The sequence below is a fragment of the Furipterus horrens genome, unplaced genomic scaffold (assembly GCF_987537825.1).
Source record: "Furipterus horrens unplaced genomic scaffold, mFurHor1.1.pri manual_scaffold_2, whole genome shotgun sequence".
Classification (NCBI taxonomy): domain Eukaryota; kingdom Metazoa; phylum Chordata; class Mammalia; order Chiroptera; family Furipteridae; genus Furipterus; species Furipterus horrens.
The window spans coordinates 149625836-150078985 of record NW_028327172.1 but is presented as its reverse complement, the minus strand read 5'-3'; the positions used below and the strand labels follow the sequence as shown (position 1 = coordinate 150078985).

Sequence of the window (453150 nt, the reverse complement as noted above, 5' to 3'; positions counted from 1 at the left end):
GCCTCATCATAAAAATCCATTTGGTTTTTAGGGTGCCATATTGTTAAAATTAGATAACTTAACATTAAATAAATGAATGCGTTTTATGGGTAACAAATTTCATTACATTTACCAGTTTTAACACAGGTGGATACAGAACTTCCATTCTTTAGTCATTCCAGGTGGATCTCTAAGTTTTATATTCAAACTTTTAATACAGTTTTTGAGTTTTGTGTGACTTGAATTTTTAATCTTTCTGTAAAATACGTAACTTAAATGAACATATTATATGTGTATCTTTTCTTCAGATACCAGATTTGATATAAATGTTGTAACATAGATGTGTAGATAGTGACCTGGATAGAACTGGCTTCTTTATTGAGAAGAATATAATTCTGCATGAGGACTTAATGAATCCAAACCCATGTCATGCCTGTGTGCATACCCACTTAAACACTGGAAATAAAAATTGTTTTGGTGAACTTTGCATGGCTTGAAACTTATTCTAATGTATTTTAAAATGTGATCCACTTATAACTACCTTAATTGGTCCTGACTTTAAAAAATTACCTACTCTATTTATATATTCTTTCTCTCCTCTTTTCTGCTCTGGTTGGCAGGAATCTCTTATAAATGTTTACATTGGCCTAACCCCACTTTTGTACACAGATACTTTTCTAGATAAGGTAACATAGTAGTCTCCACTTATCTGTGGAAGGTACGTTCTGAGAACCCCAGCAGATAGTACCAAACCCTAATCAACTTCTACTACTCTGCTGGGAATGTGGCAGAAGCTTCTTTACTGGAAGACACCCTCTCCAGTAATCTTTATATCTTTCCGTTCAAACCTGTTCCTGAGTCTGTGTGACTATCCTTTACTTGCAGTAAGTCAGTAAGTGACTTGCTATCATTTGTCTCAGGGGATCCCTGCTGGAATCTTTCTACAGGCTCACTGCTTTCTGGCACAACACATTGCCACTAGTTGAACCCATTTTTCTTTTTTTCCCCAACTTTTCTTTATTGATTATATTGTTACAATAGTTCCAATTTTCTCCCCTTTACTCCCCTCCACCCAGCAACTCCCTCCCCCAGCAATCCCCCCCCAAGTCCATACCCATGGTTTGTAAAAAATAACTATCCTTCCCTCTCAGATATTAAGACCCTTTGTAATCTTGTAAAGGACAATGGGCGAAGGTCTCAAGCTCCTCTAGCTGCTTCAAGCTGGACATGGTCGTCGTCCTACCTACCCTTGGGTCCAGAAATCCCTAATAATAGTGGGGGTGTGGAGGGGAGGGTGGCCTTCCCACATGGGGAAGGATTGTGCAGACTCCAGGTCGGTTGGCTGTCCCCGGACAATGGCGTGCTTGGTTTAACAGGCTGGCATCATTGTTGTGTTCTGGGGGCAACAGACTTGGCGAAAAGGGTGAACCCATTTTTCGTTCGTGTCTCCAACCACAGATTTAATGCCTTTTCCATTTTATCTTATTAAATCACTGTGTGGCAGTAACTTTCGCAGTTTGAGTTGGGATAGCTAAACTAGAATAAATTTATTTTTCTTCACAATTTTATGGATAAAAGATTTGTTCTTACCACAGATCTTAGCAACCTCAGCAAATGATTTTTTTCTTTCCTTATTAAGGTGAGAACATTCACCTTTTCACTTAAAGGAAACACGTTTCAGCTTCTGTTTGGCAATCCAGATTGCCAGCATCACTACTCTAGCACTTTGGGCACAAACACTGTGAGACTGTGACAGGTGACTGGATAATCAAGCCCGTGGCTACCAAGTGACTAAGGTGGCAGGAAGAAACTATAGGGTGAGATGCTGGATCAAGGGATGTTCAGGTCCCAAACGGGATGGAGTGAAACAGCGAGGGATTTCATCACACTACTTGAACAGTGAAGAAATTAAAACTTATTAATTGTTCATTTCTGGATTTTTCTACTTAGTATTTTTGGGTCTGATTTGACTACAGGTAGCTGAAATTGCAGGTAATTGGCGGGGGTAACTATTGACAGTGTATGTTTACCTTTTCTTGGAGATAACTGAGTGAAAACAACATGAATTTGGGAGTCAAACCAACTCTGTGCTTTCTAGATATGTAAACTCAAATTATTAACCTCTGGATTTATTCCCTCATAGAAACAATGACAATAGTATCTTTTTCAGGGTTATTAGATTTAAATAAGACACTGTTCCAGACAGAGTGCCTGCTGCATGCTACTTGCAAAGTACATCAAAACTATTGTTAGAAATAATGGATAATTTTTAAAAATCTTAGAATGTTAAGACTGAGAGGGCCTTAAAAATCAAGGTTCTCAACCTTGTCAGGTCCAGTTTTCTCTTTCTGTAAAAAATACTTTGTAATTTCTTTTTTACTGTTTTGAAATGGAATTCATAGATAATATAACATCTGTATAATCTACATATGTTACTTGATATATTTTCAATGTAGAATGATTCTGAGAAACGATAAAAGGAAAGTTATAAAATAATAATTATTTCAACACGTGAGGTAAGTAGAGTCACTAACAATGCAATGTATCAGCCTTTCTTGTTTTCTAATTTCCATTGTGACTTTTTCTTTAACCTGTGAGTTATTTAAATATGTATTGTTTAATTTCCAAATATTTGGAAGGTTTCTATTTCTAGTTATCTTTTTAAAAAATTGATTTCTAGCATAATTCCACGTGATAATTAAAAATACCCTAATAGTTTTCAGTTGTTTGAAATGTTTATTATAAACTAGCATCTGATTAATTTTGATAAACATGTTCTGTCCATTTGAAGAGAATGTATATTCTGTCATTATTGGCTGCTCTATTATATTGATTAAGTCAGCCTTCGTGTTTTTCAAATCTGTATCCTTACTGATTTCATACCTGGTTCTTTTCAGTTCCTGAGAGGTGATATAGTCTTGTGTTATGGTTGTAGACTTATACATTTTTTTCTTTTAATGTTTTTATTACATGTTTTGAAGTTAGTTTCTTAGGTGGACATAAATTTAGAATCATTTTATTGTCATAGTAGATTGACCCTTTGATAAATATGGAATGCCCTTTGCTATGTCTAGCAAAGCTGCTTAAATTTTATTTTACATGATATTAGTGTAGGTGTACCAGTTACTTCTGGTTAGTGTTTTCATAATAAATCTTCGTCCTTTTACTTCTAACACTTCATGCTTATATTTTTCAGGTTATCTCTTGTGGCAGCATATAGATGTGTTGTTGTTTTAATGTAATCTGGTAATCTTTGTCTTCTAATTGAAATATGTAATCTAGTTACATTTTTTAATCCTCACCCAATAATATAGTTATTGACTTTTTTTTTTTTTTTTTTTTTTTAAAGAGAGAAGAAGGGAAAGGGAGGGAGAGGGAAAGAAACATTGATCGGTTGCCTCTAGTGCATGCCCCAGCCAGGAATCAAACCCACAACCTAGGTACATGCCCTGACTGGGGATCACACCCACAGCCTTTTGGTGTATGGGACGGTACTCCAACCAACCAAGCCACCTTGGTTTAATGTAATTCTGTTGTATTTGGATCCATATCTGCCATCTTAATACTTATTTTTTATACTTGGTCCACAAGTTTTATGTACCTTTTTCTCTTGTTTCTTGCCTCTTGGCTTAAGTAAATATTTTTATTATACCTTTTCCCCCTTCTATAGCATGTTATTTATTCTTTTTTAAAAAGTGACATCCTTCACTTAATAGAATCTAATTTAAATTGGAACACTTACTACTTTTCACATGTTTAATGTTATTGATATGCGTATACCTTGTAAGGCATTTTCATTTCATACAGTTGATTATTCATCTGCATTTACCAACAGTTATTTCTACTGCTCTTCATTCTCATATTTTTTTCTCCTTCCTATAGAACTCAATAATTATTACATCTTTAATATGGGCCTGCTAATGAATTCACTAAGTTTATATTTGTTTGAAGATGTCTTTATTTTACTTGCTTTTTTTTTTTTTAAAAGAGGTTTACTGCCTATATATAGAATGCTAGGATTTTCTTTCAGCACTTTAAAGATATCACTATTTTCTTCTTGTTTCTATGTGATTGTTGAGAATTAGCTGTATGTAAGTCTTACTGCTACTTTGAAGATGACTGTCTAATAAACTATTTGCAGGCAGAGACAGAGCTGGTTGAGGCAGGTTTGTAGTCTTTATAAGTCTGGGTCTATCCTCTGGTTCAGATCCTCTTCTTAAGTGTTAACTTTCCAGAGATCTCAGCTGATGGTCTCCAGTAGTTCTTAAGGCCCCTTCTCCTCGCATGTCCTGAACACCATTGTTAGTCATCACAGACCCTTGAGACCAACCTGCTTTAATTCAGTTAGCATCAAAGAGAAAACCACAAACTATAGTCTTTTCTTACCAGAGTTATCAAGGGTTTTGTTTCATGTCTCAGCTGACGTGGTATCCTGCACCCTTGTACTTATTTACTCCCTACCCTAGCCCAGGAAGATTGATGGAAGCCTACTTCTTAGACCCCTCTTTTCCAATGTCTGACTTTAGCTCCTCATCGTAGCTGCCTTGACAGCTCTCCAGTTTGTTTCTTTATTAATTGATTGTATGTATTTTATTCAGCTTTTCTAATTATTCTCAGTAGGAGTGTTCACCTGCTATGAGCCATTCCATTGTGGTTAGAAATAGGTATCCCCTAAACTCAGATCATTACTAATAGGCTTTTTACCTATAAGAATGCCAGAACATTTAAAAATGTGTAGGGTATTAAATCATTCTTTACTATTTGCAGATTTTGACACTTGTACTGGAGCTTTTAGGGAAATATGTTTATTCTAACAATAAAGGAATATGTATGAATAAATAACTATTTTCTAATAAATCTTAGAAACAATGAGTCCTTCAAAAGCATGCAGATAGGCAAGTAGTACCTCTTAAGTAATCTGATATTACATTAAGAATTCAGCGGTTACAGTCATTCAAACTGCCCAGTTTCTTAAGTTATTCTGGTTTCACTTCAGTAAAAATGTAATGGTTAGAATGGCTTATCCCATAGAAATCGAGTCTTAGTTTGATTTCTACTTAAAAAAAAAAAAAAAATCCTTAACCAAGGATATGTTTATTGATTTTAGAGAGACAGAAAGGGAGAGAGAAGGAAAGAGAAAGAAACATCAATTGGTTGCCTTCCATGTGTGCCCTGACTGGGGATCAAGCCTTCAACCTTTTGGTGCATGGGATGACGCTCCAACCAGCTGTACCACCTGGGCATGGATATTTCTACTTTTTAATCAAAATGTTTTAAGGATTATTTAGTCTTACTTTAAAAATAACATACTGCTTCTTTACAAAAAGAGACCAGCATTTCTGTTGGATTCATTCGTTGAAACTTTTATGAAGTGCTTGCTCAGATGCAATTTCTGCCCACTAAATAAGTTTACAGATGACAGATTTCAACTTCACCATTCTGATTCTCCTCTAGATTACCATACTAGAACTCTGTAGAGATGGCAACATATTTTTCTTTAAAAATAAAAATATGACTTCTAGTCAGGACAGAGGTGTAGGTAGACATGCTTCACCTCCTTGCACAACCATAAGAAGGATTACAGCTAACCTCAAAACAAAAAAGCACTGAGAACTTCCAGAAAATTGAACTGTATGGAAGTTGGACTACCAAGGATTTAAAGAAGCCATATTCAGACAGGAGGGGCGGAGACGGGGAGCCAGGGCAGAGAGGACATGATGTGGTGGCAGTGGGTGGCGAGGTGGTGGTGGTGGCAGCCGGCAAAACAGGCATCTCGCATTTGTGTGTGGTAGATAAAAATCACGAGGGATAACTTGGAAGCAAGTGATCCCAGCCCCAGGCCAGATCACTCAGCCCAGGGTTCCAGCACAGGAAAAATAGAGCCTCATAATAACTTCTGGCTGTAAAAACCAGTAGGGGTTGGGGCAGTGGAAGAAACTGCCCATCTCAGGAGAGTCCATTTAAAGGGATCTCAGGTCCTAGAAAGTGCACAAACCCACCCACTCTGGGAACCACCACCAGGGCAATAGATAGAGGGGCACCAGTCACATATGGGAAGCGGGTGAAGAAACTGGAAATGACGAGTGCCAAGCCTCCAGCAGCCAGGCAGCAGAAGTGTCTCCTCTGACCCCTCCCCCACGTAGAGCCACAAAGCAGTGCAGCAGGTTGCCCCATCCTGGTGAAAACCTGAAGTTCCCCCTCATACAACCTAACAGGTGCACTAAGATGGAGTCAAAGCAGCTCTACCTAGTACACAAACAAAGAGAGGATGCTAAGTTAGGGAGACAAAGAAATATGGCCCAGATGAAAGAACAAAACCCCCCATAAAGAACTAAATGAAATGTAGATAGCCAACCTATCAGATGCAGAGTTCAAAATACTGGGGATAAAGCTGCTCAGAGAACTCACCAAGTACAGCAAAAGCATAAGGAAAGAAATGAAGGCTACACTAACTTAAGAAAAATCCACAGGGAGCCAACAATAAAGGGAAGGAAGCTGGGGAACAAATCAATGATTTGAAACATTAACAAGAGATCAATGTTCTACCAGAACAGAATGAAGAAACAAGAAACAAAAATTAAAAAAATGAGAATATGAAGAAGCACACACATCTCCAAAAGTGCCAACATCCAAATCATAGGGATGTCAGAAGGAGAAAAGGAAGAGCAAGAAATTGAAAACTTCCTTGAAATGATAATGAAAGAAAATTTTTCTAATGTGGAGAAGGAAATAGACATACAAGTCCAGGAAGCACAAAGTCCCAAACAAGTTGGACCCAAAGAGGACCACACTTAGACACATCGTCATTAAAATGCCAAAGGTTCAAGATAAAAAGAGAATCTCAAAAGCAGAGTTACCTACAAAGGGGATCCCATAAGACTGTCAGCTGATTTCTCAAAAGAAAGTTTGTAGGCAAGAAGGGACTGGCAAGAGTATTCAAAGTGATGTAAAGCAAGGACCTACAACCAAGATTACTCTATCTAGCAAAGCCACCATTTTGAATTGAAGGGCAAATAAAATGTTTCCCAGACAAGGTGAAGCTAAAGGAGTTCATCATCCCCAAGCCCTTATTATATGAAATGTTAAAGGGACTTATTTAAGAAAACAAAGAAGATCTAAACTACGAACATTAAAATGACAACCAACTCACAACTATTAACAATTGAATCTAAGAAACAAAAAGACAAACTAAGCAAACCACCAGAACAGGAACAGAATCATAGATAGGGAGATTATTTGGAGGGTTATCAGCTGGGATTGGGAGGGGGAGAATAGGGAAAAAGATACAGGTATTAAAAAGCATAATTAGTAGATACAAAATAGGCAGGGGGATGTTAAGAATAGTATAGGAAAGGGAGAAGCCAAAGAACTTACAAGCATGACCCATGGAGATGAACTAAGTTGGGGGAATTGCTGGAGGAAAGGTGGGTACTGGGGTGGAGGGGGCAAAGGGGGAAAAATTGGGACAACTGTAATAGCATAATCAATAAAATATACTTTAAAATAAAGCACCAAAAAATAAAAATTGAAAACAAGGATAATATGACACTGTTCACATCACCCAGGATTAACGAATATTAACATTTTATAATATTTACATCAGATATTTTTTAACAAAATATTTCTGATATTTTTACTGTTGCTTTTTTTCTCCCATTTCCTCCCCACATACATCAGTATATCCTTCAAGTCCACATTTTACTTTTATTATATACATAGCCATAATTATTTGTGATATATATTGACATCAGTCATATTACAGGATAGTATGTAACTTGCTTTTTTTTTACTCACTACATTTTGTGATATGTGTTGATAAATGTAGCTCTGTTTTCCCATTTTGTTAGGGATAGTCATGGTCATGAAAGTGGTTTTTTGTACATGCCTCCTGTGCACACAGTGTCTTAAAGCTTCTGTATTGAAAAATGTGCCCATTTTCAACTTGACTAGGTTTTGTCAAATTAATCTCCAAAGTTATATCAACTTAGATTCCCTCAATAGTGTATGAGTTTTCTCATTTCTTCACATCCTCTTGGACACTAGATTTTTTAGGGTTCTAATACTCCTTTTTCCAACAAAATATGAGTGTGACATGGTATCTCATTGTTTTGCATTTCCTGCGTTATTAGTCAAGAATTTTTTCTGTTGTTGGCTTTTTTCCAGAGATCTGTACACAATCTGGATACTGATCTTTTGCTTGTGTAAATTTCATATGCCTTCTTCAGTGTGTAGTTTTTAAACTTTGTTTAAGGTATTTAATTGGATAGGTTTAAAATTTTTAATCAGTTACCAGCTTTTTTATATACATTCTGAGTTCCACTTAAGAAACACTTTCATATCCACAGGCATAAGTAAGCTGTATTTGTTTTCTAATAGATTTAATGTGTGGTTCTCACTTTTAGGTGTTCATGAATCTGGGATTTATTTTGTGAATGAAGTGAGGTAGGATGACAGCATCACCCCCTCCCTCACCCCATGGTAGTCATTACTGAGGTTTTGGCTGTAAAACTTCAGATCCAGGCATTCTTAAGCAAGACAATAAAATATCCCTACTTGCCACTTCATTGTAAGGTGAAGAAATGATCCCCACCCCAGCAGGGTTGCACTGGAAACCTGTGTTGTGCAGAAAGAACAGAGGGAGCTGGCTATACTACAGGCACTCAGCTGGCTGCTCTGAAAGGAAGCAGAGAACGGAGTTGCACCAGGGGAAAAACGTATGCTATGTGAGTCTCCCAGCCTCCCTGCTGTGAAAGCTACAGTGCGTGCTAGACAGTAACTTAGAAGAGTAAAAAGAAATGCAAAAAGAAATCTTAGTCCTGTCCAGCCAAGCAGAGGATTGAGACTTTATAAGATATGCCTAAACTTTCCAATCGTAAAGCCGTTAGAAAAGGAAAATATTGGGAAATGAACATAGAGCTTTATCAATTGTCAAATTGTGAATTTCTAAAGATGCTTTCTTTTTTCTCTTTTTTATTTTTTTATAATTTCTTCTTTTATTGTTCTATTAGTTACCTCACTTTCCCCCCGTTGCTCTCCACTGCCTCGCCCACCCCCCTAAAGATGCTTTCTTACCAATATAGAAAACAAAGAAATAAAAAAGATGCCTTGAAGCCTTTTTGAGAATAGAATAAAGATGATACTTATGAAAACTGACTAAAAGAATGAAGCCAAACAGCAGGGTGCTCATATGCTATGTACTCCATTTCACATGGATTAGACAGTATTAGATGCGAGGGTGCAGATAAATTTTCCCACACCCTGCAAATTACTGTGCTTCAGTTCTTGACTGCATTATAAAAATACAGAGGTTTGGGTAACCTTAAAATGATGTTCATTGGTTCATGGTAGATTTTTAAATTTAAATATTGAAATCAATGATAATCGAAGCCAGCCTACTTTCTCTGCAGAATATACCCCCAAAGTAAAATTTGTTTCCCAAATCTTATCTTTTCCACTTTAAGCATTCTAATTGCTTAACGTGGAGGAGTGGACAAAAGTACAAAGAAGTAGGTTTTATATTTGTATGAGGAAGAGAATTCTAACCAGTTCTAGCTGTTTATAATGCGCTGTATAAATATTCACAGGTTCTAGGGATTAGAGGACAAGGACGTGTGTATCTTTGGGGGCCCGTGGTCTACTAAAAGTACTTAAAATACTATATTCTAATGACATTTGTTTTCTACAATAGATTATTAAATGCACCAAACAGAAGGAGGCCCCACCAATCACCACGCAGACCCTCACTCAATCCCCACACCATTGTCCATGTCCATGTCCATGGGTCATGTATATATATTCTTTGGCTGCTCTGTTCTGTATGCTGTACTTTACATTTCCATGACTGTTCTGCAACTACCAATTTATACTTCTTAATCCCTTCACCTTTTCACCTATCCTCCTGACCACGTTCCTATCTGGCAACCATCAAAATGTTCACTATATCTATGACTGTTTCTGTTCTGCTTGTTTGTTTACTTCGTTTTCTTAAAATCAGTTGTTGATAGATATGTATTTATTAGCATTTTATTTCATATTTTTGATCTTCTTAAAGAAAACCCTTTAACATTTCATATAATACTGGTTTGGTGGTGATAAACTCCTGTAGCTTTTTCTTGTCTGGGAAGCTCTTTATCTGCCCTTATATTCTAAATAATAGCTTTGCTGGGCAGAGTAATCTTCGTTGTAATAGCTTTGCTGGGCAGAGTAATCTTCGTTGTAGGTCCTTTTTATCATTTTGAATATTTCTAGCCAATCACTTCTAGCCTAGAAAGTTTCTTTTTGAGAATTCAGCTAAAAGTCTTTGGGGAGCTCCTTTGGGTAACTTAACTGCTCTTTTCTTGCTGCTTTTAAAATTCTCTCTTTGTATTTAACCCTTGGCATTTTAATTATGATGTGACTTGGTGTGCACCCCTTTGGGTTCATCTTTTTTGGGGAGTCTCAACTTCCTGGACTTGTATACCTATTTCCTTCACCAAACTAGGGAAGTTTTCTGTCATTACTTTTTCAAATAGGTTTTCAATTTCTTGTTCTCCTCTCCTTCCGGCACTCCCATGATGCAAATGTTGGTATGCTTGAAGTTGTTCAAGAGGCTCCTTACACTATCCTTTTTTATTTTTTTATTTTTTCTTCTTGCTGTTCTGATTTGTTGTTTTTTGCTTCCTTATGTTCCAAATCACTGACTTGATTCTCGATTTTCTCCACTCTACTGTTTCCCTGTAAATTGTTTTTTGATTTCAAGTAGTGTATCCTTTATTTCTGACTATTTCTTTTTTATGCTGTTGAGGCTCTCACTAAGTTAATCAAGCATCTTTAAAACCAGTGGTTTGAACTCTGCACCTAGTAGATTGCTTGTCTCCATTTTGTTTAGTTCTTTTTCTGGGGTTTTGTTCTCTTCTTTCATTTGGGCCATGTCTCTTTGTCTCCTCATTTTGGCAGTTTCCCTGTGTTTGGTTCTGCCCATTAGGTAGAACTGCTACATCTCCCAGGCATTGTAGGGTCCAGTGGTACAGCCTCCCATATTACCCAAGCTTGGTACTCAAGGTGAACCCACCATTTGGGCTGTGTGTACCCTTGTGTTGTAGTTGAGCCTTGATTGCCCCCACCTGTGCTCTGTTCAGGGTCATACAGCATAAGCTACAAAGTGATCTGCAGATGGCTGCCCCTTGTTTTCAGCTTGAAGGTGCCTATGTGAGGCCAAGCTGTAAACCAATGCCAGCTGTTGTGTGGGGCAACTTAGCAAAAGGTATGGAGCTCCCTAAAGCCAAATGCTACTTGTTATAGAGAATTTAGGAAAATCTGAAGCATTAGGCAAGACAAGCCATTTTTAAAGAAAAGCCACTGGATGGGCCCTAAATGTGGTGGGGAAAAGCCTTATAGAATCACCAGGGTGGGGCAAACAGGTTGAGCCAGGTTGATGGATTCTCAGATACGGTGCCCGCCTGCCAGCTCTGTGGCTCTGTGGGTAGAGGGCTCAGAAAAAGAACAATGGCATTTACCAGCACTTCTGTCTGTGAGAAAGCTGCCCTCCAACTCTCAACCCAATGCCAGACAATTCGGTTCTTCCCCATATGTCTCTGATGCCTTTCAATCTGCTGTCACTGCGCTGGACCTCGCAGTGAATCCGAGTAAGTCTGTGCTTGGGGCATTTAAAAGGAACTGGCAGGGACTCCAGCAGTTTTTGTCTTCCACAGCCTCAATCTCTGCTGGTTTTTCCAGTCAGAAGTTATCTTCCTGGCACTGAAACCCTGGGTTGGGGGGCCTTGTTTGGGCTGGGACTCTTGAGATATCCCTCCTAATTTTTACTCACCACACATGGGTGTGGGACCAGCCTGTTCTGCATCTCTGCCCCTCCTACCAGTCTGTGTGATTTTTTAAATTCCGTAGTTGTAGAACATCTATTCAGGTCAATTTATGATGGTTCTGAATGATGGTTGTTCTAGTTTAGTTTAATTTTGATGTGGTTGTACAAGAAAGTGAGCCGCATTTACCTACGCCATCTTCCATGCTAAGTATTTTTAAGTATCCGTTATGATTTCTTCTTGACACATGGGATGTTTAGAAGTATGTTTTAAGTTTCCCAAAGATATGGGATTTTTCTAGTATCTTTTTGTAATTTTTAAAAAACTAATTGCACTTCGGTAGAGTATGTTTGTAGTTTGTATGATCCTAGTTCTTTCATTTATGCTCTATGTGTGTTTGAAAAAAGTATGTACTCTCCAGTTGCAAGGCACACACCTTCTACGTACGTCCATTGAGATTTTCCAATGTAAACCTTTCCCGATTTTTAGATGATGGATTTCTCACTTTCCCCTTATTTTATCATAGTTTTCTTTTTCTTTTGAAGACTTTTTGAGTCTATCTTACAAGTTTAGAATTGCTATAACTTCCTCTTTCTTTCTTAGAAGACACTTATGATTACACAATGATTAAACTTTCATCACTATCTGTGATTTTTAATCTCTTTTTTTGCTCAAACCCTATTTTGTATTCTGTCTTATGTTATTATAGCTATATGTGCTTTGTTTTGGTTTGTGTTTCCTTAGTTTTTCCATCATCTTATCTTTAACCTTCTACATCTCTGTGTGTGAAGTTTGTCCTTATAAATAGCACATAGCTGCATTTTCTTCCCTTTACTTTTTCGTGTTTCTACATTAGTTTGACAAAATATATCATTAACTTGCACCAGTAGTATTTTTTACATTGACAGGGCTTATTGATTGCTATTGAATTACCTTTTTTTAAATTTTTAATTGAACTTATTGGGGTAACATTGGATAATACAATTATATAGGTTTCAGGAGTAAAATTCTATAAGATATCGTCTGTATATTGTATTGTGTATTCACCACCCAAAGTCAAGTCTCCTTCTGTCATCATTTATCCCTTCTTTACCCTCTTTTAGGTACCCCCAACCCCATTTCCCTCTGGTAATCACTATTGTCTGTGTCTATGGTTTCCTTTTTCCCCTTAATCCCTCCACCTATTTGCCCAGCCCCCTATGCCCAGCCCCTCTGACAGTTATCAGTCTGTTCTCTGTATCTATGAGTCTGCTTCTATTTTGTTAATTTATTTTGTTCATTAAATTCCACATATGAGTGAAATCATATACAATTTATCTTCTCTGACTGGCCTATTTCACTTAGCATAATATTCTCTAGGTCCATCCATGCTGTTGCAAAAGGTAAGATTTTCTTCTGTTTTTACAGCCAAATAGTATTCCATTGTATAAAAATGTACCACAGTTTTTTATCCACTCATCTACTGCTGGGCACTTGGGCTGCTTCCAAATCTTGGCTATTGTAAGTAATGTTGCAGTGAACATAGGGGTGCATATATTCTTTTGAATTAGTGTTTCAGGTTTCTTCAGATATATTCCCAGAAGTGGAATCACTGGCTCATAATATTTCCAGGTAACTCCATGCTTCTTTCCACAGTAGCTGCACCAATCTGCCTTCCAATGAACAGTGCATGAAGGTTCACTTTTATCCATCCTTGCCAGCACTTATTTTTTGTGGATTTATTGATGATGGCCATTCTAACAGGTGTGAGGTGATATTTAATTGAGGTTTTAATTTGAATCTCTTTGATGATTAGTGACCTCGAGCATATTTTCACCCATATTGGCCACCCATATGTCCTCCTTAAAGAGATTGTCTATTCAGGTCCTTTGCCCATTTTTTAAATTGGAATGTTTGGTTTTTTGGTATTGAATTTTATAACTTCTTTATAAATTTTGGATATTAACCCCTTATCAGATGTATTAATGGTGGATATGTTTTCTGACTCAGTGGGTTGTCTTTTCACTTTTGATGATGGTTTTCTTTGCTGTGAAAAAATGTTTTAGTTTGATATAGTCTCATTTGCTTATATTTTGTTACAAGAGGAGTTAATATAATATTGCTATGAGAAATGTCTGAGATTTTATTGTCTATGTTTTCTTCTAGGATTTTTGTGGTTGTGAGCCTAATTTTTAAGTCTCTAATCCATCTTGAGCTTATTCTGGTGTATAGTGTAAAAAGGTGATCTAGTTTCTTTTTTTTCTTCCATTTATCTGTCATATTTTCCCAACACCATTTATTGAATAGACTATCTTTATCCCATTGTATGTCCTTGTCTCCTCTGTCAAATATTAATTAACCATAATGGCATAGGTTTATTTCTTGGCTCTCTATTCTGTTCCATTAATCTATAGTGTGTGTTTATGTCAATACCATGCTGTTTTGATTACTCTGGCCTTCTAGTACAGTTTAATATCAGGTAGCATGATTCTTCCAACTTTATTCTTTTTTCTCAAGGTTGCTGAGGCTATTCAATGTATTTTGGGGTCCATATACAGTTTTGGAATATTTGTTCTAGTTCTGTGAAATACAAAATTGGTATCTTGATAGGAATTGCTTTGAATCTATAGGTTACATTTGATAGTATGGACATTTTAATGATGTTAATTCTTCCTCCTCATGAACACAGTATATACTTCCACTTATTTGTATCTTCTTCAATTTCTCCAGTGTCTTATACTTTTCCAAGTACAAGTGTTTTATCTCCTTAATTAGGTTTATTTCTAGGCAATTTATTTTATTTTAGATACAATTGTAAATGGGATTGTTTTCTTAATTTCCCTTTCTGATAGCTCATTATAGGTGTATAAAAATACAGGTGATTTCTGGATACTTATTTTGTACCTTTCTACTTTACTAAATTCATTTATCAGTTCTAGTAGTTTTTTAGTGGAATCTTTAGATCCTCTATGTACAGTATCATGTCATCTGCAAATAATGACAATTTTACTTCTTCCTTTCCTCTTTCCATGCCTTTCATTTCTTGTCTGTTTGCCATGGCTAAGAATTTTAGTGCTATGTTGAATAAGAGTGGTGAAAGTGAACGTTCCTGTTTTGTTCCTGATCTTAAGGGCCATGCTTTTAATTTTTGCCCATTGAATGTGACTTTACAGTGGGTTTGTCATATATGACCTTTATTATGTTGAGTGATGCTCCCTCCATTCCCACTTTGCTGAGATTTTTTAAATCATAAATTGGTGTTGGATTTTATTAAATTCTTTTTCTGTATCTATTGATATTATCCTGTGATTTTTATCCTTCATTTTGTTTATGTGGTGTATCACATTTATTGATTTGTGGATATTGTACCAAACTTGCATACCAGGAATTAATCCCTCTTCATCATGATGTGTGGCCTTTTTAATATATTATTGGAATCAGTTTCTAATATTTTGTTACGGATTTTAGCATCTGTTCATTAGAGATGTTGGCCTATAATTTTCTTTCTACATAGTGTCTTTATCTGATTTTTGATTTAGGATAATGCTGACTTCGTAAAATGAGCTTGGGAGTCTTCCCTCTTCTTAATTTTTTTGGAATAGTTTCAGAAGGAAAGATGATAGATCTTCTCTGAATGTTTGGTAAAATTCTCTTGTGAAGCTGTTCAGTCCAGGACTTCTGTGTGTTTGGAGTCTTTTGAGTACTGCCTCAATTACACTAGTTGTAATCTGTCTATTTAGATTCTCTGATTCTTTCTGATTCAGTTTCGAAAGATTATGTGTTTTTAGGAATTTCCTCATTTTGTTGTGATTGTGCAATTTCTTGGCATATAGTTGTTTGTAATATTTTCTTACAGTTTCTTATTTCTGCAGTCTGCAGTTACTTCTCTTTCATTTCTGATTTTATTCTCTCTTTTTCTCTCTCTATCTCATCTGATTAAAGATTTGACAATATTATTATCATTTCAAAGAACCAGCTCTTGGTTTCATTGATCTTTTGTATTTATTTTTTTAGACTGTATTGTGTTTATTTCTGTTCTAATTTTTATTATTTTTTTCCTTCTACTCACTTTGGGCTTTGTTTGCTGTTATGTTTTTAGTTCTTATAAATGTAAAGTTATATTATTTATTTGAGGATTTTCTTGTTTCTTGAGATAGACATGTAATGCCATGAATTTTCCTTTTAGGATTGCTTTCACTGTGTCCCATAGATTTTGGGTTGTTGTATTCTCATTTTCATTTGTTTCATGGTATCTTTTGATTTCTGCCTTGATCTCATTATCAACCCATTCATTGTTTAGTAACAAGTTATTTAACCTCCATGTGTTTGTGTGTTTTTCTGGGTTGTGTGTGTGTGTGATTTATTTCTAGTTTCATCTCATTATGGTCAGAGAAGATGCTTGATATGATTTGAGTTTTCTTAGGTTTTGTGAGACTTGTTTTATATCCTAACATGTTGTCTAGCCTAGAAAATGTTCTACATGCACTTGAAAAAATATATATTCTGCTGGTCTGTGGTGAAATGCTCTGAAGACATCAACTAAATTCATCTGATCTAGTGTGTCATTTAAGGCTGCTGTTTCCTTGTTGATTTTCTGTCTGGAAGACTTGTCTAATGATGTCAATGGGGTGTTAAAGCCCCCTACTGTGACTATTACTATCACTTTCTTCCTTTATGTCCATCAAGTATTGCTTTATATATTTAGGTGTCTCTGTGTTTCTATTTTTTGAGTTTATAACTGTTTACTCGGGTTATACCCTCTTGTTGGATTGTTTCTGTTACATGGTGTCCTATGTCTCTTACTATATCCTTTGTTTTAATGTCTATTTTTCAGATATAAGTATGGCTACTCCAGTATTTTTTTTCATTTCCATTTGCATGAAATATCTTTTTCCATCCCTTTAGTCTGTGTGTATCTTTCTGTCTGAGGTGGGTCTCTTGTAGACAGCATATAAATGGGTCTTGTTTTCATATCTGTTCAGCTACCCTATATGTTCTGATTGGAGAATTTAATCCATTTACATTTAAAGGGATTATTGATAAACACATTTATTTTTTATTTTATTCTTTTTATTATGTTCTCTGTTGTTGTTGGTTTTTTTTTTCTTAAAGCAGGCCCTTTAACATTTCTTGTAATAGTAGTTTGGTGGTAATGAACTCCTTAACTTTTTCTTGTCCTGGAAGCTTTTTATTTCTCCCTCAACTTCACTTAATTTTATTTTTATTAATCTTCCCTTAAGGATATTTTCATTTGATTTTATATATAGAGAGGAAGATAGAGAGAGAGATGAGAGATAAATACTAATCAGTTGCCTCCCATATGTGCCTCAACTAGGATTCAAACCCACAACCTAGGTATGTGCCTTGATCAGGGATCAAACCCACAACCATTTGGTGTACAGGATGATGCTCAAATGAACTGAACCACCCAGCAAGGGCATTTCTCCTTCGATTTTAAATGATAGCCTTGCTGGGTGAAGTAGTCTTGGTTGGAGGTACTTGCTTTTCATCACTTTGAATATTCCATGCCAACTCCTTTTGGCCTGAAATGTTTCTGTTGAGAAATCAGCTGACAGTTTTATGTAAGTCCCCTAGTAGGTACCTAAGTGTCTTTTTTTTTGCTGCTTTTAAGTTTTTCTTTTTGTCTTTAACCTCTGCCATTTTAATTATGATGTGTCTTTGGGTTCATCTTGTTTGGGAATCCCTGTGCTACCTGGGCTCATGTGTCTTTTCCCTTCACCACACTTGGGAAGTTTTCCCTCATTATTTCTTCAACTAGGTTCTTGATCCTTTGCTCTCTCTCTTCTCCTTCTGGTACACCTATGATGTGGATGTTGTTACACTTCATGTTGTCCCTTAAACTATTCTCATTTTTAAAACATATGTTTATTTTGTTTATAAAGGGAGGAAGTTAGAGAGAGAGAAAGAGAATGAGAGGGAGAGAGAGGAACTTCAGTGTGAGAGAGAAACATGAATTGGTTGCCTTCCATTTGTGATTCAACCTGGGACTGAACCCACAACTAGGTCTGTGCCCTGACTGGGAATCAAACCCCCAGCCCTTTGGTGTATGGGTTGATGCTCCAAACAACTGAGCCACACCGGCCAGGGCTAAACTATCTTCATTTTTTATTTTTATTTTTATTTCATTCTGCTGCTCTTATTGGGTGGTTTCTGCTACCTTTTCTTTCAAATCTCTGTTCAGTCCTCTGCTTCATTTAACCAACAGTTTACTCTTTCTAGTGTATTGTATATTTCTGTCTGGTTCTTTTTTATTGTTTCTATGTTCCTTTTCATGCTTTTGAAATTCTGACTAATTCCTTCCACATCCTTATAACCATTTTTATTTTTGAACTCTGGTAAATTGTTTGCCTCGCTTTCATATAGCACTTTTGGAGGGGAGATTATTTGCTGTTCTTTTATTTAAGGAATGTTTCTTTGTCTCCCCTTTTGGCTACCTCTTTGTGTTTGTTTCTATGTATTAGGTAGATCTGCTATGTCTTCAAGTCTCATGTAGTAGGTGTCCGGTGGGATCCTGTGAAACAATCTCCTTGATCACCTGAGCTGGGTGATCCAAGAATGTACTTGTGTGAGTTATGTGAGTCCTCCTGCTGTAATTGAGTCTTCGTTGCTATTGGCCCATTTGTGTGTGAGGCCAACCTCAAGCTGGCTGACTGTGAGAACTGATACTGACCACAGTGTATGAGCTTCTGTGCAGGTGCTGACTACAAGAAATGGAATTTGCCTCAGCAACGTCAGGTGCCTACTGAGATCTCTTTTTGGGTATGGTGCTTGTGAAGCCAATTGGATCCTGTTCTGATGTTGTCTGAAACTGGAAATTGGGAATATTGGTTCTAGGGCTTCTTGGGAGGGACTCTGGTACAGGTCAATGTCATATGCTGCCTGTGACTGGTTCTGGGCAACCTGTTTGGAGCTACAAAGCAATCCAGTTTGTGGGTCCCTCTGCTGGGCGTGGGTGTGGCACACTAAGCCCTGCTTCCATCAGCAGTGAGCCTGGGTGCTGGTCAGTAAAAAGCCCAAGGCACCCCAAGATCCACCTCTGCCTGCCTTTGTCTGTTAGCTGCCTGTTAGACTGAGTCACTGAAAGAGCCTCTAGTGGTACTCAAGTTGCATGAGAGGTTCTCATTGAGTCACCAAGTAGGGAAGAGTGGTCTGCAGCAGGTTGCTATGGGCTCAAACTTCGTGCTAGTGCTGGGTCTGAGGCCACTCAGCAAAAGTCTCAGAGTATAGCAAGTCTGGCTGCCACCCTCTGGGAGCCCACATACCTCTGTGGTGGTGGGGTGGCGTGGTGTCTCAGGGAGTCATCAGGGTGAGGCCATCAGACTTTCTCAGGCCCAAACAGACCAAGATTTGAACATGTGAAAGGAGGGCTCTACACTGCCTTAGGCATGCAAGGGAAAAAGCATCCTGCTTCTAGAGCCACACTACTCAGTCTGTCCCAGATTCTGCCGGAACCTCCTGGAGAGGTCAAGCTCAGAAGGAAGGGCTGCCAGATTTTGGGAGGGTGGGGCTGGCAGATCTCCCATGAGAGGAAGTGCCGGTCAGGCTCACAGGAAGGTGGGGGCAATTTCCCCAGCCCCAGAGTCACACGACTCAGTCTGTCCCCAGTTCTGCCAGGAGCCAAAGTTCAGTAGAGCAGGATCGCCACAAACTGGGAGGGTGGGACTAGACGATCCCCCATGAGAGGGAAGCACTGGTTCGGCTTGTGGCAAGTAGTGAGGGGTGGCCTGCACCCCAGAGCCACAGAACTCAGTCTGTCCAGGATTCTGCCCAGACCTCCTGGAGAGCACGCACTTGGCAGGCAGAGCCACCAGGAGTTGAGAGGATGGGGCTGCCTGGAATCTGGACAATGGGCCTAGTGGATCTCCCATGAGGGGAGGCACTTCCCAGGTTCACAGGAAAGTAGGGGAAATGTTCCCCACCCCAAAACCATGCAACACAGTCACTGACACCCCCTGAGTCTTCCAGGACCTCTACACCCTGGCCCAAGCAGCTGACTCCACTGCAGGGCATGAACTTTGCAGGGAGCAGTGACAGGGAGTCCAGAGGGTGGGGCTATTGCCTTCTCCCAGGCTGATGCCATAAGGAGAGTAGTGCTTTACCCAAGAAAGATGGCATCTGCAGTGTGAGAGAGGAACTCAGCACAGGGACACTGGCAGCTGTCCCATCAGCTCTCTCCCCAGAGCCAACAAACCTCAGCCTTTCCTTGCACAAATCTAGTTCACTCTGTGCCAGAGCCCAGTGCGAATGTCTATGAATGAGATTTTGTGCATTGGTCCTTTAAGAAGGTGCCTGTGTCTCAGATTGACTCACATCTCTCCCTGGCAGACAGAAGCCCCGCTGATTTTTCACAGCCAGATGTTATATGGGTGTGTCTTCTTGGCTGTGGTGTTCTGGGCTGGGGCATCTAGCATGAGGTTCAGAACCCACACTTCTTGGGGGCAACCTTTTTAGCTGAGATATCCCTCCAGAGTCTCCACCTCTGCCCATGGGAGTGGGGCAGCAGCCCTTTTTGTATCTCTGCTCGTCCTACCAGTCTTGATGTGGCTGCTTCTGTAAACCCTCAGTTATAAGACCTCAGTTCAGCTAGTCTTCAGTTGGTTATTCAGGTTGATTGTTCTATATTTTAGTTGTAATTCCACTTTGGTCCTGGGAGAAGGTGAGTATAACTTTCACCTCCTCTGCCACCATCTTGGACCCTCTCCTTGGAAGTTTCTTGCTGACCATACTCTGGCTTTGCAGATGTTGCCTGGATTTTTTCCTGACTCAACCTCTCTGTGTCTGGTGCTTCTCAGCTTCAGGAAGCCGTCACTAACATAGTTGCTTCTCTTCCCAACTTTGGAGCCACCCTCGCTGTCATTGCATCACTCGCAATGTGTTTGGTACCCTCAGCCACCCTCCCTCCTTCCTTGCTCCATACCCCTGGAATAATGGCCACCTTCCTTCAGGTGCCATTCTCCAGCCCTGTTTCCCACTGATATTTTCTAATATTGTAGCAAGAAGGTAGCGTGGCAGAATGCCACTTCTGTTCCCTGATGCCCCAGTGGTTGTCACTGGTGTGGGAGAGAGGCAGCCTGAGCCCCAGGTCACCATGGGCTGACTTCCCATATAAGCAAGCTTGCTTGTCAGCTGGGCTGCATGCCACACAGGTCTTTATCTGAGGGAACTGCGCTCTTCTTTCCAGAACAAGCTGGCTGTCACCACCATAGGGGGGACCAGAGTTGGGTGACATTTTCTTTGGAAGCAAGTAAGGCAGGACAGTTCTGGCCCTGACCCAGAGGGGTACAGTTAGAGTCCAGGGGTGGTAGATGTTGAGGTTGTGCCCAGAATAGTGGTTTCTGGAGAAAGCTGGGAGTGCCCAGGCTATCACTGGAGGTCTCTTGGAGTGACTGCACTTGAGACAATAATTAAGCTGATTTTCCAAAACCTTGATCTCCAACTACAAAACCAAAAGTTTAAAAAAATAGTGTCACTTTTTCTCAGTGCCAGTGTCTTTGCCAGAAGCATCTGGTATTGCTGTGGCAACAGAATGAGGACAATGTGTGTAGCTGCATGCACAGTGCTTATCGCTAACGGGATTTGAGAGCCTCTTCTCTGTGTCATCCATGGGCGAGCAGGATCTTCTAATTTTGCAGAAGGCAGGGGTGGAGAGAAAGGGCAGGAGGAGTGAGACTCCAGGCCAAGTGGAAACCCAGTCCCACACATCCAAGTAGGCACCAGATGGAGTTGTTTGTCAGGCTCTGCAATCTGTCACTCATGAGTCCTCTCAACTCAGAGCCTCCATCTCTCTCCTCATTCCCCACCCCTTCCAAAATGACTTACCCAATGCAAATTGTGTCACTTTTCTGCTTCAAATCTACTAATCTTTTCCTTTTGCCTACAAAGAAAATTACTAACCTTGCTGCTTAGTATGCAAGGCCCTTCTTATTTTGGTTCCAACCTACTTCATGACACCACCTCTGCTCCTCCCCTAAGGCACCAGCCCAGCGCCCCAGCCTTGCTCCTCTGAGTGGAACTTCACTTCTCGTCCCTGTTGGTGAATGAGGACCATCCTGCGGGTGCTACGCTCGGCCCCGCGCAGCAGTGGTTTGTGTCTCTTCACTGTCCTGCCTTTCCTGCTGGATTCTGAGTTGAGGACGGGCTTGAGTGTTCCTGGGACCTTACACAGTGGCCCACAAGGGATGTGGTGGCACTGCAGGTTTTGTGCCCTCGAGGCAGGTCAGCAGTAGGCGAGGACACACTGAACACCAGGGTGACTAAGGATGGCTGTGGCCTCTAGGGGAAGCTGAAGTGGATTACCTATTCCCCAAACGCGTGAGCAGAGGAGCCCGTCTCGCCTTGTAGCCTACAGGCTGCTCCCTGTGCTCCCACACCAACGCTCTCAGGGTTAGTTCCCAAGATGGCCATGGCCTGGCACCCTGCAGCCACACACACAGCATCATTTTGCATTCAATACTGTATTCACCTCTCTGTTCGTTACCTCCTGCTCACCCATCAAAACTCAAACAACATGAAGGCTTCTGTGACAGTTCTCATGTGAGGTTTTTCTAGCCTCCCCTCCCCACTAAACATAGTTTCTCTATCTTGGGATTCCTACAGCATTTGGGGGGCCCTTTATTTTTGGAGGAGTAAAAGATCTCAAGATTCCAGGTTACCCCAGATGACACCGTCACTTTCTGGGGAACAGGGTCTCTGGAAGTCATGCATGCAGCTCACATATGTGATTTTTTTCAAAGTGGACACTTCGGGCAGGACTTCCTTTGTGGGGGCCTTAGAGCCTGCCAGGATGTAGCATGTTCACCTCAGAAGCAAGAACCCCCTTCAATCTTCCAAGAAAAAGCTGATGGTGTCTCAGAGCTGGCACTGGGCCTGGAAAGTAGCCAGGAATGGAGGCAGGCCCACTCATGTCCCCCCTCTTCTCCTGGAGCTCCCCAGCTTCTCTAACTAGACTTCTTGGCCCCTCTGGGCACATCTGCTTCATTCCTCCCTCCCCTCACCCTGGCTCCCTCCTAACAGCAGCTCCAGGTCAACGAGGAGGCGACTTTCTTGTTGTTTAGTGCCCTGCTGCTATGGAACTGTTCTCAGGTGGTCAACTGCCACCACCCCCAACCATACACGACTCAGAAGAGCAGGTCACAGAACCCCTGTCGGTGAGGGAGGCCACAGAGGTTCTGGTTAACACCCCTGCCCTTTGGTCTGGGCAGCTGTTGGGAGCCGGCAGAGGGGTGTGGAGCCCCCTGGTGGACCTTCGAGGCAGAGCTGCCTTGGTTACCTCAGCTGTTCCTACCTACACCCAGGTGCTGGGCCTCATCCCAGGCCTGTGAGTTTTTCAGGCCCACAGCTGATTCTTATAGCTGGTCACGTTGGAGAACACGGCTTGCCTCACTCTTCCCATTCTGAGTGGCTGTGAGAGGACAGGACTCGGAGCCTGGGATACCGCAGGGAACTTACGTGGCTCTCTCTCTCCCTTCAAAGCCCTATTTGTAACAGGAACTTATGTTAAGATATAGATGGAAGGGCAAAAGTTTGAAAAGGCTATATTATGGGAACAAAAAGAGCAGGAGTTCGAGGACTAGAGGAGGTGGCTTGGTACATGAGGGGAATGGGAGGCACCGTCTCCGTCTCTGCCACTGGAGGCCACCCTATGTCACAGTCAACTGCTGGGGTAGGGGTTCCCCTCAAAGGGAACGGCTTTGCTTATAAAACATGATACAACCAGCAGAGCTCCGTGGCCCTGCGGACCCATGTGTCGGTCACTCTCGGTTATGGGGGTCCACTCTGTGCAATGTAGGTTGGTTAGCAGCACCCCTCGCCTCTGCCCATGAGGTGCCAGCAGTGCCCCCACTGCTCCTGGTTATGACAACCAAAAATGTCTCCAGACATCCCTAAATGTCTTCTGGGGGCAAAATGGTCTGTGGTGGAGGCCCATGGAGATAGACTTCCTGGTGGCCAGGAGGCAGAGGGTCGGCTCTGTGGGGAAGCTGTGCATCAGAAGGGAGAACACCTCGGGCTCTGCAAGGTCCTGGCCTTTCTTGCAGTGCTGATAGCTGAGAGCACTTCAAAAAAGATGCTGTGGCCAAACGTTTCCATCTTCTTTGGGAGCATTCGACCCTTTGTTATGGATGAAAATTCCACACACCTCCCCTGCATCCCCATATGGCTTTGGGGGACAATAAGGGTTACCCACACTCTGAGGCAATGTCTTTGCATTCACTCATCAGGCAAAATGTGTCTGCAGGGAAATAGGTCCAGTTAGAGGTGTTGGCAGGAGCTGCACAGCAGAGCCCTGTAGGCCATAGTAAAGGGTTTGGATATTATTTAACTGCACCTGGAATGATCTGTTGAATCTAACAGGTGAAAATGTAACTGGGTTACATAGAAACTTATTGTTGGATCCAAAATATCAATTGCACAAGGCCAGGACAGGGGCATGTGGCATCTTTCTTTACCCAGGTGTTTATAACTGTGAGCTCCTTCATCCCTGCAGTAGATGGCAATACATCCTCCAGAAATTCCACAACTAGAAATGAAACAATAGCAAATTCATGGGGATCAGAGCGAACTGTATGGTAGGCAGGGCAGAAGGCTGCCTGCGTGGACTAGAATTTTTGCCTATGGGATTTATTTCCCAGGGAATTCCGCCTTGCTTCTTGTCTTAGTCAGCAGGGGCTGCTGTAACCAATGCTACGGACTCGGTGGCTTAAGCAGCACATTTATTTCTCACAGTTCTGGAGTCTGGATGTCTGAGATCAAGGTGCCAGCAGAAGTGGGTTCTAGCAAGAGCCCTCTTCTGGCTTGCAGGTGCCACCATCTCAGGTTTGTCTTCCCATGGTGTTCATTCCACCATGAGGGCATCATCCCTCAGCTAACCTGCATTACTTCCTCAAGGCCCCTCCTCCAAATACAATCACATTGGGGACTGGGGTGTCATTATATGAACGGGAGGGGGTGCATAGACATTATCATTTAGTCTATGCAGTTTTGCCCTCTGACATCTGGAATTCCACCCCTGGATGCATACCCATTTGATTAAATGCTATCTTCTTCATATAGCCCTAATGTGCTTGGAAGGGAACATTAATTTTCCACTGCCTCAGTTTATCATTACTTTCCCCCAAAATGGGAGGTGACAATTCTGAGATGGAGGCCTTGAGATGAGGAACATGCCACCTGCCTCATATTTGCATCCAGGGCTGCAGCTGCATACTGCAGGCGAGTTGTGCATTGTTACAGCTGTGGCAAAAGGGAAATGAAGGAACTTGAGAGATTTAGTGAAGAGCAGGGCTTCCAATAGTCTCCCAGAGAAGTTCCAGAAATAACCACTAAGTGGCAGCAAGTGAACAGTTAGTTGTTCCTAAAACCCTGCAGAATCTTAAGGAAATCTTAAGTCCTTTAGCTCTGGATGATGCGAGTGGTAGGTACAATGTGAGCCCCCTACTCCACTCCACCAACCTGTGTCTCCACAGAAAAGCGTGGTCCTTCATGGTTTGTAGCAGGTTCTGCTATGGTCCCCTTTGGGTGCATTATAGATGTTAAAACCTGTAACACAAACAAATCAACCTCCACCTATCACATAATTCTCTTTATCCATCCATATTTCCCCCATATTCACCTTATATTATATCTTATTCTTACACAACTTTCCATCATTTCCCACACACACAAAACCACCACCACATATTTAATAATATATATCTCTATCCCACAAACCCAACCAAAACATCACCAATCACTTTCCCCACCCACCCACCATATCCCCTTTTAAAACTGAAATATTCATATCTCCCCACACCTATACATCTCCACTTTTCCATCTTCTTTGTCCAGGTCGTGTAAGGTGTGTCAGACCTGGCAGGGTCCCTTCCACTGTGTGACTGCTCACTTGTGGAAATAATGTTGATTGCAATCACCACACAATGATCTATTTATTCCTGCAAGTTTTCTTCCCTGACTTCATTTCCAGGTGAATGAACTCTTTCTTTTGAGTAAAATACAACCTTTTGGCTTGGCTTACTGGAGCTGATGTCAGGGTAAGAAGTGCTTCTCATGGTTCAGGAAGTGGACAGACCCATCTGCTTCAGGAAGAGCAGGGACTATGCCAGAAGGCCCTTTTCTGGCTGAGAGGAGCCCAGGGATGTGGAGGAAAGGGGTGCTGAGGCCCCAGACTCAGGGATCAGAGCATGTAGTCCAGGGAGCACAAAATCAGAAAGGGGGAAAGACCCAAGAGACTGAATAGGTCAGAAACAAACTTCATCTTTCTTATGAATCTAAGGAATCTCAGGTGTCTGGTCTGCAATCTCAGATCTAATCCAACAATGCCTTCCCGGACAGACCAGCAGGGCTGGTGCTCGCAGGCACTGTGGGTCACGTGTTCCCACTCCTTGCAAAGGTATGTTGACTGGTAAAGGCGTGGGATTGGTCCCTATGGCCCTTGATCAATAGGAAAGGGACTTAATTTATTTGTTTAATATGGAATCTTTGTAGGTAAAGCCTTTAAAGAAGGCCAAAGATGGGGATGAAAAATGTGCGCTGTGCGTCGCAATATGGAGGCATTTGTGCCACTAGGGGGAGCCATTGCAGAGCATGGCGGGAGCTGGCGCCAGCGACCCTCTTGCCTCCAGGTCATCAGGGTGAGCGAGCCTTTGGGCTAGAACGTGGCTCTGGAGCTGGATGGCCATGAGCCCTGGCAGGGTCTGGGATTCTCTCCTCAAAGTGCTCTTGTAGTCACTTTATTCCTCAAGAGAGATCATCAGTGTGCACAGTTGCCTGTGGCCCACAGTGTATTTTCCTGGACAGGTCACCTAGTTGCTTTTGCAAAATTACCTTTTGAATATTCAGTAGAAGCAGTCTGCATTCCTTTGCTGCCTCCCAACAAAGCTCCTGGTGGCTCTTATATGCCTTTGCATTTAGGGAGCCAGGTGGAAGCTAGTTCCACCCCCAGGGCAGGCAGTCAGGGAAAGGCCAGGATTTGTCTTGAATCTGGCTGCGGGGAGGGAGGAGAGTAGTAGCCACACCTGCTCTTGGAGCACGCTGGAGTACCTGCTTTTCCCATGCGTCTTTGCCCCTGGCACAGGCTCAGGGATGGGTGGCAGCTCCACCCCTCACCACCGGAGGGGTCTGGTTGGGGTGATTTCGGTGCACTTTCTCCCAAGCCTGAAAACGACACCTCACAAAAGGACCCTGCTTCTTAGCTTGGCTTTGCCCAAGTCTCTGTAACTCTTTGCTGTACTTTGGAAAGAATTCTGGTCACAAGCAGCATTATGAGAAAAGCAGCCTCTTCAAAGCTTTTCTCTATTAAAAGTTCCGGATCAGACCTGCAAGGGCCAAATGCCACCACCTCCATTAAGCGATCCCCCTCGCCTGGCTCCTTTGCCAGCCTGTGTTTGTGCCACCCCCTCCCCACTAGGCCAGAGCCTCTTTAGGGTGGGAACAGTGTCCAGTCACCATTGCAGCAGTGACGACGACAGCCATCCTAACTGACCTTAATTGAGTTTTTGGTAGGTGTCAGGCTCTGTCTTAGAAATTTCCTGTACATCTCATTTAATCCTCCCATCCATCCTACGAGGAAGGTTTCATTGTTCTCTGTTAACTGAAAACGAGGCAAGCTCAAGGTAGCGCCACCAGCAGGCAGCACTGATTATGGACTGTTGATGAATTTGAGAAGGCCCCACAATTTATTTCTAAGAATCTGTTTCAGATATAATAATTGGTTAGTTTAATGATGAAGTTAAAAGGTAATGTAGTGAGAGTCTGCTAATAGTATTTCAACAAAATCTAAAAACCCAGCAGTTAATACTATCTAATATCACCCACCTGAGCTGCTAAAAGAACGGAAGTGCCTTTTTGTTAAGTGTTGTCCCAGGCAGCTGATTCAGTTCCTCCAATTAGGGTGGCTTCCCCTTCAGTTTCCTGAGGAGCAGGCAGCAGCACATTGCTGGGTCTCCAGCAGGGTCCATGCTGAGTTTTCTCTCCCCTAGTGAACCTATTTTTTCCTTCATTACATGGGCTGAAGTTGACCATCAGCTGTATGTCCTGCCAGAGCTCTGGGAAGTCTGAGGTTATACTGAAAGTATGAGCCACAATCTGTTTAGCTGTTTACTAAGAAGTCTAACTGTCCATAAGCAGGAGCACATTTACTGGCATGAATTAGCTAGCTATTATGTATCCTTTGACATAATGCAGCTGTTGAGTCCATTGTGGGACATGATTGAAATGTTGGAACCTTTTATACCTAAAAGGAATAATAAGATAACTTTCCTGAGCACTACTAAAATGTGCTTATAATTACTATAATGAGTAGAGACACAATAAAGCATTTCTGGTGAAGGCACGCCACTCAGCAAGCCCAAAGGTTACAAACCAACAACTGGGTGGTATAGTAATAAGAAAATTTGCATTTTACATGAAACCACCAAATTAAATATTTTGGAGGCAAAGAATAATGACAAGTGAGTTCCTGAGATTGTTCTTGTAGTCAATTCATAATCTTGGTATTATTTTCATTAACTTTTATTTCTATTTTAAAAAGGGAAAACAGAGTGTAATGTTAGCATATTTCCCTCTAGACCAATATTTTTTTTTTTAAATTGAGAACTCAAAAATAATTCCCAGTGATAAAAGACATTTTATTTCTACTTTACTTCTACTGGAATTCAAACAGGAAAGAGAAGGTAGGAGGAGCCCCTCTGGTAAGTGAAGGAGGAAACTGTGCCCAGGTTTGCTTTCTGTTAGCCAAACCTTGACAAGCCACAGGGAAGGGAGAAGTGAGACAGCAGGTAACATCAGAAGGCACCATACGTGCATTGAGAACTCATCAGGAGCCACCCCAGAATTTTCAGAGAAACAGAGCTTTCAGAATACCAGTTTGTGGCTGGTTACATGTTATTTATAATGCCCTCAAAGCCCAAACCATTTAACTTGGTAATTGTTACATTCTGTTCTTTGACTAGGAAATAGCTATAGTGACAAGGTACAAAAAATAATAAGCATGCAGCCCTTTATTTAGTTTGCAAAGTCTCTGCTTATAGTTCTGTATATTACATGACTGTGTTATACAAATACAGTTATTTACAAAAACACTCTAGCTGTGCAAACTTGTTGCTTTTTAAAAATGTATATAGTCCCATTTCAACCCATCCCAATATATATTTTGAAAGCATGCATAAAAACTAACTTTGGTGTGGGAAAACTACTCTCTGTGCTGTCACATTCAGTATTTTTATGTCTATTTATATATTTACAAAAGTTTATCAGTTTATAGAACAGTACAGAAGTGTACACTTTAAAATTCACAATATTGTAGTGTGGGTTGCCAGGTCCAAAATACAAAGGAAGGGGGTTACGAATTGCAATGAAAACAACAAGAGAATCCCAATATATTAAAAAAAAAAAGAGAGAGCAATGAAAAGAAAACTAGCTCGTTTGGGCTGGCAAATTACTATACACAATTTTCATGGTAGTGCAACTGGTTTGATAAATTGCTTTCTACATGTGCCCCTGGGGTGGCCGGTGCAGAAGTTCATTGGCTTATTGTCTAGCATACTACTTTCAAATGTACAATGCTATAGTATCAAAATGTTTTGGCAAAAAAGATCTTGAAAGGAACCATGAAGTTTTGACAAAAATAGAAATCTGTAATAAAGCTAAATAACACTAAAATAAAAGGAAATATTATAGTATCTGTTTTACAATTTGTATAGTCACACATGTGTATTTCTCTGTTCACGTCTAGTCTCCATAATGAAAAATATTTTTATACAAAACATACTAAAATTTTGGAATCATACATGTTTTACATGCTGAATACACTTTTCCCTGCCTCACACACACTCTTCGCTCTCGCCACACTCTCCTGTAACACATGCTCACTTCATTTATAGGAACTGAATAGACAGTGAACACTGTGTAATTACAACAGCAACAAAGTAAATGAACAAACCAACAAACAAGCTTTACTGAAATCTAGCATTAAGTCTCAAACAGTACAGCAAACTGTTACATTCTCTGTTGAAAACAGTTGTTAAGGACTATTAAAATTTTTATGAATTCTTAAATGAAACTCCAACCTTTTCCTAATAGGATTTGGCCTTTAAGAGGTTTCCTTTGCTGTGGATGGGGTAGCTTTGCTTGAACTTCCATTCTGTGCCTTGTAGCTGGTGAGGCTAGGAGTATGGATGGTCCTGATGCTCTTGGCACCTTGATTCAGTGAAGTGGGGGAGGCAGGGGAGGGGGAGGAGGAGGAGCAGGAAGGAGGGGCAGCTCGGCCGTTTGGAGTCTGCAGTGAGAATGAAAGATGGTGACCTTTACCTGTGTGAGTGGGGCTCTGAAACTTTAAGGAGCCATTAGAGACGGAGGGGATGAGGGAGGCAGAGGGAGCAGATCGTCCTGTTGGGGGGCTGAGAGGGTTAGAAGTAACCGATGGTTTAGAAGCAGGTGGATTAGGGGAGTTAGAGCTGTCACCACTAGCAGAGGGCAGAGAACCGCTTTTCCCAGAGCTGGGAGAAAGGGCTGGAATCTTAGAAGCAGGTAAGGAGGGGAAAGTAGGCTTACAGTCCCCACCAGCTTTCTTAGCACTTCCATTAGCCTGCAAATAAAGATGGTGGGAGACAGTTTGTCAGAAAGCCGGTAATATCATCATTCCACAGGGTCTGGCAACACAGCCCTTCTGAGAATAATTAAATAAAAGATACCAAAACAAACCAAATCAGTGCAAGGCCTGAGCTAAGTCTTGTTGTGCTGTACTGGACCTAGTAGATACCCCCAAAGTACAGAGCAAAGGATGTGCAAAACAGAGAAAAGGAAGACTATTTCCAGGTACTGGGTCAGCCATGCGTCTGGGTTATTATTGGGGTGGGGGTGGGGCATGTGACGGAGAGTTAATGTGCCTCTAATGCAATGCAGTCAACACATATGTTAGTACGAGTGACTTTCAGTACAGTTCAACATCAGATTTGTCTGGCTCGGTTTCTCAAGGTGTTCTGATGAACCACTACATTCACCAAAGAAAAGCCAACTGGTGTGGCAGCTTGTGTTAATGGTTAAACTTTGGAGTCACACAGCAAAAGATGTTTTATTGCAAGCATGCAAAAGCGTGGTGAAAAGTTCAACAAAGGTTTTTAGACTTTCTGCATGCCCCCAGATCCAGGAAGTCTACATAAACCATAGCTTACACAGAAAACACAGTATTTGGTATAAACTAAGTCAGTGACTTGCTTCTTAACTGTAAGAGTGTCCATCCAAAATTGGGTTTAAGGTAAAACTACCTGACGATACTGGCGGGGATCCTGCAGTTTGGTCTTGCCAGGTTTGTCCAGGCTTCCGGGTCTATTCTTGGAGCTCATGGGGACTGGCATCCTGCTCGTCTGTGGGGCCCCACTGGAGGCCTGTGGGGAAGAACAGCGAAGGGGGAAAAGAAGCACGTGAGTGTGTCATCAGCGAGGCTGCCCCACTGTGTGCAGAGAAGCTCAATGTGAGAAACCACAGCCCTCCATGCAGGACAGATCTAGGACACAGACATCAGAAGACACCACTGGGGTTAATTCCAAGAATCAAACAGAATAAACTGCTGCACTACTGATCAAACGGATTTTAATGTATCAGAGCAATCATTTCAACAGCAAATGGATGACCCAGCATCCTTGCGTTTACCCAACACCAATCAGCAACAGAGGTAAAACAGAATCAATTAGCTGTTAGACACCTAGTTGTTGTTTTGAGGGTGAGGGAGACAGTGTGAGAGAAAGGTTTCAAGGCGAACAGATAAAAAATTAAAAAATGAGCCACCTGAAAGGAAGCAAGTAAATCACAAGACACCTTTTGCTAATGGTGATTATGGCAGGTTTAAGAAAGCAGCTGGGTCTTTTCATTTTCTGTCAGACCAAGGTACCTTACGTGAAGCTGAAGGTATTGATGAGGGGAGCTCTAGGGCAGTGGGAGCTTCTTCCAGAACTAGCAAGGATCGGGGAGAGGCCTCCCGGGCTATGTGGGATGAGCTTGCAACAGAATCTCTGTTGAAAGAACATGAGGTGTCAACTAGGGCTTTTGGACTCATTTCACTGATCGTATTTTCAAGCTGTTTGATGGTCTGCTCCAGGCTGTCCAATGTTCTGTAGGTATTTTTTCTAATTTCATCAGTTCTTGAAATGGGAGATGTGTTCTCTAGGCTGGGCTGCTCTTGTCTCTTGAGCCTATTTTGGGGAGTGTCTTCCAGTTGAGAAGACCTAGTAATTTCGAATCGCTTGGCTTCTTTGTGCTGTTTCAAAGTGCCATCCTCTTCCTCCTCTTCGTAGACAACCACCTGCAAAGTCTTCTTCCCCGTTTTGGTTCCTGTGCGAATTGCCTGAGTGAGTGCGGCAAGTTGCTTTTTAGGGAATTTGAACTTAAACTTTTTCTTGGGGCTTTCAAATTGGTCATACGTCATATCACATTTGCTTTCTGAACTTGGAGAATCTGCTTGGCTGCACATGGTCAGCCCGGTCTCATCCGTTTCCTGTCCTCCTGATGCTCTGGTGTCTCTTAAGAGGAGGTGTGGCTGTAGTCTACTCCCAGCCTGCAGTCCTGACCTGGGGCTGCCTGACACAACCTTATGAGACTTTTGGGAGGTGTTATTCTGGACCAAAGCATCTCCATTTTCTTCCTCTTCCTCCTCCTCTATCTTTTCCTCTGTCATCATTTTCTCTAATTCCTCATCACATTCCTCAAATATGGTTGAAAGTCTCTTATATGCAGACCGGATGTCCATGGGTTCGTCAAAAATGATGATGACTGGTTTCTTGTCCAGGCACACGACTGGCTCTTCATTTTCAATCCCTTTTTGTCGGGAGGTCATCTCTTTTTTGGCATCAATATTTACCGTCTGTACATCCTCTCCCTTTTTGCTCACTATGTCACGGACCTCCCCGCTGGAAAGAACCTGGACCGCAGTTCTGGTAATCATGAAGGCAATGTTGTCTGTGGGTGCATTCTCGTCAGTGGGAGAACTTAGGCTTGATTCTCTGTCTTCATTAGGCTTCACACTAGCATGCCAAGCCCCCCTGTGTCTTAGCACAACTTGGCCACACTCTGTCACAGGAGCCTCTTGATCTTGACTTCTGACATCACAAATACTCACTTCAGTTGATCTAGTGGGAGAGAGTAGGTGACCCTTATCTATATTTTCTTGATCTTGTTGATTCATCTCTTTTGTCTTTGCATAATTAATCTTTTGACTCTCAGTGTCAGATGTAGGGTCCTCCAATCCCGAGCTTTTAGGCCCTTTGCTCATTTCAGCTTCTTGTGAACTAATGCGAGGGAAACTGGAATTGGCCACAGACACAATTTTCTGGGAATAGTTCCTGCTGTCTCTAAGTAAACTCTTATTGGATATGGGATTTTCCTTCATGAAGATGTCAGTTTTATAGTCTGATGTTCTTGATGCATCAGAAATACTATCCTCCATTCCTCTTTCCCACATAGGATGGTCACCAGGTGTAAGAGCCCCTGCAGTAACCTGAGAGAGGGTGGAGGAGGGAAACCACATGCATTAATCAGAAATGGATCTGCAAAGGAAAGTCGTTAATCTGCATGGTGTCAGTTGGAACACAGATCTTGGAACTCACCTTTCGGGATTCCATTTGGGAGCCATTTTCATATTCAACCTCAGATTTCCGTACGTCTTCAAGGAAAAATTCCAAGTTCTGGTAGAATAGTGTAGGACATGTTACTCCACAAAACCACATCCTCCCCAAAGTGGACTATAACTAAATCGTTCCTTTAATTATACTTCCAAAACATGCGTGCCAAGCACATTTGCCACACACCAGTCCAAAGCCTAGAGCTCTGTTTACCTGGGGCTGTTTTGTTTGCCCACTTCCAAAAATGCCCCATGTTTGCACAAGATGAAAATCTCAATGAGCAAAATATTTCAAGAATTTCAAATTTGGTCGAGGAGGAGTTAAGAGAATAAAGGGAGTGATTTTGTATGAACATGTCCTCTTTTCCACATCTGATCATGAGCTTTGCAGAAGCTAAAACTAGAATGGCATGGCATTGCAGAAAGCACAATATGTCAGCAAGCAGAAGTCTGATTCTAATCCAGATCTGCCACTTTACTGTGCTGCTTTAGGCCAGTCACTCTACTTCTCTGGGCCTCAGTTTTCTTGCTTATAAACTGAGGCACTAGACCAGGAGATTGTTCACGTCCCTTCTAGCTAGTTATTGCACTCCTATCAGTTTTGGTTATTAAAAGTGTCCTACAAGGATGTCTGCGCATTGGCTGGGTGTGGTACTTTGAGATGAAAAAATTTTTTCATTCTTTTTGAAATAACAGATTGAAATATACTTGCAGTTTGTACTTGCACTTGCCAAGGAAAGTGTCAAAATAGCCTTCAAACTAATTATACCGAAAAGATCAAATTCAAATTCAGTGTCATAATGCTGCTAAAATATCACCTAAACATTTAGAAAACAGATATTTGATGCTAAAGTGATGACCGGAACATCACAATTCAGATTTTATTCTCTATGTTCTCTGATTCAGAGCAAAGGTACACTTCTGAGGCTCTCACCAAGAGTCAGAACCTCAGAGCCCAGCAGGGAGGATCAGGAATGGAGAGGGCTCCCAGGGGAAGCAGGCCCTTTCCCTCATGGCTGTGTCGGAGCTGGGGGCCCTGTCACAACACTAATGCTAGCCAAGCCCTGTCATTTTCAGGGCACTGCTGTCCTTTCTTCTTGCTGCAGAAGCCCAAGAGGAAGAGGTGGTTTTAGCAGGATGGTACACAACCCTGAGAAGGCAGCTTGGTTTACAGCAATGACAACATAACGAAGCACAATAACACAGGTGCCGCCAGAGTCACCCCAGAGCAATCCTACCACCCTGGTTAATAATGGAAAGGATGTTCACACACATTTAAAGAATAACACACAAACCACAAAGTCACTATTAATCACACGAAAGATCGCACAAGATACGAGGTGCATTAACTAGCCAACCCCGCCAGTTTAACTTCCCCTCACCTTCTCGAGGCCCCCAGACACGTGCAATGAGTCAGCTGCTGCAGCTGAACAACATAGTATCTTCATGGGATTTTAACTTTAGGTTATCAAACAACTAAAACACTAAGTGAAAGGTTTGAAGAAGAAAAATAAGTGTGGTTTGGGCCTAAGGTTTCCATTCCAATTATGGAGTAAGCATAGTAGGACCTGAGTGGGAATTTATCCTCAAGTCCGGGAAGGAACTGGCATGTAATCCAACAGAGACACCTGCACAGCCGATGTCCTGCTGGCCCCGTGTGCCGGGGGCTGGGGCAGGGAGGCCTGGCATCTGTTCTCACTGATGAGGGCCCAGGTCATGCCTGCCATTAGATATTTGGAATGCCACCATGTGAGACATGTGTTTTAAAACAGCTCTAGTATCAGAATACTCCAATGAAAGTCACTAAGATAAAGATGTCGGGTGTAGATTTCACATGGCCTACCATTTTTATCACTGGGCTAGAAAAAAGAATGTATCAAATCAAGTGCATTAACTTTATTCAGAGCAACTTGATAACAATTATCATGTAATCTCACAATTATTTTAGATAGTCAAGACTGCATGAAAGGTAATTAAGCCTCATTAATATCTATTTATGGGCCCTGAGATTTAGATTGTTCAGACAACTGGTGAAGCAGGCTCAATATGCATACAGACAATAAACCAAAATTAGAGACACAATTATAGGAAAAGGATAGAAAAGTCAAGTACTAGGCTAATGCTTCATGATGACAGGAGAAATATTTTAAGAAAACATTCGATTTATAGAAAAGTAGATGAATAGCCCAGGAAGAGGTTAAATAATGAGAATGATTTGGGAACAAGTCTGATGCTCACATTGTATATAATACTCAAATACAAGTCTGATACTGATATTACAAGTAGATCAGCCTACTGAGTATAATTATCCAGAATAAGTGCCTGTGATTAAACCCAATTTTGGGCACTCAATACACACCTGCTTATTATTATTTGATGGACCCTTGATTAAGATAAAAGAAATTGATGGGAAATGGATTTCCAATCACTAGGCAAAAATCTCATGCAACTTTGTAGCCAGTTAGCAAAATTCTACAGTGATTGTCTCTGGAAGGGTCTTTGAGAAGTTTCCAGTTTCCAGTGTTTTAGAAAATGGTCACATTGGCCCGAATATGCCATGTTACTCAAACCTGCTAGGGCCTTCCATGATCTGCTTTTAATGAGGCCACCTAAGGCAATTCCGGAGACTGAAAAAGCAATATATTTCCAATGTAATGTCATGGACTTAATTAGTAGGAGGTTTTCTTCATGAGAAAGATCTATCAACGATAATCTCATAATCTCCCATGGTATACTGAGAGATCTCACGTCGCCTGGTTAATGGCTTCATGTGTCAGTCACGTGGCAGACTCATTTTACACGGGGCTCTGTGGTGGCTGTGAGCCAGGGAGGGGCAGGTCGGAGTCCTTCAAACCACCTCTCGGCCGGGAGCTAGAAGCCTCAAGACTGCATCTTTTGAAGGGTTGTATTAGGATAACTTCCGACTGTGTGATTCTTTAGCTCCCTCACTGGGCTTACTTACACATGGACTGATGTACCCATTTGGAGTAGCAATTGAGCTAGCAGATATGTTTGACTTTATTAAAGGGAAGCTAGAACCTCTGAATTCTGAAATATTAAGTTCTGGTGAAAAAAGCCAGGGCTTGAGTTGGTCACAATACGCTTTCCATCCTGAAATTTAGACAGAGGTTTTGTTCAAATCCAATGGCTCTGTATCCAAAAATCATAAAAGCTCTAGGTTTAACTTAATGTTGAAGTTCCAACTCTCAGGCTCATGTCCTTTCTCTAAAATACTGAGGTAACGACAATGAACTTTGTTCTGGAGCCTGAATATCTGTTCTGAGGCCATTTGAAATCCACAAAGTGTATCAGCACTAAAACTATACTGAACATATTCTCTTGGAAGGTATACTTTGAGAATTTGTAATACTAAAGAAAATTGCTTGGCATCTTTAAATATATGTACGAATACATATGTGTATGCTTTCCTGAGGATCCGGCTGTGGCTGGTGGTGGGTATACAGCTCTGCCCTGGGTTTTCTTCCTGGAATCTAAGGCTTTCACTTATTTTTAACATAGATGTTTCTGGTCCAGGAGACACAAAAAAGTGCTATATACTTGATTGGTGTTTCTTCCATTTTTTTGGTAAGAATCACTCTAGAACATTGTGACAGGTGTATATTCTTTAGTTTGGGAAGATAATGGCTCAATTATGCACATACAATTGTACATTGTGCACAAGGAACAACACGTTCTGCTCAGAAGGCCTCAGCCAGTCGTCTCTGAACTAAACCCAAAGCTGTGTCTCTATTAGGTTTTTCTTTTAAGGTGAGAGGAAAAGGAGAAGGCACAGGAGAACAAGCGCAGGAGTGGTGTTAGCATCAGAGCCAGGAAAGAAGGGCTGTCTGGCTGTGTGGCAAACGTGTAATTGCCACGTTACCTTCTTCTCCTTGGGTGGGACTGTGGCCCCCGGCCTATTGTCTTTAACGTGACTGTCAGCCCGGGGCGGCTCAGCATGACTGTTTGAATTTACATCCATAAAGGAACACTTCTGGAATGCCTAAGGAATTAAAATACTGAGGTTAATAGGATTCCAAGGGTAGGGAAAAAGGAGGGGACAGTCAGGGAGCCAGTCCAGCGGTGTGGAGACCCCAGCTTGTTCCTGCATGCAGGCCACACCAGGGCCAGGGAGGCGGTGCCTGACAACCTGCTCCCCTCTTGGCCTCAGGCCTACAGAGCTGGGGGTGGGGTGGAGCTTGGGGCAAAGGCATCCTGATTTCTGGGCCACCCCAAGACAAAAGGACACAACCCTTCAAAAGAGCACCCTCTCTTTCTGTCTGGGGTGAACTTGGTTTGTGCTTAGTAGGGCTTCTTGTTTTGATCTTTAAAAAGTACTGAGTATATAAATGAATTAAAACAAAACAAGAAGCTATATTTCTTCACTTTTTTAACCAGATTCAATTTATTTTTGTTTTTATTGAGACTACAGACAAAAAGAGCACAAGATATTACAAACCTTTAAACCTTAAAATAATAGTTATCCTTATCAACTCATTGCCTGAAATGGTACCAGGTAGTCTGTTCTCTGAGGTGTTCTGAGGCTCATTTAGAATAAAGTGATGCTCTTCTGCACCACGTGACGCTGAGTGGCCTCGGCGCTGCCTGAGCCCTAGACCTGTCTCTGGGAACTGTCATAGTTACAGGAGCCCACACCGACTCATGTGAACAAAGTCAGGAAGGTCAGTTCTCAGGGAGAGGGAAAGCGTAGGCTGTGTCTGTAGGGTGGGCAGCAAGGGAGTGCCGACAGCACGGTGGTGAGAGCAGGAGAGACCATAACCCAAGAACCTGAGTTCCTTGAAATCAGAGGTTTTCAACATATTACCTGGTTTAAAAAAACCAGAGAATAATTAACTCAGAATCTCTGGGCTGTACAACTTAAAAACAAAGACAAAAACAAAACTCTCTATGTAATTATGTGCAGCCATGATTAAAAACCACATTTAATCATCTCAAACAATTCTTCCATATTTTCTTAATGTCAAATATTGCCATTTGGGACTAACTGCAAGCAGAAAGACTAACCCATGCCCTCTGCAAGTGAACATTTCAGCACTGGTCCTAAAATAAGAATGGAGCTGGTGCCTGGGACTCTCTCCAGCCTGCCTTTCCACGCTCTGCTGACTCCCTGTTCCCACTGCTCTAGCCTCCTCCTTGCTGGCCCTGGAGATGCCCAGGGCTCCACTCGCTAAGACCACTTGCCACCTCCATTGGGGCATTAGACCGTGGACTTCAGAGCCTGTGGTTTCTGATGATGCCTGTTGACATGGAGCAGGAATGTTGTCCCACAATCATACTCAGGGGGCTTCAGTTCTTCCTTGTACTGCTGGGGGCTTGTGCAGGAGAAGGCTGTCAAACTAGAGCCATTGGCCAACTTTCTGATGCAGCAGGTCTGGCCCCTACCCCAGCAGGATGGCTAACGGGGTTTGGTTAAGTTAGGGTTAGAGTACTTCATTCACCCCTCTTCCCTAACCACCAATAATAAAGCAAGAAGCCAGATACATTGCTTTTGTAAGGCTTTCAGTTAAAGAAAGCACCAGAGATGTTCAGACTTCAACGGAGGAAAATATTCTCAAGAGATGGGCTCTAAGTGGCTAGAACAAATAAGTTACTTTTCTTAAGAGGCTAGTGCAGGGTTGTTCATAAGCCTAAAAGTCTCTGCTGTACTTCTTTGCGTCTTAGTAATTGTTCACCTTGCACAGATTTAAAACGATCTAGGGAGCCATGATCAATTCGCATCCTAATTTGGGGACAGATGCTACCATGAATGGCCCCAAAATCTGTGCACACATCTTTAGGACATGCACCAATCCTCAGCAACAAGTAGCCTTGACATGCCAGTGTCAACAGCCAAGGGTCCTCACTAGATAAATGAGTGATAGATGCCTCCATGCTCTCAACTGTTTTATGAGTTGCTGACTTTATAAATCTATGATTCCTATGAGTGCAATTCTCCAGCCGTCTAGAAGCCTATAAATAATCTGACTGGTGGAGGGGGTGTGCCAGTCCCCTGTGAGTTTTAGTGAGGCTCACACATGTGACCATCAACCAGCCACTCTGTGTTCCCTAGAAAATCCCAGCAGCTCCTCTTTGACAGGGGTTACCACAGAAAGCACAGCAGGGCAGCAGCAATGCAAAGGACACAGTTGGAAAGTTCTCCCTGTTCAAAATGAAGAATGCAGATCCTCGGGCTGCATAAAACTATGGGCACACTGGTGAATCGGGGACTGTTTTGGAGCCCTGGGAAAGTTGTGGTCATACCATCCGAAGAGCATAATAATCCTCTAATAAGCATGGGCCAAAATGCAACGTCTAGAAGCAAACTTTGGTCTAAACATTGTGCGTATATCTTTGATGAGTCAAATTCTCAGAACGTATTCCTAGGGCAGGTTCACATCCATGATATGAATGTGGATCAATTTTAGGTAGAGCCCCTGCACCCCATCCCCAATCCTATGAGTGGACTGTGCAATTAGTTAAAAAATAAAAATCTAAAAATGAATAATATTTCTTAACTAGGCAAGGCAAATGGGAAATAAAACTATTCAGCTTTTTAGAATATTTGAAAAGGTGAAACCTCCATTGAATGGGAACCTGGTATGGAGTAAAGGAGGCCACGCGACTCAACACCAGTCATTCTAAATACGGAAGTTGAACAATGGGACCCCCCTGAAGTGGGAGTTCGTCAGTCCTTATCAAGAAAAGATGATGGCAGGTGTTTCTGATTTCCTTTTAATTGTTTTTGAAATGAAACAGAGACTATTAAGACTGAATGAAAGAAAAGTGAATTCTACCAGCTAGAGCTAGGAAAGCCTGTAACTGATTTTTGTGTCAACTTTCTGAGTTGTTTTTGTGAAATGGCTATTCCTCATATACACCCCAAAGGTGTCCTGAGAGCCCAGTGGAGGTCAAGGCCAGAGATGTTTACAGGGCTTGGGGCTCTTCGCCAGTCTTCTCTAGCTAATGAACCTGTGAGAGACGTAGTCAGCGTCTGTGATGGGAAGGGCAAGGAACCAGTCAGTCATTTCATCCACATACCTGTAGTTCTGCCATGATTTTGTCTCCTTCTTCTTCTTCCTCCTCATCCTTTGAGGAGCAGGTAGTGACTGGTGGTGGGGATGGGGTCCAGGCTGAGGCAGGCTCCTCTGTTGGGCATTTTGTGGCTCTAGCCTGAGGGCTTGGTTCAGCATCTTCATTGCTTGCCTACAGAAGATTCAAATCACAGATATTGGCTTAACACACCCAGGTGCTGGCAAAAAGAGGGAGAGATCACAAGAATAACTCATGTTCCTTCACTGCCTAGTACATTGGCTTCCCAGCTCTTCAACTTGAGCTGAAGGGCTATTTTGTCCACTTGCATTGAGTGTCAGTTCTTGTTTATGCAAGCTACCATTTTGGTGAGTGGATTGAAAAATTATAATAGAATTGCAATTCCTCAACATTCAGTGCCTTCATGAAGGGCTTTTCGATACTACCTCTCCTTGAAACTTGAATTTTACATTGAACATAAGAGACAAAACTAGTCAAGTGAAAGCGAAAGCTCATTGAGCATCTTTCTGTATGGATGCCACAACTGTGTTAGTAATCTCAGTTATCTTTATAAGGTGGTCTTTTCTTTTGCTTCCCTCCCTATCCTTATTTGCAATCTTACAATGACCTACTGGGAAGTAGCTTGTGACTTGCATTTCACATAGTTACAGCTAAAAGTCAAATAAAGATAAAATTTGTAGTACTGAGTCTAGTCCAGTAACACTGGCTGACGTTTTTCCATGTGTGGTACTTCCTGCCGATCTAGTTTATTTGATTCTCTTCTTCTCTTCTCTGCCTCACTCCTTTTTATGTTCTAAATGAGAACAGATTTGACCTTGTCTAAGGGGATCATCTGAACCCAGAGACCAGTTTACCAGGGCTTAACCCATCTGACCTTGGTGGTGGTGTTCTCCTTCCTGCTGGTGTAGACCACGTCGCCGGACCTGGTGGTGGTGAGTCCTGATCCTGGCAGGTAGCTCCGCCTCGGGGGTGGGGGAGGAGGAGGTGGGGACTTACCCCCCAGCTTGTCCAAGTCCTGTTCTGAATTCGGAGAGTCTTCTGGAAAAAAGTGTGCCTTTGCATAATAATCTCTTCTCAAGATGATGCCCAGAAAGTCCAGTGTATTTCTAAAACTTGACACATTCTGACTTAAAAATTTCTTATTTTCTCCATAGCACAAAAATTAATGGTATAAACCCTGAAGCCCAACTGGCTTAAAATCCCAGAAAGATCTTACACGAGTTACTTAATCTCTCTCTGCCTTGATTTCCTTATAGGTTAAATGAGTTATTATAACAATATCCTCTCCACTGGGGTGCTATGAGGATTAAACGACTTAACAGATGTCTTTGTGAATAACTGTAGTGTTAACATTGACTGAGGCCATAATCCCCCAAATTTTCCATTGATTTTTGGGGGGGAGCTATCCATCCTTCCCCATTACTTAAGTAGTCAGGCAATTCACACAAAAGGAAATACAAATGATCTTTTAAAACCCCAAATTTAGAATTTTACCTCATTAGTATACAAAAATAAAGACTATAACATCCATGACAAATAAATAAAAGTACTAGAAATCAGCTTACAGACAATGGATGACAACCTAACACATTTCTGGTGGCCTACACATTAGTGGACTCTTTCTGACAGGAAACCAGGTCATGTGTTAAAAAAGAAAAACAAAACAAAACAAAACAAAACAAAACAGTAAGAACACTTTAACAGTGTAAAAATACTTTGGAGAGTAATTTAAAATATAATTTATGCAAATTTTTTAAATCTGAAAAATATAAAAGTTCCAAATGAGATTAACAAAATGTATATTATTTTTTGTTGTACAATCAGGAGAAGGAAAAATTATAATTTATTTATCCTTATAGATATAATTTACTTGTAATTCTAAAACATCAAAGGAGACTCTGTGACAAAATAAATAACGGGAGAGCTGCACTAGGGAAGACAGACGTGCACTGAGGTAGATCATTTTCTCCATCAGAAATTCCTCATGGGAACTTGGGGAGAAGAGCTGTCGTTGTGAGAGCAGAGCTGCCCCTCTCAGGGCTTGTTCCTCCCGGGGCCTGGTGCCTGACCCCTCCAGGGGCCGAGACAGGCCTCACAAAGCTGGCAGGTAGTGCAGGAGGTGAAAAACACATCTTAGCACAGACTGGGGGGAAATTTCAGTGAGTGTAGTTTGAGAGCAGCTTTGTGGAATGAAAACCTGGAGAGTGGTGCAGAGGTTTTGCTGCGGTTATAAATTGCATCCACTTTCATGTCCCTTGACATGCAAGTCAAGATGGTGATCCCTCTTAAAACTAATTTTTGTTCCCGGACAGGGCCTCTTTGAAATGTGACTCTGAGACACATTGGGCCACAAGTAAAAATGATGTCTTTTTTCTTTTTTTTTAAGAGAGGGGAAGGGAGGGAGAAAGGGAGAGAAATATTGATGTGAGACAGAAACATTGATTGGCTGCCTTCTATACACATCCCTGAACCCACAACTCACGTATGTGCCCTAGCTCAGGAACTGAACTAGCAACCTTTCAATTTGCAGGCCAGTGTTTAACCAACTGAGCCACATCAGCCAGGCAAAATTTTAGTATCGGGGTAAGGCATGTGGCTTGTTATTGGAGATTTAGTAGGCTGCGCTTTTAAAGTTATTTTATATTACTATTGACATATAGATACTTAACTTCCATAGTTTATTTGGTTAAACACAGAATGTAATAATTTTGATTTTAAAAATGTCATTTTATCTTATGATCTACTACCCCCCTGGGTGCTCATAAAAGCTGGCATTTTCTTTCTGCAGCATATAAAAAGCTCTTGCTTTAAAGGCAGGCCTCGTATTTTCTCAGCTGGTGCTGTGAAGCATCCTCAATTCACAGGAAATGCAGAAGCTGGGAAATGTAAATTTTTCCGCATTGGGCATTGTTCTAGTATCGGAACAGAGACTCGTTTCCCTGCTATGGTTCCAGTTATGGTTTGAAAGTAGTAGTGAGGCTCTAAGGACACCTGAGGGATTTGCTCTCCCAGTTTTTCAATTTTATAAGATTCTTAAGAAGTGAGAGTTTGGCCAGCACGTGCCTAAGTGGGTGGCCCCACACAGATCTGAGGGCAGCCAGGTACACAACTCTGTCGGTGTCTTACCTGAAAGTTCCAGCCTGTCTACGGCAGCGTCGCCTTTGGGTAGGGGTCCGGAGGCTGGAGGCATCTCCAGGTTTGGAATTGACTTCATGATATTGGCCTGAGCTTCTTCTAGGAGCTTCTCAAACTCTTTCCCATTGTAGTGGTCCAGATTTTGCCTTTTCTCTTCCCATTTCCTCTCTGCTTTCTGAAGGAAAACAGCAGGTGAAGAAAAATTTAAAAACTAGAGTGAAAAGCTAATTAATTGTTCAGAGACTTCCTGCTGGGCGGGAGGAGGTGCACAGGTAAAGTGTAGGTAAAATAATGCTCTGGCTTCCGTGCCAATCGAGACTGTACCTCTGACAAAGCTGACCCCTGTGCTGTCTGCTACATCTTCTAGAGCTAAATGGGCTGCATTTAAGCGCAAGTGATACTCACAGAGAAGCAAGCTTGGAAACTCAAATTCACTCATTAAATGACGATAGAACACTCACTACATACTTCTACCAACAGTAAATAAAAAGACAAGTATCCATAACCAAGTTTTTGAGTTTTCATTGTAGAGACAGTCAAACCAACAGAAATAAACACCAAAACATTCACTAGGAGCAAAGAATCCTATGTCTTAGTTCCACCTGTATCAAAGACTCACTATGTGGCCATGGGCCACATTTCCTTATTCAGAAAGTGGGGAGGGGTACTTAGATGACCTGGAAGCTCCATCAAGTTCTACAACAGGGAATATATAAGATGTCTTTTAAAATATTTATACATTCTTTTGAGGGACATTGGACTATGATTCTGAGATGGCACATGGATCATTCTGGGAGGACAGAGTAGAAATTAGCAACAGGATTAATGGAACCCTGTAATGTTAAAATTATAAGTGTCCCAGGTGGTCACTAACTAAATCAACACAGGAGAACGGTGGGGTGCAGTGAGGCAAAGGATTTGCCCAAGATTCACTCTATATAAAAAACGGCCACCACCATCACCATCCTTTATGTTTTCCTTCCTAGCATTTATTACCACCTGGCATATCCTTGTTCTCTGTCTCTCCCTACAAGCAGGTAAGTTTCTGCAGTGCATGGACTTCATCTACTCTGCTCACTGCCTACCCCAGAGCCTACAAGGGCCTGCTGCATAGCAGTGCTCTGTGATGTTTGTTGAGTGAATGAGCTCACCCCTTTGTCAGTGGCAGAGCTGGCAGAAAGGCCCAGGCCTCCTTATGTGGGTTGGTCACTGTCAGAGACAACGCATAACTTAAAACACCCATAACTGCGAAAACTGTGCCTAGTGGGTTCCCAACAGATATATTTGTTCCATGACAGTTGTCCCACTGACATCCTTTAAACGCGGGCATGTTTGAAGTGGCAAATCCATTCACTCTAGGAGGAACTGTGTTTTCGGTTCTCTACCCTACCCAACAGGCACACCCTATGGATCATCATCAGCCAGTGCACTTTGTAGATGCTGACTGGGATCAGGGCACAGTCTCTGACTTTGGAGCAGAGAGCAGCTACCCAGTGTTCGGAGGTGCAGTCGCCACGACCATGGCCTTAGCGCTTATAAGAGGTCACCTCTTCAAACCCAGGTTATGCCCTGCTCACCTGCAGGAGAGGTGGGAGTAGTTAGGGCCAGGTTGCTGAGGATACAATCATGAATGGAGAAAACACATGTGGGTAAGAGGAAGGAAGGCGCTAGGGAAGCCAAATGCGTTAGTTGAGCACTGATGCCAGCTCTTGATAAAAAGAATATTTAAAAGCATAGCATGTTTCTTCTCTATAGTGTGTGACTTGAAGGCCTAGCTTTCTCTATGCATTTTGACGGCCTCCACCTTTTCTTCTGAGACTACTGTCATAACTTCCCATCCATCCCCGTGAATTCTAGACCCAGCACCTCAATCAGTTCTGTATATTGTGTCCAGATTCATTTTCTGAAGATACCATTTTTATCACTGGCTCAAGCGGCAGCATTCCTCTGCTGCCTACACAGTCCACTTTAGTCACCTTGGGCTGCTGTTCAAGCTCTCCCAAAGCAGGTTCCGGCCTGTTTTGCCAACCTTATCTGCTCTTTCTCGTTCAAGTTAAACAGGTTTGCTCTTGGTTCCAGCCTTTGCTCCAGCATTCCTCTATCCTAGAATGCCCTCACCAGCCTTCTCTGCTTACCCAAATTCTACTTATTTCTGAAGACCAGTGGCAAGCACTCCCCAGGCCTGCATCCACCATGGCATGCTTGAGCCTGCTCCCGGAGGCTCAGGAGAGCTGATGATTCCCATGTCTCCCCCCCACTGCATGTTCTCTGATGTCATGTTGTAACTCGAAATCAGCGATGGTAGGAGTCCTCACATCACAGAAACTAACAAATGCCACAATCAGGACTTTTCCCACCAGAGAGCTGGTTGTTAAACACTATCACATCACTGCCTCCCCCTCCTCCAGGTTAGATATCTTATGCTTCTCTGAAATCTGATGACCTTTCTCTTAACCTGGCCATGATGTTCTGGCCACTTACAGCTTTAAAAACCTATTTTTCATATATGTTACTATATACATGCCATTTTATAAAAATATAACTGATACATACATGCCTAATCTCTATAGCCAGACGGTAAATTCTTTCAGGGAAAGGACCGTGAGTTACCCTTCTTTATGGGGTTACAAAGATGGAAAAAAGACTCTACCTCAATGGACACTGCCCTGTTCTTGGCACTCACACTGTGGATTTCCTCAATGAACAAGCTCTGCATGGCAGAACCGTTCACAGGCGCCTGTGGGGGCTGAGCTGCCTGTGATGACTGCAGGGTGGACGTCACTTCTTGTGCAACAGCTGGAGGGCTGGTCGGTGGAGGACCAGCCCTTCCGGGCGAGTGCTGGGCAGGGGCCAGCAGAGCAGAGGAGAGCTGGGAGGGCTGGATGAGCACAGGAGAGCTCTGTGCATGGTGGATCATCAAGGGCACCACGTCCGCCTTCACATCTCGAGGCACTGCTGTGCCCTGCAGGGGCCGGCTTGAGGCCTGGGGCGCCTCCTCCTGGTGTTTCAGGACCTCTGCGGCAGTGGCCTTTTCCATAGCAACATACTGGGCGGCCTGGGCTGCATCTGTACCTTTCAAGAGCCCATCAGTGACATGTCTAGGAGAAAGCAAGCACAGCAGAATTAAATATTGAAATAGATAACTTTCATTTTCTTATTATGGTGTACTTAAATGCCGTGCCACCCCAAAGCCAGGCAAGATTTTGTTGCAAAATGACAACATTCTAAAACTCAGAGTAGCAGCTCAGGGCTGAGGGTTTCCATAGCAACTCTCCAATGCTGGTGAATTACCTCCTAGTTATCTCTAGCAGCTGTTTTTCAGGACTTTCCTCAGGTGGCCTGTGTTGCTCTTGTCCTCTGACACCGCTGTACCCTGACAAAATTCTGTCATTGTTTTTTGGGGGAGGTGGCAGCATAAAGTGATCACATGATTCTAGCATCTCCTCCACCTGATCTTGACCTGGAGGTACTCAGTTCTAACCCCCAAAGCTTCCTAACACCCCATACTCTGTTCCTTTCCCTGCCAAACATCCTGGGAGGGCAGTTTATCTTCTGATTCGATTCCTTCTGCTTGCTCTTCCTGTAGGTCAGCCTGGTGCAATACAGCTTCCTCACCTGGCCTTGGCCAAGTTTTCTGCAACGTCACCAGTGACACCAAATCCAACAGCTGGGTTAGTCCTCATTCTCCTTTGCTCTTTGGGGTCATGTAATGCTACTTGTTCACCTCCGCCCCTGGTGCAGTGAGAAAGACATGGCCTTTGGGGTCAGACTGACATGTATCTGAATATCACTTCTACCATGTTTGACTGATATGTCAGGAATGTTACCCTTTTGAATCTCAGGTACTTTTCTATTGATTGTGATAATGATGATGAGGACAGCAATGTTGATAATGTCTTCCTCAGGAGTGGCTGTTAGGATCAATGTAAAGTTAGACATGTAAGGCAATATGAGACATGGCACCTGACCTATGATTTTTAATTAGTTCTTCATTCCCCTCTTATTGAAATGCTCTCTTTTGGATTTGAAATAAGACACTGTAGCCTATGACTCTGTTATGCCACTCACTTCTCTGTTTCTTTTGCTGTGTCCTTTTCCTATTCTGTCCCTTCTGTCCCCAAGGATGTCCAAGGATCTGTTCCCTCCTCCCCCTCTCATTCTACCACAGCCATCTCTTCTATTCTTAATAATCATCTTCACGAAGGCAACTTGTGGTTCTAAATCTCTCCTTCCTGCCTGCCTCCATCCCTCCCTCCCTCCTTCCCCGTCAGGCAGGGGCATCCCTCTGTCTACATCTCCCGAACTTCAGTCCACATTTCTAAGTGCCTAGTGGGCAGCTATGTTTAGTTATCATTCCAGCACCTCAAATTCAACACATGTCAAAACATTTCAGCATCTTCCCAAGCTACTAAGTTGCTTTGAACTGTGACTGTTGCCTGTTTTATCTTCTCTGCATGTCCTTGGGGCTCTGTGTATAGTCCTATCCTCTTCATTGTGTCTCCACAGTGCTGAATACAGCACATGATACACAACAGATACCGATGTAAAATTAAAAGTATAAAGGTTTGTGGTGGGCAGACTAATGGCAGTTAAAATTTCTTTTATTTTTATTTTAAAAGTTACTTACCTGAGCTTGCCATTCTGACCACTGAGCATTTACGGGACAAAAAGTTCTATAACATTCAAAACACAAATCATATCTTTTTTTAGAACTTGCATTCCCTGGAGATAAGGCAAACACTGAGTTTTCATCACTGTGCTGGCTCTAAAATTTTCTTTTAATTGTTTTCCAGAGAAGAGAAGGGAGAATGGGGCAGTGTTATCTGTCGGCCTGCTATCTATTTCCACTTAACAAGGGTGGTTTGTTCTAGTCTTTGCGGATGGGTTACCACATTTAGGTAAGAGCTTAATGAAGAATTCTTTTCACAGATCTTTATCTTACTGGAAGAAAAGTTTCACTCTGGCAATTTAAAATGAGAGAACCTATGAGAAAATATACTTCAGGTACAATCTCTTCCTGTACTCAGTCAGATGTGGTCTCTGCAGAAGAGGGCCAGTGTTGTTTGAATTCAGAATCCCTTTGGCATCCTGAAACTCATGCAAGTGGTGATATGTTTTCATCTCAAAAGAGGCTCTTTCCTGAGGTCATTGTTACTAAAAAAGTCTCACTTATTCCTATGGTTAATAATTAATCTGAAAGTCAGCTGCACATTTAATATATTTTTCTTATAAATTTGATTAAATGATTGATTACAGTTAGTTATTAAAATTCTCCCATGAAGCTGACTTACATGTTACTTCTGCTTGTGACCTGCTCTCAAATCTGGTCTAAGATCTGAAGGGTAATGTCTTTGCAATTTCCTAGTTCTATTAAAACACTGAAAACTCAAGGACTGCCACTGTTAGAAAATGGTTTATTTTGGTAGTTGTGTCTATTTCCCATGTGAGTGAGGAAGCTTAACAAGGGCAGGGTTCTTATTTGTCTTTATTCTCATATCCTTAACACCCAATACCAGATCTGAAAGTCCAAATATTACTGACTTCCTGGCTGTGAGATCAGAATCAACTCTGATCTCTGGAGTTAAAACTATCAGTTCATATCCCAGCCCCACCTCTGACCTGAAGTGAACTTCCTCAAAGCTCAGATTCTACCTATATGATGGGAATAACAATGCCTGCCATGGAGGGTTTTACATTAAGACTGAGTGAAGTAATGCTTACAAAGGGCTCAGTTCAGTGCCTGATCCGTAGAAAGTGCTCTTAGATATAAACTGTTGTTATGATTGTGTTGAGAAGAAAGAGATCTATTTGTCACCCCAAGACACAGTAAATAATGGTACACGAGATGTCATTTATAAGGATGTTTCTGGCTGTACAAATCCTACTTGCATATATGTCAGCACTTTTTATGTGGGTATAGAGTGCAAGAGTTTTCTTTCCAGTGAAAGTCATGGGTGAGTCAGTGGTTTATTTTATTTCAGTCTGTCTTCCACTGTGACCCTGTTTTGTGGGCAGGTAAGGGTGACTGGAGGTTTGTTTCTTTTTTCTAGGTGGGACCAACAATCTCTCAGATACTCTTTCAGTAGGTAACTCAAGAAAGGCTCTATTTATTTTCACTCATTTTCTTTTAAATGAAGTCAAATAATGTATTTCGACCCATTCTTCAACTTCAAAATGTTATTGAAAGGAACAACCTTCAAATGATTTTTTAAAAATGTTTACTGTGTTTACTAGTAAATTTTAAGCCCTAGCATGTGCCAAATGGAGAGAGCCTATGCTGAAGAATCAGGACCTCAAGCCATGTTTACAACGGACATTCCAGGTGGGAAGGAGCTGTGGCTTCTCCCCAGGACAGATGTGATATGTCACAGCAAGGGAGACAGGTCCCAGGAGGATGGAGGAAGCCTGGGAGTCCAAAACATACACCCCGCACCTTCCCAGCACATCCCCCCACCGCCCCTGGCTCTGCACGCCCTGCAGGAAGCCCGGTCACCTCCGCAGCATGGTCAGGATGTCGGTCATGCTCCGCACTCTCTGCAGGAGACTGTCCAGCCGGTGCGGCTCCTCCTTCAGAAACCGCACGGCCTCCACCTCTATGCGCAGGATGGCTCGCATCTTGTTTTGTAAGGTAGGAAATTCTCCTGTGGCCAAGAGCAGGGGCTGAGTTGTAGGAGAAAAAGTCAGAGCAGCAGGCACCCGTCCCTCACCCGACACTGGATACGGTACAGCGTGTGGAGTTCACCAGCCACAACGCCCATCACACATCTGCAGGTGGCAGAAGCGTGTCAAACAGAGATGGGTTCAGAATGACCATAGGCAAGGACAGGGCTCCTCTGGGCCTCATTTCCTGTGTGCATAGCTGGGATAACGTCAACTGTCTCTGAGGGTTGTCTTTCATGAATTTGGCATAGGTGCCTGGTGCTCTGTAAGACCCCACTGAAGACCAACTGTTATTATCATTTAGTCCTAAATCTTACAGCACCCACCACCAGATCGGCTTTAGGAAGACAGGGACATTTGCCTGCATTGTTCAGTGGTGGATCCAAGTGCCCAGAGCAGTTCCTGATGCACTCAAGTGTTTGATAAAGACTTGTGTGCATGAGTAAATGAATGAATGAAGCCCTCACTGTTTGACAGATTTTTAATATCCCTGAGAAACACCCTTCAGACCTCTCCCTTCAAGGAGGAAACTCACCTTTCAGGGAAGCTACAGCTTCTCCCACTTGCCGCAGGAGGAAAGCCCCATCTTCCACATCTTTCAGAGTGACCACTCGGCTGGCTGAGGCAGAGTCCTTCTTCAAGTCTTCAACAAGGTCTTCCAGGTCACTGGGGAATTGAGCAGATCACAGATGGCCATGAACACCAAGGGTCTCCAAAAGGGCAGGTGCAGTAGCACAGGGCCCACCTGGGCCTCCCATTGTGCACTGTCACAGCCCACCTTGCCTACCACCTAGGTGGCGGGAACACATTTTAGAGGAGTAGCCTAGTTTGGCTTAAAATAATGCGCTGAGGTGTCAGGCAGATGCAAGCAAGCTTGCCCAGGGCCTTGACAAAGGACCCGCTCGTTGTTTTCAGTGGCATTGCTGCCAGCTGAGGGAGGGATGTGTACAATTTCTGACATGACAGAGAACAGAGAGACAGAGAGAAAGAGAGAGGAAGAGAGAGAGAGGAAGAGAGAGAGAGAATGCTGCTGTTGTAGAGCAAAATGAGGAGCTGCAGACCAGGCTTCTCAAACTTGGCATTTGATGTTTGGACCAGATAATTCTTTGTAGTAGGGGTCTGTCCTATGCACTGAAGATGTTTAGCAGCACCCCTGGTTTCCAAGTATTAAATGTCAGTAGCATTTTTACCACCTATTACAAATAAGAATGTCTCCAGGCATTATTAAATGTTCCTGGGAGGGGAGCAAACTTGCCCCTGATCCCACCTCTGATTTATACTGATTGCCCCACCAATAAGGATTGACTTTCCTTTCAAAGTTACAAAGAAATGATCACAGATCTGATTACACAATCACATACATGTATATACATGCATATACACGCATACACACACACTTCGCATGTGCACAGCTCCAGAAGAAATAAGGTCTTTCACTTAAACAAACATCCTGTCACTTGGGCACATTAATAACCTCACCCTAAACATCATTTCAGTTTGCCTGAAGCTCCAATGGGAAAATTCCTTCTAAAGAAATGGGAAGAGGATATCGGGTCAAGAAGTAGGCATAGGCCCACGTAGCTTGCCTCTTCGCACAACCACATCAAAATTACAACTAAAATATAGAACAACCAACACTCAGATACATCAGAAATCGATTTGAATGGAAGTCTGACAGCTATAGAATTAAAGAAACCACATCCATCTAGACAGGTAGGAGGGGCCCAAATGCAGAATGGGCTGGACTCTCACCCATGTGTGGTGGATAAAAATTCAGAAGGAGCAAGGAGTCCCAGTCCCGTAACAGACCCCCTATCCCAGGGTTCCAGTGCCAGGAAAATAAGTCCCCACAACTTCTGGCTGCAAAAACCAGTGGGGATTGAGTTGGTGGAAGAAATGGCTGAAGCCCCAAGCAGTTCCTCTTAAAGAACCCAACACCCAGACTCACCTACTCACTCACTCCCTGTGAGCTCGAGCACCGGGGTAGCAGCTTGAAAGGCACCAGTGGCACATAGGGAGAAACTGAAGTGTCTGGCATCAATGTGAGCAAAGGTCCTTGTTCCTTTTCTAAACCCTCCCCTCACAGCTGGCAAGCTGGTTTCATATCTGAGGCTCTATTGACCTGGCTAACACTGTTTGACCTGCCCTGGAGATCCCCAGAGACTCTGCCCCATCCAAGCTTCTTTTCCATATGAATGGCTGGTCTTGGCTCATGCCAAGTAACAGCTGGCCTAAGTGAGCTCCAGGCCCAGCACTCACAGCAGCCAGCTTAGATTTACAGCTTGGCTTCACCTGGGAATCTCCAAGCCCAGCACAAGTAGCAGCCATCTCAGATTGGTTTATACCTCATGCATGGTGGCCCCGGGCAAAACACAGGTGGGCGCTGAGCTTGGCCTGCACCATCTGGGAAACCCAGGGTCAGCGCACCCAGTGGACAGCTACAGACCACGTTGCAGCACCACCATCCTGCCCCTGCACAGCTGATTCTCCACGGAGGGCAGAGGTTGGTGGTCAGTGGTCACAGCTAGTCCTTGCAGCTGACTGGCCTGGGTAAATCCTTTCCATTGACCAGCTAACAGCAACCAAGACTTAACTACAAGAAGAAGGTGTACTCAGCCCACACAAAGGGTGTACCTCAAGTACCCAGCTTGGGTGATAGGGGAGGCTGTGCCACAGGACCCTACAGGACACCTACTACGTTAGGCCACACTACCAAAACACAGAGTCAAAGCAGCTCCACCCAATACACAGAAACAAACACAGGGAGGCTGCCAATTAAGGAGGCAAAGAAATATGGCTCAAATGAAAGAATAGGAAAAAAAAGAAAAAGAAAAAGAACTAAATGAAACAGAGATAGCCAACCTATCAGATGCAGAGTTCAAAACACTGGTGATCAGGATGCTCAGAGAAATTATTGAGTATGGCCACAAAATAAAGGGTGAAGTGAAGTTTATACAGAGTAAAGAAAATATACAGGGAATGAACAATGATGGGGAGGAAGCCAGGATTCAAATAAATGATTTGGAACAAAAGGAAGAAATAAACATTCACCTGGAACAGAAAGAAGAAACAAGAATTGAAAAAAACAAGGAGAGGCTTAGGAACCTCTGGGACAACTTTAAACATACCAATATCCAAATCATAGTGGTTCCAGAAGGAGAAGAGGAAGAGCAAGAAATTGAAAACTTATTTGAAAAAATAATGAAAAATATCTTCCCTAATTTGGTGAAGGAAAGACATACAAGTCCAGGAAGCACAGAGAGTCCCAAACAAGTTAGCCCCAGAGGAACACACCAAGACACATCCTAATTAAAATGACAAAGGTTAAAGATAAAGAGAGAATCTTAAAAGCAGCAAGAGAAAAGCAAGAGCCACCTACAAAGGGGTTCCTATAAGGCTTATCAGCTGATTTCTCAAAAGAAACTTTGTAGGCAAAAAGGGGCTGGCAAGAATTATTCAAGGTGATGAAAAGCAAGGACTTACAACCAAGATTACTCTATCCAGCAAAGCTATCATTTAGAATGGAAGAGCAGATAAAGTCCTTTCCAGACAAGGTAAAGCTAAAGGAGTTTATCATCACCAAGCCATTACTATATGAAATGTTAAAGGGACTAATTTAAGAAAAAGAAGAATATCAAAATTCACAACTATCAATAATTTAATCTAAAAAAAGAAAAACAGAACAAACTAAGCAAACCACCAGCACAGGAACAGATTCATGGGTATGGGGATCATTTGGAGGGTTATCAGCTGGGAAGGGGAAGGGGAAGAAATGGGGAAATGGTGCAGGGATCAAGAAACATAACTGGTAGGAACAAAATAGACAGGGGGACATTAAGAATAGTGTAGGAAAGGATAAAGCCAAAGAACTTACATGCACGACCCATGGATATGAACTAAAAAGGGGGATTGCTGGAGGCAAGGGGAGTACTGGATGGAGGGCAGCAAAGGAAAAAGTATTGGGACAACTGTAACAACATAATCAATAAAATATACTTAAAAAATAAAGATGTAAAATGGTAACTATGAAAAAAAGAAATGGGAAGAGAACTTTGAGAGATGAAGAGCCACTAGGTGGCAGTAAGTGACCAGTGATTTCAATGCCTTGAGTCTGGAGTGGGCAGCAGCAGGAGGAGGAAAAGAAGGCAGTATCTGCAAAATGATGGCGTGCCAAGAGCCTTCCCACCAGGCAGGCAAGTGAAGTTATGGATGGCATGATAGCTGCAAGAGGGATTCAGGCAGATGTCTCATGTGTTCAACAAGGACCACAGGGCAAACAACAAATTCAATTCATCTACCTCCAACAAGTGGGGTGAAGTTTTTGCTGATGTCTTTCATTCTGTTATGAGAAATGGACTAAAATTGCCTATGATCACTTCAGATGAGATGAAGCAACTTCAGGACCAAAATGGAAAGCTGTCTTCTCACTGTCTACATTTACAAATGATGGGAAGGCACCCAGTGTTATGTGAACCCAGTGGAATGTTCCTACAGCTCCTGAATCCCCGAGGCAGAGAGAATGTGTGCCTGCTCTCAAAAGAGTTCTAAATGTGTGTGGAAAAGCTTCTTCTATTATAACCAAACAGATTATTTTAATGTGTAGACTGGATACACTGTCCAATCCTTCTAAACTTTGATGGAAGAGCTAAGACCCAAATGTTATCATGGTTCCATTAAAAATCCTCCTGTCGGCCAGGTTGCAATTAATACTCAAAGAAGCTGTCATCTGACCCGAAGTCAGCCAGCCTAAAATTCTATTTTAATCTCTTCTACACAACATGACTCTTGGATTTCATAACCTTGTGCACAGTAGACCCTTAAATGTCACAGTTTTCTCTTTATGGATCATGGAACGTACACAGATGTGTACTGATATATCATACACAACAATGAAACTTCTCTTCATATACTTCTATGATAGATAAAGCACTCAGATAAAATTTGTTCATCCAAAATATAAAAACAGGCCATGGAGTTAAAATGAATGCTGAAAATAATTTTTTGAATATTAATCAATATGATTTTTGAGATGTAAATTCTGCTCAAAAGACTCAGATGTTCACATATGCTGTGGTTTATAGGTAAATCCATTCTATTTGTTGAACTTGCCTTTCCTTCTACCTTGGGTAAGAAGAAGCATTAACTTGTTGAAATATATTTCATTTGACTATTAGAAGCCCAATTATTATGTCCATGTAGAAACCCATCAAAGAGAAGTTATCTTGATCCAATTTCTCTCTATAGTTCTAGACCCAAATTTCATTTTTCTGCCGTCTAAATGGCTCTCCAGCAACTTACCATAACATGATCCCCAAGGGAACTTATTTTCCTTGGAGTGTGTGTGCACGTGCGTGTGTGTATAAGGAGAGAGGCATGTGTAAGGCATGTGTAAGGGGAGGAAGGGGGGCAGGGGCAAGAAGAGAAAGGGGATAGGGGAGATATAATTTTTTTCCTAATGGTTCAGAGTTGAAATTTCCAGCTGTCCTTTGTAAGCTGTTCTTTCTCACCACTCTGCTCCATCCAATCATTTCCTTTGCATTTGATTTATTTTCTCATTCCTTTTTCTACTGCTTGATTCAGGTCTTAGTGGCTTTTGTTTGGGCTGTTAAAGTCGGTCCCAATATGATTTCTTAGAAGTGCATTTTTTCTCCCTCAATCAGTCCTGCACATGATGGTCAGAGGGCTTCTAATATCTGAAATACAGCTCTGAATCTGTTACTTCCTTAATGAAAAAGCTTCAGTGACCTCCTCATCAGGCCAGGCAGGAACTCTCAAATATGAAGATGCTTCAAAATCCTCCCTGTATCTTTGTAAAATGCATATTCCTAGGCTCCATCCAGAGAAATTCTGAACCTTGGGTTGGACCCAGAGACAGACATCAAGCAGTCATGCCGGACATGCATATGGTCTAAGGTGGGGTCAGTACCATGCAAACAGAAACAGCACAACCCAAATACAAGACGTGATTAGTATCTTGCACCCGCTCTCTCCCAAACTGGACTACTCCAATTTTCCAAGGATGTCCTGTGCCTTCCTGGTCCCAAGACTGGTTGGTTCACAGGGATCCTCTACCTGGGAGGGGCCCCCGTCTAGCCTCCACTAATGAAATCCCACCTGTTTTCAAGACCGTTTTCAGTTTAACAAACCTTTGTGAGCCCCTGTTATGCACATGGTACTGTGCTTGGCCTGGAGGCGTATGAAGAACTTATTTCAGGTTAAGTCTCCCTGGTTCCTGGGACTTGAAGCAATCTTTCCTTTGTAGAGGTTAACCTGTAAATCACCTATTTTGTGCTATATGCATTCTCCTATGTTCTGCTTTGCCAGATGGAAGTTTCTCAAGTGCCCCATGCACAACTTATTCTCGTATGGCCGTCCCACAAAGCCGCAGGCACAGTCCTCTCATGATAATGTGTGCCCCTTCTCCTCATGTCTCATTCCTAAGCTGGCCTACTAGTCTCAGGATAATACTGAGATTAAAGATGCCTTTTTTAATCAAGAAGCAAGAGTTATCTCAGTAACTAATAAATATAATTTTTAAAATGAGGAAATTTACTTCTATAATTTAGTTGGAAAATGTATAAAATATTATTAAAAGGCTATACATTTTAAAAGAAGTTTTCAAAAGAATCCTGAGACCTACTTTTTAAGTAATCGAGCTTTCACAAAAATATTTTAGACAAATAAACACCTTATTGCCTCATGGTGAATGATTAACTAAATGTGTGAACTAAATAAAATATTTGGAGATGTCAATGAACAGGGGTCAAATTTAAATTTCTGTAAAATAATAACTGAAACTGATTTTTCTCTAGGCCGCTACTGGGAGGGACATTCTAACTTTCATCAGCCCCACTGGGTTGGCACCTGAGGTGAGATGAGCTGTGGCTCAGACATCAGACAGGAGAGAGAGCACAGTGCTTCCCACCACTGAGGCCTCCGGTGATTCTGGGCGTGAGGAGAATTTAGAAGTTGCTCCCTTCCATCCCAATTTGGAAGGTTTAAGCTTTCCAAGAAATAAGATAATTACCAACACATGGAGAAACTGCAGAAGTTACTATTCATTATACTAAAAGGCGAAATAGTCCTATGATAAATCTCTGTTGCATAACAAAACATACATTAACATAAAAGATGTGCTTGCCCTCGTGACTGGGAAGTCATAAAACTGCTCATTTCAACCGAGGGACTTGATAGATGCTTTCAATAAGAACCTCACAGAAGAATGGGAACATTCAAGGAAGCATCTCTCATTCTGGATCAGACATACTTTACATTTAAATTCGTCTTTTGTGATTTTAGGAAGATAATTTTAGCTCTGGGTTATTTTGACTATTAGTTTTAATTTATTGAGATTAAATGCAGACTTCCCATTTGTCACTGGGTTTTGCTATTTGCTCCTTTTAAGTCAGTGTTTCCGAGCCCTGCAAAAGAGTGTGATGCTCCAACTTTTAAAGAGACCGACTCAGTTACCTGAGTATTGTTGAATTTCTTGGGCCTGGGCAGAGGGACGCTAAGTGTCTACAGACACCCAGACCCGGTAGAACTCTAATTTGTATATAGTAGGTGCTCAATGAAAGAAGAAGGAGCGAACACCATTTAGGAAGGACATCTTCCTTGGCAAAGAAAGGTTTTCTTTTTCTGGTTAAACAGCTAGACATGCGACAAGTGACTGGCACTCACCATAACTTCTTGACGATCTTCTCCTCTTCGTGCAGGTATTTCTGCCTTTCTTGCTCGACCAGGACACGCTGTCGTTGCACAGGATCCTCCAGTCTCTTCATCGTTTCAATCACTTTGCCACTGATTTCCAGCTCAGCCTTCTTGATCATTGCCCTCAGCAGCTCCTGGTTCTGCAGCTGTTGAACAAAAGAAATCAACCTCAATTGGTTCTGCCTTACTGACAGTGGGGTGAGTGTCTGGCAGTCTTCAGAGGCAGGTTAAAATAAACAGCCCGCAGCTGATTCTTTCTTTCTTTCTTTCAATGAAAAAGGGAAGGACCAAAGGCTGTATATGATGTTGCTTCTTTAGCCAACATCTGAATTTTAGCAGCCAACTGACAATCAGACTTTCATGTTTGAACCTGCAAAAAACAGGTTCCCTTCTTTACTATGGTCAATGCATCATGGACAATGGGCATCAACTCTCACTGACATGTTTTTATAGGGACTAGCCAAGAGCACCAGGTTTGGATCCAAGCTGAGTTTGGATCAAACCCTAAGCCCTTTCCCTCACTCCTGTGAGATTCTGGGCCTGTTACTCAGATAATTTTGGTCTCTGTTTTCTCATCTCTAAGGATGGGGATTCCTTCCCTTGGCAGGACTATTCTGAGGATTAAATGAGATACTGCTTAGTATAGAACAGGTACTCAAAAAAATGTTGATTTGGCTATAGATTATTTCAGAAAATCTGTTAAAAGAGAATTGTGTGCCTCTTGTTTACATGGGTCCATGTACCAAAGATAATGATCCCAGATGAACCCAAGGCTCTTGGCAATTTACTTATTTTCCTAGATTATAAGCAGGCTGCTTGCATGCATAAGATCACAATTTCCACATAACCTTCCATATACTTTCTAGAGCATTCTTGTTTCTCACCCCGGCAAGTATAGGATGTGCGAGTTTCCAACCAGGCTTCACAAAAATCTAGTTAAACACTTGAGTCCCATTTCCAAGATGTTGTTAAGTGTTTCTCTGGGGCAAGACAATTTCCTGACAGCACATAATGTCAAGTGAATTCACTTAATCAGCCTCAAAAATAGTAATTATATTACACCTAAATTTCCCCTGAAATTTCAATTAGCTGTTATTATTGCTTCTGTTTTCCGGTCCTGTGGACTGTTCCATGACTCCTGTGTATCACCTCTTCAGAGTGACAATGTCTTTGTCAACCATCCATTACCTGCAAATCGAGGGAAATGCCATCTGACTATGCTACAACTTGCTGGAAACCTCATCCTGCTTCCACTGTCTCTGAGTAAAGAGAAAGCATTTTAGCCGGAGCCATGAGCAGAGGCCCCATCATACCTCATCATCAGCACAGCACCCCACCCAACTGGCCATCCAAAGAAAAGCTGCTTGGGCTCAACTGCTAGTTTTACCACCTAGTAGCAGTGTGACTGTGGCCAAGTTATCGATCTCTCTGTGTCCATTTATTTAAAAAAGTAGTAATAGTTCATATTTCATAGGCTGGTAATGTAGAGTCATTGAGGCAATACAGTGCTTAGAATAGTGCCTGGCACAAACCTAGCTCTCAGTACATACCAGCTACTGTTATCAGGGAGCATAACTCTGGGGCAGGGCTGGCGGTTTTGTCTGTGACGGAACCAGATAACAATGTGCCACTCAGGTTACCTCCTCTATATATGACTCATGATCATGCTGTCATACTGCTTTGGCTAATAATGTCTTTTTATTGTGGTCTTAAAAACAGTCAGTATATTGCTGAAAGTTACCACATTTGGAGACAATGCACAGAGGGTGACTTCCTCCCAGGCTCTCCGCAGCTCCACCTATAAGGCGCAGGGCAGGATGGCCATTTCCAACATGCCAGCATCCTCACACTGCATGCGGGGTACGGTCTATGCTCCAGCCACATAAACATTCTTTCAGTTCTGATTGGCCAAACTCCTTTCTGCCACAGGGATTTTGCACATGCTATTCTCTCCACCTGGTTAATTTCTCCTCTCCACAGAGTCTCCAGGACACAGTGTCTGGCACATACCAGGCATTCAATAAATATTAATTGAATGCATGAATTGAGTTAAGCAGCAATGATGGTAATAACAGGTAACAGAGATTGAAAAGCTCTTTCCTAGATGATAGAAATATAGGGTGACCATGGGCTCAGCTCTAATGCCCTGCCCGCCTCGTTCTGACTGCAGTGGTTAAACACACACAGCAATACTCGTCGGCAGCCGTCCGTCTCGAGAGACGATGGTGTAGCTTCTTAAGAGTCTATCTGCACCGCCGAGAATGGCTGTGCAGTCCGACTCGGGAGTGACATGGTATCTGTCTCCTCCCGTGTTGAATCGACATCTTGTGATGACGCTGAAGCTACAGAGCCTGGGCAGGGTAATATGGAGGGTCTGCTGTTGCCCATGCAGCAGACCCCCCCTCTCTTCGCAGCTGAGGGGTCCAAGGGAAAGACGGAGTCGATACAGCTTGGGTTCAGGTGCGCCGCAGGAGTTGCCGGTGTTGACTACAACGTCAAACCGCCTTAGGGACTCCGGCTCCGGATTTTCTGTCGGGGTTTACTCCCTTAGCCTTTCCCCTGAAGAGGTATGCCGCAAGGCAGCGGAGGTTTTTTGGAGTCAGAGTTTTCCTTCTCTGATGTACCCTGACTGGAAGATCGAACCAGCGACACTTAGCTCGCGGCCGACGCTCAATCCACTGAGCTAAACCAGCCAGGGCATACACAGCAATACTACCTACTATCAAATGGTATACTTAAATTCAGTGCCATGTGTCAAATCCCACAGAGCCATTTCCTTTGGGTCTGGGGAGTAAGTGGTAATGGGTATGTAAGGGACAAGTAAGTAGATGATTATTTGTGTCTAAAAGTGGCTGATGCCTAAGTCCACCCCCAAGGGAGTCTGACTTAATTGGTCTGAAGTGCAGCCTAGGCAATAAGAATTTTTAAAACTCCTCAGGTGATTCTAATGTGCCACCAAGGGTCAGCAAAGTGGTCCAAGAAAAGGGCCCTTGAATACATAGATGATGTCACTGTGCCATGGGCTATGTGGCGCAGTCCTCTGCATCTCTTGCCTATATCTCACAAATAAGCTCCAATAAAGTTCTAGTCCAGTTAGCAGTGGGTAGATGGCAACAGTGGCTATCAAGCTGGAAATTACTGAAAGCCTATTTAAAATTCTTAAAGCTGAAATTTGAAAGATGGAAAAAATAAAGCTCTGAGAGGTAAAATGACTTATTCAGAGTCACTTAGGCAACTGCAGGGCAGAATCGGGATGAGAACTGGGTCTTTTGAATTTACCCCAGTAATCTTTCGACCACCATCTGCTAGGTAGAGAGTACCAGGTAGCATGGCAGGGAGCATGTCTGTTTTATTCCAAGGCACAAGAACAAACACAGTTTCTGGCACACAGTAGGTACCCAACACATAATTGCTATATGAATGACTCAAAATAATGTTTCTGAGAAGCCTGAAGACATATCAGAATACAAATGCATGTAATATTTAAATTATTCAACTGATAATGAGACAGAATAGTAAGAAGCTATTCCCTGGAAAGTGGAATCGGGAAACTGAGGCAGATAGCTGAACACAAAGGCCAGGCAACTTACAGCCAGGTGCAGAAGGTCACCAGGGAGGAAGGTCCCTAGTGCCTAGCAGTGGGGCAAACCTGGGAAAACAAGGACCTCACCTCCAGGGTAACCTTTCCACCCCTGGCCTTTCCTCCCTGGAGATAATATCTAGGCCTCAGTTGTGTTTCAAGTCCAGGCCCAGAAAAGCAGCAAACCCAGGTGGGCGATGCCAGAACGAACTACAAAGACTAACCTACCCCTGCCGTGGCACTGACCAATCAGAAGAGACCACGACCCTGAAAGGGCACACCTGGAGATCCAATGAATATTCTACTGAAACCCTCCCCCTGAAACCTCCCCTAAAATTCCCACTTGCAAGAAAGAGATAAAAGCCTTAAGACAAAGGACTTAGCGCTCTGGGGAGTAGCCTGTTTCATTTCCTCTCCTTCATCCCCCTCTTCTTTCTTCACAGATACGTGTCTCCTAAAGACTAAGGCAACGAGCAGCTGGCAGCTCATCCCAGGCCAATCCCCTAAACCTGTCCCCAATGTCCCCTTTTCTCTGACTTCCCAGTGAGCTAAGACAGCCCAGTGTAGGCTCCCCCATTGCTTCTATGCTAAGTCCTTCCTTGTTTCGCTGTCCCCAGCTTTACTAAACAGATCCTCATAGTCACCTGGGCTTGCGTTGTGAAATCTTTCCTACATGAAGTCAAGAACCCAATTACTACTGGCTGGCCCTGGGCAGACCCGTTCAGGGCCAGGACCCTGTCCGGTAATGGTAACGTCGTCAGATCATATTCAAATTATTCCACTCAAAGAGGAGAGGATAGAGAGATTCGACTGGGGTTTCAGGCTGCTCGACCATCCTTCCTAGAAAAGGGAGCTTATGGAGTTTTCTGTACACACTGGCTGGCACAAGGTCAACACTGAGTTAATCGTGAAGGAACAAATGTGCACAGGTTCTCTTTCCACTCTCCTCCAGTCCTGTCCCACCCAACCCCGCCTGGCCTGTTGTTCTTGCCATTGATCCCACAGTGTGTGAAAAGGTGCCGAAGGCAGCATGTAGATCAACATGTCTCTAAATGCTTCAAATAAATTAGTCATCAGCACGTCAAGTCATTATGTTTATTTTGGCTTAGCAGTGATATGATATTTCAATTAGCTCAGGTAAGATGTAGTTTACCAACAATGAAATACAGATGCTCATATGGACATGGACAACAGGGTGGGAAATGACTGTGGTGGGGGCAGGGTGGGCTGGGTGGGGGAGGGTACAGGGGGGAAAATCGCAACAACTGTAACAGAATAACAATAAAATATTTAATAAAAAAATACAGAGGCTCCTCAACTTACCAATGGGTTAGGTCCCCATAAGTTGGAATTAACATAAGTTGAAAATATATTTAATACACCTAGCCCACTGAACATCATAGTGAAGCCTAGCCTACTTACAGGGCCTTAGAACACTTAAACTAGCTACAGTTGGGCAAAATCATGTAACACAATGATAATGCTGCAGAGTATCGATTTACCCTCATGATCATGTGGCTAACTGGAAGCTGCCCAGCATTGCGAGAGGATCAGACAACATATTGCTAGCCCAGAAAAGATAAAAATTCAAAATTTGAAGTACAGTTTCTACTGAATGTGTATCGCTTGCATACCATTCTAAGTTGAACCATTCTAGGTGGGGGACCCTCTGTATAGCCATTTGAAGTACACAAGTCAACGAGATTTGACAAATGTATATACTAAAGTAACCATCATTAAAAAGAAAGGCAATATTTATCACCCTAAAAAGTCCTTCATGACTTTGCAATCAATCGCCCACCCCCCTGCCCAAGGAAACCACCAATCTGCTTTCTGCCCCTGTGGATTTAGTTCTTCCTGTTCTAGAATGTTGTAGAAATGGAATTATGCAATATGTAATCATTTGTGTCTGGCTTCTTTCCAAAAGTATATTGTTTTTGAAATCCAGCCACCGTGTTGCTTTAGTAGTTAATTCTTTTTAATGCAGAGTGGTATTTCATAGCAGGCATAAATTCATTGTATGTATTTGTACACTGTATGTACTAAAATTTTTATATTTTTGCTTATTGACTTGTTTCTGGTGATTTTACTAAAATTTACTTATTTTTGGTAGCACTTAAAAAAGATTCTATTTGATTTTATACCATCGGGTCATTTCTGAGTAAAACCAATTACACCTTTTACTTTCCTATCCATAAGCCCTTTCTTTCTTTTCCTTGCCTTATTGTGTATGCTCGGGTCTTTAGTAGTTTTCAATAGAAGTGACAGCAGCCTTCCTGGGCCTTTTTCTCAATTTTATGGGGAATGTGCTTAGCGTTTTACCATTAACTATAGGTTCTATAGTTTCTTTCCTTCTCCTTGAGTGCTGGGTGTTTTTATCATAGGTATTGAATTTTGCATTTTTTTGGTACACTTATTGAAATATTATTTTTCTCCTTTATTCTGTTAATAAGGTCAGATATATCAATTCCTTTTTATTTTCATATTAAAACAATCCTGCATTCTTGGGATAAAACAAAGGACATTATATTATCTTTTTAATTGCTAAAAATATTTTCTTGAGAGATATTGGTCTGTGGGTGGTTTTTCATATAATATAATTGATTGGATTTGCTCTAAGGATAATGCTAGCTTCATAAAATGAGCTGGGAAGTGTCTTTTATTTTTTGAGTTTTTGTTTTTCAATTCTTTAAATATGTCATTCCATTGTCTTCTGACTTAACTTTTGTCTTTGATGAGAAGTCAGTGTAAATTCTCATTTATGTGTCCTTTTTTCACCCTGGCTGCTTTTAAGATATTTCTATTTATTCCTGTTTTTTAGCAATTTTATTCCAATGTGCTTTAGTGTGGTTGCATTTGTGCTTGTCATTCGAGGGTTTATTAAGCTTTTTTGGTCTGTGGATTTACAGTATTCATCAGATTTGGAGAAATTTCAATCATTGTTTCTTCTAATGTTTTTCTCTTTCCCCTTGTCCACTTAACATTTTCCCACAAATAACCAAATTTTGGTTCATTTTCTTCAGTCTTTTTTTCTTTATACTTTAGTTTGGACAGTTTCTATTGTGTTGTCATGTTCATTGATATTTTGTTTCAGCAGTGATTAGTCTTCTCTGAATTCTATACAGATATTGAGTTTTTCATTTCTTTAAAGCCCCACTTAGGTATTTTTTTATATCAACCATTTCTTTTCTCATTGTGTCCATGTTTTCCTTTACATCTTTAGAATAATTATAATAGCAATTTCAAAGCCCTTGTTGCTGATCTCATTATTCCTGTCATTTCTGGTAGATATCCACTGATGGATTTTTCTTAAAGTTATGGGTCACATGCCTCAGAATCATCACATGTCTAGTAATATTTTGATTGGATGCTGGGTATTCAGTTCTGGATTTTGTTGTTTTCCATTACAGAGAGCTTTCTCTGGCTGCTGTTTCTTTGACATGTGAATCATTTTTGTTCTTTATAAGCTTGTTTTTCATCTTTCTTAGGGGAAATCTGGGGTACTTTTTAATCTGGGGCTAGTTTAATCCTAAAACTGAAGCATGGCTCTTCTCTGATCCTACTGAATATCCCAAGTGACCAATGGGCTCTTTACTCTTGCTTGTCAAATCATGAACATCTCCCAGGCTTCTGTAAGCTCTGGGAATTTTAAAATCCTACAGCCTGCCATTTTGTTTTTGCCTGGCTTACCGGTTTTTCACGCTGCACACACTTGGCTTATCATTCAATAGCAGACCCAGAGATTTACACCATTCTTTCTCCGCAGAGCTCCCTCTTGTTTTATATTCCACAACTTCTAGCTGCTTCAGCTCTCTGAATTTTGATAGTATCTCCTCAATTAAGAGTGTCAGTGTCATGCTTAGGTTACCCTTTTCTGCATTATAATCTGAAAAGTGCCCTTGGGCAGAAACCTGAGTCAATTGTAGGTACAGATCCTTTGTTTCCCTTCTCTTAAGGATCACAACCCTGTGTTGCTTGTTGTCCAATATTTAAAAAATAGTTGTTGCATACATTTATTTATTTTTGTTTTCTAGCTGTCAACTGTAGGAACGCAAGTATAGTTGTAGTACCCCCTCACTGCTGGAAACATACATTTATTGTAAATGCCATGCCTAGACATTTTTATTAAAATACTTCAACAGAAATAATGTACTTGGTCATTAAAAATTTAATTGGGCCTAATAAGCTATCCATATCAACTAAATCAAGAAAGTAAGAAATTGCTTAAACCTAATTGCACCCACCTCAAAATAGACATATACCTCATATATTCAATCTTGATTTCTTAGGTAAAATTTAAGACTATTGGTCTTGCCAACCATGTAGTTAAACTGAATAATAGTAGAGTTGAACTAATTTTGCTGCCTAACAGTGACACTGAACAAATCAGGAAGTTTCATGATGATAGCCAGGCCCCAGAATGAGTCCTGACCACTTGGGAAAGTTACCTCGCCTGTCGGGACAAGGTAAAGGAATACCTGGTCACAACTACATATTAACTGGGCCCATCTTAGCTGGCCTCTGTTTGAATATTTGACTAGGGCTTAGCACAAAGTACGACAGCCTAACTCTCAAATCCCATACTAGTTCCATTTATTAGGTCTTCTCAGCATGGGTCAACCTCTAGTGTGCTCTTCTCAGGGATACACATTTCTATGATCATTATTTTGGATGTCAGAAGGTAAATGATACTCCTGCACATTTCTGTGAGGCACTCTTATAAAAAGATACCTTAAGCTCTGAGTGGTGAGGCTCAGTTGGTTGGATGTCATCCTGCAACAATGGTTTGATTTCTGGTCAAGGCACATGTCTGGGTTGTGAACCCATGTGTGAGAGGCAACCAATTAAAGATGTTTCTCTTACTCATCAATGTTTCTCACCCTCTCTTTCCCCCTCCTTCCTCTCTCTCTAGGAGTAAATAAATAAAATCTTTAAAAAAAAAAATAAAAAGACACTTTAGGACTTCCGGCCAAGATGGAGGCCTAGACTGACATGCTGCATCTCCCTCCAAAACTAAGAAGGAATACAACTACCGCAAAACCAGAAATAACCAGAAGTTCCAGAAAATAAGTGGAAGTCCAACGTATGAAGTTACAGAGAAGTGGTGCTCATCCGCACTGGTACGTGGGCGAAGCTGGGGCAGAGAGGTCAAGCTGTGCTGTCAGTGGCAGCAGCAGCGACAGTGGTGAGACGGTGGTAAGCACAGACACCTGTATTTAAAGGGAGCTGAGAAGCACCTGGGGAGCACCCCCGGCTACAGACCGGACCAATCAGCTTGCAATTCCAATGCCAGGGAAGGAAGATCCCCATTGCCTTGGACTGTGAGGTCCAGAGGGGGTGAGGATGGAGGAGGAGGCTCTCAGTCTCTCAGCGGAGAGTGAAAGGCAGGAAGCCATCTGGATCCCCACCCCCACAGAAGAAGCCACAGCGTGGTGAGAAGAGTTGCCCAGTTGTGACAAGTGCACGGGGCTCCGCCCCCTATAGCATAGGAGGTGTGACAGCCCTGCCCAGGAAGCAAAGGTAAACACAAAACTGTCAGGATGGCACAGATCATGACAGAGATCCTGGTGATGCAGCTGACCAGACAGCAAATATCTAATCTAACGAAGCAGTAGACAGGAAATCTTTCTGAGGCACAGTTCAGAACTTTGGTCATAAGAATGCTTACAGACCTAACAGCAGATCTTAAACAAGACAGGGAAGGAATGAAGGCTAGTCCTGCTGAAATTAACAAAAACACATATGAAACTAGTGGTGAGGGAAAGAAAACCAGGGATCAAATCAACAAATTGGAACACAGGGAAGGAACAGTCAACCAGTGCAGAAAGAGGAAACAGAAAGTGAGGAAAATGAAGAGAGGCTCAGAAACCTATGGGCCAACATCCAAAACAGAGGGTGGCCAGAAAGTGAAGAAGAAGAACTAGAAATGGAAAAATTATGTGAAAAAATAATGAAGCAGAACTTCCCTAACTTGGGGAAGGAAATAAGACTTACAGATCCAGGAAGGACAGAGAGTTCCAAAAAAACTGGACCCAAGGAGAACCACACCAAGACATATTATAATCAAAATGTCAAAAATTAAGGATAAACAGAGAATCTTAAAAGCAGTAAGAGAGAAGAAGAGAATTACATACAAATGGGTCCCAATAAGACTATCGGCTGATTTCTCAAAGGAGACTCTGCAGGCAAGAAGGGACTGGCAAGAAATATTCAAAGTAATGAAAAGCAAAATCCTACAGTCACGATTACTCTATCCAATGAAGCTGCCATTCAGAATAGAAGAGCAGAGAAAGTGCTTCCAGAATAAAGTAAAACTGAAGGAGTTCATCAGATCCAAACCACTGTTATATGAAATGTTAAAGGGACTTGTTTAGGAGAAAGAGGATCAAAACTATGAACATTAAAATGAAAACTGTATCACAACCACCAACAACAGAAGCTAGGGAACTGAAACAAAGGCAAACTAAGTAGGCAACAAGAGTGGGAAAAGAATTATAGGTATGGGGAACATTATGGGGGGAGGTCAGCAGGGAGGGGGAAGGAGGGAAAGGGAGGGAGATGGTACAGGAATTAAGAAGCATAATAGGAGGGAGTGGAGTAGACAGGAAGATGTTGAGAAGAACTATATGCACAACCAATGGGCATGGACTAAGGGGGGGGGTGACAAACTGGAGGGATGGGGGTCACTGGGTGGAGGGGAATAAAGGTAAAAGAAATTGGGACAACTGTAACAGCATAATCAATAAGGCATATTTAAAAAAACAAAAACAAACAAACAACAACAAAAAGACACTTAAAAGTTAATGGAACTGAATTATATCACTTCAAACAAAAGTATTGCTATGTTTCTTTTTTTATATTGATGTTTTACCTTCTCCGTCTCTTAGGAAGAGATGGTAAACTCAGTAGTTTTAAAAATGGAGCATTGACCTGGCTGGTGTGGCTCAGTGGATTGAGTGACAGCCTGTGAACCAAAAGGTTGCCAGTTTGATTCCCTGTCAGGGCACCTACCTGGGTTGTGGGCCAGGCCCCCAGTTGGGGGCATGTAAGAGGCAACCGATTGATGTTTTTCCCTTTCTCCCTCCCTTCCCCTCTCTCTAAAAATAAATAAATAAAATCTTTAAAAAAATAAAAAGGGAGCTCTAATCCTCTTTTATTTATCTATCAGGAAGCAGAATAAGGAGATAGGGACCAAGAAAAAATTGTGGGAATTAGAGAAGAATGTATCCATTCTTTCTTTAGCCAAGTCTCATCTGGCCCCCACCGAACTTGTACCATCTCTTCCAGAAGCTTATCTTTCCCCTCAGCCAACAGAGAGGGGAAGAACTGCAGTTACTTCTGTGAATACAGGATTAATTGATAAAACCCAAGTACTGTGGCATTTTGGGAAAAATATGTAGCTCATCATTTCCCCCCCTAAATCAACAGAAAGGGTAATAGACAAAGGTAATTATCTCAAGTGAGCATTTGTTAACTACAAGACCTTCACCAATCCCTTTTACCATTATTGCCTATTAATGGTAGACTCCTGTTACCTGAGAATGGGAACACAACAATATAAAGTCCCAGGCGAGAACACATATGATTAGCTGCTGGGAATGAGGGACAATTGCTTAAAGTCAGGGCTTTAAAGTCAGTGGGTTGTCTTTCACACTTTCAGGGTGGCAGAAACCCCATTTGTTTTTGCTTCAACCTGTGATAGCTGACTGAGATTGCCACATTTCCAAGAAGCATGGCAATGAGCTGAGCAGTCATAATACATGACAGCAATTCTCACCGTGGAACATTCTAGAATCAGCACTGCCTGGAACACGCTGGAATCTCACCCTGGCACATTCTCGAATCACCACTGCATGGCCTCTAGCCCACACCCATGGAAGTCAGACTCTGGCAGTGGTGCTTGGGTATTGGTATTTTTGTTCAAGAACCCAGGTAGTTTTAATGGGCAGCCGAGATTAAGGACCATGCTCTTATACTGACAGTTCACCTGCATGCACCTGGAGAGCAGCGATGACATAAGCAGTTTCAATGGTTTTCTTAACTTGTTTAGGCTCCTCTGCCTCCCTTGACATTGTTTTTGCCCCATTTAAATGTATCCACCCCACTGTGTCTGCATCAGATTTCTTTTCTTTTCTTTAGAACACTCCATCAATTCTGAAAATGAAATGCTCAGATAGGAAATGCTCTGCAGTCTAGGATTTTCCAGTGATTTAATTATCTAATTACTGGAGCCGGCTGCCAAGCACAAATGATTTCATTCAGTTTCACTATTTTATAACACAGTTCAAAGAACATTTAAATTTCTAATTCAATTTTTGTTCTTTTGAGACTATTCTACAGAGTTTTGTATATCTTTAATGATAGCTCCATTATTGGACTTATAATCACTCTGGGGTTGTACTTCACTTTTGCAGTATATAACACATATGCAGAAGCAGAATTGGTGCTGAGATGGCTTAATTATTCTAAACTCCTTTTGTCTTAAATAGACTCCCCTGACAGAAAAGACAGAGGTCTGATGGGAAGGAAAGCTGGCAGAGACTCTGAGGACTCAAGGACTGAGGCTGCTACAGCAACCGGCTTGGAGACAAGCTGCTTATCTTTTCCATGTGACTTCTCTTTAGAACTGCAAACACTTTTAAGCTCCAGGACATGTCTGCTCACTATTCTTCACACCCCCCAAGCCAGAAAAGCGGAGCAGTTCTGGACAGTAAAAGAACTAGTGTGGTTAAGAAAGCATTCCCAAACCTTGAGTGGAGAGCTGCTTTGAGAAGCTATGAATCTGCAACTGAGCCTCCACAGTTCAAAGGTTGCAAGGAGTAGCAAATTGTTGGAGAACCCTCCCAGCGAGCCAGAGGGACCACACAATGCCAGACACCAACAGGGTGATGTCACAGCCACCCACATCACAATCTGGGTATCAAATTTGCGACACTTCTGCGATGTTTATGCTACAGCAATTCCACCCCTACCCTCAAACCAACAAGTGTTCACTTTTGAAAGCAGCAGGCACTACCACACAAAGGATACATTTAGGAATTGTTTTTCTTAAGAAGGTCCACTAACGAGCGACAATTTCCCACTGGCCAGCAGGTGGCACTACAAGGAAAGAGTAGTGTGAGAAGGGGCTTGCCCTCCATAAACCCCAGGGTAAGAACGTGGGAGAGGACAGACCCTCTCTGTCCTGCACATGTGTTGTTTGGCTTGCAGAGCACCAAATAATTGGGTTTTAATTATTTTACAACATTAAAAAAATGAATAAAGATATTTCATATAAAACCTGTATTTCCTGAAACACTGAAATGTCTAGGAACACTAATTCTTTCAGGTTAAGAGCTGGCTGGGGTTGAGTGGTCCTTTCGAGGGGCCACTTTGCCTTTGTCTCTCCTCCACTTCACTTGTTAAGTTACTGCCTGGATGCTGTGGGCATTGGACTTTGTCACCCCATACACACCCTCAACCCAACCTGTACACTTCATTTCACTGCAGTCTTCAAAATTGCAAAGCAAGGAGAAGCTAATGCAAAGGATGGAGAACTTCACCAGTAATATGATTCCGAAAAGGATTTAAATGAATTTGCCTGGGACATGCGAGATGTCGGGGACACTGCCTGAGGGACAGAGTAGCCTTGGAGATCTGAGCACTGGGCCCTGCTGTTTGGTGTATTGGGCCATCAATCACTGACAGAGCCTCTCAAGCCAGCTGGCTTTCTGTTTATTTTCTGGTAGGTAGAGGGTGAGAGGAAATCATCTTCTTGGCTTAATTAGGTGGTAACAAATGGAGGGCTCATGCATCTATGAACTGAGGGAGGAAGCCCTTTCCTTACTGGACCTCCCTGGCTGAGGAGGTGACACCCCATTGGCTACTCTTGATGCCACACCTGTGTCGCTGCTCCAGGCTCCTGGGTGGTTTTGTCTTTTACCAATATTTGAACTATGAACTTCTCAAAGTCTAGGAAGCTGCCTGAGTATAGTCTGAATCAGTTCTTCATCCTCATGGTCAGCTTCCTATGGAAGGCAGGAGGTGTGAGGTTGATACACAAAGCAGACACATGATCTCAGGAAGAGCGGCACTACCCAGCTCCTCAGAACCCACAACCAGGAGATACATTATTCTACTTTGTCAGATTTATGGGATTTGCTCACCAAGATTCATGACACGAAGGGTCATTTTCTCTCCCTTTCAGTTCCTATGCAGTGTATATATTCCTCAACATTATGGAACATACTATCCAGATAAAATGTAGATGCTCTTCTCAACAAAATCATCCATGATGACTTCTTTTCCTTGTGGATTAACGGGCTAGTTTACACTTATATTTCTAAATACACGGTAGTTCCTTGCAAAAAAGTTAGCTGACTGTCCCGCCATTGTGCATGCTCATTGGGGAGAAGCAAGGGGCCGAGACGCTAAGCAGGAAGTCTTAACTGGCTGTTCAAATGCTCCAAGTGCTCCACGGGGCTCCTTTGCCTTCAGCTCTCCTCAGAAACAGACTTCTAATGGGCTTTTCGTGTGTAAAAGCATGCAGAACTTAGAGAAGTGGCTTCACATTGAGTATGGTTGCAGCAGAAGGCTCTAGGCTAAGAATGTGTGTGTGTGTGAAGAAGGAAACCATGCCTTTATGGTTCTACTTACTCATGCCCTCAGTTCACCTTTAGGAAAGGATGGTGGAAAGAAACCTGGGAAGGTACTTGGGGCTAGAGGTGCGGGAGGAGTAGAAAGGTGACTTTGAGCAAATAAGACAGATGACGTAGACCACAAGGAACACCATCTGTACCTGGAGCTGTCGCATCTGCTGCAGCTGGAGCCTGAGTTCCACCACGTTCCGCTTCATGTCAAGCAGGCTCAGGTGGACGGCCGAGGTGCTGGCATGCAGAGGCTGGGTGGATGGCCCTGTGGACTCCAGGGCACTGAGGGTCTTCCCACCAGAGATATGGGGAGCTCCTGAGAGAAAAGAGCAGCAAAGAACCTAAGAAAGCCAGAAAGGAAAGTCTAAGCTAAGTCCCATCCCAATACAGATGACTTGGTAACTCAAAAAATGCCCATTGCCCTCATTGTAAAAAAAAATTATGTTGGTCCTCTAAATGGCAAAATAAGGAATTAAGTTTAAATAAATTATGGAAACTTCATGCAATGTTGTAGCATATGGTCTATAAAAGTCATGTTCTAGAAGTTTAGTGCCAAAGGGAGGCTGATGAGTGCAGTAGTTAAAGCACAGTGTCAGTGTAGGAAGCTAGCTGTCTATCTATGTAACTTCTTTAGATATACAAGTTTGCACAGAGAAAGGATCAGATGTATGCATAGGAAAGAATTAACAGTATCTCTAGCTGTTGATATTCCACGAGTTTTATATATTTTATATTACTATTTTTCTATTTTTAAATTTGCATAGTGAATATCTGTAATTTTATAACAATAATAATTTTAAAATACTGGGACCTAACATAGGTGCTTCCCTGACTATTTCCTGCAGGCAGATGTACCTCAAGAACATGCACTTGGTTCTGAGGAGAGGTTTGGCTGATCGTCGAGGGAAAACTAGTAAGAACTGAGTACTCTCCTGATACTTCCATCTTTCCGAACCTAAAGAAGCAGGACCTCAGCCCCCATCTTCTTTAGGGAGAAAATCAGACGTGATGCGGAATCCTTTAGGAGAGGAATCAAGGCAGCAGAAAGAAACTTTCCTAAATAGTTTCTAGCTACCATAAACTTTGGCTCCTGGATCCAACTTAAGCCTTATGTATTTTAGAAGTTCATCTGGGAAGGGCCTGATTTGACCAAGTTTCCTTTAAAAGTGATTCAGGCCTGGCCATGTAACTCAGTTGGTTGGAGCGTTGTCCCAATACACAAAGGCTGTAGGTTTAATCCCCAGTCAGGGTACAAACAAGAATCAACCAATGAATGCGTAAGTGGAACAACAAATCAGTGTTTCTTTCTCCTTATCTCTCTCTCTCTCTAAAACAATAAATAAATTTTTTAAAATGCCTCAAAAAGGATCCCAAGTAGCACTTACAGGATGAGCAAGGTACAGGAATCAAAAGGAAGTGCTATTTATTATTGCTATTTTTTTTTGACAATGCATTTCTATGGAACAGGCCACCAGAGTGGAATTCTCATCTCTCTCTCTCTCTCTCTCTCTCTCTCTCTCTCTCTTTCTCTCTCTCCTCTCTCTCTCTCTCTCTCTCTCACACACACACACACACACACACACACTTCAGAAGGGGTTGTTCAACTCTTTCCTGTAAAAGACACAGTGGAGGATTTGCAGTGGGCCAAGCTGGCCTCCCACCACAGAACCCTGTGGTTGCTTTGTCTACCCTGGAGTGGTTTCAGCATGGTGGTCTCTCTTTGTATCTTGGCTCAGGACCCATGGGAAATTTCCTTTCCCAGCACATGCAGAGCTGCTGCCATGAGCTACAGGTGGAGTGCCAGTGAGTGAGGGGGTGCCTCAAAACTGTCCTCTTTTTTTTTTTTTTAAAGATTTTATTTATTTTCTGAGAGAGGAGAACGGAGGGAGAAAGGGAGAGAAACATCAATGTGTGAGAGATACATCGATCGGTTGCCTCTTGCATGCTCCCAGCTACAGACCTGCCCTGCAACCCAGGCATGTGCCCCGACTGGGAATCAAACCAGTGACCTTTCGGTTCGCAGGCCGGCACTCAGTCTACTGAGCCACACCAGCCAGGGCACAACTGTCTTCTTAATGCTTGGCCCCAGCAACACCAATGGAGATCTGATGGTACACCATGTCCCTCCCTCGGATGGAACCAGTTGCCCAACCCTCTCCTGGTCCCCTTGGGGAAGGCAGGGGAACTGGCCAGAAAGCATTTAAAGGATTTCCAAAGGAACCCTAGCCGAGCAGACAGTGAGTTTTACGTTATTTTATGAGCCTAACAAGCCACTACCATCATCACCATGGCTCTGACCAACTTATGACAGTCTTCCACCCCCAAGTCAAAATCACTCTCATAATGGCAAGATTTCCCATATCTGTAATTGTTCCAAAGAATATTCTCAAATGGTGAAGGGTTTCAGTAAAAGGACATCCAGTAACATTTCCATTAACAGCAGCTTCAAGATTAAGTATTCTGAGGGAATCACAATAAACAGGAAGTTTTTCTTTTAGAAAGGCTCATGTTACTTTATCATCGCTCAATCCTTCCTTCCCTTTATACTCTGAGGGCACCAGCGCACGTCCCCAACCTCCTGCATGGAGGAGAGGCAGGAGTCTACATGCCATCAATTATGGGTGAATGCTGATCACTGGTCTAAAAAGTATCCTTCACAACCAAATGGCTATATGGAATCTATACTTATTTTTTAAAATGTCTTCATCATTAACCTCTTAATCCACTAAATTTGGTTTCTAGCTCCATCTTTCACTGAAACAGCTCTTTATAAGGTGGACAATGGTCAGTTGTCAACCCAACAGACATCTCCTTGGTGTGATGCTGGGCTTGGTTTGTCACTTCTTTCCTTTTAAGTCAATTGGAACTTTCCTGTCCTTCCTCTTCTTACCTCTCTGCTGTTCCAATTGGTCAGCTTTTAAAATCCTGACCTATTCTGTCCTGGGCCTGTTTCTTCTCTCACTGGACATTCTTTCCAGGGAGGTCAACTTCTACCACCAGCACTTGTGGAGGTCCCCCACATCTTTGTCTCCAGCATACAGTTCTCTTTAGATCCACATGTCAGTACCTTTCATGTTGCTTCAGAGGACTTTTCATCTTCCCTAGACCTCTTTCTGTCTCTGTAGGTCTGTTCTTAGCCAGTGGTACTGCTATACACTCAATTATTTACATCAAAAGCCTGGAAATCATTCTCATTATCCACTTCCTAGTTGTGGGATGTTGGCTGAATAACTTAAGCTCTCTCCCTCTCAGTTTCCTCATCTGTAAAATGGGTGCAAGGATTATTGTGTGAGATAATGGAATTAACACATGTAAATTGCTTAGTTGGGAGTCTGGCACAGAGACCCCCAACCCCCACTGCAATCAATTCTGATTATTTCTCTGAGCAGAGTGGAGCCTCTTCCAGCCTCCCCTCCTCACCTGAGTGTCAGCAGGTGCGGAAGGCCGGGGGTGGCAGCAGTAGGCTGGGATCTATAGGCAGATGCCTCGATATCTATGCATGGAGCTGGAGCTGGTGGGTGGGGACCCCGAGTGATAAAAGTTTCCCTTCAGATTAGGTTCACAGGACGTGGGATCTGCTCTCCCCACCCACACGCAGGGTGGTCACATTCTATCTTCCTTACAGAGTTATGTGTGTTAAATAATATAATACACGGTATATAACACATAGAAGAGTATGCCTTTGAAATGGGAGGGTCCTTCTGTTCTCTTATATTCATAGAATCAAATATTCCTAAAATAACAGGAAGTCCGGGTTTTCCCTTTTCATTTACCCTTGGACAAATGAGCTCCTTGACTTCTATACAATTCCATGTACTTGTCTACAGGACAGGCATAATAGATCTTGTCTTAGAGCTTACTTACTTCCTTGGATTCTGGAAGAATTAACATATTTTGTGCACTGTACAAGGCTGCTATGGCAACCAAAGCCCTGTGGACCACATCTAGCCCTGACACATTAGAATGAGAATGACCAAATCAGCAGAGACCCAGGGGAGCAAACACTATGCCTGTTGCTGGTGGCACTGCAAATTGGCTCAGCTTTTCAGAAGAGAAAGCTGGCAGCATGTTGCTAGAGATATCAACTGGTCGTCCCTTTGGACTTATTGATTCCACTTTGGGAAATACATACCTAGGAAATTATACCTGCTCCTTCCCCATGCTCCGAAAAAGACACTTACAAAATTTTTCCACCCCCCACCCCGAAAAACCTACCTATTTTTAAGGGATGGGGGCACCTTAACACAAAACAATAGGAAGAAAATGACAGGTGGGTGGACCATGTGGGTGTGTCACATGTGTGGAAGTGTGTTCAGTCTTTTTTGGAATATGGAAAAAATGAGGATGTGCGAGGAGTTAACATGTATGGAAAGCACCCAGCACAGTGCCTGGCACATTGGAAACACTCACTAAATGTTTCTCTTTATGGTGATTATGATGACGACGTCACTGAAAGTGAAAGGAATAAAAGAAGAATACAAAACAGCATGTATGTATTGATTAGAACAATTATATCAGATACTGATAATTTCTAGACTAGAATTGAAAGAACTGGAAAGTTTCAGTGTTCAGTAGTTTCCTTCTGTTCCTCCCAGCTTTACTGAGATATAATTGGCATATACCATTGTGTAAGTGTACAGAATGTTGATGTGACACACTTATACATAGCAATATGGTTGCCACTGCGGTGTTAGCTAACACATCCATCATGTCACATATTTACCATTTCTTTTTTGTGGTGAGAACACTTAAGATTTACTCTCTTGGCAACTTTCAGGTACATAACTCAGCTTTCTATTTTTCTTTTTATTGAATTTATTGGTGTAACATTGGTTAATAAAGTTATACAGGTTTCAGGTGTACAATTCTAAAACATATCGTCTTTATATTGTATTATCTGTTCACCATTCAAGTCCAGTCTCCTCCCACCACCATCTCTCCCCACTATACCCTTTTCTCCCTCCCATCACTGCTCTTTCCCTCTGGCAATCACCATGCTGTTTCCTGTGTAAATGAGTTCTTTTTTAAGTATATTTTATTAATTATGTTGTTACAGTAGTTACAATTTTTTTTCTTTTGCTCCCCTCCACCCAGTACCCTCCTTCCCTCCAACAATCCCACCTCTCTTAGCTCATGGCCATGGGTTGTGCATGTAAGTTCTTTGGCTTCACCCTTTCTTATATTATTCTTAACTTCCCCCGGTCTATCTTGTACCTACCAATTATGCGTCTTAGTCCCTGCACCATTTCCCTATTTCTCTCCCTTCCCCCTCCCAGCTAATAACCCTGCAAATGATCCCCACACCTATGATTCAGTTCCTATTCTGGTTTGCTTAGTTGGATTTTGTTTTTATTTTTTAGATTCAGTTGTTGATAGTTGTGAGTTTGTTGCCTTTTTAATGTTCATGGTGTTGATGTTCTTCATTTTCTTAAATAAGTCCCTTTAACATTTCATATAATAATGGCTTAGTGATGATGAACTCCTTTAGCTTTACCTTGTCTGGAAAGCACTTCATCTGCCCTTCCATTCCAAATGATAGCTTTGCTGGATAGAGAAATCTTGGTTGTAGGTCCTAGCTTTTCATCACATGGAATACTTCTCGCCACTCCCTTCTTGCCTGCAAAGTTTCTTTTGAGAAATAAGCTGATAGTCTTATAGGCACCCCTTTGTAGGTAACTCTCTGCTTTTCTCTTGCTGCTTTTAAGATTCTCCCTTTGGCATTTTAATTATTATGTGACTTGGTGTGGTCCTTTTTGGGTGTAGCTTGTTTGGGACTCTCTGTGCTTCCTGGACTTGTATGTCTATTTCCTTTGCCAAATTTGGGATGTTTTCCTTCATTATTTTTTCACATAAGTTTTCAATTTCTCACTCTTCCTCTTCTCCTTCTGGCACCCCTATGATTCAGATGTTGGCATATTTAACGTTGCCCCAGAGGTTCCTAAGCCTCTCCTCATTTTTTTCAATTCTTGTTTCCTCATTCTGTACTGGTTGACTGTTTTTTCCTTCTTATGTTCCAAATCATTGATTTGAACCTGGTTTCCTTCCCTTCACCATTGGTTTTGTGTGGATTTTCCTTCGATTCATTTAGCATAGCCTTCATTTCTTCTCTTATGTGTTTGCCATACTTAAGCATCTGTCAAGCCTGTGAGCATCTTTATCACCAGTGTTTTGAATTCTGTGTCTGTTAGGTTGGCTATCTCCTCATTGCTTAGTTCTCCCACTGGACCCTTGATCCATTCCCTTTTTTGGGCCATACTTCTCTGTCTCCTCATCTTGACAGGTTCCTGTTTGTTTGCCTCTGTGTCTTAGGTACAGCTGTCACTCCTGTTATGTTGTAAGGGGTGGAGCTTTAGGGATTCATCATACAGGGCAACCTGTTTCACCACGTTGTGGCACTGTATGTGGGGGAAGGGTCTGAGAGGGAACAATGCTGCTTGCTCAGCACTTGCCCTTTTTCTAAGCTCTTCTCCCACTTCTGTATGATACTGATTCCTCTCTAGCTGTTGCCCTGGCCATCATTCCCAGAATGGGTGGGTCTGCGGATATTCTAGGACCTTTAAGCAGTTTCTTCCTCCGCACCAACCCCCACTGGTTTGCACAGTCAAAAGTAATGAGGTTCTATTTTTCCTGGCACTGGAACTGTAGCTACGTGGTCTGGTTTGGTGCTGGGAGTGCTCCCCAGATGTCCCACCCAACTTTTTAAAACGTGTGACTGTGCTTTCCTCTGGCCTGCCACAGCTGCTGCCACCACACCTCGTCCTCTCCACCCTGGCTCCACCCCTCCTACCTGTCTGGATGAGTATTTCTTCTTTATATCTTTGTTTATTGGATTTCCACGCAGCTCGATTTTCTGGAACTTCTGGCTGTCTCTAGTTTTGAGGTAGCTGTGGCTGTTTTTCTTTTCCTTTGCTTAATCCCTTCACTTTTTTTTCCCCCTGCCTCACAAATCCCTCCCCTCTGACAACTGTCAGTCTGTTCTCTCTAGCTATGAGTCTGTTTCTATTTTGTTAGTTTATTTTGTTCATTAGATGCCACATATGAGTGAAATTGTATGGTACTTGTCTTTCTCTGACATATTACTTTATCTCTAATCACAATGCTGTGCATTAGATTCCCAGAACTTACTCATCTTCCAACTGGAAGTGTGCACTCTCTGACCAACCTCTCCCCATTTCCCATCCCTCAGCCCCTGGTAACCACCACTCTACTTTCTATTTCTATGAGTCCCATAGGTTCCTTTTTTCTTAAGTTCATAATAGATCAAAAAATAAATACGTGAATAGGAATATCCAAAACACTTGCTCTGAAGACAAGTTTAGCAATTTTTGTGAAATAATTCTCTGGCTGCCACCAAAGTCACTGCTTAATTTCTAAGTAAACCAACAAGTTCCACGAGGATGGGGGTGCTGACAGACCAGGCCCGCCGGCTTCCAAGCTAAACCACCTGGACTTAGTCAGTGCGGCACCAGGACCAACAGGGGTCTCAGCTGAAGTCCCAAATTCTGTCCATTCTACCATGCTGCACAACACTCTGTGGCCTCCCCAAATTAGGGGTTTCACCCAACTGCCACGTGCTTCCTGTGTAATTCAGTAGCTGAACATTTTCCTGGCAATGATTTCTATTTCCAACCCAGTGGGAGGGAGGACGACCTCACATTCTTGAGAGAGGCCTGCCTTGAGCCTGCATATAAATGTACATCATATATACCTGGATACTAGGGAACTCCATGTAAAACTTAATTGGGGCCTTTTTGTGGGGAATGTTGGCATTTAAAAAGCAGGCCCTGGTCCAAGGATACCTTGTTCTCCTGCCTTGGCCACTGGTGGCTCCCTCTCAGCTCACACCCCTTCTTACCCATTCCCATCCTGAGCCGGGCTGAGGTCCTTCCCCAGTGTAAAGCCTTCCAAAGGCTTCACTTTACACTTAGAATATTACCTAAATTCCTTACCATAGCATTTGCAATGCTTCTCCCTCACCCTGCATGTCTCGGCTCTTCCCTTCCCCCTTCACTTACTTAAGTCCTATTTGTCTTTCAGGCCTGTTTGTGTCACTTCCTCAGGGAAATGTCCTTGGTCTAGGCTACATCTGTCCTGACTTTTGCTTAACACTCAACATTCATAGAATTACTTGTCCCATATCCATTTTCCCCACAGGATTAGGAATTTCTGGGCAGGCAGCTGTGTCTGAATCATGCCCACTGTCCTAGCCCAGTAAGTGGCACATATATATTTGTTGGATGTGTGGCCATATAAGTGAACAAGTGAATGAAAATGAATGAATGAATAAAGAAGGGCTCAGGCCCCCACAAATTGATCACCAATCTGAAATTTCAGCATTAAGCAGGGAAGGTGTGAGGGTACAGGGTGTTCTCCAGGAAGCCTCTGAAGTCACAGCAAGTCGATGATGTGGGGGAAGGTTATACACTTCTACAATAAGCAGAGCTCATCAAAGGCAGCCTGCAGTTCTCCTGGAGCCCCATGAACACTTACCTGCACTATCTATGTGGTTCTTATTGGCTGCAGTTTTCATCATTTTCTCACTGAATAAAAGAAAAAAAGACAATTAGTTATACAGTTTCCAAAATGCCCTTTGTTTGCCCCCTCCATTCATTATTCTAAGCAATGAGCAGCAGGTAGGGATGGTATCAAGCAATGAGGGTAGTTTGGCATCAGCACCACTATTGGCCGGGATGGTAAAGGCTTCCCAGGTGTGCAGCTGTCACTGCCGGTGGGACACAGCAGGCGGGCCCTCATGACTTTCAGATGATGGCGATGTGGAGACGTGAGGATGGCGGTTGCAGGCACTGCGCAGTGGTCCATGAAGCCACATGCACTGGGAAGCCCATTTACCTTTCTTGGGCCAAAGTGTTACCTTCGACCAAGAATTACCAGAAGGAAAAAAAAAAAAACAAACAAACAAACAAACAAACCATGATTCAGAGAGCTGTAAATATTTTCAGTCTTGAAATGATTACAAGAAAACAGATTTGAATGAATGAATGATCTTAATGATTAGAGAGAAATAGATTGAATTATTTTTAATTGGTTTGCTTTCTTTTTTTTACCTAGATGCATCTTTGCTATTAGTTGTGAGGGACCCTTTAAAAAGCGCAGACTGCACAAGGCCAGTTAAACTGGCAATCTGTTTCTCCATGGCTTGCATCCTCTCTCTGTAAAACAAGAGAACTGTTTGTTAAAGCTCTATTGACCTTCGGACTGGTTAGTCCAGGTGGATGATCACCTGACGCTCAAAGAAGGTACCACCTAGTAGGCGGTCAAAGGGCACCCCAGCCTGACACGGGGAACGTGAAGAACCTGCACAGCCCTGCTGAGCTCCAGAGCTGAAGATCAGAGTTGAGTATTACCCCAAAGATCTCATTGAAAAGACGCTGCACAGATCTGCAGAGGCCCCCTGAAAAGCTGAAACGCATCTCCCTCAGAAATAATTTTGTTTGTGTGCCGCGATCTTGAGCCCTTCTGCCTTGCTTTGCAGTGTCACCTCTGGCACTAGCAGTGTGCTGAGGCCAGCTGTGGGTCAGACGCACAAACATCTAACCTGTACTCCTTAGCTGGGGGCCGATGGCTGGTTTTGGTGGAGATGATTGTTGTGACGGAAAACTTGTTTTATTGTCTGAAAGCCAACACCAACAAATGTCTAAGACCATGGAAAAATATGATTGAAATTAATGTCTGACTTGCAGGTGATCTGTGCTCCATCTAAGGATATAGGAACTTTAATCTAGGGCTTTTATAGATTCAAGTAGAAAAAAACAAATATTCCTAACAACTTGGTCATCTCAAGATCTGGACGAAAAGTCCTCCAAATTATTTCCGTGCACAGATGCTGCACCTCTCTGTTCAGGGCTCTCTAATGCTTCATCACAATTCATTTGGCTCACATTTCTGTACCTGAGACAAGGGCAGTTTTGCAGGGCTATTACCATTATTTTCAGGACAATATGCAAACAGCACAAGTGACCTTCCTCTACTGGCCAGGTGCGGAGGACGTCACACACATCTTGGCATGCACATTCAGTTACATTTACTGCGGAGTTTAAAACAATAAAGGGAGATATGGGAGGGCAGTTTGAACAGTGTGGGCACCTTGCCTGTCATCACACTCCACAAGCAGGTGTCCTAGCATGAGCTGTGACAGAGAAGCCCCCAGTCTTCATTGTGAATCTCAGTCCCACCAACCTCTCATAGTGTAAGCAATGGCGATTCCTGTGCTACAAACAGCATGTTCACACATTGTGGCCTTTACAGAAAAGCTAACTATTTTATCTGGTACCCAATGGAAAGAAATCATGATGGTCTGCACGTTCCCTGGAAAACAATAACTGGTTAAGTTGGATTTATTGAGAGATGCTATATCTGTATTTTACACTCCATGGCAATCAAGAGGACTTTCAAGGGTAATTTTGTCCATACATAACTTTTTGGCCTTGGGTTTTGCCTTTGGAATACAAAACATTGAGCTCAGTTTCACAACTGCAAGCTTTTGACTTCTGAATTCCATGCATTTTCTTTAGTTCAGCGGTCCCCAACTTTTTTGGCACCAGGGATAGGTTTTGTGGAAGACAGTTTTTCCATGGATGGGGAGAGGGGACAAAGTGGGGGGATGGGAAGGATGTGGGAGAGTGGGGGGTAGGAGGGACAGGCGGTGGAGCTCAGGCAGTAATGTTAGCCACCACTCATCTCCTGTGGTGTGGCCTGGTTCCTAACGGGCCGTGGACTGGTAGCGGTCCATGGCCCGGGTATTGGGGACTCCTGCTTGAGTTTAAAATGGATGGCTCTGTCACAATATTGAGTTTCTTGGACATAAGGCATGCAGTCTAAATAGTTAATGGCTGTACACCTGCTAAGGAGGAAGAAACAATTTAAATATGAATAGTAGGATCTCTTTGCTCTGAGAGTGTGGGAAGGAGAAATCTCAAGCAGTGAGAGCAGAAGTGCATCCCCTTCTCCATGCAGTGACTTTTCATGTGTCTCCAGGTGTAGCAGTGAATGCTAAACCCCTGAGCTGCAAAGCATTTTCAGTCACACCTGTGTCCCTGGTCGCCTCTCTGCCACAACACAGAGCACGTGCCAAAGAAAAAAATTAGTAAGAAACGCCACTCAAGAAAGCAGGTTAGTAAATACCCAAAGGATAACCCAAGTTCATCAGACCCAAGTTGCTATGGTATCTCAGAAATAACGATGGTGGCTGATGTGCTGCTGCCATGTGGGAGAGAATCTCTCACAAATGGGCTCCTGGCAATGAATGAGTTCCATGGGGACCAGCTAAGCACCAGTTGGAAGTTGTCCAGTGCCCCACTCTTCCCATGGTAATGCTGGCAGGAATAAATTCATGGCCCTCAGAGTCGAGGTGCATTCAGGGCCACCTCAAGATATACTATTTGCTGCTCTTAGCCAATTCTGGGCAAACGCAAAGGATTTTCTCCTCTCCTCCCCTTCCTTCCCCTATTTTTCTTTCAAAAAGCAGCATGACATTTTTAGGGTCTAGACAGCTTTGGTTAGGAAGCAGCTTAATGGGTTCCATGAAGCTGCAGTGTGGGTTAGGAAGGCATGGTGACAATCTAACTACACACAGATGACAGTACTACTAAGAAAAATGTAAGGAATGGGCAAGTCTATGACTGTAGAGAGTAAGTGGGACTCTGAAATGGCAGAAGGGATTCCAATATTGGCTCTAGGCACAACCCTGATTAGGGTGTTCTTTCTGATCCCTCTCTGGCCAATAGCTTTCATTACCTTGTCTAAGAAAGGAGAGCAGTAGCATTAAAAACCAAAACAAAGCACCTGGATTGTTCCAGAATCGGGACATTGATCTGTAGCTGATTCATCATGGGGATTAGAATTGCATGTTTCAGCACAGGTTGGGTCATCTCCACACCAGCGTCCATAGGGTGGTATTTTCCTTGGCTCAGTGGGTACTTGGCTTTCTGATGCACTTCCCCAGACAATGGTTTTAGGGTGCAGAGAAAGACAACCCCCAAGTCGCACCCCACTCTCCTTACTCCTCAGTGATCATGCAACATAGTTGCAGAACTTCTGGGGTAAAAGTCTGGATGCTTTGAAGGAAAGGCCCTATATTCAGTCCAGGATCCACACCCTTGGTTCTCCTGTTTTGCACCCCTGAGGATGGAAGTACATGCTTCCTGGGTGGCCTCCTCCAGGCTATGTTACCGGTTGGGCCACCAGGAAGGAGACATGATCTCTCAGAGCCTTTTGAGAGTTCAGGCACTTGAGCTTGACAGTTGAGGGGGAGCGATTCTCTGCCATTGCCCAGGAAACAGTGGGTCCTGCACGTGGCCAGGGCAGTGAGCACACTGATTGCACACGCGTGTTCCACTATCTTGGCCGAAACCACTTTATGAAAATACAATTCTTTGACACATGGGAATGAGAAAACTTTTTCCCTCCTATTTAATCATCAAAGTATTTTTGGTTTCAGGATTCATTTGAGGGAGATTTATCTGATTTATAAATTCATAAATAGGATTGTCTTTCCATTTCATGGTTGGTAATCTGGAAACAATTTTATGGTTTAACTAAATTACAGCAACTGGAAACTTACGCAGTCTTAGCCCATGATGAAATGTTGTGAAGGATGTTTTAATGTGAAAGGAAAAGAAGCAAAATGCAGTGGAAGAAGAGAAATTATATTCGACCCTATCATTTTATTACAGGGGCAATTTTGTATAATAATAGCCAAAATATTAAAGATGCTTAAGCTAATTCTTGCCAATATCACTTGGTTTAAGGTATTACAGAACTGGCATAATTACTGTTGAAAAGATGGTTTAAAAGTAATTTCACAAACCACTTTCAATCATTCTATAAACCACATTTATGGTCTTAGTATATGTGGTTAACTAGTCATTTAGTGCCATAAGTCAGCCTGGATGAATGAATCTTTTTGGGACTCAAGCATAATATTAATAAAAAAATCAAGTCCAAGTCCAGGTAAAGTGCCGATCCCAGTATTTAAATTCCTGTTGCTACAATGGGCTTTTCTGCAAGTTCCTGTCTGTTTGTGAAGAAGACAAGCAAGACCTGGACTGCCTGCAGTCTGCTCCCTGTCTTCAGAGTAAAGGAAAAAAATGCATTAATGCATTTGAGCGAATAAGGTTTAGTCAGTAACTCCATTTACACAACTTTTTTGATTCAAGTTTTCACCTTCAACATTGGACTTGTCTTTGTTGTGACCAAGGCCTCATTAAGCCTGAATTAAGTCCTATCATTGCCTATCTGAGTAAATTAATGGCTATTAAAAAACAAGTCAAGGCTGTAACAAGTATGAGACTGGTAATTCCCCTATAATTAAGCCCTTAGGTTATGTTTTTAAATATCCAAAACAAGAGCTGGGGAGCTGGCTGAAACCAGCCAGCCAAGGTTGTAGGATGGGTTAGGCCCCCCATCCCAGGCACTCACCTTCCTAACGAGTCACTAACTTTGAAACCTAGTGGTGCAGGATGATCAGTAACAAGGGTTATAACCAGGGCTAGCGTTCTGTGAGTACTTTCTAGGTGGTCTATCAATTCATGTCTAGTTCTAATAGTTTGTGCCCCCCCACACTCATTTCCTGTCATCTCTCTCCCCACCAGATAGTGATAAATGGTCAACCAGACACCAACAATCGTTTCTGAGCACTGAAGTTTTGTTAGGCACAGTGCAAGCTGCTGTGGACACAGCAGTGAAAAGGTATCATTCTTAAGCAGTACCTTCCTTTTACAAAGTAACTTTCTTTTTTTCTAGGAGAAATCTAAGTGAACTAAAACCTTGAGTCCTGGCAGTGCCAAAGGCATTTTCCAGAACTAAACAGTGAACAGCTTAAAGCTAGGTTATGCCCTTGTTTGCTCATGCCCTGACTCTGGTATGAGGGAAAAAAACCAAAGTAATTAAAGACACTGTTTTCAGATGAGTTCAACAGAAGACTGGAATTCAAATTATCTGAACTTGTGGTAAAGCTTCAAATAGGATGCTGAGCAGCAAACTTTCTGTTTCTGCTTCGCTTTAATCTGTTGGTAAAAGAACTACAGTATTCCCTCACTCATCCTGGGTATTACGTTCTAGAATCCCTGCGATAGGTGAAAATCCACAAAGTAGGAACCTTACATTTATTTTAGTATTTATATACACTTTACGGCTTTATAAACCCTTCCCACACACTTATAAACCATTCCCAGTCCCTTATTAACCTTTCCCACTCCCTTATTAACCTTTTCCACACTTTTATAAACACTAGTTATGTTCTTAAACATATTCTATACTCTTAAACCTATGTAACTTTAACAACATACATATACAGCACCGCAAAATTCCGCAATATAGTGAAAAATCCGTGATAAATGATTAAATATATTTTTTAAAATCTTGTGATACAGTGAGGCTGTGATAAGTGAACCGCAATATAGAGAGGGACTACTGTATATAACTAGAGACATTATTCCAAAATCCCCTAACAAATGTAACTTCTCAATGAACCATCCAGATTTGAGGCGATACTGACGGAGCTGGTGGTGACTGCAATGGACTACAATGTCTGTGTGCATTAATACTGTCCTCCTACCCCTGTATGCACTACAGACAATAGCCATTTCTTGCACTTTTCTCGCATTTTCAGTCCTTAGAAGAGGACTGCGTACACAGAGGGTCATTAAGAAGTACTGTTTATAACCCTGACCTGGAAGGCGGCTGGCTGTTTGTCCCCCTGCCCACTGCTCACGGAAGAAGACTGGGTATGTTTTATGTTCCCTATTGGCCCATCATTCCATTGTCCATACAATCTCTCAACATCTCCCCCACTTCTGAATTGAGTTACTCGTCTGTAAGTTCCCTAGTGCCATTAGAGACTGAGGCTAAGATCATCTGTACCCTTTCATCCCCAATTACTATGTACAGACGTGAAAGCTGGACAATGAAGAAGACTGACAGAAAAAAAGAAAATGATTCGTTTGAAATACAGAATTGGAGGAGAGCTCTGCAGATCTCCAGGATCACTAGAAAGACAAACAAGTGGGTCCTAGAGCAAATGGAGCCTGAAACGTCGCCGGAGGCAAAAATGACAAAACCGAAGCTGTTCCACTTCGGGCGCATCATAGGAAGGCAGAGTTCTCTGGAAAAGGCGCTAGTACTGGGAAACACAGAAGACAGCAGAACAGGAGGAAGAGCAAATATGAGATGAACTGACTGCATAGAAGAAGCCACAGGCATGTGTCTACAGGAGTGAGCAGGGCTGTGAGGACAGGACCCTGTGGACCTCACTCATTCATAGAGCAGCTAGGAGTCAGAGCTGACTCAATGGCACGTGGCACACACCAGTTCCCTACCAGGATCTAGAAAATCCCCTCACTTCCTTGAATGACTTCAGCCTGGGAAGACGGCATCCTGTTGGTCACATGCCATTGCAAAAGTCTGGCATTATAGCTCCTCAAACTCTTCTTCACAGACGTACTCTGACCTTAAATTCTTCCTTGGTATAGCTTTCCTGTCCAGATCAGAAGCTCCCAAATCCTCTTTAAGTGTAGCAATTTTCAGTTGATTTTGGCTCCCTTATTCACACAAACTAGCTCTTTACCTGAACCCTTACCTCCTTCATTCTCAGCCACCAAGACTGTCTGGAAAATTGATTTAATATTCCTGCCCCTCACTCAGGCAGGTCACACACACTCTCTCCACCATCCTGATTGGATTCTCTGGCGGCTGGCCTCTCCCTCAGCCTTGCTGCGCCTGTGCTGGCTGATCTCGCTTTCTGACTGACTGAGGACAGAAATAACTGAGAAGAAAGGCCCCTGTGTGTCCATCTGTTTCTTTCCCCATCAATTCTTCTTGGTGGTACTTCAAGGAGACAGAGTGTGGAATCCTCTCCTCAGGCATCCAGGTTTTCCCCAAGTCAGGAAAGACAACGGCCAGAGCGAAAGTGTTTGCCTGGAATGCTCTGCACTTTACTTATGACCCAGGAAGATACACATTGGATGACAACTGAAAAGAAACAGGCAAGCCCTGGCTGGTGTGGCTCAGTGGGTCAAGTGCTGGCCTGAGAACCAAAAGGTCGCTGGTTCGATTCCCAATCAGGGCACCTGCCTGGATCTGGATTGTGGGTGAGAAGCAGCCGATGGATGTTTCTCTATCTCTCTTTCTCCCTCCCTTCCCCCCTCACTAAAAGAATTAATAAAATCTTAAAAAATAGAAAGGAGTAGGCAAAAAATGGAGCCCCATTTATGAGGATCTGGAGGAAAAAAGCTATTTCTAACCTTCATAAATTTACCAAGGCACTGAGAGAAGGAGAGTTTATAATGAGAGGTGAGAAGGAATGTTGTGGGATAGTGGTAATCCCGGTAATAAATAGTTCTTCACATATTATAACTGCGGCTATTTACCCTGACTGCCAGGTGATGTCTGATTACCTATAATTTCAACTCAACAATTGCTGTTGAGTGTGATAGCCCTGGGGGTAAAAGCTTCTTGATCTAGGCTTCACACAACCCAGCTAGGTGGGCACTGGTGGCTGGATTCTGCAGGGTGCGTGTATGCTTCGTGGTTGGTCAGATGGTCCTGGATGACAGAGTCCGAGGGGTCGCCTAGGGGACAGCTACTCCCTCTGAGAGGAAGCATGTGAAGGGAGCCACGAAGAATAGTAGGATTTAGCCAGAGAGAGAAGATGAAGATGAAGAGAGTGGAGCAGAGTGTTCTATGTAAGGAGAGTTCCAGGCAAAACAGAAGCATTAGACTAATAAAATTTAATGGAAGCAAAAATAGTGGACTAGGAATTAACCGAGATTTTTGCTCTTACTCCAGAGGTGGACAGGACAGGGTGGGGGGACCTGGTGGGAGGCCACTGAGGCAGATAGGGCGAGAGTGGGTGGTAGTGGCTTGGACCAGAGTAGTGGCATGAGGCAGAGAACATGGGCTGGAGCCAGGGAGTCTTTGGATATAGAGCTCTCTCTAGTTGCCCAAATGTGGAGTGTCAGTAAGCACCATGACACCAAGGCTTTTGGCCTAAGCAATGGATAAAATTATCATACATGATAAGGGAAAACAAGCATTCATTTCTGGACATGCTGATTTTGACCTGAGCAATAGACATCCAGGGGGAGATGCAAATCTCCACTCATAAATCACTCAATATTTCTGAGTCTGAGTTTCCTCAACTGTCAAACTAGGGTAACAACTGCCTTCCCTGTCCCACAGGGGTGTCATCCTACAGAGATGTGGAAAATAAGGGCAAGCCAGAAAATGTATGTGCAAGCACTTTATAATCTGAAATATGTATGGATATGGAAGGCTTCCTTTTATTGCTTCAACTTCATTCATTCAACAAACACTTTTCTGGCATGAGCTGTGTGCCAGGCATAGAGTCAAATGCTGGGGCTATGACTGTGAATCAAACAAATGGCTTCTTACCCTCACAGAACTTATATTTTAGGGGTGAGGGTAATGGTACAACAAGCTAATTAAGTAGAGAAATATATATATATATATATATATGTAAATACAAAAATATATACTTACATATATACATATATTATTTATTTAATCATACTATTTTGTGTTTATGTGCGTGTGTATATATGATGGTCGGTCGGGAAAGGCCTCCCTGAGCAGGTAGCATTGGCATGAAGCCTGGCCTTTGGCAAGGAGCCAGCCAGCTAGGCAGACAGACTGCTGGAAGAGAAGAGCAAATGCAAAGTCCCAGAGGTCAGAAAGTCCCAAGTTCAAACACAGGAAGCCGGTGGATGTGGAGTGCAGCTGGTGACAGGGAGTGGAAAAGGCTGAATGAACTCTGACTGCAGAGGAAATAGGGCCTCTAAGGTCCCCCCCCCCCCGTCTTGTTAAATAGAGGCGCCCATTCCTTAATTCTCAACACCTAGAGAACACCATGTCTGAAATCCTGCCAGACTTAGTCTTCCAGAATCACACAATTTTCTAGTTGGAGGGAACTTATTTAGACCCCATAGTTTTTTTCCCATTCTAATTCAGAGATCTTGATTGAAGCAGAAAAAAAACCAAAAAACAAAAAACAAACAAAAAAATGAAACCAGGCATGTCAGGCCCAGCAGACTGGGCAAAGCTGAGCCACGCCCAGGCCTGTGCTCCCAACACGCACAATCACTGATTTCCGGCATTCTGACAGCGTCCTGCCCAGCACAGCAAATGCTCCTGGGAACGCTCCAGGTAGCCTCTATTTCACAACTCACTTTCTGGAAGGCTGTCCTGGTTGGGACCAGATGTAGTCCTAAGTCAGGCACAGGGACACAGAGTTTCTCAGATCCCAATGGCCAACACGTTACTGCTCCTTTATGCAAGGGACTAGGGCTTCATAATTTTATGTCAATTAAGACTCTTATTTTTAGAGACCTTTCCAGTTCACAAAAGGATCTTATACTAATTTTCATTTAAACTGCACAGAGCCCTTAAGAGGTCATGGTTCCTGTCACGGTCAGGCAAAGGCCCCGAGGCTCAGGGAGTAGGGTTCCTCTAGGAAACACGGCTAGTTTATCTGCAGACACCTGCACACCCAGTGCTTCCTGCAGGGCTCTGAGCTGCCTGCTTAGTGATTCACCAGCTGGGGTGAGGCCCTCCACTTCCTGGGTGATGAGAGCCTTCACTCCCCAGGGGATGCCTATGCCCTGCTTGATGAAATCACTTACTTTGCATTTTCTTTCTCTCCCCTAAGGGTAATTTTTAATATTCATGCTCTGCAAGTGACAGCTCATTTTTTTGTACAGGTACAAACCAGTAATGAATAGCTGTTTGTTCAGGTTCTGGCAACCTGAACACAGACTGGCCTGTAATTTACCTTCCAACAAGAGACGGTGTCAGAAGCTGTGGAACGACTATCTCCTGAGGGGTCCAAAGGGAGCCTTGGAACTAAGCTCCCCTTTCTCCCTCCTGCTTTGGATCTGCAAAGCCACAGCATGGACTCAAAAGAAGATAATGACTCTTAAGGAAAAAGAAGGAAAACATTTCCTATACTTGGCGTCTCTCTTGTATGTTTTAATTTTGTCTTCTTAGATACCTGTGCTTGTTGGAGGAGTTAGGATACACTGCCTTTATTAAGAAGACAAAAAAATTATTGAGACAGCATGAGAGTGAAAACATCATTTGACCAGTAGCTGCAGTCATTGGACCATTGGGAAGTCTCCTGTTTCCCCTTCTGTAAAGCCACTGATTAGGAGAGTGTCCTGTAAGATCCCTTCAGCTCTGAAGATGGACAGGAGGAAAGAGGAGGTATTTCCTGGCAGCGCAAGTTGGTCCTACAAGAGTGTTGTGGGCAACACAGACGTCTTAAGACCTGCAGTTTTCGAAAGTTCAAATTCATGCTTAGACTGGCTATATTTTTGAATCATTTCCTTCATGAAAAATAAAGTCCAAAATTGAAAACAAGTGCGACCTCCATGGTCTTCACCAGAGAGAAAGACAACTACCTAGTCATAAAAGAGGCTAAGGTGTAGCCTGGACATCATGAGAGCCCAGGATTATCCGGCTGCCGGGCTGTTGGACTATTTAGAGGAGCCCCATCTTCAGGCTGGGTCGAACCCACAATGAGTCTGCACTGAGTCTTTCAAGGAGGCTGAAGCTGCACCTAAACATTTATTTGTTTTCTCTTTGAAGAAAGAAGTTCCAGTCGGCAAGGAAAGGGGCTTATCTGAGTCTCACAGTATTTAGGTTCCTCAAGCTTAGCTTCTGGTTTCAGACCTAAGGCATCTGATTGACAGCATCTCATGAATATTCAAAGGACATATTTAAATTTCATCTAATTAGTGACAGATGACAGCTTTTCTTTTGAGAAATTGGTTTGAAGTAACACAGACCTTGTGACAGTCATTCCACTGGTATTTTTGATAGAATAGTCCTTGTGTAAGAGGAGGGCTATCTTCAAAATTTGTCAGGTAGTTAAGTATCATGTTTATCATATAGCTGTTGCCTGAACTCAGCAATTAAGAAATGACTAGCAAATATTACTTAACTATGAAGTTTATATTCCTGTGACTGAAGCAATAATTCAATTTATCAGCCCTTACTTGACTTCTGAGACTTGCAAAACATCATATCCAGATGTCATTTTTATAGGGACCATAATTGTAGAAATACAGCAAATTTTGGATGAAGATCAGTCTGACTTCCCAAATGGTAACTTTCATTCTATTGTAAATATCCCTTACATTTTAGTTCATCTTGACATTCTCATGAAGGCTCCCAGACTAATATAAGTTCAGGAAAGCGCTCCCTTGTCTGAATTCATAGCAATAATTGTCTGTATCACTTGTTTGGAATTAATTATGTACAAGCAGTCCCCAAATTAGGCTTATAATTAAAAGTTTACTTGTACTTCAATTGTTTAGAACTTGAAGTAAATGGTGGTTGAATTTCCAGCTGGTCCATGAAAGCATCTATAGCCTACAATATATTATTAGAGTTATCATTATTCCTCATTGTTTTCAAGGAAAATGTGGCCTGACTTGGAGGTGCTGGGAACAGAACTCCTCCAGAAGGAGGCTCCTGGCTCTGGGAGAACCATTCTTTCCCCATAGTGACTTGGCATGGCCTCCTCCCTTCTCCATGTGTTACTAGGAGACATTGCCACTGTCAAAGTGACAAGAAGAGAATCCCTGAGCATTACCCATGAATGAAATCCTATTCTTGTGGTTGTTCCTGCAAAACAGTTTTTATAGTAGGCATTCAGGGTCCAGAAACTTCCTATACTTAATTGTGGCATTGCTTATATGTTTATATTACAATTTTAATGTTTTATGACAGTCTTCAGTTTATCTTCCTTGGGCAGGGGACCACATAGAAGTTTCTTTGTGTCCTGCAAAGCATCCAGCTCACAGCTAAGCTCAATAAACGTTTATTGATCCATAGTTACAGCTACATGGAAAGCCAATTCAGACAAGAGCTGAATCAGTCAGGCATTATTAGGCATCAAGACAGATAACCTCATAATCTCAACTGCACCTTGTTAGACATATTCATCCTCAGTCACATGGTTTCGGTGCCCTTTTAAAAGGATGCCCTAATCCTGGCTTGTCTTTTTGCTCCTGGGCCCTTGACTACTCTCCTGAAATGGACTTAAATGTGGCTTTGATATTACACATTCTAATTTGGATCCTGAAGCCCAGTTGATTCCACTGTCTGTTCACACTTAGTTTTCTGTTTCCTATAACCTGCTCCCCTGCTTTATGTCTTTCTTGGTATTATACTCACAAATAGTCCCTTGTCCTAGCCAGCTTTGTATATCCAGCTCTTGTTAGTAGGATGCTTTTCTCAAAGTAGGCGCTTTTTGAGCACTTACAATATGGCAGGCATGGCACACGGCACTTAACTGTAATGTGTTCTTTCATCCAGTGAAGCTGTGTTATTATCACCCTTATTTTACAAATGAGCAAACGGAGGCAGAACAAGATTCAGTAATGTGTCAATGATCCCAATTGCTAGCAAGTAAGTATTAGAACTGGGATTTGAACTCAAGCAATCTGGCTTTGGAATCCACATTCACAAACACTGCTTGTTACTGCCTCTCAATAAATGGTTGACAGCAGATTGAATGAAATGAAGGTAACAGTAGCAAGTTAGGACAATAATGTAGTTGCTTTACCAACAGGTAAGAACAGAACTGTAACAACTGTCAAGATCTGTGTTTTATGACTCCATTTACACGCCTTAAGTGCGAGGCATTCTTTCATTTCTACACTGCATTAAGTAGAAAAAGTCCAAATTTCCTTCAGAGCAGTGCTGCACAACCAGGGGCATTTTATGCTCCAGGGGGCATTTCATGTCTGGAGACATTTATGATGGTCATGACTGGGGCAAGGCTGGTTGGGGGGTTAGTCTGCTATTGGCATCTAATAGGGTAGAGACTGAGGATGCTGTTAAATATCCCATAATGCACAAGAGAACGCCCCCCCCAATTATCAGGCCCCAAATATCAATAGTGAACAAATTTAAGGAAATTTTGCTTTAGAAAGATGCCAAGTCTAACTATTTAGGATATATCTGATGTGGTTCACTTCTGACAATATACTCTGGAAAAGGAAAAAAAAAATTCAATTATTCTATTTGAATCATTCAGACTCACCTCTCTAGCAAGGACAAAGCATTGTTTAGATAATCTTCAACAACCTGTCGGTCACCGTGAACATGGTTAAATGACATAAATCTGAGTTTAGACTTTCACTCAACCAACCGCCAATGAAGGATGTATCCCACCCCTCAAAGCTACCAACAGAGAAACATTTAATCCTCATAAAATGAGAAAATGATGTAAAATTATTAAGAACAGATACAAACTACCAGTTAGCATGCAGGCTTCCTCTAGTACACATAATTTTTCTTTTCCCTTCTTTCTAATTGGCTCAAGACCAGAGATGCTGTTTCTTTAAATCTGCAATACTCTAGAAATCCCAGCGGGATCTCATGTGCATTCTCTTTCTCTAGATATACATGCTCAGACAGGGCAAGAATTTGCTCCTCTGTGGACTCTTGACCAGTTAGTTGCATTTAGCTACTGAAGATGAAGGAAAGTAAAAAAATTATCTGAGTTCAAGTGTACTATGTTTTGAAAGATATTACATTAGGAGGAATCTGTTATACACTTGGAAGGAGAGTTATTAATCACTTTGAAGTGAGCACGCTTCAATTTTGAGTGTTATTTCAATAAAGATACTGCATATTATATGATCCAAACTATAAATAGAAAATAACAAAACATAAATCATAAATGTGTTAGAATTTTATGAATAGAAATAATGGTGCTATTTAATGAAGTAATTTTATAACTGAGGTTAGAGGGAACCTCATGCACTCAGTCACCTGTCACGCGCCGTCTCCGTCAGCGCTCCTTAACAGTCACAGGGACCCACACTCTTCTCGGAGTCCCAGCTGAAGGGAAATCGTCTGAGTAAAGTCACTTCATCCCTCAAGATGGTTTTTTTCTTTCTAGATGCTCAGACACAAGAACTGCTATCCCGAAAGTCAAAGCAGTTGTACTCTTCCCTTCTACCCCAAAGTCCAGGGTCATCTTGGGAGGAGAGCCCTACCAACATATCTGTTCTCCTAGATACACTATCTTTTGAAGGTCTTCTATATATAATTTTTCATTGCTCAATATTTTGTGGAAGCACCTTTATAAGAAAAGAGATGCCAAACTCATTAAGTCAAGGCACATGACTAAATATAAGAATCAAGATGAAACTGCTTTGAACTCATTTTCACGTCAATGGATCTGTTATGAAATCATGTGTCCTCAAAAGAAAAAACAAAAAACAAACCAAAAAAAGCTACCTTTGGAAGTTTCCTGAGTACAGATGGGAAAGAAAGGCTTTTTCTCTGTGATTTCAAACATCCTGCAGTTATTTGGGCTATTTCATAGAAGTGCTCTTCTGAACAGCATCTGAATCCAGCCATGTCCAAAGGAAAGCATTGCTGCAGATCGCTCAGTCTCCCTCCTGTGTTTTTGTAGCTTCACATCTTAGATGTAAAATTTCACTTCAGAGTTTTATATAAAAAGTACTCTCAGATTTATTTGCTTTCTAACATCATGAATCAGCAACAGAAGTTGGTTTGGCACCTCATAGGACCCTATACTCATGAAGTTAAGATGTTTAGGGGATGAAGACTCTTTAAAAATACACAGATTAAATATATCTAAAATAACATCATGATATAGGTGAAACAATGAACTATAATTTTGTGCTTCACAAGTTTTTTTGTGCTTGTTTTTAAAAATTTTCATTGACATAGTATTCACATTCATTTTTTTAAAAAATAAAATCTATCAAGAGCGTTCTTTATATTCTCTCTGTATTTCTGCATAATTGTGCTAATGTATTAGCTAAGGCAGTTATATTTTAAATGGCACATATGTATATATTTAGCAATGTAATTAAGCAAATCCTACCACATTTATGATTGTAAATATGTAAATATCCTTTAGGAGCACTCGCTTAGCATCTAATCCTGAAACAATTTTTGGAAAATTCTGTTGAAATGCTCAGAATTTACTCCTGAATTCACTTCTCTTCGGGATGAAGGTGGGGCTCATAGTTCTTACTCACCAGGCAGAATATTGCACATTGGTAAAAGGTATGGATTCTTTAATGGATCTGGACATTCTATGTCACTTCGTGGCTTTGTGACCTTGGACGAGTCACTTAACTTCTCTAAGCTCAGTTTCTGATTTGTGAAATTGGATGATGACAGTCTGTACCTCCTGGGGTCATGATGATTATATCCCATGATGTGTAGAAACTACTTAACACAGTATTTGGCCCATTAAAGGGTCTCGGTAATAATTCTTCTTTTTAAAATAGTAGTACTTATAAATGTAGCGCCTAGCAGTACTACATTTCAGTCCAGTCATTAAGTCTGTAAAAGAGGTCAGAATTATAGTGGATGAGGAAGTATGACTATCTAGGTAACTATGGGGTGATAGGTGGCAGTGCTGGTAGCAGAACTTCCAGGCTCAAATTCTTTTTACTAGAGAATCATTGTATACACACTTTATCCATGTGCCTGTGTTGAGTCAGTGATGATATTTAGGTGTTTTAGTAATGGGAGCTTTAAGTCTCGAAGTGTGTGTGTGTGTGTGTGTGTGTGCGCGCACACCTACCTATAGGAGAAAGGAATCTAGTCTGCTCATGTACATACAAGCACTCTAATTTGACCCTCTGGAGATAAGCCAATTAACAGGTGAGGAATCACCTAGGTGAGATGTGTGAGATAAAATTCTTGCTCTGCCATTTCACATTTCAGGGAATGAAAAAAATGCAAAAATGTAAAATTATGTTCATAATTACAATCATATGACAGAATATGGTAGCAAAAATGACAGTATATTTTAGGTGTACATTAATCTTTTCAGTCAACTTTTCTAATACTTGTTATTCTAGACGATAATTTAGAATTTCTAAAAAGGATTTCTAACAGAAACCTAAAGAGGACGCAGAGGCCCTGAAAGACTACTGATGCTACTTAAGGCTAAAACTATTCAAGACTTCGATCCAATATAGAGAAGACTCCACATATCAGCAGAGGGCTCCTTAATTTTGTTCCCTCTCATAACTAAATCCTATAAAAAACTGGATTCGATGATGTTCATTAAGTTATATACATGTGGTAACTGCAGGCATGGCACTGAGCTAGGCGCTGGGGAAGAAGTCAGACACCATCATTGACCAAACCACGCCTCCAGCCCAGCAGCGTGGTAACAGCTTAAAACGATCCACAGTGGTATCAAGCTCTCAGTCCTCTTCCACCTACAAGGAGGGCCAGCATGGGGATGGATGGGGATGGTGGGGATTCTGGCCTTCACAATATACTCTAGAAATAAATAGTTTTAATTGTTTCCTAAATTCTTAGGACTCTTAAGTCCCATCCTCTAAGTGACCCATTTTTCCCGACCAGCCCCTTACAGCCCACTGCAGAGGACGCATAACCCTTTCTCTGAGGAACAGGGCACAAGCTTCTGAGACTCAGGCACATCTTGGTAGATTTCCCTGCAGTTGTGACATTGGTCTGTTCCAATAAGCTTCAGTATTTATCCCACACCCTCAGCTGTCCACGGTCACAAGAAGTATCCCTTTCTTGGGTTCTTAGAATTTCACTTCCTGAGACCTTTGGAAAGGAGGAAATAGACATTCTTTTCCAATCATTAATTTTTCTTAGTCCTACATAATCAAGCCAGTCACCACTGCTGTTTTTTTGTTTTTTGTTTTTCCAGTTGTGTGGGAGGATTAAAATTGTTAGTGCATTAATGATCCCCAGACTTCCATGCTCATTCTCTTTCCATCCTCCAGGAATCTGTCTGCTGTGACTGAACAGATAAGGATGATACAATTTGCATGATACAATTCTGCTAATTAGGACATGGCTTTCTGATTTGTGTGGGAAAAAGTAAAATAGATAATTCATATTCCATTCACAATTTTTGCATTCTTTTTATAAGGTTATGTAATAGCAGTAAGTGATACTACCATTTTTAGTGAGGAGTGAGAAAGACTGGTTCTTATAAGGTACTGAATAATTAAATATCTAGATCTTATTTTTCATACTTCTGAATTTTTATATGACAATGGTAAAAGGCTTAATCTTTTTTTGACTCAATTTCTTTGACTAGATTTTTTTTGTGATTGTAATTATTATGTTGATTTCCTTTAACCAATTCAGGCAAGAGAAATTCCCTCTATCAAAATTAGCTTTTCTATTACTATTGAACTTTGGAGGGCTTTTAAGATGTAGTAGGAAGGTTCTGGACTGGCAAATTAAAAAATATGCATATTAAAAAAGAAATTAAAATGCCCAGTGTGTGCCATTCACTAGATAATTTTGCTGACCTCAGTATCACCCTGGAATGAGTATTAAATCTAAACCATCCTATTTTTATGCAAATTTATGTTTTTATCACTTTAGATGACCGCCAGTAGTAACACATTCTTTCCATTTCCCAAAACCAGATAAGAAAACAAAGTTTCACCACACAAGGAAAAACACAAATCATCCTTTCAAACAGCTACATCTTGAACCGCTCACTCCTTGTTTTCTGTGACAGATCAATATAAGCTCTTGACTTATTTGTCTGAATGGTTTCTGCTAATCACAATTTTCTTCTGAATTATTCAGATGTAGGTAATGGTAACACTGTTTGACTTAGGCTCAGGGAGCTTGTGCTGACCACTCTTGGTGTGACTACCCTCCTTTAGCACGGCCATGGGCTGCCTCTCTTGACCCCCTCACCAATTCAGAAACTGCAGACAAGGATGGCCTTTGATCCTCTCTGTGCCTTCTGCAGCATCCTTCGCAAGGCACACTGCACAAGGCTGGGGCTCAACTGCTATCTGCTCTCCCGGTTTGACCTCTGAAGAGCAACTCTGAACAACACCTGGGCACACACCACCCTCGGCCACCCTCACCACGTTACCTGGTCTCTCTGTCTTTGGGTATCGTAGCAGTGCTGTAAGCAAACATTTGCTTCTCCACTAGAGGAGGGCCAAGGTCCACAATGCCGGATAGTCCTGGAGTCCGTGGTTTTTCAATATACACCAAGGTGCCTGGCTCCTTTTTGAAGGTCTGGCGGCTGGGTGAGACCCGGTCTGGCTGCATGGTGTGAGGGGGCCCGTGTGCGTTATGATGAGTGTGCATGTCCATTCTCATGTCACTGACTCGGTGAGGAGAGGTGGGGGGTGTTTTGGAGCCCAGTGTAGGCAAGTGGCTCTCTGGATATTTCCTTGATTTCTGTCTGTACAAGGACTGCTCCATATGCATTTCTGCTTGCAAAGAAGGGTTGCAGTACGCACTCGCTGACCGGATTGCTGTGCGGTGATATGCAATGATGTGATCAGGGACATCCAGTGGGTGCCCGCCATGGGAAGAGGCTATGCTCATCCGTCCCTCGTGATACAAGTAAGGATCCACATAGAAACCCTCATTTCGGTACATTGCAATGTTCTTGCCACTCATGTCTTCATCTGGCTTTACATCTCTTCTTTCCAAAATGGCGCTTGGGCTGGGTGAGATGGACCTGGAGACTGGCAGGCTGGAGAGTCTGTCCCTGGGGATGGTGGCGTTGCCAGGAACAAGCACGGGGCGGGTGCCCCCATAAGGAATTCTGGATGGAGATGGTGGCATGGAATGGGGAACCGGAGTGGATGGTGGAGAATTTGGAATGGCATGGGGTAGATGAGCTGTGGATCCAGGTCGAGAGGCACCAGGGCCATCTCCTCTTGCATAAACAATTTCTCTCTGCATCTGAAAATAAAACAAGACGTTAGAGAATCTACTTTGATATTTACATTTTTAGAGAAGACTCACTGTGACAGTGTGGCTTCCCTGATGTGGTAGGCTGAATAAGGGCCCTTGTAAGATGTCCACACCCTAATCCCTGGATCCTGTAACCATGGTCCCTTACATGGCACAGGGACTTTGCAGATGTACTCCTTTACAAATGTTGAGAGGGGGAGATTATCCTGGGAGGATTAATGCAATCATGAGGGTCCTTATATGTGACAGGGAAGCAGAAGAAGGTGTGATGACAGAAGCAGGGTCAGAGAGACACTAGAGGATGTTACACCACTGGCTTTGAAGATGGAGGAGGGGCCGTGTGCCAAAGAATGCAGGCAGTGTCTAGAAGCTGGAAAAGGCAAGGAAATGGATCCTCCCCTTGAGCCTCAGAAGAAGTGTGGCACTGCCAACACCTTGATATTGGCCTGTGAAACCCATTCTGGACTTCTGATCTCCACGACTGTAAGATAATGCATTTATGGTGTTTTAAGCCACTAAGTTGGTAGTAATTTGCTACAGGAGCCACAGGAACCAAACGTACCTGATAAAGAACTCACCATTGTGGAAAAAATAGTGCAATGGTTTAAATTTTGAAGTCATAGCTTCTCAGAGACACTTAATAAATGTATATAAAAAGTGCTAAAATTATGTTTTCTAAAACTTGTTCTGGGCACATTTTCTAGGATTAGCCCTAGAAAATAGTTAGTAAGCATCTTTCCCATCTTGCCAAGCTGGCAGAGTCTAGGGACATGACCAGAAAGGAAAAAGACATGCATGTGGAAACCTGAAGGGAAGTTTCACTGATTCACCATCTCCTTACTTGAACTGAGCCTATGAGAAACCAGGCTCTGAGAGGTTGGGAGGAAATTCCAGGAGGTAAGTGTGCAACAGGAGGCAAGCGAGCAAAGACGGAAGGAAATCCCAGGAATGGTGGAAAGAAAGAATCCCAAAGGTACATTCTGTGGGGCTGCTAAGTGTTGACAAGAAGCCTGCCTGGGTTGGCCATGACAAGCCCGGTACTTCTTGATCAGGCAGCAGTGACTTCTGGGCTGTGTCATTACCATCAGTTTAGGAGAGCAAGGACTCCCACAGGGTCTTCCATTAGCTCTCCTTTAAGAGGAACGATAACTAAAATATCAATGACTCAAGAATCATAGCTACTGAGAGCAGATTGGTGGCTGCCAGAGGCAGGAGGTGAGGAGTGGGTGAAGGTGGTCCAAGATACAAACTTGCAATTATAAACAAATAAAATAAGTCATGGTGGTATAATGTACAGCATGATGAGTGTAGTTAATAATACTGTATTGTATATTTGCAAGTTGCTAAGAGAGTGATTTTAAAAGTTCTCATCACAAGAAAGAAAAGTTGGAACTATATGAGGTAATGGATATTAACTAGACTTATTGTGGTGATCCTTTCTCAATATTCATATACATAGAATCACTATGTCCATCTGAAAATAACACAATGTTATATGTCAATTATATTTTAATAAAAAAGGAATCAACTTAATGGGGAAAGGGAAAACTAACTTGCAACTACACTGCTGTGTTTAGAAGGGGCAGTAATTCAGGATATTAATGTTTAATACTTTTTGTTTTGCTTAAAGCCCAGGAGCGTGATGCTCACTGAGATTTCCCAAATGGATATGAGGGAAGGGACAAACAGCCTTGGCACCTCCCAAGTCTATCCATTAAGTTCATTTGCGCTGTCACAGGAGCCCACATTCCCATCCAGACTCTGGGAGACGTGAAAGACAAGGAGGACACACATGGTTGGGGTGGGTGAGGTAGGGGCATGAGGAGAGGGGAGGTGGGCTCAAATGGATGAGAACTAAGATGAGAAGCTGAGAGACCCATAGTGTGGGTGATAGGGGAAGAGAAGAAATTGCAGAGGCAACTGAAGAAGGCTGAAAATGAAGCAGAGTTGAATGCTCTGACTACATACCGATTTCTTATCTTACAAATTCATTTAGTTAGTGAACAGTATTTACCAAGTGCTTGCTGAGAACCAGGCATTATTCTAGCATACAGCTCTAATGAGCCCCTAGTATCCACCCTTAAGAGGGTGCTCTTGTGTACATCTTTTAGATGAGAATGCCAGGGAAGAATGGTGGGGCTCCCACATTTCCTTGATTTCTCTCTGGAAAGATCCAGCAGTGCAGAACCACTGACCCAGGAGTTTTACGTGTAGTGGAGGATTTCGAAATGGGAATGACCAATAAAAAATGCAAGCAAGATGCAAATAGGTATGTAATAACTACAAGGAGCCCTTTCAATCTACCTTATCTGAGCACCATTGGATTGGCTCCTTAGCCCTACTGAGGGGGAGGCACGACTGTTTCTGGAAAACCCAAAGTACACAGGCTCCTCACTTGCAATTGCAACTTTATTTCCACTTCCTCCACCTCCCAACACACACACACACACACACACGCACGCGCGTGCACACACACAGTCCCACCGCAGTAGGCTAGTCAGTTGCCCTCTAAACTGAACTTGGGATATCCTCAAGCTGTCCTCATCCTGGGGACTCTTTCCCCATTTCCCAGTCCTCATGGATCCAAACTGAGGCTGAGGGTCTGGGTTGGGCTCCAGGTGTGTCTGCTCCACACAAGGTGAAGCCAGTCATTTCTCTGCTCACTCACCTAACTTGTCATGACTCAGTTGCCCAAGGGCTTTCTCAAAGTGTGATGTTATCACTATGTGATAAGATTCCCATTTTTTTCCCCAGAATGCCTGGAGCAGCCAAGTGGCAGAAATTTTGCAGCAGAGCAACATGGATCCTCTATAAATACCTCTCCTACTCTATCTTCCACAAGGCAGGGCTCAATAAAAATAAACTACTACACTTCTGGCCAAGATGGAGACCTAGGCAGACATGCTGCATCTCCCTCAACAACTAAGAAGGAATACAACTACTGCACCTCAAAACTAGAGACAACCAGAAGCTCTAGAAAATTGACCTGCATGGAATCCAACAAACAAAGATAAAGAAGAAATACTCATCCAGACAAGTAGGAGGGGCGGAGCTGGGGCAGAGAGGATGCGATGCGGTGGCAACAACAGTGGCAGCGTCAGCAGCAGCAGGCTGGCGGAAAGTGCAGTCACACATTTTAAAACATCAGGAGGGATATCTAGGGAGTGCTCCCAGCACCAGATCAGACCATGCAGCTCATGGTCCCAGCTCCAGGGAAAATAAAGCCTCATTGCTTTTGACTGTGCAAACCAGTGGGGGTTGGGGCAGAGGAAGAAACTGCTCATCTCTTAGCAGATACCACTTGTTTAAAGGGGCCCCACAGTCTTAAAACATCCGCAGACAAACCCACACTGGGAACAACAGTCAGGGCAACAGCTGGAGAGGCGCCAGTCCCATACAAAGTGGGAGAAGTGCCTGGAAAAGGGGGGAGTGCTGAGCAAGTGCCATTGTTCCCTCTCAGACCCCTCCCCAACAAACAGTGCCACAACATGGTGAAACAGGTTGCCCTCTACTGATGAATACCTAAGGCTCCACCCTTTACAACATAACAGAAGCAACAGCTCTACCTCAGACACAGAGGCAATCAAACACAGAATCCTGTCAAGATGAGGAGACAGAGAAGTATGGCTCAAAAGAGGGAATGGATCAAGGTTCCAGTGGGAGAATTATGCAACGAGGAGATAGCCAACCTAACAGATGTAGAGTTCAAAACACTGGTGATAAAGATGCTCACAGGCTTGACAGATATGGTTAAGTATAGCAAACGCATAAGGGAAGAGGTGAAGGCTATGCTAAAAGAAACGAAGGAAAATCTACACAAAACCAATGATGAAGGGAAGGAAAATGGGGTTCAAATCAATGATTTGGAACACAAGAAAAAAAAGTTAACCAGTACAGAATGAGGAAACAAGAATTGAAAAAAATGAGGAGAGGCTTAGGAACCTCTGGGACAACCTTAAATGTGCCAATATCCAAACCATAGGGGTGCCTGAAGGAGAAGAGGAAGAGCAGGAAATTGAAAACTTACGTGAAAAAATAATTAAGAAAAATATCCCAAATTTGGCAAAGGAAATAGACATACAAGTCCAGGAAGTACAGAGAGTCCCAAACAAGCTAGACCCAAAAAATACCATACCAAGACACATCATAATTAAAATGCCAAAGGTGAAAGATAAAGGGAGAATCTTAAAAGCAGCAAGAGAAAAGCAGAGAGTTTCCTGCAAAGGGCTGCCTATAACACTACCAGCTGATTTCTCAAAAGACACTTTGCAGACAAGAAGGAACTGGCAAGAAGTATTCAATGTGATGAAAAGCAAGGACCTACAACCAAGACTACTCTATCCAGCAAAGCTATCATTTGGAATGGAAGAGCAGATGAAGTGCTTCCCATACAAAATAAAGCTAAAGGAATTTATCATCACCAAGCTATTAATATGTGAAATGTCAAAGGGACTTAAGAAAAAGATCGACATTATGAACATTAAAATGGCAACAAACTCACAGCTATGAACAACTGAATCTAAAAAGTAAAAACAAAATCCAACTAAGCAAACCAGAATAAGAACAGAATCATAGGTATGGGGATCATTTGGAGGGTTATCAGCTGGGAGGGGGAAGGGGGAGAAATGGGGAAATGGTGCAGGGATTAAGAAGCATAATTGTTTGTTACAAAATAGAGGGGGAAGTTAAGAATAATACAGGAAAGGGTAAAGCCAAAGAACTTATATGCATGACCCATGGACATGAACTAAGGGGGGTGGGATTGTTGAAAGGAAGGGGGGTACTGGGCAGAGGGGAGCAAAGGAAAGAGAAAGTTGGGACTACTGTAACAACATAATCTATAAAATACACTTAAAAAAATAAACTAACTACCAACTTAAAGTCTAAAGACTTCTGGGGTGAGTCTGATGCCAGTAACTTGAAATTAAAGCTGCTCTATGTCCTAGAAACAATAACACAACCAGTGATGATTTTGATGACTAACAAGCTCTAACAGCTGTTGATATAAAGTCATTAAACAAATTGAAAAAAAAAAAAAAAGGTCTGGCTCAATGGTGAGCAAAGCAGGACTTCACAGATCATCATATACATGAGGGACAGGCTCAGTCAGCAGGGTGTATCTGGCCAAATTCCCCATGCAACACAATAACCAACCCAAATAAAAGTAAAGATAAATTTATCATATTGATTCAAACATGCTACTGTGTATAAAGTGTAACAGTGCTCAAGGTGAAGCAGGTGCAATAAATGGTAGGCATTATCATCATTATTCTTAATTCCAAAAATTAAAGGGTATTCCATATGTCTACAACCCACTTAAAATGAATACTAATCTGAACTGGGCTAGTCACTACCCCTGTTTTTTTTCCCTCCTGATCTGACTTCAGATTACATCTTGATTTGGGAGCTCCTGACCCCAATTAATACACATCAAATACCCTCCCCCCATTTCCTGGCAAGAGAGTAAAAGGAGACATCAAGATTCTGAGGAGTACAGAAATATTTAGAAGGATAAAGAGTATCAATAGAAAAAAAATGTAAACTTCACTTTATTTCATGAAGGGTTGAGTAAATTTCTTTTAAAACAACAGGGTGCTTGCATAGGTGTTTCAAAAACATGTTTGGTGAAGTGAAAAAATAAATGGTTAAGAGGTACATTACATAATTAAATTTTAAAATAAAACATAACTTCTTGATGAAGTTAGAAATATAATGATTAACAATAATTTTTTTTAACAATAATTTTAATATGCAGTGCATTTGTATTGGAAATGTAGGGGATTAGTCAAAATATTTAACAGTCAGTAGCCAGAATCACACGGGTACTAACCAACCAGAATGGGGACTCAGCCTTCAAAGGTGGATCCTGGCCACAAATGATCAGTATCATGTACCTGATGGTAATGCTGTGTATCACCCCTGCCTTGTCCACTTCAAAATAATTTTGCCATCATTCAACAAGGCCACTGGAAGAATCATTGTCTACCTGTAATCCACTGTAGAGGTGAATATAAGCATTCAGCTATGGCAGAATAGGTAGCTAATCTACAGTTGAGTATTTCCATCAGCATGAGTGACTTAGAGGTTGGAAGCCTTTGGCAGAATTCTTACATTGGTTTGCCAAGTTATGACTGACTTTCCAAGACTGAGTTCTAAAACGAACCTTGATAATTTCATCCTTGGCTCTCCCTACACAGAGCGCAAGGAGAGAATGACATGATGTTCCCATTATGTAGTGGGGAATGTGTTATGTTAAACTTACAACTAGAATGAACCTTTAAAACTGGATAACTTGGGTTCATACACTAAAGAACATGGATCAGCCAAAGGTAACTCACTCTTAGGATGAGGCAGAAGGTATAGATGGGCAGATGAGAAGAGAGAGTCCTCTTCAAGTCTTCAGTGTACTCTTCCCTGAAGCCTATTTGCTATTCTAATAAAAAGTGGACTTCATATACTCCAGGAGATACTCATTGTCTGAATGACTGAATTGGTATGATGCTTAAGATTCTATAATTCATAATTTAAAAAAAAACCCAGCCTTTAATGTTAGTGTTCTTTCAATGGAGGTCTCTTCCTAGAATCAGGCACCTGTACAGTTTCCTTTTGCTTTTTAACTGTTTTTTGGCAAATGAATAAAAAGTGGTATTAAATACATACTGGGATTTTCCTGCACTAGTACTCAAAGTCAGTCCTTTTAGGAAAAACTATATTAAACTTTAAAGGTAAAATAAATAAGCAAAACTCACACATACCCACACAGTTGCTATGCACCTTAATATACTCAAATCCCTTATTCTCCCACCAATCTCTCTAATGCCACTAGACCACTCTACCATCTCACTTCTCTTAGGAAGTTAAACATATCTGAATATGTTCTATCATTGACCCTTTTGCCCCACAAGATTTTAACAGTAATATCTTTATTTCACCTTTAAAGAATTTCATTTTACACCAGGAAAGAGACAACCTACACACAAAAGTAAAGGCTCTTTTAACACCTTACCAGAACACAACACAGATATTTCTTTGCCTGCACCTCGGCCCAGACAAAGAAAATGCCAAATATACTGGCAATGTACGGACAAGTTGGTTCTCCATCGTTCATCTGCTGTGCTGGGCATCGAATCTTCCTCTTTCTATTTCTGCCCAAACCACTGCTGCCTCTGGGTTGAACCCTTCCATTTCTTGTAAAGACCACAGTTTCTTCCAGAGACCAGCACCACAGCCCCAGCTGAGGCTGCTGCCCCTGACCACAGCTCACAGCTCAATATGCTCTTTGGCCTGAACTTCCTGAAGACCAGAAGAAATCTGGGGCAGTTTCAAATGAATTGCCTAAAGTTTGAGTTAGAAACCCTAACATATACCTATCAATATTCGACTTCCCCTAAGCACCGTAAGTTAAATCAACTATTACTCATTGATAAGTTTCTTGAATGTAGGATAAGAGGGGGAAACATCTTAAAATTATTTCTGGAGAGAAAAAAAATCTAGCATGAAAAAATGTTTATTTAAAATCATTCTGGAAAACTGTCTCCTGTAATCACATCTTTTTTGTGGATTATTTAAAATACATATATTGTTTGCAGAAAGGGAATATTATGTACAGTTTACTTCAAACCCCACCCTTTCAAGTCTAGAATTTGTAAACATCCCACTCAATCAGACTACACAATGAAGTAAATGGACAAAACTCAAGAGGATTCTAATGAGACTTTCACCCACAAAGAATTAAAGCTACTTACTTTCTCTTACGGAAATCACCTGTATAACTAACGCCGTGAGAAATCACATTGGCTCAATTCCCAATTACATGATTCTTTTGTTTGCTGCTTCATCTAAATCTTCAGTTCCACACTTGGATATTTTAGACAGTTTTCTCTTCACAGAAGAAATCACAAAGAACACAGATCCTGAAATGTCCCCCAGCTTGAGAGTTCACAACCAGTCAAGACCATCTTGTTCTGCTCGGTCTTCTGAAAGAAGCCGCCACAGGCATGGACAAAAAGTCGTCCTCCCCATGATAAGCCAATTTCTCCTCCCCTTGGAAGTCAGTCACTAAACAACCTCAGCCCACATCCAACCACGGGCTACTGCTCGGGTGACTCAGTCCTTTAACAATTGCTTACAAGGAAAACACACACCAATGAACGAACTCTGAGAGACGTAGGTAAATGGGTTAACAATGAAGGAAACCTTACTAAATAGATTTACTAAGCAAACAGGATCATTAAAACCAGCAAACAAGCAGCCACCAACAACGGAAACCATCAGAAAAACCAACACGCTAATTACCCTAAGGACCAACTCACAGGTCAGAGCTCTGTGACAGGAGGTTGCTACCAGCACCCCACACCCATTCTGCTGCCAGACTTTGGAAGTCTCTGGATTGGCTACCGAAGGAAATGTGAGCCAATTCCCCTGGTTTATAACACCGGAGGGAAAACATGAGGGAGGAGGCTGTCTGTCTACTCATTAACCAGACTGGTTTTACCAAGCTGAACTTTGGGTAGCAGCCATTAATCAGTCTTACACTGTGCCAGGCAGGCAACTGCAATCATTCTGGAAAACATACCTGAAAGGAGAGGATAAGATAGACGGTGGCGGCCAACGCTTAAGCACAGAGGAAACTTGAGAAAGGAAAGCAGAGCCTTTCTGCCCCGCCCTCAACGGGATGGAGGAGGAGACCCGAGTAGTCTTCAGAGACCTTTGTGAGCAGCCGCTGTCAAGGCAGCAGTTCTCTTCCAGGTGAACAGGCACAAGGACTAGTGTGTTCCCAACAAGAAAGGGCTTGTGCAGTGCTCTGCAGAGAACAGGTATTAACACATTGCTAACAAAAGAGGAGGGAGAGAGAGGCATTTCCTTAGCCCACAGGTAGGCTCCGTTAGTCACCCATGCGTTCTGAGTCCTCCGGGCCTGAGTGGAAGAGGAAGCTATCCAAGTGGCAATCGAGCGAAAAGTCACTCACGACACTGGGCTGGAAGCCTCGCCGGCCTCAGGCCACACCCCGTGACCACGCTCTGGGCAGCCTGCACATTTTTCAAACATTTTAAGGCTTTTAGAGGTTGTTCCTGCTGACCAAAAGCATTCCATGATGTCCCTCAAGTTCAATTTCAGTCAGCACTGCAGGTTTTCTCAAAAAACTGTTTACTGCCATCGAGATGCTTTGTGGTTATTAAGGGGGCGGGGGCAGGGGGAGAAAACAGCACATGACATCGCCACTCTCCTCAGATGTCTCATTAGAAACAATATTTGGATGACGTGGTGGTTAAGAGGTCGGACAAGAGAAGAAAGAATGTGAAAACCTTTGTTTTGATTTTTAATCTAATCAGCAGGAGTTTGTTATTTCTCACCGGAGTACGGGAAGCGCACACTATCAGCCCCGGACGCATCTGGTATACATTTGGCAGGTTTTGTTTCTTCAGTCCAATGTGAGCTTCCCAGGAAGGCGGAGGCAGGGGCTGCTCACCCATGCCTGATTGAGCCAAGATTCCACCCCTATCATATCCCGAAAGACCCCGTTTTTGGCATAAGACATCCTAACCATCAGGCTCTTGTACTAATTTACCTGCTGTTTCTCTGCACAGGGATGCTTGTAAAAGGGAACAAATGTGAAGTGTCTGGGTCATGTCGCCATCCCCAGAAAACAGAAGCTCTCAGCTCACGGCTGTTTGGCTAAGCGACTCACGCCACGCTCCACACATTCATCCGTGTCAGCTATTTTCGAGACAGGTGGCTTCTGTTGACCGTGTTACCAGGTAAGTCGGAGGATGCAAGGTGAGAGAAGATCTGGTTCACCTCTCCCATCCCTTCCTTCCTGTCAGGTTCAGAACAATTTCCTTTCACTTTCAAAATGGTCCGGGGCACCGTCCGCAGAAAACACACGGCTCTGTCATCACCAGAGCAGTAATTCACGGCAAGAGTTTGAAAGCTCGCCCAGTCCTGTGGTGAATCAGGATGAATCCAATGCCCTCTAGTAAGAAGCACGCAGCTCACCCAAAAGAGCGAGCAGGCAGTCAATATCATAAGTGCCGTCTGAGGAAGGGGCGATCTGATTTCCTAAACACTATCCTGGCGCCCTGCAGGCCTCAGCTCCCGCTGAGTGGCATGCGCTCTCCAGAGAAGGGGGCCTGCAGGCTAGGCCACCACAACCCAACCACTGACACCCTACACTCTGGCTTCCTGACTTCACCAGACCCTCCTTAGCAGAGCCATCCCTGGATGCTGCAGCCTCTGGGAACCTGCTCTTCACTCTCCCTCTTCCTTTCACTCACTGCCTGGCCCTTTAGCAAAGTGGAAGCAATGTATGTCTTTTGAGTTACTATTAAAAAAGGACATGCCAGCAAATTCAGCATTACCTCAGCAGGAAATACTTTTTATGCTCTGGTAAGGTTAAGAGTCTTGAGAAATTTACTCCTATTCCCTTCCTCTTACTCATTTCTTTATTGGCTTCAACAAAATTACATATGCTAAAGGAAAATCTAAAATGTGCTTATAAACATTAAGATGATATTGTGAAGGGAAGTGAGTATGTTAATAAATTTTCAAGTTCATATTGCTTACACTGTTAAAATTAGAAAGATGGTCATTTGTGAGGTCTTAGCAAACCTATCAATATTTCATATGATCATAAATGAAATGTCTCCCAGACGTAAGACAGACTGTTGCCAAAATTATTTAATTTTCGGGAAAGAGAAGGTTCAGTGAGTGGTTAGCTTATAGTTATATTTAAGATAAGCGTTATTTCCACAAATATTTTGACACAGGGAACTCTGCTGAGCCCTCCAGTACCAGATCCGATTGACTTAGTATTTTGCCCAATGGTGATTAAAGATCTCAGTCTGGAACACAGTAAAGAAGTGATGTCAAATAAATCATTTAACTTCCACAACCAGAAACTGTGTAGAGCTGCAGGACAGATAAGAGAAAAATGTTCTTCTCTCACTGATACTCAATCTTCTGTTGGGATACTCCTGCATTTCCCAGGCCAAGGGCAACCTCCTTTTGTACCTAAAATAGTTACAGTTTGTAAAATGATATCTTCTTTCTACCGCTTGCAGCAGTTGGTGCAAATAGTTTTTCATTAATTATCTCCACCGCTGCACATCACCCATTTCCCGGATGGACGCGGTTCTTTTATACAGGAATCCCTTTAAGTGTTCTAGATTTGTTGCTTGTAGTAATTCATCTCTGTCACCTAAATATAACTTTCAGTGCCTTAGACTGTATTTTTCTTTTTATGACAGTTCTCTAAACTCCTATTTAACTTGTCAACATACATTCTGCAATATATAATATATTGCTTTATTTATTTATAACATTTCTTATTGTATCATACAAAGGATTTATTTGGCTACACACACACATACACACACAATAACATCCAGCAGTTTGCAGTTTGCACAGCACTTTCCATTATGATTTCATTTCATGGGCCTCAGAAATGCAAGGGTTAGGTACTACTATCCCCATCTAAATGGGTAGGAAATGTATGAGTAAGGAGGTGAGAGCCTTGCTTAACATCCTGTCACTACTAAGGAGTGAAGCAGTGAGAAGGGCCATCCAGCCAGGCCAAGGTGTCATCATCCTTCTTTTGTGTTTAAATGTGAGATCACGTGTCCTCCAAGATACTGGGAGCTGTTCTGAGAGGAATCGTGTCCCCAGGGCCTTCCCTACTGGGACCACTGAGGGTTTCTTTGTTTGAGTTTTGCCCTTCTATGTGCAGCATGGTAAACTCTGTGGGAGAAATATCTCAATCATGCCACTCCCAGGCGGAGGTTTTCACAGCAAAGGAAAGAATAAATGGAACATTAACAGTGAGCTTAGCATCTAATTACCTAAGTCCTCTCTTGACTTCTAGCAGGTTTTATCTTCTTGCCTCAAAATTAGTTATGTTGGCTATATAATTAAGTATGCATTCTATTTAACTAATATACATATGCTTATATATTATAATTACATAAACTTATTTATATATTATGTATTATTAATTATCACTATATAAATATTTCACCACTAGTGATATGAGTAAGTATGTACACAAATACATAGATGTCTTCATTAGTCACAGACACCCAATTACTTGTAGGATAAAATATCTGGGCATTTACTATTAACAATTGTTAGTATTGTAACTGCAATCCTGCTACTGGGTGATATTCCTGGGGCCAACCTATCGGAGATGCTGAATCACTGCAGAGGCATCACATCTTTGTCACTGTGCCCAATGTTCTTCTTACCTGGCATTAGGGAAAGTGATCAAGTTGATTATGTTTTAAGTGAAAAAAGTTGAAACTTCCAGTCAAGATGATGGCGTAGGTAAACATGGTTTGCCTCCTCACATCAAAATTACAACTATAGAACAACCATCATTCAGAACTGTCAGAAATCGAGCTGACTAGAAGTCCTACAACTACAAAATTAAAGAAGAAACCACACTGAGACTGGTAGGAGTGGTGGAGACACAAACAGGCTGGTCGCACACTCATGTGTGGCAGATAAAAATCAGGAGCAAGGGGCTCCAGCTCCACATGGGGCCCTCCCAAGCCGAGGCTTCCAGTGCCAGGAAGATCAGTCCCCATAACTTCTGGCTCTAAAAACCAGTGGGGATTGAGACTGAGTGAGACAGAAACTGCTGCAGTCTCAGGCAGCTACTCTTAAAAAAGAGTCTACACATGGACTTACTTGGACTCACTCCCTCTAAGCTCCAGCACCAGGGCAGCAGATTGAAAGGCACCAGGGACATACTAGGAGGAAATTAATTATCCAGCATCAGAGCAAGAGCTTGGGGGCAGATTTCTCCCAAATCGAAGTGCTAGCAGAGACCATTATTCCTTCTCTGAGCCCTCCCCCAACCAGAGCCATAGAGGCAGCAGGTGGGTGCCATATCTGAAACTCCATCAGCCTGGCGCACACTGTTCATCCCACACTGGTGATTCCTTGAGGTCCTGCCCCACCTAACTTTCAGGCCCATTCAAGCTGTTCCCAGTGGCTTTTCCATACAAAAACCATGCTTCAGATATTCCTAAATTCTCTCAAACAAGCAATATCCAGCTTCAGATAACTCCTTACCTCTTGCTATGTTGCCACAGGCCCAGCACTAGCAGCAGCTGGCCTTGATTCACAGGTTGGCCTTGCCTGAGCACCTCCAAGCCCTGTATAAGCAGCAGGCATCTGCAGATCACTTTGTAGTTTATGCTGTGTAACCACGGACAGAACACAGCTGGTGAATGACCTTGGATGTGCCAATAGCTATCAAGGCTCGACTACAACAGGAGGGTGTATACAGCCCACATGGAGGGGGCACCTTGAGTATCCAGCTTGGGTAATAGGGGAGGTCTGTGCCACTGGATCCTATGGAACACCTACTACATTTAGGCCACAGTACCAAGCCTGGGAGATGTAGCAGCTCTACCTAATACATAGATGCAAAGAGAGGGAGGCTGACAAAATGAAGAGACAAACAATGGCCAAATGAAAGAACAGAACAAAACTCCAGAAAAAGAGCTAAACAAATTGGAGACAAGTTAAAAACACTGGTTATAAGGATGTTCAATGAACTAAGTGAGAACTGGAGCCAGGAATCAGATCAGCTATTTGGAATCTAAGGAAGTAAAAAACACCCAATCAGAATAATAAGAAGGAAAAAGAATCCAAAACAATGAAGATACTATAAGCAGCCTCTGGGACAAATTCAAGCATACCAACATCCGCATCTTGGGGGTGCTGGAAGAAGAGAGACAGCAAGAAATTAGAAACTTATTTGAGAAAATGACAGAAAACTTCTCTAATTTGGTGAAGGAAATAAACATACAAGTTCAGGAAGCACAGAGAGTCCCAAGTAAGCACAAGAGACCCCCTCCAAGACACATCATAATTAAAATGCCAAAGGTAAAAGATAAAAAGAGAATCTTAAAGCAGCAAGAGAAAAGTAGCTAGTTACCTACAGGGGAGTCCCCATAAGATTGTCAGCTGATTCCTCAAAAGAAACTTTGCAGGCTAGAACGGACTGGCAAAAAATATTCAAAGTGATGAAAAGCAAGGACCTACAACCAAGATTACTCTGCTGAGCAAAGCTCTCATTTAGAATCGAAGGGCAGATAAAGAGCTTCCCAGACAAGTAAAAGCTAGAGTTCATCCTCACCAAACCAGTAATATATGAAATGTTAAAGAGTCCTTTTTAAGAAGAAGAAGATCAAAAATATGGACAATAAATGCATATCTATCAACCATTGAATCTAAAAAACTAAAGCAGAACAGAAACAATCATAGATACAGAGAACTATTTGATGGTTGCCAGATGGAAGTGGGGTCAGGGGAATGGGTGAAAAAGGTGAAGGATTATGAAATACCAATTGGTAGTAAAAGAATAGTCATAGGGATGTAAAGTACAAGACAGGGAATACTGGAGCCCAAGAATATGTATGCATGACCCATGGACATGGACAACAGCGTGGGGATTCCCTGAGGTAGGAGGGGAGGACTGAGTGGAGAGAGGCAAAGGGGGAAAAATTAGGACAACTGCAATAGCATAAACAATAAAATATAATTAAAAAATAAAAATAAAAAGTTGATACATTTTTTTAGTTTTAGGATTATCAGCACAATGTAAGAATTTAAAAATATATATTAGTTTGATGATATTACATATCCTCAACATAGCTAAACTTAAACAATAAATTGATGATAATTTTATGGTCTACAGCTGCAGCTTTAAAAAAAGTAGATATTTTTCAGAGATTGTTGCAGAAAATGGTAGTAAACATTGATGAATGGGAGATGCCAAACTGGAAAACAAAGGATCCTTTATTCATGGCCCGTCACTGTCCTTTCACAATGTAGCCACTCAAATCTCAAGACTTCCCTTGGTTCCTTTCATCAGATCCTTTCTCAGGCTTTAAGCAGCCTCAGCTTCTTAACACTAAGTGTCCCCGGAGGTTTAACCCCTTCAGGTTGGCTCCCTGTCTTCCCTGCACATCTCCTTTTCTCTTCACAGCCTCCTGAAAAACAGCTTCATGGAACTGGGTTAAAATAGTGGCCTTTCTACTGCCATCACCCCATTGTCTGCATTCTGCTCTGCTTTTCTATTGATTGGAGCAGGACATGTGCTGGTTCCATTACCAAGTAATAGAACAAATACACAACACACTGTGAGCTCTGTTGGCAAAACCCATTTTAAACGGAATTTTATGGATGGCTTCTGATGGAAGGTTTTCCAGTTGTGCCATTATTTTGATCTTTGGCTGAACAATATTAGCCTATGTGTCAAGAAAAGAAAGGGTTGTATGAGGGAAGAGCCCCAGAGGGTATCAGTGAAGGACAATAATTCAACAAATCCACCAAGTTCAATTTTCCCTCAAAATAAACATGAAAAAACAATGATGGAAATCCAGATCAAAACAGTCCTTGTGCCAACTCCTCTTGGGTGCAGAAGAGCCACTTACTTTCCTCTTTACAGAAACTTCTGAAGCCAAAAGAAGCTCCATGGGTATCCCAGGTATAATGAATCAGTGAACTGGGAAAAGTTGTATAAGACTGGGAATCAATATCATTTGTTTTATGATTTATAGGCTCATAAACTGTCCCACTCCTCATTAGTTATAAAAGAATTTAAGGGTTCCAGATTTATAAATTAAATAAACATACTTCTGAAAATCCATTTGTTTTCCCTGAGTTTTGCTGGAGTCTGTGGCAGAGAGCACAAGAGTACCCACTAGTCTGGATCAGACGTGTGGCCCCGCATGCCTCCACTCAGGGTGTCTGTTCACAGTCAGTGCAGCATTGTGAAGTCGAACGAACACTAAACAGGGAATCATGAGACCTGTACTCCGTTCCAGGTGTTAAAAACAGGTTTTTAACTATAAACAAGAAGTCTGATCTAGGCTGTCTCTAAGGCCCATTCCAACTGTATTTGTGGGTTCACAGAGTATTTATTGAATAGCCACTATGTAGACAAAGCCCAGAGTTAAGACTGATGACAAAAAACTAATAATAATCTGTAAGACATAATTCCTACCTTGGACAAATTTACATTCTGGTAGAAAAAATGAGGCATATACATGAATATTCAAAAAGAGACAAAGCAAGAATAATTTTGGCAATTATCAAATGAACGCAAAAGACAAACTCTTGGAACCTATAAGAGTAATATTCTTCTGGCTAGTATAGTTGAGGAACACTTTTCTGAAGAGGTGAGATTTAATTGAGTTCATAAATAATGAGCAGAATTTCAGTCGGTAAGACAGAGTTTCCTTCCTTAGGTGTTCAAGGCAGGAAGTAAGGCAAGGACAGAAGTGAACTGGGGAATGGGGGCATCTTGGGGGCAATGGTTTGACCTCTGATCTAACTGGTAAGCTACTCTAGGGCAGTGGCTCTCCAACTTGAACATATATCAGGATCACCTGGAGGGCTTGCTAACACAGAGAAATGGGCGCCACTTTCAGTGTCTGATTTAGCAGGTCTCAGTGGGGCCCAATAACCTGTATTTCTAATAAGTCCCCAGGTGGTGCTGATGATGGTCCAGGCACCACACTTTGAGAATCACTTCTTTAGGGACTAGAGGGAGGGGGGAAGCTCACATCAAAATCTCCATTCAACTGTGGGCTTGGTTAAATCCTATTTTAGGAAGCTAATCTTATTAAACTTTCGGTGGCAATCATAATGACCCAGAATTTATCTGTAAATATTTGCAACTAAATCTGCTAGGAGAAAATGAACAGAGGGAAAGGAAACTCATATTTTCGGAAACTTCCTGTTTACCAAATGCTTTCCAGAATTCCCCTCATTTAATACCCGGCTCATTCCCACTAGGTAAATGTTAGAAACCCTATTTTATAGACGAAGAAACTGGGGCCCAGAGACCTCAAATGTCTTACTCAAAGTCAAGGGCTAGGGCAGGGACCTATGAAGGGCCAGAATAACCTTGCACTCTAGTGTTAAGAGGTCAGTATAGAGGCTTGGTCTTCCTTGAACACTCTGCAAAGAAAGGCAATAGTTCAGGGATCACTATGACCATCTCAGTCAGGTTCAGCAAAGGGGAAAAAACTGAAAAGAAATAAAAAGAAGAAGAAGAAGAAGAAAATAAACAATGTGCATTAAAAAATAAAATAAAATCAGGTCCAGAAATATCTGAACAGGGTCACCCATATCGAATGCTGTAAGAGGTACCAGAGAAGCAGAGCAGAGCATATTACTGTTATCTACAAATTTGGGAGAAACTGCCTTCCAAGCTACCCATGAACCCCACAAGAATGCTCCATTTCAAAGAAATACCTTTGTGTTATCAGTTCAAATATCAAGTCAGTCAGCCAGCCAGTGGACAAGGCTGGGCTCAGAAATCTGAGCTGGTCAGCAAAACCACTGCTTCTCCTTATTTGGATAAATAACAGCCTCAAAAACAGCCAGTTTGGGAGTCATGCATACCCGGAGGCCTGGCTGGCAAGCTTCTAGCCAGCCCTGCCTTCCCATGCTGTGTCCCTCAGCCAGTCACTGCTTCCCCACAGGTTCCAATACTGCCAGAAGCCTCCTCCTCTGAGACAAGATCTGCTTCCCTGCGTCCTAAGGACAAACTGCCAGGCCTTTGTACATTCCTGAAATGGAGGCACTCGGGAGAAAAAGCAAGATAGCTACTGGTCTGGTGACTCCATGTAAAGAAGTCATGCTCCATATGACAGAACGCCCACATCCAGCAAAGGAGCAGACATGCAGACATGGGCTAGTTGCTCCCCCCAAGCATTGCCCCTGACAGGAAAGAATCTTCTGCCACAGAGGAGGTGGTGCATGTGAGGAAAATGCTTTGCAATCTTTGAAGCACCTTTGGAAGTTCATGATCAGCAGCAACAGCTTTCAACTCACTGCAAAGAGAAACAAGCTTCAGGCTGACTCCAAAGTAGCTCATCTCCCCCCACTACCCAACCCAACCTCTAGTCTTTTTTCTTATTTATATTATCCTTTCTTTTACTTTTCTTCCCCTCTCTGAAAAGCAATATTGGGGCAAAATCTCTCCCAGAGGGGACAGGGAGATATGGGTCAATGAACAGACAAAAGTAGTTAAATAAATAAAATTAAAGCAGGGAGACAATGGCTTGATGCCAATGACCCTCAACTCTCAAGTTCTCCTTCAATGTAGTGAAGTCTACAAATTAGTTTCCAATTTTTTAAATGGGTGTAGTCATCCTCTTCCCTCAGTTCTCCTCTCCAACTTGATGTCCAGGGAAGGCAGGAGGGTGTGGTGGGATGAGTACTGGGTGAATTGGCTTGGTTTCTCCTGCTGAGGACCTCCTGGCTGTGGTCTCCTGGCCGTGACTGCGATCCTGCCATTGAACTTTTCTGAGGCTCTGGTTCAGGTGCTAAGCTTATTCAGGGTTACCTTCTGTACTGACCCTCCTGGGGCTGTGGACATCATGTAAGCTAAATTATTCTTATATCACTTTGTATGCAGAAAAGCATGATCAACATGCTATTATTAAAATCACCAACAAACATTCATGGCCTCACTCAGTGAACTGTGAGAGCAAAACAAAAAGAATGGGCAATATCTACTTTAATATTATATTCACAGGAGGATGAAGAGAATGACACATTCTCTTTTTGAGATGTGAGCTCATGCAAGAATGGAGATCCTGAGGATAGCCCATGTAAGAACTCCATGCTTTATTATATTCCATAGCATCGTCCTTGAGAAAAAAGGCCAATTATATGTCACATTTAGGAAGGTGTTTTTACTCATTTTCATTCCCAAATGAATTGGCAATGTGAACCCAGATCAGGTTAGATAAAGACTTCCCATCCACTTTATACTGGTATGACAAGTACATTCAAATATCAATTACTTATAAAAATTATGAAAAGAGGAATTATCCACATTTCCTCCCTTCCCAGCTTATCACCCAGGAGAACCTCTCTTCAGGAATGAAAGAGAATCTGTGTCATCACTTACCTGTGGACAAATAAAATTTTGATTGGCCCTGTCCAGGTGGCACATTTGGTTGAAGTGTTGTCTAGTATACCAAAAGGTTGCAGGTCTCCCTCCCTCCCTCTCTCTCTCTCTCCCCACTGCCTCCTTCCCTCCCTCCCTTTCTTTCTAGTATCAATAATCATATCCTTAGGTGAGGAAACAAATTAAGAAGTATTAAAAAGTTTTGGTTGGTGAGGAGAAGCCAAACCAATTAGTGAAACACAAGTTTTTGAATGCTCTCAGAATTATAACTATATTAGCCATTCTAATCCTGTCCCATATTTGTATTAAAAACATTGTGTGCTTTAGTTCTTGATAGAAAAACAATTATCTGTGGTATTGCTAAAAAAATAATTTTGGGTTTTTTTGGGGGGTGCTGGATGTATAGTATGGTGATTTAATGTAAATGTAGAAATGTTTTGTTATTGAACATATATGCCAAGATGGCCTTGCACATTTAGTCACTATATCTACTTTAAAATATAAAAATGTTTTGATAGTTTTTATATTGGGATGTACTATGTATATAAGTACAGTCCTGAAGATCAAAATTCTCTACCAGAATTAAAAATATCAGAATACCACATCTGACTCATTGTTATGCTGTAGTCACAAAGCGATACTGAATAGAAACTTATTAGCATTTCACTAAATTTCTTCAGATCATTGTTACAAATAATAAAAATACAGACACATTTTAAAACAACATACTTCAGTCTTAAAATGATCAGATTAACATAATTATAGCCTTAGGTTGCCAATAGTGGCACGTTTCTCATTTTCATGAGAATGCAGAGGTTCTCCCAGATCGCAAGCTAATAGGCTCCTTGGTCTAAATACATACACTACAATTTGCAGCAAATTTCTGAAGCATTAAGACCTGAACCCTGGAGATGTCTAGTGAGTAATTTGCACTGCAGTGGAGCAGATTTTTTTTTGTTGTTGTTGTTGTTTTGTTTTGCAGTGACACAGCTGCTAGGAAATATATTTTTAGATTTGCTTTTAAAGCAAGCAAAAATGACATCCACTTTGTGGATATGCATCTAGAATGTTCCCTCAGTCCCTACAGTAATGGGTCAACCACCTACAGAATGTTCTATTCAGTTGCCTTCCTCCCTGGAAGTGAGTGGAAAAAAAACCCCAAATACCACAACTAGACACTCATCTTAGACGAAGCTCTCAGAGCCTGACTGGGCCACCTCACCCTTAAGAGGTGTGTTTCAGAAAAACACATGTGCTGGAGAGCAAGCCCTGTAGATCAGGTCCCTGCTGTTTCTGAATCACCTCATCATTGACATCGTTATGATTTTTTATTATTGTGTGGATTTTCCTTTGGCAGCTCTTCCTACTATGTCAAGGGCAAATGAAAAGGAATAGGTTCAAAGAGTTAAATGAGACCAAGGGAAAGTATGACCTTTGATTTCACAGGAAAAGAAGGAAATAAAAAGAAAGAAATCAAGTACTTGTGTCAATCAACCGAGAGAAACATATTTTCTGTATTTCAGAAATATGGAGTGTGTTAGTGCTTCCTGAACAATAAGAAGGGTCCCCTAGCTTAAATAACACACTGGGTATTTACACTTTTTATCAGGAGAGGACTTAAATAAATCTGCTCCTCCTTTGTGCCAAAAAACAAGATGCCAGAGGTCTTGAGAACTCTTAACCAAGAACTCAATTTGATGCTGACAGCTAAATGGTTCATTTTTTAACTCTATGATCTTTAATATTTTACTCTGTCTCCTCCATGAACACCCAACTTGGGCTTTGTCATAAGGCCTTGGTTTCTACATTCAATAACAAGATATTGTCACCATTTCTGCCACACTAAATGTACTATTATGCTTTGCTTTAAGTCAGTTTTAAATAGAATTTTTTACTTAGTTGTGATAAAGCAATAATCTTCATTAACTTTCAAGTTCTTGGCACTACTTATCTTTCCAATGCTCATTAAAACATTATTTAATTATTAAAAATTTAAAAGCCTATTTTTCTATGTGCCAATTAAAATCACTGGCTGCAAGTGAAAAACAGTTTTGAACGTACTTTGAATAGTAAAACATTAAAGTTTCAAATAGAGTTATTGTAAGGAGCTATTTGCCTTAGCAAAGAGGTTGACTTTTGAAAATAACACTATATAACCCTTTTAAGCCAGTATTGTTTTACTCAGAGTATCTCATAATTTGAAGCAGCTGCTGTTTTTCAGTTGACTTGATGGCTTATTCTCCTTTAATAAAATATTGAATAATATAAAACTGGTTAGTTCAAATGGGGGACATCTGTAATAGTGTCAACAACATAATTTTTTAAAATAAAAATAAAAAATAAAATCTAAAAATAGACAAAAACAAAAACCAATCCATTTATTTTTGGTCCAGGCCCATGCATTTCTAATTAATGACCTCTGGCCACACAACAGTGTTGTGCTGCTATTTGACCGTAAGTGAAACCTGACTATACTCAATACAACAATGGATGGCCGAGAAGTCAAGTGTATAATGTTTGCCTAAGTCAATCAAGAAAACAAACCTTGAGAGGGTGAGCAGAAAAACAGGGGAGCCCTGGAAATGGACAAAAGGCTGGTGTGAAGGGCCAGTGGGCCTGCACTCCAGACATATTTTTGTCACTTGCTTATTGTGTGGTCTTAACTAAGTCACACCAACCATGCTCGGCCTCTTGAGTCGCAACTGACAGGTGAAAGGGTTGTAAGAGATGATGCATAAGATCTTTCTACCTCTAAAACCCTGACTCCAAATAAGCCAGGCCTGTTTCTTGAGGGACTATCGCAGACACAGGTGAGGTATATTTCTGGTCACAGATCTACAGTAGCCAGCTCTAGTTCTTCAGGAGCAGACAGAGTCACGCCCGTGACTGACACACAAGCAAAGTGATCACCAACCCCAGGGAAAAAGCAGGGCTTACCACCAGGCGATAAGTATCTTAAAAACATTTTTTTCCTCATCAAAAAATGAACATGTGTTTTCACCCAAATGTCCATAAGACTAACACATGCTCACCTGCAGAATTTTAGAATCAGCATGAAGAAAAGAATGGTCATCTGGAAGCCCTCTGCAGGGTAGAATCTTGGACCTGAGGGAGCCTGTGCTGATATCATAGGAAACAAACTCCTCTAGCCCAAGCTGCCCTGATGGGGACCCACAGAGGTGACTAAAACAAAACCCCAGGAAGAAAACAGCACGTGGGTGGCAAGAAGTACAACCTGAAAATACCAGGACATATGATCCCAGTGAAAGGCAATTTCTGCTGACATTTCTGTTTGTAAGAGCCAAGAAAAGGGATGTGGCTTGGGTATCAAAAAGCTGAGGGTGTGGCATAAATCTTTCCTGAACTTTCTAGCAAGGCACAGAGCTCTCAGGAGCTCACCCCAGTAGCGGCCGAAGGAGCAGGAAGGTCCTGTTCCGGTCAACTTTCAATTGTGTTGGCTGTTTAGCTGGACCGAGTCTTATGCAGAAATGGGGCTGGAAGCAAGCTGCTTTGATTCTGAAGCCCAAGTGCAGGGCTGTGATGAGCAGCCGCATCTCCTGTGGATGCTGTTGGCAGTCGTTGCTTTGCATCCCAGGTCACCAGGACGTTATTGCAGCGAAGCGAATGCCTTGGTCTTCAGGAGGGAGTGAGGAAAGCAACAGCCCCCACTTCGGAGATGGCTCAGGGAGCTGTCCTGACTCCAGAACCCTACACCTTCAATGTTCTTTAACATTCTTCCTGTCCGCCTCCTTTTACAAGCCTAAGAGGACAGCAGGCAGGCACACGTGGGCAGTCTCCATTCAAAGACCCCTTCTTACTTCCAAATCAAGCTCACGAAGAAGCTCCCAGCCCTGTCGCATGAGAAGAGTTCCTGAGTGGCATAGCACATGAAGCAGAGATGAAGGCACTAAGGAAGGAACCGTCCTTTCCCCCCGAGGCTTTTTGCTACCCACACTACCTGATGTTCACTGTTCTCATTTCACTCTGAGTAAGCTGTAATCAGGTCCCTGAGTAACAGCCAGTCTGGTACTAGGTTTTGGATGCTACAGATCTAAAAAAATGCAAAGTTGTACAAAATAATTTATCTTGAAGACAAATAAGCATTACTTATTTATTGATAATTATTACTTTCAAGGTTACTTATCTGTATCTGACTCCACACTTGGAGCTCTTAGTTTCTGGTAGGGTTGTGCATTGCAGGATCTTAAAATAATAACTGTAGAGACAGTCAGCCTGGGTCTGAATCACAACTCTGCTACTTACTAGTGTGTGATCTTGTAATTAATCTCTCTCAGCCTTGGTTTCCCAGTCTGAAGATGGGTATGATAGTACCTATGCCATAGGGTTATTGTGATGACTAAATAAAATAGTATATATTATTTAGACCACATTGGAAAACAACTTCTCATGCATATTAACTTATCTATAAATTGAGATAAAGATGTCCACAGAGTTATGGATAAGCAGATCCATGCACATATGTACCTTTAAAAGGAAGCAGATTTACTTAATAGAACACAGTTCTTATTAAACTCTTTTAAAAGAAATAAATGCAAAATATTGTGACTGAACTAGTACAAGAGTAAGACAGAATAGTTATTCTCAAGTAAATGTAATTTCTGCCAAAGACTTTTTTTTCAGACAATCATTAAACCTGATAGAAAAGAAATATATCTGTTATATAAAACTGTAGAAGTTTTTAAATGTTATCATAAAGCTTAAATTGATATTTCTTTTAAAAATGTCAAGATGAAGATAAAAGAGCTATTTTAAAATTTAAAGTGTTTTTCACAAGAAAAGAGCAAGAAATCTTCCCTAGAATGTTGAAGGACAGACACCAATCTCCCCCCACCCCCATTTATACCACACCTTCAAATTTTCTACATTTGTCTCAGAAACTAAATGCAGGTGAACATCTTCATGAAAACACTGAAAATTGTTGAAAAACACACAAATCAATGAGATCTTTACTAACAGTGTTGACAATTTAAATCCTTTTCTAAATTATAAGGTTGAAAAGAAAATAGATCACAAGACTTCTAGACTGAAGACAGCCCAATGAAATTTAAATGGATTTTTAAAACAGAAGAGCGCCAATAACAAAGAAGTGTGCTTCTAAGCAGTTAAAGTAAAAAACCTGAAAATTTAATTCTTCATTGAATCCACTTGAATACAGAAGACCTGTCTCAATTCATGTAAATGTGCCACAGCATGGCAAAAGGAATTCTGAAAATTATATTTTGTTATAAAGGCACAGTTCTTACCTTACATCTCCCACGAACATTCTCTTCTACAGGAAACTTCCTAGACTTGCAGAGACCTTGAAACCACCCATCTCTTGAATGCTTCCAGCTCTGCTTGTCTTTATGGTGACTGAATGCAAGGCTTGGGGTTTTTTTTTTTTTTCCCAGAAGGAAGCTTTTAGTCAAAATATGTGGTTTAAAGGAGCAGTATCCACCCTTGTTAAAACTATTTCACGGACGTTCAGAGGTTTTGTTTCTACTCTATGAAAGTTAAATCTGAGTAGGAAGGCATTTTTCCTGTCCCGGAAATCGGCATAACTAAAACCAATACTGAGCTAACGAGAAATGTTTCTTCCATGTGTTCCGTCTGGCAGAAACTGCAAGCCATATCAAGGAAACACGTGATGTTTATAAATACAATATGGCTCATGTTGTCATAACCTCTCAATGACAAAAAGAAAAAAATAAGTGCAAGGAAAAGCAGGCAGCCACACAGCAGGAAAGATGAGATTTGTATCACTTGGAAGCTGCATATCAGATGTGCATATATTACCCTTTCTTGCTTCTTAAAAATAAAGTATAACTGGAAGCAGTGAGGGAGGAATATCTACCTTGTCTTGGATGGCCACCGTATCAAAATGTGTTTGCCTAGCTACTTATCTCAATAAGAGTAATTCCTTACCATTCTAATAGAAACACTGTTTTGCCTGTCAGAAAGCCACAGCATAAAAGGGAAATAATCACACCATCATGCATAAGTGATGTTAACTCAGGCATATAACAGAACAGAAGCAAGGATATCACAGAGCCTCGAACTGATGTGAAAATGATAAATGCCTGTATCATTATTGATTATTGACTTTCTGATCTTCTATTAGACTGTAAGATTCGTGAGGCCAGTTACCATACTTGGTCACTATTATAGTTGACTGTTGAACAAAGTGGGGGTTAGGGGCTCTGACTCTCAGCACTGCCAAAGATCTGTGTTTAACTTTTGAGTCCCCCAAACTTAACTACTAATAGACAGCTGTTGACTGGAAGCCTTACTGATATTATAGTTGATTAACACATATTACTTGTGTTATATGTATCATATACTATAGTCTTACAATTAAGATAAAGAAAAAAAATGTTAGTAAAAAAGTCCTAAGTTTGATATGGTCTCATTCATTTATTTTTGCTTTCACTGCCCTGCCTTTGAGGTCAAATTCAAAAACTCCTCTCTAAGATCAAGGTCTACAAATTTAGTACCTTTGTTTTCTTCTATGTAGTTTATTGTTTCAAATCTCATACTTACGTCTGATCCACTTTAAGTTAATTTTTGTATATGATGACAAACAATTCCTTTGCCTGTAGCTTTCCAATTTTCCCAACACCACTTATTGAAGCGGCTCTTTAGCGGCTCTTTTCTCCATTGAATGTTTTTGCTCCTTTGTACAATGGAATACTACTCAGCCATGAAAAAAGATGAAATACTGCCATTTGTGACAACATGACTGGATCTTGAGAATATCATGTTAACAAAATAAGTCAGATAGAAAATGCCAAGAACAATATTATTTCACTCATATGTGGGATATAAAACTAAAACCAACAAATGAACAAACCAGATGAACAAAGGGAAAGGAGTGTGTGGGGAAGGTAGCAAAAGGTAAAGGAGGTCAAATATATGGTGATGGAAAGAGATTTGACTTTGGGTGATAAATACACATGCAATATACAGATGATGTTATTATACAGCTGTGCACTTGAAACCTATATAATGTTATTAATCTATGCTGCCCAAATAAATTTAATTAAAAATTTTAAAAAAGTAATCAAGAAGAGAAAATACATTTATAGTACTGCACTATAAATGAAAAAATTCTGCATATAAATGGACCCACACAGTTCAAAACCATGTTGTTCAAGGGTAAACTGTACATCTTCAGAATCTTTCACAAAAGCCTGAACCAATGAAGTGTTTCAATGCACAGTGATTGGGTGAGTGAATAAGAAAGGGGTCAGATTAAGTGTTCTAAAATAATCACTCCTACTTTATAAGTTTGGCGGTATTTAAAATACTGACTACCAATTCAATCTAGAAGCAAGATTTGTCCTACCAAGTTCTAAATACAGTGAAACAAGATCTGTCCTTTTTAATTTGCTATCTGGAGATTTGTTTCCTTTCTACTATAGGAGAACTTAACTCCTGGAAATAAAATGCAGATATGTGTGCATTTCTGACAATCACTTAATTTAATCTGACAAATCTGTTTTTCTCATCTTGAACTTTAGGGCTATTCACTGCTATGAAATTATATTGATAGGAAATTTTCTTATGCTAGACAGGCATTCTTATTTCTCATTTTGGTCAGGAACTATTCCTGGGATAAACTAGGGAATATGTTATAAACCTCAGACATTTCCATTTATAAATTATTGTACTGATCTTGGTAGAGAAGGCATTAACTGGAAATTTGTGATAGGAAAAGTGCTGAAGTGGGCCCCCTTTTCATCCAGACACTTAGTGAGAATTTTCTGAAGGCAGGACATGGTCCAAGGGAAACACAGGGACTTTCCCGGCAAAGCTTAGAGTTTAGAAAAGAACTTAAGACATGTACATCAACAACTACAAGGCAGGCGGGAAAAGATGAGTGCACTATGAGGGGTAGACACTTGAAGTTCTGTGGAAGTCAGAGAAGAAACAGTGATGACTGAGGCTTGGGGAGAAGTAGAGTAAGGGGAGGCTGGATGATGACAGTGGCTTTTGAGTTAGGTCTTCAAAAATGGGTGGTTCATAGACACTGATGATGAAGACAGTAGTGTGGAGAAGGACAGTAGTGACCACTGGCATAATTAAAAAGGCCAGTTCTGGAGTTGACCTGCCTGGCTCTGAAACCAGCTCTACTCTGACAAGCTGTGTGACTTTGGTCAAGTTCCCTAACCTCCCTGGTTCTCAACTTGCACATCTGAAACAGAGGGCTAAAAAGAGTTCCTCTCACAACGGGTTGTTTTAAAAATCAAATGAGCAAAATGTTTAGTCTGCAAATTGCTGGGCACAGTACCTGGTCCAGAATTAAGTATATCAGGAAAGTTAGTTGTCAATACCACTGTTATTATGTGAGTGAAGGCAATACCGTGGTGATTGGGTCAAGGAGGACCTTGAATGAATGTTTTCTGAAAATTCCATTTCTATGGGATTCTTTTCTCTTCTATTTCTATAGGATTATTTCATTCATGCCTGCCCTCCCCACATCCCAAACCCTTCTCAACCAGAACACTGCCCTGTAGGAGAAAAAAGAGCTATATTACACTGCAAAATGGGTGCATGCTTCTTCTTTCCCTTTTCTTTGATTTTCTTTCTCCCTTTTCTTTGTGAGACATCTTTTTAACCTTGTCAGAAGAGAACAGAATGAAACAAAGTAAAAAAGATGCCATGATAGAATTAAGAAGTGAAACAAATATTTTAAAAGGATACTTTATGTGTTTTAAAATCTTATTAGGAACATCATTTCAAAACTTGCAAAACTTACATGGAAATATCAAGAAAAAAAAAGACTGTGGGCTGAATCCAAAGTCAGAAAGAACAGGGTTCTAATCCAACATCTGATGTTTACCATTTGTAGGGACCTGGGAGAGACATCATTGCCTCAGCTGTATCATCTGTAAAATGGAGTCAGAATACTCATTGGTAGGGTTGTTGACTAATTTAAATAATATGTAGAGTATTTAACACATTGCCTGCCATACAGACACAAAAAAGTCTACTATAATCTTAAATCCAGCAAAACAATGGTATAGAATGAATATTGCTTATATTTTGACTGATTCCACAAACACTTAATAGAGTTCATAGAAATTATTACAATTATGCCAAAAAAAGTCAAAGTGGAACATATGACAAAAAGAACATGAGAGGAGGAAAATTAAAAAGAGAGGCCAGGAACAAAGCCAACACACAAAATACACACTGCGAAATGCCTGCGCGCTTGCTGTGGGTGGGCCCCAAATTTAATTCTAAGCTTTGGAGTAGCAACACAAAGAGGGAAAATGATCACTTACAAGATTCAGAGTGTCCATATGACAAAAATAAACCAGGAGAAGCACAACTATTTCTGGTGATGAGAACAGAGAGATATTTTTACAGTGGGTTCTCATTAATGACGGAAAATGAATAATATAGCATTTATAGCACTATCAATACAGTACTCCATGCACTGTGTTTAATGAGTGTTTACACTCACCATGTGTAAGACACTGCAACTGGCTTTTGGAAGGATGCAGAGATGAACAAGAGAATGTGTGTGCTTTTGGAGAACTGACAGTCTTAGGGGTGAGATGAACATGCATTTAAATGATTAAACACCAAGAGAACATGCAAAGTGCCTCCCAAAAAGAAAGGTTATTTCTGACAGAGCATTACGGAAAGCTGCGTGGAGCAGGCAGCCTTTGATTTGGCCTCTAAAAGCACGTGCTTATTTTTCTACATTTTATTATGGAAATTTTCAACCATAACAATGTAGAGAAAGTAACATAACAGATTACCATCACCCAGCTTTGACATTTTACCAATTTTGTTTCATATATTTTTACTTTTTTGGTTTCCTTGCTGGAGTATTTTAAGGCAAATCCTATTAATTGTGCCATATGACCTGTTAATACTTTAGCATGCCTCATTTTAAAAAATACAACCACCAAGCCATCATCATACTCAACAAAACTGCCAGTTAACCCTTAATATCATCTGAATCCCAACACATGTTCAAATTTCCCAAACACTTGCAAACATCTCTTTTACAGTTGGTTTGTATGCAGGTGGAGTTTGGTTGTTGCAATACAGAAGAGACCAAAAACATAATAGTGCCCCCTCCCACCCTTCATTCATGCCAGCAATTTGTTGATGGAATTGGGCAATTGTCCTGGAGTATGTTAGATGGGTGGGACTGTGAAAGGCAGATATGTGAGGTGGGGGAATACATTATGTACTTGGAGTAAGAACTGTGAGGCAGCTTTGCTGGGTGTTGCGGGTGGAGATGATTTGACTGGTTGGCCTGTACTGGTGGGGCACAATGGGAAGCTGGGCTTAGGGAGATGACTTGGAAAGCAGTTGTTAAGACTGGAGTATGAAGAATTGGGGAGACTAATTAAAGGCTGTTGCACAACTGACTAGAAAAATAATGAATACTGTAAGTACAGCATACAGCAGTATTGCTAACAGCCTGGAATCTGGAGCCCAGATGCCTGGGTTCAAATCTCAGCCCTGCCATGATCTAGGTGTATAACCTTGGGCAAATTTCTTAACATTATCTAAGCCACTGTTTCCTGCGTTATAAATAAGAGGGCTTATACGAATACCTGCCTCAAAATGTTGTCTTGAAGATTAAATAAAATTACCCAGAAAAGTAATTAGCGAATGCTCAAAAAAGTCAGCTATGTAAGAGGGCAGGAACTGGCAGAAGGTTCAATGTAAGAGGCCTTGCACAGTAGAGTGGTTCTGGAGATTGGTGGGATGTGCCAAGAAACAGGAATTAGGTAACTGAAGAATCATTGATAACTCAGCTCTTTAAATCGCTTTTCCTCACCATCCAAAACCCACACACGTGCATGCCATCACTCACAAAGATAGAAAAACAGGAGGAAATGGCGTGGAAGAAAAAAAAAATTAGGATTTCTTTCCTCAGTAGGATACACTGGAAGCCTTGGAAGACTATCCATGTAGAGATAACCAGTTGGAAGTTGGATATTTGGATCTTGAACTCCTAGGAAATGCCAGAGCTAGGGCTATAGTCTCAAGGATCTTCCTCATTGACATAATGGTTAAATCAGTAGAAAGATAAAAATCACAAATGAAAAGATACAGATAAAAAGAAGCAAAATAAAAATACATCTATACACAAACTGGTGAAGAAATTTGCCCGAACACTTTGAAGAAGATAGAAGGCAAGAGGAAGGAAAAAAGTTAATGAAAAAAAGATGCTGAGGTGTGTTTGAATCTAGGCAGGAATGTATAAATGGCCGTGTAATGGAAACCCAGGTTTCTAAGGAGACTGTCCATTGGTGTCAAATGTGGAGCTCAAATAGAAGAGGTCTGGGAGGCAGTAGCTGAATTGGGTATTACGAGTAATTTAAGATGCAGGGCCAATTCTGGGTACTGTGTTCTAAATGCAAATCTGGAAACTATCTTCATACAAGTAACAATTAAAGATACACAAGAGGGAGAGAAGTGAATGATGGGAGTAGAGAATATCAGAAAGTGCACGAGAAGGTGGAAAAGCCTGAAAACTGAAAAAGCCACTGGGTTTGGTAGAGAGGATATCACTGGTGGAATGGAATGGCTCACCTTTGAGTTATACAATACATTTGTGAACTACAAACCCGTAAGTACACACATAATTTTTTGCAAAAGGGCCTGTTCCACATGGTGAGTACAGTACCACGGGAAAACAGGGGAACAATTTTTAATGTAATTCCAGTTGAGTTTGATTTTTCAGCTGTTTTAGACTTAAATAGCCATGCTGATTTCAAAACTGCAGTTAGTTTTCTTCTATCACGTTAGGTTTTCTGTACAGCTTCTCTTAATGCAACCACCCTAGGCTGGATCTAGACTCGATCGAGCCTGGATCGAGGGAAGCACTAGAGCTCTCCTATTGGCTGAGAGCAAACCTCCCTCGAGTGGGGAGGGGTGGGGGATGACCTTGGACACCAGCAACAGGTTGATACTTGTCTAGGCTATTCAGATACACGTGAGAGGTCGTGTGCTGCTCTATATAGTGAATCATATTCTGAAGTATAGTCCGAGTTCTTGTCTGCATACAAGGAGTTAGCAGAATTTACATATGTACTTATTTCCTTTCCTTTAGATCATGTCTGCCTCTGCTATTTCTCATCATAAGTGCCTAAGCAACCCTGATTCGTTTTGTTCTATCTGTGGCAGTTTCACCATTCCCAGTCAAAGGACAAACATCAGCGTGTTTGTCAGGCAAGCCTAGTTTGCATATTTTAAGGTAAAAGTTGGTGATCGAGATGAATTTTGGGCCCCTTACAAGGTGTGCAAGCAGTGTGTTGAGAGTTTATAGATGTAGATGAAGGGAACATGTGATAAATTGCCATTTGGTATACCTATGGTTTGGTGAGAGCCCAGAGATCATTCAAGTGACTGTTACTTTTGTATAGTGAAGACGTCAGAATATAACAAGAAAAATAAATGTAAACGAGAGCATCCTAGTCTACCGTCAGCTATACGCCCAGTGCCTCATTCAGCTGAAATCCCAGTGCCAGTTTTCATTGAACTACCCTCTTTCGAAAAACAGGAGTATGGTGAAGAACTAAGTGACAACAACGATGAAGATTTTGAAATTGAAGATGACTCAGTTTGATTTTGATCAGCATGAGTTGAATGATTTGGCATGAGATTTAGGACTATCCAAAAAGCCTTCAGGACTCCTAGCATCAAGACTGCATGAGAAAAATCTGCTTGCAAAAGGAGCGAAGGCATTCTACTTTTGATCAAGAGAAAGTGCATGTCTGCAGTACTTTAGAAGTGATGGTGGCTTTGTGTATTGTCATAACATACATGGTTTAATGGAGGAACTGGTAATTCCAATCTAGTACGCAACTGAATGGCGACTGTTCATCAATAGCTCAAAGCGGAGCTTGAAGTGTGTCCTCCTCCACAATGGCAATTTATTTGGTGCAGTCCCAATTGGCCATTCAGTTTGTTTTCGTGAAGGATATGTAGACATAAAGAGAGTCACTGATCTGTTGCAATATCACAAGCACAATTGGATCATCTGTGTTGACCTTTAAATGGTCTGCTTCCATCTTGGTCAGCAACAGGGATACACCAAGTATCCCTGTTTTCTGTGTATGTGGGACAGCAGAGCTCGTGAGAAGCATTGGGTGGAGTTGAATTGGCCTCCAAGATCTGACCTCAAACCTGGTGATCCAAACATTCTACATGAGCCACTTGACAGAGAGAACACTATATTCCCACCTCTGCATATAAAACTGGGTTTCATGAAGCAATTTGTTAAAGCTTTGACAACTGAAGGAGACTGTTTCAAGTATCTCATTTTGGCATTTCCTAGCCTGTCATTTGAAAAGATAAAATACTTTAATATGTATGTTTGGTAGCAGAACTTTACTACTTGTACACAATTTGACTTACAGTAACAATATATAGCCTTTATATGAATAAAATAACTCTAAATAAGTATATTCAGGTAATTTTTCCCTTATTTTCCTTTGTATGTACATTTTTTATAATTTTGGGGACAAAGGGAGGGTATCCTGTACCTTAAAAAGTTGACATGATAGAGAAAAACTGGGGTCATTTTTTGGATTCAGATGCCAAAAGTTAGTCAAAGACCAGTGTCAGATCTAACTGAACAAAAATGTGTTCCCCAGTGTTATCAAAGGTACTATCTAATGTAACAAAACAAAAGCCAGTCAATGGAAAAATCCAGGAGATGGGTGCCCTTGGTTCCAGCAGAGAGCCACAAGTCTCATTAAATAGACTAACCTCAAAAATGCTCAGTTAGATGCTAAATGAAAAACTAGACATGTTTTCCTCACCAAGTATATATTCCGTGCATGCTCACAACCTCAGAGCTAATAGTTTAGTCTAACATGCTTCCTGAGTAATGCTGCTAGCATCATAGCACTGCTCTGGAGAACTGACTGTGTTAGATCCAGAGTCTTAACATCATTTCTTTCACAGGCAAGATATTCAATGCATTGTGTAAGGGAAGTTTCAGAGGCCACTGCAGAGTTCTGGCATTGCTGTTGTTGCATCTCAGCATGGTCTCACCATTTTTCACAATACACGTGTGTACAGGCAATGAGTGGGCAGCTGGACGTGTGTCCCAGGCCGCCTCTAGAGACTGGAGTGGAAAGGTCAATGACGTCAGACACAGGGCTGCATAACCGACGCATGTGAGCAGTTACCACATTCCTCCACAGTCACAGCCACATTGCGAACACACGGGAGGATGGAGTCTCCTCAACCCACCATGCAGCTCAGTTTAGTCTACAACAATTCATCCTTGTTCTTTTCTCTACTTCTGTTATTCACCATGAGCAATGGGGTTATGCAGCTGCACTCCAGACAGGGCTCAACAAAGCTTCCTTTCCTTTAATAGAAAGGCAGCTACGTTTATCAGGAAGGAGAGAGAATTCCAACCACAAGCCAAAAGGTGAGGCTGAATGAATTCCATATCTTTTAATTTCTGGAATCTGTGATGAGGCCAAGTTACAAACTGCAGGCACAATCACATCCAGTTGTTTTTTAAACTGTGTTCTATTTCTCATTTCTCAGTTTTCTTCAGTGAAACCTGAAAGCTTTTTAGTGGGTGGGATGGTAAACATTTGTTGTCTCCTCATCTGGGGAAAACAGTTGATTTTCTCCCACAAAAAACTGCTGTATAAAATAGGCCTTGAACAACTCAGAAAGTGACTGCTAGGGTCTTGTCTAAAAGTAAAAACACAACAACTTCACTGAAACCCACAGAAAAAGTTTTGAATTCTAATAGGCTTTGTTCATATGGTTAATATTTGATTCTTTCCATGCTTACTGCTGGCCCCTTATGTAGGTACCACATGTGCTTAAGAGTTAAAACAGGTGTCTTCCCCGGCCATAAACAAGATTTTCGGAGGTGATAGTGGGACCCCCTGTGTGGGCTCTACATAACAGAAACAGACTCTGAGCACCATGAAATTTCAGTTCAAAGCCTAGACATATCAAACACAAAGACTTCCAAGGGAGCAAAGACTCTTAAGAACATCGCCAAGAAAGAGAATAACGAAGTAATAAAAGGCAAAGGGTTCTGTAATATTCAGTCCATGCTTCCTGATTAGCATGGCCTGATCTGTCTTCACATGGTGCTGGTTTACATTTTGAGTGTAACTGGCTATAAATAAACCTCAAGATCTTAGATTGTCTGAAGTAGCTACACAGCCTTCACTTCAAATCACACATCATTTCTGACATAAAAAAAGCAGCAGTTGAGTACGTAAGAGGCCTTTTCCTCCAGAAGTGTAGGCTCTGATCCCACAATGTCATCACTCGTATTCCAGGCCAGAATTACAAAGAAATCCTTCCAGCTCTTTCTGTTGGACCTCTTGGGCTCTTGGTCCTAAACACATACCCTGTGTAGTAAACAGAACAATAATGTCTACATTCTAAACTCTGGAACATGTGACTATATGGGAGAGGGAGATTAAGGTTGCTAATCAGCTGACTTTAAAATAGGGAGATGATCCTGGAGTACTAAGTAGGCCCAATGTAATCACAGGTGACCGTAACAGCGGAAGAGGAGGGTTTGGACATGTGATGATGGTAGCAAAGCCAGACAAATGCCATTTGGCTGGATTTGACGATGGAGGAAGAGGGCTGCAAGCTGAGGAAAGTGGATGGCCCCTAAAAGCTGAGAAAAAAAGGGAAATCCTCCCTACAGCTTTCAGAAAGGAAAGCCAACAGCCTGCTGATGACCCCTTGATTTCAGTCCACTCAAACTGGATGTCAGGCCTATTGAACCGTAAAATAGTAAATCTGTGTTGTCTTAAGCCACTAAGTGTGTGCTAATTATTACAGCAGCAATAGAAAACTAATACACGCTGTCTGGAAGTGAAGATGGCTTCACCTCAGGCTCTTTACTCCAACTCTAGGACAGACAGTGCTTAGATTTCTTTGGCAATAAAACGAATTAACTTACTTTTTCTAGTTAAACTCCAGCATCCAGCCAAGTGCTAAACCTTAAGAAAGATGATATAAAATAGCACAGCACTTCTAAATTTGAGTGTGGGAGTGGGAAGGAGGGAGGAGGTACAGTTAGAGAGGTTAATCTTTTTTTTTTTTTTCCTACAGAGGGATGTAGCGCTATTCTTAGAAACACAATCCTTTTCTAGTGGACCTGCATTAATGTGGTTTTAAAATCTACCTTTTCAGTTCCTCTGCTTTTTTTTCTCCAAAACATATCTGTGTGCTTTGAGTGTTTGGATAATCTGAGATGATCTAAATCAAGAGAATTTTAGCACCCAAATCATGCAGATTTCTGTACTATTGTGCCTTCAACATGGTTCAGATATGATGTGATAACATTTAGTACAGTACAACAGCAAAGGGTCCTGGAAGAGAAGGCGGATAATTTAGATAGAGTGCTAGAACTTGGAATAGCTGATGTAAGAACACTAATAGATTTTACATGCAATTATTTATGGTTTTTTTGGTTGTTGGTTGTAACCTAGTTTGTTTGAATTGGAAAAAAATAGCAAGAGATTCTCTGAGGAAGTGAATGTGATATGGACCAAGAGCCCTTTTATGTAAAGATATTTCAGTGTCCTCTTGGAGTGAGGACATAACTAAACTCCATGCTTAGAGATGAATGAGGATGTGTGAGGTCCAATTTCAATTCCTTTGCCCCAAATGACCAGAAAAACTCTTTCTCTACCAAGAAACAAATGAGCCATCAGACAAGATGCATGGGGAGAATACTCAAAACCTAGTGGTGGGATATGATTATATCAGGAGCACATAGCAGAAGAGATGATTTGACCCGCCAAATAAAATTAAAAATAGAACAGGAACACTTACACTTACCCTCATGTCCCCGTTCACAGTTTTTGGCATGTGACTGAATGCATGTGCGGGATCCTTGTTGTACACTTTGAGGAGCGATCTGTCCTGAATGTTCCTGGAATCAAAAACATCAATAACTATGATAGACAAAAGGAGCCTGACTTTGGCCATTTTCTTTGTCTGCCCAAAAGAATCAGGTAAAAGACAGCAGCAGACAATCCAGCTGTTTGTCCACAAGCAATCAGACAAAAGGTATTTTACCACGGAATAGGCAAAAATAAATAAGGATAAGAAAAATGACTTCAACTTTTCTGTTCCTTTTTTATTTTATTTTTTTTATTCCTCCAGAAAGTATAACTCTTTCTGTGTAGTTCTCCACCCATGGATATCAGGTGGCATGAACTTTCTTTCAAGATTGTGAGCAAGGAAAGCTAACACTTTAAGAAACAACAAAGCTCCAATATCTACAATATGTTATAAAAGATTTGGTTACTATTTAATTATTTAATTGCTTACTTTACCCAAACACCTGGTTTTCTGCTTATCTCATGAATGCACACAAATGAAAAATGCTTTTTTTCCTTCAAGCAATTTCAGCAAGAGAAAGAACATCTATTTGCAGTCCAGGAAGAAAAAAAAAAAGACCACAAAGATCAAAACTAGTTTCTTTACATGCCTTTTTTTTCTTCCACAGGGGGTTTTTAAAAATACTTTTCTACATACAAGTTGAATTAATGGATGCGCAGTGTATTTAAAAGGAATAGCAGCAGATAAATTCTTCCACCTGTCTGTCTCTTCTTCAGAACCCAGAATTTAGAGCTGGGGAATCAATCATACCGCAACAAAGAACAGAAGTCTCACATCTTACTCAATTTCTACCTTAAAATTATTTAAGAGCATATGAATGTCTATGAAGTCCTTTTCCCTCCATACTCAGATTTCATCTGCAGAGGGGCCACCCACGGCACTTTTAGTATCCTCTGCACTGTTGATTCCTTCCAATGCCAGCGCAGTGAGCTCAGGGAAACGTGCGCAGGAAGACACATTCCTTTCCTCCAGGTGCAGCTGCACGTTTTGTGGGCTGATTGCAATCTCTGGGATTACTGGGTTATGTTTTTGTTTTAAACGAAGTGCAGAATTCTTGGACTAGTCTTGCTTCCCTCCGTTAAATATCCGTCAGTAATTGCTTTGAAGCAATGACTAGCCCTGGCTTGCACGATTGCTCCAGATTTCAAGTAGCTCATTAGAAGTTGGCTTAGGGGAAGCATGCAGTCCTTGTTATTAGAAGGGACTAGGTTATTATGAAGGGGGTAGTTCACAGAAAAGAATGTGGGAATTCACTAAAGGAACTTACCCTATGGCTTTGGGGAAAAGTCATAGTAATGATGTGAAGAGACTAAAGACCATATCTGAGTCACGAAAACACCTTGGTGTGATTCTAAAGGTATTTAAAATACATGAGGTTGGTTTATGATTAATTTAGAAACATACTCATCCAAGATGAACCAGCAGTATAGGCTCAGATTGCATTTACCATGGCAACATTTACAACACAGCATTTCAACCTGAGCTCTCTGTGGCATTTCCCTAAGGAAAACATGGAGAACCCAACACAGTGATGAAATAGCCCCACGTTTAACAAGTATACTCTCACTTCAAAAATACTGAAGGATGTAAAATAAAATTTGTCTCTGGGTTTAGATTAAACCCATTGTCTTCAGTTAAAATCCACATGATATATTTTGGGGGGGAGGAAGGAAGATTCTATATAATGGTGATGGTGAAAATTTATTCGACCCTTCAAATAAGATATAGTTGAGGCATTTTATGCTTAAAAGCAAAGAAAGAGAGTAATTATTTGGAAAGGACATACATTTGATTATGTAACATAAACATAATATTCAAATAAAAACATTTTCTCCACTTAAAGTTTTTAGATCCATTATTATAAGTCAAACACTAAAAAGTAAAATTCTAGACAAATTTATAAATCAATGGCTTCCCACTTAAGATTTTTTAAAAATCAGGCTATCAATACTGCAGTATAAGGATCAATAAGATAAATCGTTTTTGCAAATATAAAGATATTAACTGAAAACTATGTTAAAAGTGATCACTTCATCTATTTTATCAACTTAATTTGCATGAAAAAGGATTATCTTAATTTGAAAGTTTTGGGGACCTTTTCCTCTTTGTTCTTCCTCCCACTTGTCTCTTTGTGACTATCTAATAACACTCCCTCAAAGTGCATAAAGGAAGTATTACTAATACCCCAAGGCTTGGGAAAGGCTCTAGAATATTGTGAGGCATTGTAACAGAAAAATTCTTGCACAGGCTGCAAGGCATGGGGTCCAATTGTGCATAATAACCTCATCAGCCTTGAGCTCCGTAATCACAAGTGGCTTTGCCTAGTTTCATGCTTATTTATCATTACTGTAGCTCTCAATTCCTCTAACTGTAAAATGCAGAAATTCAAGAGGATTGTTGTAAAATGCCTTGTCCATGTAAAAACTCTACATGGGATTCTAGTAGTGCAAACATACTCTTTAAACATAACTTGATTACTTCATGTTTAAGTTTATGCTTTGCAAATTCCTTTTTTTTGTGACAGCTTAATAATTTATTTCAAGAAACAAACAAAAATTTCCAATACCTATGAATATTTAAACATATTTTTAAAAAAGCAGGAAGGTGATGCGACAGATGCAGCACCTCTACCTTAGGGCATGTGTCAAACTTTGAAAGCCCTAAATTACTCATCCACCTTGGCACATGCCTAAATATCTCATTTGTGATCATTGTTAGATATTTATCAGTTTACATTTATTATGTATTAAGGGCATATCTTTAAAAGTGGTTTCCACTAATTCCATAATGAAGAAATAGGCAACCTGCTATTCCCACAGGGCAAGGACCCAAAAAGCCAAGTTGGGGCCCGGATGAGTTGAGGAGGGAACATTTTGAGGGAATAAAAAAATTCTTAACCAAGAATGTGGACAGTCAGGTCTGGAGCTGGGTGTGATCATGAACTGGCTGTGTGATCCTGAATAAGTCCATTAACTTTTATGCATCTGAGTATCTGGTACCATAAAATGAAAAGGCTGGTTAATCACTAAATAATTTTTTAATTTCTAAATGTTTAAGGGCTATACTAGCACCTGCTTGTTGGTGTTGATTCAAATTCTGTTTTTCAAGCTGTTTGGCCGGGACAGATCCAATCGGTCCCTTCTGCTCTATACACAACACCACTACAGGTGAAAAGGATGCCTTTATTTCTATGCCACCTGCAGTAGCAGGAGTCCATTTAGCCTCACTTTAGAGTACATTCTATGGGGGGGGGGGGGGGGCACTGGAGAAAGCCCACCTAGAAAGTGAGATTCTTTGGTAAAGGCCAACTATTTAATAAACAAATGGAAAGGGAGAATACTTCTCAGCCTCTTTCCTTGTAGACAGTGACGGAGTCTGCTGCTGTTATTCTAACTTGCTCATGTAAAGAATGACTCAATGGAGTCATTACCTAAGATGTCTACAGGCTCTGTCCATGAGGGACACAGCACTTGAGAAGAAGTTGGGAATGTTCCAGTGATAAGCAGTGCCTTCAACTCATGATTTTGATCAAGTCTCTCTATCTGGGACTTAGGTTCCCTAATCTTTGATAACCAGTGGACTGGATCACTTCCTAAGTTTTCTTCCACTGTGACATGTAAAGATTGATGTAGGAGAAGTCTGCCCTCATCTTTCTCTACTTTGTAAACCATACCTTGTAAGTAAATTACAGAAAACCAGATAGTGAATTCACACTGGGGTGAGATAGGCCTGCCAGTCAGGGTAAGAGCAATGCTTTCTTCCCTGGGACACGAAGAGATTAGGACTCAAAACAAACTATAGCAATGCTGAATGTAGTATGGTGGGTGGGCGCGCGGGCGCACGCGCGCACGCACACAAACACACAGACACACACAACTACTTACCTTACATCATTTAATTCATAATACACATTTCTGCTTTCGTCTTTGATGTAAATGGCGACACTGGGCGACTCCAGCATTTTCATGGTGAGCTGCTGTGGAAAGGCACTTACAAAGAGAGCCCGGATCGTGTCTGCACTTGTGATTTCATTTGGCATCCTGAGCTGCTTGGTTTCATCTCCATACTGCAGATAGAGAACCCCTGCATGCAGAATGAACACAGGAATCAGTCACAGACCAAAATTCACAGCACATGCAGCAAAGCTAAACCATTCTGTCTGACCACATGTTGGAATGTTCTGGGCATGCTTGAGAGCAAGAAATACATGTTTGGAATTTCCAAGGAATGCACTCTCTGGTTATCTCTAAATACCCATTTTTATTCTTTGGAGTCCAGGCAGGTGTTAAAGAGGCTAATTTTCAACTTTTTTGAAACCAAAAAAAAAAAAAAAAGGCTAACCTCTGGTGACCTAAAGCAAAGCCAATGCTTAATTCCCTTGAAAGGTATATTTAGGAATTTAACCCCATAGCATAATATTTCCCCCCCATGTCTTTCACTAACTAAAAACATATTCATTATAGCCATAAGTAAGATAAATTGTTCAGGTCTTTATAGTCCATTCAGAAACATTTTAGTGACAATGCTATAATACTTCTGTGGTCTAATACATATTTACTAGATGTTTATATCATACAAAACTATCTATAAGAAAAGCATCTGGTAACCCCAATGTCTCAGAAAGAAACTGGAACAAGTCAGTTATACAAAGAAAAACAAGCACAGGATTGTAGAATTTCAGAGTTCCAGAGAAGATGTGGCTTCCGATAAACCATGCTTCCTAGTAGTCATGCTCTTATAAAGTGTAGTTTCTTCCCAAATGGAGTCTGAGTTTTGCCATGTGGCTTGCTTTGGCCAATGGGACATTAGCAAGTGTGATGGGAAATGGAAGCTAGAAGTGCCTGCATGCTATTGGTGAGTGTGATCACGGATTCTCCCCCATAAAACCAAGCTTCTCTGGAGTCCAGCCAAGCAACACGAGGAGGCTGCATGGAGAAGAATGGAAGCCCAGATTGATGGCCCCGCTAAGCACCCATTCTACTGCCAGGATGACCGGCCAGTCAAGAGTGTGAGCCATCTTGGTAGGGTAGCCCTAGCCCCAGGTGAGCTACCCCGTGATACAGAAATGAGATGCCCCCTTGACATCACATGAAACAGAAATGAGATGCCCCATTGAAGCCCTGCCCAAGTTACAGAATCATAAGCAAATAAGCAACTGTGGTTGTTTTAAGTCATTATGGTCATGGTCATTTGTTATTCAGAAAGAGATAACTGAACCAGGGTATCGAAGGTGCTGATATTTAATTTGAATCCTATTTCTTTTGGGAATCTACTGAGGAGGGACTATTACCATGAGAGGAACCTTTGGCAGGAGATAATAGAAAGAGAATACAATATAACTTCTGGTTAAATATGGCAGTTGGTGGAACAAATTTATCTGTCTCCTCCTGTAATTCCATTAAAATGTGAATGAGGAATAAACAAGCATGCATTAGAGAATTAAGGGAATGAGAGAGGAAACCAGAGCAGATAAGAGAAAGCTGACAGCTAGGTCTTGCAGGAGACAGCTCCACATAAAACATGCAGGCCCAGGGAAGCTCAGGAAATGAGGTGCCAGATCCTTTGAAGGCAGGAATTTGGAGTGAGTGGAAAGCACGAGCCCTGATTTAACTGTTTTTTTGTTTGTTTGTTTGTTTTTTGCACAAAACCTGCCCAAATCTCCCTTTCTATCCCACTTAGCCAAGTGACTCTCTGTATCCACAGAAGACCGAAGAGGTTGAACCAACGTACCAGATCCACCAGGCATAGGAGAGGGTGGGTGAGGTGCCCTCTGACAGGATGCTGGCAAAGGGGTAACATCTCAGTCAGGAAACTAGAGGAACCCCTCTAGGAAAGCTGACTGGCCCATGACAAGAGACCCACAGATTTTGAGGTTCACTGTTCAGGTTTTGTTTGGTCACCGCGTTGTTAAGCAGCCTGGCCCATATATAAAAGCTTCGTGTTATACACCCATGCCTCGCTCATACATTACCAGACTACCTACGATTAACAGACAGTTCATAAAAGCCTCTAGCATGGGGAAAAAAAAAAAAAAGACTGAAGTAAACAGAAAACAAAAATGCAGAAGAGACTGAGACAGTCCAAGAAAACGGGAACATTTGGAGAGTAAGAGCAAGCTCCAGAAGCCATGACAGCAGAAATTATAACTTCAGTGAAAAAGGAAAAGTTGACAAAATCTTAGAAAACGGAGTAAAAAGACTAAGAGATGTGAAAAGGGTGAAAACCAGTAAGAAAAACAGAGAATTACTTCAGAGCATCCCAACAGCTAATAACGGAGATTTGGATAAAATGAGATCAGGAAAAACAGAGAAATTTTACAATAAAGTACTACAAGAATCTTCCCTCCCCCAAACTGAAGCACATGAGATTGGAGACTGAACATATTCAAGAAACGCTCAACACACTCAGGCCTGTCACTGAGAAATTCCAGGTGGCAGGGGAAACAGAGGTTCCTACCAGCCCCGAGGGTGGGGAGGAAAGTCACAAAAGAAGGATCAGGAGACAGAAAAGCATTAGCTTCCTCAACAGCAACCCAGAAGTCAAAGATCATGTGGAAACAGCCTTGAAAATCTGGGGAAAAAAGGTTCTGATTAGGTTTATATCCATGCAAACGATCAACTGAGTACTCATTAAATACAGCTTCTCAACAAAGTCTTTCCAGATTACCCGGTTCATTATTTCAGCACCCATTTCCCCTAATATTTCATACTCCCACACTTGCTTCATCTCCGTTCTTAAGCCTTTTTCACTGTACAGTTGACACTTGAACAATGTAGGGGTTAGAGATTGGCCCCTACATAGCTAAGAATCTGAGCATAACTTCTGAGTCCCCCAAAGTGTAACAGCTGGTAGCCTACTGTTGACCAGAAACCTTACCGATAATATCATACAAGGTGGGGTAAAAGTAGGGTTATAGTTGTAAGTACGTGAAACACAGAGTTATTCTTGCATTATTATTTATTAATTATTCTTTTATTTTCCATGTGAACAACTACAAGCCTACTTTTGTCTCACCTTGTATAAAGTTGATTGACACAGCTTGTATGTTATACATATTATATACTGTATTCTTAGAAAAAAGTAAGCTAGACAAAAGAAAATGTTATTAAGAAAATCATAAGGAAAAGAAAATACATTTACAGAATTTATTGAAAAACAATCTGTCTAAGTGGACCCATGCAATTCAAAGCATGCTGTTCAAGGGTCAACTGTATAATATATTTTAATTATTGTTATTGTTTATCATCAATCTCTTCCTCTAAAATGTAAGGTTCATAAAGTCAGGGATATTTAAAAATGTCTTATGTTATTGTTCACCATGGTATCCTCAGCACCCGTTACACAGCCTGTTAGGTAGTACTATAATTCTCAATGGATGTTGAGTGAATGAACAAATGAATGGACGAAAGGATGGATGAATGATTTATTAGCCATCCAAAAGGAGTGTTCATTTGGAGTCTATCTAAACTATAAGAGCTTTTGATGCCGACGTAAATAGCCTAGTGATCTCCTTCCTGTTTTGTATACACAGTAGAACTACATTCTGAAGTGTCCTTTTGCATTCAGCATGAGCAGCCCAACTTCCTCTCTGCCCAACACAGTTTCGGCCCTCAGCTTCTTCCTGGAGTTAGTTTTCCAGAATATCTATGCTGTTCCACGTTCCTCAGAATGCAGGAAAATATTTTCGAGCCTGTCTGATCACAGATTGTGCAACATCTTTGCCCAAAGAGATGTGGTGACTGCCCCTGTGATTTGTAATGATCTACCCAAAGGCCAGAGCCACTCTGGAGGTCTGGGCCCCAACCATGCCTGGGCAAGGCCTGTGCTGATGGCCACTGATGGCCTCACTGCAGTCAAATATCATGGCCTCACTCCCCAAAGAGCCTGGTTTTCATTCCCACATCTGCATTCTGTACATGTGTGTGCTTTAAATGGAATTTGTATGCTCTCAGTGAAAAAAAGAAATTGGGCTTAAACTAAGGTGACCTCAGGGTCTGGCTGGTGCAGCTGCCAGCTGGGTACACAAGTCCAGTTCCAGATCATGAAAATCTGGAAAAGATGAGAAAGATGCCTTTATAAACAGAGTACAGTCTTTTCACACTTGATTCAGTTTGGTTTCCCAATTCAGGAAAGGTATTTAGAAATGCTTAAACTCAGAAGGAATTCTCTTAATACGCGATGGCGTTTTACTGGCACTGTGATGAGAGTCGGCGCACTCTGGCATACTTCCCCAGCTCTGAGTTCGTGCTGGCTGCTCGCGATTCACAGAGGAAGTCTGAAGGGCTTTGGATCATAAACTTCTTCTTTATGAAGGAACGAGGACAGGGAGATGCATTTATAGGATGTCGCTATGTGTCAGAAACAGCATGCATGTACAGCAGGTCCTCAATAGCGCTATTAGTTTGTAACATTGATGAGATGCTCTAGGAATGTAACGCTTGTTTATATCTACTAGCTTGTGGTAAAATTGGTTTCCTTATATGTCATTCCACTTCGAGTTGCAGAACCTATGAATGATGTTAAGTGAGGAGTTAATGTATTTCATTTAATTAGCTCAGCATCTCTCGCCAGATCGGTGCTACAGCCCCATTTCACAGATTGCACCTAAAGTTACAACCATGAAATGGCCTAATTAATTTATATATCTAGTTCCATCCATCTGTAGAACCAACTGTAAACAATAATATAAACAGAGCCACTTTAAAACGGAGCCGGGGTTGCCATGCCAGAGGAACTGCCTTGTAGTCTTGTACCTCAAATCTTGGAATGTTAAAATGGGACAAAACATGGCCCTAGCCAGATAACTCAGCTGGTTAAGAGTGTCGTCCTGATATGCCAATGTGGTGGGTTCGATCTTGGTCAGGGCACATACAAGAATCAACCAATGAATACATAAGTAAGTGGGACAACAAATCTCTCTCTCCCTCCCTCTCTCCCTCTCTGTTTCACTCTAAAAATCAGTACATTAAAAAAAAAGAACAAAACAAAATAACCACTGGGCTGGACCTGGGGTAACATTTTATACCAAGAGCTACTTGCAAAGATAATAAGAAAGCAGTTATTATAACTATTGGACTGAAAAAATTTTTGAAAACTCTAAAATTAACATCATATGTTATCCACACCAATAGAAATGCCTTTCTTTTATTGATATAATTATTCCCCTTCCCTTCCTCATAAATATCCATTACCCTTGCCTCCTAATCATAACACTATTTGAGCTTCTGCCTGAATTAATAATTCCAGAATAGCGATTCTTACTGATGTCAAGTACACCTCTTTGCCTCTCACTTTGAAGGGCCTTTTAATGTTTAGCTTAGGACCATAGTCTCTCTCTTGAAGCATACAGCCTAAATAAACGTCTGCGTTCAGTCACATCCATTTCCTCTAACCTTCCTGTCTGGATGAACTTAGCTGTCCTCACACTTTAGCCTGACCGTCTGCTTGAATAGGTTGAAGCATGATGGGGGCAGCTTGGAATGAACATTCCTATCTTTCAGTCAGCTGAAGTCAATGCTAACGCACAGTCAGAAACAGTGCACATGGTGGGAGAAGTGGGGAAGACAGAGCTCAGAAGGCAAGAGAGTTGAAACGAACCTCACAACACCTGGAGTCCTTCTGAGAAGCCTGAACACTCAAGGGTGTTCCCACCTCAATGGCTCCGCAAAGGCAATGTGTGTTGCGTATCAAGAACTCTGGGTCACAATTTTACAAAAAAAAAAAAAAAAAAAAAAAAAGTGCGCTTTGCAGGTCACAGTTGTGGCACATATTTTCATAAGCTTTTGAGTTTCAGAACAGTTCCAGAATGTGGGACATCTTCTGAAATATCCTTTATCTTAATATGACATGCAAAATTTTCACAGTGTGACCTTGTTATGGACTGAATGTGTTTGTTTCTCTAAAAGTCATGTTAAAACCGAATCTCCACTATGACTGCATTTCAAGGTAGGGCCCTGGAACTAATTAAGTCATAAGGATAGAGCCCCTGTGCTGGGATTTATGCCCTTATAGGAAGAGACAGAGGGTTCTCTCTCTTTTCATCTGGAATACATGCAGAAGAAGATAGCCATTTGCAAACCATGCTCTCCCCAGACACCAGGCCTGCGAGCACCTTGACACTGAACTTCCCAATCTCTAGAACTGTGAGAAATACATTGTGGCTTAAGACACTCAGCAGACTGAATGGACTCATAGAAATCTCAGCCTCATCCTGTTCCAGCCTGATTACCCACATCATTCCCAGAGCACTGTAGTTGTCCAGACCTCTTGCTGTCCTGTGAACTTAACTCTCAGTGGCTCAGGTGACTTTCCCACCACTTCTTTGTTTGGCACCCACATTACCTCCTCTGAGCAATCTTCCCCAACTCACTCCATTATCACTTTTTCATTAAGATGTGAGGAATTAATACTTCTCACATATTTACTTACATTGTGTTTTACTGAAATTGCAAGCACGGCTTTTAATTCTGCATTATTATTAGTTGTATCGATCAGATGGTAACATATGGTGGAGTACTGGGTACATAGGAGATGTTCAAATAACGTTTTGTAGAAATGAAGTCAAATCTCCCATAATGCAGCCATGTTAATCAATGTGTGCCTACCTTCTGGGATGCCTTCTGCAATTTCCAAATGACCTAAATTCCTCAGTTTCTCCAAATCCAATGTTAAGATTATGCAAATCAATATTTATATTACAATTATGGCAACTGGTTAACTCTTAAAAATAAAGAGCTATTATAATACTTTCTGATGGAAACTAGTTTTCAACTTAATAAGAAAAACATAAATATTAAAACAAGATAGCTTTTTACACGTATGAAATTGCAAATGTTTTTACAATAAAATACTCAGTTCTGACAAGAATTGGGAAAATGAATTCTCTCGCATACCACTGTAGGGAAAGTAAATTGATACCATTTCTCCAAAGAGCTATTTGTCAATATGTGTCAAAAAGCTCCCAAAATATACATATGTCTTGAGCCAGTAATTCTATTTCTAGACATTTATGCACAAAGATGCACTTACTAGGGTGTTTAATAAAACATCGTTTATAAGAATAACATGGGGGGGGTTCAATATTGGGGATTCATTTAATAATCAATTCATTTCATAAGCTTTATTTATTGGAACTCTACATTGTTGTTAAAAGAAATTCTAGACTTCCGGCCAAGATGGAGGCATAGACCGACATGCTCTGTCTCCCTCCACAACTAAGAAGGACTACAACTACCGCTAAACCAAAAATAATAAGAAGGTCCAGAAAATAAAGCTACATGGAAGTCCAACGTATGAAGTCATAAACAAGTGTGCTCGTCCGGACAGGTAGGAAGTGCGAACCGGGGGCTGAAAAAGATCGAACTGTGCTGGAGGCAGCAGTTGCGGCAGCGAACAGCGGGACCCAGTAAGCAGACACCTGTATTTGCGGGAAGGAGAGAAGCACCTGGGAGTTAGCCCTGGCTGCAGACCAGACCTGTCGGCTCGCGATTCCAACGCCGAGGAAGGCAGACCCCATTGTTTCAGACTATAGGGATGGAGTAGGCTCCTGGTTCCTCAGCAGAGATTAACAGCAGGAATCCATCTTAGACCCCCACCCCCACGAAAAGTGCTATAGTATGGTGAGAAAGGTCGCCAGGTTGTGACAAGCACAAAGGGCTCTGCCCAATATAGCGTACGAGGTGTGACGGCGCCCCGCCCAAGAAGGAAAGATAAACAAAACAGTCAGAATGGCAGAATTAATGATTGAAATACCAATCACACAGCTAATGAAAAAACAAATAAAGGCCTTGACCGATGAATAAATAGTGAATCTTTCTGAGGCTCAGTTCAGAGCTATAGTCATAAGGCAGCTTACAGATCTAACAGCGGGGCTGAATCAAGACAAGGAAGGAATGAAGGCTAGTCCTGCTGAAATGAACAAAAATACATACAAGACAAGAGGTGAGGAAGGGAAAGCCAGGGATCAAATAAACAAATAGGAACATAGGGAGGGAACAGTCAACTGGTGCAGAAAGAGGAAACAAAAAGTGAGGAAGATGAGGAGAGGCTCAGAAACCTCTGGGACAGCTATAAGTGAACGAACATTCAAATTATAGGATTGCCAGAGGGTGAAGAAGAACTAGAAATAGAAAAATTATGTAAAAAAATAATGAAACAGAACTTCCCTAACTTGAGGAAGGAAATGAACTTACAGGTCCAGGAAGCACAGAGTTCCGGTTAGGCTGGACCCAGGAAGGACCACACCAAGACACATTATCATCAAAATGTCAAAAATTAAAGATAAAGAGAAAAATCTTAAAAGCAGCAAGAGAGAAGAGAAGAATTATGTACAAAGGGGTCCCAATTAGACTATCAGCTGACTTCTCAAAGGAAACCCTACAGGCAAGAAGGGACTGGCAAGAAATATTCAAAGTAATGAAAATCAAAAACCTACAACTACGATTATTTTATTCACCGAAACTGTCATTCAGGATAGAAGGGCAGAGAAAGTGTTTCCAGGACAAAGTAAAACTGAAGGAGTTCATCAGACCCAAACCACTATTATATGAGATGTTAAAGGGACTTGTTTAGAAGGAGGAGGATCAAAACTATGAACATTAAAATGAAAACTGTATCACAACAACCAACAGCAGAAGCTAGGGAATAGAAACAAAGGCAAACTAAATAGGCAACGAGAGGGGAAAAAGAATTTTAGGTACAGGGAACATATTGGGGGGAGGTCAGCGGGGTGGGGGTAGGGGGAAAGGGAGGGAGATGGTACAGGAATTAAGAAGCATAGTAGGAGGGAGTGGACAGGAAGATGTTGAGAAGAACTATATGCACAACCAATGGGCATGGATTAAGGGGGGGGGACAACTGGAGGGAGGGGAGAGCAGGGGGAAAAGAAATTGGGACAACTGTAACAGCATAATCAATAAAATAAAATAAAAAATAAAAAATAAAATAATGAATAAAGTTGGCATTTGCTGAAAATAAAAAAATTAAAATACCAACACCCCCCCAAAAAATTCTTAAAGAATATAGTAATGAGAAAATAATGTGTATTTTGTTAAGTGACAACGTATGTTATAAGACGAAAAGGAACTAGATTTAAAAAAATTAATCAATCACTTTAATGGTAGTGATGAATCCAGGCTTTGTGGGGCCTAAAGTTTATACAATTTTGAAGGGACCTTTTTAAAACTCAGAATATAAAGTTAGAAACATAAAATTCAGTATGAAAATTAATTATTTATTTATAGGAGCCAGAACCTTAGAATGGTAATACCATTCACATGAGCATCCCATGGCGTTGCCCTTAAAAAATGCCTTGAAAAATCTGTAACTTAAGCTGTGTTGAATACACGAATGTCAAAGATGCTGATTTCTGGTGCTGTTATCCTGTTCATCCTAATGGCTCCTGCTTCCCTTTTATATGGATTACTAGAAGCTTGACTGTAAAGAACCTATAATGCAAAGTCACTACAGAATTAGCAGCAACATCAACAGAGTCAATAATTTAATCTTAAAAGGTTACTCAACAATTAAGGGAGAAAACATCATAGAAAATGCTGTGAGAAGCACTATAGCTGATTGTGCATATATTACAATTATAATTGAATTATTTCTTACACTTAAGGTGAAATGTCAGTTAAATTAAGCATTGCAATATGAATTCATATTATAAGGCTGAATATTAGAAAAGTAAAAATAGAAAAGACTTCCAATTTAAATGCAGTCCCCTAAATAAAATATTAGTAAAGCAAATCTAGCAACGTATGAAAATATATTTAGAGTTTATCTCAGGAATGCAAGGATGGTTTAACACTAAGAAAGTCTAGTACCAATACATTCTCCAATAATAAAAGAAACTATACAATAATCTTGATAGTGTCAAAAATGTTAAGAAAAACACATTTGTGATTTAAAAAAAGAATTATAAGAATTTAAGAGAACTTCCTTAACTTGATAAAAGAAGTCCATCAAAATTCTCAAAAAAGCATAATGCAAAATGATATAACATTAAAAGCACTCTCCTTAAACTCAGAATTTTTGCTGAAATCCTGGCTAGCATAGTTAATACAAGAAAAAGAAATAAAATGCATATGAATTAGAAGGGATAATCAAAAGTGATTATTCTCTGATGATATAACAGAGAATCCAAGGAAACTGGCAGATATACTATTAGAACTAATAAGGATTCAATGTGACTGAATGATATAAAATCAACATATAGAATCAAAAGCAATCTCTTATAACAACCAATGGCAATTTTGAAGAACAATGGTAAGAGAGGGTACTTGCTCTACCAAATACCAACTTTATTAAAACAGTGTGGGTTTGGCAAAGGGATAGAACAGATAGACCATGGAACAAAATAACTTTAAAAAAAACATATTTTTTAAAAAGTCAAGCTGACAGAAGTGATGGTACAAATCCTTGGAGAAATGGCTGTTCAATAAATAGTGCCAAGAATACTGGCTCTCCATAAAGAAAAAGTAAAAAATATATCCTTTCCTTACACCGTAAGTAAAATAGATCCTTGGTGGGCTAAAGACCTATGAAGCCTTAAAAACTTAACAAAACAAAACATGATATAGTTTCCTAGCATTCTGATATCAGGAAAGATTTTTAAAAGAAACAAAAATCATAAACCATAGAGAAACACATGCTTAATTATACTACATTAAAATGATTATCTTGTACTGCAGAAGACGCTGCAAACAAAGGAGAAAAACTACAGTTTGAGAGAACATATAGCTCATATGCTCTATCAAGGAGCAGTATTCAGGATAAATAAGGAACACTTATGAATCAATAAGAAAACAGAAAATGGGCAATAATGAATAACCAAAAATGGGTTTAAACAGGCAACTCATAAATAGGCAATCCCAGCAGCCAATAAACATTAGAGTGCCCAACTTTCTAGTAATTATGGGAATAAAAATGGAAGTAGTGACATACTATTCCATACTCATCAGGTAGGCAAAATTCAGTAAATCAAATAACCTCAAGTATTGATCTGGCCTTAAACAAATGGAGCCTGTTATTCATTGCTAGTGGGAGTGTAAATCTGCACAATCATTTTGGGACACTTGGTAAAGCTGCAGATGTGCAGCCCAGAATCTGGCGACTTCTTTTATATTATCCATCACAGATAAAAATTTCATGTGCAGGCACTTGCCCCAGGATGCTCTTGAAGCTCCATTGATTTGTTCTCAGTGGCTTATTCATATAATGGGATAGTAAACAGCAGTTCTAATGAATGGAATAGAACCACATCCATCAACACGGATAAACCTCAAACACTAAAGTTAAGTGAACACAGGAAGTTACAAAAGAATATATGCAGTATGATCTCATTTATGTAAAGTTTTATAACACACAAGACAGTAATATATATTCTTTATGGAAGCAGCAACATTTGATGACAATCATACCCTCCAACTTTAGTATGTGGTTAGCTCTAGGAAAGAAAGAGGGGGGAAGGAAAGGAGATGGGGTTTTATAACATTTTCTTTATTTGAAAATGTAAGAGGCCCAAATCAATTATAGAAACATACTTTTCTCCTTAAAATTTGACAACTTATATAGTACTTGCTAAGTGCAAGGCACTAATCTAAACCCTTTCCAAAGATTAACTCATTTAATCTTCTTTATGAGGTTGCTACTATAATTATCCCCATTTTACAGATGTGGAACACTGAGGCCAAGAGAAGTAATTCGTATGACATACACAGCTAATGATCTTCACCATCACGCTATGCTGCCTCTCAGGTGTTAAACACATGAGAATATCTGTTTAATTTTGGTAATGTCTATTATATTGTTATGTTTTCTGTACTTTTTCATTTAAAAAATAATATGTATTTTTAAAGAAGAATGCCAAAACAATGCTGTCTAAATAGCATCTCTTCCACAGTATACCCAGCTCTGACCCGGGAGCTTAAACCTGGATGTAGTTATGGAAATTTGGAAGTTTTCCCTTGGCTTTTGATGAAAGAGTGGGTGTAGAAATTATATAATACAAAGCAAAGAATAAAGGCAACAAAGAAAGGAGATTTTCTTAAAGATAAGAACAAAAGGATAAAAGTACAATGATCATGGTTCCAGAAAAAATATTAGCTGGCCTTCTAGGGATATGAAAAGTGTGACTTTTACAGTTTCCAATGCCTGTTTTCAAAGAATCAGAAATATTGGCTATAAATCAAAGAAAGTCTATAACCTCCCCCACTAGGAGATTATATATCCTACATTTCCTTCAATCACACTGATTAGAAGATTTAGGCTCAGCGATTATAGACATTAGTGAGAAACTGTCTGAGTTAATCTGAAATTTATTTTCTTCTCTTCTAAATTATTAGTATTTTGCATAATAATAACAACCAGTAATTATTATGGATGAATGAATACATCTTTAGAAAAGTTTTTAGTGTGAAATGCTAGTTTTTATATAATTACATGGAGATTAAAAAAACGCACAAACATATAGTGTTATGAATTTTATTGTTCAGAATTTCTTGAATTTCCTATTATTATTTAGAAATGATTCTACTTGTAAAGGTATAACCTGTTTGTGTAAACTGGGAGGAAAAGACATAAGGAGATGTCCACAGGAGAAATTCTTTTCTCCTCAGGCAAACAAACCTCAGGATAAACAAGAATTTCCAGAGGAAACTGTCAGGGTAAATGAGGACGCTGGTGTTTCTTTATATTTTTATACTGTAAGTCATGCTAACAACAAAAAACAAAAGCCATCTTTGATGATAAACATTGTAACTAAGTGTCATAGACCCATATTGGTGGGATTCCTTTTCACAGGACAAAACCCCTACTTTTTCAAGCTTATGTTTAATAAGTAGTAAACATGAAATGTTTGGACTCCAAAGAGCCTTGCCCATTGGTGCACCTCTTCCCACGTCTTTTCCTTTCTCGGCCTCATTCCTGGGGACCACACCTGGTCTCCTGCCTCTGTTCCATGCCCACCACAGGGGCTCTCGGCCCCAGGAATTCTAGTCCCTGTCAGTCTAACTCTCATGAAACTCATCCACTCTCTAGCATCTCAGGAAAATATTTTTGGAGAAAAAAATGACCATCAGTCTGCAAAAAACTAGTCTAGAGGTTCACCTCCTCAGCGCCTGAAATGGGGTGCTTCAGTAGAAGGGTGATACTCTGGCCATAGACAGCCATTGAGGGATATTTAAGGAACACTCAAATTTTACTCCTTGCTTTTCTCTTCCCCAAAGGAGGACATGGGGCGGAACCTTCCCCAGGGGTGGGGTGGGGGGAGGATTGTGCTGGTCAGCAGCTGTTCCTCTTCTGGGCTGCTTTTTTTTTTCAGCTTCTTCGCAGGTGTCTCAGGGGGAGGCTCAGAACTTTTTCCAGAGAGTGGTGAGAAATAGGGTGTGGGATGTTCTGGGAATTCATACCTCACTGGCTTTTAAAAAAACAGACTTGCTGTATCTCCTATGTTACCCCAAAACATAAAGTTACCTAATCCATCCAATGCAGTGCTCATAAGAATGATCAGTTTCTCTCAATATCTATGATTTGACTTGATGGAAGTGTGGGGCTTGTGAGGAGTGTGATGAGGGGCCCCTGCCTCAGGCATACACTTTAGAGCCCCCTGCTCCCAGCTCTGGTGCATGCTCCCCAAGTATAGAGGGGTGATCAAGGCACGGCTGCTTGCAGGGCGTATGGGAGGCACCTGCCCTGTGAGTGGGCAATCACTTGCATCTGCAACGTGAAGGGAGTGGAGGGAATGGGAAGTAGAATGAGGGGGTGGAATGGCTGCTGCAGATTGGGGGTGCGGGGATCCCTTTTGCATCTCATCACCCAGCACAGAACTCTATGAGAAGTATTGAGAATTCTGAAATCAAACTGGGCTTTCTAGGTCATTTTATAAAGGTGTATTTGTCAAGGATGAGGGCAGAACATATTTTATCTAACGGTGTGTCAGCTTGATTTATAGCTTTAAAAATATTTAGACGGTAGACAGCCCCTGTGCTCTTGCCTCTGGCAGGCTTGTGTGAGCTGCAGAAAGATGAGGAGTGTTTCCCAAACACTGGCCTCAAAGCCAGGAATAGAACCTTCTTCGCCTCTTGTACTCAAGCTGGTGTGATGTGCTCTATTAACAGGTGATTTTCTGTCTATTTTTGAGTAGTCTTAATGGAGGTGGGTACCTGAGTTCCTCTACTTCTCCACAGGTTTGGTGACTTTATTTTTGGTTTTCTGTTTGTGGGAAAGGCTGAGTCATGCTGCGCGGCTTTTAGTGTCTCCATATTTTATATATTGGTCAACTGTTTTTGGTACTAATTTAAACTTTAAAATTTTCCTGTTACTAGTATGTGCTAATTATTGTTATTTGTTCACTATCTGATTCCTTGGGGTTTTCAATAGACATTCTTGGGACTGGGATAAAAGTTCCCTCCACCAAGGCCAGCCACAGCTGCCAAGCTGACACTCCCAGGCAAAGCCATCCCGACTCCAGCCTACAGTGGTGACAGAACACGCGGCAGGGTCAGTGTGTTCTGAGGCCTGAGCCTGGCTTCCTGCCTACTGCCCCTCCCTGTGTCCTCCCTGCTGCTCTAGTATCTCTCCTCCCTGTCCTCGGGCCCATGCCAGAGGGTGTGGATCTTCTGGAAGCCTCCTCTGTGTCTCCTGCCTTTGCCACTCTCCACGCCCTACCCCTATGGAGAGAATAGGAATGTCCTTTTTTCAACCCTGGCCAGAAGAAGAAAGGGGTCCCCAAGACAGCTATTGTCTAGGAAAATCCAGAGATGGCAGAAGAAAGTGAGCCAGTTCTCTACAGCCTGGGATGGGTGCTCAGGACCACAGTCGTGTGTGAGCAGGACAGAAGACAGAATGGTGGTTGAGATCTATTCAGGTCATTTTGGTGGCACTTGTCCTGGTGGGGAAGGGGACTTTAACAAATTGTAAGGCTTATCTAATTTTTGTAAAGCATATCCTTGTATGTCATTTCTTGCTTTAAGAACAAGTAGGAAAGGAGAGGGTTGCTGCTAATGGAATTGCAGGTTCGGGAGAGTAGAGCGCAATCAGGCCCAGCTCCAGCACACAGGGACTCTATGGGCAGGATGGCTCTGGGGCGCTAGTTCCCGTGACTCAATCTTCTAGGGCTAGACTTGACAAACTGAGCTTTCTAATCAGCCCTCAGAAGGTCGAGAAAGACTTTTCACTGGACCTTTACCTCCTGCTCCCCTCTGCACTTCTGAAGTGGCATTTAAGTGATGCCACACTTGGCTCCTGCTTCCTCCCATTTTTCTTTGAAGTTTCAGTACTGCCTTTTGCCAGTAGCTTCTATTCTCGACCACAGGATCACAATAAAGAACAACCATCTGAGGGTGGCTAACGCAGGACAGCAATGACAAAGTGCCCCTGCTCAGCTCCATTTCCCCAGGTCTCCTCTAGCACTGCCTGAAAAAGACAACTCTTGTGTCCAGATTCTCCATAAGTAACCAACCGTTCTCACTCCTTTTGTAGGTAAGAGTCCCCTCTAAATGCCTCAAGATCAAAATGACAGTTGTGTAAAAATCCAACTAAAAGCACCAGGAAAGAAGTAATAAGCACTGTAGTATCTATGTGTTTATTGGCTAAGAAATAAAACAAGCAGTTGTTGTCTTGGGTGCTCCCATCATTTCACCCACTGAACAAATTGGGCAGCTACCCCAGGCTGGAAGATACCTGAGAAACAGGACCCAACTAAAATTATTATGACTTAGAAGCATCTATACATTCCCTGGCCTTACCTGCTATAATATCAAACAATATGTGTTATAACAATCATAATAAAAGGGAGAATATAGAGTATGTTCCTTTTCGACAGGACAAGTAATTCAACCTACACAGTGAGCCTATGGAAGTTAAAACAACTAAAAGCAAAGCAGAGTGAACCATTATGTTGATCCTTAAGTGAAAGCTACAGGAAAAGAGAAGCATTGATAAAACTCAGGGCTGTTTTAGATTTATAGAGCAGCAAAACTGCATTCACTTACACAGAATTAGAATAATAAAGATATATTTCATGCATTCTAGAAATATTTGTTGAGACCTGCGTGTGCCACACAGTTTCCTAAAGGCTCAGAATACAAAGGTAAGCTCAGAGATCTTCCCTTCTACCGATGTACAATAGACAATAAACTCACAGACAAGAAAGTGTAAAGTGTGCCAAATAATAGGGATTAAAATAAAGCAGGGTGTGGGGGTGGGCGGACAGCATGGGGTAGAAGTGGGTGGGTTGCTGTTTTACTTGCAGTGTTGGAAGTCCTGCTGATAAGATACTTGAAAGAAGTGTAGGAGCAAGGCTCAAAGATAATTTGGGTGAGGAACAATCCAGGGACAAGGAGTGGCAAGTTTTCTTGAAGCAGGAGTATGCCTGTTGTGTTCCAGGAACAGCAAAAGGCTAGTGTGTTTGGAGGAAAATGAGTGAGATGTCGAATGGGGTAAAATGAGATTAGAAAGTTTGCAAGTGGTCACATTGTGTAGTTTCTTGGACTCAAAATGAGCTGGGAAGGCAACAAAGGGTGATAAGCAAAGGTGTCACAGTTGAGATCTATTTACCGGGGTCACTTTGTTAAGAACCGACTATGGAGACAAGGACTAAAACTGGAAGACCCCAGAAACCTAAGACAATAATCCAGGAGAGAGATTACGGTGAGTTGGACCTGGGCAGAGTGTTGGAGATGATGAGAAGTGATTAGATTTCTGGATATATTTTGAAAGTAGAGTGAATATGATTTCCTGACAGATTGGATATAAAACAAGATCAAAAGAGGAGTCAAGGGGAATGGTAAGGTTTTGACACTAGCAACTGAAAGGATGGGGTTGCAATTGACTGAGAAGGGGAAGACACTGAGGGGAATAGATTTTGTTGGGGGGAATTACAAGTAGATTTTTGAACCTGTTAAGGTTGAGATACTAAGCAGGTAATCTGAGATACTGATCTGGACTTCGGGGGAGAGATCCCAGCCAGAAGGGTCATCATCATTATTATAGACTTGATGTTTGTGTCCCCTTCAAGTTCATATGTTGTTTGGAGGCGCGGCCTTTGGAAGGTGACTAGATTTAGATGAGGATTTGAGGGTGGAGCCTCCTGATGAGATTATTGCCCTTATAAGAAGACACACCCTTCCCTTCCTTCCTCCCTCCCTTCTTTTCTCCCTTCCTTCAAGAGCACACACCAAGGAAAAGCCATGTGAGGACACAGTAAGAAGACAGCCATCTGCAAGCCAGGCAGGAAGAGAGACCTCACCAGAACTCAATCACGCTGACACCCTGCTCTTGCACTTCCAGCCTACAGAACTATAAAGAATTAAATTTCCGTTGTTCAAGCTACAAAGTCTGTGGTATTTTGTTACCACTGCCCACATTAGTACAATCATATGGGTGACATTTGGTGCCATGGTACTAGATAAGACCACCTAGGGTTAAGAACAGGTGAGGTCTGGGGCCGAGACCAATGTTTATGGGTGAGAAAATGAGGAAAAACCAACAAAGGTGATCAAGGAGGAGTGGTCAGGGCAGTAGGAAGAGAACTGAGAGGCAGAGGTGTCCAGGGAGCCAAAAGAAATAGGTATCTTAAGGACAGTAAGTGGTCTAGTGAGTCAGCTGTTGGCAGGTCAAGTACAATAAGGGCTGATTAACATGTGGAGGTCACTGGTGACCTTGACCAGAGCTGTTTCTATGGAATGGTGGAACTGAAGGTCTGAATGGATAGGTTCAAAAGAAACCATAGGAGAGGAACTGGAGACAGTGCTTACAGACTGTCTTTCAAGTTATTTTGTCCTAACGTAATAGTAGGTGGAAGGGGATTTCATAAAAACTGAGAGCTTTAGCTAAAGCATTGGGAATCCAGTCTCAGAAGAGTCCCAAATGATTTCTGAAGATTGACAGGCAAGTCAGATGAGACACTGCTCAAGTGCCATCAGTAATAAGAAAAATGTTTTTATGAGATTCACATTTCTTTTTCTTAACCAAGCATTTTTATGGTATTGTTACAATCATATTGGGAAATTATAACAAACATAAAAATTGCACAGGATTTTTCTTTTAGAATTTTTCAGAGACAAACAACTTTTGGTCACAGTGATATCTGGCAATCAAGCAGGAGCTCATTCCTATGCAGATATTACTAACCTGCCCTTGGCAACAATTCTTCATAAGGCATGTTTTGTACACAAAGTGGGGTTACATTCTTGATCTTTGTGATATACTTGGCCAGAAGCAAAAGCATCAATTTTCATTAGCAACTTCCTACTGATAATTCCTAGTCTTCAAATTCCAAAGAAAAACTAAAAGTTTTCAATGTTCACTGCTAGGCTCAAGCAAACAAACTAGTGTCTGTTTAACTGTGAAGCGTGATGCAAATGAAAAAAAAAAAATATCACAGTGGACTTTTAATTTTCCAATTGTTTCTTTTTTCTGTCCTAGAATATGCTTGTCTTAGATCACTTAGTGATGCTTGCAAATATAATGGAAAATGGTGTCTCAATCTAAGAAAATCATGTGTGTATGCATATATGCATATAATTTTTATAGGTGATACATGTGCATACACACACACACACATATGCACACACACACCATTTCTCATAATAGATAAACCAAGGAGTAATTGTTACCATTGTGAAAGAATTCACCAAACACATTCTTTGGTAGTTATATCCAAATGTACTTAATCACGATCATAAATTATTTGACCAAAGGTCTTGGAAATATAAGTGCATTAAAGGGAATAAACCTATACAGTTAAAGTTAAAAGGTAAAGATTCGGTACTAATTCACAACACACACACACACAAAAATAATCTTAAGGATCTCAAAAACAGTATGCTTTCCTTATATTACAAAATATTTGCATGTTTGTTATAACTTGTCTGTCTTTGTCATTGAGCATTAAGTCAGTACTCAGTTGTACACAGCAAGGAAAAAATTTTAAATGTGTCTATTTGAATGCAAATATACAGGTCAATTTGAGAGCTATTGCTTTGATAGGAACAGATTTAGTAATTAAAGTGTGGCCCATTTGACCTCAATAGGTGGAATTTCAGCCTTAACTTAAATCTGACATGCACATCTTGCTGATATCTTTACTGACTTCAGTTTTATTGATAATGTTTTCAATAGGTGGTTCCCCTCTTACATGGTAAATTAAAACAAAACAAAACAAAAAAACACAATTGTGAGTCCTGTATGTGGCAGAAAACATTTAGAATGCCTCATTCACAAGTGAGAAAAAGAAAACAGGCACAAAAGAGTTCAGAAACAGGTATCTTGGGGACCTTGGAAAAATTGTGGAAGGAAGAGAAATGTGGCTTTTATGCTAAAAAATAAATTTCAGGGTTATCCAATTTCTAATTCCTGTGCCGAAGCTGCTCTTGTAGACTACCTCAGTCAAATCATTTAATTCTCTCAATTTGCTCATCTCAAAGTTCTATAAACCCTCTCTTCATCAAATACTATCTAATTCCTTTTGGCTATTTGATTTTCACTTAATTTAAGGGATGGAACCTTATGTAAGTGCTACAGAACACCTCCAAATGGTAAAAATCAAAGTTCCCTTTCAACACAGAAGAATACGTACACGAATGCTATTGTAAATTGGGGGTGTTTACTGTTAAACACCCCAAGCCTCATCCATCACCGTCCTGGGCAATGCAGGCATCTGAGAGCATATAACAGGACTGCACGGATGTGGGCTCTAGTCAAGCTTCACCAGAAAAATGTTGTGTGACCTTGGGCAAGCTAACTAATTTTTTTCAAAACAGCTCTATTTAGGTAAAATAACATACAATAAATCCTACACATTTAAAATGTACAAATTTGATGAGTTTTAATATATGCATATACCCATTAAATTATCACCAAAATAAAGATAATGATCTGTTTTCTGCCACTATAGAAATTTGGGGGACATGTGACTCATTCTTTATAGGTGTGAGTGCAAGAAATTTGCCCCTCACCCAGTGAAATCTACTTTGTGGGATTCAGCAAGTTAGTGTATGTATAAGTTCTTTGACAACCATTATATCCCCTACTCCAGTTTATTAATTGAGTTAACACACATTTATGGAGCATTTGCTATATGTAAGTGACAAACTGAGAACTTGCAAAACAGCAATGAATAAAACAAGATACCTGTTCTCACAGACCTTTTATGCTAGTTGGGGAGAGACAGAGATATGTCAATAAACAAGTGAGCATATACTATGCCAGGTGATAATTAGTCTACTGTATGGGAATAAAGCAGGTTAGAGTAAGCCAAACAGGAAATAAAAAGATATTTCAGAAAGTATGTTCAGAGAAGTCCATTTCAGGTAAGATGACATTTGAATAAAGACTGACTGAAGGAGAAGCCACCCTTCTCACAGATGTCTAGGAAAAGAAGTTTTCAGACAAAGCAAACAGAAAGCATAAAGGTTCTGAGTAGCAATAAGCTAAGCTATTAAAGGAGCTACCAAGATACCAGTAGCTAGGCAGAGGGGTGAGGAGAGGGCAGCAGGAGCTGAGGCCAGATGGCAGGTGGGCTTGTACTTCTGCCTCGTACTTTAAGTGAGATGATAGGCCAGAAGCATTTGGGACAGAAGACTCGTGTGATGTGACTTAGGGGCTGAAATGACCATGCAGGATGCTCTTTGGGAACTGTTGCTAGAGGAGAAGCAGGAGAACAGTTAGGAGGCTATGCAAGGGTCTCAGCAACAGGTGGTGATGGACCAGAAGTAGAGGAGGTAACAAGTGGCCAGCTTCTAGACACATTTTGCAGGAAAGCTGGTAGCTCATGATTTATTTTTCCAGAGAGGTTTTCCAAAATGTTTAATAATAACCTTCAACTTATGTAGTGTTTACTGTGGTTCTGGTACTATACTAAACAATTAATATAAATTAACTGACTTAATCCTCAGGGCACAACGGAGGCAATTCTACTTCTATACCCACTTACAGATGAGGAAATTGAGGCAAAGGGTAGTTAAGTAATTTGACCAACATCACCTAGTGATAAGTGATAGAGCAGTGTTCCCATCCAAGCAGCCTGGGTTCAAAGACTGTGCCTTAATCATATGCGATATGACTTCTCAAGGTTATTGTTTAAGAGAAATATTTTGATCCAAGTAAACCTCAACCAATCAAAAATGTGGAAACAAATGTTAAAGTAATCATTTCACTGGAAATCTAGGGTTTCAAACAAAAATTTCAGAAATAACCTTTAAAAAAATCTTTTATTAAACATATTTCAGTGAAGCCAGTTTTCATAGGTCTACTACCTGTCCACTATTCATAACTATGACCATATTAATGGTGAGTACTGTTAAAGGCTGTAGTGAAGGTGACTCTTCGGGAAAACACTGACTCCAAAATACGGCTGGGTATAAATAATTCAGAGCAGTATGGCCATGACTGCCTGCCTATTGGTGAATCCTTTCTTTCTGGCACTTCCCTTTTTGTTTTCCTTGTTAAAAGAGTAGCTATCTTCTCACTATTAAGGGTACAAAATGAATCGATGGTCCCCTATTGTACTGTTACTAAGAATTCTGGGAGCTTCAGTCATGGCGGTAGCATAGGTAAATGCAGTACCTGCGCCGTCCTACAAGCACATAAAAATTCCACCTAACTACAGCTCTGACCATCATGGCTCAGTTAGTTGCTTGGCGAAAGATCGCTGGTTTGATTCCCTGTCAGGGTCTATGCCTGAGTTGTTGGATCAGTCCCTGGTCAGGGCGTGTACAGAAGGCAACCAACTGATGTTTCTTCCCGTCTCTCACTCCCACCCTTCCCCTCTCTGTAAAAAAAAAAAAAAGACAAAACAACAAAAAAAGTAAACTACAGAACAACCATCATTAAGAACCACTGAAAAGCTACCTCGACAGAGTCCAAAAACTAAGGCTATGAAGAAGCCACATTGAGACACGTAGGAGGGGTGGAGACACAGGATAGGCGGGTCCCACTCCCACCGTGGCAGTTAAAAATTGGGAGGCATATTTTGACTGTGTAGGTTCCCCATGAGGAGCAAGGAGTCCCAGCCCCACACCAGGTCCCCGAGCCCAGGGTTCCACTGCCAGGAACAGAAGTCCCCATAACTCCTGGCTATGAAAACCAGCAGAGATTTTAGCTGAATAAAATGGGGGGCCTACTGGAGTCCTAGGCATTCCTCTTAAAGGATCCATATGTGGACTTACTCAAACTGACCCACTTTGAGCTCCAGCACTGGGGTCCTAGAGGTATAAGGGGAAGAACTGAGTGGTCTGGCATTGGGGTGACAGCTGGAGAGGCAGCTTTCTCCCAGACAGAAGTGCTGATAGACACCATTGTTCCTTTGCTGAGCTTTCCCTCCATAGAGCCAGCAGGCAGAGGCTATATCTGAATCTCCATTAACTTGGCTAATGGTGTTTGCCCTGCCCTGGTGATTCCAAGACTCCACCCTACCCAACTTGTGGGCCCACCCAAGCCATTTCCAGGAGCTTTTCCATGCAAATGTCCTGTGTTGGCTCATGCTTTGGATTTTCCTAAAATCTCTCAAAAGAGCAGCATCCTGCCTCTGCATACCCCATGCTTCTCACTAAGTGGCACCAGGTTTGGCACTAGTGACAGCCACCCTCAGTTTGCAGTTTGGCCTCTCCTAGGTACCACCAAACCCAGCACAAGCAGCAGCCACCTACAGATCACTCTGTAGCTCATGCCAGGTGGCCCTAGGCAATGCCCAGGTGGAGGCTAACCTTAGCCTGCACCTCCTGAGAGGTTCCAGAGCCAGTGTACCCAGTGGACAACTTCAGATAGTGACAGAGCACCTCTGCAAGTGACACACACAAAGGCCAGACTCAGAGGGCACCTGAGTCCTGCCGAAGCAAGTCCTGCTCCCTGGGGTTGGTCCCTTCCACAGCTGATCCTCCATGGTTGTGGTGACCAGTTCTTGTGGCAGATTGGCCTGGGGGTAAATACCTCCCATTAACATGCCAACAGCAATGAAGGCTCAACTACAACAGGAGGGTGCACACAGCCCACATAGGGAAGCACACCTAAAGTGCCCAGTTCTGGTGACTAGGGAGCTAAGCCACTGGGCCCTACAGGACACTTACCACATAAGGACACTCTACCAAAGTGGGGAGATGTAGCAATTCTACCTAATACATAGGAAAAAATAGCCAAAATGAAGAAACAAAGAAACATAGCCCAAAGGAAAGAACAGAACAAAACTTCAGCAAGAGAACTAAACAAAATGAAGACAAGCAATCTATTAGATGCAGAGTTCAAAACAAAGATACTCAATGAACTTAGGGGAAGAGTAGATGAGCTTAGTGAAAAGTTCAACAATAAGAAAACATAAAAATGGAGAGTAAACATAAGTCATACATAAAAAAAAAAGGAAAACAAAAAAGAATCAGTCAGAAATGAATAATACATTACAAGGAATTAAAAGGAAGCAGAAAACACCCAATTGAAACAGCAAAAGGATTATTTAAGGAGTTTCTGGGACAACTTCAAGCATACCAACATTTGCATCACGGAGGTGTCAGAAGGAAAAGAGAGGGAGAAATTGAAAACCTATTTGAAAAAAATAATGATGGAAAACTTTCCTAATCTGATAAAGGAAATAGACGTACGAGTCCAGGAGCACACAGAGTCACAAACAAGATGAACCCAAAGATGCTAACACCAAGACACATCATGCTTAAGATGCCAAAAGTTAAAGACAAAGAGAATCTTAAAAGCAGCGAGAGAAAAACAGTTGGTTACCTACAAGAGAACTCACATAGTCTGTCAGCTGGTTTCTCAATAGAAACTTTGAAAGCCAGAAGGGATTGGCAAGAAATATTCAAAGTGAAGAAAAGCAAGGACCTACAACAAGTATTTCTCTACCCAGCAAAGCTATCATTTAGAATCAAAGGGTAGATAAAGAGCTAGTCAGACAAGAAAAAGCTAAAGGAGTTCATCATAGCCAAACCAGCATTACAAGAAATGTTTAAAGATCTTCTTTAAGAAGAAGAAAAAAAAAAGATAAAAAATATAAATAATAAAATGGCAATAAATACATATCTAATAACAATTACTTTAAATGCAAATGGGATTAGATGCTTCAATCAAAAGGCATATGGTGGCTGAATAGATAACAAAACAGAACCCTTACATACAGGCATAGGCAAAAGTAGGCTTACAGTTGTGAGGATGCAAAACAGTTTATTCCTGTAATATTATTTATTGTATCACTTATTTGCATTACAACTATAAACCTACTTTTTCCCATTCCTGTATGCTGTCTGCAAGAGAATCATTTCAGATTGACACATATGGACTGAAAGTAAAGAGATGGAGAAAGATATTTCATGAAAATGGAAACAAAAAAAGCTAGGGTAGCAATAGTTATACCAGAAAAAATAAACTCTAAAATAAAGGCTATATAACAAGGACAAAGAAGGACCCAGCAATTCCACTTCTGGGTATTTATCTGAAGAAACCCAAAACACTAAATTGAAAAGACATATGTATCCATCTGTTCACTGCAGCATATATTTACAATAGTCAATATATGGAAGCAACCTAAGTGTCCATCAATAGATAAATAGATAAAGAAGTGGTGCATATATACAATGGAATATGACTCAGCCATTGAAAAAAAAAGAATTTACCATCTGCAACAACATGGATGGACCTAGAGTGTATTGTGCTGAGTGAAATAAATCAGACAGGGAAAGATAAATGCCATATGATTTCACTTATTTGTGGAAACTAAAACACAAAACAAATAAGCAGAACAGAAACACTCATAGATACAAAGGACATTTTGACATTTGCCAGATGGAAGGGATAAGCGAGCAACAAGGTGAAGGGCTTAAGAAGTACAAATTGGTAGTTACGGAATAGGCATGGGAATGTAAAGTAGAGCATGGAATACAGTCAATAATATTTTAACAACTATGTATGGTGTCAGATGGGTACTAGATTTATCAAGGCATCACTTTGTAAGTTATATAAATGTCTAATCACTATGTTGTACACATGAAACTAATATAATACTTATATCAACTGTAATTGAAAGATTTAAAAAATTATTTAAAAAAAAAACATTCAGAGAAAGACAAGTAACAGATGATTTCACTCCCATGTAGAATCTAATGAACAAACCGAACTAACAAGCAAAATAGAGATAGACTCATAGACAGAAAGTAGGCTGACAGCTAAGGGAGGGGAGGTTAGGGAGTGGAGGGATTGAGCAAAAAGGAAAAATAAAGAACTTATGAACATGAACAACGGTGACATGACTGGGGGATAGAAGGGTAGGTGGAGGTGGAATAGGGTAGAAGGGGAATAAATGGTGATAAAAAAATAATAAATTGAATCTTTAAAAAAAAAAAAAAAAGAATTTCTGGCTGACAGCCTGCTTTTCATCCCCATTTCTCTAATGCCAATCTTCCTCTCAGCTCTCATGGGAAATGGGTCAGGATTTAATAGGTGAGGAAATTGAGGACTAAGAATACTAAGAATTTTCCCAGGGTCTCCAAGTTATTCCATGATAAAGCAGAGATGGTAATGCTGGACGAGAATGTTCCTGATGCTTTTATGGAGGGCAGTGAGCTCAGCCCGTAACAGGTGCTTTTGTTGCTTCATTAGATGAAACTGTTGCGAAAGAGTTGGGCAAACACACGAGTGCAGAGTTTGAGGCCACGTTTTGCTTAATACTCTGTTTGGGTGTACTTCAATACTTCCTGCCCATGTGTAAATCTGTACACATTAAGGAAACTTGGATTGTTCAACAATACAGTTGATTATAATTCTAACTTCAGGAGGCAACACATTTCAAAAATTTTTCTAGTACATTTGCCATAGTCACCGTAAGTACAACAGATGAGGCATAAAATCTTTTATGAGCCAGTAAATAGAAGCTTCTGCCGCAAGATAAAAGTACTCCTTTTCAATTCTATAACATGGAGAGCTTTAGTCATTTGTTCCAGGCTAAAAGGAGATAAAGTCTGACAGACCAGAGACGAATCCTCAGTTTCTTTTATCCCAACCTGTTCACACACATGAGCAACTGAGCCTTAACATCTCTTTCCTACGGACCCATTATCGATGTGTGTGTGTTCCCCTGCATGCTCTGTGAATATATGTGTGGGAAAAGGTACCTTAACATACTGGGGTTTCAAGATCATTTTAGAATCAGGAGAAACAGATTTACAAATGGAAAACTGACCAGTAGCTCAAGTGACTTGAGGTTTTCTTTCATGTTCAAAATATCACCTCCCTTTTCTCTTCCGCACATGATAAAATATTTTCTTTCTATGTTTATTGTTTTATTGAATAAATACTAAATTTGAATGTTAACTGGTGCTCTTCATTCTTCTAGGTAACACACCTAGTTGAATGATGGGCTCCCATGAAACAGAGCTTCACAATAATGGTTTACAGCTAATACAGGAAACGAGAAGCTAAAAGTTTTCGGTATTGCAATAACTTTTGCCCCTTTTTGGCCAATGATATAAAACACAAAGGGTATATATAGAAGCTTTTGTTTTATCCATATTTTGTTGACAATTCATATTTTATTTCCAGAAAGGTAAAAATATTTCATTTTCAAAACATTGGAGGCATTCCACTTAGAAAATTAATTTATTTAAGGATTAATTATGCTCAGAAGGCCATAATGGAGTTAAAAACCATAGGTTGGGGTATCAACACATTCTAGGTTCAAATCCTAGCTTCACCACTTGCTGCTATGAGCACTTACATATTATTCACTCCCATTTGGCCTCTATTTCTTCAGTAATGTAAAGCAGATAAAACCATCTTCTTTCAGGATTATGATAGGAATTTGTGATATCTTTAGGCTTCCAGACACAAAGCAGATGCTCAGTATATGATTTTAATATGAATTAAAGTAATACTGGTTGATTTAGATGCAGTTTTACCTTTTTATCTTAAAGATATTTCAAACACATGGTTTCTATCTCCCTCCCAGAAAAATGAGTGAATTTTAGGTTGAATGCTTTTACTCTGATCACCCTTATATTGTAACTACCTATTATTTTTATTTTATCTTGCATTTAACTCCTTTAAATGATTTGTTATGATTGATGGTTATTTAGATTTTCTGAAAAACATTTATTTTATCACCATCATTTCGCTCCTCCCTCCTAGGTTTATTATACTTCTTAGTAAAATATATATTTAACTCTTTATTTTGAAATAATTATAGATTCCCAGAAAGTTGTAAAGAAATCTATGTGGAGGTCCATGAACCCCACCCTCTGCTTACATCAATATGACATCTTGTATAATTATCTACAACAACAAAACCAGGTCATTGCAATTGGCATGACCCACACAGCCTATTCAGATTTATATATGGTATCATGTGTGTGTGTGTGTGAAATTTAATGCTGTGTAACTCTATGCAATCACAGTATGTTAGGCTTCTTCATGCTGCACCTTTGTGGTTAATACCTTCCCCCACCCTGTTAACTTCTAATCAGCCCTCCGTTTCTTTAATTTTATTTTTATAATGTTTTATATAAATGGAATAGTACCTTTAGAGACTGGTGCTTTTTGTTCACTCTGAATAATCCCTTCAGGTACATCTAAGTTGTTATTTAATATTAATAGTTTGTCCCTTTTTATTACAATAGTATTTCATGGTATGAATGTACCACATTTTGTTTAACTACTTATTCACTGAAGGACATCTGGAGAGTTTCCAGTTATTGTCTAATACAAACAAAGCAGCTATGAACTTTCATGTACATGTGTTTGGGTGAATGTAAGTTTTCGCTTTCCTGAGATAAATGCCAAAAAGTGCAATTTCTGAGTCATAAGGTAGGTCTGTTTCATAGTTTTAAAAGAAACTGTAAAACTATTTTCCAGAGTAGATGCACTATTTTACATTCCAATGAGCAATATATGAGTGACTCAGTTTCTCTACATCTTTGCCAAAATTGGCATTATAATTATTTTTTATCTTAAGCATCTTGATTTTGCATAGTGATATCTCATTGTGGAGCTGGTGTTAAAATTTAGAGACAATGTCTAACAGTCAAACAGAGATGGAATGTCATGGCTGGGACTAGTTACCTTACAGGGAAATTTCCAGAAACGATCTAGCTTAAAATGTGATTTAAAGGCATGTGACTGATGAAAGTAAAGACTATTAAAAATCAGCCAGCCTAAAATGTAATTACTGTGAAATTAACTATAAACTTAGCAAATAAAATATAATAATGTAAAAGGGCAATTATGGGGTATTTTATTTTGAATTAGGGGAAAATTGAGGTGATATGTTTGAATTAACTCCACAGGTAAATAGAGTAAGTTAGAAGTTATTAAATCTCAAATGGGAAATGTTTTGATTTTTAACCTTTTGATGTATTTCTAAAGAAATTCATAATGTCTTATCTTAGAAAACAAAGTGTAATTGACATTTTTATTTATACCTCAGGTCATCATTGTGAACATCAGTTAATTGGTGGAGTACTTACTATATACCAGGCACCAAATTAAAAACATTACCTATATGATTTCAATTGGAGGTAGCAGGTATTCATGGAAGGGGCTCAGAGACTGAATAACTTGCTCAACATCACACAGCAGTTAAGTAATGAAGTCCAAATGAGGTGACTCTAATCACTGCACTGGCTGCTTCTGTTGTACTCAGTACCCTTTTGGGGGAGGAGGGCAGAGGGAGAGGGCATGTAGCTACAGGTATGAATGGCCTGGGACACAGATGAGTAACTACTGTAGAGAAGCGCACCACTGAGGCTCCGGATCAGCCTCTGGAGGAGGTCGAGAGATCAAGACATAGAGCTATTATTCTGGTTCTGCCCTCATTAAAAACCTGCCCCCTTTTCAAACTGTTAAACTGCTCTTCATCCCTCAAAATCCAATTCCAATACTACTTGTCATTAAAAACCTTCTAAGTTTCCTAGACTGGAATTTCCTTCTCTGTTCAGTACAGTGTAGTAGTTTATCACGTGGGCTCTGCAGACAGACTGCCAGAGTTCAAATCCTGCCTTTGCTGCTCAGTGTGGTAGATACTTCTTGTCATAAAGTGAATGTTCAGCAAACATTAGCTACTATGACAGTATCTGTGCTTTCTTATATATGTATACTTCCTCCATCAGAACACAAACTCCTGGATGGCAAGGGCCAATCTTACTCTAATTTCAAAACACCTACAGAACCCAAATTCTTCTCTCTGCATTCACTGCTAACACCCTCATCTCCCTAGATTATCATAAGACTCCTTACTGGCCTCCCGGGTCCTGCCCATGGCTGTTTGGTCTATGCCAAACCAAGCAGCCAGAATATAATCTTTGTAACTGAAACGATGCCACTGCTCATAACTGTGCCATATAGCCATTCCCACTCCAGCGTGGCCAGTGTAGCCCAGGTCTGTGCTGCTGTAACAGCCCCACATTACTGGGTCCCCACTGCCTCTCCAACCTCAGTCCCTGCTCCTGTCACTGTGCCACTCTAACCTCGGTGGTCTCCTTGCTGTTCCCTGAATGTGCAAGGCATGCTCTTGCTCAGAGCCTTGTGCTGGCTGTTCCCTCTGCCTGAGAGTCTCCCAGATATCTGTGTGGCTTATGTCTTCACATGTCCCAGGTCATGGCTCAAATGCCATTTTCTCGGTGCTGCTTTCCATTATTTTTTAATTGACTCCTCTCCTACCTTTCCCCTATTTAATTTTTCTCCACTGCACTTACACCATCTATCATATAATTTGTTTATCATCTGCTACCCCAATGGAATAGAAGCTCCAGGAGATCAGAAGGTTGTGACTATTTTTATTTTTGTACTGAAGAGTGTTTTAAGTAAAAACTATATTTGTTAAAATAATGATTTTCTTTCTTCCCACCTGATATACCACCATATACACTGTAGGTATTTAATATGCATTTTGTTAAATTGAATTATTTTACTCTTAAAAAGGTTCCCACATTGCTTGGCTCTTTTTTTTTTTTTTTAGATTTTATTTATTTACTTTTAGAAAGAAGGAAAGGGAGGGAAAAAGAGAGGGAGAGAAACAGCAATGTGCAGAGATACATCGATCAGTTGGCTCTTCGCCTGCCCTAGTTAGGGACCTGGCCTGCTACCCAGGCTTGTGCCCTGACCAGGAATCCAACCAGTGACCTTTCAGTTTGTAAGTCGGCATTCAACCCACTGAGCCACACCAGCAAGGGCATTATTCAGTTCTTATGAAGGCAAATGGGAGCATAGGAAAGTACATACCCCAAAATTATGCAAAACCAATTACTGAATCAAAGTACAAAGCACCTTGTCCCCAAGGGAACTTTCTTCCCCAGGAAAATCTTCAGCTGCACTGTCCTGGTCCATTTGCCTCTGCCTTGTCAACACAAGAAGGACTAGCAACTTCTGGGTGCTAATTGACCATGAATGGGGTGGTGTTCCCTGGGGCAGACAAGGACAAGACTTTGGTGGGGGAAATTCCTGAATTCTGGAAATTGGGATGTGGTATACAGAGGCAGGAAGTTATATAGAAAAGTCAGCCACCTTTCTGTTGTTGAGTCTGCCGATCTTTCTAAGAGTGTCAAGGTGAGGGATGAGGGAGCAGGAAAAAGTAGTTCAGAGATCCCTGCCTTGGCCGGGTAATTCTTTTGGTTAGAGCGTCATCTATGATACCCAAGGCTGTGGGTTTGATCTGGGTCAGGGCATGTAAAGAATCAACAAATGAATCCATAACTAAGTGGAACAACAAATCAATGTTTCTCTCTGTCTCTCCCCATTCCTCTAAAATCAATCAATTAAAAAAAAAAAAAAAGTTGTTCAGAAATCAAACAGGGATCAAAAGTAGGAACAGCATAAGATAGAAGGCAAAACAGACTGAGGTAAGCAGGGTCCTGCTAGTCACACGTACTGCGATCAAACACTCTAGTTCAAGGACATGACGAAGGCCAGACACTTGAGCTGTCCTTGTTTTCCTGCTGAAGTATGACTACGTTCCATCTCCTACTGGAGGCTGATTAAAATGCCCTCATGTGGTGCTGTGCTGTCATAACACTTTAAATCTTTCCTAGGGCATAACACTACCCTAAACCAGTGATCCCCAAATTGGCATCAGCATCACCTGCCAACTTCTTAGAGACACCAAATTCTGGGGTCCCACCCTGTATCTGCTGAACCAGAGCTCAAGAAGTACAGTTGGAAGAAGTTTGAGAACCACATTCCTAACTGATAAATTTCATGAGAAAAATGCAGCAGGGTAATGTAGGGTGGATACTATCGTACTCACTGCAGGGCTCTCTGATGAGCCCCATCTGACCAGAGGTCTGAATGTAGTGAGGAAGGGGCCATGCAGACATGGGAGGGACAGGAATCGGGGGATGAATCCAGGCAGAGAGAGCAGCGTGGGCATGGTTCCTGAGGGGGGAGCCTGCTGGAACAGCCAGGAAGCCAGCATGTCTGGGTGTGTGCACTGCTTCTTTGTAGTCTTTGATTTATGTGTATTTTAAAATCCTTACATGGTCACCATGTGCCTTTCGTTATACTGAAAATTCCTTAAATACAAGAACCAGATTTCATATATTTTTTAAATAACTCACCATGGCACTGTTAACAGTGCCAGAAACTCAACAGATTCTTAATGAATGCATAAATACATGAATGGGGAACAAATAGAGATGGGCAAAACTTGTGTGTGTGGGGGGGGCGATGAAGGATTTATTTTTATCATGTTTAGCTCTAAGTATCTGGGAGATACTTAGCCAGAGATGTCTGAAAGCCAATTAACACCTTGAAAAAATTCTGAAAGTGAAAAGTTGGTGGGAATATCATTTTTAATGACATTACCAAGCCTTGGGGAACTCAAACTCAGCATGATGAAATGGGAGTTTTTCCTGCTGGGAAACAGTTACATCAGTCAGAGGCCCCACAACTTTCATTTACTACATTGGAGGATGGGACCTGGCAGATGCCGACCAAAAAGCAGTCATGGAAGCTGAATCTCTTCCAGAGGGTTTAAGTTTCCCCTCTCAATGCTAAGAAACCAGGTCGATAACATTGTGTGAACATTGAAGAGGCTGAAATAAAACCAACTTAAAATTAACAGAAAGCCCGACGAACCTAATTTCATGGTCTTGAAGAAACACCTTCTGAGTTTGTGACACTGCCATGAGCCTGACTGTCGAATGAGAAAAGGAGGACCAAGGAGAACGGTGTCCGAGTCCCGGCACTACTCTGCTGGGGCTGCCATAGCGAAGCACCACAGAAAAGGCAGCTTAAACTGAAGAAGTTCGTTTGCTCACAGTGCTGGAGGCTAGAAGTCTGAGATCAAGGGGTCAGTAGGGCTGGTTCCTTCTGTAGCCTTTTCTCTTGGCTTGTATGTGGCTGTCTTCTCCTGTGTCCTCACAGGGCTGGCCCTCTGTGTGTGTCTGTGTCCTAACCTCCTCTTCTCACACACCGCCTGGCTGGTGTGGCTCAGAGGATTGAATGCCAGCCTGCAAACCAAACAGTCACCAGTTCGACTCCCAGTCAGGGCACAAGCCTGGGTTGCGGCCCAGGTTGCTCAGCTGGGGGCGTGCAAGAGGCAACAACACTTTGATGTTTCTCTCTCTATCTTTCTCCCTCCCTTCTCCTCTCTCTGAAAATAAATACATAAAATCTTAAAAAATAAACTAACTAAATAACACCAGTCATACTGGATGAGGGCCCCCCCAACTGATCACGTTGTAATTTAGTTACCTCTTTAAAGACCCTATCTCTAAATACACTCACATTCTGAGGTACTGGGGTAGGTGAGGACTTCAAATTATGAATGTGGGGGGATACAATTAGGCAATGAAAGCCTTTAAAGGAGCAGCTCATACTGACAAGAACAGAGGCACCACCATCATGGCAGTACCTCGCAGGGCAGGGAGGGAGCGGGGGGCAGTCACCTGCTGTCCTATTCAAAATCAGCTTTTGGATGGAGAATGAGTCCCCTAGTGGTCCAGGTAGGATCTCATATCCAGAATCCAAGACAGCTTAATTGCAATCTTGTATCACAGAGCTAATTTAAGAAATCTGACGGGGAAGCAACCTGGACCCTTCACCAATTCCTTTGCCCCAGAAGACATGTGTCTATCCTCTAATAATGCAGAATGTGTTTTTTTCTCCCCAAATGTAAAAAGCTTCCAAAAATATCAGTTTCCAGATGTCAGCAGGCAGCCCTCTGAAGGTCACTGCTAGGATGAGAGCACTACAGATGAAGTTCTACTCGGGTGTACAACATAAAGCTGGAGTGCATCTTATTATTATTTTTACTGTTTATTAGGATATTCTTTAAAGGTAGACAAAAAAATGTGTGGGAACTCTTACAGAATTAGATGAACATAAAGGATTATATTTTAAAGTCAGTTTTTAAAGGACAAATTAACTTGGGAAAAAATTTTAAGGGTGCAATGAACCTTGCATTTACAAAAAAATATAGCAAGACTTTGTCAAAAGATTTTAGGTAGAGTTTTCATAGCAGAGGAAAATAAGAGACTGACAAACTAAATGTCTTCCCTGTAAGTAGTTCAAGGACATTTTGTTAATGTCTCTAGTTCCAACAAAACCAAAGTAGAGCATATCAGAGTATGTCACTTGAATTCAGGTACTTCCTATCCCATTCCTGGAGAGAGTACACAGTAACAGCCAGCATTATTAGAAAATATAGAACATCTGGAATATTCTCATCATAGAAGAGATTCCTTCTCTAACTTATTTTTTGTTGTTCAAAGATTTCAACAACAACCTGCCCCTCAAATTTTCTTCTCCACCTGAAGTTACCCACCTGCTAAGACAGAGTACCCAGGGGCCAATCATCTGAGGGTCAGGTGAATTATCAAGACTACAACAACTTTTTCCATGTATCAGATTAGATCACCAGAAATCTGTAGAGTTCAAAAGACATGGCTTCATGCTATGCCTTGGATTTTGAGATTTTATATAAAGATATGAAAAACTTTTCATAAAACATCTGGTAAATATAACTGTCGACTACATAATACAATGTCAACTACATGAGTTCTTGGAATGTAATTTTTTAGAACTTTTTTTTCTAGTATGCCAGTATAAACCTGTTCTTAAATAATGAACTCTACTTGATTCATTACATTTCTCCTTTTATCTACAGTTTTGTAATTTTATCATGTAAGTACTTTATTTTTAAGTATATTTTCTATTATGCTATTACAGTTGTCCCTATTTTGCCCCCTTTGACCCCGCTCTGCCCAGTACCCCTCTTCCCTCTAACAATCCCCCACCTTGTAGTTCATGCCCATGGGTTGCCTGTGTTCTTTGGCTTCTCCATTTCCAATACTATGTATTCTAAACATTCCCCTGTCTATTTTGTTACTACAAATTATGCTTCTTAATCCCTGCACCTTTCCTGCCCATTCTTCCCCTTCCCCCTCCCACCTGATAACCCTCCAAATGATCTCCATACACCTATGATTCTGTTCCTGTTCTGGTTGTTTGCTTAGTTTTTTTCTTTTGTTTTTGTTTTTTAAGATTCAGTTGTTGATAGTTGTGAATTTGTTGCCTTTTTAATGTTCATGGTGTTAATGTTCTTCTTTTTCTTAAATAAGTCTCTTGAACATTTCATGTAATAATGCCTTGATGATGATGAGCTCCTTTGGCTTTAGCTTTACTTTGTCTGGGAAGCACTTTATCTGCCCTTCCATTCTGAATGATGGCTTTGCTGGATAGAGTAATCCAGGTTGTAGGTCCTTGCTTTCCAACGCTTGGAATAACTCTTGCCTGCAATGTTTCTTTTGAGAAATCAGCTGACAGTTACGTCCTTTGTAGGTAACTCTCTGCTTTTCTCTTGCTGCTTTTAAGATTCTCTCTTTATCTTTAGCCTTTGGCATTTTAATTATGATGTATCTTGGTGTGGTCCTCTTTGGGTCCAAATTGTTTGGGACTCTCTGTGCTTCCTAGACTTGTATGTCTATTTCCTTTGCCAAATTAGGGAAGTTTTCTCTCATTATTTTTTCAAATGAGTTTTCAATTTCTCCCTCTTCCTCTTCTCCTTCTGGCACTCTTATGATTCGGTTATTGGTCTGGCAGTTCTGGCTGTTTAAAGTTGTCCCAGAGGTTCCTAAGCCTCTCCTTGTTTTTTTGTTTTTGTTTTTTCATTTCTTGTTTCTTCATTCTCTACTGGTTGATTGTTTATTTCTTCCTTATGTTCCAATTCATTGATTTGAACCCCGGCTTCCTTCCCTTTACTGTTGCTTCTCTGTGGACTTTTCTTTATTTCATTTAGTGTAACCTTCATTTCTTCCTTTATGTTGTTGCAGTACTCAATGAGTTCTCTGAGCATCCTCATCAGCAGTGTTTTGAACTTTGCATCTGATAGCTTATCTATCTCCATTTCATTTAGTTCTTTTACTGGGGTTTTGTTCTGTTTTTTCATTTGGGCCATATTTCTTTGTCTCTTCAATTTGGCAGCCTCCCTATGTTTGTTTCTGTGTATTAGGTAGAGCTGCTTTGACTCTCTGTTTTAGCATACCTATTAAGTTGTATGGAGCGGAGCCTCAGGTATTCACCAGGGCAAGGTGACCTGCTTCACCGCTTTGTGGCTCTGTGTGTGTGTGGATTTTTTTTTTTTTTTTTTTGGTGGGTGGTGGGGGAGCAGCTCAGAGAGAGGACAATGCTGCTGCCTGGCTTCTGGAAGTTTGCCCAGCACTTGCCCTGTTTCCAGTCACTTCATCTACTTCCCATATGCAACTGTCAACTTTCCAGCTGCTGCCCTGGTATTAAAACCCAGAGTGGATACATTCTAAGTCTGTGTGAGCCCTTTAAGCAGTGAAAATCTGGCATTTTTTTCTGCCATCCCAACCCCCACTCGTTTTTACAGTTAGAGGTTGGGGATTTATCTTCCCAGCACTGGAACCCTGAGCTGTTTGGTCTGGCCTAGGGCTGCAATCACTGGTTCCCAAGGTATCCCTCCTGATATTTATCCACCATACGTGAATCTGGGACCCTCCATTCCATCGCCGCCACTACCACCTCTCCATGCCACACCATGTCTCTGCCTGTGTCTGTGACACTGCCCCTCCTACCTTTCTGGATGAGTGTGGCTTCCTTATATCCTTGGTTGTCGGACTTCCATACAGCTTGATTTTTTGATGGTTCTGGGTGTTATCTGTTTTGAGATCTTGTTGTATTCTTTCTATGGTTGTGCAAGGAGGTGAAATGAGTCTGTCTTTGCCTCCATCTTGACCAGAAGTCCTCAGGTAAGTATATTTTAACAGTAGCAGAAGCCACTGGAACCATAAATTGACCAGAAGTTAAAATCTATCTCCTTTCTCTTTGCCTTGGCTGCAATTACAATGATTTTTATCTTAATTTCCCTGGACACATATTGTGCCCAACTGCTATTATATTAATTGTTGTTTTAATGATTCTTACATACTTTTATTATTTTTTGAATAAGCCAAATCATATCTATTTTGGATGTAGAGACGTATAAATAACAGATAAAAATTGCCTTACCTTCTCTCATGTTGTCTTATTAAGACTTGATCAAGAGCTCTATTGTTGAATAAGAATATGTTTTCCATCAGAAAAAAAAAGAAAAAGAAATTTTCTAGGTGTCTGGGTTAGAATGAGATATCATGGCTTTGACAGAGACAGAAAGAAATATTTCACACTGCCTTATTGGTAGGTTAATTTTCTGAAATGGCTGTAGAAGTTAAACCCCATATCTCCACAACCAGCTATTTAACCTAATATTTCCACTTGTATTATTGAAACATTTTTATGTTAACTTTACAAAAAGGTGACCTGCAGTCCCAGGTTTTGGAACCCCCTGGCTATAGAAATAGCAGACCCCAAGTCTTCTCCAAGACTCCTCATCATACCCACCTACAGACCCTGGAAATAATCGTGGTGCTGGGAGGGCTCTAACCCTTGGAATCAATAAAATCTTCTATTCACCTCTGTTGATGTGTTCATACCCGTATCCTGTCTACAAAGTAATTCTAGAGATATTGGTAAAGACCATTGACCTTCTCAGGTACCTTATTAACTAAACAATTTCTGCCAAGTCTGAGAAATCATTCCAGTTTCAACCCAGGAATTGTAATAGCAAGAGATTTCAAAAGACATCTGACTAATTTTATTTTTTAACATAAGCACAAACACATCATGAGTCTACATAATCTTTTACAAGAACATTCTTTTTAATGGGTGAATGAGTCAAGTAAGTAAACTTGAATAAGTACTTCCTTCTCTCAGAAAGCCTCATATATGAAAATTCAGACTCATAAAGGAAAATTAGGGGTGATTACTTTTATCACAACAACTATTTCACTATACCAAAAGATTTCTTGAAATATTCCTTTTGGCAGTTAATTATCAGTCCCAGATCTATTTGTTTTCTTAAAGATTGATTCTGTTTATAAAAGCTACCTTTCAAGACATTCATTACATCAAGTGTAAGTAAGTTAAGAGGTAAACTTTTTGATTCACCTAATTTAGCCAAATTAAAATCTTAAATACCTCCTGTTGTATATAGAGAAAATTTCTTCAGAACTCCCTTCTCTTCCCTTCCTTTTCCCTCCCTTCCCTTCTTCTTTCTTCTTCTCTTTTTCTTCCTTCCTTCCTTTCCCATAACCCTGGTCTAGTCAATGTTTTTACTATGTATGTGTTAGTAGTTTAGCATAGCTCATTTTTTTCAATGAAATCTTAAACTACAATATTTATAGCAGAGAAAACTCCACAGTACTCTAGAGTTCTGAGGAACACAACTTGAAAACAACACCTCCAGTTCACTGCCAAGTCTGTAGAAGCTATTTGTCTGAACCTACTTGTACTTGTCATATTTTCTGAAATACCCAGAATAGGCAGTACCACAATTTCTACAAATGAGTAAATCAGGCACCTTGTATCAGTCAGGGTTCAACTGTAGAGAACCGAGCTAGTTTAAGCAAATAGAGATTTATTATGTGGTGTACAGAATTGTTAGGCTGGTTTTAACTATGGAACTGGGACACTGCAGAACCTATCTGACAAAGAGGAAGCTTCCCACCAACCCAGACAGCTGTGACTTCAAAGCCACACTGCCTTGAGCAGGAAGCTACCGAAAGGTACTAGAAAGCCAGGCCACACTCCAGCCCACAGTACTAGAAAAATGGATGCCTTGCACCCTGATTCTCAACACTATCAAGCTGGTGACTATGCCCTGGGACTTTGGTAAATGATGCAGAAGAAAATCCAAAAGCCTCCACAAATGCCTTGGTTCCTACTTCTGAAACCCAGTGCATTTGATATTCCAGAATGAGTCTGTTTTCCTCCTCCAACGCAAAGGCAGGCAAACCAGTAGGAGGCTGGAGTGGACCGTGCCAGCCAGTTGCCATATCCACCTCTCTCATATACTTAGTTCCCATACGAGAGAAAATACTCAGACCTTTTCTTTGATAGCACCCCAAAAAGGTCAGGAATGTGTCCCAAACCTATTGACCTATTATGAAACTCACTCTTATAAATTTTTGTTTTTATAATATTACTTTTTAATCACTACTAGCACTTAGAAAAAACAAATTCCATAAATGTTTCATTTACTCTATAGAGCAACACTACTTTTCATTGGTCTAAAATTTACTTCTATTTTAACTATCCATGAGATAAGGTTCATACGCAAATAATCTGAGTCTTACGTTCTTTGCTTTTGGCTTTTCACTTAGGAGATGGAAATTTTCTCAACCCTTTGCTCTAACCTCCTATCTGTTCTTGTGCACAAGAGGACAAATTCTGGCAACTACGAACCTCCTGTTCCTTAAATCCCCCCCTCTGCGAGGGAATGGTCACCATCGCTATTACTATGTAGGAATAAAAGAGCAGCCATGTAGATACTCAACAAGTCACACTCATGGGAGAAAGTTCACCCTCAATTAGTCTAAAATCCTCCTGAGCCATTTAAAATCATTCTTGCTTGTTGAGTCTGAGTGTTTAAGAGACAACTGGTTATAGAAATGGCAACACATCTGGCTGCTGGGCTGGTAAGGGGAGGTCTCTTTTCTAAGTGTCACATCCAAAATAGATCATGGACCTAAATGCACAATACATAAATATAAAACTTAGAGAAATTATTCAGGACTTTTACCATTGTGAAGAGTTATTTGACATAACCCCAAAAGCACAATCCATAAAAGGAAAAACTGATACAATGGACCTCCTCCAAAACAGGCCCCTTTAAGAGAACGAAAAGACAAGCTAACCATTCAGAATATGGTCAACACAGGCATCTGGCTATGGTAAGAAGGAAGTGCTGCTGCTCTTCTTGTTTTCACAGTTTTATTTTCAAATTCCTGAGCGCACACAGAAGGGAGGGAATGTCTTGTGGCTACTTTTCCCCCCGGCTGACTGTGGAGAGGCCAGACACCAGCCCCTGCCTATGGTCACATTCCAGACAGGCATTTACAAGACAGCGATGATTAAAAGGTAACGAATGACCCCATCATTGAGACCAAGACCTGATATCATCAGGGGGCCAGTTTTTCATGGAACTCATTTCTAAAACCAAACTTACTGCAAAGCAGTTTTTACTTTATTTTGTAGACTTCCTTCCTCCTCATCGTCTCCATTTTTGCTGAAGAGAGAGGGAAGGAGAAATTGTATAAATGTCACTGAGAAGAATTTTGTTTGGGCTTTGATGCGCAGCACAGGCAGGGACCCCAACACTCCACAGGAGTACAGATTTAGAGGTGTAGGTCACTGGAACCTGGCCATTCTATCAATCAGAGCTGCTGAGCAAATTTCCTTCTTTATTTCTCTGCCTCTTAAATCTCCAGGAATGGCTAGCTTGCCCTCGGCACCAGAAAGGACGCGTGTGTTGTGCTGTCATTCAGTCCTGCCTGCAGTCCCAGAACCCTCTTCCAAATGAGAGGCTCACATCCTGCCTGCAGGAAGGCATCCGAGGGAGAAGCTGGTACAGACACCAGCGATGGCTGACTTCTCTGTCCTAAACTGCAGCTGTGGCTCTCCCTCTTCTCTCCTCCATGTCTTCTAAAAGCCTCTGTGAGATGCACCCAACCTCCCTGTGCTCCTCCCATCCCCTAAATATGCTCAGGAAACAGCAAGGAGGAATCCGGCAAGTGGGAAAATGATTAAGCAGGCAGGTTGATCTGTAGGTGAGGGCTGTCTGAAGTGAGGGCTTCATCCCCTCCAGGGAGCAGTAGTGGATTGAGGATCTGTCTCCTCCGGGCTCCGCCCTCAGGGTGCCCAGGCCTCCTTGCTGTGTAGCCTGAGCTGAGGAAGGTCACATGTGTGCAGAGGAGTAGCCTGGGAACTGGGCTTGACCGGCCTCCTTCTGGGCTCTGAGGCTTTTGAGGCCACAGCAGTGGTATGTGTTGTTCCTGGGGTGACACGTGGGGCAGCCACGGAGTGAGGAGAGCGAGGCACTCTCTATGGGTACAAAATTTAAGGGCCCCCCAAATAGTAATCAAAATCAATAATAATTTATGTGATTAAAAAAAATTTAAATGAGTGCAAAAATCCATGATGAACAAACTAAGAAAATTTTAAATAAGGACAGGATCAACACGGCTTTGGGGGAGATCTTAAAATTTTGTGGGTTAAAGTAAAATGGCAGATGTACAGATACTAAAAGATACCCAGGTGTCCAAATGACACCAACACTGGGTTTGCAGGAGGTCCCAGTTCAGTATCTGATCTGCAGCCTCTGAGGCACGGAGACGCCAAGGGCTGGGAGACACCTGCTGCCCTGGGCTCCCAGCTCTTAGGACAGCCTGCTCTTCCCAGGGGCCCACGTCTTGTGTTAAATAAAGCCAGGCACACGGGTTTTCCTGAACATTAAGCTGAACGAGGCCCCTGACAGGGAGACTGTGTTTAGACTCTCTGACTCACTTTCCTGTTTATTTCCCATCAAGGCTCAATTAAATTACTCCACAAGGCCAGGTGTGGCTGGAAGGACATTCCCAAACAGGCCACCAAGAGGCGATCAAGGTTAGCACCAATGCCACTGGTTTAATGCCAGTTCATTTTCTGGACGCACAGCTCCCCTTGCTTGGTCAGACTTCTCATTCCTCTCTCCTCACTGTTCCTTTGTTTTTATCCAGGAATTATAAAAATTCCACGCCGAAAGCCCCTTGTAAGTTGGAAGAATAAACATCCCGGATGCTCTTTTTAATCAGCTGTGACTCCACACTTGCAGGAACTTTATAGCAAGGTGTGCTCAGAGTAAAACTCAGAGTTTTGCAGAAGGGCAGCCACATCAAGAGAAAACACCAACCACCCTCAGTAAGCCTTAGGGCAAGGCTGCCATTCGCTCCAGCAGCCTCTCTGCCCTTAGGCTTGCTTCCCAGAGCTGCCAGTATCTACCTGCACTGCCAACTGCGTTTGGATGCCGGGAACTTCCTGCCTGCCAGACAAAGAGTCCATTATCCTACAGGCCCAGTGTCCTGCAGGTATGGGGGAAGGTAAAGAGACATTTATTCTTATCTTCACTTTATTTTGCCAAACACAGACTATGTTTACAGAGAATTGAACCTCACTCGTTTCCTGCAAAGCACAATGGAGAAATTCCACTCCTTAGCTGGCTCCTGCTGCTCTTGCTTCAAGCATGAGTGGGCTTAGGAGAGCAGGAGGCTCCATAATCCAGCTGCAAAGCCCCAGCCTGGTAGCAGGGTAGAAGCCTGTGTGCTCCTGGCACTGCCCTGGCCCAGGTGCTCTTTTGGTATATCCCACCCTTTTGTGTCCCTTGCCTTCGTTTATAAATGAGGCAATAGGAACTGAAGGCCTAGACTAACCGCTTCTGCCATTTAATTAACTTTGTGACCTCCAAAAATTAAAAAACTAAAAAACAACACATTTTCTGTGGCATTTTTCTCTCATTTGTGAAATGGGAAACTTGGATTCTAAGTGAAAATGAAGTATATAAAGTGAATGTTAAAAATTAATATCGATAAAATGAATAATAAGAGGCTATTTTTGTTTTTGTTTTTTTAGTACAATGTCTGAACCCAATCTCACCACCTGCAAGTGAGAAACAAATTCAGGACACCTCCTCACATCTTTCTGCTCTTTTCTTCTTCAAGCAAAGCATTTGCTAGGTTTTCCAAGGCAGAATTTAGCTGTCCTGTGCATGGGGCCAAACCCTGAAGCATTTTCAGGTTGACCCAGTTGCTGTCCCCTCTTCCCCTGACCCCATCTGTCTGCAAATGCAGGCTCCAAGTGGGAACCTTGAAATGGCAGGTTAAGCAACCGGCACAATTGGCAAAGAGGTCTATATCCTCATAATCTGTACATTTTGTTAAAAGACCAGAAAAAATTGCAGAGCAAGATAGAAAGTGAATATCCAATATGAAAATGATTAAGTCGTAAGGCAGAAAGAGAGAAACCTCCTGCTTTTCTTAAAAGCTTGTTGAAAGGAAATGCTAGGCCAAATGCGTGCCAAGCCCCTCTATCCTTTCGTGTGGTGGTGGGATGAACAGCCCAAGTTCACAACTTTCACCAACATCTATGGAGTTTCAGCCACATTGCACCTCTTCTTCCTGGAGCCATTCACCTCCTCCTCTGGACTGCTAGACAGTTGCAGGGCTCATACCCCCACTGGCCGGGCTTCTGAGATGAGGAAGGTGGTTCCGGAGGAACAACACTCATTCTGGTCTGTCCCCTGCTGTATCCTGTACCAGGAACAAAGGCAAGTACTGCTAGCACTCTGGCTCGAGTGGCCAAGCCCAGCCAGGTCTGGATGTGCCCAGTCCCAAAGACATCTTAGACTTGCTGCTTCCCCGGCAGGCAAGTCTTTGTTTGATGTTCAAGGCATGAAGTTTCTTAGCACTTGTGCTTTTACAAACCAAGATCACATTAACATTCCCTTGCAAGGATATGTGTTCAGAAGTATAAAAACAGATGCAGGCAGTAATAAAGGGACATCAGAAATTGCTTTTTGAGGCTCACCCAGAGATCTTTCTTTCGTCTGGTTGGTCGTTCTCACCACGGGAAGGCTCGCTCGAGTCCGGCTGCCTCTGGAAAAGGGACTTGGAGCTTCTCCCTCAGACATGGCTTCCAGAGAATCACCAGAGGCCTCTGATAAATGCTCGACTGGCTCGCCCAAATTGGGAGGTTGAGGACTGTGAGACAGTTTGGGGCTTCTTGTCTGCAGAGGGCATTTAAAAGAAAGTGGAAAAACAAACTATTATTAATTATGCTAAAAATATTTTTACTGTTATCAAGGCTTGCCAATCTACAAAAATAATATAGCAAGGGGAGGAAGTCCGTCACAAGGAATGGATAGAACTAAAGACCTAGTAGGTCAAGTTCCAGTTGTAAAAGTTACTGGAAAAAAAAAATTGTCCCTGAGCATTCCATTAAGATTTTTATCACTGAATATGTACCTTTAAAATGCCATTTTGAACAAGGCATTGAGGATAAGCCACATTATAGGAAAGAATGACAGCGTATCAATTCCTTTTGCCAAACAAATTCTGACAGTTGTTATCATAATAAAAGGGATTGTGCACATTTATATACAACCACGCACCCTATAACCATGTTTTGGTCACTGATTAACTGCAAACACATAAGATTTTACACAACCTAGGTGTGTAGTAGGCTACACTATCTAGGTTTGTGTAAGTGCACTCGATGATGTTCACACAATGACAAAATCGCCTAATCATGCATTTCTCAGAACACATTCCCATCCTTAAAAGGCACGTGACTATACACCTAAATGGATAATGCATTTACACTGAACACAACTGGTCCTTTAAAGTCTTATATCAAGAAGACTTCCAAAATCAATAACCTAAGATTGTGAGGGACATATTTATATCACAGTTGAACTTTCTTTTGAGACACAAATCCTAAAAATAAGATTATGTCTGGCTTTGGTTATTACCTTGCCAATCAGCAGGAAGCATGTATAACTTACACAACATATATAATTGAATTTCTCTCTTACTGAAATTGCCAGAAATAGGATATGTAAAACGCTTATAACTTATTAGTCAATAACGTTCCTTGACCATGTATTACTGGTTGAGCACTGTGGAAGATGCAGAAAAACAGAATTGTGGCCTGATGTCAGAGTTTCAAAATTAATAGATGAAATTAGCAAAGGACAACAAATAACACAATATATCATATAATTAAATGTAAACTATGGACTGTGTGGTACATCCATTCATACTTTCAACAGACATCTGTTGAGCATCCGCCATGCCCTGGCGCTACGCTAGGCCTGGGGACAGGAGATTGCACAGACAGACATGACTCCATCCTGATGGTGCTTACGGTCCAGTCCGGTGACAGACATTGCAGACAAACTAAAGGTGCAACCAGAGTGTATATATAACCCAGACTGCTGATGGTGGTGGTGGTGGGGGTTGCAAATGGGTGGAGGGTTAGAAAAACAAGTAAACTGTGATTTCAAGAATGAGGGAAGTTGAGAGGAAGGGGGAAGCCACAGGAGAGGGATGAAAAGCAGGAGAGCCACTCAGGTGGAGGGAACAGTACATGCTAAATGCCTAAGGCAGAAAGAAGAGGCAAGCACTGGAGGCTTGGTGGGCTGGAGTCCCACAGGGACCAGAACACACACAGGCCTGGAGTCAAGGTGAGAATTCTCAGCTTGATTCCAAGGTACCAGAACATCATTTAGGCAGGAAAAAGGCTCAGGGGGCCAGGATCAGATACCTTTTAGAGGATCACTCTGTTTTCGTGTAGAAGTCACAGACTATACATGTAGATAGTCAGAGAAAGGGAATCCATGAAATTGGGGGGTAGTATGCTGAATGAATGTATTATATCAGCTTTCTCCTCCCACCACCTGCCCTGACTTGTACCTTCCAGGTGGCAAACTGATCTGAGTTAATCAGGTAGGTGAGTTTTCACTTCATAAGATGCCAAAGGTACTGATGGGCTGGTGGTGGGATATATGACTTGTATATATATACTGTTAGTGTTTCTGGTAGTCAATTTTTTGGTTTGTTTGCATTCCTTAATTTTAAGTCTTCCTAAGGATGTCAAAGCATTTTGAAGTTAGGCCCTGAGGCCTTTAACTGTCAAGGCAGGACCAGCTCTCTGGGTGTGTAGCCTGTGCAGTCACACAGGGCCCTGTCCTTGAAAGGGTTTCATGGTTGGTTTCACGCTCTGTAGTGGCTGTCTTGAAATTCGTACACTGATAATTACATAGCCAGAATTGCCTCAGGCTCCAGCTACAAGGTTCTTCCAGGAATGCTCAGATGTGCCTGACACTCTAAGGGAACCCTTAGAGAGTGTGGTGATCAGCTTTTATCCCATCTTTCTTCCTAAAAGTACAAGGACACTCCTCTTGGCAGGATGCCTGCACCGCATCACACCTCTCAGGACCTTTCCATGGGGGAGACAGGAATAAGGTCGGCACGCAGCACCCTGCATCCCCTTCAATGCAGGATGTGGCTTCGGGGAAGTGGGCAACCAGGTGTTCCATAGGAAATTCTCAGCTCAGATTATATACCAATAACAGGGCCAGAAAGAATACCCACTGACAGTTAAATTGTAACTTTGGGTTAATTTTTCTGAACAAGCCTCCAAAGTGGTTACTCACAGATTTGTTTCTTATAAAATTTGCTTCTGTTAGGAAGATTAAGATCTGGCTTTGGCACTCTTTAAGAGTATTATTTGACTAGAAAAACCAATCTTACATCACTGCACAGCTCACCAATATTTGCATATGTTCATATGGTCTTCAATGAAGTACACTGAACAATGAAACTGGTTACTTTTTTTGCTTAGTAGAATATCAAGGTCAGATGTCCTCAACCCTGACTTAAAAAAAAAAAAAAAAAAGACATTCAGTTTAGCCAACTAGCTATGGAATATTACTTGAAGCAACATGGTTTCATTTAGAACCTCTGTTGTTTGATCATCTTTGCAGCCTATCAGAGACGCAATGCACTTAATGAGTTGTCATTTTCCATTGCAAAAGGCAATAATCCTTGAAGAAATCAAAATTAAATTTTCTTTTCTTGTTTAGGGTCATCATAGTGGTCATATGTATAAAAATAAAGATGTAAAGGCTAAATCTTCATTTTCAACTTTCTGTCCACAGCTACTCAGTTCCAAAAATAAACTCCTCCCCTCATTTTTATGTCACTCATTTTCTCACTGCAAACTATTATTGCATATTAGCAATCTCCCCACATGGTACCCTCCCCTCTGATGCCAGCTTGCTGCTGAGACATCAGTTAGTGCAAAGAAAAGACAATGGAAATTGCTGACACCAGTGTCAAATACCCTATGATTTTTGAAAAGAGAAGTAAAAAGCATTTGAAACAGGGATTCGGTGCTCAGCAAAGGGCTAGGCTCCAGGGGTTAGAAGTGCTGTATATGGTTCTTGAGCTCATAATGCTTTTAAGGTAAGAGTTTTGGACTAACGGCAATGTACACTTAACATCTAGATGAGAAGAGCTAAGAGGTGTGTCACTGTGAGTGCAGAAGGGCTTTGGGGGTAAGTGTTGACATTAAAGGGTGAGTTGGGAGAAGAGGAAGAACATGGGTGAGAAGTGCTAAGGGGCACACTGAGCTAGGTCACTTGCTTCCGTTCTCAGGTCTTCGTGCACTCAAGGGACATACAAGAGGAGAAGGCAGGAAGACTAAGTTTTTCTCCCCACTGTGCACACTCTGAGGAATGGGAGCCTGATGTCTTTCTCTGCTCCTTCAACTAAGCTAACAGATGCACATCATCCAATAGTTGAGTACCAAGTCACTCCCTTCCACAGGCAACCTCATGGCAGGATTCTGCTTCCTGCAATCCTTTCCAGTAATACTGAATACATAAAAAAGTTCCACTCTTATTAACTGACTTGACACTTAGACATTTTTTAAAGGGTTCCTGCTCCCAAACAATGTTCCCCTTCTCCAAGGAATCCTTCCCTGCCCACATGAATAAGCCCCTGAAGCCCAGTGTTCCATATCTAGAGTCAACATACTTTGTAGCTTCTCTGGGACAATTCCGCTTAATACCTGCTGTTCTAATGTTATTATTAGTAGTAGTAACTCCTTTCATTCTCAAATGTACACTGGCTTGAACAATAAAGTGTATGGTCCCCACTCCAAGCCCCATCTCAGATAACTGGACCAAGCACCACCCAGGAAACTCCAGAGCCTGTGCACCCAGTGGACAGCTACAGACCACGTCGGAGCACCACCACTCTGCTCGTGCATAGCTGATCCTCCGTGGAGGGTAGAGGTTGCTAGTCAGTGGTCACAGCCAATCCTTGCAGCTGACTGGCCTGGGAAAATCTCTCCCATTGACCTGCCAACAGCAATCAAAGCTCAGTACAAGAGGAGGGTGTACTCATTCCACAGGAAGGGTGCATGCATCTCAAGCGCCCAGCTTGGGTGATAAGAGAGGCTGTGCCACTGAACCCAATAAGACACCTACTACATTAGACCATGCTACCAACAGGGAGTCATAGCAGATCTACCTAATACATAGAAACAAACACAGGGAGGCTGCCAAAATGAGGAGACAAAGAAACATGGCCCAAATGAAAGAACAGATCAAAACTCCAGTAAAGAACTAAATGACGACTTCCGGCCAAGATGGAGGTGTAGACAGACATGCTGAGTCTCCCTCACAACTAAGAAGGAATACAACTACCTCAAAACTAGAGACAACCAGAAGTTCCAGAAAATCAAGCTGCATGGAAGTCCAACAAAGATATAAAGAGGAAATACTCATGCAGACAGGTAGGCGAGGCAGAGCCAGGGTGAGGAGGACACAGTGTGGGGGTGGCAGCAGCAGCGGTGGAAAGCACAGTCACACATTTTTAAAAGTCAGTAGGGACACCTGGGGAGCATTCCCAGCTCCTCACAAGAGCTTGCAGCTCACGGTCCCAGCACTGGAGAAAATCAGGCCTCATTGCTTCTGACTGTGCAGACCAGCGAGGGTTGTGGTGGAGGCAGAAACTGCTGGTCTCAGCAGAGTCTGCTTGTTTAAAGAGCACCCACAGTCCTAGAACATCCGCAGATGCACCCACTCTGGGAACGATGTCCAGGGCAACAGCTAGAGGGGTGCCAGTCTGGTGCAGAAGTGGGAGAGGTGCCTGGAAAAGGGGCAAGTGCTGGGCAGGCAGCATTGTTCCCTCTCGGACCCCTTCCCCACATACAGCGCCACAACGTGGTGAAACAGGTTGCCCTGTACTGATGAATCCCTAAGGCTCCGCCCCTTACAACATAACAGGTGCGACAGCTCTACCTGGGACGCGGAGACAAACAAATGCAGGAGCCTGTCAAGATGAGGACACAGAGAGATATGGCCCAAAAGGGGGAACGGATCAAGGTTCCAGTGGGAGAACTAAGAGACGAGCAGATAGTCAACCTAACAGATGAGGAGATAGACAACCTAACAGATGCAGAGTTTAAAACATTGGTGATAAAGATGCTCATAGGATTGACAGATATGCGTTAGTATGGCAAATGCATAAGAGAAGAAACGAAGGCTATGCTAAAAGAAACGAAGGAAAATTCACACAAAACCAATGGTGAAGGGAAGGAAACGGGGTTCAAATCAATGATTTGGAACATAAGGAAGAAAAACAGTCCACCAGTGCAGAATGAGGAAGCAAGAATTGAAAAAAGTGAGGAAAACATACCAAATTCTGCAAAGGAGATGGGACATACAGGTCCGGGAAGCACAGAGGGTCCGGGATGAGCTGGACCCAGAGGGGACCACACCAGGATGCATCATGACTAAGATGCTAAAGGTGAAAGATAAAGACAGAGTCCTGGGGGCAGCAAGAGAGAGGCGGAGAGTTGCCTAAAGGGGGGTGCCTATAGAACTATCAGCTGATTTCTCAGAAGACACTTTGCAGGCAAGAAGGAACTGGCAAGCAGTAGTATTCAATGTGATTAAAAGCAAACTGCAACCAAGATTACTTTAGCCAGGAAAGCTATTATTTGGAATTGAAGGGCAGATGAAGTGCTTCCCAGACAAGATGAAGCTAAAGGAGTTCATCATCACCAAGTCATTATTATATGAAATGTCAAAGGGACTTACTTAATAAAAAGATCAAAATTATGAACACTAAAATGACAACAAACTCACAACTATCAACAACTAAATCTAAAAAATAAAAACAAAATCCAACTAAGCAAACCAGAATAGGAACAGAATGATAGGTATGGGAATCATTTGGAAAATTATCAGCTGGGAGCGGGGAAGGGGAGAAATGGGGAAATGGTGTAGGGACTAAGATGCATAATCCATTGGTACAAAATAGAAAGGGGGGTGTTAAGAATAATATAGGAAAGGGTGAAGCCAAAGAACTTATATGCATGACCCACGGACATGAACTAAGGGGGGGATGGGATTGCTGGAGGGAACGGGGGTACTGGGCTGAGGGGAGCAAAGGGGAAAAAAATTGGAACTACTGTAACAACATAATCAATAAAATATAGTTTAAAAAAAAGTCAGGAGGGACCCCTGGGGAGTGCTCCCAGCACCAGACCAGACCGCATAGCTCACAGTCCCATCGCCAGGGAAAATAAAGCCTCATTGCTTCTAATTGTGCAAACCAGTGGTGGTTGGGGCAGAGGCAGAAACTGCTGGTCTCTCAGTAGAGTCCACTTGTTTAAAGGGCCCCCACGGTCCTAGAATATCCACAAACCCACCTGCTCTGGGAATGATGGCCAGGGCAACAGCTAGAGAGGCACCAGTCCCATATGGAAGTGGAAGAAGTGCCTGGAAAAGGAGGGAGTGCTGAGCAAGTGGCATTGTTCCCTCTCAGAGCCTCCCCCACACACAGTACAGTCACCCTGTACTGACGAATATGTAAGGCTCCGCCCCTTACAACGTAACAGGTGTGACAGCTCTACCTAAGAGACAGAGACAAACAAACACAGGAGCCTGTCAAGATGAGGAGACAGAGAGATATGGCCCAAAAGGGGGAACGGATCAAGGTTCCAGTGGGAGAACTAAGCGACGAGGCGATAGCCAGCCTCTCAGATGAGGAGATAGCCAACCTAACAGACACGGAGTTCAAAACACTGGTGATAAAGATGCTCAAAGGCTTGCCAGGTATGCTTAAGTATGGGAAACGCATAAGGGAAGAAGTGAAGGCTATGCTAAATGAATCGAAGGAAAATCCACATAAAACCAATGATGAAGGGAAGAATACTGGGGTTCAAATCAATGATTGGAACATAAGGGAAAAAAAAAAAAAGTCAACCAGTACAGAATGAGGCAACAGGAATTGAAAAAAATGAGGAGGGGCTTAGAAACCTCTATGGCAACTTTAAATGTGCCAACATCTGAACCATAGGGGTGCCAGAAGGAGAAGAGAAAGAGCAAGAAATTGAAAGCTTATGTGAGAAAATAATGAGGAAAAACTCCCAAAATTTGGCAAAGGAAATAGACATACAAGTCCAGGAAGCACAGAGAGTCCTGAAAAGCTAGATCCAAAAAGGACCACACAAAGACACATCATAATTAAAATGCCAAAGGTTAAAGATAAAGAGGGAATCTTAAAAGCAGCAAGAGGAGAGAAGTTAGATACCTACTGGGGAGTTCCCATGAGATGGTCAGCTGACTTCTCAAAAGAAACTTTGCAGGCAAGAAGTATTTAATGTGATGAAAAGCACGGACCTACAACCTAGATTACTCTATCCAGCAAAGCTATCATTTAAAATGGAAGAGCAGATGAAGTGCTTTCCAGACAAGGTAAAGCTAAAGGAGTTCATCATCATCAAGTCATTATTATATGAAATGTTAAAGGGACTTATTTAAGAAAATGAAGAACATCAACACCATGAACATTAAAAAGGCAACAAACTCACAACTATCAACAACTGAATCTAAAAAATAAAAACAAAATCCAACTAAGCAAACCAGAATAGGAACAGATTCATAGGTATGGGGATCATTTGGAGGGTTATCAGCTGGGAGGGGAAGGGGGAAAAATGGGGAAATGGTGCAGGAATTAAGAAGCATAATTGATTGGTACAAAATAGACAGGGGGGAGTTAATAATATAGAAAAGGGTGAAGCCAAAGAACTTATATGCATGACCCATGGACATGAACTAAGGGGGTTGGGTTCGCTGGAGGGAAGGGGGTTACTGAGAAGAGGGGAGCAAAGGGGAAAAAAATTGAGACTACTGTAAGAACATAATTGATAAAATAAACTGAAAAAAAGAACTAAATGAAAGGGAGATGAGCAATCTATCAGATGCAGAGTTAAACTCTGGTTATAAAGATGCTCAAGAAACTTAGTGAGACCCTCAAGAGCACAAAAAAGGTCCATTCAGAAACAAAAGATACACTAACTGAAATAAAGAACAATTTACAGGGAAACAATAGTAGAGTGGATGAAGCCGAGAATAAAATCAATGATTTAGAATATAAGGAAGCAAAAAACAACCAATCAGAACAACAAGAAGAAAAAGAATCCCAATAAAATGAGGACAGTTATAAGCAGCACCTGGAACAACTTCAAGATGTTCAATATTCTCATCATAGGGGTGCCAGTAGGAGAGGAGAAAGAGCAAGAAATTGGAAATTTATTTGAAAGAATAATGAAAGAATACTTCCCTAATTTGGTGAAGGAAATAGACATGTAAGTCCACGAAGCACTGAGAGTCCGAAAACAAGATGGATGCAAAGAGGCCCACTCTAAGATATATCATAATTAAAATGCTAAAGGTTAAAGATAAAGAAAGAATCTTAAAAGAGGCAAGAGAAAGGCAGTTAGTTACTTCCAGGGGAGTTCCCATAAAACTATCAGCTGATTTCCCAAAAGAAATTTTTCAGGCTAGGAAGGATTGGCAAGAAATATTCAAAGTCATGAAAAGCAGGAACATGCAGCCAAGATTGCTCTACCCAGCAAAGATATCACTTAGAACCAAAGAGCCGATAAAGAGCTTCCCAGAGAAGAAAAAAACTAAAGGAGTTCATCATCATGAAACCATTATTATATGACATGTTAAAGGGAACTATTTAAGAAAAAGAAGATCAAAACTATAACCCATAAAATGGCAATAAAGACATATCTATCAACAATTGAATCTAAAAAAGCTAAGTAAACAAGAAGAATAGAGACAGAATCATGGATATGGAGAGTGTTTTGATGAGAAGGGTGTGTGGAGGAATGGGTGAAGAGGTGAGGGGATTGAGAAGTACAAATAAGTAGTTACAGAATAGCCATGGGGATGTAAAGTACAGTACAGGAAATGGAGAAGCCAAACAATGTATATGCATGACCCATGGACATGAACAATGGTTTGGGGATTGCCTGAGGGTAGAGGGGTAATGGGAGAAAAATAGGGACAACTGTAATAGCATAATCAATAAAATATAATTAAAAATATATATGGGGGAGGGTACAATATAGGGTTACCAAGATTTATTTTGCAGTGTGAGGGGTGTCCAAAAATGCTCTTTCTATTGAAAATATCACTCTTTATGGTATAATTATTATCATGAGAAAAGAAAACCATTTTTATGCCAATAAAGGGAGGATAGGATCTTCACATAAATTTTGATTTGGCCTAATAGAAAAGTCCTGCTGGGAATTATCGTTCCCATTTTGGCTCAGGTGGAACCTTTTCTCGGTCATGCGTCACCTGCAGCATGACATTTGCAGCTTTTACTCTAAGCTTGAGTGCAGAGCTGTCCCTGTGTAGGGCAGATGTGGGAAGCAGTGGATGGTGGAAATGCTCTCTGAGCCACCTGAGCAGGAGTTAAGGGTCTGTAAGGCTGGATTTCCCTCTGTGCTTCATGGGTACCCGTGGCACCAACCCATCTCCCTCTGTTTCCATTACAATCTTCCAGGGTTTTCCCCAAATCATCAGGCAACTCTAAACCTACCAACCCAAATGGGAAGTTATTTGGGGCCATGAAGAAAGGTGTGGTCTGTATAACCAGTTCACCTGAACCCTACTTATCCTTTCTAGTCTTCTCTCATACAAAGACGGCTTTTCTGTCACAAGAGATGCTGGGGTAACAGGCTTCATGCAGACTTCCGCTCTGCTTCATCTGCAGCATGCGCAGTCTCGCTAGGAATATTCTCTGCTTAAGGAAAGGGTGAGGGAAGAGAGAAAGGAACTAACAAATCGAGTACCTACTGCTGTGCTAGGTGATTGACATGTGGTAATCTCATTTAACCCTCACTGCAACTTCATTGAGAAAACAGAGTTTAAACCTGAAATTCTAGCAAGTGTAGGAGTCTGAAGATTCTGGCTCTTGTTCAGTTTCTACAAAAACCGAGCAATGGATAAGTTCACTAAGTCATGTTCTCATCTGTAAGACACATTGAATTGGTTGGAAGTTAGCACTTTCAGGACTAAAGTTTCCTAATTCTAAGATCTATACACAATCAAAAGAAGAAGAAATTATATCACCCAGAAAACCTTAGTTTATTGAGATTGTTTACCTTCTAATTGTTACCTTACAGCTCTTGCTCTACAGAAATATGCAGGGAGCTAGCACTAGGATCTAGTTTCTGCATTTGTTTCAAGTTCATGCAACACAGTTGCCCAGCATTACTTTTTAAAGGACTGCAGTCTTTGCATTTTTATCATTGTGAATAAATATTTGCTGAATTGTTCACCATGAGCCTTATGCTATACTAGGAGATCAAATTTATTATTCTTTGCAGTGTTGTTATTTGGAGACTAAAGCCGAAGAGAAAAGAAAGAGATAGAAGAATTGATTTTTTTTCATTTCCATTTTCCAGACCCTATAAACTCTAAATTGAAATACCAAGGTCCAAAAAATGAACTACAAACATAGTTTTACATAATATGTTAACTATGGGGAACACTAGGGTTTCTGGTTAGCCTACTTTGCTTCAGATTACCTTATATATTGAGAAGAAAATTCAGAATTGCCTTACCTAGTTTTAGTTCATCCTAATTAATGCCCAGTTTGTCATAGGGTATTAGGAAATACAATGAAGCATCCCATATGGAAATGTATTCACAATGACTCATTATCCTAACACTCATTAACTCACATGGTTAATTTAATCATGACATTCAGTCACTTTCACCCATTTTCTTGCACTTGTGAAACTTTCAACTCAAACCTAGTCAAAATTCTGAATTCAATTAAGAGAACTTTCTAGTTGTTATGTACTCTTAGAAAAGATTCAAAGAGTGAAATATTAGAAGTTAACAAACACTGATCATCTCAGACTTATTTTTCTCCACCATCCTGACCCACAATCTTCTAGCCTCAGGAGAATGAACAAATTGTCATTACGGGAAGTTTCAGTTTCTAAGAGTAGTCACCTTCATCCCTTCTTTAGCTCTCCTTGTTTCCAAAGTCTAAGGTCTCTGCTGGGTTTAGGTCTGAGGATAGGAAGAAAGATGAAGAGCTTTCATAAACACACTTGGCTTCCATCCTGCTTCCTGTCGTCCCCCACCCCCTGGCTGCTGAGAGCTCCTCCCTCCTGGCCAGCCACCTGCCATTTTCATTTTCAGGTGAGTCCTGGGACCCAGAGCCAGGTATGCTTCTGAAGCAGCAGGCCCAGGTCTTTGTATGGCTCTTTGGCTACTTCCCACTTCTGTGGCTGATGGCCAGAAAAACATAACCCAAGCCAGTATCTCCTCAGTGGCAGTCTGAGAATATCCACAGTCCTAGAATATGACAGGTGGATGTGAGAGCTACAATACAAACATAAGAGAGAGCTACAGTTGTAGCATAATTATGAAACTTTGGGGTGGGCCTGGCCCTAGAGATTTAGAGAAGAAATCAGCTTTTGTTTTTCATAGAAAACTTGGTGCAAGCACTAAAGGATCCTGCTAATATGATAAACACACACAATTTAGTGTTTAGGGTATATCTGGGTGCTTCCTGCGGGCAGCCTGTGGACACATGCCAGGCTGACTGGTAACCAGGGACTTCTAGGCCTGACAATGATAGGACGTATCTGCACAAACCCCCATCTTAATGCCGGCTTCCAAGTGTGTGTCTCTGAGGGTGTCAGATATCTCTTCTATCTTAAATTTAGCTCTGAAGATTCACATTTCCCTTCCCCAGGACAAGGGGGAAGCCTTTCCTCCAAGATTTATTTTGATGAATTCTCCTTGATAAACTCAGCTTAAACCCCGTTTCTTCAAGGGTAATATTTCAACCCCTTCCTCCCTCCTTCCACGACAAGAGTACCCAGACATTTTTCATGATTTTCACCTGTGAAAACAGAAAGATGTTTGATCTGGAGTAAAATCAGACGATTCAGCAGTTGAGCAAAGTACAACTGTGTCTTTTGTTTCCACATTTCCTTCGCCGTGTCTATTACTTCATTATCAGATCAAAACTATAGTAGTCGCTGCCCATTGCCTTCCTGTCTAGAGCCAGCCACAGGCACTCATGCGGCGAGGCAGGCACTGGACTGAGCCAAGTGAGCCAAGCGGGACCCCTCCACCCACCCACCGTTGTTGGGCAAAGCCTCCTCCCCCACATGCCAAGGAATAAATGACAAGGACACCTCTGTGCAAAAAAGGATGCTTGCTCATTATTTAAAGTGGTGCCACACTACACAGATACTCTTTCATGTTATTTGTGTGTCGGATTAATCTTTTGAGATATTCTTAATTTATCTTGTCCTTGTAGTTGTCAGCAACAAACAAACAAAATTATGGGATATCTATACCTCTCCCCAGGTTCCTGAGTAAACTGCCAAGCCTTTGTGTTTTAAGGTCTTCCCAGGGGAAAGGGCTGTTAACAGTGTCTCTCTGCTACAGAGGCCACCCTGAAGACCCTCTCTGCAGACTGGGCTTAGAAAGTAAAGGCATTTGGAAAATGAACCTGGAGTTGCCCTCTAGAATGGGAGAGGAGGTAGATGGGCAGGAAGAGGATGCTAGTTTTGGTGGTGCTGGGGCATTTGATGGTGATGGCATTCTTCAAATTCTGGAGAGCTGGATTCCATTTACACGGAGGGGCCCCAACTGGGAGGAAGGATGTGCAGCATGCTTAGAGTAGCTGAAACCGGGTGCCCAAATTTAGGGGGCATCTCAGGGAGCCCCACAAACCCACCTGCAAACATAACTGCATGGGAAGCCATTCACTGTGAGTCCCAGGAGACTCAGAGGCCTTACCTAGTTCTATTGGACTAGACGTGCTCCCTAGGATTTCTTTATGACCCAAAGTAATGTGAATAAATTTTTCAATCATTGCTGAACACAAGCCAGTTTGATTATATTTGCAAAAATTAAGAAAAATTATACTTCCTGTACTAGAGTGTCAGGGAGAAAATCTGTATAAATGTAGAAAGAATGTAGAAGCTGGTTAACAAATTACAATGTGGTCATACTATGCAGTCACAATCAAAGTGGTTTTAAGGATTCTTTTTTTAAAAAATGAGAAAGGGAAGTAACACCAAATATTAGCATTAGTTTTATTTTAATGACAGTATTTTGAGTCATATGCTTTTTTTATTTATTACTCCAAAATTAGAATATGTTGCTTTGGAAAATCAGAGACTTACTGAGAGTCGGCAGCCGTCCGTCTCGAGAGACGATGGTGTAGCTTCTTAAGAGTCTATCTGCACCGCCGAGAATGGCTGTGCAGTCGACTCGGGAGTGACACGGTATCTGTCTCCTCCCGTGTTGAATCGACATCTTGCGATGACGCTGGAGTGTCCTCTCCAGTGAAGCTGAAGCTACAGAGCCTGGGCAGGGTGATATGGAGGGTCTTCTGTTGCCCATGCAGCAGACCCCCCCCTTCGCAGCTGAAGGGCCCAAGGGAAAGACGGAGTCAATACAGCTTGGCTTCAGGTGCGCCGCAGGAGTTGCCGGTGTTGACTACAACGTCAAACCGCCTTAGGGACTCCGGCTCCGGATTTTCTGTCGGGGTTTACTCCCTTAGCCTTTCCCCTGAAGAGGTATGCCGCAAGGCAGCGGAGGTTTTTTGGAGTCAGAGTTTTCCTTCTCTGAGACTTACTGAGTAGGTATGCTATTTTTAGAGTGGATCAGGGGAAGGGAAGACTTTTTCCACAAAACATTGGGAATCTGAAAGGATTCTTGTCTATGTTGACCTGAAGGTACTCATGCCGTTCCTATCTTTTCCTGTGCATTCTGGATGACTAGCTTCCAGTAAAAGGACTTCTCTTTACAGAAGGCCCCTGAAATGAGGGCACAAATTTGTGGGAAAACCGCGTGCTCAGAGACACATTTTCATTCCTATACCATACAAAATTCTGTAGGAACCCAAATTGTATGGACTTCCAATTTCAAAAAATTAAGAGAGAAGAGCTAAAAGCCATCAAATAAATTTTAGACATGCAGATAACGTCACCTTTTAAAAAGACAGACTCTCAAATCCGTAGTTCTGACACCATTACGTTAGGCCCTTAAAATCCGATCCAGGCAAATCTGGGATTTTAACAATTTTCTGTAATCCCTTGAGTGTTTCCAAATTTTCAACCCCTTCATAATGTGTAGATGATATGATTCTCATGTTCTCTTTAAGAGGTTTGGCTGCACCTGGAGGAGTAGCTAAAGTCCACTGCCCTGAAGATGGGGCGTGGGCTCCTCACCAGGACTGGAGGTGGGCCGCTTCCAAGGTCAGTCATCAACCTGCGACCTGCCCGCCCACTCGGTGTCCTACCCGTAACACAACAGAGGCTTGCTTCTGAAATACCACCCCGAATTGGGCTGCTCTCTGACTTTCCTCTGAAGCCATCATAAGATAAGGCTATTTAAAGAAGAAAAGAAGGCCTAGCTTGCCATCATCCCTATTTAGCATCCTTCCGTTGACTTAGAAAGTTACACTGTCAGCAAGTTCCAAATATGAATGTCATTAACTCAGCCCCCTATCCCTTTCAGATGCATATTCCTGCAATTATTATTATTTTTTAATTCACATTTATTTTTATTATTTACAGCTGTCCCCATTTCCCCCCTTTGCCCACCTCCACCTAAACCCCCGCCCCCCCTTCCCTCTGGCTGCCACCACACTGTTGTCTGTGTCCACGGGTTGTGCATATATGTTCTTCGGCTAATCCCTTCCCCTTCAATTATTATTTAGTGTTGTGTTTTCCTCTTGAAAGAACACAATGAAAGACCAGATGAAAAATATTGCTATTTTCTTGTTGACCTATGATATCATTACATCAATGTCCCTTTCACGAAGGCATGAGCAAAACATGATTCTTTTTAGAGTATGAAGCAGGAAAATAATTTTGTCTCATGTAGGAGTAATAAGTATTACTTTGTCCTATAATGAGAGGTGTATAAAATATCATATATATTGGAAAGGATGAAACTAAATTTAATGTTCAGGCCAATCCCAGTTTGCTGTATTCACAAATTTGTCTCCTTGGCTTCTTGATTGTTAGTTTATTCACCTTCAGGTGGATGGCTCTTAAAGGCCAGCTGCCTTGCCTCAATCAGTCTCTGTTTACTTTTGAAACAAGAAGGTGTGCATTGTAAACAGTGAAGCAGTTTCCCAGGCTTTGGCTCCCACAGTGCTCATTGGGAGAGGCCTGAGCAAAGCTGCAGATGCCTTTGCCATTCAGAGAGCTAGGAATGCACTTAAAAGCCTTCAGGATAAAAGGTGTCTGTGTGAGGACTGCTGTTATTATAGTGATGAAAGGAAAGGGACCTGCTTGCAGGCTTTGAAATTTCAAGTCAAATACAACCAACATACCACCTAGTACAAAATATGCACCTTTGAAGGCCTTCTGACAAAAGCCATTATTAAGCTCATCCCTGAAGCCCTGGCTTCAGCTCTTGCTGGAGAAGACATGAGGCCCAGGGGTGGGTGCCTGAGAGCTTAACTGCCTTGTTGTGAAACCAAAGGGGTTTTCTCTGATAACAGAGGCCACCTCCCTCAGCCTGTTGTGGGAGATCTGAAGATGTCCTCACTACCCCAACAATGAAGAAAGTCACAGGGAGCTGATCAGAGGGGACATTTGGTGCCCAAGGCCACCAAGCCTTTGGTGCTGGTGGCCAGCCCCTCTCCAGACACCTTGGGAGTGGAGTTCCAACTCATGTTTTCAAACACCCCCACCACCACCAACTGCCCTCCCAATCTCACCAGAATAATTTTACAAGGAAAAATCACCTTGTCCAAGTTCTGACTAGCTTCTCAGGCTCAGGGTTCCTTTCTCCTTTAGCCCTGCTAGAGGAGAGAATACCAGGGTTTGGTGAGAGGGAAGGAGGGCAAGATTTAGAGTGAGTGGACCTGCCTCTTTTGGTCACACTGTCTTTAAAAAAGGCAGACTCCAATCCTGCCATGCACTGGCAGTGCAGCCCCGCATAACAGCTTAATTTTGATGTTAGTTCTCACTCTTATAAAAGAATCAGAATATTTACTTGAATAGCTAGGGTGAGAGGTAACTGAAAAAATACACAGGGATCTGTCAACCAAAACTGACATTTAACTCCCTTTTTGTAATACCATTCTCTGCAGGATGGTTCTAAATGGCTCTGTTCCCTGCTTTACTTGAGGTGGGGGTCCCATAGCTTGTGGGATCCTATGTGACAGAAGATGCCAACCAATCTCTCCTGTGTCTACCTTGCCTTTTTCTTGGCCTTGTGAAGTTAGTAGATAGTTACTTCCAACTTCAAAAGAGAGAATTTGACATGTACAGAGGCCCCATGAGTTAGTTACTCCTTTACCAGAGGGGAAGAAGAACCCCTTCAGTTTCTACCCTTAACTTCCATCCCCCTCCTTCTGCAAGTCGAAATCATATTCCAGTATTGGAAACAACTTCACCATTTTATTCTACTTCTATTATGGAAACAGAAGAGTGAGCTGATCAATGTGTATGTGAAAGTAAGTTAAAATACTCACTCAATAAATATAAAAATACTAGGTGTTAACAAAATAATAATACCTAATAATTGTAACTTGTATATAAATGCTTGAAAACAACCTTGAAAACATTCTTCAGTACCTCTGCCAAATTTGCTGTCAATTTTATTGTCAAAAAATAACAGAAGTCAGCACTGAGAATTCACTTGTTTTAAGCATAAGAAAATAATAGAGGGACCCTTAACTGTGAATTTCTTATGATGGGAAATTCCACAACATGATGGCAAATCCCTGTTCTGACAGCAGAAAGGAAGAATGGATGGCAGTGTATACAGTTGTAGAGAAGAGTGGCTTCTTTTCTTTTTCTGCATGTCTACTTAGTGCACAATGTGTGTGCAAGGCCACCATAAAGATGCTTCTATTTCGCATGAATTATGCAAATGTGAAAATGATTAAGAATAGTGGGAAAAAAAGAAAGGTAATGGAGCCACCAAAACTCAGACAGCATAGTGTATGACTGCATCTCTGTTATTTCCTCTAGTCCAGCTTTTACTTCTATGTCTATTGTTTGGGCAGGGGCTCCCTAATTTGAGCTTGTAAACTTAAACCCTAAAAAAATCAGAGACTGATTAGTAAGAGGGAAGGCAAAGAGTTCAGTATGGTCACTGAAGACTGAGCGGGAAGGAGGCCACCTTTGTGTACAAGCCAGACACTTGGAACCTCATGGCACAGACCAAATGGTTCTGCCCTGGGTCTGATCAGGGGACAATAAAGAAACAGCTCATGTTTGGGGGACAAAAACGACATGAGTAGCTATGTGCCAAAGGGTCAGTTGGCACAGGTATCCAATACCAAGCCAGGTATCTAAGTACTGAAAACTTCCATTGCATTCCAGTTTTAACATTTTATCTGAGCCATGATGAATAGATCTGTGCCCAGATCTCGGACTTGCTGTTGCATTACTGCTGATTCTACAACTCAAGTTGTGGAAAATAAACAAAATATTTCACAGCAAGCATGCAATTAGTGTTCATTTTAATAATACCTGTCACGATTAAACAAAAAATTCACATTTCAGGATGCTGCAAGCATTGGCTTTGCGAGATTAAATCAGAGCTCGGGCAGACCGGGCAAAGTACAGGCGCTCTGTTTAGTGGCTGACACTGATTAGAATGCCACACACAGCTGAGTGAAAAGGCAGGCGGTGAGGTGCAACCCAATGCAGAAAAAAGAAAAAGGTAGAGTACTAACTGGCTGAGATGATTCAATTTTCATCAAGTACCTTTGAATGTCAAGTTCTGCCTGTAGAGAGATCAGCATGCACTGCAAAGCCTGTGTATCAGGAGAAAGAGGGAAAAAAGAGAGAGAGAGAGAGAGAGAGAGAGAGAGGGTGAAAACATGAAGAGAAAAAGAACAGGTTGACCAAATGAACCATCTATTTGTTCCTGATAAAAATGTAGCACAGCTGATTCTTCTCCTCTTCCCCAAAAAGAAAAAATGGTGACGGTTCCATCTCTATGTTTCAGAAATGCTAAATCCCTGACTGGCAATGAGTTTCCCTAACATATCCTGCCACAAACCCATCTAAATTCACCTTGTCATTTGAGAACTTGTCACAAGATTGACCTGTTGTCCTGAGGTTGTCCCAAGACTGCAGGGGAATTACCAAAGCCAGAATGAAATACCAGGCCTAATGCCATCTGGTGGTGGGCCCCACCTGCCAGCTTGATTGGCACTGGCCACTGGTACAATGGCCACTGGGCTGTTCTACAAACACGGGCCCGCGAATACAGTGGTCTGTGTCTGTGCTTTGCCACGCAGGATGACAAGACTTGATTTCATGATAAGACCCTATGAATATTTATAGGAACAGAGATCAGAATTAGAATTCAGGGAACATATTTTGACATCTGAACCTTTGGGTTCATTCTGGAGTGTGTTGTCAATTTACCATGTTTTCTGTGCCAGTATTTAAATACTTCAATTTTCATTGATCCACACAATAATTTTTGGCAACTTAACTTTTTTTTAAACCATGGATGAAAAATATTTCCATTTTTAAAAAATGAATATTTCTATAATCCTCATGCAAGAAAAATGACTTACTTTTGTATCCAAAATCAGTCAATGAAAATTAAAACCAGGGTCTCAAAGAGATATTTGTGCATCAATGTTCACAGCAACATTTCTCACAATAGCCAAAAGGTGGAAGCAACTCAACAGATGAGAAGATAAACAAATGTGGTATACTCATATTATGGAGTGAAATAAGTAGTCAAAAGAAAAGACAAATACTGTATGAGCCCACTTATGTGAGTTACCTAGGGTAGTCAGTTCACAGGGATAGAAATCAGCATGATGGTTGCTAGGAGCTAAGAGGAGAGGAGAAGGGGGAGTCATTGTTTAATGTGTACAGAGTTTCAATTTAGTGACAGGAAAAGAGTTCTAGAGCTTGGCTGCACAACAATGTAAAAATACTTAACATTAATGAATCGTGTACACTTAAAAACTGTTAAAATGGTAAATTTATGTCACATATATGTTCCCACAATTAAAAAGAAAGAGAGAAAAAAATATCAGCCAATGAAGTGTCATGGCTGGACAGCTCACTTTGTATATTACGGTACATGCATATAAACAGTCAGACCTGAGATATTGCAGGTTTGGTTCCAGACCACCACGATAATACAAATATTGCAATAAAGTAAGTCACACAAATTTTTTTGGTTTCTCAGTGCATATAAAAGTTACGTTTATACAATATTGTGTATAATAACATGATGTCTAAAAAATGTAATACAGTATTCCCTCACTTATCGCAGGTATTACGTTCTAGCCCCCCGGCCCCCGTGATAGGTGAAAAACCATGAAGCAGGAACCTTACATTTATTTTAGTATTTATATATATTTTTAGGCTTTATAAACCCTTCCCACACACTTATAAACCGTTCCCAGTCCTTTATTAACCTTTCCCACTTCCTTATTAACCTTTTCCACACTTTTATAAACCTACTTATGTTCTTAAAACATATTCTACACTCTTAAACCTACGCAACTTTAACAACACATGTATACAGTACCACAAAATCCTGCAATATAGCGAAAAATCCGCGATAAATAATTAAATATAATATTTTTAAAAATCCTGTGATACAGTGAGGCCATGATAAGTGAACCGCAATATAGAGAAGGACTACTGTACCTTAATTAGAAAGCACTTTATTGGTAAAAATGCTAATACTAAAATGTAAATGCTCAAAAACACAGGGTTGTCACACACCTTCAATTTGCATAAAACACAATAAAGCAAAATACAATAAAATGAGCTGTGCCTGTATCCGTGTGGATAACCAACACATACAGAGCCTTTAAATACTATCTGAATAGAATTATATAATATCCATGATCCTTACCACTAATACAATACATGTACATATGTAATGCGTATATATTTGAATAATTTTATATTATTTAGGACCTACTTTCACACATATTAGGCACAAATATACATGAGAAAAAGAACATCTGAACAAAAATGGCTATATCCAAAAGTCAAAAAGCCCAAAGATAGGTCTCCAGACAAGGACTATTCTAAAATATTCTACCCAGAATTCACTTAAGAGGTTAAAAAGAAAAGAACTCAAAGGGACTTTTAAGGGAAAAGGGAAGTCACACCATTAGAAGAACTATCAGCTGGACTGAGAAAAGCTCTTTTCTCCCTGGCTGGTGTGGCTCAGGTGGTTGGAGCATCATTCCATACACTGAAAGGTCATGGGTTCAGTTCTAGGTCAGGGCATATACCTAGGTTGATGGTCTGATTCCTGGTCTATGTGCATGTGAGAGGCAATCTATCAGTGCTTTTCTGTCACACTCTGTGATATTGATATTCCTCTCTGTCTTTCTCCTCTTTCCTTTCCTTCCCCACTCTCTAAAATCAATGAGAATGCCTCGGATGAGGATAAATAAAACCAAAGCTCTTTTCAAGGTGAGTATATTCTTGCTAAAAAGGTGATAGTTGCTGTAGACCCCTCTGGTTCTCCTGCCCCAAAGTTTATAGGCTGCATCGACTATAAAAGAAATATTCCAAAGTACAGTACAAATAATAAAAGCTCCATACAAGTACATACATGATAAATAAAATTGCAAGATAAAAACAGGATGATAGATTTGAAGAGCTGCTATGGACAGAAAATGGGAAAAATGGGTACAGAAATATCACAGGGCTTCCATCACAAGGAGATGGGGAATAAAATGGTGGAGGGCAGAGAACCCAGCAGAGCCACAGCCCAGCACAGAGATGCGGAGGAGTGGGTGGAGGGGACCAGCCCTGCTGACAACAAGACCCCAGCCTCTCTCTGCAGGCAACGTGCAACACAGAAAACTGCGAGAACAGAAAACCTGGACTAGGGGACAAGGAAAGTCACTTAAAGCAGCTTAAGCCAGAATCATCTGAGATTCAAGAAAGTAGGGGCAACAGAAATGCACAAGTGGTGGAAGGTGTCAAACTCTGGAGCAAATCCCAACTCTACTGGTTGTGTCTTTTCTTGTCTTCACTGACTGAGGTCAAAGCAACAGAAGCAGAAACAGTTTCACAGATGTAGAGCAGAAAGGACCCAGGGGTGCTGGAGAGAGGCGGGAGGTCTTTCTCAGAAGATGCAATGGAGAGAAAGCTCCAGAACTTGAGGCCACTGGAGCGTGAACCTCCATAATGACAGATAAATCCTCTCAGGATTACAAAATTAAACTCCCAGAAAACCTTTCCACTTCTTCGGCAGGCTTCATTTGCATGGAAAATGTTTTGAGCCCTATAGGCTTTGAGCTCTAGAGTGAGATAGCAGAGAAAAGAAAACTAGATTTTCTTAGGCCACTCATATACTCTTGTTAAGTCAAGTGTGTAGAACTTAGAAGCCTGATTTATGAATTTGACTATAAAATAGAAAATTGTTCCTAAAAAAGATAAGAGTGGGTAGGAGAGGAGCTGAGCATCTTTGAGCCACTTCAGAGAATTATAATGACAAGCAAATACTTTATCAATATAACAAGGTTACATCAAGATTAAGAAAAAATGCAAGACTCACCACCTCAAGGAAACAGCTGGAGCATCAAAAGTAATAATGATGTAAAAATTAAACAGAAGGACACTGTAATTATTTCAAAGAGTCCTAAAAAATCCAGTGAGTATCATAAGAAGAAAATGGCAGAGAAACTACAGAAGCAGTGGCTTTATTGAAGGTTACTTAAGATTTCTTTGAAAGGCTAAGTGAGGCAGGGAGAAAAAGGAGATCACAAGTTTCTTTCCTAACAATAAAGGCAATGCTGATCAGCCTGAAAAGAACTGATCAGAAATAGTAAACACGGGGCAAATGCCTAATGCACAGATGTAGCAGAGAGAAGCAAAAATGAACAAACTGTATTTATAACAGTAAATGATGAACAATATCTATTTTTTTTCTGTATCGATTTGAGTTTTGTATAATAAAGGTAATAATAATTTTTAAAAAGTATATATATGTGTAAAAAGTGAACTGTAGGTTTCCAGTAAGCAACAATGAGAGGTAAACTTTAAGGAATGCTGGGGATTGCTAAAATTTAAAAACTCACCAAAAGTTTCAGCTTTGTCCACAAATTGAAAATTTTGTGATATCATTTTACTTCTAGTCAACCTGTGACTACTTGGGAGCAATTTAACAAGGTTCAAGACTAATTGTGGCTAAAGAAAATACATTCATGAAAAAAAAAAAAAATCACAAGATCTAGTGAAATCATGTCTATATTAGGAGTCCCTTAATGTTTGTAATTACACAATGATCATTGAGTTGTTCAGCATTTCTTCTTGTGACATGAAGATCTAATTGACAGAACAGTAGCTCAGATTTTTATTCATGTTTCCAAATTTATTTCCTTTTCCTCCTCTATATTACTGTTGGGAACAACAACAAAAAAGACAGTAGAAAGGGCTCCTGGAAGCTAACTGAGCTTAAAAACAAGCAAACAAACACACACACAAACAGAAGCTTAGCAGCCATTTCTGCACAGGGGTCTCTTACACAAATTGCTCCTTACAGAGAAGCCTCTGCACTGAACTGCCTGCATGCACTGTTTCTGCCACCTGAGCCAGCCCATCCTATATGTACCCATGGGACTGAGGCTTTCCCCATCCAAGAGGAGCTGTGCAGCTCTGACCAATCAGAGCAGCTCTATTCTGACAAATCAGGGACCTGGGATGGGGACTTCTGTCTATATAAGCCAGCTCTGCTCTGGCTGGTAGCACTTTCCAGCCAAGACCAAAGACTGCGTTTCCCAGCTGAAGACCCCGCACCCCATGGGAGCATCCTCACCATCATAATTCACAGCTATGCTGTAGCACTATAGAGCTGTTCCACAGCAATGCTGTTTTCAGAGCCATGCTATATTACCGTTGAGCTGTTTGCACTAAATAATGTTTCCTTCTTCATTGTACCCAAAATTGGGGCTTCCTGTTGGTGTTTGAATTATGCCGATGACCATTGGTTGACACTGTCAACTTCTTTGTTCTATATTTTACCAAAGAAGAATTGTCAGTATTAGTTTCCACTCAGTTCAAGATTCAAGGAATACAAAGTGCTATTTTTATCAAAATTTTTTGAAACCTACCATATCTCCCTGCTTTTGAAGTCACATAACAGCTATTTAATTTTTTAAGCCTGACTTTCCTTCCCTTAAAGTCGGGGCAATAATAGTATTTACTTCACGAGGTGGTTGTGAGGATTAAATGAGAGTGAGGCATGCAAAACACAAGGTACAATTCCTGGCACAGACAAGGAGTGCAAATGTTAGGAACCACAAGCTTTAAAAAAAAATTGCATTCTCAAAAAGATGCTTCATTTTAACAAATAGCCAAGCAATAAATATAAAATACCTTAAAATTCTGCATACCTTTCCATTCAGCCATTCTATTTCTAGCAATTAACTTTAAGAAAATAATCTACAATAATTCACAAGGATGTAATAATGGAACCAACCAAACTAAACAGCCACTAACAACATAGGAGCACACTCTGTAACAATGCAGAATACAATTCACACTTATAATTAAGTAGAAAAACATCATGTTACATAAAACAGCATGTGTAAGTTTTCTATCAGTGTATATGGATAGAAAAAAACAGAAAGATATACACCAAACTGTTAATCCATGCGGGTCATGAAATTATAAGTGACTCTTTTACTTTTCATATGTTCTTTTGAACATTTCTAGAATATACATATATTACTTTTGTCATAAAGAATAAGAAATCATTTTGAAAAGTCACCTGGAGTTTGGTATCAAATTATTTAAGCTTGTTTTACTTGAATATTATATAAATATCTACAGATGCATTTTAAAAAGCAGGAGAAGAAGATTTTTATCCATTTGAGAGCCTTACAAATGGGAATAAGAAAATTATATCTAGATGCAGAGCCTCTTTGTACTTGTGATTTTGCCATTTTTTTCTCACTTTGATTTTATATTAGTTCCACCACCAGGGGGCGCCTTGAATTCAGCAAGCACAACAATACAGGGTGTGGCAAAAGTAAGTTTACAGTTGTGAATACAGGAAACAGTTTATTCTTGTAATATACTTTCATTTCTAAAAGTGTTCAAAGTATTACAGATGAATAAAATTAAGTATCCTTGTGAGACTTTGTAAATAATATAATAATAATCTTAAAATATAGGACCAAGTCTGAGGGACTCTCTAGGGTAATGAACAACCAAAAGACTGCAACATCTAACAAAGAGTTCATAAGGGAACTCTGAATAAATTCTAATTTCCTAGGAATCCTGAATAATCCTATAGTGAATTCAGGATGGTGATTGGGAGGTATAACTTTTGGAAAGAGACAGAATTGGGCTTGAGACCCAATTTCAACATATTCCCTGTGAGATCTTGAGCATATTACTTTGGAAATGCTGCTTTGGTCATGTTTCACGTGCAGTTTCCTCATCAATAAGATAATAAATATAGTAATAAGGTTGTTTACATTACAATTTGTTGTATGAAATGAGATAGCTTTTGAAAAATGCTAAACCCAGTGACTAGCATGTTATAATAACACAATTTATTGCTTAATAAAAACCTAATAAGTATTAAGACTGCCACAGCTCTTGTGTCAGTATGTGGCTGAGCAAAGTGTCTGAACCCCTCTTTTCTTGTGTTCTCATGAGTCAAATGGAGGTAATGAGTCAGATTTTTCTTTTAAGTAAATACACTTCGTCTACTTATGCATACAAAAGAGTACTGGCTTTCAAAGTAATAAGGTGGTAGGGTTACACAATTATTTCTATCACTTTACCAATGTCTGCAAAAAACAGACTGCAAAGTAAGCAACTAAACCTGTCATTTGCAAGGTGGACATTCAGCCAGTTCTCCCTGGAGCCACACCACTGTTCATGACCACTGGGTCAATACAGTGGGCAGCCCTCACCAAAACAACTGTTAAATATTGTAATATTAACCCTAGTCATTTACCTTCAGTTCTATGTTTCAATATCTATGCTTCCTACCTCATGGAGTATGAGACTAAAATAATGCAACAGATCTCTGAGAAATTTGAAAATGTTAGATCCATGCAAATAAAAGGTGGTGTTAAGATAAATACACTGGCTATCTAGTTATATAAGCATTTATAAAATGTCTGATATTTCACTAAGAGACCTCAGAGTTCTTTCCTGAGCTTCCACATTCTCGCTTAACAAAGGGGAATGCGAGTGAGCTGATTTGGAAATGTTCCTGTCCAGTGTTTTATAAAACATGTAGGAAGAGTTAACCCAGGTAATCTCCACAAGGGTGACAGAAATTCTAAGAATTGCCCCAACCAGGTGCAGCCTATGGACATCAGATGACCAGTTCCTCGAGAATTCTGGTTACGTAGTCCCTCTCTATATCGCGGTTCACTTATCACGGCCTCGCTGTATCGCGGGATTTTTAAAAATATTATATTTAATTATTTATCGCAGATTTTTCGCTGTATCGCAGGATTTTGCACCACTGCATACGTATCTTGTTAAAGTTACGCAGGCTTAAGAGTGTAGAATAAATGTAAGGTTCCTACTTCGCAGGGGTCTAGAACATAATACCCGTGATAAGTGAGGGAACACTGTATTCTTGCATAGCACTCAATACCAACTGACACATTAGATATTTTGCTTACTTGTTTGTTCTTTGCCTCCCTCCAACCCCCCAATATGTAAGCACCAGGAAGGCAGGCATCTCCAGTGCTTAGACAGGAACATCTAGAATGAATGAAAGGTTGGACGGAGGCATTGGTTTGAGGGGAGCCTTGGCTTGATTTGAGGGTTTACCTCTTGACCATCTCCTACTTTGTTGGGTCTGAGGAGTTCAGACATGTGATCCAGGCAGCTGTGCCTACTCTGGGAGCCAGCCAGCAAGCTCACCACCATGCACATCAGCCTCCTCAGCCAACCTGCGGACTCCCCTCCAGCCACCACTCAGGGCTCCATGGAGAGCATTCCAACCTGTCACCCCGATTCCGCCTTGCTTTAGTGATTCTTGGCTGCTCTCAGACCTTCTTGAAAGGAGAAAAATCTCCACCTGATATGGAATTTGTTGGGTAATGTTTCTCTTCAATTCACCAAAACCCTCCTTCCCTGGAACATTAAACAAAAGTACTCAAAACCCCTCAAGAAAAAAGAGCTTCCAAAATCCAGGTTTCTATTTCCCCCTCATTATTACAAAGGCTTTGTAATATATTCCATCCTTGCTCCAGTAGCTGCCTATTGGTAATCTGCTACAAGGGAATTATGCTTCTTTGGTAGAATGACAGATGCCAGTTAACACTTGCCTAACCATGATCCAACTGGGTCTTACTTTAAGAAGCAGGCTTCTCACACTTGAGCCGTGATAAAGGTTAACAGTTTTAATAGGGAAGAGAATCAGAGCTCAAGGCCGAGCCCTGTCCTCATTTCCCAGCTTCCAGCCGATTCATCTCCAGGAATAGCCATAGTATTTGGGGGCTAAAAATTATTGTGAAGGCTGATAAGTTTTATTGGGAAAAAAGGCCTTCTTATACAAACACTACCTTTGACAATCCCATTTCACTGCTAATAGCAATCAAATAAGAGTGATGTCCTTTCTTACACTCAAAAACTGACTGATGTTATTTAAACAGACAAGGAAAACATGGGCCATCATCAACAATAACTACAACTTAACTGAGGCCCTAATTAAAAATTAGTGTTTTTAACATTGCAATTAGGGAAAATACTCTCTGAAGGTGTAAAAAGAAAAAAAAGTGATAGCTCTCTAGCATAATTTCAAAGTTACTGGAGCAGAGTTCATACTTTCTCCTAGCTGGGTGAATACTATTAGTTGCCATTTTTAATATCTAGTTTATTCTTTTGTTCATAAAATAGGTAAAGATTCCAATATTTTGGAATCAGAAGTTTGGATTCTAGTAGTTCTTGGAGAAGTCTAACATGTGTCCCTCCAAAAAATTAAAGTAGAATGCACATAACAATTCAACTCTAAACAGACTTTGCTAATTGTCTGGAAATAGCGAGAGCAAGAAGTTGAAACAAGCAGCCTTGGAGAACACAAACAGCCTCTGGCCCTACACTTAGAAGCCGAGAGAGTGAGATGGAAGAGAGAGAATAGCCCCATAGCAAAATTAGAAGCCCTGTGGCTCCTGTTTATCATCATAAATATGGAACTTTTGGAGCTGGGGGTCAACTACAGTTCACAAAAGAAAGATCATCAGGGCTTTGGGTGGTGCCAATTAAAAGGTTTTCAAAAGTACGTTTAAGAAAATTAGCAACTGCTTTTCTCAGAGAAAGACACAAAAAGTTAATTGAGAACTTCCTTGCCATGCCATCAAAACACAGAAATAAAGTGAAAATATCCAATGAACAAATCTCAAAGAAATATGCTTGAGAAAAAACAACAACAGAAATTGTTACTCGAAAACAAAATATGTTATTATTGAAAAGGTGTTCTTTATTTGGTTGGTTGGTTAGTTTTTACCAAATAGGAGTTGTAGGGACACTGTTATTTCACACGTAAACCATCTACCTGCGTTGCCTCATCTCCTGTCCTTTTTAGAACATCAGGCAGACACCATACTGAAATGTTAGCACTATGGGATAAAATGGTTTTCTTTTCCCTCCTCTAAAGGAGGTCTGGGTCAGCAACTTTCAGGTGGAGTGAGGGGTAGGAGGACCTGCAGTCAGGGAGTCGAGCGGAACCATTGAGATGGGTGCTCCTTGTTGGTCTGAACACATCCTGCATGAAAACACACCTTTCTCTCCACTTCCTCTGCCTAGAAGACACAGGAGGCTGCTGTGGATGAGAGGCTGAAGTGAAGGCATATGGGGTCCTTCTGGGGCTCTAGGAGAGATCTCAGCGCCATTCACCCCCTAGCACTCCCTCCTTAGAGAACCCACAAGAAAATAGCAAGGCTCCATCACCATCCCCCTTCCCAAATTCCCGCAAAGCCACATTCCCTCCGATTTGCACCCTGAGACATGAAGGTTAAGGACAAAGTTGAGAAGGTTACTCATAATTTTCAAAGTATGTGCTCCATCATATTTCAACTCTTAGCCAAAGAGTCTAATATGGACTCCCCCTCTTCTTGACCCCCTGGCCCCTCTCATAATTTACCACGTTTCATGATGACCTTCTACTTCCTGCATAATGCTAATAAATCTACTTGCATATCATCAACTAAAGGACAACAAAACAGAAGTTCCTTTGCCCCTGCGAACAGTAACTCACTCTTTCAAGGCCAGATTGCTAAGCAAGAATAACCTTGACTCTCCATCTACTCCTAGTTTGACACTGACCTTCTCAACATAGGGTTGACTTTGATGTGTAACTGAAGAGCTTTACAATCCAGAGAAGAGGACGCTTGAATAGAGCATTTCATTGGTTGGCATTTAAAAAAAACAATATATATTCAGTGGAATGGGTGGTGTTCTGGGCACCATAATCTACAATGGGCAGATCAGCTCCTGTTTATGAGAAGGGTAAAACTCTCGTCGTTTGTTTGTTTTTTAAGTTTACACGTAAAGTATACACACATACCTTGCAATTAATTGCATGGAAATGCACGACTGTTACATGGCCCATGATTTTCCCATGTGGAGCTCTGGGAGAAGGGAGACTTCCTATGGGCTTAATCTCTCTTTAAAAGATTATCTCAGTGAGTCCTCTCCATTCATAATGCAGTTCTTAGGTCAGCTGAGAAGACTAAAGGTGAAGGTATAACCCAATGTTTAGCTCTGTTGTGGGTTTGTCTACTGGTTTCTTTCCCACTGCAGTGGAGCAGACAGTGTAGCAGCAGGAGAAAGCAGGCTTCCATCTGACATTCAGAGTAGCCACACTGATGGCCAGCCCTTGCTAACCAAGGATGAAGAAAAGCAGCCCAGCTGAACAATGTGATCCATCCCAAGGGTGTTCATGAGGCCCATGGCTGGCCCTGTGCCGTTACACCCCCAAGCAGGAGAACACAGTCCTTCTCCATTGTGTTACCAGTTGCCAGCGTGTGTAGACTCTTGCTGTGTTGTCTGTCAACCACAAGGGCAGGATCAGACCTGTGACAGGCAGGGTTGTAGCTTGTGGATGAGTGGTTATGAGTGGAGGATGATTTCATGGAAACTAAGAAGCCACCTTTGCTCCAGGAATGCCTCACCCACCTGCCAACTGAACCCTGCAAATCCATAACTCCTTGGTGCACCAAGCAGGGTCTCTGGACATCATTATTAAAAGTGCAGATACCAATAGGAGAGACACAACAGCAGCCTTATCAGGCAGTTAGACTCAGTGTCAATAAGTTTAATAGAGTCTTTCTTGAGAGCAGTGCTTGATAAAATGTAGTAAAGGGGACCCAGAAATGAAATAACTGTCACAGACAAAGGCAACTATTCCTTACTTCATGATTTTCTTGAGTTCTGCCTAGACACGAGGGGGGGAAATGTCCTGTATTCTCACTGGCTCATCAGCTCCCTCTCTCCTACAAGATGAACCCTCCATTTTACAGTGGGCAGCAGGTTCAGACTGTAATTGAGACTTTTAGTGTCTCTCTCCTGGCAGCCACAGAGATGCGCAGCTACACCCAATCACACAGTCCGTGACCAAATGAAGACTTGAATGAAGGCTGACCTTGAATTGTGCTGTGAAGAGCATGGCCAGAGAGCTTGGCTGCAGCTCTAGAAAAGAAAAGAAGGAAGCCCAGGGCAGGGAAGAAAAGAAAAAGACTTTTAGAGGACAAGAAATGGAAGTTTCTGAATACTTAGATTCCAAAAATCTATTTAAAAGCCAGATATTCACTTTTACAAAGAGTAACATTTGAAATGCATGGCCCATGTCAGCTAGCTCCCATGAATGCAGGTGGACAGGATCTGGGCACAATCCATTTTATGAAGTTTTTATGGCTTTATTACTTGACCTCATGCTAACAGGAATAAAGCTGAGACTCACTAGCACAATACAGAGGAAATGCACATCCTTTTTCTAGGTCAACTACTAATGCGTAAGTAATGGGTAAGAAGAGCTTACTGTGTCCCTCTAGAAATGTCAAAAATTAAATAATGGAAACAGAGTTTCCTTGATTCTTCTGTGAAGGGCAATTTTTCTTAATCACTGATATGTCATGGCTTGGGGAGCTCAAACTGATCATGACAACATCTCTAAAGTATGTCAACAACATAAAGACATTTTATAAATACAAACAGATAACTTAGGTTTATCTACAATTATCTCAGAACTAAAACAATAAAAAACATCTTTACATGCAAGAGAAGTCACACTAAATAACCTTCCTTTGGTTAGTTCACACTATAAATCAGACTGCTTTCCCTCCCCCTGCTTTTGTGAAGACTACCCCATGGACTACTGGAATTACATGATATGAAAGAATATTATCCTTCAGCGTTGATGTCATCATTATTTGGGAGTCAGGTCACAGTTTTAAAACCAGGAAGCATCTGCAGCATATAAAATTACTTTCAACTTCTGAGGCTTCGGGGCCTACAGCCAAAAGGTGATGAGTTACCTCAAAAATATTTTCCTCTCTTTCTTTAAAGAAAAAATTATTTGTGGGGCTAGAGGGTGAAACAAAAGCAATTTATACCACCTTACCGAGAGTTGAAGAGTAATTCCCTATCATGCCTGTTTTTAATCTCCTCATTTTCTGTTACCTCTCTTTTCCTCCAGGACCAGAATTTTTTCATGCCCCAAATCTACCTCTTTTTAGCTCCATTACCCAAAGGCTGGCTCGTCAGCTCTGGGGCTAAAGGCATTCCAAGTACACACGCTTTTCATTATTGCTTAAATTCCTTTTCTGCTGACCATGATTGCACATCAACTTGCCAACAATCTCTACTCAGGAGAGAGCTTCAATTCTTTTTAAGAAGAAAAATCATTTAGTACTTTATTTCTCCATGCAGCTCTTATAATACAAAGAAGTTCAATACATCCAGCAGGTGACTCATTTTCCTTAATGGCTTTCAGATATTGGCACGCACATTCCAGCATTTACAATTTCACCACCCAAAGCAGAGAAGGTACGAGAGGTTTTATGTTACTCATGGTCATGTATAAGATTATTTGAAGGAGGTGCCATATAAGTGTGTCTGTAGAACAAGCTGGCCAGGATATACTGTCCTAGATACACTGTCTACCAAATTACTTAGCCTCACTGAGCCTCAGTCTTCTTGTCTGTAAGATGGGAATGCTGCCATGCAGATGATCCAGAGTTTCAGTGAGGAGCAGTGAGAGAGCATCTGTGCCTGGCACAGAGCCCATTCTCAACATTTTACTTTAGCTCATTCTCCAACCTCTCTTCAAAACTCTTGCTAGAATACACGCAGATTAGGGGATCACTAGGTGAGGGGAGGTGCTTTCTATAGTACAGCTTGGCCGGTTCTGGCAGCCATTTTTCTTTCTTTCAAATAACCAAGGTTATGTGTTCTTCATAAAATCACTAATATGCATCCACTGATAATCAAAGTAACCTCCTATAAAAATATTAGATCCCAGCTTATTTTGCATGCATAGGTCTACACTATCAGATTAGTAACTTGCTCAGAGCAACATCTTCTCTTTGCTGGGACTCCATATTTCTCCCCAAAAGTCATTGCTTTTCACTGCTCAGGGAACAGGTACGAGAATTTAACTTATTCTTGAGATCTACTCTTAACTTAAGATTTTTCTGGTTACTGTTATCTACAAGATCTTACAGGATGTACAGGAGGTGGCTTTCCTGATATGTATACAGTATTTCTTCTTTTCCCCCAAGACCTCACTAATTTCTAATTTAAAACATTAATAACTTCCCTTTAAGTAACTTTTACAAAAATATGAAATAAGTTTTTAAAGATCTCTTATACCATAAAGTAAAAAGTAAAAGAAATATCTGCTGTGAGTACATATGAAGAGCCAATAATTGTGTCCTCTGCTGCGCTATGCTAGATATGCAATTCTAAAGTCACTGTATCCACCAGCAATACAAATGGGCATGCACTTACAGATTTTTAGCCCATTGTGTACATCAGGTAAAACAGCAGGCATGTTCCAAAAAATGCATATAAGTCAAACAAACTTTAATAGAATTATATTTTTCACTTCCTAACTGGTTAAATATTAGGATTTGCCAATGCTTTTGCTTTCATTAGTAATTTATTTTCAATTAAACTTTTATCATTTCAAGTACAGCTGTAAAGTAAGTTGATTCTATTACATGAATATTGGAATGAAGTACAGTAACTTCTATTTTAGAAGTACAGTATTCCCTCACTTATCGTGGGTGTTACGTTCTAGACCCCCCCCACAATAGGTGAAAATTCGCAAAGTAGGAACCTTACATTTATTTTAGTATTGATATATATTAAGGCTTTATAAACCCTTCCCACACACTTATAAACCATTCCCAGTCCCTTATTAACCTTTCCCACTCCCTTATTAACCTTTTCCACACTATTATAAACATTACTTATGTTCTTAAAACATATTCTACACTCTTAAACCTACATAACTTTAACAACATATGCACACAGTACCGCAAAATCCTGCGATATAGCAAAAAATCCACGATAAATAATTAAATATAATATTTTTTTAAATCCTGCAATACAGTGAGGCCATGATAAGTGAACCATGATAGCGACAGGGACTACCGTAACTTTATTGACAATCCTTTCAGGATAAGAATAACCAAATCCTAAGTTCAATGGGTCAGTAATTACATCTTAGTTACAGTACAATTTTCTTAAGGCAAAAAATGATACTCAAATGGCATATGCATAGAGATACTATCTTGTTTAGTCACTTCAAAACTCAAAGCATTTCTTCACAAAACTGACATGCAATTCAGTTTTTTTTATGTCTGTGTACTTTGTATTTTTTTAAAAATCAGTACTCTTTTATCCTGCTCCATGTATTTTTTTCGTTCTCCCTCCCCTTCATGCCAACAGAGAAATCCCCAGCTATGAAAACAAAATATTTTAAACACAAAAATCGTGATATAAAGTCATACAGCCTGTGTCATAGCATCACCCCAACCATCAATCTCCCGCTCAACCAGTGCCAAATGTGGTCGGAGCCGCATGCACGGGGAAAATAAAGGCAACCAGTTTCCATTTCTTTCTTCCTCTGAGAAACGTGAGGAAAGTGTTGAGTAAGGGAGGTACTCCAGGGCAAGAGGATGTGAAATAATCTAAATGGCTCCCCCAGGTCCATTTCCCAGACCTCTGGGTGTTGATCTAGTGGAGCCTTTGAGACAGGCTGATGAGAAAGATCACCCACTATGTCTTTGAGGAAATAAAACCGCATCTCAAGCTTAGAGGTCTGAACATGTCCATGAAAAACACACCTATCTAGATGCTGGGTAGAGGGAAATCAATTCAAGAAAGCAAACATCTCTTATCAAGTGGCTGCCACCTTTTCCCTTTGGCTTCTTTCATGGATCTTGTGGCTGCCTGAACTTGAATTAGGGAAGATTTGAAGTCTCAAAACTAGTGATCAATTATTGTAATTTATTTTTAAGCAAACATTTACCACTAAAGTGTGCCTAAAACCCACAAAGATGACTCACAATGACTGACAACAGTAAAAGACAAAACAGGAAGTATCTTCAGATTCTATTTTGTTAAGACATTCACATGGATAATGGTAGCATGTGTATATTTTATTGATTAAAAGTGAAGAAAACCCAAATGTCCATTGACAGATAAATGGATGAACAAAGTGTGGTATACACATGCTACGAAATATTATTCAACCTTAAAAAGGAAATTCTGATACAAGCTGCAACCTAGAAGAACTTGAAGACATTATTCTGAGTGATATAATAAGGGAGTTACAAAAAGGTAAATATCATATGATTCCACTTATGTGAGATACTTAAGAGTAGACAATTCAAAGAGAGAGAAAATAGAATGGTGGGTGTCAGTGGCGGGGGAAGGGGAGTTGGGGAGTTGTGTTTAATGGGGAAAGAGTTTCAGTTACAAGATGAAAAAGTTCTGGAGACTAACAGTATAAATATACTTAACCCTACTGAAGTGTACACTGAAAAATAGTTAAGATGGTAAAATGTTGTGTTATGCACATTTTACCATAATTAAAAATGTTTAAAAAAAATACTGTTGAGAGTCAAAATAAATAAATACAATAAGAGAGAGAGAAACACAAAGTGAGACCAGACCAGTTGGTTGGGTGTCATCCTGTGAAGTGAAAGGTCACTGGTTCAATTCTTGGTCTGGGCATATACCTGGGTTGTAGGTTTGTTCCCTAGGTGAGATGCTTTCGAGAGGCAACTGATTGATGTTTCTCCCTCTCTCTCTCCCTCTCCCCTTCCCCCTCTCTCTAAAATGAAATTAAAAAAATTTTTTTTCTTTAAGTTAACAAGAAAGAACTTCTAGTCTGGGTTCTCTACAAAGAATCTAAATATATAAGGAGGGCTCAAATAGCAAATTATTCTTAATATATCATTTGTGATGTGGGGGCAATTTCTTGCTTGTGTATACAGTCAAAACTAAGTCTTATTTTAATGGCTCTCTCCAGAGGGGAATAGCTCTGTTCTCAATCAAGTTTGAATAAAGATTTCAGCAATATTTCATTGCACCTAATGGCCTTTTTGGTATTTTCCCAATCTTTTGATTCCTTGCAGTATTTAACCATGACTTTACCTCAAAAGCTGGACCGTATACAAACACCCTTTGGACATGCTCCCTGAGGTAGCCTGCAGTTAGTCTATGCTACCCTTCTTATCTGGGGAGAGTGCTATATGTAGGGAAATAGTGCAGTATTCATACAATATGGGCAGCTCAGAGAACTAAAACCAAATACTGGAAACTACAACTGTCCCTCAAGTGCCATGTGTTAAAGCTTTTTAACAGCCCCTTCTTCTGTATTGGAAGACACAGTTGTTCATGAAATCACTACGTTTCATGTCTCAAGTTAGTTGAACTGCGAAGGGTTTTTCCATATTTGAAGACAAGACCATCGATTATACATACACTTAGCACATATCCACGTTGCTTCTCTGATTTGGGTCTGGGACTAATGAGCATCTATGTTTTTTCAGTTGAAAAGAAACAATCAAACTGCTCATTCAGCTTAAGATGATCTACCACCTGGACAGCTGATATTCAGTTCTCTAGAATACTCTGCAGAGCTGATTCTCTTATTAACTAGCAATTCACTGAATGCACACAGTCTGCTTTAACTCAAAATATGATCCAAAACACAATCCTACCATTAAATATATGGAAGAGAGATAAGAAGAAATCTCAATTATTCTCTTTCCACATAAATAGTAAGGGCTCTCCTTTAAACTGTAACATGGACAAATAAGGAAATTTTAAAGCAGGGACTTTTCATTGACCATGTTTAAACACAGATGTGTGTAAAATTATTTCCTCTTTTAGAAAACACTCAATTAGGATGAATAAAAAAGATCCCTTACCATTCACATTATTTACTAAAGGAAGGCGTTAGGTTTTTACATTCCCTGCAGTTAAGATCAAAACTGACTCTTGGAATCTACCTCAAAACCTCAATTTCCTGCTCTGGAAGAAGATTTACCTTGGAAAGTGAATAGGTCTCAACTGCTGCCAAAGCAAAGGTCTTTATATGAAATCAATCAGATCAGGGCAACCCATAACTCTATTTGATGTGCCACATAGTAAAAGATGCAACTCAAGAAATATTAATACTTTCCTGGCTGATCTCCTACAACTGCATGTGTGTACACACACAGAAAAAGCATATTTCGTTTTATTGTATTTTGCAGATACTGCGTTTTTGACAAATGTAAGGTTTGTGTCAACCCTGTGTCAAGCAAGTCTATTGGTGCCATTTTTCCAACTGCATTTTCTAACTTTATGACCCTGTATCACATTTTGATAATTCTCACAATACTTCAAACTTTTTTATTTTTATTATATTTGTTATGGTGATCTGTGATTAATGATCCTTGATGTTACTATTGTCATTGTTTTGGGGTGCCATGAACCGCACCCATAAAAGACAACAACACTTACTTGATAAATGTGTGTGTTCAAACTGCTCCATCAACTGGCTGTTCCCATCTCCTTCCCTCCCCTAAGGCCTCCATATTCCCTGAGGTACAATGATATTAAAATTAGGTCAATTTATAACTCTACATTGTCCTCTAAGTATTCAAATGAAAGGAAGAGTTGCATGCCTCTCACTTTAAATCAAACGCTAGAAATGATTAAGCTTAGTGAAGAGGGAATGTTGAAAGCTGAGATAGCCCCAAAGCTAGGCCTCTTGTGCCAAACAGCCAAGTTGCGAATGCAAATGAAAAGTTTTTTAATGAAATTAAAAGTGCTACTCCAGTGAACACATAAATGATATGAAAGTGAAATAGCTTTATTGTCGATATGGAAAAGTTTTAGTGGTCTGGATAGAAGATCAAACCAACTATAACATTCATCTAAGCCAAAGTTGAATCCAGAGCAAGGCCCCAACTATCTTCAATTCTATAAAGGTCAACAGAGATAAGGAAGTTGAAGAAGATAATTTTAACTAGCAGAGGTTGTTGGTTCCTGAGGTTTAGGGAAAGAAGCCATCTCAATAGCATAGAAGAGCAAGGTGAAGCAGCAGGTGCTAGTGTAGAAGCTGCAGCACTTTATCCAGAAGATCTAGCTAAGATAATTAATGAAGGTGACTACATTAAACAGATTTTTCAATGTAAATGAAACAACTTTACAATGGAACAAGATGGCATCTAGGAATTTCACAGCTAAAGAGGAGAAGTCAATGTCTGGCTCCCAAGCTTCAAAAAACAGGCTGACTCTCTTGTTAGGCGCTAATGCATCTAGTGACTTTTAAGTTAAAGCCACACCCAAATCCTAGGGCCTTTAAGAAGTATGCTAAATCTATTCTGCCTGTGTTCAGTAAATGAAACAACGAAGCATGGATGAGAGAACATATGATTACCACATGGTTTATTGAATATATTAAGCCCACTGTTGAGACCTACTGCTCAGAAAACGATTCCTTTCAAAAGATTACTATTCATTGACAATGTGCCTGGTCACTCAAGAACTCTGATAGAGACGTACAATGGGATTAATGTTGTTTTCGTGCTTGCTAACACAACATCCATTCTATAGCCATGGATTGATGAGTCATTTTGACTTTTAAGTTTTATTATTTAAGAAATATATTTTGTAAGGCTATAGCTGCCAAAGACAACGATTTCTTTGATAGATCTGGGCAAAGCAAATTGAAAACCTTTTAGAAAGGAGTCAACATTTAAGATGCCATGAAGAATACTTGAGATTCATGGAAAGAGGCCAAAATATCAACATTAACAAGAGTTTAGCAGAAGTTGATTCCAACCGTCCTGAATAACTTTGAGGAGTTTAAGACTTCAGAAGAGGAAGTAACTCCAGATGTGGCAGAAATATCAAGAGATCTAGAATTACAAGTGGAGCCTGAAGATGTGACTAAATTGCTGTAATTTCATAATAAAACTTAAATGGATGAGAAGTTGCTTTTTATGAATAAGCAAAAAGGGTGATTTTTTTTTTAAAGATGGAATTTATTCCTGTTGAAGATGCTGTGAAGATTGTTGAAATAACAACAAAGGATTTAGAATATTACATAAACTTAGCTGATAAAGTAGATGCAAGTTTTGAGAAGATTGATTCCAATTTTGAAAGATGTTCTGTGGGTAAAGTGCTATCAAACTGTATCATCTGAGGAATTACTCCTGAAAGGAAGAGTCATTTGATGCAGCAAACTTGAATGTTATCTTATTTTAAGAAATTGCCACCCCAACCTTCAACAACCACCACATTGATCAGTTAGCAGTCATCAACAGTGTAGCAAAATTCTTCACCAGCAAAAGGATTACAACTTACTGAAGGCTCAGGTGAGGGTTAACAATTTTAGCAATAAAGTACTTTTAAATTAAGGTATACATGTTTTTTTAGACAAAATGCCATTGCACACTTAATACAGTCTAGTATAAACATTACTTTTTTATACACTGAAAACAAAAAGTTCACATGACTTGCCTATTTGTGATATTTGCTGTACTGTGGTACACTGGAACCAAACTTGTTATATCTTCAAGGTATGCTTGTCATGTCTTAGTTATGGAACATTGTCACAGAAGTGAGATTTCCAGAGAAATTTTTAAAAATATATTTTAGATGTTACTTAAAAAACATCTTACTTAATTTTAATCTGGCATGTATTAAACATTTAAAGCTTAGTATAATGGCAAAAGTTCATTGTTTTTATTTCTTTTAAGTTTTTCTGTCCTCACCTGAGGAGATTTTTTTCATTGTTTTTAGAGAGAGAGGAAGAAAGGGAGGGAGGGGAAGGAAGAAGAGACAGAGAAAGAGAGAAACAATGATATGAGAGAGAAACATTGATTGGCTATCTTTTCGTACATGCCCTGATTGGGGATCAAACCTAAAACCTGGGTATGTGCCCTGACCGGGAATCAAACCCACGACCTTTCAATCTATGGGATGACATTCCAACAAACAGCGACACACCAGCTACGGTAAAAGTTAATTCTTTTCAGATGATACAACGTCATCATTAACATTAGTTCTGAGAGTAAGAGAAAAGAATTGAACACAGAGGTCCTTTCATTAAGTAGCCTCAAAATAGTGTGCCTATGAACTGAGTAGAACAATGGCTAATGTTCCCTTTGCTTGACTCATATCTAAAAATATAGTAACAAAAACATATTGGACTCAGAGAGAGAAAAAAAGAAAGCTCAATGGAACCAAACATAGAGTTCAGAAACAAACTCAAACAAGCAGAAATTTGGATCTCACAGTCAGTGGGGGTAAGATTAATTATTCATTCAGTGGTACTAGCACCACTGACTAGCCACTTGGAAGAAGAAATAAGCTGGATTCCAATTAAACTAAATTCTAATAAACTTCAGATAAATCAAATTACAACTAGAATAAAACACAAACAACTTTTTAATATGTAATATTCGAATGGGGATGACTTTCCTAAAAACACTACTCTAAAGGCAGAACTATGAAAGGAAAGATTTTAAATTTGATTACATGAAAAATGTAAATTTCTAGTGAAAAAATTACAACATACTGGAAAATATTTGTTATAACTATAAGAAAAAGTTAATTCCTTAATTTATGACAAAATTTTGCAAATCAATATAAAAAAGAGTAATCATCTAATTAAAAATGAGCGAGAACTTCCCATCAAGATGGCAGCAGGACAGACATGGCTCGCCTCTTTGCACAACTGCATCAAAATTACAAAATAAATACACAACAACCATCACTCAGAACCATTAGACATCGGGTTGAATGGAAGTCTGACAACTATGGAATTAAAGAAAACACATCCATCTGCACTGGAAGGAGGGGCGCAGATGCGGAATGTGCTGGTCCCTCGCCTATGTGTGGTGGATAAAAATTCAGGAGGGATCTCTTGGGAGAGGGAGTCCCAGCCCCATACCAGGCCCTAAGGCCCAAGGTTCCCGTGCCAGGAAGATAAGTCCCCATAACTTCTAGCTGCAAAAACCAGTGAGGGTTGAGTCAGTGGAAGAAACTACAGGAGTCTTAAGCAGTTCCTCTTAAAGAACCCACACACGAACTTACTCAGATTCAATCCCTCTGAGCTCTAGTACCACGGTAACAGCTTGAAAGTCACCAGTGGCATACAGGGAGAAACTGAAGTGCCTGGTATCAAGGCAAGCAGAGGCCACTTTCTCTTTTCTAGACCCTCCCCAGAACTGACAAGCTGGTGCCATATCTGAGACTCCATCAACCTGGCTAACACTGTTTGACCCACCTTGGAGATTCCCACCCAAATTACGGACTCACCCAGCTGCTTTTCCATATGAATAGGTGATCTTGGCTCGTGCAGTACAACTTTCTAAATCCTATCAAACAAGCAACACCTGGCCTCAGTGAGGCCCAGGCTTGCACTGAAGCAACCAGCCTAGATTCACAGCTTGGCTTTGCCTGAGAATCTCCAAGCCCAGCACAAGCAGCAGCCATCTGCAGATTGCTTTACAGCTCATGCATGGTGGCCCTGGGAAGAACACAGGTAGTGGCTGATCTTGGCCTGCACCATCCAGGAAACTCCAGAGCCTGCACAAGCAGTGGACAGCTACACACCACACTAAAGAACCTCCACCCTGACCATGCACAGATGATCCTTCACGGAGAGTGGAGGTTGGCTGTCAGCGGTCACAGCCAATCTTTGCAGCTGACTGACCTGAGTAATCCCTCCCATTGACCTGCCAACAGCAACCAAGGCTCAACTACAAGAGATGGGTATACTCAGCCACCACAAAGGGCACCCCTTAAGTACCCTGCTTGGGTGATAGGGGAGGTTGTACCACTGGACCCTAGAAGACACCTATTACATTAGGCTACACTATCAACACACGAAGTCAAAGCAGTGCTACTTATAAACAGAAACAAACACAGGGAGACTGCCAAAATAAGGGGACAAAGAAATATGGCCCAAATCAAAGAATAGATCAAAACTCCAGAAAAAGAACTAAACAAAATGGAGATAAGCAATCTATCAGATGCAGAGTTCAAAACACTGGATATAAGGATATTCAATGAACTTAGTGAGGACCTCAAGAGCATAAAAAATTCACTCAGAAACAAAGGATGGATGAGAAGTTGCTTTTTATTTCACTACTTGAAATAAAGAGCAATTTACAGGATAACAACAGTATAGTGGATGAAGATGAGAATCAAATCAATGATTTGGAACATAAGGAAGCAAAAACAAGCAATCACAACAACTGGGGAACAAAAGAAATCCAAAAAAATATGAGGATAGCATAAGCAGCCTCTGGAACAACTTCAGGAGGTCCAACATTTGCATCATAGGGATGGCCAGAAGAAAAAGAGAAAGGGCAAGATATTAGAAATCTATTTGAAAGAATAGTGAAAGGAAACTTCCCTAATTTGGTGAAGGAAAGTCCAGGAAGCACAGAGAGTCCCAAATAAGATGGATACAAAGAGGCCCACTCCAAGACACATAATACTTAAAATGCCAAAAGTTAAAGATGAAGAATGAAAAAAAAGCAGCAAGATAAAAGCAGTCAGTTACCTACAGGGTAGTTTTCATAAGACTGTCAGCTCATTTCTCAAAAAGAAACTTTGCAGGAAAGAAGGGATTGGCAAGAAATATTCAAAGTCATGAAAAGCAGGAACCTACAGCCAAGATTGCTCTACCCGGGAAAGCAATCATTTAGAATTTAAGGGCAGATAAAGAGCTTCTCAGACAAGTACAAACTAAAAGAGTTCATCCTCACCAAAACATTATTGTATGAAATGTTAAAGGGACTTATTTAAGAAAAAGAAGATCAAAACTATGAACAATAAAATGGCAAAAATACAAATCTATCAACAATTGAATCTAAAAACAAACTATGCAAAGAAGAACAGAAACAGAATAATGGATACAGAAAGTGTACTGATGGTTGCCAGATGGGAGGGGGCTCTGGGGGAATGGGTGAAGAGATGACAGAATGAAGTACAGATAGGCAGTTACAGCATAGCCATGGGGATGGAAAGTATAGTACAGGAAATGGAGGAGCCAAAGAACTTATATGCATGACCTGTGGACATGAACAATGGTGGGGTTATTGCTTGAGGGCACGGGGGTGCTGGGTGGAGGGAGGCAAATGGGGGAAAAATCAGGACAACTGTAATAGCATAACCGATAAAGTATAATTTTAAAAATCGGGAAAAAAACAAACTGGAACCTTATACAGGCAAAAAAAAATCAACTAATTAAAGGAAAAATGTATAATAATAATATTTATTTAAAAATAAATAAAAATAAATGTCCTTTTTCATTTCTTAGATTTGCAAATTGAAACATATATTTTACTCCTCACTGAGGATATTTTTTATTATTGATTTTAGAGAGGGAGGGAGGGAGAGAGAGAGAGAAAGAAAGAGAGAGAGAGAGAGAGAGACATCGATTGGCTGCCTCCTGTACATGCCTATACATGCCTAATTGGAAATTGAACCCATAACCTAGGTATGTGCCCTGACTGGGGATTGAACCCACAACCTTTTGATGTACAGGACGATGCTCCAACCAACTGAGACACACTGGCCTGGGCTGTTGAGGTATATCTTATTTGAAAATAATTTGCAAGTGATTTCTAATATTCCTTGCGAGGTTGATATCTCAGAGGAAAGCAGCAGTCCACTAAATGTGAGGTAGCCAACCACAGAATGGGGCTGTCTAGTTCCCTCAGTGACAGTTTAAGGCCAAAGAATGCTCCCAGGAATAAACTTCACAATGAGCATGTCTGCTTGGGCCAGGGTGGGCTTCCAGCCCTCAGCCCTGGGATGGGCGCTACAGGCATGGGGGTAAGGACGGGGGGTGGGGGGGCGCTTGGAAAACTCTTTAGCAGTGCTGATTAGAAGAGGACAGCAAACTGTGGCCGGGTTGGATCCATGCCATGCTTCTCCAGGCCAAACCAGGCAGTCCTCCTTCCTATCCACCCTAAACAGCCTGGAGGTCAAGACCCGATGAGATTCTTCTTTCCTTCTTTGTACAACTGCTCAGTCTGCAGTAGGTTTACCATCCTCACATCATGACACTATGAGTCCTTGGAATTAGTTATATTTATTAACACTTTGTAAACAATGAATCTGTTTTTGTGGCAAGCAGGGGAGAGCGGGAGAGAAGAAGGAGTCAGAGGAAAGGTGAGACAGTCGTATGAGACAGAATTTGACAATGGCTTTGGTGAAACACTAAGGTTCCATATGTTAAAAGATGTCTCTCTATAACCATGATCCCTAGATGCAATTAAAATATGGAAAATAGTAAAAGTCACTGACAGGCCAGGGTGAAGCACTGGTCCAGATTCTTAGTGTGCCATCTGTGTGAGTTAAACCAAACCTGTGGGCCCTTATGTCCTCTCCTGTAAAATAGTGACAACAATACCTGTTGGAGAGTTGTGAAGAGTGAATGTGAAAATACATGTAAAGCACCTGCTCTAGTTCCTGGGCCATAGCAGTTATTAAACAAATAGTACCAAAATTCCTATCATCTCAACTTTGAGGTTACTAGCTTCTAAATCCAATAATTCTGTAAGTCCAAGTGAGGCTGATGCCAAGCCCCAAACATGCTACTTTGTCACTAAGAAAGCAGATCCTTTACAAGAGATGGGATGAGATCTCCCTTCATCATGAAGACTAATTTTCTTGAGATTGAAATTAGGTAATAACTAATGAATTATAAATAAGCATTTATTTGAATGACCACATTGGGTGACAATGCCCAAAAGGAGGAAAAAAAAAAATTCAATAACTGAATTGCAATGATTGTAACACAGAAATAGATTTCCTGTGCTACTAAAGAGATACATAAAAAAGAGATAATATGTAAGAAAAAGAGGTTAAGTTGAGATAGAAAAGAAGGAATGGGGGAGATGATTATTAAGAAGCTACTATGTATACCTGATACTCTTTCACATGTAGTATTTTATTCGATCCACATATTAACACTTAGAAAAACATGATATCTTCAATTTTATAGATAAGAAAACCAAGCTTCAAAAACCTGCTTAAAAATGTTGGTTCAGGCACTAAGAAAAATACGGTATCTTCATTTCATAGATAAGAAAATCAATCTTCAAAAACTGCTTGAAAAGGCTGGCTCAGGTGGTTGGGCACTGTCCTGCAAACTGAGGGTTGCCATTTTGATTCCCAGTCAAGGCACATGCGTAGGTTGCGGGTTTGGTACCTGGTCGGGGTGCACATGAAAATCAACCAATTGATGTTTCTCTCTCACATCAATTCTTTCCCACTTTTTCTCCCTCTCTCCCCCTCATTCTAAAAAAAAAATTAAAAATGAATAAAAAAGCTGCGTTAAACATAAACCTGTATCTAAATGTGAGTCACGTGGACTGAAAGTTTTCCTTCTTTATGCAAATGGAATTTATTTCAGTAACATTAGTTTATATTTTTATATATGTCCTTCTATAAAATAGTTTCAACATGGTTCTGTTAAGATGAAATTACTTTCTGAAGAGTCATCTGTATTATAAGAATCAATTCTTTCTAATTTTCGTAGCCAAAAGAAATAAACTTAAAATGCCTTAAATTGACACTGTTTTTAAAAAAACATGTATTACTTCTAGAATCAAGAGAGAACATATAAATTTATATTATGTGAAAAGAAAACTCATTTCAGACAAGTTTTAGGTTAGATAGAGAAAAAATACCTTGAGTATCAAGGGCAAAATTATAAAATATGCTCAACATCTCCAAAACTTGACAGCTGTCTCTCGTTGAAGGATTGGATTTGGCCTAGCTCAAAAGCATGAATACTTTCATGAGCATGTTCTAGCATGTCCACAATCTATAGCCCTCTGAAAGGAAGGGGCTGCTGATGTAATTTATTTCAGGGCCACACAGATGTGACCTTCCTGGACTGGGTACTTGGGCTGAGGAGGCTGCTTAAGGTCCAGATCCCCCCAAATGGGCTATTGAGTATTCTGAAACGTACAGACAAAGGCCCTGTACTTCAAAGACTAGAATAACCTGGGCAGGCACCCACAGTGGGACAGGCCACCCCTGACTTCTGGTGACAGAAGGACTCAACGGGAATTGAGTGAGGCTTGTAGGACATTGAAACTTACGCAGGACAGGGCATTTGCTGGTTGCCTTCTAGACTACAAATTAACCTAAGTTAAATTTAGAAAACATTGAGAGATTATACAATATGCCATTTATTGCTGAAACTGGCAAATGGTCTAGGAAAAAGGCAAATACAAAAACATTAAGTCTGTAGATTAACAAACTGCTTTGTGACATGCTCTCATAAAGTGAAGTATACATGGGCTGTCCAACCCAAGATGCTAAGCCATAAGTCACAAAAGAAATAATGTGTACACAAATAAATAAAATAAAATAAAATAAAAAGGAAGACATAATGTATACACAGCATCAACTTTCCAGATTTCTTTCAAGCATCATAATTGTATTCTATTGTTATTAGGAAGTCTTTGCTTTCTACTAAGAAATATCTCGAAGGTAGTAGTACCTTTCAAAAATACATTATTTGTAAATATACTTAAAATTACTAAATTTCAAACGAATTGGTATAAAAAGTTATGAGAACACCTCTCTCCTCCTTCCCTCCTTTCCTTCCAACCGCCATCCTAATGAGTGTAAAATACTATCTTATTGTGGTTTTGAATAATTTGAATATCTTAAAAAAATGCATTTTCTAAGCAAGTAACTTTGTTAAGGTCGTAGCAGAGTCTGTATCATTTCTTTAAATAAATATCCCTAGACCTTTATATTTAAATATAGATAGTGCAGCAAACATCTGTGGTAGCTTACCACAAGCCAGGTCCTGGGTAAATCATCATGGATACAGAACTATACAGGACAGGATCACAGCCCTCCTGTCTGCACTGTAAAGCGTGAAACAGACATGAAAACCCACATTTTGGATTGTTCATGCTAAGCTCAGGATTAGGAGGTCTGCACACAGTCCAGGGGAAAACAGCAACTTTCTGCAACACTGGTTTTACAGTGCCTGCAAGTAGTATAATTCTTAAACACAGTTAGCCAAAGTCAACACTAGATAGTAGACAACATTTTGAATTTTGTGCTGTCTGAACTCCACGTTATTTCTGTTCTTTTCCTTTCTGGAGGCCTCTCAACATGGATGGAGCCAAGTGCCCCCATGAAGGCACCCATTTAAGTATACAGGGTAATGATTTTTAGTATATTCACAGGGTTGCACAACTATCATGACAGTCAATTTTAGAACATTTCCTCTTCCTACAATGAAACCCTATGCCCATTAGCTGTCACTTCCCAGCCTCTCCTGACTTCCTCAGCCCTAAGCAAATAACAGTCTATTGTCTAGATCTATGGATTTACCTGTTTTGGACATTTCATATAAATGAAATCATATACTACTATGTGGTCCTCTGGAACTAGCTTTTTTAACTTAGCATAATATTTTCAAAATATTTCCACACTGTAGCATATATCAGTACCCTAGTCCTTTTTATTGATAAATATTATTACATTATATGGACATATCAATTTTGTTTATTCATTCATTAACTGATGAACATTAAAGTTATTTCCACTTTTTGGTAATTAGCAATAATGCCATAAACACTCATGCACAAGTTTTTGGGTGGGTTCAATCTGCATTTTAAGGAAAGATGATTAGCTCCAAATTCCAGACCAGACTGGAGCTCATGGTTTCAGTGCCAGGGAAAATAAAGCCTCATTGCTTCTGACTGTGCAAACCAGTGGGGTTGGGACAGAGGAAGAAACTGCCGGTCTCTCCACAGAGTCTGATTGTTTGAAGGGCCCCTATGGTCCTGGAACATCTGTGGACCCACTCACTCTGGGAACAATGGCCAGGGCAACAGCTAGAGGGATGCCAGTCCCATACAGGAAGCAGGAGAGGTGCCTGGAAATGGGCAAGTGCTGAGTAAGCAGCACTGTTCCCTCTCAGACCCCTCCCCCACATACAGCGCCACAACATGGTAAAAAGGGTCACCCTGTAGGATGAATACCTAATGCTCTGCCCCTTACGCCATAACAAGTGCGACAGCTCTACCTAGGACACAGAGGCAAACAAATACAGGAGACTGTCAAGATGAGGAGACAGAGAAGTACAACCAAAAAGAAGGAATGGATCAAGGTTCCAGTGGGAGAACTAAGCAACAAGGAGATAGCCAACCTAACGGATGTAGAGTTCAAGACACTGCGTTAAAAGATGCTCACAGACTTGACAGATATGCTTAAATACGGCAAATGCATAAAGGAAGAAGTGAAGGCTATGCTAAATGAAATGAAAGAAAATCCACACAAAATCTATGGTGAAGGGAAGAACACCAGGGTTCAAGTCAATGACTTGCAACATAGGAAGAAAAAAATAGTCAATCAGTACAGAATGAGGAAACAAGAATTGAAAAAATTGAGTAGAGGCTTAGGAACCTCTGGGACACCTTTAAATGTGCCAACATCTGAATCATAGGGGTGCCAGAAGGAGAAGACGAAGAGCAAGAAATTGAAAACATATGTGAAAAAAAAAAATAAAGAAAAACTTCCCAAATTTGGCAAAGGAAACAGACATGCCAAGTCCAGGAAGCACAGAGTCCCAAACATGCTAGACCCAAAGAGGACCACAGTAAGACACAATAAAAATGCCAAAGGTTCAGGATAAAGAGAGAATCTTAAAAGCAGCAAGAGAAAAGCAGAGAGTTATCTACAAAGGGGTGCCTATAAGACTATCAGCTCATTTCTCAAAAGAAACTTTGCAGGCAAGAAGTATTCAATGTGATGAAAAGCAAGGACCTATGACTTACTCTATCCAGTAAAGCTATCATTTAGACTGGAAGGCTAGTAAAGTGCTTCCCAGACAAGGTGAAGCTAAAGGAGTTCTTATTTAAGAAAAAGAAGATCAACACTACGAACATTAAAATGACAACAAACTCACAACTATCAACAACTGAATCTAAAAAATAAAAATAAAAACAAACTAAGCAAACAACCAGAATAGAAACAGAATCATAGGTGTAGGGATCATTTGGAGGGTTATCAGCTGGGAGGGAGATAGGGGAGAAATGGGAAAATGGTGCAGGGATTAAGAAGCATAATTGGTTTGTACAAAATAGACAAGGGGAAGTTAAGAACAATATAGGAAAGGGTGAAGCCAAAGAACTTATATGCACGACCCATAGACATGAACTGAAGGGGGTGGAATTCCTGGAGGGAAAGAGGGTACTGAGCAGAGGGGAACAAAGGGAAAATAAATTGGGACAAGTGTAACAGCCTAATCAATAAAATATACTTTAAAATAATAAATAAATAAATAAGCAAACAAGAAGAACAGAGACAGAATCATGGATATACAATGGAGAGCGTTTTGATGGTTGCCACAAGGGAGGGGAGTGTGGGGGAATGGGTGAAGAGGTGAGGGTATTATGATGTACAAATGGGTAGTTACAGAATAGCCATGGGGGTGTAGGGTACAGTATAGGAAATGGAGTATCTGAAGAACTTATATGCATGTCCCATGGGAGGTGCTGGGTGGTGTGGGGCAAAAGGAGAAAAATCAGAAAAGAAAAGGAAAGAAAAGATGATTAGAAAGTAAAACCTTAGATTCAAATGACACAAAATTCCAGTAGTGGGACATTGACAAAGTACCCAACATTTGGAAATACATTTCAATGATATTCCAGCCTCCAAAAAAATTGTTCTAAAAATGCCAGCCTTTTAAGCCTGCAAACTACTATGTCATAGATCTCTCAACACTAGCATTCATTCTAAAAATATTACCACTGTGTGCCAGACACTGTATTAAAACTGAAGTTGCAATAGTGAACAAGATAGACATGGTCCATTTACAGAACTGAAAGGCACCAAGGAGACTAAGCAAATATAATAAAAACTTAAAAACACTACCATAAAGGAATTACATGATAATTAGATACATACAGTTGTAATGAGAAGAGGAAAAGACCAATTAAAATTTTTTAACAAAAGACCAAGTCCTTTAAAACAAATTTTGATGTGTAGTTGAAAGAAACCAGAAGGCACTTCTCCATCATTGTCTACTTCAAGTCCAAACCCAAACATTTAAAAAATGTATGAAATGACCTCTTCCCCAAAACATACTTGCTCATAATTTTAAAGATCTCTAGGAAAGCAGTACACATCCTTCTTCAGTACCTTATCTCAGTATTTAAAAGGGTCACACTATTTTCTTTTAAATCTGTTCCAAATTCTTTATCCACATATTTGCCCTCTTAGTTTGTCATAAAAAGAAATATAGATGTGCTCTTGGGAATCATTCGGACACTTAACATTAATAATTTATCACAACATTTTTCCATACTGAATTCAACTTTTATTTTGCCTGGGAGCCTTATTTTTCCCAACCTATTAACCATCTTTATGACTCTGTTCAATGTTTCTAATCGCTCTTTTATTTGTAAAGCTAAGACTAGATCCTTGGTTACCTAAACCTAAGACCTGAACTTAATACAAGGTACATTGTTACTTGACCTTGAGGTTGTCCTATTGATTTTGAGCTTTATACCCACAAGACCTTCTCTTAAGTCTATTTAGAGGGCATTTGGTCCAGACAGGACCATTATCAAATAAACTCAAAATGTATGTCTTCTGAGTGTGAATTTAAATTGTGATCATAATCCTTACACATAAAAATGTAAGTACAAGCCCTGGCAGCAGTGGCTCAGTGGATTGAGCGTCGGCCTGCGAGCCAAGTGTCACTGGTTCGATTCCCAGTCAGGGCACATGACTAGGTTGCACATCAGGTCCCCAGTTGGGGGCGCGAGTGAGAGGCAACCGCACAGTGATGTTTCTCTCCCTCTCTTTCTCCTTCCCCCTCTCTCTAAAAATAAGTAAACAAATAAATTATTTTTAAAAAATATAAGTACAAAGCAGAGCAAAACATAGGTTTAGTTATTCATATGGAAAATAATACAATAATTAATAAATAATAATATAAGAATAAACTATGTTTTGTGCACTCACAACTAACATACTTTTGCACCACCCTATATGTGTTACTTATCTGTTACCGGTAAGCTTTCAGTCAACACTAGGCTATTAGTAGTTAAGTTTTGGGGGAGTCAAAAGTTATTTCCTGTACAGGGATTTTCGACTGTGCAAGGGTCCGCACCTCTAACACTTGCATTGATTGTTCAGGGGTCAACTGTAGTTGTTCAGAATGATGGCCTCAGAGAACACCAGTTTTTAAGAGAATGTGGAGCTAGAAACATGCCATTTCTGTGTATCATGGAGGAAGAATGACCTTGAAATGACAAATCTGAAAGTTTTTATAACCTGAAAAAAATGGTAACAGTGTGGGGGAGAAGTAGCAGATACCATCACAAAATCGACTTGCAAACAAGTTTCAGGCTCAAAGGGAACAGGTACGCCCACGCGGTTTGAAAGAGCGAGTTCTTTCAGACTAATACAGTTTCTGTGACAAAGAGCAGACCAGAGACTGAGGGAAAGTGGAAGAAGTGAGCTAGTCTGATTTCAGGAAAGCTAACAATGTTTCTTCATTGGTCACACTTACAGGACCTCCAAGAAGTAATTTGTTTTTGTTATACAATTCTTTGAGGGATTACCTGTTGAAGCACAGTGGAAATGTATTTAATTAGAAATTAACTTTTGAAGTAAAATGGGTAAAGTGGGTAAGAGTAAAAATGTTCTAAAGGGATCAGTACTAGATCCAGCACTTATTCAAAATGTCTATACAGTATTCCCTCACTTATCAAGGGTATCACGTTCTAGACGCCCCCGTGATAGGTGAAAATCCCCGAAGTAGGAACCTTACATTTATTTTAGTATTTACATATTTTTTAAGACTTTATAACCCCTTCTCACATACTTATAAACCTTTCCCAGTCCCTTATTAATTTTATAGTGAAAAATCCGCAATAAATAATTAAATATAATACTTTTAAAAATCCCACGATATAGTAAGGCCACGATAAGTGAACCGCGATATAGAGAGAGACTACTGTAACCTGTAAGATGTGCAGGAAACACGGGACGCGGTGGGGATGAAGAGGGAGGGAGGGACTTAAGTCAGGATAACAGTGGCCATTTGGAGAGGCATGGTTGAAAACAAGGTAGGAGGTAATGTGAAGGCAGAAAGGTAGAGGATAAAAGAACTCAGGGGTGGGCAAAAGTAAGTTGACAGTTGTGAATACATGAAACAGTTTATTCTTGTATTATTCTTTATTAATTATTATATTCGGTATTTGCATTGAACTGTAAACCTACTTTTGCCTACTCTGTATACACACACGTGCTATTTTAGTAAAACTGGTAACAAGAGTTTCCACTTCCGTTTCTGTCTTAATTTGTAAATTTACATTGCAACTAAAACAAATTACCAAATTATTCAAAATTGTATTTTGGTATTTTTGTGGCTAACCTTATAACTACAGCATACCTGATTTGAATGGAGACCAAACAGGAAAAGGATACAAATGCATATTATTCATATACATTATGCACTATATCCCCCCAAAAAACCCAAACATTTCTATACAAATTTTTTCCTGCCCTAACAAAATAAAGATAAAGGTGTATTTAATCATTCATCTAAGTTTTTTCAAGTGTTTTGAGCAGGTACACAATTGCATTCAATGAACCTACATTCAACAAGAAATAATATCTAATACGTATACTCATATGAAACTAATTTTTTTCCTTTTGTTTTTGTTTTGCTGGAATTTGGGTGAATAAAATAATATAAGCAGACTATAGGGGGGAAATACCTACATCAAATTAGACTGAGGGCTCTTCTTTTAATATACTTTACCTATATTGTATTTTGTATGTTATATGTATTATGTACTATATTTTATAATAAAGCAAACTAGATAAAAGAAAATGTTATTAAGAAAATCAGGACTTCCGGCCAAGATGGAGGCTTAGACGGACACGCTAGGTCTCCCTCTACAACTAGAGAGGAATACAACTACTTCAAAACAAAGGATAACTAGAAATTCCAGAAAATAAAACTACACGGAAGCCCAACATATGAAGTTATAAACCAGCGGTGCCATTTGGGCAGGTAAGAGTTAAAGAGGGCAGTGCTGTTTTCGGTCGCAGCGGCGGGGCGGCGAAAAATCCCTGCAGCAGTCAAGCCCCTGGCAGTGCGCGACCCCAGCGCTGGGGAAAGCAGCCACCACATCGCCTTGAACAGTGAGGCCCAGGGGGGCGGGAGGACGGATCCCGGTCTCCTAGCTGAATAACTGTGTGAATCCATCTTGGACCCCCGCCCCCAAAGAAAGCACCACAGGGCTGTGAAATAGGTCGCGGACAAGCAGGCGCCGGTCGCTAATTTGTGACGCGTACACAGGCACTGCCCCCGACAGCCGGCCCAAGAAAACAAAACGCATCTGTCAAAATGAGGCAGACAACTATAGAAATCCCGGTGACACAACTCACCAGGCAACAGATAGAGAACCTGACAGATGAACAGATAAGAAACCTGTCAGAGGCTCAGTTCTGGGCCATTATTATCAGGTGGCTTACAGAATTCACAAAAGAGCAGGAAAAAGATAAGAAAGAAGCGAAAAACATTCATAACGAAAGGAACAAAACCACATACGAGACAGATGGTGAGGAAAAAAAATCCAGAGTTCATTTCAACAAACTGGAATATGGAGAAGGAACAAGCAGTCAACCAATGCAGCGAGAGGAAATGGGAAGCAACAATGAGAGGATCAGAAACCTCTGGGACAGCTATAAAAGGCCCAACATAAGAATCATTGGTTTGCCAGAGAGTGAGGAAGATGAACTAGAACTTGAAAAATTGAGTGAAAATATAATAAAGGAGAACTTCCCAGACTTGGGGAAGGTAATAGACTTGCAGGTCCAGGAAGCAAGGAGAGTTCCCAAGAGACTGGACCCAGGGAGAACCACTCCAAGACACATTATAATCAAAATGTCAAAAATTAAAGATAAAGAGAGAATCTTAAAAGCAGCAAGAGAGAAGAAAAGAATTATGTACAAAGGGGTCCCAATTAGACTATCAGCTGACTTCTCAAGGGAGACCCTACAAGCAAGAAGGGACTGGCAAGAAATATTCAAAGTAATGAAAATCCAAAACCTACAACCACGAATACTCTATCCAGCGAAATTGTCATTCAGAATAGAAGGACAGAGAAAGTGTTTCCAGGACAAAATAAAACTGAAAGAGTTCATTAGATCCAAACCACTGTTATATGAGATGTTAAAGGGACTGGTTTAAAAAACAGAAGCTAGGGAGATGAAACAAAGGCAAACTAAACAGGCAACAAGAGTGGAAAAGGAATTGTGGGTACGGGAAGCATATTGGGGGGAGGTCAACAGGGAGGGGGAGTGGGGAGAGGGAGGGAGATGATATAGGAATTGGGGATCATGGTAGGAGGGAATGGAATAGACGGAGAGAGGTTGGGAGGAACTGTATGCACAACTAATGGACATAATCTAAAAGGGGGGGACAACTGGAGGGAGGGGGGCCACCGGGTGGAGGGGAGCAGAGGGAAGGGAAATTGGCAGAAATGTAATATTTTAATCAATAAAACACATTAAATCTGAAAAAAAAAAAAAGAAAATCATAAGGAAAATACATTTACAGTACTGACTGAAAAACTCCACATGTAAGTGGACTCACACAATTCAAATCAGCGTTGCTCAATGGTCAACTGCATTTCAGTATCCATTGGTGCCTACAGATGTTAACATAAGCAGTCTACTAAAAGAGCCTTCTCCAGCTCTTCTAACAATGTTGCTTCCTTCCGCTACTCCGAGTCAATACTACCAGACTCTTAAAACAAGTTTTGCTTTTGGAAAAGAAAAAAAAAGTAGGCAACTTGACCTATTGCTGTCATATAAAACCAACTCCTCCACTAAACAGAGAAACATATTTGAAGAATATTTCCCTTGATGTGTTTTGAAAGTAGCTTCTCATTTCCTGCTTGAGCTTTCCCGACTGGACTCTGCTGCTCTGTCTTTGTACTCCTCCTTGGCCCTCTGCCAAACCCCACTTTGTTGCCGCGTTCTTGTTTGGGGCTCAGCTGTTTAAGCAGTACTTTGTTAATCCTGTTGGGCTTCCTCCTACCTTCCCTACCTTAGAATGGCCTCTCATTGTGTTTCCTTTAGCCGAATTTCATTAAAGCCAGAGTCAGTACCAGGGAATTCTCCTGAACCTCCCCCAATTCAATGCCTATAGTGATAGTTTTCTCTTAAATACCTGAAATTCATTTTCATAAATTCAACTTTATTAATCCTGCTGATTCTTAGTCAGTGAAGATTCTAAGAAATATCAGCATCTTTCACAGATACCGATCTAATTTCTGCATTTGGAATATTTATTTTAAAATAGGGCAGTCATCCTCAGTGATTTTTCTGCTTTCTTCTCCAAAATGACCCTGCTGCTTCTCTATAGGTTTATTTGGGCTTTAAGGCAGAAGATGACAAGGAGCTTGCTGACACCATCAAGGTCTTCGATTTGGTCAGATGCTCAGAAACCCTGTCTATGGTATCTCTTATATGAGAGGTCACTGTCAAAATTCCTTGAAAAGACTCCCTCTGCTTTTTCTAAAGTTTTACTTCTGAAATTACAAATTTTCTGCCTGATGATTTCCTTTTATGTCCTCTTAAATCACAAAAAGAATTGTGCAAATGGTAACACAGTTTTCAAGCCCCTACAGATTTTTTTTTTTTTTCATTTAAGAAAGAGGGGAAGAGAGGAGAAAGAGAGGGAAACATCGATGCGAGAGAGAAACATTGATTAGTTGCCTCTCACACGCACCCCAACTGGGAACCAAACCTGCAACCGAGGCACATGTCCTGACTGGGAATTGAACCAATGACCTTTCACTTTGTGGGACTGCACTCTACCAATTGAGCCACAAGGGTCAGGGCTCTTATTTTTTTAAATCCTCACCCAAGGATATGTTTATTGATTTGAAAAAGGAAGGAAGAGAGAAAGAAAGAGAGAGAGAGAGAGAGAGAGAGACTGATTAATAGGTTGGTTCTTGCATGTTCCCCAACTGGAGACTGAGGAGATGGAACCCACAACCTAGGTATGTGCCCTGGCTGGGAATTGAACCCAAAATGGGATGACACTCCAACCACTGTGCTACCTGGCCAGGACAAACCCTATTCTTAAACAGGCCACATTTTAAAATTCTAAAGTAAGGTATATATTAGACTAGTAGAGCAAGTTCTAAGTCAGGGAGAGAAATTTCTTTGCCTCCATTTTCCCTTAATTTTTATATTTTAGGCAAACCCATAAAACAGTATTCATTTAGTGCATTTGCAGCACAGCCTCTTGCCATTATGATTGCTTTGTGAATGGTGGACTTCCAAAACTGTTCAAGTTCCTTGTGACAATCTACTAATGATCAAAATGTAACATATTAATTAATAATTTTTTTCTTACTAAATAAAAAATAAATACATTGGCATCTCTGTTAATAGAGCTGTTTCACTGCTCACTGGCCCAGTCTAGGTCCCAATCAGGGAGTCTCAAGGTCGCAGGGAGATGACATTAGTATTTAGCTTTCAGAATAGGGTGCATCATGATAATATGCAGCAGATGAAGAACATCAGGTCCCAGAATCCAGGGACTGAAGGAGTTAGCAACATACAGATTTATTATTACATTCCCTAGAAATAGAGTGTGAATCCTGGCTCTGCCATCTGTTAGCTGTGATTCTGGGCAAGCCATATAAACCCTCTGTGACTCTTACTTCCTCATGAGTAAAATAAGAATAAAAACATTACGCATCTCAAATGGTATTTGAGAGGCATTAACATGCATAAAGCACATAGGACTCAATGAGTAATTCCTTAAATTTACACAGAAAGGGGAGTTTATATCAACTAAAAATATAGTAAAAAACACTTAAAATCACATAGGTAAGCACATTTGGGGAGAGACTGTTAAACACACCGAGATTGGTCTGGGCACCACAGGAATGCGAGCCTGCTGAACTAACACTTCTGGAACATTTGCATTTGGCATCTTGTAACGGGGTGTGGAGGGGTTCCCTGAAATATTCCCCACATTTCTCGGTTTTGGGAAAGGAGAAGTGGATGATACTGTGTTTAAAGATGCTTTGCATAACAATGGCAAGTTAATAGCTGTATCTTTCTCGAAAGGAGAGGACTGCCGCCCAGGGTAGAAGGTGTAGTGACTCTGAGAGCCTAGTAGCTCCTGACATAGCCAGGGGAGGTGGATGCCCATTCTAGATGCCTGTGCATCACAGAACTCTTGCCCTGACTAAAGATGGCTGCCAAAAGAAGGTAAAAGATACGGGGGAACTGGCAAAAGCGACACATCATAGGAGGACCAGATATCAGGTCACATAGGAAGTTCTGGGCCGAGCATTTAAAATAAGGGCAGTCTGAGAAAGAAGAGGGTAGAAGCCACGTGGGCTGAAAGAGTTTAAGAAGGAGCCATGCGGTCTGAAAGGGTGTAGATAGGAGTCAGTTACAAGGTCTGGAGTAAGAAGGAGAAGACAGTGGCAGAGCTGACGAAACTGTGTGGGGATTTGCCTAACCAAGCATGGATTCATGGCAGATGCTTGGAGCTGAACTGTGACCGGGAATGCTGAGCTTCTTTGAAAGACATACGGAGAAGCCACTCCCTTGGGACGTGTGCCACCCTGCACTCCACCATGACCCACTGTAACACAGCACATGTTTCCCTGAACTACTGCATGGAGGCTGAGATTAGCGTACCCCAAATCATGAAGGAGAGAGCTGCTATCAGAGGATGGAGATCTGTTTGCAGGACTGGTTTAAGAAGAGGTAAGGATATGGGGAACTTCTGGGCATGGTTTTTGGCTTATACCCTTTTGGGAAGCAGAAGTGCTGGGTCTCGTGGGAGAGGAGGGCTCTGAGCAGGAGTGCTGTCAGCCCCCTATGCCCCCAAGGCTGGAAGGCTGTTAATAAAAACCTGTTTACTTCAACACTAACTGCTGGGCTACGTGTCAAGGCACCACGTGGCTGAGTCCTGGTTTGCTCGGTTACATTCTCACCATGCTGGTGAAGACAGCACCCATGAAATAGTTTTCGAAAATTATGACAATTCCCAGAATAGTTCTCACCAAAAGAGAAGCAATACCAATTTGAAAGACTACAACTAACTTGCATCCATTCCAATAAAATATAATGAGCTTACCTTTTCATCTCCCCCCCAAAAAAATAATTATCGCCCCCAAACAGAAACTTTATGCTGTCTTTTAAAAATACCAAGAAGCAAGTATAATCTAATAAAAGGAAAACTAAAAGAGGTAAGCACAAAATATTTCCAATAGGGACAACAATGTAGTACCTTTCTCTGCTTAAATTATTAAACATAATTTAAAAATCATTAGATGTTTTATATCAATCTCCTTCCTAGCTACCATAAAAACATTAGTCTCCCTCATCTGTATCTTTCCTATGTATGAGTTTTGAGGGGAAATATTAATTCACATAATTATTAAAGGCTCCAAAGCAATTTAGTTTTCCATTCCTCACTGGAAAATAAGAATACTCAAACTTTTTATTGGTAGGCCTGTTGAGAAAATGCAAAAGCATAAGAGTAAGAAAAACTATTTCAGTTTGAGACAATACATGACTGACAAATCAAGAAGCATGACATTAAATAACATAGCACTGTTTACATCTATTTGTTCTTGCTAACCATGCCCTTCACACCTTTACAACTGAGAAATGCTAGAACACACTGGAAAAAATGAATTATAGCTTTTGTCCATATTTCTCATACTAGGCTACCACAGATATTTGTAGTTTGTGAGCTAGACCAAAGTACTGTCATCAAAACTTAATAATAGGGACTTTCGGCCAAGATGGAGGCTTAGACAGACATGCTCAGTCTCCCTCTACAACTAGAAAGGAATACAACTACCTCAAAACAAAAGATAACCAGAAATTTCAGAAAATAAAACTACATGGAAGCCCAACGTATGAAGTTATAAACCAGCGGTGCTCATCTGGATGGGTAGGAGGGGCAAGATTGGAATCGGGGCGGGCTGTTGGTGGTAGCAGCAAGGATAGCGGCAGGGGGAGCAAGCCCAGCTGCAGTCGAGTCCCAACAGCTCGCGACGCCAACGCTGGGAAAGGCAGCCCCCGCACTGCCTCAGACAGAGAGGCCCAGAGGGTGGGGGGACGGAGCCTGGTCTCCCAGCGGAGAATAACAGCAGGAATCCATCTCGGACCCCTGCCCCCACACAAAGCGCCACAGCGCAGAGAAAAAGGTTGCGTGCGGATCACCGCGGGTCCCGGGTAGTGACAAGTACATGGGGCTCTGCACCCTAAAGCCTGCCCAGGAAGCAAAGCAAAACACAAATCTATCAAAATGAAGCAGACAATGATTGAAATCCTGGTGACGCAGCTCACCAGGCAGCAGATGAGAAACCTGATAGATGAACAAATAGGAAACCTTTCAGAAGCTCAGTTCAGAGCTATAGTTATAAAGTGGCTTACAAAATTAACAAAAGATTTGGAACAAGACAGGGAAGGAATGAAAGCCACTCATACTGAAACGAACGAAAATACATATGAGACAAGTGGTGAGGAAATAAAATCCAGAGGTCAAACCAACAAACCGGAACATAGGGAAGGAACAAACAGTCAACCAGTGCAGAAAGAGGAAACAAAAATTAAGGAAAGTGAGGAGAGGATCAGAAACCTCTGGGACAGCTATAAGAGATCAAACATTTGGATTATAGGATTGCCAGAGGGCAAAGAAGAAGAACTAGAAATTGAAAAATTATGTGAAAAAGTAATGAAGCAGAACTTCCCTAACTTGGGGAAGGAAATGAACTTACAGGTCCAGAAAGCACAGAAAGTTCCAGAAAAACTGGACCCATGGAGAACCACGCCAAGACACATTATAATCAAATTGTCAAAAATTAAAGATAAAGAGAGAATCTTAAAAGCAGCAAGAGAGAAGAAAAGAATCATGTACAAAGGGGTCCTAATTAAACTATCAGCTGAATTCTCAAGGGAGACCCGGCAGGCAAGAAGGGACTGGCAAGAAATAGTCAAAGTAATGAAAAGCAAAAACCTATAGCCACAAATACTCTACAGAGCGAAACTGTCATTCAGAATAGAAGGGCAGAGAAAGTGTTTCCAGGACAAAATAAAACTGAAAGAGTTCATTAGATTCAAACCACTATTATATGAGATGTTAAAGGGACTTGTTTAGAAGAAGGAGGATCAAAATTATGAACATTAAAATGAAAACTGCATCACAAGAACCAACAACAGAAGCTAAGGAATCGAAACAAAGGCAAACTAAATAGGCAACGAGAGTGGAAAAAGAACTATAGGTATGGGGAACATATTGGGGGGAGGTCAGCAGGTAGGGGAAAGGGGGAGAGGGAGGGAGATGGTACAGGAATTAAGAAGCATAGTAGGAGGGAATGGAATAGACAGGAAGAGGTTGAGAAAAACTATATGCACAACCAATGGACATGGACTAAAAGAGGGGGACAACTGGAGGGAGGGGGATCACCGGGTGGAGGGGAGCAGAGGAAAGGGAAATTGGGACAATTGTAACAGCAAAGCCAATAAAAAATATTAAAAAAAAAAACTTAATAGCATTCTCTTTAATTCTTATGAGGTGAGGGGCTGAAGAAGCAAGAACACTTTTTGTGATTTAAAGTTTTCTTCTATAAGATGTTAACTTTAAGATCCTGGTGAAAAGCATGATCTTAGGAGATGTGATGAGTAAAATGAGAGCCTGTAGGAAACTTGACAACTTAGAGCATCTAACAGCATTGACGCAGGTCCTACAGTGATGAAAGAACTTGATGAAAGATAAAGAAGTAAAAACTGGATAAATAAGGTTCTTTTACCTTCCCAGACACATAAGGCCCTCACAAAGATACTTTCTCCCAGACAGCTCTGGAACTTGCTGAAATAGAAACACTGACCCCAACAAAAACTTAACATGACTGGTCATGGTCCCTTCAATTGGTATACATACCACTTAAAGCGAGCTCATGCCGGATCTCATAGCTGAGTTATTTATAAGATCATAAATATGAGGAGATTTTAATGTGTAATAGCAATAATAATTTTATATATTTAAAAAGTAACACAAATATCTTACAGTCATTAAAAAATAAAATCATAAGGCATTAAGAAATAGAAACCAGACTTCCAGCCAAGATGGAGGCCTACACAGACATGCTGCACCTCCCTCCACAACTAAGAAGGAATACAACTACCTCAAAACTAGAGACAACCAGAAGTTCCAGAAAATCGAGCTGCATGGAAGTCCAACAAACAAAGATATAAAGAAGAAATACTCATCTAGACAGGTAGGAGGGGTGGAGCCAGGGCGGAAAGGACTCAGTGTGGTGGTGGCAGCAGCAGTGGCAGTGGTAGGCCAATAGAAAGCACAGTCAAACACTTTAAAAAGTTGAGAGGGACACCTGGGGAGCACTCCCAGCACCAGACCAGACTGCAAAGCTCATGGTTCCAGCACCAGGGAAAATAAAGATTCATTGCTTCTGACTGTGCAAATCAGTGGGGCTTGGGATGGAGGAAGAAACTGTTGGTCTCTCAACAGAGTCTGCTTGTTTATTTATTTATTTATTTTTTCATTTTTTCCCCCACTAAAAACAATTTTTTTTCCATTACAGTTGTCCCACTTTTCCCCTACTCTTGCACCCTGCCTCACCTTCTCCCAGAGTATGCTTGTTTAAAGGACCCCCACAGTCCTAGAATGTCTGCAGACCCACCCACTCTTGGAAGAACGGCCAGGGCAATAGCTAGAGAGGCACCAGGCCCACACACAAATAGGAGAAGTGCCTGGAAAAGGGGTGAGTGCTGAGCAAGCGACATTTTCCTCTCTCAGAACCTGTCCCCCCACATACAGCACCACAACGTGGTAAAAAGGCTCACCCTGTACTGACAAATACTTAAGGCTCTGCCCCTTACAACATAACAGGAGCGACAGCTCTACCTAAGACACAGAGGCAAACAAACACAGGAGACTATCAAGATCAGGAGACAGAAGTATGGCCCAAAAGAGAGAACAGATAAAGGTTCCAGTGGGAGAACTAAGTGATGAGGAGATAGTCAACCTAACAAATAAGGAGATAGTCAACCTAACAGATGTAAAGTTCAAAACACTGGTGATAAAGGTGCTCACAGACTTGACAGATAATACTTAAGTATGGCAAACACATAAGGGAAGAAGTGAAGGCTATGCTAAACAAATCAAAGGAAAATCCACACAAAACCAATGGTGAAGGGAAGGAAACCGGGGTTCAGATCAATGGTTTGGAACATAAGGAAGAAAAAAACAGTCAACCAGTACTAAATGAGGAAATAAAAATTGAAAAAAAATGAGGAGAGGCTTAGGAATGTCTGGGGCAACTTTAAATGTGCCAACATCCAAATCATAGGGTTTCCAGAAGGAGAAGAAGAAGAGCAAGAAATCAAAAGCTTATGTGAAAAAATGATGAAGAAAAACTTCCAAAATTTGGCGAATAAAATAGACATGCAAGTCCAGGAAGCAAGAGAGTCCCAAAAAGCTAGACCCAAAGAGGACCACACCAAGACACATCATAAAATGCCAAAGGTTAAAGATAAAGAGGAATCTTAAAAGCTGCAAGAAAAAAGCAAAAAAAAAAAAAAAAAAAAAAAAAAGCAGAGAGTTATCTACAAAGGGGTGCCTATAAGACTATCAGCTCATTTCTCAAAAGAAATGAAACTTTGCAGGCAAGAAGGGACTGGCAAGAAATATTCAAAGTCATGAAAAGCAAGGATCTACAACCAAGATTACTCTATCCAGCAAAGCTATCATTTAGAATGGAAGGGCAGATAAAGTGCTTCCCAGACAAGGTAAAGCTAAAGGAGTTCATCATCATCAAGCCATTATTATATGAAATGTTCAAGGGACTTCTTTAAGGAAAAGAGGATCAACACTATGAACACTAAAATGACAACAAACTCACTACTATCAACAACTGAATCTAAAAAATAAAAACAAAACCAAATTAAGCAAACAACTAGAACAGGAACAGAATCATAGGTGTGGGGATCACTTGTAGGGTTATCAGCTGGGACGAAGAAGGGGGAGAAATGGGGAAATGGTGCAGGGCTTAAGAAGCATAATTGGTTGGTACAAAATAGACAGGGGGAAGTTAAGAATAATATAGGAAAGGGTGAAGCCAAAGAACTTATATGCACGACCCATGGACATGAACTAAGGGGGTTGGGATTGCTGGAGGGAAGTGGGTCCTGGAAAGAGAGGAGCTAAGGGAAAAGAAGCTGGGACTACTGTGACAACATAATCAATAAAATATACTTAAAAAAATTAGAAACTATTTTAAAATATGCCAAGGAATGGAAAGACATTTGTATCTATCTGTAGGATAAGATTTTTAAAAATGCTTTTTGAACTTTCTGAGTTTTCTTATAATGATTGTGACTTACTTTTTAAAAAAGTATTTCTGCTGGTTCGATTCCCAGTCAGGGCACATAACTAGGTTGCACGTTAGGTCCCCAGTAGGGGGTGCAGGTGAGAGGCAACCACACAGTGATGTTTCTCTCCCTCTCTTTCTCCTTTCCCCTCTCTCTAAAAATAAATAAACAAACAAACAAATGCTTTTTTTAAAAAAAGCTTAAATATTATTTCTGGAAGACTAAACATTAATCTTACCTGTGCTTGTGATTTACTTTTATTCAATAAAAAATTAAATTTTAAAAAGGGACACATTTATTTTTAAAAAATATATTAAAAAACAGATGAGCTTAAAAAAAATTATTAACCCCCAAATTTAATAAAGGTGATAAACAACAACAACAAAAATTCTTCTATAACCTTTCAATTTCTAACAGTCTATTATATAAAAACCATGCTCCCCAGTTTTTCCCTGATATCAGAGTTTGACTATTGGTTGTATAGACGTCCTTCCCTCTCCCACCCCCATGTGACCCAAGGACAGTTGGCTATATGGGGCACAGTTTAATCAATGCACAGTCACACAGTCATATGGAAGGCATAACGATTAAACCAGTCAAAAACACTTACCCAGAACCCTCTTTCCAATGACTCCTTGATCCCACACACAGATGTTATCCTTCATTCCTAATCCACCTTACACTTCACGTGCTCACTGTCCTCCACACCCAGCTTAGATTCTGTGTCCAAGTTTATGATTAATTCCTTGCAAATATTTTCAATGGCCTTGCCCTTCTCTTCTGCAATTGTACCACCTTGCAATCAATACAGGTTCAACCTAACTAACCATTTGTAATAAGCAGCTAAAATTGCTGGAAGGAAAAGAACCTACACAACTTTGCTTAATGGTCTTATACAAAAAATACCTGTTATTTACCCACTTATATTTCTAGAGTTTTCTGAAGCAATGTTTCAATGAATAATCCAAAAGAGTGTGTCAGAGAGAGGTGGGCAATCAACCTGTCGCTAAAAGTCATTACGGTAAATCAGCAATGCAACCAACCAGAGTGTGCAAGTGACTTAACCTATGCACACCTCCCTATATGTAAGCTCAAATAATTTTATGAACCCTGGATTTGCGGAACTAGAATTCCAAATTTAGTCCTATGGAATCTAATCCAAATAATATAAAGTCATGGAAGAAAATGGCACAGGGTAGAAAGACTAACAAAACATTGAAATTGAATTTAGGAGACAAACTGAAAAATTGGTGTATTTCTTTGTTTTCTTCTCTTCATCACTCTGCCAGTGTGTACATACATGGCCATGCATACCCACGTGCCAAGCAAAACTTTCACCCCATTACCTACTACTCTGTTTCCCTCACTCTGCACCAAGAGTGTAATTTTCTCTAATCTTATTGCCAGACCAAACAAATCAGTGAATTATAGGATCAACTGGCTGCTTGTAATTAGTCTTGTCTGAGAGGTTTAAGAGAATCCATCCAAACTGCGGTATAAAAGTCAGTTGATAAAGGGACTGGAGACTGAGTTGTCATTAAATATATGAAACGTTGGTTTGGAGCCCTGTGTTCTTTCCCGGGCCTGGTCTGTAGCTTGAAGGGCTGAGACCAAGATGACCTTCCTGCTCTCATTCTTAGGTGCCTACCCAGGAACCACACACACTCTGTTCTCACCCCACCTTGCTTGTACATGTTCCCCCCAATAATTCCCAATTTATCCATAATTCCGGGAACTGCAGCCAACAGAGTCAGCTGAACTGCCATAGCCTGCCTGAGCTCTTCTTGAAATCAAAGAGCTAAGCTCCATACCTGAAAGGAAAAAGAAAATCCCACATACAAAACACTGCCTTCAAAGAACTTTAAAAATCATAGCCCCACATACCTCTAATGAGAAACTGTTGAAACATAAAGACAAGTCAGAAAACTGAGCTTCAATTTAAATTTACTGCTTATTGTTAGGTGGCTTTGGCATTGCCCTTTGATAAAATGGAAATGAGAATCCTTAGCATTATTTCACACTGAGAAGGGAGCCAGAGACCAGCACCTTAATGGTCACCTGCTTATACCTTTTCCAACACAAGTTCTGCACAACCAGTATCTGAGGGGTCAAGCTCATAGTCAACACAGAAAGCAAGTTCTTTTACGCAATCGCTGAATAAAAACAAGTATAAGCGTTATTATGAACACATGAAAGTCTTTGGTACCTATCCAAGAAATGAGCACAACAGTAGTACAAGTTTGAAAGACTTGACAAACAAGTATCGACATCTCCCTTTTAAAAAGCAGGGTCTAAGACGTGGAGTAAAGATAACTGAAGAAGCATGGCTATAAAATAAACAACTAATGAGCCATGGCTTGGGAAGAAAAATCCAAGGATTTTTACGAATATTCCCACCCTGGGCTCAACCCTCTATCCACATTTTCTTTATAGTTATAGTGGCTCCTGAGCCTAAGATCTAATGCTTGACTTTGTAACATTTTATTCTTTTTAATAAAATTATTTACAACATTTTGTTATTTAAACTATTTCATTTTAAAAAATTTATATTTAGCTTTAAAAAGTCTTTTTACTTATTGATTTTTAGAGAAGGAGAGTGAGAGAGCAAGAGAGAGAGACTTGTTCTACTTGTTTATGGATTCATTGGTTAATTCCTGTATGTACCCTGACCAGGGATCAAACCTGAAAACTTGGCATATCAGGAGGACATTTTAATCAAAACTGAACTACCCAGCCAGGGAACTATTCCTTCTTCAGTTTTTACAAGTTTTTTTGTTGTTGTTCATAATTCTAACATTAACAAGAATCACACTCAGGTACTAAGGAAGAAACATGACACTTTAAGTTAGTCAAACACACACACAACCAAAGGAAGACATTGTCATTTGACAATCTTAATGCCCCACAACTTTTTTTTCCAGAGGAAAAGATTTAGTCAATCCATCCTTTTTTCCTTCCTAGCACAGCTGCTTTGCACAGTGGCATTATAAAGCAGATGGAATGCGAATAGCCAAAAGCCAGGGGGCTGATTAGATTGTTTGCAATCTGCACCTCACAAATAAAGAACTGTTACTGAAAAGTAAAGGTCACTCAAAATGAGTTGTGTTCAATAAAGAGCTTGGGGAGAGACACTGGGCTAGCTATTATTGATTCCATAGAATTCTTTGGTAAAGGAGACATGCGGCACTGTCAGGGACTTCTCGTGGCATGGAAGGATTTACTCAGTTGGGCTAGACTTGTCTGATTTGGGGAACCACTGCAGTATGCACAGAACCCTCTATACATGTGCACAGACTGAATTGATACATAGGTCATTCCATTAATCTAATGTTCAATAAGGTGCTTCTGGGCCAGGAGAAGTCCAGGCTCATGGGGAAACAAAAGGATTGAAGTCTTCCTCACAAATAAAAAACAAAAAATCTCTTGTAAACCACGTCACCAAGTTGCTTTCTTAAGCAAACACTGTTGTAGTCAGTCACAAATCACTGGTATTAAAAAGTAGTATGGTCTGTTCATCCTGAGCTTCCTTCCTACCTTCACTTCACTTTAAGCAAAAAGTAGATGTGTGTCCACTCTCTTCAAGATTCTCTTGAGCAACCTCAAGGTGGGCCCCAAGATCAATATTGTGCTTATTCTCCATTTTGTCTCCATGACAGACATCACCCCCTTTATTTGCTTAGAAAGACAGTAGCCCAGATGTGATTGAAAGGCCCTTCTGGCCCACATCCACAAATGATTTACAATGAAATTTCCCTCATTGGAACAATTCCTTGGCCAAGGCAATGGTCAGGGTCTTCTTCCCTGTTGGAGGGAGGCACCTGCCATTCTTTCTCCTTCCTGGTGCTCAGCTCACCCCTCCTGCCACTGGGCAGCATGGGCCTCCCACTGCTGGTTGCTCCACTAGGGTCCTGTCCCTCCAGAGATCAGCCCTGGTGATGAGACTAGACTAGAACTGCCGCAGCCCGGCCCCTGCTGCATACTAACTGGAACTGAATGTCTGTGGTGCAGCTCACTCCTCTGTCATTTTTGTTTTTGTTTTTATTGAAGTAAAATAAACAGTATATAAAATTACTATCATAACCATTTTGAAATGTCCAGGTTAGTGGCATTAAATACGTTCACAATGTTGTGCAACTGTCACCACTCTCCATCTCCAGAACCCTTTGCATGTTGCAAAACTGAAATTCTATACCCATTAAATAATTACTCTCCCTGTCCCCAGCCCCTGGTGGCCACCATTCTGTTTTTTATGTCCATGAATTTGACTACTCTAGGTACCTCAGATAAGTGGAATCCTGCAGTATTTGTCCTTTTGCAACTGGCTTATTACACTTTGCATAATGTACTCAAGGTTTATCCACGTTGTAGCATGTGACAGGATTTCCTTCCTTTTAAAGTTTGGATAGCATTCCATTGTATGCACATACCATCTGAGTGTATCTATTCTTCCACTGACAGACACTGGATAGCTTGTACCTCTTGGCTATCATGAATAATGCTGCCATGATCATGAGTGTAAAAATATCTGTTTGAGTCCCTGTTTTCAATTCTCATTGGTATATATTGAGAAGTGGAATAGCTGGGTCATATGATAATTTTATTTTTAATTTTTTGAACAACCATCACAGTGTTTTCTAGTAGCTATGACACTATTTCCTCCATAGTTTTTAAGACGAGCTTAGCTGACTGATGAGCATGAGAAGGTGAGTAACCAACGCTGAGCCTCTTAGAACCATCTCCACCCCATTAAGTCAATTAATGACTGCTCCAGAAAGTTGTTCTGTTCATGCACAATAAAAACAGTTGTATTTTCTCATCAGGAAGCTGTGGTTATTCTGAGAAGTGCTTTGGTGCTGTGGTGCTAGGAAAACTGCCCTGAGGCAGTACTTACAGTTTAATACAAGTCTCCTGAAGATAATACTTTAACCAAAAAGGAACAAAAAGTATAAATCAGGATTAGGAGAATTTAAAAACTAGCATTATGCTTTTGAGTCATTCTTCAAAAACAGGTCAGTCAGCCTAAGATCTACATTCTTAATTGTACATAACAGACTAAAGAGAAAGCAATCAGCATGGAGCGTGCAATTTATATCTGTGATTAGCCATTCTATGTCTGATTTATGGCTTTTGGGTAGATGGGTACCAATTTATTTTTCCTTTGCAGAGCTCTATGCATAAAGTGTAATTACAACTTTGTTTGCATTTTTCTGTGGTGCAGAATTAAAAACATAACCTTCTTGGAAACTCAGAATAGAATGCTTTCTTGTCTTTTATTTTTCCCTCAAAATAAAATAGATGCCAAATAGTGTTCCATAATCACATCATAAGGTTCCAGTCACATGGATCTCGGAATCACTGCACTCACCTGATGGAATAACCAGTTACAAGATGATAGTAATTGCAAAAAATCTGGAGTTTTATACACTTAATTACTCTACCTTTTTGTTTTGTCACCTTGCTGTATCAAAGTATTGGCTTTAGTTATCTCACAGAAACACTTTACCTGAATGCATAGTTAACAAAGGTGGATATATGAATCTTCTTACAGGCAAATTAATTTCAATAAATGCCAAGAGTCTTAAAGTGCTTTGGCAAAGACTAATGGTTTTAAAGATGGTTGGGAACACTCAGCCTCTGAATTAAACAGGGCTGCCCACTGTCAGCTGAGGCCCCCTCTGAGGACCACTGGCTGGGATCTTGTTCAAGTGCTGTGCTAAAGGTGCACTCCAGAACTTCCACAGCACTGGACGCACCTGTGCGAGTCTCAAGCCCCCCCCCATTATGGCTGCAGCCCAGATAGTATTCCCAAAACCAGACGTGCATATTCTAAATGCCTGTCAATATACATGTGCACTCCAAAGAGATTACCCAGTTACCTCATCTGCAATGTTCCAAAACTTAATTTCTTATTTCCTCCACCAAACCTATTGTCAATCTGACTTCCAGCTATGTATTTTTTAATCCTCACCACCCCTCCTCCCCATCTACCCTCTGCATGGCACGCCCTTGAAGCATAATACAATGATTTTTACCTGTCATTTTATTATAAACATAAAATCAAATTATGGGTTTATGATTTTTCAGGGGAAAATGTTTATTTTTAATATCTTTCATGTCTTCACACTTAGAAAAAGCAGTCAAGGTAGGATAGGAAAAGTACCCAGCCTGGTGATAAAGATGTTTTTATTAGAAAAATTATCCTTGATTTAGAAAAAAATATTGTATTTATTTTTAAAAATTTTTAATCCTTACCCAAGGATATATTTATTGAGAGAGAGGGAGCAGGGGAGAGAGAGAGAGAGAGAGAGAGAGAGAGAGAGAGAGAAACGGACAGACAGACAGACACTGAAGTGCAGGTGACCGGGGATTGAACCTGCACCTGGTTATGTGCCCCGACTGGGAATTGAACCAGCAACCTTTTGGTTTACAGGTTGACACTCCAACCAACTGAGCCACCTGGACAGGGTAGAAACTTTAAAATGTTACCTGTAATGGAAGATTTTGTAGGCAGAAATTTCGTTAAAATGAGTCTTGATATGGCAAGGTCATCCCATAATAATAAACTTGAGCTAGACTCTGTCCCAGTGAGTGATGAATCTAGCCTCACCCAAATAGCTGAGTCTGTGGGTGGCTTAAAAGGCAAGTGTAGCATTTGACCTTATAAAGTAAAAACTAAAGGCAGAAAATGTGAGGGAAAAAAACAAACACATTCATTTTATCTATTTTCCCCTGAGAGCATATGCTCCGTGGAGTAAAAGCCAACTACCACCGTTCAAAATAACTTTGCAAACTTTCCTTTTCACTTATTTCTCATAATTAAAGCTGAAAACCACCAGAAGTTATTTCTTGTATTCTTTCATTTTTTTGTTGGCTTTAACTGCTCTATTGAATAAAGATGTCTCACCATGCATTATTATATTTATAGAACTGCACTCCTAAGATACCAAAGCAATGTGATTTTCTTTGAAAGAATGGAGCTTGTTATTCACCGAGGGCAGTTGATTTGCCATAAAAAGAAGCAAAATGGGACTCATTCAAACGGGGCCTCAGGCTCCAGGAGGGAATGCTTCCTGCCCTCAACACACCTGAAGATGTCCATATCTATTCTACTGAAAACAAACATCAAAAGGCAAAAAATAATTGACAGCTCAAAGAAAGTCTTTAAAATATTCGGTTAATACTAACAACTAAGAAGTATTACGATAAGAATGTATTTATCTAACTGAAAAACAAGTCCAACCTATGAGATTTATAATGAAGGCAGCAAAAATGAAATAAACTCAAAATTGGGGCTTTTTGGACAAGCAAGAAATGTGATATAAAGACACATTTAATGAAAGTACAGCACAGTTAAATGTATTTATATTTCTCTGTGAAAGTGCTTTCTCAGTTTATTCTCTTCAGCCAACGTATACATTTTTGGGCAATGAACAAGTGGAAAACCTATAGGCCGACTTCTATATTGCAGTACTTTTGGTTTATATGAATTTCCCCACCCAGTCGACATTTATAATAATTTATAATTCCAGCACTTTCTAGACTACACAATTGTACGAGCCCCCCGAGACAGTCAGAATAAACATAACCTGATTTTTCCAACACTATTACTAAAAATAAAAGGACCACACAGTGAGTATCTCACACTATCACAGAAACCATTGAAGAGGCACTTTTCTTTAACTTCGTTCCATTCAAAAGCCTTAGGAAAATGAGGAATTGTTCCTAGAAGACCTATGATGCTGGAGCCAGAAGAGATATGCAGGCATCTAGTCACTGGCTTGGAAATATATTGTTTTTAAAATTTTGAGCTGTGAAGCCTTTCTCCTGGTAGATGGCAGTGGTGACACTTTGGCTGAAGGAGAGGTGGGAGGAGGCTGGGGGACACGGGAGGGTGGGGTATCTGGCGCCCAAGCTTGCTCTCTGTACCAGTCTGCAAGAAGACAGAGCCACCAAAGCCAATGAGACACCTTCTAGAGTTGTTCTGGAGTTACTTTCTAGAAGGAGATTATCAAGAGCAGATACAGAAGTTGGCTAGACATGGAAAAAGGGTATTTTGGGAACAGGTCCACTCTGCACTGTCAAGTAGGTTCAGGAACATTGAGAATATCAACCACTTAATGTTTTGAAATGTAATGCTGAAGTTTATGGTCAAATCCATTACCTCACACAGGGTGACAGCTCATTCTGGTTTGCCCAGGACTTTCCCATTTAAAAACTGGAAGTCCCACTGCTGGGAACCCCCTCTGTGCCGGCAAACCGGAACAGGACAATTAGGTGCCCTACTCTCCACATGATACATACTACAAAATAGCTGCTGCTGGAAGCTGAGCTCACTCTGATGGGACTCAAACCACAGTAACCCCACAACTGAGAAAGAGCCCAGACTGAGGAGTAACTTGGGGAGGAGCAGCACCTGAAGCAGGGGAAAGAAACAAACCTAGCATCTCCTACATCACCAGGATGTGCATTGAACTTATTAAAAGCTGAAGGTGCTCTGGACTGGGTCCCACATTTGTCCTTTGGGTAGAAAGGACTGCCTAGCCTAAAATATTTAAAGAAAGAATTTCCAGGTCAGCAGGTAACTTTATTTTTATAATCTTAATTATACCAGATCTCTTTTGATAAGCTTTTATCCTGCTACTATTAGATAATATGAAGATAAACATCCTTCCACAGTTACTGTTTAAATGATCAAAAGTTAAAATCATTTTAAATAATAAAACGTGGGAAGTATAAGCTGATACCGTTTCACTGTTCACATTTTAAAAATATTTAGCTGCCATTCTGTCAACAGACAAAAAATTGCAAACATTTCTCAGGCTCAGAGCCCAGTGGCAGATTTGGCTGATCCCCTGAGCCAATGAGGCCTCGTGGGGACAGAAGTGAGTCTGCTCCGCCTCCTTCCTTTCAAATAGTCTCCAACACTCAGAAACACTCTCACAGAGAAGCATACTATGTGTCCTGAGTTTCTATCTCCTATAACTAGGAAGGAGAAGATATGGCAAAGACAGAAAAATTCCTACTTGTCCTGATTTCCGTGAAACTCTTGGGCTAGTTTTCACCTTTGGAAAAAGATGCACTCTGGGCCTCAAATTTCATCCTCCCTTTCTTTCCAGGTAGTAGCACTGATCTTCTGCCATTATCTTAACATCAGTACCTGATGGTTCAGGTCTTCCCCACAGCCCACGTTTGGGGGGTGGGGGAAGGAGATAATTCAGCTTTTAAGGTACTTTGCATATCTACGGCCAGATTGGTAGCTGGAAAAATAGCTGTGCTACCGTCCCAGGGCAAATGGTGTAAGTGACTTTAAGGATTTTAAAAAAAGGGCTGGCAGCCTCCAAAAAAAAAGAGGAAACTGGAGAATCAAGTGAGAAGTGCCATGAAGGAGGATGTAGTAGCAGCCAAGTGGGAAGCAGCAAGCAGCTATGTAGTTTGTAGTCAGGATTCAGCCATGCAGCCTGGGCTAGTAAGAAATCAGGCATGCTGCTGCTTTGATTGTGCCTGTTCCAGCTGCCTCCCGAAGCCACCAAGAACTCTGCCTTGCAGACCCGGACTCTAGGAACTCAAGACATACAGAAGGGACACTCTTAGGACTTGTGCCTCTCCTGGACTTCACCATGATCCAGTGTAACATGGCACATGCTTTCCTGGACTATTATACGGAGGCTGATGACATCATACCCCCAGATCCTGAGGAGACAGCTGACAGATAAGGGATGGGGAATTATTGGGGCTTGGTTTTGGTTTATAGCCTTTTGGGGAGCAAGGGAAGCGCTGGGTCTCGTGGGAGAACAGCGCTCCGAGCAGGAGTGCTGTCAGCCCCCTCAAGGTTGGAATATTGTAGATAAAAACCTGTTTTTCTCAACACTAATTGTTGGGTCATACAACAATGCATCACGTGAATGATGCCTGGTTTGCTCAGCAACCATCACCTTCTCCTCCTGTTAAGTTTCCTATGTACCACTCCCTGTTCTACTGCCCACCCTCACCTCTGCTCAGCAGTCCACTGATGCCTCTGGCCACAGCTGAGTCCCATGGGAGATGAGCAGTACTAGTAGAGATCATCAAACATCACATCTGAACCTCCATCAGCAACCAAGGGACCTAACTGCAGGTGAAGGATGGTCCCTCATGCCACACAAAGGCACATAACTTGGCTGAGCCAAGGGATTATTTCTCTGCAAAATGGTCTTTAGTCACCCCTACTTGAATCTTTACTATGTTATCAAGATGCTTACATTTTAGGCAGAAATGTTACCACAGACTAACGGAACTAGTCCTCTGTAAAAGTTATACAAGTGGTTCTCTTTATTTTACAATATGCATACAGAACTATGGTAGGAATTGCATAAGGGTTGTCAAGGCAAAAAAAATTTTTTTTAATGAAAGGATGGTATAATGGGTGTCTTTGAAGCTTTCTTGAAGAGAATTCGTTTTCTTTCAGAAGTGAGTGAGGTTGGCTCCCTCGTTCCCAGGGACACACACCAAAACCATGACCAGCAGTTCTAAAAATTGACATTCAGCTCTAATGACATGATCTGTCCCCCTTTAGCCCGTCAGCAATTCCAAGCTGTGCATTGTCCCTGGATGGGAAAACACCTATGCAAAGAATCCTCTCTGACAAGGCAGTTTCACCAGCTTTCAGCAATCTCAAAACAGTCAAAACAAACATGTCTGCGGGTGGTATCCTGACGAAGCAAAACCATCATTATCTAAAACAAGCCCCCTCTGTAGGAAGTCATCTGACACGAAACAAGCAAGCGTTTCATATCCACTTCATAGGGAGAAACTCCGTTTGGCTCTAAACCTGAACAGCTTTAACAACACAACTGACTGATATTTCCAGAGCCACCCTCCCTTTCCTCTTAATTAGACTATTGATGAGCTGTCCTCCTCTTAACATAACAGGCTCCTCTGAAAACAGCCACTCTGCTCAGTTGGAAGTAAGACCGTGTAATCACCAGGCTACTCTTCTCAAGCCCCACCCATGAGAGCATTTTGTCCTGCATTTATGTCAGTGCTTGCTTGTCAATAAACAGAACTATAACTTCATTGTTAGCTCTGGCGACAATGACAACTAGGGCTCCGTCACTCCATGTTTAGAGAAACATTTATAAGGCCACCCTCCCAGGTTCCCTAAAAACAACAAAATTGCAAAATATGTCCTACTGCCCTGTTGAATTTCATCAAAAGGTTCATTGGAGGAGATCACAGGGAGAGAGCACTGGTCATGATAAATTTCCTTTCATATGTTGCTCAACCAAACTACATATCTTCCTCCAGTTTACATACCTAGTGTGGTCTTAAATACTACTTTCAGAAAATCTATGATTTAGGGTTCCACTGGAATCTTCCCACAGCAGAAAACACATTCAGCCTTCCAGGCATTTCTATTTATATCCATTTTCCCTGGAATAACTTGCAGATGGGCCCCCATTAGCAGGACTCGTCTTCTTGCCCTTGCACTGAAAGGCGCAGAGAGTGAGCATGCGTGCCGGGTGTAAGTGCTCCAGCTCCCTGCTTTGGAGGAGAAGCATTGCCTTGAGGAGGAGGCCCAGATTCCACAAATAACCTGTGGTGTTGATATCATCTGCTTCTCCTCCTGTCATCTTAATGCAGCCAGAGAATCTAACCCACTGGGCCAGGTTGGAAAATAAAATTCCACTGCAAAGAGTCCACTGTGCAGGGCAGAAAGCCTCTTAACTGGTCAGTGAGTCAAAAAATCAGCTGTGTTCCTGCCAAATTCCTCTTCTCTCCACTGCTGAACAAAGCTCAGGTGTCACCTGTCAAGTCCCTCCCTCTCTTCTCTAGCCCACCACAAGCCCCTACTCACCCCAACTGCATTTCTTTTTCACATTCTGACAGTGAAAAGGAGACTTTTTTTTTTTCTGGAAGAACTATTTTTCCCCAGATGACAATAAATAAATAAATAAAAGTCCCCAAATAATCTGTAACACCCTGAGCCGCTCTCGGTGTCCCTTAGGAGACACAAGGAATCCTAACTGGAACTTAGAGGCCATCACTGCAGGACCACGCAGGATGGGATCGCTTACAGGTAATATAGTGGAGATAGCGGCACAGCACTGAAACCGGGCACTCAGAGAAGTAACGTGCTCAGCATGTTTGTTTCACTCAGAGAGCAGCTCCCTATCGCTCTTTGGGTCTTTTCCCCGCTTCATCACTATTTCCTCCGCAAACATAAAACAGCACACAGCAGATACACAAATATCTGCTGAGTCCTTCAGCCAATATTTACCACTTGACTCCTGTGTGCAGGGTAAGGTCTGACGCTCAGAAACCAGTTCAGCTAAGACACTCCCACTGCCCTCAAGATGTTTAGACAAGAGTGGAGTAGTTGGCAAAAGAAAGTTTCCTTTCTCCTCTCTCCAAATATAAATCAGCCTCACTCACCCTCCAAGTTGTCACCGGGCACAGGCTATGACCTAATACACATGTGATCCTGGGGCTGCATTGTGCACGCACAACACAAAGCTCTCAATTTGGGGTCACCACAGATCACCCCAGAGAACCTGGGATCATTGGTTATGCCAGTATAGGGAAAACAGCAGTTTTTATTTCAAGGAGGCCCCTGCTCAAACTTTAACTATAACTAACTGCTGAAACTTGAAGTAATTGACCTTTGAGTATTCGCCAATATTCAATTACATATGTTCAATCTCATGAAAAGGCTGAGTTTTGGTGGAACTTTTGGAATGAGGTCCCTGAACTCAGTAGGACCCCACTGGATTCTGCTGCTCTTGCTTAAAACCATAGACACTAGAGAGAAAGATGTGTAATTTGTGATTAAAAACTTAGGGATATATGATGCTTAATTTTATCTGTCAATATGACTGGGCCACAAGGCACCCCGACATTTCATCAAACATTATTCTAGGTGTGATGGCAGGAGTGTTTTCTGGGTGAGATTATCATTTAAATTGGTGAACTCTTTTTTTGGAGTAAAGCAGATTGCCCTCTCTAATGTGGGTGGGCCTCATCCGATCAACTGCAGGCCTGAATAGAACAAAAAGGCTGACTCTCCCACACAGAAGTAGGAGGGAACTCCTTCTGCCAACCTGGTTGAGCTGGAGCATCAGTTGTTCTTGCTTTAGGACTTGAACTGAAACATCAGTCCTTCCTCGGTCTCAGGCCTGACAGCTTTCAAACTGGAACTTACACCACTGGTTCTTCTGAGTCTCCAGCTTGCTACCTGAAGATCTTGGGACTTCTCAGCCTCCATTATCGTGTAAGTCAATTCTCTATCATAAATTTCTTTATATATATGTAACTTTTCACCTAGACTTGGCAAGAAAACAAAAACTTCAAAGTTCTCCTATCTTCAATTCATCCTTTTATGTGCTAATCTGTACGAGCTCTTGTCACTCAGAGTTATGTCATTATTCATTAGCTGGGTGGCCTTAGGCGTATTACTCTTAAAGCTTCAGTTTCCTCATCTGCAAAGTGCAGATAACAGTGGACACTCATTGAGTTGTTGTGAGGATTAACAGAGTTATACACAAAATGAAGTTAGGGCAGTGTCTGGTACATGGTATGGTAAAAGCCAAAATAAATGCTCGTGGCTGCTTTTCTTATTATGTATAGTTTGAGACAGCCATTTACTTGGTAGGTTAATAAAAGACATTTCCAGAAAGACGTTTTCTTTTTAATATCGAATTCAGAAGAACATAAGGGAGTCAAAGGGAAAAAATAGAGAAATAATGTTGCTAGAACTTAGGAGGCAATAGTACCAACAAAACCAAAATCACTATGAGCCCTTTGCCATAGCTTTCCTTTGGGAAAGCAATTAAGAAAAAAAAAAAAAAAAGACTACAGTAACATCATGGATAGGTTCTGCGACTTCAAGGGAAATGACTATAACAAAACCATAGGCTATTTGATATAAAAAAAAGTTAAGTTCCAATGGCATCTCATCAATATTATAACACATCAACACGAATGAAAAGACATTATTGAAGGACCATCTGTAATTATTCACATTTTACGAGTGCAAATAACAATTGTCTATCACTGGCCATAGAGTTTAAAGACAATAGGCTGTATTTGTGTGTACCAGGGTAGTCCAGAGAAGTGCAGTTCATCAGTGTGGAAATAAATATCCAGGGGCGGGGGGTGGGGTGGTATCTAACCTTTGCCAGGTGCACGGAGAATGGGTTACCTTCGTTAGCTGGTTCAATTCTCATATTTTAAGAAATGGACATTATCTTCATCTTACAGAAGAGGAAACCAGAGCTTACTTAATTTGATTCAGGATTACACAGTAAGTGGTAACCCAGGATTCAAATTCAGGTCAGTAGGACTCAAATGTATGATAATTTTATAAATTTCTGCCAGTGTTGGCCAAAATGTGCTCCGTGGGTTCTGGATATACATGGATATACACCAGATTTCATGGCCAAATATGTTGAGAGAAAAGCTGAGTGAAATAAAGGTTGATCAGGTTATCTTCACTGCAAGTCTTTTCAGAAACTTCAGCATGCCAAGGTACACTGTGTAACGTTTGTCAGGTCACAGAAGAGTGTGTGTGTGTATAATCTGCCATCGTCTACTGTCCCATGGAACACAGGGTTTGGTGGCCTCACACTCATTATCATATCACTTCCCCTATGACATAGAAGGCACACTTCTTACCCTTAAAACTAGAATTTGTTGTTTTCATACTTTTCTCCACTCACTAACATTCTCCCTCTTTTTTGACACTATTGCTATTCATTCATGCATCCAACATTCATTCATTCGTTCAACAAATATGTTATGCCAGATATTATGATGGGGACAAAGGAAATGAAGGAGTCATGGACATTGACTGATATCAACCAGACACAACCAAGAACTTATATGAGGATCCTGTTTCTGAGAGAGAAGGATAAGGAAGATAAAAAGAAGTAATTGTGTGGATGGTTATGATGGATCATGCAGGTTTTTCTGGCAGGATTCGATATCTTTGTCCCTTTCAGAGCCATGTCTGGATTAAACCTACAAAAGTTGATGATTTGCTCTGCTCTCCCTTCAGTAGAACTCACCTCATTCTAAAAGGAGAGGGGGAATTGCTCGTGATTTTGAACTTGGCCTTTGTCCAGTTTTCCAGACCACCCTATTACTGTTTAACTGCAGTCAATTATACGCGCTCCACAATTCCTTTGATCCCTTTCCAATCCAAATTCCCTTTCTAGGGTGATTTCTGATGGTCTAGCCAGTGTATTATCTAATGGTGTACGGAATTTGGAAAGGTATTTCCATACGTGGGCCATACACATTCCTTTTCCAGGTTCTGTTGTGAAACACATGTGCTATCAGTTAGCACATGAGGCTAAGAAGAGACATGGCTGAGGAAATGGTGGGAAAGAAGAACCACGAGTTCAAAAGGGAGGCCCTCACACTGCTGAGCAATAATGAACAGTCCCCAATCATCAACTTTTATATATAATAATGGCTAAATTAATGGGTTTATTGTATCCAGTTATCTTAGGCTATGGTTTTCTTTTACAAGTTTATAAGTAATCGGTCAGTTAAATATGGCTGCCGAAATCAGGAACTTGCCTTGACTCAGGTAGTGATCCTATGACTCAGGCAGAGACTTACATTCCCCTTTGCCTCAATGACAAATCACTAAGCAGTTATTATTTCAGCAGGTTCATGAGAGGTTTTTCTCCACTGAATAAGAAAGCCTGCCTGCTCCAGTGTGCCGGGGCCAGATGTGCACCATTCTGTCACAATGGGAAGGAGAGACTGCGGTCAAGTAGTGTTTACACCAGGGCGTCTCAACCACGCTTAAGCTCTTTGTCAGGTCTGACAATGGGAAGTTTGACACAGGAAGGAACACCAATAGCAGCCACGCCTCCCAATGATTAACAATACCCACCATCCACCTCTCAGTGCTCACTGATTTCTGCTTATTAACATAAGACTCTTGAGAAGGAGCTCAGCTGGGAGCAACTGGAAAAGAAGAAGTTATATCCACTAGTTAATAAAGAATTCAAAAAGGAGACGTGTGAATCTGATCTGCTATTTGGCAGGGAGTACATCTATTATCAGAATGCAGAACTTCAAAGAACCTTCAGTGATGGAGGAATAAAATTATGTAAGACTTTTAAGAGAATCGCTAACATGAGCGTTGTTGCCTAGTAATTAACAGCATAGGTCTAAAAAATGGGAAAATGACAGAAATAAAAGTGTGAACAAATATGCTGGCAAGTGTTCAAGAGGTGAGGACCCTCATAACATTAGACAAGCGAAAAGCAAATAGACATTAGCCAGTTAAATTAGGGAGACCAGACACATCACATTCCAAACTACAGAAGACAAGATGTTCCTTTGCAGGATATCAACTGAGAACAGGAAGCGAAAGGGGACACCTGGCTTCAGGGCTACTGACTAAAACAGAGTTATTTTTATCACCTGGAAGATGCTGCTGCTGAAAGCACAGTTTCCCACAGATGGATGTGATTTGCATCCAGCCTTCCTTCATGGGGTCTATGGCTTCAGAGAATCACTCCTTCTAAAGGCTGAGAGCTGCCTGCAAGTCATTAAGACACATCAAGTGGCCATAAGCAGCTGCTCTAAATACCATGCTAAGGACTTGGAAGTGTTGGAGTTAATTCATATATGTGGGAATTTGTTATTCCCTGATATTTTTCAGGAATCCATATTGCTGGTAAGGGGCTGGCTGACTTCTTTTTCTAATCCTCACCTGAGAATATGTTTATTAATTTGAGAGAGAGAAAAGGAGAGGGACAAAGAGAAGGAGAGACGGAGGAGAGGGGGAGAGAGACAGAGACAGAGACAGAGACATTGATCAGTTGCCTCCTGTACACACCCCAACTGGGGACCGAACTCCCATCCTAGGTATGTGCCCTAACCAGGAATCAAACTCGTAAGCTTTTGGTGCATGACATGATGCTACAACCAACTGAGCCAGGGCAAGGCTGTTTGATTTTTTTTACTGTGGCATCCAGGTTTGGGCTAAAATAATGCTCCTTAAGATTCCTGAAGTCGCAGGTACCACTGAGTGTTGTACAACATCAAGAATGGAGCAGCTATGCCCAAAATTACAATTACTGGTGCCTTAGGGAAGCCAGACATGCAGTTATCCTCTTTGATGACTGAACTTCAAAGTTGGTTGTAGTGGGTCTTCATGGTAGAAAGGGCACCTTGTTAAGATGTTTTCATTGGCACCATTTGGCACTGCCTGAAGGGGGATAAAACAGTTTATAGTCTTTTTAAAAATGAAACAATAATAATGTAATATTTTCCTGGCACATTTACCAGTTGGTTAGCCAGAAGATATTAATAAAAGATTAAATCAACCAGAACTTGTAGATAACTTGCTCCTCCTTTTTAATTCCAACATCAGTGATAGGGCCATTTGTACCCAGAGAGACTCAGTCCCACATATACGCCTTTCCCAGGACTTCATCTTTGACCATTTTCTCCCCTTGCTTTATTTTTTCTTGGGTGATCTCTTTCTTTCTGATTATCAGATGTTGAAGACTTCTAAACATGTTCCAAATGAGTTCTTCTGGGCTAAGGTCTCAGCTGAGCCTCAGAGCTCTAGTTCCAGGTGACCAACGAGTGCTCCATGGGCTCCGCAAAGAGGATGTGTCCAGACAGAACTATGGCCCCTAGTCAACCTCCTCCTAACTCCACCTGCTCCAAGTCCCAGAATGATATCAGCGCTCATCCAAGTGGGTCTTGCAACTCTACATGTAAGATGTTTCTCTAATTTGGTGTTCTCTGCCCCATTAAAAATGTTTCTGCTTTCATGCATTTAATTTTATTTTATGAACACTTACATAGCACAAAATGTGTGCCAATTACTGTTCTAAGAAATTTATAAGACCTTCATTATCTCTTGCCTTCATCAGCAAGAAACTTCTGACCAGTCTCCCTCACCTCTTACCTGTTCTTCCTATGGCAGTCATAGTAGCTTTGACTACAAATACCTATCTCATCACAGTATTTCTGGCACTCCCATTTTCTATACTACTTAGCACGGCCCATAATGACCTTTATTACCTTTCTGTCACCTGTTCTTCCTGCCTCAGTTCTTTTCACACTCCCCATGAAGCCCACGTTGTGGCCACTCCAACCCAGGCACCTGCCCACTTGTTCTTCCCTCTCCAAGTGATGCCCTCCTTCTCCCAGAGCCCTTACCATCCTTCAAGGCTCAACCAGGTATAAGGAAGGTTCCTGAGAAAAGCACTTCCAAATCTCTAAGAAGAGCTGCCTGGAGGACCCCAAAGAAAAAATAATAAAATGCCAGGTGGATCTAAAACAAATACCCAAGTGAAAACAGATGAAGCAGTTGTTCAAAAGAATAAGGGTCAGTTGCAAGACTTTTCTTAGCCATGTGGTCAGGCCAAAAAGAAAAAGAAAAAGGAAAAAAAGACCACCTAATATAATATCGCACATAATGAAGCAATGACAAACTGGAACACTTTTTCCATGCAAAACAAAAATGTGAACGAATCACACAGCTGTAGTCACAGAAGCAACTGTTGAGTCAGCCAACTTGAATAAAATCAGCATGGAAATCAGAGATGGATGATTTATGCAAATTTACTTATATTTGGTCCGAGTACTGTCTATTGTGCACTTCTAAATCTCTTGTCAGCATCATTTGTGGTTCTACCCATTTTCAGCATGTTTCACACAGCATTTTTTGCCAATTGTCTTTTCTCTGCTTTTATAGATTGTAATGAAAAAATATATATATGTATGGAGAAAATATGCAAGTGAGACTGCAGGTGACGTTCAGAAAAGCCCACATTTGCAGATCTAAATCTCATTAACTAGATCACAAGTATTAAGTGTCCTGTGAGCAAGAGCTTCTGTGAATTAATTGGAGAATACAAGACGCCCAAGTCATGACCTTGAATCCAAGGACTCGCAGTTCTGGAAGGGAGACTCACAGCCAACAGCCTTGGATGCCCAACAGGCACTTCGAATGTCTCATGTCCAAAACCCAACTGGAGTTTGTCTCCAACACTTGATCCTCCCTCAGACCTTCCCATCCGAGTCAATGACATCATGAATCTTCCATCTGCTGAGTCCACAAACTTTATCATCATTCTTGACTCTTTCTCTTACAGGTCTCTGTGGTCAGGATAGCAGTAAACTTTATCAACTCTCTGAACCAGGATCTGACTACTTCTCACCCCTCAGGCCATCACGCTGGGCAAGGCCCCTGTTGCCAGTCACTAGGTTATTCAGGAGCCCCTATGCAGGTCTTTCTGCTTCCAAGCTTGACCCACCCCACTGCAGACTACTCTACACAGCAATCCAAGCCATTCTTTTACAAAGAGTATGTAAGTGTTCAAAACCCTCTAATGATGTCCCTTTTTACTCAAAGTAAAATCTCAAGTCTTTACCCAGGTCTATTACCTGACCTTGTCCAGCTATGACCCTAGACCTGCCACCACTCTGGTCCTCAGTCCACTCCAGCCACACCACCTTCTTGCACCCTGTTCCTCAGACACCCCAGTGGAAGTCACATCTCCAGGCCTTTGCTGGCTCCTCTCCACGGTAGGCTATTCCTCTAGCCGGATATCCACCTAGTCGCCTCCCTCTCTCACTTTTCTGCTCTCTGCTCCGATTGTCCTTTCATTTGAATAGGTCTTCTCTACAAACTGCACCCCACATCCCTCCATTTCCCTTATCCTGTCTACCTTTTCTTCATACTCCTTACACCATATGCTATTTCTTGTTTTTGTTTATCGCCTGCCTGTCTTTACAGAAATGTTAGTGTTACAAGAGCAGACATGTTGTCGCATTCATGCCCTTATTAAGTATACACTGAATCGATGAAGAAAATGAAAGAGAAGACAGATACATACAGAATAACTGTAACGCCAGATCAAAGGTCATCCATTTGCTTAGGAACGCTTCATGTTAAAAAGAGAATCCTCTGCCTTTTCTGAAAGTTTCTTTTAAACAATGAGCTACTCTCTCATAGGGGTCCATTTTAAAAAGTCAACTCACATGCAACTTTATATATAGCTAGTGCAGAAGTGATGTCTATCTGGTTCATTCAGTACAAATTATGTAGTGACGGTGACCGGCAGTCACAGTACTGGGCACACTGTAGAGTAAAAGCTCAAGTAGTCGTCGCCTGCCTTCAAGAAGTCTATTTTGTATTATAGTGAGGAAGATATAGAATGAATTTAAAAGACTAAATGTGAAACTTTCGTTGCCTCTTTTTGCAAGCAAAAATCTTCTTGGAATTCAGAAAATGGCAAATCACTTCCAGCTGGGGCGACTGCGGACCTGGCCAGATTTTCCTCAGGTAGAGAGGACTGAGCTTTGGGGCGAGGTGGGGAGAGGAGACTAGCACTACTGAGGAATAGTAGGAGGTGCCTGCAGCACTAAGGGCTGAGCTGAACATGGGACCATGGTGACGCGGTGCAGCCTGCAACTAAATTTCAGTTTTCCAGATACTGACTACTTTGGTTTGAAGTCACTCAATATGCTTCATAATCAACTTGTAGTTAAAAAAGAGATGAGAAGGTTAACACTTTTAATATTAAATGCTTCAAGAAATGTTCTAGTCATTTTTAAGGCTTTTTTTTTTACAATGGGGGGGGGGTGTTCTTAACACATCATTAGTGAGTGCATTATGGAAATGTAATTGATACAGAAATAATGACCTAGGTCCAACTTTAACACACCAGGACCAGAGAGAAATGTCAGGAGCAGAGGGCATTATCCACCCAGATGCACTGGATCTTACCTAGATGCCAAAGCTTAGTAGCAGCATTAAGAAGTAAGATGCCTTTCCAAATGCACACAACACCTTAAGGGAACTACTCATGAAATGCTAAGAGAGAAGTCTTTATGACAGGACAAAAGAGAAATATATTTATACCACACTTAATTACAGACAATCTTGCCTAAGACAAGAAAAGAAAGAACCTCTGCAACAAAGTTGTGACAAGTGACTTATGAGGTGGAGAAGAGAAGAAAAGGAAGGGATAAAAAGGTCAGAATAGACTCAAGTGGCCACATGGTTACTTTGCAAATGACTGGCATTTAACTTTCAAAAGAAATCTGATATAATTCTCACACAAGTAAACTGATTAAGCAGTGATTCTTAGCAATACAAAGCAATAATTGAGTTCATTTCTTTTATCATTTAAAAAGAGTTTTAATGCAAGATAGTAACTCACATTGTCTTACAAAGATTCTCCAAGAATCCACCCTCTCCCCACTTCCCTGGGAAAATGTGAAAGGGGAGCAGAGCATCCTTATTTGCATCTCTTAGCATCAGAATTGGAGTACAAGGTTGGTGATGCTCCCCCATGGTTAAAGTGAAACCATTCTTAAAAAGATCCAAAATACTTTGAAATTCACACTTCTTGTATCTGAAGTTAAACTAGTAAAGAACCTGCAAGAAAAGTTGTTGCTGAATTCAAAGCTTGCATAGGTTCTGGAGACATAAAGACAAGGAAAACACAGGGCTTGGTTGGGAAGGGAAGTTGGAGAGGGAGGGAGACACCATTGCAGTTAATTCTCATAAGGAGCTGACGGGGATCTATAGAGAAGAAGCTCCCATAGCTGCTGGATTGAGCTCAGGTGCCCAGGGGGAGGTGCTAAGTTTGAAGGAGACCAGGCAGCACCAGGGGAAATACTTTTTCTCATCCTTTTTTCCTTCATAAAGTTGTAGAGATGGTTTAAAAAAAAAAAACCTAACATATGCTTGAGCCACTTAAGTTGCCAGGGGAAAGTTACAGGTTTGCTTGAGGGCTTGTAGTGATTGTATGATGTTTGGTGTGATTTGATGGAAGAGAGATTTTAGAGAGAGAGTGTTTCAAGTCAGGGGTTTTACCAGCAGCTGGGTGTTAGTGTTATAATAATCTAAAGAACCTAGATTTTGAATCCTTGACCCAATTCATCCCTGAAGATTAGTAGAAAGCTTGGTAAATTGGTCAATTTCTCTGGAAGCCAATATACAAGTATTGCTTCTCCATTTTCCATTCTCAAAGAGTCAAATGATAGTGTTATCATATATGTTATTTACAATTTGTAACATTTTTGCACATCCATGACAAGTGTTTTAAGATTATTATTGCTAATATTCACTCTGACCCTGCAAGGATCCCCAAAAGCCAGAGCTCCGGAGGGTGGCCAAGGACACGCACTAGTAACTGGCAGGGGACAGCGTGACACTCTGTGGTAAGCTCAGAGTCCAAGCTCTGTCACTATGCCCAGTACATTCATCCTCTCCCTGGCAGCTCCATACCTTGCTTCTCTTTCAGCTTCTTTCACATGAGCTGTGACTGTTCCTATTTGTACACTCTGAGTCTGAGCCTTTACTGTTATTCTCTGTCTTAGACAAGCACTAATAAGCTGTCTGTGCCAGAGAGACTCTCAAACCTATCAGATTCAGCATCTTTATAAAGCCTGAAATGTAATTAATTAAAAAAAAAAAAATCTTGCCTAGTGACATATATTTTTAAAAAATCAATATAATGCCCTATTATCTAAAGGAAAAATTAAAAAGAAATTTGTAACAAATAAGGTGCACTTCAATATTTAAATATCGGGTACAACTCCAACAGAAGACATAAGAAGGCAGGAGCTTGGCACTTCTGAGTAGGGTCCTTGTGAATTCAATAGCTACACAGGCAGGCTGAGAGGAAGAGTGATGTTATTTTTCTAAAATAAGCATATAGTAAAGTTATAAACAAAACAAAGAACGACATCTCAATTAATATAGTAATTGCACTCTTGGAAAATTCAACATGTATTTAAAATGCTTTTTGTATGTATATATGTATGCGTGTGTGTATTCTAGTAATATAAACACTTTTCTACCCCACAAATGACGTCTGGTAAAATGTTCTCAAGTTGTGGCCGCATACAGGACAATTCCTCACAATGTGAGACAGTCCTACACATTGTAGGGCATCAAGTATCCCTGGCCTTGGCCAAAGAAAATGTCACCCCTTGATTAAGCAAAGATGGCCACACAAGTTTCCACAATATGCCACAATGGATGGTTGTTTCGTCTGCTATAATCTGCAGGTGATACTCCTCCTTACTTTACATATTTCTGTCAACTTTCCTTTTATTTCCAGACAGCTAAGAATACTTTAATATCAAATTCTTTAGTGTTTTAAAAATCCCAGTATATTGTCATCACCTTCTGGCTATTAGCAAGAATGTGTGAACTGTGACAGTGACAGAGAACCTCCTCTTAGCCTTGTTTGCCATTTACTTGCTCCTGAAGAACGCAGCTGCTAAGATAATGACAAAACAATACACACCTTACAAGTGCTTATTTTCAGAAGCTAGAAATTATTTTTGCACATAATCTATATATAGACCTAATTAGCAAGCTTTCTCTCTATAGTTATTCACCCAAGGCCCTGTGAGGGCATTAAAAAAAAAAAAAAATCCAAGCAAAAACCCAAACAACTACCAAAGGTGACCTGAGAGTAACAAATCAAAGATTTTAAAGGGAGAAATAGAAATGGGCCTCCATTATTTAAGACTGTAAGTGTTCACAAAAAATGATGGATGCTGGGTCATATTTTTTATGTTTGATTACGAGGTGATTTTTCCAGAAGTCAATGAGGAAAATCTCAACTTTTGAGTGTTATTCATTCATTAATCATTCAATAGATATCCATGGGGTACCTGCTACACATGTGGTTCTGTGTGATGTAATAAAACAGAGCATCTTGAATTTTCATGTACACTGCAATCACCTGGGGGGTCTTGTTAAAATGTGGGTCCTCATTTACCAGATGTGAGATGCGAACTGAGATTCTGGATTTCTGACTAGCTTCCAGCTGATGTTGATACTGTTAGTCAGCATGAGACAGGCTAGTAAGAATAAGAAAACTAGTAAATTGCAAAATCCTATCTTCCCTAACCAAGAACAGTCAAGAGTAGGTGGCTTATACTTCTCCTCCCCAACCAGAAGGTAAATAGCCTACACCGCCCTACTCAGGGAGACAGTTAAGAGGAATTAGAGTAGTACCATTTGTGCCAACCACACACCCAAGGACAGATGAAGTCAGGAGAATAAATCCCATTTTGGCATTATGAACATAAAGCTGATGAATATTCCACTGAGATCCTCCCCTAAAATTCCTGACTTTGGGAAACAGATAAGAACCCTCAAGACAAAGACCCAGGATGGGTTTTTTCCGGAGCATGCCCACACTTTTCTTCTCCAGGTGTGTATCTTTACCTTTTCTCCCTAAGTTCTAAGGATCCCCACAAGACTTGCAACCAAGGGAGCAGCAGGCAGCAGCACCTCATCCTGGGCTTACCCTACCCCCGAAACCTGTCTCCAAAGCCCCCTTTTTCTGATTTTTCAGTGAGATAAAAGCAGCCCCACCCTGGCTCACTTCTTCCCTATAACATTTCTAGGGAGCCAAAGCAGAGCACCACCGAGGCTCTCTCTTGTTGCTTCTTCTACCCTAAGCCTTTTCTTTGTTTCACTGTCCCCAGGCTTTTTTTCTTTTTTTAACCCCCAACTTTAATAAACGTACTCTCAAAATGTCCTGGACTTGTGTTGTGCTATCTTTCCTGCATAGAGTCAAGAACCCACACTGCCAACCTGAGGCAGACCTACTTTGGGCCCATTTCCCTTCTGGTGATAAGCAGACCATCTTTTGAGTAACAAGGCTATTTATGGAATCAAATAATTGAGTTAAATCTGGACCTTGCTTTCAAAGTACTTACAGTTTTGATAAGGAGATATACCTTCCAAATAAACAAAAGAGCTCTATGCTATAAGAGACACAACAGATAAGGTGCTATTCAAGGTCAAAGAATGACACTGGCTTGGGGTGTCTGGGTGTCTGGAAAGATATGACGAAGAAGGTGGCATTAGGCTAGTTCCTTGGCATTGGGCAGTAATGATAGTGAGGAGAGTTGGGAGAACATGGCCTGTCAGAGGGACCAGTGTCAACAAAGGGACAGAATTTTAAAAAGTGATGTGCTCAGGTGAAGAGAGAAAAGTCCTACTTGGAGGTAATGACTGTAGGAGGTGTGAATAAAATGGTGGAAGATGGATTCGGGAATCGACCTGAGAGAAGTCTGGGGAACACCCGGGACACGCAGTCAGGAAATCTAGAATGGAGCTTGTGACAGCTATCTGCAGAGCAGCAGGAGGGACAGACACAAGGGTCACGAGGAGAGAAGTAGGCTGACAGACCAATGAATAGGCCACTGAAATAGTCCAGGAGAGAGATGAAGAAGGCCTAAAATAGAGACAGTCATACATCTTTGAGAAGAAAAAAAGAATGCTGAGCCATTTATACTTGAATTTCCTATATTGGGTTTTACTTTGAATAATGATCGACTTTCTTCTGATTAGACAGGCAAAGTTACAAGTTTTTTTGTGTGTGTGTTTTCTTTTTTTTTCACGGTCTGAGGAAAACTGATACATTAATTAAAAGTTATAAGATGATGCTCTTGGAGCACTCATTCCTGGGTTATATAGGAAATAACTAAGAAATGTAATTTTTTTCAGGCTTAAGATTTAACTCCACTATTAATGAATAATATCCCAGCTAACTCAGTCATTTTCATTCTCAGATGAGGTGGTCTTTGTCATTAACCACATTTCCTCTCACTCCAGTGTCTGGGTCTGTGTCAGCTTGGGTCACCCCAGAAAGTGATGTATTTCCAGAATAAAGCATCTGGCTTTGAAATAGAGAGGCTGCCTCCAAAACACTAGCTTATGGAGTGGGAGAGTGCAAGGTGTTGCTAGGTGGGAAATATTATAATTTTAAATTCCCAATTCCCACATTAACAGGCAAGGTCCACATGATTTAATATCCTCGTAACATGGACAATGTTCAAATCATGCTTCACTTCTGGATCTTCAAGTTTCAAACCACTAACTTTTCCCATCTCAGCAAGAGATCACAGAAGCCCCTAAAGTATGCAGTGAACCAAGCAGATCTTAAAATTGAGGTGCTGCTTTCTAAATCCTTCTAAGGAATAATTTTGCCCTGAAGCAGTATGTCAAATCGTACAGTGCAGCAGAGCCATATTCTATTAAGGATAGATACACTGAATACATTCCTGTTTTTGAAATGCATCTTCAGTAGGCTCCTTTCTCCTGGGCGTGCATGTAACTGCCATTAACGTGCATAATGGATAGCACGCAGCACAGCAAATGGCACGCCCCTCGATGGACGGGATGTGTGCCACGCCAGGTGTTCAGTCTCCATCTCAATGACAGAAAAAAAGTGGAGGCTTCAGATGGCTGACTACTAAAGGAAGTATATATCTGAGTACACAATTATATTAAGAATTGAACTGAACGAATCTGGTGGAGGGAAAGAGTGAAATGTACATGAAATAGGAGAAAAATGTCTGAACCAAGGTGACAAAGGTAGGGTCCCAAGGTGGCCACCCTCCTGCCTTGATGGACGGGTACTATAAGAAGGGGAGCGGTGGAGAACTCCCCACGCCAGGATATCAGCAAGGCTGACGACAAAGACCCTGCGTGTGTTTCTATGTCCCAGAGGTCGATTTCATCAATGGCACTCAGCACTGAGAAACCCCATGTCAGCTCTGGAAGGTGAATTGCCAGTAAAGAGAGGCTATTAAGCAAACACACCATTGAGGGTGTGTTCAACCTGAAGAACAAACAATAGGGGCTGCAAAGGTTGAAGACCACGCACAAGACATCCTGGACCTCTAAGACCCACGGTGCATTCTCAGAGCAGAGAGCAATGCAGAAGCTTTTACGCAGAGCTCCCCTCATCCCGATGGCTGCCAAGCCCAACACGCCTGGGCACACATGAGAGAAAAAGTCCCTGAGTGTATGTGTTGCTTCCTGGGTATAGAATTGAAGTTGCAAAATGCCAGGTACTTTCCTCTGATGAGTGGGAAGGGAGGGAAAGAGAAAGCGTGGAGGGAAGCAGTGAGTTCAGGACACCAAAGGCAAGAGAGAGTTCATTTAGTTATTGTCCTTCAACAAGACTTCCTGAGCATACAGATAAGTGCATTTGGAAGTGCAACTTATAGCAAGTAGGAGGCAGGTTTCTGGTTCACAGGATGCTGCAACAAAAGTCCTATACATCTGCCCTGGCCAGATGGCTCAGTTGGTTGGACATTGTGCCATGCACCAAAGGGTTGTGGGTTTGATCCCCGGTCAAGGCGCATAAGAAAGGCAACTAATCAATGCTTCTCTCTCACATTGATGTTTTTCTCACTCCCTTCTTCTCTCTCTAAAATCAATGAACATATCCTTGGGTGAGGATTAAAAAGAAAAAAATAGTCCTAAATGTTTGTATATTTCCAGCGATAACTTAAATAAGAATATTTTAGGCCACCCACCATGAGAACTTCCAGGAATGGCTGCGCTAGGCTGTCTCACACACAGGCTGCAGTATCCTAACTGTTGAACTCAACTCAGACTTTGAGCTCCCGAAACAGTCCCTTCAACCATAACCTGGTAGTTTTTCTTATCAAGAAAACAGGACAGTGCAATGGGTTCCCCATTTTTGGAGTCAGCACATTAGCTCCAAATTACATTCCAGTAGATATGAAAAATGTCTGTGGAAAATTCTGCCAGGATTTTAAGAAGTTAATAGAACTTAAGTGGATGTAAGAACACCCACTGCCTCCCCACCCTTCTCCCTAATCTGTTTACAGTTACACAGAATAAACCCCTTTCACTTCTGGCAAGTGAGTCCAGTGGACTTCCTTTACAGCGAGAACCACAGAGGTCTTTGGGAAAGTGTGCATGACCAACTTGAGCTGCCAGGACACAGTAATGGGTATTTGGATGGGCTGAGTTTGTGATTTGAAGGATTAAAATGAGTAATATCGAGCTCCAGGTTATTGTTCCAAATTGGTCCAGTTCAGTTCCAGGCCCATCTTCTGGAGTTTTCCATCAGCAACTTCCATAGCAAATTGTTGCAACAAGTTAGATCTAACTCCAAACTATATCAAATTAATTTGGGGTGATCCCTTTCCTGTATACTATAAAAATAATCTCCAAAAATTTCGCATTGTTTTGACTTTTATCTTCTTATTTGTGTCTCCATTATTTATCCAGTGAGCCTTTCCTGATTTTTAGAAAAAAGTCAGAGAACTCATCCAAGCAGCTGTTAGAGACCTGGACAAAATATTACACGAGTGTTATTCACTTTTTAAGCCAATAAACAAAAATCCTCCAATATTGTTTCATCTGATTTCAGGACATAGATTTCCTATGTATGCTACAGAGGTAGGGGACAACATATAACTATGTTTAAGCTAAAGCCCTGTTATATATATTGGAAATTTTAACAAGTAGTAGATAAACGTCAAGTCTTCAAAACCTTAGACTTTTGAGATTCCTGATATTTAAATGGTAGCTCTTGATTTGAAAAATCTGCAAGGAAAACATAATCCTTAGTAGGATTCTTTTCCAAATGGGGTAGAAAAGCATGATGAAATGGTTAATACTGTTTGCTGACTCCATTGTAAGACATAGAAATAAGTGGTGCAGACTGACCAAAAACATACTTCTGATAGAAGCGCATGAGTGAACAGGAACATAAGCCCCTGTCCCCACAGACACACCAAGGAAGAGGTAGAGAAGTGGTGGAATGATTGGTCAAAGTTTATTAAGATCAAAACTGGTGGGAATTTCCCATGGGGATCAGCCTCTGGGACTGGCCATGGAGAAGGCAGCTTGGTTCTCCTTGTCCACAAGACAAGCTCAGGGGCTGTCCTTTCTATCCCAACAACCATTCAAGTAAATATTGGGGGGGGGGGGGGGGCTTGTAAAATTTGATATAAAACAGAATAACCCACATAGGTGATGGATAGAAAACAAGCTTTGAAAAGAGAGGACAACTTGCTATCCCTACTAGATATATTTTAATCCTCCCAAAATAAAAGGTCTTAAGAGAGATATCTGTTCATATTAAGCTTTTAAAGGCTTCTTCCTGTTGTATAATTGTAGTACGGTGAAACTCAGCAAAGGAGAAAGAACTGCCTTTTTTTTGAAACTATAAAACCACCTGAGAGATGAATTACAGGGAACATTTATGGGCACAGTTTTCAGGATATTTTCAGAATTCCAACAGATCCTACCTTTGAGTTCTTTTAACCTTTTCCAAACCCCTCAGATCCATTGTGAGACACTGCTATTAAAATCAGACTTTAAGAGTCACATTTAATATTTTTAATGCAAGTAAGAAGCTTTCTGCCACAGAGGTGCACATTCCAATTATATTAATCTTTACTCTCATTCGGATAATAACTCTCTTGTTCGATGATGATTTCGAAGCCCTCCTCCCACTCTTTCTTTTCACTCTAACTTCTGTCAACATCTTGTGTGGCTTCAGTGCCCTTAGGACAACCTTTCACACCTGTGTCTCCAGGCTGTTTGGCCTTCTCACTTTAAAGGGCCCTTGCCTGCACTCTGCCTACATTAATGGACATCCCTTAGAGCTGAGTATTGCTCACAACTGCTGCTCCATGTCTGAAATCTTCAACTCTAATTGTTTATCCTCCTTCTGACCACAGCCCTCCTGTTCTCACAATCCCCTTACTCTGACCCCATCTCATTCTTCTTTCAGTCCCCCCATTGTTATGTATCCAATCCTAAACAGATTGGATATCATTATCTATCACTTTCCAGACTTCTAAAGCTTCACTCCTTTAACCACTTCCCCTCTCCCACACCCACAGAACCAGACCTCAACATCCATCCCGTCCCAGTATCATGGACCTTTTCTGTGCACTGCTAAGTAAAACTCCCCAGCTTTGGGGCTTGGTGCCATTACCCACATGCGGCATCCTACCTACCTGGGCTCTCCCACTGCCTTGGTGATAACCCTTCTCAACATTTTCCTCTCCTTCCCTCCAGCTGAGTCTTTTCTCTCAGGCTCCTTCCTTCCTCACCAGCCCCTTCTACCATTATCAGTTGGAGATCATCATTGAAAAAAATCAAAGGCATGCCACAAGCCTTCTCCAACTCCCTACATTGCCACAGACAATCTCATCTATATTTAGTCCCAACCTCCAGTTTTCCTTCTCCAACAGCAGAAACGATCTTTCCATCCCTCCTCCTACTCTTGTCCCTATGGAAAGCAAATCCACTCACCAACTCTCTCCATCACTTCAGGTTTTCTCCTCTCAGGCTTCCTTAGGGACCACACACTTCTTACCATCTTTTGTGCTTAACTCTTCCCTTTCACAGTAAGGCTTCCAGAAAGAGCATTTATATTACATCCCCCTGCCTCAACTTCTTGGCCTCCCAATCAATTCCCGATCCACTGCCCCTGTCCCTCAACTGAAATGGCTCTCCTCAAGTTTGAATGACCTCTTGGTTGTGGAATACAACAGCGATGGCAAATCTTTAATGCCTTAGTATTATTACTCTACTTCTAATATTGGACTTAGTCATGTTTATGGACTTGGAATGGGATGAGGCAGAGGAAAACCAGAGAGAAAAGGGTAAAGTATAAATAAACAGTGCATGCCATGTCTAGGCACATAGTAGGGTTCTAATACATGGCAGCTATATAAGCATGGAGGGCATCTAGAAGCAGCTTTTTAAAAAAATACAGCTTGAATCTTTCTTTTTGGACTTGTAATTATGCCACTTCCTTAATTATAATCTTTCAGTAGCTTCCATTGTCCACAAGATGAAGTCCAGACTTCTTAACCCGGCCAACACCAGCTGCTTCAGCGATCTGCCCCAGCTCCCTCTCCTCCCAGCATGCCCGACCCCCACATACACATGCTGTGCTGAGGGCTCATTAAACTGTTTGCAGACCATTCTTAGATGCACCGTAATCTCTCTGCTTCCAACTGACTCTTTTGTGTCTGACAGACTGACACATTCTTCAAGAATCAGCTTCAGGGTCAGCTCCTTTTGGGCAACCTTCCCTGATTCAGAACACCTCTCATCTCCTTGCTCCCTCCAGGATTGGGTGCCCCACCCCTCAGGTCCCACTGCATGTTATGTCCCTTGTGTCAGCACCTACACCCTATAGACCAGTCCTGTACCGTATCTCCCACTAGACTTGAGGGCAGGGGCTGAGCGCTGCCCACACTTGCAGTTGCATTGCCTGGCACATGGCTGTCGTCTAATACATTTGTTGAAGGAATGGCAAACAGAAGTAGGACTCGGAGAAAATGCTCTCTAGTGCAGCTACCTTGTATGAACTGCAGAAAATAGGAGATAAAGTTAAATGGAAACCTAGCCCCAGGGGCTTAAACCCATCAAAATCATGTCTCTCAGTTTACTAATCTGTGAAATAGGAAAATACTCAGTAATATACTTGGACATTTTAAAATTAAAATAATAGACAGAAAGAAATCATAATATAGGTCATCCAACCTTGATCACAATTAGCTTTCAAGTAAGTAAGTCATATTGGCAAATTAATAATTAGAGGATATTAGGGAGTGGGCTCCCCCAAATCATGTCTACTATGTTATTAAAGTTCAGTAGTACTTTTCAGATGAGAATAAATTTCAAAGGCTGGCTGAATTCCAACTGGCAGGATTATATTCTGCTAACTCAGTTCTTCCTACAGGCATTTAGAATTGACCTAAGATGTCCCTCCAAACCCATGTGCTTCTTTGGTGGCTACCAAATGCCAGAGTGAACTTTAAAAACAAAACAAAACAAAAAACACTTTCCATGTTAAGATATACATTAAAATTCTAACCAGTTTGGAGAATCAAATTATGGTTTTTTATTTCATTAATTCTCAATGCATACAATTTAGAAGAATTATTGGTCACAAAAGGAGTATGGGGTTTTTGAAATATCAGAGGTCCAATGTCTAGTTCAGTTAAATCATAAACAAAGCAACTATTTTCTTTTAAAATGTTAAACCACTTCTAGTAACAGGCTATAAAATACTATTAACTATTTTTTGATTTTGACAAAGTTCATTTCCATATTCACAGTATGAAGTTATAAAATTCAGACTATAAGCATGAAGGAATATAATATTTTTATAATGAGCTTTGGGATGGGGGGGTGAAATATAAAAGAGAAGCTTAACCTTATTAAAAAAAAAAAGTCTTTAATTACATCTACTGTTTGGGATTATTTCCTGTAATTACAAACTTGATTTAAGTCTTCTCAAATAAATATATGGTAATTTTGACTCACAAAAATTCTCACTGACCTCAGCACCCTAATTGAAAGCACGTGAGAAAGTTTCTGGAAGGTAAAGAGCAGGATGCCATAACCCTAATCCATAGGCATGGATTGGGGATTCTGCAATATTATTGAATCAAATATGATTGTAATTGCCCTACTTATGATTTGAAGTGAAATAACTGTGCTGACTAGGTAGGTGGTTCTTTCAATTAGAGCTAAGTAGCTGGAATCAACACAGGGCGAAGTTGATATGAAGGGGACAATGTCCTTGAAACTTTTGCCTCCTTTCCCATCAAACAAAATTGACAATAATATCCCCCACTGACTCTTCATTCCTGATTCATAAACTTTAAAAGTAGGGTCCTTGAACCTGGCTGCTGTAGCTCAGTGGATTGAGCATCAGCCTGCGAACCAAGTGTTGCTGGTTCAATTCCCAGTCAGGACACATGCCTGGGTTGCATGTCAGGGCCTCAGTTGGGGGCACATGAGAGGCAACCACACAGTGATGTTTCTCTCCCTCTCTTTCTCCCTTCCCCTCTCTCTAAAAATAAATAAATAAAATTGTTAAAAAGTTTTTTAAAAAAGGTAGGGGTCCTTGTCTGGCCCATCTGATTGATATATATTTTATATATATGTATATATAAAAAATATATATCAGATTTATATATACAGAAAAAATATAATGAATAAATCTTCTCACTTGTATTAATGGAGGAAGGGAAAACCTCATCCTGAATGAAAAAATTCTACAGAATTAAGAAGTTAAGGTCTCTTAAAATATTTAGAATATTTTGTTGTGAAATATAAATAAGATTATACAGAAAATTCTTAAAACTTAACAGTAAGAAAACAAGCAACCCATTTTTATTATTACTATTATTAATTAGCATGAATCACATCAAACTGCAGTTACTGAGCTGTTTCTGATGTATTTAAATGTCAGTTTCATATGGTTTCATCCAAAAGACGTCAACATTTCTGGAAAAGGGGCAACACTGATCACGGGAGCACAGAGGAAGAACATCCCCCATGGTAATTCTACCCTCATGAACCCAAGCAATCCATCATATGAAAAACAGTGAGGGCTCGTGTATTCATTCTATTTCAGGAAGCTATTTCTTCAACAAGAGGACTCTTCACTGAGCCTTCTACATGAATTTTCAAATTAGTTTTTAAAAAGTCAAACATTAAACTTGGAGAACCAGATGACAGAGAACCACCTTAGAACAGCAAAGCTGCAACCCTTTCAATACCTTTCACTATTTTTTCTATCCACTAGTAATATTATTTTCACTCTTTTACCATAATAACATGTATCCTCCCCCCTCTCCCCACCCAGCACTGCAAAAAGAAGCAAAGGCTTTAACAGGAGTTAATTTGGGAGAAATTCTCTATTTTGGATTTACTACATTGCAGTTTTATAAGTTTTTGCATAAATTCTGGGTTCTTAATGATAGGCTCTAACTTAGTTATTCTTTTTAATCGTAGTAAAATATTTTAATAGCTATTTATATTTAATATGCAGAATTCATAAGTCTTTGGTTTTATAGTATCTTTCTCATATGCTCGTTTGCAAAAAATCATTCTTTTTCACAGAGACTCCATTTTCTAGATAAATGTTGCACATATTCATTAATCAGTAATAGCTCATGGTTCAATGGTAATACCTCCACTTGAGTAATATTGTAGACTTCATAGTAATGTATTAAAAACAATTATGACTGAGTCAGGTGGCATCATGCTAAAGGATTTTAAAATCGAAGATGTTACTCTTCTCTTGGCTGTAGAAAAGCATATGATAGACTTTGCATAGCTACAAAACTCAGACCTAAGGAACCAGAAAGAAAAGATGTAAGTCCCTACTCCTACCCTGACTTATACCTAATCACCTCCGTTAATCTGAGCTCACCTCTAGCAGATTCAACTGCCTCAGCTCCTCATAGTCAACAATCTTCAACTTCTGAGAAGTGGCCACACAATGGAGGGACATTTCTATCTGTATGACATTGTAAAGTATACTGGGGATAACACTGCCCCATTCATTTGCAAAAACTATCTGTCTGTTGGACTTAGTGGCCTGAAAAACTATTGTGGTTTGTTTCTATTCTAATTTTCTAGAACATACCTCATGGTTTGAGGAAGCTTCGGTGGTTTACATTAGCAAGCAGCCCTGTGTGTAATGGAACCAGGGGCAATCCTGGCTCCTGTTATGTCAAAGCCATATATATATATTTGGGGGGCTAAAACCAGCTCATTCACCTGCAGTGGCAAATCCTTGAAAGTTGGTATTGTATCGTGTAGTTTTCCATTGGTCAGGGGCTACTTTGTAAATTTCATGACTAATTAATGCTTTCTGGTGCAGACGGTGACAATTTTGACATGCTACATATGCAGATGGGATTTTCTACAACTGAATGAAATAAATAATGGGCTCTAGTTGCCCATCACATATTAACCTGACATCCCTGGCATGAGACAAAAGAATTATAATATTTCTAAAGGTATTATGACATGGTAATTTTACAATGATTACTTGAAGAGAGTCTCTGAAGCTAGGGTTTGTTGAGTAGCAGCAAAGAAATCAGAGAACTGAAGTAGGGAGAATTTTCAGTTTTAAGAGATACGAGTGAAGTTGAAAATTTATATTCCTTAACTTTGATAAGAACATACTCGAGATGTTGACAATTTTAAAAGGTTAGAGTGTTCCATAAGATCTGACTTTTGTCTAAAAATATCTATGTATAGATAAAATACTAAAAATAATAAACAAAAATGTGAAGAAAGATTACTGCTTACAGGTGAGACTATGACAGAGTATTTTTTATCTTTTTCCAACTTTTTAATCTAGAATAAAGAAAAACTTAAAAATTAGCACTGATGCCACCCCACAAAACCTAGTGATATCCACCCTAACAAAATTGAATCTTGGGATTTAGAATAATCAATCCCCAGAAAGGATATAGCGTGGAAGGTTACATTTAGATATGGAGAGTACAGGAAGAGTCAAAATACAAACCATCAAGTCCACATGATAGGAAGGTGTTGTACAAGATGACCAATGGCTCTGGGAAAAACTCACAGCATTTCAGTACTCTGCCCAGACAGACTAACTAGGGAATTGCTCCCATCTATGGTGTATGGGTATAAAATTTCCTAGAAAAGACCAAGAAGCTGCCTGAAACAAATTAAATTCCACGTGAGGGAGACTGAAGCTGCCTAAGACTCAAGAAAGAGTTTGGAAAGGAAACTAGACTTGGTGGTGAGCATGCAAGAGATTATACAGATAACAAATCATCATTTTGTACACTTGAAACTTGTATACTGTTATTAGCCAATACTACTTCAATAAATTTAATTTTTTGGCTTTCCTAGTCAACAGAACCTTAAACATAAATGAGGAATGTAAAACCACATCAACTTCAACTGTTTATTAATCTCTAATTACATAACCAATACTTGTAAATTAGAAAGATGTGAAATCCCAACACATTACGGTGCTGTGAACTTGTAACTTGAAGCCCTGTAGGGGGTTATGGCTCAGGGTGAGGGCAGGCCCTACTGGTCTGAGTTACCTAGCTAAGAAATTAAATGTTGGACACAGCATTCACTTTATATTCTTAGCTTTCCATAAGAGTTAGATCATTAACTCCACCAATTTCCTCTACAGAAACTACTTTAAATAAAATGTCTCAAATAGAAATGCAATTTGGAGATAATAAGAGTAAGTTTCTCAAAGACAGAACATAAGTTTTCCCATTGCGCATTCTGGATGGTTTTTGTGTAGCTGTTCCTGACCCAGGGTCTTCAGCAGACTTTTTAAGATGTTAAACAGGACGCCAGTGAACGCTAAGAAGTCTCCTTTCTTGTACATACAGAGAATTTATCCTCACTGCTAATCATATAGGAAATCTTCACAAAACAGACAGGTGAACATTAATGTAAGAACCCTAAGAGCTAACTTTAATTACTGCACCCTATCTGCAAACGTGGAGAGCTCCAGAGGTTTGAATTATATAGTCCCCTATGTGAGTGATGGGACGACTAACAACAAAACACCACCTGCAGAATAAAACTTTTTGTTCTATTTGTTTGCAAAGTGAGAGAGGCAGGTGAGACAAGCTAAGAGAGCTGAAATCCTGTACAGTATTCCCTCACTTATCGCGGGTATTACGTTCTAGACCCCACCTCTACCCCCGCAATAGGTGAAAATCCGCAAAGTAGGAACCTTATATTTATTTTAGTATTTATATATATGTTAAGGCTTTAAAACCCTTCCCACACACTTGTAAACCATTAACAGTCCCTTATTAACCTTTCCCACTCTCTTATTAACCTTTTCCACACTTTTATAAACACTACCTATGTTCTTAAACATATTCTACACTCTTAAACCTACGTAATTTTAACAACATACATATATAGTACCGCAAAATCCCACGATATAGTGAAAAATCCGCGATAAATAATTAAATATAATATTTTTAAAAATCCCACATACAGTGAGGCTGCGATAAGTGAACCGTGATATAGAGAGGGACTATGTATCCTCAGAAATACATTACATCTACCTGCTTCTCTCCATCCTCTCTGCCACCACCTCTCCCCTGGATCAGCCTGCACTCATGTATCGCATAGCCCACTGCAACCCAGTGACTGTGCCTCTGTCCTACAACTGCCTCCTCTGTCCTGGACTCCCAACCCACCTCCACCCTGCAGCTGAAAGCCTTTCTAAAAGCAAATTTGTGCCTACAACAATTCAATGGCTCTCTTTTGCCCTTAAACACAAAATCTAGGCTCTTTGGCATGGCCTCCTGGCTCTACTCATCCTTTCTCTACCCACTTCCACCCATGCCCTGATAGCTGACACATTCTGCTACACCTGAGCTCGGGGGCCTTGACCTCTGTTCAGTTGCACTAAGATCTCTGCTTTCTTCTCCCATCAGGCCTCTGCATGTGCTCCCGTGTGTCTGGAAGCCCAGCCCTCCCTCTGATTGCCTGGCTAACTCATCTTCCATAGCCCAATGCAGATACTTCTTCCTGGTGGAAATTTCCTAGCCCCACAGTATGAGTTAGGAGTCCCTTCCATGTGCTCTCATGTTAGCAGCTTCCTTTATCGTGGAACTTCTCACAGTCTATTTAACTACCTTTTTGTTTGCTGTCTCTGATTCCTTTGGTCTCTCCAGTGCTGGAGTCAGCACCAAACATTCACTTAATGGCAAATGTGGCTCAGTATAAGGGAGCTGCCACTTACCTAATGCCCACTGCATGGCTGCACCCTGCCTGATGCTTTAAATACATTATCTCTTACCCACACAACCCTGCTTGCTCTGTATTATTTTTGGACATTTTACGGATGAAGGTCAGTAGGATTAAATAGCTTTCTCTAGGTCACACAGCACTTAAGTGAATTGAAAATGAGGTCTGTGTAGCTTCAAAATTCCTGTTTACCTCACTGCAAACACTGCCTCTCCCTGCGGCCCGTGCACAATGACCAGAGTTCTGTGTATTGGGCCTCCCAGAGTAATTCTAATCCATCTTCTACCCAACAGTCTTTCAAAAATGAAGACTTTCCAGAAGTCTGTGGTTGGGCTGACCCTTTACACCCCTGCTGTGCTTGAACGTTTGCCATGGTGTCCCACTGTGGCTCATCAGGGCCTGCTTCTCCTCATTGCTGTCACACAGACAGCATCACCATACTTTAAAGCCCCTCCCCAAGGACAGCTTCCTCAAGCTGCCAATACCCATGTATCCACAGAACAAAGGGGCAGATCACCTGACTGCTGTCCAGAAGCAACACGAAGAAAGGCCAGCACAGACTGTTCTGTACAGGGAACATTGAACTCAAGGCCTGTCTGGCAGCTGGAAGTGCGGCCACGGTCCTATGGCTCTTACCTATCTCAGGAGAGTATGAGTCAGAAAGGTATCATGGGGAAAACCTAGGAAGCCAGCAAGGAGTCAGAGTTTTCCCATCCAAAGGCCACCCATGACCTCCCTTCTCTGCTGTGAGGCTTCCCTTTAGGAGGGAGACCTGTCATTGACCTGCTGCTCCACTGCACATGGAAGCCACTGCAGCATCTACCGCAGAAACATCCACATTCTTGGAAGTACTCAGCCATTCAGAAAAAGCCACTCTCCGGAACTAACAAATCTGGGCTAAGAGCTGACAGAACCTGTATTTGAATAGTAGCCCCCTTTTAATCAGGTAAGAGTTAAGATATGGCTTGGACACAGCAAGTACTTCCCATCTACAAAACTAGGAATGGCATTGTAAGAGGATAAAATATTTGAATTGGTTGAAAGTTTTTGAAAAATTCAAACGCCAATTTCCACAGGGTTCAGTAGCTCTCTCAGGAATTGTAAGAGATACTCTCAAACCAGGCAGAACCAGATAAAATTGTAAGTCATTTTGTCTTTTATATTTCTGAAAAGACCTTCCTTTTTCAAAGGACATTGAAGCTGAAATGCCACATAATTCCCTTTGCATGTCTGTGTTCTGTTCAATGACATCAATAACATGGATGATTGGCAAACAGCCCCTACCTCCATTTGTACTATTAGAATAACATGCACAATGATATGAATGACCCGATTCCAATGACCTTGCTGCCCAATTCAATCACCATTTCACCAAATAAGAGCAAGCTCAACAGTACTCAAGTTGTTGAATTTATGAATTAAATTCTCCTTCTTTTCCACAATCTGAGCAGGCATGGGCGGAAAGAAATGGTCAGGACTGAACAGCAGCTTGCCTTCCCTGTAATACTCATGACTACACTGCCATGGTCACCAGAGGATTGAGCCTGAAAGGATACCTTAGAAAAAATATCACAGAAGCCAAGAAGATAGAAGTGACGGCCAGGACCCCTGCTGCATGCAGTCTATTCCTGCCATCTCATAATGGCAAGTAGACTCTACTTTGGAAAATTCTATCAAGAACCAAATTACAACGATGCTAAAAGTCAACAAAGCCAGTAGCATTAATCTCACTTATATCTTAAACAGAAGCTTAGTGGGGAAAAAAACTCTAGAAACTTTTGTATTATATAATCAATCTTTGCTATTCACAAACTTTGCATTTGCAAACTCACCTACCGCCTAGAACTTATTTGTCACACCCAAGTTAATACTCCCAGTACTTTACAGTTATTTACTGACATGCAGAGCAGCAAACAACTTGCTTTGCTGGACAAGGATGGACTCGGCTGAAGTCCAGCAAGGTGATGCTCTGCCTTCTCACTTCAGCTCGCACGCTGTTAAAAGTGTCCTTTTGGCAGGTAGTTAGTGCCATGATTTCTTTACATCTTTTTTCTGTTTTTTTTTTTTGTGTGTGTGAGTGTGCGTGTGTGATTTCACTAGATAAAATGGCCCCCACGTGTGCAGTGTTCCTAAGCACGAGAAGGCTGTGATGTGCTTTATGGGCAAAATATGTGTCTTAGATAAACTGCCTTCAGGCATGAGTTATAGCTGTTGGCCATAGGTTCAATGTTAAAGAATCAACAACATATATTACATAAGATATTTTTACCAGAAACACACAGAAAATGAGGCTTTGTGTTGACTGGTTAACTGAAATGTGACCAGAGCTCACAGGAACTTAACCCTGTATTTCACTCAGGAAATTCAGTCCTCACCAAAAAATTCACTGTTCACTAATTCAGTTTTGCAACAACTTGATAGAACATCACTACAGCAAATAACAAGAACTGTCCATTTTTGAACTACAACAAAAATGCCATAAATATATAAAATAGGACTTGGAGGGGAAAAAAAGCAAAGGATATTTAGGTGTAGTATGTTCATCATTTTTACTGTTTTGCAGAAATTTGACAACTTCTGACAACCAGCTTGCATTGGAAGACACAGCCAGCTCATACTTACATGGTTCACTATAAACTTAAATTAGTCATAATTAGGAATTAGTCATAATTATTATGATTAACTATATTACATAATCTATATTTTCACCTCTAAAAAAATGGTTACACCTCTCAATCACCTGCAAAGTGGGTTTCCTCAAAATGAGAATTTCACAGGCGTACCTAAAGCAATATGAAATATTAGGCCACTGCATCAACTTGGGAACAGTGTGGTTATTCAGTATGGGTCACATTGCCACTGTTCTCTAATATGTATTCTTTATAGAAAGCTAAATTTCAATACTTTGGTGGCTAGAATAAAAACAAACAAATCCTCTTAATGTGGACTAAGGAGAAGCTATTTAACACAGTGTTAACACCTTTGTAACCATTTACTTCTGTCTGATTTGGGCATCACTTTATGAAATCTAATTCTCACTTTTTAAAAGCAAGCCACAGTTGGACTTTCTTATTGCCAAGTCTTAAAAATCATTCATTATTCCCTCAAATTATCCAATAATATCGGACCAATCTGAAAATAAACATCAGTCATTCAGGTCTTCCCCCAAAAGTTTCTAGTTAGATGCATAAAATCAATCCATGTATATGTGTGTTGTTAGAATGATTCTGGTAATATGTAGAACACAAACCATTACCTTATTATTTATGAGATTTCAGTTGTTCTTTGGTTTAATGTATGTGTTTCTAATTCATTGGTACTGTATTAGAAAATTTGCTGCATTAAATGTCTGCTCTGGTTGGGTTCCAGATCAAACATTTTTATGTTTGGGACTATTATACATGTTCTTGAGTGAAGGTAGGAAAGGAGATGCCCCATGTCCCTCTCAAGGATAATCTGGACCCTAATTAAGGATGTGGTGTGGGATAGCTGTACATGCAGAAAAGCAAAAAGCCTTCATGTAGGATCCCCGCTGGGTGAGGATAGTGTGTTGGGTGTGAGAGGGTCTGCCATGTCGTCTGCCTCAAGGGTTCGAAAGGGAGAACTTAAAACCATGAAATGAAAGTTGCAAGGGTATATTTTGCTTCAGAGAAGACTGCTCTTGCCTCGCATGGATGCTCTAAAATGTCTCTAGAGAAAAAGGAATGAAGGTAAGAGTAATACTTAATTTGATAATTATTTTTCAAGCGTTCTTCCTTGTTCACATGTGCATAAGTTAATAAGAGTTTGATCTCTTGATAGCAACCATAGAGAACATTATCAGTCTCTAAACATAATTAATTCTCTCCCCTGAGCTGGGCAAAGTGAAGAGATATCTCACATAGAAAACGCCACCTTCTCTTGCTTATATACTTAGTGTAGCTAAAAGAACTCACGGAAAATGAATTAGTTTTGACATCTGTGTTGGTGTCAACAATAAAAATAAAAATAAAATAAATGAACTGTTTTTAATAATTTCTTTTCCCAAAGCCTGACCTCCATGAATAGTGAACAGACCAGCTGTCTAAGAGGTCAGAGGGCACCCCCTTCCACACAGTGGGAGCCCCGGGCGTTGCGCTGGCAATCAGAGTCCTCATTCTCAGACCCCGGACGCCAGAGAAAGATCCAGGCGAAAGCTGTTCCCGTGTTTTCTCTTTTCATCACAAGTTTTCAAAGAAGACTTTATTCTAACAGGCACATAGAAGAAAAAGAAAGCTAAGAATTTTTCCTCCAGGCAAATAATTCATAAGGGGAAAAACCCTTCAATATGATTTATTTCACATGGATCATTGAAGGGTGCATGGAAACATCTCAGCTGAAATTCCAGGATGGCTGTTAATAGTTACTGTGAAAAAAATAAGTAAAACAAAAATCAGGGACAATTATTAAATAAATCTTTTACTACTGTAACAGCTATCTCTGTGAGGCTGGAATGTGGCCAGCCTGTGTGGGTACACATTCACTTTGACTAGAATCTGACAGTCACCCTCAGTGTTCTATGCTCAACAAGGACAGGGTGGCTTGGTGAAGCAGGGCTCGCAGGAATGTGGCTTTGGGAACTCATACTCTTGTCATTGTGTCACTCACTCAAGGAATTTTAAAGGTGAAAGAAAAAAAAAACTCGGGCATCATTTCATCGTCTGTGCAACTGGAACTTTTTTTTTCAATAGGTAAGATTACTGAGGCCAAAAACTTAAGTGACTGAAGTCACACATCAAGTTAGCAATAGGAGTCCTGCCTCCTGGGCTGGGGCTCCTACCTCTCACCTGGATGGATCTGTGGTGAGCATCACTGCCATCCCTCAGTGAGTAGTGATTTTCCTGGTAGTCCTCCCTTATTGAATTTTATTGCCTAAACACAGTGCCATCTGTGACAGAAATGGGACCCTGGTCATGTGGAAATAAGGAAGAAGGAAGCCTGAGGTACCTTCCAATGTCATTTCTAGGTTAAGGACAGAGAAATGCCAGGTTGCCCCTGCAGTCCAGAGTCCACCCCACCACATTTCTCTCTCCTGTGAGAGTCCTGAAGGGCCTTGGTCTCTCTGTGCTTCTTGTGAGCAGTCTAAAATTAAGGTAAGTTATGCATGAACCTGAAAATGAGCGCCATTTTATCTTGCATGAGGCCAGGTCATACTTTTGAATGAAACAATTTCTATGTGAAGAGATTGGAGGGGAGGGAGTGGGAGTTCCAAGGAATATAACAGAATGAGCTATGCACAGGGAAAAATTTGTTAAAAAGACTGCATGTACAATTTCATTATCCCTATTTTCTATTCCCTTAATAAAAAGCAAGTATTAACTAATAAAATGGTTACTGTTAGGATCAAAATTAGCACATGTAATCTGAAATCTCAACCAAGATTCAGCATGCTATTCATATTGTGAGATTTTCCCAGTATCTGTAGCCGCTAAAGTTTGTGATGAGGGAAGTAATTATAAGGCTCAATTTAACTGAATTCCTTACCATGAAATGTGTTATTTTTCTCTTCAAAATATATTTTATGGCATTCAGAATAGAAAATAATCCTAAAATTAAACGTCATTAAAAAAATAATTTTGATGCCAATTGGAAAAGATGCAAAAGTGCTTTGAAAGTGGCACCAAAGTACCAATTTAAAAAAATTAGAGGCAAATTAAGAATATGTTTTTCCCAATGACACTGAACCTCAATAATTTTCTCCACAATGACTTGAAAACTCTATGATTCTCACAGAAATCTGGCAATTTCACCCATTTCCCCTTGGCAGAATAGTGCACTATATGTTGTATTTTGTAGTTCAAAGAATTATTGCTTTAAAATGAAAATTGGGGCAGAGGGGTACATGCCAGGATTACTTTTGAGTATCATCAAAAGAAACAAGTCTAAGCTACACTTCACAATGCAGTAGCTTAATTCATTGTCTTTATTCTTTATGCTTGCTAACTGGGAAAAAGTTGAAAATCATTAAAGATGCCATTCTTCATGCAATGGACGGTTTCAATGAAGTGTGTGCACATAAATTGTCTTTATGATGATGAAGGGATAGTTTGTAAGTATTTTATCTAACAGCCCACTTGTAACAAGGAGAAGAGCATCACTGGAACATGGTAAGTGGATGAGTGTAGGACAGAATTCATGCAAGTGACCCAGAGCTAGAAGAGATCGTGCTCAGTGACCAAACTTATTCTGCATCAAAAGCAACCTTGAGTAATCAGTCAATATAATCATTTAAAACTTAAAAGATTAAGGAAGATGATGAAAATTGAGGGTTCTCTTTTGGACATCAAAGAATGTATGCATTAAGGATTGTCCATTGCCAACACCTTTGTTAGCGAAACAGACCAGCCTAGTGACTTGGGTATACCTAAACCCAGAACTTAGCAGTCCGGCTTGAGTTCCATCTCCATCACCCACTGCTCTCGCCTGTGGTGGGACAGACCCTTTCCTACCTGTTGCTCATACAGGCTTTAGTTGTAGGCTTACAGCAGGTGATGTGATGGAGGAAAGCGATTAAGAGCCTTCTCATGGTCTCTTAATCTTTATGTTCTTTTAGAACCACAGAATTGAGATTTATTTAGTATTTTAGATAGTATGGAGCCCCAATCTTTAGGTGTGTGTGGGCGGGGGGAGGGAGGAGTTGGCAGTTTGCTACTCCTAAAAGTGCCTCTTGATAAATATCTGCACTGATTGCTCTGACCGGTGTGACTCAGTTAGTTGGATGTTGTCCACAAAATGAAAGGTCGCTGGTTCGATTCCTGGTCAGAGCACAGGCCTGGGTTTTGAGTTCGGTCCCCAGTTGGGGAGTGTATGAGAGGCAATTGATTGATGTTTCTCTCTCTCCCTATTTTTCCCCCCTCCCCTCTCTCTAAAACAAACAAATAACTAAAATCTTTTAAAAAGTATCTGCACTGTTTTAACATAAGATAGAACTTCTTGAGATAACCAAGCATATTCTCTGGTTGTGGGTTGCATAGAACAAAGGCCCAAGGCCTCTCATCCCAAAGCAGTGTTTCTCTGAGATAAAACCAACCCCACTTGCGCTGCCTTCAGGGTGATGAGCCCTGAATGAGTGCGTACTCAAGACCCAAATATTAGCTAGCTTTCATGTTTCTGCCAAAGCATCATTTTATATGCTTTTTGATGAATGTTTAAAGCAATCCTTTTTTTTTTCCTAAAAGATTTTATTTACTTTTTAGAAAGAGGGGAAGGGAAGGAGAAAGAAAGCTAGAGAAACACCAATGTCCAAGAAATACACGGATTGGTTGCCTCTTGCACGCCCCCAACTGGGGAACCAGTGCACAATCCAGGCATGTACCATGAGTAGGAATCAAACTGGTTTGCAGGCCAGTGCTCAATCCACTGAGCCACACCAGCCAGGGCAAAGCAATCCTTTTTGAAATAGACAAATCTTGACAGGAGGTTAGCAAGTCAATTAATTGGTAGGGGGAAAGTACAGAGCAGTTCTACATCACGTTAAGAGTAATTTCAAGTATAACAGGTTGTTGACATATTGTACATGGTGAACTGTTAAGTTCCCCTCATTTTATGAAAATCCAATATAAGGAATCTGACCTTTTTATCCAAATGAACTAAGGAGGAATGATCTGCACCAGAACCCTTCTCTGTTCACTGACAGTGTCTTTGTATTTGTTTTTTAAATAGCATCTCCCTTAGTAACTTACTGTTAGTCTAAGTGCACTGATGACTAACTGCTGAAGAAAGGAGCTTCAGGGCACAAAGACAGTTAAAGGGTGAGCTACCACTGCCAATTACAACACTGTCCCCTTAATTAAATGTAAGATTATGGTAAATATGAATTGATTTATGAAAATTCAACCCACACCCAAATTTCAAGCTCCACGAACTACAGAATATTAGGCAAACCATGCAGCAATGTGAGCAGAATGTCACGTTGTTTCTAGATCAACAATAGCAATTACAATGCTGAGAAAACAGCCTTGCTTCAAGTGGTGCTTTCTCCCTCTTTAATGCATTATTACTCACATTAAGCATTAACTACAAAAATAATTTGACTCTTTAAAAAGCCTATTCAGCTATATTAACATTTTATTATTGTTTTAAAATCAATTCAGATAACTCCTTCTTTCTGATGCCCCTCCAGGTTCCCTTATGTGGGATGAACTCTTTCCTCTTGGGGTTCCTATAACACCTTACGGATATTCCCTGCAGGAGATTTACTCCATGAGCCCTATGTATGTATGTGTCTCTGCCACTTGACTGGAGATCCTTGCAAACACAAGTCTCTATTAATCTTGATATTCCCATCAGAAACATGAAGTCCTATCTCTTAGTGGATGCTTCATGAGAATTTATTTTATTGTATTTATGGAGAAGGGGACCAACATAAAGTTATAAATAGCTCAATCTCATTGGACTTTTCACCTCCCATTACAGCTAGTCACAGGATCACAAAAGCACACTGGCAGACTTTCTTGACTCCCATCATCCAGTTACAGGGCAGTTGATGAGTTTCACAATGATCAAGAAAAAGAGAAAAGATGAAGTATTTGGACAACCAATTAAAGAAATGATGTCTTCACAAATCCACAGCCTTGGAGTTGAATATAATGTGGCATCCAAGGTTCTGTATAAAACAAAGCATCTTTTGCCCTTTTCCTTTTGGAATTGTATTACTTTCTAATTCCTCTCCTCTAAAGATAAATCCTAGAGTTGTTTGATTTCCAATCTGGCTTTACTTATTTAGACTTCCCTGACTTCTCATCCTACCCACAGACTAGGTCAATTCCCCCATTAAAAACACTCCCCATCTTCTCTTAACACTCATTATCCTTGTACTTACTTAATGTTTTATCTCCCCCTAAGAAGACGGAAACCTTGTCCAGTTTGCTCACTGTGGTCCAGGTGTGGTCAGTCTATTGGGGGGGGGGGGGGTACAATGTCCAGAACAATAGAGATGCACAATCTCTTGATTCAGAGAATGTAGGCAAAAGGAAAAGAAAGGGAAAGAAAAACTTTTAAGTGAAGATAAGAGAGATAAAGGCATTGAGATGGGAAACAGACGCCTATGCCTGGAGGGAGAGTCCCTTCACCCTACCTTCTTCCAACTCCCAGTTGTTCCAGGAAAGAGGAGTGTTTGTTCAGACCTTGTCTTGGGATAAAAAACAAAGCTAAGAGGAAGGCTCAGGATGGGACAGCACAAGTTATTGTGGGATGAGGAGTATGCACTAAGACGAGGACGATGGTCACAAAATTGTGAGTTACAAAAGATTTCTTCCTCTTTTCTAAAGGACCACACACATTCATAGTGGCATTATCAAGATGATTGTTTTTGACTTGAATGAAATGTTGGTAGATCTGAAACCATGTACAAGACCAACCTAAGCATTACTTATGAAGGTATAAAGTCTTCAAGTCCAGATAAATTATAAAGGCCGTGGCCAATATCTGCATTATCAAGACCAACACAACTTTGGTGATAATAAATACCTGTCAGATAGTTCTTTTCCTTGCTCTTTACAAATTCCCCATATTGTTTTATAATGCAAGTTCTTATCCTAGCTATTCTCTGAAACTAATCTTTGAAGGAAAAGAAGGAAACATGTTATCAGCTATGGTCCAATGATTTCCTGGAATGTTCTGTGCAACTCCATTTGAGTATGTGCTTTCCTTTTCTCCCTCCTTTTTAAAAGTTTCAATCTGGTATTACCAGTTCAACACATTATCACAGACTTCACCTTTCATCTCCTTCCACAACTGTGTCAACCCGATAAAATCTGAACCTGTCAGCCTTTGTTTCATCTTGCCCACCCTCTTCCCAAATTACGGTGTGAGTATGTGTTTACTAGTAGAGACTGAAAAGGCATCTTTTTCCTGTCCTTCCTCATGTCTCAGAAATATAACAAAAACAGGGAAAGGCTGACTTTCAGGCCACCTCACACAATTCTGACCTTTATTATATATGTTCTACCCAGTCTGTCCTCCTCAGGCAGAGAAAGAAAAATTATCTTGTGCTTGTTACATGAATTTGTGCTGTATAATTGATAGAGTGTATCTAACACTAAATCTATAATGCACTACAAAAGTTTAAATACTCTCAAACCTACTGTTCAATGGATAAAAAAATTATTTTCCTAATAAAAACGATAGAGGCTCCCACAACCTAAAATATAAACATAACTGCAATAGTTGGATAAGGCTAGTCAATAACAATTCAGGCCTCAGAAAGAAGCTGATCTCCTCAAATCCAAAACAAAAGAAACAAAAAACCTGAACACTTAGTGGTTAGTCTCCCTAACACACATGGGAGTCAGAGAGCTCCTTTATCTTTGCTTGGTATTGAGAGATTAAAACACCTTGAGAGTCAGGATGAGTCAGTGATGGCAGAAGTGACAGAATGGGAAAGTGGGTTTTGGCCTTCAAGAACCCAGAGTCTCTTCTGTAAGACATTAGAGACGTGCCCCTGCAGTGGGCTGAAACCAGGAAGGAGGTAAGCATTTCCTGCAAGAGCTAAGCACAATGGAATGACCCTAGCCTTTATTTTCAAGCCCCTCTTTTCCCCACAAACGGCCTAGCATTTGCATATCTTTCATTATAAGCTACCTTCATACAGACACCTCCCTTCTGGCCACAAGCAAACAGGAGTTGCCGTGAATTGTTATTAAGGTAGTACAACTGGAAACCTTATAAATAGATGCTAATCTTCTTGTGTATTTATATATAGAAAGAAAGGGAGGAGAGAGAGAAAGAGGGAGGGAGGATGACTAACCATGTCAGGCTTCAGGCGAAGCCCTGGAATGCATACACACGCTCACGTATTGTGTATGTCTGGACAGAGAAGCAGGAAGATGGAATGAACGACCTCAGCATGAGGAGGTGCCAAGACACAGACAGAGGAGCTTTCCCACTGGGCGCGTGTTATGTGTGAGTGGACCATGGCCCTCATCCATGATACCAAGGTTACTCAACAGTACTAAGGGATTTTATTCTTAAGAAAACCTAAAAGAAAACTCCCACTTTCCCTAGCACCTTAAATTGGGACTCCCACAAATATTTTCTGAAATGGCAACAACCTACCTACTTAGTTGGTAACATAAGCCAATGTTTTATCACATCGACCCTCACAAATTGATCCAGCAATATTTTTGCCTTAAAGCCTTTTTCTCCTTGTGTGGCTCACTGTGGATGTGGGAAATAACATCTGAATCCTCTTTAGAGCAATCCTTCATAAATTACCAGACAACAAATACATCACTGTCAGCCCTCTTTTCAATAACATCCCAGTTCTTTTCACCTTTCCATCCCACTACCATTTGTCTGCCCCCTTTCCCTCCTAATCCTCTGAGATAACTAAAATTGGACAAAGCATTAAAATGATCCTTCTATGTCAACTTTCTTTTCCATATACACACAGAGTTGAGGAGGTTCTTTCTTCTGTGAAACTGGATCTTTGTATGTCAAAAACTGAATTTTCAAAGGCCAAACCATTCTGTCTACTGTGTCTTGGCTCAGTTGCTGGAAAGAGCTCAGGTCTCTAAATTTAGATTTTTCCCATGGCTCAGCTCAAGCAAAAGTCCTTCCTGGACAAACACATTGTAACAGGCCCTGTATCTCTTCCCAGTCATCAACTGCCTCAAGTCTGTCTGCTGGTTCCTGGCTCACGTAACCAACCTGACACACAGCGACCCCACCAAGCTCTCTTCAAGCTCACCCATCCCTCTGCAAACACAGGTCTCCCCGCCTCACTCACCACCCCCAGCCTCCACAACCTCCCCAGTCCCCTGAGCCCCCTACTTGAGACAATGATCACAGAGGTTTCTTCTTCTCAACCCTGTTATACACCTCAGGAAGTCCCTGACGAATAACACAGCCTCTCTTCCCACAGCACAGGGGAAGGGGTCCCCTCACATACCACCTCCCATTCACCCACTCGCCACTGTCATAGCCCAGGAGAGAAGTGCTTACTAAGTCCCAAATACAGAATTAGAACTCAAGTACCATTTCTCATTTTTTAAAAAAATCAGAAAAATCACAGCTCAGTAGGTCAGCTAAGCTCCAGATTAAATGTACTTCTCCAGGACTATTTGGAAGTGAGGTGCCAAATTCCACACAACCAACTTAAAAGATAAACTTTTATTGCAACAGTCATTCAGGGAATGGCATGTACAATAGCAGAGAGGCATTGATACATGTTTCCGTGGTACTGAGAACCACTACCTAGAACTGACATTACACACTTCATATAGCTCTGTAACTAGGTCTCTTCTATGAAGAGGCATTTGACCCTCCACCTACTATGACTTGATTATTACTTCGTCTTTCCTCATGCCAGTCCTGTAGATTAGGTAAAATAAATAAAATAAAATAAAATGAAGTGAAATAAAATAAGGCATCTCTATTCACTGAACAGGTGAGGCAAGATAAATAATATAACAAATTAACATTCTAGCATATAAAAATTTCTGTCAAGTCTAGAGAAAACGTTGTAGTCTAGATAAAGCTATCAGTAGACCATCTTATAACAAAATTATCTTTTTAAAGATGCTTGTGCCTTTCATAGTGTAACAACTACACAATTCAAATATTGTGACATGAATGAATACAACAGGGGCTAACAAATACCTTGTTTTGTTTTCCAGAAATTTCCCAGCCAGTTTCAGAGCCTTTCTAAGGAACGTATGTGAAGATGGGCCTGAAGCAAGACCGCCTCTTTTTGCATGGAGGTCCTAACTTCTTCAGAGATCTCTCTTCTACTTTCTCCATCTAGCTGGCATCACACTCCCGAGAAATCCAGCTGTTACTCTACAATGTGAATACTTTGACTTAAATGATCTTTCCTTCCTACGTGGGCCCTCACAATGAGGCCTATACCTTTCTGTTTCTTTACTGGATGAGAAAAATAAATCCAGGGAAGACTCCTAGTTTCCTACAAGGGACAGAGCTGCAGCACCAAATTTTAAAACCATGGGGAAATTTCAAATTCATATGCCTGAACTCTTTTGAGCAACTGAGTCAAAACACAGCCGGAATGGTCTGGCCTTTCAGAATCCAGTGTCACTGGAGAAAAAATCTCAGTCTAAGGGTTTGTGTGCGTGCGTGTGTGCGTGCGTGCGTGTGTGTGTGTGTGTTGGGAGTTGGGCCTGGAGGGCAGCGAAGGAAGTAGGAGTTCATCTGTTTTTCCTCTCACACCCTCCTCTTTCTCCTTCTGGGAAAGAAGGGTCATGGGGAGTGAGAAGTACAAGAAAGAATATATTCAGTATCAGCCTGAAAGTGACCCCTCTACAAGTGATTGGAGGTGGGACCCCAGCCGTGGGCCCATCACTATGCTACTCTGTGAATCTGCCACCTTCAAGGGCTCCCAGAAGGAGGGAGAGGGGCAAACAGAGTTCAGTTCCAGATTCCAGGACTTTCCAGAAGGCACCCCTACATAGGGCCCATTTTCAGTGCCAAGTATTTTAACAAATTTCCTATTAGGGTAATTCCAAGCTTTCAGCAAGGAAAGACTATGAGAAACAGCCAACATTTAATTTGTAAGAAAACTGCACACTTATTTTCCTATAGAAATATTCACCAACACAGACACAGAGACAGGTGACTTTAAAAAAATTATCCGAGTCCCCTGCAAACGGAGTCCCTTGATTTCTGGCTTAGTTAGAATCTTATCACGGTTAAACAGGGAAGAAGCAGCTTAACATCCCCCCGTGTGTATCTGCTGCCCCTGAGCCCTGGGCTTTAGAGAAAAAGAGCTTGGTGGCAAAGCCATCACCATTGTGATGGACGACACAGGGCTGATAGGCAGATATAGGCACATTAAAGCGCAAGGCCCTGGGTGACAGGAATTGTTTCTGAGTGCTGTTTGCACCCCTAGTATTAGTCCTCCTAATACTTAACTTCGACAACTGTGCCCCAAGTCACAGGCCCCCATTCTCAGCCCAGACCTTGCACAAATTTGCTTTCTCATATTCACCTTTCATAGAGCAAATAATTTTTTAAAATTTTATTTAATTTTAGAGGGAGAGAGAGAAAGAGAGGGACAGAGAAAGAAACATCAATTTGTTCTACTTATTTATGCATTCATTGGTTGCTTCTTGTTGTGTGTGCACTGACTGGGGATTGAACCCATCACCTTAGCTTATTGGGATGACACTAACCAACTGAGCTACCCAGCCAGGGCGGCTCCAAATTTCAAAGCCAGTGAGGAGTTGAAATAGCCTGTCTGAGAGAGAGAGAGAGAGAGAGAGAGAGAGAGAGAGAGAGAGAGAGAGAGAGAGAGAGTATGTGTGTATGTTTCTACACTTGGCGTTTGTAGAGAACAATAAATAATCAGTTATGATATTCTCCCTTTTACCTACAACACTTTACTTTCCCTAACCAGAAATTTGTGTGGCTAATAATGTTTATCATAAATAGTACTGTAGTATATATTCCCCTCATCTGTGGGGAATATATTCCAAGACCCTCAGTGGGTGCCTGAAATCATGCATAGTACTAAGCCCTGTATATACATATGTTTTTTTCCTGTACATACATACTTATGATAAAGCTTAATTTATAAATTAGGCACAGCAAGAGATTAACGATAGCTCATAATACAATAAAAGTTATAACAATAATGTAATAAGTTATGTGAATGGTTTGGGGGCAATTATAAAGTAAAATAAGGGTTATTTGATACACTGGCCCCTGAGATGATTCAGTCCTGGGTGGTACAGATTCAGAATGGCACACAGTTTCAAACATATGAATTATTTTTCATTGAATATTTTCAGACTGCGGTTGATGTGGGTAACTGAAACCTCAGAAAGTAAATCTGCCGGTAAGGGGAAGACTACTGTACTCACCACCAGAGTTTTTCACAGACTGATGCACAAGCACTGGGAAACATGGTCCCTGGGAGGAACCGTCACGCAGCTACTCTGTGCTACCTTGTGTGGCCCACTGAAGGAAAAGCAGCTTCAGAAGAGGAGCCAGGAAGCGAAGCCTGAACCAGGTCAGGTCGTAGCAGAAATCAGGATACTGGAGCACAGAAGACATAACAGTATGAGCCCAAGCCACCTGGGATTCCTAAGTTATCTGTTCCTCCTCAAGAAAGGTCATGAACTAGAGGTGGGGGAGGGGGCTATTCTCTGGAAGCCTGAATAAGTCACCCAAGCTTTCCAACCTCACTGACCTCATCTGTCATTTGGGGAGTGACTGGATATATATTTCAGCTCCTATGCTCTTTGATTCTCTAAGTTAATTTTTGACCTGAGTGAGTTCTGATTCTCAGATTATGACTAAGAAGACTTAACTAGGTGGGAACTCAATGAGACAACAGTCGCGGGACTTTGTAACAGAAACAGGGGCCCAGTTTGACCCAAGTTTGATGAGAGAGGAAGAAGATGGGAAAGGAGAGAGTCCTGTATCCTACCTGGGCTACACTCACATGTCTGGGGGATCTGTGTGTACCAACTCTGATCAGCTCAGGGGAATTTGGCGTGTGGATCCAAGGCCACTCCCCAACCCATGCAGCCCTGTCCTCCCTCCAGAATATGCTTGTCGCTTCTTGCCAGCCACTTCTCTGATAATCTATAGCTTCCTTTTCACTTCCCCATACACCCAAGTTTTAAAAAGCTGTTAGGAGGACAGGTAGCACCTGAAGGGGCCTCTGCAAAATGGAATACTCTTAAATCCTCTATTCTGGCAGAATGTGAGTCTTTACATAGAAGTCATTGCCCTGTCCTTCCTGTCCTGCCACCAATACCATGACTGTGGATTTTGTTACCACGTTCCACTCACACCATCTCGGAAAAACATTTTTTCTGACCATCTTGGTTAACTCCACTTATGAATAACCAAACCCCTTTGCTTTGCCCAGTCCAAATTTCACAATCCTTGATACCTGGGCCTTTCTCCTCTTCTCTATATAAATGACTAGTATCTGTTTTCTCCTACCTATGACCTGTAGTTATTTTCCACTGACACAACATCCTATACTTAAACCCCCTAGCCCTTCTGCTGCCAGCTCTATATCACCTTAGCCCACAGATGTTTGAAGGAGGCTCACCAGGCTAACCTCCATGGCTGAGAACAGCAGGTGCATGAACCAAAATGTTCCAATGCTCACACACACTCAACACACACACTACCCAAATTCTCACATTGCCAATCATTTCTGTTACAATTTGAAACTCGAGCCTTTATAAAGCACCAATGGTTCAGTTCCTTCTAGAAAATTCACTCCCTCCCTTTTCTGTTCCTACATCAACCCTGGTAACTGTGATACATTTCTTCCTAAGGTTTCTTTCCAGAACTTCTTAATTCTGGCAGTGGGAAGTCAGGCACATGAAATAACAGCCCAGATACAAAACTCATCAAATTAACCCCCATATTAGGACTTCTCATTTTTGAAACTTTTCTTTCTTCTTTTAATGAACCTCAGCCTCCACTGTCTGAAAATGTTTTCCTCATGGAAAGAAAGCTTGTCTACTTCTCAGGCACAGGGAAGAGCTAAGGTTTCTACTTCCCACTGTGCGCGGGCTCCCGAGGCTATCAGCAATGTCTGTGAGTAGGGATTAAGTCAGGAAGGAACAAGATGGAACACGCCAAGCATACTCTGTGCCTTGGAAAGGTAACCCAGACCGGTTCAGAAGCAGTCATGCTTGTTTTAAGAGACTCCTAACCAAAGTTCTATGGCAGAATCAAAGGGACAGGCGGAAGGAGGAAAAAATAGCTTTTTTGTTTTCTGAGAAAGTTCTTAACTGGAAGCATTCAGATTTCTAATCTGTGTGGCATTTGCAAATCAAAATCTCACAAATTGCTTAATTCACAGCCCAGTAAGGTATAATGGATTACACCTTACAGGTAGATGTTTTGAATAATCAAAGAATGGTTCCTACCTTTGTACAGAAAATGAAGAGATTTTTCAGAGTAAAGAAAAACAACTTAATTATTATTAAACAAGGTTTAACTGCTGTGGGCAATCATCCTTTGCACGGAAGCTCAATTTAACTTAAAAGAAACCGCATGACCCAGGGCCCTCTCCTGCTCTCACTTGGCAATCAATGGCCAGGAAGAGCTCAGTCCAGGTGAGCTGCCCAAGTAGTCAGGAAGGCATTACTACACAGCAGATGAGAGACCCCGGGGAGGGGTGGCAACCGCCTGACTGCCCCCCTACTGTACCTCACTCCTGTCTGCTGCAGTGCAGGGCCCCTGACAGCAGAAACTCAGGAAGCTGCCTTCCTTTTTTGGCCTATCTTCAGGAGGACACGCAGGCTCCATGTCCAAGTCCACAGGCAGACATTAGCAGTCATCTGCCGGGCCCAGAAGCCGCAGGCCCTGCCCCCACAACGTTCAGCTCGCCCTCAGCTGTGCCCATCCTTCCCCAAGCTGGCCTGGCACGCCCCTGTCCGACAGGGGCCCAGGGTATGGAGTGTGATTCATGATAGAAAATACCGGTTCTTCATTGCTGCGCAAGTGCAGCTGGGGTGGGGTTTAGGTAAATCCGGATGTGGACACCAAAAGGAGGGCGAGAATGTGCCTGTTTTCCATATATCTCACGTGGCCAAAGGGGCTCAGCCCACACACCACACTGCAGTGTTCGGCCAACCTTAGCGGGGTACGATCTGAGGGCCTGGCCTGAGCTAGGAGCAGCTAGTGGGTTCTGTGTGGGAACTGGTGGGTTCAACAGTTGAAGATGTAATATCTCAAATTGACTACCACAAAATAAAAAAATGTAGTGAGTTGGATTGAAATATGAACTAAGGATTTCTTTTTCCAACTGCGAACAGATCAAAAGGCAAAGGTTATATGTCACATATGTCATTGGGAAAACCCCAATTCAGAGACTGATGGCATGTGTATCCCATTTCAGATATTACTGCATCCATTTATACCTTTTATTATGGTTGAGAGTAAACATTTTAGTGACCTAAGAGTGGACACTCTGAATACATGAGACCCAATGAAAGTGTTGAGAATTAGGGAAAAGAAACAACAAATAAGTAAAAAGATACCAGCATTCAGCCTTTGGGATAACAGCAAGAACACAAGATTGTATTTCTGGACACCAGACATGAGATCTGGGTGGGCAAGTCACAGATCCTCAGGAGCCTGTTAACTTCCTCCATTTCATGTCTTTAGAGGGCACTAGCTAAAGCACTGGAGTGCCAAAGGGCGCATTGGGGACAGTCACAGAGATGGAGGGAGGGGAGACCAGCTTAGTTAAAAGTACACCCCAAACCCATGCAAAAATGGCTTCCATAAAATTAGTGTTTGAAGATAAGCTAAAAATATTCTATCACTCTTCTGCCTAAACTCTTTCATACTACACTGAGAAAAAATCCAAACTCCCCAGTCACCTCTCCTAGGGTCTCCTGGGTCCTTAAACAGAAAAGCCCCTCTCTGTCTTAAGAGTCTTGCACTTCCATACCTCTCCTGGCTGTGTAGTAGGGGACTGGCTCATCCTCATGTCATCCTCTTTATTTCCTTCATGGCACTTATTTCATCTGAAGTTATCTGAATATCTGTTTTCTCCTCTGCCTCCCACATTAGATGCTAAGCTCTCTGAAGGCAATGGCCTTGTCAGTCTTGCCCAGCACTATCTTCCCAATGCCAAGCATTGGACCTGACTAAACTGGAAACTCAATCCGTGCAAAATGAATGAATGAATGAATGAATGAACGAACGATAGTTTGTTCTTTCTAAATACAATGATCATATGTAGCTGTACCATCTTCATGCTAATCAAAATTACCTTATTCTCAATTTTAATAATTCAAGAAGCACTTTCACCTACTTCATTCTCCAACTATATACTCTGAGGCCTTTTTGTAGGTTGTTTGAAAACCACTGACCCTGGACCTCTTAACCCTGAAGTAAGTGAGTCATCTTGGATTAGTGAACTCCCCTGGCTTTAGCATCTTTCTCCATAAAGACAGGATGTTTTCTGTAGTAGCTGCAATGACCTATGAATGACCTTGAATGACCTATGAATATTTAAGACCCTGATTGGAAGACACCGATTCCTTCTCACAAACTATTTTGTGAGATGTTTCTGTTGTACAGTTGACCCTTGAACAATACAAGTTTGCCTTGTGTAGGTACACTAGTATGAATTTTTTTCAATAAATACTGTAAATGTATTTTCTCTTCCTTTATGATTTCCTTAATAACATCTTTTCTCTAGCTTACTTTATTGTAAGAATACAGTATATAATACATACAACATACAAAATATGCATTAATCAACTGCTATTGGTAAAGCTTCCAGTCAACAGTAGGCTGTTGGTAGTTAAGTTTGGGGGGACTCAAAAGTTATACATGGATTTTCAACTGCACAGGGGCCAGTGCCCCTTAACCCTGTGCTATTTGAGGGTCAGGCTAGTTGCTTCCATGATTCAGGCATTTGCTATATGCCAGGTACTGGGTCAGGTACTACTCACACACTGTCTCCCATTTACAAACCACCTGGCTAAAGAAATGGAAGCTTCCTTAGATCAAGTGACTTGCCCAAAACCACGCAGAGTAAGTGGTTGAATGAGTTCCTGAAATTGTTGTTGTCGGACAACAACAAAGGCCGGATTCCTCCCACCTCACCACAGCACTTCACAGGAACGGGTCACAAACGACGGTAGGGCTAGCTAAGATAGCAGTCGGCGGGCAAGAGACACGGGCCTGAGATAGACAGTGGCGGGCTGTGGTGAACATGAGAACCTGTACCCCCACCTGAATGGGGCAGCTGCTCTAACAAGTTTTAACAAAGGAATCTGGGGCCAGTGTTTCCTGATCATCTGATTTCTCCCCTCATAATGTAAGAATTTTTATTTTTATGAAATACTGATTCTACAACATTTTGGTGGCTTATCAAAATTTGTAGACGCCATTGCACAGGCCTTTCTGGGGAACCTGGCCCCAGGCCTGGAACCTCTGGCACAAGGAATTTACCAAGGAAAGTTGCCCAATCTGTCCCTTCGGTTCCAGTGAGAACTTTCACAATCACACATAAAAATATCAGCCACAAATACTAGCAGTAGGAGTGAGTGTGTTGAGGGTTATTATGCAAAATGTGTGAGCAACACTTTTGTGAACCAAGATCTAGGAATCACCAAGCATTCCTTCTCTGGGGTGAACTGCAGATGTCTTCTTGTGGAGTACAGGTTTCTGGAGGAAGGAATTTGGTTGAGGCTTGCAGCTCTGCTCCTCTATTGCCAGGAAGAAGGTTGCTTAATAAGCACATTCCTGACAAGCCAGCCCCAGGCTTGACTTCAGAGGTACTGCAAACAAGAGGCAAAACAGATCACTGTTCAACTTCCTCAGTTTCTTCAAGTCCACCCTTTGGGGTAACATTGAAATGGCAAAAATGGTAGGTATTGGAAAAGCAGGAGGCTACAGAGGAAAGAAGGAAATCCATCCCCAAGTAATAAAATTGTTTAGGAATCCACTTTCATAAAATGAACAAGTTTTCAAAGCCAACACCCCAGGGATCCCATCAAAATGCCCCTGGGCTTGCGTCAGAATTGCTGGGTTCAAATCCCCCTGTTGCTGGGTTCAAATACCTCTGTTGCCCAGAGAATCAAGTCTCTAGAGACTACTGAGCCTCAGTTTCCTTATTTATATGTATCTGTTTGTATGGTTTTATTAAAGGGCTGGCTATAGGAGAGCTTGTGTGAAAGTTTCAGGCATATAGAAAGTAATGATACTTGTGGGCAATTTAGTACTTATTTGCAGTGGTTTGAATGCATATGGGGAAATTGTTTTATTGTATTGTGTTGGCATGTGTTAAACCATTTGAGCTTTGGATATGTATGTCTTAAAAAGCCAGTGATATTTCATATTTGAGGGAAAAATATTGTATTTACATTATGCCACGGGAAGCTTGGCCTTTTTTTCTGATGATACTGAAAAAATTCAATTAAACTTAAAGTGAACTGCCATCACCTTGAGACTATGGTCATTATATTCTCTTGAACGGGACTGCTTAAGTTATGGCTTCCCTTGTGCACACCACAGACACTACCCTTTTTCCTCTAAGCACAGTTATTCCTCATTATTTTTGAGGTTTACCAACTAATATCAAGCATATGTTTATTCACAAAATACCAGATTCAGAGACATTTATTTTATATTTGTTTCCTCTTGCAAATATTTGCATTTAACTGCAGAACTAAGATACTTTATGAAGTAGAACAAGAATGTACCTGTGGAAAATGTGAAGTTACAAAAGTAGCTGGTGAGAAAGAGAACGGAAGAAAAATCTAATTAACAGTAAAAATATGTATTGATTTGTGCAAAAGAAATGTACAGATCAAATCTACTACACTTGTAGTTTTAATGCATTCTGTGCATCTGAATTAAGAAGAAGTTGGAGTTTAAAATAATGCCTGAAGCTTTCTTCAGTGATTATGGAGTATAAAAAGTGCTGTTTCTTTTCTTTCAAAAGGCATCTTGTAATATGATTCTATTCCTGACCTATTTTGCTGTTTGAAAAAAAAATTTTAAGTTGTTTTCAAATAGAAATATTTTGTATCTTAAAAGTTTTATTTTCCCTTTAGGAAACTGAATCATAGTCATAGTTATAGACTTAATGGAAAGCCTAAACACTATTCATCCAAAACTGATCCCTGTAACTTGACAAAGGATGAAGTTTAGTTATAAACTTGAACTTGAAGTAAATGTTTTATGTAATGGGTAAGAAAATGCCCCACCTGGGAAGGTGAATTTACTGCTTTTGTTGAAAACTTCAGGCAGCTTAAATATATTTAATCAAAACACACCTGATATTCAGAACCCCAAACAGTATTTACTTAGAAAAGTGGGATCCTGACTGGAATGAACTGGTTTAGGGAAGATTGCATGACTGAAAATGAGACTACTAGTCTCATCAGAAGTGACTGCTCCAGTAAGTATAGAAAAATAGAATCCCTTTCTTCCTCAAGGGACTACTACGTCAAAGCACATATATGCTTCTGAATTCGTGTATGAGACCAAGCAAGTCACTTTCTAGCCTACCTGGAAACTACAGGCCTCTCTTGGAGGAACATACATTACATTCCAGGGCAACTATTTTTGTTGTAACTAGTTTTAGATTTTTTACAGTAATATATACATATGATAAAAATATAATTAGGAGAGAAGTCCAGAAATTAAAGATAAAACTTTTGTCCTCACTAGCTCATTAATTATTTTCTCCAATTTATTAGGCATCATTATAGAAATTTTTAATGTATAGATGAGGACACAGAAGATGGATATGCTTTTTCATACAAATAGAATTCAGCTGCCCTGGCTGGTGTGGCTCAGCAGATTGAGTGCCGGCCTGCAAGCCGAAAGGTCGCTGGTTTGATTCCCAATCAGGGCACACGCCTGGGTTATGTGCGAGGTCCCTGGTTGGGGATGTGTGAGAGGCAGTCACACATTGCTGTTTCTTTCCCTCCCTTTCTTCCTCCCTTCCTCTCTCTCTAAAAGTAAATAAATAAAATCTTTATAAAACACAAATAGGGTTCAGCCTTTTTTTAAAAATAAAAGGTATTATACTATCTGTAGTTTTTTGTAAATTGTACTGCTTATTTAATATAACTTGTTTATGTGTCTCTACCTGCACATGGGTCTATTTCAGATATTATCATAACTGCACTGAACTGTATTATCTGAATGTGCCGTAACACACCCTCGAACATTCACAGTGACAAAATAAATTAGGAAGTATTTTTGAGAGAAAATTGGGCAATACCTTTCAACACTAGTAATACTAGTTAACTAGTAGTAACAGGCTAATAATTTGACATCTAAGACTTTGTCCTTCAGATTCACTGACACATGCACAGTTACACAGGTCATTGCAGTTGCGTTCATAACAGAAGGGGGAAAATGAAGCAATCGGAACAGCAATTAAAAGGGGTAGAGTCAATACGTTATGAGGCCACTACTATAATTGCTCTGAAAGAATAGTTTTAAATCAGAGTTTGTCCTGTTCTCGTCACCAAAAACACAGACGCACATGCCCACACACAAACACACTCAGGTATATATGCTCCACAAAGGAGAATTGTCCTTAATGAGGCAACTCACTAGAGATGCTTTCTTCTGCAGTGTTAAAACTGAAAAAGGATTCCAATAAAGTTAAGGATGAAGAGAGCCCATGCAACCCTTCCTTGAGCAAAATTCAAACAGATGATTTAAAAACAAAATTGTTCTGCTGGAACAGTACACATGCAATAACTGCTACAAACATGAGCTGACCAGTGAGGCAGCAGCCTGCTTTGCTGTTGGGTGGCAAGTAGTAAGCCCAAAGAAAGTGCTGTCTGAACAGTTTACAGTGCCACTGACGGACAAGTAACAACATCTCTGGGATGGGGTCTTCGCACCCTCCGTGTACAATTCAAGCAGAGCAGGCACCCAGGCATGGCAGGCCCACAGTTCCGAGGACACCATCGGGTCTGTGGGGGCCAATGTGATCATCTGCATTTACTAACCTAGAAAAACCATCATGGGAAATTCCTTTATCATTTTTGTTGCTTAATCATGAGCAAGTGGACAGGACTGGAAGTGAAGAGCACTGTGCCATGGTATGTAGGGTGGGAAGTGAAACCACCATGGAGAAGCTAGGACTGTAAGAGGCCCCTGAAGCTATCTGCTGCCTTTCCTGTAGACTGACTGCACTTGTGCCATCGTACAAAGTCTGCTGTGCATGCCCTTCTGTGAGATCTCTAGAGAAGGATTTCTACCGATGTGTAATATTTTACTTTTGCACTTGTCACTCATACAAATACACAGTTCAGAATTCCTTCTGGTGCCTGTAAGTCTGTCATCTGATGCAAAAGCAGGAGAGATCCTGTCATCAGGATAAAGCTTATCCCTGCCTCGATCCTTTGTCCCTCCTAGTCTCTTCCTAACTAAGGTTGTCCTGAATTCTACTGTTTCCACCACAGCGCTGTGGTCCTAGAGCCTCCAGCTGCCCAGATGTCACAACTGTCACTATGGATCAAGGAGAATTTGTCATTTTGGTTTTATAAGAAATAAATTGAGTAACAACAGAATCCTGCTTATCTTGATAATATGCCTCCAAAAAAAAAAAATTTCCTTCTCCCCACATTTTCTCTCATCAATGGTTATAAGTTAAAAGCAAAAGCTGGGATGTTTTTCAAAAAGATAATTGACATTGGCATGACATCTGAGGAAGTTCCACCCTGAAATATGAAATGGCCAAATTCACAGGCAGCAGTCTAGTCTGGTCGTCACACTTCACAGTTCATAATAAAAAGTCCCCAATTCAGGTAGCCTTTGGAATTTTAGTTTCCACTAAATTATGGTTTTACCTGCTTAAGAAAAGATTGGTGGAATAAAAGGTGATGTCAAGCTTGATTGGTGGAGGACCAAAGTACCTTCCAATTTCACCTGCTCACCCCTTCAGAGGCCACACATCTGAAGAGCAACATGGTCAGAGGTGACACCATTTTCCAGGGTGACTTTTGTTTTAATAATCGATTTTTGTAAACTACTCCTCATAAGTTTCAAAACAGAAGTATTTCCAATCATGTTACATTGATGAACAACAGTTATAGGGCTCTGAGTTGTGAACAACTTTCTGAAAGAGCTTCCCTCCCACTCGGAGGAACTCTGTGCTGACTGCCCAGAAGGAAGTGCTAATTCCAGCCCTTAAGCTGGGAGATTTCAGTGCCTTTCTTTCTGAAGAAATCATTTCCATGGAAATCCCAAAGTTTTTAAAAGAGAAAAAAAATGTCATATTTAGAGATCACTAATTCTGTTACAAAGGAGCTTTTTAAATGCTGATGCTACATTATATTTGGAATATGACTAGACCTGCAGTAGCCATGCTACTAGTAAGTAATGGAGGCAAGACTTAAATTCAGACAATCTGGCCCCTGAATCACTGTGCACCCAGTGCTTTTAACTCAACAGACCTTCACTAGACCCCACTAGTGACAAAACAGACTTCTAGATGCAATCACCACTTACTAATCAACAGATAATCTGTTAACAATACAACAATTAATATAATAAAAAGCTTTAATGGACTTCTAAAAGAGGATCTGAGGGGAGAAAAAAGAAAAAGTGTAAGAATACTCATTAGCGATTCTGAACCTACTTGGAATTTTGGCACCTTATGGTTGCTTGATTCCATGACTGTTTTCTACAATAAACTTGCTGCTTTGTGGTTCATACTTGGAATAGAAACTTTGAATGAAATCAATATTTGCTTTTAAACACATAAATTTTGCCCTTCAGATAACCAGAGAGTGTTTTCCAGTGCCCCAAACCAGTGTTGGGAACTGCAGTCCCTGATGCAGCCTGATGTCATTCTTATCACCACATTTAATTAATTTATACAGTATCTGGGACAGAATGAGTTCAGCCTCACCAGCTCAGAGATCAGAACGCCTTTAGAATCTCACTCGGTGAGCCTACCCAATATTCCTGCTAAGAGCCTTCTTCCAGGGGTGTAGAATCTGAACAATTCTTAAGTCTGAGGTGGAAAACTTGGAAAAATTAAAGAAGTCACCAGGAAAATTGTGGGATGAACACAGTGCTTTTCCCCTGGCTAGAAACATTTCTGCTAGTAATAACACAATGAAAAAAAACATATTTATCTCTTACATACAATGGATGTAGAACATAATTATCGGCTGTTTTGTCCCAGGATGTAGACAAGGGGGACAGGTGCCAATGTCTAGAATATAAAAGGAGAAAAGACAGTGTGTCCAACCTCTTGCTTCCTGTGGTGACTCCCACTGCCTTTGGTGACTCAGTTTCCTGGTTAGGATACCTGTAACAGGTATACCTGACTCTTCTTGCAGGACCAAGAAGCATCAGAGGCAGGTAAGAGTTAAAAAATGTAAGACTATGAAGTAACTCAAGCTCCTATCAATAGGTACCATAATAAAGTAAATTAATCCCACTTCCACAGCCTACCTAGAGAAAGTGTCAGAGACATAATTAATGTAAAACCACAAATATCCCAGCTCCTTTGACACACTTAACATTTTATATTTTAATTAATTCATAGAAATAATCATTGCTGCTGGGAGTTATTTCAGTAACACATTGACTTTTGTTCTAGACCCCTATAATGAGACAAAAAATAGCAGGAAATATAGAATGGCAGTGTATTGTATTGTATATTTCAGTATCTCTCTGAATCAAAAGTTTCTTCATCTGTAAAGGGGGAACAAAAAGATTTTGCCAGCCCTGGCTGGGTGGCTCAGTTGGTTGGAGCATCGTCCCATACACCAAGAGGCTGCAGGTTTGACCCCCAGTCAGGGCATATACCTAGGTTGTGGGTTCCATTCCTGGTCAGGGTATATACGGCAGGCAACTGATGGATGTCTCTCTCAGTCTCTCTTTCTCTCTCCACCCCTACCCCACTTCCTTCTTCCTCTTAAAGCAATAAACATATCCTCAGGAGAGCATTAAAAAAAAAAAAAAAAAAACTCTCCTAATCTTATAGGGCTATTGCAATAAGATAAAGGATGTGAGAACACTATACAGTCCAGTGCCACATGAGTAGTAAATAGAAGCAATAGATAATATGTGAGCAGGAATGCTGAGACCTGTGCTACATAGATTTCGTCATTTCATTCTCATAACACCACTGTTTTATGGTGGAGGAAACCAAGGCTCACAGACATTAATTTACTTTCCCAAAGTTATACAAGTAGTTTGTGGTGAAGCCCAGAGTCAAACCCAGGCATTCCCCTGTGAGAGGCAGTTCTTTTGTTCACTCAACTGTTTTGCAATCACTGTGGTAACACAACAATCTGAGTATGAATTAATCGATATTATCTGACACTAATTTCAGGAGGTTTGAATTCTCGCATATTAGAAAGTCCTAAAAATATTTTAATGTCTGCCCATTTGCTCCTAAATAGTTTTGATTTTAAAAGTCCAAATTCCTATTCCACGGGTATTATTAAATGCCTCTGAACTTCATGCTTTAACCTTACCCAGTGTGTGAAAGAAGCAAATATGCTTTTAATTTCTTTTTAAAATTGGTGGACTTAACTACTCACATCACAGCCTTCTGTCCCCAGACTAACCCCTTTATGTCAACTTTGCAGGTATACGGCTACCTTTAGTGATTTTTATCACACCCATATCATTGGCAAGACTGTTTACTCAGTCTTACTAGTTAGTAACTGATGCAAACAGAAAACCCCTAACACCACCAAAGTGAGGTTTACTTTCTGAGGCAATGCTTTAAAAGCTAGCTTTATCAATCATTGTCCCCATGCTGGTGGAAACCTTTATCTGCATTCTTAGAATTTACAATGTACTGTCTTCCTCAAGTCCAAAACTTCTAATGTTTCAAATGGGATATTTTTCTAGTATCTTTAAATGCCTCTCTGAGAATGTATACGGACACACACCCTGAAAGTGCAATGGTAATAAACATGCCAGTTTTTTAAATACTCCATGGAATTTATCTTTAGCATTTTAAAACTTGAATATAAGAAATACATGTACTCTAGGACTTCCGGTCAAGATGGAGGCGTAGGTGGACATGCTTCGCCTCCTCACGCAACCACAAAAAGAATTACAACTAAATCTCAAAAGAAATAAAACCCAGACCAGTCAGAAAACTGAACTGGATGGAAGTCCAACAACCAAGGATTTAAAGAAGCCACATTAATCCATATGGGTGCCTTTTACAGGGAGTCAAAGCAGCTCTACCCTAATACACAGAAACAAACACTGGGAGGCTGACAAATTGAGAAGACAAAGAAATATGGCACAAATGTAAGAACAGAACAAAGTTCCAGAAAAAGAACTAAACGAAACAGAGACAGCCAAACTATCAGATGCAAAGTTCAAAACACTAGTGATCAGGATGCTCTAAGAACTCACTGAGTACAGAAACAACATAAAGAAAGAAATGAAGGTTACACTAAATGAAATAAAGAAAAATCTACAGGGAACCGACAGTGGAGGGAAGGAAGCTGGGGTTCAAATCAACAATTTGGAACATAAGGAAGAAATAAACAGTCAACCAGAACAGAAAGAAGAAACAAAAATTCAAAAACAACAAGGATTGTATAAGAAGACTCTGGGACATCTCCAAACGTGCCAACATCCAAATCACAGGGGTGTCAGAAAGAGAAGAGGAAGAGCAAGAAATGGGAAACTTACTTGAAAAAATAATGAAAGAAAACCTCCCTAATTTGGAGAAGGAAATAGACATAGAAGTCCAGGAAGCACAGAGAGTCCCAAACAAGCTAGACCCAAAGAGGACCATATCAAGACACATCATAATTAAAAAGCCAAAGGTTAAAGACAGAATCTTAAAAGCAGCAAGAGGAAAGAAGAGAGTTACCTACAAAGACTATTGGCTGATTTCTCAAAAGAAACTTTGTGGGCTAGAAGGGACTTGCAAGAAGTATTCGAAGTGATGAAAAACAAGGACCTACAACCAAGATTAGTCTATCCAGCAAAGCTATCGTTGAATGGAAGGACAGATAAAGTGCTTCCCAGGCAAGGTAGAGCTAAAGGAGTTCATCATCACCAAGCCATTATTACATGAAATGATACAGGGACTTATTTAAGAAAAAGAAGATCATCAAAACTATGAACATTAAAAAGCAACAAATTCACAACTATCAACAACTGAATCTTAAAAAAAACAAAAAACAAACAAAAAAAGAACACTAAGCAAACCACCAAAATAGGAACAGAATCATAGATAATGATAGGGAGATTATTTAGAGGGTTATCAGTGGAGAGGGAGAAGGGGAAGAATGGGGGAAAAGGTACAGGGATTAAGAAGCATAATTGGTTGGTACAAAATAGACAGGGGGAAGTTAGAATAATATAGAAAAGGGTGAAGCCAAAGAACTTACATGCATGACCCATGAAATGAACTAAGCCTGAGGGGATTGCTGGAGGGAAGAGGGTACTGGGCAAAGGGGTACAAAGGGGGAAAATTGGGACAGCTGTGATAACATAATCAATAAAATATACTAAAAAAAAACAACATGTACTCACAATTCAGGTCTGTTCTAAGAGTTTAAAAAGAGAAACCTGGGAAGAATCCACAAATACATATAGTATCTCAAGCCCCAGATTGTCCTTCTAACCCTTTATCCACGGCATTTTTATAGCATTATTTACAGGGCATAATCAGCATAATGCATAATGTGCCACTTGTTTTTCAGCTCTATTCAAAAATCTCAGTTCATTCAATAAAAAAGCCCTGAAAAAAAAAAACAGCCTCAGAGCACAAACATTCCGTGTGGGAAAGCTGTGCTTATTGATTCGTTTCTTCCTGCCAAGAGAACAATGCAGAGAAACAGACCTCAATGTTCCAAACAGTTTTTGGCAATAACTCAGAAGAAAAAAAAACACATATTTACCTGTACTCAGAGCTCCACAGGTGAGGCAACAGTTAAGTAGAAAATCTAATTCTTCTTCTGGAAGTTTCGTCTCTAATGGATTCCGGGGTCACCCTTCGGAGCTGTCAGGTAAACCCCCCTCCATGTCTCTCCACTGTTTTCTTTTGCCGTTTTTCCTAGTGAAACTCCTGTCATTTGCATAAAACCCACTTCTAGCCTATAGGACTTTTTGAGTAGCTACTTGCTAAATTGGCTGTCTTGACATGCTCTTTCAGGCATGACATCATAAATCTCCATGGAAACCCTAACCCCACCTGTCTACGTGCCAACGGTACCTGTCAGGCAAAGACTTAAACAATCGTCTGAAATTGTTCATTAATGAAACCTTTTTAGGGGCGTTGGATCACTGCAAAGTATAATTTGTGCTGTCGGGAAAAACTTAGCCAAGAATGATGGCTTCATTTTCAAAGCCTGATCTGTTTTGCAGAAAACAATGATCAAAATTATAGGCATTCGTTAATCTGCCCCTCCCTGTCTAACAATGCACTTAATCAGTTGAGGAAAAACCTACAGTGGCACATGTGCCTCTCTTTAAAGGATAAAGTTACATTGAAAATGTAGGTTTTGAAAAACCTTCAATCAATACTTCTAAGGCTTTCTACTCTGCTCTCAAGCAACCCCTTCCTACTTTTTTACCAGCAAAACTTGCAAAACAGGTTCCTTGCTGAAATGTGTGTGTGTGTTTGTGCGGGTGCATTTTCCCTTGGCCTCTGGCTTGCAGAGGTAGTAGGAGAAAGTGTTGAGAATTTTTTAACTCTTTCCTATCACACATCTTTGGTATGTTTGTCCTAACGTGTGCAAATTAACATCAAAATTAGTGGTCTTGGCTTTTCTTGGGAATGGTCAATAGGTTCTAAGATATTCAATTCTTCATTCATTCATCCACTTGTAACTACCACAAATATAGAATGCTGGGTCTGTACAAAGCTTTGGATAAATTTCTGCCAAATTGGTGCCCAACCCATCTTGGTGACACTGGGCTCAACCCTCTTCCTCTCACCTCTAACTTTACTGCAGACACTCCTAAATTCAAGACTGCTGACCTGGAGGTACCAGAAAGGTTTGAATGGGATTTGCTCCAAACCCATGAGAGTTTATAATTATGTTATCAAATGGCTGTCAAAAGCTGTAGCAGGATGTTCTTCAATGGGACTGAGCAGAGAGCTGGGAAGCTAGGCAGCCTCCAGGAGAATCTGTCACAGCACTGCAGACTGTTTGGAAGCTGCTTTAACTTGCCACAGATCTGCTGCAAACTGCAACAGTCTTGGCAGCACCTGTCCTCAAAGATCAGAGAGCAAAGATCAACCTCCACTCTTTGCTGAGCCTACCCAGGTGCGCGCAGGGAGAGCGATCCTAGGCAAAAACTCAGAATGGCCCTTTCCATAGAAGGAATTATAAGTGCGTTGGATCCCCTTCTCTGACTGTTCTGCAAGTTTTGCATTGCCATAACTCACAGTCAACAGATGGGACATTACATTCCAAGGGAACCAAGAACTAGCCTGGTTTAATATAGCAGTCCCAAGTTGAAACACTCCTCAGAGGCAAGACTATTATTAGATTCAATTACTGCCTCTGTGAGGTGAAAATGCATCCAGATGAAGCCCACGCTTGTACTTTACCTAGTGGGAGCATAAACACACATGAAACAAACAAAAACAAGATATAACCAAATCTAGGCTTCATTCAGTGAAATCTAAAAATGGGAAGGAGCACTATTCATTAAGTTATTCCTCAAAGTTCCATTAGAGAGAGGAGCCTGCAAAAGTTGATTCAGCAGTCAGAGTGGTTATCAATTATGCTGAATCTTCCCTTTAGGTTATTTAGGAAACTATAATATCTCAGCTTTTATTTACTGAACTCAAGCTTGGAAAAAAGAGTGAGAAGTCAGAATCTGAATGTCAGGCAAATAGAGGTAGTCACAGAAATAACTCAGAGGTGACAGCAACCTGATTAACCCATTCTTCGGCAGGCAGGCAGGGAGGCAGAGGTAAAGACTTACAGATATGTAACCAGCGATGACATCATTATGGTAATATGAGCATCTTGGCATATTTAGAGTGGGGAAAGTTTTGAACAACAACAATCTCAGCAAGAAGGACAACACAAATCGGGGCTGGGGAGAAATACCAAGACTTGCTTAGAGGTGACCAGTCCAGTAATGATTTTTCCTGAAGTCTCTAAAGAAAATTATCACATAAGACTACAGTAGTCCCTCTCTATATTGTTGTTCACTTATCGCGGTCTCACTGTATCGCGGGATTTTTGAAAATATTATATTTAATTATTTATCACGGATTTTTCGCTATATCACGGGATTTTGCGGTACTGTATATGTATGTTGTTAAAGTTACGTAGGTTTAAGAGTGTAGAACATGTTTAAGAACATAAGTAGTATTTATAAAAGTGTGAAACAGGTTAATAAGGGAATGGGAAAGATTAATAAGGGACTGGGATTGGTTTATAAGTGTGTGGGAAGGGTTTATAAAGCCTTAATATATATATATATATATATATATATATATATATATATATATATATATATATAAATATGAAAATAAATGTAATGTTCCTACTTTGCAGATTTTCACCTATTGCGGGGGTGGGGGTGGGGGTCTAGAATGTAATACCCGAGATAAGTGAGGGAATACTGTACACTTCAATAACACTTATGATTTTTGCCCAACAGCAACTAAGCACTGCACAAACCTAGTCAAAGCACAACAAATGCATGTAGATGGAATATTTTAATTCTAAATTTAGCAAAATCAGAGCTATCTGTGTTTGACTTGGATAGTAAGATTCTCTTGAATTTGTTTCATCAAATCTATTTTATATCAGACGCAGAAAACTGCTCACTGAAAAAGCCCATGAAAATATAAGAATACAAAAAATTGGCAAAAGAGGTGATAGTTAAATATTTATGGCTTGAATTTTTGTTTCTTAAGAACACATGAGTTAGAAGTTGCATGTAGAAAAGAAATACTTCTTTGGGTAGAAAAAAAGCAATGCTTTTATTTTTTTTAAAGATTTTATTTATTTATTTTTAGAGTGAACAGAAGGGAGGGAGAAAGACAGGGAGAGAAACATCAATTGGTTGTGTCTTGCATGCACCCTGACTGGGGACCAACCCCAAAACCCAGGCATGTGCCCTGACTAGGAACTGAAGCCCCGACCCTTCAATTTGCAGGACAATGCCCAGCCAACAGAGCCACACCGGTCAGGGCAATACTTTTATAATTAAAATAACCAATCCTTATTTCATTTAAGCCTCACAACAATAGTATGATGCAAGAACACTTAATATCCCTCATGTTACAAAGGGAGAAGATGAGCCTCAGAGAGTCAGGTAATCTGAGTAAGTTTACATGGCTACTAACTGTTGGGAGTCTGGATTTGAACCCAGGCAGACTCAAGATTTGAATCCAAAATGCATGTGCTTAACCACGAGGCACTGTGATCCCTAGTTTAATAAAACTGTTCATCATTGGAAATACTAAAATCTTAACTAAACTAAGCCATGCTGGAAGGATTTAATTAGTAAACTAACCTGAAAGTATAAAATAGATCACAAAGAATAAACAGAGACTTCCTGCAGATCCTCCCGGATATACCAAGTCAACAGATGGGACAGGGTCTGAAATAGTCCAAACTGGGATAGTCTAGCAGCACAGCAGCAACAGTAGAGCAGTGGTATTTATTTAGCTTTAAACTGTATGGAGGCCTGTAAGGACTACACAGGGTAGGATTTACATGTGACAACTCATAACCCCAGGATGAACATACCACTAGGATGCAGAGAAGACCAATGAAACAGCAGACACTTAAGAAATGTCTGCAAACCTGAAGTTTTGGTCTAAAGAGAAACTGATAAAACACTAAAAAGAAAAAATTAAGTATACATTTTGTATGTCAAGAACACGCTTTAAATATCACCAAAAGGATAGGGACACTTGGATTTCTGAGTGAAGTAATGGAAACCAACTGTGGTAATTTATTGCCTAATGCTAAGTCCTTGAACTTGGGCCCTGTTTTTGTTTGTAGTTGTTGTTTCCCTTTAGAAATTATCCATTTACATTTAGTCAACTTTTCTACGGTGCGGAGGTACTGGTTAATTTTATGTGTCAACTTGACTAGGCTATGTTGCCCAGGTGTTTGGTCAAACACCAGTTTGGATAGTGTTGTGAAGGTATTTTTTTAGATGTGATTAATTTGAAACCAGCTGATGTTGAATCAAGTGGATTACTTTCCGCAGTGTGGGCAAGCCTTGTTCGATCAGTTGAAAACCTTACAAGCAAAAACTTAAAGAGTTCCTAAATAAAAAATTCTGCCTCAATACTGCAGACCTCGGACTCAGGGCTGCAACATCAACTCTTCCCTGAACTTCCTGGTTGCCAGCCTGCTTTGCAGATTTCAGACATGCCAGTCCGTACAACTGTGTGAGCCAATTCCTGAAACTGAATCAATCTCTCTTTTATTTTCACCCTCACTCTCTCTAACCTATTGGTTCTGTTTCTCTGGAGAATCCTGGCAAATAGTGCAGACAGTGCTGATATGTAACTGTCCAGTCTTGTTTTCTGGCCTAGGTTCTAGTCCTCTTCTACTTCCAACTTTCTAGCAATCATTTTCACTTGGAGGACCTACTGTCATTTCAAGCACAGTTTGTCAAGACTGAAACTCAATTATTGCTTAGTTTCCTGTGCATGACTGTATTTAATACAGAAGAGTAGACATATTTGCTCTCAAATGAAAATAATCAAGTTCATCAATTATTACAATAGACATTAATGGACTGAATTCTCCCATTAAAAAACAAAGACTAATAGACTGGTCTGAAAAACCAAAACCAAATTATATGTAGTTTCTAATAAACACACTCATTCTAAATAAAGAAAAGATGAAAACAGACGGATCAGATGTATCAGACAAATGCAATCAAAAGTAAAGCAAGAGTGATAATACTAATATTTTAAAAGTTAAACATTAAACAAAATAAAGAGGTCATTTGATAATTTAAAAATGACATAATTTATGAAGAAGAGATGATCATCATAAAACTGTTTGCAACAAAAAACAAAGCAACTAAAAAGCCATAAAGCAAAAATTCTTAGGAATGCAAGAACAGGATGAAAATACAATTAAAGTTATTATACTTTATAATAAAGTTATTATACTTTCTTTAGACCTGAATAGCCGTAGAAGAATAAAAGACTGAGAATAAATGAATATACAAACAACAAACCTGATATGTATAATATAAATTAGATAATTTTTATGAATATTTATGGGAAACTTGCAAACATCAATTATGTATTTGACAATTCATAAAAATATTTTTTAAACAAACCCATAAACTGAAAAGTAGAAATCATACTGACTTCACTCTCTGATCACATCCAATAAAATTATAAATAAATAATTATAATTTCAAATACTTGGAAATGAAATATTCCTGGGCATCCCCAAAATCCAATAAAAAAAATCAAAACCAAAAATATGTCATACAAAACTGAAGGACAGGGCCCAGGCTGGTGTCAGGAATTATATACCCTTAAATGCCTTTACTAGTAAACAATAAATACTAAAAATAAATAAACATACTACTCATTTAAAAAATAAATGACAACTTTAAAAACTAGGACAAGACAATTATGATAAAAGCAAACAATAATCTGAAAAAGATAAATGTAAACTGAACTCTGAAAAAATAAAACAGATAAACAGTAGAGAATGCAAAAGAGACATTTGCTCTCTAGAAGCTTATATGGGCACTAAACTTCTTGGTACTTAACTAGAAGTAAAACAGATGTTGTATAAAGTAGGTGGGAAAAGAATCATGGAAATGGTTCTCACACTTTTGTATAGGAGAATGTTCTGGTCCAGTTGAAATATTGAAAAACCAAAAGGAAAGAAAGAAGAAACAAAGAAAAGGGGAAAGGAGGGACAGAGGGAAGACAAAGAACCCAAAAGACAAAAAGTCATCAGTAATTACAGCACATACAACCCATTCGTTACAACCACTGTACAACCACTACCCACAGTACCACAGCACCCACCTGGCCTCCCTTCCGCACCTCAGTGCTGTGGGAGTAGAACTGCTGTCCGCCCCAACTGTAACCTCAGCGAGGACTCATGAAGCAAACTCCTTGCACATCCCATTAATCTGGAAATACTTATTGGAGCAAGCATGACACGACATGAAGCCTCTTACTGAAGTGTGCTGCACCTCCCTCCACACTGTCAAAATCAACGCTTTAGTTCAAAGCTCCATCTGATAGCCCCATGGCATTACACTCCTTACAATTCGCCTTTCCGTCTGTGCGGGGTTTGCAGCATACCCCCTGAAAACCTCAGGTTGGGGAGGAGAAGAAAGAAGAAAAGGCAGGCTTGATAAGACAAAGATGCTGAGATGGGAATGCAAAATGAGATGGGTACTTAAGTGGAGCCCTAAGAGGACAAATCTGAGAACAATTCAAAAGGAAGACACTAACAAGTTTTGTTGAAAAATCCACTGAGCTCCAGACCAGATCTTCTTCTCCAAATTCCATCCCCATCAGCAGATCCCATGGGTTAATTAACACCGTTATTTCCGTGGTAGCCCTCTAGTCCTTCAGCAGTCCTACACAAAGTGGACATATGACACAGAGCTTAGTGACTTGCTTAAGGTCCTAGCACAGGTAGGAGCAGAGTGAGAACCAGAACCCAGATGCTGGGGTGCCCGGCTGGGTGTTCTTGCCTTTTCTACTGTCCCTGCTGCAGCCCTTCAGGCCTTCATCCCTCTGCATCCAGTCACCAAGTTATTCTCATTTTGCCTCCGAAAATCTGATGTGTCCTCCCTCAGTTCTGGCTGAGATCATTCCTCCAGCCCTGGGCCTGACCCCTGCACCCTGGACACTGTCCCTGCTCCCAGGACAGCACCCTGGCTTTTCACAGAGCCCCTCCTACCTAGCACTGAAAAGCTGACCTTTAAACTTTACTTTATTCCACTTTCATACCCAAGGCTCCAAAGGTGCCCTGTGTTTGTCTGCCCAAGCTTTCTGCTTGACTTTCAAGATCCAGAACATCCTGGTTTCCCTCTACTTGAATCCACTGACTTCCCATTTCTCCAAATGACACTACCTACCAAGTGCTGAGGAAATAGATAATTAGGGTAAGTCTCCTATCTTTCCAAGAAACTCCACTCAAATTCTGATCTCCTGTGTGAAATTTCCCTTCCCGCTCTCCCTCTGCTCTGAACCCCAGCAAGCTTTTAAAATACATACTGCACCACCATTTTCTGGTGTGTCCCATAACACAAGAGTCCCCAAAACAATGGTGTTTGAAAAGTTTGGAAAACACTGCACATTTCATTCGTTACCCACCTACGCCCAAATCCCTACCTGAGATTTACAATGCCTTTGGCACGTTACAATCTTAAATTTATTTATTTATTTATTTATTTTACATTATTTTTATTATATTTTTTCCATTACCATTTATCCCCCCACACCATCTTTCACCTCTATCCACCACCCTCCCCACAGCAATCACCACACTGTTGTCCATGTCCATGAGATCCTTCTCTTGCTTTTTCCTTCTTCGGTCAATCCCTCCACCCCACAATCCCCGCCCCCAGTCCCCCCCCTTGCTGTCAGCCTGCTCTCTCTATTTTGCTTGTTAGTTCTGTTTGTTCATTAGATTCCACATATGAGTAAAAGATCTGACCAGTCCTGTAATGTAGAAAGTCATTTAATTTGTGTTAACCAAGAATACCCCCAAATTAGAAATCTTCTCCCTACACCCCAAACAGCTATTAACAGTATTGGTAGCTAGGATTCTGCAGAACATACTTCTACAAAATTCTGGTCTAGATGATTGCAATTTAGAATGCACACTGTTTCATGCTGCCCTTACAGGTACTGAATCTGACTTCCCAATTAGAATGTCTTCCCCTTCATGAGAAGAGTTTTAGCATGCATTCAAGATCTATTACAGTGGAGACGTACTGCATCTAATCCTCAGAACTACGGTACTGTCTGTCTCATTTCCATGGTGAATAAAAAGTCACAAAGAAATGGACTGACTTGCTTATAATCACACAGCTGAGTGTCCTTGCATACATAAACTCAGTTACATGGAACCCCGAAGTTACTACTCTTCCCACCAAAGACAGGTATCATTGGCAGGCTAGGTATTTTGTACTCCACCCAATGCTGAGCTCATAGTGTAGATCCCCAGTAAATACCCATTTGATTGTATTAGTCCAAGAAGCAGGAGGAAGGATGAATAGTAGCAAAGAAGTGAGCTTGATGAGTGAGGACAGGAAGGACAATTTAGACATTTGCAATATGAGTTCTATATCAATGTGCTGGACTGAATCACACTGGTCTTTTAGGGATTCCTCAATATCGGAATTTCCATCTCATTTGGTGACAATTTTCTCTAGGTTTTGCTGATTGACACTTTCCAGGTGTCTATTGCCTCTGCATAGCTTTTGGGTCCTGACTCCCCTTTATTTTCTCAACCTACTCCCAGGCATTTCTAAGCAGATTTTCCAGGAGAATTTTATTTTGATTTTTTTCAAACCTTTTCTTAATACAGCACTATTCTCAAAATGTGTTCTCTTGCTCTTCCACAACACTAATTAAAATGAAAGCTGATGCAGTGGTTGGTGGCATCCAATTAAACATGGATCAAAAGCCATGTGTTATGAATGATCCCCATTTAGGATTCTTCTCTTTTTTCCTGTCTTGTATGATTAATGTCAACTTGAAGTCAATTTTGCAAGTAAAATTGCAAGCCCTTGAATTTAGTCTTATTGATTGCTGAGTCCCTAGCACACTATGTCCTATTATGTAATGTTCCAAATCTTCTAAAATGTACTTCTAACATCTTTTAAGTTGCATTTCAAAATATCAGTCCTCTGGGAAACAATTCCAAGCTAGCTCCTTCATCTGGTCCTTTGAGTAGCATCATCTGTTAAGCATTAGACTTCTCCTTCTGCTTATATTTTTACTATTGTTTCTCATCATACCCAAATTTAGATAGCTATTGTTTCTGATGGCTTTCTGATTGCCCCTAGACAGAGCCAAAACTATTTGGAATTTCTGAGAACCAGACTTTTTTTATATTGATTCTTTCAATATTATCATGTTCTTTATTCACAGGTCTCTAGTAGTTCATTAAACACTCACTCACATATACACTAATATAAAGTTCCTAAATACAACTTGTAATTTTACTCTGACACCGTGATCCTTCCACTTGGAGGCGTTGCTCTGGCAAGAATAACATTTTCTCAATTTTTACCTTCTCAGAGATTCACCACTATTTATGCCACTGCTTCTTTAGGGACAAATTCTTTTTCTTCCCTGAATTATTAAAGGCCAGTATAATTAGGAGGCTGACTCTTCAGCCATTCTAGGATCACCAGTAAATTTTATACTTACTGACACTGGGCAAACTGGTCCCCCATTCTGCTCCTTCTGTTTCCTTAGCATTTCAGAATGTCTTTCAATTCTGTCACTCATTAGAGAGACAGTATAATCTGTAGATTGAGAACAAGGTCCCTTCAGCCAGTTAATGGGATTTAAATCTTGGTGCTGCCACTTCCTTACCATGTCACCCTGGACAAGACTTAAGTGCTCTGTGCTCAGTTTCCCATTTTGTTAAAGCAAGTTAATTATAGTACCTACTCCACAGGGCTGTTGGGAAGAAGGAATAGTAAGTGTAAAGAGCAATAGTGCCACAATTTCAGATGATGCCAATAATATGTTCTCCCTGCACTTCTTCCCACTTTTTCACCACTATAAATAATAGCTGAGAAAATAGTGCTAAAGAAATGCTAAATATTTATCTAACATTCTCCATGCTTATGGCAGTCTGTGTAAGATATTTCTCCCTTCTTCCTAATGTAATTTGTTCTGCATAAACTGTATTAGACTTCTTAATTGCCAATTTCCTTTTCTCTTCAGGTTTAAGTTTAAAAAAAAATGGGTCTGTAAAAGCATATTCAGTCATTTCTTCAAACAGCTAAACCATTTATGCTACTAAAAATGCCTATTCTCCCATCATTTTCCCCTTTGGATTAGAATAAATTAATAGCTCAAAAGAAAAAATTATTTGCTGGGTCTATTTCCTTTAAAATAGTTTATAAACTTTTCATTTATGCATGCATTTATTTACAAAAACACATACAATTTCTTAAAGCCTACCCCTTCTACAACACTCGCCTTTGAACCAGACCTTCGCATGGCCTAACTCTTCCACTCACTGAATGGTCCATGCTCCTAGTGGATCTTCCAGGCTTCCTGGATACATATATCCATAAATACAGATTAATATTTGTGAATTTCAATCATATACACACACACACACGGGGGTTAAGACTAATATGCTAGACAAAAACCTGATTAATATGGAAGTTTTCATACATATTGGAGGGACTATGTCTATTCCCCAAGGTACAAACTGATACCCTGAGATCTAGAGTGTGAGGAGTAATCCATTGTGATAGTTATGCTATGATAGAATTAAATTCATCAAAAAAGTCACAAAGATGCCATTGCATAAAAATATAAATGTTTATATTATATATAAATGTTATATATAAATGCAATTGATACTATTGTACAGATAGGTACAACAAAGTTGATGAAACCATTAATTATTATTTAGGAGAGTTAATACAAATAAATGGCAGATTTCCTTCTTAAACCAGATTGCATAGCTAATATCTGGATAAACCAAATATCCCAGCAGGTGCTAGAACCAAGAGCTACAAAGAAGGAAGGTGACATATGCCACTTCTGGGCTAACATATTTAAGAGCTTTTATACAACCCATTAGCTCTCTCTCACTCTGTCATATGACTTGTAATCTATGTGTTAAGAGAGCATCATTACAAAATGAAAGTACCCTGAATCACTAAGTCATTGCAAGAATAGCTTCTCTAAAATGTTTTTTAGGGACTTCTGGTCAAGATGGAGGCATAAGTGAACACAGCTCACCTCCTCACACAACCACATCAAAATTACAACTAAAATATAGAACAACCATCACTCAGAACCATCAGAAATCAAGTTGAAGTCCAACAACTATAGAATTAAAGAAACCACATCTATCCAGACTGGTAGGAGGGGCAGAGATGCTGAGCAGGTTGGTCTCATATCCACGTGTGGTGGATAAAAACTCGGGAGGGGTATCTTGAGAGCAAGGAGTCCCAGCCTCACACCAGGCACCCAAGCCCAGGGTTCCAGTGCCAGGAAGGTAAGTTCCTATAACTTCTGGCTGCAAAAACCAGTAAGGATTGAGTCAGTGGAAGAAGCTACTGCAGTCTCAAGCAGTTCCTCCTAAAGAACCCACACACAGACTTACTAAATTGTTCTGAACTCCAGCACAGGGTAGCAGCTTTAAAGGCACCAGTGGCATATGGGGAGGAACTGAAGGCATCAAGACAAGAGCTAGCGGGCAGCTTTCTCTGAGACAGAAAGGCAGGCAGAGGCCATTGTTGCTCTTCTGAAACCTCCCACAGACTCCATCAACCTAGCTAACATTGTTTGCCCTGCCCTAGAGTTTCCCTGAGGCTCCATCCCACCCAACCTACCAGCCCACCCAAGCAGTTAACAGTGGCTTTTCCATATGAATGGCTGGTCTTGGCTCAGGCTGCACAACTTCCTAAATCCTCTCAAACAAACAACAACTGACCTCAGTGAGCCCCAGCCCCAGTACCTCTTGCTAAGTGGCCCCAGGCCTGGCACTAGCAGCAGCCAGCCTAGGTTCACACTTTGGCTTTGTCTGGGAATCTCCAAGCTCAGCACAAGCAGCAGCCATCTGCAGATTGCTTTATAGCTTATGTATGGTGGCCCCGGGCAGAACACAGATGGGGACTGACCTTGGCCTGCACCACCGTGGACAACAACAGACCACATTGGAGCACCACCACCCTGCCCTTGCATAACTGATCCACCACAGAGAGCAGAGGTTGGTAGTCAGTGGTCACTACTAGTCCTTGCAGCTGACTGGCCTGGGTAAATCCCTCTCATTGAGTGCTAGCAGCAATCAAGGCTCAACTACAGGAGGAGGGAGTACTCAGTCCACCCGAAGGGTGCACATCAAGTACCTAGCTTGGGTGATAGGGGAAGCTGTGCCCTACAGGACACCTACTACATTAGGCCACGCTACCAAGACAGAGAATCGTAGCAGCTCTACCTAATATACAGAAATAAGCGCAGGGAGGCCGCCAAAATAAGGAGACAAAGAAATATGGCCCAAATGAAAGAACACATCAAAACTGCAGAAAAAGAATGAAACAAAATAGAGATAAGCAATTGATATCAGATGCATAGTTCAAAACACTGGTTATAAGGATGCTCAAGGAACTTAGGACCACAGAAGCATAAAAAAGATCCAGTAAGAAATGAAGGATACACTAAATGAAATAGAGAACAATTTGCAGGGAAACAACAATAGAGTGGGTGAAGCCAAGAATCAAATTAAAAAATAACCAATCAGAACAACAGGAAGAAAAAAGAATTAAAAACAAAATTAGGTTAGCATCTGGAATAACTTCAGGAGGCATCATAGGGGTGCCAGAAGGAGAAGAGAAAGAGTAAGAAATTGGAAATATATTTAAAAAAATAATGAAAAGAATACTTCCCTAATTTGGTTATGGACATACACATGCAAGTCCAGGAAGGAGAGAGAATCCCAAACAAGATGGATGCAAAGAGGCCCACTCCAAGACACATCATAATTAAAATGCCAAAGGTTAAAAATAAAGAATCTTAAAAGCAGCAAGAGAAAAGAAGTTAGTTACTCCAGGGGAGTTCCCACAGAACTATCAGCTGATTCCTCAAAAGAAACTTTGCAGGCCAGAAGGGATAGGCAAGAAATATTCAAAGTCATGAAAAGCAGGAACCTACAGCCAAGATTGCTCTACCCAGCAAAGCTATTATTTGGAATCGAAAGACAGATAAAAAAACTAAAGGAGTTCATCATCACCAAACCATTATTGTATGAAATGTTAAAGGGATCTATCTAAGAAAAAGGTTGCCAAATTGGAGGGGATTGTTAGGAAATGGGTGAAGAGGTGAGGGGATTAAGAAGTACAAATTGGTAGTTACAGAATAGCCATGGGGATGGAAAGTACAGTATAGGAAATGGAGTAGCCAAAGAACTTATATATATGACCCATGGACATAAAAAATGGTGGAGGGATTGCCTAAGGGAGTGGGGGATGCTGCGTGGAGGGTGGCAAAGGGGGAAACCTGAGACAACTGCAATAGCATAATCAATAAAATATAAAACAATTTTTTAATAAAATGTTTTTCTATCCTAACACACATGCATGCACACATGCACATGCACACACAAGAACCCACCAGAATCCACAGGGTTTGTTATGCAGAATAATCAAGACTATCCTGATTAATGTATCAGTTTTGAGGCACATGTCTCTTATTGGTTCCTTTTTTATAATAACTCACATTTGAATGGATAACTATTGGAAACTAGCATGTAAAAGGAAGGAGTTGGCCAAGGCGCCTGCATGCTCATTGCTGGTTTGTGATGTCACATGCCCTTTCTACAAAAATATATTACTTGCTTAGTCCTCAATGTTTGTGAGACTTACAGAAAAGCTCTTAAATCATAGGCTTTCTGTGGTTGGATGTGTTGTGATCTGGTAATACTTCCTCCTCTCTTTTATTAATCTTGCTTTTTATCCATAAAGCTCTAATGAAGATGAGGTCAAGATCACAATATTGTTGGTAGCATACTCTCCTCCTTTAACTCTACTTTTCTTTCTTTTTTTAAAATTGAATTTATTGGGGTGACACTGGTTAACAAAATTATACAGGTTCAGATGTACAATTCTACAGCATGTCATCTGTACATTGTATTGTGTGTTCACCACTCCAAGTCAAGTCTCTGTCCATCAACATTTATCCGCCCTATATCTCCTCCACCTTTCCCCCGACCCCACCATTAACTTTGCTCGTCTTTGTACATTCTCTGTATACAGGGTCTCTGCCAACACACTCCCTAGTCTCCCAAAGCCATTCCTTGGGTCCTGATTGTTTCCTTGTTTCACTCAAGATGAAATTTTTCCCCCCTTTCTTTTTTCACTGTTAATACCCTTGTTTTTAGTGAGTTTTGATGAAACAGTAGTAAAAATGCCTGTATTCTACCAATTTGAAATAGTGTTTGCTTCTTAAGACCTGGTCTTCTGATTCAAGTGCAGTGAAGACTTCTCTTGTTCTCTGTTTTTAACTGTGTCATTTTCCCTGATTCTGACAAAATCAAGTATAAACCTCAGGAAAAAAAAGATGTCAGTCAAAGGAATGGATAATGTTGAGTCTTACCAAAGCCTCCTATTCCAAATTCCATAGATCAACTCTTCACCAATGAATAAAGTTCTTTAGAGATGGTTTTTAAAAAGTAGAATAAACTAGAACTTGGGATGTTGATGAATAAACTAACAGATATTTTCCTTAGTTTCTTTTTCACAATTGGTAGCATAGTTGCACTTCTGCAGAGATGCCACGGACTACAGCAAACAGTGGTGAATGGTACCAAACTGACCAGGCACAGAGAAAATAGCCCCGCTGCTATTTCCACACAAACAAAAGAAAGAGGCTAGCTGATGAGGGGACATTAAAGAGGCTTGAGGAGGGGAGCTAGACAAGAAGACTCCTGGTGTTACTGGCAGCATTTCAGAGGGTCTTACTGATCCTGGTCATCTCTCTTTATTGTAGCCCTCCACAATACTCACATTAAAGGAAAACTTTCCTTAATATCTCTCTTACTCTTTGTATTAAATAAAAGAACATATCAGGCTTTTAAGTTAAACTGTATTACTCTTTCCCCCTAAGACTTGACCACATTAGATATAAAAATACCCACCAACTAATTGTAATGACAAAGCAGGTACTATACACCTAGTTAAGTTGAACAGAAATTCTGTGGGTAACTGAGAATAACGATTGAAAAATTATTTTCAGAGGAGTTTCTGAGTCTAGGGGTGAGAAGCTTGTTAGTGTAGGTGAGAGGCCAGCTGGACACCTATTTCTTTATTAATGAAGTCATGAAGGAAGAGCATTTCCAAACTGTACAGTTTCACAGTGACCATGACTGTGAGATTGTTGAATTGCAAGACCTTTCTGAACTTAGAGCTATTTCAGAAAAGTAAGTTTTAACATAAAATATATGCAAAAATTTGTTTTCTATGGTTATCTCAGGTGCTTTGTAATTGAATATGATTAACATTTTTAAAGAAATAACAATGAAATGTCTCTATTACTTGAGCCACTGTGATCTACATAATCTGTGATCTAAACTTCATAAAAATTAAAGGCAGAGAAAGCAAACACCAAGGTCAATAACAAATGGAAAAACAACAGACTAGAAACTCTGGCCTTGGTACAAATGCTGGCTTCTTGTCTTGAGGAAAATTCCTTAGCCTTTCCTAGCATCTTAGTTTCAACCTCTTCTGACTGCCCAAACTGCAACCAATCTCAATTCTTTGATTCCCTACCCCTTTCTACCTGTACCACTCAAATGGTACCTATCACATTCTAATTGTATTAAAAATATTGGCCCATTCATTCATGCAACAAAAATTATCATGCCCCGTTTAGGTTGTGTACTCCCTTAAATGGAGAGTTTCAAAAGGTGATTAAGACAAGGTTTTTGTCATCTAAAGCATATTCTAAGTGGAAGAAAAAAATATACAGAAAGGCATGACTATATGCACCAGTACAGTACTGCAAGATGTTATAAACAGTATACAAGATGTGACATTTAGGCTGGGTCTTGAAAGATTAGTCCGGATACAGGAATGTCTTATTTCTTTTACTGATTTGAAGGCAGGAGTCATGCTCATTGTATCCCTCACAACGTCTTTATCACTGTAGGTGCCAAATAAATATATGTAGAATGAATAAGTAAAAGAAATCCACATTTTTAGCTTTTCATGAAGGAAAAATTCAAGTAAGTTTCAAAATATAATAAATTTTGTCCTGTCAATGGAAAAATAATCTTCTTCAGGTAACTCAAATTTGTGTTAATAAAATAATAAGATGACTTTAAATACTAATTTGAAAACAGCCTCTGAGACTGTTCTTTTGGACACTATACACCAGAATAGTATAATGCTAAAAGCTGCCACTGTAACCATAAGAGGATCCATCATTTTCTTTCTCAATTCTCTATGGTATAGTTATTACTGTCTTTTGACAAATGAGGGAACTTAGAGAAGATTAAGTCATTAGCTCCAAATCACACAATTAGCACAGGAATAGAGGCTGGTTTCCAACTCAGTCGGCCTGACTCCAGAGCCAAAGCCGTAGCTGCCAGGTGATAAGAGCATCACAGTTTGACTGCCCAGCACCAGAATGTTGGGGGAGTCAGGAACGAGGACAGCTACTATTATGCAGAAAAGCATTATGTTGCAATAATGGTCATCTGCATTTTTCTGGAGACAGTGAAAGGGTGTTAAGGAAACCTGTTTGCTTCTCAATAATTCAGACCTTAGATAATTCTTGACTGACTGAATTTCAAAGACTCAAACTTAAGTTTTCAACCACAAATCGTCTAGTGTTTAAATTCAAAATTGAAAACATAAGATATGCTCTAATTTTCCTTATGTATAATACTAAGGAATTAGAACCTAGATTGCTTTAGTATCAAAATATTTTGTGTAATGGATGGAAAAGGTGAAGGGATTAAGCAAAAAATAACAAACAAACAAACAAAAAACAACTCATGGACAGACAACAGCATGATGATTACCAGAGGGAGGGGGCAGGGGATAAAACAGTGATGGAAGGAAACTTGCTTGACTTTGGGTGGTGAACACACAACATGATATACAGATTATATATTATAGAACCGTACACTTAAAACATACAATTTTATTAACCAATGTCACTCCAATAAACTCAATAAAGATTTTGTAAAAAATGTTTTGTGTAAGGTGCTAGATACAGCATTTTTAAGGTCTTATTCTCAATCTCCCTGAATGGCACTCTTCTCACGAAGGCCACTTCTCTGGGAGGCAGCCAGGAAAATGGCCACCAGAAGACTGCCTGGTATTTTGAATCTGAAGAAATGCATTAGACTTGGGCTATTTGAAATCCCCACTATGGCTGGTCATGTATCTTCCTGCAAAGGAAGCCTGGAATAATCCATTGTCAGAAGGTCAGGGAGAAACAAAGGGTGTCATTGAGAAGGGGAAATGAAAGAGGAAATGGGTGGTAGGAGAAAAAGAATGAAAAAGGCATTAGATAAAGTGCTGTTCACAGGAATATCATACACCATTGCCTGAGCTTATCTTACAATGCTGATTAGGGTTCATCTGCAGCAAAGCAGTGGAATAACAAATGTATACACAGATCCATGCATCAAACTCCTTCCTCTTTTGGATGGGCAACTTGGAAAACACAAAAGTTCATCCTGAATTACCAGCAAAGGGACAGCTGACCAGTCATGGCTGGACTACACTTAGCACAGAGATGCACATGACAAGAGATTATAGAGCTTGAGGCCACGAACCTACATTTATTACTCCCTGTTCTCTGACACCATGCACCCTTTACAACCTTCCAGTTATATTTAGGCTCTCCATGTAATTGTCTTTTTTAAATTTATTTATTTATTTATTTTTAGAGAGGGGGAAGGGAGGAAGGAGAGGCACATTGATGTGCGAGAGATACATCCATAAGTTGCCTCTCACACGCCCCAGCTGGGGACCTGGCCCACAACCCAGGCATGTGCCCTGACCGGGAATCAAACTGGCAACCCCTGGGTTTGCAGGCCAGCACTCAATCCACTGAGTCACACTAGCCAAGGCTCCTCATGTAATTGTTTAAGCAAAATCACCATCGTCATAGTAGTAGCAATAATCATGACATCACAAATAATAATGGTAATGATAATTACTGAAGTATTTGTGACATAAAAAATACACAATTTTTGACCAACTGATTTCTATATTTCACAGGAAAATTAATATATTTTAACTTTAAAAAGATATTTTCCCTCCTCATGCAACACATAATCAGTTTTCTAGGCTCCTTTACCCTGACTCCTGTCCCCAAGGTCACTGGCACATGTACCATGACCCTTACATCCCATGTACAGACCATACTACCTTCTCAGTAATCAATGATCTTCAGTTTACAGAATGGTGGAATAAACAAGGATTCTGAGCTCAGACTTGTCTGGATTCAAATTCCAACTTTTCCTGAGAAAATCATGTAATCGTAACTAGTCTGAATTTGAGTTTCCTCAATCCGAAGTGCTCTGTATAAAATATGGTATCTCACAAAAAATGGCACAGGGAGAGGTACTGATTCCATTACTTAAATCGATCATGACTCTATTATCAATAGGAAACCAGGGTATTTTTGTTATATGTCAAATATATGTCAACAAAACTGAGAAAAAGAATAAATACAATTTAAAATAGATAATAGGTTGAATTTCTATGTATAGGCATACCTCATTTTACTGTGCTTCACTTTATTGCACTTCACAGCTGTGTTGTTTACAAATTCAAGACAAGACCCTCTACCAGCAAAAAAAATTATGACTCGATTTATTGCAGTGGTCTGGAACCCAGCATACAATAGCTCCAAGGTATACCTGTATGCTTAAAATGAAAACAGCCTTCCTGTCCTTAACTCCCACAGAATTAATCTACACATCTTTACATCAAGCAGGAATCTGTTTTTTTCACTCCGTTCTAGGTTTATTGCCTTTGGCAATGTGAACCAACAGCAAACACACTCCATAAAGCACACGTCACAGTTTTAGATACGCTGATAAAGATTTCATAGCAGGTTAAATTAAGGGAAAAAATGATAGGAAGGATAGAGTATAGGTTTCAATTATTCAGGCTGATGCTCATCTTCACTTCCATGGATATTCAAAAGCTGCGTTAGACATCACTTTTGTAACTAATTGGCAAGATAAACTTAAAACACTGCACTTGCCTCTCTACCTGGAGTGTGGAAATCAATAATAGCCTGCCCTCCTCCCTGACCACCCAAATCACTGAGCTCCGCTTCCTTTGCGGTGTTCCCGGTCCTGAAAGGTCAATCTGATAACATGGCTGTGAGGTGGACAGGGGAGGCCTCCCATCTCCTGTTGCCTAAAAAGTAATTGCACAGCCAAGAAACAAAAACAGCCCAAGCCACAGTTGGGTGATACTGTCTGGCTGTCAAGATAACCAGAAAAAACAGGGAGCTGAAGACAGTAAAAAGCAAGCATGCAAAGGGAAAATATCTATAATTTAAAAGAAAAAAAAATGAGCAGAAAAAGCCCTAATGTCAGCTTCTTAAGGAAAAGTAGTTTATGACAAGTTTATCCCTCTGTGCTCTGTTGTATCCTGAAAACGTATTTATATATATTCATTCGTTTATTTTGCTAAGCACTCAGTGCTAACAGGGTGCATAGTAGCTGGTAGTATGCTTTACTCAGTCAAGTAATACCCCTTTATGGCCTGCACTTCAGATGTATTTGTGGTTGACCATGGAGACCCTCTTTTGAGGTAAGTGCCCACTCTCTGGATCTCTCTCCTTGAGATTTGGAACAACTCAGTGATGGGCACAGTCCACTCAGCTAGTTTTTTCCCTTTTAAACTGAAGATCACTTTGCTCTCCCTCGTGTTCATTAGAAAATGAGCTCTGCAGAGTGAAACAGTAGCACATTTGTACCTGGTCTCTCAGCCTCTCCTGGTGGCCCATGATGGCTGTGGCATGATGAGGGTATTTCTGCTTTAGATGTTCCAGGAAAGCTTCTCTCTTCCTGTCCATCTCAGAGGTTTGCATTCCCAGTATTTCTTTGGAACTTCGGGGCCCACCTAGGGTGTGTCTCCTTGGGATATTTCGGGAAGCCTTGGAAACTGAAACTCGATTGTTCCCATTAGAAAGGCGTTCCTTGGTTCTGCGACATTCTGCATCTTCTAATGACGTCACATGCAGATTGCTTTTTCCTTGTTCTGAAAGGCAAAAGAAAAAAAAGGTTTATAACTAACAATTTCACACTGGAAGTCTCATTTACAGAATACTGAGAGGGTTGTGGCAGCTGTTAATGTATGAATATAACTTAGCAGTTTTGTTTTGTTTTTTGTGGAAGGGGTTGTGTCAAGAAGGAAAAATGTCATCAAGAAATATGAAAAACTGCACTTTAGAAATAAAGATATTGCAGCATAAAACTACTATTTTTTGACTCTTCCCTTGAGGTAATTCAAAATGAGACAGTTGGTCAGATGAGTTCGTAAACCATTGGGTTACCCCTTACCTTCACCAGTAATTGGAGGAAAGAACTTCAGTGATTCTGATTATTTCTTTATTTTTAATTCCATTATACTGGTAACAGGATTTTTATATTTATATTATTTTTATTTTTTTAAAGACTAATTTTTATATTTTTATACCTGAAGGTGGTTTCTGAAATATTTGTTTCATTTCCAAGACCAAAAATTGCTATTATAATAATTGACATGTGAACCACTTTCAATTTCTTCCTATTAGTATAAACGAAGCAAGCATAAGAATGCTTGGATGAAACAGAGTAGTTCTTGTTGATTCATTGTTTGATTACCTACATAATTTTTAGGTAATAATTGAAGGGACACACAGGCTTAGACACATTTTACTTGAAGTGAACTTTATCTAAAACACACAATGAAAAGGACGTTTTGAAGGCCTTGACCCAGACACCCTGTCTCTGACCTGGCCTGGAACAAGTTGATTTCTACTTAGAAGGAGGCAATGCTTGGAGGGCAGGACATGAATAGGGCCTCTCCATTCATTCTCAGGGGTTGGCAAATGGGGTGTCAGGTTGAAGTATTCCAGTTAACTGAGAAAAGGGAGTTACTCCTTTTAAAACCAGACTAGGAAGAGAAAATAGTGAACATTCAGAAACACTTCAGGTTCTGTCACAGTGAGCAATTCTTAAACAGCAATATAGGTACAGGTAGAAAAAAAAATGTCCTTGTCCACTGAATCCCCTGGAAAAAGCACGGGGCTGGGTCTCAGAAGTCCTGCCTTTAAGTCTAGACTTAGAACAAACAATTTGACCTCTCTCAGCCTCACTCTTTTCACTAATAAAAGGAAGATGTTAGACTAGCATTATATATGCAAAGAGCCTTCTAGCTCGAAAGGATTTAAATCTATTCTAAAATATGTTTCAAAATAAGTTTCCAATGAGAGTTTATTTGCCAATTACTTCTCTTTAAAAGTTATGTGTAGAAAAAGACGTCCAATATGTGAGAGGTCTAGATTTGAGTCTCAGATAAACAGAGAACAAGTGACGTAAGGCAACAGGTGTCCAGACCTCAGGTATGCACTAGTTTCTCTGAAGGCAACAGTTTCCTCCTTCGTTGCCTATAAACATCTGTGTATAGAACACTAGAAATAACCACCTTTTGTTAGGCATAGAGAATATTTTAATCTCAGGCTGGTTTTCCTGTTCCGGTCTTCTACCTCAAAATGCATGCTCTGGGAATAATTCTTGTTTACCCTTCACTTCTTATTACATTGCTATTGCAGCATCTCCATCAGAGACTGATGAGGAAAGGGAAGAAAAAAAAAATCCAGCAGAGTTGATTCTTCTACTTTTCAGTAGTCTAGGTAGTAAATTTAGAAGAAGAAACTATTGGTTAAAAAGATATTGAGATATAAACTAATTTTATTGATTTTGAAGACCTTATTACATGGATTCACATGATGGCTACTGTTTTTGTGATCTCTTCTTTAAAATACAGAAGTAACAGAAACTATGGAATTAAGCTACATGTAAAAAATGCCATATCTCAGGCTGGTAAAAATGTGTGTAATCTGAAGAGATTTAGCTTCATCCTTTGAGTATGCATATGAATATGAGTTTTGTATTAGCCAAAAATTGTATGTTTGGCCTAACACTGCTAACTTTTTAAAACATTTATTTATTTATTTGAGAGAAAGAGGGAGAGAGCGGAGGGTGGGGGAGAGTGAGAGAGAGAGAGATTTGTTGTTCCTCTTATTTATTAATTCATTGGTTGATTCTTGTATTATGCCCTGACCAGGGATTAAACCCACAACTTTGGCATATCAGGCGATACTCCAATCAACTGAGCCACCACCAGGACCTAACACTATTAACTTTTAAATGGAGTTTTAAGATTACTTTTTAACTTCATTAAAATAATATATTTCAAAAATTATCCAGGACAGCCAGGTTAATGCACAGGACTGAATCTCTAGAAAGGTGATTTCTTTACATGGGCATAAAAGATAAACGTCCACATACACTCATATGGATAAACACTTGCACCTCAAATACCAAGAGGAGCAGAATTTCCTTTCTGACTTGCTTTATCACATAGACTTGCAAGAACGACCCTGTTTCATCCAAGGCTCCTCAGAAGAGATCCAGTCAGCCAGAACAGTAGTCCCTCAGAGACTGTAGTTTTCCATTTTTCCCTTTGAAGTAAGTTAGGGAAGGAGCAAGGAAGGGAAGTGTTGGGGTCAGAGTCAATCTTCCAACAGCATTCACCTCTGAGCAGCCCCAAATCACCGACTCTCTAAAACCCCACTCTGGCCCAACACATTGCACTAGGAAGGTTACATCAACCTTCCGGTGCTTTTCCATTTTTTCTTTCTTGTGGATTTCTCTAAAATGTCACCATTTGCTTAACAAGGCTTAATTTGATTTGGAGGAAAGTAGCAAGTGGCATCAATGGTTAATGAACCAAAGGCTAAAGGTGCAGCCCCTGTCTTATCACCCTGGGAGCCCACTCCTTCCTCCAGCCCCATCTTCCTGCCTCGCACCTCACTTCAACTCCGTCCGCCCCATTGGCCTCCATCCCACGACCAGGACCTGCTCCACTGTCACCTGCCCCCACAGCAACCCCACACCAGCTGCCAATTCCGTGTCTGAGGGAGAAGTGACCACTCTACCATTCCAGTCATTTGGGGAGAATGTGGTCTTTCGAAACTAAGGAGAAAAACTAAACAGGGGTAGAAACAAACAAGAGAGGGAGCAGGCAGAGGTTGTTTCATCACAATTCCACAGCCATGGAGTCAGAGATCCGCATCCTGCCAATTCCTCATTATCCACATGAATAGATGATCCAAGCCATCAGAACAGAAATGCAGTTCTCTTCCTTGTCCAGAATGCTCTGTTGCTAACATTTAAATATGGGAGTGTCTGCTTGTTTGCTATTCTAGGAATCCATGTCAAACAAATAAGAAGGCTGTAGTATGAAGACAAGACTTCCAGCTTCCCCTTCCTGCCCCTCCCAGCTTCTGCACAGCCTAGAGCAACTCTTCCAAGTAGCTCCCTTTAAGCAGGGCAAAGAGCAAAACAGAAGCTTCAGGCAGAGAACAGCCTCTTCAACACTGCCTGGGGACAAGGAAGGCAGGAGTGCTGGAGAGTTGCTCTTCTGAGATTCAAAGGGCTCTCTAGCTGGGATGTACGCATTCTGGAAGGCAAAAGGAGAAAGTAGGGAATGGAAGGGGGTACCAAACACAGGATTAGGGAAGATGGGTTCATCTAGACAGCAATCTGGCCACCAGGCAGGTGACCTCAGGTGCAGCCAAGGTGGGCTTCCTGGCCACAGCTCAAGCTGCTTTGGCTGGATCAGCTGGCCTGCAAAAAGGAAGTGGCACCTTTCTAAGAGCCAGCAACAGAACTAATGGCTTCCCTGAGATTTTATTCCCCAGCCAAGATTAGGTAGGCCACAGCCTCTTAGGGAAGAAGGAGTCCCTCACTTCTTTAGGGCGGCTCCTGGTTAGTTGTCTCTAAGATGTAGCTTTTCAAATTGTGTCACAACAATATCATGGGGAGCTGCTGGTCAACCTTTCCAGGCCTACCGTGGCAGTGCAGTGTTTTGTCTGTCTACACATTTAACAGAACATCCTCCCACTGTGCACACAGGAAGACAGCATGTTGTGGTCCCCCTCACCTAATTGGGGCCTTGTACTAATTCCAGTCAAGGCAATGTGGGACAGAAGTGACATGGGCCACCTATAGTTCTGGCCCCTGGACCTCCTGAATAGTCTTCCATGCTCTTTCTCTTTCCTTTTTGGCAAGCTGACTGCAAAAGCTCCAGGGAGAGTCTCCTAGGCTTTGAGAAAGATGTTAGGACTAGGCAGAAGGTTCATGTGTCCCAGAGCCAGCCTGGGGGTGGGCCATCCAAGAGATCCACCTGGCCAGGAACATCTACATTTTACCATGTTTGAGAAATTAACCTTGATTATGCTAAACCACAAAGATTGCTATTATAGCAATCAGCCTATCTGACTAATATATATCACGTATTCTGTTGGGGGTCCACAGGATTTGCCAGTTTTCCAGATCCCTTGTTAGTATCATAAAGATTACTAATACAAATGGGCAGAGAAGGTACAGCTAAAACCAGGCCATTATATTTCTCTAAAACACCTTTAAAAATTAAGCAAGAGAGGCCCTGGCCCATGTGGCTCAGTTGGTTGGAACATCATCCATAAGCCTAAAGGTCACAGGTTTAATTACCCAGTCAGGGCCTAGATTGCGGGTTCAGTTCCAGTCAAAAGGAGAGGGGTGTTATGGGAAGCAATTGATCTCACATCAATACATCGATGTTTCTCTCATATTATTATATCAATGTCTGTCTGTCTGTCTCTCTCTCCCCCTCTCTCTGGAATTAAAAAAAAAAAAAAAATTAAGCGAGGAAGAACATTTCTAGTATAGATTTTAGGCATAATAGGTACAGCCCCATCCTTAGTGAGAAGAGCATTTTGTCTCAAGTGTTGTTTAGTTGATTAATTAATTCACAAAAATATTTATTGAGTGCCTGCTCTGTACATTGAAAGGAGTTAGGAAATGTAGTGAAGTGGTGATCAAGATAGACTTAATTTCATTCCCTCGCAGTGGAGTCCGCACTATAATTAAGGAGGCAGATAACAAACAAATAATATGTAATAGAAATGTCATGTCATGATAAGTGCTATGAAGAAACACTGATGGGGAAATTTTTTAGGAAATCTCTGTGTAAAGACTTGAATGTGTGGGACTCCTCAGGCTTGCACTCTGTGGGACTGCCAATACTATATTTTTGTTCGACTTGAGATATAACTTATATATTGTCCTAGCTGAAGGTGCACAATGTATTGATTTGTTACACTTACATACAGTAAAATTATTACCACCATTGTGAATACTAAGTATCTTTTTTTAAAAAATGTTTTACCAGTTTTTTAAAGATCCTATTTATTTATTTTTAGAGAGAGGGGAAAGGATGGAGAAAGAAAGAGAGGGAGAGAAATGTCGATTGGTTGCCTCTTGCATGCCCCCAATGGTGGGGGAGCGGGGGGGGGGGCACAATCCAGTCACATGCCCTGACCTGGAATCAAACCAGTGACCTTTTGATTTGCAGGACAACACCCAACCCACTGAACTATACCAATCAGGGCAATACTGAGTATCTTAAAATGCGGGAAATCAGGAGGTGGGGAAGGCAAGCAGGAGGCTGGCAGCACTTCACCTGCACAGTTTTGAAGACCTTAGAAGCTGGAACACAAGCAGACACCTCAAGGCTCCTATGAGCAGATACAGCATCCCAAGGACCACTCTGAGGAGCCCATAGCCTCCAAAGGGAACATGATACAGTTAGATTCAAATTTAACCAGTAATTATTGAGTGCCTGCTCTACACAATGCACTTGGCAGTACACTTTCACCGTATTACTTAAGTAGTAGCCTGCCTATTCAGCCATGGAAATCTCATTGATTAGAGCTGTTCTTGAAGCAACCATATGCCCCAGTTTGCCAAAACAGATCTGGGTTACAACTGTTGTCCCAGAGAAATTATTTATAGCGTTCCCTTTCACTCTCAAAAGCTTCTCAGTGTGGACAATAAGTTACATGATCACCCAAGAGGTCCTTTTCTATAGCAGATTGATTAACTCAAAGCCCTAGGGTGGTATGATTAACCTTTCTTCAACAAGTATTTATCCAGTGCCTTCTGCATGTCTGATGTTCTGTTAGGTTCTGGAACTGTAAAGATAAAGACCTGGTCTGTGCCTGGAATATCACATTGTAATCGGTTGAAACATATACATAAACAAATACAGTGGAAAGTACAGTGACAAGAGTGAACATTGGTAAGATGGATGATGTGGCCTGGCCTCCCTTGTGTGGTCCCTGTGCTGACCAAAGAACTGAAGATGAAGCCACACTCCTTTACACTGCAACCCAGAACTCAACAGGATCTTAAAAATCTAACCTGCATTCTTATCCCCCCTTCAGCACCTCTCCAGATGCCCCTTCCCCATCTCCCTGACCTCTAACTCCTGGAGTGTGGCAGGGGACAAGTCCTGGACCTTTCCTTCTGCACACACACCCCACCCTTAATTCCAGTCATGACTACCCAAACTGCAATCAACATCTCCAGTTGGATGCCTGATCAACTTCTCATTCCTAACAGATCCAAAAGACTTTCTGCACATCACCAATTTCCCAACCATAAACACCTTCTCATCTACTTCCCTCAAATGCTTTCCGGTTTAAATAAATGGCAACTCCTTTTGTCCAGCTGTACAGACAAACATGTTTGAAGTCATCTTCGACTCCTCTGTTTCTCTTAGGTCCCACATCCAATCCTTCAGCAAATTCTTTTGGCTTTATCTTCAACATACATGGAGACTCTTTTCTTATCACCACCTGCTGCTCCACTACTGCTGGTCTAAGCTAGTGCAATTTCTTGCCTGTTTTACTGCAGAAGCCTCCTAGCTGGCCTCCCTGCCTTTACCCACTCTCATCTGGGTTACTCTCAGTACAGCACTCAATATTACCCTTTCCAAGGCAATCAGATCTGCCAGCAACTCCCCACCTTCCTTGAAATAAAAGCCCAAGTCCTTACCATATGGTCATAGGCCCTAAATGGTCGGGCCTGTTAACCTCTTTTCCCCCATCTGTCTCCCATGTTCTCGCTGTTCTTTGAACATGCCCTTGCCATTCCCTCCCTCACCTTTTTCAGATGTTTTTTCCAATATCACACCAGTGAGGTTCTTCTTAATGACCGTATCTGTAATTTCATCCCCCTTATCCACCCCTACACTCTCTATTCCCTGCCTTATTTTCTGCCACAGACTTATTTTCACCTGATAGGGTTGCTAGATAAAATACAGGATGCCCAGCTAAATGTGAATTTCAGATAAATAAGTCATCATTCTTAATATATATCCCAAATATTAGGGAATATACTTAATACTAAAAAAAAAAAAATTATTCGTTGTTTATCTGAAATTCACATTTAACTGGGCATCCTGTATTTTTATTTGCAAAACCTAGCAACCTTGCCATCTAGCATGCTATATATTTTGCTATTTGCTCATTATCTGTCTCTACCGCCCCCATCCGCCCAAACTTAGCCTTTAGAATATAAATTCGATGAAGGCAAGTCTGTTCATTGCTAGAACAGTGACTACTACGTAACAGGTGCTCAATATTCATTGAATAAATGAATAAAGTGATTACACTCCCTCACTGTGACCATCTCCAGTCTCTGAAGCCTCTTTGAATTGCTGTGCTTGTTTCAAAGTTATTTCTTAAATTGGTCCTATCCTAATTGCCCATCTACATTCTGAGTCGTTTACTTCACCAAAGGCCCAGAGGCTGAATTCCTGCCTTAGGATTCTGTCCTATCAAATAAGGGGGGGAAGGGAGAGGAGGGAGCCTTATCTCCTGCTGGACCCCACCGACCAGGCGCCCTCAAGGAGAATGCTTTGCTTTGGAAGTGCAAACAGATGCCGATGAATGTTAAGACTGGGATTCTCCAGAGTGTACTAAACTGAGTTTCCTGAATTTCACTTTGGCAGGGGCGGGGCGGTGTCTATCCCTTGTAATTGCATTTTCTTCTGTCTCACTTACTTTTGCATTTTCTGTGTGGATGAGTCATTTGTTATTTCCCTTTAGTCTTTAAACACACACACACACACACACACACCTTTTCCCCTGTGTATAATCCCTACTCCTACGCACAGCACTACTGCCTCAAAAGCAAGTCTTTTAGTTACTAAGTGGGCCCTGGATCAACCTGGGGCTCGGTGGGTGGGGGTGATTTATGAACTTGCTGCCTCTATGATGCCATCGGATAGGCTCTGGCATCAGACAGGTCAGGCACTGGAGAGCAGGTAAGTCCTTTCTGTACCCAATCCCTCAGTGAACAACATAAGCTTCTGGAAATTCCCTACGGAAAAGACAAGTCTATTATAAAAACAATTGAAGGGAAACTGCCAAGGGAAAATTCACCAAATTGTCTAACAACTCTCAACTTTTGAAGTAAAACACACAGAAGATTCGGAGTTCCATCTATCATCCAGATGTACACTGCACCCCTGCCGTTCTGATCTGTAAAATGAAACATCACCAAACTCTGATTTAACTTGAAAACACTCCAAAACTTGCATCCACGAGGAATTTGTCTCATGGATTCCCCCAACCAATGAATGGAAATGCTGCCGTCCCAGAGAGAGCTTCAAAGAAGCAACTGCTTTCTCCCGCGGCTGGAGCAATGAGTATGAAAAGCTGTTTTTAGCGATGTATTTGTCATTGCCTAAAGATACAGCAGCTACTGACTGCTTACTGTGCTGCAAATGGGACAGCACCACGCCACTTCTTTGCTTCAGAAAATCCTGCGAGCGTCAAACCCAAGAAATCACAGCTCTCCATTCAGTTCTGAAAACGCACCACCCCAAGAAATACACCTTTTCTTTGCCCCGCGCCCTGTCTCCAGTTATAAAACGCAGCAAGCGACGAGGGACACGCGTAACTGTAACTCCATCTTTGAATGAGTCTGTTACTTACCCTGCATGTGTCTGCTGTCTGCAGAGTAAGGAAGGCACGGCTCACATTTCTGGCTTTCATTTTCTTCCATTGTCCCTGCCTACACCACAAACTCCTCTCCGCTCTTTAAACTTCCCAGCGCAGTTGTGAAAGCTTCTCAGAAAGCTTCTGGGAGGGGTCTGGGGGGTGGGGAGGAGGAGACGGTGCGAAACCCCACCCAAAACTATTCGCCACTCCGGTGCAAAGTCTCTGTGGCCGGAGAAAAGTGCATTCCAGCGCCGGGCCTCCAGTGCCTGCGTCCCCGGCCAGTCCTCCCGCCCACCGGACCGGTCCCCAAGGAATGGGGGCTGTGCTCCCGGCCGCCGCCGCCCCTGCCGCGCGCGGGCCGCCCCGAGCCGCGCGCTCCCGACGCCCCAACAGGTGATGGGCCTTCTTCCCCGGGACCCAGACGGCCTGTTTCCACCGCGGCAAATTGCTGAGACTTCTCTGCCAGCGGGATGGGGAACACTTCACACAGGATCACCCGCAAGAACCTTCTGGTCTCTTTAATCTCAGACACTGAATCAGCCTCCCAAACAGGCTGATACACGTATGTATTCCTAAACAGCCGACTGCTGAACGTACCACATTTCAGTGACATCCCATTTAAAAAATATAGAATTAAAAAGTATAGGCTGAATGATAATTAAAGACTTTCTGACACTACTTGGAGCCTGATTAATTTACACAGAGGTTGTTTACTTTTGACACAGCCCATTTCAATCACTTAAACTAGGCTTTAAAAAGTCTGTACTCATTTGCCTACACTTTGACTCCTCTCCTCCCCGCCCCACACACATCACAGATCTGAAAAGTAAATCAGTAAAACCAACCTTCTGAATCTCTCAGGTTAATTACTTTAAGGTATCTGGAAGACAACTAAAATGCTATAGGCAAAGGTATGTCCAACTTACTCTTTCTCCTTTTAAACTACCTACAAATATTTATTATATTCTTTGTGAGTCCTTGAAAAACTGGCAAGTTTCCCAGAAAGTGAAAATAGGCACAACGTTCACAAAAAAAGGATGGGAAAATAATCTAAGCAACATCAGCTCTGCAATTTCAGCTATCTGAAAGTAACACAACCACTAGTAGGAAGAGTGTGATATTTTAATCTGTAGTGGCCCCCTGCTTTTGAGGGAGAAAGAGGACAATGGTTAGCCTGCAGACTATACCTCGATCCAGTTTACAGGCCAATTGGGCAAGGTTTTAGATTAATTTAGATCAAGAATTTGTGCAGAACAATGGCTGGCCTATTCTCCCGATTCTGACCTTGAGTCACCTGTGCGTTTGGCAATGTGGGGGACATATTTTGGCCATTTAGGACAAAAAGATGTGGAAGTCCCTAAAGGACAAAGGATATAGATCAAAATGAAAGTGGACATGCCAGGGAATGAGCTAAACTCACATCAGGAAGGAAGAAAAGACCCCTCAACTCCTAACACGATTTTCCTTGAAATCCAAGATGTGCTGAATTTTCCAGAAAGTTAAAGCTATGCCTGGCAGCATGAATGTGCAGCAGTTGGGTTGACAGGGGAGATAACTCAAGGTCTCCATAATTTTGCAACTGAATTACTTGGTTATCTTGCTTTAAGGAGGAACTAATCTTACACAATTTCTTACACAATTTGTGTACTGGTGGCCCACAGGCGAATGCCAGGTGAATCTTGTTTTATTTACCCTCGCTATCTCCTCAGGTGTAAAATGTTCATGAAGGAGGGATCTGTGTTCAGGCCCCCAGGCCCCGATTAGCTTAACGTTGTAGAGCTGTTGTGTATTTTATCTTCAAATTATTAATGTCACAAAGGATGGGCGGGGAGAGGCGGGCTGAGGAAGGAGAGAGATTGCAGCCCCGGAGTGTCAGTCTAAACCAGACGTCCCTGAACCTTGGGCTTACTTTGGTGTGTGAACAGCCCCTCCTAGCAGCTCCTATCTGTCACTTGACACAGTACAGAGACAAAACCCCCAGGATAAAAGAGACCAGAATGCACCTACAACAGATAGCACCCTTCCCCGCCTGGAGGTGGGGTGGGGCTTCCTAACTAGCTCAATCGGGCAGAAAAAAAACAATCCATTTTTAGATGCAAATTATGCTTTCCTGGGGCTGTTTGGAAAGTGTGAGAACAGCCCTTCAGGGCCCTGTTGATCCTCAGTTCTTAACTCCAGTTGGTTAGTTGCCCAGCAGGCTAAAGCACCCCTTCAGTGGACCACGTGGTCAAACTGCTGGGACCCTCCCCTCCCCCACGGGCAAAGCAGACTGCCTCCTCTGTAGATATTCCTCAAACAAAACTCTGTGTGGAATGCACAAAAGAGAAAGGCATTCCCAGTGAAGCTAATTGACATAAATCATCAAAGACCATGAAATTTAGACATGTATTACAGCACAACATGTTCTCTTGACTAGTTCAACTTCCTGGCCATTCTATGGGGGAAAGCTTTTGGACTAGTTGCTAGTCCTTTGTTCCTACTCCTTGAGAACAGGAACTGAAAACAGTTTGAGAAGCCCCTGTAGTAATACCGTTGTCACACTGATACTATACATCTCTCCCCAAAGCACACGGACCTTACTAAAAACTTTTTGCTGAGTGTCAGTTTCTCTGAGAAGGGTCTCTGGAAAACAGTAATTGAATAATGCAATCTACATAAGCTCAGTAATTCAGATCTTCATGGAAAATACTACTGTCGTCATTGCTGTTACTGTGAAGATGTTTTCTGGAAGAAACGCTATTTGAAGTACACCATGCTTTTCTGTTTAATGTAATTTCTGGGTTTAAAAATTGCTATTACAAACCAATCTGCCTACAGCTCTCCCTTGAAATTTGCTGTGAAAGGCATAAGCGAAGCGGGAAGAACTTGAAATTTGATTTTCTTCCCCTTACATAGAGAGCTACAATAATGATACTGGGGGCTAAATTTCCAACTCCATTTCTGTTAACCAGAGAAGGTGCAAGACTATGTCTTAGTTAATGGCTCCATATGTCAGCAATTCATGACTCAAAATGAACTAACACACACAAAAGTGTCATTTAAAAGGAAAGACAGCTTTTCAGTCGAGCGCTGAGTGGTTTTTCGGAACATGTCTGGTGGCTCTGCGGATTATAACAGAGAACATGGCGGCCCAGAGGGAATGGAGCCCGATGGTGTCATCGAGAGCAACTGGAATGAGATTGTTGATAACTTTGACGATATGAATTTAAAGGAATCTCTTCTTCGGGGCATCTATGCTTATGGTTTTGAGAAGCCTTCAGCTATTCAGCAGAGAGCTATTATTCCTTGTATTAAAGATCCAAAAGGTAATTCTGGCACTTGGAGACTACATGGGAGCAACTTGTCATGCCTGCATTGGTGGAACCAATGTTCGCAACGAAATGCAAAAACTGCAGGCTGAAGCACCACATATTGTTGTTGGTACACCAGGGAGAGTGTTCGATATGTTAAACAGAAGGTATCTTTCTCCAAAATGGATCAAAATGTTTGTTTTGGATGAAGCAGATGAAATGTTGAGCCGGGGATTTAAGGATCAAATCTATGAGATTTTCCAAAAACTAAATACAAGTATTCAGGTTGTGTTGCTTTCTGCCACAATGCCAACTGATGTGTTGGAAGTGACCAAAAAATTCATGAGAGATCCAATTCGAATTTTGGTGAAAAAGGAAGAATTGACCCTTGAAGGAATCAAACAGTTTTATATTAATGTCGAAAGAGAGGAATGGAAGTTAGATACACTTTGTGACTTGTACGAGACACTGACAATTACACAGGCTGTCATTTTTCTCAATACAAGGCGCAAGGTGGACTGGCTCACTGAGAAAATGCATGCCAGGGACTTCACAGTTTCTGCTCTGCATGGTGACATGGACCAGAAGGAAAGAGATGTTATCATGAGGGAATTCCGATCAGGGTCAAGCCGTGCTCTGATCACTACTGACTTGTTGGCTCGTGGGATTGATGTGCAACAAGTGTCATTGGTTATAAACTATGATCTACCTACCAATCGTGAAAACTACATTCACAGAATTGGCAGAGGGGGTCGATTTGGGAGGAAAGGTGTGGCTATAAACTTTGTTACTGAAGAAGACAAGAGGATTCTTCGGGACATTGAGACTTTCTACAATACTACAGTGGAGGAAATGCCAATGAATGTGGCTGACCTTATTTAATTCCTGGGATGAGATAGTTTTGAATGCAGTGCTCGCTGTTGCTGAATAGGCGACCACAACGTGCATTGTGCTTCTTTCTTTGGAATATTTGAATTTTGTCTCAATGCTCATAACGGATCAGAAATACAGATTTTGATAGCAAAGCGACTTAAGTCGTGAGCTCTTGTGAGGAAAGTCATTGGCTTTATCCTCTTTAGAGTTAGACTGTTGGGGTTGGGTATAAAAGATGGGGTCTGTAAAATCTTTCTTTCTTAGAAATTTATTTCCTAGTTCTGTAGAAATGGTTGTATTAGATGTTCTCTATCATTTAATAATATACTTGTGGACTAAAAGATATAAGTGCTGTATAAAGTCAGCTAATTATGTTAAACTAGCTTATCTGCCTTTATTGTGTTCTGTCATTAGCCTGAATAGAAGGTCTTTAAAATTGATTTTTTTTTTTTTTTTTAGAAAGCATTTGAATGCATTTTGTTGGTATTTATTCAATAAAGTATTTAATTAGTAAAAAAAAAAAAAAAAAAAAAGGAAAGACAAGTGATGGGGTAAAAGATGGCTACTGGTGAAAATGGTGATTTTGCAGTCAAAGCTAACCTGTTACAGGACTGGGTCATTGTTGGTTTTGATAATACAACTTAAAAGGGCATCTGTCATGATGGACATTAATCATAAGAGTCATAAGCTATTATGTGTGATGTCTCAGCAGGCCAGTTTAATTAAAGGCTGTGGAAAGCATGTCATCCTCCTTCATGTAAGTTTTTCAAGAGAGAAATCATTGCTAGAACCAAGCATACATGTGATTACCCTAATATGTTTCAATTCTTTTAAAATTCTGAATCCTAAGGACAAGATAGCTTAAAATAACTTGACATCAGGACACAAGAGAAATAATGCTTGCTGACATCATAAAATGTGATTTTTCAAAGGCACTGATAACCATGGAAGGAAAACAGAAGAAAATAAAGTGAAAAACAAAACAAAAATTGTTCAACCATGGACCTCATGTTTGATATGTTACATGTCTCCTTTCTAAGGGACAGGCTGCTGTATGTCAGTCATCCTGTAATTCAGAAACTAAGGAGTTGATAACATATGCTTAAATGGATGATCTGGTGAACGAAATACAGGGTCTTCAGCCCTAGTCTTGCCAGCAGTGTGTCAGCTGGCTAGGGTGACCTCATACTTAAATGTAAACCAAAGCAATGGTGACAGAGAAAGGGGACACTATTACTAATTACAATAAGACAAGTTGCAGAAACCATTGCCATTCCTGGCAGGCCAGCACAGATGGTCACCTCTGTGTAGTCTAAGATAAGTCTTAGTGCTCCTCAGGTTTCCAAATGTGAAATGAGCACAATAGTGCTGAGTTTCCCGACACACACCTCATAAGAGAAATGTAGACGTTGATTAAAGATGCGAATCTCATTTGAGCTGTATGACAAGTCTCCCCAGCAATTTCACATCAGGAAACACCAATTCAGTATGATATTCTGTATGATTCATCCATCAAAACAGAATTTGCCTTTCTGTGTGACCAGGAGGGAACTAGCCCACCATTTTTCTCTTGAGCATTCTCTCCAGAAGGTAACATCTTCCTGATCTTACTTGCAGTCCTTAAAATCCCAGCTGTTCCCAGGAGAGCCTGCCAGCCAAGGAGAAGTGAGATGGCCCTGAGCCCACACCACTCAAGTCACTCTATTCTGATGCCTTAAAACTTTTCTCCCATACCCCATACAAATTCCTCATAGGGTTATAAATATGAACTGCACTTAGAGCCAATGTGTTAATACTTTAAGAATATTTGCTTTCTTTTCAAGAGAATCCATTGATGTTCATTTTTATCGTGGTTTCTTTTCATCTCTTTTAAGTTAGAAGAGGCTGGAGAGCAAAGACCCCGTCTGCAGAACACCGTAGCTGGGGCTGCCACATGTGCATCATGGAGAAACCCACGCTCAGCTCTGCTCCTGGTCACTGCATACCAAGTCTGGATTCCAGGTGGCAGTTTTTAAGTAAAAATTGCAACTTGTATATCCCAGAGTGAGCTAAGCCATGACCTGTTCCAGAGTTCCCAAAGGCCGAGGGTGGAAGCCACCAGAATGTGAGAACTTCCACAGCTACAAGCACCCTGCTTGCTTCCTCCTCTCCCAGTGGTACCTTCTGAACCCTTACAAAAGAGAGACTTTGGTGAGGCCTCATGGGAAAGGAGTTTCCCTGGCCTTTTATTCTACCCCTGCCCTTCTCCACTTGCCCACCCTCAAGGCTGCAGTGAGCTATGGAGGAAGCAAGACCCATGGGAAACAAATCACAGAGCCATTAAATTGGGATCATGTGGTTCACATCTCCCAACTGCCTTCCCCTCATTTTGCAGAGCAAACCCAAGCTTGGAGAGTTGACTCAAGTCATGCTCCCAACTCTCCCAGCTCCTAATCGGCCTCCACTCTGCTACACCCGCTGACTACTTAGGCTCTTCTATACTCTTTTCTCACAACTGCCCTGGGGTACCCCTCAATTATTCTAATTCCTTTTGCTATGCTGAAGTGGAGAACAGAGTCAGGGAAGGTAAAGAGAAAGGTATACCTATTGTCCAAATTCATTCTCTCTCAACCAGAGACTTGGGTCTGGTGCTATTTGGGGGGCACTGCTGCATAAACTGAGCGGCACCAGGCAGCAGTGCCTTCTCTGTTCCTTTTCCTTGAGGCCTGGTGTGTACTGTGTGTGGCGCATGCTGGCCTGTGTGCTGGTTCTCTTGTCCTGTGAACATCCCGGATGGGCAGGTCTGCCTGAGGAGATGAGGCTGGGATCAGGCATTCCTGATAATGGAGAGGAGCCTGCATGTGGTCAGAGGGGGGAAGAGCCTGTGAGGTGAGCTGGGGTGTGGGCATGGCCATGAACGCTGGATGTGGTGGTGGCGGCGGGCGCAGCACAGGGGTAGGGTTTGCTAGCTCTGAGAGCTGGGCCCTGGAGGGGACCTTGATCCAGCAGAAAAAGAGGTCTGTGTCTTGCCTTCTGGGGTCCTGAAGGAAGAGGAGATTTTCCTTATTGCTTCCTCCAGAGTCTTTGCTCTCCTCCGCCCCCACCTCTAGAACTCAAGAGCTCCTCACTTTCCCTACCAGGGCAGGGGAATCTCATTTGAAACTGGACTGACGGCCTCTTTATGCTTCTCTGTCAAATAAACTCTAAAAGAGACTGTTTCAATAACTCATCTATTTTTCTTTTCACTTTTAATCAGTGCTTAGACTTAGTGAGTAATAACCACAAACTTTATTTTTAAGAGAGACCAGACACAGAGAATGGAAGGGTCAGCTCAAGTGCATTGCCCTCCTTGTCCCCGGCTGGGGGCAAACAGGTGTGCACAGTGACTAGGAGAAGGTAATGGACAGGCCTTGTCGCCTGGCACCCGGAGCACAGGCTGTTGGTGCTGCCAGTGTGTTGGGCTCCTTGGGGACCAGGCTTCTGACTGTGTGAGGGGGGCGGGGTCCCTAGGGTGTGGAGGCTTCTTGGATGCAGAGGCTTCTTGGATGCGGGCAGGGGATCGGAGGGTGCTTCCAAAGGCATGGGGCGCGACAGCAGCGTGGTCCCGCCTGGAAACCGCGGCTCTCCAGCTTTCCCAGCACACCCGCTCACCCTCTAGTTTTATAGTCAGTTCTTGAAAACCAATCATGTGCCTCTGAACTTAAGTATTTTTACAGTGAGTTCATTTTTCTCTTCCCACCCCAGTTCACAGAATTTAAGGGGCGAGAGGGAACTTTTGTTCCTTGCAAATGGGAAAAAGTTTTACTAATGAAGGATCTGATTTCTGGAGCCAAGTTGGAGGGAAGGGTGCTGAAATTGGGGAGGTAGAAGAAGACTCCCACCCCCACACCGCATTAACCAACTATTCTATGGCTCAGCTTCTCTGACTTCTAGCCACGGAGAATTTTGTGCTTGTCCCCATGTGTGATTAGATCTTAAAATCTGTCATTTTCCAGATTATGCTGTTTCTCTTTAAATACTCCCTTTTGCAAACTTAACAATTTCTGGACTGGACAAGGTCGAATGGGATAAAATTTAATGAGAGGCTGGTCCAGGGTATCCCTAACTTAGTATTAGGAGTCTAATCTGTGTAACATGACTGAATTCATAAAAGTGAAAAGTGAAAAGGATGACATGATAATGAGTACTTTCTACCTGCTCCCCCACACGTCCATGTTACCCATTCCGCAAACACCCCCACCCAGTGTGCGTAAGAACCTCAGGACCTTGGTAAATGACAAAGTGGTGTACAAAGTGACACAGTAGACCAGAGAGGAACTGCTAATATTTCCAGACTTGTCCTGCTCACAAGCCCCTGGTGAGGAAAGTGCTGGAGAAGCTTCTCTGTGCCATCCCAAGCCTGAGCTTGGTCGAGTCTGCAGGGACCAGCTCGAAGGTGGGAGAGCACAGGTGCTAAGAGGGATGAAGAAACCCAGTCATATCTTCCCTCTTCTTTCTTACAGAATTTGAATATGAGATGTATGGAAAAGGGATGCAGGTAGGGGTGACCAATACCCCCTTTATCCAGGGCTTTGGGTGTTCCCAGGATGCAGAGATTTTGGTACTAAAACCAAGGAAGTCCTGGGAAAATAGGGTTCAGTTGGTGACCCAAACACAGGCAGTATGGGGGGCAAAGCTGAGACCCACAAACAGAGACATTAGCAAGCTAAAGTCATGAGGCAAAGAGAGAGAGCGAGCAGCAGACAGCGAGAAGCAGGCAGGCAGGCGACAGCTGAATGAGGCCCAGCACAGATCCCTGTTGGTTTCCTAGAGTCGCTGTCATCCTCCTGTAGCGACTGATGTATCCTAAATGTCAAAGAACCATGTCCAGCTGCTCAGAAGGCCTGGGAAAGCCATTTCCTGTTCTTCCTACTTCCTCATATAAATAACAACCCAACCCATGGGTAGGTCTATTCCTTGTCATTTAAACAGGTCACAACCTGTGAACATCAGGACATTTAGGTAGAGAGTTTACAGAATCACTTCTGAAATGAAACAAATAATAAATATGTTCTGGTTCATCATCAAAACATACACAATGTTCTTTGTCTTATATTTTCAGAGGTTTAATTAGTTAAAAACTTTCTTTGGTCACAAGGTTTTACAGTAGAATGATTTATTTCAAGAGGTTCCAAAAATTCTAAAAGTAAATGTGGGTAGACTGAATTCAGGAAAGGAATAAATCCTAAGACTAATGAAACAGTGAAAATTATCTTGTTTAGGTCAGTATATCTCAAACTTCAGGATTCGTTTTCTATCATCAAACTGATAGATTATATTAGTGTATTAGTATTGACTTCCTGGCTGGTTTGGCTCAATGGATTGAGTGTCGGCCTGCAAGCTAAGTGTCGCTGGTTCGATCTTCCAGTCAGGGCACATCAGAGAAGGAAAACTCTGACTCCAAAAAACCTCCGCTGCCTTGCGGCATACCTCTTCAGGGGAAAGGCTAAGGGAGTAAACCCCGACAGAAAATCCGGAGCCGGAGTCCCTTAGGCGGTTTGACGTTGTAGTCAACACCGGCAACTCCTGCGGCGCACCTGAAGCCAAGCTGTATTGACTCCGTCTTTCCCTTGGACCCTTCAGCTGCGAAGAGAGGGGTGGTCTGCTGCATGGGCAACAGAAGACCCTCCATATCACCCTGCCCAGGCTCTGTAGCTTCAGCTTCACTGGAGAGGACACTCCAGCGTCATCGCAAGATGTCGATTCAACACGGGAGGAGACAGATACCGTGTCACTCCCGAGTCGGACTGCACAGCCATTCTCGGCGGTGCAGATAGACTCTTAAGAAGCTACACCATTGTCTCTCGAGACGGACGGCTGCCGACGACGATAGTATTGACTTCATGTTTATAACGTTGTTAAAAGTATGGGTTTGATAAACAATTACATGTTTTCTTACATACAATATAGTAAATACAAAACTTTTTTAAAGGTAAAATGTTTTGTTCATGTGACTCTTAAAACCGCCTCAGAAGATGCTGCAGTCTGGGGTGTTGGTTTAAGCTAAAGGTGACTAACCCATCTGTCCCATCGTTATGCTTACCTTCGTTTGCTCAGAAGATTATTGAACACTAATTTGCCATTGATACATGCAACGAGTGCTGAAATTTGTAAGATAAGCTGTAGATTTGTGAACATTTATCACATTGCACAGTATTTTTTTGCTTGTATGCAAGCCTCTCATTCGATTATGAGCTCTCAAAGGAGTAAGAATAGCTTCAGTCACCTTTGAACCCCCTGCTCCTACCACAGCCCTTGTCATGCCAAGATGCTAAGTAAATTTTTTTTGTATGTGTGTAATGAGACTAATGAAAAAAACGATGAAACCATGGACTAAGAAGATACTACCTATGTTCACTCAGAGAAAGAAGAGTTCTAATAGAGATATAAACCAAGAACAAGGAGGAAGGAGCCACCACATTTGCCAAGAACGGAAAAGGCTTGGGAGAGAAGGCGGCATGTGGTCTCAAAGAATGAATGGAGTTTCAGCAGGTGACTCATTGGGGAAGGAGTGTGTCAACCCAGGGAAGCCTGAGCACAAAAGCCAGTGCCTGGAGAGAGTGAGAGTGTAACGTATGCTGGGGAGTGTGGGGGTGGGGGATGGGGGTGGGAAATAATAGCAGAAAGTAAAGACATTTTAAAAAATGGTGGGGATGAGGATTGGAAGAAAATTGGTAAAATAAATAGGGGCCAATTTTGAGGATTTTTGTATTTCAAATGAGTTTAAATTGTATCCGGTAAGCAGCAAGGAGTGAATGGGCCAAATCTGTGCTTTGGAAAAGTGATTCTGTTGGCACAATGGAGGCTGAATTGAATGGTGGTGAGGAGGTGGGGTGAGGGAGATAAGCAACAGGCAATTAGCAGCCGAGTCAGGGAAATGCCGCAACAGCAGGAGCAAGGGGCCTGCAAGCTGCCCACCCTGGTTTAAATGTTCTCCCACGTTAACGCTCATCCATTACATACAAGTTCGAGTCACTATTCTACAGAAGTTACGTAGACAACCACACCAGCACCTACGTTTATCCAATAAATGAAAAAACAACAAATGTGGCCTGGTGGACAAGAAATCCAAAGATAACCAAGCAGAGGCAGAAAGCTAGTATAGTTCACAAAGTGCTGCTTGATTCAAGTTCTCAGTTTACACGGGTGTAACCTCGTGCTCATTCTGAGCTGTGTGATCTCAGACCATCAGTGATTTAACCTGTCTGAACCCCAGCGTTTCTCATCTGTAAAACGAAGCCTTTAGGCTACGCAAACTCAGATACCCCTCTCTGTTCGAGGTCTCCTATGACAGCATTTCCCAGACAACCCAAGTTCAGAGTAGTGAGGCCAGGTAACACATGCTGGGGCCTCTTCCCCCACCCCTAAACGGCTCTTCCATCTGCGGCTCCAACTGTCTTACTGCAAGGGAGTAGAGAGTTAGCTATGCTTTTCTCTTGGTGTTCTTCCATCAGTGCGAATGCTGACTTCATACACAAGGCTACAGACTTGTGGGTTTGGAGGCCTCGCCTTTACACAGCAGCTGAGTGCCACATATACTGAGCTCTAAGGGGAAACACACACTGTGGCCACCTCGAGCTGCTACTATTTCTACAAGCATGGCAGCCTGGAGGGAGCACAGGCTCTGGGTCCCAGATTGAGTCTCTGCTCCACCACTTGCCTGCTGTGCAAAATTGGGCAAGGTTCTTATGAACTGGGAATAATAATAGTCCATATCTTATAGGGTTGTCATGAGGATAAAAGAACAGTGCCTGGTACATTGGAAGTGCCATGTAAGTGTGGCAAGTGAATAAATAGAATGGGATAAACAGTTCTATCAATCTTGCTTATAACATGATAAACAAACCTTTATCATCCCCATGTGAGTCATGATTCTGGAGCAACTCAGACGTGTGACTAAAGCTGTGGGGTCTAAGTAGAAAGTGATATTGCTGGGCAGATCAACAAAATCCCTTAGTATTCATAAGTTCACTTCTGTACAGTGATATGGGTAGCTATTCCCTCTCTACTTCACGAAATTTATTTTGGCACTCTCTTCAATGTTCACAGTGCTCTGAACAAAAATAAAATGCAGTGACCTAAGTAACCTAAACGTAATAGATATATTAAGAAGATATTTGAATGAGCCATGCCCAGTGGTATAAGGTTTGCAAAACTGGTTGGAACACTAGAATACATAGAAACTTAGACACATAGGAAGCATCTGCTGGGGAAGATTTTGCTCCTCCAGTTAGAAAGACTGGGAATCCCCACCCTCACCCCATTAATAATCTTTCCAAAAAGAAAGAAAAGAACAGATTTTTGTAACCAGAGCATTTCTACTCTATGTTGTTGTCAAAACCCAGTGAATACAACCCAGGGCACACAAAGAGAACAAGCTAGAAAATTCTGCCAAGCTGGAGGGTGGAGGATGAAAAGGCAGGAAGCCTCTGGTAGCTAATAAACATACTACTCACTGATAATGGGACTCTTACAACACAGTCAATACAGATTCATAACATGTTTAGAATGAGATTTAGTCACCTCAGGGCTACCTGGTTTTACAAAGGAGAAAACTCATAAGCAAAGCAGCACAAAAGTAGATTTAGATATTTGGTATTCAATTAACAGGTCCAGAAATGAATTCAGAGTACTCCTAAGACCCTAGTAGGGGCATGTTTGGAAGAATGATGGAGTGATGGTGGATGTAGCTGGACAGGGGGCAGTCCCATGCGTTCAGTGCACACAAAGCTTGACCTTTATCCTGTAAGCACTGTGGAGCCAGGCACAGGACAAAAACAGCTGTGACATGATCAGATTTGTGTTTTAGATAAATCTGTGTAGAGAATGGACTTGCCAGAAGCAGAAAAAAGGACTACACTAAATTGTCAATTACAATAGTTTAGGGACAAAGGTGTAAGAATTCAAACTAAGGAGGTAGTAGGATTAAGAAAAAATAACTACACAGAGTTGAGGGGAAATTAGGAAGTAAAATTGGCATGGTGTAGAAATTAATTGAATGAGGGGTAGTAGAAGGTAGGAAGATGACCCTGTACAGCTGGACAAACTCAGGTGACACATCATATCCCACCTTGGTTTTTACACTGATTTAGTTTGGTCAGTACCACCACAAATAGACTCAACTATTTCCAGGACAACTTCATTGCTCTAATAAAAATGCTGCTGGTACATTCTCTCAATGCCAGTAACTCAGCATTGTGTGTTCCAGGAAAAGGGGGAAAAAAAGTCAATATTCTGCTAAGATCCTCTTTTTTCATAAAGTTAGAAATGGCCCGAGGCACATCACATAGAATTAGTTTTGTATTATACACAATTTGATTGATTGCTGTATGCCAAATTTGACATAATTGTCAAGAAGTCTAATTACCATTTATTGAAAAGACACTGTATGTGTAAGTTATAAAGAAAGGATGTGGCACAAAACTTAGAGTTCAAGTAAAAATGTATTACTCATGTAAATCCTTTCACAACTCTAAAATGCCTATGCCTAGAGGTGTGTTCAATCACCTTGGGTACAATCTCTAGAACTTTGTGCAAACTTTTTGGTTTAACTCCAAATCATAATGAAATATGTCAGATATCATTGCCCAGCTCTAAGCACAGTGCCTGACCCATAGTGGACACTCCGGAAATATTTGTTGGATAAATGAATGAAAGGAAAGGCATCTCGCACAGATTCAATCCCTGGAGTCTGAAGCCTTACCCGGGAGGAGGCAAGAGGCTACAGCATTCTCTACTTCTTCCTTGGCTCCCCACACCTGTCAGGCTGGCTTTGAGGCTTATGATCTGCCTGCACCTGCACTTCCAACCTCTTTCTTAATTATGTCACTTACTGCAGAGTTAGAGTAATGCAGGACTCCATGCGGATGGGAGACCGACCAGTAGGAACTCAAACCCTTGTTCAGGCGTTTGGCCACTAGAGGGCAAGAGAGTCAAAAGCCTGCTTCTGGTTGTCTGCGTGGCCCTTTGCAGGGTAGACACCTTCATGCTTCCAAGGCAGCATCCTCAGCATTTTTAAAAGTTAATTAATTAATTAAATTACAGTTGAATTACAATATTATATTACTTTTAGGTGTACAACCTGTGATTAGACATTTATATACTTAAAGTCCCCAGCCTTGGTATGGCGGTACAGTTTCATCCCTGAACAATTGGAAATAACCACTTTTGGTAATACTTTCCATTTTAGCTAATAATCATTTAAAAACCAAAACAGAAAACAATCAGGAGACTTTCCCACGAATGACCAGCCAGGACTCCATACTGCCTTTGGGTTGGGCAATCCTGGCAGCTGTGAGGCCAGTCATGCTCCTTTAGGGCAGCCAGGAGCCAGCCTGGAGGCCTTCTGCAGACAGCAGGAGAGCCAGGGAAAATACAGGAAAATTCAAATGTCAGATACGTAATGAGTGATTTTTAAATATGTCTGGCCAAATTTGGGGGAACATTTGTTATTTTATTTACTAAATCAGGTAACCCTCCCCGCATGGGGCATGAGGACAACTGCTTTTTCAGGATGTGCTAGGTGAGGGTCTCTTCTCCGCCTTTGCTCGCACCACTTCCCTGACTGGCATGCTCTTCCTCTATGGACTTCTCCATTGTATCACAACACTTCTTACTCAAGGGCTGGCTTCAATGTCATCTCCTGCTTCCTTTTCAGTGCCTGCGTGGCCATATTTACCTGTGTGGTGCAGCATTTTTCACACCTGCCTAGCATTCCACGTTAAGTGTGTAGGTTCCATGGGATGGATAATTCTCAGTGGGGGCCAGCAGGAGGGGCAGAGTTGGATCACCTGGGAGGAGGTGTATATGGGAGCGAAGACAAGGTTGGTAACCACCGCACTAGATTTTTAGCCCCTTGAAGGCGGGGACTAGATCATGTTTGTTTTTCATCTTTGTGTCCTCTGTGTTTAGCACAGAGACCAGCACCTAGCAGAAATGCAACCCAGATACACATTTTTAAAATAATAGTGTCAGCAAAGCTCTAGTTCTTTGTACAAGGAAAAAAACAAACAAAAAAACAAACGAAAAAAAAACACCCAAAACCAACAACTCCCATTGTTCTCTTTCTGGCACATTTTATCTTCGTCTCCTTCTCCTCCCTTACCTCCTTCTTACCTGTTCCACGAAGGAGAAGACTCATTTGATAATTTGCTATCATCAGATTTTTCGATGTTCCTACTTTCCTGGGAGCATTTCACACATCACTTTATTGGCTCTGCCATTCTCTGACTGTACCCTCCCCTCTGCTATTACTGGCTTTCCTGTAGGTGGATACTCTAGAATAAAACCCTCATCTCCCGATCCTACAGTGGACACCCACAGGGCCTTCAGGGCAGGGCAGGTTCATGGCTGCCTCCTGCTGAAGGCCTGTGTGCCTTGGACTGGGCAGCTCACAGGCTCAGAGCCATCACCCAAGGACAACTGGAGCTGCAGTTTAAATGAGGACAATGTTCCTGGGCCAGCTGCCTAATGTGTTCAGGCAGGGTCCAGGGTAAGAAGAGATGACACCCTGAATAGGTAATTGAAGGGGATTTAATAAAGGGACCTCAGTGTTTCCAAAGGGTGGGTGGGTTCGGAACATGTCCCAATGGAAGCTGCAGTAGGACTGGGACTCTTACCTTCCCAAGGCCTGAAGGAGCAAGAGGAGGGAGCACTTACCCAGCCTGAAGTGACAGTCCCTGTGGCCTTGCCCAAGAGGAACTCAGCCCATCTATGATGACCAAGCAAGGAGAGGTTGGGGAGGGCACCGACCTCATTCTCCTTGGCCTCTAGTTTTTGTTAATTGTTGAAATGAATTACTTACTGATAAGCAGCAAATTCACCCATTTGGGGTAGAAGCACTCTTTTAGAAAGAGTGCAGAGGGTGTGATCCAGAAAGGCCCATGGGTCTGTCCCCACTTCACCCCAGTCTCCCTGGGATACACCCCTCTACATGCTGTGAGGAATGTCGCCAAGTCTGGGGAAATGGTGTGAAGCCCACAATGCAGAGGGCAATGAGGAGCATGGAGGGATACATGGCTGGAGCAAAGAAACAGGCACATAAAATAAATACAGCTTTCCTGTGCTAAGGGCCAAGTGTGCTCTACGGACCCCTGGTTTGGGAGTTGAGAAGAGCAGAAATAAAGGCCAGGACTGGCAGACAGGTTTCATACAAGGGTTGGCAAGTTATTCGTAGTCTCCTTGAAAATGACTTTAATAAAAACAAACTGCAAAATATATAGCACCCCTTCTTTACAAGCATTTGTTGACCCCAGGTCAACTACATAATGATGTGGGTTAAGCATGAAGTGTCCACAGTTTAATTATAATTGCTCACAGGAGCAATCACTTTAGCAAGGAGGCACTTTTTCCCTAATTTTCCAAGGATGAGTTTTCCCCATCTCTCTGTTCCACTGCTTACTCTTTCCAAGAGAGGAATAGGGTATTCCCAGTGCAATTTGAACTCTCTCTCTCTCTCTCTCTCTCTCTCTCTCTCTCTCGCTGTGTCCCCATGTTGGGAGGGAGGCCTGCAGTGGTCTGGAACTAGCAAGAAAGCTTAATTCTGGGGTGCAGCCCACTGTTGCCCTAACCCTAAGATATGATTTGTCATTTGTTTATTAGTAAACAGGTTGTTATTTTAGTCTCTTTCTTACTCTTTTGTTTACCTCTTAATTTGCTTGGAATTTGGGTAAATTGGGGTAGGAAAGGTGGTATTACATATGAGACCTTCTTAAACCAGAAACCATCCCCCAGAGTGTGTTAACCATTGTTTAAATTCTTTACAACCCTAGAAGGAAGCTGACGCCATCGTCATCATTATTATTATTTTGCAAATGAAGAAACAAGATATTCATTAACTGGACAAGGGTCACAGAGAAAGGGGAGGAGCTGAAATTCCAACTCATAGTCAGACTTCAGAGCCCAGAAAGTACCTTCAGTCTATGCTGCTTCTGCTAGATTTTATGTTTGTGTGCGCACGCGTCTGAGTGTAGTATAATCCTCTCATTTTTTTCCTAACCATTTGTAAATTCTCTTTAATTCAACAAACCAAAGTATATGTATGTGACTATTCTTTTGATTAAGAAAACACCAAAGATGGAGCAAACACCAAGACAAAACAAATGCCCTTGTTGAGAGCTAAGATCTGCTCTAACGCTTTCACTGTTAACAGTTGAACACTTTCTCCCATCTATTATTGACACAGGTAGAGTTATCTGGATTAATGTATACACAGCTTACTTATTTCCTCAAAGAGAGACAATTTAAGCCATCGTATTGTTCATGCATGGTAGCGACAATTTAGAGGATTCTCCCCTATAGTTAAAGGAAGACAAGTGTTATGTGACCTGACTATGGAGAAGATGAAGTCTCTAATGCTGTACTTATAACTCAGTAGGACAGATGATGAGTCCTACTACTGCGTACACAGGACTCTACATTTGGATCATGGAGGGACACTGCTAAGGAGCTGTATAAATGGGACACTGGCATCAAATGTGTTATTGGACATCTACTGCTTCACAGTAAATATTCTCTCCAGGTAAGTTCACAGGATTCCTTTGAAACCAGAGCTGCACGATTTGTCTGAGACAAGTAAAAAGTTACCCAAGGAAATTTTTATTTTTATTTTTTGGATTTAAATTCTTTTATTTTTAAATTTATTTTTTATTAAATTTATTCAGGTAACATTTGTTAATATGATTATATAGGTTTCAAGTGTACATTACTGATACAGGATCTGTATATTGCATTGTGTACCCACCACTCATAGTCAAGCCATCTTCTGTCACCATACATTTGGTCCCCTTTACCCTTTATTATCCCCCACTACCTACCCTCTGCTAACCACCATACTGTTATCTGTGTCTATGAGTTTCAGTTTTATATTCCACATATGAGTGAAATAATATGGGTCTTAACTTTTTCCGACTGACTTATTTCACTTAGCATAATATTCTCAAAGTCCATACATGTCGCAAATGGCAGTATTTCATCTTTTCTTATGGATAAGTAGTAGTCCATTGTATATATGTACTATATCTTCTCTATCCAACCCTCTATTGAAGGACACTTTAGTTGTCTCCATGTCTTGGCTATTGTGAATCCAGAGCTCTTTAGCCATTATCAATATAAGCTTCCCAAGGTCTTGCAGTAAGCACTACCCCAGTCATGGTTAATGTTACTTGTGGTCACAAACATAGAACTCATTGGACCCTATGCTTTTCTCCAATCCATTAAGGATCACTCTAGTCCTCATTTGGGTGTGACCTTTAGCTTTGGTTGGAGGGCCCTAGTATAGCCCCATGTCATCTGTCTCAAATGTGCTTCTCTTCATGAACAGGGAGGGGTGTGAAGCATTCAACCTTGTGGGGATGGCTTTGGAAGATAAGGTCACAGAGAGTATTTCAGTGCCTTGTCTTTGATCCTCATCTGGATTTCTTTTGAAGGAATTTCAAAACCATAACTACCTCTCCTAAATGAAGAAGTTTTCTATTTTGCCCATTAAATGTTGCTTATTCTTGACCAAATCTGTCAGGTAAAGATGTGGGTTTTTAACTCACATTTAACAGAGTGAAACTGTGATATATATAGAGAAAAATAAAAGACTTTGTGGTGCAAGGCTGCCTGATAACTCTTCAAGAGGACAGCATAACAAACCTACATCCTTGTGATCCTTTTATCTCCATGAAGTCAGCTCTTCAAAGCAGTTAACTGATACAGATTATACATTGTTTTCTTATAGATTCTATCCATATGTTAGTTAACTGCAGAGTTCTGGCTGGCATTTCCCGGAGAAGATGCCAAATAATGGAAGACATTAAGAAAATAACTAGTCAGAGGCCTGCCTGCCCTTAAACATGACATCCTCAATGGCTCATTCTAATTCTGGAAATCCTAGATATCACTGGGCTCTCCCAAGACATATGGGGAATGAGGGAATCTGTGGGCAGGAGAAACTTCTGGGCTCCTTATGTTTGTCAGTTGGGGCAACCCTGATTTGGAAAATTCCTAGAGCTAACTTGTAAAGCTCAGTGGGAATCCAATGCTGCTTATCTTTCTCCCTGGAGGAGGTGGTTCAATACCCATGAACACCAAGCTGTGCAGGAAGTTCAGGCTATAGAAGTAAGGATGAGAAATGGCTGCAGTACAAGACCTATAGGCAAAACCTTCCTCCATTAACTACTTTAATACCTCTGGGTAAGAGTGTATGTGAATATGTGTGTATGAGGGGGTGGGCATGGGAAAAGATTTTTAATTATTATATTCATTATGGAGATTGTGGAATTTTACACCAAGGCAATGAATTATTACCTGGAGCTGCACACTAGTGTCTGGGTCATATTTCAAAGTGTTTTGAAATGAAATGATTTGGGCTCATCCTTTGATCTCTGTACCCTTTCATTCCACCATTTAGTACTAAGGACAGCTGTCATTTAATAAGTGCATACTTTGTTTCAAGATTTATGTTGAACATTTTCATAGGCGGCATCATTTATTCCTCTTCATAACCCTCTGGGTTGGTTATAATTATCACCCCCATACTACAGATGAGAAAAATGAGGCCATCACAGCTCAAATAACAAGCCCACAGACTCACAAATGCCAGGGGTGATCCCAGGGTTTGCAATCAGGCAGTTTGATTGCAGAGCCCACACTCCCAGTCTGCTGTACTCCCTTCTTGGAGCTTAAGACAAGTGTCTGGTCTCCTTGAGGCTGGAAGGGATGACTAGAAAACACCTGTTTCAGTAGCTGACTCCTGATATCACAGTATAAACACACATTACAGTTGACTCGTTAAGGCCCCACCTCCATCTTTCAGTACAAAAAAACAACTGCATTTTAGTTAGAATGCTCCAAAAATAAGTTAAAATAGGCAGCCTATTGAATGTAGCAAAGAGATCTTGCAACTTCAATTCCAGTAAATTTCACAAACAATTACTGAATGCCAAATATGCACCTGCTACTAAGTTGAGGCCAGAGATACAAAGATGCAAATGAGGGGCTCCTTTTAACACGTGAGTTATTCATAGTCATGAGGATCTCTAGTGGCCTGTGAGAAAGTACTTGAAACCTCATTATGATTATGGCTTATCGCTTTGAGGCTTCAATTGTACTTAAAGACTGGAGGTGGGGCAGAGGATTAAGTAATTTACTAGGTGAGTAATTTAAAGCACTTTAAATATTTAAAACAAACACAGATATTATGAAGTTAAATAAAAATATTGCCTTATCTTTAAGATAAAATGCTGGGCTTCAGAGAAATTTCAATTGCATGCAAGAAGTCCCACACTTAAATTCCCAAGGGTACTTGTTATCTTTCACCTGCTAATAAGGGTTCTTTCATACTAGGTTGAAATGATTAAAAAGCACAAAATGTATTAATTAATGAGGGGAAAAAGACACATAGAGACTGTGGTATTTTCTAGAAGCTGGATCTTCCAAACTAAGAAAGGAAATGGATGACTTGGGAAGTAGGGAAGAGGGACAAGCTGTGAGGGGCTTAGATATGGTTAGCTCTGTCAGCTACAAAGTTATGTGAGCAAATATAAAAGAGAGAAGAATGACAGAAAGGAGCTCAGTGAACCCATAATGCTGAGACAAGGGAGGAAGCTCAGGTTAGGGGAAATTGAGTGGAAGATAGGATCAGGTTTTCAGAAATTGTTTATGAACAGATCTTAAAGACATTGGCTGGGCTGCCAGATCAGGGTTGTGAGGAAAGTGTCCAAGGCACAAAAATGAAGAAATGAAGCAATGTTGGAAGAGAAAAAAGGAGGAGAGATAATACTAGAAGTGCAATCTCAGAGTGTAGACTTGTGGAAACTGAGTAAAATGAACTGAGAAAAAAGAGTGAAAAGTAATCAAATAAAAGCTTATAGCTGAGGAAAACAAAGGAAACCCAACTTCCAAATAATAGATATCTCTGGAGAAGACCAAGTAAGAGAAAAAGGTATACTTATATCCAAAGACAATTCAAGAAGCTTTTTCAAAATAAAAAGATTTGAATTTACAGATTGAAATGTAGGCTAAGAAAAAAGTAGATACAGATCAAACCATTAGAATAAAAAAGCCAACTTTGGAAGGCAGTAGGTAATAGTATGAAGACTTCAGAGATGTCAAGTGTGACTCAAGAATTTTATACACAGCACTGTCATTCAAGTATAAAGGAAAGGATTTTCAATTTTAAGAACTCAGGAAAATATTTTTTGTGAAACCTTTTGAAAAAATATTAGAAGAAAAACCCCAGTCACCCAAGAGAGGATTTGAAAAACTGGAGTAGAAGGGCTGCCTTGATGACAGAACCCACTTAAAACTAAGAAAACAAGTAACAATATTGCTAACGATTGAAAGGAAAGAGAGGATAGAAGTTAGCGTACACACGCTGATTTCCTAGTTTTTCAAATGAAGGGTCAGATGGCATTCTGTAAAGCTGGTAAACCAGGTAATAGAAGTATGAATTACTACTCTGATGTTTTTAATCATCAGGTTACTATGTACAGGTTACTTATTAAAATAAGTTATGGATAATAACATAACTCGGTTACAACAAGGAAGAGGACTTGCAAGGAGCATGCTAAAGAGAATGTCTTAGAGGAGATTCTCATTAAGCTTTTTCCAACCAAACTGTGGAACTGAGTTGTGTGCTGATACATGCACTTGTAACTGATTCAACTGGAACCTCTTAATACTGTAGCATTAACACCTGATGTATCTTCTTGGAGCATGACTATTACTCAAATATTAGAATATTACCGGTGGTTTTACAGGGTACACGGCGAAAGTGTGAAGATTTTTACAACAGTGATAGTTGGGTAAATGGTGATCCCAAGAGTTTACTCTTTAGCAAAAAAAATTTCTCCTTTTAGATAAGTAGAGAACAAAAACTGGAAGTGAAGTCTCTATTTGAGGGTCTCCCTTTTCATTTTAGGTTAAGCTTATAGGTCAGTGATTTGAAAAATATTATTTCAGCATTGCTTCTTTTCTCTTTTTATGTACAGAATTCCCTATTTTATAAATGTGACACACATCTATACTGTGTATTATATGTAATGAGAGAAAAAAATGTTGTTGTTTCTTTTCTGAGATAATATATTCTTTGCTCCTGCACCAGACAGGAGCAGGATTCACTAGCATGTCTTGTTTTAATGATCATCTATTGGGCTAGGGCTGAAAACCCAGCAGTGAGGAAAAACAGGTAAATGAGCAATCTTATGCTGCTCCTGGTTTTGAATCCAATACTCCCGGTTAGTGGGCTCACTTTCCAGGTTCCATTAGTTCCAGTCTTTTGACCAGTGACCTCCCCATTAGCTGGAAGTCTGCCCTAGACAACCATCAGTGTTTTGAGTTTGTTGAGGTGATTGATGAAAGGGCATCAACTTCATGCAAAACTCTCCAGAAATTGGGGTAGAGAACTGTGCCCTTGGAAGGTGCTTAGTCAGTTTGGGTGACAGTCTGAAGGTTCTATACAAATGGAAGTTCATTTGCATTAGAAAAAAGACCAGGGCTTTCATAAACATCTCTTCATGAAAAGAATTTGCTAGGTATACTAAAAAAACAAAAACAAAAACAAAAACCCTAAAAAGAACATCTGTTACAACAGCTGTTCCTAAAAGCAGATTAAGGTACAACTGCCACATAAAGAGTGAAAAAGGGAAATATCTTCCCATTTTACCCTGATGGGGTTCAAAACCCATCCCATTTATTACCTAGTAATTGCTCTGGGACTCAGCACATTTCAAGTCCCACAAGCAACAATCCACTCTGTTATAAGCCAAACATGAATATTCCACCTGCCTTGGAATGTCTCCGTGCTTCAAAACAATACACATTCCACACATCCCTCAGTCTCCACTCCTTGTCCTCAGTTTAAAACTAAAGTATCATTAAGCATGAGCACAAGAACAGCTAAGAGGCAGCAGTCAAGCTGTACATGGCCCTGGTCAGTGTGGGTGTCACTCAAAAGTAGGTGTCTGTCACTTGAGAGGACCCGAAGGAGACACGTTTTTATAAAGATGGTGAAGAATGTACAAACTGTGCCCTATGAAAATGTACTTGAGGGAACTGGAGATACTAAGTTTGCAGAGAAGGCTTGAGGAGACATGACAGTTGTCTTAACATATTTGAAAGGTATACATAATACATTTATTCTGTGTTGTCGTGATGTGCAGAACCAGTGTCAGTGAGAGAGCTTCTCCCATTTTGATTCATTATTGAAATATATTCTGTCTAACTGGTTTTAGGAATAAAATTGGTTGATTCCTAGAATAGAGAGGGAGCTCACTGCTTCTAACAATAACCAAGTAGAAGTGAGCTAAATAAGCATTACTCAGGTTTTTCTTACTAGAATGTAGGACCAACCCAATGGTCTATTTTTACATTCTATCATTCATGCTTAGTTATAAAGTCTTTCATGTAATTAAAAAAAATAAAAGAATAATAATTTGGGGGCAATTAGTTTTAGGAAACAGAGTAATTTAGCCCCATTGCTTTTTTTTTCATTGCCCTCTTTTGTGAAGATGAATGAGAAGCAGATGATGAACAGTAAAAGGGGATGAAAAGTCAGAAGAGTGGGTAGAGGAGAATCCACAGCTTTCCATTATCTGACCTTTCCTGGAAATTAGGCTATATTTCAACAGGCATATCAAATGTAAACCATTGCATCATTGGAGTGCATATTCATCAAAGACCAACTCATACTTGCAAACAGTCTCTTAAGTTCTCAATGGACATGAATTTTCACTAGCAGCACTACAATGTTGGTACAAGATGATACAGTTCTTGTTTATATTTGTTCTCTTCATGGAAGTTCTCTTCATCTTTCAGTATAACTGAGCTCATCCATAACTAGTTAATATACAACGTTAAGAAAAATACATGTTGTACTCCAGATCAAATGGACTTAATTGATATATACAGAACCTTTCACCCCAAAGAAGCAAAATATACATTCTTTTCAAATGCACATGGAATATTTTCAAAGACAGACCACATGGTAGGATACAAAACAAGCTTCAACAAATTCAAGAAAATTGAAATCATATCAAGTATCTTCTAGGATCACAATGGCTTGAAACTAGAAAACAACCTCAATGAAAGAACTCAAAAACATTGAAATACATGGAGACTGAATAACATGCTGCTAAATAATGAAAAGGTTAACCTCGAGATCAAGGAAGAAATCAAAAAGTTTCTGGAAACAAATGAAAATAAATACATAATAGCCCCAAACCTATGGGGCACAGAAAAGGCAGTCCTGAGAAGGAGGTTCAGAGCAATACAGGCCTACTTAAAAAGGACAGAAGAATCTCAAATAAACAACTTAACCCTACATCTACAAGAATTAGAGGAACAACAAAAAAACAAAGCCCAGAGTGAGTACAAGGAAGGAAATAATTAAGATCAGAGCAGAATTAAATGACATAGAGACTAAAAGAATAATTCAAAGGATCAATAAATCCAGAAGCTGTTTCTTTGAAAAGATAAACAATACTGACTAGCCTTTAACCAGACTCATCAAGAAAAAAAGAGAAGACCCAGATAAGTGAAGTCAGAAATGAAAGAGAAGTTACAACTACACCACAGAAATACAAAGAATTGTAAGAAATTACTATGAATGACTATATGCCAAAAAATTGGACAACCTGGGCAAAATGGACAAATTTCTGAAACATACAAGCTTCCAAAACTGAATCAAGAAGAAACAGAAAGCCTGACTAGACTGATAACAACTAGTGAAATTGAAGCAGTAATCAAAGAACTCCCAGCACACAAAAGCCCTGGACCAGACAGCTTCACAGGTGAATTTTAACAAACATTTAGGGAAGAACTAACTCCTATCCTTCTCAAACTATTCCAAAAAGTTCAAGAAGAGAGAAGTCTACCAAACTCTTTTTATGAGGCCAGTATTATCCTTGTTCCAAAACCAGGTAAAGATATAACAAGGAAAGAAAACTACAGGCCAATATCTCTGATGAACATCGATGCTAAAATCCTTAATAAAATATTGGCAATCTAGATCCATTAATACATTAGAAAGATCATACACCATGATCAAGTGGGATTCATCCCTGGGATGCAAGGATGGTGCAACATTTGCAAATCAATATATGTAATACACCACATAAAAAAAAAAAGAAGGACAAATATCACATGGTCATTTCATATCAATAGATGCAGAAAGAGCATTTGATAAAATCCAGGACTCATTTATGATAAAAACACTCAGCAAAGTAAGAATAGGGGGAGCATACTTTAACATAATAAAGGTCATATATGAGAAATCTACAGCCAACATCATACTCAACAGGCAACAACTAAAAGCTTTCCCCTTAAGATCAGGAATAAGACGAGGGTGTCCACTTTTACCACTTTTATTCAACATAGTACTAGAATTTCTGGCCACTGCAATCAGACAGAGAAATAAAAGGCACCCAAATTCGAAAGGAGGAAGTAAAACTGTCATTATTTGCAGATGACATGATAGTGTACATAGAAAATCCTATAGTTTCCACCAAAGAACTACTTGATCTAATAAGTGAATTTGGCGAAATAGCAGAATACAAAGTCAATATTCAGAAATCAAAGGCATTTTTGTACACCAACAATGAAATATCAGAAACAGAAACTAGGAAAAATATCCCATTTCCTATAGCAACAAGAAAAATAAAGTACCTAGGAATAAAGTTAACCCAGGCAGTAAAAGACCTGTACTCAGAGAACTGTAGAACACTGAAGAAAGAAATTAAGGATGATACAAATAAATGGGAGCATATGCCATGTTTATGAATTAGAAGAATTAAAATGTCAATACTACCCAAAGCAATCTATAGATTCAACACAATCCCTATTAAAATACCAATGGCATGTTTCACAGACCTAGAACAAATATTTCAAAATTGTATATGGAACCCAAAATGACTCCCAATAGCCTCAGCAGTATTGCAAAAGAAGAAGAAAGTAGGAGGTATCACATATCTGATATCAAACTATACTACAGGGTTGCTATAATCAAAACTGTCTGGTTACTGGCACAAGAACAGACACATAGAGCAGTGGAACAAAATAGAAAGCTCAGAAATAAACCCATGTCTCTATGGTCAATTAATATTTGACAAAGCTGGCAAGAACATAAAATGGAGTGAAAATAGCCTCTTCCAAAAACGGTGCTGTGAGATCTTGACAGGTATGTACAAAAAAATGAAACTAGACCACCAACTTACACCACATACCAGAATCAATTCAAAATGGATAAAAAGACTTAAATATAAGTCATGATATCATAAAAGTCCTAGAGGAAAACATAGGCAGTAAAATTTCAGATATCCCATGCAGGAATATTTTCACTGACATATCTCCCAGGGCAAGGATGATAAGGCAAAAATAAACAAATGGGGCTACATCAAATCAAAAAGCTTCTACTGGGTTAAAGAAAACATCAAATGAAAAGGGAACTAACAATTTGGGAAAATATTTTTGCCAATGATACCTCAGACAAGGGTTTGATCTCCAAAATATACAAAGAACTCATAGGGCAATGGGGAGAAAATGGGACAACTGTAATAAAACAACAATTTAAAAAAATCAAAAAACAAACAAACAAACTCATAGGACTCAACACCAGGAAGACAAACAATCCAATTAAAATATGGGCAAAGGACCTGAACAGACACTTCTTCAAGGAGGACATACAGAGGGCCCATAGGCATATGAAAGGATGTTCAACATCATTAGCTATCAGAGAGATGCAAATTAAAACTACAATGACATACCACTTCCTACCAGTCAGAATGGCCTTCATTAACAAATCAACAAACAACAAGTGCTGGTGAGAATGTAGAGGAAAGGGAACCCTAGTGCACTGTTGGTGGGAATGCAGACTGGTGCAGCCACTATGGAAAACAGTATGAATTTCCTTAAAAAACTAAAAATGGAACTGCCTTTTGGCCCAGCAATTCCACTGCTGGGATTATATCCTCAGAATCCTAAGACATCAATTCAAAAGTAGTTATATACCGCTATGTTCATAGCAGCATTTTTTACAATAGCCAAGTACTGGTAATAGCCTAAGTGCACATCAGCAAATGAATAGATCAAAAAACTGGTACATTTACACAACGGAGTACTATCCAGCAGAAAGAAGGAACTCTCCTACCTTTTGGGACAGCATGGTGAAACTGGAAAATATTATGCTAAGTGAAATAAGCCAGGCGGTGAAAGACGAATACCATATGATCTCACCTATAAGAGGACCCCAATGAACAAAATAAACAAATGAGCAAAACAGAACCAGAGGCATGGAAACAAGAAACAGACTGACAGACACCAGAGGGGATGGGGGAGGTGGATAATGGCGGAAAGAAGGCGAAGGGACTAGTCCGGGGACATGTATGAATGACCCATGTACATGGGCAACAGAGTGGGGATTGACTGTGGGAACTGGGTGGAGGACTGGGTGGAGGAGAGTAATGGGGGAAAATTGGGACAACTGCAATAGAACAACAAATAAAATATTTATTTAAAAAAAGAAAAATGCAGGTTGTGTTTACAAACTAACTTTAAAGAACCAAAATACCTTCAGGAAGCCTGCTCTCCCTCACCCAAAGGAACAAAAACTTGCAAAGCGCATTATTGACCCAACCCATTTTCTAAAGAAAACAAAATTAAAACATATAACCAAAGCCATTATAATCTCCTTGGAGCAAAGAATCACTTTTAAAGATAAGAACAGTGAAATCAGCTAGTCATCAATTATCAAGTAAGTAAAAAGACGCAAAGAAAATACAGTAATAAATAAACATATTTGCAATCTCCTTACTAGATCTTTGTTGGTGCTCATCTAAATTCCATGATTCTCTCAAAGCCCACTTAAATTCCACCTCTTCCATGGGAAATATGAAAAAGAAGTGATAGGCTCCACCCGAATGTTTTGTAGACACTTCAAATTTGTGAGCTTGGAGCTGAACTTGTGATTTTGTCCTCCCAGCCTGATCCTCTCTCAGTGTTACTTGGCTGTAACAACTGTTATCAATACAAAAATAAAAGACAACCTTGACACTTCCATTTCTCTCACCCCAATATTTAATTAATAACTTCATCCCATCTAATTTATCTCCTGAGTACCCTTTGAATCCATCCTACCACCACCATCCTGGACAAAATCATCATCTTCTCTTCTCTGGACAATTGTAAAAGCTTCCCAATCAGTCTTTCCAGGTACACTCTTGCTCTGGGAGACAAAACTGACCATGCTGCTCCAGTTTGATGGCTTCCAGCTGCCCTTAGGATAAGTTCCAAGCTCTTTAGCCTGGCCTCATGGACCTGAATGAGCTGGCCACTTGCTAACTCTCAGCTGTCCCTCTTATCACTCCATTCTGCCTAAGTGCTCAAGTCATGCTCCATGTCCCTCCAAAGAAGAGGCCATGCTCTTACCCATCTCAAAGCTTTATACTTATGATTCTTTCTGCCTGTCCTCCTCTCCCTCTCTCCTGTCACCAAGTCCTACTCTCCCTTCAGGTCCCAACTCTACAACATCAAGGAAGTATTTCCTGACCCCTAGCCCTTTCAGATTAGGTCCTCCTCTTAAATGCTCCCACAGCTCTTTATACCTCTCCTTTGTAAACCACATCATACTACTACGTGCTTGTTCATTGTCATTTCCAAAACTGGATTAGAAATTCCAGGATAACAGGGACCATGTCTGCCTTAACGACTGCAGTGTCCCTGGCACCTAGCACCTAATTGGTGCTCAGAAAGTTGTTGAATGAATAAATTAATGAATGACATGTGCTAAGTCAATGATTCATGAACTTCACTATGCAGAAGAATCACCTGGAAAGCCAGTTCAGCAGATCCATGATCAGTCTCAGGAATCTACCTTGTTAATGAAAATGCTGGAGGATTTTGACGCAGATTGTCCTTGGCTCACACTTTGGAAGGCAATATGCCAGGATACACAGAGGAAGGGAGACAGGCAGAATTGATGTTAAAGAGATAAAAGAAAGCAAGGAGTGAGAAGTTAAATAACAATAGATTTGCGTAACTGTTCAAGTCACCATTGAAAACCTGAAGGACTGAATGGTAGATTGTCTAACTCATCAACAAGGATAGCCCAAAGTAGTTAGAAGAAGAAGTCTCCTGATGTGACCGGAGGTGTGACAGGACATTAAAACAGGAAACTAAGTGTGCCCTTGTGCTGAAGGATGGGTCATGTTGGAAAGAAGAAGAGGGGAAATAGTATTGAAGCAGATATACAAGCAGAAGCATGAGTTCAATAGAAGGGAGGTAGAGCGCAAAAGCACGTTGCTGAAAAGAAGGCTCAGAAATTTAGTGGTTGGGGCAATGACTGCAAATATAGGGAAGCCCTGACTATAGAGGTCCTTGAAGTTAATGAAGGGGATCAGAATATGCCAACCTCAAGACATGCCACTTGGGTTTAAGGATTATTTGAGCTGAAGATAACTGATCAACAGCAGATGCAGGAGGAGCTTTCTGCCCTCCCTTTATGCCTAATATCAGGGCATAAATTTCTGTCTGTGAGGGTATCCCCTGTCCCCCACCCCTCTTCTATACGAGGGAGTGGAGAAGACTCTCATCACTGCAAACGGCACCCACTTGAGTCTGCATGACAAACTGTGCTAAATCCTTATCTTCCATTTATTTTCTCCCATATATTTACCCTTCCACAATTAATTCCCCCTAAAAGCTCAGTCCTCTTTTCATTTATCTTATCACCTCTCCACAATTTATCCCCTTGTGATAACATACTATATAAGCTTCCAGGCCTAACCAGTTTTAGGAGTTTTCAATTTTTTTTTTATGTGAGGTTCTGTGTGTGAATGTAAATAAAGCTTTTCTTTTGTTAATCCTGTCAGTTTAATTCACAAATCCCTGTCACTGAATGCAGGAGGGTAGAGTAAAAGTTTGTTTTCTTGCCCTACAGTACACAAAGGTATGACAGGAAAAATTCCCCCAAATTACAGCTGACTTGCAGTGTAAACAAAAGGCTAAACTTTGTGATCGTCGGCAGCCGTCCGTCTCGAGAGACGATGGTGTAGCTTCTTAAGAGTCTATCTGCACCGCCGAGAATGGTTGTGCAGTCTGACTCGGGAGTGACAATTAAAAGAAAATACTTTCTTTTTCATAAGATGCCCCATTTTCCTGAAGCACTAAAAGACTTCTCCATTATGTAGTCTTCGTGTGTGTTATAAAAATATAGGACAAAAAAAAATCAAGGTTAAAGAAAAAGGTGAAATACACGTCATGTCATGAAAGCACTTGGTTCTAAGACCATAAATGCTGAGAAATTTCAAAGAAAATGGAACACCTGAAATATAAATCTAACTTTGAACTAAGTTGATATATGAAGAGTGTCTTTTTTCCACCTTACTTATTTCATATTGGCTTTGATGAGTGGTGAAAAGGAATTGAGGGGGATCAGGATATGCCACTCCAGAATATGCCACTTTGGCATAAGGATCGTTTTGAACTCCAGGCAATTAAGAAACAGCAGACACAGGAGAACTGTCTGCTTCCCTCCTTTCTACCTATGAGCAAGGCACACATTTCCCTTTGTAAAGGTGTCCCCAGTGTACTGGAAACAGGAGAGCAACTCTATCATTAGAGACAGACTCAGAACCAAAATGATCCTGTGTAAACTCACCTTGCTAAAATAACCCTTATCTTTCATTAGTTTCCCTCATCTATGTATTTTCTATTTAATTTCCCACAATTTATTTGTCCCTTGAAGCCCAAACAAAGGAAAGCCTTTGTTAAATGGGATATAAACCCCTGAGTCTAACCACTTCTTTGAGTTTTATGAGTTTTACTTTTTTCCTGAGAACTCTCATGCATGTAAAATGTTAATAAAATTTACATTCCTCTTCTTCTGTTAATCTGTTTCTTTTGTCAGCTCAATTCACAGTCAACTCCCCCCCCCCCCCAAACCTAACAGAGTAGAGAAAAACTTTTCCTTCCCAACAGAATCTGCTTGCTGCAATTAGGACGGCACAATACAGTATGTGGTGGCTGACTGAATCAAAGGGGGATGTGAAAAGGTACAGAGGAACTTCAGAATGTCGCCCTGACTAGATCCTGTCACAGTACCCACCACCAGCTCCTGAACCTCTATGTACAGAATTTGCAGGTAGTGCAGAGATGGAGCTCAAAGGTTTGGGCATCATATCCTGGTTCTATCACTTCCAAGCCAGATGGATTTACTTACACTCAACTGCAGATTCTTCACCTGTAAAATAGGTATACAACTTCTTGCCTTCTTTATAGCTTGTGAGAATCCAATATTGAAGCATATGTAATCTGTAAGTCACTTTATAAGTAGAAGACATTATTAAACTCTTTAATAGGTAAAGTGATAAAGAACTTCCAAGGAGATCTAACCTTTTTTTTTTTCCCTTAAATTACTGTGTAAGTGACATTCAAGTAAACATTAGTTGTAGTAGGTGATATAGGTATCTGACACATAGTACTTTTATGCGTACATTGCATTGCTTTGGCCTCACTCCATTTGCTTTCCTGAGAATAAACATCTTACACCCCACCAGTACATCAATGTTACTCTCCGAAGGCTAAATACTGCAGGAATTTATATCTGATATTTAGGAAAAGTGCCGAACTTGGTGATATCTGTACACACATCAGATAAAGGATTCAGCAAACAGATGCTCCTTTTTGCAATCATCCAAGAACTTCTAATATTCTGACAACTTGTTAATCAACCAACATATGGCATCACTTTAGTAAACACAACACTCAGATTTTGCTTTTTACAGATCATTTTCTGAGGGATGTAAATGGTCCTGACTCATCAACACTATTCACTGGAAATCAAGTGAAGCTAGCCTTCACCACCACCTTAAATCTGCCTAATTACTTGGGGAAAAAGTAAATAAAGGCATTGATTTGGATTTTGTGCATTTTTTTCTGAGTTGAATTTTTTTGTTTAAAAAGTCATCCTTTAGACATTTGTCAAAGTAGTAGAATGCTCTTATTATACAGATTTACATATATCTCAATCTTGGTAGTTCCTGTATTAGTTTCCTAGGGCTATCATTACGAAGTGCCACAGACTGGGTGGCTTAAAAAAAAGGTGAAGTTGTTTTTCCGCAGTTTTGGAAACTAAAAGTCTGAAATCAGGTTGTCTCCAGGGCCAGGCTCCCTCCAAACCCTCTCAGTGAGGACCCTTGGTTTCATCTTCCAGCTTCTGGTTGTCCCATGCCTGTCCCGATATGTGGCACGTAACTCCAATCTCTGCCTCACCTTCCCATGGCCACATTCTCTGTGTTTGTTTGTGTCCAAATGGTACATTTATTATAAGGACACCAGTCACAGTGTTTTAGGACCTGCTGTGTTCCAGTATGACCACAGGTTAACTTACAAAGACTCTATTTCCAAATAGGGTCACATTCACAGACATGGATTGGGTTATACCTTCAACATATTCTTTCTGGGCACCTAATACAACTCATAATAGTTCCAAATAGCACAAATATCATCCTATGAGATGATCTTATAAGGTATGTGTGAACTTTATCTCTCAAGACTGTTATAAATAATAGTTGCCCCTTATCCATGGTTTCACTTTCCACAGTTTGTTATCTGTAGTCAACAGCAGTTCAAAAATATTAAATAAAAAATTCCAGAAATAAACAATTCATAAGTTTTAAATTGCCTGCCATTCTGACTAGTGTGATGAAATCTTGGGCTGTCCCACTCCATTACTCCAGGGATGTCAGTCATTCCTTTGTCCACCCCTGTAGACACTTCCTGTCCCTTAATCGCTCAGTTTTGTCTTGGTGATAAGATCAACTGTCTGGTATCACAATGCATGTATTCAAATAACCTTTATTTCCCAAATAATGGCTCCGAAGTACAAGAGTAGTGATGCTGGCAATTCAGATATGCCAAAGTGAACTGTAAAGACATTTTGTTAAGTGAAAAGGTTTGTAGGAATAGAAAGAAGGCAATATATATAGGGTTGGGTAGTGTCTGCAGTTTCAGGAATCTACTGCGGATCTTGGAACGTATCCCCCTCAGAATTGCTGTACTATAGGTGACTACCCTCTTTGGGTCCCTTTAAACAGGCCTAGCTGTCTTGAGTTCATAAAAACCTTTCTTTGTACATCTACCCCCCAACTTAGGAATCTCTTTGCACCATCTGCTTTCTTTTCTCACCGACTTTCCCCTTGGCCTCTGGATTCCCTTTTGATTTCACTTTTCAGTTCCTAATTTTTACCTCCACCATTCACCTCAGATATGCCTTCACGTCTGTCCTCTGTTACCATGTAACTGGGAAGCTGTCACCTCCACCCCTAGTACCTCTGAAGAGTGTAAAATCCAGTTCCTTCTTGTGGAAGGGGAGCCAGCCAGGCCCTAACCAGGCAGGGATGGGAGGTGGAGAAGGGGCGGGGCACAAGTGGGAGAGTACCTTTTTAAAGGCTTTGCGCACCACCTGATATCCCAACGGTTAAGCTTATAGTGACTTGAGAAAACAGAATGCTCATCACTCATCTGATTCTCCAGTTCTAAAACTTCAGCAATAGTGTTCATTTCTGACATTTAAAAAAATTACATATTTCGTGTGCTTTAATGACCACAAAAGTATCTGCTCTGCAAGATATCAAAAAGCTATACCTCTATTAAAGATGTTTGGGAATATGGAAAGACACTAAGGCTGCATGAATTTGAAATTCTGATTCATACTCAGATCCTTCCACTAAGAAGACCCCCAATAGGTCCCTTTACAATCTTTATTCATTTCTGTACCCCAACCCATCAAAACCTTCGTACCAAGGTCAGCCTGACCAACCTCACCTTGACAAAGCCATCAGTCACCTCTCAGTCCTGGTCTTACTTGGCCTTCAGACCATTTGAGAGAATTGATCACCTTCTTCTTCCTGAAATACTTTATTCACTTTGTTTCTGGGACACTGCCTCTTCTGGTCCTCCTCCAAGCTGGACACCCTTTCTCAGTCTCCTTTGCTTGAGCCTCTCCTTCCCCTTTGAGTCTCAAACTTGTACATCTGTATCTTCAACATTTCCACTTGGGTATCCAATAGGCTTCTCAAACTTAACATGCCCCAAACAAAACTCTTAATTTACCACTCCCAGTGCTGCCTCTTCCCAATCTGATCTTCCTCCAGTGATCTCACCACAGTCCATAGCACCCCTCATTCATAAGACTGTCTAGGCCCAAAGTTGCTTTTTAAAAAACACTTCTCTGGCTTTATTGAGATATAATTGACACATAACATTGTGTAAGTTTACGGGATATAATGTAATAATTTATATATTGTGAAATGATTACCACATCCATCACCTTACAAGATTAGCTTCTTCTTCTTTTTCTTTTCTTTTCTTTTTTCTTTTTTTGTGGTGGTGGTGAGAACATTTTTAGATCTCTCTTCACAACTTTCAGGTGCACAATACAGTATTGATAGCTTCAGTCACCAAGCTGTACATTAGATCCCCAAGAACATATTCATCTTATAACTGAAAGTTTTTTCCCTCTGATCAACATCTCCCTATTTCTCCCATCCCCCATCTACTCTCTGGCAACCACCCGTCTTCTCTCTGTTAATATGAGTTCAGATTTTTTAGATTTCACATAGAAGTGAGCTTATGCAGTACTTGTCTTTCTGGGTCTGATTTATTTCACTTAGCATAATGTCTTCAAGGTTTATCCATACTGGTGCAAATGGTAGCATTGCCTTCTCTTTATGGCTGAATAATATTCTGCAAAAATCACTCCCACCCAACATTCCATATCCAATTTTCATATTAAGCTATTTTCATTCTATTTTAAATGTATATCCCAAATATAATTCCTTCTTGACTTCCACTGCTCCCCTTTTGTCAAAGTCACCATTTCCTTCTGCTCCTATGAAAACTGTTAGAAAGCCTATTAATCAGTCCTCCTCAAAAGAAGTTTGTAGTGGCTCTTTTAAAAAGGGTATCATGTCATATCATCAATATTCTCCCCCTAAATTATCCATTCTGCATAGGTATGTGTACTTGTGAATGGGTGCATATTTGTTTGTCCTTTTAAATAAGATTTCCTGAAATTGTACCCTAGTTTTAAAATTGATAAATTAAAATTATAAGAAGTTTACAAATCCTTAAAGTGGAGACTTAAATTTAACCTAGAGAGCAAACGATGGGCTTTTTTATTAGTGAAATGTAAGCAGGGAAAAGACAAAAATGTACTAAAGTAGTGCTTGAATGCAGATATTTCAGACTGAGATATTCAGTGGTCTGATTATGTAACCTTAATATTTCAGCAGAGCTAGGACCCCAGATGTATTATGCAGAAACAATATGTTCTCATGTAAATTGTTTCCTTGTGGGCCAAGAGGCAAGAACACACTCTTTTTAGGAGCATGTGGTTTCCTTAAGAAGGAAATGGAGGGCTTGTAGTCAAAATGATGGCATGAATAAACACAGTATTCAGAATCTCCCACAACCACATCAAAATTACAACTAAGGTACAGAACAACCATCATTCAAAACTGCCTGAAATATAGCTGAACAGAATTCCTATAAATAAAGATATATAGAAAAAGCCATGTCGAGAATAGTAGGAAAAGTAGAAACATAGATTGGGCTTGTCCCACACCCATGAGTGGCGGTTAAAAATCAGGAGGGATATTTCAGCTCAGAGGTGCCTCCCTGAGGAGCAGGGAGTCCCAGACGCACACCAAGCTCCCCAGTTCCCAATTCCAGTGCCAGGAAGAGAAGTCCCCAAAACTTGTAGCTGTGAAAACAATTAGAGATTGTGGCTGAGTGAGACAGAGGGCAGCTGAAGACCCAGGCATTCCTCTTAAAGGGCCCTTATATGGCACTGACCAGATGGCACAGTGGGTTGGAGTGTCGTCCCATACACCAAAAGGTTGCACCTGAGTTCCTGCCCCACCCAACTTGTGGGTCCACCCAAGATGTTTCCAACCTGTTTGGGTTCATAATTCAGACTTTTCTAAAATCTCTCAAAGTTTCACAAACCACAAACAAGCAGCATCTGGCTTCTGCGTAACCTGTACTTCTTGCTAAATGGCCCCAAGTTCAGCACTGGCTGCAGTAAGTTTTAGTTCACGGATTGTCTATTCCAGGGTTCCTCCAAGCCCAGCACAAGTAGCAGTCATCTGCAGCTTACTCCGTAGCTCATGCTAGATGGCCCTGGGCCAGTCATAGGTCCAGCTAACATTGGCCTGCGCCTTTTGGAAGCCCCCAGAGCTAGTACACCTGATGGACAGTTTCAGACTATCCTTGAGCACCATCAGATCATTTCCATGGTCAGCACACTGAAGGGGAAGACTCAGTGGGCACCACAAATTTGCTTATGTGAGTCCTGCTCATGTGTGGTCTGTCCCTGCACAGCAGATACTCTACTGTGGTCACTGCCAGTCCTTGCAGCCAAGTAGTCTAGGGGAAAATCCCTCCCACTGACAAAAATCAAGGCTCAGAGGGTACATACAGTCCACCTGTGGGGTGGTATACCAGGGGCACCCACCTCAGATGACCAGGGAGGCTTCTCCAGGTCCTACAGGACACTTAATATCTGGGTCGTACAGGACACTTGCAACCTAAGGCCACTCTACCAAGACTGGGAGCCATAGCAGATCTACCTAGCACATAGAAACAAACACAGGGAGGCAGCCCAAATGAGGAGACAAAGAAACATGGGACAAATGAATGAACAGAACAAAACTCCAGAAAAAGAACTCAACAAAATGAAGATAAGCAATCTACCAGATGCAGAGTTCAAAGCTCTGCTCAATGATCTCAGTGAGAATTTCAACAAAGAGATAGGAAACATAAAAATGAAGATTGAAAACATAAAAAAGATCGAGTCAGAAATAAAACTACACTAATAGAAATGAAGAATACATTATAGGGAATCAACAACAGAGTAAATGAAGTAGAGGATCAAGTCAGCATTTTTGAAGATAAGAAAGCAGAAAACACCCAATCACAGCAGAGGAAAAAAAATGAGGATAGTATAAGGAGCCTATGGGTCAATTTCAAGATACCAACATCTGCATCATGGGGGTGCTGGAAGGAGAGGAGAGAGAGCAAGATACTGAAAACCTATTTGAAAAAATAATGACTGAAAACTTCCCTAACCTGGTGATGGAAACAGACATACAAGTCCAGGAAGCACAGAGTTTCAAACCAGATGAATCAAAAAAGATCCACACCAAGACATAGCATCATAAAAATGACAAAAGTTCAAGACAAAGGAAGAATCTTAAAAGCAGCAAGAAAAAAGCAGTTAGTTACCTACAAGGGAACTCCCATAACTGTCAGCTAATTCTCAACAGAAATTTTGCAGACAAGAATGGATTAGCAAGAAATATTCAAAGTGATAAAAAAACAAAGGCCTACAACTAAGATTATCTTACCCAGCAAAGCTGTCCTCTAGAATTAAAGGACAGATAAGGAGCTTCCCAGACAAGAAAAAGCTAAAGGAGTTCATCACCACCAAACCAATATTACAAGAAATGTTAAAGGGTCTTCTTTAAGGAAAAAAAAATATGAATAATAAAATGGCAATTAAATACATATCTATTATCCATATATTTGTTGCAGCACTATTTACTATAGCCAAGATATTGAAGCAATCTAAGTAGACAACGGAATATGACTCAACCATAAAAAAGAATGAAATCTTGCCATCTGCAACAATATGGATGGACCTAGAAGGTATTGTGCTGAGTGAAATAAATCAGAGAAAGGCAAATGCCATATGATTTCACTTATATGTGGAATCTGAAAAACAAAATAAATAAACAAGCAAAACAGAAACAGACTCATAGATGCAGAGAACATTTTGATGGTTACCAGATGGGAGGGTGGCTGGGGGGATGGGTGAAATAGACAAAGGGATTAAGAAGTACAAATTGGTATTTACAGAATAGTCGTGTTAAGTAAAGCATAGCAAATAATATTTTAATAACTATGTATGGTGTCAGATGGGTACTAGATTTATCAGGGTGATCACTTTGTATATTATATAAATGTCTAATCACTGGGTTGTACACTTGAAATGTCTATATAACTGGATAATTCAATTATATCAACTGTAATTGAAAAAATAAAATTATTATTATTATTATTTTTAAATATTTATTTTTTTATTTTTAGAGAGAGGGGAAGGGAGAGAGGAAGAGAGGAAGAGAAACATCAATGTGTGGCTGCCTCTCATGTGCCCCCAACTGGGGACCTGGCCCGCAAACCAGGTATGTGCCCTGACAGGGAGTTGAGCCAGGGACCCTTTGGTTCTCAGGCTGGCACCCAATCCACTGAGCCATACCAGCCAGGCTAAAAATATAAAATTATTAAAAAAAAAAAAAAAGAAGGAAATGGAATTCTCTCTCTTAACTTTCCTGGAAGAATCTTCTTCTGTGATAGTAAGTTTGTTTCCAGGTATAGCCTTATTCTCGGGTATGTGAGCATGCATGAGCGTGCAGGGGTGTGATGGGGTGGCGCTGTGGGGATGGAGGGTGTCTTCCTCTCTCCTGAGGTCTCATGGTGGTTTGGTGTAGACTTTGAGATGTGGACATACCTGGAACACACCCTGTGATGAGGGGCTAAGGGACAAGCTGGCCATGTCACTTGGCAGCAGGCCAGCAGCTATGCAGACCTGGAAGGCCTTGGTTTGTGGGCTGTGAGCAGGAGTAGTAACAATAACTCATGCTCCATGCCACACTGTCCTTCTGTTTTCACAGAACATTCAGGAAACTTGTCTCCATTCACAGTGAGGTCCTGCACCTCCTGGACCCTGAGTACCTTCCCCAGAGGTAGGATAGTGGCAGGCTTGACAGTGACCTTGCTGAGTACAAGGGGACCCAGGGATGGGACATTTCCATCATGGGTTACCAAAGCTTAGGACCTGGTGGCTATAATAAGGAAAACATGACAGGTGTTTCAAGGGATATGTTCCTGAGGGTGCAAGAAAGCCCCAATTGAATATTCAGAAATGCTTATGAAACTTAGTAAACTCATGGCACATAGATGCAGTTCAGGCTTTATAGCTGGACATTTAAAAGGTGATTCGACTTTCTTGTAGTCATATTCTTGGGAAGCAGAAGACTTGAGTGAATCAAGCTAGTCCTAACACTAATATGAATAATATGGTTGATATTTACTAAGCATTCCTACAGACTGGCAATATTTTAAGTTTTTAAATTCTAAAATTATTTCGAAAAAATTTCATTTTTATATTCAGTTTTCACTTTGAGTGTCTATAGAACATTTTAACATGACAAAATTGAACCATCCTTTAGATAGAGGATTAAACTGATCACTTTAGAAGTTGAAATCCTAGATTCTATAATTATTACACTATCATCTAAGTAGTCTTGGTAACTTTTAGTATTATACAATACTTCTGTGAATTATTTCCATTAAAACTTACTCTTTGGGTGCAGAACAAAGGAAAAGTCCACAGTTCATTTAAGAATGAGCCAGGAGACTTCTGGCCAAGATGGCAGCATAGACCGACATGCTCTGTCTTCCTCTACAACTAAGAAGGATTACAACTACCACAAAACCAAAAATAATAAGAAGTTCCAGAAAATAAAGCTACATGGAAGTCCAACGTATGAAGTCATAAACAAGTGGTGCTCATCTGGACAGGTAGGAGGTGTGAACCCATGGCTAAGAAAGATCGAACTGTGCTGGAGGCGGCAGTCGCAGAAGTGAACAGCAGGACCCGGTAAGCAGACACCTGTATTTGGGGGGAGGAGAGAAGCGCCTGGCAGTCGGCCCTGGCTGCAGACCAGACCCGTCGGCTTGCGATTCCAACGCTGGGGAAGGCAGACCCCATTGGGAGGTGGCTCCCTGTTCCTCAGGGGGGAGTAACAGCAGGAATCCATCTTGGACCCCCACCCCCACACAAAGTGCCACAGTATGGTGAGAAAGGTCACCAGGTTGTGACAAGCACAAAGGGCTCCACCCAATATAGTGTAGGAGGTGTGACAGTGCCCCGCCCAAGAAGGAAAGATAAACAAAACAGTCAGAATGGCAGAATTAATGATTGAAATACCAATCACACAGCTAACGAAAAAACAAATAAAGGCCTTGACCAATGAACAAATAGCGAATCTTTCTGAGGCTCAGTTCAGAGCTTTGGTCATAAGGCAGCTTACAGACCTAACAGCGGGGCTGAATCAAGACAGGGAAGGAATGAAGGTTAGTCCTGCTGATATGAACAAAAACACATACAAGACAAGTGGTGAGGAAGGGAAAGCCATGGATCAAATCAACAAATCGGAACATAGGGAGGGAACAAACAGTCAGCCAGTGCAGAAAGAGGAAACAAAAAGTGAGGAATATGAGGAGAGGCTCGGAAACCTCTGGGACAGCTATAAGTGAATGAATATTCGAATTATAGGATTGCCAGGTGGTGAAGAAGAAGAACTAGAAATTGAAAAATTATGTGAGAAAATAATGAAGCAGAACTTCCCTAACTTGGGGAAGGAAATGAACTTACAGGTCCAGGAAGCACAGAGAGTTCAGGACAGGCTGGACCCAGGTAGAACCACGCCAAAACACATTATCATCAAAATGTCAAAAATTAAAGATAAAGAGAGAATCTTAAAAGCAGCAAGAGAGAAGAGAAGAATTATGTACAAAGGGGTCCCAATTAGACTATCAGTGGATTTCTCAAAGGAGACTTTACAGGCAAGAAGGGACTGGCAAGAAATATTCAAAGTAATGAAAGTCAAAAACCTACAACCATGATTACTTTATCCAGCTAAGCTGTCATTCAGGATAGAAGGGCAGAGAAAGTGTTTCCAGGACAAAATAAAACTGAAGGAGTTTGTTAGATCCAAACCACTGTTGTATGAGATCTTAAAGGAACTTGTTTAGAAGGAGGATCAAAACTATGAACATTAAAATGAAAACTGCATCACAACAACCAGCAGCAGAAGCTAGGAAATTGAAACAAAGCCAAACTAAGTAGGCAACGAGAGGGGAAAAAGAATTATAGGTATGGGGAACATATTGGGGGGAGGTCAGCAGGGAGGGGAAAGGGGGAAAAGGGAGGGAGATGATGCAGGAATTAAGAAGCATAGTAGGAGGGAATGGAGTAGATAAGAAGATGTTGAGAAGAACTATATGCACAACCAATGGGCATGGACTAAGGAGGCGGGGCAACTGGAGGGAGGGAGGGAGCAGGGGGGAAAGAAATTGGGACAACTGTAACAGCATAATCAATTAAAAAAAAAAAGAATGAGACAGGAAGTGGAGAACTGGAATAAAGCATCTTGTCAAAGGGAGAAAATAGAAGTGAATAAACACACCGTAAACAGCTTTAGACAAAGATGCATGGAGAACTTGAATTCAAACTTGTGCACAGACAGGGAATAGTGAAGAACACTGACCTCTTTGGTAAACTGTTGAGTCTTAAACAAGAGGTTACTATGTGGAAACTAGTGATAGCCAACACTTAAAAAGTACTTACTATGTGACAAGTATGCTCTAACCACTGGGCAACTGCTGACTCGTTTAGTTCTCACAACAGCTCAGTGAAATGGCTGCTATTATTGTCTCTACAGAAGAGAAAACAGAGGCACAAAGAGGCTTAGTAACTTTCCCAGCATCACAGAACCTGAACCTAGAGAGTTTGGCTCCAGGGTTTCTTCTCTGAAGAACCACACAGACTGTCTCTTAAAGTCTGACTGAGCTATCTGTCCTCTTTCAGAAAACAGGAGCAGGCTGTTTATCCTGTCTCTGAATTTGGACATGAAGAAAATACCTTCTTGGCATAGTGGTGGTAGGAAACTGGTTCCTCTAGGAATGACAAATTGTTTGACAGCTTTTCCTTAAACACTTTTTTCCTTTTTCACCATTTCAGGACAAGTTATAGCAAACCCTTATCTCCCATTCAAATGGTTTCTATCTGAATTGAAACCCAGAATTTCAAATGTATCCAATATTTTCTATACCCCTATGTGTGAATTACACACTCGTACAGTAGCCAGCAGTTTTAGGTGTAAGTTCTGGTTCCATCACATACCAACTATATGATCTTTGTCAAGTCATTTGCCCTCCGTAAGTCTCAGTTTTCTCTTTGGTAAAATGGGGATAATAGCACCAAACTTCAGAGGACATCATGAGGATTAAATTAAAGCAATGCATGTAAACTGCTCTCCATAGGTCCTGCCTTGCAGGAAGGTTTCAATATCTCCTAGATATTTGCTGTAATTTGGATGTTGATTGTCCTTATTATTAAAAAAAATAATGTTTTGTTTTAAATAATTTATAAGCTTTTCATTAAGATTTTTATAAGGTTATTTATTTAAAAAACATTTCATGAGGTCTTTATAAATCTCTAGTCTAGTGAAGTCCCTTCCAGCTATACTGTATTCTCTCTTCAGGAGATCTTTTCAATTAAAATATTTATTGGGGTTATTCTTGTCAGGGATGTATATTTTGGTTTTATAAATTCTCTACTAAATTCTCTATGAAGGTGACAATAATGATGATGTCAGTAACAAACCTTCCCACTTTGAGCATTCACATTTGAGCAGTTTCTCGTGTGGCGAAGGGTAGTTCTGAATGAATGAAGTAAAGTCTGTGTGAATGAAAAGCTTTATACCTTGTTTGTTCTTGGCAGATGAATCCCATCAATCTCATCTTTTAGCTATCCCGCATGGGTTGTAAGGCTTAAAAACAATGCTTAAGAATTACATTGGAACTTGTGTTTTTCCACAAATCATTATTAAGCAGAATACTACCTGGAAAAAATCAGGTTCCATCTGGGATCTTCTTCAAGGGAATATTAGAGCTGGAGCACCCATGAGATCTGAAGCCTCTTTACTCACAATGCAGTTCCAGGGAGGATAGCTACACACCATACTAACTTTCAATCCTTGCAGACTTTTCTTGAAGTTTATAGGGCATCTTTTATATTACACAACTCCAGTCAATTCAGAACATAAATGGATGGTGCCAACTTTAATCTGTTGTTACCTAGGCAGTGGAGGTGGTAGAGATATGAACAAAAAGTCTGAAGTGTTGAGGGTCTTTTGACCATTAGATCCATTCACTGCTGCCTTTGTCCTTCTCTGTCATGAACTTGGACGTATTGACTGAGTGCTCCTCCCCAGGCGGTAGTATGAGGAAGATTGCCAAAGAAGAGCTTCCCCTGGGAATGGCTCCAGACAGTGCATTCCTGCAAACCCCACTGACTCTCCATTCCACAGCCAGTGAAATAATGGAATCCCCAAATGAGGCAAAGTTCACACAATGGACTTGGGGATAGATAGGAGTGTCGCTATTTCCTTTAAACACCAAAGGACAGAGACACCTGAAAAAGACTCATTCATCTAACACAAAGGCCAGTCCCTCTGAAACTCCTGCCTTCCTCTCCTGCTTTCAGTAGTAACTCTATTTCCCTGTTCTGAAGTTTCAACTTGCCACCAGGCAAAGAACAGTCAATCCTGCAAAAATATTGAACATGAAATAAAGTCTTTTCAACGTTGTTGTCTTTAGGACAGAAAAAGACTGGCACTGGAAAATATCACTTAATTTGGGTTTTGTATAAAGCATGGATATGTGTAGATAATCAGACCCAACAGTCTCTATACGAGGACAAAAATCTATACATTTTCCATGGCTAGTAGAGAAATGAACTGGCATAATATAGTCAACTATTGCTATTAAATATAGCCTGTTTCTGGAAAAATATCTTTTAAAGACTTTTGAATATGAGTAAATTATCTTCCAAAATAATAATGTAAAGATTTTAGATTTTTACTGTTTTATGACTGTAGGGTACTTAATTTCCCGTATATTGCTCAAGGTCAGAAGTGCCACACACGGGCTGCCGTCAAGCAAGCTGGTGACTGAAACAAGAGGAGAAACTCCTCCCATCTCAGAGAAGCACCCTTCCACTTGGAAGAGCCCTGGCAATTTAGTTTGACTGACCTTAGCACATTGAACCAAGAACAGTTTAATACTCAGTAAAATCTGACTGACTTGCTGATGGCTGGAATACCATTATCTTTTCCTGATCTATATTTATTTACTCATTCATCATGATTTTTGGATTTGTTGAATAACTATAGCCATTGGATACAGTAGGGAATACAATAAACTCCCTGGCCTCATGGAGCTAGCCTTTTGATGGTAAGCAAAGACTGCTAAATGCAGGGAAGGAAAATAAGGCAGAATAAGTGGTGGAGAATGATAGCAGTGTTGTTTGGAGGCTGGGGGACAGTGATTGGGACTGTCTCTGATGAGGGACCATTAATGCTCCAGCTTCTTAAGTAAGCCATGTAGATACTAAGAGGAAAAATGTTCCAGGTAAAAGAAACAGCAAATGCCCAGGCAAAGCATGTTTAATAAATATGCAAAACACCAAAGTAGTCTCTAGAAGAGACAGGAGCCGAGAGAATAAAGGGGAGAGTGGTAGAACATAGCCTGGAAGGGCCTGAATGGGACAAACATTACTGCCTCGTAAATTTTATGCCAAGTGTGATGAGAAATAATAGCATATTTACTGAGAGTCTTCTTGCCCAAAGTTTTGAGTTTTAATGCCCTTGGCAATTTAAAGATAAATAAATAAAGATACTGGTGGGCACAGAACAAAAATTCAAAGTGTGGAAGGTTTTTGGAACTGTTGTGTTCTCATATTTCTGAAGAGTTAACTGAGCTCATTGGGGCAGCTGATCAGCCTGCCTGGTTCACCAGGCCCCACTGGCGGTGGAAATCCATGAATTATGCCCCTGAATGAGCCCCTCCAGCCCCTGCACTGTGCGCTTGGCAGGCACATCTGGGGCACAGTGGACTTCAACACACCTTCAGAGCAGCTCCACGATGATCGAGATGACAAATGGGCTCTTTAGACTGTGAGGTTTTCCTCTGCTTGAAAGAGGAAAAACAATGTCTCCGGGACCTCAGATTCTGGTGCTCTGGAATGCAGGGTGTCTTTTGAGGCTGACATGTGAACACTGATAACGTCAGATGGTAGCCCTGGAGACTAGAGACTGGATTCTCTGAAGGCATTGAACAGGGGCAGCCCTTTTGGCTGCTGTGGGGGAACAGCAGGAAATCCTCTGATATATGAGCAAGTCTGCTCCTTCTTCCAGCCTCACTTTATCATACAGAAAACAGCCTCATTCTTTGCTAATCAGCTATTCAGTCTGCCATGCTTTTCTTAAAAAAGAAAATGCAGAGACCCCATACAGGGAGAGAATGCTTGCAGTCTCCACCCTTCCAAAAAGGTCTCTATAGCACAGAGGAAATGGCCGGCAGTATTTCAGCTTGTGCTTAAAAGTGTTCTTTGGAAGGAGGCCATGCTCTAGTCAGACAAACTCAGGATTGAGTCCTAGCTTATCAGCTTACTCGCGTGTGTCCTTGGGCAAGTTACACACTTTCTTCAAGCCTCAGTTTCCTCATCTGAAAACAATTCCCTCCTTTAAAGGTTGGAAATTATATACTGTTACCTATATCTACCTATTATCTAGCATCTAGTTGAAATCTACTTATTGATGGGCATCATCATTATTATTCCTAATAATTCAAATTTACAATTTTTAGTCCCTGTATTACAGACCCCTAGATACCCCAAAGGTTCAATTTTAGTAGCAGTCTGAGTGTGAAGAATTGGCCAGTATTAAGATCCCAACGTTTCATCTGGGAACAAAGGTTGGACTTTAAGGGAAGAGACAGTGCCTAGACCTGGGAAGACAAAGTCTTTGTAAATGTGTTGCCACTCCTTCTCCTTTGCCATCCACCACATTCCTCCTTCCCACTGAGTCCCAGCCAGAACCTGCTCAGATGCCTTCTCAGCTTGGTGCCCCCAGCATCCTCTCCCAAGAGATGGGAAGTGCCAAAGGAGATAAAACCTCATTCCTATAGTTGGGCTAAAGCAGCGATTTTCAACCTTTCTCATCTCATAGCACATGTAAACAGATCACTACAATTCCATGGCATGCCAAAATATATATTATATTTTTTGCCAATTTTACAAAAACAGGTATAGTTTTGATTCACTCACACCAGACAGCTACGGTTGTGTTGGCTGTTGTCATTTTTTATTTTTATTTTTTTTTTAAATTTGAGAATCTAAAGGAAAAGAGATTAGTGGTCCTGACTACATAGTCAGGTACTGCACGTTTTAAATATTCTTGAGGCACATCTGTTGAAAATCACTGCTCTAAATGATGACTAGAAAATACTGGTTTTGTGTGAGGGAGGAGAGTAGGCTCAGCGAGGAAAGAGATTTTTCGATGGCTATAATCACATAATGAAAGGCCAAAGGAGTTCTTCACAGTTGTCAGTGTTGGGCAAAGATGGAAAAAGCCTCAGGCTCTGGGAGTAACAGGGCCTGAGCCCTGGCCCAGACAAGACTCCCAGCCTGTGACTGCTGGAGAGGGGCAGCAGTTTCTTCTACCTCCGAGTAGGTTTTGGGTAGATTGTGTAGAACTGCAGGAAAGAACAAGATGCCTGCAGTGTTGGCTGTTAACCATCGAATGACTTCACAAATGCTATGGCAAGGTTTTTGAATTCCACAAAGTTCTGAAAAAAACACATACTGAGCATCGTTTGCTTCACATTTTTGTTACATCTAACGTAACACACGTGCACACTCATCACACACACACACCACTGTTCTAATATCCCTGGTAGGTGTCATTCTGTTATTCGGTGCTTCTTATCAGGAAGATGAAAGGGGTTCTTGGGAGCAGAGCCACCAGAAGACACAGATTAGAGAGGGCCGAGCAAAGCTGAGTTTTACCAGTTTGCTGTCGGTATCTTTTTTTCCCTTCAAACTAAGTGTGTTTTCTGTTTGCTTGTTTACCATTCAAGAAATGTATTTTCCTTTTAAAAATAGATCAGGTAAAACCCAAAGCTATCCACTAATCTTTTAACGTAACTATCAGTCCTTTACAGAAAAGCTTTCTCCTGTGGCTATCAACAGCCCAAATGTTTCTTCTGAATGGGCTTTTAGTCGGTCTTCCCTGGAACTAGTCTCATAGGCTTTCCTGGTGATTTATTTATCAAGAAAGGAGGGAATGAGCGTGGGGGTTGGCTCTCAACACAACCACTCAGTTTTAGTAAAAAGTATCTTTTAATTTAAAGAAATGATTTTCCCAAAGGTCTAAAAAATTACTTTGAAATTGCAGGAAACTGATTTTCACAAAATTACTTTTTTGTCCTCTCCCGAGAGGGAGAGTACAGGGAAGAAGAAAGGACAACTGAATCTGCATTACTAAGGGTGTGTCTTGAATCATGGATTTTATAAATTGTCTTGTCACCTTATCCTCTGACAAAAACTGGTAATAGCTCACCCAAAGAAAAAGAGAATGCCTGCCTGAGAAACTCACTTACTGAACTGCCGTCTTGTGCTGTACCTAGGTGACTGATAGTCTGAACTCAGTGTTGAACACACAGAATGGTTTAATTCATTTCTGTTTCCTAGTTGCTGTCTTTCAACTGGCTTTTAACCATGCCGAACACCTTTTTCCTGCCCTCCGTGACATCTCAGCTAGAGCTTGAAGACTTCTGGTCAATTTTCCTTAATAAAAAGTCGAGGGCAGATTAAAACTCCAATCTTGCATCCAATTTAAATCTCATCTCCTTCTGTCCTTGGTGCAGGCTGGGCCATGGTTGTAGTGACACCGATGGGGAGACAACATGGTCCAGCTCTGGGTATACCTCCCAAACCTGGCTCCTCAGTGGATTTGGGGCAGTGAGAAGGGATAGGGGAAACCCTCTGGGTGGTTTTCTTTGCTTTTTGGGCTAACACTGATAAGTTCTTGCATCTACTACGTAATAGGATCCAAATGTGGCCTTGGGTGCTGACTCGATTTTCTGGCTGGCTTTGCAGAGACTACATAGTTCCTGGAGGTGGGAGATAAGGCCCATGTTCAACCTCTCCCACTCCACAGCTCCCACTAACAGCAGCAACCCCTCCTCTCCCTCATAGATGCATCCTCTTAGAAACTTGGGAGTCCTTGTCTGCTAACTGAGAACCCTCAAGATGTTCCAGCCTGCTCCCGGTCCAGGTAGGAATCTTTTTTTTTTTTTTTTTTATGTCTGGGGGAAGGAAGGTGACTGTTCTCTCTAGTGGAGAACAACAGCTAGACCTTCATCCCTCACGTTTTTTTTTCTTTTTTCATATGCTTTATTGATTATGCTGTTACAGTTGTCCCCATTTCTTTTACCTTTGTTCCCCTTCACCCAGTGACATCAGTTGGTCTAGTTGCCCCCCCGACTTAGTCCATGCCCATTGGTTGTACATATAGTTCTTCTCAACATCTTCCTGTCTACTCCACTCCCTGCTACTATGCTTCTTAATTCCTGTACCATCTCCTGCCCTTTCCCCCTTACCCCTCCCTGCTGACCTCCCCCCAATATGTTCCCCATACCTATAGTTCTTTTTCCACTCTCATTGCCTATTTAGTTTGCCTTTGTTTCAATTCCCTAGCTTCTGTTGTTGGTTGTTGTGATACAGTATTCATTTTAATGTTCATAGTTTTGATCCTCTTTCTCCTAAACAAGTCCCTTTAACATTTCATATAACAGTGGTTTGGATTTGATGAACTCCTTCAGTTTTACTTTGTCCTGGAAATACTTTCTCTGCCCTTCTATCCTGAATGACAGCTTGGCTGGATAGAGTAATCGTGGTTGTAGGTTTTTGCTTTTCATTACTTTGAATATTTCTTGCCAGTCCCTTTTTGCCTGCAGAGTTTCTTTTGAGAAATCAGCTGATAATCTTATTGGGACTCCTTTGTATGTAATTCTCTTCTTCTCTCTTGTTGCTTTTAAGATTCTCTCTTTATCCTTAATTTTTGACATTTTGATTATAATGTGTCTTGATGTGGTTCTCCCTGTGTCCAGTTGTTTTGGAACTCTCTGTGCTTCCTGACCTGTAAGTCTATTCCTTGCCCAAATTAGGGAAGTTCTGCTTCATTATTTTTTCACATAATTTTTCAATTTCTAGTTCTTCTTCTTCACCATCTGGCAACCCTATGATTCAGATGTTGGCCCGCTTATAGCTCTCCGATAAGTTTCTGAGCCTCTCCTTATTTTCCTCACTTCTCGTTTCCTCTTCTGCACTGATTGACTGTTTGCTCCTTCCCTATGTTCCAATTTGTTGATTTGATCCCTAGTTTTCTTGCCCTCACCACTAGTTTCATATGTGTTTTCATTCATTTCAGCAGGACTAGCATTCCTTCCTTCCCCATCTTGTTTAATATCTGCTGTTAGGTCTGTAAGCACTTTTATAAGCAAAGCTCTGAACTGTGCCTCAGAAAGATTTCCTATCTGCTGCTTCATTAGATTAGAAATTTGCTGTCTGGTTAGCTGCGTCACTGGGATCTCTATCATGATCTGTGCCATCCTGAACAGTTTTGTGTTTACCTTTGCTTCCTGGGCAGGACTGTCACACCTCCTACACTATAGGGGGCAGAGCCCTGTGCACTCATCACAACTGGGTGTTTTCTGCGGGGGTGAGGGTCCAAGATGGATTCCTGCCATTCAATCTCCGCTGAAAGACTGGGAGCCTCCTCCAAGCCCTGTTGGACACCTGAAGCCTCTGTGCTTTCAGATTTAGTCCTTAGTTGCTGATTGTAAGGGAATAGGAAATATTTTTTATACCACTATCTCTTGAAACATCTCTTGAAACTCACCTCCATCACACCAGAAGCCTCTTTAGACTGACCAATTCATTCATTCATTTAACAGATATTTCGTGGGTGCCCACTCTGCCTGGGAAACTGGTGTAGGCTCTGGAGATATGACAGCAAACAGGACAGAGGGGTTATTGCTCTCAGACTGCTTACATTCTATTAGAGGGAAACACCTTATACAGGCAGACTAGCAAGATGATTTTAGATAATGCCACGTTCTTGGAGACAGTAAAGTGCAGTGCAGAATGATTGCAGGGTGAAGATCACCACTTAAGATTGGTGGCTGAAAAAAAGATTATCTGAAAAGGAGATCATTGAACTGATTTCCAGACAAGGCAAATGGGCAGGCCCTGAAGTAGAAGTCTGTTCGGCATGCCCAAGGAACTTCACAGAAGTGAATGGGTCATTTTCCTATTCTCATCTCAAAGGTAAATGCCCGAAGATGCTTCTCTCTGTCCTCTGTTTGCTCCAGGCCAGTGCAGGAGATAAAGAGCTCCACTGCATCTTCTGCTGCTGGTCCACCCTGTAAATGTTAGGCTCTACAGTTGCCTCCTTAGACTTAGAGATTGTAGAGATGAAGGAGTACTTTCACTTGCTCATTTGGGTCAAGTGCCAGGGAGTATCCTTATCAGAAGTGTAACTCTGGCCAAATAGCTACCTATGTAAATATCACCCACTAGCAAGAGAAGAACAGAGCTACAAGGCTTCATATACCTATTACCATCTTAATGGTGTTTATGAATGCATTCACATGAATATTAAAATGTGTGTTACATCTTAAAGCATTATACAATAAAAATATATTATTGTGAGGCTTACTTAACAGAATTAAGTATGGATAATGAGAAGAAAAGAAATAGGTTCCAAGAAAGCTTAAGGGTACTATTTCTCTACTTCGTTTATTACTTTGAAATAAGAGAAATCTCATTGGAATTGCCCATTTTGTTAAACAAAATTGCTTCCATATCATTTATACCTGAAATGGCATATTTCTTAGTAGCATGGAATTTTAGAGCTGAAAGATATCATTGAGACCATTAATGACAGCCCTCTTGTTTTACACATGAGATAACAGATAGCTAAAAAGATTAAGCATAATTCCAAAAACAACATAGCATTTATAACTGTGAAGTTGAACTTGAATCCAAACCTCTTTACTGCCAGTCTACTAGTCTTGCAACTATATCGCAGGGCCTCTAATCTAGACATGTTTTCTGAGATATATTATAGCAAAGACCAGGGCTGACTGTGTTCTCGGCATAGTCATATTAGAGTGTTGTGGGATGCGGCCTCCAAGACGGCCCCCAATGATCCCAACCTCCTGCTATTCATACTCTTGTGTCATCACCTTCCACATTATACCAGGGTTGGTCTATAGGACCAACTGAATATGGCAGAAGTGATGGTATGACTTCCAAGGTTAGGTAATAAAGACTGTGGCTGCCATCCTGGTCTCTCTTTCTTGGATCACTTACTCTGGGGAAAACCAGCTGCCATAGTGTGAGGATGTTCAGGCAGCCTATGGAAAGGCCTACATGGTGAGGAAGTGAAATGTTCAACCAACAGCTTGCAAGAAACTGCGTCTTGCCAACAAGCCCAGGAGTGAGCTTGGAAGCAGATCCTCCAGCCTCATGTGACTATAGCCCCAGCCTACAGCATGACTGAAACCTTACAAGAAACCACGAACTTAAACTGCCCTGCTAAACTGCTCCCAGATTCGATACAGAAAAACTGTGAGAAAATAATTATTATTTAGGCTAATATTTTGTAAGGTAGTCTTTTGTGTAGATAAGTGATACAAGCACAGGTTTTGAGTCTTCTGAATCACTCTTAGTACCATACGATAGGCTGTATAACACAGGGACAACTTCATCTTCCTGCCCCTTCCCACACAGGAGAAAGACAGATAGACACTTGCTGTGTTCAAGGACCTGCCTCAGCTCGGTTTCTGCCAACAGGATAAAGAGGTAAGAGGGTGGCCCCGCCAAATTCCAACAACACCTCCTCAAGGACAACTTGTGGCAACTGCTGCTGGAAAACCTAGAATGAAGGCATGGCAGTAGTTTGATGTACAGGAGAGGAGTGAATACAAAGCAAAACTTTAGGCAGACTTCCATTAAACGTGCAACATCTTTTGTTACTATTTTCATGCATTTAGAGAACTAGAAATTTCCAGAGGCTACTCTTTCCCTGCCCTGGATTTTGTGAAAAGTTTTGAAGTTGTCAGATAACTCAAATTTCATATATTCTTAACCAGTTCCAGGCACATGGACACTTAGAAAATATCTGCAATTTAGGGCATGTGATATACATATGCTGATGTGCCTTAAGTTTTAAAGGCACCCGAGTCATCCCACCCCTGTTTTTCTGATAGACTATGTCTCTTTCCAACTTCAGAGTTCAGTCTGAGCTCACTAGATTTATAAAGCTTTTCTAAAGTGATGTTATCGAGTTAGTATCATTTCTTACTTATTTCCTTTTCACTAATAGTCTTCAGGCAGGAGTAGAGTTGCATTAGAGTCTATGTATGCTCTCTTTATCTCTTTGGGGGTCTTATCTGGTTCCCCACAATAACTCATGAATTGAAGAACACTTGAGACTTTAAACAGTGGGTGCTTAATAAATGTCATCAAATAATGCCAGTGCCTGGGAGGCTGGTTTGGTAAGGGAGGAGCTGGATAATGATAATGGTGAAAATACCAACTCAACCTGGCTGGGAACTTTCTTTAGTGTAACTGTATGCATAGCATGGGCTATCTCTCAACTTTCCCAAGAGGGATGGAGGGAGGCAGGACGGGAAGAAATCCATGATCTATTGTTACATAGTCGGGGATATAGGGACAGAAAGGTCTTTGTGCATTAGTAATGTCTTTCAAGAACTAGAGCTCAGCTTTCATATAGTCAGAGGTGAAGGTTAGATCAGAGCTCCCAAACTAACAATTGTACAACTAACAATAAGATCTGAGGGGGTACTGGAAAACTTTCTTGACACTTTCTGTCCTTTCCTCCCACATCCATAAAATCCATCATTACAATAAATGTTTCTGCATTAGAGTTATAGTCTTTTGAAATGCAAATGTTCTTAGGAGTGTTTACTTGCTCTCTGTTCTTAATATTTTAAGCTGAAGGATTTTTCCTCAGGGCTCTGAGAGAATAAGAGTTTTATGTAAAAGAAGGAGATGACACCCAGCCAAATTTAGACCACAAGACACCCCCTGAAGATAGTTATTTTTCTGGAAAGACAGAGCTGCTCACTCCTTTTAAGGACTTGATGCCAGAGGTGAGGTTATTTGCTTTTTGAAAAGTTTATTGGTAAGAAACTAAAATTCAAGCACTCTGAGCAATTACAAATAGAGTAGTTAGATTTTCAAATAAGAATTTATAAACTTGTGGGGGCATGATAATTAATGTTGTTAAGTTCATGGACTTTGGGGACTAGTATTTCAAGTTTAGCCATAGTAAAGTCGGAAGTGCAAAAGTTGAAGTTATTATGGCAAAAGTAATTCATCCTCATTACACACACTTGACAGAATTCTTACGAGCCCTAGAAGTCTGTGTGTCTCACATACTCAGTTTGCTGAGCTGCTTTTGTAAAAAAAAGACAGCACAGTTAGCTCCTTCTAGGCAATTTTCAGCCTCATTGTTAAGACTCTTGGCATTTAGTTTGAAAGGCCGAGAAGAAAATCCAATTGTAAAAACTTATTGAAAGAGATAGGGTCCAAAATAGAACAGAAAAACCATTGTTTTATATTTCTTTATGGAAACTGAGGGTTCAGATTTGACCTAACAAGAGTTTTTCCAGTTGGAAATTAAAATTAAGAAAAGCACACCATTCACATAGCATCAAAAAATTGAAATACTCAGAGATAAATTTCACAAAATATGTGCGATACATGTACACTGAAAACTATAAAATATTGCTTAGAAAAAGTTAAACAAGTTTGTGGGTTGGAAGATTGAAATAGTTAAGATGTCAGTTTTCCCAAATTGGTGTGTTCTGATCAACATCGCAGAAGGTTTTTTCTTTTTTTTTGTAAAGTTGACAAAATGATTCTACATGCATATCAAATGGAGAAGACCTAAAAAGGCCAAAACAACTTTGAATAAGAAGAACAAAATTGGAGGTCATCACTGTCTTTTTTCCATACCTATTATAAAGTGATAGCAGAAAGATGGACAAATAAATCAATGGAACAGAATATAGAATATAGAATCCAAAAATAGACTTACACACATATGGTCAAGTGATTTTTAAAAAAGGTGCAAAAGCAGTTCTATGAGAAAGAATAGTCTTTTTAACAAATGATGCTCAAAAAATGGATATCCATATGGAAAAACAGCAAACAAACTTCAACTGGAATTTTGCACCAGATTTTTTAAAAAGTAGTAACATTTATATATATATATCATAGACCTACATGTGAAACGAACCCTGGCTGGTTTGGCTCAGTGGATTGAGCGTCGGCCTGCGAGCTAAGTGTCGCTGGTTCGATCTTCCAGTCAGGGCACATCAGAGAAGGAAAACTCTGACTCCAAAAAACCTCCGCTGCCTTGCGGCATACCTCTTCAGGGGAAAGGCTAAGGGAGTAAACCCCGACAGAAAATCCGGAGCCGGAGTCCCTAAGGCGGTTTGACGTTGTAGTCAACACCGGCAACTCCTGCGGCGCACCTGAAGCCAAGCTGTATTGACTCCGTCTTTCCCTTGGACCCTTCAGCTGCGAAGAGAGGGGGGGGTCTGCTGCATGGGCAACAGCAGACCCTCCATATCACCCTGCCCAGGCTCTGTAGCTTCAGCTTCACTGGAGAGGACACTCCAGCGTCATCGCAAGATGTCGATTCAACACGGGAGGAGACAGATACTGTGTCACTCCCGAGTCGGACTGCACAGCCATTCTCGGCGGTGCAGATAGACTCTTAAGAAGCTACACCATCGCCTCTCGAGACGGACGGCTGCCGACGACATGTGAAACTTAAAACCACAAAGCTGATAGAAAAAAACAGAAAAGAAATATCTTTGTGACCTCAAGTCAGGCAAAGATTTCTTAGATCTAACACCATAACTAAAAGAACCAATTGACAAAATGGACTTCATCAACATTTAACATTTTTGCTCTTCAAAGGATACTGGTAGGAGAACAAAAATACAAGCCAACCCTGGCTGGGTAGCTCAGTTGCTTGGAGCATGGTCCCATGCACTAAAAGGTTATGGGTTCCATATCCAGTTAGGGCACACACCTAGGTTTTGAGTATGATTCCCAGGGGCACAAAAGTGAGGCAACTGATTGATGTTTCTCTTTCATATCAATGTTTCTGCCTCTCTCTCTCTCTCTCAAATCAACAAACATATCCTTGGGCTTAGGATTTAAAGAAAAAAGACAAGCCAGAGACCGGAGGAAAAGCTTTACAAGCTACATATCTGATAAAGGATTTGTATCTAAAGAGATCTCTCAAAACTCAACTCTAAGAAAACAAACAACCCAATAAAAAAGTGAACACAGATTTGAACAGATACATCTCTAAAGAAGATATAACTATAGCAAATTAGCACACAAAAATATTCAATATTAATTTTCATTGAATAAACAATTAAAACCACAAAGATTTACAAAGCTCTTAGAATGTCTAAAATGAAAAAGACTGACCTTACCAAATATTGATGAGAAATTGGAGCTACTGAAAGTCTCATACATGCTGTTGAGAATGTAAAATGGTACACTTTGGACAACAGTTTGGTAGTTTCTTAAAAACTTAAACATATATCTACCATGTGATTCAGCCATTCCACAACTAGGATTTACTCAAGAACAATGAAAGTATTTTAAAATGTACCTGGAATATTTTTATTCAGGTGCAGCTAAACACACAGACGTAGAAATGACTGTCAAGAAGGGAGGAATTTTCCTCACTGTTCCCTACAAGCAGGAAGCCTGCCACACCATGAAGAGGGAACAACAGGGTCAATCAAGAGGCAGAGGGAGTGAGGGAAAAATGTGAGTAAGAGATTTTATTGTGTTTTCTGTAAGAAGGAACAGATAAGTCAGGGTAAACAGGTTGAACAGAATTAGGGTTTGAATGATTAGCAGGTTCCAGGGTGTAGGTGTAACTCCTAGTTGCCTGATACCTGGCCCTGGATTGATTAGGTCAGACGAGCAGTGGCCCAGAGTGTAAGAGCTCATAAAAGAAGTAGTTGGGAGCAGGTAGGGGCAGGGGGGTGCAGGGGGCAGGATGTTATGGGTTCTGAATTGGCTAATTTGCATATGAAAGGTTAACATGAGAGGAGGGGCCACCTGTCCAGGATCACCCATGTGTCATAACATCAGAAACACAAGGTTAATACAGAAATCACAAGTCCATACAAAGACTTTACATGAATGTCCATATCAGCTTTATTTCTAACAGCCCCAAACTTAAAACACCCCAAATATATGTCAATAGCTAAATGGATTAAATAGATTGTGTCATATCTAAACAATGGACTACTACCCAGGAATAAAAAGAAATGAACTATTGGAATATGCAATATAATAGATGAATCTCAAAATAATTATGCTGGGTAAAAGGAGACAAAATGAAGTGTGTATGATTCCATTTATACTATAAAATGCCAATTTATAGTGACAGAACTCAGATCAGTGGCTGCCTGGTGATGAGGTAGGATTTAGAGCAACATTAAAAATGGGAACAAGGAGCCCTGGCTGGTGTGGGTCGCTGGTTTGATTCCCAGTCAGGGCACATGCCTGAGTAGTGGGCCAGGTCCCCAGTTGGAGGCACATGAGAGGCAACCACACATTGATGTTTCTCTTCCTCTCTTTCTCCCTCCCTTCTCCTCTCTTTAAAAACAAATAAATAAAGTCTTGAAAAAAAAAGAACAAATATGGAAACAAGGAAACTTTGGCGGGTGATGGATATGTCATTTTCTTGATAGTGGTGATGGTTTCATATATGTTAAGGCTTATCAAATAGTACAATTTATTTTTCTGAAGATAAAATAAACGTTTAATAAACTCTAGTAGAGAAAGACTTTTCAAACTTCAAAGTGGAAGAACAGATCATGAAGAAAAAGTTGATGAGTTTAACTGTATAAAGAGTTGAATATTTTATATGTCCTGAAATAGTGTAATTTGAATTGCTATAATTCATTTATACCTCAGTAAAGCTATGCAAAACAACTGTCTGTTAAGAGAGTGTTTTCTATCCTAGTCTCTGAAGTTATCTAATCAGAGTAGAGAAAACCGTTAGCCCCATTTGAGGTCACAGAGTGGCCCAAAGAATGCCAACAGATGCCTGCAGACCCAAGATTTTGAGGGGTGCAAACTAGGAGTTCATAATCTTGAGTTTTGGTTCCAGCTTTGCCACTAATTTGCTGTGTCATTTTAGGCCAAAATCCCAGTTTCTCCAGATCTCAGTTTTCTTGTGTTTATATGGAAATGTGGAACTTAGCTATCCTCTGAACTCATGTCATCCCTACAATCTGTGATTCTGTGCTTCTGAGCAGTGGACCTACCCTGACCTCTTGTGTGTATTTATTCAAGTAGTCCCACTCAGAGTTTCAGGTATCCCCTGATCAGATCTCCAGTGACTGTCAGTCATTTGTCAAGGGCAAAAAGAAAGACTAAGAAAGAAGGCAGGAGTGGCAGGTTAACAGAAGTTGCCTGGCAAAGTATCAAGTGATTTTATTTTTTAACTGTGGAAAATACATATAACATGAAATTTAGCGTCTTAACCATTTTTAAGTGTGCAGTTTAGTGGAATTAAGTACATTTCTATTGTTGGGCAACCACCCCCACCATCCACATGTGAAACTCTTTTCATCTTGTAAAACTTAAGTTCTGCACCCATTGAACAGTAGCTCCCCATTCTCCTTCTTTTTAGCCCCTGGACATCACCGTTCTCTTTTCTGCTTCTATGAATTTGACTCCTTTAGGTGTCTCATGTAAGTGGCATCATAGAGCAGTAACTGTTCTTATATTATCTGTTTAATCTCCCCAATAAACCAGAGAAGTAGGAATTATCCTATTTAAGAAAGTAATGAACAAACTAAGGCTTTGAGTAGGGAGCTCTGTGTCACACAGCTAAGACCTCACTGGGCCAGGACTGAAACATAATCAGCTCATTCCAAAGTCCCAATCCTTCCATGACTGTAAACAGATCATAAAGCATTCAGTGAAAAGGCAGTGATCTAGCAAGGGGAGGACAGAAGTTCAAGAACAATGTACAGATCAGTGGAATTTGCTCAACTCCCAATCTGATTAGATTATAATAGGCCAAATTATAACCTTTATTGGCTCAGTCTTCCCATCTCTATAAATTATGTGCATTTATTTATGTTACTTGATTCCTAAAACTAAGGTAAAATAAAAAATAAAATGTGTAAAATTCCAAGCTCCTTCTGAAAGAAGTACAGTACCATGTAACCACAGTGTATATATTTATTACTTCCAGTGTTTAAAGTTAAATGTCTCTAGAAAACACAGAATAAGATTCCAGACAGACATAACCACAAGTGATATTCTTACCCTCAAAAGCATAAACTAACTCTTTCCTGGCTGCTGTTTCAGCTGTTGGAGAATCCTGGGGTATTGGAATTTGCAATTCTTCATGTTATATGAAGGGACATTTGCTTCCAAGGCCAGCTGTAGTTAATCAACCCCAGAGTGAACCAGACACCCCACAGCCAGACTTCATGCAGGAAAGGATAAAGGGGCCTATGATGAGCCAAGTGACTTAAGGGTAACCGTTCATGTATGCGACAGAAGGCCCTAAACCCAAGAAGAGTGTATCTGCACCCAGCAGGCACTGTTAAAGTCAGCCTTATAGATCTTCAAGGCTTTATTTTTTTCTTTTCTTTTTATTAAAAAATAATTTACTTATTTATTTGTTTGTTTACTTATTTTATTTTTAGAGAGAGGGGAAAGGAGAAAGAGAGGGAGAGAAACATCTCTGTGAGGTTGCCTCTCAATTGCGCCCCCAACTGGGGACCTGGCGTGCAACCTAGTAATATGCCCTGACTGGGAATTGAACCAACGACACTTGGCTCGCAGGCCGACGCTCAATCCACTGAGCCACAGCAACCAGGGCTAAGGCTTTATTTTTTTTCCAACAAAGCTGTTCTCAAGTTTATTTTTAACTCCAGAAAGAGTGACTTTCTTTTCTTTTCTATACTGGTCATTTGAGACTTCTTTATTCATTATGGAAAAATCTTGCAAGCAACCTTAGAGTCTTCCCTTTTTACTAAAAGATTTGGCGTCTCCCCTTCTTACTAAAAGATTTGGCATTGAGTTTAAAACAAATCAGTACAATCTTTCTTTACCAAGATAACTTTTACTTTTTTAAGGAAATAGGAAGTATGCAAGACAGTAAAGTTTATTTAAGTGTTAGACAATAGATGAAAAAGGCATAATATGTTTTTCTGCCTTATTTAGTCCAAAAGGAGATTTGCTGGATGTGAGGGGGATTTGGAAGTCTCACAGAAGTAACATAATCTCTCCTTTGTAAAGACCATCATTACTTCTATGTACTTCATGCATAACAAGAGAGAAAATGCTATTGAACAAAATAAGAATTTTTTGTAATTCATTAAGTTTCAGTTTGGACACATAGAGCAAATATTTTATATACTGATTCACATGGAAAGATTTTAAAAGGCTAAGTACTTACCCAGTAAATGAGAAGGAAAGAAAATGAAGGTGGGAATGGGTGTTCATTCTGTCTGTGGATATTTATTGTGATAATAACACTTTACTTTTATAATATTTTGTTTCCATTTGCAATCCAGGCATTTACGGCAAATGTACACTCAACAAACCAGAGTTTAAAATACATAAAAGCACATCAGAAGAAAATCATACAGTCACTGCATTATACACTAAGTGCTGAGAGTGAGAGACTGAGAGATGAAGACAGAGAGAGTTTTATTGTCCATATCTAAGAACCAAAGCATTCCTGAGAAGAAAGAGGGAGAGAGGAAGAAGGAGAAAAAAGAAGGAAAGCTATTCTAAGCTAAAATGTTAGATATGAGCTAGTCGCACAACCTTGACTACTTTGATTAACATCAAGGGACTTCTATTAGAATAAATATGAAACTTAAATGGTTGGGTTAGTAAGGAAAGAATACAAGATTTGGAATTATAATTAAGTCTTAGCACTGCCACTAACCCATGTATGACCTCCAATAATCCACCCATCCTCTATGGCCCTCAGTTTCCTAATGTATGAGGTGAGGAAATTGGATTAAATCCTTCCCTTGGGTCTATGTAGCATTATAAGGCTATAGTTCTCTGGTAAGTGGACACAGAATGGTAGCAGTGCATCTAGCAAAGAACCTGCGATATTATACAGTGCAAAATTTAGGGGGAATTCAAGCATGGAGGAGAGCAGATGTATTCTTCCCTGATATAAGAAAGCCTTTTCTCTCCAGAGAGCCTTTAAATCCTCATGAAGTACTCACACCCTGAGGGCATCACTCCCTAAGCACCTGAGCCTCTACTAGACTGATATCATGAGGCATTGGATTGATGGGGCATACTTCTTTCAGCTTCTATTGAAGAACCTTGAAGAATGCTGGGCATAGGAGTACACCAGATGTTTAATGGGAAATCCCTCCATTGGCCAGATGCTAGCTCTGCCTGGAGCAAGTAACCTTGGGCAACTTTCTTAGTCTCTTAAAAAGCTTCAGTCTCTTTATCCTTAACATTAGGTTTTTATTCAATAAGATAAAATATGTAAAATTTAGTCTGAGTAGTCCAGACTAGTGTGAAATTGTAAAGTATATGATGTTTGTCTTTAGTAATCTCTTTGCCAACTCTCTTCAACCAAAGTAAGCAACAACAGGTAAAAAAACTGGGGCATTGCTGTACTCAGGTCCAGCCCCAAGTGTGCCTCCCTTCTGCCTTAGTCTCTTTCCCAGTGGAGCACACCTGGCTTCTGAACCTTGGCCTCAATCCCTAGGACCTGGAGGTCTGACCTAAGCTTCTCCAGTCTTCCAGACCTCACTCTCTGGTTCATCTTATTCCTGGCCTCTTTGGATAACTTGCTTTTCCATGCTCAAGTGTGAGCTGAAGCCCAGAATTTGCAAGACTGCCACCCAGGCCAGTCTTGCCTCTGTGTCTCCTGGGAGGGATAACAATCTCCAGTCTCAATTATCAAGAACTTCATGTCTTTTTCAGGTTGTCAGTTCTATCAGATTATTCAGTTATTGAGAATAAAGCCACCAGAAAGGCACGAAGAACCTAGAGATGGAGGGAGGGGAAGAGATTCCGGATGACAGCTTCCGTGGGTGCAGTCATGTCTGATGCTGATCTATCCCAAGTCATTTCATTGCATAATTAATTGATTATCTTTACCCCAGTCTATCCTACCCCTTGGCCAATTTATGTTGATTTCTGCTCCTAGCAAGTGAGAGCCCTCCTAGAAAAACACAGAATGTCTATCAACTCTATGTAAAAGAAAACAATTGTCCGTTTTTTTTCTTACCCTGTTTTTTTCTAGATGTTTCAAACTCACACACACAATATCCTATATTTATTTATAAATAAGCCTCTATTTCCTTATATGAAAAAAAAAAGTTCTTGAGGAGGTAAAATTTGTTGTTGATGTTATACCCTTTTACAAATTGTCAGTTCTATCAAATCATTCAACACCACATGTCTATAAAACCTGTGAGACTTGAACTCTGCTTTGCATGAGGAAACGCAGTGCCAGGCAGGAAGCAGGGTGTGTACAAAACCCCAAGATTCTCACTTTAGCACAGAATAAGTTTCTCTATTGACAACAAAAATAAAAACTCACTGCAGTTGCCATATTATTTTAGGACACACAATATAAATTAAGGTCTGAGGTCAGAATGAATATTTCATAGAAATGGAAACATAAATTCAGATAAAAAATAGTATGCGTCTTTTCCCATTGCAGTTAAAAAGAAATAAATGGAAAAAAGACATTAAATTTAACTTTAGTTATTTTTTCTTTTTACCTTAAAAAACTCACTCTACATGTAAAAGATTAGCATCAGAAGTAGCAATTCTACATAATACTACATAAGTGTTCTAGAAAACTCAGTTCAAATATGTTCAAGAAAAAATTTAGATCTATTCATAGTAATGAATGCTGTAGTTAAGAATGCAAAATAGTTCAGTAATTTAAAACCAAAAAGGAAAAAAGAATCTTTTAGGGGATAAATATTCCATATATGGTTTTTATTCAAAGGCAACTTATTTTTAGGAAACTGGAGAAGACTACCTTTAGCTCTTTTTAGACTTATATGCTCAACAGCAACTATTTATATTTAAAACATATTTTAACCTTATATTTTAAAAATCAGTGTTTTGGTAATACATATACTAAGTTTAACACTTTTTTGCATTTTCTAAAATATATAATTGAAAAAATAAATTTAGGAATGGAGTAGAAAGGTTTTTTTTTTAAATCAAATGATTAATGTTATTAATTTTGTTCAACATTAATCTCTGACATTATGACTATCTATTTTACTACTGTTTAGACAACAGTACAGTTTTGGAAAACCTACTCTTCAAAGCTCAGATATATTAACTGGACACTTCCAAGAATTCCTAAAGTGGTGCTTTCGAGGTTACGAATAGCTCTCTAGAGAATTGACAGTGTAGGTCACTTTGAAGAGTCTCTTTTCCTACAAAATAAAATGTGTTTATAGAAATAAAGACAAGCCACTCTTTATTCCTTCATTCACACTGAATTAAAAAAATAAGAATATTAAATTTGCAAACTGGCAAAAGGAAACGAGTGCTTGTGTGATCTCCACAATGAAAACATGGGTCAAAAAAGAACAAGCTGTTGTGCATTTATCAACCAGCAGAAGCTATTATTCATGCCATTCCAGGATTACAGAGAAAGGATAATTAAAACTGCAGACCCTGAGGCCTCCCCACATCTTTTGAATTGGAATCAGAACCTCTAGGGACATTTTTTTTTTTAACAAGCTCCCTAAGTGATTCTTTAGTGCACTGAAATTTGCAAGCTGCAGTGTGTGATGTTGAAAAGACAGAGCAACTCTCAAATTCCTATAGGAGCACCAGCACCAAGCATTTTCCAGGCAACTCTCTCCTTTACACTATTTGTTTTGGGACTTCTTTCTCCCTTCATTTATGAGAGATGGGACATGGGGGACATTTGGGAGATGGAAAGATGGGTCATCCTGGCCAATCTCTTCCCACTAGGTTTAGTGGATAAAGGTTCGAGTACTGGTATTCTCCTTGTTTGATATTTCAACCAGGGATTTAAGAAACGCTTGATAATGATCACAGTTAAGAACTTAGTCCCTCTGCAAATCAAATTGACGTTCTTGTGGTAGTGACTGGATTCTCTTAGAAAAGTAGCACATAAATGAGAATGAGTAGCTTCTGAATTTTCTTCAAACTACCTAATATTTTGAGAGGTGATAAAAAAAATGAAGTGGAGGGGGAACATTTATGTGACTTCAGCATTGTATCTTTCCTGACCAAATGTTACGAATAGAAAACATAATGGTTGATTCTTACTATATGTAGATGTTTGTCTCTTTTCATCAGGTAAATGCTGAATATTCTACAAAGGCAAAAAGAAAGAAACAGAAAGGAAAGAAGGAAGGAAGGGAGATAAATAAATAAATAAATAAATAAATAAATAGATTCATATGCTGGATACTTAGTAAACATTTATTTTCTGGCTTTGACTATTTTTAAGTCTTGTTTATGTGATTTTTTATAACAATTAAGTGCAAGAATAGCTCTTGTAGGAGTCTCATTACATGAGTGTGTATAACGATTAATTATAATGTAAGTCTCTGATTAATTTCAGATAATAAAGTTTTAAGCAAGGCTTTGAAGTTATAGTGAAGTAGACAATAAAGAACATAACAGAGTTATCCTTGACCAAATTGTTTAAAATTGTTATCCTGATTTTATGACAATTCAGGACCTATTTGGGCAACTGCTGGAGAAGTGTCAGAAATAAAAGAACATGAGCTGCAGACGTAGGCCCTAGAACATGAGCTGGTTCACACTGAGGGAGACTTAGCTTGCTTTCTTCTCTCTGTGCAGCTCCAAAATAGAGCCTCTAAAATGTTCAATTTCATATGAAATCAAATTCCAAAGCATTCTTTGATTTGTATGAACACCCAAATAAGATAATAATCATTAACTCAGATAAGTTCCCTGTTTACAGAACCATTGTGACCACTTGGCAACTGTACATAGCTCTTTGTCTAAGATTGGAAAACTCATGAGGAAGCAGGATATATAAATTATAAAGGATGTGAATGGGAAAGGAGAAAGGCGGGGTTAAAGAAAGAAAAGCAGATATACCCAGTAACTTGAAGGACACTAAAAGGCAGGTCAGGAGGACCTAAGGAAGAAGTAAGCACAAAACATCTAAAAATATCAGGACTATAGGAAATGATCCTAAAGATATTGGATCTGCCATTGTACTTCAAATCCTGCTATTCCAAGTCAGACCTATAAAAAGACATCTTTCAATAATGCATCATCTCCTTCCTATCTATTCAGTAAAGATACTGATTACACATCCTGCTTTGTGCTGCTGGTCCACTCACCAAGGATTTCTTAATCTCTTACTTTAAAAAGTCAGCCACACGTTATGTACTGCTTTCTCTTTGTAAATTTACACAATTCACAAAATTTAGTCAATAACAGTTGCCCCTCTCATCTTTGCAACAACCATAAAAGTGCAAGATGTAAGACTTGCAAACACATTTTAAAATGTGCATCCCTTTGCTCTTAGCAAGGCTCACTCTACATTAATTTTTGCTTAGTATCTTCTCCTTTATTCCTCTTTGCCTTTTGCTTTACAAAAGATGCTATATAAATATTCATTTGCTCAGTTTTCTAACATCAATCAATTAAAGGCTTCTGAATTACTGATAAGTCCTAGATGATGGACAAAATGAGATGCAAACTTTGAAAATTTAGTTCCTTCATTGAATATTAAAAAGTGCTTTAAGAGTTGAATAAATAAAAATAAAATAATTTATTTGTATAAGTAAAAATAAAATAATTTATTTAATAAAGATTTTTCTGGTTAATTAAATTCTAGCTATGTATTGTTGGAGCCTTTGCTTTCTCACTTTTCTGTGCAGATTACATAGATTTAGATCTAGTCCAATGATGCAGATAGCTAGCATGCATTAATTGTTACAGAGTTAGATTATAGACTTGACCTTAAGTTAGCTGAGATGTTATGATCTGTTGAATGTCTGCTATGCCCAGAACTCATGTCCGATGAAACAAAGAGTTCTTTATGACAAGTTAGAGCCCTGCAACACATGACCCTGAGATCCTTGCCAGAGCTGTTTTTATCTGCAGTCAGCTCCTGATCCAAAGGCTTGTGGCTAGCAAAGGAGGAGGCCAGATATTTCCACGTGCTCCATCTCAGTAGTGATTGGATGAACCAATCCAAAACCTGGGTCTCAGTAAGACTGAATGTGGGACACATAGGGAGGGGTGAACTATAGCAGCAAAATAAGTAGAAGCAGAAACACAAGGTCACTGAGTCCCCCAAATGGTCGAGCACAGCCTGGGGAGAAATGGGCACCTGCTGCTGAGGGGTGACGAGCTAACCTGGTCACCACAGCTGTGGTGTCCATAGGGCCACTCTACTCCAGCTGCATTCTGCATGGCTCTCTTGTTCCATGAAATGTTTCTCTACAGCTACAGAGACACTTTCCCTCCTTATTTCTCTATTTAACTTTAAACTTTCTCCAACAAAGGGAAACTGCGCATGTCTCTGCTCTTCACAACCCTGAGGAATCTACCTGAGACAATCAGTAAATTGCTCCTTACTATTTCTCCTCCCTGCTTTTTAATGGTGTAAGAAAACTGTTTCATCATGTTTTATATTAATGTCTTCCCCCGAACTGAAATTATTGTAGTTTTGGTCTTTGACACTAGTAATAAATTCTTTTTCTCTTTCTATATGTATATCCAAATTTTAGTATCAAGAACAGTACTCAAATGTTTTTTCAGTAACTTTTTTTGTATTGAACCCACAATAAAAACTGTGTTTTTCAGTAACAGTTCTTGATTACATGGTACCATGAGAAGCCATACTGATTTATTCTTTACAAACTCTCAGGTGTTCAAAGCTCACAGCTACTCTGTCCTGTCTTCAGTAGTATTTTTCTTTTTTATCTTTCTTTCTAACAATAGGTCTTAGCATTTCCTTGGCAAAATCTTCCTTCTTTCTCCTTCTCTTCTGTGTATTCCATCTGTTCCTGCCCTCATTTTTGCAGACAAAGGGAAAGCTTATTCACATGAGGACAATGCCTTCACACTATCTTACCTACATAAAGTCCATGCCTAAGAATCTTGAATCATATAATTTAGCAAAAAATAGATCCACAGATGACTAGACCAGAAAGAAATTACCTATTCTGGGCCCCCAACTGAAAACTCTGATTTGAAAATGGATACTCAATTCACTTACTAAAAAACTTTTAGTTATGTTGGAACAACTTTAATATGTAAATCTACATTTTCAATTATAAATGTTATAAAATCTAAACATAGCCCAAGTAATTCTGATGAACATTTAATGTATGAATTTAGCTGTGCTTGAAGTACAGAATACACACTGGATTTTGAGAAGAAAAGGCAAAAAAATCTCATTAACATTTTAGAAAACATTTTTCATTAATATTTAAAAATAGGTTGGCTATCTCCATTTCACTTAGTTCTGTTTCTGGAGTTTTGTTCTGTTCTTTCATTTGGGCCATATTTCTTTGTCTTCTCAATTTGACAGCCTTCCTGTGTTTGTTTCTGTATATTAAGTAGAGATGCTTTGACTCCGCCTTGGAGCAACTGTTTCGTTGTAAGGGCCGGAGCATTAGGTATTCATCAGTGAGGGGGTGACCTATTTCACTGCTTTCTAGTGCTCTATGTCGGGGAGGGGTCAGAGAGGGAACAATGCTGCTTGCTTGGCACTCACCTGTTTTCTAGTCACTTCACCCACTTCTTGTATGCATCTGGTGCCCTTCTAGCTGTTGCTCTGGTGGTGGTTCCCAGAGTGGGTGGGTTTGTGTATGTTCTAGGACAATGAGGGCCCTCTAAATAGATTTTTCTGGGAGATGGGCATTTCTTCTGCCACCCCAACCCCCTGGTTTTCAAAGCCAGAAGCAACGAAGCATTATTTTTTTGGTGCTGGAACCCTCGGCTATGTGGTCTAGCCAATCTATCAGATTGCACAGTACAAAACACTGGTGATAAGGATGCTCAGAGGACTCAGTGAGTACAACAAATGTATAAGGGAAGAAATGAAGGCTATATAAGTGAAATAAAGAAAAATCCACAGGGAGCCAACAGTGAAGGGAAGGAAGCAGGGTTTCAAATCAATGAATTGGAACATAAGGAAGAAATAAACAGTCAACCAGTACAGAATGAAGAATCAAGAATTCAAAAAACAAGGAAAGAATAAGAAGACCCTGGGACATCTCCTAAAGAGCCAACATTTGAATCATAGATATACCAGAAGGAGGAGAGGAAGAGCAAGAAATTGAAAACTTATCTGAAAAAATAATTAAAGAAAACTTCTCTAATTTGGTGAAGAAAATAGACATACAAGTCCAGGAAGCACAGAGAGTCCCAAACAAGTTGGACCCAAAGAGGACCACATGAAGACACATCATAATTAAAATACCAAAGGCTAAAGATAAAAAGAAAATCTTAAAAGCAGCAAGGGAAAAGCAGAGTTACCTACAAAGGAGTTCCCATATTATCAGCTAATTTCTCAAAAAACAGTTTGCAGGCAAGAAGGGGTGGCAAGAAGTATTCAAAGTGATGAAAAGCAAGGACCTACAAACAAGCTCACTCTGTCCAGCAAAACTATTATTTAGAATGGCAGGGCAGATAAAGTGCTTCCCAGACAAGGTGAAGCTAAAGGAGTTCATCATCACCAAGCCCTTATTATATAAAATGTTAAAAGGACTTACTTAAGAAAAAGAAGAATATCAAAACTATGAACAGTAAAATGACAACAAACTCATAACTATCAACAACTGAATCTAAAAACAAAAACAAAAACAAACTAAGCAAACAACTAGAACAGGAGAACAATCATAGATATGGAGACCATATGGAGGGTTATCATCTGGGAGGGAAAGGAGTAGAATGGGGGAAAAGGTACATGAATTAAAAAGCATAATTGGTAGGTACAAAATAGACAGGGGTGTGTTAAGAATATTCAAGGAAATGGAGAAGCCAAAGAACTTATATGCATGACCCATGGACATGAATTAAGGTGGGGTTTGCTGGAAAGAAGGGTGGTACTGGGTGGAGGGGGACAAAGGGGAAAAATTGGGACTACTGTTAACAGCACAATCAATAAAATATGCTTAAAAAACATTTAACAATAGTGATATCATGCTAAGCTAATAGTTTATATATATTAGGTTAAATAAAATATATTATTAAAATTAATTTCACTAGTTTCTTTTTACTTTTTAATGTGGCTACTAGAAAATTTAAAATTACATATATAGCTCATATTATATTCCTATTAGACAGCATTTTATACATAGACTAGGAGAGCCACGGTACATGCACAGGATCTACATTATCCTGGGTGAAAATTTCCTCTGTTTGGCAGGCATACTGACACCATTTATGAGAAATAAAGGATTCTTCTTTATGACAAAAATTTAATTTCAGTGTAGTAAATAAACCATGCCCCCCCCCCCAACCCAATCAACATCATCTTCACTACAAAGAAGATTTTGATGGTTTTCCAATGAGAGTGGGCTGGGGTGATGAGCAAAAAGGTGAAGGGATTAAGGAGAAATTGGTAGCTACAGAATAGTCACAGGAATGCAAAGTATAACATAAGACATATAGTCAATAATGCTATAATAAATATATATGGAGTCAGATGGGTACTGGATTAAACTCTTGCTCCTGGTAACTTTCTAGTTCAAACTCAATAAACCATTTTATTGATGTATTATTGACATGTAAAAAGCTATACATATTTAATGTATACAACATTAAATGAGTTTGGGGATAAGTATATGCCTATGAAATTAACTCCACCGTCAAGGCCACAAACATATCCATCACCTCCCAAAATTTTCTCCCACATCCTTTTAAATAATTACTATTATTAGTATTTTTAGTATATGTAGTAAGACAACCTAACAGAAGATCTACCCTTTTAGCAAATTTTAAGTACAGTATAGAATATAGTACTGTTAGCTATAGGCACTATGATGTATAGATCCCCAGAACTTATCTTGCATAAATGAAACTTTGTACCTTGTGATGGTTAATTTTATGTGTCAATTTCATTGAACTGAGGGATGCCCAAAGAGCTGTAAAAACATTATTTCTAGAATTGGTAGACAGAGCAAAGACAATTAGTTAGCATCACCAATATGAGTAGGTGTCATCTAACCCATTGAGGGATTGAATAGAACAAAATGGCTGAGGAAGGGCAAATTTGTTCTATTTGCTTGAGCTGGGACATTCACATTATTCTGTCCTTGGACATAAGTGTTCCTGCTTCTCAATTTTTCAGACTCAGATTGAATTACACTGTTGGCTTTCCTGGTTCTCCAATTTGCAAATGGCAGGTTTTGGAACTTCTTGGCTTCCATAATCACATGAGCCAATTTTTATAATGTCTTCTCTTATATATCTCTCTACAGATCCTCTTGGTTCTGTCTTCTGAAGAACCATAATACATATATTTTGACCATCACCTCCTCATTCCCCCACCACCCCTAACCTCTGGTAACCACAATTATTCTCTGCTTTTGTAAGTTTTCTTTTTTTAGATTTATATATAAGTGAGATCATGCAATATTACAGTATTGTATCTCTTAACATAACATTACTATTGTCAATCCATATTGTCACAAATAGCAGAATTTCCTTCCTTTTTTTAAGGCTAATTAATACTCCTTTATATATAAATAATCACATTATCTTTATCCATTCATTAGTTGGTAAGGATTTGAGTTGTTTCCATATCTTGGCTATTGTGGGTAATGCTGCAGTGGGCATGGGAATGCAGATATCTCTCTGAGATCCTGATTGTAGCTCCTTTGAATAAAAACATAGAAGTGGAATCCTGAATCATATAATATTTCTCTTATTTTTTAAATTAATTAATATAATTTTGCTTTAAATAAATTTTTATTTTTCAATTACAATTTACATACCATATTATATTAGTTTCAACTGTAGAACCCAGTGATAAGAGATTATATGTCACTAAGTGATCACTCCGGTATATCTAGTACCCATCCGACACCATACATATTTATTATAATATTACTGACAATATTCCTTATGTTGTACTTTACCTTCCTGTGACTATTGTGTAGCTACCAATTTCTACTTCTTAATCCCTTCACCTTTTCACTCATCACTCCAAGCCCATCTCACCGGGCAACAATCCAAATGTTCTCTGTATCTATGAATCTGTTTCTGTTCTGCTTGTTTATTTATTTTATTTTTTAGATTCCATATATAAGTGAAACCATATGGCATTTGTCTTCCTCTATCTGACTTATTTAACTCAGCATAATATGCTCTAGGTCCATCCATGTTGTTGAAGATGGCAAGATTTCGTTCTTTTTATGGCAGAGTCAAATTTCATTGCATATATGCACTACTCTTTATCCATTCATCTACTGATGAACACAAGTTTTTTCCATATTTTGGCTATTTTAAATAATGCTGCAATAAACATATGGGTGTATATGTCTTTTTGATTCAGTGTTTTCAGTTTTTTCAGATAAATGCAAAGAAGTGGAGTTGCTGGATCCTTCTTTGCCTCTTGTTATATATTCTTTGTTTAAAGTTTATTTGTCTGCTATAAGTATTGCCATCTTAGCTTTTTTTGTTTGTTTCCATTCTCATGAAATATCTTTACTTTCAGTCTTTTGTGTCTTTCAATCTGAAGTGAGTCTCTTTTAGACCACATATGTAAAGGTCTTGTTTTTTTATCCATGCAGACTCCATATGTCTTTTGACTTAAGCCTTTAATCCATTTGTATTTATAATAATTGTTGATATATATGTATTTATTGCCATTTTATTACTCATGTTCTTTAATATTTTCACCCTTCCTCTTAAAAAAGACCATTTTAACAGTTCTTGTAATGCTGGTTTGGTGGAGATGGACTTCTTTAGGTTGTTCTGGTCTGGAAAGTTCTTTATCTGTCCTTTTATTCTAAACAATAGCTTTGCTGGGTAAAGTAATCTTGGTTGTAGGTCCTTGCTTTTCATCACTTTGAATATTTCTTGCAAATTCCTTTTGGCCTGCAAAGTTTCTGTTGAGGAATCATCTGATAGCCCCCTTATAGGAAACTTAACTGCTTTTCTTATGCAAGCCCCCTTATAGGAAACTTAACTGCTTTTCTCTTGCCACTTTTAAGATTCTTTGTTTTTAAACTTTGACATTTTTATGATGATATGTCTTGGTCTGGATTTCTTTGGGTTTATCTTCACCACATTAGGAAAGTTTTCTGTCATTATTTTTTCACATAGGTTTTCAATTTCTTACTCTCTCTCTTCTCTGTCTGGCCCAATGATGAGAATGTTAGTACACTTGAAGTTGTACCAGGGCCTCCTTATAATATCCTCACTGGTGAGGGGTGGGGGTGGGGGTTGTTTTTTCTTTTTGCTGTTCTGATTGGGTTTTTTTGTTTCCTATCTTTTAAATTGCTGATTTGATCTTCTGCTTCATCTACTTCACTATCAATTCCATGTAATATATTCTTCATTTCTGATTGCTTCTTTTTGATGTTTTCTATATCTATTTTTATCTTTCCTTTCTCTTTGTTGAAGTTCTCATTAAGTTCCTCTACACTTTCCCTAAGTTCATTAAGCATCCTTATAACCAGTGTTTTGAACTCTGCATCTGGTAGATTGCTTGCCACCATTTTGTTGAGCTCTTTTTCTGGAGTTTTGTTCTGTTCTTTCACTTGGGACATGCTTCTTTGTCTCCTCATTTTGACTGCCTCCTTGTGTTTGTTTTTACAGACTAGGTGGATCTATATCTCCCAATCTTGGTAGAGTGGCTTTAGGATATAAGTGTCCTGTCAGGCCCAGTGGTGCAGCCTCCCCAGTTACTTGAGCTGGGTGCTCTGGGTACTCCCCAGGTGCACTGTGTGCACTCTCCTGTTGTAGCTGAGTCTTGGTTGCTATAAATAGAAGGGATTTACCCTCAGGACACTCAGCTACAAGGACTGGCAGTGACCACAGTAGAGAATCTGCTGTGCAGAGGCTGGTCCCATGGCTCTGATGCTTCTGAATTTGCCTTTTCAATGAGTTGATTTTGGAAATGGTGGGGTGTTGCTTCCACAGAGTCTGTAAGTGTCCACAGGGTGTGCTGGCTTGGGACTCTTAGGAGGTGTAGGCCAAGGTCAGTTGCTGCCTGTTCTTTGCCTGGGGCCACCAAGCATGTGATTCAAAGAAATCTGCAGATAGATGGCTGCTACTTGGGCTGGGTTTGGAGGTGCCTGGGAGAGGCCATGCTACAAACCAAGACTAGCTACAGGTAGTGCCACATCCTGGGCCACTTTATAAGAGGCACAGGTTATGCCAGACAAAGATGTTGCTTATTTTTGGTTTGTGAACCTTGAGAGATTTTAGGAAAGTTTTCAGCTTCAGCCAAGCCATTTGGATGGAAAAGCCACTGGAAATAGCTTGGGTGGGCCCACAAGTTGTGTGATGCTGGGTGTCAGGAAATCTCCAAGGAGGGGTGAACATTGTTTGTCAGATTAACAGAGATTCAGATATGGTGCCCATCTGATATGTCTTGTTAGCTCTGTAAGGGAAGCACTCAGCAAAGGAACACTGGCCTCTGCCAGTACTTCTGTGTGATTGAAAGCTGCCCCTCCAGTTCTTGTCCAGATACCAGACAACTGAGTTCCTTCCACATGTCCCTGGCACTTTTTAAGCTGCTGCCCCAGTGCTGGAGCTTAGAGTGAGTGGATCATAGTAACTTTATGCATGGGCCCTTTAAGAGGAATGCCTGGGTCTCTAGAAATCCTCCATTTCACTCAGCCACAATCTCCAGTGATTTTTACAGTCATAAGTTTTGGGGACTTCTCTTCCTAGCACTGAACCCTGGGCTGGGGGGCCTGGTGTTGGGCTGGGACCCCTTGCTCCTCAGAGGGAACCTCTGCAACTGAAATATCCCTCCTGATTTTTTCTGCTATACGTGGGTGTGTGACCAGCTCATTCTGCATTTCCACTCTCCCTACCAGCCTCCATGTGACTTCTGCTTTATATCATTAGTTATAGGACTTCTTATTCAGCTAGATTTCAGGCAGTTCTGAATGATGGTTGCTCTGCAGTTTAGTTAAAATTTTGATGTGGTCGTGGGAGGATTTGAGTACTGCCATCTTGTCTAGAACCTGTAGTTTTATTTTAAATTTTCTGAGGAACTTTTCCAGAGTGGCTGCACCGATTAGATTCCCTATAGTGTGTCAGAATTCCATTTTCTTCACATTTCACCAACCCTAGTTCAGGTGATATTTTTAATACTAGTCATCCTAATAGACTTAAAAGTGATATATCATTGTGGTTTACTTTTGCATTTTCCTGATGATTAGTGATATTGAACACATCTTAATAAATGTGTTGTCCATTTGTATGTTTTCTTTGGAAAAGAAAAACAGGTCCTTTGCTCATTCTAAAATTGGGTTATTTATTTATTTTTACTATTGCAAATTTAAGGTCATCAATACAGATTACTTCTCCCTCAATTCATGCAATTTCTCTCAGGTTCCCACTCCCTGAACCTTTCAAGATCATCTGGACCCAATCTCACTCTCTGTCATTTAGCCTTCATATAGAGTTGTCCTTTCTAATATGGGAATATTTTCCATTAATATAAAACACAAACAACAAAACAGTGCATAAGCTCTTACTTTCTGAGATGGCCATACTATCCTGAACTACATGTAGGAAGGCAGGACCCAATTTCCAAGGCATGCAAGCTCATGCAGAGCTACTGATGCCCCACTGGCTCCACTGCTATTGGAATCCACACAGGTTTCCCGGGAGCTAAACAACTGCAAGGAAACCCCCCTTGCTCCGCCACTCTGTGCCATGAGACAAATTTCTGCCACAGCCCTCTCTACTCTTTGAGGTCCCTAAGAAACTAGCCCCAGGCTTAGCTTCCATTACTGGGGTCAACACTGTCAGAACTGATGAAGGAAGAAATAACAGGACCAATGAAGGGCCTGATTAAGACCTTCAGAGGCCCTAATGACTCAATATAAAAGTAATACTAAATTTAGTTAAGGACTTTCATCAAAGTTCTAATTTTTCTCATGAGTCCCTCAAACCTTTTATAGCAAACACATATATTTATTTCAAATACTCATATCAAATTATTTCTTCAAAAGTTTGTTTTAGTCTATTTAAGCTGACATAAAAATGCCAGAGACCACATGGCTGTAAACAACGGAAGATTATTTATGACAGTTCTGGAAGCTGGAAGTAGAAGATCAGGGCACTAGCATGGTTGGGTTCTGGTTAGGGCCCTGTTATATGTTGCAGATTTTTGAGTTCTTGCTATAACCTTACATGGTGGATGGGATTGGCTAGCTCTCTGCGGTTCCTTTTATGATGGCAATAATCTCAATCATGAGGGTTCTGCCTTCATGACCTAATTACTTTCCAAAGGCCTTACCTCCTATTACCACCACTTTGGAGATTAGGATTTCAACATGTGGATTTGGGTGGGGGACCCAAGTATTCAGGTCATAGCAAATATTTTATTGTTCCTGCTTTGTTTATACCTTTGGGAAATGTGTAGTCTGCCAACTGGATAACCCAGTGAGTGGGTGAAGGGGAATTTCTCTAGCTGCTTGGTTGGAGATGTATGCGTTCTATTTCGTGTCTGATATTAGAATTCATTTTCTAAGATAAGTAATGTTGTGTGGTGTGTGGTGATAAGGGTCCACACTCCAGCTACATTATGAACTAAACAGACCCTCAAAGGATAGCCTAAGAATAGAATCATTATTTATATTAACATCATTGTTATGGGTTACTTGCTTTTAAGTCTTAGTAAGTCAATTTAAATTACATTAAAAAACAAATATAACAGGTCTGTAAATTTGTACTATATATTTTGGCTCCTTCTAAATGAAGAAAAGTAGATATAAGATTCAATCTGCTTTTATCATCTATGTCTTTTTGGCACCACAAGTTCAATGAACCCCAGACACGTTATTTGTTAAAGAACAGTGGCTGAAATACGAGACCACAGCTGTTCAATCCAGTGACTGGACTCAGAATTCTGTGGCAACACTCCAGAGTCACGATCTGACCCTCTCTAATCAAATCATCTGAGGGTTACTAACAATGCTAATAAACTCTTTACCCAATCACCACAGATATTTAAATGCTATCGCAAAATCAGCACTAAATGCTCATCCTCTTTGTTTACTCATTTGTTATGTAAAAGAAGGCATTTTCATTCTTGTCTACTATACATCTAGAATTTATTTTTCATCAAGATATTTAAAGTTTTAAAATTTGCCAGAATTGCATACCTAAAGATTCAACATTCCCTCAGAGAAACGTCCCAGTTGTGTTTCTCAGAGTGGCTGCCACGAAGTCACAGGGACCCTGGAGCCTAAACACAGATCACGAATGTGTGAGCCTCAATGCTGGAGCCACAACTTAAAGAAAGCCAGACACCTCCCCCAAACCAAGTATTCAAGCTGAAACACACTTTAGCAGATATTTGGAACAACTTTTCCCCCTAAATACTGAGGGGCTTGAGTACACAGCCAGGGCAGAACACCCACTTATTTCAACTTCAGATTTTGCACTTTACTAACCATTTCTCCCTCCAAAAAACTTCTTGCTATGCAACTCTACACCAAGCAGGCAGGATTATTCTTCAACGCAGTGGAAATCCCTTGACTTTGAATGGGATGTTTTTTGACCCAGAAATCATTCCTCCCACCTCCCAGGGCTGTCTTTTACCTCCTCTGTGCCCTGACCTCTGCCCACTTACAATCTGGGAAAGCAAACATTCCAATTTTCTGTGTGCTGGATCATTTTGTTACTGAAGGGATCCTCAGGAGACCAGCAAGAACTCAATTTCTTAATCAAATGCTTATTTTCAAATTTTACATGCTGGCACTCCTCAGTGACTGCATGAAAAAGATTAGTATATGGATGACTAGACAAACTCCGTGATTTCCTGAATACTACATAATAAAAATTTCTAAGTTGGCCAGGGGAGAAAAGGACAATATTTATTTCCTGTAAAAATGTGACTATTGCTTTCAAACTTGCTATAACATATTATGAAGACAACTACAATTCTGGAACTACTTTAAAAATTATTTGTGCTGTCATAACTTAATAGTAAAATTAGCTTTTCTCATAAAAATCCTAGTACATACACATACTCATGCTATTATTTTATTTATTTATTTATTTTTTAATCCTCACCTGAGGATATGTTTATTGATCTTAGGAAGAGAGAGAGAGAGAGAGAGAGAGAGAGAGAGAGAGAGAGACAGACAGACAGACATTGAAGTAAGAGAGAAACATGGATCAGTTGCCTCCCATACATGCCCAGACTGGGGATGAAACCCGCAACCCAGGCATGTGCCCTGTCAGGGAATCGAACTCACAAAGTAGATAGGTGCCCTGATCAGGAATCGAAGTGCCACCGTTTTGGTGTACAAGATGATGCTCCAAACAATTGAGCCACCCAGCCAGAGCTATTTATTTTATTTTTAATTAAAATACAATAAAATTGACCTTTGAATAAGTGTGTGTGTTCTATGAATTCAAACATGTGTAGCTTCATGTAACTGCTACCATAACCAGGATATTTAAAAGTTTAATCACCCATCAAAATTCCCTCCTGCTATCAGTTGTAATCATACCTACCCCTGATCCTAAACCACTGATGTTCTGTCACTATACTTTTGTTTTTTGAGAATGTCATATAGTTGGAATCATATAACAGGTAAAAATTTTTGTTTGGCTGTTCCAATGAGCAAAACTGTTTTATGATTTATGCAAGTTGTTGCATGTACCAAAATTTCATTTCATTTTATTGCTGAGGACTATTCCCTGTGTGTATCACAGTTTGTTTAACCACTCACCCTCTGAAGAACATCTGGGTTGTTATCATTTGGTGAGATTATGAATTAAGCTTCTATAAATATTTGTGTAATAGCTTTTGTGTGAACACAGTTTTTATTTCACTAGGGTAAACACCGAGAAGTGGGATTGCTGAACCATATTGTGAGCGTATGTTTAACTTTATAAGAAATTACCAAGCTGTTTTCCAAAGTGGGTGGCTGTATCATTTTGCCTGTCCATCAGCAGGATATGAGTCTCACTTGCTCTGCATTCTCATCAACACTTGGTATTGTCAGATTTTTAAATTTTACCCATTCTAATAGGCACATAGTAGTATCTCATCATGGTATAATTTGAATTTTCCACAGACTCATAATGTTAAATACCTTGTCATCATCCATAGATGCTTATTTGCCATCCATATGTAATTTATGGTAAAGTGTCTGTTCAAGTCATTTGTGTCTTTTTTTTTTTTTTTTTAAACCGGGTTGTTTGATTTCTTGCTGTTGAATGTTAACTGTTCTTCATTCTTTCTGGATACCAGTCTTCTGTAAATTATGTGATTTGAAATTGTTTATCTTTCCATCTGTATTTCGTCTTTTCATTCTTTCAACAGTATCTTTTGCAGAGTCCAATTTTTGATAGTGGTTATCTTTGAATTTTTTTCTAAAATTCTTTCTATAGTTCTGATTTTTTCAAATCTACAATAAAACTATGTTACTTTTCTATTTTAAATTATGCTATTTAAAGCAAAACAAATGTTCTTTGCAATTAAAACAATCTCAACAGAATTCATTTGTGCATTTGAAAGAACTGCCAAATATGAAATGACATGTCTACTTAAACCTTTGCTTTTTAAGACCATGAGTAGAAAAGGAGGGTTTTTGATGAGATGTCATGACATCAGTTCAATAGGGAATAAACAGATAATTAAGTTTTAACTCTTCATAGTCATTAGAATGAATAGGATATTTGTGATGCTGAACTTCCAAATACAACTTACTGTCTTTACTGTTTTTCAAGTTTAGGCTTGGCAAATCCCAGTAGAGTTTAATTGGCTTACAACACTTTATGTAATAATATGATTTTACCTTATGTTTTAAATAACGAGCTTAGAAGATGAACTCAGTTTATAACAACTTAAAACAAAGTTATGGCAAAAAGTTTTGTCTCTTGGCCCACTGTCGTGGTGCTATACATCTTGAGAAAAACAGGTTTGCACAAATGTTGTCTGGTCTTTCAAAGAAGACGTAGGTGGAGCAGAAGATCATGCTCTTTGCAAAGTGTCATTCCCTGTTCTGAATCACCACAGGGAGAGCGCTCTCCTGAGGGCCTAGGGATGTTTTGCTACAAGCCTGGGCATCTCCAGTCATTGGGTCTCAGCCAGATTCAGTCATCAACCCACCTGGCTGCAGGGAGCAGGCAGGAAACTATGATCCTGCCCACAGCAGTGAGGGTGAACTTGAGTCTCTGCAATCTTCAGGCTCCAAGCTAGCCTCCAATAGAATGATGATGACAGCAATGTTTTTACTTTTGTAAAGGGATTAATGTAAATGCTTTATCAAATGTAATAGCCTGTGATGCCTTTTAAAAACAAATATGTCAGAACTTACTAATTAAATGAGTGTTTTTCCCTTCCAAGGAGTTGCCATTGCTCAAGCCACTCTTTACGCTTTACTTGGGATCCTGGCACCAGAGTTTATGGCACATTCAAAAAAAAAAAAAAAAAAAAAGAAAGAAACCACCTTCTCAATAGTGGCAACATTTCTCTCTTTAAGGTAGGTCTAATGATTTTGTAAGCATCAAAAAAAAAAAAAAAAAGGACAATTCAACATCACTCTGACTTAATTTGAAGGGCCAGCCAGTTTCTCCTTTTTATGGCATAAGTAAAATGCTCAGTTAAAATTTTCTAGAAAAACCAAGCTCAAAATACATTGTCTTTGGTGGTAGCTTTCTTTGTAAAAAATAACTTTAGATTCTAAGGTAAGAAGGCTGTTGTTGCCCTGTACAAGCAGCTCAGTTGGTTGTATCATTGTCCTGTACACCAAAAGGTTATGGGTTTGATTTCTCGTCAGGGCACATCCTAGGTTTTGGGTTCAATCCCAGGTCAGGACATGTAACAAAGACAATGGATCAGTGTTGCTCTTCACATAGATGTCTGTCTCTCTGTCTGTCTTTCTCTCTCTCTCTCTCTCTCTTTCTCAAATCAATAAACATATTCTTGGGTGAGGATCAAAAAAAAAAAAGAAGGCTCTTGTTTTGTATTATTAAAAACTCATAAAAAGGCTGTAGAGACAATAAATACAAGTCACAAAAATATTTCAGTAAGGTAGAATGATCAGTTTCAATGTATAGTCTTCAAGATGAGTATTCATTTGACTATGTTCTGATATATCTGTTTTCCTTTTTTAAAGCATTCTGCATATTTATAATCACAGTGAATGTGTATAAGAATACTGTGACCTATAAAAGACAAATATTGGATAAATGAATTCATATAATGAAGACTTGTCCCTTGAAAGGCCCCCATTTTTAAATTGTATAATTTTTGACTAGAACTTAAAAAACATATTCAAGTCCCCTCCCTTGCTTCATATACAATAGAAGCTTCTGGATGTAATTTATCCATTTCTCGATGACTCAGAATTATCTTTGCAAGCTTCAATTGCTCAATGATGTTGGCAGATTTCAGAAACTATAGAACAAATACGGATAGGCCCCAAAGCATATACAGATGTAAATATTTTTTCTCCCTACACTGAATGGGTCCATATTACTCTTTAAAAAACAATTCCTTTGCTTCATTTTCTCTCTCCTTATGGTGGGCTCTCCACCCTTGCTTCCTCTTATTCACATCTCATACTCTAAAATTCCCTTTATGTGTATCTTAAGTTCTCTGGGAAGAGTAACTAGAAGGTCAACATATTCAAACTGTGCCCAAATTAAACATAAAGTCATTGAACAAACTGGAGGAGAGTACCGTCTCATGTTGTCAGCATGAAGTTTTTAATAATGTCAACAAGGACTGCCCAAAGTCCACTTTTATTTATTTTTCCTGTTTGGCTGAATTTTGGATAAATGACATTTCTGATCACAGCCTATGGATAAGTGAAGTGTTATTATAAGCCCATTTGATGGATGGAAAAACCAAGGCTCAGGAAGCTGAGCAGCAGAACTATGACTACAGCCCCTGTCTCCTGACTCTTATCATTCCCTCTGCCTCCAGGCTGTGGTCGATGCTGTTTTCACCCTCTGGGCTGCCCCACCTGCTCACCTTGCCATCTCCATGGCTGCATGGATATGTGAGGTCTCAGGTCTCTCCCCTCTTCCATCTCTGTCCTCCTTAAAAGCCTGCGATTACATCAGAATAACATTCAAACTCCCTGGCGTGCATACCTCCTCTCCTCTTTCCAGTTTTCTTCTGCCTCACAGACTACCTTAAAACACTGAGAATTTGTGACCTGCAAACCCAGCCCCACTCAGTTGCTGAACCTCCCAGCCAAGGCCAAGGCCAGCAGACTTAGAAATGCTGTGGAGTGGGTGTTGCCCTAAGCTCAGTTTTGAGGGAATAAAGGCCAACTGGCCTAAAGCCTTCCCCAACTCCCACTGACAGCTGGTCCATGAAATAGCATATGCAGTGGACTCCGGATTTTTTCTCTGGCTCCCTTGCTGAGATGAAAACCCTAACCTGAATTGCAGCCCACTTATCAGGAATCTCTGACCTCCTTCTTCCCTTTAAGAAAAGAGACCAGGAGCTGGCTTTTCCTGGTCCCCAGATCTGTGCCAGGCATGCAATGTGCTGGGTAATCTGTGTGTATTTTATTATCATACACTACTATTATCACATTGCAGATGAGGAAGAAAAGGCTTAGAGAAGTCAAGTTACTTGTCAGAGGTCATAGAACTGGTTTTTGGAGCTGCCTGTCTGAAAAGAAGCTTTTTCTATCTATGCAGATTTGACTCCCAAACCTACTCCAAGATTAAACAACTACCTTCCAGTACAGCTTACTGAATTTATCACCCCCGCTGCCCACAATTCTTTGTTTTTACACTGCACTTATTACATCACATACCCCCCCGCCCCCCCCCGGATATCAACCTGGTTTATCTGAATAAAAACTAGTGTCCCATACCTCACTGGGCACTGTAAGGTAGGCATTTGTCTACCTCACATGAAGGTCAGCGCAACTACTAGGTTCTCCTTTTGCCCTGGTCACCTGCTTTGCCCTTGACTCCTTACCTTTTCTGAAGACTCCCTGCTAAGATTTCAAACATGCCTGAATCTTTTACCCAAGCTGGAAGCCAACACTTTCTATCTCATTTCCCACTGTTGCCCCATGCTTAGCTTCACCCAAATGGAACTAATTGCTCCTCTATAGGCATCTGCTATGTTTTTCTGTCTCCTTGTCTTTTTATTTTGAAGATCATTTTCTAGAGAAGTTTTAGCTTTATCACAAAATAGAGACGGAGATACAGAGATTTCTCACTACTCCTCACCCCCACACGTGCACAGCCTCCCCATTATCAGCATCACTCACCATTTTTTTCCTAAGGATGAACCTACATCGGCACGTTCTTGCTTTTTTATGTTGTTTGCTCTGCTAGAAATGCCTTTAACAAAGATGGATCAGTCTCCTTTCCTGCCTGGCCCCTGTCCCTTTAAGGTCTGGTGCCTTCTCCACGCTGCCTTTCCTCAGGCACACTTCACACCAGCTAGATCTCCCAGAGCACACTCTGTGTACTTCTGGAGCCCTTCACCAGAATTCAGATATCAGCAGCACATTGAACAGATCGGCTATGTCAGCTGTAAGCATTAACAAAAAAACAACATTGTTTTAGCCTGTCACTGTGCCTTTAAGCCTGCCCCTGGTGAAAACTTGGGCAAAACCATGACTTCTCTGATTATTTCTATTTCAGAAGAAGTTCCGTGCTATAGGTTACAAAACAGTCTCAGTTCAGAACTCAGAATGCCTAGTCCAACAGCCATCCACACTTGAATCACCAGGCAGAGCCATACCATCTCCCAGCCGAAACTGCCTGCAGGCAAGTGGCTGTCTTCAAGGGAAACAATGTGTCTGGCTTCCTCTGTCTTTCTTACTCCCACGCTCCCTCCCTCACTAACTGCTGTTTTTGCCCAGCTTTCATCTCCGTGGTCCAAGTAAGAACGATGGATAAGAGGGGTAGAAAAGGTCTTTTTGATAATAGAATCATAAGGGAGTGTGGCCAATATTTCAAGTTGACTCTTCCTAAAACCACTTCAGAGGGTTCTCCCACATGGGCTGGCTGACTCTAATGCAGCTGGTCACGTCTTCCTCAGACCTTGGACACCTACAGGTCCACCTCCAGCTTTTCTCTGGGGCCCCATCACCGCCTGCGGTGGCCATACTGGACAGAATCTAAGATGCTCTCTCCCTGTGCACCCCTCCCCTCCCCGCAAACTTTCACTAAACAGATTTGTGAATCAGGCTGATTTCACCTCAGCAACAGCTTTCCTTTGCTTCTGTCATCAGAACAGCTAGTTCGTTATGGCGTGTCCTCTGCCAGGTTTCTCAGATTGGAGGGAGAAATCAGTCTCTGTCTCCTCTCCCAACCTCCAAGAGTAAATGTCAAGTTCTCAAAACAGTCCTGTTGAAGTCAGCTACTAGAACATAGGTGAGGTGGCAGACAGGGATATGGCTGGAAAATACAGCATGATTTTTTTTAAAGTTAATTTTTTAAAACTAGAAATTCTCCTCATGAAATCTCTCAATTTTCACTCTCAGGGACCTTTTATATACTTTTTGAAGCTAAGAAAAGTTTAGATTATAGAACCTTTCTTTATTTTCCTTTGAAAATTTACACCTTGATCTAGTCCCCACTTTGAAATTTTATATCTATTAGAACTAGGAGCCTCAGCAGGAACTTCCAATTTAACATCCTGTTTCATAACAGCCTACTCCTTTAGGAGCAAAGACAATATCTAACTCATTTTACACCCCTCACGGCATCTAAAATTGAGCACTCTCCCTAATAGACAACATGCAGCTATAGCTACCTGGAACGGGTACACTTGGTCTCATATTTTCGTACAGCTACTAGCTTTCTGGACTAACAGTGGGGGCTGTTTCACAGACCCTGTTATTAACCCCAGTTCAAAGCTATGGAAGATATAACCAAAACTGCTCTGTGGTCATCAAATCCTATTTCTTTCCCCCCTTGGCAGCCACCTAGGTTTCATTTTTGTCTCCCTTGCAGAGTGGGGATGTATAATTGAGTTGTGGCCAATGGGATGAGGGCAGAAGTGACACACCTCACTTTCAGGTCTGGCCCCTGATGACCTCTCGGGAAGTCCTCTGTGATTTTCTCCCATTGGTGGGCTGAATGCAGAGAAGGTAGGAGCCCTAGAAATAGCAAAGCCACACATTGTAAGTAGCCTGGGTTCATCAATGACAGCTTAGTGCAGAGCCCTCATGTTGCCCTCATCCTAATGCCATTGGACAATGTTGTGAATAATAAGCACACCTTTCTATTGATAAACGATTGAGATGTGGGAATTGTTCTTATCGAACTATGTCCATTAACAGAGAGGGCAAGACTCTATTCACATATTCATGAAATCAAGCTAAGGAACTTCTCCTAGAATGAATTTTCCCAGCTCCCTGAGAAAGTGTATTTCCTTAAGTTCCAGGTAACACAATATATTCCTTTCTATGACAGCTCACACCCCCCCATCTGAAATATATCTGATTGCTCTATTTAGGTTAAGTGACTTTATTTTTAGTTAAAACAAATATATAGCACAGTTCTTTCCTTTTCCCATCATTTTCTCAGAAAGGCAGGCTTATAAGCTTATATTTCGTATTTTTAATTACAAAACTGTTATTGGGTATGAAGGTATGGAGTAGGCATAATTATGAAATGCTAAGTTACGGACTTAGCCTCTTTTCCTTAGGGCTGTAGATCAGGATGTGGTAGGCTATGTTTTTGGAGTAGGAGAAAGACAAGTTCATTCAGCCATGCAAATTAAATTACAAGACTTGGAATCATTATTTCTGTGAAAATGTGATCTCTGTACTGTGTTAGTTCTGACATTCTTTTCAGATTTTTACCATAACAGTTCCACTTGGCCTTTAAATAACATAGGATCAGTAAAATGTCTCTGGCAAAAGATATGTATTAAACTCTAAAGTTAAATTTGAATATCTTTGCATCAGTGTTCCCAAATTAAAAGTATCTGAAAAGAAAACCACGTAATCAAGGAACAAGGTAACTCTTCCCGAGAAGTGTAAAATCCAAGGTCTATAGAGTTTAAATTAAGTCTCCAAATCCATCTTGGATCTTAGTGTGTTATCTTGTTTTAAATAAAATATAAGGAAGGTGATTGCATACTTTCCACTATTATCTGTTTCAATATTCAAATAATATTGAATTATAATAACTATGTATGTTTTAATTAAATTATTTATATAGTAACCTAAAGATATGTAGTCTCATTTCTCTATGAGTAAGAAGTGTTATTACTGTCATATCAATCTTAAAAAACTTCAACTTTTTATATTTAGGTGTACCAAGGGAAGATGGAACCTTGCCCCTAGATTAAAGGACTTCAGTTTAAAGAGTCATAACCACTAATTGCTAAACTGATTTTATAATGGCCCATGGCATTTTTGAGGTTTTATAGAAAAACTTCTGGAAAAGTTGATGATGGTGATTAATTATATGTTACTGAAAACATATTCCAATGACAGTAAATTACATATTTATTGAGAACTTATAAGGGACATAAAAAGGTAATTTCAGTAGACTTTGTCTTGATTTTTATGAGCAACTGGATGATTTATCTGTTTTGGGGGCTTCTTTATATTTTTAATTCTTAGAGTATAATGCAGGAACTCCACATTGCTCTGTAACTCTACATTCTAGGTATATCTTTGCTAGAAGTTCATTTAGGGAGCTGGATACCACCATCATCACCACCTGCTCCCAAAATGTAGATTTTTTTTACAGTTTTTAAATTGTGTTTTTCTTAGATGCTAACCTAAAATATAATCAATAGGCACAAAAGTATAACTGCTATTTGATTTCACTGCCTGTATTTGCATTTTTGATCTTATTGTCAACAAGCAGCACAAATATAATGTGAAAGTGATGCATCTGAGTATAGAGCACACTGTAAAAAATATGCAGTATATTTTTTCAATTTATTTAAACTAAAAATATGTTCACCTAGTTCTTATTGATTTTTACAGACCTTATATATCTGATATTCTTGACCAAATATAATAAATACATGTAACTGAATTTTTTGTTCTGCTTCTTCTCTAATCCACTTACTCCTCTATTGTACTACAGCAAGGCACAAAATTGAAAGTTTAAATTAAAAAACAACAATATCAGAAATCCTAAGGCAGAACCATTGGTCTCAGGATTTGCGGTGCATTTCTCACCAGCTCAATACATTTCTCATCAGCTCTTCATCTCACATGACCTCAGGCAGAATGAGACTGCTTGCCTACACAAAGAGAGAAAAGCTGAGTTTACTTGGAGTAATATCCTTAGACTAAATTTTAGGTAAAGTAGAGTTAATTCAGATTGTTCTGAAAAGAGATATGTTGCCTTTCATAGCAGGGCAAGTAAGGTTCTTGGCTATGATAGCTTTAGTAACACTAAACATGCAGTGCAATTTGGCTAAGATTAATTATTGCCATTTATGAAATTATTAGGAACTATTTTATCTCAAGCCTTTGGCCTTAGCTTCTCCTGGTTTAATCCTGATAAGCTTGGAGCTTGCAGCTTGTCTTAACGGGGGATGGAAGGCTGTGCTCCATTTCTTCTGGGACTTCATGCTCATTAGTCACAGACGCCAATTAAAAGCTTTGTAGAGGACTAGAGGAATGTGCCACAGCAATGTAGAGGCCCGGAAGCCCCTTTCTCGTATATCATGGATGAATAAGTCTCTATGGCATGCTGAGCCACACATCAGTGGATCATGTACATCGGCAGACAGGACCAACAAAAGCAGCACAAAAATTTTGAGGTCAGCACTTTGGAGCCAGTCCTTTTCCGTTCCTACTGATAAGGATTTAAACTTTCATTAGCCTTGCTGATCGTAGTCATTTTAAATGACAAACACATTACAATTGTTTTTAAAGGCAAGTTACATAATCTAGGGAACAGCCTATATATGATAATTTTTTAGAAGTGATTATTGACCCTTGTGTATCTCTCCTGTGACTGTGAGGGGTCACGTTGAGGTTAATGTTCTGGCAACCCATTTAGTGTCTAGAAGAACAACTGTTTTGGTAGGGATTGTTGCCATTGCAAACCACTGACAAGGTTTGAAATGATAATTCTTAATTAAGAAAATAAAATAACTCAGAGCTTATGCTCTGATCATGCAGCTAACAACTGGCTCCACCTCAATCGAAACACAGAATGAAACTCAGCTAACAGACGGATTGATTTATTTTTGTAATAATTTGTCTTTTATATATTTCATCTAAAATAAGATGATGAGGTTTCAGAAATAACTTTAGGTATCAAGTGCTGAAAGAATATTTGCTCTATTTTTTAAATGAATCTTTTGCTTTTATTTCAACTGTGTTGTATTACTGACTTATTACTAATTTGTTGTTTCCAGAGAGAATTTTGAGGGAAAATATCTCAAAATTATAGCTTGTTCAATGAAAGTAATAAAAATTTCCAACAGTGTATATTTTGAAATATGTCACGTTTAGACAGCATTCAATAATTAACTTTCTCTTTAATCAACAAATTATTCTGACATGTCATAAAATTTATGTGGAAAAATTATATCAAGAAATATTAATAGCAAAAAAGATGAATACAGTCTACTTCATATCTATGGACTTGATGGGTGCTATAATAGAGAGAACTGGAGAGCATCTTGAGAAGACTGAACAACTTTTATGCTCAGGATTTGGTAACAAAATTATACACAGGCTACATGGTTTGTCAAGAAAATGTCTCAAAGTAATAGAAAAATCAGAGAGTTTTAAAACTAGAAAGGGCTTAGAATTTTTACTAAAATCTTTATTAAAAATGTTGTTTTCCTGGTCTCTCAATAAGAAAAAGCAAAAGACAATTGCACTCTTTCAGAAATATTCGGTCCTCTATAGTACACTCCCTGAAATTTTCTCAAAGTAGGATATAGTCCCTCCCAAGCCCCACCCTGTTATTCTCAACACATCAGGCTGTGGTTCAGTTTATTGTAGAAGTTCAAAGGAATGCAATTCCTCAGCAGTTATATAGGAAAATATTTGGGGTTACATTAGTTTGATAATTTCCAAGCTTTTTGTGAACATTAACATTTTTACAGAAGCTAGCAAGAAAATTGCATGGAGAATCATACAGCATGGAGAACATGATTTGTGAAATTCTTACACTTCTTTTTTTTAATTTCAAAGAGGCAACAGACAGCCAGACATCTTGTTCCAATTTTTTTCAGTAGGCAGTTTTGGTCAAGAGGTAGTGTAGGTAAATGTAGTTCTTGAATATTGTACAACCACATCAAATTTACAACTAAACTACAAAACAACCATCATTCAGAACCACCTGAAATCTAGCTGTACAAAAGTCCTATAACTAAGGATATAAAGAGGAAGCCTCAATGAGACTGGTAGGAGGGGTGAAGATAGGTAATGGCAAAATGGTGATGCTGGAAGGAGAAGAGAGAGAGCAAGAAATTAAAAAGCTATGTTAAAAAAATAATGACAGAAAAGTTCCCTAACCTGGTGAAGAAATAGATATACGAGTCTAGGAAGTGCAGAATCCCAAACAAGATGAACCCAAAGAGGCCCACACCAAGACACACCATCATCAAAATGCCAAAGTTTAAAGACAAAGAGAAAATCTTAAAAACAGCAGGAAAAATGCAGTTAGTTATCTACAAGGGCATTTGTATCAGACTGTCAGCTGATTTCTCAATACAAACTTTGCAGGCTAGAAGGGATTAATTGGTAAGAAATATTCAAAATGATGAAAAGCAAGAACCTACAACCAAGATTACTCTACCCAGCAAAGCTGTTATTCAGAATAAAGGGACAAATAAAGAACTTCCCAGACAAGAATAACCTAAAGGAGTTCATCACACCAAACCAGTATTACAAGAAATGTTAAAGGGTCTTCTTTAAGAAGGAGAAGGTAAAAATAAGATAAAAGACATGAATAATAAAATGGCAATAAATACATATCTATCAATAATTACCATAAATGGAAATGAATTAATGCTCCAATCAAAAGACATATGGATCCTGAATGGATAACAAAACAAGACCTTTATATTTGTGGTTTAAAAGAGACTCACTTCAGATTGAAAGACACACAAAGACTTAAAGTAAAGGGATTGAAAAATATATTTCATGAAAATGGAAACAAAAAATAAAAAATAATTGGGGTAGCAATACTTATACCCTCCCCAAATAGACTTTACAACAAAGGCTATGTAACAAGAGACAGAATAAGGATTGAGCAATTCCACTTCTTGATATTTATTCGAAGAAACCCAAAATACTAAATAAAAAAAGCATATACAACCATATGTTCATTGCAGCATTATTTATAATAGGCAAGATATGGAAACAGCCTGAGTGTCCTTAAATAAATAAATGGATAAAGAAGAAGTGGTGCATATACACAATGGAATTGACCCAACCATAAAAAAGAATAAAATCTTGCCATATGCAACAACATGGATGGACCTAGAGGATATTGTGCTGAATGAAATAAGTCATACAAAGGAAGACAAATGCCATATAATTTCACTTATATGTGGAATATAAAAAACAAAATAAGTGAACAAGCAGAACAGAAGCAGACTCATAGATACAGAGACCATTTGGATGATTGCTCAGTGAAAGCAGGCTTAGGGTGATGAGTAAAAAGGTGAAAGGATTAGGAAGTAGAAATTGGTAGTTACAGAATCGTCGTCGTCGTCGGCAGCCGTCCATCTCGAGAGACGATGGTGTAGCTTCTTAAGAGTCTATCTGCACCGCCGAGAATGGCTGTGCAGTCCGACTCGGGAGTGACATGGTATCTGTCTCCTCCCGTGTTGAATCGACATCTTGTGATGACGCTGAAGCTACAGAGCCTGGGCAGGGTAATATGGAGGGTCTGCTGTTGCCCATGCAGCAGACCCCCCCTCTCTTCGCAGCTGAAGGGTCCAAGGGAAAGACGGAGTCGATACAGCTTGGGTTCAGGTGCGCCGCAGGAGTTGCCGGTGTTGACTACAACGTCAAACCGCCTTAGGGACTCCGGCTCCGGATTTTCTGTCGGGGTTTACTCCCTTAGCCTTTCCCCTGAAGAGGTATGCCGCAAGGCAGCGGAGGTTTTTTGGAGTCAGAGTTTTCCTTCTCTGATGTGCCCTGACTGGAAGATCGAACCAGCGACACTTAGCTCGCAGGCCGACGCTCAATCCACTGAGCTAAACCAGCCAGGGCTTAGTTACAGAATAGCCACAGGGAATTTGAACATAGACAATACACATATAGTCAATAATATTATAGTAACTATATATGGTATCAGATGGGTACTAGATTTTTTCAGGGTGATCACTTAGAAATTATATAATATCAAATCACTGGGTTGTACACCTGAAACTAATGTAATATGGTATGTCAACTGTAATTGAGAAATAATAGAGTAAAAGAAAATACAAACTGGTAGTTACAAATTAGTTAAGAGAATGTAAAGTGCAGCATATAGAACATGATCAATAATATTATAATAACTGTGTATGATGTTAGTTTCATAATAGATTTAGCAAAGTGATTGCTTCATAATTTATATAAATGTCTAATCACTATGTTGTATATCTGAAACTAACAGAATATTGTACGGCATTTGTATTACAAAAAATAAAAAATATTAAAGAAAAGAAAACCTGAAAACTTTACCACTACAAATGCTTAGAAATAACAGATAAAAACCCATTATTTTTCCAACTGCAAAACTGAGCTTGCAACAAAAGGGTGAAAATGAATGCATAAGAGCGAGAGGGAGAGAGCGAGAGAGAGAGAGAGGGAGAGAGGTGAGTATGAGTTCTATAATACAAGGATCTGAAAAGCAATGGGGTAATGGCACAAACAGATTATAATATGCATTAAGAGAATTTATGGGCCTCATTAATTTAGGAGCTCAGGATTAAAATGGAAATTCCTATGTAGGAGTTGAAACAAGGTGACAATGTCCCCACACATGGACACAATAATGAAGCTTATCTGTCTCTAGTGAAGGAAAAAGACAGTATCCATTCAGAAATCATACCCAGGGCTATGTGTAGTCCAGAAACACTTGTACCAAAAATTAGCCTACGAATTCATCTTAGGACACTAAGCAAAAACAAATGCAAAATGTCTCTGAAGAGCTGGCTATATCCATTCTGGCTGCATATTTTTTATACAGTATTCTCTACGAATGAGAAACTTATAATCATAAATTACAAATTACATGAAGAAACAATCCACCAGAAGAATCATATCATCACACACAACAAATAGGAGGCTCTTAATTCTTTGAACTTTGGATAAATGAAGAGGACAGCAGATTATTTAATGTAAATTTTAAATGACTAAGACTAAAGGGAATACAAACTATGAAAAAAAGTACTAAATTATTGGTAGATAGACCATTTAGAACTGAAAACAATAGCAAGAATAAAAAACCCAATGGATAAGCAAAACAGCTGTTTAGACACAATTGAAGACATAAACAATGGTATGAAAAACAGGTTTAAAAAATAACTCAGAATGCAGCACAGTGAGATAAAGGGATAGATATAATTTGAGACAAAACACAAAATGAACAAAAAATTCAACATGTCCAATAAATATCAGAGAGAAAATAGAATTATGAAGCATCAGTATTCAAAAATATATGCTTGTATGTATCCCAGAATTGATTAAACATATGATTGCTATGAGTTAAGAAGAAATCAAGTTAAGTAAAAGTGAAGTCCACAATGAAATACATTTTAGTGGAACTGAAAAACAACAAAGACAAAAGGGATTTTAAGAGCAACCAGAGAGAAAAGACAAATTATTTTCCAATTGAGCAATTAGACAACAGTAGACTTTTAAAAAGCAAAGATAAGTAATAGAAATCAATAAAATATTTTAAAGGAGTAAGAGAAAATAACTGCCAATCCAGAATAGTATACTCAACAAAATTATTGTTTAGCTATTAAAGGTATTTGCCAATTATTAACAGAGATTACCTAGAAAACCAAAAGTTGTTTCTTAGAAAAAGTAAACAATATGTAGATAAAAGTCTTGCCAAGACTGATTTAAAAAGAGAAAGGGTATGGATAAGGGGCATAACTACAGGTAAGGCAGGGATTTTTAAAAATAGAATATCAGAACAGTTTTATGTCGATGCATTAAAAAATCTAGCCAAAATGGTCAATTCACTTTATTTATATATTTATTATTATTATTATTTATTGTTTCTCTATTACAGTTCTCCCATTTTTCTCCCATTGCTCTCCCCTGCCGCTCCCACTTTCTCCCTCTCCCACAGTCAATCCCCACCCAGTTGTCCATGTCCATGGGTCATTTATACTGGTCCTTTGACTAGACCTCCCCTCTTCTTTCACCCCTTTTCTCCTTCCTTTCACTCCTCTGGTCACTGTCTATAAATCACAATTTCTCAAGAAGAATGAGAACCATTTATTTGTTTTTAAAAAAGAAGAAGAATATATGAAAGGTTGAAACGGGAGAACTTGTATGTATGAACCATGGACATGGATTTTGGGGGGGGGATTGCTGGGGGAGGAGGGGTGCTGGGTGGAGGGTAGCAAAGGGGAAAAATTGGAACTATTGTAACAATATAATCAATAAAATATACTTTAAAAAAAAAGAAGTATGAGAAAACCTGACAAACCATAATGAGAGAAACAGAATCATTAATCACTAATTCAGTAATTACACGCACACACTGCTAGGATTCTTTCAGATAAGTTTTATCATCTTTAAAAATAAAATTCTAATATTCTAATTTTCATCTTGTATAAACTTTTCCATAGAATATCGTAAGCTGACAATCTTTTTTAACTCATAAAAAATAAGCTTGATATAAAATGAGCAAGAAAAAACTATAGGTCAGTTTCATTTAATGTAAACATTCTGAGTAAAATATTAGCAAACAAAATTTAAGTGAATATTCTAAAAATTATGACTAAGTATAAGTTATCCCAGAATGAAATGGTTTAATTTTAGAAAACATTAATATAATCCACTGATTAGCACATTAAAAGAGAAAAAAAAAAAGAAAACAGAAATTCACCCTAATAGATACAGAAAATATTTGATAAAATTCCAAATACTTTCCTGATAAAAGCTTTGATCAAACAAGTAATAGAAGGAAATTTTCTTTGCCCGATTAAAAATATCATCCACTAAAAACCTAAGAAAATATAATAATTAATAGTGAAAAGTCAAAGGCATTTAACATAAAATCTGGAATAAATGTCTCTTGTCAATGCTTCTATTTAACATTGCACAAGAGGTCCTAACCATAATAGCAAGTGGAGAAAAAGAAATAAATATTTAAATATAATTAAACTGAATATTTCCTTTATACTCAATCAAATAAAGTAAAATATAAATATATTACAAAAGAACAAACATAATTGTCATTATTTGCATATATGAATGCTTATTTAGAAAATCCAAATAATCTACAATTTCTTAAAAATAATGAGTTCGACATGGTTGGAAACAAAAATTAAACAAAAATCTATTTTTTATGAACTGTCAGCCAACAATTAGAATATTTCAGAAAATAAAATAAAATTCACAGTAAAAATCAACCACATCAACAATAATTACAAGGTAGCAAGCAATGAATTTAACAAAAAATATAGATTTTTGCAGGGAAAATCATAAAATATATTGAAAGATATGAAAGAAAGCTTAAATAAATGGAGAGTTAGATTATGTCTGTGAATGGGGGAACTTGATATTTAAATGTAGACGTCATCTCCAAAATAATTTATAAATTTAATGCTGTTATAATCAAAATCCCAATATTGGTTTTTATGTAACCTGAAATGATGATGTATGTACATTCATATGATATAGTAAATATTCAAGAATAGGCAAGATATATTTGTGGAAAAATAGTAAAAATGGATTCATTTATTATAAGATCATAATAATTAAACTGTGTTTAATTATAAAGACATTGGAGCTCAATAGCATTAAATGTCACTGAGAAAAGATAGACTAGTTAATAAATTGTATTGGGACAATTGCTTATTTATATATTAAAAGATAAAATTTGATCAATACATCACACCATACAGCAGTCTAAATTCTAAATAGATGAACGATCTCATTGGGAAAAAGTATAAGTGTAAAACTTTTCAAAGAAAAGATAAAAATAGTTCTATTAATTTTTGTTGGAAAATATTTAAGATTTCTCAGTGTACAAACCATAAAGGGAAATACTGACAGGTTTAACTGTATTTAAAAAAATTAAACTTCTTTATGATAAAAGATACAAATAACTAAAAATCTAAGTTATTGACTGGAGTAGATATTTGCAAATCATATACCCACCTCATGGTTACTGTCCAGAACATTTAAAAAGTGCCTACAAATCAAGAGTAAAAAAACATTAAAGAGAAAAATGGGCAAAATATAGCACACATAATTTTCAATTGAAATGCTCAATGACATTATACAAAATACTTAGCTTTACCAGTAATTAGAAAGTCCTTATACCCAAGAGATTAGCAAAGAGAATGTTTGATGATAACCAGCATTGAAAAAGATACAGGGAAACGGAAATGCCAAATCAGTGATTCTTATCTGTCGATGAGCACTAGAATCACCCAGGGAACTTTAAACAAATACCAATCTTGGGTCGCCTCCCCAGAGATTTCAATTTAATTGGTCTGGGGTAGAACAGAGGTGCTGGTAATTTTAAAAAGCGTCCTAGGTGATTCTTTTCTGCAGCTGGAGTTTCACACTCTATATTGCTCAACATTATTGATGGTTGAATAAACCAATCCAGTTTGGAGAACAGCTTAGCAACCTCTAGTAAAGTGAACATGTGCGTCCTTATGACTCAACAATTCAACTTTTAGGTGATTCACCTTGGAAAATTCTTGCACAAGTTTTGGAGATATGTGCAAGGATCACTGCAGCGTCATCGTAAATAGCAAAACTGCGGGGACCACCCAAATTTCCTCAGTAGAAAAATGGATAAATCAGTCTTGGATTATGTATGCAGTGTATGCTATCCTGCAGTTATAGTAAAAGCACTAAATACTTACGTATCAACATGGATACTTGTCTAAAGCAATGTTGAATTAAAAGAAGTTGTAAGATAATATGGACAATGCTTTATATATTTAATTTCTTTTTTCTTTAAAAAAATAATTTGTTTGTGTTATCTTCTTTTTTAGAGAGAGGGGAAAGGAGAAAGAGAGGGAGAGAAACATCACTGTGTGGTTGCCTCTCTCTTGCGCCCCCAACTGGGGACCTGACGTGCAACCTAGTCATGTGCCCTGACTGGGAATCGAACCAGCGACACTTGGCTCGCAGGCCAATGCTCAATCCACTGAGCCACAGCAGCCAGGGCTGCTTTATATATTTTAAAATTTAAACACACAGCAATAGTATAACCACAGATAGATATAACCATATATAGATATTTCATGTCTGGATCTTGTTACCCACCACCCCCACACACATAGTAAAAATAATAAAATACACATGAGAATAATATATAGCAATCTTAGATAATTATCTTGTGAGGGAAGGAAGGGGAAAGAAAGGATGTGATGCTTTGATTTTATTTATAATGTGTTTCATTTTATTTTACAAGTTATCTGAACTGAAGATGGCAAAATAACATATTTAATTTTGGTGAGGAGTTTGCAGATAGCTATTATTTTATTTTTGTACATTTGAGATACTTTATATTTTAATATGTAAAATGCAAAAGAACAATGCAACTGGCATGCTCATGGGGGCATATCTTTATTATTTTTTAATCATTGAAGAAACTATTTTTAGACATAGAACTAAAAAGTAAACAAAAAAGTCACCGGATATAGAGGCTAGAGTCTAGAATTCTCATTCTAGTTCTGCAGCTAATTAGTAATGTGTAAGCCATTTCACTATGCTGGCTTCAGTTTCCTCATATCGTCGGCAGCCATCCGTCTCGAGAGACGATGGTGTAGCTTCTTAAGAGTCTATCTGCACCGCCGAGAATGGTTGTGCAGTCCGACTCGGGAGTGACACGGTATCTGTCTCCTCCTGTGTTGAATCGACATCTTGCGATGACGCTGGAGTGTCCTCTCCAGTGAAGCTGAAGCTACAGAGCCTGAGCAGGGTGATATGGAGGGTCTGCTGTTGCCCATGCAGCAGACCCCCACTCTCTTCGCAGCTGAAGGGTCCAAGGGAAAGACGGAGTCAATACAGCTTGGCTTCAGGTGCGCCGCAGGAGTTGCCGGTGTTGACTACAACGTCAAACCGCCTTAGGGACTCCGGCTCCGGATTTTCTGTCGGGGTTTACTCCCTTAGCCTTTCCCCTGAAGAGGTATGCCGCAAGGCAGCGGAGGTTTTTTGGAGTCAGAGTTTTCCTTCTCTGATGTGCCCTGACTGGAAGATCGAACCAGCGACACTTAGCTCGCAGGCTGACGCTCAATCCACTGAGCCAAACCAGCCAGTTTCCTCATATACTTTTGTATAATGTAAGAGTTGGATAAGATAATCCAAAACTTATTCTAACTTCAGATTTCTATGAGGCTCACTCTCATGTAGCAGGGAGATAATAGGCCACTTAAAGAAGGCAACATCTACTGCACATTCTTTTAACTGGTAAAGGAGGACCATGACAATTAGAGCTGAGCACCAAAACTGCCATAGCTGTTGGGTAGCCAGTGTCCATGAGGGGAGCTACCAGACAAAACTATGCCCCATAGAAAGAAGCACAAGTCCTTAAACACATTTAAATCCAAAAGCAAGTAATTCCTTTGAAAGCAACAATCATCCCGGATGGTGAAGACCAGACTCATTTGGCTCCATTTCTGTCCCCAGATCACCCTTCCCTTTCAGGCTATGCAAGATTACACAGTCACCACTAACCCTTTCGAAAGTTAATTACAATAGGACTTTGCCCTTGGACGATTACACAACACATAGGGGAAAATTTTAAAAACACTTATAGAATTGAAACCATATACTCTCTTAAATGAAAATACTAGAGGTCTGGCAGATAGGATCTTCAACAGTAACAAGGCCAGTTCTGGAGGCACTGGCTTTGGCAACCAGTGATGAACAGGAATCATGTTTCTTTGATGGCAAGGAAGACAGCATGTCAAGACTGGGGGACATTGGAGGGAAGAATGCAACTCTGCATACGTGGAAGAGGCTTTCACTGTTATCTTTCTGATAAATGCATCATTTCAGACCAGCTGGTTTATAGAAAGCTGTGGCCCCGAGGATGGTTGTAGTGGTAAAGTGGGGGAAGCGGCGGAAGTGGGGAAGTGCAGATCACTCCTATATTCATTCTTGCCCAAACAGCAATCAGACACCATTTGGAAAGCAGCCAGCTCGTCCCCTAAATGATTTCTGAGAAAGGTAGCACAAGCTCTCCAGTAGCAAAGTCAATTCACAGCTATCACGTAAGGAGGGAAGGAAGGCTGAGGGATGGGGGTGGAAATTAGGAATCCAGAGGGGAAGGAGATATTTTGGCCACTTTTAGTTGCCTCCCTGATTATTTACACACCATCCAATCATTTCCCGCTAGGTCAGCTTGACAGCCCTGATTCCTGGAGTCCTGAGCAGACGCCAACATATGCATGGCTGGAGCTCAATTTAATAGTGTAATCAGCGAAAGGGAATAGAGGCTGAAATATTTTAATGTTTCAATGCCCTTTTGCCGCAGAGTAAGTTTTTTCCCCACATTTGCGACATTATTTCATGCTGTTTTCAAAAGGGGTTCACAAGAGTCACAGTTTTAGTGAATTTTCCCCTAGATTACTGATTCTTCAGCAAATTTACCTCAATACTATAGAGGTGGTGACAAAAGTTGATATGCTTGCTAGGGCAACAACGCTCCTTTTGGAAGAAATTTTTACTTGCTCACTTTTCAATCTAAAATACAGTCTATATGACTGGAGGAAATGAAGCAGAAGATATTTATTGGAAACGTTAATGAAATTACATGATTCTTGGCATAAACTGCTAAACAGTGTTAAGAGCAGAACACTCCATATCTTATCTTGTAATTAATTTGAGTTGGAAAATCATTTTACTTATATTTAGAGTCCAACCGATAGCGTCAAAGAAGTTACAATATGCAGAAATATGATTATTAGGGGATTAACAAGGAAGAAAAGAGAGCAACAAAGACAGAGTACTTACTTGCAGTGATATTTTTAAAGTAATCCTGAATTTCAAATTTGGCTTTTTTGTTTAAGAGCAAAGTCCCTGATCTGAGCTATACTCCTTTGGTCTTCAGAGTATACTCCACTCTCGCATAGGACAAATCTTTAAGAAATCTTCCGTTTATATGTGTTTCCCCAAATATCAGAACTCTACTGGGAAGAAGCAAACAGACAAAAGACTATCCTTAAAAAAATCCCACCAAGTCCAGAATGTAAGCAACCAAGGAAAAATAAAACCGCTCCCAAACTACTGTCTAGTCCAGAAGTGTAACTGCTCCCCTAGCTCTGTCTGCAGGCGTCCGGGTGACATTTCTCATCATCCCGCCAGAGCTTTTTACAGCAATATGAGGATGTTTGGAGAGAAATGAACTCACTCTCTGAAGTTTCTCATAGTAAAGGAAAACATATGGAGGATTTCCTGCTGAGGCTTCCCTACCAGGCACAAATTCGAGGGGGTGTGGAATTTACTTGTGAAGGCGCTGTTTCCTAGACTCAGCACTATCTGCTCAGCAATAAGCCCACAGGCACTGCTGCGGCTCCGCAGAGAACTGTTGTTCTGCAACAAACCAGCAACAGAGATGACTCCTAGCAAGCAGGTCAACAGTATGTTAGTGCCTTATTTGTCAGTCCTTGTTTCAATCACGTTACCTCCACCAGCAGATAAATATCCATAAGGACTTTCTGCTGAAATACAGGCTTCTTACCTCATTTGTTTCCTCCCCATCTCTTCACCTTCACCTCCTGACTTCCTATCTGATAAATAGTTTCTAGGTGTGTACTTTGTAAGTACATTCTGGAAAATTAACTTAAAATGTTACCAGTGTGTTCTTTCTCCTCGCAGCCCTTCCCCATTTGCCAATATACTTCAGAGGACAGAACATTTCAAAATATGTTATGAAGGCACAAGTTGGCGTAGGAATATTAAATTCACATATGAGGAAAACAGCATTCCATGTAAGCTACTCACAGCAACAGACGCCTGTCCCCTGACCCTGAAGATGAATACTCTTTAGTGTGAAAAACAAAAACAGAAACAGCTGATATCTCAGAAACCTACCTTTGAAAGGACTGTTGATGATGGGGTTACTTTCTTCCCCATCATCAATAATTAGGACACTGCTGCCCATCATTGGAGTCTGTCCCTATACATCTAGCAATTCCATCAGCAAAACATTAATGATGTATTGATCTCAATTATCCTAATAATTTCCTCCAGTTCCATATCCTTCCTTTGATTACAAACGTGTGTTAAACATCCTTCTAGAAATAAGTTCTATGTGATCTTTCTTTCCATGTCAATGTCCCTGTGCAAAAAATTTATTTTGTGAGGCAAATGTTTTCATAAGCCCAGCCAAGTGACAGCATGAAGGATTAAAGGAGGTAAAGATGGGTGTTGTATGTGAGACTGTGGCCTGTGTGATGGAGACAAAAAAAAAAAAAAAAAAAAAAAAAACCTTTGTGGACTTAATAAACTTTTTTCAAAATTTTCTGAAAGGACGTTCTACCTCAGGGGTCCACAATTATGACCCATGGGCCAAATCAGGCCCACAGCCAATATTTGTAAATAAAGTTTTATCGGAACATAGCCACACCCATTTGTTCATATATCGTCTATGGCTTCTTTCATACTATAATGGCAAAGCTGAGTGGTTATTGTGACAGAGACTGTGTGGTCCACAAAGCTTAAAATATTTACAATCTAACCCTTTACAGAAAAAGTTTGCAGACGCATCTTCTGTATGATAGAAGGCCACTAGATAATGACAAATCATTTGGCTTGTTTTTCTGAGTTGTATAGTCAGAAGTATCATCTTAATCATATTTAGGGAAATGCTGGTCACTCAAATGTCCTCTCACTATGTTGCAGGAGGGCTTCTTGGAGGTAAGGGGTGGGCGTGGAATCCCGAGCTACCAGAGAACAAAATGGATCATATGGGGGTGTTGTTGGATGACACAGTCAGAAGGAGAGTCTAGACATCATCAAGGAGGGAAGCCAGAGAAGCCAGGCTGAGGGTAAGAACTGAGAAACACAATAAAGTCACAACTGGAGGAAAAAATAATAAAGTGGTTACAAGTCAGGATATGAAGTATAAAATGGCTGGAACGAGCTCTGAGGACTAAGACCTTGAAAAAAAAAAAATTAGTTAGACACTTTCTTTCTGGTGGAAGAGTGACTAAGCTTTTCAGTTTTCCCGGGACTTTCCCAGTTTTAAAACCAAAGGTCTTGTATTCAGGAACTTCCTCACTGCCAAGGAATCTGGACAGTTGGCTGCCTGAACAGTTGAGTCTGAAAGAAAGACCTGAAGCACAGTAGCCAGCCTGCCCAGGGATTAGTGTCTTCTGACCTTACAGAGCTTAAATCAGAGGCAGGGAGCCACTGAGGGCCACTGGAGGAAGACACGGTCTCTGTTCTCATTGCATAAGTGATCTCACTGCAAGAACCTACACTGTGTAAACATGAAGAGAACAGTCTTCCAACAACCCATAAACAAGTGTGAGATCATCTAGGCTACTGTTTTTGGCCTGGTCTTTTCACCCCAAAGCCAGCCCGCATTTTTTCCCAGAATAGCTGACCTGCATGATTGGATTACTGTCCATTACTTTGAACTCTCAGGTTTAATTTTCCCTAATGCTGTTTGGCTTTTAAGTTTAATTGCTTCTTTATAAAACAATGAATGCTGATCCAATGTTCTAGGCCCCAAAATGTAGCTATTTTTTCACTCATCAATGTATCAGTAAGTCAAAACATCATCAAATATTTCTGGAGTTGCTACTAAGTGCCAGGCACGGTACTGAGCGTGGGGCGGAGGGCTGAATAAGACAGGCAAGGTCTCTGGCCCTGGCTGAGAGGAAGGTAACCTAGAACCATACCAGCAGGAAAATTACAGAGTGTGATACATGTTTGGGGAGAAATACGCCAAGTAATATGCTGAAGAATAACTGTGGGGCGAGGATTCCATCCTATATAGGTTGGTGAGGGAGAATCTTTCTGAGAAGGTGACACTTTAGCTCAATCTTGGAAGCTGTGACAGAGGGGTCTATCCAGTGAGCTATGAAAGCTTTAAGTTCAAAGACAAAGGTGTGTCTGTCCCAAAGAGCAGAAAGGACACTGGTGGCCTAGTTAGCAAGTGGGGAAAGTAACAGACAGTTACTTTGTAGGAATGATGAAGAGGTTTGAAGTTTTTCAAGGGTAAGGCAAGTTTAGCAGGGGAATGTCTGTGATCTAATTTATGTTTCAAAAGGATTTCTCTAGTCCTACTTCTCAGAATGAGCTGGAGGAAGGGAAGAGTGGAAAGCAGATCTGTTGAGAGGTGGGTGTTGGCTGGGATAAAACCGTGCCATTGATGTTCAAGGGAGAAGAATGATTTTGAGATGTATTTGGAGGTACAGCAAGTCTGCCCCAGAAACTGTGGTCTGAAATCACCTCATTTACTTGTTCACATGTTAATTTTTCATTTCACATTTAGTTTTTCATTTCTACCCACTTGAGGGAAACTCCAGAGACCAGGGGCCTCGTCTTCTTAGCCACTGCCATATCCCCAGCACCCCGCAGCCAGCACATGCCTCACATGGAGAAGGACCACCTGTTATTCTGTCAGCTGCACAGCAGCTGTGGTGAACAAAAAGCCAAGACTGAGCAGGGTGGGCCTCAAAACCACAGAGTGAGAAGAGAACACACTATTCTGCTGAAAGCTATCTTTGCTTCTGGAGTTTGAACATGGAGGAGGATACAGTAGATTGGCTCACCCAACATCTCTTCTAGCTCCTCCTAGAGTGCTTCCTTCATGATAGAGCTTCAGCAGTGGAAAAGGGCAATTTTCAGACACCCTTGCAGCCAGGGTTCTGCTAGTCTCACACACTCTCACAGACTTGAATTTGGTCCTGACTTAAGTGGAGAAGAGCTGTAGCACAGGATGCACCCATTTTGCAGGTGCAGGTTAGCAGGCCAGCATGGCTCGTCAGCCAACAGTCAGGGTTGGCTTCATGGGCTGTGACCAATGCAGTCACGCAGGGCCCCAAGACGAGAAGGGCCTCATACTGTTGATGCTCTATTTTTGCTATCTTGATTCTTGAGAATTTTGAACAAGCGGAATTTTCATTTTCACTGCATTTTGGATGTCAACATTTTTATTTCCTCTGGGCCAGTCAAAGTTCGTAGCTAGCCCTGTGTTCTGGGGTCAGCCCCTTCACTCTGCTGCGGTCAGGCCTGCCACTCTGGGGGCAGCAATGAGCATGTGTTCCCAGAGTCAGCAGCTGCGGCAACAGCTTCCAATTCTCTGGATATTGTCTTAGGTGCCACGACCCAGGAGTCAACAGTCAATGCAGTGGCTTCCTAGTTCTTATCTTTCTGGTCATAACAAAGGGAAGCCAGTTCTGCTCATGGTTGTTGTGTCTGGAGCCATTTTTAAAGTCCAGCAGAGACCCCAATCCTCCAGCTCTCTAATGATACATTTTTTTATCCTCACCTGAGGACATTTTTTTTCCATTGAATTTTAAAGAGAGAGATGGAGAAAGAGAGAAAGAGAGAGGGGCAAAGAGAGGAGGGAGAGAGAGATCAAGAGATCATTGGTTGTCTTCATGTATGTACCCTAACTGGGGATTGAATCAGCAGCCAGGTGTGTGCCCTGACTGGGAATTGAAACCACGACATTTCATTCTATGGGAAAACACTCCAACCAACTGAGCCACACTGACCAGGGCTTTAATGATTTTGTGAGCAAAACTCCCTTTCTGTTTCAAATAGAGTGGATGCTGTTATCTTCAACAATAGTCATTCCTGATCAAGGGCACAATTGGAGGAAGAAGCTGGCTTCTTAACAAGCTTTTTTACTGTTTCATCATCAAACTTTGCACTGCTGTGGTGATGAAATTTAGAGGCATTTTGAGATTTCATGTTCTGGACATGCTCTTTATGAGATGAGGAGCTGGATGCTGTTCAGCAAGGATGGAGTTGGACACCTTAGTTACACCCTTTAATTGTGATGATGCATTCTTTTCCTAACTGCAGTAATCTGGTGGGCCTGTGTGCATAACCTGCCTACATTCTCACTTGGATATCCATGTGAGCAAGCTGTTTTATTGGTATATTGTTTACATGTGGCTGACACAAATTATTATAAACTGGGAGGGTAAAAAGATAGGAATTTATTCTCTCAGACTTCTGGAGGCCAGAAGTCCCAGATCAAGGTGTGGCGGGGTTGGTTCCTTCTGGAGGTTCAGAGAGAGAACCTGTCCTGTGCCTCTCTCCTAGCTATTGGTGGCTGTTGGCAAACCTTGGCTTTCTTAGGCACTCATTAATCTCTGCTTCCTTTGTCTTTGCATGGTCTTTTCCTCTCTGTGTCTCTGCTTTTTCCTTTCCTTCTACTCTTCTTCTAAGGACAGGGTCACTGGATTTATACCCAACCCTAACCCACTATGACTTCATCCTAATTACATCTGCAAAGACCTCATTTCCAAATGAGGTCACGTTCTGAGGTTCTCGGGAGACATTACTCAACTCATGACACCAGGGTACAGACTTGAGTATATAGTACAAAATAAGTTGATTTGGTCTACACAGAAGTCAAACATCCTGGCCTCAAAGCTGTGTGTTCCTGGCCAGCTGAACCAACCAGCTACAGATATGTGAGGCTGGAAAGACTTAAAGGTAACCAGTCATACTGCGGTGGAAGAAAATGGCAGACCTTGCAGTTCGTTTCACCTTCAAACACATCTGACCATTCATGGCCCCTCTGTATATGTAGTGACATCTTGCTTTCTTTCAATGCATTTGTTGTTAAGGAAATATTAAATTTACAGGGAAATGTTGATAAGTTACCCAAAATAAACCATCAAAAATACCAACTTTCTCCTGTAAAAACTTTTTTCATTAAAAATTTTTTTCTCCATGAATGTGCCCCTCTGATTCTGTTCTGCCTAGGAAAATTCCCATTGTGCCACCAGCAAAGGACAAGTGTTGGTGCAGAGGAGAAAAAGTCAGGCAGATCATTGAAACTAATGTTACTTCACTCATGTAATGTGATGACTTTTTACATTTCACAAATCAAAAAATAATTTAAGCTACTTTAGATACTATTTTTCTAGTTCAGTGAGATAAAATTCCTTAAAGCTGAAGAAGCTAGTATTTTTCTATCCCCAAAATGAATACCCAAAATTACATGACAAAATATAGCCTTAGGATGGAGATATCTTTTTTTATGGGCATAGAAGAGAAGATTGCAGTAGGAACTAGACAAAAAAAAAAGTTCCATTAGAACTCCTACATCACTTTTCACTATACATATCTTGCCATGAGAGAATTACATGTATCAGGCAGCACTGAAGCTATATATTCTTTCTTATTCCATTAATTAAACTATAACATAATCACTTGGGTTACCCATAATCAATCTTTGGAGGATTAATATAAATTGCTATATTTTTTGCTCATATTTGGCTTCTGCATGGAAGTGAGACAGCAATAAAGTTGATGTTCCCATAATGTGTAAGAATTGTGTTTTGTACCAAATAGCTAACATCAAAAATAACTACTGGTGTAAACAATCATTCTTGGCCTACATTAACATGTCACTGAAGATACTAATACAATGTCCATCGTAGCTACAAAAATCTGAATATTTAAGTCATAAGAACACATAAAGAAAAAATTACTAAAAATATGTCATGTCTAAACAAATAATATAAAATACATTTTGAATGTTGGCTATCAAATTACCTCATTTTTAATATGCACTTTGAGGAAACTAAAACTTGATTTGTTCTAACCTAAGTACTTGCTTTAGTCTTGGATCTGGTCATCATTATTTTTTTAACTTTTAAGCTTTTTTTCCTCTTCATTTCAATGTTATTCCCTCTAGAATGTCCTTCTGTATTTTTGTTGATTTCTAGTTCCCTTAGCTTACTTTCTCTCCTTCCCTCCCCCATTTTCCATCTACTTGCCTTTCTACTGGTTTTCTCCACCACAATTAATCCACCAGGAGAGTTTAACAGTGGAAGGTGGGAGCCATGCAGAAACCATAAACTGTGGATCAGTGTAAATGCTGCTCAGCAATATATCCAGCAAACTTAAGTATGTTTAAAAACAAGACCACAATTCAACTGCAAAGTTAGTAAACTTAACTAGCTACATAAAACAAGGTAGTTGCCACAATGGAAAAGGAAAAGACAACTGGGAAGATAGACGAAAGAGTTGGTAAGTTTCTTTCCATTTGTGACATTAAATAATTTAAACATCCACAGTAGCATTTTGCTTATTTTGTTGTTACTCATGATGGTGATCCCACTTCTCAGATCATTAATGAAAAGAGTGACAAAGTGGAGTTCAGTTTTGAGAGCATCTTGCTTACTCTCAAATCTCCTTCATGATTCATTAGATATTGCCTAGATTCCACTTACTTTTTAATCTGGGGGCATATTTAGACCTTGGCAAGTCTGGATCGACTTGTTGGGTAAACTGCAGTGACATAGCAATAACTGCTTCTTGATAGTTCGGATGCATTACATCTATTGTATTCTTGTCCATTAATTTTATCATCCCATTAAAAGGCAATTGAGTGAGTAACACATGACTTCTACCCCTCTGTGTTCTAACCTGTAGTTGGCTTAAAGGTTTCTTTTCTCTTAACATTTGTTCAACTATTTCACAGTGGGTTCAAGCTAGATTTTCTGGGCAGCAAATTCTAAGATGTATTTTGTTAGCATCTTTTAAAACTAAAAATATCACACACACCCCCTTCAGCTTTTATTTACCATGGAGCCTACTGTGTCTTTCTAAGCTTAAGAACACTTCAGTCATTGAATGCTAGTAAATAACATGACTATTAGGTGTCCTTACCTGTTTTTGACAGCTAAATACCTTTGGGTGTGAGGTAATCCTAGCATTTCTGTCCCTGCCTCAATAGAGGTTAGTATTTGTCTGAACACCTGTGGTTTCCTTCTGTTATAAGGAGTCCCTATGGTTACACAGTTACTCACACCTGGTAGATAACATAGACTGCCTGAGGATGAGAGGTCAAATCTGACACGTGCAGCCTTTCGGAACCTTCCTGGCTGCTTATTCCTCCAGCACCTCCCTCCTTCCCTTTACCCTACCTTGACATGGGATGCCTGCAGGGATTTCTGAACTCTCTCCTAGATGAACACCCACACTTGCCTTTGTCTAAGCAAATAATTTTACCACCTACTGTGTCATGGAATAATGTGATTCAAACTGCCTATGATGGGGAGGGTTAGTCATTTTCAACACTTTCTTGTTGTGTCTTCATAAAGTTCCAAGTAGAAAAAGATTCCAAAAGTTTAAACATACAGGAATATGCCTTAGGGGAACCCTCTGATTATTTCAGGCAAGATTCTGCAGTGGACAAAGTGAAATAAGCAGCAACCTTAACAAAAATGTTGCTTTACCAACTTAAGAAAACCAAATTTACCATTTTTCTGTCATGTTACAGTATGTTTTTTAAAATAGGCTTAATTTTTTAGAGTAGTGAGGTTCACAGCAAAACTGAGAAGAAATTACAGGGAATTTTCATACACCCCTGCCCTCTCTACCTTGCGACATGCTTAGCCTCCTCCACTGTCAACACTGGCATCAGAATGAGACATTTGTTACAATCCATGAACCTACACTGACACATTATTATCACCTGAATCCATAGTTTCCAGTAGGGTTTACTCTTGGTGTTGTACATTGTGCATTTGGACAAATGTATGATTACTCACCATTATAGTTTCATACAGAATAATGTCACTGCCCTAAAAATCCTCTGTGCTCCGCTTATTCATTCCTTTCCCCCCAACCCTGGAAACCACTGATGTCTTTATTGTCTTGATAGTTCTGCCTTTCCCAGATGCCATACGATTGCAATTATGTAGCCTTTTCATATTAGTTTCTTTCACTTAGTAAAATTTAATTATCCTTCATGTCTTACCATTTGATCACTCACTGCATTTTAGTTGTTGAATTATATTTAATTGTATGGATCTACCATTGTTTATCCATTTACTTACTGAAGGATATCTTGTTTGCTTCTAAGTTTTCATCATAAACATCCATAGGCAGGTTTTTCTGTTTTGTTTTGTTTTTGTATACATATATATCTATTTCTCTTGAGTATACAGCAGTCCGTCGCTATATTGCAGTGCACTTATCGCGGCCTCACCGTATTGCGGGATTAAAAAAAATATTATATTTAATTATTTATCGCGGATTTTTCGCTATATCGATTTTGTGGTACTGTATATGTATGTTGTTAAAGTTACGTAAGTTTAAGAGTGTAGAATATGTTTAAGAACATAAGTAGTGTTTATAGAAGTATGGAAAAGGTTAATAAGGGAGTGGGAAAGGTTAATAAGAGATTGGGAATGGTTAATAAGTGTGTGGGAAGGGTTTATAAAGCCTTAAAATATATATAAATACTAAAATAAATGTAAGGTTCCTACTTCGCGGATTTTCACCTATCGTAGGGGGGCGGGTCTATAATGTAATACCCGCGATGAGTGAGGGAATACTGTATAACCAGGAGAGGAATTGCTGAGTAATATAGAAACACTATATTTAACATTTTAAGGAATTGCCAAACCATTTTTCAAAGCAGCAGTTACATCATTTTATATTCTTACCAGCAATGTATGAAGGTTACAATTTCTCTATATCCTCATCAATATCTTATTTTTTTCTTTTTTTTAAATTTTGATTTATTTATTGCTTTTCTATTACAGTTGTTCCACTTTTTTCCCCCTTTGTTCCCTCCACCCCACCAACCCCTTCTCCCACAGTCAATCCCAATCTTGTTGTCAGTGTCCTTGGGTCATTTATACTAGTTTCTTGATCAGACCCTTCCCCTTCTTACCTCCCTTCTTCCTCTCCCCCCTCCCCCCTGGGCACTGCCAGTCTGCTCCTTGTTTACATGCATAGGCAGGTTTTTGTGTGGACAAACTTTACAGCTTATTTGGGAAAACACCAAGGAATACAATTGCTGGATGGTATGGTGTATGTTTACCGAACTGTCTTCCAAAGTGGCTGTACCATTTTCTATTCCTACCAGCAATGATTGAGAGTTCCTATTGTTCTACACCTTAACCAGCACCAGCATTTGGGACTGTCAGTGTTTTAGACTTTTGCCATTCTGATATAGGTGTACAGTGGTATCTCATTGTTTAATTTGCAATTCCCTAATGACATTTGATTTGGAGTATCTTTTTACATGCCTATTTACCATTTGCGTATCTTCTTTGGTGAAGTGTCCAAATCTTCCTCCCATTTTTTGTTTACTGCGTTGTTTGTTATTGTTGAGTTTTAAGAGCTCTTTGTATACTTTGGGTAACAGTTCTTTAACAGACATGTCTTTAGCAAGTATTTTCTGTTGCTTGTCTTTTCATTTTCTTGGCAGTATCTCTCAGAGAGTAGAAGTTTTTAATTTAATGAAGTCCAACTTATAAAATTATTTTTTCATGGATTATGCCATTGGTGTTGTATTAAAAAAGCCACCACCAAACACAAGAGAATAGATTTTCTTCTATGCTATCTTCTAGTAGTATTACTGTTTTTGCATCTTATATTTAGGCCTATGATCCATTTTGAGTTAATTTTTGTGAAGAGTATAAGGTTGGTGTGTAGATTAACATTTTTGCATGTGAATGTCCAGTTGTTTCAGCACCATCTGTTTCTTCATTGCATTGCCTCTGTTTTTGTGTCAAAGATCAATTGACTATAATTCAGTGGATCCTTTGGCTCTTTATTCTTTTTATCTATTCTTTTTATTCTTTTGCCATTACTACACTGTCTTGATTACTGTAGTTTTATATAAAGACTTGAAGTCAGGCAGGGTCAATCCTCCAACTTTGTTCTTCTCCTTCAATAAGGTGTTGGCTCTTCTGGATCTTTTGCCCCTCCATGTAAACTTTGGAACCAATTTGTCGATATACATAAAATAACTTGCTGAGATTTTGATTGGGATTTCATTGAATCTACAGATCAAGCTGTGAAGAGCTGACATATTGACAATATTGAGTACTCTTATCCATAAACAGGGGTATCTTTACATTTATTTATCTTCTCTGATGTCTTTCCTCAGAGTTTAAAGATTTCTTCATATAGATTTTGTATATGCTGTTAGACTTTTAGAGTATTTTATTTTACCTAAGTATTCCAATTGTTCATTGCTGTTACAGAAGAAAGCAATTGACATTTGTATATTTACCTTGCATTTTGCATCCTTGCTATATTTGCTTATTAGTTCCAAGATATTTTTATTGGTTATTTTGAATATTCTACATAAATGATCATGTCATCTGCAAACAAAGAGAGTTTTATTTCTTTCTTCCCAATCTATATACCTTTAAATAACTTTTTATGGAAATACAACCCATATACCATAAGATTGACCCTCTTAAGCTATACAACTTAGTATTTTTGTATACTGTATACACAAAGCTGTGCAACCATCTCCACTATCTAATTCCAGACAAAGGAAATCCATACCCATTAATAGTCGCTTTCCATCCCTCACTCCCAGAATGGGTCACATTTTACACAAAGAATTCAATATCCAAGATAAATAAGTATCGTGACAAAATCTAAAAGTACAAAAGGAAAAAATGAAACAAAACACAATCCAAAGTACTATATGACCAATTTCCAAGTGAAAAATACTAGGCTAGGGATTATAAAGTTGTCATTTTTATAGGCAAAATGACCTTATTGATAGCAATTTCATAGGGCTCAGTCTAACATTTGCATTGGTATATTTGAATCACTGAATTGTTTCAGAATACCTTGATGACTGTAGCCTTCAATTTGTTATAATAAGCTCCCAAGGATTGCAACAATAATGAATAAACAAACATGAATAAATGAAAATTGCAAACATCTTAAAGATCACATTCATATCCTGACTTTAAGCATTCTCTGGTGCTGACATATCTCTACAAGAATGAATGCATGGTGTGGTTTCCTAAGCATGCACAGAAACAAGATTCAAACACCTCAAAAATAATTTTAACAAAACCTTTTTACCTTATTTAAATTTGCTAAAGGATTTCATGAGTGATTTATAAATATATCAGAAAACTCCACTGATAACCATTAGAGTTAAAAACATGGGATTTGTGTTCCTGTTGTGTGCCCGCTGCTGGCTGTCTCCTCCTAAGTGGTCCCATCGCTGGATTTCTGCAGCAATCTCTGCCATTAGCACAGGGGTGCTGTTTTCTTCAAGCTGAGACTGTATTTTCACCTTGACTGTTATTGTGATTTGATAGGACAAATAAAACTTCGTTGTTTTAGTTCTTTTGAGTGATAGTAACATGTGGAATGTATTGGTTTTGAGAAAAAGAAAAACCATAAAAGCTTAAAGAATGCTTGTTAGCAGGGCTAAAATATCCAACAAAATGATTAGGAAGTTCCTGATACACTCACCCTACGTCCTTTAGATATTGTCTTTGCATGCGTTTTTTTCAGAACAACTAGTAACAGGAATATATAGCCAAAATTTTCTTTTCCTAGCCTATTTTAATGAGGAAAATGTCAGAAAACAATTTCCTTAAAACTAGCACTAAATGGAAAAAATGGAGAAGCAAAATATCTAGGATAATTTAGAGCTTGATAGTATAATTTGCACTATATTGGAGATATATATTCTTTATTATAAGATTAATATCATTTTAAAATAGTTTGAAAGGAGAAGCATTAATGATGTTTCTTGCCTTTGAGACACCGCCCTAAACTGGATCAGGACATAAACTTAATGATAGTTTTGCTAAAAGTAATATTCACTTTATGTATTAAGTGCTAACATTATGTAAGACACTGAGTGAAAATGTATCCTATTTACTGTACAAGTTGAGGATCAGTAGATAGACTTGAGAATTAATAAGCTATAGTTTGGCAACATTTTGTTATGTTTATTTTGTTGTCTTTCTTTTGTGGATAATTTTCTGGCCAAAGTGTGGAATTTATTTGGGGAAGTTAATTCTCTCCACAATATGACTGCACTATGCTGCCTCTCCAATTAGCACTGTGAGTTTCAGAGAGTTCTCTCTGGGGACCTTTAGAACATACACCCCAAAGGCTGCCATCTGTAGAGAAGCCTTTTATTCTTTGTCCGTGAAACAGATGTGCACCCTGCTGTCCTCAGAAGTTACTGGCCAAGTAGAGTAACAACTGCAGGCTTGTTACCAACATAACTACCATAATAGCAGCCCCATATGCCTGTTTCATGGTGGAGTGATGAAAAAAAAAAAAAAAAAAAAACCTTAAAAGATTTGAAAACTACTGAAATAAGACACAAAGATCTTGCAGGCTGATTGCTAGAATAAGGACAGAAGAGGAAGACAAATAAAAGGACTGTCCTAACAACCAACATGTCTATGAGAATATTAGCAGCTACAGTAACCCTCTTATCAGGTAGGATGTTAGTAGCAGGCAAATCAAACACAAGTTAATCAGAGTGAGTCTCAGATCTATGACGTCTGCAGTGTCTAACAAAAGGGCTTTCCATTCTTCCTCCTGAGGGCTGGGAAATGGGTTTGCCTATGTAAGGGTGGCATGCAGGAGCAGGATTAGAGGGGGAGCCTTGAAGTTTGCCTTGTTATTGTTTTATCAACCATGCTGGACTAAAGTGGGTGCGGTGTGTTGAACCCCCGCCAAGATGAACCTGGACCTGCAGCTGAGGTCTCCTCTCTCTCTCTCTCTCTCTCTCTCTCTCTCTCAAACACACACACACACACACACACACACACACACACACACCACAGATGAGAATTACAAGCTCCTCTATATTAGACAAATGGTCTGGAATCAGAACAAAGACTGACCCTATGGAGTCCAACTGAAATCCACTCTGCATCTCCCCCCAGAGCACAGAGCAAGTTCCTTGGCATGGATCGTGTTCCACTAGAGGGCTTTGGGTCCTTAACTTGGGCTTCTAGTCTCTGTAGAGACCCGAAGCAATCCATCCAGAGCCTCAACTGGTTTTTATTACCAAACAGTACTGGTTTCTTCCCTCTTCAGGTTTTTGCAAACTTCAGTTCCATATTTCAGGCAATCCTCTTCCTTTATGCTTTGAAGTCTAAAACCACTCTTAGTATTTCCCTTAATTTAAGTTAGGCAAACAATGCCATCCCCTGCACAATGGTGAGACCTCAGCCCCTTGATGGCAACAGGCCTCTGGAATCTTTCCTCCAGTCCCACACCCTGCAGCCCTCTCAGCTTCTGTTTGCATAGAATCCCATGTGCCTTACTGACAGCACCTTTTTTCTTGCCTCAGAAAAGTAGCATCTACCAGGTCATAACCCACCCACACATCACTGAATTATTGTTTGGGGCTAAGTCCCCTTCTTTCTAGGTCATCTCTGCCAAAGATCAGTGGTAGCCCGAGGGGATGCAAGCAGGAGGGAAGATAAGATGCCCTGGAATTTGGAAATCCGTTCACAGTCCCAGGTGGTGTCCCTGGAAGAATGCAGATACTTTCCTGATGGTGCCGTGGCCCTGACTGCATACAAAATGCAGTCTGGCCTCACTCAAGTCCCCCTGAAGAAAAGGAGACTACCTGCCGAGAAAATTATCTGCCTAAACAACAATTTCACTTCAGCTTCCCTGGCAGATGGTCTTGATTTGGAAAAGGTATGCAGACAGTCTTTGAAATATGACTTCTGCTTTTTAGAGGACTTGGAATTCTTCTTTGTAATCCTTACTGTCCTGATGACAATTTATTGACGTGACATTTATTGACTTGACATCATTAGCTTCCTCTGGAACCCAGTTTTCGTTTCTTAATTTCTTATTCTTTCAGAAGTCACCAGATCCTAATTTCTGAACCTACATGTTCCTTACTCACTTCCAAATACAATTAGTTATCAAATCCTATACTTTTTCTTCCCATTCCTATTGGAACCATTCCATTCCTGACCCTTATTACCCCATGCCTCATCTATTATATTATAGTATAATCTCAGTGTTTTAGGTTTCCTCACTCTCCCCTGTACATGAGTTCCAAAGTAATACCATTCCACCCATTTCCCTCTTGTCTTTGCATGCACTGATACATTATGTGGCTCACCATTATCTATATGCAATGCATTGGGCTATGCATTACTAATCTTATTAATTTTTATTTCCTTCCAACAGATAATCATTGGGTACCTGCAGTGGGTCCTACCTCATTCTTAGCTTTAGGGAGACAGCAGTGAATAAGCCAGACCCATTTCCTATTTGCCATTCAAAGAAGGGGGTTCATATGAAAGATAAATGCTCAGAAAGAGAAACTATGAAAGCACAGAATGAGGGAAGCAAAGCTAGTTTTTGAGTAATTCAAGGTCTCCCCCAGAAGAGACATTTAAGCTGAGGCCTGAAGGGTGATTAATGATTAGTTAGTGAAGTGCAGGTGAAGATACAGCACATAGAAAGGGCCTGAAGTGGGAATGAG

The 453150-nt window shown here is 40.5% G+C and overlaps 1 protein-coding gene and 1 pseudogene across 18 annotated transcripts; one reads left to right on the top strand and one right to left on the bottom strand.

The window, feature by feature from the left end:
• Positions 1 to 28360: 28360 nt before the first annotated feature.
• On the bottom strand, positions 28361 to 340704 carry KIAA1217 (KIAA1217 ortholog). 18 transcript variants are annotated; one of them, XM_090266607.1, is made up of 22 exons: positions 340417 to 340704; positions 331300 to 331583; positions 200647 to 200727; positions 182612 to 182810; positions 139615 to 139813; positions 135665 to 135758; positions 99068 to 99894; positions 81210 to 81314; positions 80635 to 80684; positions 72294 to 72460; positions 57907 to 58082; positions 50762 to 50892; positions 50060 to 50207; positions 46217 to 46664; positions 43558 to 43741; positions 41306 to 41469; positions 40420 to 40584; positions 37265 to 37384; positions 33371 to 33448; positions 31660 to 33261; positions 31037 to 31156; positions 28361 to 30048 (listed from the first exon to the last, which is right to left on the bottom strand). In XM_090266607.1, exons 1-22 carry the CDS (start codon positions 340484 to 340486, stop codon positions 29863 to 29865), a joined length of 5598 nt encoding a protein of 1865 aa, XP_090122733.1. In that variant the 5' UTR covers positions 340487 to 340704; the 3' UTR covers positions 28361 to 29862. The 18 variants fall into 18 exon arrangements, with proteins under 18 accessions (XP_090122733.1, XP_090122728.1, XP_090122729.1 ...); XM_090266602.1 differs by having other exon boundaries at positions 28361 to 30357; positions 340417 to 340703; XM_090266603.1 differs by having other exon boundaries at positions 28361 to 30357; positions 41306 to 41466; positions 340417 to 340703.
• A 2778-nt stretch (positions 340705 to 343482) lies between these two features.
• On the top strand, positions 343483 to 345047 carry LOC150019714 (eukaryotic initiation factor 4A-II pseudogene; annotated as a pseudogene).
• Positions 345048 to 453150: the final 108103 nt, after the last annotated feature.

What these genes read in the sequence shown, in the direction of transcription:
- KIAA1217 (XM_090266602.1), bottom strand. Translation starts at nt 340,486, where the DNA reads ATGGAAGAAAATGAAAGCCAGAAATGTGAGCCGTGCCTTCCTTACTCT. An exon ending in AAATTGAATCATCTCAGCCA is followed by an intron (nt 182,811 to 200,646) that starts GTTAGTACTCTA and finishes TGCCCTCTGCAG; the next exon opens with ACAAGAAGCCCCAAACTGTC. An exon ending in AGGAGAACACCACCACCAAG is followed by an intron (nt 40,585 to 41,305) that starts GTCAGATGGGTT and finishes AATCTTCTGTAG; the next exon opens with GCAAGCAATGAAGATGCTGA.